The 576,716-nt window shown below is 38.1% G+C and overlaps 1 protein-coding gene and 2 long non-coding RNA genes across 12 annotated transcripts; 1 reads left to right on the top strand and 2 right to left on the bottom strand.

Annotated features, from left to right (window-relative positions):
• Nucleotides 1-274,579: 274,579 nt before the first annotated feature.
• LOC137855980 (uncharacterized) lies at nt 274,580-501,343 on the bottom strand. 2 transcript variants are annotated; one of them, XR_011096111.1, is made up of 7 exons: nt 501,170-501,343; nt 467,878-467,979; nt 442,649-442,715; nt 299,636-299,719; nt 280,829-280,948; nt 275,805-275,877; nt 274,580-274,933 (listed from the first exon to the last, which is right to left on the bottom strand). It is a non-coding gene; the product is annotated as an uncharacterized lncRNA (long non-coding RNA). The 2 variants fall into 2 exon arrangements; XR_011096110.1 differs by lacking the exons at nt 274,580-274,933; nt 275,805-275,877; nt 280,829-280,948; nt 299,636-299,719 and adding exons at nt 335,230-336,929; nt 352,183-352,253.
• LOC137855981 (uncharacterized) lies at nt 498,969-501,632 on the top strand. Its single transcript, XR_011096112.1, has 3 exons — nt 498,969-499,897; nt 500,677-500,774; nt 501,343-501,632. It is a non-coding gene; the product is annotated as an uncharacterized lncRNA (long non-coding RNA).
• An 8,190-nt stretch (nt 501,633-509,822) lies between these two features.
• PCDH10 (protocadherin 10) lies at nt 509,823-549,816 on the bottom strand. 9 transcript variants are annotated; one of them, XM_068680735.1, is made up of 7 exons: nt 546,175-549,816; nt 544,855-544,913; nt 544,175-544,281; nt 535,410-535,739; nt 523,163-523,255; nt 521,135-521,209; nt 509,823-518,821 (listed from the first exon to the last, which is right to left on the bottom strand). In XM_068680735.1, the coding sequence occupies exons 1-6, from the start codon at nt 548,776-548,778 to the stop codon at nt 521,175-521,177; spliced, it is 3,228 nt and encodes a 1,075-aa protein (XP_068536836.1). In that variant the 5' UTR covers nt 548,779-549,816; the 3' UTR covers nt 509,823-518,821; nt 521,135-521,174. The 9 variants fall into 9 exon arrangements, with proteins under 9 accessions (XP_068536836.1, XP_068536839.1, XP_068536838.1 ...); XM_068680738.1 differs by having other exon boundaries at nt 535,410-535,715; XM_068680736.1 differs by lacking the exon at nt 509,823-518,821 and adding an exon at nt 518,848-519,280.
• Nucleotides 549,817-576,716: the final 26,900 nt, after the last annotated feature.

Below are 576,716 nucleotides of genomic sequence, written 5' to 3'. Positions count from 1 at the left end.
GTAAGAACTTGTATACATGTACATAAAACACAAAGTGAGGTCTACAAACCAACTCTATAGTAAGATGATAAAAAAAAAAAAACAAACCTGACATACACGGAATCTTTTTTCCTGCCAAACCTTTTAAATAAGAATTCCAAAATTATTTACATGGCAAAGGCTTTTTAGATCCATATGTTTTTGCAAGTATTCTGATGTCGTTTTACATGTAAGTACGGTGAGTCCCAGCCAAGTAAGTAATGGAGACCAGTAATGGTATTACTGTGCTAAGGAATGTCTTAAAGCCTGTCCAGCATCCAGCTACTGCAGAAGAATCACAAAGCATGGTTAATCATCTGTGCTTCCATATGAGATTTATCTGTAGCAACTAACCAATAAAAATATTGGAAATAAGGGATAACTTAAGTGGAGGTGATAGGGGGACTATCTTAATCTACCTTGCTAGACAATACCTCTGTAAGAGTGTTAAAACATCTGCAGAACTTTCTAATCTGGTTCAAAACTGGACAGATTTACCGTCATCATTAACAGTGGTGATCACTTCTGCATGACATTTGTCAGCAACAAAATACAATAGCTTCTTGAGCCAGAAGTGAAAATGCTGTCGTACCTATAGGTGTAACTTCTTTGTGGGACACGCAGAAATGTCCTATTGATAGATACTACTTCAAGATCCTTAACCCCCTAAAGAAAATAGGCACCGAGCATCAAAATCATACCAAGACAGCAGTTTGGGGTGTGTTTATGAAACTTCCCAGGTGAAAATGTTGGTTTCCATGAGCTTGGAAAAGAAAAAAGGTGCAAGTGAGAGACAATTTCTGCTCCCATTCAGTCTGAGCATCTGGACACTCACATTCAGGAAGGCCATGGCAGGACTAAGTGCAGATATGCCTCAACCTTCTGTGCTTTAAATATCAGATAGAGACAATTCCTTAACTTTCTCAGATTTTGAAGGAGATTTCCAGGTCACCAAGATTCACTTGAGGGCAGTGAAAGTTGAAAGCCTGTGAACAGCTTATCTGAATCTCCAAAATTCCTGAAGATTTCCTACTACAGAATTGCAGATTCAGTTTTAGTATCTGTCCAACTTTTAATGTGAGTCATAAACCTCAAGTCAAACCAAGTTTATAAAACTATCAGATAAAGTTGAGATTCTCAGTCTTCTAAATGACTCCATTAGCATCAATGAGTAGGATGCGCTTTGTGGAGATACAGTTATACACAATTTAAAATTCATCTGAATATTCCAAAGTTAAATGAAAAAGCTGTTCCCTGGAGATTAACTGCAGAACCATATTCCTATTACTTGCTTCAACTGTATCTTTACTAATTTTTTTAGAACATTTTTGCCACTCATGCTATTTATAGTGAACGCTTATTAGCATCTCAGTTCAAACTAATATAAGGATGCAAGAACCCTGGTCTCAGTAATACTGTCCACTTCATCTGCTGAGATGGCATTATATTTGTGTTATTAAAATAATAAGACTCCATCTACACAATTAACGCAAACAGCAGAGGTTCGTTTACAGAGGTTATGGAAAAAAATTGTAATCTGTCAATACAGAGACAAACCCAATGCTCTCAAAACCTTCTCATAACAGGATTTATGATTATTTTAAACATTACAATGGTCTTTTCAATTACTTCTGTGCAATGGAAATACTCTATATTACAGAAAATACATTATATATGAGCTATTTGGATGCAAAAATTAATGAAAAAAACAGGTTACATTCTGAAAAAGATCTATGTGTTAAGATCAACTTTTAGACTGTGAATAAATGGCCTGAGAATTTTGCAGATACAAAATAAAAGAAAAAAAAAGAGAAAAAAAAAAAGAAAAAATTATTATTGCACTAGCTTTCAGGTTAGTTTTTCTTTAAAGAAGAGTTTAGAAAACTCGATAAAATGTCTGTTACAACTTTCAATTATTTATTTTTTGCTGTAGGAAGTCCGTATTTATTCACTTTGAACCAAATTAATTAGGAAAAAGGTGAACTATTTCCACTTACACAGTTTTAGCTAGAAAGCTTTCAAATTCAGACCAAAGATACATCTTCTGAAAGTTTCTGAGTCATTCAGTGTAAAACAGATTACTGTTGGCCTTAGTAATTAAGAAATCCTTACAGCTATATTTGTATTATGGTACCTGGTCTGGCTGTTGCAACCTGGATGAACCCCAGTTTCCCTCAGATAAAACTCAAGCACATATCCCTCTCTCTCACCTTATGGAAGTGTTCCTCAAAAACTGAACTTCAAGCAGTTAGCAGGCCAGATAGACAGTGTGTTTTGGAAGGTCATCTGTCCTGAAACATAGCCGTAATCAGAAAGAATTCAGAATACATAATTAAAAATTTATGGTATTAAGCAAATACTTTTATTTCAGCTACCTTATTTTCTTCTGGATAATTGCTTTCACATTTGCTCATAATTTGATATCGCTGAATGTACTTTTGATAAAAACATAACTAGTTCTCTATTGCAACCATTGAAAGGAGCAAGCTGCCTGGAAATGACTGAACTATAAGTGATTCTAAACCATTCTCTCTGGTAATACGCATTCCCTCAAAGCAATACCCAGACTATCTGACAGAAGGAATGGACTGAGTACTGCTTCACATTCATTCTTGTTTAGAAAACACCTTTTTTACGTATCCAGATCTCCCACGTGCAGTTGGCTAGAATTAATATTTGGCACTGTTTTGTGGTTTCTTGGGCAGGGTGTTCTGTTTTCAACTCTTCCCTGAAAGACAAACCCCAAACAGGATGTTCAAATTTTCAGCCATCTGAACATCTACTTTAAAGAGTTTCTGACATCCTGTGTTTGTCTTCACTTTCTCCCCTGTTGCTACTTTATCACTCAGGCTAGGCTGTACATGAAGCGCCTGAGGGATCATAGCGAAGCTACAAAACAAACAAATGTCCTCCCCATCCAGTTGCATCCTGCCTGCTACAGTACAGCACGGCTAGGTGAAGGTTTTAGAAGCACTGAAGGAGTAACTTCATCTTATCTTCACACTGTTTTTCCTTTTTGGGACTGGGGAAGAGCAGCCCACATACACACAGGTTTACTGGCCCTGTGATACCAAGTTCCACAAGTATGAATCATGCAAAAATTTGTAAGTTTTCAAGATCGTTCAAAGGCAGGAATTTGAAAAGTAAATCAGCCTTCCACACACAAATAAAATACTGCGGATCTCTAGCACCTCCCATTTAACAGTCCTAAAGCTCATTACAGATGTTCATAAGCCAAGCTTCATAATACATAGGAATATTAATAGTATTTCTCTTGTCTTAAAAATGGTAAAAATGAACAGTGTAACCAGGACTCTGATTTTCATAACGTGCCTGTTCATGCATTCATATAGTTTGTGGGTATAATTACAACAACTGTATGTTTCTGTTGGTCTATTATATGCATAACCAGCTATTTGCATCTGCAAATATCTCATTTACATGTATGGTCACTGTTATGTCTGTGTGCATAAATTAGGTATGCAATTGCACACATCATAATGTTCATATATTTATGAGCAAAAAACCCTCTGTAAGCTAAGCCATACATTCTGCCATGTCAAATTTGTGGCAGAACTGGGAATGCAACACAAACTGTCAGACTCCCAAGCCTCTAGGTTCAATCACAAAGCCTCACATACTAGAAGAGGAATGAGAAGCGTAAGCAACACAAAGGAACCAGGCCACTCTCTTCAGCTCAGTGAGGATGATGGTGATCCACCACATACTTTTTTTTTTTTACTTCATGAAATTGTGAAGAGATGAGCACTGCTGTTCCAGACACCAGATCACTCCAGCTACTAACATCTTGTGAGGTAATCCTGTGAGTCTAGTGGGGGAGCAGATATTCAGCACCAATCTTTGCAAAGATTGACAAATGTGCTCCTTTTCTAATTCAGTTATGTAATTTGTAATCAATTAAGTCAGAGGATTTTGGAAGTTACTAGACACCTTCCAAATACTTACCCCAGTGACTAAGATTTTTACTATAATCCCCTAAGAAACATAAAATAAGCCAGAAATTATTGTCATTGAAGAAAACAAGTGGTTTAATTTCTTGAGGTATCTGAAGTAACAATTAATGCAGAGCCATAACAGAAATTGCACAGCTATAGGTTAAAAGACAGCAGCAAAGTGAGGAAAAAAATAAATATATAGGAGCATTCCTGCAGAAACTAGACTGTGTCTATTGAGCAGGACTACCAACCTGTGAAGTCATATTAAAACTAAATCAACACATCCAAACACACACACACAAAAGAATAAAAATAAAAATAAAATGACAGAGAATGAAGAAGCAGAACAAAACAACAATTCTGTTTTCTCTGGGGGCATAAGAAAGCGCACATGAGAGCAGAAAGGCAACAGAATTCACAAACCTTTGGAAAAGACATGGATCAGGAGCTATAAAGGTTTTCCTCCTGTGCAACTTGGCAAGTCACAGCAGAATTCAAACAGTGTTTTGGCATCTAGAGCGGACTTGATGGCAGGAGCTGAAGCCCACATTTGCAGCATAAAATCTTTCCCCTTAATAAATATACTTCACCGTACAGATCCCAAACTTAGCAGGTAACTCTTTCTTCATATAAAATTCATTACTATTGTTCTATTTCCTGAGAATGTGACAAATTACTTCAATTTAAAGCAGCTAATCATGTACATCACAGTTTCAGTATTTTCTCATGTAATTAGATTAAGCTTTCTTGAAACTAAGTCCCTTAAAGGTCCCCAGGTTGTAGGTATTGGCTTCTGAAAAAAATGCAGATGTCACACATCCATTTCCCCAAAGACGACCTCTAATCTCTCTTGAGTGCAAGACTGCTGGCACAAAAGCACACCAGCACGAAGGGACGTAACTACAGGTAATGCTCAGTTTGGGTAGAAAGGGAATCTTAAATTCTGCCTCTTCCTTCCCACAGTTGCTATATTTTTATGTTGAACTGTCACTGGAAAGAGAAAGGAAATAATGTACAATGCAAGGACCAGAACACAGAACTCATTCCACCTCTCTGGAGGCAGGCTACAAAACACACCTGTGGCTAGTGCTGGTGTCACTGGTGGTTACGATTACCCACTAGAAAGGGATCAGTTTTAATACCTGGAACAGATAGCAGGTATGTCACTACCTGTACATCTCCAGAGTGTGTGCATTTCATGTCCTCTCAGCCCCCACAGCAATCTCTCCTGCTTCTTACCGCTGCTGTCATTTACTAGGAACTGGTGAGATCCTGCAGCCTTATTCTTCTTGAAATAAATTCCAGCTGCCAAAATACTATTCCAGGTTGAATTTTGATTGCATTGTTGCCAACAACAACCTGCTTATTCCTCTCTCTCATATATTATCTCTCTATGAAACATCCTTTCTGACAGCAGTTAGGGACACCGAAGTTGGCTTTTGTCCACAGACATTCCCTAAATTACCTATATCAAACAAATCAGATACCCTTTTGTATGAGTGTATGAGCAAGTAGGTGACCCCATTTACAAATCTTCATTAAATGGTTTCATCATTTTTTATATTATTTTAAAGTCATTAACATATTGGGTCAAATTATGATCTCAATTACAGAGGAGTAAATCTGAGGTAATTACATAGGCTCAGAATATGATCAAAATCTGGTGCAAAATAATTAGAACATTTCAGTTGCTCTTGGTGAAACTTCATTAGCGGAATAATATAAATTAATAAAGACCACCAAAATGGAAGTTGTCAGAAAATTCACTGAAAATGAAGTCTCAGGTTGCACTGTTAACAGGAAACGTATCAAGTCAAGTAGACAAACGAAGCCCCAAGGTCCTGGTAATCAGTGTTAGAGCTACTTATGATCTTCACCCTTGTGGTGGGAACACAACTAATCCACTTGATAAACTGAGCATCAATGACCTTCGTTAAAAATTCATTGAAACTTCACTGAGTAAATGATAACTATTAACCTTAAATTACGTAGACATATAATTATCTAGACTGGATTATCTGCATACCTATTATAGGGGCACAACCTGTCTCCCTGACACCCTTTCCATCCGCCCCCCCCCCTCCACTCACATTAGCAAATGTTTACCCTAAATGCAATTACAGACAAAAATACATTAAGCAAACTTTTTACTGTTGAAAAAATCAATAACCTGTGAGATAGGAAACACCAGGATTAGAAGTGCCCAGGAACACACACCTCTCTCTGCTAAAGCATGTGGGTGGTTTCAGACTCAGGCTTCACTTGCACCCTCTCATGGGTATTCACTCATTCAACACAGAGGATGGATGGGTGGTGCACATGTAAGAAGCTCTTCCATTGTTTTGCTTTCTATTCAGCATAGCTTGTGACACCCTGCCCTATTATAGATATAAGGATAATAAAATTAAGCCCTGATTTCTATAGTATCTGACTGCTTCATCAATACTAACGTGTGTGTTTCCTCCAACATTTTTTTAAATGCTATGGAAGAACTGCACTTACTGTCCTATAAGAAGTTTGCACGCCTGGAAAAAATGCATTTTTTTTCCCTCAAAAGATGGTCAAACCTTGACATTCTCAACACAGGGAAATGGTTGGAGAATGCTAACTTTTAAATGTGTCTGTATAACACCACTGCTTCAGACCGCCCTGAGGAAGAGGTTGATGGATGCTGTTCTCACACCAACACTCAGAGGCTTCAACAGCAGGACCCAGCTTCTGAGACTGCCTGCAGAGACAGCCACTAGCTCCAGAGGCTTTCTCACTTAGCCCGGGGAAATCTGAAGGGGTTTGCTGGTTTGTTTATTTTTAAATAAGCTGAAGCAAAGGCCGGGGGACCCACAGGTGGCTCATCTGGGCAGCAGCCTACCTGGCAGGGTGCTGGATGTTCTGGAAATCTCTGCAGCTCTGTCGTATCTCAGAGGAAGGCAGGGAGATGAGAAAGCACAGGGACATGGATGTTTAACTGGGTTGGCAGAAGACCAGGCAGGCTTCACTTCCAATGTCCACTTTTACTTCAACATGTTCCCATCACATGTCTGCCACTATTGACCAAGTTATGGCTTTGTTAAGCCAACTGGCATCTGCATCACAACTCAGAAAACAGCCTTAATCACTATAATCACTTTTAAAATGAAGAACTGCTGGGCAAAGAGATTGAAGTAAAAACACTCTTTCATTATGGTGCCCCAGATGAGTGAACTAGAATCCTCTCTTTCAGTATGCATTACTATTTTATATCCATAGGTCGTAAGCACAGCTCTCACAGATATCAGCTGTGCTTGCAACAGCTCAGCAGTCCTTCCACACAGCTATCAGGTGTTCAAGGCAGGGAAAACCTTTGTGTATGTGTCTGGCTTAGCATTTCCCAGGGAATCTGTGACAGATGAAAGGATGGCATCTAATTTCCCCAGCTGTTCTTGAGAGCACTGTAGCAACAAAATAATTCAACTTTGTGGCAAAAGAGAAGCCACAAATATAGCTTATTGTTAACAGAAGAGACTGCCATTCCATATTAAAGTTAAAAAAAGAAAAAATCCTTTTCAAGTCAACCCTTTTTTCCCCTTCCTCCCTAGCTTGCTCCTCAGCCAAAATAAAAATAAGTTTTACTCAACTGACAATAAATACACCCATGATTTTTAAAAGTGATCTTTTTCAGCCAGCCCTTAAAGCTGTTTAAAACAGATTCAAACAAAATGCACTTCAAAAACATCTGGGATGTTTAAAATTACTTTTTTGGTTGTTGTTTTGGTCATCATCAAATTTTCTAGGAATGACCTAATGTACTTCAATCTCTTTTCTATCCTTATTCAATCATTTCCAATAATCCATAAACACTCCTTTGTCTTCACAGAGTCCTGCCTCACTGTGCATCTTTCTATTTCACAACCAGCAAAGGGTTGTAAGGACTGATGTTTCCTCCATTTCACAGACGTATGAAACCTACGTATATCCACCCTAAAAAGCTGCTGAAATGAGGATCCTGTATGCACAACAGTTAAAATTATGGTTGCAGAGGCAGTTTGAGCTGTGCTGTTTCCTAACCGTTGCTGGTTTAACTTAAATGAGCTGTGTGACTTTTGAGCATGCTGCTTTTCAGCCAAGATGATTTAAATGCTGCTAACTTATTTATGACTTAAAACAAAATCTAATATGAAAATGAGCACCAGTAGTGATCAGTAATTGCTGATGATCCCAACTACGATAAAGCCAACTTCACACAACATTTTTCTACTGTATTAGTGATTAAGTACAAGAAGCCTGCCCCAGCTCAAAGTAGAACAATGCACAATGAGAATTTCAATGCTTTTTTTTTTCGTCAGCCATAGTAAGAAAGAAGCAAGACATTTCAGGAATGTAAAAACATTGGATATGATGTTTTACTTCTGTAGAAGAAATTTTAGATCTTTGATTAGCAGTGTCAATTCATCTATGAGTTTTTGCATCATACAGACATTGAAGATTCTGACAAGGTTTTTGTGTGTGTGCTTTTTTAAAAGGAAAATGGATAAAAAAGAGTTATGAAGAATGTCCATAGTATTGCATCAATCAATGCCATAGTTACCTGCTTAGAGGCCCAAAAAGTGGTGGTGGTGGGGGAAATAAAACCTTACCCTCATTTTGGCTACACGCTGCACTTTTTTGCATTTTTATGTAAATCACTATCCCAAAACAACTTGGCATCTTTCCTGAACAAACCCATCACAAACCTATAAGAGATGAATTTTCAGTTGTGAAATGAAAGTACTAAAGGCTGTAAAGAACTTCCTGCTTTATGCAAGTACCTACCCTTCAAAGCCAATACACATCAGGAAAGTAATACAGCTCTGAGGGGGGAGAGTAACAACACAGCCCTAAGTAAGGATACTGTTGAACTCGATTTTGCCAGAAATAGTGGGTGGCAATGTAATTTTGGTGGTGTTCCCGATCTTCTCATAATCCTTTGGTAGCACATTTTTCTCACCTGTCACAGTAGAAACCTGACCCTAATGTAAGGATTTTTAGATTAAAAAATCATGTCTTTTGAGTATATGGCAGAATTGTTTTGTAACAAATTGCTCCTCTCTCCCTCTGTATCAGAAGAAAAGCAGAGGAAGGGAATACTAATAACAAACTGAGTCAAAAAAAAAAAAAGTTTGCTACAAAAGTCAGGCTTGATCTATCACGAATACAATTTATCTTTTCTTCCTTCAGAGAATGTGTTTTACTGATCTACATGAGACCAGTGGAAATACCTGACTCCTTATTTTTAATCCTGAAATGTTAAAGCAATGCTTGGAATTGTCAAGACCAAATTCTCTTGGAAAATGGCATGAGTAAAAAGTAAGGAAAGGCAGACTACAGAGTAAAGCTTTATATAGAAGACTTTCATAGTATTCCAAAAGTATTCCAAAGGTATTCCAAAGTGCTTTCAGAAAAACAATGCTACCTTAATCATATAAATCCAAAGAAGCTTTAAGATGGAAACATGAAATCAACAACCACTCAAAATTAGTTCAAAGTGCAGAAAGGTTTTTGTATGTTGCTAAAACCTACACATAGTGCAGTATAAAAATTATGATTTTGAATTGATTATATTAGATAGAGTGTCTATATATACGATTTAGAATTGAACCATCAGCTTAAAATTAGGCCCTTTGGGGATTATTTGGTTATACCTTCTTATTCCTACATTCAGCATGGCACCCCACTGTTTTAAGAAGCCTCCTTCCCTCCAAGCCTCCAATCCAAAAGCTTTTCCTCAAAGTCATCGACATCAGATCATTTCAAATGATATTGTGGGGAAAAGGTATAGATTCAGAAATGGCATTGGAAATGTCAAACTTTCAGCCCCAGTCTTGGCAATCAAGTTCCATTGCCTGAGGCCTTCAACTTGAATAATTTGATCAATGTTTATCAACACAATACATCAGCTGCATAGGAACAAATTCCTGGGCTTCCTGTCAGTGCTTTTGCTTTAATGTTATTTGCAACCTGGAAATTATATATTACAAAAAAGAATTTACACTAATTGCCTTTTTTTTTTTTGTATTAAGATGAATAAGAAAAAATGAGAGCTATAATAATTCACACATATCTATTGTTTGCAATTAGCATGTATAAAAGATTATGATAATACTAGACATGCTAATTCATGCACATTCAGTGAAATGCCCTATAGTCCCAAAAATGTTACTTTTTTTTTTTTTAAATGGTTTTACTTACATAAGTGAAAACTATATCATGTAATTTTAAAAAATCAAATGCATCGAAAAATGCCAATCATTCTCAAAGTCTGTTCTGATATTATCAAAAATACTGAGTACAATTTTAAGCAGAAAGACCTACTTTTTTATGACTGGATGAAATAAGCTCTATTTACTGAGAGTATGAAATTACCAAGAATTAATACTTTACATAAAGTATGAGGATTATACTCCACCTTTCAGCGGCAAACCAAGAAGGGAACCATGACTCTTGTTCTACTGACTCTCCACTTACTTTTGGAGAAAGCAGAAAGGATAGGACACTCTAGAAGCAAGTAGTTCACTTGGAAAAAAAGTGAGATAGGTGAAAATCAAGCTCTACAAAGGAATTAGGTGACTTTCATGTCTAAAACATCAAATCTGGGCACCTAGTTCTGACAATTTGTAGAAACCCTGCAAATTCATTGTATGCTTGTTTCTATTGGTAAGTTAATAAAGATGATGGAATTCAATATGCAGCAGTGATTTCAACAACTAAAGTGGTAATACAGTAACAATAGTCAGGAACATGTTCAAAGAATAACTCTGCAGAGAGAAAGAGATATTTCTAATTTTTGTATAACTTAAGAGGGAAAATCTGTTGCAAACCATACTCATTTCATGCCTCTCTAACCCAAGACGATACCATTCCTACTGCCAAGGCTGAGATGAAGCCAGCCTTTGTTCATCCTACAGCCATACAGCAGTGCAAGAGGGAAACACCACATTTGTAGGGCTAGGGAAAGAGACCGTAAACTATATCAGACTCCAGATTTAGATCACTTTCTTAAAAGATGAAGATGAAAACTTGAGTTTCCTCAGGAAAACACTGTCCATTAATAGTCACCTTAATTAATTTTTTAACTAGGAACAACTTTTACAAAAAATGGGCCAAAACACCTCCAAAGGGCATGAGATCTGTTCTTTTAACCTCAGAAAAGGCATGTTCCCATTCCCTCAATAAGCAAGACGCTTTGTTTTTCACCAAATCCAGCTTGTGAACTCTTATGCATCCATGTACATGTATGCATACATAAAATTACTATAATACAAAATAAACAGCAAAGAAAAAAGGGGGGGGTTAAATGGAATAGATATGATTGCATACCATTTTTTTTTTTTCAATTTAAAGGTAAACACACATACTAGTACTATATTGCCTGTTTTTTACTGCAGATTCATATAAATCTTTTTTTCTCTTTTTTCAGGAGAATTCATAAAAATTGCTATGACCTCTATGAACATTCAAAATGTTCAACAAACATATTACCTTTGTTTTCTTAACTAGTTCTGCCTTTCATTGGATTTTTGATTTCTTTATATATATATATAAATGCAATTTTGTATATGTGACTTTTTCCCTTCCATCATCTATATAATATAGCCATGTTTATCTTTTCCCACTGAAGGGGTTAAACTTGTTGCTCTTACCCAAGACCACAGCGTGCAGTGTTTACAAGAGCTACTTTCTACTGTGAAACTAAGGCTGAGAAAATTACTTTTATTCAATGCTCCTGCTTTAAAAAGGATAATGATTTCATCTGGTTTGAGCTGTCTGTACCTACTTAGTTTATTGCAGGGAAGAAATTGCCTGTTCACTCATGATAAGATAATTTGTCGCCTTGGAAATTAAATTATCCATCCCAGTTTACCTTGAGGAGGAATACTATATAATACCTATTTGTTCCATTGCACCCTTTAAATCAGAAATACGCTTTACTCCACAAATATGTTCCGTGTAATCAGAGACATTAAGACAAGTTAAAATAGCCCCTGACTGAAACATAATTAGGCACCAAAGTTGTCAATTGTGTAAGACTTGAATCCAGCGGAACTAAAAGGATATTAAATAAATAATTTCTTTTAAAGAATTAAACTAAGCCTGAAATACATTTTAAAGTTAGCTTTTTTATTTCATTTTTTATACTCTCAGGAAAATTTGGCAGAGAAACCCACATCAAGTACACATCTTCACTCTAGGAAACCAGAAGAGAGTTTACATGTATCTTTACAAGACAGAACAATAGGAAGGACAAAACTTTATTTTCTACCTAATATTTTTAAATATTTGGTGTAGAATTAATAGAGGTATGTTTGCTACTGTGTTTTTCCCTGTTTCCAGCAGGTTGTACTTAAATATACATGTATAAATACGACCTGTTTTTTTCAGAGATGGGTTTGTAACATTATCATTTCTTAACTAGTTGTAAAGGCCAAACTGAGTGAAGAGGGGTTTAAAATTTAAAACAGGCTTTCATAAAATCACAGTAATTAGCAACAGCCATGCTTCTAGGCCAAGAAGAACACATCAAAAATGATGGGTAGGGCATGGCAGGGCACAGCTCTTAAGGCACTGTTTGACAATAGGCATTGAAAAACAGTCCGAATCCTTTATAAAACTCATTTATGGAACTGCATAATCCAAGTGACTCATTATCTTCTTATATACAGATAAAAAAAAAAAAAAAAAAAAAAAAGCTAAGAAAATTAGATTTTTCCATAGCATACTTTTCCATGTCTTTGAGGGGTGATGAAGAAGAGAAGCTGGTCTTGTGATGATGACAATGGATTAAGAAACAAGGCACAATAGGCTCCTGCACAGACTTTGAGTGTGACCTTGAATGAATTGTATAATCCCTCTGCTACTGTTTCTCCATTTGTCAAACAAGCACTATAATTCTTACCTCCTTTGAAGAACTGTTCAGGGGATTAATTAGATGTTTATTGGATACTTTAGATGTGAAATATATTAAAACACCTGCTTTATTTGAAGCTTAAATATATTTCTTTTTAACTGAGTTCCAGAAGTAGGAGTTTTTCAATGCAAGACAGTTTTGCCACCACCCCAAACCTAAATAAAATAAAATAATAAAATAAAATAAAATACATTAGTTTGACAAAAGAGAATTTTTTAATTGAAACAGAGGGTCTGATGAAGCTTTAATGGAGGAGATTGCTCAGGTTCCTGAGATTTCTGCACATTTTCTAGTGCAACTAGGAAATATTTTCCATTGACAGACATGCTTACTAAGCCCACTTGCAAACTAAGAAAAAGTATACAACAGCCTTTACTATGACACTACCACTGAAATCCTGGCAATCTTTCTCTGAGTCTTACACACACTTTAATAACTGCTATATAGAATACATTATACAACTTTTTTCCCCCTTTTTTTTTCTTCATTTTCCTAGTATATACTACATCATGAAAAAGTTGGAAAGACTTCAGAAAATTCAGCAATGAAAAAAATAGGTAGACTGAAGGCTGGAAAGGGGATTTTATGCATGGAAAAAGCATGGAAAAAGGAGACCTTCCTCCATAAAATCCATACATAATACATAAAATCCCCTTTCCAGCCTTCAGTCCACCTATCCCTTTTTAGGTCCACTTATTAGTAAATTAATTATATAATTTATTAAGTAGCATTTACTGGAAGTCAATTCTGCATGTGAATAAAACATGTTTAGGTATTAGTAATTAAAATGGCAAAGCATCTCCATTAAGCATAAAAAGTGCACTTTATGCAAACACGATCTAAGCAGCAAAATTACAAGAAATCTGAGCGATTCCATCTTCTAGTGAACTGAATCTATTCACCTCTGGATAGCAAAGTGTGTGCACTCAGTAAGCAAGGAAAATACATTATGTGACCTAAAAGTAGGAAAAAAATGTGTAGAGTAAAATCATCTTTTGACACAGAGACCATTAGCCCAATTTGTTTTGTACATACCATCTATTACATACTAGTAAGCGAAAGTAGCTGCTCAAGGAGTTACTCCCAGTTTTCACTGGTTTTCTAGGAAAGGTGAAAAAAAAAGATTTCAGGTCTTTTAACATACATTAGTACATTTGTTTTTCAGAGGTATTCTCTTAAATAACTTCATCTCTATATTAATGAACCCTTTGTTCAGCTGGGTTTTTCCTTTTTAAACTGGGACATACTGCTCTCCATTACCTTCTATAGCCCTGAAAAGTAGTGGCACATCCATTCCAAAACCACAACCCATGGACTCAGAATTCTCAATTTAAAAAAATAAAATAAAATAAATCCTTTACATATATATATATATATTTCCTAAGATGCACAGACATAATAATTGTTGAATAGTTGAATTTCAGCCTCAAATAGTGGCTTTCACAGTCTGTACTGATCAAATGCAATAGTTTGAAGTTCATTATTTTTTGTTCTGAAGCCACCCTGCTGTTTTCACCAAATGAAAAGCAGGTCAGAACCAAGCTATTTAATTAGCTGGGAAGGCAGGTGATGTTTAAGCACATTGCTAATCATTTTCTAACTGTTAATAATTTTCCTTCATGGATAGATTGACAACAGAATTTCCTAACAACATACAGGAAATGATAAATCATAACAAAGAGGTTTGAGGTGTAGGACTACAATTAGGTTTAGTAAAGGGAAAAGCTACAGATGAATAGACTATAAAATATTGAAAATAATGATACTTACACTTTGTTATGCTTGAACAGCACTCAAAAATGTATCTGAATGATCTGAACAGTAACAAAGTGAAACAATAGACACGAGTAAAAAAATAAAAAATAAAAATTAGCAAGTCCCCTAATGAGATATCAAATTATGGAAGCACACAAAAAAGCTCATTGGCATGCACAATTTCAATTTTCCTAGGTAGAGCACAGCTTCAACAGGGGCATTACCTTTCTGATGCCATCAAAACTAACTGTGTGTGTACTGGGTGCTGCTGGATTTTGCATGATTGCTAGTAGAATAAAACTTGTATTGTTCACATTGTTTTTAATGTTCAATAATAAAAATATAAATAGCTTATTCTTCTGTAATATTTCTCTTGCAAGGTCCCTTTTTCAATATATTACATAAGCCGTTATATTCAGAATATGTGTCATTTTTAATTTACATTTACTGCTCTTAGGGTGAAGTATGTCTAACCTCAAGAACTCTTAGTCTCTTATCCAGAGCAAAGTGGGAAAACAATTTAAGAGCTTTTTTTGAATGTCTAAGAGGAAATACAGAATATGGGGCTTTAATAATCAGAATTAGGTTTTGTTAGATGCACTAACTTTGTATATGTCAACACTTTGGCTCCCAGAGAAACATTCCTGATCTGAAATACATCCACCATTACCAAATGCACTTAAAAACTTCAGAGCATTAACCACCAGTGACTGTCAGGTTTCAGTTAACATGCAGACAAAACCAGTCTGTATAGTGAAGAAGTATGTTCCATAAGTAGAGATGTATATTTAGATGTAAAATTATCATATAATAATAAGTGAAGCGTTAGCTGGTAGTGATAAAAGCAAAGTCTTTTACCCACAGTTAACGAAAATCAGCTAGACTGCTAAATAAAGAAACTTTCACCATTTGTTAGGTTAAGATTCTTCCTAATAGGTGGTTCAGTAACTAATGCTATTAAAGACAGTAAGCAAAACCTTAATTTAAAGCACTAATTATTCTGAAATCAGGGAAGGTTGCACTGCAGGAACAGGGACACAGTGCCTAAGTCTTGCATTTAAGAATGGGGAAAGCCATATCTGCTTGTCTGTGAAAGCAGATCAAAGCCAGATTTTGTTTAGTTGGCCAGATGTTTGTTTCTGTGGTTATCAGAAGACCCCTGAAATAGAGCAGGGAATTTGAGGAAAGAGATTTTGATTTTAAAAGCAGTACTCTGGGAGAGAGACTTCATGAAGTTTCAGGGGTAGATAAGTCATTGCTTCTAATCTTGTAAGTGAATAAAGTAATTGGAAGAATGCTCAGGGAATGCTTTGGTTATATACAGTAGTTTTGATATTCAGATTATTTATTTAATCTATTGAACTACAGTGTTATTTTGACTCCCTCATGGAATCCATTTTTGAGAGAAGAGACATTGTTCTACAGTTCCTGAATAAGATTATAATCTGTGATAGGAGAAATGAAACGGCTGTAGAAAAAATACACAAAATTGTAGGATAGTTTTCATAAAAAAGCTAAAGTATAAATGCTCCTGTATTTTTATAAACCTATTCCATGTAACTTTTACCCCTTTCAAATCTCTACTTTCCTTTCAACCAAGTCATGATAATAACTGAGTCCATGGATTAAATTAAAGGAGCTTTTCATGTAAGAGAATAAAACCGATTTTGTTAAAGTAAAGAGTATTTGTTGGATTTTTTATTATTATTATTATTTTTTAATAATGAATTTGAATGGCACACACAATTCCACCTGTGCTGGAAGTCTGAGACCTCTGAAGCTGTAAAGACATCTGTGGTGGAAAACCAGAAACATCACACAGTTTTCTTCCTTTCAGGACACTGCAGCAAGCATCAAAACATCACAACACTAGCGGATAGTAAGAAACAATGCACCTATTAACTGGGAATGCACAAAAGATGGAAGAGAAACAACAAAACATATTCTAGTATATTGCCTAATTAGTAGTTTTGCTAATCGGACTTACAGTTCCTTCATCTATTTAATACCCATCCCAAATATTTCTGAGGCATGCTTTCTCGTCACGTTCATACCTGTTTCTGCTTGGAATAGGGTATAAACATGGTTATGTGCTAGGCTGTATGCAGTCCTGCTTCCAGCCTCTGAAGTACGACTTGGTTATTACCATTAACCTGTCAACCTCAATGTATTTTAGCACTGGCCAGCCAGCTATAACATACTTACAGCTTCCCAACTCATTCAAATACACAATTTATGCATTGAGTCTGGGCCTACCCAATAATAACAATATTTCTGGGCATTCCAGACAAGTAGTTCAGGCAACAGAACACATACTTTCAGTCAAAACCTTCTGAAACTAAACATTAAAACTCTTCTTAGAAAATATTAGAGGTCCTTTTGACCACCTGTCTGGGAACAGCTGGCTTCTGATGCTTCAGGGGAAAATGCAAGAACTCGCACAGTGTGCAGCTAAAAGGTATGCTGGCCACAGGAAAATAATATTCCTAGCTGCTATCACTGCCTCTTACCCTGAAGCATGAGGATTTATATCATTTCTAGATCCCTTATTATTTTTAAAACCCTACTAACTCTGAATGTTTTTATAATCTATACAAACATCCATTTCCTTTTCTAATCTGACTGAGCTCTTGACTTCAATAATATATTGTGGCAATGACTTTTGTTAGCTTATTGTTGGCTGAAAAAATAATTCCTCGTGTCAATTTTAGATTTGCTGTCTTTCAATTTCTCTGACTACTGCTTTCCTCTAATATTATGGCAGAAGCTAAGTAGAAAGCCTGCACTGGCTTCTCTACAAAGTCATTGTTACATACCGTCTTTTTTTACTCTGTTATTTTTCATGTCCCATCTTATTCATGTCTATTCTACAGTAAACTGTTCCTGTCTTTTCAATCTTACTTCATATGGTTGTTTTTCCACTTCTCTAAGCATTTTTATTGCTAATCTCTGAACCCCTTCCATTGTTCCTATAGTCTTTTTTGAAATAAAATAATCAGAGCTGAAAGCAATGTTGCAGAGGCAGCCTAATTTACAAATAGCATTATAATACCATCAATATCAATTTATTAAAAATTCTAGCCCTGGATTTCTTTTCTTTGTTAGCCATTTCTCCTGACTGACTAGAAAGGGTTTAGAGTTCTTCGGGTTTACAATCGAGAAGTCACATCTACAACACATTTTACCCCATGTGTAGCATAGTAAAATTCTTGGAATTACTTCCTAATACCTGCTGAACTTACTGAATATAGTAGGCATTTTTTTTTCTTTCTCGTGTTTTGATACTCTATAGCCTGAGAGCAATTTTATGCACTGAAGGTGGAACAACAGTGTTTTCCATTTGCACTTGGAAGTATGTAATGCCCTAGGCACTTTTCAAGCAACATCCTTTTATTTCAGATAAGAACCATTGACACAGAGCTATCTTCAGGACACAAGCTGACTGACCTCTTGGAGTAAAATCAGGTCCCCAGAGAGCACCCAGTCCCTCTTTTGACAGGAGACTGTAAATTTACTGGTATTGACCATTTTCACTTGATAGTGCACAACTGCTGCCATCTTTTTGTACAGGACCAGTTCAGACTAAATGCAGCAAATGTGATGGAAATTGTGCCTGGAGCACAATCTCTCACCAGGGAGGTGCAGGTTGTCATTAGATCTTATAATAGATCTACCCCTCTTTTCTGAGTTCATGAGATCTGTTTATTCTTCGTAAAGCAACCATGCTACATTGATTTACAGGTTACAGAAAGCAGTTTTACATTGAGGTGCTCTGCCTCAAAACCAGGAGAAGACTGCTGTGCATTGCACAGGGACAGATTGGCACTGATCTGTGGGATCAAGTAGAACATCTTCCTGCTCCTCACAACTAAGTATGGTCAAGTCCTGATATACTTTGATGGCAGACAGCTCTACAGGCTTTGATTTGTTTCATCATAGAAAGGAATTTAGAAGACAGAACAGGCACTAGCAGTTTCTTTTTTACCATCAATATTCCAAAGTTGTCCTCTTGTGACCTCTAATTACAGTATATTATATATAATATATAATTCGTGCCCATTAATTATAAGCCTGCCACCACTTATTCCTCTTTAAACTTCTCACTGTTGTGTTATGCCCATAAATGTAATATTTTATATTGGACTGCAGAGGCTCAGGCATATGGATGGGGGATGCAGCTAAGGGAGATTGTTTCATGGAAGCAGATTACTCATACTCCGAATTTGCACCTCTGATGTATGAAGGCAAAACCACCCCTTGTGTAGGCTGACTTCTTAGAACTAAACCAGGAGTAAAAAAAAACGTCTGTGACTGAGTATGAATGATTTTGATGAGTAACAGATTTCTCACAAGAGAAAAATAAATAAATAAATAAATAAATAAGTTACTGCCAAATTGAAGCCATTGTATTCTTAGGTGGGAGATTTCTCTTTTATAAAAGAAGGTGAGAGAAAGCAGGGAAACAGCTATATTTCTCCAATATTCTTTGGAAACTTTTTTTACCTGCAGACATAAAATCGTACATCTTTGAAGTCCCTCTTGTTTCTCTCACGTTTGAAGGATCAAAGGTTCACACACAGCCTTACTACTCTCCTCTAGAGAGGAGTGCGGTGGCAGAACTGCGTTTTATTCTGCCGTTCCCCTGCATCACCCAAGTGACACAGTACACGTCCAGAGACTGCTGCTCTCCTTTGATCCATTCAAGGAGCAGCACAGCCCAGATACGGGAGTGGGATTTAGTTCCCTGCATTTTGTTGTTGCTGTTGTTGCTGCTTTTCCCTAGGACAGCCTACTTGCAGCTCCTAAGGTGACTGCTGTTCTCTCTAAAATTATTCTGAACACAACATAACTTGAAAACAAAGAACAAAACTGCAGCCTATCAGTTTATTGAATGGAAATCAGAAATCTAAATTATAATCCACATGTCAGATTTGCATTAGGAAGTTAACACTGCTCAGGTACACTGCATTCTGCCAACAGCCAGAGCAATATTAGAACTACTGTGGCATTTCAGCATTTCAAGCAGTTTTAAAATAACCTAAATAACCTATTCTCTGCTACTGTTTCATCTATGGACACCAGTTAAACTCTTCATCAGAAACAATATTTTCTTCCTGACTGAAATGATATAGATGTGTTGGCATACACATATCTTTTGATTTTGATAAGATTGTCAATGACAATTCTTTGATGTTAGGACTCAATAAAATTTGGCTGTGTTTCATGTCTAACTGCTTCGTATTTTTTTCTTTTTCTTTCCAGAAACAGAATGCCTATAACATAGTAATTATTATTCTTCCTGATTCAGAGAGGTTTTATATAAAAGCACTCAGAAAGCACAGAATTCTTCATGTCTTTTTTCCAACAGAAAACCACTGTGAGCATGTCAATTTCTACGTACTCCGAAGCCCAGTGGCTTGTCTGTCAGAGCTATGATCCAGCTGCCGTGGACCAGGACAAGCCCCCCCCCCCACCACAGCATACACACTTCTTCCACAAGAAACTCTGGCACACTTGTAACATGAAGAGAACAGCACTGGGCACCTCCCTCCTGATCTGGGACGCTAATGGACACAGGACTCCTGAATTTATGTTACACTCTTTGAACAGCTTGCCAGAGGTTGTGCTTCTGCCACCCTCTCCTATTCACAGGACAGCTCCTTCATATTTACACTTACTCTCTTCACTCTCTCCCACAACACAACCGCCTGACTTAATCCTTCGGAGTTAGCCACTCACTCATTAAAGTCAGAAGATTCAGCCAGGTGCCAGGCTGGCAGAGTCATTTTTCAACAAAGTGCTCCAGGCAGAAACTTTGCCCCTCTCCTCTCTGGCTATTTCTCTTTACTTGGGGATTTTCTTTTCCTTGTCTGTTCCTTTTTCTCATTCTTGAAGAGGTGGTTTATTCTCACCCAATTCTTGCTGCTGCAAAGCACTTAACAAGAGAGAAACTGCTACTGAGGTGTTGCTAAATCTGTAAAAGGTTCACTGTGATGCTTAATAGCAGTAGAAATTAAGTGATCTCTGATGACCAAGCAAAAGCTCTATGTCAACAGAAATCATAGGAAGCATTATAAAAAGAGGCAATTTTGGTATTTTTCCATAGCTTTGCACTGTATGTATTTTACATCTTTTTTTAACAAATGTAGAACTCTGGTGATACTGATATATATATATATATATATATTTTTTTTTTTTCTTTTCTTTAAAGAAGGTGAAAATACCTATTCCAAGTAACAAACAGCTATGTATCAATTTCACAATCATTTTACTGCACATTATATAGGGCTAATCTTTTCTTTTTCCACTATGCTTTTTCTTCACGTTTATATACAGCATCTGGCTATATTTTGTAGTATTAGAAAATATGAGACCTATTCATCACTGCCTTGCACCATCTGCATTTATTGCGTTCAAGCAATGTGAATGCAAATCACAGATCTTCCATTGCAGTGTTAAACACCAAGGCTCATAAATCAGATTTTGTGTAATTGCAGTCATTTCTAAATACTAGACTATTTTTATAACTATATAAAGAAATCACTGTAGGTACAGTAAATATTTGCATGTCTGTAAGCATAGAAACATTAAAATCAGTGGCAGAGTTCCTACCTTTCAGGACTTATCACTGGATACAGCATACTATGTGTCTCCTTCCCATAAAAAGCACAATGCATAAGGAAAATTAGACAAACATACATCTTTGAAATGGACTATGCAAAAATCCCAACTCTGAAATGATACGTTCAAACTGAATTAAAGACCTTGCCTCGTTCTTGCTTCCTTGGTTTCCAGTATTTTTCTTACCAGAGCAAGTGCGAGAGTGCACAAGTGAGGATGCAATCTGAAATATATTTTTATACAGGTTCAGTGGAATCAGATTGGCAGTTCTTCAGATAAACTTCTAAATATTTGGTTTATTGCAGAAGATGCATCTCTTGTGGGAAGAGAGAAGAGCGAAATAATTTATTTGAGTGATAGGTGAGAGACAGTAACAGTTACCACAGTGATTAGTACTCGCTTCCCGTCTAGGGCAGAAAAACAATCCACTGCTATGGATTGCCAGCCTCAGGCTATTCATGGTCCACACTGCACCTTCTGATATAAGAATATTTCTCTAGCATAATGCAACCCCATTATCAAATGCAAGAAAGATGACCAGGTTTCCCATATGCCAAGCTGTTGTCCGATGGGGTGGAATTTTCAAGTTCCTCTCCTGAAGATAGAAACTATGTCCCAGGGCACACAGCAAGTGCAAGGGTGAAGAAAACACTGACTTGGTACTTAGTAAACTCCTGTGTTATTTCTGACACTGCACAGAGGCCATGTGCTAGGTTTCCCAGCCTTTAAAATTAATGTAATATAACTGCCTCTCTTGGAGATCAGCTCCAAGATCAGTTTTGAGAAAAGATCTAGGTAGTGTTATAGCTACCTACAAAGTGGGGATCGTAGCCACAGCTTCACTATAAATGACATGCGCATATCAATCAGACTGTGAGCAGTCAGATGCCTAAATGTAAACATCTATTGCCATTTTCAATGCCCTGACATATATGATATGGTCTCCAGCTTCAGCTCCAAAGACAAAAGGTCCTATACTGTGATTATCAGACCATCCAAGTCTTAGACACCACGGGGAACTTAAACCAGCACTGCAAGTCTACGTTAAGCCTCTCCATGCAGACAAAATAACACTTCATTTGAGTTCATTTTTACAAGAAGTCCCTGATAATACTATATATTTTTTCTAATCAGATCCTTCTTAGTTGGTGATATTTTTTCAAATTAAGATGCAATGCAATAAGACGTAGGAAAACTATTCACCTTTCTGTTCATGTATGTAACTTTCTTTACACCAAAACTCTCTGCAGACAGCATACATACAACAGGTCCCCCCAAAAAAGAAAACGTGTCAGAAGTAGGAATCAGCTAGTGAAGAGACATCAGACTCCCCGTAATACAATCACATGGTAAGTTTAGTTTATATGATCCATGAAGGTAGCTTCATAAGGAGTTAACATCTCAGGAAACACAATCTAGTTGGAAAGTAATCCCTGAGGGACATGTTACTATCAGATTATTTGTCACTGCAGATATAAACGCTTTATCGTCAGTTTGTGTTCTTTCAGTGTAGTTTAACACACTTCTAATCTGAGAAAGCAAAATAGTCTTTATAAAGGAAAAATCTGAAGATGGTTTTGTTCTACCTAGCCCAAGACTGTAAATTAAATTATGCCACAAGTGACTACATTGACTAAAATTATAAACACAGTTTCAAAGAAGGAGAAAAAAAAAAAAAAGTTGAGAGAAGGTCATCCTACCTCTCTATAGGAGACTACAAGCTAGAGAGGTTTTTTTTTTTGTTTGTTTCTTTTGTTTTTTGTTTTTGTTTCCTCCAGCAAATTAACTTTGTAATATTGGATGCACTAAGAGAGTGACTAAGGCTTACTCACAAGAAATTGTACACCTACCTTTTGTTAAGATTTTGTTTAAGATTACAGTGATGGTAGGAAAAAGAGTTAGAAAGAGTACTTGAATATTAGTAGGGGAAAAAAATGTAAAAAGTCTTTCTTTGGTCCAGAGGAGTTTGTAAAGATATGGAGTTGAACCCTATGCTACCAAAGTCATATCAGTAGTTTGTGATGTACTGCATTTTATAATGTGAGAAGAAATAGAGCTATAGTCCAGGCACTGGAGGAAGAAGCACATATACCATATTGTACCTAGGCAAAACATGCAAAAAAGTATCCATGAAACATTAAGTTATGCTCAAGGTAAAAAATAAATTTCCCAACCTATTAACTTATTACGAACGTAGAGGTACCATAAACAAAAGCAGACACTCACGCATTTGAACAACTTCAGACATACCTCTATCTATATTACTTGTTTAGGGGTCATAGTATATTTCATAGTATGATCCACATACAGAAGCTTAATGTGTCTTGTTTTGTGTATTTATTCTGAGTTATTTCTGTAAATAGACAGAAATGGCCTGGCAAACAAGCAACCAGCTATATATCCTAAAAGAGAAGTCAAAGACGTTGTGGCTTTGTGACACCTCAAGCCAATAGCCTTGCATTTGCATTAAGGTGACAACCCTGCAGTAACCATCCCTTTCACTTTCAGCATGCCAGGAGGGCAAGGTGTTAGTAAGTGGTGTTTGAAAGGGTAATGAGGGACTCGATCAGATTTCAGTCGCATCTTTGCATCTTTCGGTTTACAAAGGAAGGAAAAAAGAAAAAAGACATTAAATTTAGTCAACATTTTCTTTAAGTATACAGGGATGGAAAAGCCAAGCATTTCTAATGTACAAGTAAAGGTGCTATCTTTACTTTTACAAGAGTATTTATTCTCAGATAATGCTGTTCTCCTTGAAAGTTATTAGGGAATAATCATTGTACTTTCAACTCAGACTGAGGTAGGATTTGCTTTTCACTAAAAAAGTGCTTAGCTTCTTTCTTTCTTTCCCTCATCTAGAAACTTAGCCAAGGAGATTACACTCAAAATTTGATTCTGTTTGTAATGAAGTAGTTATTCAGAAGTAGTGAGACATTCCATTTAAATACAGCACTGACTTGATAGCTTGTATAAGTACCATCAGAAAAGAAAAGGAAGAAACACTATGTGATATTATTTTCTCCCGAACTCTATTATAGGTTGCTTTTTTGAGTGTATTTTCCCTGTCTGTATTAAAGTGCATTTAAATATTCAGGAAAATATAAATGTATTTCTTCAGTCTTGCTTTTTCAGGGATATTTATCAGCAGCAGCATTTCTGCATGTGTACCCAGGAGTTGTAGAAATTACATATTTGGTTTTGAGTCACAGCAGTAAGACAGTGGTAAAACTCCATCTGGCAAACGAGCAAAAGTTCCTTTTTTGTGTTTCTGTTATTGCTAAGTGTTATTCAAGATCCTCATTATACTTGTCATCCTAGTGCAAGGTTAATTAGAGTTAATAAATGCTGTACAGATCCAAAAGGAAGAAAGGGCAAATGGAGAGAAACATGCTAATTATTATCCATCCAAAATAAAGAAACTTGACACGCAGGGCATGTTGTGCAGATGGACCAATCTTGAGCTGAAGATACAAAAAAATGCGTTAGAAAAATTATACTTCCTTTAGATGGTTATTTTAAAAGGCATATTGTGTGACATAATGGCCAATTTTAAGGAAAATAGCATACATAATCCTCAGCACAGGACACAAGAGCCTTTAATCCATTATTGACCTGCTTGGCAACTTTTAGCTAGCAAATTCATTTTTATGTTCCTTGCTTTCCTTATCTGTTGAACAGAAATAATTATTTTTATCTACAATGTAAGACCTTTTGAAGTATCTGGAATTTCTAAGAAAACAAGATGCTATTTCTACTCCTATCTGTTAAAGCACCATGAGAAAACTAAAAAGTAAAAGCTAAGAGAACACAGCAATATCTTGTGATAGCAGCAATGAGAAATGATTTTTTTATTATTATTTTTTTTACAGTGTTTGGTATCCTATTAACAAGGAGTATCAGTTATATTAGGCACTGAACATGTCATTTCACTATATAGCTCTCCAAGAAGCCCTTGAGCATCCAGTAAGTATTCAACTATTTAATTTGTAGGAAGGAAAAAAAAAAAAAAAAAAAAAGGAAAAAAGAAAAAGAAAGAACAGATTAAAAGAGTTTTCTTCAAAACCATAAAACAAGTGCATTACAAAGCCAGAGCAATGAGACAGGCTTCCTTACTTATGTGTACCTTAAGGTAGCGGGCTACAATTAACTTTTAGATGTTCCCTTTCCTATTTTTAACTTTTCTTGCCTCTGAAACTCAAGAAACTTTTAATTCCTTGCTGTGTTTGCTCACCCAGTTAACAACTTCTGATTTCTACCTCCTGTATATAGGATCAAAATTTAAATAAATAGATTTAAATAAAGCCAAATATAAAACAAATTCTCAGTTTTTTGTACATATATACATATGTATACATGTATACATGCATGTATACTGATCAAAAACGGTGGTTTAATACAAGCTTAATATTTCAGAAGATAAAATTGCTTTTTGAAAATGTTCTTCTTTTGAAAATGATCTTTCCCTTTCCACTAACATTTTATGCATGACTTTTTTTGAAAAGAAAATTAAATTGAGAAGTTGCTTTCAATTAAATACTCTTTAATCCTCCCATATTCCAGGAAAAGTAAAGCAAAGAGCCCTTATACTATTTCTTAAACATCAGTGAAGTTTATCCTAGACCAGCAGAAAATTACAAGTTCTTTCTTGCTCTGCTAACATGCTATCCTATTACTCTTCTGATATTTTTGTTTCAAGACAAAATGTTGGCTAAAAAATTCATATAAACACCCCTGAAAAATCAATGAAAAACATTCAGATACCTGAGATCCTTACCACTGTGTGTTTCTAGTAATGAATAAATACATACATTTGCAGAAAACTCTTAGAACCTCAAATTAAACCTACTCTTGTAGGTTGCCACTAACACAGCTTTGTTACCCTCTCTGTCTAGCACCATGATCAGTGACCATTTGTATTAATTCTTTATACTTCTGTTGCTTTCCAGATGAGCTCCAAACTCAGTGGATTGTAGAAATCCAATTCAGATCAAGTAAATTGCTTCAGAGTTGGAGAAAAAAAAAAAAAAAAGAAAAAAAAAGAGAGAGAGAGAGAGAGAAAGAGAAAGAGGAAAAAGAAAAGTGACTTAAGAGTACTATATAGTCTATATTAAATGTCTATTATACTATAGACCTTTTAATAGAAGGAAGAATGTTCTTGGATAGTGTTTGTACATTAGTTTGCTTGGTGATTTTTGGTAAAAATAGGCAAGAAGTACTGCATGCATTTTCCAAGGAAAATCAAAACAAATCAAAAGCAAAATAGGTTATGGCAAATACAGTGCTCCTATTTCTGGACTGTGACCTAAACTTACTTGTATCTTGCTTACTTGTAACTATGTTCCCTCTTAGAAGAAAAGTAATTCAGTGTATTTCACAAGTACATACTTCGTACAGCATGCTGGACCAGGAATTTGCAACTCATCTATTTGTAATCTTTCAGCTGGCACAAAGCATTATCTCTGGAGCTTACCTGTTTTGTAAGCATTTTTCCATATTTCCCTTCAACAAAACCAGCCACAGCTCAGCTTCAATAAACAGTATACATCAAGATGTCCAATAGGTGTGGTGTAATTAGATATGGGACAAGTCTACATGCTCTGTTCTTTGGAAGTTCCTAGTTTAGATTTATACAAGTCAATAACACTCATCTGTCAAACATCCTCTCTATTTTTTGTTTTTCTATTTTAGATAAATCGTACTTGTTGAGATCTGTCTTGCCTCGTAACAGCCAGTGAATGACAAATATACATTTACACTTGAAGTAATGGCTTCACATCATCAACAAGACATGTAATTCTGACAGTTTGTGCCTCCATGACCCTCTTTAGGGAACATATTTCAACTTGCATAAGTAACTTTAAGTGGAGTTTATTTTATTTATTAATGCTTGTGAGCTCGTGGTTTAGGACAAACAATAGAAAGAAACAGAAGAAAGACTGTCACTGTGAGATGTCATTTACATTTTATTTTTGATATTCTTAGTACCCTAAATCACAGTACTCTAAATTAGAGATCTATGATTTCATGCCATGTCTTAAAAAAAAAACAAAAACAAAAACAAAAAAAACCCACCACCACCACCACCAACAAAACTTTAAATCCAAATGTCCAGAAATTACATCATTCAAGAGCAGAATACTCAACTTCAGAGGTTTGCAACAGAATCTCCAGTCTTAATCAGCTGCTAAACCTCTACAGGTTGCAGATTAGGGAGTGAGAAGCCTCAGATAACAAGTCACCCAACATTTTACCTTTGCATAAAATATTACTTGGTAATAATTTCTGCCTATTAGTCACAGCAAAGAAGCATATTTTAGTATAAACCCTCTCCTTGGAGGTGCCATCAACTTCTCCTCTCTCTCTCATCAAAAATTAGGAACTTTTCTTCTGAAAAACACTATTTCCAGTCAGTCTTTACCTTGCCTTACTCTTCCCACACATACGATTATCTCACACTCACAGATGAGATCTCATTAACCTGCCTCATCCCCACGATGTCAGACTCTCATATCCACTTTTTATTTTTTTCTCACATAAATATTAATGCTGACTTCTGTGTTAGACTCGCATAGAACAGAAATTCCCCATAAGCATCTTCAAAAATACTTAACTCCTTTTCTGGGATGTGTGCCATTAACTTTGCTGCTACTTTTGCTGACCAACAGTATATTATTACTTCTTCCTTTCTTTCCTCTAATTATTACCTTTAGTCTTACATCAGGACCATCAACTCTCAGACATGGAAATTGTCTCTTTGCTCCGTGTTTTGTCCAGCAGGTAGCTAACTATTAGATGGTAGGATAATGCATAAAAAATATTTCTTTAGGTTTGCTGACTGAGACACCAATGTGTAAAATGTCAGATTGGAGAGATACTTGCACAGAGTTAAAATGTGTCTGAATCATGCCTGGAATCACAATACCACTATTTCTCGTCTTTTATTCTCTAACTGAAAGAAATGCAAGTTAACCTCAAATTGTATTTAGGCTTTCATAGAGCAAGAATCTCTCTTCCTTTACAACAAAACAACATGCTTTAAAGTCCTGGGTGTTTTTTTTTTTTTTTTTTTTTCCTCTCTCCATATTTTGAGATGAACTTTAATCTAAGCATTTGCCATTTGCCACATCATGCAGAGAAGTTATCAGATGCATGGAGTTTAATTAAATATCAGGCAGCAGCCAAAAGCTTGCTCAGAATTTTGGTAACAAGCTATGAAGCAATTTACTTCAGGTAATTGGGAGGCATTTGGCTCCAGACTTCTGTCTAAAAGCCACATGGCTGATGTGAAATGAGCTAATTGGTGACTCGAGTCCAATGGCGAGAGTCCCCATCATGCCAGCCCCTCGGTCTGCTGCCCCGCTGAGGCGCAGCTGTGAGCGAGAGCCCAGCACCACAGGCCCTCCTTCCAGCTGGGCTGAGGAGAGGCAAGTGAACTGCCGCAGGCCCCAGTGGCAGCAGCTCCAACCAAGGTCTTCAAGTCCATATCTCCTGTGGAAGCTGGCTAACAGAGTTAGGCTGCCTAATTTCAGAGGAGAGAGAAGTGACGTTCTAACCTTATTTCAAGGGGGAGAAGTGGATAGAATAGGAAGAATAATCCATACACTACTGGCAAATAATAGCATAGACCACGGCACTGAGGGGTCAGTTTTGCTGTACCACAAGAAGTTGCGACAGCCAAAGTCACAGTAAAGATGAAATACGTTCAAATAATCCCCTTTAAACTCATCTTATTTGGGTCTCTGTCATGGAACTTTAATACCAGATGGCCTTTAATAATACATTTAAACATTCAGACAGTAGATTATAGGATTTCAGTCTCTTCTTACTGGATTGCTTTGACACCTCTACTACAGCAACATGCAAACCTCGTTAACTGCCTGAAGTGAGCCATATTAGAGACTGCAGTGTCTGAAGCCCTTATACAGGTACTGGACTTGGCCAGGGCCAGCGCAAATGGAAATTCATGCCTCCTGCACCCAGCCCGCTGCAAAAAAAGGACGTAAACATGGAAGGGTGGGTCTTGCTAGCTTCTGTGATGCCAGACTACTGCTTTCTCTACAAGCCCCTGAATGTCAGGCTTCCCTTAAAACAGATTTAATTCTAAAGAAAATTAAACATCAGCTTTAATACTGAGTCTTCAGCAAATGCACACACTAGTATGCCACTCGGTCCCTTTCTACTCTACTGCAGAGAGCAATGAAAGAAGAGCAGCGACATGGCTGCACACACATTTAGCAAGTCCTTCAGACAAAGCCTTCCACATTTGAAAGTTAATTTTTGCATTTCACCAGAGGATCTGTGTCAGCTGAAGCAAATGCACAAAGAAGCTGTTAGCAATCCCTAAATGAAAAATACAAGTAAATATCTATTCCACACTTAGAGCTTTGGCCCATTTTCAGATTTGCGAACTTTAACAGAAATAGCATAGGTTAGGAGAACTAAGAGTTAGGAGAACTAAGATAGCTGTAGATTGCTATTTAAGTAATCACCAATAGGATATTATATACTGTGAAAAACTCCTGAATGTTTTGCTATTTTTAAACACACCAGTTGCTTCATTAAAAAAATTGTAACGCAGACAAATCAAAATATTCTTATGAACAATAAAGGCTGATGTGGTGGGACGATACAGTCAGACTTCACAAATTACTTTCAACAATGTGTAATCATGTCAGCTCCCAAATACTGTCCATCATCCTGAAAGGTACAGCTTATCAGGAACTTCCATTCTCAAGAGTTCAAACTATCATAAGATGAACACAGCTACCCTATTATAAACAAGTTCAAATCATAAATGAAAATGTAGTTCTCTCAAATTTCTCATACATCCAGCTTTGTTAAGTGACAAAAAGACAAATCAAATATATTATTTTTAGCAGGGGGTGGGGGAGATCCCTGAGATTCTCTTTGCTATAATTATAAGTATTTTGAATTTTCCTTAACCTCTGCTACTGATCAGGATTTGGACGTGTACACTGTTACTACCTCTGGAAGGCAGACCTTTTTTTTTTTTTTTTAGAGATGCTACACCCAGCCGCTACAGAAAAAGCATATGCAATTCACACACACACACACACAAACAAACAAAAAGAAAAAACAGAAACAAAAACAAAAACACTTTGTTTGGAATAATTAACTAACGGGAACAAAATAATATAATCCCATGTCACAATTTTGCATTTTCATGAAACAATCATGACTTTAGAGTACAAAATTGAATTCAGCTGAAAACTGACTTGAATAGATGTAAGCAAGTAAATAAGGATCTTCTAAGTACTGTTGAACTTCTAAAATCACACCCCTGACTTAGCTAATTCAAGATAAATGTTAAAACAGATCTTTAGTGTAATATTCCAAGGGAACCTGAAATTGCCTTCTTCTAATCATTATATGAAAATGTGTTTTCGGCACCAGAATAATCGATTTCTTTTCCAATGGTCTTTTTTCTTGTTATTTGTATACTCTGTTTCCAACTCAATGATATTTCATATGCTATCTAGTTCATTTCGTAGGTATGTGATCAATTTTGATATGAAATATATTAATGCACAAGCAAAATCATATGCATATTCACACACAGATGGAGCAAAGCTCAGACCAGAGCTGACAGAGAAATCATTTCATGAAACAATGAGTCTCCAGCACACGCAATAGAGGCATCAATGTTTAGGATAAGAAACGAAGAATTCATTATCTAAGCAAGTAGACAGACTCTGGAAGGACAAATTGTAATTACTTAAAATGGAATTAAGACAGGACTCCAAGGGTAGTATATCTACTTTTAGGAAAAAAAAAAAAATACAATGGGATTTTTAATGATCATAAATATTCAAAATCTCAGGTTTTTCTCATCACTGAAAGATGATGAATCACAAAGAGGAAGAAATGCCATCCATGTAGCTTAGGGGTGTTATAATGGGAGAAGTGTTAGGGAGAGAGACAGAAGTAAGCCGAAGAAAGCCTTGTCTCAGTTAAAAGGAATAAATTAAACCCTAGAAGTGACATAATTCAAGGCCCTTCTAACTTGCATCAGATTCACGAGAGGATGCTCTCTCTGAAATTACATTGACCTGAGCCTAATCAGTAAAAAAGACTAACGCAAATCTAACTAATGACAACAGCTTGCTTACAATTAAAAGTATGCTCTCACTCATCTTTTTTACTCACCTACAAGCTCAAAGTTAAAACAAAACAAACAAATAATATCTTGACATATCCAAATATTCCTAAAAAATGAAACCCTAAAGGCAATAGGACTAAATTAAACAGAACTTCAAGCAAATGATGACAAAAATGTTCTCGGGTTCAGTTAAACTAAATTTCAGCTAAAGATTAAACTGTCTCAGGCACAGCGGCCATTAAAAAAAAAAAAAAAAGAAAAAAAAATTAAAGAAAATGAAGGCATTAGGAACATGACAGGAGAGAATAATTTTCTTCTTTCTTTTTCACTAGCTGGGAAGCAAAGATGTTGGAGGGCCTTTGACTATCCATCAGCTTTCTACAAGAATTGGAGTGAGATGACAACTAACACACTCCTGGGTAGCCCTGTCATATTCAATAGCTGTTTCATAAAGAAAGGGAGAAAGACACTTATTTTTCCTACTTCTTTTGCTTGGAAATCATTAAGACAGTTACTTAAATTCACTGATCATATGAGCAACTCACCTTATAAATCCTTTGCAAATACTTTGGGATATTATTCAGAATAATGTGCCAGAGCCAGATCCTCCATCGTCCTTCAGAGTAACTCTGTCAGAATTTTTCTAACAAAATTTAGGAAAACGGTAAATATTTCTGTACTCTTGAGAGGTGAGGAAAAACTGTGCTCAAGTGCTCTTCAGTATCTGTGCTTGCAAGAGGGTTCTTTAACTTTCTACTTCTCTCCACAGTTATTCTTCATAGTTGTGATACAGAATAGTTGAAACATCTTTTTTAGTTCTTCGATAAACTTTAAAGATCACCTTTTCTGTTGTAAAATACCTGACTTGCTTTGGAATTGGAATCACTCAAAAACAAATAAAAAATCAACTAGACCACCCACCCCTTAACAAACTCATGCAACCTCGTTTGTGCTAGGAATCTCAGCAGAACATCTTGTGACTCTGGTGTTTTCTTAAGAATACAAAAGGGTTGCTGTCTGAAAAATAGCACATGTACATGCAGGTATCTCTCTCACTTCTTATTCACCCAACAAAGTTTGAGACTAAGAACATAAGCCACTTCCTGGGTTCCTATGCCTATTAGTTCAACAAAAGCTACTCCACACTCAGCAACCGCAAGCCAGCTGGCAAACAGTCCAGAGTTAAGGATTGGAGTGGATGCAGAGACCATGGTAAACCCCACAAAACTGACGCAGCTGGGTCAAATGAAGATCAGCCTCAGACTTCTACTTTCCTGATGCTGGCATTGAGTATTTTTCCAGGCTGCCACCAAACCGGTTTAAGCTATTATTCCATTGCTACCCTTCAGCCAGGCTGACTGTTAGCAGCCTGCCTGCAGAAGGGAGATTCCATTGACTCCCAGATTGGTTGCATCTGAAACCTTAAATAACGTAAATAAACTAAATTTTAGTAAATAAACCGATAAGCTTATTATTTATCACTACCAGTTCTAAAAACTATTTCATAAACTGCAGATATCGTACAATATCTAATCTCTAATACCTAAGTGAGAAGAAAACCTGTAGAAGTGACTTGTTTTTGTTGAAAGAAGTTAACCTAGAGTTGACAAATGCCACAGAAATAGATGGCTACTGATTTTTTTTCAGAGAGCATAGCAACATTCATCTGGTAGTCAAACAAAAGATAAGATACAATATTTTCTTGCAGAAGAGATCCTTTAAAAATCTCTTTATTTTAGAAGTAATGCAGAAATCAATCCACTTATTTTCTATCGAGATAATCATTCCAGAAAGTGTTAGTTGAGAACTGAGAATGTTAAATCCATCTAGAAAAAAAGGGGGGGGGATTTATTATTTTTTTTCCTTTTTTTTTTTTCCTCCTCGTACACACTTCTCCCCTGTAAGATATGCAGAAGGCAGCCTGCTTGCATTTTGAACAATATTTGCATAATTGAAAGGTATTTAAGTTCAATACAGTACAGTAAGACCTAGGATTATGCAGATTTTTTTTAAAATACTTTAGAAATATGTAGTATTTAAGCTTCTGCCACTACTAATTACGAAATATATTAATTAAGCTGATAACTGAACAAAGTGGTTGACATCAGAAGAAACCAAATAGAATATGAACAGCAAGGAAATTAACACTTTCAATGGAATTTTAAATCAGAAAAACATAAAAGAGGAAGAAAAACCTCTTCATGTTCCTGTGTAAACAAAGGGGCTGGATGTTGAAGTCACTGAAGTAAACTGGGAAAGAACTATAATAAAGTGAACTATTATGAACTATAGCAAGTTTTCTGGAATACTGATTTTAACTGAAATAAGCAAGTTAAGTTTTTCCACCATCTCCTCTTCCTTCAAATATTGCTGTATTATGCATACAAGTACCTTGTTGCCCCCCTTCCGCAGAACATGCTCCAAAATTGCATATGCACTGGGCAGATGTGCACACATCAGCACAGCCTTACTTCTACTGTAGTTCAGCTTACAGCAGACTTACAGCAACTTTTAAAACAGAAACATCCTCTGTCTCTTATCTTCCACACATCTTGTCTTTTAAGCACAACTTCATCTTTCTTTCAAAGCGTGTACTCACATTTTTGGAGAGCCTGAGCCAAACTGTGCGTGTACTACCTGCACTCAAACAGCAAAGCTTAAAAATCTTTCCAAGACTTATATACATTTCACTCTTTGAGACTGAACCATCAACCATCTACCTCCTGCTGTGTACCTAGTTGCAAAACAGTCTTACATGATTTTTAAAATCATGTTAGTGATCTCTTTTCCACTATTGCATGACTGTCTTTCATCTGAATTATGTTATAGGTTAAAGAGAAACAGTCATTCTGAACCAATACAGAAGTAAACCAAAGATCAAATTCAGGTCACAAGGAAATCTTTCATGGGATAAGCACTAGTAACTAGATTTCTAGCCCTAAGTAAATCATTGTTTCTGTAAAGGGATTTTATGTATTTATGTATATGTATTTTTTGAAATACATAATCCGTGATTAGGTTCTAACCTATTTCAATCTCTAAAGACAGTCTTTAACCCTGACCATATAAAACTTCTTGCAGAACTGTTGTTTCCAAGCCACTGCTTTTCAGAAAAGCCATGGTCCTTGTTTCAGCATTGCCTGACCCTGCTGCCCTATAAACCAATATTGAATTACTAATGATAGAATAGGTATTTTTAAAATTACTAACACTACATGAAACAAACTCTTCCCTCCTCTAACATTTTTGAATTTTTCATACCACTACTCATTTGAGACATACTGGCTAAAGAGATTCAACCCACATCCTCATGTAAGACATTAGCAAGCCTGGAAATGCTGCCACTGAATCTGTTTCATCAGGCTTCCTTTTGGTGCCAATCTCCATTATGCAAAGCATCTCTTTAAACATTCAGCATTTGTTGCCCTGGTTTCTACAGTACTGCAATACTCACCCATAGTCAAAATAATGTAAAAGAAATAGCAGAAGACATACAAAATAGCAAAACCATAGTATTCTTAAAATGTCCCCTTGACTACTGACTATATCACTGACCTCTTGTTAACCACCATGTTAAAAATTATCACAGCATCTTTTCTCTGCCTAAGCTCTCAGAGATTTTTGTACAAAGCAGTGAACAATGCCTAGCTGGACAGCTTGGTAGGCTTTTCATTGGTCTTTCTGTATTTTGTGAGCCACTGGCAGTAATGCATACTGTTTCTAGTTTTCAGTCTACCAACCCCCCAGTATGCACTACTGGGAAAGAAGCTTTCTTCTGTGCCCATCTCAAAGTGAAAAATAAAAGTAAAAATTGTTACTCAGAGCATCACACAATTACAGTAGGTCATATATTTAAAAGGAGGGAAAACAAACAAACAAACAAAAAAAACACAACACAGATTAATTATCACATAAGAAGTTAAAATATGGAACATTTTTCTATAAAGTTGTGGATTCACATTATATAAATGCTGCACATTTACAAGAACTGAAGGACTGAGTGACAAAATGTATGGAACCGAAATGTATTGAGGGCTGTGAATTAATTGAGGATAGCATCACCTCTCAATCAAGTCCCTAAGCCACCAGTTTCGAAGGATGCCTCAAGGGTACTAACCCTTTTTACTAGTGTATCCTGCTGGCCACTGTCAGGAAGAAATACCAAGTTTGTCTGACCCCATGCAATTCAGCTGTAAAGCAGTTATTGACATCAAGAAAATATTTATTAACATGGTTAGTCTGCATCCTCCAGTAACCTGAAGGCTGGGTGAACAACTGCAGGACTTCTAAGCCCTTGAATATAGTTCTCCCTAAGATGAATTTATTTCAAGCTGGTTAGGATAGCCCTGCAGTTTCGTATTACATTAAAAATGTATCTTGGTGTCAAAACAAGACTTGCTTCTGCAGAAAAGCCACTGCTAGAAAATCATTTTAATTCACTGATGGTAGATATTTTGTTTGGATTACCATAAACATATTTTGAATACTTATCTCCTTGCATTTTAAATTTATCTATACATTTCTATACTGGATACTCTGGCTCTATATCTGTATCTGTATCTGATACATACACATACTTCATAGCATTTCTGTAAAACACAGATTACAATGATTTATTTTTTTTTTCCCCAAAGCAAAACTGGTTAACAGCACTTCTGAAATAATAACAAGCTTTTTAATGTGTTGGCAATTGGAAGTACCAAACAGAAGCTCAAACCTCACTTGTTTAGCACCCCCTAGAGTGGGTTACTCTTCCCCGGTCCCTACGGTATTTTCAGCACATGGCTCCCAGAAGAGATGGAGATGAGGATGGGGATGGCAGATGAAATAATGATGAAAGGAACTAACCCAAAAAAATAATCTTTGTTTGCCAATGCAGCTCTTTAAACACAAGCATAATCTGAATGCTTATGTTACCACAATACCACCACTTGCAGATTGCAAAACAGATGTTCAGTATTTTCTTAATTCAAACAACAGTCTTCAAACCAGGTTCTCTTCTGTTTTACTGATACAGAGCATTGCTTACTGAAGTATTTTTTTAACACTTTCTTCTGTTCTCCCAATTTCTACTTGAACTTGTCCATTAATTTGTAATCCATAATCATTGGCATGATATATTACAGTAAGGATACTTGTGACCTTAAAGTTATAGTCATTATTTTGGATAACGATTTGCAGTTACAGTTGAAAGATAGTTTAATCTTGGAGCACTTCCTAATTCTTCCTATTAAAAAAAAAAAAAAAAAAAAGCTAGAACAAGATAAAAATACACACATGAACTGAAAACTGCTTTATTTATAGAAGATGAAAGTTTTAATGGCGATCAGTTTGACTATAATCAATGTATAAAACAATAGTATAGATGGACTAATGAAACTCAATTATCCAATTATCTACTGGGAGAGAAAAAATAGTGTATTCTAATCTAGCATTTAATTTTAATATCTCAGTAGATTCTTATGAAATCACCTTAACATCCAGATATTCTACATCTGCCTGATTAGCAAATTTATAATAGGAGACACGCATAGAAATAGATCTGAAAAGATAAATCAAATTGCATATCTGATTGCAAAATTTCTTTCTGAAAGGCTGTCACAAGGATAACTTTTTTATATTGTCATTGTCTGAATTAAATTAACAGTTTTGATTTATTTAAATGTGTAGTGCTATTAAGAAAATTGTTTTTTAAGTATCCCAATTCCTCCGATTGAAACAATTATCATTTTTATTGTGATGTGAAGAAAGTAACTCTGTAATTAGATCTGACACCAGAAATCTTAATACAGTGTGGTGTCTTAATTTACTTGAAATTTGGATAGATAAATAGGGGTTGATATCAGGTCCTTACTTCTTATTTATAGAACCTTCAGTGCAAACACTGATGTCACTCATTTTTTGTAAAGGCTTATTTAACTTAATTCAGTTTTCTGGGAATTTGCTCTTACACAAAATGAGTCAACTGAAGATCCTAGAGCCTTGCAGACTATATTGTCTTAGAGGTTCTGTACCATTTCCTTCAGGAATTCAGGTTTCCTCATTGTACGCATGGATGATGTCAAAGAGTACCCTGTACTGTCCTTGCAAGAACAGCATGCCCAAGTTTATGCATCTAGAAGCTACATTTTGGAAATGGAGTAAGAAGAGTAAGCAGAGGTGAAAGAAGGAAATTTTTCCATCTCAGAAATATCAGGAAGTCTCCTCATGTTTGCAAGAGAGCAAACAAATAATGACATTAACCACATATTAAAAAATAAAATTACTTCGCCCTGTTTGGTACTTCTCAACAAACAGAAAACAGCCTACAGCAAGCCTAACAATGAAAATAAGTTTCCTGTAGAACTACCTCTTTATCCTAAAGATAAAAATATTTTGAAAACAAAGTGCATTTAAGGATCTCCACAGTTAACTTCTTGTGCTTGAGAGAATTTTTCAAGAATGAGAAGAAATACTGGAGGAAATGCTGCAGAAGGTATTGGTGAGATCCAAATAATACTGGGGGGATGGGATGTATTTTTGTTTGTTTGTTATTTATTATTCAGAATGTATTTTTTCCCTTATTTGTCCCTACATTTTTTCTTCCATTTGTGATATAAGATTTATGATCTAAGATATATTAATGTAGAGATACAAATATTCACAGCACAAGCAACCACAGTCTACCTAACTAGTATGGTAAAACTTAATAAAGTTTTTAAAAGACAATTCACAATTGGTACTGCAAACTAATTACATCATTTCACCCAGAAGAGACTGGATTTTTGAGCTTGTTTATTTTATTCTCAAAAAAAAAAAAAAAAAAAGAAAGAAAAAAAAAAAAGAAGAAGAAAAAGAAAAACACGAATCAAGGTAGCTTTAGGAATTATTTGCCCTGTGCTTATGCTGACATTTATAGAACAGCCTCGCACTGCACCTCTGTAGGAAAAGCTGCAATGAAGTGCTCATGGGTACCTGCCTGTGCCCTTCCATGAATGTGTGTGTGGCAGCAAGTGCTCAAAATGTTTTGCACTTTTGGAATATTCTGTATAGGGGGTAATTAGACTAAGAGAAAAAATACTGTTGGGCAGGTAGTTTTAGTGGTGGAACAAGGAGCAATGAAGATATCAACTTGAGTGTTTGGAAGATAGGAGCCAGGTGAGTGTAAAAGCAGAGCTGCTACCCATGTCACACCAATCAATGGCTCTCAGGTCATTTTCTGCAACTGCAAAGCAGCTTTCGGGAATACGGGTAAGCAAGTTTGCTGGTGCACATCAGCAAATCAATGCTGATTTCAAAGTTACACTAGTTAAGGGATTTCCACTCCATTTCTCTCCAAGATGTCATTTTTCGCTATATATAAACTAGCACATACAGTCACCCATGCACATTCCCAAATCAGCCAGAGGGTATTGTTAATGTAGCATAAGTGAAAGGCTACCAAAAGGCTACTAGAGATGACAGACTACATCTAACATATGAACTAATCTTCATTGCTTCCAATTACTCCAACATGGGAAGCAAGGAAGCTGAAGTCACTTCCAGACTCAGGAGTGCCGCCAGCGAGGCGCCTTCTCTGCACAAGCCAAAGAGTTTCCCCTCAGAAATATTTCGCTAATTGTAGCTATACAAAATCACAGAGATAAGCAGATCTGCAGAGTTATTTCATCTGAACTATTATTAAGTTCTCACTGAATTCAAATGCCAACTAATTATCCACTGTCAAATATTTGTCTAATGGACCTTACAGAGAGAGCAGGATCCGGAAAAAAAATAATTGCTTTGATGTCTGAAATCCAAAAATTATCTATTCAGATGGCTGAGACTGAAACATTCCAAATACAATATTTAAAAAATCAAAAACTCTGACACTGCATCTGCAGACTTGGTAGCTCAGAGCCCGAGCAGTTCAGGACCAGGGAAGGAATACTGCAGAAGAGGAAGAGAAAGCAGGATACCTGAGGACAGTGAATCGGATCCCAGCATAACACATCTGCTGAAGATCTTCAGAGAAGAAATGGAAGAAGCAACCACACTTTCCTGCTTCTCTACTCCTCAGAGGCCAGCAGCCAGCAGCCTTTACAGAGCCCAGCAGGTGTTAGCCCCTCAAGCATTCCTTAGGAGGAGAGAGCTGGGAGATGAGGACTTCCAGGTGGAAGTCTCTGATGTTAATATGCTCTGAATACCTGGGGATATTCCCTTCTCAGAGAAAATATCTACACTCCTCCCAGTTGCCACTTAACATTAAGCCGAAACTTTCATCAAGGCGGGGTCACATACAATTAAGATAGAAATTCAAGAGAAGCCCAGGAGGTGCATCTCTGCAGTGGCTGGGCAATCAGTAGGGTCCAGCAGGATCTCATGCTGGTCCTGTGCTCTTCAGCCCATTCAGAAATCACATGGAAAGTCAGCAACTAGCAGTCATAGAGCCAGGTGATAACAGTTAGCCATGATACTAAAACAATCCAAAATCACTTAGAAGAACTACAGAAGGGCACTATGATGCTGAATTACTGAGGAACAAATACTAGGTAACTATAAGTACTTTCAGAAAATATTTATACAAATTCACAGACGATTGTGTTAATTATTCTCAAACAAGAAGTTGTCCCTACACTCAGACTGTGTGGGAAGAAAAACCCTATGTGCTTACCGGTCAAATACTTTTCCCCAGGTATTAACTACTGGTATCTGTCAGAAACAATGTACTGGTTTTGGTAGCTCTAATCCAACTCTGTATGGCCACTTTTATGTTCAGCCGCAGTTGTAACAATCCACCAGAAACCTTCCACCTTGAGGAGAGCTGGAAGCCGAGACACTTCTGCTCTCTATCAAGAGACTTTCCCTCCATAAAGTAATATCTGGATCAGTATGAGAAAATATTTCTTTGCTGATTACAAACACGCTTTCTGATCCAAAGCTTCTCAAACAAGCAGCTCTACCACGCAGCCTTAGAAACCTTTTCCTCCCTCCTGTCTCAGCAGCAAACTATCTTTAGTAGCTTTGACATTGATACATAGAAGTCTGACCTTACTTGACAAAGATATTAGGTTTGATTCAGTGAAGGCTTAATTAAAAGAGCACGTTGAATAAGTAAGATCATAGTTGCCTGGGTGATTTTTTTTCTTTACATTGCAAGATTGCACTAAAAAGAATGCGAATTAATTTGTGAATATGGTTATTTATGCAATTTACATACAGAATTAGCGGATGTATTAAATATGGCACCAAATGTATTGAATATTTGTCCTTTCGATGAAAATTACTCTGTTGATTACAATAAAATTCTAAAACACACACATTCAGTGAGATAACACAAACAACCAGTGATTACCTTTAAGGTGACTGCAACTTTTAAATAGAGACTTAAGCAGTGCTCATTTACACAAACTACATGCATAGAAATCACTTTGTTTGCATAAATAAACAAAGCAAAATTCACACAGTTACCTTTCAAGTGAAATGCCCGTGTAAAAGCAGATTTTGAGGATGTAATTTATTCCCACCACCACCATGGTAAAGGTGTTAGCATAGCTCTTAGAGTTCCTATGTTTTGAAAGATCTTCCCTAGGTTTTTAGAGGTTGTAGATGTTTAAAACTATTTTTTGTAACAGTGCTGGAAAGGTGTCATTTCTATTTATTTTTTTTTTAGGTCTCATTTTTATTACCAACGACTAGATCAATTCCAGCAACTTTGGTTGGCTTTGTTTCTCTGCATGGCATCTCTCTTACCTTTCTGCAGATGCTGTGACAGACCTCTGCTTGGTACAGGCTGCCACCATCCCATTGATACACTGATTCCAGCAGGGATCTAAGGATTTTTATCAGTGGAATATCTGCCCCAACCTGTCTCTGCTGCTATATGACCATCACATAAGCCACATTCTGAAAAAATAAAATAAAATAAAATATTATTCCTCTAAACCATTATCTAGTGATAATATGAAACCCCATCAAGTCGTGAATTGTCCTAAATAATAATCTTGTCACATTTCAATGTCTGTATTTTAGATGTTCATTCTTCACTTTTGTGCTGTTTTGTTGGTGGTGGTGGTTTTTAAATTAAATCTTATTTTGCAGCTCCTCACAAGATAGTATCAACTGCACTTAATATTAGCAGGCTGTTTCAACCCTTGTTCTGGACCATTAATCTACCTGGATCTAAGAAGTGTCCTTATTACATGTGTAATGTACTTTTACATTACAGATATTGCATGCCCAAGGAGTAACGAAGGATAGCTGAGAGCCGAGTAAAGGAGAGAGAGGAACAGCAGCCTTATAAATCCTTCATTCTTATTTGTAAATGCATTTATAAAAAATAAATTAAAAGTGCTTTATGGATGAAAGACTAAGCCTTAAACAGCCTTTACCTTTCTCTTTACTGTAGCCTCCCTTTCTTTTCCTATCTTCCTGAACTCTGAATAGGGAAGTGAGAACAAATTAAGCAGTCTCACTTAATTAAGCAGAGAATGTTTCAAGTTAATTCTTTTGGTAACAGTATGGTCTTTATGCAAACAAAGTGAAACATAGCTTTAATATTCCCAATTTTGTCTACTTTCAACTGAAAAGAAAAATGGTGAAGTAGTTATGGTGACCAATAAGGTCCAGAAAGGAGAATTTTCAAATAGCATCAGCTTGTTGCATCTGATTTTAACAGCATCTTTGCATAGCTGGGCCTCTTTCATATTTTATATTCTACAGTGAGAGCTACAATAAACCAAAGACGTGCTCCAGTTCAGTATTTGTGCATCTTCCCCCACCACCTTTTTGTAGGGGTACTATTTTGGTAGTCAGAAAAAATAAAGCTGGAATACCCCCTGCAAAACCTTGGGATCAAGCTGCCAGGCTGAAAGGGTACAGAAATCAGATGAAACAAAGCAGAGCAAGCTTTGACTGTGTTTTAGAAGATGAAGCATATAGGTAAAGGCATTGGGCTAGAACATTTGCTTATGTTGGCATTGTGTGCAATGAATTTTATTTACATATCTATGAATCAGAAATAGCTTCAAAATAAGAAAGCCCAACAGATCCTCTCAATTTAAATAATGCATTTTACCATCTATTAAACCAATTAGTCTCATTCTTCCACTACAAAAGCTGTACTGAAAGACTTCATATTCTAAATATGAAATTTTCAAGTAGAAGAGCATATTAATACTCCAGAAAGACTTCAGGGCACATTTTACAAGGCCATTAAAGTATGGCTTGTGCAGATGAAGGCGCTTGGCAGTTAAGTAAAGAGTATGCATTAATAACTCCATAAACCATACCCTGGCCTACGTAGTTACTTTTGGATACAAAGGTAAAAAAGTTATCGTGGGAAGAGATTATGCAAAGTTCTGTATCAATCCTTTACAGACGTGTTAATTCAAATAGCACATGAGAAATTATAACAAAATGCTAGGAACAGAGGAGTTTGTATGTTTAACTGATTAAATTCTTTTAGGTGAATGAAAAGAACCTGATGTTATGTTTTTGTCTTGTTTCCAATAAATATATCATTACTTATTTTTTAGAATTACTTCAAATCAAATTACACGTGTCACTTTCATTTGCAGAAATGCAACACAGAGTGCCTATTTACATTAACAATTCCTGTCAGTGTGACAGACTAGCAATCTGGGCAGGAGCAGCAAGAAGAGTTGTTGCGCTGCACTTGAAACAAACAATCAAACAAAACTACACAAGATGACTTAAGGCATTTCGTTTCTCTCCCTCTGTTTTCGTCCATTCCCCTTCCTTCCCTCCCCCCCCCCCCCGTTTTTTTTTTTTGTTTGGTTGGCAGGTTTTGTTCTTTTTCAGCAAGACTATTCAGTTTGAGGGACTGCTATTAGCTGGCAAAGTGAAGTTTCTTTTCAGTATCCTGAACTAAATATGTTCTTGACAGTTTCTAAGCCTCAGGAAACGAACTGTCCTTTGGACATTTGCTCAGGGCATCACTTTCATTCAGCCTAAATCCCACACTCAAGCAAGGCAGCCATAAGAGAAGCTAAGTATTGACATCCTGGTCTAGATTATTACCAAGATAGCTCCCCTACATCGCAACATAGCAATCTGTAGAAATGATCATTGGACAGCGAAGGAAAAAAAAAAATAACTGCTAGTCATCTCCTTCCTATGTAGCAATATAATATGTGGATTCCATTTTTCTGCCTTTTCTTACTACCATTTCACAAGTTTCCACCCAGTATATTCTTCACTTGTACCCTGATGGATGTGTGAAAATGATACAAAAAATAGATCTATATTTCTGGTATCTTTATAAACTATGTGCTAACACGCTTTGAACCAGATGGCACTCTTTCAGGTATTTCTCTTTTTTCCTCAGCATTATATGCTTTAATAATTGAACATAAGATCATAAAACTGTGCTTCACTGTGGTCCAGTCTTGTCACTGTAATACAATTGGATAGTGTGTAATCATCTCTAGCTGCAGATGGAAAAGTGTATTTTTTTTTTGTTGTCAAGGTTATTTGAGTGTCTGGTAGCACCAAAGAGTCCAAATGAATAGAAAGGCTAAGGAATGATTTAATCTGAGAGCAGATGCCTACCTGTAATGCAACTCGCCCATAACAATTTCTCAAGACAGCATTTTGAGTGGGATGTAATATTTGATGATCAGTACTCTCATATGCCAAGGGCCAAGACCTGGAGATTTAATGTGGATGCACTTATTAGTTGAGAAGATGCCACTTACCTGCAACAATGAAAGCTTTCACAACACCTTAGTGCTAATTTAAAGAGGTGGTCCTACAAACTTAGTGTTAGCTGAAAATTTTCTTCTTAAACTACCTTAGAAAAGTCAAGCAACTGGAAAAAATTTTTGCAGTCTCAGACACTTATTAGATTGGCTTGAAAAAATCTGATCATTTCCTCATATTGTTTCTAATGTGAACTGAGTTTCAGTGAAATCTTATCAAAGAAATTAAAAGATCTCCAAAAAGAGCCTCCCCCTCCCCTTTCTGCCTTTTACTTTATCACTACATAAAATACCAGGGTCAAAAGTGCAAGTGTTGGACGTCTAGCGATGCAGTTCCTACATGTACTGCTTTTGGAAGAGGTCAGCTTTACTGAAAGGGTAACATTTCTTCCCCATTATAGGTCTGACTAGCTATCGATTGGAGAAGAGACACCAGTGCATCCTGTGCTGGCAGTTCATGAGGAGCAGACTGAGGGCGGGTGTCTCCAGGTCCAGCAGGATGAGGAGGGCTGAAGGACCCCAGCTGTATTCCCTTGCTATTTTGTCCCCTAATACCATACCCCTGTCAATTGCACTTCTTCCTAAAGTTAGCTCCACTCAAAATACTGCAATTTGTTCCCGATAAAGGTGGTAAATGCACAGCTGACTGATATAACTGAAATAACTACTGTGGGGATGAATGTTAAAGAGAAGGGGAGGCAGGGATTCCCAAACACAGGAAATAAATATGCTTTCAGCCAGCTGCTGCTGCACTCAAGTAACTCATCATTACAGTTTTGCTCTGAAACACTGCTACACCGTTTTTAAGGGACATGTTATGTGCTGTGCTTGTTTAACTTGTATGCAAGACAGAATATTGCCTTTAAGGCCACTAGTGTGTGTGCAGAAGTCTTTCAATTGTAAAATAATAGATAAAGGAGTAAAATATAATCCAAGTCTGCCAAGAGAAGTTGTAGAATTACAAATATTCTTAATGATTTCAGTGATGAAGGGACTGAGAAAGATTCAAAGGCATGAGATACAGGAAAGAAAGTAAGGCTACCAAACAGCAACACTTAGAGATCATCCTAGAAATAACCATGTTCCTCAGTACAGCAGTGGCTGGAAAGCTTCACAGTGTCAAAAGCAAAGCAGGCACGTTAAGTTCATCGGAAACCCATTGACAGGTGTTGCACATACACAGAAGACAGAAGGCAGCAACAGCAGATATCTGGGCAGTGGGTCTGAACCCCAAGTACTGTCTCAGAAGAGGATGGAAATGGAGGGAGGGATTTTTACATCCTTGTCAGTTCACAATGTGCTATTTTGTGCAGGAGGTCTTCTTGCAGACTTTCCCAGCTGACAATAGCCAATGTGTCAGCCAGCCACCTATGGAAAAGGAGGGTAGACACTTGGTGAGGAAAGGACTACCCGTCTACTGAGACATGTAGAATAAAAAGAACATAAACTTATAGTTCAGGTTTGTGTCGTTTCTCCTTCTATTACATTTGTGAAAATACTCTAGAAGTTATTTTACCTGTCTACTTCAAGAACAAGGAGCTTAAGTACTAAACTAATTTTTACTTCATCACCATATTTTGAGCAAAATCTATTAAAAAATAAAAGAGCTCTGAATTATTAATAAGCATGCAAAACATCAGGCAATATGATAGTCCAAGCAAGATGGTGTGTAACAAACACGTTAAACCAATGAAATGTTTCCCCATAGACAATTCTAGTTGTTTTCTTTGTTTTGTTTTGTTTTATTTTGTTAAGTTTGCTCTCCATTAGAGTTCAGAATTAAAAAAAAAAAAAGTAGGAAAATGCAAAAGACGTGCAAAATGCACAATGCTGATGCAATAAATAATATAATATCCTCAATTACTACAGATTACTCATTCCATGAATATATGAAATACAAAATAAGAACAACAAATAAAACCATGAAAAAAATCTCCTTTCGGAACAACACGTCTTCTTAAAAATAACATTGAAGACGCCAGCAGGCAGGAAGAGATGCATGATGCTACAGAGACCCTCAAAGGGTGTTAAGAGCAGCCTGCCACAGCTCTGGACCCACCATTTCAGCACAGCACCTGCCTCACACAAGAACAATGTACAGGACACCAAGAGGGGCCCCATGCAGCTCACTTGACGAGAGGGCAGCTTGCCCAGGGCTGTGCCCAGCCCCACCTCATAGGTCTCCAAGAATGGGGATCCCCTGGGCAGCCTCTTCCTGCGTGCAGGTCACGAAAAGGCACAAGGGATGGGGGGAAGAAGAAAGGGAGAGAAGAAAAGAAAAATTAGTTTCCTCCCTTCCTCTTTAAGGGAGAAAATTGGAATGAAAGAATCCAAATAATTTCTAAAGGATGGGAAGTAGTTTCCTTTATGCAGTTGCAGCATGCTGCCTTCTGTTTGCTCAGGCTTCAGACAAGCTTAGCCTCTGACAAAAGATGAACCACCTCTCTACAGACTGATGTAGTTTTTGTTACTTCCATATACTTTTTTTCTCTAAAGTTTGCAATATTTTACATTTACCTACTTGTGTTACAGTCCATTTCATGGCTGACAAACAACCTGGCACTTTGTTTCCTTGGTGATTTTTGAAATGAAGACACAGGAGCCACCTTGCACTGCTCAGCACTTTGTACTAAGGCTAACAGGATGATCCTTCACACAGCTCATGAGCCAGTCTGGAAGCTCTTAACATGCAGGAGAAATATGTATTAAAGAAAACATCTTCCAGAGGCCCAAAATAGCGAAGTGGGCACCCTAGCATCGAAGAGTCCAGGAGAAATCTTGCACCATAATGTCCTACTAAGTTCCCTTTCATAAGAAATCAGCAAGATAAGGTGAAGACAAGGTGGGAACTGCAGGAGATGAAGATCAGAAGGCAACAACGAGAGTGACTGTAGCTAGGATACTAAACACAAGAAAAAAGAGTCAATGAGGGGGATGAAATGAAAGGGAGGAGAAAGCAAAGAAAGTACTTGGTATTGTGGTCCAGCCCCCAGTCACTCAGCATCTCCACACACCTGTACACATGGCGAAGACAACAAATGTGCAGTAGTGAGGTCCTGACAGGTACCAAACGTTACAGCATTCCTGCTCAGGAAATAGAACTACACAAAGTCACCATACCTCCTCTTTCTTGCCCTACAATGGCTACAGCTAGAAGCTGAAATGATATTCAACCTCTTGGTTTCTGTCTACAGGGTATGGACATAGGGTCCCATTACCCAAAGTGCCAGAATAACTGTGATTTAGAATTAACCTGCATTATGATTCTCTCCACAATAAAACCAAGGTTTGTCCTTTGGCAGAGATACAGTTTTCCTGGGGGTTGAGGACCAAAACCACAGCATAGTCACCTTCGGCAAATGAGAACACCATTCTCCACAGAGACTCTATTTTGGCTTTGTTTTCTGCAAATACAAGCCAGGATAGACAAGCAAATTCTGAAGTCTGAAACAAGATACTCTGCAGCATGCACTTTCTCTCTGGAAAAAGAATAAGGGAACAAACAGTGACAGATGTTAGACACCCTTGGAAAGTCCTCAGATACTGTGGTGATGAACAACTGTAACAACCTCTTCAGGACAGAACGAATGGTTTATTGTCTGAAGCATGAGGTACCATTCGCCTTTGATAATGCTCATATGCTGCAGTATCACACTGATGAAGTTATAATAGGGATAATGTTTTAAAAAAAGCAGCTAAAAAAGCTTTGAGAGAAAAGATTATTCATCATACCATGGAGGGCTTTATTCTGCATAGTTTATAAAATGCATAATTGTGTTAACATACCTAATTGTCAAGCTACTCTTTTGGCAAGCTAATGTACGAGTGGGTGCCAAACAGCAGGGAATACAAAATGGAGTGGAAAAAACATTGAGAGTTGGTGGTGTTCAGCCTCCCGTTAAAATATATATTATACATACGAGGATGCATTGCAACTAAAGCACTGAGAAGTATTCATAAAACTACTTTTAATATTATCTCTTATTTTTCTGGGGAAAAGAACAGGATATGCAGGGTTCTTTCAGTAATGCTGCTTCCTATTGAGCAAGATTTAGGAAACATGAACCTGAAAATGTTAGAGATGAGAAACGATTGTCAAGATCTTCATGTAAGATTAGTGCTTTATTATTGCTGTCCAGCATTGCATACATGTGCTTGTTATTTTGCCTTTTTTCCTGCAGATACAGAGGTGAGTGACAGAGGTACATTCCCTGCCTCTTTCAGAAGTATGGCCAAGCACCCTGGATTGCCACATCTTAAGGCAGATGCTTATTCTGAAAGAGCTTGTCTGTGCTTCTTACGTCCTAGTGGAAATCACGTCAGGTTTTAAGTCTCAATACTTTTTAGGGTTTCTTTATGCTCCACCTGGTAAACCTGCCAAAACCCTCTCTAGATCTTCCTATTTTCTCCCCTTTGGCTGTTTCCCATCACCCTCTGCTACATTAGCACGGCTGAATACAACAAAGCTTCCCTTTCATCATAAGTCCAACCACCTCAGCGTGAATCACATCTAAGTCTAAATGTCCCTGGGTGCTATTTGCAGGTATCTTTTGGAAGAGTAACTGGCGTGCACAACAGTTGCTGCATGTGTGTCTAAATATGCGTATGCTTATATACAAGCATAACATATTGGACACAAAGCTTGAAGAAATCTTGGACCACTGTTTCACTGCAGCATCATACTGCCAAACATTATCTGGTGCAGCATTATCTCAAGTATTGCAAGGCTTTGTCACGTGTATTCAAAATAGTGATTAAAAATTATGTCCAAACAGTAAAAAAAAAATAAAAAAAATAAATAAAAAAAATCAGCAGTCACACCTGCCAGGGCTACAAAAATCTCTTGTAGCACAAAGAGATGGAGAGAGGAGAGCAAGCACGTGCACCTACAGTCCCCATCTCTCCCACAGAAGGTAACAGCGCCCACCAAAAGACATTTTCCATCGTGCCTTCAGCAAAAGCACACGTTAAATGTGGATTGAAAGCTATCAGACAGCAACAAGGTTTCTCCGTGTGCTGCATCTGCACAGTGTGTACGTGTCTATACACATGCATGCGTGTGCATGGATACATGGAGTGAGAGCACAAAAGAAGAGTCGTCTTTTCCTCTGTCCCCTGCAGGCATGTTTCTGGTGCCCCAGTACAGCATCCACCACAGCAGTGGGGCTGAAAAACCCTGACCTGAGCCAAATAATCCAACACCCCACATTTTCCAGTTCTGTGCCAAAGATGCCTCGACCTGGGAAATCGTTCCCATCCAACTCATCATTCTGCCTCATTTCTACAAAAATGCCAATTCACTCATTTCCAGAATGCACAAAACATGACTTGCAAAACACCCTTTCTTTTAATATTGTATAGCCACTGACACAGCCATTTATTCATTCTTCGGGGGGGCGGGGAAAAAAAACAACAAAACTTTTCTCTTATCTCTTTCACCGTCCATAAGCCTAATCATTTTCCCTCTTCTCCTGCCCACATCTCTGCTAAAACATACTGACTAGCAAGCAGGAATACATAAGTTTCATATCTCTAGCCTTTCTGGTTTTATGTTTTCAGAGAGATTTATTCTAGTACTAGAGAGGAACTATATTAGCATTTTGATTGCATTCTTTGCAGTATTTTACAAACACATAAGCAAGTACCATATAACTTATTTCTACCAAAAATACAACTTTGTGTACAGAATTGCTTCCATTAGCTAGTTTACGGCATGTATTTATTAGAGAAAGGATAAAGAATAAAAAGTTGGTAAGAATTGGGGTTCAACGATGCAGTTTAGCACTGTTTGAACTGACTCTGCTAGTGCTGGGTTGGCTTCCCTATCTTTTCCTAGCACTTTCAACTGGAGTAATTTTCATAAATTAGTTACTTACACATGTACAAAAATAGTTCTTGTTCTGTAAAAGCACCTTGCATATGATTTCATATGTAACTGGTAGTTGGTGTTACTTCAGCTTCAACTTGTGAGATTGTAGTGTCAGCAGTGCTATAAAATCAACTACGGCTCCCCGTTCCTTTGGGTTCTTTTAGAGGGTTGGAGTGAAGGGGGTTGTTAATGCAGTCTTCCTGGTGCTTTCGTATGCCAGGCTTGCTTGAGCATAATCTATACACGGCTTGAAATGGATACATGTTCATCGCTTAAGTAATATGCTTGGAAACTATTATTTTGAAAATAAAATTAGAGTAACATTACCAGCAGCTTTATTTTTGAATGAGCTGACAAATTCCTGAAAACAGAAAAATAACCTTCCTCTAATCCAGCTAACAGCAAAATGAACACACTTCGTTGCAAAATATTTGACTTCTATTTATAACTCATTGAGAGAAGCATGGCCAATGGGAGCGCAGAAGTAATATGTCCAGAAGGATCTCTTATTTTTAATGAGCTTATCAGGCCTGGTATGAGAAATAAACAATCCCACCAAATGTTCCACTGGCAGCACATTTGAATACATTTTATCATTCAGCGACTGTGGAGCAGACCTAGTGATTGTCAGCTTCGATTAATTTAGCTCAATCTCCTATGACTGAGCTCTCACCGCTTCTCAGTGACAAACTCGGCCTCCTAGAAAGTAATCCCGAGTCCTGAATAAGCACCTCCGAGCTCTCTGTCTAGTGGAAGGGCTGAGTTAAGCACAGCTTCAATTGCCAGCGCAAAAGGAAATCCCCAGAAAAGCTTCTGAGCTGGTGGTCAGGCCCTGCAGGCAGAGGAGAGCGTCACGCACCCACTCCAACGCCTGGATGAGCACTCTCGCCGCTGGAGGATTGTGGAAAAGGCAAGCCACCGCTCCAGACAGCTCCTTTTTAGTGGAAAACAGAAACTGCTGCTGCAGATGGGCTGGGCTTCATCTTGTCTGTATGTGATGGGCACACTTGGAGGGCACCTTCTGGAGGGAGCTACCCTCTGAGGCGTGGATGGAGGAGCAATGACTGGAGAATTGCAGCGCAGGCACAGTGGGGTATTTAAACCCAGGAGGGCTGCTCCAGGAGCTCACGAGCCTGCACATGTAGATGGGATTTCAGGTTTATGCAATCCTGATTTACACACCTCTTTTTTTTTTTTTTTTTTTTTTTTTTACTTATGTCCCTTTCTTCAAATTTTATTTTTTTCCTAGAAATTTTTACAAACTTATTCTACTGATAAGCTGAAAGTGAACACGTGCTTTATAACACAACAGCAAAAAGAGGTGTTTTTGTCAACAGAAATAATTTCCATTGAGCAAGTTCAGCAGCTAATTACAATCTCAGCCTTTAAAGATCTACTTCACTAGAGGAAAAAGGATATTGCAGACTTGTAAAAGAATACTTTTTTCTTCAAATCCTTAACATCTCAGATAAAAGTTAATATTTTTATTATAGTTAATAATGAAGCATATGAAAGTTAATATACGTTGTTAGTAAATCTATACTGCAAATAGTACATTCACATCTTCAGCAATAAAAACAAACAAACAAACAACAGCAACAACAAAGTATTCATCAGTCCCTTATTACACAAAACAGAGAGATGCTCTTTCCATAGACCCATTTAGTTCAAACACTGTACTTTTTCATAGCAGCCAAAACAATTGGCACCATACAAAATCATATGCTAGCAATGCTTCGATGTTTTAAAGCTAGCTCAGTGTTACCCCTCTGTAAGGCAAGCATGCAAAGCTGCTAAGCTACAAGAGGGAAAAATGTCCTGTGTGAGCGGGTCATGCTGCAGGGCTGCAGCAAGCAGACCACCGGCCCCCTCCGGCACCACTCCCTCCTCAGCGGGACTTAGGAGCATTTTATAATTTAATAAAAGCATTTCCAAATAGTTAACATTTATTTGGGTTTAGATTTCACAGAATCATAGAATATTCCAAGTTGGAAGGGACCCGTAAGGATCATTGAGTCCAACTCCTGGCACCACACAGGTGTACCCCAAAATTCAGACCATATGACTAAGAGAACAGTCCAAACACTTCTTAAATGCCAACAGGCTCAGTGCCGTGACTACGTCCCTGGGGAACCTGTTTCAGTGTGCGACAGCCCTCTCAGTGAAGAACCCTTTCCTAATATCCAGCCTGAATCTCCCCTGCCTCAGCTTGACACCATTCCTTTGGGTCCTATCACCGGTCACTAAAAAGACTTGGTGAGCACCTGCCCCTCCACTTCCCCTCATGAGGAAGCTCTAGGATGTGATGAGGTCTTCCGTCAGCCTCTTCCTCTCCAGGTTGAACAGGCCAAGTGATCTCAGTGACCTCAGTTGGTCCTCGTATGTCCTCCTCTCTAGGCCCTTCACCACCTTTGTAGGCCTCCTCTGGAAACTCCCCAACAGTTTCACGCCCTTTTTGTACTGTGGTGCCCAGAACTGCACAGTACTCAAGGCAAGGCTGCACCAGAGCAGAGAAGAACGGGTCATTCACTTATTGAGATTTGGTCACACAGATTTGGTCTGGTTAGAAGTGATTTCAAGGGAAGCAGTTGACATAAATAGGCCACTCAGTTGCAGGAAAATCTGACAGAAAACAAACAATGCCCTCAACTCTTTCCACATCCCATTGGGTATTTGAAATACCTCAGCAAGCACCCATCCACTGCCCTGCAGTTACTTGCGGCTAACAGGGCATGCTCCCATCAAAACAAACAGGACAGGTCTATTCCCATGAACAGCAACAGCCAGGAAATCTCTGTAGCAGGCACAGCAGAGTGGATCTCACACCTGAATCCCAGGAGTGCTGAGAAGTTGTCATATTGGTATTTTTAAGGGAGGTTTTGTTCTTGTGTTTGTTTTTTTTAAACCAAGTCTTGCTTTTGTTAGAGCTACATTTTCAAAATGCCAGGTTTTCTGCCCCTCGGGAGGAAACAGTTGTTCAGCATTTCACAGCACCTTCCCTTCACAGAGTAAGAGCTCCTTTCAGTGCTGAATCATATCGCAGTGACACTTGCGAAAGAGAAAACCCTTTGACTCAACATTGTTCCTCTTGAACCGCTTTCTTTCACAGTGAGCTGAACACCACACTTTTACATGGAGTTTCCAGCAGCGCACACACCAACTTCAGGTAGGAAACTGCACAATTTTGCTGCTCTTGGCTTACAAATGGAACAACAGCCAGGTGGGCACCTCAACCACGGCCGCCTGCTGCTGCACACCGGGCTACCGCCTCATGGTATGAAGTTGCAGGGATGCTACAACTGCAGTCTGACAACTGTGGAGTGGTGCTGGGGCCACCAATTCAGACTGCATTTCCCTTCATTTCCTCTTTTTGTCAGAAAATTCTACATTAATCTCACGGTACTCAGAACTTTTACTGATGAAGGCTATACCTTCAATCAATTTGCCTTAAATTGGGTTTTCCGACTTTCTGATCTGGCTATTGAGAACTTCTAAGACAATCATATTTCAGAAGTTTGACACTGGGGCATACGACAGGTAGTAAAAGTGCTCCTGGGGCACTGAGAAAAACTGCTTTTCCTTCCAAAAAAAAAAATATATATATATATATGAATTTGAGATTCTGGAAGCTTGTATCAGGATGAAATCAAATCCTCTCATTCCCATTCTTGTGTCTTTTTATTTTTATTTTTTTATTTTTGCCTGTCTCTCTTTAATATATTCAGCATCTGTTAAACATTTATCATGATCAAGAAAAAAAAAAGAGAAATTACACAACAGTTCCCTGTTCTATACTGCAGAAATCATAAATACTATTTGTAGCTCGGCACTTATTCTCAAGAGAAAGTAAAACAATAACAAAATTAAGGTAGAGGATGAGAACAATCTCAGGCCCAACTCAGAAAGCTTTTCAAGAAAGCACTTTTGCTTGACTTGCATGGCAAACATTACTATGCACATACAATATACTTTTACAAGTTAGAAGAATCAAAAGATTCTATTTGAAAACACCCTGAAGCAAGCCAAATAATTGTTCTCTCTGAGAACACATAAGCCATATGTAAAATCAAGTCTCCTGCATGCAACTGAAAAAAATGACTGATGTATTATCCCTAGAATGAACTGATATACAGATAAAATATTCTTCCTCTGGAGATCAGCAGAAGGCAAGTACAATAAAAATCCACAATTTAAGTAACAATATTTGCTTAATGTTAAAGTGCATAAGAAATTCACATAAGAGGAACCAGAGCTACTAGCTTTGTCTTGTAAAGCACCCAACCTATGAAGCCATAATCATAATTCCTCTTGCATTCTTCCCATCTGGCCACATTAATCTTTCATTCTCTTCCACTCGGCAGTAGAGTTTCAACAGGAAAATATCCTCCTTTCTTTACCCAAGGACTGATGGTTATTGCAAGTCCCAAGGAGATGCATATTTAAGCCCTCTCCAGTTGAATCTTCACTAAGCCCTAACTCTAGTGCTATCCTGAACAGGCCAGGTCTATACCACCACTCCACTATATGATTTTGTACAACTTCGCTCTATTTCTGTGTTGGGCACACTTTGAACAGAGTCATTGGCTTGTGTCCCCCAGGGGAGGTGTAGGTGTCGTTCTGCTAATTTCTACATTCCCACCTGTCAGCAGAATATAAATAAGCACACATGAAACTGCGGAGTTATGCTTTGCCATTACAAATTCAGACATCTAAGATCATCCTAGTTATTTTCTGAAGGTGGGTTTGGGGGATGTTTCTGGCTGATCAGTTGGGGTCTTTTTGGTTGGGGCAGATTTTTACTGTTTTTCATTACTTGGATTTTTCCCTCTTCACATCTGGAAATCCACCTGTATTTGTTTGGTTTCTCAGCCTATTCCAGCCCATTTGGGAGCATTTCCTGAAACCAAAGTCTCGGTTCCTCTCCTCAGGACTTTCCTTCTCACCTCATCTGGGACAGGAGGCACAACCACGGGGCCAAGCAGAGGTCCTCTTCACACACCACACACACAGGCCAGCACAATCTCTTGGGACCTGCTCTCTAACAGAGACACAGAGAGCCCACCCTGCATTTTCTAAAGCAAACAATATTCCCATGCATAAGGCAGGCTACCTGCTCGTGTTATCTAAACGTGAAAGCCAGCTGTGTCCATGCTGGCAGCAAGCACAATACAAAGTCAGTCTTCTGTGTTAGGGAAATGTTAAGGGGCTTAGGTACATCCCAAAGAATACCATTATGATAAGCAAACCGATGTTTGATTCTCTAAACAGGATTGATAACCACTGATAGGTTACCAGATGTGTACCAACAGAAGTACTCACCAATTGTTCCAAAATAATAATAATAAAATAGTAATAATAATAATAAAAGAAATATTTGATTTCTTAACTTTAGTGAAAGGTTTAGAAAACAGCAAAGCAATAACTTAGGAAAAATTACCTGTGAAATGGGCTTTCTCCCATCCTTACCTCCAAGACTAGCAGAGCTGGGTACGCTACCACTACAGTGCAGATGGGAAACTGAACACATACACACACACACACACACACACTCAACAATTACTTTGCCAATGACTGTACCACAAATTCTGAACCTTTGATTAAAACCTCTGAGTTTTCGTCCACCTCCCAGATCCATATCTTCATAGGAGAGAAGAGAAAATATCCCTCCAGCCCATCCCTGTTTTCTCTTAGACGCATCCATAGCACTGTAGAGAGAAAGATTCCCATGGCATCTACATGGGTCTGCTTAAATTTCATAGCTTTTGTATACCATAAACATGAATATTGAAGAAAGTGTGCACTAATTATATCCACAGCACATTAAAAGAGTTAGTAAAACTCATGCCTACATTTGGCATGGGATATTTCAAACAAATGAGGATGACCCAGCTTGCCCAACGTCTAAGGACAACTTGCTGACCCCTTGTTGGGAGAAGTCCAAACCAACTCTTGTGCTGAGCGCTTTCCACTTGAACTAAAGCCTGGAGGACTAAAAGGCCCCTCATAATAACACCAAGTCCAATGCATACAAAGGCAGGTGATCATTTAACTAGTAGAGATAATTACAGGAAAGAATTGCAGCTTAGCATGCCTCTGCATAACCTTTCCAATATCAACTTTGTTGTATAATTCTCGCTGGCCAACATTGCTGTTCTGCAGGTGGCTTTTCCTACAGCATTAGGAAAGATCTAGACCCAAACATCATCATAGCAATGCCACAGAACTTGGACAGCAACAGCCACTTATTGAAATACTGTATTTGATAAATTCTCCATATCCCAAATGAAACTAATTAAATTCAGACTGACCTTATCATAATAAAATCTGTACAAGGTATACCATGCTTAATACACTACATAAAAGCAAAAAATAGTAACAGCAGCAATGCCCATTGACAAAATCCCTCAACAAATGCATTTGAAAATGCTCAGAGCTAAATTACCGAGTGAATAGAATTGAAAACCTGCAGAAACTGAAAGTCTCGTGAAACGTTAGTTTATCTCCTTACATGCTAGCATAGAGCACATCCCTTCTTCAGAACATCAACCTGCACAAATATAATACGATTTCATTTGACAATACTAAATTCCACAAGTTCTTCATGTTTGCAGGGCTAACAGTTGATTATCAGCAAGTTTAATGTGCAACCTCTTAATGAGAGAGCTGTAAAGAGACAATAAATTGAAAAGATGGGATCAAAGAAGAAAGATCGTAAATTCATGTTTAATCTTCAGTATGTATTTTTCCTTACCTGACAACTTTTGGAGTTTAAAAAAAATCCATACCTAAGACCTAAACTGGTACCTAGAACTCACCTCTGACTTGTTAGTATGTTTTGTTTAGGCTGTTATAATGAGTTCACATTTAGGTAACTGATTAAGAAGTAAACGAGAAGAAGCAATTCTGGGTACTTTTAATCACATTACCATCCAAGTCTTCAGGCAGGCTCCTGCAGCAGAGCCTCTGCAGCTGAACTCTTTTAATCACCTTCCTGTCTGGTGAGGTGGGTTGCCATGGCGAGGTGATGCAAAAAAGCACATCCCCATCCTCTCTGAAGGAGCCATTAGCCCACTTTAAAGGATAGAATGGTTCAGGTACAAAATGCTAGTGCTTTGCAATCACATCGAACCTTTCATCACAAAGCACGGTGTAGCTAAATGAGCACGTAACTTCAGGTTTGCTAGAGAGGGAAATTGTTTCTGGGAATGCTCAACACTACAAAGCAAAACAAAGATCATGTCCAGCATTAAGGAATATATTTCCTGATACATTCACTGGTTTCTAAGCATTTAACTTGCTCCAGAAACTTGGCCATGCACTGAACACCTCAAAATCCTCCCAACTGCAAGTGTGCAAGTAAGCCATGTTTCAATTTGTTGAGTTATGAGGTTTGCAAACACCCACAATGAAAGATGAGTTATTTGTACACCTGTATGCGAGTGGTGTTTCTTAATAGAAAATAAAAATATACCCCAAGTTTTATTTTTAACCCTATTCAGAGTAATGAAATCCAGAATAGACAGGAACAAAAGTTGCTTATGATTCTTATTTTTATGTTCCACAAAAGTTTCAATAGAACATGTGGGAGAAAAACAACAAGGAAGAAAAACAAAACAACAAAAACACTCAGCAACCATATTATGTACTTTTTTTTTTTTCCAAATACTTCTGATAAATAAGCTGTAACATATGCTAGGTACCTAAAAAGCTGAAAATCAAAATGTTCTCACTTATCTTTTAAAAATGCTGGTCACTGCAGGCCTTTATTTGCATTTGTGCAAGGAAACGAAGTGCCAATATATAAAGCAATACCATATGTCAAAATAAAGCTTTAGAGAAGATGAGGATCCATCATTAAGTGTAGTTGTGCAGGGATTTTTCTCACATCTTCTCAGATAATTATGAATGTATCTGTGACTGGCCAAGAAAGAGAAGAAGAAAGATCTCAGGCAAAGTCTTGAAGCCAGTGCTACTTTTTAATTGACTGTGTTGGTGCCAGATTTTCAAACAGTGCACCCAAAAAGAAGCCAAGCACAGAGAGGTGCTTACCTGCTCGGAATGAAATGCAAGCTGAATATTCAATTTTTTCCAAGCTGCAGGCTAGGAGAGGCACTAATATTTGCAAAAATGTGTAGATATCCCAAACATAAAATCACATGATTAGTTTTCAATCTCATCTTGGTATGAGATGATGAAAGACAGCACACGTTTAACTGCTAAATATTTTGGATATAACTTCAAAATATCATGCAGTTTAAACAAATTTTTATAAGTTCATTCCTTGCACTTCATTTCCCTAAATTAGATGGCGCAGGATGATTTTGCAAGGTCGGCATCAGCAAAGCCCAGTGAAAGACTTCACAGGAAGGGAATAGGATTTTAATTTACTACTAAGCTGCCACCATGTACTGACCCGACACTTACACCATGTACCCCTGGGCACTGGGACGTGTGTCCCTGGTGCACTGGCTGGCACCCAGTACCCAGATGCTTGCACCTGGGCAGCCTGACCAGCCCAGGGCCATTCACTGGTAAGCACAAGGAGGGTGCTGGCATCAAGTCCTGCTGGCCAGCCTGGAATTTCCCAGATGCTGACCACCCCACAAGCTGTCAGGATTTCCTTGCCAGCCACCCCTGTGGGTGTCCAGAGGAGCTACGCATGGCGCTGGGGACATTGCCTCCAGCTGCTCAGCCCACAGCATCCACATGCCCTGGCCTCATTTCTCCCCTCTGAGCACTCCTATTGACGTCCTCTGCAAAAGAGGCTTTGGAAGTAACATCCTGCGAACAAAAGAGTGGGCGATGACGCCCATTCCTCCCATCCCTGTTATCCAACTAATGCTTGCTATCATCTGGAAACAGCCAACTTTACAGATAAATTGCCTTGATGTAATTGGTACAGCTGTTCCCATTTTACTTGCAAGCTCAAATGTGCACTTTAAAAAGTGTATTTAAATATCACACTCTGGTTCTTCCTTTCTTTCTGGAAGCACACAAATCCCCCATTAGTCCTCTCATTTGTGTAATTTCAACTACTGTTACTTTTTTTTTTTCCACATGCTTTTACATGTACATATATCCACACACCTAAAGGACTGGCAGTGCTGTTGTTTAACAGCCATCTGATCTTAGCATGGTATGGTAAGACTTTCTTTACTTCCAGGGACAGTTTTAAATAGATGGAAGAACAATTGTGCTTCAGAAAACCAAGATCAGTTGTTTTACTGACTTAAGAACGGTGGCTGGGTACCTGTGCTGCAGGACAGGGCAGCACCCTAAAGCCTGGCATGGGGCTTGGCTATTACTCAGCTCCCTGGACATGTACCAGCTCTCCATTTTGGGAAAGGCAACTATATACAAATAATGGGAGGGAACCACAAGATGTGGAAGAAAGATCCTTGCTCAAAAAGATCAATGTACGATAGCACAAACTGCTCTGTGGTGTATATCTACTCTGAAGTCTTGATGCCACAGACTCTCTGAGACAGCATTCATCGCACCACACACCTGCTGTACCAAGCGCACAACCAATCCAGCAAAACAGAACAAGCAAGTTGCACAGTTCAATCCAGTTAGGTCCCACTATCATCTGCTTGTCTTTGTTTCTCTATTAAGTATCACTACTACAACAAACTGTAAGCATTACAAGGATATATCTTTAAATTCTTTTCATCTGCTCATCATCTTTACACAGATGCTAAGTAATTGCATCACCCATTCAGCTTCTCATCACATATTTGCAGCATCAATAGCAGACTAGAGAGAGAAAAAAAAATGACCAGTAGCATCTGCATCTCTACAAAATGAACGTGTACACTGGTATATAGAGCACGTTTCAACTTTATAACTTTGTCTATTCCCAGATATTGTCAGCTTTATTTAGTTCTAACCATCGGTATTTACAAAGGGATCAGAAGAATAATCCCTTCCAAGGAAACAAGGATTCCACAGTCAAGTACCTGAGGCTCCTTTTTTTTTTTTTTTTTTAACCCCACCTGTGCTCAAATTATACAGCCAAAATTTATTAATGGTTAGAAGACTAGCTTTGTTTGAAGGATGCTTTTTCTTTTCTGTTAAAAACAGCAGCTAGGGTAGCGGGGAGGATCAGCCCAGAGGATTGCTTCTAAGGGTACAGCAGACTCATGCTGTTGGGATTGTCAGTTTACAGAAGAACACCTTCTTAATAGATATGCATGAGTTGTAAGAAGGAGGCTCCTTTGGTTTCTAAATGACTTAATTGAAATGTAATTAACTGTTCAGTAAATTGTGCTAAGTACGAGATTGTGACTTTGCATCATTGTAGGAGAGGTAAGAAAGACCTCCATCCAAATTTCTAGACGGCATCTCCATAACACTAATGAAACATAGGGTGGAAAGACATGCAGCATTTGAAGGCAACAACAAATGAATATTTATCCAAACAATCTTACAGCTCTCCAGGTAAAAGGCTGCACGAACTTCCAGAGTAGATTGGTCCTGCTTAAAGACTTACTTATGCTGCTGTATTTGTCTCTTACTATATTTCCAGTGCTTTTTCTGACAAGGGTGGTTTCTCTCCACAGTCTTTCAGCAATTAACTTGAAAACCTCTCTACACCACAGTCCTCTTGGGATATCCTAAAATGATTCACCTATAAATTCCTTTCCCTCTCTCTCTTTTCTGAGGGTGGTGGTAATAGGGATTTTTTATTTCTCTCTGATTTTCTACTAGTTTGTGGTCCTCCATGATTCAAGAATTACAGACCCTTACTGTTTCTTGTTCACCCCCCATTTCCTTCCACCTTCCCATTCTCAAACATTTTTTTCCTCGTAAGACAAAAACAGATATGCACTTCTCCATTATTCATTCCCTACTTCCAAAACAACGGGCACCAGTATCTTTTAAGTGGATAGCATGTATGAGCTGCTCTACTGATTACCTGAAATATATTGAGATAATTAAAACAACTATATTGTTGTTTTACAAATATTGTCTGAGAAAACAGTATTTTAGCTCTACTTTTTTTTTTTTTTTTCATACTATTGTGAAGCTGTTGTTGGAAGCATCCATTTGCCTCTAATGCCTCTTACAAATAAGATCTTAAGATCTCACTCATATTTCGTTTTGTTGGGAATGTTATCGATCCATTATTGCTTGACTCTGAAGATGGGTCAGGATCACTAGATTCCACTGTATACCAGTGCCTTCTGAATAAAAAAAAACAAAAACAAAACACACCAACATCAACATAAATGTGTAGGATGCCTCAGTACAGTAACTTTTTTTTAGTGTGTTTTCTGTAAATAAGTCACTTCAATAATTTTGCTTATTGGTACATGGGTTTAATTATATAGTTTTTTTACCATAAGAAAATGTGTGTATATATGCATTTTCAAAACGCATTGTTTCTGCAGAATTAACAAAATACTGCAGGACATGCCATGTGCTTGCAATCACTGGATGTACAACTAAGGAAATTTAAACATTGTGCGCTACGTGGTACCCAATAAATTTCCCTCCCCTCCCCAAGCCTCACACAGCTTCATGACTGAGCTCAAGTTACAGAGCTGCTTGAAAGGTGCAAGTAATTTATACAATTCCAATCACCCTGACAGTATCAGGAAACAATTCTAGAAAGTCTGCAATTACTTCACAAAATATCAACTGTTTTGTCTCATGGTAAGACGTTGTTTTGGACTAAGCATTAAAAAAAAAGGAGACGCTGAAGGAGTCTTATAAAACATACAATAAACTTGGATGGAACCAGACAAGGTTTGACCTTAGCCAGCTATATAACACTTACCCATTACTGAAGAACTTAAACTAAGCAATTGTCAGGAATACATTTGACTGAACTTCGTGTGCGTTACTTAGGTGTAGCTGTGATGAGGCAAATAAATCCCTCATATTTGCACTAATGCAAATATGAAGCAAGTAAATAAAGCCCAGCATCATACAAGCAACAACAACAACAAAAAAAGATCTTATAGTTCATAACAGGAAATACTGGTAGAAACAGAACCAAGGACAAAGTCATGGATGTAATGCTAGTTTTAATGTGTGTGTTCTTTTTCATTATTTCTTAAATCTGACAACATACTTTATTAAATATTTTAAGCATTATACAGTAATTCTTGATAAACAATCCTTGACTTTTGCCAACTCATAGTACAGAGTTCTTTGCACACACATGTCCAGCTATACATAACTGTAAATTAATTACTGATAATTGTCAGTTTAGTTTTTGACTAAAGCTAGCTGATATTTTTGAGTGTTAATTGTTTTTGTATACTTTCATGAGCAGTCACTGTATGAAACTTAGTCTTACTACCTAACTCGTAAGCCATTTTGTGACTATCCGGTAACCATTTTACTTCTCAAACCAACAAGTAACAGGGAACCAGGAGTCAGGTGTTATACTAGGAAATAGGTGTTCTAGGTTAGGGACTTGCTTTGAAACGCAGGTAAATTCAGCCCACTTTTGGTATCCAACCAACCCTCCTCTTCCTGATTACACAGTACCAACTGTTGCTAACTTGAGCAGGACACAACTTACTGGGTAATCAACAGAAATTGTGTATTTAATTGCAGCAAAGATCTGGTTTGAAATAGTTTCAGGGGATGGTGGCAGCTAGAGTGTTCGTTAGAGTGTTCTGGGAGGATCCCTTCTTGTTCTGTGCACTGATTTGACCACATCAGGCTACTTAAAGGGACCACAAGGTCCCAGGTGATGGCAGCCAGTTTCCTGACTGAGATGTGATGAAGCAAGATGACTAAAGTTTGGGTTAGGTGTCAGGTTGACCCCCCACATACACTCCAATGCCCTTTTCTTCAAAAGGAAGAGGCTTGCAGGATAGCTACACTGATTTTAATCGACTGATTATCTAGCCTGCGCTACTGTAAAAGAACATAATTTCCAAACCATTATTAATACAGAATATGGTCTGCTGTTGGTGAAGGATTTCACTTCAGGACTTCAGAAGTTTAATAAAGAATATTTTGGTGAGTTCTGATGTGATTTTATATTTCATAATTGTGGGATATGTCACATATGAAAAGAGGTGGAATACTAGCTGAAATATAAGATCAGCAGATATTTCATCTCTCCCTATGAATAAAATTTAAATTATGTTGGAAAACTATTCTGGGTACCATTCTTCTCCTGACTGCCTGCTTAAGATGACAGATAAATCCACACCAGCAGATTATGTCTAATATGAACTAGAATAGTTTAGCTATTGTTCTATATTCCTTGCAATTTTTTAAGCCTTAAGGATTTTGTACAGACCATGGTTCCATAGGAAAGAAGAGTTAAAAAAGCCAGTTACATCACACTATTAGAAGAGGACAGATGAAGTCCTAGCACACGTGTACATTGGCATGTTTCATTTGTGGTTGATTGTACCATGTATATGTGTATAACCACTGTTACCACAAATCTATTCAAATGCAGTTCATACACAAGTACACTCTAAAAGTGTTTGCCTCAGTGTTTCAAAAACATTTATTAAATTAAATCACAGATGTCCTTTTCTACAAGAATCATGTTTATTAGAATATAATTAGCAAATGATAATTGTCTACCAGGAGGAATAACACAGCCTATTGTACCTTGTCCTCTTTTACTATACCACAGCAAAAAGGTGCTCAGGTCTCTCAAGCACATAGATAATGCTCGCCTGTTCTCATTAGGTCTGGGAAAACCATCTTCTGGGGTCACAAAGGTTAGCAAGGAAGAGATGCCAGGAATAGCACGGGCAACATACAAAGACAAAAGACGACAACTGACAAGCACAAGGGTGGAAGTTTTTTATGGACAGAGGCAACTTAGGCAGTTGTTTACATCTTGATGTTTCTCTGGACTGCTCCACTGCGAGCAAAGGAGAGAAAAACACTCGCTGGTCTTCTGGTTGGAGGGGTGAGCAATATGTCAACGTGACTGTCATTGGAGGAAGAGGACACCGTGTCTGCATACAAAACAGCATGAGAGGGGAAAGGTAATGTTTTGTCCATACCCGTATCAGTCAGGTGCTAGAAGGACTCAAAGAAAGGAGTATGGGACAAAACTATAGATTTTGAAGCAACAGTTATATTACTAGAAATTGGTGCGACTTGAATAATTAGAAACAGCCTTTTGGGAAAATAATGAATTGAAAGAACATGTGCAAGAAAGAATTGAATCTCTACACTATTGTTAAGTTTCTTTCTCTATCCTTAAAACGACCACCACATGGGAGGTATCAGAAGTAGAAAGAAAAAAATATCCCCTTAGAAGATGTATTTCTTTGTGGTAGACACACTCCCCCCACGTTACTGTGTTATTTTATGCCACTATTATGTCAGTTTTTTTCATGTCTTCTCTCTCTCCTCAATCATTTCAAACATGTCATTTAAAAGTAAGCAAATCTTTTTATAGGAACAAAGTCAGTCTCGCTTATGTCCTGGTTACATTGCTCATTTGCATAGCACAAAGTTTCAGACATGATTTATTAGTAAAACACATGCTTTGATGACTCGTCTCATTTCTAAATTTGCAAGCCAGGGCTGGCAGAGGTTTTCTGCGTTGATGTTTCCCAGATCTTACTGCCTCATGTGCACAGAGTGGTGGGCGCTGATCCATGGGGCCAGCTTGGCTGCCCACATGGCTCTCCTGCAAGGCACAGAGGCCAGTCTGAGCCAGAAGCCCGACCCCGTACACTGGGGGCTCCTTCTCGCTCAGTAATTCCAGCTTCATTCATGCCTTCCTATCTCCAACCCAGGACTGAAGAAGCAGAAGTAAAGAGCTTCCTGCCCCCAACCTTGCATCTCATATGCTGGGACAAACATAATGCTGAACTTGCCTCCGCTGCTCTGTACAAACAGCTCTCTGAACCGTATCAGCATTTTGCATGCATTGTAAATTTAGGAAAGCAAAGTAAGTTAATATAAAATGTGCCACAGTTTGTGCCAGTGTTGTTGATGTCACCCTGAAAGAATTCCCACCCTTAACACGCACTTCTTGAAGTATTTACAGTTTATCTGCGAGACTCAAGATTTTCATTAGTCAGAAAGTGTTGTTTCTTTACAAACACATGGAAATCCAAACTTTCCCAGTTATTTTGGAACTGCAATAGATTTGAAAACTAGGCAGGACTTACGGTAAGTTAAATTTAAGATTACTTTGCAAGGAAAGGTAGCAGCAGCTGCATAATGTAGCTTACAACAATAAATTATGTTTGCTTTACAGTTGGTATTTCAATTATCTTTCCACATTGGCAAAGAACTGCAAAGTTTCCTTACCAGACCAGTATTACAGTGGTTACTGATCAAGCAGTCCATCATAAGCTCTATAAGCAGACAACAGAAGCCTTTCTGAAAGCTGAGGAACTGCAGATCAGACAAACAATCTGCATTCCAGAAAACAAGCAATGGGATATGAGCAAGAAAACCCCTCCAAACCCCTCATGAGCATGTAGTCATCAACTATAGGACTATCCAGGGGCCTGGAATGAGTGGAAGGTGCCTCAAACAGCTTTAAAGTTTTCCTAGCAGTTATACACCACCATGCACTGGTGGTTAGCAATGGGTCTTCATAGCTCCACTCACCCTTTCCTTTCTCTTTCCCCACTCACATGCTCCAAACAAGTTCTCTAGTAGGTTTAGATTGTCCTTTCACATTCTTTAGAAATTTAGATTCTGATTTCAAATTCTTTAGAAAAGAAATTAACCACTGTATCAATAGTGAAATTAAATTCACAATATGATCCAAAACTTTTTTTTTTTTAAGTAATGAGGTTCAACAAGTCATTGACAATAAGCCTTGTCATTAAGCTACTGATAATCCTACAGTTACATTTCCTACAACTTGCAATTCATTTTTTGATGTTTCTCCTGGCCGCATCAGAATATAAAAAAGAATATGACTTAAGTTTTCCTGCTGAGTCTGAAAACAGAAAGATGCCCAGAAAACAAGGTTAAAGAATTACATCAAATAATTGATTTGGAGGAAAGACTTAGAATTCCAAAACTAATAGTTACCATTAGCATTTATAGTCTTCTAATAATCAATAGGAAGGGATTCAGAGCTGGAACCACTGAGAACTACAGTATTTTTAATCATTAAGGAATAATTACCACAAAAGTTAGAAAACTTTGCTCATTTACAAATCTGAGAGCAGCAGAAAGAGATGAATGGCGGGTTTGCCTCTGCTTCTTATTAAAGTCTTTTTTGTGCCAATGTGTCAAAGGCAGAGAAACTAAAAATCCAGTAGATATGGGTCTCCAGGGAGCACAACAAGTCAGGGATTTTCTGATGAAAGTTTTTTTTTTTTTTTTTTTCATAAAAATTGGATTGCCTGAAGGAGTGTGTGAACCAGTTTAGATGAGAAGGCCATTTCTGGCTAAATGAGGGAAAGGGGAAGAAAAAGCCCATTCCCTCTTACTTCCAAATAAGTAAAATCTGTAAAAATTAGAGCACTTAACTGGAACACAGGATACCTCACTCAACTTCATCCCAAAAATCTATCCTAGCCACCAAGCTGCAAAGCAAGCTTGATCGTTTATTGGAGGTGGAGTGGAAATGAAAACAAAGAGCAGAGAAAAAAGTTAGATTCATCTAAGAAAACCAACAGCCTGCTAGTCATTGTGCTCACCTTAGAAGTGAAAAATGAAGCTTTCAGTGCAGCTAATCAAGCCAGAGTCAATCCTTTGAAGTCCAAATGTGTACCCTGCTAGCTTAGGTATGGCTATTCTGACGAAAAAAACTGTCTCTTGCTTTTCATGAAAGAAGTTTGAGGTGTCCTCCGTGCTTAACATCATCTTGAAAAATGACAGCAGATAGGTACACCTAAAGACCCACTTGTTCAATCCCTGATATGAGTACCCAGCACAAGGCCAACCATACTATTGACAAGTCCTATGATATGTATTCACAGTTCATATTAGAGCAGTGACATGACTGTGGACTTCAAAGCTCATTTTGTGCAAGGCAAAAATCACTGCCACAATCATCTTCCTCTATATGAGGGCAGAGAGAACAAGAGGGCCCTGCAGGCTGGGACTGAGGTGCTAGGGTAAGCAGCCACAAGTATCTGCTGCTCAGAGGATGACTCCATGCACCCCATCATTTCCCCTGATGAATTCAAGATCCATGCTGTGGGGAAAAAGTATATAAAAAAAATCTCTACCCCAGCTGCTTCTTTGCTTTCCTCTTCTAAAGAGAAACCAACACAGAGAGGTTTCAAAACACCAGTCTCAATTTTACTCCTCCCACCTGTGGGGGGAGGGAATAGACCAAACTGCCAATGGCTAAGCTATAGCCACCTCTACATTGGCAAAAAACAAAAGTAACATCAGCATAGTGAGCAGTAATGCTCTGAATTTAAACAACCTCGGCAGAAGTCAGAATATTGCCCTATTTCCTTAACTAGTCTAATTAGAGTATAGAATTCAATTTGGAAAGTACATTTTTAATAAACATATGCTGAGGCACATTACATTCTTCTTGAAAACGTTTCAGATGTACAATTACACTTTACAGATCTGTGAAACAAGAACAGATATGCCTTGCCTTTGAAATGTTACGTAAAGCTTCTTTCTTCTCTAGATTAGCACAAACAACAAGATTAAAAGCATTTCCAAAATGAAGCAGGATGTGTACAAAGCTGTCATTTCTACAGCCAGCACCACGTTAAACCTCACACAGTGAAATAATTAGCTGGATTTTGTGTGTGGATGTGGATTTTTTTTTTTTTTTTTTTTTTTTAAAGCACCGACGTGGATCAATTTATTTGAAAGAAAACATAAGATGTTGGTATTACAATGGCCTCTTTGAATCACACTAAATAAAAAGAGCTAGGCCTCAAATAGCTTGCAGTTGTTAAGAGACTTCAACGTCTGAAAAGAGAATGACTGATGATGATGATTCAGAACTCATTGCAACTGGTGACATATATGCCCTATACTCCCTGAAAGAAAAGCCAAGAGTGGATCTTTTTCCTTGCTGTACTCTGTACATGAGATTTATTGTTGTGCATACAGTTTCAAAATCTTCAGAACAAACATCCAACTGAGCAGCTTTTAATTTAACAGACAAATTAAGTATTTTGTATAAATTTTCTTCTCTTTTTACTCTACCCCCAACAGCTCAAGCAAGCAGAGAAGTAAAACATGAGAAGTTCCCTTTATTAGAGTGCTAGCTGACATCAACTAAATTGTCATGCTTAATGACAAAATCCATAGGGAACCAAAAATCACTACATGGTAGAAATCCCTGTACAAAGGAGCTTTAGCTGAAGACCAAAGAAGTTCGTATTACTCAGCATATTAAACTACTAGCACTAAAATCCTTGAAATGTATTAGTATAGTGGTACATTTTACAAATTTCTTCACAAGAGCTTCAGTACAACTGAGTTTCTCCAACACTGAAAAGACTACGTAGCCAGGGGATATTTCTGTACTGCTTATCATCTTTTATCAATATACACTTGCTTTCAAGATTTGGAGTGCTTCAATATAAAGAGTCCTTAATTGTAAGTAGATGGTTGTTTCATCACAATGAAGCTGGAGCTGAAAAGCACATATAAGTTTATTTACTTCAAGTCATCTCAGTTTTAACAGGAATATTTTAAAATTCTTAAAATTGTTGTGTTTGGGGATCTGTCGTTTGAACAAAGCACTTAGATGCATTCCTTTCAAAAGTTTTTCCTTCATTTTGCTTGGAAGCATATACAATACATTCACAACAGGTATATCAAGAGCATAAGGGAGGATGCAGCAGTGTTCCCATTGAAATCACAGAATCACAGAATTTCTAGGTTGGAAGAGACCTCAGGATCATCGAGTCCAACCTCTGACCTAACGCTAACAGTCCCCACTAAACCATATCCCTAAGCTTTACATCTAAATGTCTTTTAAAGACTTCCAGGGATGGTGACTCCACCACTTCCCTGGGCAGCCTGTTCCAGTGTCTAACAACCCTTTCGGTAAAGAAAATGCACAAGGCAGAATTTCACCTCTGGTCACTATTAGTCTTTTTCATTCATAACCCTTTAAAAAAATCCCCTCTTTTGCTGTCTTAATCTGAAACCATATGATTCATTAATATTTCCAACTCTAGGTAAAATCCTTGTCAAACATTGAAGGGAATCATGAAGCTATTCTTTGTAAGATGTCCTTTACATGTGCTTTAAATTTGTCTGTTGTTTATAAACATAAATGTTCTTCATTATCCACTGTACAATTGTGTGAAGCTCTAGAGATTATCATTCTCATAAAATGTACCAGGATTATACTGGAAAAGAGCATTCTGATAGAGAAGTTTGGTTTTGCAGTGGTAAAACAGATGCACAAGTAGCAGGACTAAGGGAAGACTTTGATCTCACCTACCTTTCATGTATAATTGACAGTTGTAATTTGGACTCAGGGATGACAGAAAGGCAGCTGAGAAATTCTTTGAGATGCCTGTGTACAGAGAAGCAACATATGCTTAATACAAGCTGAAAGGAAAATACAAAGCCTGAAGAATCAACATTGCAGAGCTTAAGTGCTACACAGCACAGCAGTCATACATGAAAGGGTGGCCCATATAGACCTCATCAACACAACCACCCTCTGGTCAGACTGTGAGTTAGTAAATTAGTCCTTGCTATTAAAAGTTAACATGAGCAATTGACTGAGTAGCACCCAGATGCAGAGGAATGGTGATGGGTTTATTCACAGAAGGAAGAGAGAGCAAAGAGAGGGGGCACCAGAAGATCTTATCTTGAGTAATACCAACTGAATACCCAACATTTGTTCCTCAGGGTTTTTCCCCAAAAAGTGGATGTGGGGAAAATATATTGGAATCTTGAAGATTTTAATCTATGCCTCCCAGGTGTCAGCTCCCACTGCCCCCCCCCCCCCAACCCCCAAAACCCACCACTGGCAGCATGCAAGGTAAGCATGCTTCCAGGCTTTTGATCTATGAGGAAAAAAACTGCAGTGGTAATGATGTGGGAGACAAAGCTTTGGGTACAAGTAAGATATTTACCAAAAAGAGTATTTTCTCATTCGTTGCCAAGAATAAAAACTGGTAATGGTGTTGATGTTGGACATTTCAGGAAGGAGCAAATACCTCCATCTGAAACAACAGCACTTTGAAGCTTCTTTGAAAGGGCTAAAACCCAACTCTCACATACTTTTTAATAAGCAGTAGTACAAGTAGAAAATGGACTTAAATTCCTTTAGGTGAAGGCAAGTTAACACTACAGTTAAATTTTAGAGTGAGCACAGACACAAAATGCCCACAATGGGATCATTCTGGAACATCAAATATATTACGAGCTTCACAACACAGATGGGTGCAATTTACTGCTCTTCTCCATTCACAGTTTTGTCTCACAATACAGATCTTTAATGCAGAAGTTACTCCCAATATGACTTATTTCTGTTAATCCATAATGTTGATCTATCCTGTTCCTCAAATACTGTATCAGATAAATATGTATTGCTACAAGTAGTCAAAAAACAAAAAACAAACAAACAAACAAAAACACAACACAAAGTTTTCACCTCCCATAATGTACTGGCAAAAAGCCCTCAGGAACAAGAACATGTCTGAATCCTTAGGTTACCTGCAAACAGTTTACTTCAAGGCACAGAGAAACGGGGACAAGCTCCCCTCCAAACCAGGGTCCTTGTGCCAGATCCCACACGAGCAGCCAGCATGAGGCCTGACCCTGGGGTCCTGGATGCCCCAAATTCTGTCAAACTTCTGCAACACAAAGTTCTTCTCCATGTTTCAGAGGTTTTGATGAATTCAAATTTGTATGTAGAGTTCATTTCATAAGAATATTTCCACATTAACTGCTACTATTTTTTCCTTGTGTTGGATATAGCCCCAGGAAAACACCAAAACCCTGTGGTTTGTAGACAGACATTAAGACTGTTCAGTGAAAGCACAATTCCAGTGAAAGTGATGCACTAATTGCCTTTTCACAATATTATCAAGAAGCAAAACAGCAAACTCCTGCTTCTGTCACAAAATGCTGTTTTACCTTCCCAGGCAAGATTTTGCCTCTTTTCCACAGGCTATACTTCTGGGGAAATCACCTGTGGCCAGACTAGGATTTTATTTCAGTGTGGCATTCTCTGCCATTTGTCCCACAGACAGAACTGAGCACTGGGGAAAGTAGCAGGACAGCACACGTCTGCGGCACTTGTCTTTGCACTTAAAAAAAAAAAAAAAAGATAACACTAAAGAGCTCAAGTACCTCTAAAATAACTTAATAAAAGGTACATATTAAAAAAAAAAATAAATTTAAAACAACAACTTGAAAAAAAGGCTAGTAAAACATGTTTGAAAGATAAACAAAAAAAGATGCATTGTCAGACTACTATCAGCTGAAGACTGCCATCCATAGTGCTAAAATAGGCATGTAGGAACGGCATTTTGAATGTTATCACTCTCTTACTGTCCACTGATCAGTCTAGGCAGCATTTGGTAAAGTGTTGTAAGCAGATGCACAAAACTTTGCCTTATCCTCCGGAAAGTCAGGTGTTCGGATATGCACAGCAAAAAGGATTTATTCCACTTCCAAAGCAGTTTTAATTTGCAAAATCCACAACATATACAATAAATCTGTAAGACAGATGGCCATAAATCCCCAATGAAACCCTGCCAATGTAAATATTGTAAAAAGGATAAATAGCACTTAACTACAGCATTGGCTAGCAAGTTGCATTTTTCCTTATCTTCCTTCTGCTTTTCACCAGTCTCCCAGGCCCTCTCCAGCACACAGCATGCACAACACCACAAGACGTGCTGCTGGTGGCTCTGCACAGCCCTTATTCTTCTATGCCTTCAGGTTTTTCTTTTTTTTTTTTTTCTTTTTTCTGTTGTGTGTTGTTTGTTTGTTTATTTTTTATTTTTTAAAGTATTGTTAGTTTTGACATTTGCAGAAGGCTTAGAACACCCCTTCTAAGTCCCTAGAAGGGTCTTCTGTATCTATAACAATACAGAAACAGACAGCTGCCCGAGATGAAAAACTAACAGGGGCAAGAAAAAAAATATATCACAAGCATGAGTGAACAAAACCACCGCTCATGTAAGAAGACCTGTGGTAGACAAATTAGGCAGTATTATAAGCTTAGGGGAAAAAGCTGCCTCTAAGAACAGATTTATTTAGTCATTATTTTGTTGAAGTCATTTGGTTTTTATATAGGCAAACCTGAAGGAGAACAACTAGCTTAAAGCATTACTGGAATGAGCCTCTTCAAACTAAAATCTTCCAGCTCATTTCCAGGCTGTTCCCATGCTCTGCTACCAAGGAAAAACAGTTGCTCGTTACCTTTCACTTGAGCTAGGCTGGCATGTTTTCCTCCTGGCCCAGAATCACAGTGCTTTAACATATACCATTTTAATACCGTGCTATTTCTTAACTGGCTGGCTAGCCAAATAGGGGATACAACTGATTGCTTTTTCTGCCTCTTTTCACAATTGCGGGAGGTGTAAACCAACGCAAGTAGTCAGTAACTGGATGCTTTTTGTTGCCTCCCTTCTACTCCCCCAATGTAATGCAGAAAAAAAAAATCCATTATCTTTGATCATCTTGTTTTCCTTTTATCTCTTATCTTGCAAGGACAGGATGAGTCTTTACCTATGAACTGGCAATTTTTACCTGTAAAACTCAAGAAACCGAGACACCACCCTGCCCAAACATACAGAGGATTTCCAAATTCTCAGCCAAGCAATGAGACCACAACTTCAACCCAGCAAATGGGCCTTCAGCATAACACCTGACAGCACATCCAGGTTGTAGCATTTAGCTGTATTAAACATTTTTCCTCATGCTACATACAACCATCATTTATTCCATTTGAAAATCTGTAATTTTAATCCGTATCTATCACAGAATATTTCCCCTTTTAATATTTCTACTCATGTTGCAAAAAAAATCCCAGTTGCTTTTTGAAAATAAAAATTTTCAATTCTGTAGTGACAGAAGGACAATTTTTCTGCATTTGACATTTATTTTATATCTGGAATAGCTGTAGTTGGGTTAAAACTCATGACAACTTGTAAATGCATTAAGCAGCTTGCTTGTCTGTAGTGGATGTAACACATGGTACTTCTCCATACACCATTAAGTACTGCATTCAGTCATTTGACAGAAATGTGAATACTGCATTTTAAGTTTTAGTGTCTAAAGGATGACTACAAAGATGCTGCAGGGTCTAGAGGGGAAGATGCGTGAGGAGTGGCTGAGGTCCCTTGGTTTGCTCAGCCCAGAGCAGAGCAGGCTGAGGGGAGGCCTCATGGCGGCCTGCAGCTCCCTCACAAGGGGAGCGGAAGGGCAGGTGCTGAGCTCGGCTCTCTGGGGACAGCGACAGGACCCAAGGGAACAGAATGGAGCTGGGACAGGGGAGGGTCAGGCTGCGTGTTAGAAAGAGGTTCTTCACCAAGAGGGTGGTTAGGCACTGGAGCAGGCTCCAAAGGGCAGTGGTCAGGGCACTGCGTCTGATGGAGTTCAAGAAGCATTGGGACAATGCTCTCTGACACAGGGTCTGATTTTTGGGTGGTCCTGTGTGGAGCCAGGAGTTGGACTCAATGATCCTTGTGGGTCCTTTCCAACTCAGAGGAGAATATCATACTAAGTTTTGGTTGCTGTGGGATACAGCAGTGCTGGCACTTCTACACCTGTGTGAGTGAAATTCATTACACAGAACTGTGTTTGGAGGCCAAGGAGCTGCTATAAGGTCTTGATTTGCAGCCAACAGAGCACCCACCAACTCCCCAAGATACTGCAGCTTCACAGCAGAGAGCAACACCTCAGTCCTGCCTCTGAAGAAGAACACAAGTTAATGCCACCCCCAAGAGTGCTCAAGCAACAGAGCTGTGCTTGGAGCAGCCATGCAGAAAAGTTACATGGATTCAAGCAGACAGGGACGACCCGCATGCTTTCTAGCTTTCCTTCCGGAGCTTCCAGCAGGCTCTGCCTTGCAACATGGCCAAAAATAAATAACAAGTGGGAGGATGGTGATCTTGCTGAATCCTGCTGCTCACAGGGCCTTTGACATCTCAACTTTAAGCTCTGCTTCCCTACTCTATAGAATAACTTAGATCAAAGACACAAAGAACACCAAAAACATTAAAATCAATTAACTCCAACTTCAAAGCCACCTGATTTGTTGGTAAATTATTTGGTCAATGACTGATTCGATGCGTTTTGTTGAAAAGTGGGCCAGAATGGAAGAACACAGACATTAAACCACAATTAGTAGAATTAAGTGGAGGGAAGAAAAAAAAAAACAAAAAAAAAAAACAAACAAAACAAACACATAATACAGTGTTGAGATTAAAGGGTAAAGAAACATGATTTCCCTGTTGAGGAGAAAATATAATTTAAATGGAAGCAAGCAGAAAAGCAAGAGTAAAAAAGAAACAGCAAAATTCAGAAAATTAGCCTCACAAAGAGGTGGGATTTACTTTTCATTGCCATAATGATACCAAGTTCTGTTTCAGATACATTAAACATACAAGGCTGTTAGTCATCAAGAGTTAAAGGAGTGAAATTATTGCTTATTAACCTCAATGCTCCTGATAGGTTTCAAGGTCCAGAAGCAGCTATTCAGCTTCTTCAGAGACAGTGGTACAATGCTGCAGAAAGCTTCATTCCAGGAGTAGTTTCAGGCCAACAAGTTTTGCACTTTTTTTTTTTTTTTTATATTTTTTTTTTATTATTTTTAAAAGCCAACAGAATAAAACAGAGAGTAACTTTATCTGCCATTTTAAGTAGTAAAATGTCTCCCAGCAGAGCAATGCTTTCATCATCTGGAACTCACGTCCTTAATGAACACACAGTCAATATTGCCACAGTTCTCCAGTGCACACCTTTATGGTTTGTTAGATGTGGTAGCTATTAGTATCGCTGTCCTCTAGCTATATTTCTCTGTGATCTCCCAAGTTAAGCAAGTGTAGGTTGGGTACGAGTTTTAAAGCAAGTGTTCCTAATTGCCTCCAGTTGCTTCTGGGCTTAGCCTTAGTGATTCAGACTTTTTAAAGAGATGTCATCAGTAGAAGATAAGTTCGCTGCTTTCACCTCGGGATAACGAAGATGTAAGATAAATCAAGGAAAGGTAAAAAGAGTACATTGTGAAGGAAAGACAGCCACCTCACAAAAACCCTTCAATCTTACCTCAAGGTAAATTAGATCAGGTCAGCTTTATACCTTGCTCCCCCACTGGGAGGGATTTTTGTTTCCTGATTTTTCTAGACATAAAACTAAAGCTTCTTATCTTCTTTGTACACTTACTTTGCCTTAGGATAGATAACATATGATAGTTGTCTTAAAATTACAGGAAAAAAAAGTTATAGGACAGATTTTTTTGTTGTTTTTAGAGGAATAAAGACTGTTAGCTAATAGTGAAGCAACACCCTACTGGAGAACACTGTATTGTTGAAGACATACTTTGAATAAGGACACCCTCAGTCTTGAGGAGATGATATCACAGCGATTCTCCCAAACAGCCACAGCCGTAAATCTAAAACAGAGAACAGTTCCCTACAAAAATATTGCTAGGATAAAAACCAACCAAACAAAAAGAAGCCCACCAGCATTAGATGTAATTCCCTCTATCCCATCTGAACCTTCATAATGTTAGCTCGCATAACTAGTCTCCAGTCAATCAATTTTACAGCCTAGATTTGACCACAAGTAATTACTTCCTTCTTGTCAGAGTAACAAGATCCCACTTTCAGCAACGATTCCCTCCATGACAAACAAACCCTTAGGGCCTGTTCAGGTATCACTATCTGCTGCAGCTCTTTCTAGCTTCCCTTCCCTTTTACTTTCCTCCCCTCACAAAGCCTTAAGGATGGGACACTTCTCACAGGCTCAGGCACTCCCATACAGTTTTCCCATGGGTATAGCTACAGAAGGTGAAGGATGCACACTTAGGGGTTTAAGAGGAAACACCCTTCCTTCATCCTCTCCTTTAAAAGCACGTTATTCCACATTAGAATTAGAATTAGAGTTCCACACTGAATTTGATAGCAAAAAAAGTGCTTAACACCTACATTGTATTTCTTCCCATTTTGCCCTGCTTTGCATATCAGAATTCGTAACACCTGTTAAAAAGCACACACACACAATATTGCCAGCAGCACCACATTAATTAGAAGCAGAAATAGTCACTTCCTGATTGAGATGCGTCTTAGAAAGTGATTGAGCTGTGAACTGTCTTTTTTACGTGTTAAATGGACGTCCTACCTCTAATCACTTGCAATTAAGTCAATCAATCAGGAAGAAGGTATTTTTGGAGACTAGCATCATGGATACAATCTATATAATCACTCACTTTCAGTGAAAACGTGCAGAGATCACATATATACAGATGAAGACAGGTAATACGCGAATAAAACAATGCTTTTGTATAATATTGAACTAATTTCAAGAAGCAGCCAAGAAGTAGTCAAAAAGAGCAATAAAAATCAATGTAGCAAAAAGGCTTTTGGAGTTAGGTCAACCCATGAAACAAAACAGGCCATGAATCAAATCATGAAAAGAACATTGCTGGAAATTCCCAAGGCATGTGCCTTACCTCCTCTGATCAGAGGCATCTGCAGAATAGAGAATGAGCTACGCTGAGAATCACTGCTCACATTCTGGCACAAGGCTGGTGACAAGATGAAAGGAGGAACTCACCTTTCTGCGTATTTCTGGTCACGTGGGTTTTGTTGTTGCTGTTGTTTGGTTTCAGATGGAGTACATTAATTGTCCATTCTACCATCCACTTGTGATAGTGTCAGAAACAGAAACACGCTATGTCCAATTTTGCATGAAATTCAAGCCTCATCAACAGCTTCACTGTTTTTTTTTTTTTTACACTCTGTGAAACTCTTAGAATGCATCACATTTCAGCAATCAAAATAAATTCGTAAGAACTTACACTTTGCTGCCTGTACAAGTAAACTTGTCTTTGTGACCACAACATACTCAAGGAACAGGAATTCACACTGCAGAGATGCTAACATAAAGGGTGATTCCATGATTTCTTAGGACTCACAGGAAGCTTTCATGTATGCCAAAATTGGCATGCCTCTGAAAGGCAGCCTGTTCTAACATAACCACTGAGTTGATTTTTCCTTTAATTTAATACAGGTTTATAAGCTAAAGTATAGTTAAATGTCCCGTGACTTGTATTTGATCACATCCGTAGCTGAAAGAGAATTAATGTACTTACTCTCTAAAACAACTGTGATAATACCATCTTGGTATTTAAATAACACAGTGGCACTGCAGAGTAAAAACGTCAAGAAAGACAGGAACAATTTGCAGGTATTTCATGTGACGGTTGTTTGAGGCTTTCTACAGATTCACACAAAGACTCACACTTTGCTCATATTTTTAGGCCTCCAATAGTGAAACAAACAACAATATGCTTGCACAACTTCCCCACTGCATATTTTTGAAAAAAATAACATTGTCTGCTGTAACCATCTAACCTTTTCTTTATCAATGATAAATCTATATGGCTTAAGTAAGACCATAAGTAAGAGCAAAGTCATGTTCAGTGCACACTAGTAATGCTACACACACAGCATGCAACACAATGTAGAAGTCATAATTGGAAGGGACAGCGGAGGTAAAGAGTTTTCTTCCTTAAGCAGATTTTTATTTAAGTTCTCCAGAAACAGAAATAAATATTTAAGAAACAACACTTATCTAACCAAACCAAAAACTTTATGAAGTGTTTAAGGAAAAAAAAAAAAAAAAAGGCTGTTGAAAGTCTAGTCAGGGAAGTGTATTTTATGGATGAAAAGTAAAAGATTGATAAAGAAAAAGTAATAAAGAGAAGTCATTCAGTATTCTCCATATACAAGCAAGAAGAGAAGGTTTCGTAGGGTGAAGTGAGTATTGCTTTTGGGTACTGGACGGTTCCTTCAGTGCAGCAGCGTTGACTTATACGTTTCCCCAAAGAGTGGCAAAGCAGAGCCTTCATCTTACACTTCTGCAGGGACCCTGAGGAATGAGCCCCAAGGGCAGCAGCTTGTGCTGCACAGCCATGCTCATCACAGCCAGAAGGGTAGTATGGGGCAAGGGCAGAGTCGCAGTGAGCCCTCGTCATCACAGGCTGGGGAGAGGAGGACACAGCCTACATAGCAAGGCTGTCCCGTTTCAACTTGGGCCATCTTCCCTAAGCTTGCTACCGAGCACAAGGCAGGGCAACTGAGGGAGGAAAGAGAGGAGAGACCTGCTGATGCAAGTATTTAGGTCACCTGTGGTTTGGTGTATTTGTGCACTGGGTCTGGCAGAGGGTCAGGAAGGGGAGTGAGAGAGTGGTTGGGGTGTTTATCTGCCTAGCACGATAAACCCACCACAATTTGCTGATATGGGAAACCAAGAAAATATTGTTTACTGAGAAATTTTGTATTTTCCACATTCAAAGCCCAATGCCTTCATAAAACAAAACTATAAACTGCAAGTAAATGAAATGCAGAATTTTCTGATCTATGCAACACTACACTTGGCTGCATGTGAGAATACTGGATATGATGGTGTATGAAATAAGGATGCATACAAAGTGAAACTCGTAAAGTTGTGAGTGTAGTAAGCTTTAACACTTATTTTAGCAGGACTAAGTGAAAAGATAACACATAAGATGATTTCCATCAAAGAAGAATTAAGTCTATGAAGAACATTAAACAGATGGGCCTCAGAGCATGAGAGAAGAAAGATGAATTCGATTGCATCCTGTCCAGTATGTTTAGTGAATTGAAAAAGTTGCAGAGGTAGTTTTAGACTATTCTCTCATTTAAAAATAAATAAATAAATAGAATTTGTCTTTTACCCATTTCACACAGAACTGAGAGGAAAACAAAAGGACTACATTTATTTTTGAGCTGTACATAGTAGAAGCCTCACTCTGCTTGAGATCCAAATTATAGACAGTAGTGCCATTTAGCAACCTGTACCACAAGCAAGTTTACTTGCTAGCTCAACCATAAAGGCAGAAGTTGCATTGACAGTGTCTTTAAGTAGATCTAAAGAGATCTACTTTCAATAGTTACACATTGTGTAACAGAACCTCAGCTCAGCTTTCACTGGTCTTGTGATACTTGATGCGCCTTTTATGGCTGTATTTTATGTTGCACAATGCTACATAATGGTACTTAATGTAGTCGTAAACCATAGGATATTAAACTTATACTTTCTAGATTATTAAAAAGGTTTAAACAAAATTTCAAACAAAGTTTCACGTTGTCTATTTTTATTGGGTTCCTACGGAACATTAGGAAGAAAATACTCAGTGTGACCATGTTTCACAAGGTGCAGATTTTATTTCCCCTATGGTCCAACTGCCAGAGCCAAAACAGAGCATCCCCAGCATCACCACTTGCCCTGCCTTTCCACCAAACCCACAGCAGAGCTGCATCTTCCACTCCTCGGCCATCCCACTTCACAGTCCAGAGCCCTAACCTTTACGAAAGGCTTCTGAAGTATATCCAAAACATCCTCATCGAAAAAAGTAAATATTGGCTGGATAAACAGATAGTGTGGACTGAGAATTAACTGAACAGTTAGACTCAAAGGTAAGTCAAGCCAGAGACTGGTCACAGTTGGTGAGCCCCAAGGGCTAATACTGATCATCTTCATTCATAACCTGGATGATGTGACAGAGTAAACGCTCATCAGGACTGCCAATGAATGGTTGATACACCCAATTTTTGTGCTACCTCTGCAGAACAATGAAATAGGCTGACAGGAAGCTCATGGCATTCAAAGAGAAGAGTGAAGTCCTGAACCTGGGGAGGAATGACTACAACAGCACAGGCTAGGGGTCAGATGACAGAAGAGGCCCTTACTGTTCCCAGTGGACACTAAGCTGACCAAAAGCCATCAATGTGCCTTTGTGGCAAGGAGGCCAACATCCTTCTGGACTGCATTAGAAAGACCGTTGCCAGCAGATTTAGGGAGGTGATCCTTCCCCTCAGCACTAGTCAAGAACACTGGGAGCATTGTGTCCAGTGCTGGACTCCCAAGCATAAGCAAGAAACGGGGTATACTGACTTGAGACCAACAAGATGGGCCACTAAGGCAGTTAAAGTCTTGAAGCATCTGCCATTTTGGATAATTTGGTCTGAAGAACAGTCTCAGTGGATCTTAATGATGTGCATAAATGCTTAGTGGGAGTGAGCAAAGAAGACAAAGCCAGACTCTTCTCAGCAGCATCCAGTGAAAGGGCAAAAGGCACAAATTGAATAGAGTTCCATTTAAACATCACTTTTTTTTTAATTTTTTTATTTTTTTAGCTGTTGGGGTGTTCAAATGCTGGAGCAGGTTGCCCAAAGAAATTGTGCAGTCTTTATCTGCAGAGAGATCTGAATAGTAACTTGACATGGCTATGAAGAACCTGCTCTAGTGATCCTGCCCTGAGCAGTGGGTTGGACTAGGTGGCCTCCAGAAGTATCTTCCAACCTCAGCCACTCTGAGGAAGGCACAGTTCAGTGTCTTTCATGTGATCTAGAATACTGGAACATATAATAATGCTTGTATCACACACACACAATGATTATGGCAGAGCAGAGGCACTTTGTATACAGTCACTCAACACCAACTTCACAACATACTTGAAACTATTTGTCACAATAACTATCTGGAGTCAAATATGGGCTTGAATGCTTAGCTGTCCATTTACCATGGATATTTTATCTTACTCGGTTCAAGGAGATGCACAGTGTGGGTGTTTCTTTCTCCAGCTCGTGAACCCATGGGGGCACACGTACTGCTACAAAACCGAGAGTGAGGATCAAGGAAGAGATCCTGCTATTCAGCAGATGGTGAGGGGAAAGAGCAGATGGGAGATGAGCTAGAGCATGCAGGACTATTTTGGCAGGCAGGGTGAGAAAGCAAGGCTTAGTCACAATGCTCAGGGGAAATCCAGAGAGCACCTAACAAAGGAATGTGCAAAGTTTTGACTGGTGGAGTTAACCAATGAAACAGCAGCGAGGATGATACACTGATTGGAAGCACCTTATGATGGAACAGTGATACAGATCCATACACTAAGGCATCCATCCAGGTTTCCTAGAATCCAAAGCCTCTTTGTATCATGCCCTCCTCTTTTTACAGAAACTGTAATACTGCCTGGGTGGAGGGAAGATGTTTCTAAGTTCTCTTGTAGGAAAAGCACAGCCACTGTCAGCATACCTTGTAGAAATATACAGAGATCAAGTAGCTGTTATCATTTTTATCCTCATTATGGATCTACACTAGGAACATGACACATCTGTGCAGTCCCAAAGCAATAGGAACGTACCAGTGATGTTGCATAGTTTTATACTTTCCTAGTAACATCCCAGGGTCTAAGTTAGTCCATCTTCTCTTGCCAGATCCAGCTGGGATTGCTGAGGGCAGACCTAGAGAATAGCTCGTGCTCCCTCTTGCAGAGCCTTGGCTGCCCAGTAATGCTATGACCTTTCAGGTATCTTTGATGATACATAAAAAGGGCTTGAAAGTTTATCCTTATTCTCATGTTAGGTAGTTCACTAGAACGTTAGTAATAGTATAAGAAAAAATGCACAATTCTGGAATTATAGGGAGATATTTGCAACAAATTTGTCTATTGCTTTCATTTTGACTACCAGATGTTTATGAAAATACAACTTCTTAATATATTAATTCCTGAGTTATTTACTATTAATACTCCAAAAGCAGAGGGTGCTTTATGTTTTGTATTAATGGCTTTAGTTTTATATTCTTGCTTAAGAATGGCTTGTAGTATTTATTTAAACTACATTTCCTTCGTATTCACTGCTTGCATTCAAAATAAAGACGTTTTTTTGCTTAAGCCTCTCAAAAGCCACCAAACAGTAGGTAGTCATAAGATGTTAGTACTGTTTCCAGTTTCTCTCAGCCAAGATCATAACCCAGTTATCTGTAGTCATCACTCACTATTGAAGCCAACTTGGCTGTTCTTCAGGGTTTCTACTTAAAAAGAACTCTAAAATAAATGAAATGGGATGTTACAAAGAAGAGAAGAAAAAGCCACCACAACCCTGCAGTTTTTAGAGAGATAAAAACAACTTATTTACTTTTCACCGTTGAAGTGCAGCTGTAACTTTATCTTAGCAGCAGTTAAAGTTACCTTGTTCTCAGAGAGAGAAAGAGATGACTTATTTTGTTACTCCCTATGTACAACCTGAAATTCATTGGGTCTCCTGAAAGACCAAAATAGAAGTTATTTTATAGAAGGAAGAATTGCAAGAAGGGAGAAACCATAAATTCCTTTCAACAGGTTACTTCTGCAGGGGGTATTCAACATTTTCAAACTCCTTCAGTTCTGATTTCTTTGCTATTTTTGCCATAATTATATATTAATGTATATTATGGCTATTGCCATTATTATGGTCATAATTGCCATAAAAGTCATAATACAAGGAATAATGAAAACCTATCATATGAACAAGACCTGCCTAATAAATTAGGACAGGCATTTGTTATTCAAACTTATTTCACAGCAATTGCCAGGCACCAAGCTGAGACAAGGGGTGCATCTGACTTTTGGACACAGTTTAGCATCAAAACTCTTACCACAAGAAGAAAAAGTTTTTCCACAAGTGTCCCAGAAAATCCATAACTTACTCTTGAAAAATTTTACTTGTGCTCAATGTTATGCTGACCTTGGAAAAAAATAAATTAAATTAATGCACTTCCATGAATTATGTGTATGCTCCCCTTTCCTTTCAGTTTGGGTTTACACTGCTATATACTGACAGTTATAAAAGACAAAAATTAAAGTCCCTTTCTAGCAGATTATTTTAAGATAGTATAAATTGTATTTTACAGTGCAGGAGTGGGATATGTTCTGAGTCTTTTTAAGTACTACATTATTTTCATCACAGAACTATTGTATTTTTCATAAAGAACTTTAAACTCTGACAGTGACCTCCACAAGTTGGCATTTCAGCTCCAGAAGATGTTAGACAGGCTGTGCCTGAGCTACTCCAGCAACACCTGCATTACAGAGATAGCTCAAAGTGTGCCATGTCCTGGGGACCTGCCCAGTCACGATCAAACATGATTAACAGTCCTTCCTTAGAGATTTTCTTTAAGAGAGAAAAAAAAAAAAAAAAGTATTATTTACATGTTGCACTCAAGACATTATAAAAAGGAGATACTGGAATAATTTTTCTCTATTCTTTCTGTGGGGAGAAAGCTACAGGTGTTATGTTGCTTTTAAACAACTGTTTCCTTGATTGGACAGAACACAGTTTGCCAGACCTCTGGAGCTGCACCAGATTCAACCGTGAGTTCATGTGGTTCAGTATGACATTATGTTGATAATGTTATTGTAGCCCTCCTTTGCATTTTACTAGCTCTTTCAAGTCATTTGGGTGAATGCACTGGTAATCACCACATCAAAGAAAAGAAGTGAGTCTAGGGAACAAGCTTGAAGAAAACCCTTTGGTGAATTTAGTCTGAAGTTCAGAATAAGGCAAACTATTATGAATTATATTATTACTTGAATTATTAGGATATTTATTTGTATACATAAATTTAGAACACCTGGACATAGCATTACTCCTATTAAAAAAAAATCAAATCCGCTTCTAGGAGTCAAACCCCCAGCTCTTGCAGAAAAAGAACACACTACTTCAGTGCACATGTTGCAAAAACCACAAGGTAAAGCTGGTTTTCAGGGATTTTATTTATTTATTTAATTTTTTAAAAGGGATTTGAGGCAGGGTGGGGGGAAGCTGAGACATTTTAATGGAAGGAGACTGACATAAGCAATGCTAAGGTTATGCTATGTGGCATGACAAAGACTTTTGTTTAGACCTTGTAGTCTCAGAGACCAGAGTGAGGAACTGGAAGTATTGAAGCTAGGATTCAAGTAAGATCTCCTTCTCTCCCTTTTCTGTCTCCTGGCCTTACTTACTAGGGTTATGTTACACAAGGCTCTCACTTCAGTCCTGGTCCAACACTACACCTATGAAACCCTGTAGTGCCAAAACTTCCTAATTGACATCTTTCACCTATTTCTTCACTGATCATTACTCTAAAACTCATTGAACCTGACAAGAACTTCACATAAAGGAAAAATGCACTGTAAAAAACTCTAAAAATACCTTCCCCCCCCCCCCCCCCCCAAGTATGCTTCCTCATGGAAGTCTTATAGTTACAAGAACCATATCTCTAAGGCACCTAGGAAGACATGAGTTCCACATTTGTATGTAATCTCACAGATGGGCAAAGACCCTTTACTGATTCATCACAGAATCCCTTGCCAATACAACACCTCCCTACAAAACACAACGGACAAAGTAATGCAAGAGCTCCATGGAGTTTTCAAGCAAGTGAAAGCATACCTATTCTGGCTTTGTTTTTAGCAAGACGTTTTCCCATTTAGCAGGAAAGGCTAAAAAAGGTAGGGGAAATCCTATCTGGCATAGCAGCTTGAACTGAAACAGACACTGTTGGGTTGCAAAACAGCAACTGAAAAACTTGTGTTGAAAAGCATTAGGCAGTTCAACACTGAATGCTACCACCTCCAATTATATCTTGGTTGTTTATTTCAAGGGCTGATGGCAATAGCTACTGTTTAGTAGGATTACTGAACTAAAAGAAATCTTGGGGAGAAATCCATAAGTACGTTGTCTACTTAAAGAAAAGACAAAGCACACATCACACACATAAGAAGAGAAAAGACGTTAGCTCCAGAAGTGGGGATAGAGTACGCGAGGTTCATACCTCCCATTTTTATATATCTAATAGAGATTCCTCTGACATAAGGAAGGAGGATTTTGCTGCAGCAGCTTCCCAGAGTTTGAGAGTTTTCCCCACCATACAGCAAACAAGGTTCATATCTCCCTGCAGGGAAAACTGAGCAGCACCACATCTCAGCAGTTACATTATCAACAGTTCACTTGGAGACTCTCCCAGGCAAGAAAAGAAAAACAATCATACCAAAAGGCAACATCTTTCCTGGAACCATCCATAACACCGCTTCCATAAATTAGCTAAGTTCAGCCTGTTGTTACATCAGCTACCAGGGTCTGTATGTCCACATTCTGGTAGAAGAAATCCACAGAAGTTCCCTGGTTCTAATTCCTGTAAATAAATAAAAAAGCATATGAAGTGCTACCATGTAATTAATGCAGCACAAGAAATATGTGACCTGAAAGCCGAACATAAAAAAAACATATTTTAAGTTTAGCCATATAACAGTGGTAAATTATTTTGGTCATAGAGTTCATTTAAAATTAGAAATTAAGATTTTAGTAGCAAAGAAATAAAACATTCTTCACTGAGAAGATTATTTTCTACTGTTGCTAGCAGTTTGAGTTAAAATTGAGCTACTCACTTGAGCATTCTCACTCAAAAGTCATCTCCGTGCTGAATAAACTCGTGTGACCTGAATATGTTGCATCTGCCAGTAGGCAATAAGTGCTAAAAGGCAATAGACTGGAATTACTGAAGGAGCTGCAGAAAACAGTTATAAATGAGAAAATATCTTGAGTGACATTTGAGACAAGTGTATCACGTAAAACATGTAGAAAATACCTATCAACGAAGAGCAGGAAAAATGAAAATGAATGTTATGTCCATTTATATTCAAGATACAGCCCTTGGGACTAGCTTGGAACATCCCAAAAAAGTGATTTTCTTCTTTCCCCTCTCAAGCAAAATGTAGAACTTCTCACTTTCTTAAAATCAGAGCTCAACATGAAATTGCAGATGCTGGTTTTCACCATTAGAACATTTTTAACAGGGGAGGAAGAGGTTTCTTTAAGCATACATATACACACATACATCTTATAAATTACTTCTTTTCACTACTTTGGTAGTAAAAGCAGTTATTGCTTTCTACCTTCTCACCATTTTAAAGACACTTCTTACCAAGTGTCATCATGCCAAAAACAGCCCATTAGGGCAAAACAGAACGAGCAATGCTCCGGAAAAGTTAAAAGCTCATCTCCTCACAGCTTCGAAAATCTTTGAAACTGAGGCTAAAAATTGCGAGCCTTTGTGCCACCAAACTTGGCTATCTATACTTCCTCAGTCTTTGTTTCTACTTTTATACTTATCCAAGACTGAATATGGTTTTGAAATCTATTTACCAACAGCAGGTGAGGATCCACATATAAGAGACTGCCCACACCCTTCTGCACACACGACTTGGAGCTGGTACTGATCAGTGCCTAGCTTTCAGGGCAGGCAATTATAAGAGACGCTCATTTGGGATGGAGGCTGGCAGCTTGTTGTTAGGTATTGCATCCATTCTCGGTTGAGCATATGGCCATTAGGACACTATTAGCTCTCAACAAGAAAGGTTGAAATATGCCCAGATTAAAGGAGATTCAAGCCTTCAAAGAAGTTGAAACCTACTGCTTGGGGCTATTGCTCCCCAAAAGACTCACAGTATCTACAGCAGGTTGATACTTGCAACTCTGCACCCAGAAATATAGATGGGGAGGGTACATCTTTACTGAATGCTCTGAATCAGAGCCCTGCTGTGAAGCTTCTGAGCCAGGAGGTAGTTGCACATTGAAGGCTGCTAGCCTATTAGCAACTAAATCTGTCAGCGACCCCATTTTATCACAGCCATATATACCATTAGGAATTACCATCTACTCATTATTATGATTTAAAAACTTGAGCATGTCCCATAAAAATATTTGATCATCTTCACAGGTTCTTCGATAATTCTGTACAATCAGAGAACTGGCCTCCAGGCACCAGAAATTTCCCCCATATAACGGGTCCCTTAAGCAAAGGCCATCTGTGTGCCCACCAAAATCAGGATTTGACCAAAAAGCTGGGGCTATGTGGGTCTTCCTTAGGTAGGTGTGGAAATGACTTACCCACATTAGTCTCACTGAACCAGAAGAGCTCCTTTGTATGAAGGGGAGCACCATCATCTGGGGCATGGGCAGCACATCCCATCATTTGTCATGTCACCAGAAGTTTGGACTTGTTTTCTTTTCCACCTCCTCAACACGATACTTATTAACAGGATCAGTTGCAGCATGCCTTAGACACAGCTATTTTATGATTCCATATAAACAGTACAAATGATTTCTATGCAAATGAAAAGATATAGGAAAGATACAAAGATATTTAGTAGGTATTGAAGTTATCCTTTCCTACTTCTTGGTTCTGTTCTTTAAATCACTACCAGGTACATTGTAATTCCATAGTAGGCTGCAGTGGAAAACAGATAAGAGGGTGGGTACAGAAAAGTTTAATCCAAGTTCTTGAGAGGATGGAGGTAGTAGCCTGGGGATGAGAGGAAAGATAAAACTACCTGGCACAAGCATGCAAAGCACCAGTAGATGCAGCAGGGGCTGAGATCCCAGGTGACAAAATGAAGTGGGCTATGCTAACGCTCATCAGTTATTTGATCTCTGCTTATGGAAGGTGACAACAAGAAGCACTCCATTTAGAAAGCATTTCCTTGCTTAGTTAAGCAAGGCATAAGCAGCAGGGCATGAGTTGCCATTTCAACAGGATGGTCTGGTCCACAAGCTTTTCTAGTAAGAGACATGCAGCCAGCTTGTCCTAAACCAGTGACTCCACAGTAAGAGTGGCTTTTCCTTGTCAGGTGGCTTGCCTGTCAGCTGGACCACAACAGCTGAGGCCAAAGATGGGCAGAACATGTTACAAAGAAGTCCTGTGATTTATCCTGAGTATGTGGGGAGGATAGGGAAAGAGTAATTCACTGAAATGTGAATAGTTTTAATCTTTAGTGGGAAAGATAATAACAATCACCTCCACAGAAGAGCAACACACGATTTAAAACTGAGTACGCTACAACAGATCTCAGTCAGTTTTTAATTAGCGTTCCTTTTACATGACTTATTTACTGTGAGATAAATGCTTGAGAAATGGATGATAGTTCATCTTCCCTAAATGAAGGTTTGGTATTTGGGTTGTCCAGCCACCAGTTACTTCATGCCTCTACCCTTTTTCATTCTCAATGTAATGAGATATCCAGTTAGTTTCAACTCCTCCTAGATTGCTCCCCCCACACCCCCAGGTTGTGGATGGGTTTCAAGAATACAATATTATTCTGTATCTTTGATTTTATTTATTTTTTTTCCAAAAGCCCCCTAGGCTCTAGAAGTATTACGTATTTAATGGCATTTTCATCAGCAGTATAATTCCCCTTCCTGTTCCATATTCAAGCATGATTAATGTTTGCAAGTACTACAGTAGCACCAACTGCAAATAGAAACACATCTCAGAAAATCAAATCAGCAACAAAAATCATGTAGAAAGCACTCAAATTGTCACAATACATAACCAGAAAGACGCATGCCTAGAAAATTCCATTTCTTATGGAGGTCCATCTATAAATAAAAGCTTTTCAAGCACTTATGACAGGCGCTCAAGACAAGAAATAAACTACCCAATCTTCTTATAGAGGGAGTGATTCTGTCCTGTCTCATTAATATAACTCTTAATAAGTAATATAGTTTCAAACACTGAGCCATGTTTGTTGAAGTGCATCCTTTTGGGGGAGGCAGGGTATAGTACTTTTAGTTAAAAAAAAAAAAAAAAAAAAAAAGACACAGGAGGATGTTTCAGATGGCAAGGCTAATATAGACAGAAATGGATTTCAAGGTTTTTTTAAATATATATATATTTTTTTTTAAAAGAAAAGGTTGTCTTAGGGCTTCATCCTCTGTAATCATGCACCCGTGTACAAACATGCTAGACAGCCTGACTGCCTGCAGGGACAGAGTACCTGCAACATTCTAACCTGTGCCTTGCAATGGTGTGCCCCCACTGACCACCATGGCACTGCTGACAATCGTGCTCCTCAGGGGCTCCGTCCCTACATGTTCAGACACCAGCTTGGGTCAAGTTGCCTTGCAGCACCCCCTGGCAGCAAGGATAGCACAGTATATGTTAAAGACCATGGAGCACACCTATCCGTGCAAGAGGCCTACCTGAACAAGCCCATTCCATGGGGAAAGGTGGGCGAGACACCGCTCCCATCTCCAGGAGGTAGATGATAATGGGGTCAGTTACCAAAGCTGCATGTCTTTATCGTTTCACAGAGCCAGACATACATCTCATCCTTAAATGGAGATTCGAGTCAGAATTTATTTTTAGACAAAGAAATCATTATGACTACTGACACCTAAATGAAAGAGTAGAAGTAACCTGCACTCCTCAGCATGCAGCTAGCTCTGGTACGTTTAAGGATGCTGTAATTTAAGTCAAAGCAATATCCTGGAATTTCTCTCTTCTTTTCTGGGTTCAGTAGTTATTGACCATTTATTTTTAACCCCTTACTCATGTTCCAATTTCTAACTAGGGATTTTCAGTGAGATAGAGACATTCTCACATTTACTTTCTGTGAAAGCTATTTTACTAAAAATGTAAAGCTGTCCTTCTGGTTGTTTTTAGGCTTATTAGATTTATTCTTAAATGACAGAGCTCAAAATAACAGCCACGGATGCTTTGCCAGGGATGACAGGATCCCATAAGAAACTGAGTGCAATAGTGAGTGATTTTTTTCCCTGTGTTTCTGTATGTGAAACATGCTCGTCTGTCTGTAGCCATGATGTCCATTCACAGTTGTCCTCTTTCAAAGCTTGAATCGAGTTTGATGCCTGAAAAGAATTATTTCTAAGAGGAAAATCGAGCTGCTCTTCAAAAATCTGACGTTTACTTCTAATTTTTAAATCTCAACCCTTAATGAGTGATAATGAGTGTTGGAGAAGGCACAAGGAGAATTTTTGATGCAAGATCAGAGGCAACTCAGAAACTCAAGGACACTTGATAAGTCAGAATTTACCTAATAAACGAGCTGTATTTTTGATGTATTTTGATTATGCTATACTTTGCTTTAGTTTGGACTTTCATGACAGTTAAAAGCAAAGTTATCTTTATCACAGAAACATTTAAAATGGAATTGGTTTGAAAAACAACTACATATTACACTGTAAATCATTCTAAAGTTTCACAAGAACAAAAGGTCAGATGCACAGCTTATGTAAATTAGTGTTCTCTCTTTGATGTCAATGGAGTTGTACTGGTTTCAAGCGATGATCTAGACTGCCTTGCCCTAAACTTCACATTTGAAACACTTTCTTTTAAGGATTTGCTTCTCTCTAATCCAGATGTCACATTAATTTAGTGGGAAAAACCACCAATACCAAACAAGAGCAAAGAAAGCAGAACCATGTCAAACAGAAGTCTAAAAAGAAAAAAAAATTGTCCTTTAAGCCTCTCTTCATCCTCCCTCGTTTGCTCTTTCCTCCATTACCTCATTTCTAGCAACCACAGCTTTCTAGAAGCTCTCCAAAACATAGAAGCAAGACTCAATTTTCAACTTTCCGTTGTTCCTGAATCAGTGTGTTTTTTCCCCCTCCGGTCACAACTGGAGCCCAGTCACTGTGAGCTGTACTAAAGCTGTAACCATAAACGTGGCATTAGATGGGATATAGATGTTAGATACTTCATTAGATATGGAGTACCATAGACATACAGACCGGGAGGGAAGCTGAATGAACCGAAGAGCAGCTCTAGACAGGTTACGCTTTGTTTGACACCTGATCTAATACAGGTAGTGTTCACTGGGGGATGAAGTTGTTCAAAGGCTTGCTGAGAAGCTTAATATAGAAATATAGAGACAGACACATATACACACATATACACACAGTTTGACACAGCATACTTCACACGTACTGGAACACATAAGCCTATTTAAAGACAGGCACATACAACAGCAGCCAAGTTCCAGTGGTATTGTCTCTTTATGTTCTCTTTCAAGAAAATATTTTGTGTAAAAGGTATTCTTGCTAGCAGGAATGCCAACAAAACTGTTACATGTTTACACATTCGTGCTGTACTTCAGCCTGATAAAGGAACAGCCCGCCAATTAGCTTGTGCAGCATGGCTTCAGTCTCGGGGACTGTCAAGGACAATAGCTAAATGAAAAGTCAGAACTGCACATCGTTAAATTATAGAAAATAGAGCCAAGGGGAATAGCAGATGCTCAAAATTGGGCAAAAAATCAAATCTAATCCACTGTTTTCTTATCAAGTATTTTGAACAAATAGCATTTCATGATCTTCTAAAGCAGTGCTCCCCTACCTGCTTCATTAAAAAACAGAGTCAGCCAACATCCTGAAGCCTCACCAGCCTGTATCTCTATACCTACCCCTAGAACTCCCTGTCCTATCTGCAGCAGAAAGTGGAAAGTTCTTTGGAAGTGCAAGAGAAAATTTCTGAAGACTTGCTGTCACCTGTGTTTTACTTTTTCTAGACTCAGCAACCCATAGATTTTTGATAATAGTACACATGAGGAAAGAGAGAGAAAAGAAGGGAGGAGGCAGTAAGCAGTTTAAATAGAATTTAGCCAAAGCATGCTGCCCAAACCTGGACATACTGTTCTGGAAAGGGGCTTGCTGGTGCTGAACAGACAAGAAGGGTTACTAGAGAGATGGATAGCACTCTGTTCACTGGTTCCAGTCTGAGGTTTACCTTTTATGAGGGCATTTATCAAGGCTCATGCTCAGCCTGTGGCCTGAGTTACTACCTCACTAGCTATCGTCTTATTTGCATTCATACAGCAGAAACTCAGCCAGAACTACCTTACACTTAAACTTGCTGTCAATTGACATAATATTCAAGACACTTTTTGCACTTCAGCTATTCCTATCTGCACCTGCCATTCTTCCTACAACAGTATTATCTAGTCATTTAGTAGGCCTAGTGATTTTTCTATTACACAGGTTATTACCAGAAAATATCAAACAGAATCAAATGTAGGAGAGACCCACAAAGATCGCACCCTATGCATCTTAGGGTTTGACAGATAAATACCCTCAGACTTTCCTCTAATTACTTTTGCACTCACCTAGAAGTAGTTTCCCTAATTTGCTTATGAGAATATCACACAAGTACTCTAAACTTCACAGCTTCTCTTTGGTCTGCAGGGCTCATTACACAGGCATAGAAGGAAATTAGATTGACTTGGAATAATTTAATCTCAGCAACTCCACATTACCTTCTTAGTGCTTAAACTCTTCTAATATTTTTCCAGAAATTGAAGGTGACTTCACTGCAACTTCAACATCTCTGCTCAAGCACAGAGAGGTACTCATTTTAAAGATGACAGAAAGCATGCAAGCATGAAAAACTCTTCAGTTCTATCCAATCTACTCAGCTTGCCTTTTTTTTTTTTTTGGTAGCTAATCATGATGGGGTTATATGACCACCAAACCCACATTTGTCTAATTTAGAAGACACCAATGCACAGCACTACCATTGTAGGACTGTGATGGAGCCCTGACATGATCCTGCAGACCCCCAAAGCTTACCAACCACCACGCCCAAGATTACCACACAACAGGATCACAATGCATCTCTGCTAGGACCTTGATAGAGAAACAACATATTGAACTGCCTGAAAATACCAGTAGCTCCACAAAGCAAGGAGCATTGCTACTCCCTTAGTCCAAACAGGGTTAGGCCTAGAAGTCAAGGTATTTTCTCAGGTATGATGTACTGGAAGTTCAGTGAACATCTTCTGGATGAAAACTCACAGCTCCATCACAAGTTAGCATGTGTTAGCTTTCCTCTTCCCCCAGGTGTTCAAATTTGAGTTTGCTCAGGTAATTTGATTATTTAAAAGTGGTTTTCATTTAGTGGTCTATATATTTGTGCCATAAGCATAACACACATAATTCCAGCTTTATATAACACTGTGCAACATTCTTCCCCCTCAAAGATTTTGCAAAGAAAAAAAAAGTAATACAGCTTTAAGATCTTAAAAATAACACAACCTACGAACTGGCTCCCAGTGAATATTTAATTCAAAGTGTAAATTAAAGTTTGAATAGCAGAAATAGGCTAGAAAGGGGAGGAGAAGGAAAGGGAGAAGGAAAAGAAACAAGTATTTTTTAATTATTATTATTTTCTTCATGTTCGGATAAGCAATTTGGCAATGACACTGAATTCATTCATCATACACGTGCCAACACCACTACTGCTCAGGGCAGCTGTTCTTTAGGTCAATCTTTTGAGAATCTCTTAAAAAAAAAAAAAAGTTTGGATGAAGTGACCAAAATAATTTTGATATTTGAATTTTAACAGGCACTTTGGTTCTAGGAGATGCCAGAGTTGTAGGAGTCCTGCTTTTTTCTCCCCATTATTACCAGTGGCTGGTGGGAGCAAAGCATGCCATGTATTTGATCAACTGTCCCGTAGTAAGATAACACTGATATTGAGGACTGCTACTGGTGATATAGCTATATTGTCTTCTGAAAACCAGATAGCAAGGATTGTTTCAGATCCTATATCGTTATTATATCACTGTTCACATGTAAGTGACAGCATGTCTGTATATTAAAAGCTATCATTATCACCCATGAATGTAATAACCTTTAATAGCTTCAGAGATCTGGGCTTTGAGACTACTAAGCAGCTTATGAATTTAGAGGAAAGTAAAGGTCAGAAATTTCTTATTGCAAGCATGAAATAAAATCCATTTGTTTAAAATAACTGACAATTATTAAATACAAGGGATTTGTGCACATGGAACTCCTGTTGACAGGTTCCCTTATAGAAAAATGAAACTACATTCTGCTCTCAGAGACTCAAACTTCAATTCAATCCAGGCTCAACTTGTTTTTTCCTTGTATGGCACAAAGTACAAAAAAGGTAATGAGGACATTTTCAAATGTGGGGAATTTAAAAGACTGAGCAAATGTTGAATTTATATGACTGTTTACTAAATAGTGACAAATGAGTACTTCCTCTTCAGTAAATTCCTCAATTACTATGTAGATGTTTTCGACACATGGACAGCTAAAATTCCAGTTATTTAATTCAAGACAGGAAAAAAAAAAAAAGCACTGTTTTTCTCCACACTTGTTTTGTACCTCCTAGCTAATAACTAAATATATTCACTTTTTTCATTATGTTCTTTGAAGATTAAAGACATGTCTGGCTTTGTACTGGATTTGCCTGGACAGCTGACAGCCCATTAAACTCAAGTAGTACAAGCAGTACATTTTAAGGTCCTGAATTCCAAAGCACACCAAGATGACTTACTATATATGTGCAAGAGTACTCCTGAGACACTTTGAAATCATACATTTCAACTTCTAAGCAGAATGGATGATCATCTGCTTTTATAGGAAACTGGTTAAGCAGCAATTAAAATACCCTTCTGGTCAGGATCCTTACAGAAGAGGTGTGTCTATCATTAACAATCACTTCTATTGTCAAAATCTGCATTAAAAGTCACTTTCATGTGTTGTGTTCTTTTCTTTTAATCCAAGAGCACACAAAAAATCCCTAGCATGTACCAGATCATGGTAATGAACCAATATCTGTTTTCAACTGGTTATGAAACAGATGCACACTGCATCCTGGTTTTCTCTCCTACTTTTATATCCTTACTGTGGAGGGAGCAAAGAGTTATACTGCTCTTTCACAGCAATTTAAAAATTTTCTAAAGTTGTGGTACTCCTTTCATGACAACTTCCTGTAGCCCACAATTGTGGTCGTATTCCTATGTACCCCGTAACTTACCTTTGCCTGCATTGTGGCATTGTCTAATATTACCGCCATCACCGCCCCCAATTCCAGTAAAAGAACAAAAAGAGGACTGAAAGCTTCAAATAAGTCATTTATAAGTACATTTCAGGCAAAACTTTTTAAGCTTTGAGGTGGATGTAGGAACTTTCCTTAAGTTTATGGCACAGATGCAACATAAAGAGCTATAATAACATGTAATATTCTTTTGGTGGCAGACCTAGGTGGTCTACTTTATATAAAGAAGAGATTTATAGATTTTGAACCACAAAAGTAAAAAGATCAAAGCAAGTAAGAAAGCATGTTACAAGACACACTCATGCCGTCGCGTCAAATCATCTTAATTTGCTACTGGGTAAATTCTAAAGAAGAATTTTAGAAATAAAGTGCCTAAGAACAAGTCCACAAACTCTTCCAAGCCAGCTACTTGCCCCCATTCCATTAAAAAAAATAATAAAAAAAATAAAATAAAATAAAAAAGTGTGTATATGTCTTAAGATAATATTGAGTCTCAGTACCTCTATTACACAGTTTTATAAAGATTATTTGCCATTAGGTTTCCGGCCTCCTGTTTCTGACAAGATGTGGCACAGGAACATTGAGTCTGGGGTGTTCTATGAAGAATCCAAGTTCTAATCCCTTTTGTAATGGGGCGAGGACACAGTTCAGTCAAACAAACATCCTGTCATATTCCCAGCCTGTTCTTACCAAGACTTCAGCCTAAGCTACAGGTCAGCTCCTGATTTGTCTTAGCTTTCAAAAGCAAAGAACCAAGCACACTCATACCTGCATGATCAGAGGTTGTAAGGCTGACAATACACTGTTATCCTGTTCTTACAGGATATAACAAGAGGAATTCAGAGGTCTGCATTGCAAGATCTCAGAACTGAGACAAAGGTAAGTTGAATCAAGTCTATTTCTTCTGCATTACCTTAATAACAAAATTATTAGACATTGAATGAGTCCCCATATTATATGCTGCTCTGTGAAGGGCTATTCTTTTATTAAATGAAAATAAGTCTAGTCTCATGTAGCGTAGTGTAAGGATAGATGTGCATCAGTATACTCTTAAGAGAGTATACACATAAAAGGTTTAAGAAAAAAAAAGCATCCACAGCTCATACAGTATTAGGGGATGCAATCAAACAAGAAAACCACACACCTGGTACAGACAGCAAAACAAATATAAGAGCATTGTAAAGTTACGCATTCAAGTTTTCTTTTGAATAAATAAATAATTTTTGTTGCTGTTATATTTCTATTCTAGATCACAAAGCATCCTAGCAATTCCCCTGCGAGTTCTTCCTTATTTTCCAGTATTTCCACCTCATATCAGCATAACAATCGCTTGTGGTTTCACTAAAAATTCCACATCTTTACTCCTGATTCATTTTTCTGATTTTCCATTATCAAAATACAGACACTGTCTTAGCCAAAGCATCTCATCAGGTATGCTGAAGTTTCATTACTTTTCTGCAACTTTCATCATATACCTTGAAAACACCTTTACTTCAGATCAGACAACTCTCTCTCATAAGCATAGAACCCTTTCTTTGTTTCTACACAGCAAATATAACATTCAACATCATTTAAACATATTCTCAAATGATCTCATCTAAGAAATCCTACCTAAGTCATTTAGATTATCACTGCACTACATCACCTCAGCTCCCTTTGCAACTGCTCACAGAAACTATTTTACTCAGCACAAATACTGAACAGCATCACATCAGGAAGAGGCCACCACTAAAGAGGCACCTACAGTTGCACAAGAAATCACTTTATTTTCACTTCTTGTGTGAAGAGCCACACTGGATTATGTCCACAAGACTTCAAGAGCAAGCCTCGACTCAGCCACACCAAGGATCTCTACCTGCACTGAGGAGCCACAATAACAAAGTCTCTTGCATAATTCAAATAAAATATTATTTCAAAGATAAGTTAAAACACGCATCTACCACTCATACCTGAAGTCTTCTGCTGCTCAGTCACATTCCCACATGTAGTGCCAAACACCACTTTCTCACGCATAGCAGAAGCCCCTCACATCAGCAGCCTGGTAACAGAGCACAAGCATAAGGAAAATGCTACCATCTTGGGATCTCAGGGAGGCCTCATCAGAACAAAACATCTCAGAGATCTCATCTAAGACCAACTACACTTACTTTCTCACCTTCTCTAGACCTTACTTTAAACAGAGCCTACTAAAAATAAATAAATAAAATACATACGCAAAATCTCATTCTCTATTTTTTCTTTAGACATGCTCTTTCCAATTCCCTTTTCTCTAACAGCAAAATCCTCCCAAATTCTCAGGTGTGCCACATCATCGTTCAGTGAACCAGCTGTGTTCCCTTCTAAGCAGGTGTAGGTAGCTAAATTACAGCTGAAAAGTGTTTTATGATAATAAAATTGACTATGCAGAGGATTGGTGGGTTTGTTTTTCTAATCAAAATGTGTTTTTGAATAAAGTCATGCACCAGGTTACATTAGTCAATGCTGTTATTTTCAATAACGTATGGTTCCACTGAAAATAAAACAAAACAAAACAAAACAAAAAAAAAAAAGAAAAACCAAACCACCATAGACCTTGTTTTGTATGACTAATTTTCCATAAAATCCAAGTGAAGGACATGAGTTCCACTACCTACATTTGGGCCTTCACAGCTCATATCCCCATAGCAGCAATTCTGTAAGCACCAATGCCAAGTTACTACACCTCTCCAAATCATCCCAGCAATCCTTTCCAGAACCTTCCACAGTATTAGAGATTTGCATCATTCTTTCCACACACCTCACCTCACATCCCTGGCTGACAGCAAGCCCAGCCTGTACCCCCGCCATTTGGCCACCTGCAGAAGGGGCCATCCAGGTGGGTTCTGTGTCAGGCAGCACCCCTGCTTCCCTCCACCATCCCTCAACTTAATAATTCCTCGTCAATCATCGGAAGGAACCTACTCTCATTAATTTGTCTGTTCACCAGTAATCTCCTTCATTTATGTTCCCTCTTCTGCTTTGTACAACTTGTTATTACCATGTTCTAGGATTTGTTTCATTAAACAAGATTTATTTCTTGAATGCAAGTGTATGTGGCTTGGGGCTATCTGATAAAATATTCTTTCACATTCAATATAAATATAGCATTCTTACACATTCATTACATACTCTTACACATGAGAATACACAATTTATTTCCCATCTTTTTTTTTTTTTTGTTGTTGCTGTTGCTGTTCAGCTCTGTAAAATGATCACTTTTAAGACACCTAATGTACTTGGTATTACAGTTTGATTAGATAGATGTGTAGATTCATATGCAATAAGAACACAGAAATGTGCTTTATTTACTTGAAGGGTCAAGGAAGGTCAATAAAATTGTGAGGTGGGGGAGGGCATGCTTGACATACTTCCATAAATGTTTTGGTAGAAAAGGACTGCTCTTGCACTGTACCCTTACAGGGAAGAAGCTGGGAAGGAGGCAATGAAGGACCTCTCCAGCAGTGTGACCACACCACTGAGCAGGACCTGGGCAGCATCTGCTCTGGGACAAGCTCCTTTGCTTAGCTTTATTCAGAAAAGAAGAAAACAGTAATGAGACTGGAATGATTTGAAGCAGCATTTTTAAAACAGAGTCATGCAGCTGTATGATGTGCCTGTTAAAAAGTACATGATTACATTGCCATTCTTTTACAAATAAACACAAAAGGCAAGGGAACAAGCGAGCAAGTGAACAGAAGAAAACAAAACCAGGAATAAAATAATGTCTGTTCATGTAATTTAATCTGAACTCTCATTGCCTGCTCTTCTTTGGAAGAAACTTTCATCAACATTAGAAAATTCATGATAGCTAGACTGCTGATGAAAGAATAAAACACATATCATCTTGTAGAAAAACAAATGCAATTATGTAGGCTATAGGCTATACCACAAGACACAAGCAGTCTCTTTTGTCCAAAACACCTTTTACATTTTTTATTTTTTTACCTCCAGTATTTTGAAATTAAGTATTTAAGTTTCAACAGTTACGTGGGTATTGTATATGCAATATTGGGCAGTACCTTTTTCAAATATTAGGTTCCTTTATACGATACTATGCATGTTTTTAAACACTTCCCATCGCAGGCCCAGTGATAAGCAGATGATGTTTTATTGCTTCAGCAAACAAGTGGAGAGAAACGACTGACTGAGGGATTCCTGAATCTCATCTACTGCTCTACTATTCTAACACTAAACTGGGGTCATACAGCTCTCTAGTTTGTAACGTCCAGTTCTGTCCTTTAAGGTTGTTTCCTATCAGACTGAGTCCTCATGCTCAAATTTGCTCCATTGATGCAAAAACTGCATTTAGTAAACAGGATTTCCTTTCCTTTATTTCTGTTCTTGGTGCTATCTTCATTCAACATGTAACATCATTTTGACACAATGAAGTAGATAATACCATAAAAGCTAATGCAATAAAAGCTACCTAGCATACACAGACACAAGGAAAATGGAAAATGTCTGTCATTGCAAAAATACTGTTCAATTTGTGTTGGTTACATTTCAAACTCTTCCCCAAACTTCAGTAATCCCTCTGAGATCCTGGCTGCAGAGGTGGCTGATTGAGTCCGAGTATCATACAAGCACCTGATTTTCTGGCTTGCCACATTATTTGTTCAGAGTAATTTGTTCAAGAGGCATTTTAACATAAAATCTATTACTTTGGCTGAAGAGAAAAGTTTATTTTTTTACCAGGCAAAATCTCTGTTCCAGTGAAATACCCTAGCAAGACTTGCGCAGACAAAATGCCCCAGCACAACATGGCAGGTCTTCTGACATGCTCACCTTGCTTTTAAAGTGTATGGAACCCAAGAAACATTCTTTGGAGGAATGGTTTGTTCTTTAAAAAGCTGTATAATCTTTAATGAAGATAAACAGAAAAGTGTAAAACACTTTCCTATGCCTCAATACTTCAGAGTCCTTATAATTATTATTTTTTTAACTTTATTTTTTCATTTGGACTGCAATGAAAAGGTGGTATCTGGATAAACTGTGTTATGCAGGGGTTTTGTTGTTGTTGTTGTTGTTGTTGTTTTTGAGAAGCCTTTTTGTTTTGTTTTGTTTTGCTTTGAAAAACCAAAGCAGAGATGATATAGAGATTTATAGTGACTTCTACATTGTGAGCCCTGTCCCACTGTATAATTACTTGTAATAGTATCAGAAGTAAACAGCTATTTTGTTACAAAAAACTACTTTGGAAATCTACTGTGATAACAAAATGCAAAACCTCATTCCCTGTGGTAGTGTCCAATCATTCACTGAACTGGAGAGAGTCTGAATGCAGAAGAGAAACAAAGAGAGCATCACTTCAGATAGAAAACAAACAAATGAACAAACAAACAAACCAAACAAACAAACAAAACAAACAAACAAAAAACACCAAACAATTTTGGCAGTTTTGCATTCTGGGAGGATAGATTAGGTTTATAGTTAGAGGGATTTACAAAATTTGAATTAAAAAAAAAAAAAAAAGAGAGAGAGAAATCATATAAGTTGGCTACAAGCTTCATTCTTCAATGAACAAAGTAACAACATGTAACTCACCCGAAGAAGTGGGATGAAATTGTTTTACTAGCACAAGTAAAGGGGATAGAAGAGGAGAGCAGAAGTGAAATTGTGGTGTAGTTCCAGGGACAAACAATTTGAAAGCAACAGTTTGGGAAGAAAAATAATCACAGCTTTGTGTGTTTGAAAACACTGTAATTAAATCAAATAATGTCTCTGATGTTGTATTTTTTTACTTTAGAAAGAAATTTCCCATAAACAGCCAGAAGAGTGGTAACGAATTTATCACATAATGCATTTTGTTATGTGGCGAGGAATAGAGGAAAATGAACAGTGATTGAGCACCATCGTAATGTAGTATATTTGTCACTCTGCATGAATTAAAAAGCTACAGGGACACAGTATAGTATTTGCTGTCTGATTCACAGTGTCGGTTGTATTAGAACTCTTAATGATGACATCTGGTGAACTTTTGCATTTGGAAGAACTTATTAGGGTATTTTCAACTAGAAGCATCCTTAAAGTAAATTTCCAGAAGGTTCAGTATGTTCAGCATAACCTTGGACCACTAAGACTGAATACTTCAATCAGCAGCACCTAACAGCAACAATCTTAATATTATTTATGTATACAGCTAGATTTTTATTTTTATAGCTAAAGTCAGTGCCTGCAATGTCACTGGTGATAATGTATTACCATTTTTATCTATGGAAATGGAAAGAAAATCACATAGACTTAATAGGAAATATTATGGTAATCCCCATATATCAGTTAAGATAACTGTATTTCAGCAGGGCATAAATTGCCACCGGCTTCTTCTGTATTCAGTCAACTCTGAGACTTAAAAGCAAATGCATATGTGTGTCTCCCTCTTCTTGGTGTTCATCAACATAGTGTAATTGTTGATTCAACCAGTGAAGGGGAAGGAGACATATGTGGGTCATGGGGAGTTCAGAATGACTGAAAGACACCACTGCGAAGTATCGTGAGCAATATTGTCCAAATTGTGTGATAATGGTGGCTGGTAGGTGCTACTCCATTGGTCATGCAGAAAAATGGAAGGGAAAAAGCTAACTAAGCTTTTTAATGTCACACGGACAAGAGATTGGGGGGGGGGGGGGGGGGGAGAAAGGGAAAAGGAGAGTATGTCTTTGTGATTCACTTTATTAGAAGTAAAAAACCCATCTACACCCCAAGACATAACTTCCTATCAATAATAAAATATATGCTTCATACACCACCTCAGCAATATATATACATACATACATATGAAATATATTATGGCATTTTTATTCATAGCTTCAACTATGATGACAACAGGGTTGGAAATCTTATTTTAATGAGCATGAATGGCAGAAAATGAAGTGCAGCTGAGCTGTAACTCAAAGTTCCTGCAGATCACATTCCTGTATAAAAGAGGAGGAGTTGACATTGCTGCATTACAGCTTTGGAGCCCTTCAGCCCCAGCGGAAGGTCAAGGCCACACTGTGTTACGCAGTGTGCAAATTTCTGAACAAAATTACTGGCTGCCCCAACACGTCTATCCACTCAATGAAAGTCAAAAACCACCACATCAGCCTGCAATGGGGAGGAAAAAGACTAAGGCAACCACAAGCAACATATAGCCCCAGATGACTAGAAGCTGCTTTGTAGCCAGTGTAGGAGAGGTGGGGTGGGAGAGCAGCATGGCTGAGGTGCAGGCCTTACCAGACTGCCACAATTCCGCCTCCTTGTAACTTTATGCCTCCTGTGCATTTTCCCCATCTTTGTGACAAATGCCCTTTTCTTGTCCCCACCATGCAAAGCAAAGGGACTGGTCATCACTGCACTCAGATCAGACGCAGAGCACCCATAGGATGGGGCAGGAGATGGGTTTTGCCATGTAAAACCACCGCTGAGCTTTTGTCCTTTGCCTAAGCTTCAGTACGGCACCAGAGCAGCCTGCTTTAACTTTCATCAACTAGCAATGACTGTGAGTTTTCATACAGGGTGTCTTCACTGTTTTCCCTTTCAAATATTTGCTTTTCTTTTCTAGAACCTGTAAAAAAATTTATTCATAAAGGAAAAAAAATGTAGTATTAAAAAATAAAAAATAAAATACTGTTGTTGTTGTTGTTTTCCTAAGAAGCAAGCTGATACACACAAGAGCTAGAAAGACTTGAGGATATTTTATTTATCAGCTGTTGCTTGCTTCATTTAAAAATACAGCCTAAGCAGTGTAAGACACAAAGAAAGAATCCGAGGACTCAGAGTTGTTCCACATTAATCTCCCCTTTGTTAATGTTTCAGGATCAGCTTTAGGTCATATGCGGCCCCTGTTGTTGAAAGTCAGCTTAGATTGCTGACAGCAGATAAAAGTGATATGATAAGGGAGGAGGAGGGGATAAGCCTACTGTGAAAGCCACCACAAGATATATAATTTTCTTTTGCTAAATAACGTTGACATTATCTCTATATCCTTGAAGTACAAATGACTTTTTAAATCTGTACAAATGCATATATGCAACTGTCAGACTACACATGACATATATATAAGATTAAATCTCCCAAAATACTAAATAACACTTACTAAAAGACAAAAAAAATTGATTACCTGTTTGATATTTATTTACAACCAACTCCGGTAAAGTACAGGAGGTTTTTTCCTTTTTTTTTTTTTTTTTTTTTTCAGCGATTTCACTCCTGAATATTTTTGTTTTCTTCTCACTTCCTGCCTTTTGTTCTTTCACGTCGTCTTTTTGGTGGGCTTGAAAAGAGCCTCTTGTTTAGTGTGGCTTGTATTTCAAGTACTGTCAAGCATGAGTGAGTAATACTTGGCTGATTTCACAGGTTTCGGTTTTATAGCCACAATGTTTAAGTCATTTGTTGACTCCATATGTTTGTGCCCAAACAGCAATCTGAGATGTCTGATACACAACACACGTTTGTTGGACTGCATGGAAAAGAGGTGACAGTAGTAGTAGCAAACAATTACGTAAAGAAGAAATCATAGCTTATTCCAAAATTTCTGTTGTAAGAATCACTTCAGACATCATCAACAAATTATAAGTGGCATTGTTTCTTCTTCCCGGCAATCGTTTTAATACCTAAGACAGTGCCACAGGCAAAAGGAGAATTGGTCTGTCTGGCTTCTTTCCAAAGCCAACTTTCATAGAGCTGACTTGAAGGCCCCTCTTTATACTGAATTCAGTGCATCACTTAAGTGGTGATACTGAGACTCTGGTAAGAACATGTAACACAACAACATTTATAAAAATTAAAACAATAAATAAATTACTTGCTAGCCTTAATGCGCAAAATCCATGTGGAGCCACTGATGATGCATGTTTTAAGGCAGCTTCATGTATGTTCATGTGTGGAACATATCCCTTCCCAAGAAGCATATTGCTATTGAACGCAGCTTTTTCTAGAAACGCCATTAAGTTAATGAGTCACATCTCCAGCTCAGATAGCTCCCAATAGAGAGTGTTGTGAGCAGGCAGCAGTATTTCCAAGTCTTTTGAGAAGGTTGCAGTGACTGACCACGTGTGGGAGCCGCCACCACCAATGCTGTGCTGCTAGCAGTCTCCACACTGCTCTCCACCATCAACCGGTGGGCAGCAAAGCACTTCCATCTGGTAGGAGCAGAGCTGGTGGCACAGGCCGTATCTCTCTGTGCCTAGTTTCCAGCTGAGAAAAGCAGAACAGATGGCTGGGAAGGGAGATGGGGCGAAGAGCAAACATCCACGGGGTAATGAGCAGTCTCCTCAGAGTAAATGTAGACATCTATCCAGTAAGTAGATCAGGACTCACACTTTCTCCTGGTCTTCTAGATATGACTGTAATGATTAACACATTTTAAAATTAGATGAAACACCATCCAGAGTAAAACAGAAGCATTTTGGGGTAAACAATACCGCAGTTACAGCTCTGGCTGATGACAGACAGCCCTTGGGGTTTCACTGGGCCATGCTGGGGTCTTCACCAGCATTCATTTTTGCACAGTCTCTCCTCTTTTAACATCCCCAAGTACTGGATAGGTGACAGAGAGAAAAGTAAAGGCAACAAACAAACAAACAAACAAACAAAAAAACAGATTTGACCTGGCATGATTGTTTCTTGAGAGATTTCTCTTTGTAAAAACCATTTGCAGTGGCAATGCATTTGGGAGCAGATTGTTACAACTCTGGTATAAAAGCGCAAGCACATACAATCCTTTCTAGATATAATAACACAATTACATTGTACGTCCAGTCTCTGGCCTTTTATCTAATGTTGGAATAAAAATGACTTTCCGAGCTTATTAGATAAAACACTAAGCTGCAGAGAGATTTTTAAGGTTTCATATTTTCCTTTTTTTTCCTTAGGGTGTGCTGGAAAAAAAAAAAAAAAAAAAAAGCATACAAACCTGAGATTTTAATCTCCAAGTGGTTATCCTGATAACTAATAAATCTAACCTTTCCAAGCAGACGTATGAAGTTAAGGGGACTAATTGATCATGTTGGCACAAAGGTGTTGTTCATTCTGCAAAGGCCAAGTTAATCCACATTGATGTGATTCAAATTAACCTTAATCAGCTGCTAGGCTGACTGTGATTTCATTACTGGATATGCTACAATTAGACATCTCCTGTCTTTAAATGCCCCTCAGCTTTATTGCAGTGATTTTTATTTTTTTTTTTAATAATAAACACCCATTTACACATCAGATGCTATTAGTATAATTGGCTTTAAGATTGACTTTTTTTGTGTAGTCACTTTTTGGTTCTGTTTATTCTGAAAAGGTCAAGTAATACAGATTGATGTGATCTAAATTAACCTCAAACAGTTACTTCTCCTCTCAGAATGATATGCTGTCATGGTGGGGAAGGATCAGACAGTTCCCTTCTTTTTTTTTTTTTTTTTTTTCCCTTCCTTCCAGATGCATAAATCATACGTATTTCATTCCTGGAGGCAGGTGCAAAACACTTACAACCCTATAAATTATCTTCAAAATAGAATTCAAAACCAGTTGACTGTTCAACAGAAAACTTTATTTTTTTTTTTCATTTGAAGCAACGTGGGTGCGCAACATGCTGCACAAAATATATGCATTTTAAAAATGGGGTTTACTTTGCAAATAAAACCTGATCCAAAGCCCACTTTTCTTCTCTTGGATTTCATACCTCACACAGACAGCATGAACACAATTTTCAGCTGCGAATTCATTGGCACTGTGCTTGATTGTGGCACTGAACAAGTGAAGCAGGTTCCCTCATTTTATTTGGTTTCTCGAGGAAAGCAAGTGCAATTTCCCTGCCTCTCTTCTCCTTCAATTATCTCAAGCTAAGAGTAATGCCTGTTAATGCTGCCTTGATGAAATGGAGAGGTACAATGAGTAAAACACTCAAGGAGGGCCATTAGAAGCATGAGATGAAAAATGTTCCCTTTTCTCCTTCTGAGGGAGGGGTGAGGTGAGGAAGGTGAGGGCGGCAAGGACAGCTCACAACATGCGCTCCCTGAAGTCACCATCCCCAAGGGCCAGAGGAGGCAATGTCAAGACAGCTCTGAAACCCCTTCTGTGGGACCTGCTCCCCCCAGGAGACCTCAAAGGGGCTCAGGGCAGGGAAGGGAGGAGGGCAACAAGTCAGGCAAGGTGTCCTCCCGTACTCCCGTCCTCCCCATCCTCCCGTCCCACATACCACCATGTCTCTCCATGACTCTGCACTCAGGGGGACACATGACTCTGCACTAAGCAGGACACAGATACGTGGAAATACAACTCGATGTAGAGAATAACCACGACTGTCACATCATTTATTGATCAGAATAAATGTTTAATTTTGCATTTAGTTGAAGACAGCAATGTAATCAATAATTAATTTGCCAGTTGCGGTTATTTTACACAGCCAGTCACCTTTCTACATGCAGAATAACCAGAACAAGCACATCAGCCTATTGATTCAGCCCTGAACCTGTACTTGAAGCATGCAGTGCAGTGCGCTAAACTCCGGCAGCGCTGGCGTGACCTTAGAGCTATGCTCCTCTCTGACAACATCTGCTCACATGTCAGCCCCCCCACCCATTTTATTCTGTTGAAATCCTCCAGTTTGAAACTCAGCTCTGAACAGGACAGGACGCGAGGAGACTGCTCTGTGCCAAGAACAGATAAAAGGAATTTTTTTAAATCCTGTAGAATTGTCTCAAAAGTACCAGAATGACTTCAAGGAGAAACAAGTCCACTGACAGAAGAGGGAATGATTCTTTATTGTAAATATATCTTCATAAGAAGTACAAATGCTTATTGGATCTCCACTGCTGTGTAAAATCCAGACTTTCTCTGAATAATGCAACACCCTGAATAAAGAAGCTGCAATTACTCTGGGAGATTTCCCTAAATCTTCCAGCTTTGGGGATAGGAAAAGGAGAGTAGAAGCAGCTCTGTCTTTCTAATGTTTACACAACACTAGGGTTGTTCCCTTAATAAGCCTTGAAGGAAAAGAAATATGAAAAAACTCCTAATAATTCTTTGGAAGGTTTCACTGCAGAACACTATTTAGGATGCATTTGATCCTTAAATTTTTTATACACAGGAGGAACTTGCTTTTCTGCCTCCTGTTTGCCACTGTATTTCTTCAAGTGTGCAAAATCTGTAAGGTTTTACTGATTTTTCCCTTGTTGCTTGGTATGAAATAGAAAGGGGTTGAGATGGGCTCTTGGTGAACTCATCCACTGTACATCTAGGGACAAACCTATTTTGCTTGAAGTATCAGTTTCTTCAAAGCTCAACATATAAGCAATATAAGTGGACATAATGAAGCTATCTACCCACAGAGAAGTTGATTGTGTTAGTGACCAATTGCATAATCTTTACTTAAAATTGACATAGTACTTGTAACATAAACACTGACACTAATTATGAAAACAATCACAGTCAAAGCCAATTATACTGTGGGTTTGTAAGTACAATCACAACTGCTATTTATGGTGACAGAAATAATATGAGTCTACATGAAAGACTACGTACAGATGGTGAAGAAGATTATGCTTGGCAGAACTCAGAAAGAGGGGCACATTTAAATTATTTTTTTTAAGCAAACCACGGGAACTAATATTGTATCACTAAAAATTAGCTGAAAGATTCAGATAAGAGACTGACCATGCTCTTTTACTTAACACCAAACTACATTTGACACAATTCTAAGAAAAAAAAAAATATACCCTTACTTATATATGTGTACGTGGCTGTAAGCATCTTCATGTAACTATAATAAAAGTGCCACATCTCAGTTTGGATAAAAATAGTATTAAAAAAATGGTAGTCTTTTAGCATATATACCTTTGGGCCTTCCAGAAAGATGAAGTATTAGCACTCATACAGAGTAAATTGTTTCAAACTGGTTTGAATTAAATTTAGAATGCATGTGGCAAAAAATGAACCTTAGTTTTTGGTGTAGGTGAATGACCAGAAATATGCAGATTCATCACAAATGGGTGTCTGGCTTCATATTTATTACAGTGTTAACAAGTCTGATTTTTGCACTGAGGAGTTTTATCATGCCTACTTACATTTTTGTCCCCTGTTATGAACTGAGATTAATTTAACAACACCAATTTATAAGCAACAAGATGTTCAGAGTCAGTTATCATGTTAATGTTCACTGCTTCTGTCATTCCAGAGTGTCATTTGCAGACATTTATTTTTACAAGAGCCTAAAATGATCCCGAAGTAGTTTGTTATTACAACGTGATAAATTATATGGTGGTTCTTACTACTCTAGTTCCTTAAGTAAGTTTCAGTAAAACTTAAATGAGCATGCTAATGATTGTTGTCAGTGGTTTGCTGCTGTTATTTTTTGTTTGTTTTATGACTGTGTACGTATATTTATCAAAATCAGCCCTAAACAGCCTACAGTATTTTCCTTGTTGTCCTCTGACAGATTTTTCACCCTACTATCTTTCTCAGCAGCACTTCAAAAAAAGCCAAGTACAAGTAAGGTTTTTAGTTTTATTTTAAAATATCCAATTTAGCATGTTAGGTGAAAGAAAACCTCGAAGGCAGCCAAGCTACCTTTGGAACACAACAGCTATGCTGGAGATGAAACCTAGTGCTTTTCTTTGAAGACAAGCTACCTGCTAAGTGCTCTTGACCATGGGTGTTCAAAACTCAGTGGAAAGCATGGTTTATCTCCCTTCCTGATCGTTTTGTACTCAACAAGCTCCTGGGATGCTTTTGAGTATCATTTCATATTTAAACCTAAATTAGAAACACAGATCAGCCTTTGTAGAGATGTGAACTAGATTTTCAAAACAACAAATTGTCAAAAATTCATCTTCTGTTCAAGCACCAAAATCTCTGACACATGTCACAGGAACCTCTTCCAGTATCTTCTATCAGACCTAGCCCACTTATTCTGAGGTGCCCAGCAGAAAAGGAAGGTGAATTACTATTACTTTTGGCTAAAAGAAATCTATTTCTGCTCTGCACTTTCTTCCTTGGCTTACTGCCATCCCTTTTTAGACATTCAGGGCAGAAGGGGTTGTAGATTTTTGTATTTTGGCAAGCATTTAAGTAAGATAAGTTTAACGAATGCTTCTTGCGTCTCCCTGTAACTAGAGGAGGACCAGAACTTCATACTTTCAATTTGCTATTAAATGACTACAAGTGTCAGCAATCAGATGGAAGGCTGACTAGTTATGAAACTAAGAAATCACATACTTCTTCTTTAATAGGCAAATAAATGCATATTACACATGGTAAAACACTGTATCCTATGAATTCCTCTGCAATGGTTATCTTTCCATATTCGTGGAGTAATGCAGTAAGAACGCTCTTGGGACTACAGAAAAAAAAGTAAGGCATTCAGTAAATATTGTTTTTAAAAAAATGTTTCACAAACAAATATTTTCTGTTAAGTGGTTGAGAAGCCAGAACTACCTCCAAAGCTTCAAGTCTGGAAAAAACTGGATCCACAGATATGGTAAAGTGAGTGGCTTTGCACAAATGGCTTATTCACTATAATACAAATGTTGACAATAGCTGTAAGAGTGGATGTGAGTCACTGACTTGAAAAAGCAAATATTTCTGAAAAAGTAGCAGACAAATGTCATGAAGAAAATGGCAAAAGATTTATTTTCCCAAATGTTAATACCTAACAACCTTCAAGAAACTAGGGCCATTATGGAGATTAAGAAAGTTACCAACATTTGACTATTTATAAAAAAAAACTCAGAGAATGACTAGGAACTTTGAGTGACGTGTCACTCTAGTCTTTCTTCACAGGTGAAAATCATTATGGATAATGTATATATAAAGTATAAATATTGACCATCAACTTGGTTTCACAGAATGTAGATAGCGTCATTCTGTTCTGTTTGATGGGACTATGGATCTAAGTAGCAAAATGGTATAGTATACTGTAATTTTTCCAAGGCATCTGATTTAGTGTTTACAAAGTGGTTTACAGAAAAGGTTAGCCTCATATCTAATTAATTATAACCAGAGATTTAACTGGAACTTCTTAGAAAAAATTAAAAGAATCAATTACCAACATAGCTATGAATATTTTAGACAGTCTCTAGTGACATCACTAGTGTAGGAACTTCTTGGTCTTCTTTTCTGTCATGATCTTTAGGATACAAAATCCTTTTTATTTAAAACCCAACAAAGGATAAGAGTCTTGAAAAAGAATACCTTAAAAGGGCTAATGGTTCCATATGATTCTAACTTTTAAGAAATTTAGAATCAGTGAGTTTATCACAGCAAGGTCTCTGAAACCAAAATTTGGAAAGAAAGTATTTTTTTGCAAAAAAACACATGAAGGCAGAATACAGACATATGCTACTAGTTTCTTGGTATTAGAAAGGTCATTGTACTATAGACAGCTGAAGACTCCAGAAACTTTTGACACTCAATAATTTGATTCTGAAAAAAGTACTTTAAGAACTTGGCAAATACTGTATTTTCAGAGTAACAGGCTGCAAATCTGAGAAACTAACCATAGTCTCAAAAAGGGATCACCTGAAACGTGAAGGATTTTTGGTTTTCTAGAGAAAAAAAAAAAATCAAAATTTCACAGCCCAGTATCCTAACTTCATGAAAGGCCTGACTGAATTTATCTTCTGTCAAACATCAGTCATTAGTAATGGCATGAAGGCTTATTATACATTTTGTTCACCTCTGAGACAAGCTAAATTCAACAATGTCACTTCTAACCTTAGGGAAGGAAATGAAATCACTTAGAGCCTTACATCCTGTAAGTCATACCAGATATAAACTTTCAGAAGGGTCTTGATGACATTTGTCTTCCCAAACTCACATCCTTAGGCACCCTGTTCAAATGTAAATCTAATCATACTGCAAAAGAAAGTTTCAAGATTTACTCATGATTTTCAAAGCAGTCTTGGAAAACACAACATAAATTCTATATATTTTATATATACTTATATGTGCATACATGTATACAGAAAACGAAAGATATGAAAGAGTTCTAACAGGACTATAGCTAACCTATTCCTCTCTAGGCACTCTTGACTTTCTGTAATCAAACTATCATCATATAGTTAGATTCTGCTTTTGAAACAGAATAACCAAATGAAGAAAATGCAGAGTATTTTATTATATATTTGATTATTTTTATGTGCATATTCGCAGTTGTGAAAAATTTCCAGAAGAGATTCCTATGTGTCTAGAAATGGCTGTCCTTAATATACATATTCCAACCTTTCAGTGAAAATTGCCTGAAGATACAGCTCAAACTGCAAGTCTGACCACTATTAACTTGTCCATTAACTTAATATGAAGTCCTCATAGACCAGTGTCGCTAGGTTCTGGTAAGATCTGTATCAAGTACATGTTAGTTCTCTGGTTATGTCCTCAACAAATCTTCCTTTCTGATAGAAGACTCCCTTCCCATTTCCCCTTCCCCTTCCTTTTCCCTTTCCCTTTCCCCTTCCCTCTTCCCCTTCCCATCCCCTTCCTCCTTCCCCAGCATTTCGGATGTACATGCTTAAATTACATCCAAGCCTATCTAAATTTATTTAGGTAGCCAAAGCTTTTATGAACTCCGGGCCTTAATCCTTACCCATTTCAGAACATATCTGTTCTCTGGATATCCTATCTGTTATGTGCCAAAGAGACTGAAATTAAATACACATTCAAGCCAAGACATACACATTCCTCTTTGCTTATAGCTAAATCAATACATTAAATAATTCATTAAAATTTTAACCAATATTACAATCCAATTAAATAAGCACTGTATATGTTTTATTAGTTGGTACTAGGTTTGACTAGCATTGTCTTATTTAACTACACTTTGTAGAGATGACTCATTTGTTTCCATATAATTATTTATGTCTCCATTTATTTATAAATGGTAGATATAAAAAGAAAAGTCCAGTAGGATGGGGATTAGGGAAAGAGGAATGAGAGGAACTGGGCAAAAACAGTATCTTTTTTTCTTTAAAATTTCTATGTATACTTTTTTTTTTTTCTCTCTTAAAATTACAGTACTAAAAAAAATAAAACTAAGTTATTTTTTATTGTTTTGTTTTACACATCTTTCTTTTTCTTTTTCTTTTTTTTTTTTTAAGTACAGTACTTAAAAAATAAGATTAAGCTATTTTTCAGTGTCACATTGAAAATTTTATGTGTTTCCATTTCATTCAGTCGAAGAATACATTGAATACTTGACACAAATAAAAGCCATATAATCTGGCCTTATATGATTTAGCAATGAATGTGATTGTGAGTAGAGATAAATGAAGTTACAGTGATGCTGCAGAAAAGTCCTGTAAGGCAGTGTATAATTAAGGATTAAGACGGTGTTTCTTCTTACTCCCATTTACTTTAGGTGATCGTCCAAAAAGCTAAGAGGTTCCCCACATATTAACACCATTATGGATTCTTCTTCTCCCATATTCTAGAGACGGTTACATACTTTTTCAAAATAATATGCATAGGTGTCTCACAAATGAGAAACACTCATCTGAGGGGAAAAAAAATCATACCCTGACAGATGCAATTTCTTTCTGGCCTCTCCTTACCATAAAAGTCACGGGTCACATATCAGCATCAAATAATGTATCTCTGTAACTGCTCAGCGATTTCATACAGGGGATTGCCAGGGGCTGAAAACCATACTGCAGCACTATCCCTCTGTGTTTGTCCTGTTTTCACCCTTTTCTGCATTCAGTTCCTGGATGCTGTTAGAGCCAGACATCGGGTTAGATGGCTCCCTGGGCCCACCTGGGACGGTATGTTTGTTTTCCTGCTCTTAGTGCTTTGGAGCAGCATAGCAGCTCCAACAAATACAAATTCCAGACAACCCTGTGCAAAAAAAATTTTTTTGCTCAAAATAAGAGCATCAGCCCAAAAGACAAGTGAGTCCTGACTATAGTATCTCTTCACCAGGCAAATTCCTGAACAAGAATGAAAATTAATCAAAGTTCTGATGGCACCTAATAATACTGCAGTCATTGAGAATGATTTTTATTGTCCCTAATGAGCATTTTATAGACACTCATATTTGAGCAGTGTCTGAATCTTTCAAAATAAGAACCACTGTTTTCCCTGGAGAAGAAGCATGATGCTGAATGCAATCTGTCAGTGTGTCGGGGCTTCTCAGACTCCTACGCTGTGGTAACAGATGATCAAATCCTCTTCTATGTTTCATGATTTGACGGTGTAAGTCAGTTTAGCCATTAAATAAGTCAACATTCCTCTTATCTATCAGTTGCTTTGATTTTATAGATAAAGGTATAACTTCTATTGCAAGTAATTAAAAAGGAATAATTTATTTCACAATGTAGTTTCTATCACAGTCTGCTTCAAGCCTAAAATGAGGGCAACCACCAGCTGTAATTTTTCCTTTTCTAGCCTATTCTCTCAAAAGAGGAATGTGATTTCACTTTGATTTTTCATTTTCAAAACAAGAATTATGAAGTATATCATATATTTAAATATAGCTAGTCTTGAAAAACTAATAATCTAGCAACCTGTCCTTTTCCTTCTATTATCATACAAATACTAAACTGCAGATAGCCTTCTCTCTAGTCTGCTTTAATGCTGAAGGATCAGAAGACACTCCCTTGGAGTACCTTCAAAATACAAAATGTTCATTTTGTTAAAAAGGATGTTTCCACTGCCAAAGATTAAAAAGAGAACTGAATGCACTTCACCCTTGCAACACCAATAGCTATCTCCCAGTCTTCATCTTTTTCTCACTTTGTATCTATTGCCTTTTTCATAAACCACTTATTGCCCAACTATTGTTCTTGTCTTTGAGCACCATTTTGAATTACACAAATATAAAATTGTATTTATCTATAGTATTTCTGTGAATTTCTTTTGCTAGTCAATTGTCAAACAAGAGTTTATGATACAACTTCCTCTTCACCAACATGCCCTCACTCAATGTATCCAGGCACTTGTAAATAGGAATCATACAGATATGTATTTTAAGATACTCAGATGAGAGCATGTGTCCTGTAGTAATTCTTGCTGCCTTTAAAGAAGTTAAGGGAAAAAGTTCAGTACCTATATGAGGAAACATATATATGATTACATCCAGACAAGGCAGTACATTTCATTTGTATCTGCATTTACTGAATCTTCTGTTTATGATTCTGTGCAGGCACTGCAGACAGAAGTGCAGCTCCTGCTGCTCTTTGCCGTGGAATTCAGCCCCTAAGCTTTGTGATACTTGCTGCCTGCTCTGATCACCCTTTACCCATCCCATAGCGAACCACCATTTTACCCTATTGAACAACGTTCTGACAAATATGTCCATGCCTAATTTTCTTATTACTTGAATAATTATTTGAATCAAGGAAGTGGTTAGGAAAGACAGTTGATCCCTGAGGTGTGCAGTCAGCTGTGAGGCCACAGCACAGATATGGGAGCACCCGCTGGGCTGGGCCAGCTCGGAGAGGGACCAGCAGCTTCCAGCCAAGCACAGCACTGTGTACGGACAGCTACCATGCAATGGAATGCCTACTGAGAGAAAGAGCTCGACTGATGAACGAGAAGCTTCCTCTTCCTTCCATTTTTAATCTCCGACATGCAAACTCAATTTCTTAAGGTGAGTGACAGTGGGTTTATCCACACACCTGGTACGAGCAAGACTTGTGACTCCGCAGTTGTTAGCTAAAAGAAGAAAACACACAGAAGGAACACGCCAGGTATGTGACAGCATGCTTTTGAGTGAAAGTACCCTTCTGCATTTTTATAAGCCTCCCTCAAGCAAAAAGCATAACCAGCCTCTTTGAATGTGTGAACGTGCACAATCAGACTACAACTTCCTTGCTTCCCGCAGCGCGCATCCCTCCTTATAAACCATCAGCAGGAAGGATGCTCCATGGCTTAGGAACTCTGCACATTTGAATCACACTGCGGAGGGCTGCCTTTTTAAATGCTGCTTTTTTTTTTTTTTTTAATTTTATGAAGGAATCGTTTCAGGGGAAAAAAAAAAAAGTTTTTAGATCTTGAAAGTAGCTGATTAATATGTGCTTTTCTTCCCCACAGAAAGTTCAGAGTAAAACATGACTGAGAATAGTTTCTTTTAAGGCAAACAAGTCTGTTGACATTCTCGTGGGCCTCCGGCTTCCTGTTACATCCTGAATATTTCCCCATTCCCTGCAGAATGGATTTGGTTCCAAAAGAGAAACACCTGTGTCACACACCTAAAAATTATATACAATTTTTCACCTCGCTGGGCCTGCACTTTACAACGCTCACTAATTGGTACTTAAGAGAATGCTATTGTGCTTTCTGACTGCCTTCTACGCACAGTCAGTTGGAGTTTAAAATAAATCCCGTTAAGTTTTAGGAGTGGATGATTACTTTCTCATTTTTTGTTCTAAATACACTGGTTGTCGCTCAATTTATTCTGTCCTTTATCCTTTCTGCTTTCGACGTCTTTCCACTTATTTTCCTCCCACCTCCTAGTGGGAATTTCCACTTGCTGGCCTGCGTACAGCAGAAACAATAAACCCGAGGAAAGATCTCCAGCAAAAGATCTGCGCTGAAGTGTGCCACTGTGGGTGCTGGAGCCATGCCCAGGCAAAGGCCGGGGCCTGCTGCTTTCCCTCCCTGCTGTAAGGCCGCGATTACTCATGGTCCCCCCCCCGGTAACTCCCTGCAGGGATCCTCACAGCCTGCAGCCCCTGAAACAAGGGGAGGGAAAGAAGAGAGGGGCCGGAGAGCGGCAGCTTGTCCTTCCCTGTTCCCAAGGGTAATTCCATGGCAAAACGTTGATGCCAAAGGTCCCCTGTCGTGCAGCTGTTGCCTGTTTCAGTTAAAATTACCATGGTCCGATGTCAGAGAAGACAGGGGGTGTAGGGAGGGGTTAAAGATTATACAGCGATTCTGCTCAGGTGCTGACGCTCAGAAATGTGCTTGGAGACAAACATGATTTATTGGCCTGTGTTAAAATGATGCACTCCCATTTGATGCTATCACCATGCACAAATCTTCTGTCGTCCTTTGGTATGAGAGGTGATGGTTGGCCTCTAACAACACTACTTCCAATCTGTGTGTGCTGCAAAAATGCTGCTTTCTCCAGGCCTGCCTAAATTACTATTTAGGCATATACACAATTCATGACCTTTCAAATGTGTGTTTTAACCTCAAGACTTACTCTGATTGTAGCTAAATCTGTTTCACCCAAGATTATATTCGATATATATATATGGAATGACCTCTTGGAGAGGATAAAATTGAAGTTCAAATGCTTGCACAAGGAGCTTGATAGGGCTCCTTGAAAGATGTGGTGGCTTCAGTTCTCTGGAACAAAGTGAGAGGTGACCAAAAGGCAAAAGAGAGGTACAGCACAGTACAAACTGCATGCTGGACATGACACTGATCCTTGGTGGAAGGGGGAAGATTCAGAACAAAGCAGAATGAAACTGAATAATGCACCCAAATTCATATCCACAGAGGGTCTAAGGTAAAGGTGCACTGGCAACTTCAGCAATGGTATTTCCTAAGCTGGGTTTTATTTTGCAGCCTCTGTTTTTTCTCACTAGGTGCTGACTGCCAATCATTTGGATTTTGCATTCGTCTATGCAAATAAGCTTGAAATCTTTGATGTTTGATGTCTGAATTCACTGATTCCTTGTAGCCCACTTTTAACCTGCAAAGACCCACCAATATGCAAGCAACTGATAATAAAGAAATCGGATTAAATGCACTTTAAATGCACTACGACTAGAGGTGATGTGAACCAACAATGCCTCTGCTAAGGGCAGCAGCAGTTCACAGGTACCAAACCGCAAACTGGACATCACAGACCTTGTATGCGATGTGTCTGGGAGGCTCTGTGGAAAAGTGCTTGTGCTGTTCTGCACTGCTTCTTCCCAAGCACCTCATTTCTTGTGTTATTCATCCAAAGCAGCCTGTGAAATGAATGCAGCTGTGACTGCTCATTGTCCTGGGAAGGCAAGAAGAATACAGCTTCCTCTCCTTGCTGTCTCAGCTGCCATTTGCATACACCAGCTTGAGCGCCTGGCCTATCAGCAGTGAAACAAAACAAAAGAAAGCACTCTGAGAATATGAGGAATCAAAATTCACTGAACATCTGAGATGAATTTCAATTGCAGGGTTAAGTTTGCAGATGTTCTAGTTTGAGGTGGGTTATTTCAGCTTCAGCAAAACAGGCTTGTGCCTGTTTTCATATTACAAAGGCCACTGTTTGAAGGGCAGAGGGAAAGACGAGCCGTTAGAAGCTATTTACATAGCGAAAAAGGGAACAGACACAACGTAAGAAGGAGCTTGCACCATACTGAGCCCTCAAAATGTATTCTTTGAAATTGCGGCTCTGTGTGGTTATATCATCTTGGCAGCTGAAGTAATACTCTCTGCAACTATCCATATTAGGAAAACTGTAAAAATTAGTAATGGTTCTGTTTATAGCTTCATTTTTCTATGCTTAGCGTTCTCCAGCCACAGCTCTAGTTGCTGCCACATTTCAAAGATCACTCCAGAAATGTTGATTTTGGGATTCCAAAAAGTTTTATCAGCACTCTGACACTGCAAGCCATCATGTTTAAACCCAAACATGATTATCAGTTCTCTGGACAGCCTTTTATGGGTATTAATACTGTGTTCCAAAAAAAAAGACCTCAGTAGCAGGTTTTTTACTATGTAATGATTTCCTAGACTGGTGAGTGGATATGAAGGGAATGAACTGCTGTTAGTAACAGTAAAACATCTTCTAGGGGAAATAGCTTCATTTGAATACTGTATCTAAAATTTTAAGATATTTGTAAGCCTTTCTCCTTGAAATTCACAGTGTCTTTCATGCCCTCTGGTTCTGTTAATAGAAGACAAAGTAGAATTACACTCTTCGCACAGTGGATATACCCACTGTCATATGTCTATGGTGAAGTGATTGATACAAATATACATTTACATGCTTATGTTGTTCAATTACTAGCTTAGATGAATTGGGCAACAGTGATGTAAGAAGCAGGAGGTGGAAGAAATGAGGATAAGCAGCGTTACCAATGTTTTTCACTCACTGAAAATGGAGTGTATCAAACAGCAGCTGTAACATATGATTACCCAAAGCAAGCTAGGAATAAGGTGCTTCTGTAATGCATGCACTGAAGACAAAATGGTGATAAGAATCACAGAATCACAGAATTTCTAGGTTGGAAGAGACCTCAAGATCATCGAGTCCAACCTCTGACCTAACGCTAACAGTCCCCACTAAACCATATCCCTAAGCTCTACATCTAAACGTCTTTTAAAGACTTCCAGGGATGGAGATTGGTGATACGCTGATCTTCCTTTTGAAGAGCAGATTTGAGACAAATTCATTGCTAAAGCCATGAGTTTAGAGTTGAAATAAATAATAATGATATATCTTTATGCATGTTTCACTGACAGACGTATCACCTACACATCCCCTCCAGGTAAACATGGACAACTAGCTATCACAAATTAAGAGAGAACATACTCTCCAAACCCTCATCCCTCTTGCATGGTGTCCTTGCTCTTCTACCAGTTATGTGGTATGGTGAGAAATCACCACTCATCCTTGGATTTGTAGAAATGCTAATGCCCATTATGGCAGTAAGAAGCTGAGGCAATTCCCAGAACAATGAGCCAGCAGCTGGAAGAGGTTTTCATAGATGCAGCCTGGTGACAGGACATCTTTTGGATGTCCACCCTTAAATCCATCTCTTTTGGATGAAAAATCCATCTTAATTCTTTTTATAGACTCTCTTTCTCTGCATGTGTGCATACAGCAATCACAGAGCAAAACTCAGGAATACACGAGCCTTGGAAGGGGATTTGAGCCTGGATTTCAAACACTGTGATTTAAAATTCCTTGCTTCTTCAAGGAGCCAGATAAGCCACCACGAGCATGCCGGATGAAGAATAGTGGATGAATTCACCTTCAAACCAACCCACTAGTCAATTTAGAATGGATTCACTGTTGATGTTTCCTCAAAGGGAATTTACTTTGATAGTGTTCATGTGATTGTGCACTGTTTAGAGTCCGTTCAGAGCCAAAATGCCTGGCAGAAATCTGCTTCATTATCTCAAGTCACAAGCTTTGCAAACTGTGGTGGCTTCAGCTGGTTCAGGACAGAGATACTTAAAGATACAATTCTCCACAGTTTCATGGCCATCTAAACATGATGACAAGAAATAATTAACATTAACATGACGGTTAATTTTAAAGCCTCACTGCCAGTTTCTTATCTACAGTAGGAGCAAAAGATGCATTATTCTCTAAGGTTGCATGTGCAGTTTGCATGGCTGCCTATTTGCCCTCAGAGATCACTGTTGTAAAAGGATTGTAGGTCTGTTTTTTTCGCCCGGATTGCTCCACATTCTATAAAAACTCAACAAAAGCAAGTGCTGATGTTCTGCGTCATAGCTGCCTTTTTAGTAATCTGGAAAAAGTGTTTTCTGTGTCTCCAGAGTAAATGTCTCGGTGTCTCAAAAACTGTTCACTTCATCTTTTGCTTCTTTCCAAAGCAAATAAAAGTCTGGAAGATAAAATGATTTGCAAATGTAATTGTAATAAATAAACTAAAATAAATAAATAGGAAATATTTTCCATTTATGCTTTAAAGGAAACAACTTAGGCTCCGTGACCTAGTAAATGAATATAAAAAAATAAAGCCTGCAGCAGTCTATTAAAAAAAAAAAAAAAAAAGCATTTGGTAGCATCTGAAAAAATAACAGTTTACTCAGCTTAGTCTCAACCCACAAAAAATACTATTGGCACTTTATTGCTTCTAGAGTATTTTAAGACCCCAATTTACAATGAAGCCTGTAAGATCCCATTTCCTTTATACTTTTGTTAAGGAAAAGGATGGGGCTGAAAGCACAATTTCAGGAGCATACAGTTATGCAGTACTCTTGTCAAATATCAGAGGGAAAAGTAGTTTATGAGAGGTGAAAAACCACTAGACTGACAGTAAGGTTTCATATGAGCAAGCGATAAGAGTATGAACGTCCCCCTGATGGTGACAGTTTGGGCTCTTCTGGATAACATGCCAATGGGAGAGAAAATCTAAATTAAAGAACTGTCGACACATGCAAAAAAGACAAAAGCAGAATTTAGAAGAGAAGTTTTAGAGTAGTGCTCACAAAGGTGACACTGAAAAGTTTCAGCATATAAATGCTTTTCTTTCACTGTTTGAATTGTTGGCTGTTCCCATAGCATGATTATTTGTATAATTGCTTCGTGTACCTAGTACTAATTTACCTTCATAGCATATTGACCTTGCATCATGTTAAACTTTGCACAGCTATTAACAGATTATGCCACCACTTTGTAAACCAGCTTTCTGTTAGATTTTTCTCTCCAAGCAGGTTTCTGTTTTTCAATATTTGCCCCTCAAGGCATTTCCCTCTGTCCAAATACACTAAGGGCTTGTCAGTCTGGCTTTGTTTTTACTGCCTAAAAACTGGTGTAGGAGGATAGTAAATCCAAGCCAACAGCAACATTCATGACCAATTTTCATTCAAAGCAGAACGTACTTTCCAATTGTTGAACATCAGTTTGAAGGCTTCAGAAATGTTAAAATCTGAACACTCTGGAGACTAATGTCAGTGCTATAACTTCTGTCCTAAACAAAAGCAAACCTGTACTTTTAAAATCTTCTGAAAAGGTTTGAATTCTGTTCACTTTTTCTTTAACTTCTATTTCCAAGCACTGCTCTTCCCGTGCAGGAAAAAATATTTCAGAAGTAAATGTATTATTTTGTTACTGTATTGGTAGCATCTTGCATTTATTTTAGGTGCAGTATGAAAAAATAAAATAAAATAACAGGAACAGTTCTGGCTTAAACAGCCTTTATTCTGGTCACACCTCCTTATAGGTCTTTCCAGCTCCCACACTGCCATGCTAACACAGCCATCTGTAGGTCCTAGAAACAGTGAAGAAAGCCCTTTTTTGAGACTGATTTTAACCTGGATCATTTCCGCACTCCATTTTTAAAATTAGATCCATAAACAGAAATTGTGGGACCGAAGAGGAAATGTGGGATTTGAAAAACATGGCAGGTGATGAAAGACTCTTTCCTATGCCTGTCTTCCCACAAGAAGAAATGTTCATACAAACACAGATTTTGCATATTTTTTTTTTCCAACTAATCTAATACTTTAAAAAATGGCATTATATAAATTTGTTTGATTGACATGAAATTTTCCTTTGGGTGCTTCAGAGAATAGAAACCAGAAAAGCAGTAAAATTATCTCAGTGCAAGTTGATTTATGGTCAGTATATACTTTTTGTTGAGTTCACATGGGTGAACATTACCTTTTGCTTTTTTCTACCATACTAACTCAGAAGGAAGTAAAAGTCAAAGATTATAAAGTTGTGGTATTATTGTTTTAAGATACATTTTTTCCCAGTAACCCCAAAGAATGATGACACATTGAGATGTTTGTGAAAGAATTATTTCATGTCACAATAGGAGAATGTTAGAAACAGGATACAATTTGTATAATTTAACAGTTGCCAAATAAGATGATTAAAAATATATTCAGCTGAAGACAGTTCTAGTTCAAGTTTCTAAATGTACTTATCCTTGCTTTTAACTTCCCACATATGACATCTCTTCGGGCCAAGAAGAGGGGATTTCAGTGACGATCGAAGCTAGTCCTAAATAGTGTGAAATATGAGATAGAGATATCTTGTAATAGTGGGTAATGCTAACTGTAAAAATATGAGCTGTAAAATTTAATCTTAAATTACTTTATACTACTAATGTTTAAGCCAATTCATTACAGCTGCACCGTTCTGGCACAGAGCACCTTGTTACACTGAGCCATTAACTCCTCACTATCTTTGTCATATATCCTAAGGAGATATGCATCAGCCATCCTCATGAAGGAGATGTGGCTAAAAAGTGCAGAGCTCTATTTGTTCTCATAAAGGTGAACACTGTTACTAAGTCCTGCTTAATCAAACTGGAAAAGAAACTCTGACTTGTATCTCCATGGGGATTGTTCACTTTCTATTTGCAATACAAGGAATACACATTTGATTTACTTAAGTAAAAGGATGCTAATGGTACAATTATTTTAATACATGGTGCTAGAAATTAAGTGGATGAATTTGTAGTGGATGAATGCATGTTTCAAAAAATGCAGCCATTCCTCTGTCAATGGTGGTCTTGTGTGCAAGGCACAGCATATGCAACAGAGACCTAGTTCCCTCTCTTGCTGATGATTTAGCCTTTGTAACAGATGACCTGCTCCAGAGGACAAGTGGATCCCACACACCCACCTGTCCTGCACTGTAATGCTCCTATTTACCAATAAAGGGAAAAACAGAGGATGGACTTTCACCCAATTTGTGCAAAAATGACACAGAAAAAAGACACTCAGTGAGGGTTCATGGCAAAGTCACACTTCATTTGTTTACAGGGTAGAAAATGTTGGATCACTATTTTAAAGGCAAGAATAACCAAAGACATAAAAATCCCCAGAAAATGAGACAAAGGAGAACCTCAAAATCAGTCCATATGAAATCATTCAGGAAGTCTTGTAATGCATTGTCAGGTATGAGAACAGCAACTTCTTAAAACAAATGGATTGTCATGAGGCAAACTATTTAATTTCAGTAAAATATTTAATATAACAAGAACATGTTCTATAATTGGAAAAGATGGGGATTAGTACAGGAAATATCAAATGCCAAAGGACCTCAATAGAGAACAGATGATGACAGGTCATCCTGAACCAACAGCTGTACTGGAATGAGATCAATAGCTGAGTTGTCCAAATTTTCTTTTAGGATTAATCTTATATAATAATTTTACAGCTAAACTTGGCACAAAAATGTTGGATATTAATTGCATTTCTTCATAATAAAATGTTGAACTGAATCAATAATAGCAGGAGAGATGGATATATCATGGAGGAAAAAATGGATGGCATTGGGTGTGGGTATGAAATGAAATTATGTATTACCAAATGCAAGGTTTTACATGCTAGTAACAATAATTATTTTCTATTCTTATCTCTAATAAAACAGAAAAATATGAGTGTAGTAGCACATCTCAGACAGGGAAATTTCAGATACTCTGAATAACACTGACTTTTAGATACTGCGTAATACAGTCATGCAAAAGACTCTCATGCAAGCATCTCATGCAAGCATCTATCACACAAGGCATTTCCAGGAGAAATTGGCCAAGATAATTCAGCTATTTAAGTCACTGATAAGACCTCAAATTTTGATTTTGCTCATTATTTCTGATACACCACCTTTACAATTAAAAGAATTTATGTTGTATGAGATGAAGGAAAGGACTACTGTAGTGATCAAAGGAATACAGAGCACATCTTAAAACAAGAGTCTCCTTAGCCTTGGCTTTTCACTCTAGCAAGAGGGAGGTAAATTGGCTCATAAGTATCTCAGGAGAGAAGGACTAGAAGGGAGGAGTATTTATGCATACTAAAGGAAAATAACAGTGTCCAAACAGTTTAGTACAAACTGACTGATCAATTCTAATATGGAAATTGGATGACAAGCTTTAGTTGTTAGGAATGTGAGAAATGATGGTTAAGTGGCTGCACCTCCCAATAACTACAGAGATTTTTATTTTATGAGAGAACATGGCAAAAATCCTACAAACTTCAATGCCACAAAGGAGTTGATCAAATCCCCACACCATTCACAGTAATATAAATGCTGTAAAGAAGTAACAGAAGCAGTGATGCTGTCTGCTTTCCATGTCAATAAATCCCAATCAATATGTGGTGACCAGTCTCTCAGAATGAGGAACTTTAACTCTGGTTCTTTTTTCTAATACCTTTGATCGTTTATTTTAATAATAAATTATTTCAGCTGGAGCACTTTCTGACATTGCTGTTTATGATTACCTCCTACTTCAATCAAACAAAAAACCACCACCTGTGATGAATACATTTCAGATCTCTTAAAAGTTTTTTTTTCTTCCCCCATTTCATCCCTCCTTACATTACATATGAGAAGTAAAAATACTTTGAAGAGTTGGCTCCCTGTTATCGTTTAATTCACACCAAATATAGTCATACACAGCCAGAAAGGCTGCATCTTGTACTGCTCTCAGTAAACAATGATGACAGAAGAATAAATGGAGCCCGTCCACTTACTCTGGTTTCAGTTCATGATTTCAGAGTGAGATAGATCAGAATGTCAGAAACACAGGCGAGCACGCTGCTGCTTGTTTTTGGACTTCAACTTACAAGCTCTGAAGAACTGGTTTTGATTCACAGATCAGCTCCCTGGTGAAAAACTTGCTATAATTCAGATGAACATAAAAATAACTGGCTTTAATTTATAGCAAAAATGAAATGTGCTATTACTTGTTATTTAGGAGAGGAAGGAGATAAACACAAATATGGAAGGAATACACAAGAGCAAATGTATTTCAGCATTCAGTAAAGAGACCTTACTTCTTAGTCTTTAGATCCTTGCCTAGTCTGAGATTGTCCATGGATTTCTAATGGCTCCGCCTGTTGTCTAATAATAACCAGCCCACTGAAATGTTAAAAAGCCAGGCTGAATCATTCAATAGCCTTTGTAACTCATGCCGATGAGCTACAGTATCCTTGATCCTGTGCCTATTATTCTGCCCTTTCATTATAGTATTACTAGTCATTGAAGCTTTTTTTTTAATGAACTGAAGAATTTAGTCTGCAGGAGCACTGTACTATGGTTCATAATTGAGATGCTTCCCAACACTTTATATTTTGATCATGCTTAGCTACACAAGGGCAATAGTCAAGTTAGCTTAATAATAGCCAGAAGAAATGCCTCTAATCCAATTGGTCACAGGGCACATATCACCAAAACCAATTTCTTTATAATTAAAAGGTGCTCGCGGGCACAGTGAAAGCTTGGAAGTTGCCCAGGGATTTTGGGGGAAGTGTGGGGATTTTTTTCCCATAGACAGCAACCACACTGAAGCAATTTCTGAAACACACTGATAAGCTTTGCCTTTGAATTTACATTAAAGAGCTCAATAGTCACTACCTGTGAGAACAGCTCATGCTTCTAAACTGACTTGTGTCCTGTAGAGATTAAGGACACAAGGCCTCCAGGAGATTAGCATGTCACTTGGTTTAAGTGACATCCAATCCATTTTATTGACATGGCCTCTATCCTGCAAAACAAGCACTTTTTAAGTGAAACATAATGAAAATTTTGTGTGGCTTTATGGGCCAGTGTATAATGGCTTTTCATAGGCAATTGCTAGTCGCTATTGGCAGGTCTGTAAATGAAACCAGCAGCACTTGTTAGAGATGCCTTCTCAGTACATGTCACTGCATACTAACGCAGCAGAGCATGCCCACAGGAACCTTACATTGTTTTCTAATTTCACTGAAACATTGCCACAGACCAAGGACCATAAATCTCATTCATTGCATCAGGCAGATTATTGCATTGTATCATTCCAATTTTTATTTCATCATGGTATTGAATCAATAGGCCACATAGATTCTCAATTTAATTTCTTCATAGTTTGTTTTCAGCAACATGAACATGGGTCTTCACTCCAGAATGAAAATCGGTGTAGGTGAAGACCCACCTTTTTTAGGGCCATTCTAATTATGGGGTGGAGTCTGGATGCTCCACTTGCTGATGAGGATCTGTGTAGTGGGAATGAGAATAATTATTGAATGGAAACTGTGCATCGGCTCTGGAGAGCTGACGTTTCAGAAGCCTGCCTGCCAGCTACCTCGTCTCCATTATTCAGGGGAAATGAGCTTTTTACTAACACTTTGGAAAACAAATTTTCAATTCTTTTCTTTTCCTTTTGATCTGTAGCATAAAGGGAACACGAGGTTGATACAATGCATGAAACCATGCTACACTGGTGAGAAAAAAGCACTGAAGCACACACAAACACATGGAGACGCGTTATCATTAGAAAGTTTTCTAGAAAAACCTGAAACTACAGCAAAATAAAATGTAGTGACATATTTTAATCCAAAATTAAAGGAATGTTTTATGCTAAATCATTTTAGGAGAAGTATAAAATTATTAACTCTTCATTTCAGCTAACCTAACTCATGACCAAGTACTAAAACCAAGTATTAAATCCATCCTACATGGATTCCTCCCAGTTGCAGAGATAACCTGAGAGGTGCAGAATGCCTTACAGAACCCAACCCGGCCGCTGCTTCTCTGTGGGGAGCGGGAAGGCAAGTCAAAAGCAGGCCTTCAGGAGGGGCATCTGTTTAGCATCAGTGTCTGGACAAAGCAGGGTGTAATCCAACTCCTCTTAGGAGTGAAACAAAGTTAGCAAGATATAAAATTGTTTTAACTAAGATCCGTTTAGATCTTTAGATCTGAGAGCTCCTCTGATTTCCTGTATTACTTTGCAGTAACAGCGGCAGCATGCACATAGCTCGCTTCCGCCTTGATCAAAAATAACATCTTTTCTTGAGGTTTCGGCACAGTCTGGTTTTACTACCTGGAATCTCTGTAAGTAACAAAGAATAAATAATAATAGTTAAAAAAATAAAAATCCAGGGCTGGCCTTTCTCCTGATTTTCTGAAAGAATAGTTTTGACAGAGCATCAAACCTGAGCAGGCCTCTCCACAAGTATTGCATGAAATGATCCCTAAAGGAAAAGTAAGGCAACGTAGCTTCAAGCTGATGTCTCTAGCATTTGCTCCGGTTCTCCTTTATCTTCCTTGAAAACTTCTTGTTCATAGAACAATTTCTTGTTCTATGATTGTATAAGGTATTGCAAATAATTCAAGAATTAATATTAGAAGATAAAGTATGCAGCAGAAAGCAGAGTGTGTAATTGACCTGCAGGCACCATTCTTCCAAGGCAGTATAACTTCTAAATTTCTAATGATGTCAGGAGATTCTGAATACAAATGACCAAAATATTTACCTTGAATGTCAAGTTCTTCGAGTCCCTCTATGGTTTTGGTTTGGTTTGTTGATGTTGTTGTTCTTTTGACAAATTGCCTATTTTCAGGGCATTGAAATAACTGCAAATCTTGGAAATTCAGTAAATGCTTGCATAACATATTTTGAAAAATACTTCTGAGTTTTTCTAAACAAAAAAAAAAAAAAAAAAAGGAATTTCAACTACATGCTGCATAGTTGGAAAAAGGAGGAGGCAGAACAGGAGCATAGAGACACTAGTCATGATAAGTCAATGCAAAATTGACCACGGAATACAGATTACCTTTTTACATATTAGTATTTTTCTCTTGTTTCTGAGGAAGAATTATCCAACTCCTTTTCATTTTTAAAACAGTCCAAGAAATGCACTAGTTCAAACATTGATAAGTTTCTTTGTGATCTGTATTAAGATAATGCCTTATTTAATCAGGAATTTTAATATCCAGATCACAGACTTTATTCTGCTTTTGAGTGCCAGTGTGACAGGCTTCCAGAAGACTGATTAATAACAACCCCAGATTTCTTAAAGGTTGTGAAAACTATGATTGGCATTGCATGTGAGGGCTAGCCTACCACACTTCCTAGCTGCTTGGTATTCTAGTGCTGCAGATCATGGCAAAATATCTTTCTATGGTTGGGCCAACTTGCTGTCATTACATTTGTTGTGCCTGCATTCATGTTTGCTTCATTGCTTCTGCTCTTATTTGAAAGAGTAGAACATATCTCTTCAGTGACACTAAACAATGAAAATCTTGCTTTATAGAGAGGTCAGAGATACAAATTTAAGTAAATATGAACTGATAGGAAAAGATGTTCTTTTTCTTATCTTGCTCCTTTTCTATTTAATTTCCTTACCATGCTGTGGTATTTATTATTCTTTGTCATAGTTATTAAATAAAAGAATACTTTTCTTTCCTGGTCAGCCAGTATGAACATTTTTATCTGTACAGCCATTGTTACAGCATTTGCCCCATATAAAAATATCTATTACCTGAGCAGAGACTTAGAATGAACCTTGTGTTTAAATAGCACATCAGAGCATCCCTCTCATGCACTGCTCAAAAGATAGCATCACAGAATCATTTACAGGCTATGGATTTAAAAAAAAAAAAATAAATCAGTTAAATGTCAAGACATGATATGTTTAAGGCAGTAATACTTTCAAGCACAGTGCTGACAGAATCCCATGTATTTTTTGAACCTTGAATGCTCAAAGGAAAACCTCCCTGATGATGTTTGACATTCTCCCAAGGAAGGAAGGAGAAAGGAAGGAAAGCAAGGAAAAGAAGCAAGGAAGGAGGAAAGAGGAAAGAAGAAAAGTGGGAATAAAGAAAAGGGTTAGGGGAGAGGGGGGAGAGGAAGAATTAGGAAAGTGGACCAGGAGTCTCTCTGGGACAATATTGGAAAGATTCAAGATGAAGCACTGCAAAACAATGAAGTAAATCCCCATTGGCAGTTTGACTCTTCCAGATCCAGATTTTTGGATCAAAACTCATTCACTTTGCTTAAAAGGATGACTTAATCCTGCATTACATCACCGAGTTCTGTTGCATCAGTCTCATGACTGCCGGGATTCTCTGATGAGCAGTTAAATGTGAGCAAAAGGTATTTAGCATTCCCCTTCGAGTTTTGTTTTCTTTCACTGCATTGCTTTTATTCTATTGCAGTTATGAACACAAACATGCCTGCAAACGCACACACACTTCTATATATTTGTCCAGTGGGGAAGTAAATATAACTGCACTTGCTGTCTGAATGGTCGAAAACCATGATCTCCTGTATCATGTTGACAATACTTTTTAAAAATACAGAAAATGTACTACCTTCAGATAAAAATAAATAAATAAATATTTTTAAACAAACAAACAAACATGGAAACCAGCTTTAAGTTACAGAAGATTAAATATTAAAATGCATCTTAATTCAAATATTGATATTTAATAGTTGTAAAGTATCTTCAAAACTCTAAACAATACAACATATTTTGTATTTGCAGGAGAGCACTATAGAGTTTAAAATTAATTAAAATAATTCCACATCTACCCTTGCCATTCTAACACGATTGATAGCTCTTTTAAGCTACCTTTTTTTCTCATCATATTTCCTAGAGTGCACAGTCTGTGTGGGTCAAGAAAAAATACAAATGCAATATACTTTGTAAATCACAGAAATAAATAAGCATGAAGTGAAATGAAATGAAATGAAATGAAATGAAACAAGAGTCATTCATAACTAAGAAAGAACAAAAGTTTTATACTGGTGACATGACACAAATATTCCAAGTTCAAATTTAAAACATGCCTTGCAAGTTCAATCCCAAACTGACTTATTGTCTACTAACATTGTGGAAATATACTCAATAAAGTACCAAACATCTTATTTTCAAGACGGTGAATATGTTTCTTCATAAAACACATGTTCATTCTGTTGTGAAATTGCAAGGAATGATGGGGGATATTTATTCAAAGCTCTCAAGGACAATCTATTTTTGCGTGGTATGTACACGAACTTTTGTAGTATCTTGCATGTACTTTTGAGATTAATTTCAAGGGATTCCTGATGGCCTGGAACAATTGTAACAATTTTGCCTTGCAAGTGCTTATACTTACTGAAATTAAAATACACACACGTGTACCAAATACAAGTAAATAAATAACAAAATAAATAACAAAACCTAGCTTTTTATTCACTCCCAAATAAAGAGGTTTTGTAGAAGGAATATTACCTTAATCTCTCTGTTTATCACAGTTATTCCAAATGCATATACTGCCTCTATAAATAAGAAGCTTAAAAGAAATGAATATTAGAAAGCAATAATAAACTTTGAAAGCTAATGCTGGTGAAATTTACATGACAATTCAAAATCAGTCTCCACAGCTATTATGTCATCTTGTAACACTCAAAAGCAGGATTTGGGTAAAATGTTACTTCGTGTTAAGATTGAAGCAATAATGGCCAGGGAAGGCTCATAAAATCTCAGCTTTGCAAAGCATTAATAGAGGGGCAGAGACCTGACTGCACTACATTGCATGCTTTTCCACTGTAATTATTAGAAGCTTTGTTCATCTACTCCAGTGCTCCATCTCTCCCCACAAAGCCTCCTCCTTTGAAGGACCAAATATGCACTTTGCGTTACATTGGAATTATAAAGCAGCAGCCATTATTTATGAAACTATTACCAAGATATATTTGGCAACTATCTATTTATTTAATCAATACCATAAATGTAAATGTTGCTCTGAAATAACCTCCTTAGAAGTGAAGGAGAGCTCTTTTACAAGACTGCATTACAAGACCACAGCAGCAAAAAAAAATCATGGCTATCTAGTGACACCTACATTCTAAATTACTCTTCTTCTAAATCATTGCCAGGTGAACCACAGAAGAGCTTATGAATTAATTGCAAAGCATTTTGATACTTCTCCTCCCCAACCTATTCTAATATTGCAAATCATTTTTGCATGTGACAACAACTGTTCTATTAAGGGCTCAATCTCTGCATAACCAAAGCCTCCCTGACTTCGTGCAAGGAATATAGAACATGGTGATCATGTTGAGGAGGGCAGTATAATCCATTTGAGAATTGACATTTCTTAAGAACCAGCCTCACCTTTTTCGAAATACAGGTCTGTGGAAGCCATTGCATTAGGCCACTATTTCACACAGAGGCAGTTTTTCCAGGTGTCTGATCTGGGACAGCTGGAAGGAAAGTAATGAGGTGGAGGGAAGGATGGAGAAGAAGCATGCAAAATCAAAATTTAATAATGAATAAATAGGATTCATTTTTTATTTTCAAAATCAGATTTTATGTCTATAATCCATAAGCAAACCTAACACCTTAACAAGGTCAACAACAGCAATTCATTTGACGAGTAAAAAGGGGATGACAAATATATATCACTGTAGTTATCCAGCATACCTTGAAAATTACTCTGCTTGGTCTGAAACATCTTTTGACATCATTGTACTCATACATCCTTACAAGTTAAGAAAGGTTCTTATCTTCATCAAATGCATACTTGGGAATTGCCTAGTTCCTTCTTTAAAAATCCATTACAGTAAGAAAGGAAATGAAGGATTAGCCAGTGAATCAGGCTAGCACAGGCAGTTACTCAAAGCTACTGAGATTTTTTCTTCTTTATTAATTTGTTGTTCTTCAATGGAGTGAACAAAATGAGTTACATGGAACAGGAACAGGAACAATGATTTGAGGTCTCTTTTTCACCAATTAAGCATTAATGACTTAGTGATATCTTATTCAAATGGCAAGGTTACATATCAGATTCCTTATCAGAAATGAAATCTACACATTGAGCCGCACAATTCCTTAAAAACTGTGCAAGAAGGAAACAAATGAGACAGGATAGGGGAAAAAAAAGTCTCGGTACTTGCAATAGTACTAAAAACATTGTAAACAGCTTTGGGTGTTGTAATGGCATGCATAATAACCCCAAAGTTACTAACTGGTCCATACAAACCATTTTTAAATGTCAGTCTTTGTTAAGGCTCAATCTAATTTGAATCTCCTTTCCAAGCCATTTGTTCCTCAAAGGCCAGAATTCCAGAAGCAAGAATATTCTTGTGAGATTTGCAGTGTGTCAAAATAAAGAAATAGTGGGTATCTTATATGGAGCTTAATACAGCCATGCTGCTACTCTCACCAACCCAGAAGAATCTCAAAATGGGGTAAAGTCAAGATAGCCTAGCAGAGCAGAAGCAGACAGCAAGGGAGTATGGTAGCTGTGATGCCACAAGACAGATGATTTGAAGGAGGACTCACACTTCAGCTATACTTAGCTGAGGAATTCAGTAAGATGAAATTGATCTCAGCAACGCATCTATGCTAACACGATACCCAGACAAAACTGCTGAGAAGGACCTTGACTGAGACAGCATTTCAGGCAACTTTTTCCTTTTACTCCTTTCAGAAAAGTGGTCTACAGAATTTACTGATTTCTAGTAAGTTCTTCAAAACTTTCCCATGCAATTTGTCAAGAAATAAAAAATGAGAATTCAGCTTCATTGGGATTTCCAGATAGTATTAAACACAATTTAAAATAGTATTAGGACCCATTTGAACTTAATTCAGTATCAAAGTGATATGTGAGAACTTGTCAGTAATGGAGTGATAAAATTGATGTATTGGAAATGAAAGGAAAAACAGAGAGAGAAAGGAGATGAAACAGGAGAAGGAAGTGCTGATTTAGATATTCTAAAGCAACTAAAACCATCTGTACTGAAAAGTTTCTGATAACTTAAACTGGAGTACATTAAATCAGCTATCTCACTTTTACTTCTTGGTGTCAGTCAACCCAGACTATGTTCTGAACTGTAAGAAAACAATGCAGGATGGAGAATCCCATCACTTTGATAGACATGAACCCTAGGAAGAATTAAAACCTAGGAATTTCATACAGTTCTATACTGATTCTATGGGATGCTTAAAAATAATATATATATATATAATTTTTCAATACTTGCATATTGCATTCTGTAAAAATATCAAAAAGAGTACTAAAGTTACCAGTTTCTAGTAAATTCTTCAAAACATTCTCTTTAGGTTTATTAGAAAATTCTAGAGCAAATTTATTAATAAAAATTCTAGTTGCTTTTCACCATATAGTTTTATAAGGGAAGTCTGTTTTTGACTGGAAGTTTGCCCAAATCAAACTCATAAAATATTAGACTCTAAAATAAAGCTGATCAGAATCCAATGCCTCTTACATTACCAAATACTTTGAAGAGAGTATGAATTCAGAGCCTCATGTTGCTAGAGAACATGTGACCTAATTATTTCTATTGTGAGATATTGTATTTACAAATTGTCTGAATCCTTTTTCAGGCAGCTGCAAAACAAGAAGATGCACGAAAGGACTGAAACCTGAGAAGTTAAAAACCAGGATTTAATGATGGCTCACAAATGCAGCTGCACATTAGGATGGCAAGTGAGGTCGGGAAACTATGGTTACTTTTCACAGACAGTTCTGTACCCCAGTGCAGGTACCACTAGGAGTTGCAGGGTAATTACACTATGCCGGGAAGTTGTGAGGGAAATTATCCTGACATTTGCAATGGGGAAAATAGTGGAACTACTAAAACTTTAGATCAGATCCTACTTGTTTTCACCTCTCTAAGATTATGTTGTGTCATAATTTAAAGGCAAGCGGGAAATAAAATATTTAATTTTTAATGCAATGTAATTTAATTTAATATTCAGAGCATTCATCAATGCCACGTTTCTTTGGTAAATGGGGGAATGCTAGGTCAGCTGATATGCTCTGGCCAGTTCTCCATCTTCCACCATGCTCCTATTTGTTTTTAGGGAGAGAGACAGAGGACTTACTCCATCCCAAAAAACCACACATTCACTCCATTAATTACAGCCTACGTGAAGCAGCATGAGCTTTGCAAGTTCTGAAACAACAAACATGTAGCAGAATACCCCCAGCATATGAAAGCATGATAATTTTTGCTGTATTCCTCTTAAAAATTACAAAAAAAATTACAATTGATCAAAATTTTTTCTCATGTCCAAGTCTCCAGTCCAAGATCTCAAGAGAGTAACAGTTTTCACTTACACTTCTGACATTTGCTTCTACTAAATCTTCCTTGGCATGAAGGTCAGTCTTACTTAACATGAAGGTACAAGGAGGAAAGAAAAAAGACTGTGTTGGATTATATCACCTGGAAATTCATTTGTTCAAGAGGAACCCTCAGCTGAATCTCCAGGGCAATTTTCTACCTGATTCATAGACATTTCAAAATGACCAGAAAAGAGGATTTTATGTGTGAATTGTCACAAAAGAAAGAACTAAGGTAACAAGTGCACAAAGGAGAATACATGACATGTACTGAGTTTTATTTTTTCATTATAGATTCTGGGAAAGTGTAAATGAAGTTCAGTGCTGAATAAAGGAAATTCAGTCTCTAATTTCACTATAAAATTGAATGCTAACATAATTACAGGCTCATTATACAAATGGGCATTTTATAAGCTTTCCTTTCATTTCTGATTTTGGTAAACAAAGGTCTTAGCCAACTCCATCTAAAAAAGAGAAAATAAATGCATCAAAAGAACTTGGTTGAGATCCTTAATGACTTTTTTTTTTTCCCTGCAGCATGCATGGTGAAATTTCATACTAGAGGTGCAATTGCTAAATGAGGTATTCATAAGTTTAAAACTGTGCATTAGAAATAAATGAGAACAGCTATTAATCTGGGAAAAATCTTTCAAATGGAGATCTGAGAAGCCAAACTTGTGCCATTCCACATGCAGAAAATGACAGGCATTAGGCAGTACATCACTCCATAGGGCAACAGGGGAATAAAACGAAAACCCTGAATCACAGTGTATCAGGGAGCACAGGAGAGTAACTTCGCCATCTCTGACAGTGGTAGTTATTTTTAGTGACTTGAAAGGCTGTGGGGATCTTTTTGCCTCCTTCGCATGATTAAGTCACAATTCAGGTGACTGAAGAGTTTACTCTGTCTTTCTAATACCTCCCAAAGTCTTTGTTTCTTATCATATTGGATCTGCGTGACTAGTGAGTGGAGAGGGGCAGTTCCTAGGAATAATCTTGGATGCAATAGACATGTTACTTGTTCTAATCCATTCATCACACACATCCCATCACTCTCTCGGTCATCACTTTCCAAACATTTAAATACAATTTTTTTTGACCAGAGCAAAAGTAAGCCCCTCATAATAAGAAAATGCCTGAAGTATGTTACTCTGAATAATGTCTGTTTCTGCAAGGCTATGTGCATAGTTATGCACACACTGCTAATAAATGATGGATAGAAGTAAAAAATTTTAAAGTCTGACAACTTAACATGTGGATTATTTCTAAAAGTTTTAAAATACTTTAGGAAACATAATTCAGGCACTTAAATTTCTAGTATTTATCTTTGCAAAATTCCTTAAATTATTTGAATGCCTACCTTATGAAATATGTGCATCATTAAGAACACATTGGCAAAATCTGGAAACACCCAGACATGTTTAAAGTCCTGTCTTTGTTTCTCTCTCTCACAGTATCTCTGTGAGTCAATACTCTGCAGACTTTAAAAGACCTAAAGCTTTACATTAGTTTTATGGGAATGTTGCAACATCAATTTTTTTTAGCAAAGTCTAGCCTCTCACATTCAGAATCTGGTTGAAAGATTCTCAGATTACAGAAGAGTATCAAAATGTTCTTGAGTCCTGTAAAGTATTTTTATTTCTTGATGGCAGTTATGTCAGTGTATGCATGTATGTGGACTTGATTATTTATTAAGTGTGGCATGCAGTAAAAAGTGTGAATGTAAAGAATTTCTTACGTGTTCAGTTTTGCTGCTGGCCATGCCTTATCTCTGAGTGCACAGAATGCTGTTAGCTAAATTGAAACCCCATTGAGTGAAACAATTGGATTCATCCAAGAAGAGAAGAAAAATGATCCTTTTAGTAGCATTCCTCAGCGCAAGAGAAAAGTGCTTACCTTGTGATGGTTATTGGCAGTTTGTACAAATGACACTGCACACGGTTTTAGGTTAACCTGTTTAGTTTTACATGACCTGAGATATTAAAAATATCCTTATTCTGAAGGGCTGCCAGGCAGTAACTCTGCATCGCATCAATTCTGAAGGCAGTATCATTGAAATGGTATACACTGTTATTGAATTTTTAGCATAGAGTGAATATTGGTTATGATTTGAAATAATGTTGAAAAATCAGCATTTGCAACAGGATTCTCTAATCTCTGAAAAGCATATCTGACAAGCAGTAGCGCATCACAGTTTTGATTTCTATTTTTTTTCCTAGTACATGTGCCGGCTGCCTAACAATATAGTGAGATTTTGACATGCTGCCAGTCCTTGCTCCTTAAAGAAGAGGGAACTGTTTTTAACAATTATTGGAAAACTAGCAAATAAGCAAACAAACAAACAAAAAGTCAATCTTTCCTGATCAAAGTAATACACTTATACAAAGGAAACTCAGATACTTCAGCCAAAGACAGCACAGCTGCAGGTTTTACATTGTTATTTTTTAATTTGTTCAGGAATCACCTACTTACATTTCAGTGCACTCATGCCAAGGACCTTGTGACAACACTTCAATATTTACGAGTGCAGTTCAGAACACTTTACCTCAATCCCCTGTATTTCTGAAGCTTCCAAAGCTTCCTGGGTCATTTTAAGCTTTTGATGGGTAAGGTGGCTATATTACTCCTTGCCTTTTTTTTTTTTTTTTTTTTTTTTTTTTTATGGTTTAATTCTGCTGGCTAGTGATCTTCAAACTGTTAGGAGTTATGCATATCCCATGCTGTTATATCAGTGAACATCTCATGACGTATTTTCCTGTGCTCATCCTGCAGAGTAAGTGCCATAAAAGACCCTCATAGCTCCCTCCTCTTCATTACTTTGTGCCTACACCAGCCAAACAGAATACAGTGCTACTAGTGGTCTCGGGCAATGTGACACTTTGCTACAACTGAGTTCTACATCTGCTTTGCAAATGCCTTACAAAGATATGAATTACTATAAAAAATAATCACCACAGTGATTTACATTCTTTTATATGAAGTGAAACATCATTACTACAGAAAAACTCCAAGGCTTAAGTTTTTTCCACAGGTGGTCATGCAGAGGAGTGATTCTTTACATCTTCCACATGTGCAGTCTCCTTTATATTTTGTAAAATCCCAAATCTTCTAGGCAAGGAGCTTAATCTGGAACTCTCAAAATTTATTGTGTTCAACTTTTCAATGGCTTTTCAACACAATAAGAATCAAGAAGAGCTCCTTCCAAATAAATTCTTTTGTACACAGTTTGAGTGTAAAAAAGAAAGGAAAATACAGCTCAGTTTAACCATACCCTTCTTGAATGCTATGTTTTGGAAAACTATTTACTTTGGAAATCTTCTTGTATGTTCCCATGCAAGGAAATAATACAGATATTCAGTAATGTGGCTAAATGAGCCTCTATTTTTTACTTTCTTAACAAAGCTGTCCACCTCCACATGACATGAGCAACTGGCAAAATCACAGCTGCTCTGGCAATTAGAAGATTTGCTACTACTACAAAGCACTGAATCTTTACTTCCATGTTTTTGGCTTCTGCCATATTGACTAGAAAGATCGGGCATCAAATATTATCTCAATGTGGGCATGGGTTTCTCTGGACTTCTCAGGCTAAGATAAGGAGACTTTCTCCTTATCTTATATTCATCCACCATGGCTCAGGCTGAATGCAGTCATGAGGTGTTGACTTGTGTCACTAGATTGATCTTTGAACTCTGGAATGTTAAATACTTCATATAATAGATCTAAAGACAGCAAATATAGACCTCTGGGAAGGACTTGCAGAAGTGACCAAACTTCTGTTTATTTAATTAACTCTTATACTGAATTTAAGTGGGAGAGGTTTAATTTTTCAGCTGTTTACTTCTCATCTGCCAATTATAATGAGCAAAATTTATACTTTGTAGGTACCATTGTTTTAAGTGGGTTTTGTCTGATACATTCAATATAAATACAGTAATTAGCTAAATACAAACAACTAAGCTCCTCTGATTTCTTATAGGTTACTGCAATATCTTCCTATGAGGTGTTTAGGATTTTTTTTTTCATATCCATGCTCAGATTGCACTATTAAAACAAGTCTCTGTGAAGTGTTCTGCTTTTCCACCTGCTTTTATAATATGAGAACAGTATGTTCTTTCTGATTCAGACACTGTGCTACTTTTCTCTATATTTAAACTAAATTAATGCAACATGTTGGATGAAGACTTCCTCACTGAGATTACTGAAACTGAACCCACTCCAGGTAGCAACTCCCTGCTCACCGTGCATGTATTTACAGCTGAACAATTTTAAACTGAACTCCAGGTTGCTCTGTAAATACTCCAAGTGTTGAAATGCAATTTGGGGCACTGGTTTTAATTTTTAAAGTATCCTATAAATTTTGATATCTCTTTGCCTGACAAACTTCATATTTCTTTGCACAGAACTCAGGAGAGATCTAAGAGCTGAAACTCTGCTAATTTACATGAGAGGGAAGTGTTAGTAGGATAATTTTTTTCTCAAAAGACTTTTTTTTGAAATACTGCCTTAACTGAAATGTTGTCATTGACTTCAAATGAGGTCCGGATTTCACACTTAAGATCTAAAACATGCTTTCTTCTTAATTTCACTCAGCCTAGATTTTTTGGCCTTCTGAGAACACTCCATGCCATGTAATTCTTCCTAAGAAATTAAATGAAATGTGGATGGAAGGACATAGGGCTAGTCAGAAGATTTACAATCATCACTCAGGAAGCAATTACGTTAGCAATGAAATGTCTGTTTGATTACTAGTCTGTTTGATAGTGCTTTATAGCCTTTGTATGTGTTACGTACTCAAACAAATGAAAAAAATGAACTAGATATATGTGAAGAGAGATGTAGGAATTAGAATGCTTTATACATTATTTTGTAAAACTGAGGCAAATGAACCTTTCTGCATGGGTTCTGCAGAATCCCCATAGAACAAAAATGTGTTTTCACATGGAAAAATGGGATCAACCTTAGTGACAGCAAATTACACCAAATCCTTGGCAACATACAATCAGATTTTCATTGCACAACACACCCCTCTATCTTGGAGTCTAGGTTTTATGGTACTAATACAAAACTGATAAAGTCTGTGTTGCTAAAAATATGTTTTTCTTGAATTTGGTATGTATTTTCTATATCATTTAATTGACCGAGAGTAACTTTTATTTCTTCCTTCTGCTTATGAACAAAATGCACAACACACTCAAAAATGTACAAATGAAAATTTTCTGTGCTTTTTTTTTTTTTTTTTTTAAACTAAATCTGTCTTTGCAAGCCTACTTGAAAATCCTCTCTGTGAGAACTTAGGTACATTGTAAGACAAAATATGATTTGCATACGGCACTTACTAAATCATTCCTTACTCAAACCCTTCATCAACATTACATACAAGACTGTAAAATGTCAGGTCTGGAAGTGGCTGAATTCTGGTGGTAAATGAAATAATTAGTGCATAAAAATTATTAGAACTTTATCATCACATTAATCAAAAGTAGCAGCTAGTAACAACTCGTACAAGGATACATAGTGGAGTATGTAGAATAAACCTTTGAAGCTTCTATGAAAAGTAAAAAGTCCCCTCAAAAATTAAAATAAAATGTAATCAGCATGTAGAAGCTGATCTGCAAAACATACAGGTCACTGAGATCGATGGCCAAGTCTCCTATCAGCTTCAGCTGGAACTTCATCAATCCCAATGAGCAACTCAGATGAGCAGAGAAACCACACCTCATCTTTGAGCACATATAGTTTTCAACTTTGATTTATGCTACATCTAAGTGAATAACGGTGTAAGTGTTTATTAATAGCACAGCTCTTTCTTTTTGCTAAGTCATTAATAGTCCTATATATTGGTACATTGCAAGACGAAAGCTTCAATTTTGATAACAATCAATCCTTTTCTTCCTGAAATTCAGCTTGCCATCACTTTCTCATAACTGCATGGAATGTCTTTATTTTTCTTTGTAGTCAAATCAGTTAACATATTTTGAAGGATATATCACTTTCTATTTGATCAGTTTAATTTAAAGCTACAAGATTCCCTCAGAGAGCTCATCAAAGGATGTAGACATTTCAGTACATACTTTTTTTTTTTTTTCAGTGACAGCAGCTCTAAAAGGTAGTGAACATTACTTACTTAAAAAGAAATGTTTTCCCTTATGAAGTAATTGCTGGAAGAATCATTAGCCACAACAAAAGTTCTATGAGTCAATTAAATATATGTTTTATTTTATAATTTATATGTCTTTAACAGTGTAGGATCCCTTGGGTCAAGTTTATGAGACACAAAAAGGACAGAGAAAACTAAATAATATTCAATATATAATGAACTTGTAAGTTAACTGGAAAATTGCTTGCTCTTAATTACCAATTTTTACATAATTAAGCAGTATCTCTTCAGTCTCTCCTAACACAGTAAGAGATAGCACATTGTAAAAGTTTCTTAAGTGCCAATTACAGATCAGACTTAGTAGACAAAGTTTAGTGGAAATAGGCTGGGATAATTTAGAGCTTACTTCAGACAAGGTTACAGTTCTGCATTGACTTTATTTTTCTTAATTTATAGCCTCATGTCAGTATTTACCATTTGAATTGTAACACATCTGCCCTATATAAACTTAACAAGAAATTCTGCTATAGTATCCAGGTGTACCAACTTCATGATACTTTGTCTAAACACAGAGTGAATAGATTTTTATTATAAGAGAGGTTGAGAGTACTCATTTCTTAAACCAGTGATGCCAGAAATATTCAGATTATTGCATTTACCATTAATAAAATCCTCCAAGCCATCTTGAATTTAAGTATTATTTACATTTATGTAAATCTTATCACGATGGCTAAACTATCTGAATATGAATCAAAGGACAGATTAAAATGGAAAAGACTGAGTTGACTTTGGATATGATCAAGCTGAAAAGACTGTAATATTACTTAAGATGAGCTGGCTATTAAACTGAACTTAGATACACTTTTAAAAGTAATTTCCTAATTTCATTTTTTCTTTCCTATAATTTGTTTCATTTAATATTCATCGGCCTTATTGTTACTATCTTTCATCTACACTAACATTTGAGGTTCACTGACCATGAGTTTCCTTTCTATTATTTCATCTATTCATAGGAATAAATGATTTTGGTACTTATATTTCTGACATGTTGCCAATTCCTAAATGTTATGTTAAACCTTAATGAAATGTGATTGTAACAAAGTCACACATTGTGCTATTTTAGATACAAATCCTGAGCTCAAAGACCTTGATCTCTACATTGTTTGGTCCAGATGACATGTAGTTAATTTGGGATGTATCACCAATACATCAATCATATCAGATCTATGTTCTAAAATCTCACTGTCTCTCAGTGAAATTTTATTTATCTCTCAGGAAAATTTTATTTATGTACTGAGCTAACTTCCCTACAAATATTGGCTTGTTCCCTATTTTGAGTTGTCTTTTGCACATTTTCCCTTGCCAATGTCACAAACAAGTAATTTTCAATACTTTATTGATTTCCTTCTTAAAACATTTTCCCTTATACTAAGCTATTTGTTAAATTTAATCCAGTTGCATTTGCATATAATGATGTGTTGCATATTAAATAGCTAACTTTCTGTTTGGGTCTTGTAGCTCTGGGCTGTCAATCAAAGGATGTATAAGGACCAGTATAGTCTTAGAGAGGTCCTAAGTAGACTCTGGTCACTTACCACAGTATTGAACTATTATCAAGTGAATCAAGCAAATGATGTGACCTTCATCTGCCTGAGCACTTTGACCTCATTAATATGATACATTATAATACCTATTAAAAACATGTAGGGTAATATTGTATATGAGTTGTGAAAGGATTGCCAAAAAATTGTTCTGCACAGTTCTTCTTTGCAGTGGGTTACATGAAGCTATTCCAGATGAAGGTGTGGCAAGTATCCAGTATTTTTTTTTCTCTGCTTTAATCTCTTCCAAAAAAATCCTTTTTTGGAGGCAGAATTGTTCCCTCCTAGCTAGATATTTGGGCAGCAGTGGTATTTGAGATGAGAGTCCTGAAAGATGGAAGTGCATTTGAAATTTATCTACTGATGAAAGGTATACTAAAAACCCGTACTGAAATACAGTACAGAATAGTCACCTTTCCTTTGAAAAAAAATAAATCTTAATTCAAGAAAACTAGAATTTTCATGGGGATAGGTAATTTCCAGTTTCAGAGAAGAAAACTATACAAGAAAGACTTCAATAACTCTGAAACAAAGCTTTCTGGTTTTCAGGTCTGTTTGATTTAACTGCTTGAGTTTTGCTTTGATTAAAATTTTACATTTTTGAACTGGGGCTCTTTTCTGAGATAGGAATCTTTTGTTACAGACTGGGATAGAACAACTGTAGCAATACTTGAACACATTCTCCTGTTCAGGTAGGACTATCTCTATACCTGTGTTCGGATAAAAGTATTCTCCAAGCAGAGTATGCAATACCGGTTAGAATAGACAGACTATTTCATACTGTCAGGAGAATAAAGCAGTGTGACATACTTGCATGTAAATGACAGAAAGTTTCTGAATATATATACAGGCCAAATGACATTGAAGTGGGTTTGCAACAGCTAGTGAGTAAATAACGTTGTAGGTTTTTTTGTTGCATTCAGGAATGGAAGTATTCACAAATGTGACAGGCATGGGGCTCAAGGAAGCATGCCCATGGCAGGCAGGTTCATCAACCATTCCATCTTACAGGCTTCACAGATCATTGCAAATGCTCTTCCGTGGACATGGAAAGTAGGCACTAGGATCATTTTTAGGTGGGCTGACAATACTTCAGCCTGTTATGAACAACCCCTTGTATAATGCATCGCATCAGGTAAAGGTTTTCTGGAAGTGATTTATGTTAGCCCGGAAGTTTACCATGCACTTAAAGCAATGCTGGAAAATAATGACATGTTGTGTTGGGTCTGTCTGAGCTGGAGTCACCTTTTCCCTGCAGCAGCCCACACAGTGCTGTGCTCTGCACTCGTAGCTGGAACAGCACTGATATCACTCCAGTGTTGTGTCTACTGCTACATAGTGCTGGCACAGCATCAGGACTCCTTCCAAGCCCCCAAGAGCCAGCAGGCTGGGGGTGGGCAAGTGATGGGGAGGGGACATCACCAGGGCAGCTGACCTAAACCAACCAAAGGGATATTCCATAACACCTGATGTCACACTCAGCAATAAAAAGGGGGGCTCTGGTGGGGGAGGGGGCTGTTCCTCCTGAACAACCACTACGCGTTTTGAGGCCCTGCTTCCCAGGACGTGGCCAAACATTGCTCATTGATGGGAAGTAGAGAATATTTTTTTTCCCCCTCTTTCTGTGCTTCTGTGCGGACTTATTGTTTCTTTTGTTTCTTTTTCTCCCCATTCCCTTTCCCTTTAATTAAACCTTTCTCATCTCAAACGTCAAGTTCTCTGTGTTGTATTTTCTTTGAGGAAAAGAAAATTGTAGGAGGAAGGAAAGAGGAAGTAAAGTTGTATTTCCTTCCTCTTTGAGGAGGGGGGGGGTGAGAGAGTGGTTGTGGTGGAGCTCAGCTGCCCACCTGAGTAAAACCACCACACATGTTCGCATGCTTATTATCATGTGTAAATTTGCTACCTAGAATGAAGCATATTGGAAGTGCAAGAGAGTGTCTGCCACTTTTCCAGTGTCAGAATCTCTATACACACACACACACACAACTGCAAAGCAATGGGATGTGACTACTACATGCTTCTGGAAAGCTCAGCCCAACCCCAAGTAACTGTGCTGGCAGAACAGGCAGCAGCAGAACTTCAGGAGAGCTCTGAGCCTGAGACAGATGCATAGATCATTAAAGAAAAGACCTCCAAGATCTTCTGGTCCAACCATTTCCCTACCACCACTATCACCCACTAAACCATGTCCCTAAGCACCAAGTCCAACCTTTCTTTGGTGACCACCTCAAGGATGGTGACTCCAACACCTTCCTGGGCAACCCATTCCAATTCCTGACAGCTCTTTCTGAGAATAAATGTTTCCGAATTTCTAACCTAAACCTCACCTGGTGCAACTTGAGGCCATTCCCTCCAGTCCTATCACTAGTTATTTGCAAGAAGAGGCCGACCCCCAGCTCCCCACACCTTCCTTTCAGGTAGTTGTAGAAAGCAATGAGGTGACATTTCTTGACTCATCACCAATACTCATTTCCATCTTCTTCCTACCTTGCACTAAAGAAAGTAGTGGACACATAGTATAAACTTTGAGAAAATAGTAACTCGTGGGACATACTTATACATTATACATTGTTAGTAAGGCTTATACGTTGTTTATTAGGCCAGTTCCTAAGCATTACCTAACACAGTTGTACTGTGTACAAATGATATGAAGATGATTGATGTGGGCTTTATAGTAAATATGATTGCTTCTAGGAGGCCACAGTTACTCAGATAGAGAGGGTGTAAACACTAAGAATATGGATTTTAATTAGTAGCATCACTTGCAATGGTCTCACACTTAAGCCTATCATACTAATTCCTCCTTTCACTTCTTGCGGCAGTTGATTATTAGATTTATTCTAACCTTTTCAGATGGCACTTGAGAGGGAATTTTTTTTTTTTTTCTAAAATGATTGTGGGAGTGTGTGTTTACTATTTAGGATCAGTTTAGCAACTATTTCTGTACTGAAACATTCACAACATATTGAGTGAGGGAAAAAGAAGAGAAAGGCAGTCATTGGTGAAGCTCAGAACACTGCAGCTGGCAAATTTGGGAATTTCTAAAATGGTATTTATGCTTCTAAGCAGAAACACAGACATAGAAGTCAAAAAATGATCACGTGATTTGCTAAATTACCTAGACAATGTTAAAGGTCCCTTTTGGTTTTCTAGGGTCATGTGTGTCATGCAGAAGCTAACTAACTTATATGGCAGTATTTTTCTTTATCTCAGTTGTACCAGTAAATTTTATTCTAGGGTGTAATTTATTTCATTTATTTTCTTAAAATCATTTCCAAAATTAAGCTATGCATCTCACATTGAGATAAACATTTTCAATTGTTATCACCATTTATAACTCTGTTTTATTTTCATATGTGTGCATCCATTCCTTTCTTTGTGTACAAACATACTTGCTGTTTTTGTACTCCCCCTTTTGACTTTTACAGAGAACTGTTGACACTCTAGCTTATGAATTAGTGCAACAGATGTTAGTGCCATCACACAGATAGCACTTGTGTTACAAGGCTTTTTGTTTATTTTAAGATATTACTGCAGCTAGAATTTCTGATCTTGTCACCCTTTGTGTCACTGTAAGAAAGAACAGGAAGGTATAGCAATACTTGTGGCCATACTCTTCAAATACATTTAGGTCTGAGAAATTGCTCCAGAGAAGTGTAAATTTCTTTCAGAGACAGAGAGCAAATTATATTCAGCCATGAACTGAAGCGCTTTCCCTTTCAGATTCCTTTTATCACGATTATGGCCACACTTCTGGATAAGATGGCCACATACTGCTGTATAACATCATCACAAAGCCCGGTATGAAGTTTTGTTTACCGTTCAAGTAACAAGGCCAGATTAAGCAGATAGATCAGTATCTGCCTAGCACTCAAAACAGAGACAGCATAAGATGAAATAAACCAACAGCTGTGTTAATATACAGCTCCAATTACTGGTGGAGATAGCATCTACACTGTATAGATCACTTTTCTTTCTAATTAAATCAGAACTTGAAAGAGCAAGAAATGCTTTATTAAAGCTATAATTTCTATAAATCAAGTACTCTGCAACCACTCTTGTTTCCACGGTGATATGCCTGTCATATGGACACTAATTTGATGCAGCTGTTATCACTGGGGTACAAGGACCACATACTGCAAACTACCTGATTGAGAATACAAAGTGTTTCAGGTCCCAAAGCTATTGCTGGAAGTTTCCCCACACCAGGAAAACCCAGAATTCATGGGAATGCTCCCAGCTTCTGCTTCTCAGAACATCTTTAGGATAGTTTGTTGAGTTTTCTCAGTGTTTTTCCCTTACTTTCCCCAACTCAGTCAATACCCAAGGTTCTGATAGGCAACAGTACCTGATCTTTGCAGAATCAAAATAGTCTTTAATTAGTACCTTTGTTATGTTTTGCCTGCAAATGGAGTTACCTCCTGGGCTCTCAGCCTCACGTGTGGGATTATTACTTCCTGCTGCATCCTTTTTATCAGCATCCTGAACTGGTATCCTTGCACTATAGCTGTTTTACCCATGTAGCTCACTTGTCAGTACCTAAGCATGGCTTCAGCAAACAGCCTTCTGCAGTTAAGCCTTAGCTCACAGAATATGCAAAGACTAGAAAATGTATGCCTACCTCACAGCATTACTACCCATGGCTTTGGCATTAAAAAAGGGTGTGTGTTTACCTCCTACTCACAAGGTGAAGATCTTCATATTTGAAGTAAGGGCATCATACATATCACCAAACACAAACTCAAGTGTCTTTCCTTCATCTATACAGATCCACCAAATGGGAACAAAGAATTAACACTGAATGTTTCACCAATATTTTCAGAATCATGTCAGTTCTGTTATCTTGCAGGTATCGTATATCACCATCACTTCAGTGACTATTTCAAATAAATCATATCAAATATTACCATAAAACAAAATAAGTAACATTACGCAGATTTATTCCACTGCCTTAGCATTTTAGTCTTTGCATGAGTTATATAAGCCTCCCATTTTAAAATACTAGTACGATTTCTTCCCACGTTATACCGTGTAGTATAATATTAGAGATTTCACTGATATCTACAGTACAATTTAAATGTGGCTTTCTGTGAGCATACAGGGCTTTCAGTATCTTTAAGTAGTGAAATGTATTTATTATATCAATATACATATATAGTTTCGGATATATCAACCATTTAAAATTGTTCAGCATTTCCACAAAAATTCAAGCGCTATCTTATTCAACGGTATGTCTTTATGACTACTAGTTTTAATTGTTTCTTTAAACGAGAGTTATTATGTGCTCTTGCACTTTTGTTTGTTTTTATAGAGCACAAGATACAGTGACCTCTGCAACATGAGACAAGACAATCCAAGTGAGTACTTTATGATACTGTCTTCTGAAAAGCAGGTGTGCTATATTGCTACACAAACACATTGTAATGGAAACCATTGCTCACCCTCATAAACAGAAACACAAGCCAGTAAATAAATTCAATTATTGTTGGGCCTACAGGCCCAGTCTTTAATTTACTACACAAGTGACCTGCCAGTGAGCTGGAGAAACACTTCCATCAAATCAATTCATGTTAATCAGAAACAATGGGCTCCTTTGGAGAAGCTTCGTTTTAAATCTTCTTAAGTTTTATCAATGAACCCTTACTGGAATCACACTGACCCAAGAAAAACAGTCCTTAGGAGACACGCTGTATGAAGTGAGGCACTTTTAAAACATGCTGCAAGTGCTCAAGTTAACTCTCAGAAGAATGCCATAATATTACAATGCTCTACACTAAGAGGCAGAATAGAAAGGACAACCACCCTTTTCTCTTTCAGCTGGAAACCTGCTACAGAGCATACAACTGCTACGGATTAGGCAAAAATGTGACCCACTGTATTACCAAAGTACCTTAAGTTTCCATTCTGTGAATGGAAAGCCTCAAGGCTAAATGCTGTCTGCAGGAGCGCAACAGAGAGCAAGGCCATTTATATCTCGCTGGTTCTTTGACCCAACCTTGGCTTTGTCTATGGTCTGCTGCAATTTATCAAAATCCCCAAGGAGTGCTGTACCAGACAAGGTAAGTGTAGCCCATGTCCTCCAGCCGCTCCTCTCCTCCGACGCCTCATGCCCTGCTCTCCCAGCTGAGCTGTTGGGAACAGGACTTTATCGCTTCCCTCTGATGGGGAAGAAGTGCTAAAGAGAATGTGTGTACAGAAACAAAGAACAGAAATTTCCTCCAACTTCATCCTCTCAGAAATATTCGGTGATGGTAACAGAAGTTATTCCTGAAGAAATTCTGAGGAAAGGTAGCAAAAGGTCATGGATTTGTTAGGAAAAGAAATAATCAATACATACGCAGTTGTGTTGAAAGACTGAATGTTATGTCGTTTTCTCTATATATCACAAAATTGCTTAAGAACAAAAAGAGTAAACAAAATACTACTTCAATAAGCTTTTTACAAAGTAACATGCAAATAAGGCTTTTAAATAAATTTAATTTAATATTTGATTACATTATTTATTCATCATTACGACCCACCCTTGTGGGGAAACATTACCTCCTTGTTAATCAAAACTGACTTCCTCTTTGAATGCAAACCACATTAGCACTCTAAAGGGACATTTTTTCTTTGCAATAGTTTTCCCTTTAACTTAATATTTTAAGGAATGAGTGAAGAGTGAGAATATTGGCACTGTTGATTTAGAGAAGCTGGATTATTGATGGAGTGGTAGCCATACGTGCCTCCGTACAGATCTCCAGGTACAACGACTGAATAACATAGAGCCTTCCAAACATGTAGAACCTTTTTTTTTTTTTCAGTCAAGCGTTTTTCTTAACTGTAAGTAACACCTCTTTCTCTAAACTAGCTGCTAAGTCAGCCTGAAAATGAGAAAGGCCCAAAGAGAAGAGAGATGGAGAACGAGGCCAGCTGTTTATGGGGCAGCCAGTGCAGCAGGCTGTTGCTCTTTTTGGGGAAAGGCAGAAACTGTGGCCTTAGAAAGCACTGTCAGGAGGACTGGGAAAGGCTGAGCTTCCTTCTTCATCCCCTGGCCAGAGCCAGGAAGGCCGGCAGGCACTCACTGGCTGCAGCCAGCACCAGGCAGGCCCCTGGCACACAGCAGCTTTGAAGACTGCAGCATGTCGATTTCAACAGCACTGCAGCATGTCGATTTCAACAGCACCAAAGAATACATTTCTTCTTCTACACTTAGAGTGCATACATGACAGACTTCTGCTGTAGTAGAGTAATAAAGACCACTAAAAAGATTGCATTGCAAGCTTAACAAAAAGTGAACACAGCGACTTGCGCTCCTTGTTGATAAACACACACAGGCATGTTCAGGTCCCAGGTGGATTGGAGTGACTGTTACCACAGTTTTCCTTTTGTAGGCTGGGAAGCTGAAAAACATCCACTCTTTCACTGAGACAGCTAAAGGATTTTAGTTGCCTAAGGGTCTGAACAACCAATTCCCTAAGCTGTAGTAAAATCCCACCCAGTACTGCTTTTGTTTTGCTTCTTTAATATTTATTAGTTGTTTTAATTATTAGTAATGACTCGGGAACCTGTGTAGGAGGTTGCTGTGGGTGATGAGATAAAGATCTATTAGGTAAGGCCTTGTTCTTACATGGTTACTTCATTAGCAACAATACAGACAAATAGTAAGAGGGGATGCCAATTAACACCAAACTGTGGTATTATTTTACAGTAAATTAATATTGTTTTATCACTCCTTAATGCATGAGAGAAGAAAAAAAGAATTCTGAATTACCAAGTAAAACATTTAAGTAGAGCACTGCAATCTCCACATAATTACCATACACAAAATATTGCAGATCAGAGTATGTAGTCAAGCACATTTCCCTGCCCTTGACTTACATGCTATTGGACAACTTTCAAATTCTTCATACAGCAGTAGGCAGTTAACAAAGCAATTATTTCTTATTTATTTACTCATTATTGAAATTGCGCCCATAGTAAGCTTTTAAAACCTCTCAGAAAACAGTATTTTTTCTTTATGAACTGTAGAAAACTACTAATTATTACTAATCTGGGTTCAAAGTAAACAGATCTCACAACATAAAAACAAGACTTTAAATGCATGAATGAAAGTACATTTGAAATACTTAATATCTGAAACACAGTATCTGAATGTTTGCATAGACACCACCATACACAGCATGTTTGGAATTACCAGATCCTCAAATGCAATGCAGTACATAACCCACATCTGTTCCCTCCATCTTTCTACACACAAAAACAATATAAACATTTTCTGACTTCAGGTTTTGGAGCCCTTTGTACCTAATGGCAATGTTACATTCACAGTAACACGGCTGCCACGTAACTCACAGCCAGTGCTGTGCCAAGGCATAGGCACCCCTGTATCCAAAGCCAACTGTGGTGATTTGGAGCCCCTTCTCATAAACTTTCTGTTGTAACAACAAGTGTTTAGTTACCTTCATCTGCTTCAGTACACATGGTCAAATTGAAAGCGTAAATCGATGAATTTCCTCTGTTAGCGATGTAGTGACTCTAAAAGTGATGTAATCACTTTCAGGAAACAAACCCTGTATTTTATCATACATCTTCTACAATTCCAGATTTCTTATACCTTCCCTCATACTTAACATCTATTATTGGAACAGCTGTCAAAGAAGACATTTGTTCCATACAACTAACATAAACCAGAGGATTTAGCTGGGCATAACTGGAAGGAAATACTTAGGTAATTTTTTTTTTTTAAATTTATGGACATTATTTGTGCTTTTTGTATTAAATAAATTTCTGAAGTGGACTTAAAATAGATTTGAGACTAGCCCCATACTCTCCCCATACTTTATGCCTCTGTCCTTATAACTCTAGGTAAAGCAGGCATTTTAATGAATGTCTTCAGACAACAAATTCATTTTGTTTTTGGGAGCACAACCCAAAATTAAGATGCTCCCTGTGTACATACAGATAGTTATCCATGTCTTGAACAGACAAAAACTTTCCATTACGTTGCCTGGAATAAACTCAAGAGGAAACTTTAGATAATGGTAAACATTGAAATGTTTCACTATCTGCTTTCAATTCTTTCCTATAGTTCCTAACACGTAAAGCTGAACCCTCTCACCTAGCTAACTGTACTGTTCTCAAAACATGCATGTACTTTTCAAACATTTTACTTTTTACTCTTGGAAAGAACTACTCAAAAATGTAAGAGTTTTCATTGCAAGTTCACTATTTAAACTACTCACACATGCTGATATGCTCCAGAACATCTGATCTTGAGAAAAAAGTTCTAGCCATCAGTTTTAACAATATAGTAGGGATCATAGCCAGTAGTTTTCTTAAAAATAAATTTCTAAACTTAAGAATAATGGTACACAAGCTCCTCAGCAGGGTATTCATCCAAAAATGTGTTTGCACATAAAACTTAAGCAAATTATATTGTCAAATCTTCAACATGGAATAACTTCCCTATATTTTTACCAACAAAATCTACTAGCAAGCTGCTGCCTCCACTTGATAACTTACATCATGTAGTCAGAGGCATAAGTTGTCTGTGATCATGCAATTTGAATTGCACCTTGATCCAGAACAATGCAAGTAATTTCTGCATATTTTTCTCATTTCCTATTTCCTATTACTTGCTGCTCATTTCTATTAGACTTCAGTGTTCTTGCATTAGGAGTGAGCAGCTGAAACCCTTGAGATTTAAGAATAGATTGGATTTTTATGATAGGTGATTTCTACATATCTGTTTTGTCATTTGCTTTTATTTGCAATTCAGAAATATTATGTCAGAAATGTTTAAGAAAATAATTACCTGGACTGTACAAACACACATCTCAATAGCAGATAATATTTCAGGTCAGCTCCAGTAGATCACATTTACAGGCTCAAGAGGTGCTAGCAAAATAAAAGGAAAGGAAAGTACTGTTAAATTCCAAAAAGCCTGAACATACACAACTCTCCCCATATATTCTTTTTCTAGTAATAAAATAAGAAAGCTATGTTTTTCTTTCTTCTGCCTAGAAAAAAACTATTGTGCTTTTCCATGACATCACTGATTGGCTTGGTTAATTTAAAAAAACAACAGCTTCCTATGCCAGTACAGGTTTCCTGTGCCAGAAGACTCCTATCTCCACTCATTCACTTTGTATATATCATTAGAGCACACTACATTTTTTTTACTGGGGAACATCAAGGTCTTGTACATCCTTTTAAGGGAGGATAGATGTGGATGATCTAAACTTTCATAACTGATGCATACATTTAAGTTCTGATAATATGGATGCATACTGGCTCCCTATGTACACCAGTAATCCCAGAAAAGTGCTGGAGGGCACACATGCAACTGGGCTGCTAGTAGTATATCTGATTCTGAAAATGGGTTAAGGACATTTTCTCCAAAACGAAAAATAAAAAGACAACAACAAATATAATTTGTTTGAGGATGGTTTCATTATTTAACAAGGGAGTAGAGAGCACTCGGGAGAAATGGTCAGACCACTATTAGTGCTACAGGCATATTAACGCCTTGCTGATTGCATACTGCCCTAAGGCTTTAAGGGTGGTTGATTCAAACTAGCAAAAGGAAGAGGCTCTTAGGCTAAAATTTATAGGAGGTACCCCTGTTTTGCAAAGCTCTGACTCTTTGTTACACATAGAGAAGTATGCCACGCAGTTTGTATATGACGATGTACGATGTTATGCTCCTCAGTCTGACAGCTGTTAGCTTGTCTTTACACCTCCTGGCTATCAGGTCAGCTGTCCTTCTTACTGCTATTCATACTTAACATTTCTAAAATTCAGAATAAAAGCCCCATGAACTTTCAATACTTGTTTCATTCAAGAAACTACAAATCTAATAAACATTTGCTCCAATCTAATCAGTAAAGGATAATGGTATATATTGGTCTTTCATCTCCTTTCTTTATTTCCTTCACTAAATCATTAACAGAAAATGAGTCCAGCATCAGATCACCAAACCAAGAATATTTACTGGAGAGAAAAATAGTGAAAAGAGGGAGGCAAAGACTGCTAGAGTAAAACAGAATAACTCACATTTTGTGTATGTACCTCTATATAAATACACGTACTGCACACACACATGCACAGCTATATGGAAAAAATAGCAAACACCCACTCTTGAGGAATCACAGATGTGCACCAAACCAACTTTGCAATGACATATTGTGGTTTTATAGCAGCATAACTACCTATTTTAAACAGTGACGTGATCACATGAATGTTTAGTTACAGTTGATACCAAAAGACAGTAAAAGAAATGTAAATGAATGCCATACTTCTGGACCAGGGCTGCTAGTACACTAAGTCTCAGAAATTATTTCCCCTGTTGTTTACAGGGCCTGGTGTGGAGTAAACACCTGCACAGGTTTGGGTGAGCCTGGAATGAGCTTTAGGGTGAAAGCTGGGGATGTTAGATTTTTGAGACATGAAGTACTGTCTGTTGCAGGCAGTGGGGAATGCTCTTGGCAATGACTGTAGGTGGAAGGAAAAAAATAAAAACAATGACAAAAAAAAGTCATTGTTTTGTTTTGTTTCAAATCTGGATGACAGGAAGATAACCATAACTAACTCATGTCAAATCTAAACATGTCCTTGCTCCTAAAGAGAAAACAACTGCTAACAGTGCAGTGGTTAAGTCAGGTAAGGTTAAAAGCTCTAAATGAATTTCAGTAATAGTGGTTGATCACCTGGATGATCAAAAGGTATATAACAAAGGGGAAGTAAGAGAAGCGTTTAAAAAGTAGTCCCATAATGAACTTTCTGATAAATAACCTGAAATCTGAAGGGTATCTTTTTTTTTCTTTTCTTCTTTTTTTTTTTTTTTTTTTTTTTTTTAAACAGTGTGTTTTCCTTTTATCTTCCTCAATATCATTAGTAAAGGTTCTGTGGCAATGAAGTTCAACATATCCATTACTAGGGACACCATATAATGCAACATTACAGTAGTTTTTTTATGTGTTGCCAATGCAGAATATTCTGCATTCTCTCTGACTATGTGTGTGTGTGAAACATCAGCCTGACATTTTTTGTGAATTAATAAAACTTAAAATTGAGAATAAATATTTTTGTCCTGACAAGGTGAATCTCAACAACCAGAAGTTTATAAAGATAATTAAAGAATTTACCATAGGAAAGAAAAAGCCAAAACATTCAAGAGAGTAAAATAAAGGTTCAGGACATGTTATTTGGTGACAAAGCTGAAGCAAAGTCATTACATTCATCAAATTTTCATTTTCTTCAATAAAAAGTTGAACTTGAAATGAACTTCCAAATAGAATGCCTTGTTCCATGGGCTATTCCCCTGGGAGCTCAATGGCTGAACTAAGGACTCCAAACTCCATAAAGAAACTTGAGTTAACTGAAGCCATCATGAATTTGTCCTTACTTTCAGGAAAGGTACAGTTTTGCACAGGGTGGGTAGACAGAGAGATTGATTTACCTACTTCTTTTAAAAGAACTGCTTTTCGGAGATGTCTATCTCTACTGAGAATAGAATGAGCCAAATTATAGGTGGTTAGAGTTGGCAATGAGAGCCTTAGCCTCTATTTCTCTTGAAGAACTCTCTTAAGATGAACTGCACTTCTTGTGTCCTTGCATTTCTGGAGACATTTCTTTTTAAGAAGGAAATTTCAGGCTGTGCAGTTTACCCATATTTCTTGCCTTCTTTTCAGTACATGCTTGTCAAAATTACAGCAGCACTGCTGTTGGAGAGGATACTTGCTGTTTGCCCTCAGAGTCCTGGAACCTGACCTGAATTCTTGACAGCAGATCCCACTAGATCACAGTTAAATGAACTGCAGTATGCAAAGCTTGCTTTAAAAAATGAGCTCCCAGTTCAGCAGTTTTCATGTTCTGGTTATGAAAAAGTAACACGAAGCCAGGACAGCAAGATAGGAAGGTATCCTCATGGCCCTTCGTCAGGGATTTCATCTAAACCCTGGGGATTTGCTTTCAGACCTCAGTCACACGAATCTGGTGGCACAGAACTATAAGCCTATTTAATAGCCTGTCTGCTCTTCAGAGGGAAGCTTACTTGCAGCTTTGTGCTCAACAATACTGATGAGCCACCAATTCTTCTGTAGGTCTTTTGGTGCTCAATACAAAAAGCCTTTTGTTGTCTTGCAGGATGGTGGAGAACTAAAGAACCTCTTTCCTACTTTTATCAAACCCACCCACCACAACCTTTTTGTGCTTAGGGGGCGCAAGCAAAAGATATTTTTCTGCTATCAATACAGGTTGAAAAGGTGATCTGTCGAGGATCATTACCATTTAAAAATGCTTAGAAACGTTCCTCCATAATTGTGGCGTATAAATAAGCCCTTGGGCTTTTTCACTGATATTCTTCATTCTCCACTTTCAAATGCATTTCATTTTTAGTCTTATAAAATACTGAAATGGTAGTTCTTATATTCCTAATTCTCCCAGAGGACATCTTGAAAAGTATTATGTCATGCTTACTATGTTTTTCTGAGTGATCTGAAAAAGAAGAGAGTGACAGCCTCTATACACAGATTCGTGTATATTAAATATGGAACCACTAAATCTTAGAGGAAGAGACAGACTAAGAATCAGTCTCAATGGTCCACACCATTCTTTATACCTTAGTCTGGTGGTTGTCAGAAAGTAGATAAGAGCAGGCTGAAATTTCTGACTCTTAGCAAAAAGTATCAGTACCAAATTGAATATGTGTATAACTTTGTAGGTACACACACCCACAGAGGTTGACTTACACCAGTTTTGACACAGGTGGGTAGCTCTCTACGTTTCTTGTTCTAATACATCTTCTGGAAGCCAATCATTGAGGGATTTAGCTGAAGAAGAATAAGATTTATGAACAAAGCAGATAAGACTCTTGGATTTCAGACTCTCATGTTGTCAGCTATGAAGCTATTGGATGGTCTTAGCTTTGACAATCTTTCCTTTCACAGAAATGACTGCAAGATGAACCCTGACCTGTCATGTGCCCAGAGAACGCTCTTACCACAGGGTCAGTCTCTGTCACTGCCATTGAACTAACAGGTCCAGGACCTCTATTTTGATAGGATAATATATATATATATATCCTTTATATATATATATATATATCCTTTATATATATACTTTCTGGGGAATATATATATATATATATTCCCCAGAAAGTATTGCCACATTTTTTATTTTTTTTTTAACCAATACAGGCTTTTTTTTGCTTTATTCCTCAGATATGATCACTACCAGACATTTATTTTTAAAGTTATTCAAGCAGTATCAATGCCAGAAAATTGGAAAGTGTTTTTGGAAACATCACTGGGGCAATCTCAAATTTTTAGGTGCATTAATTTATAATTTTATGATTTAATAAGAGCAAGTGTAGAGTCCTGCACCTGGGAAGGAACAACCCGAAGTATCAGTACAGGCTGGGGACGACCTGCTGGAGAGGAGCTCTGACGAAAAGGACCTGGGGTCCTGGTGGACGACAGGTTGACCATGAGCCAGCACTGTGCCCTTGTGGCCAAGAGGGCTAATGGGATCCTGGCGTGCATTAAAAGGAGCGTGGCCAAGAGGTCAAGGGAGGTGATCTCCCCCTCTACTCTGCCCTGGTCAGGCCTCACCTGGAGTACTGCGTCCAGTTCTAGGCTCCCCGGTACAAGAAAGCCAGGGAGAAAGAACTTCTTCACAGTGAGGGTGACGGAGCATTGGAACAGGCTGCCTAGGGAGGTTGTGGAGTCTCCTTCTCCGGAGATATTCAAGGCCTGTCTGGATGCCTACCTGGGCAGCCTGCTCTAAGGAACCTGCCTTGGCAGGGGGATTGGACCCGATGATCTTTCGAAGTCCCTTCTAACCCCTACAGTTCTGTGATTCTGTGATTAATACTTTTAAAGAGCTGGTCTTGCACAACCCAGAAAAAACACCAGGGATAAGATCCTGGATTCTTCAAAATTTAGACCAGAGGAGCAGCTTTAAATCAAGTTTCTTTACTGCTGGGAGTATGCTTAGAGACAAACTTGCCAGCAGTACTGGCAACAGCTGGAACACTTCTAGTTAAAATTACATACTATGCAGCATGGCATAGCTCTGATTGAAGATGCTTTATAAGCCCAATGTATGTGTTTGTCATATGGTAATTATACAGTGTGAACATCTCTTTGCATGATGACATCACTGTGCTACCCGTGCTCCAGTACTAAATATACTTTATATGCATTCATATGTATCTAGATGAATTCATGCATGCTCACACGTTAATGTTAAATTCTATGTCTGACACTAATTGCATTAGAAGTAAATTTAAGTGGTGGTAAAAACATTTTAAAAACTCTGCTTTAAAATGTATGCTTTTGTTTATGGTATTGTTTGAATTGTTTGTTTGTTTCTTTGTTCTCATAGATGTGTGGGAGATTCATATTCACTTATTACCCACGTACATCATTACTGTCATCTGTTCCCTGTAGTTCTCATCAAGGGACTTATCTTAGCCCCCACAAACCTATTCTTCTTCTTCCACACCAATTAGAAATTATAACATACATCTTAATCAAGGGTATTAAAGTACATTTCTAACAGAAAACAATGAAAAGGGTTGGTGTTTTCTTTTTTTTTTTTTGATTTATCACAATTGTTAGCTTTCTTATCTGACCAATAAGAACCAATCTTATCTGACCAATAAAACACTGTAGTTTAATCCTGTCCATCTTTTATGTGTGCAGAACAAATAATGAAAGTAGTGCATTCAGAGAGGAAAAAAAAAAAAACTTTATCAACTTTCACACTCTACACTCATCAAGCCTACATAGCATTTTTGTCAATATATTGCCATTGCAAGACAAGCCTGAATAATTTTGGCAAACTCTAATCAATATACACAGCATGCCAGTTAAATATTTTCTATGTATTACTCTCCAGGTGCACCAAAATCAAGAGACCACAAGTAAAATAGCAGTCCCTTCTGGCCAGTCCTAAGCTGTAAAATAAATATGGCAGGGATGGAAAGAGAAGGCAAAGCAACTTAACTCAGAGCAGGCTTAGGTTTCCAAGAGCAAAGCCTTGCAGGGACACCAGAGCTCACCCCTGGAGCAGAACAGAATGACTAACTATAGACTCTACAGGCGTGTCCACAACATTTCTTGTGTGCAGATTTAGAAACAGCCACAATTATATTATCAGCCTGGATAGTCTCAGGCTCTACTCAGGGTCAGTTCCACAGCTTTCACATCTTCTTAAAGAAAAGCAGTTTGCTGTCTCCTAACCATTCTCATTTTTCTCTGCTACAGTTCTGGATTTGTATTCTCACAGAATATTCCAGCTCTTAACATAGAAACTCAGTCAAGATCCATGCCAGGATTTGGAAGCTTGAAATGGGATATAACCAAAGATGCGCCTGAGGAGCAGCGTGCAATTCTCAGAAAATGCTGGCTAGTCCTAAAAGAGCCCACGGATTTGCCAGTTATGCTTTACTGCTTTGCATGGCTGCCTCTCTCCACTCAGTTTTCCATGTCAAGGTAGCTGAGCCATGAATGCCAAATGGAAAGGGATGGCTTAGAGCTTTGCAGGGGACTACCTAGTCCCAGAGCAGGGTGGCACTGAACTCAGGTCTCTACCAGTAGCATTTCATCTGGGGGTGGTCAGCACCTACCCAAAGCCCCGGAGGAGGTGAGCAGCATCTGGTCTCTGTAGCATCTGCTAGAGGATGCCCAAGAGCCTGCCAGCATTGGCCACAGCTGTCTCAAACAAGAGCAAGAAAAACTGTCCAGCACTTAGGACTGATGTTGAAATACAGGGAGACTGTTTGCTCAGATTAGGAGCAAACTAGATTAGGATACTGCGTTGCTCAGACCCCTCCTTTCTCCAGCTTGCACTGGCAAGTCTGGAGCCTACAACAGAGCACTGACTTCTGCTCTTTTTTTGGGGCAGCTCTGCACTCTAAAGCTTTTGTTAGACCAAGAAAGTCCATAGATATTTAAGATCCTTTTTTGAAATCCTACACATCATTACCTCAGACAACTCAATTCTGGATCACTCACCTCACTACCCAGTCTTATGTTGTTTACAATCTGAGCTTTACAGAATGGTCACATCCCTATTCAAAAGCAAATCTGGTTTCCAATTCAGTAGTTTTATTCTATGCTTCTGAAAGTAAACACAGGCTACAAGGGAAACTCATGGTAAGCAAAGCCTTATTTTTCCCCATCTATTTTCAGCCCTTCAGCTTCTTTCCTGTTTGTGGACAGAAGCTGTGAGGCAGAACCAGGGTGCAAACGCTGGGGCCTTACACTTCAGAGAGGCTGCTGGAGCACCTGGCAGCTTCATTTGAGCCCACACCTCATTCCTGCTTCCCTCTAGCCCTGGCAGAAGAAGTTTACAAAACACAGCTCATACAACTCTCTGGGAAGCAGGGCCTGCAGGAACAAAGCAGCTCTTCCTTCTCCTTCTCGCTACTGCTTCCGAGGGGCAAGGAGGGGCTGCATCCTTCTGCTCAGCAGCCTCCGACTGACCGACATTTCTGGCACACAACTGATGGCTGATCTGTTACGTGGCTTCAAACCAGGAAAGATCAGGCAGGTTCAAGCTCCCCCCTCGACTGCATCCTCGTTTCTAATTTTCACATTTTATGCTTCGTGCAAGTGTTAATTATGGAGATGAAAGCCAAACTTTCCTTTATTCCTCCATTCTTAGCACATACACACACAAAAAAGTAAACGTACATATAAAATTTGCCAGAAGGAACGAAGGCTGATTCCAGCTAGGGGAAAGTAAAACAGAGCATTAATTTGATGTGATACCAACAATATTAATAATAGTAATCATAATAATGTTGATGATGATGTAATGAAGGATTCTGTTATGTAAATCTTCTCTTTGTCTAAAAAAAAGCTTATGCAAAATCAGACTTTGAATCTATTACATGTTCTATTATGACTGGTAAAGTCACCGTGGAGGGTTAATTTATACCCCCAATTTCTAGAGTCATTAAAAGAGCTGCAACTTTCATACAAACAGGACACTTTGTTTTTAACTTAGTGGCAAAGTCTCAAAGATAAATAAAATGATTTCATATTTCTGTGGGCCTCCATCAAACGGAAAACTTTTTAATTACATATAAAGTGATTTATGTAATCATCAGATAAATATTTGGAAGTGTCATGTTTCTTGTAAAAAACAAACAAACAAACAAACAACAACAACAAAAAAACAACAACAACAAAAAAAAAGGTTTATTTATATAGCCAGCAACGCATACACAAAAGAATTAGTACCCACAAAGCATTTCAAATTATTGTTGGTTGCTAGAAAATCAAATTCTTGTGATATGGAAACCAGAGCTGTGCATTCCCTAATGAATACAATGTTTGCAGGAAATAAAGTACTGGTCATCCAGAAGTTATTTACAAATCCAATGCAAGTAATTTTACATGACTAATGATTCTGAAGAACAGATTAACCAAGAATTACGTGACACCGCCATATAACAAATCCACGGTCCAGTGATCACTGCAATTACCCAGAACTTGTGTGATGCAGACTTTATTCCTGCCTTTATCTGAGAGAATTCAACCCCCTTATGTCATATTTCCTTTGATAATTCCCATAAAAACTACCAGAAGAGATATTTTGGAGTAAGCCTGTTTGATTATTTTTTTAAAGCTCCCACTCTCTGCTGTTGAAACTGTTCCACATGTTATAAATAATTACATAGCCACTGGAGAACTATGACCTAAACATCAGGCTGGAAGGCTTTTCTCCGATTCAGGGACTTTTTTCCGCTTTTTTTAAAACAAAATGAAACCACTCCATCATATGCAGTCAGAGAGACAGAAAAAGCTCGTTTGCATGGCAGAATGATAGTGAAATGAAAGCATCAGCCTCAACTTCCTTTTAGCATAATCTTGTTAACTTAAGACTGGCAATGAAGACACAGCAGCCTCAGCTTTCATATGCACTTACAACTGTCAGGCAAATTCTCCAAAGACACGAAATATGCACCCTGATGCATACTGAGGTACTATTAAACCATGCCACATCCTGCCTGGTTTTATTCAAGATGTTAACTAAAGTTTCATGTTAGCATGTCAGATATATATCACATATATCTTCATTGTGGCATATCCAAAAATGGGGACTTTTATCTGAGAAGTTTAATAGCTGGGTTGTAAACTCCTCTCTAATATTTTTTCATAGGTGATTAAAATTGGTTTCTTTGGAAACAAAACATAAAATGTCTTTTTCAAGTGGCAAGATTTCAGTTCATGTTTTGGGGTTCAGTGGGCAGTGATCCTAGCTTTTACACAGCAAAAACTACTGGCAAAATATTCCTCCTGAAGACAAAAATGAAGCTTAACTGGTCATATCCTGAGCACTAGAATGCCATGAATGATTTTCTTTATGAAATGTCTCAAATTCAAATACATACAGACATCATTATTCTGGTGACCACCTGGCCTTTTTATGGTAAACGAAGGCAAGTTGTCTTGCACAGTCGAAGGCAACCTGGGTGGAAGTGGGGGTTATTTGTTATGCTAGGAGAGCAAAGAAAGAGTTTTAGCAAAAATGGTGCTGCATAAAACACACATAAACAAACAAGAAAAAAGGCAGAGAAAGACCTTGTTTTTCCTTGTTTGTCAACTTGATTCATGGCAGCAGCAGGCTGCCCTGCCACAGTTAGGTATGGAAAAGTTAGCCAAACAGAATAAGCAGTATTCCAGAAAATGCTGTAGTGGCTGCTATACAGTTTGTAAACACCTTAAATTTCTCCAAGTCTATTGCCTCCGTGGACTGCTCAAAGCACAAGTGCCAAATGAGGATCTTTAGGGACTGGATAGCTTTATACGAAGCTTTATAATTTGTTGTGCCTGAACTGCACTGACTCTCCAAATATGCAATAGACTGGACTAATGCTTTCGGGAATACTGGATGAACCTGGCATTTTTCCACTTGATAAAAACAACAACCTTTCTTAGAGAAGTACCAGAAATAAGAAAAATGTCTTCCCTCTATTTCACTGCTTTTGCATGTCCTTAAACCAGAACAGTTTGATACTCTGGTCATTGCTGACTATTTTAAAAATATTGCGCTGCACTTCAGTAATGCACTGTTATCAGTGAAGATTTCTGGATATCATTGGAGGGTAAATATGGGAATTTGAGATTTCTTTGTGCTTGTGGCTATTATATGCTGTTACCTATGTCTTGCTTTACCAAAAGGAATATATCTACAGAAGAATCAGTGCTGACTTCCAGGGTGAAAGCAAAGGAATTACTGGAGCTGTGCATTCAAAAATTCTCCCTTTCCTTCCAAAAGCTGATCAGCATATGAAGACAATGCTTTTGCACATGCTTTATAATGTACCTTGTGCCCACACAAGATGAGTCATGTAAGATTAACGTAATTTTGAAGCATAGTTATGCTATATTAAGCTAAAATCATCTTTTAATAAATTTAAACATGAAAAAGATTAAGCGTTTTTATCCAAAAAAAAAAAAAATCCAGCTTTTTTTTGATCCCACTTTTAACTTGTAACCTTTACAACCTGGTCAAAATCAATGAAATCATCTGAGATTTTATGAATCTCATAATATTTGAGGCCAAAGAGAGCAAGGGGGGGAAGAGAGAGAGAAAAAGTAGATTCCCACTTTATTTCTGAAAATAAATGAATACTTTAAAATTGTTTAATTTTTAGGAAGAAAGAAGGCCTCTCAAAATTATGTTTAATACTGTAATTCCTTAACAATCTGTGCCTTAACCTTAGGCGTGAGCAAATTTCTCATTAAGAGAGTGGAGTTTATTACTAAGTCCCTTCTCACAGCGATACCTGATGCAGTGATACTTAGGGGGCAGCAGCAATACTGCTTGCCATACACACAGTTTTGCCCCACATAAAAGAATGCCATGGGCTGATCCAGTTCCATTCTGACCCTGGCAGGTAAGGGCTGCCATTGAATTGGGCCATCGCAATTACAGAAAAGCAATGCATAACAACTCAGAATCATCTTTTTCTTTCAGTGCAGACTGTATTGGCAGCTTCTTAATAAAGCAGCAACTTAATGTGAAAAATACATATATATATATATATGTATATAATATGAGTGCCCAGAAATAGGACATTCCTAAGGTTCATCAAAAATCTGGACTGTCCAAGGTCATACAGCTTCATCCAAGGTTTCCAAAATAAGTCCCTCTGAGACATTTCTCATTGTATCCTGAGTTTACTGTGCTAGCAGAACTCTAGGAGTCAGGTGCTCCATGACTAACATTTTATGAACGTAATCAGTGAGATTTTATACCTTGTGTTAATTCTTAATGCCTGCATGTACTGAATTTGTATTGTAGCCTTCCAAGTTGGAAATGAGACCTGCAGTGCCAAGTACAGCCTATTTCCTTCAGGATATCCATAAGGGATACTGTACTGTAATTGATTTTAACTTTACAAGCCACGTTATTTCAAGTGGAAAAGCTGCTATCAGAACTAATAAGCGCAAAATAATGTCTAAATAATGGGGGGAAAAAAGACAAAAAATGACAAAACAAAAACAAACGAAAAAACACTGCCTTGATGAACATTTGAAGTGGCATAACTATATTTATTTTTACCTGGGAGAACTGCTGCTACTTCATGTAGGAAATTTCTAACTGACTTTGCATAATAAGGAAGTACCACGTGAACACTGAAGCTGTGCAAGGCTTTACGGAGTGCTAAACACTATGACATAAACTTCTGACATTTACAGAAGCCTCTGGAATACCTCAGCATGCTATCTGAGAGGAAAAAAAAAAATGCACAAGAAACCAACATGGCCAGAAGAGATACATGATTTTCAGATTGCTTAAATTTTGCTGTATTCCTGGTCTATTCCTGGTGCATGGCTTTAACTCAGATTCATGACCAAGGCACGACAGACTGTGCTATTAAAAATGAAGCTTGTCTACTTATACAAGTTGAATGTTTGCCCTGAAAGGCTAGCTGTTCCTTAGCATCCAACTTTCAAAATGGGAAGTCTGATTTTTAGCAAATGTCTGAATTACTACTATTACGATGACGGAACAATTTGTGAAAACTATACCAGGTGCCACAACTTTGACAAATTTCACTAACGCAAGCCATTAGTACACTGTGCTCTAGGTTTATCACTGGTCTCTGATAACTTGTAAGAAATCATTAGAAATAAATGGAGAAGAATGTCATGAGAAGGAGTTAGGAGCTGCTGAATTATGGAAATAGGACCATCTACTTTGAAGACATGTCCAAGGAAAGCACAGACTGATAGCTTGAGAAACACCACTAATTACAATATAAAACAGCAAATTATCAGTAAACTTCCTTTACCTAAGTTTCCAAATTCATATCAGGATCAGACAAAGTAACACTTAGGCAATAAAAGTAACTTAACTGACAATGTAAGGCCTCTTTAGTCAGTCCAGACATATGTCACTAGACATTTAAAGCTACACTGAGGGAGATTCTGACCTGTACATTGACTTCTAGAAGATACCACCTACAGTCAGAAAGTAATATGGGAGCTGTTTCTTGGTTTTTAAGTGTGAAAAAAGTACTAGATTTCCTCTGCAAGGTATATTTTAAAGTTCAACAACCTACAGAAATAGATGACAATAGACTTGTGGAAAAAGCTAAGGTTTTAATTTTGCAATTATTTATCTCAGCTCCTGACCTTTCAACTTTAGAGTTCACTCTAGCTATCTGAAGCGTATTTTCTCTGTAGACATCCCAAACCAGCAGTCACCTGCCACGTCTCCTCTCCTGCACCGTGCTCTGAAGATTCTGAGAATAAATCTGTGATACTCTTCTTTCTGGACTGAGAAAGAGACATCCTGGAGGTGACTCCTCTCTCCCTAACTAAAAGCATAAAGTGGGCTGCTCAGCTGGCTACTGGTTGGATATTTGTTGCAAGTTGGGCAGGACATAGGCAAGGTACATTGGAATTAGATGGATTAAAAAGAAAGAAAAAGAGAAGAAAAACTGTAAAAATCACAAGGAAGTTTGGGAGACAAAGTGCTGGTTTTATATTCTTGACTATACAGAGAATGAAATACATCATAACAGACTATAATAAATGATAATTTCAGCTTGGAAGAACATGGATTTACTTATTCCTAACCTACACTAGGGAAACATAAAATACCCCACCCTACTGACAACTGGAATATGAATTACTATCTGTATAGATGATTTAGCCAAGGTGAGAGAAATAGGCTGTCAAAAGAAAAAGAGGAAGAATGAGGTTTCTGAGAGGAAAAAAACTCTCAAACCAAGTCCCATCCCTTGAAAATGAGGACTTCCATAAAGCTATTGTTTACACATGAAAAAATGAGGATATCAGGATAACCCATCATGTAGCGCCTTTCAGTAAGAAAAACAATAGTGCTTTGAGGGAGGTGTCACAGAAACTAGATGGAAATTCAAGGCCAGAGTTTGCAGAGAGAGGCAAAGCACGGTGGGAGCAGCAAGCACAGCTGGAGCACTGCCCAGCAGCTTGCAGGCATGACAGAAGCTCTTCAGGACTGCTGTGCTTGTGTTCAGAGAGGAAGAATTAGATTTTCATTTTTCACCAAAATTTCAAGAAAAAAAAACAAGAACACAAACCTATTGCCTTTGAGTCCAGTCCCCTACTGTAACACCAACCCTTTGTGAATTTTTTTTTGTCCATTTTCCCTCAGATACAGAGCTCCCATTTCCACAGAAATATCATGGCTCTGTTATGTAAACTGAGAGGCATGGTACTGGGAGCTTTTGCAAACACTGTGTAGCCATTGGACACAGCAGAGCGTAATTCCTTGAAGACAGCCTTGAACACCTTGTTCAGGTTGGCTTGGGGCACAAATGAGAAAGCCAATGGAGAAATAGCAGTCTAAGTTTATAATCCATCTCCTCCATCTGCAACAGGGGAGCAAACGGTAGCCACAGCATTTCTGTGCTATAATCCTGCTATCTGAAAGAAAATTATCTGGTTTTATGTGTCTTATTAATGTTTAACGTCATTACTTGATATCCTGATTGATGAAAGCAGTAAGCCCTAAAGGTGTAAGTAGTTATAAAACACACTTTATTAAAAGGAAAAAAAATACTAAGTTTAGCATTTACTAGATATTTTTCCTGTATGAGAAATAATCCCATAACCATCCTACTGAAATAAGGAGAGTTTGTATTATACCTTCTCAAGAGAAACCATTTTATCTTAGCTAATGATATTGAACTAGAAGGCTGATCTGAGTTTTTAACATTGATTTTTATTTTGCAGCTGCCACACACCCAGGGAATTCATTGCCATCAGGTCATGCTCAGTGACTGGACTTTAAGAAGGCTGGAGAACTTTGTAATTATAAATAACATATCCTTGCAAAACAGAAATGTTTAAAATGATCTGATCTCATGCTAAACCTTATTTTCAGATTTCCCTTTGGATTGTTTTTTCCTTAGGCAGACCATGGTTGAAGAGGTATGTATGTGTTGTTATGACACCTGTTTGCACAACAGGTTAAGCTGAAATTTTAACACTTGCAATGTCATTGCCTGGAAATGGAAACACAAGTCACGCTTCATATTACTGCTTCTGTTTCTACAGAGTATTCTAAAACAATAACAGCACCATAAGGGACATGGACATAACGCAGATAAGAAGGTACCTGTACTTACAAAAAATTACGTGTTACAACACAATAGAAAAAATCATGTAACTGACCTCTGGGTTAGTTATTCTACTGAAGTAGAGACCCTTCACACTGGAGCAATGCATCCCTTCTTAAAAAGTCTTAAAAATAAAAAATCCTAAAAAAGGTGTCAACTACCTTAAGACCAGCAGATTCTGTATTCTTTGCTTTTGTCACACTTCTTTATAAGTCACATTATATAAAATTCTCTGGAGTCAGAATCTGCAGAGATGACAGCATGAGATGCTTTTCTAGACTGTGGAATAGCTGAAATATAGCTATCAGAAAACAGCCATTAAGTAGATCAGGCACAAACAGCTCAAACAAATGATCTGTGCAGTCTGACACCACTGAGCAATGCAATAAGCTTAGACAATGTTCTTCCCTGTCCCCTCCACGTCCTTCATGTTATACCTTCTCCATGATATACCTTTTCTGTTGTGCTTCAGGAAATGCTGAGCAATATTTTAGCCTTCGCGCATAATTTCAGTTAGCATGATATGATTTTAAACATTGTCACTTTGAATCCAGACATTTGGGAATTGATGCTTGTATGTGCCACGGAAAGGTCTACCTGCCCAGTGAAAATACATGCTTGTGTCCAGCAGTGTACACAGGCACATTCCTAAATGAAGTACAGCTATGCTGACAGTGAATATAAATACAGAATGTATGAAGGTCTTTATTGTCTTCACTTTCTATTTTTATACAATTGTTTATCAGATATGTTAAGTATTTGGAGCTGATTTGCATTTCTATTTTCATTTGCTATGCAAAGGCTTTTTTTCCTCTCCAAAATCATCCACATTTAATACTCCTTCCTTCCCTCTCACAATACGAGTTGTTTGCTTTCCTCAGGCACTTGTCAGATTCTGGAAAGACAGGCAAGCTACTAAGTCATTGTTAGCAAGCTGAAGTTGTGCACTGCTTTGTTGTGTCAAATTATTTGGCTTTTTCTTCTAATCAGACAGCATTCCATGTGCTACAAAGACCACATCATCTTGGAATGGGACTAGGGAAAACAGCCATTTCCAGGTTTTTCAAGTCACATTTTTTGGTTCTTCTACTGCCATTGGTCTCTCACGGAAATGAAACACAATAAAGGACTAAGGATGCCACATACATAACTGCAACAAACTAAAACTATGAATCTAACCTACTTGCCTCACACCTCTTGCAAACACTGTGTGCAGTTAGCACTAGGTAAGCCACTAGTTACATAGTACAATATTTGCAGCAATTCATTTTAAACAAAGAAGCCAAAGGGAAGGATTTTCTCTGTCTAAACTCCTTTGTAATTGTATGCATTTTTAAAATCCTCTTTGCTGTTCCCTTTTGTCTGTTTGCACTTCTCTTTGCAGTTGTTTGCTAGGAAAGTGAGAAGAGGTTCAGATAATCAAGTAAAATACAAAACAAACAAAGGTTTTAAGGTTCTAGAGCTTTCGTAAAACAACTGGTTCTTCTTCTATTTATTTTAATACCTGGATTTATGCACTTTCTTGTTTCAGCCAGACAGGTAGCAGACACGCTCTGATTCAAAGTGCTCTTATTGTACTGTCTCTAAAATCAGCTGTAAATGAACTGTAGCCAGGGGGAATTCTCACGGGAGCCTGTGCATTCTGCTGCTGGGAGAAGAACAGAAGAGAAAGGAAAATGTTAAAAAGTGGAAAAAACAGAAACGCTAAGCCAAACCACCTTGTAGGTAGCTTCTAGGAGTGTGTTTTCCTTTTCGGCAAGTATAATGAGGCAGTGTTAGGAAGGAAGCCAGATATACTGAAGAGCTGGCATTACGCAGATCCAAAAGCCAGCAGGAGGTCACTTAGCAGTACTAATATGCCGAAATCGCAGACCTGCTCTTCAGACATAATATATACCAAACTGCTACAATTACTAAGCCTTCTGTTTTTAAAATTCTGCTTGAATTTAAAGTTCCTAAGGTTGACCTTTAGACTGATGTCCCTTACATGGTCTCACTCCTTCAGTCACTTGGGATATTAGTGTTTAACTGACTTACACCTGCTAACATGGAAGGAAATACCATGAATACATTAAACTGTCCACAGGCTGGATGCTAAACAGTAATGTTAAACCATAATGAACTTTCAGACGATTCTCATCTCCTCCCCATGAACCTTTCATCCTGATCAGCCAGCATTGCCAGCCAGCAGGCCCTGCCCTCAGACTTCCTCAAGGATCTTGGTCCTCAGCTTCCAGGGCACAGTGCTAGGCCCGACTTCTTCCTCTGCCCTTGGAAAGCAGTGAATGAAATGTATACTGCACGGATCTGGGATATTTCCTCTTACTTTTCCATCAGTTCTGAACACTTAAGAAAGTACAGGCTATAAGGGGTAATTTCCTTTCCTTGGTTCCTAAATTCCCTTCATTTTAGCTGAGGCACACATCTGACCAAGTCATTCAACATGCTAATTAGTAACAGAAAGGCTCTGCTCTGGCAAGTCTCAAGATTTCAGGACCTAAAATAGTAGATGTAGCACCCTTGTTCCCATAAACCTGTGGTAATTTATAGTGTCTGGAAGGTCTCTTATGTCTGTAGCGTCCCTCATTGTAAGCTAACAGCTTTCTACATGAACCAGCAACCGGACTGTCAGCACTGTTTGTCTCCGACGCCTAATCCCCCCTTTTTTTTTTTTTTCCTACCATGATCACCTTATAGAACCAGTAGAGAGAAAAACTAAACAAAAGAAATCAAATTAAATAGGTTTCTTCAAAATTTGTCCCCGAGACAATCAGTCGTTGTGTGTGACCAGGTAGAGGCTGCTACCAGTCCTTGGGCTGGAGAAAGAGTTGTGGGATTCTGAAATACGCAGACACAGGACATGTCTTACTCTCAGTTTGACACTTTTATAGCTACAGAATAGAATGAGAAAGAGACCTTTGACAATATCATCAAAATGTACCAGAATTTCATTTCAGCAGGACTTGTAGAAAGAATATGAATTTAAGTCTTGCCAAAAATTGCATTTCTTTCTGTGACAGCTGCCCATCATCCAGACTTTTTTACTTCTAAGATTAGCCGAAGGACATGAAGAAGGATGGAGAGAGCTGCTCTTCTCCAACCACACCATGTCACATGAGACATGGAGGCTAGCAGATACAATTTGGGGAAGCACATTCATTCCCCAAACAGTGAATGCTGCTCCTGATTTCAGGGCCATAATTAGTCTGTGATTTCCTGAAAATGGGAACAGGTAAGTTTTGAGTTCTGCTAGAATAATGTCCTTACTACCAGAACCCAAAGTATTACTCAAGGTGGTGCTTCTTATTTGGTTAGAAACATTCCCCAAATGAGTTTGCAGTTAATTCAGGTCATAGTAGAGAAATGTCTTTCTCACATTAATACATTAATCAGACAAAAAGGAACACTAGATCATGAGTATCTTTGGCATCACACAGAGATACTGTCAGAGGTTACTCCAGAAATGGAGTTCTTTTACTGAAGATGAACCTCAGCTTGTGTCATTGTTCATAGACAGTTTATTTTTACATCAATTTTCTCCCTTCCAACAACTGTGTGAAATACATAAAGACATCCCAAAAAAATGCATGCCCTCTACACAAGTGAAAGTATCAGTCACATCCTTTGGAGAACTAAAAGCTAATTACGAGATCCCTTCTTCAACAAAAGTTACTTTGGGAAAGAAAAAAATACCTCTAACAACAATGAACAAAAAAGTAAGAGGTGTTGGCTGACAGAAGCAATGAGGTTATTAGCAAGAGAATCAGAAACGCTCATGGTAAAAAAAGAAAGAAGATAAATTAAACATTCATATTTTATCTCAATTTCTGAAATATATGTTCTTAAGCCTACTTTGAAGTACGTGATTAAATTCTCCAAAACCTTTTTATCTTTCCTTGATTGCTAAAGTTTGCTATCAGTGCAGAGCGTGTAGCTGATATTGTGTATCATCAAACTTGTTTCTTTATCTTCAAAAGTAACATCTAAACTTGTTATGAATAAACATAAACAGTGTGCCTGTTCCTCGTTTATTAAATATAAGCTGTAATAGAGAGAGAGAGCGCACTCTGTAGCATAGCAGCAATGGAAAATGTATTAGCTCGGGAAGAAACGTAGCCCACAGGACTTGAGGGAATAGAGGAATGTGTGACCTGAGATGAGGAATGAACATGGTTTGAAAAGGGAGTATACATACAGCACTCCAGTGAAGACTGATGATAACAAAATGACATTTTTGCCTGCATTATCTGGTGGCCTTTCAGGATGTAACCAATGCTGAATGGTGACGGTCCTTCTACCCATTGACTTCTGGCCTTGTGACTTTACAAGAAGTTTTGACTCTAATGATGAGGGTAAGTACAAAAAGCAAGAGCAATGTAGCTGCAAAAATAAGCAAACAAGAAAGTCTCATAAGACCCATAGAAAATATTCCAATAAAATGGAAGAACGTAAATGTATCAATAAAGTATAATGAACAATCCGACTTTACTGGCATAGCTGCGTAATTTACAGAGTTGCCATAAGATAATAGTTTTGAAGAGTCTGCCAAAAGACTGGTAATTTGCATATAATTGTCAATAATGCTTTCCCATTTACTAGATGGAGTTTTTGTTTTTCACAGGATAGAGTTATTGGAATTCAATTTGCAGTCTCTCTTTTTATGACTTTTCTATACAGTACTGTATTATTTAGAAATAAATGGGAAATTTTAGATGCAGTTTTCTGCCTCCTGCCCTAAGGCAAAAAATACAAATCACTTTTTCACTACAAATTAATAAATAAAAATAAACAAAATGACACAAAAATTGAAAAAAAAAAACAAAAATAAAAAACTTATTTTGGTTTTATTTTATCTCTTTGTAAACATTTATCAAATTATTTGCATACTGTTTTGATGAACATCCTGATTTATTTTAAAGCAAAGTCAGGATTCAACTTTTGATTCACCCATTTTATCATAGTTTTGACCTATCTCAGAGTGGTTACTTTAACAATAGCAGATTTAGAACTGAATAGCACGGTGTTAAAAGCATACCTAAATTTAACATCATATTTGATATGGGATAGTGATTCATGGTATCATGAAGCCTATTCTTTCTTTGCAGTTGTGTGACTAGGGATGAAATCCTCACCCTACTGAAGTCTTGGCAGTCCTCCCAGTGACGATAAAACAGCCAGGATTTCAATATAGAAAGTTTGTTTATATTTACTAGAAGGAGACTATACAGTTAACTTATGATAATCTTTATATTTATAAAATATGTATGAAGTAAGATTGCCGATTGCCACTTGAAGGTGGCAAAAAATATTTTAAACTAATTAATCACTGTTTCCTCAGTTGTCACTAGGAAACCACAAAGTAAGAATGTTTTTGTACTTTTTCATGTATTGTGGCAAAATAATAAAAGTAATAGTCAAAATAAATACTTATCAATTCTATAAATATGCGCACAGTTACTACTCCATGCTTTTTTTCTTTTGCAAAAGTATTTCTTGATTTTGTCCACTGGCATTTACTTGTGTGCAATTAAGTATGTAAAGTTGACAACTTCACCTATAAATGATTTAACAGAGATCTCTGCAACACTTTGTGTACATATACCTTCCTGACAGTTTGAGACTAAATGAAAAATGCATGCAAATAAAGCTCCCATCTTTGTGGGTAAATTTAGGTTTCCAAAGCATTCAAAGCTTGGACAAACCATGCAATCCCCTAGGGCAGTTCAGTTCAGTTTGTTCAGTTCCAAGTATCAGGTATGATCTTTAAAGCTTTAAAATACACTTTCCAAAGGAAGAGAAGGTGGGTATTAGCCAGTGCTTACATGACTAAGGTTTATGTTAGTGTGTATATTATAATTCTTTTTCTTCAAGGCATAATTTAACATCCATGGACAGCAGTGCTACTGAGCATATACTTCTGACTCCATAGATGAAATTGTGCAAACACTGTAGCTGTGTACAAATACAGGCTTGGGTGGTGTAGTCAGGTACCAGTAACCTTCGAGTGCTCCTCCCAATACAAGATGACCACATTGCGCCTTAGCAGTGGACACCAAAGTGTAGTGGCAATTCATAGCCTCTCAAATAAATCATACAGCACAGTATAGGATGATCCGCTAACGACTTGTGGACATGAGCTGCAAAAGAGGTCAAGCCTCACTCCATCTTTCTTAAGATGAGCTAAGCACCCACCAGCTCTGAATAGAAAGATTTAATACCAGTATGAACACCTGAATAGATAAAACTACAGGGAGGAAATTTTTGAAAATGTAATTCTTAGCTCTTTCATCAAGATTCTACCTTATTTACCATTCTTCTGCCTCAAAATAAAGAATGAAACTAGGCCCTGCTGAAAAATTATGATTGTATAATATTTCTTTCATAAATAATCTCTATACACAGCAGTGCTTTAATATGTCAACTGTAAGTTGGATTGTGTCCTTTATCATGTACTGCATGCGTGCTGCATTAAAAAAAAAAAAAAAAAGCAACAACAAAAAAAACAATTCATGAGCAGAGCTCTATGTGACATGTATGATATACGAACCCTCCTCTGGAGTGAAATATATGCCATACATCATGGTACTGAGATACAATTTTTTTATTGCATAAATAATCTATTTAAATTTTATTTATCTTCCACGACATACTTGGTGCCCATAGGGCATCAAGTATTAAAAGCATTAATAACACATAGATTTTATTTCCCAGGAATAGTTCATTATCTATAGTATCAATCAATTCTGTAAAAATATTTGTGAACCCTGGACAAATTCAGTAATCACTCAGGCAGTAAAAATGGGACTTCTTTCCAGGGAACTCAAAATATTCCATTTAGACTGCTAAGCAAAATACTTCCACTCTTCATTTCAAAATATTTCAATATATTGAAATATACTTTCATCATATTCAGTTATTATTAAAAAGAAAGGGCAAGAGAAGACAGCGGATACTAAAGGACTAAATGGCTTAAAAATAAGGAATCATGGCGGTATGCTTCTCCCTCTCCTCCCTTTTTTCTTTAACATGGTCACTGAATAAAAGACTCATGGCTCAAAAAGCTACTGCCCTTGATTGCTCCTCTGGGATAGGAAACCCATCTCTGCTGTTTTCCATTCCTATCAGCCCTCTTCCCTGCAGATGGGCTCCATGTTTTCCTGTCTTTACAGGGCCTTGTAAATAATCCATATTCCCATCCTTCGGCCTGCTCCTCCCTTGCAGGCCAAATGCTTTTTCCTCATGTTGGTGCGTTGCTGAGGGGACTCTGCAATGCTCCCCTTCCTTCTCCCCTTCTTCCTGCAAGTACTACCTTTTATTTTAATGTGCTCTTTTCTGAATACACGTAGCACAGGAGAAGTCCATGACAGAAGATGAGAACCAGCACTCACAGGAAAATACAAATTTAGGCAATTTTTTTTCAAGACTGAGATCAAACAACAGCAAAAAATAGAGCTGAAAATCCTAAAGCTAGCTAAGCACAAGAGACGAAATAAAATTTGCACTTCTGGTAAACCGTAACAGCTTTACAACTTCTGCCTCACTCCCACAACGTCCCAGGAACAGACTCGATGATGTGTTTGCATATCAGCTATTTTGAACTCCATAAAGATGCCCCAGAGAGCAGTGAAGCAGCAATGCTTTTGTGGGAGTAGTGAGTGACACTGACTTTCAGAACACAGAAATCACAGTACAAAATGGACAGTATGGTGATTCCAGGGAGCCTCCACTTGGGTACCTCTTACCCAGTTTCTAAATAGCCAAAATTCCACCTCACTCCACCCCCAGCCTCCCCCAGAAGCAGGTTTTGAAGAGTTGTAGTTTCTTAAAAAAAGCAGTTTCTGTTTCATGTCTTAGCTACGTGTTTTTATTATTAATGAATGTCTATTGTGTTCAACACCTGAGAAAGAGCTAGTGTTATTGTCAGAGTTTTGTTGCAACATACTAGCTTTTCAGTTGCACTTCGTTAATTAAATTATTTTTCCTGTTAAGTACTTGATAAAGTTCCACAGGGTGGTGCAGCTTTGGCCTTTTACACAACCCATCAGAAAATGCATCCATCTAGCACCCACATGCTCTCCTTTGCTGTACCCCCATAACCTCAAAACCAGAATTTCCTGTCCTACCTGCAGCCAGCAATGCACCTATCATCTACCACAGCCACCATCCCACCATCCAAGGTATTGCCTGCACTGCTCAAGTGCACTGGGGCTCCATTTTCCTTCCCAAGACCACAGGAAAATCCTCCTGCTTGCTGATGCCACACGCTCCAATTCCAACACTGCAAGTACCAAGGACGCAACCAAGGATGTTTGACAAAGATTAAACAGAACATAGATGACAAAGCAATTAAAAGTATTTTTAAATTTCATATTATTGCCCTATTATTGAACGGGTTGCCCAGGGAGGTGGTGGAGTCACCGTCCCTGCGGTTGTTTAAGGAAAGGTTGGACCTGGCACTTAGGGACATGGTTTAATGGGTGACATTGGTGGTAGGGTGACGGTTGGACCAGATGACCTTGAAGGTCTTTTCCAACCTTAATGATTCTATGATTCTATGAATGTAAGCACCAAAACTTACAGGCTGGGAAGGACTCCTGGCTCCCTCATTTTGGATATAATTGTTGCAGCTTTTCCAGGTGGGCTCAACAGCATTTAACCCTCCAAAAATCAAGGGAACAGCAGATGGACTGTAGAGACAATGTTGTCACTTCCAAACAAGGCAGTACTTACCAGTTGCTGCAGTTGAGCACTTTTAGTTTATACAGGAAGAGCAAAGTGACCTCGCTCCAGCACAGCAGTGTCCCAGGATGCCCACCCTGTCATGGAACTGGCACCCACACAGCCTGGTGTCGTCGGCAAGCTTGCTGAGGGTGCACTCAATCCCACTGTGTGTCACCAACAAAGATGTTAAACAGTGACGGTCCCAACACTGTCCCACTCATCACTTGTCTCCACCTGGACATCGAGCCACTGACTGCAGTTCTTTGTGTGTGACCATCCAGTCACTAAAATAATTAATTTTAGATTCCTTTCTTTACAGAATTCTCTAAAACTGCTGAGTGAGAAATCACCCTCCAATTCCAAGGATAATATTTTTGTCATAAAATACAAGGATTGTTCTGGTTTTCTTCCAAACCTTCAGCAGAGAAGAATACTCTAAAAATGTCATATTAAAAAAAGAAAAAAAAAAAAAAAGCCAGTATTGCAGTATTGCTGCTGTGGTTGTTCCAGTGCCAATACTTGTCAAGTTTACAACAGATAATGCCTGTTTAAAATATGGAATGAAAGCAGCAGCTCATGGCACTTGTTAACAGCAAGTCTATCACACTCCTTGTCTTTTATGCCTTCTAATATGTCCAGTATCAAATGTTACTGTGATTTCTTGGTTATTTATCTACAACTTCACTGATTTTATAATTCACAGTTTGATTAGAATTTCAGACATTTTAAAGGACCCAGAACGTCATGAATTTTATCTGGGTACTTCAGAGGTTTTAGCTCATTCCCACAGTGACAGGTTAATGAAACCAGCTCAAAAGTCTTTCTCATTACTGTAAGCTTACTAGATGCAGTTTTGTAGCCAGTCTTTTTTTTTTTTTTTTTTTCATAAAAGACTATTTTAATTTTTGTTTGTTTAAAAGATTAACACTATAAATTCTTACATATTACAGTGAGGTATCCAAAGGTTGAGATCCAAAGGTTCACACATTACTATGGAAGATCTCTCTGTAATGACACAAGGTAGAGAAGGAAATATGCGGTTTCCCATGACCTCACCTTTGCAAATAAAGACTGGAGAGACAAAGTTATTAATGATTACTAATAATGAAACTGCTGACAAGAGAGTTGGCAGCGACAAAGAAGAAGTCACAAATCTAGGAGAAGGTTTTGTTTTAATTTGGCTTTGGTGTATTTTCAGTACTGTATGATAAAACAAGAATAAATTTTACCTAATCTTATCTTTGTTGAGTTGCATGATAAAATAAAAATATAATACTGGAACAAGTTAACTGCAAGTTGATTTGGTTAGATAACATAGGGCTAGGGAATTTTCTACATTTCAAAAGGACAAACTTGGGTAACTAGTTAGAAAAGATAATGAGACAAAAGAGTTCAAGTCCTCAACTACAGCAGAAGACAGAAGTTTTCCAAGACAAAGATTAAAAAATTAAAAAGGAATTTGCAGTATGAGTTACAGGACAAAATATGAATGGAAAGACATCAACTGCAAAAGGATATAAAACTATTTCAAAAAGCAGAAGAAAAACAAGCATATATTTTGGAACTCTCAAAGCGTACAGATCAACTGAGAATTATCAGAATTGAAGCTGAGCTATAACTCTAGAGGGAGATTTAAGAAACAGCAAAAGTTTCCTAAGCCATAAAAGATGGAGAATGAAAAAAGAAATCAGATTTTCAGTGAAGTTCAGCCAAAGTCAATTTAGTTATAGTCCCCAAATTAAATACGCTGGTTTTGTGTTAAGGACATTAGTACTTAACAGCAGAGTAAACTAAGAAACAAAATAACATATGAATAATATTCCCAATAATATTAGGATTAAGAAACGTAAATAGAAGTTTTAACATCTAAAGGAAAGAAAAAAGAAAGCACATAAAGGTCTTGGGCTGGGAAATTCTAACAATTGCCACTGAAGATGTGAATTACAGAAAAACATCACACAGTTAAAAGAATATAATGAAGCTATCAAAGTGAGGTGGTGTTTATGAATGCAGAATAACTGGCATCACATCTGCATTCAAGAAACTAGAAAATTAAATGAGAACACAAAAACATGTATGAATGTATTTGTCATTATCAGCTTCAGAAGAACTTTTAAAAGAATTATTTGAATGAGAATCAAGATGACTGAAAAAAGCTGAGCATTGTGACCACAGTGGACTTTGTCAGAAAAACAAAACAAAACAAAACAACAACAAAAAAAAACACTACTGGGTTGGAAATACGTGGATAGTGAAGTTCTCTGAATATCTCCTTCATCTGTTTTTAATGTCTGTTCTCCTCTTGCTAATATTTTTGTATGTTAAAGTTTACATGCTTCTGTTAGGAACACTAAGCTTGTCACACTAAAAATTATCATCAGTAGAGGACATAAATACAACATAAAGTAATTAATATATGATAATGCAAGGACAATCATATACAATGAACTTAATTTATAATTTATAAATTATCTTCACCTGTGGCTGAAACTAATGCCCTTTAATGTGGACGCTATCTGTTCCCCAGACTTGGACATGTAGTCTAAACTCAGACTGTGCACCGGACTTGCGGTTGCACAGAAATGCCCTGAAGCTAAGTCCAAACTTAACCACGTTCTTGCTCTCCCTGCTGGATCTGCATCTCTCCTCCTAATGCTGCTTCTCCAGCTCAACCCAAGCATCGCACTCGTGCTGCTTTCACCAAACTTCTAGCACAAGATTAGCCAATTTACTGCATGCCTACACAACACTTATAAAAAATATCAGAGGGTGTAACTCCTTATAGACAGGACCCTATTAATGCCGTTGTAGGAACTGTGTATATTTATGGTTATCATGCTGGGAACCTTGTGTAAATAAAATAAAAAAAAAAAAAATTAAAAGTGGTATTTTATAAAGGTGCAAGAATAGTTTCAGTTGTGAATTAAAATACCTATTCACATTACTGCCAAGAGGGTAAAGCAATAATTACAGCAATGTCAGCAATCTGTGACTATGTCTTATTAAGTAATTTAAACACTTTTAACATAAAGCATGTACTGAATAAAAAGAACACATACCGAGCCAAAATTAAATAAAATAGCATATAACAAAAGGGTAGAGATTCTGCAAAAATTAACTGAAGATCAAGTTTAAATCAAAACTAGAAGTACATTAGTAGTGGAGAAATTATACTATTAAAAGTCAGCAAAATCCAATGTAGAAGATACCACAGAGGAAAACTGCTCAAAAACATTTTTTTTCTGTATTTATAGCTCCTACGGTTTAGAAAAGAAAAGAAAAAGAGTAGACACAATTTGTAAACAAAATTGATATTCTGGGCAAGTCTACAAAAAGAAGCCAAATGTGATTGCACACAGAGAGAAACAGACAGAGGCTTTTGTATTTGTTGTAATCTAAAATTTAGGTCAGTGTCCTAAAAAGTGGTAGTCCTATAATAAAACTGGTGTTCTGCCTGACTTTCAGACATCTTGGACCAATTATTTTTCTTTTTTTTTTTTATTTATTTGTAAAATAAGCACCAATATAAAAAAAAAAAAAAGGAAAGACTCACCTCAAGTTCCACATATAAAGGAAGGAGAAAAAAATGAAAAAAACACCAAGTTTTGATCTGCAAAGTGTTGATTATATCATGAACTACAATGAACATTTTTAAACTCTTTTACTATACAAATAGAGAAAGAGCAGCGGTATTTGAGACATGAAGCACTCATGAGCAAAAAAGCCTCAACAACAGGATTAAAAAGAATCCTTTTTGACTTCTTTGTTTGCAATAAAAGATTAGTATGCAACCAGTTATGGAGATGATGTAGGCAGAGAAATACAAAGGCAAAATCTGAGAACACCAACAGGAATTATAGATCTGTGTGTCATCTGTATATAAGTGATAACATAAGCCACGGGAATGAAGCGATGCATGAAAAGGCTGGTAAAAAGCAGCAGTCCTGAAACAACAACAAGCACTGAGACAACAAATGTTACATCCAACTGTCCTCTCCTATCAGAGCAGATCACCTGAAATGACTGTTCAAAAAGATTTGATGCAATGGAAGAGAGTGAGTTCACTGCCCTGGACATGAAATACTGATGTGATGATGGCCAAGGCACTGCAAGAGCATTTTCTGTGCCTGATTCAATATGCAGAACACTAGTGACAGATCAAATAAAGCCAGAACATATGAAACTTGCGTGCTTTATCTACGTGAAGGTCATTATAAACTTTTAATAAAGTAAATTCACTTGAGTGCTCTGCTTTGATCCTGGATTGAAACAGGTTGAAGTGCAGTTTAAAAATGCAAGAAGGCATGGCTTAGTGAATTCCAATCTTTTCAAGAAAACAGTCATCATCAAATAGGATAACAAATAATACCAGAATTAGATTTAATACTAGTGCTTTATTGTGCCATAGGGTAGTGCGAAGGTTGAATAAGTTATTTTTACCAAAACAGCCCAGACTGTCATCAAATGAAAACAAGGGAAAATAGTGAAATATTCCCAAAGGTGTAAATGATGCTGTACCACATCTGCCAGGAGATATGACACCACAAATTCTGGTAATTTTATTAAAAAGAAAAATCATGAAATTCTAGCATACATGCATGTTTCAGAATGAAAGAACAGTGAGAACAGGTCCTTAAGCAGTATTAGAGATACTGAAGAGCTAATCATGTATTACTATAATTTAATTCAATTTAAAATATAGTACTGCATTCAAAAAGGTTTCTACATGTGCGTCAAATTGTACAGACCACAAAGTTGGATTTCCACACCCCCATTATCCCATGAATCTGTATGTCAGATCATTTTCAGAAGTCAACATCCCATCTGCAAGCTAAATTTGCTTCCCTGCATTCTGTATTTATTTGTCAGTCCTACAGCAAAGGCTGGCTGAGCAGAGATCAGAGGATACAGCTCCTATAGGACAAAACAGCCCTAGGGACTATCGAGGCATACTGGTCATCTCCCCTGGCTGTGCTCTCATGTCAGTGGCAGTGAGCAGAGCATATCTGCAACTTTTATGAAAAAGACTGACCTCAGTATAGCCTAAGAGATGAATCACGTGGAGGGGAGTAAAAAAAAAAAAAAAAAAAAAAAAAGGAATTATTGAAGAACCAAAACAAAGGCTATTGCTTGAAGTAACTCTCTTCATTTTGAAAGGAAAAGAGAAAGCATATAAATTTGGTCTATAGAATACACAGATGGTATTATTTTAAACAACAGCATTTTCAAACTTTTCCATTTGCTGTCAACATCTCTCTAAGTGCTATTGAACCATGGAACCATCAAGCAAATGAAAGCAGCATGTTAGACTGAAGTGGAAAGTAAAGACATAATCTGAAGGTCATGGTGACAAAGGAGGCATACGGTGACCCTTGTTATGAAATAACTCCAAACACTGATAGTCAACAAAGCTATCATTTTAATAAAAGCAAGGTACTGCCACTGCAGTCTGTGACAAAATGAATTATGACTCACAAGAGGCAAATGTTAATGAGAAATTGCCTATCAGAAAGTCTCTTACGTGACACACCTTTGAAAAGTGTTTTATATACAAACACTTTTTTCAAAGTGTTTTTTATACAGACATGTAAGTCACTACACAATAGGATGCTCTAAAAGTATTTCTAGAAAGTCTTCCTTTTACCTGTTATGGGTATTTGCTGCCGCAAGTGAGTATTTTAGATTTCAGGTTAGGTCTTAGAACAAAGGACATGAGGCTACATGACCAGTAGATGTTTGTGAATGTTTTTATTCCATTCTGTATCTCTGGTCCACACCTCTTCTGCGTCATTCTTACTACACAGGTCCAGAGAGAGAACCAGCATTTATCTCCTGTCTTTTTCTCCAGGATGGAGGATGGAAGGGGAAGAAAAACCCACTAACCTCTTAATTCTATGCATAAAGGCAGATGATGATGACAATAAATAACACACCATTATTTTTCCTTTCTCATCTTTTTTCTCTCAACCCACTCATCAGGCCATGAAGACTCGGAAATTCATCCATCTTCCAGGTTCTCCTACAGAGTGCTGACAAACTAAGATAATATGAATGAAAAAAGAAAAGCATTTGATAAGAGTTTGCTGTCCTCTAGGTGGCTGAACAAAAATTATTTGTGAATGTACAGGTGGGATAGTACAAATAAGGCAGCATCCTTGGGATCTCATTCCTCCATTTCTGTTTGTGACACCATTTATTCCTCAACCCCCGCAGGTAAAGTGAATTGTAGTTTTCAGATCTGGGGCTTATTGAGATTTAACTAGAAAGTTGAATGCATTTGTATAAATCCTTGGTAGTAAGCAGCTGTTCTTTCTAAAATAAGCCAAAATGCTGTATGATCTACATCTATGTTTACACGGTAGACAGCATCTTCACTTTACACCAATTTGAGCTCACAGGTTTACAGGTATGTGGCAGAAGAGATTACAGATTTAGAAGACCTTTGTTCATTGCTCAAAGTCAGAAAACATTTTCTTGAAAAAAACAAACAAACAAAAAACTGTTCAGTGTAAGTAACTGACTGACAAATCTGCAACTACCTTTTTCTAAATATTTCTGTTTATTGATTAAATAATCAAAAGTGTTGGATCCTTCTATTACTAATAACCACATACAGTATTTCATAATGTTATACCTGACAAAATTCTCCAAACTGTAATTTAGAAGTTGGCTCATTCTATTTCTGTGGAATCCATTAACCAGAATTGTTGCACACAGTAAGCACAAGGCCCTTTTATAACTGCAATCCTGTCTTCATTACCATTTCTCCAGCTACAGACATATAATATGGAGAAGAAAGAGACAGAATTCCAATAGCAAAACTAGTAAAAACAGCTGCCCAGTGCAGATACCAAATCACGTTATAGACAAGCCACACTGTGCTAAAGCAGAGCCTCTGTCAAGGTTTTTGCACAGATGGTGTTACAGATTTTTAAATTATTATTAGATAATTTTGCTGCTCTCAAACCAGATATAGTGGATTTGACAACATCCTTTGAGCACTGCTACATTATAAATGCATTTCATTCCCAAAATGACCACTATTTTAGCTTTAATATGGACAGTATAGACTGTTTAAGAGAGACAAGAACTGTTAGTATGTGAAAACAGCGGAAATAAAAAGAAAAGTAGCATACAACTCTTGAAAATAAATGTTTTCTAACAGTGTGTGCCTGTATATTTATGAAGTAAAACACACAACTTGTAAATAATAATTTATATACTCTCAAGCCGCAATTTCTGAATTACCAAGATACTCAGAAAGGAAAACCTTTGTATTTTTCTTTGCATTGTACAGGGAGTAGCTTCATTTGAAAACTTCATCCTATAATTTCTTGCTGTTAGTGTAGTGAACCATTAAAATAAAGAATTTACTGAGCCAAACAGAAATTAAAAACAACAGAAAACCTCCTTAAGATAGTAAAAAACATATCTGAAGTGATACTTTTTTATACATTTAACTCCCACTTCTCCTATTACATATGATTAGCCACAGCTGTCTCCTTAGTTTGTTTTGGTACCTTAGTTCTTGTATCTGACAGAGCCCTTTACCAGGTTGCTGCCCTGTATCAGCTGTGCACTGGCTGGAAGCAGGGGTTAAGCAATGTGCTCCCAGGTTCATCAAAAGGATTGTGTCGCTCTGAAATTATGTATTTCACGTTCTGGAAAACACTTGTTCAATGAAAATTATCCCACGTTGGGAGATTTACTACCATGTTAACTTGCCTGTGGCAGCTACCTCCATCATAGTGACTGCTAGCCACCAAAGGAGAAGTGGGAGTAAATGACTTAGAAAGTGATAATAGAGGTCATGCTATTCAGTGGGATGCCACTTCTTGTTCTGCTTATCATGATCTAGTTCCTATCTATCTGTTCCTCCCACCTCTTCTCTATGGCAGCTTTGGTGGTCCGCTGCATACTGAGCAGCAGATGTTCTTCTCTTGATATTACATGCAAATTTTTCAAGCAGCTGCACAGTGTTGATATTATCATATGAGAAACATCATGACTTTGACTTTCCTAGCTGTTGCTAATTTGCTTTACTGCCTTCCTTTTGAGCCTACGAATTTCCAACTATATGTAAAAAAAAATAATGTATTTTTATTTTTATTATTGTTGCTGTAATTTCAATTTGTCTGCCTGACAGTGGGGCACATAATCATTTCTTGCCTTTCTTCTTCATCATTCTTTATTCTCTTTACACCTTGTCACATTTCTTTTTAATTCCTTAACAGAAACTTTGTCTCCTCTAGGTCTGAACCCACCTGTGAGTGACGCTCCACTAAAACCTTGGGAGACAGAATATTTTCACTGATGATGCTGAAATACAAAGGACAACAGCAACCAGCTCCGCTGATTTTTTTTCTGTTTGTATTCCTTTTTCATATAACAACTTGAGTTGTGAGAAATTGTTTGATTTATATTTGGCATGTTTTTAAAATGTTTGCTTTGATCTACATGAACTTTTCATGAACTCATAAACACAGGTTTGTGGCAGAAATACCTTGGTACAAATCCCCATTCTATTGGGAAATACATCAAGAAACAATGCATTTTGACTTTTGCTTGGAAAACTGAGGCAGAACCTGTTCCTTTAAGTCCATTTTGAATCACCTTACATACTCACCAATTATGATGTAGTCTTAAGCTGAAAGATGTACCTATAGATTCTGACCTAACAAAGTAAAAATGTTCCTTGTTATAGCTATCAATATTCTGTGGTACACATTTTATAAAAGAAAATAACCTGGTGGAAATAGAGAACCACAATGCATATGGTCTAGCAATTTCCCTTTGTGTTTTGCCACCACATGGCTTCTCCTTTAGGTGAAAGGAACAAAGCCTTATCTAATTACTTCAACTACTGTGACTCCCTGCTGTTACCCGAGATGCATTATATAGAGATGGGACATTTCACAGTGATTGCGTTTTATCTCTGCCCAAATCTCCTCTGCATGCTAGCAAAACCAAGACCTTTGTGCTAAGCAAACTGTGCTCTGTGTCCCAAATAACAAGTTCGGTATTGTAAAAACAATGCATACTAAGCACAGGAAAAATTCTCCAGGAGAAAGGCTTATAACTGGCACTGTCCTTGTATTGAAATCACCTCCCCTCCATGCATATAAATATGTTAAGCTGAACAAATGGTTGGAGGAAAGGCAAACAATTTTGTTCCAATTTACTTAATGTATTCACCAGACAAACAAATACTTTGTATTAACAGTTAAAGTTGAGCATTTCTTCTTCGCTGACAGAAGTCAAAAGCCAGTGTTTAGAAGCTGGGAACTACCTTCCCTTTCTTAGAGACATGTCTGTGCTTATTCGCATTACTGGATCTGAATTTGCAGATCCTACTAGGCTTGATAACACTCTTCAGTTACCTCATTGCTGCTCTGATGACCAGTGTGCCGTGTGTACATTACTAATCTCTCTCTCAATTTTGTAAAGACAATACAATTCATGGAAAGGTAGTGATGTGGACTGTAAATCAGTCTCATCACATGGAGTTTGGGTGCAGCAAAGGAAATGATGCAGATATGGATCCCTCCATCACAAACCTGACTTTTGGATGACAAACTTGTACCATTCCGGTTCTGCACCATCTGTTTGATGGATCATCTGAGCTGCAAAGGACTTTCTTACTCTGATAGTGTATGCATATTTTAGACAAGGGTGGTTGTAGGAAGAAGGCCATATATCTCTCAGAAATCCAAGAATGATTAATGAACCAAAGAAGGGAGAATACTACCTTTATTTTTTTCCCTCCCAGAAGAAAATAAATTAATTACATGCAATCTTTTTCGCTGGTGAAATCTTTCTACATATATTACATTAACACATGTTTATTCTGAAGTGGTTTTTAAATGTTATTAAACAAGTAACTTTTCAACTAATACCATCTAATTATCAGGTACCATTTATATTTGAGAGATTTTAGTAGCAAAGACTACACAAATCAAGTACTTTCTTTTCTGATCTTTCCCAGTATTTAGCTGATTTCTTTGTTTTAATATTTTGGAGAGGAAAACAGACTACTGTGAACGTTTGATGAAGCAGGATTAAATTAACAATTTAATCCTGGATTAAGCTAGTAAGTATTATTAACAGGATAAGTAATACTGCATTGATGATACTTCAGAGACACAATATGAATAGAGAAGAAGCTTCTTGTTTCTCTGGAGTGAATTTGACATCAAATACTATTTCAATCTCTGTATTAAATAAATTGCTTTTGTATTCCTCCATTCACCTTTGCAATGAAGGCTAGTCTAGCAAACCAAATTAAACAATAGCTTTGGAATATCTTCATTCAGGGCCAACACCCCTGTTTTTAAACAGATTCCAGATGGAACGCTTTCATCCAAGGACAGAAGGTGATGTTCTAGTCTAAATGAAAACATTTTGGAGAAAACTACGTCCATCTCTAATATACACACTTTCCAATTTCTTTTCCTTGGCAGTGTTTGTTTTTGTTTGTTTGTTTGTTTAGCAGGCCATTACAGCTAAGTGTTGCACAAGGAGGATTTATATAATCTGATTGTTTTTAAATAGGGGAATAATTGCCACTTTTCCACAAACAGATTCTGTAAAATAAATAACATTAAATAAAGGTTTAATTTAAGATTGCACTGGTGTATCAAATTTGGAAATGAGATGTCCTTTCCAAGCCAATACTAGCTGGTTGCACAGAGAGGTTGTATCTGTGTCCTCAGAGCTTTCAAGCCCTCACTGTTAAACCCCCGAGGTACCTGGTCTGGTTTCAAAGCTGATCCTGCTCTGAGCAAGGACTGGAAACTGCCTGAGGTCTCTACCAACCTGAATTATCCCACCGTCTTCGGAATCCATCCAACACTATTGCAGTAGCCTTCAACATAATTGAGAATATCCATAAACAAACCCACCGGCACCTATGACATCTGCTTTGTGCTGCAAAACTGGCAATGCTGAACAGATCCTATTGCACTACACAAAAATACACGGAGCTCTTGGATTCATTCAACTCTGTGTGATATAGCTAGCCACATTCATGCTGCATTGACTTCCAATATTGGAAAGCAATGCTCTCTGGTCTCTCCAACAAGGCCACTGCTCAGAACCAGCATGCTCTGAGCAGTACATACAAATAAAAAACAAATCTCAATTTACTTAACCTGCTATGAAGAAAAATTTCTACTGTACATCTATGACTGGTTTATGTTTTTCCCTTCAGTAAGACAAAAACTCACAGTAGAGAACAATTCTATGCGCCATTTTCTATTTTTAATACAGACTTAATATTGCGTTTATGAATATAGTTACCTGAGCATCTCCCTCTGCAACATATAATAATGTGAACTTCATCTGTCATACTTTTTTTTTTTTCCTTTATGTTATTTCAGAACAAAGAAACACAGGGAAGTGTCTTCCTGCATTAGAATATTTCTTTGAATATGTACATTATGACTTACTACTTAGTTATGTCATATTGAAAAAATAAGCCTTCTGTCAGCAACAAAATGAAAAGGTTGAATGGGCTCAAGTTCCTGAGAAAAATGCACTGCACATACTCAGACAGTTATCCAGACTTACACAGATGAAGTACACCATCAAAGAAAAATGATGGTTTGGGCATGAAGAGAAGTTGGGGGCCATTCTTAAAATTTTAGTAAACCACCTTTTTATAAATGAGAATTCCAAAAGATAATTTGAGCATAAAGATTAAAACCTCACCTTACCTTATGAGAAGGTAGCAGGGAAAGCAAAAGCCAAATGAGATATTACTGTAATATCCCTACTGATGAGAACTACCTTTCAGAGCTCTGTACTGTTTGGATGCTTCATCCAAGCTGGAGGCATGAAGGCATTTCTGCAGTCTTAGACAAGGTCAGAGTACATTAAGGTATTACCAGACTAATACAAGCAAGAAATCTAAAAATACTCTTAAGAACAGACTACACTGATCAATTGTAGGTACATGTATCTTCAGCCAATGACAACCTGCAGCTGAAGAGAGTCTTCCTCTTTCTGTTCTGGTTTGCAGAATCAGCCCAGAGAAAACAGCTACATTACATCACTTCATCATCATCATCGACATCACTTGTCTGAGCAGCGACCCTACCTCAGAGGAGTGAAGAGAAGGAAGAATAGAAATGAAGAGAAGCCTGTGGACTCCACAAGTGTCAATTGCACTTTGCCCATCCTCTTTTACTAGGAGAGAGGAATAATTTACTGCTTGTAAATCCACAACTAAAGTTGCATCCCCAGAGTGATGCTGAAATAGCCAAACAGTGTCAGGGACAAATCAAGTGTAGGCTGGAGTTGAAAACAGGCTTGTGACCTGGACATAATATGTACAATTAGTGTGCTGTATACGAACAGACTTGCTTCAAAACCTGTGAGAACCTACCATATTAGCACTAGGCAGGCAATACAGCAGCAGTATTTCTTCCTTTTTGTTTCTTTGCTCCATCCTAAAGTACTCAAAGACAGCAAGAGGCCAAGGGATTATAACTGCAAATTCTTTTCATACTTCAACTGTGATACTCAGCACTCTTTTGTCCTGCAATGTATTTGTAGTTTAAAAAGCAGAAGGCATTTGAGCTCTTGGGTCGCTTATTCATTTTTACTGGAGTACGGGGAGAAACACAGCTTACACATCCTATTTTCATCTTGGTGCATACAAATGTCACACAGAGAGCTGAAAATCCAACCTGAAATATGAGGAGAAAAATGTTCCAGCATTCTGTAATATTTGCATTTTGTTTTTTACTAACGACTTCATTTGTCACCGCTTTAGATAAGCGTTAGGACAGTCACATCACTGTGATTCATCTACAGAAGCCTGTTTTATCACTCTGTTGCATTAAAAAAAACTTTTGTAACGCTTTATACTTTACTGGTTTTAAGAGATCAGCATTAATCATTCTATGTCTTGCTGGGCAACACTTCTCCAAGAAAAGCTAGCAATTGAATCGATCTTCCAACTTTATTGAAGTATTGGTGAAGTGTTACTGGTCATGCCTGTCTTACTGTCGGCATTCAGTTGTGTGCCTTACTGCACTGCACACACACAGCAACTATCAGCACAAACCAGGTAGTAAGGAAAATGGCAATCACACATGGAGAACACGCAATGCTTTATTCAGGACCTCTGTTGAGATTTGCTCTTAAATTATCATCGTATCTTCAGTTACTTTCCAAAATTATTTTCTGCCTATTAGGGAAACACAGAAAGTACTTCTCTCCAGGAAGCATAGTTTATAAATGTGCTTAGGTTTTGGATTACAAGGATTTTCTAAATTATGCAACAAATAGAGAAGAAATTGTACACAACCCCTGTGGTCCTTATTTCCTACAGAAGGCTGTGTATGCAGTATGTGTATATAAGAAAAGTAACTTCTGTTATATTTTTGCTGATAGTTTAAATTAGAAATTATTAATACACTAGAAAAGAAACTTCTTAAATGGAGAAATTCAGATCTCCTGAGAAAGAAATCAGAGGGTTTAAAAACAATCCCTGCTGGCTCTTTCCCTAAGGTTGTTCTTAGTGAAGCAACTTTTAATGGGTAGCAGCTTTAACTGTGGGGATTGCAACAATCAACGCACAACTGCCTCTACAAAAATCTCTAGGAAAAATGTCCCTGTGGCACTTCTGAAGTCTACCCATGTGGACACAGCTGTTTCACTACTTCTACAACCTTCTTCATCTTCATTCCAGATGCAGCCGCTAAAGCAACATAGAAAGAAACAACAAAGTTGCCTCCCGCACACCTTAGAAAGCCAAAACAAGGACTGGATGTTGAGCTTCTCTCTCAAGAACGTTACCTAACTGAAACTGTTCTGACCTTCCCACTCTGTATTTGACATACCTTTTTCTACTTTAGGCATTTTCGTGCTGTTTAATTACTGTTATCATGACAATGTACTGGAGCTTTAGACATAGCTTATACTTATGTTCTCCAAAAGCAGCAAATATAAAAGTGACTTGAACTGTAAAGGTTTTGCAATTTCAGTAAAATTAAAGACAACAGATGAATGCAAAGAAAGTGCAAGAAATTAACACAACACTATTAGGACAACAGGCTCCAAATGTTGGACTTCAGCTCCTGCCTTCTGTTTTAAGGACTTGCAGGAGGATAATGGGGAGTTTTGTAGATGTTTGCAAGGAACTCAATTACAGTAAACTACATATGGGGTATCATCTAAAACATGCATTGTGCAGGAGTCACAAGATGTTGAAGGAGCAAAGAAAAATATCTGAGAGATTTAATCTGTTGTGAACTGTCCTTAGAAAATCAGAGGGGGAATCAAAAGAATCTTTCAAAGGAACACTTAAAGAAGAGATTCCAGAGAAAGAAAGAAGAAAAAAATATCAGAAAAAGACAGATTCATACTTGTTAAGTGATTGTGGTATTTCAAGAACAATGCTGTTGAATACTGAAATAAACTGGCAGGCCAAGGCTGACAGTACGGAGCAAGGTTTAGAGCTTCTGCTAAGCACAAAAGCTTCCCAGAAGCATGGGGGGATACAGCAGGAGTGGACAAAGCCCATCACGGACTGACAAAACAACTTTTACTTTTACTTGCCTCTGGCAGTTGTAAAATAAAGGCAAGTGAGGTGCATATAGCTCTATTACAAAACTTGGTGACTTCAGAAGTTGCTAATTTAATAATCGCCAGAGCCAGGCACTGCATTCCAGTCATATTCAGAAGCCTAGGACGGACTTAACCTTCTGCACTCTTCTAAAATCAATTACGGCACCACATCCTGTGAGAGTAACTTCCATTACCACTACATTCTTACTTTCCTACTTTGTAATCAGTACGGTATCTTGTTTCACCAAAAGTAAATAAAAATAAAAATAAAATAGAATTCTTTATAAACATTCAGTATAACGATGTTTAACCATGAACCAGCTCGAGCCTTCCTCCACAGCTAGTCAACTTATCTGACCTGGAGAATGAATATTTCTTGCTTCCAAAAGGGTGGAACAAGCTTGGCAAGTAATTGAAAAAGGAAGATGGAAAAATCTGTAAGAACACCAGAGAAATTTGGTGAAGATTTACAGAGACTGCAGATTTCATCTGAACCTGGATATGCAATACAACTAAAATCTGGAGATAGCAAGTACTCTGTCACCAGGGAAAAAGAAGAAAAACATACAGCCACATTGTACACACGAATGTCTCTGAAGGAATCATTTCACAAGTCATTTGGCCTTTTTCCTGCACACGTACAAGTGAACCCCCCTATATGTTCTTTTGGATGCTTTGCCTGTAAAGGCTGAGAGGATAAATCCTATAGATTTTACATTGTGCTTATTAATATTTATATTCAGTGATAAGTTAAAAAATAACCACATTTGGTAACCAAACTACTGAAGTTAGCACAGGGTGACATAAAAATGGCTCTCCCTCTGCAAGTTGATTGATTAGAAGTGTGACTGTAATTGCATGAAACTGCGAGAAATTGTTCATGTGATCCAAAAGCAGCAAGCGGGTTCCCAGTACGTTTAATGGAGAGCGCGTGGGGAAAATTATTTTATAGCACACTCTTTGCATGTTGTTATCACAAGCGGAAAAGGCAGTTTTGTTTAAGAAAAAAGGTTAACTGAGGAAGACAGAACAAACTAGTCAAGTCAAACCAAATCTGGATACTTTGGCAAAGCTTAAAGTGCTTGGATCCTTGTTTGGGCTTCATTTCATATGAGCCAGCCACAACACTCAAATCCAAATTCCTATCAGAATTTTAACAACCATGGAGGATATTCAGATGGAGCTTTCTGGCTTGAGACTACGGTTAGTTTTCAAATGGTATGAAATTTGCTGTGAATTGGGACTTTTCCATGCCTGTGAGACAATAAATGCTGCTTCTTGGGATGCTGTGGGATTTTTTTAAAGCTTCTCTTTCCCAGAAAGCTCAGTATCTATACCACAAGCAAATGCTGAGCTCTTATCATTGAGGCTGCAATTTAGTTTATGGCAATACAGACCTGGATAACCCCAAGGCACATACCACCCCCTCCTGCCGGGGCTGCCTCCACACCTTGCATCCTATGTAGGGCAGCTCAGTCTGGGGATGCCAGGGGATGTCCAGCACACAGCCACTCTTCGTTATGACAGAACTAGGAGGCAAGAGTGTTTTTGATGCAGCCATTGCTAGTTGACATATACATCACTTAACTAATTTACTGCCTTTTTTTTTTTTTTTAATGAAAGGTGGTTAAGATTAGAAAACTGCACCAATGCCTCTCTGCTGCTCATCTCTTTTTGCAATTAAATCCTTACTCTATAGGACTTTTGGCTTCTCTATGAGATCAGAGAAGGGTGCCTCCCCTTCCCAAGCCCTCAGCAGTGGCATTAGACCTTTGCAGATCAGGGAGGCAGGAACAAAGATCTCGTCAGAGAAGGGCATGCACTACTGTCACATAAAGCTGCCTGCAAATTTTTAAAACTTTTGGCAGAAAATATTTGTCAAAACATGCTGTGAGAATGTAGGAACTACTGGTCTGCTGGCAATTGGTCCCCTGGGATTGCTTTTACTGGAACTTGAAATATTATTCATTTATGCTTCTGTAGAACTCTACCTTATTAATACATTTGTGTGTGTGTACTACTGTCTGTATGGTACAGAAGAAAATATCTATTAACTCTAGCCATTTCCACAAGCACACTGGATGAAAGTGAGCACATACAAATTCTTCCTTGCTTACTCCTTGAGTGCTGCAATTACTATCCTCTTTTTAGGTAGTGAATCCAGGGGGGCAAAACAGCTGTGGTTATAACACTTCAGGCTACACATCCCCACCTGGTCTCACACATGCACACCATATCCTTTAGCAACAAGTCATTTCAGAGGTACCTATGTGAGGCAATGAGCAGTACCAAGCTGAAAAACTTTTTTTTTTTTTCTCCAATAACCATCTGAGCCTGGAACTGCTGACTCTACTCTAAATGCAAAAACTAATTCCTCAGTTTAATTGACTGGCTCTTCAAATTATGCAGTTTATGCTATTATGCACCCACTGCAGTCTGCTTTTGTTAGTTCCCCTTCCCCATAGGAAATGTCAGCTGTGGCTGGGGTGCCTTCCACAGAAGCTGTGAGGTGTCCATGGACAAGAAATTCTCAGGCGTAACAATTTACTCCAAACTCGTCTTTAACTGATGACTGGTTTTAAAGAAACTGCTTACCTTCCGAAACCTCAGAGGCAAGGGGGACCAAACAGAGACAAGCCCTAGCAAGGGAGACAACAAAGAGAATATTTCTACAATGATTCAGTGTTGAGAAGGAATACACTAACAATGCCTACCATATGCTTAAGTTTAAAGATGATTTGACTCCAACAATTTGTGCCTTAGCCAAAGAAATTGAAAAATGTGAGCTCATCTTTGAATAAGGACAACCCGGAAGAGTGTCTCAGCTAAGCTTATTTTAAACAAAAAAGGTAAGAGTGCTGATCGCCTTTTACGTGGGTTTTCTGTGCTCTGGGTCCTTTCAAGAGTCATGGCTCATTTCAAAGAAAGAAAGCTTTCAGAGCATGTGCAGCTGAAATTTTACATTAATCTGAATCAATTAGATTTTAAAAGAAATGAAAGAAATGAAAGAAAAAGAATTTCTCTATATAGAGATTTAGCATTATCAAATTGATGACAGACTGATGCCTAAGTTTTCAGCTACATTATCAAAACGTAGTGCCTGGCTCCTAGATTTCAGAAGCTGTAAGAGATCTCTCTGAAGGACAACAAAGAAATGGGAAAGAAGAGGATTTGCTTCAACTGAAATGAATGCAAATAGCATCTCCATTCTTTTCATTCACAGCAATCTGCCACCTTTTCGCTTCTGTTTCACACAAAACATAGGAGATAATAGGGAAATAGTAATGGTATAAGTGGACAGAGTCTGACCATTAAAATGTTTACCATTCCAGCATGATGCCTGCGGATGCAATAAAATTGAAACTGGAAAGGTGTTAGAATTGCTGCCGGTTTCTATTCATTTGAATGGCAGCAACCCAGAACTCTGTTTTATGGTTTCATGTAGAGGGTCAATCCATTATCTTTTTTTCTTCCTAGGATCAAATAGCATTTTTGTGAGGATTAGGTCTCTGTGGCATGCTGAAGTGGAACCAATGTGCAGAGGTTTGAATCTTGAACCTATTTCAAAATTAAACTGCTGTACTAACAGTGAGTCGACTTAGAAATTGAACTTTAAAATATGAAATGGATTTTTAAAAGTTCAAAACATGGAGATTCTCCTTAAAAATGATTATGTATAAACCCATCTACCATCCAGAAAAATCACAAACATGAATATTGTGAGCACCGGAACAAACTGAAATAGCTAAACATTAAGCATGTTTGTTCCCCCACTTCCCGTATGATGAAAAATATATACTGTACAGAAATTTAAGGATGCTGTGGACTTTCTGAGGTGGGAGAGAAAGGAAAGAGGTATACAAGTCAAAAAAATGTTACACAAAGTATGGATACATTCTGCTTATCAATTGCAAGGACTTGAAGCGAGCCTTAAAAGACAAGTATTATATATATCTACTAAAAACATGAAAAAAGCACTGCAAAACTATACATACCTTTTAGGGTAAGAAAGCATTTTGTTTATTTGAAGAGAAGAATTTCTTCATTAAGCTTATAGCAATTAAGGATATATTCAAGTAAACAACAGCATGTAGCAAAGAACTGTTTAGTCACTCACTTCCGATTTAGAAAAGAACACAAATGATTGTTTACTCCTCTGTAATTCAAAGTCTTCACAAGAAGGAAAGAGAGCAGCCCTGAAAACAAATACTTAAACTCTGTAGTTAACAATCGATGAAGAAGTCAAAATAAAACAACAGTACACTAAGAAATATTATTTAAGTTTCTGTTTCTAACTTACCTATTCTAATTCCTGTTCTGGCTGCTTTTCCCTGCAGGAGAATCTGGATGTGAAAGGACATTTCCACGTGGAAATCTAAAAGAACTGCAGAAGTCAACTCAACACTGGAACCTTAACATAATCAAGTATCATCTGATAACTAGTTGATTGACTATTGAGTATTAGTTGATTGTTCAGAACAGACTGAGGGGATCTTCTTCACCTTCTGACACAAACAAGACTTTTTAAGTCAGCATCCAACACAATCTACAATTCGAGAGATGTCTTCTACAGCATAGGTATGCTATAGCTTAGAAGATGCTTTGTAAGAACATGTCTATTGATACTGAAGGGTTTTGTTTGTTTGTTTGTTTTTTGCTTGTTTTGGTGTGGTTTTGCTCTTTTTTTTTTTTTTTTTTTCAGTTAGAGGGAATGCAAAAATGACATACAATCTATTTGGAACAGGTTGTTCTGAGCACTGTTAGTTTGTGAAAAACATGTCTGTGGAATGGTCTTTATGGTATGTCAACAGAGAATGTGATGAAGAGAACAATACAAAGTCCGTACAGATAATTACGAATTTCTGTAAGAGAATTGTGAGACGAAGAAGAGGAAAACAGTATTTTTGAAAAAAATGACTTTAATATTTATAAATTTGTTTTTCTTTAAACTTCAATTCCCAAATTTATGTATCTTAATTCTCAAATTAGGGCTACAATTTCTCTATTTCATCAGTACCTTTAAATCACAAAAAAACATCTTAATATTTCTGGCACAGAAACTTTCAAGACAACTACAGTTAGTAAAATCACTCTCATGAGTCCAAAATGATGGAGCATTTTCTCTTCAGGAACTCACCAACAAAGAGAACAGAAAATTGCTAGAAATGAATTAAGAAGCCAAGATTCTCAGTGAGGCCTGGATAACACAATAAATAACTATGGTAATTTTCTCAAGTGTTCTTGCATCTTTAAAAAATGCAACTCATGTACTGGTAGTTATGGCATCAGTTTTATCCTCATCTCATGCTGCTGGTGTGGATGAGATTGAAAGCATTCAATGTTTAGATCATTACATGGCCCAAAAAGCTAACTTCGGTGCACAGAAGACTTGCTTAAAGATATTAGAAGAGATTACCTGATTTCAGAGCTGGAAAAAATTCATTTAAACCACATTGGATCAATTCTGACAAAGCTCTTCCAACATTATTTTGAATCACATATATCCAATATAGAAAGCAAGCTCAGAACGATATAAATATAACAATATAACATTATAGAATCATAGAATCATAGAATATCCTGAGTTGGAAGGGACCCTTAAGGATCATCAAGTCCAACTCTTGACACCGCACAGGTCTACCCAAGTTCAGACCATGTGACTAAGTGCACAGTCCAGTAAGACATGTCCTGCAGTTAGGTAAAACAGTGAACAAGAAAATATAGTGTGCACCTATACATTAGATGGGAGGCTTTGTCTTGGACATTTGCTGTGTTCTTCCAGTGCTTTCTTCTAACCACCCAAAACCAGAAGCCAGGTATCACTAATATACACATTGAGAAGCTGGCTTTTTGCTGTCATGATGAACATAATCTTATTTTTTCCAACCAAGAAAAAAGATAGTTTTTGTACTTACTAATGTACAGACTATAGAAAAATCAACAGATCTTCATATTGTTTTCAAATTTGTTCATGAGATGTGACACACTGTTATTAATGCATTAATTTATTAAAGCCAAGTTACAGTAGCACTTGGACAAAGCCTAATATCCTCAGAAGAAATAAAATCAGAAAACGAAAGAAACTTTTATACTGAAAAGGCAGGCTAACACAGAATGACCATAAATAGTAGATATTTTCCTGCCTACATTTAAAGATATATTGAGTGCCATATTCACCGTCCATTTGTGCAAAAGAGTATTCTTCAGGAATAAATGAGACATCCCAGTATATGAAGGCTGAGCACCTTGTTGTGCTGCTAAGACAGACATCTCTATTCATCTACTGAAGTTTGTTTTCTAAGAAAAATAAAAAAAAACACTGAAGTATGTAACTCAGCAGGGCAAGTTCACTGTTCTTCTATGTTCAATAAAGATAAACTTTGAACATCTGGGACAATTTCTTTGACCAATGTTTTGATCATCAGCATCTAACAGAGGAATTATGGTGTGTTTGTTTGTTTTTTGGTTTTGTTTGTTTTTAAGTAGGCACCAACTCAGCAGGCTATCAAGCTGTGACTTTTAGGAACCATATCATTAAACAGATCAGAACACATCATGAAAAAATATAACCAACCTGTCATCATTATCAACAAAAACTTATTTTCTGAAGAATTTTAAAGAGATTTGGTTGGTATTGCCAGGCAGATTAATCCAATGGAGTATCTCATCTCACTAGCAGATCATCACAAATTCTTAAAAACAATCAGTAAAACACTAGAGAGATTACTTTTATGTTTTTGGTCTTCTTAACTCAAATTTTGGAAGTATGTAACTAAGAGGAAGATAGCAAGTATCCACATTATAATCCCTAGATAATCACAGTTGACCGCTGGTAGTATATTCTTACTTTTGGTGAATAAAAAGAACGCATGGTGAAACAATTCAAATAATAAGGGATCTTTGCTAAATGTGAAGCTTATCAAAATGTTTCTGTTCCTAGAAGGGAAACATGTTTTAGTGGTATTTAGTATTTTACATTAACTTTCTAGTCTTCATATCTTCATTTTTCACTTCCCATCTTTTTTTTGTTGTTATTTTTTTTTTTTTTTTTTTACTCTGTGCATTATGAAATGTATCACAAGCTAAAGAGACACAGAGGAATTGCAGTGTAAATGGTGCTCTGAATAACTCTTGAAGTAACTGTTAATTTATTGATGATGCCCTGCTCCTGCAGGCTTTAGGACACAATTACAATAGACTGTGCACTCTACAGGTGAGCCAAACTCTTACCAAAATTCACTTGAGTTCAGTCTCCTAAACAGAGCTGACCTACTGCTGATAAAAGACACGAGGACAATGAAGTGTGACCTTTATTTGTTCAGTGTTCCTAAAAGAAAGAAAAATATGACCATTTTCTATACTTGGAATAGATGAATGACACTATAAAGAAAAAGAAAACCTAGATAAGAAGAAAACATTGTTAGTAAAGAATAAATTTAATAATACCCAGATCATAGCTTTTAAAACAGAGATTGTAAAGTGATTATTAACCTTATGATAACTGAGGTGCTGAAAATTATAGCTGGTAAGAGCAACAAAGACAAGAATACAACTTGATCAAAAGCTGAGCTTAACACACTGGTTTAAGAGAATGCAAAATGTGTTTGCATAGGATAACAGAAGACTGGACTCAGAAGCCATACTTAAGTGCTTAAAAGCAGATTTGAAAAAAAAAAACACGAAGGAACTCTGATCAATCTTTATTGGAGTTGTAGGTATCCAATGAATAGGAAAGCTTGCACTGCATCTTAGTAAATAAATAGATGGATAAATACAGCTATATGGCTAAATCCCTTTCTGCTTTAAGTACTACATCCCCAAAGTTCAGCTGACCAACATTTATGAAAAGAACAGGTTATCTCAGCAATCTGTATATTTTAAGAACAAGACCAATGCACAAAAGCAAATGAATGCAGCAAGAAATAACTGTAAATCAGAGACTGTTGTACCAGAGGGCACATATTGAGTACAGTATTTAGAGTCACATTACAAACATCCTTATAAACTGGAAGATAATTAGGAAAAGGATATAAACAATCCTAAACATTTCACTACAATATAAACCTGCTAATATTGAAAATTAAAACTGCAGTCACAAACTGTTCAGGGAATAAAAGAAAAAGCTTTCAGTAACCAGCTGGCTAATACTTTCCACAAAATACAACATCCTTCACAATATCAGGGTTTCCTCCTCCGTGTTGCAATATCTTGCTGTTAAGACATAAAAAACAACTGAAGGCTGTCCTGGGAAAGCAATGAAAATCAGAATTATCTTCATGCATGATGTCTTAGACATCCCACAGGTAAGTACCATTCTCGTCTATTCTGAAGAGTATGTCTCAAGTAGACCTCACACCTTCCCTAATTACACATACCCTCCTCTGGCAAAGTGCAAAGGAAAGGCACAGAGAGTAGAAGACTGCTGCTTCTCTGTGGAGCAACTGAAAACACCATCAAGCTGGACAAGCTTTTGGCAAACATGAAGGAAAGTGCTTCAATCTGGGCATCCTTCTCTATTTGCCAAGCAGTCATGAAACATCATCCAACACTCAACTGCAGTTAAGTTACCAATAAATAATATCTGGTTCCTTTCAACCATTTTCCTCCCCTCTGACAACTTAGGTTTTCTCACTCCTCACTTAGATGTCATATCAGACAAAAAATGTTACGGCCTCGTCTTTTACATCTCTCCCACCAAAAGGATTTCCTTCTGATGGGTAAAAGTTATGTATACAAAGGGCAGTTACGCCACAACACAACCTGGTTCTGGATCATGGAACAACAAAGTGGATTTCTGTAATCACATCTTAAGCAGATAAACCTTATCATAAAGAGAATATAATCTTGGCTCACATTGAAGAGAAGAAATGTGAAAGAAAATCATATAAGCTAGAGCTGAGATAACAGCGTTACCTTCCAGCTGTAATTCTGTGGAGCACAATACCCATTGGTAAACAACTATCATCAGTCAGGGTACCAGGATTACTGCTCTGAAGTATTCTAACAGAAAATAAATCAAATGAAAAATGGACAGCCATGCTGATCCACTGCCTTCCTGATTTGAGTCAGACTAAACACTGTCTTACCCAATCCAGTGGAAGGTACAGAAGGAAACCCTCCCAGTTTGGACAAGCAGATAAACTGGAATTTATAAACAAATGTGAAACATCAGTTTTCAATCAACTGTAATTGGTACAGTTGGGCAAGGACAGGTCTGTAGACCACTTTACAACTTGGAACTATATATTCTTAGTGGTCTTTATAATTTTATTTTATTTTAGGTGAGACCGAAATGGCTCTCCAGACATCAGGCTGCACTGTAATTTTTACTTCATAAGAAATTTACAGTTTCATATCTTTCCTAATGGGATTACCTGAATCATTTACATTTCAGGAAATAACTCAAGTATCAATCACTCTGACTCACAAGTAAGAGCACACAGAAAGGATCAAGATGAATCTAAAAGTTGTTTTATTATTAGGAGTTCATTTTTAAAGATCTTGACATATATTTGCTTGAAATTAGAGACAGTTTGAGAGACTGGTTTGCTGTGCAAAGTATCATTTTTATTACATGAGACCTAGAAATAATTCTTCTGTTAGAATCCTGTTTCTGCACATCGCCTTAGCGATTAATTCTATTAAGTCTTCCACAGGGGTGCACACACATCTGTGATTTTAATTGTACTAGCTTTTAGATTTCAAATGACTGTTTTCTCCATGAAAGCTGACAAACTGATATCACTGTAGACAAAAATTGTCTTTTGTCCACATCTCATGATTAGCATCACAGCTTGTCAGAGACTACTTCTAGAAGGATGAGAGTAGGCAGCTTTCACAAGCCACTCCATTCTTGCTTTTAATTCTTGCTTTTCCTGCTAGGCCTTCAGTATTTTACATTATTATCCTTTTTAAATATTAATAATTCTCTGACCAGGATGGAACCTCCCAAGAATGCCAAAATTCATATATAGCCACAAAATGCCATTTATAAATTCTGCTCAAGAAAAATGAAGCTAGCACGTATATCAAAACTTGATTGGGAAGAAAACAGTCAGATCTGCCAACTTCTGGGTATTTGGATAAACGACGAAAAAGCCAGAATTTGTTCACTGCACTTTTTTTCCAAGCTCATAAGTTTCTAGTTATCTCTGTGCTATATGTCTATAAGAGAACAAGAATCATCTTGTTATTTTTCATGTGAAATTGTTTACAAGTGATCTACTAAGAGAGAATTTTCAGATTTCCACCCTAACATAAGCGTAGTTATAAAACTAAACCTGTTGTCAACTGTTGCCATTATTGCCAACTTCTACTTACACGGAAAAAAAAAAAAATACCAATCTGCAGAACACTGCTATAGGGCAAGATCATACAATCACATTCAGTACATTTATTTGAAGTCCAAATATATCACTTGACTAAATGTGTCTAGATAAATGGATTATGACAGCACTTTCAACCCAGATTTTGCAAGTAATTGAAGAGGAGAAAGTAGATAAATTAGGCAGATAGGAGCATGTACCCACAGTTATAGGTAGAATTCTTCAGCAGTTACTTTCAGAGGAGATAAATATGACAGAGATTGGAGAGAAAAAAAAATACATAGTTCTTTGAGCGTGCCATGTTTGAATAAAGTTGGGTAAAAGGATTTATTCTATTTACTGTAATTTCTTGTTTTCCATCTTACCTAATCAGGACTTCCCTTTTTAGACCTCAAAATTTGGCTAGAAATCCTAAAACTTTATTACAGCTGTATTTCTGTGCAGCTTCCTAATATCTCTTGACGAAGACTCACAATCATGTATCAGAAAGAGAAGGAAATATATTTTTGATATTTTCTTAATTTTAATCAGTCTTCATTTAGTACATTACCTCATACTTCTTTTTTTTTTCCCCCCACACAAATTACTAACCAGTAAAATTTGGTTAAAAGTAATGTTGGCTATGTTTCTGCTAAAAGACCAGAAATTGGAATTATAGAGTAGCAACAAATGAGAAAAAAATAATTGATTTTGGAACAAAAAGCACCACAAATAAAGTGACTGGCACATATTGAGCTGAGGAGTGAACTTCAGATTTCGTTTCATGACAAAATAGTTTTAATGTAAAACTAAAGTGTTCCAAGAGCATAATTTATTGTTTGTAGAAGTTCTTCCAAAATAATCACTCACATTTTATATAGAATTAATCATTAATGTGTGCGTATGCATTGTACTTGCCTACTCCAAAACACCTTGCCTGTCTGTACAGTGATATACAGTCGCCACGTTCATCCCCATTAATCCCTCAAACAGAGTATCATCCTGTTGAGAGAACTGTAAAAGGTTTGGTGGAGGATTTCTTTGAACTTCGGGGTGATTGCAACTTAGACCTGAGAGTTCTATTTAAAAGAAGCCTAAGCAGGTAAAGGAGATACATGGGTAGGGAATGCAAAGAAGAAGAAGAAAAAAAAAAAAAGTTGAGAGAAAAACCAGAGTAAAAGAAAAGCAAAAAGAGAAAAGGAGAAAATGGAATACCACTGAAAGCACAGGACAATGGAAAGGGAGAAGATGTTTCTGACAGAATAAATGTAATAATCTAGAACTCTGCTTATCAGAGTAAAGAGTCAACAGTTACACACAGCAGAAGAGACTTGACACAATATTCTAGAAATAAACTCTGCTCCCTCCCTCTCACCACCACAAAAAGGACTTAGCTCAGAACGCCTCAATGTTAGAATAAAAAAACGTGCTACAGTTCAGTGATATTCAAAGAAAATTTTGATGTATGAAATGCACTAAGTAAATTATCTAATGGGAGATTCATATTAGCATTTACCTTTACAAGCAAATAATTTATATCCAGTATAACAGCAGTTTTACTAAACCTACCCCTATCACTTCTACTTTAAGACTGGATTACATAGGGCAACTGTGAACTGGATTTTTTTTTTTTTTTTTTTTATAAAAAAATCACTTCTGTTGCTATAATGATAAAATTCTCTGTGCACCAAATAACTTACTGAAATCTATCATTCAGTAATCTCACAGACCTTCACATTTATTGAGATTTTATTAAGTCAAAGAACAAGAGAAAGTAGGAAAGCATAATAATAAAATAAAACACTTGGGATATTTGTATTTCACACCCTGGAACTGAGGAGTAAGAGGAAAATTAATTACAAAGTTTACTCCCTTTAAAAGCATCGGTTTACAGTATTAATTTTATAGATGTACTATGTATCATAAGATGTAGGTGTACATTGACAAGTGATATTTTGTGAAGCTAACTGGGTAGGCATATTAATTTTTTTCAAATACTTCTGAATTGGACAGATATAAATGTGAAAGAACATAATTTATGTAACTGCTGGTACCATTTATCATCTCATAAACTAATTCATTAAAATGGCTCAAATGTTTTGCTCCCCTCCTCTGTTTCTCCTTTTTATATATTTAGCATTTTCTTGAAAAGGAGGGCTTTATAAGCAAAAAAGTAAGCAAAAAACTATCACTAAAACATCTGCAAATACCAATTGTTGTGTTGATTAGCACTTTTATTTTTCCTCCTTTGTCTTAGGATTTTTGCTTTGTCTTCCTTTTCTGCCAAGTGAGGTATTCCTGAGCTGCAACCATCACTGCTTTGTCTTTTCTTCTGATAAATATGCACAGAGTTCTGAGTCCTGTGAACTTTTTTATTATTAAGTTTGTCAATTGTCAGCATTTGTATTTCATTCCAATGATGAATGGAGGCATTAGATTTCAGCATTAAAATGTAGTTAGGATTGTAATGAGCATCATTAGGAAGCATAATGGGAATGAGCACAGGATCTCATTTTAGGTTTTTGGTTTTTGTGTGTATGGTGTTTTTTGTTTTTTTTTTTTTTTTAGTTTATTTGCTTTTTTGCTTTTATTTATCTTCCTTTCCTTCTAATAGGCAGGTGAAAGCTGTACTGTGCTTATTTATGTCTTCAAAACAGACAGCTATATCTTCTTATCCAAGATTCTTGACTCTTTTAAATCATGTCTTGTTTTTTGAAGTCTGAGCTAGAAAGTCCTTGTAAAAGCATCATCACAATCCATTCTAACACACACACTCTGATTCTCCATTCTGCTTTGTAGCTCAACTGCATGTTCTTACTGAATATAAATTTTTAAATGAATATAAGCCATCCTTGCACATAAATCTGAATAGATTCCATTACTTTTTACAGAAATGAATAGCTTAGTACTCTTAGGTTGGCCCTATCAGAAAGAATTGCAAAATGAAAGATAATCCATATTCCAGTTCAGTGACTGGCACATACTTTTTATATTCAAAAAAGTTTGCAAAAATATTTGCCATACCCCAGCTCAGGCTGCTGCAAAACACAATAGCAGCCCTAAATGCTGACCTCTTGGGGAATCCTGCTGTATTTGTGAATGTGAGATTTTGTTCTTTGTAGGCTAAATATAGACTAAAATTTGCGGTCTGCAGTTTGATTTTAACCTGCATTAACTTATTGCCCAGGTGTTTTCATTTCAACTAAGACATACTTTTAGAATGACAAATAGTTTCTGCAGTAAGGCTGCACTCAGAAAGAGCTTAGCATTTCAACTTTCGTGCAGATCATAGACCAAGTCAGTTAAACACATCCTTTTGTGCTTTATCATTTAAAAGGAAGAAATAACACTGAAGATAAGTAAAGCAAACCAAACAGATCATTGCTAATCGGTAGGTAAAACAAGGCACCTTGCAGTTTCCAACACATAGGGTGTGGTACACAGATCACTGTTCGTGTAATCCCGGCTGTATAGGAAATTGAAGCCTTGTAAAAAGCAAGGCTGGAATGCAAAGAATACTGGAAGGCACTTCAGAGTGAATTCAGACACAATCCATGTTAGGGGTGGGGTTTGTTTGTTTGTTGTATTTAGGACGTAAATGGGAAAAAAGAAATAAGAAATAATATAAAAAAGAAAAATATAAAAAAGAAAAAAGAAATAATATATATCTTTCATTTAGTGCCTACCTAAGCACTAAATGAAAGATATATATTGCTGGAAATACATTGATCTGTGTGACAAATTCTCTACATGCACTTTGTCTGTATGACAGCATCTCTGTAAAGGGTATTAACCTGATTTTAGAAGACTGAAACTGGACAAAGTATCAAGAACGGCAAATAGACTGAAACTTGTAATTATGCCATAGGGTTTGCGTCCACATAAAAATATTTCTTCAGCTGGGTCCTGACATGGTCAGAAAATAGCCAGACAAACACAGGGAAAAATAGTTAAAACTGCTAAGTCTGTTCCCAGAAACCATGTTAGATAAACTTAGATAAACCAAATTGTGTTTTGTTGGCTTTTTCGCCTATCCCATCGGTACTTGTTTATCTACTGGTACGCTTCCTTCTGCCCTAACTTATAACAATGTTTTGCTTTACTAAGGCTCACATGCTAGCAAAACATTCACCCACACAAACCTGTAATTGGGACATGGGAAAAATAAAAGGAACAAACTGTGAAAGGAACAAAGGGCAGGAACCTAGCGCATCACTACATAGAGGTACATGCACTCCCCACTACCCAGCCGCAGTGTCTGCCTGGCCCTGCCACTGCCGAGCCTCCTACCCAGCACATAGCCCATCTACAGTGTGGGATGACAGCTTTCTGGGTTAAACTTCAGTGTACAAAGGCAGGGGTTTGTCCCAAAAGCTGTCTTATTGTTCCACCAAAGTCCTTCAGAAATACAAACTCAGTTTCATGCTTGTTGGTGATTTTCAGTACGCAAACTGAACTGAAATGTGAACATCCCTTTTCACATTTTTCACCAATAAAATGGCTATAATTAGGTTACAGCAAGCAAAATCAGGTCTGTTAGGATCTTAGTTCTCTTTATTTTGCAGAGTTGGTGAAAACGTTTGCACTCAGCAACTACAAAATGTAAAACATCATGAGGTACATGATCTTTGTATGAGTAAATAGCAATTGAGAGATATAATAAAGTGTTTCTAAAATTGGAAATCTGAGGATAGAGGAGTGATGAATTTGTCTTCTTTAGTAAATGATCCATCATGGTAACGTTGTTGAAGCAACTTTCCTTACTTACATGAATTACACTCCATTTATTTCCATTTGTGGTTTCATAACAAAGACAAATTACCAAAAATATTGGATTCTTCCATACGTACAGCCTAGATTTTACCCTTTCACATGCAGTGCATGCCTCATCTAGAGTATGGGAAAGGAATGGGCATTTCCAATATAGAAGGGCTGCTCATTTTACACTCTGGCTCTACGTTAAGTACCAGAAAAGAAGGATCTTGTTTACTTTTGTTTCTATTGACCCAGTTTTAAAAAAAAGTAAAGCATTTTTGCTTCAAAGGCAAAGCAATCCTTTCTGAAGGCCATTTGAAAGAAGCAGACCAATGTTTAGTGCAGGTGCATTATAATATAGAAACAGACTTTTTCGCTCAAAAATATTACTTTATAAATGGAAAAAATGATTTCTTAAACAGTTGTGGGTGTCTAAACTCCCTCACTCCTGCACCATTCATTTCCACCATCAAATGCTACCATACCAACTAGATGTAGGATTTTTTTGGAGAAGCACAGGGCAAGTACAGGCAATTTTACTTCTCAACTTTCACATGTCCTTATCGCTCATTCATCTATCTGGCTGTCCTGAGAATCCATTTTTAATACTGAAATCAACAGAATCATTCAAAAGGAATAATAAAAATGTTTTCTATTTCAGATTTAATATAGTTTTAAGAGAGCTTTAGGTGGTATAATTACAATGAGTTTGCATGGAATGGGATCTAACTAGCAGGATTAGAAGAATGCTCCCTCCTCGCCCCCCCCCCCCCCCCCAAAAAAAAAAAAAAAAAAGTATTCCTACGCTGTAAAACTAGCACATTTGGAAACAGCAGTAGAAGAGTTTTAAACATCATGAAGTCTCTCTCCATGCTTAAAATTGAGCCTCCTAATCTTTAGACTACAATTGGTATTTGCCTGTCAGTGACTGACTTTGGTCTTTATTTTATCAGAGTTTAACAGCTATGCATAATTCTATTTTCCAGCAGACTGCCCAACGTTAGCTGAGTGCAGCCATCACCAGCGCGCCTCCCCGTCCTCAGCAGACCAGCAGGCAGCAGTTCCCATTGCAACACGTGGTTGCCTGCTGCTCTTACTGGAGTTGGCTAGATTTCTCCAAACATGCACACTTTATTGTCATCACCTTCAGCTGATGTTAGCCAGAGAAGAGTAAGTTCCACTTCTGTCATTTTCATGTGCATACGTCTCACGCTCAGTTATGGGTATGCTGCCAGATATTGTACCCCATGTTTTTTTAGGATGTGGTAAAGTACACGAGTGCTATATTTGTACGTGTAACACTCCAAATTAAATATGCTTTGAGGAGGATTTTTGTTTGAGGAGGAATTTTGGATAAGACAGCATTTGGGAAGAAAAAAAAAAAAAGATCACACTGTGGGACTTACCCTTTAGTTCTCAGCATGAAAGAAATTCCTCCTGAGCAGCCCTACTGACCTAAAGGAAGGAGAACACTCGCAGGAACTACAATTGCTGGATAGAGTTATCGCATGCATTGCTGTCACATTTGTTTCTTCTGCATAAGGCAAATTTATTTTCTTTTCCTTCTTCCTATAGAGCAGCTTAACCCCAAAGTGAAGTCAAAATCATTTACTTACGTGATGCCACAGCGAAAATCTGTGCTGCTATGGAAATGAATTTGATACCACAAATTTAGCACTGCAACTTCACTGTAGGGATCACGAATGAAAAGGAGACTTGGCTGACAACAAGCAAGCTTTTAATCTCTCCCATAATTATCAAGTGTGGCAAGACAAATTATGAAGAACAAACGAAGGGTGAATATTTTAATTATTTTAAGTCTGCCATGTTTCAGAGTCTCTTCTGCTTCCTTAAATCCATTATTACCATTTATTTAGTAAGCATATATAGGCACAATCTATATACTGCACAAGAAAGCCCAGGTTCTTATTCATTCTTACAGGTGATGATTATGAATTACAAAGGTCGCAAAGCTTCACCAATTTCCGTCGGCCTTCTAGAGAAATTTTCTCAATAGTGAAAGTAGAGGAAGGACAGAAATCTCACATAAATTACAAACCTGGGAGAGAATCATCTATTCATCTATCATAGGAAAGAGATCATCCTTTAGCTATGGATCAAAATTACTACCCACTACTATTTATATTATTTGTGTAATCTTTTTTTTTTTGCCACTCTAAATAAATAAATACATAAAACAACAAAAAAAACAAAATCACCACACCTTTGTTTAAGGACATGAAATGATATTTTTGCTTCAGACAATTATTGAAGCATACATAAATATCAAATTAGGCTATTCATTACGAGAAAAATACAAACTCATCTTAATTCACACCTTTATGAAATCTAACAGCTACAGAGAATGCCCTATAAATACAGGCAAAATTATACGAAATTTTCAATAGCAGCACAGGGAAAAGGACAGTCTATACAAGTGGGGAAAAAAAAAAAAGGCAATGGCCAAGTACATAACACAGAATTATGCTGACTGTAATAATAAAATCAACAGCATAAGATGAAGTTGGCAGTGACTTGTCTGTGGTTAGTGACAGCTGCACAATGGTTGGTCTGGGGAAAAGTCAACTAATTTTTCTGGGCATGCTGAAACTGGATAACTATGCCATGCATGATCTGGCACTCATATGTTCACTTCAGTGATGGCAACAGAGAGCTGTGCAGACCATTTAACCTGCTGGGAACAGTATGTTTTCTTTTCGGTCTCCTTCTTTATTTCTTTTGTCTCATTTTAGACATTAAGCTCCCTGTAGCCTGAATAGCCTTTCCTAATTATTTGTTCATTTATGCATTCTAGCAGATATTAATTCTGGTTACATCTTTTAGGTGTTCCCAACATGCATACAATAACTAAATTATCCTTAATAGCTAAGAAAAACACAAAATGCAAGATTCAACAATCATCTTCAGCACACAGACCCAAAAATATGTAAACAACAAAAAAAAATCTAATTCCCAAGGGAGGCTGAAAAATGAATGATTTCTGTCAGTTGAAAAAAAAAACAAAAACAAAAAAAAACAAAAAAAACACTTTTGGTGCCACTCTAAGGACTCCAATCATATGATTCTCCTTCCCTGGCTTAATAACATAGGACAAATTCTGCTTTGGTGATGACTACAACCTGTCCGGTTTTAGCTACAAGTTACAAGAAAAGGAGAAGACTAATGGTCCTGATGGAGAGGAAATTGTTTCTTACAGACACTTAATGGCCTTCATCTAAGAGCAAGCAAATTCGGGTTCTTCAGTAACACTTTCATCAATTATATCTGCAACTTTTCTATTTCCAATTTTCTGACCTGGTTAAAGTCTCAGAAGTCAACTTTGGACGAGAAAGCAGACAATTATTTTCTACGTTCTATACTTTTAGTGTTTAATAACAGCAGATTCAATGTGTTTACTAACCACAATATTAACCAACCATACAAAGGTCTAAACCAAATTCTACAACTGAAGCAAGTATGCAAGATAGCTTTTAATGATTCTATCTCAATCATTAACAAAAAAAAAATAATCTTTAAATATACACCATTACCAGTATTCAGTGAAAACTTAGGCTCTGATTTGTTCAAGCACTCCAGTGACAGTGCCTGCACCCCTTGCAGGAGGAACGGTCACCAGACTGTAGATGCTCATCACGCAGCTGTCATTCTCTACCCAATGGGTGCAAAAAGAATTTTCAGAACACATATCATAGCACATTTTAAGGTCTAGCCTGGATTTATCTTCATTCCTTCCTTCATTCTTTTGTAACTGCTCCCTTCTTTACCTATCTTCACTTATAATAACCTGTGCATGTTCACATTGAGTAAACAAATATAATAGCAATAAGAAAATTGATTTTTAAGATGAGATCTGAAATAACTATATTAATTCAAACTACAATAGTTACATTCATAAGTCTAACATTGCATCATCCCCAAACTCAAAAGCTTAAAAATCCAGTCATTTACACTGGACATTAAGTGAGAGATATGCAATGACAAATTAGAAAAAAAAATAACAACCACCTGCACAGTAATACAAAATCTGGCTTAGAGAGGTGAGGAAGACAAAAGGAATCTCCTTCCCATATGTTGTTCGGAAGAAAAAAGTAGGATTTTGAAGTTTTCAGTTAATTATAAAATGTTCACTACCTGCTTTTCAGGAGCACAGTAAACGCAATTAGTTCTGAGCATGATATGTGAGATAAAAAAGCAGAACTGACAATAGTATAAAACACAGTCTTTGCTTGCCTTCTTTCAGTGACAACACTGAGCACCCCAACGTCAGCTCTGCACAGAGAAATCATGTCAGCTGCGTTCTCTGATGACCACTATTTCCCCAACCAAGAGACATTCCAATTTCTTCCTGTACTAAACTTTAGCCTCCCAAAGCTACAGCTGCCAAATTACAGGCTCCCTTCCACATTATGTATCTGTTCCCTTAGGAAAGATGGTATTTTCTTATTTCACTTTTGACCTTTTCCTGTTACTGGTAAGAGAGGATGATAATTGACCCTATTGTAGAAGAAGAGAGGTTGGTAGGAAATAGAAGCATTATGGAATACATAAAAATTACTTCTCTATAATCCACCCCCCCTTTTTTTTTTTAAAGGAGAAAGAACTCTTCTCATCCAAGCCACTAAACACAAAGCAAATAAAATCTTTTTCCTTTAACTAAAAACTGCAGCTTTTATTTACACTGTTACTCTATGTTAGGGATACCAATACAATAACCAAGTTAGTGTGTCTATAAATTATCTACTGCTTTGAAGTACTTTCCTCCACATATGAATCAGTCAGAGCTCAGTGTTCGTACCTCCAGCAGGGTGTCCTTGTTAACACCAAGTTTATTTGTATGGAAGGTCAGATGTCAATTATTGTGTCATTGAAACAAAAGGTTCTTGAATTTCTGTCTGATGTGGGCTTACTCTTGGAACCTCTAACTCCACCTGGCAAGGGGCAAGCAGATAAAAAGGAAAATGTTTAACTGCTTATGTTGTAGAGGTCACACAATTTATTTTGAACTCCTTTAACACCAATGTTGTCTTTGTTTTGTTTTTCAACTGTTATGTATCCCATTCTGAACTACCATTTCACCAATTCTTCCATTTCTACAACATGGATTTCTGTGCTGTTATCAAACTCGCCTTGTGTATGGGCCGGGCAATGGTAATTGATTTGAATTAAGCTATTCCTTATTTACCCCAGTGAAAGAAAACATGCTCTGTAGTATGCGTTTCTCATACGTTCCAGCTCACTGCACAGCAGAAAATAAGTATTTCTTGACTGTTAACTGTAATTTAAGACTGGAAATTGTGACTTTTCAAGTCGTAAGTGTGAAAAAGCTTTCACTTTAAGGGTACTCATGTGCATAAGCTTTGGCATAAAATATTTTGTTTTGTAAGTAGAAGTTAAAATTACCCCAGTTTGAAGCAAAAGCCATTACAGATTGAATTAATGTTTAATTCCAGCATTTGACTGAAGTAGCTGGCAGAAAGAATACTAGTAGGAGTAGAGCACATATTTTAATACTGTACTGAAGGCACTGCAGTCCTTTAGATTAGATCTGAAAGAGCAAATTGGAACGTGATGTTCTGCTTCCCACTGAATCTCCATCCAGGTAATTGTTCAGCTCACAGGCTGGGTTTGGCTGTGCAGGACCAGCTGTACCAACCCATCCCAAACCCTAATCTAGAAGGGTCAGTGGGTTGCTCCTGCTGGAGACAAACTGCAGCCACACTGGTGCCCTGCTGGGAGTGCTAGGACACAAACCTGACCTGCTTCATACATTCACCTTCGAGCCACACTGGGGCATAACCTCTGACTTCCACGTACAACAGGACACTTAGGTCTGACAAGATACGCTGTAAAAGTCTTTAAAAGTTTCCATACTGGAGGGTTCTTTGTTGGATGAATCCAAACAAACAATTCTCATGTAAATTATGACTATTTATTTCCCACCCATGTAAACCATAGAAAATGAGAATAAGACTCTTAGGGACTTATTTTACTAATCGAATAGCCCAGTTTCTAATTGAGAGGGCTCAAACTTTTTAAGCCCTTTCAGCTTTATTTTCTCTTTTCATCGTGGTTTGCATAGTTATAAACAAAAAGCAAATGCTAGTTTATTGCACTCAGCTGAATCTAAACCTGCAAGCTAGGTTCTGGACATAAAAGGCTGCTGAAATGGAATTTAAATTAAAAAATTCCTCTATTTCATAGTCAGTTTTGAAAATTGGGAGAGCCATTAAATTTGTTTTCTTTCCCACCTTAGCACATTACATTATAACCATATATTAAAAGGCAATATTTCCTTTGTACCAGAGAGGCTGTAAAACAGCGTTATACAGTGACAATCAATCTGAACTTTAGAAACAGGATTCTGCTGTTTCAGCTCTTTTCTGGCTATGTCATTAACTGAAAATAAATCCCCAAGGCTTACTTACACTTTAAAGATTTTTTTTTATTGCTTAAAACAAACATTTTGAAAAAGTGGATGCAAAGGTAATCAACAAACTTGAATTTATTTTGCTTACACTGAACTCAACCAAAACATTCTTCCTAGAGCATTCAGTGAATAGCAACATCTTACACATTGTGAATCTCAGCCCTCCACAGGACACAGTCCTACTATGTTGATGAGCACTGCACTGTTTTTTCACCTGACCACATACAGACTGGTGTTCCATGAGCTGAAGATCACCTGGAGCATGGAAATCAGCAAGTTTGACTTCTCTGTACCCATATACATCCACTCTGTTAAGTCAGAACACAGTTAAAGTTAGGGTACTTGGTTTAGGAAAGCATTTGGATGTTAATAATAAGGGTATTAAATTAATTCCCCTTCCTCTTACATATCAGACTCAGTAACAACAAAAGTTGTTAAATTCAATTTATTCTTTAGAAACCAAGAGAACACAACACCAAATTTAAGAATATAATTTAGGATGTATTCATGTGGGATTCTGAGGTAAATCCAAGTTCAACACAAACACAGCATGGTACTGAGTCCACACTAGAAAACACTGATGAGAGAGAACATATTAGAGTAGTCTAATTGATTTGATCTGCTTGGAGGTCAGGAGACCTTGGATCAGTTTCTGATCCACTCAGCAGAGACAGAGGCTGCAAAACACCGTAATAACAGCTTCTGCACTAAGTCCATAATTTCTGTTTGAGCTGTATGCAGAACATCTACTAAAAACATGCAGTCTTCACACAAAGATTACAAATGATACAATTTATGTGAGTGTTACTTCATTTTCAACTTTCTTAAGTCTTTCTTTATTCCTTTCCATTTAGTGCAAGGCACCTTAAAACAATTTATCTGCTGTAGACTTGGATCCTAGTTTATCTTCTGGTAACGCACTGTCATGCCCAAAGATCAGCATTTTTCAATGAACTCAATGGTCCAAATTACGTCTTATAGAAAAAGCAACTAATAGCCTTTTTCCCCCTTTTGAATACATAACTGCCTGTGATTATTAATAAAACATCTGCTCTCACCCTAGAAGTTTTTTTCCTTTTCTTTGGTTAGATTGTACATGTGTAGCAGTTGCATAGACGTAGGGGTTGCATACTAGAAGTACTACTAGAAATTATTGTTCAGTACTTGTTATTATATTGCCTACAAGCGGCATTTGTCATTTATCTTGCTCAATGTTTGTATGTAAATTGAAGAGGTGCAATACATGCTGAAACTCTAGACCTTCTTGCTGTGTGCCCACATGCAGCATCATGTCTTGCACTTTAAAATGTGTAGGTGGGAAAATGATTAAATACAAGAAAATATAGAGAATAAAGAAGTAAACATGCTCAATTCCTATCCATCAAGAGTTGGGAGTTGGTGAGGGTGAACACTTCACGTAACAGAGCTTCTCCCTTACTTATCTTCATTCATCTTAATATCCCCCTTTCAAGAGGTTTCATCTCATTATCCAAAGAAAAAAATAATGAAAAAGCCCTTCATCCCCTTGTCTTTCCATTTGAAGGAGGGAATAGAACAATTTTCCTATTATTTCATTATCATTTTCTCCCTCAAGTATATGAGTAGGAGGAAGCATTAAGTAAAAGACTGTAAGAAGACAGAAGTGTGCAGTTCACCTGCACGAAGGCTCAGGCCTGAAAAAACAGAAAGCCCACTGTAACTCCTCTTAGTCTCAACACCACAGCTCTCAGGAAAAGATGCCCAGACTTGGAAAAGGTTCTGAAACAGCTTTCTCCAGTCTCCCCAGCCCTACTGAATTTGGCCGTAATGAACACAGCCCAAGGGGGGGACATACACACAGGCAAATACCGCTCACTCTCCCATACTCCTACTTGCCCTTAGTCTATGTCAGGGGACCAACTCCGGCCTCTCCACTACGTTCTGCCACTGACTTTGCTGATCAATAGCATTGAAAGCCACAATCACAAAGTCAGGAAACAGGAGAATTCATCCATCACAGAAGACTGTTGGAGCCCAGCAGACACAAGAAGCTTCAAATTTTGCTGGGGAAGATACGACTCTGAAGTCACATCAGAGTTTCTTCTCATTTTATCACATCAAGTCAGAACGGGTTTTTGTCAAGTTAAGGCAGAAGTGTAATCAGGCCAGTATGTGTCAAGTTATGTAAAGAAAAAATGCGTACTAATCAAATACAATGGGAAGCTGGCCTCCGAGGTTTCTTTTTTATTGGAAGCATGCCCCCTTGGAGTTGTCTGTGGATGTGAACTCCCTATGAATAAATCTGAAATTATAGTAACTGACATTTCTAATGACTGGTGATCTAGCTACTAAGCATCTAAATTTTTTATTATATATCTAGGGCTTCATTTTTGAACAGAACTGATTCGTGTGCTTACATTTTGCATGTCAATTCAGGCCCAAATCCAAAGCCTGAAGTCAGCACAGTACTAACAGAAACATGCCACTTGTTTCCAGCGCAATTTTGAACAGCCTATGACTGTGCCTGCCTTTGGGTACTTCCAAGCAGGCAGAAACAGCCATCCAAGACAATTATCTGCATACACACAACCTGTGTGTACCCATACACACATAAGCAACTGCAGCAAGTATGAACCCAAATTTACATTAGAACGAGGACCCATAAGTTAAAACAAAGAAAGCAGCAGATTTTATTGGAATTCAAAACAAAATAATTTAACTAGAAAATTGGAAAATATGACTATATTTATCTTTGCATCAGCCAAATCACAATAAGAAAGAAGGCACAATTTGTTCATTTTCTTATATAAGGGAAGGGCCATGTCCATTTCCGTGATGCATGTGGTTGAGATGTTCAAAGCTGTTAAGGTCACTCCGGCACTCCCACAGTAAGCACAGGTCACAATTTCAGGCTTTGATACTGATCAGCATTCAAGATCTGTTAGAAATGCCTTTTGTAAAAGAGCAAAAGAAATGAAAGGAAGGCATTGCACAGATCTGGTTTGAAGCTGGACTTGTTTTTAACAATGCACCTTACTCCTTTCCCATTGTTCCTATTGTCCTCTCCAGCTACTTCCCTCTTTTCAACAGCATTTGACTTCGCATTACCTATCCTCTATGGCTAGTTGGTTAGAGTGAGCTAAAGCATCCTTTAGGGCAAAACAAGTCACACAGAGGGATGAAAAAGAGCAGAAAGAGCAGATAGGATAACAAAGATTTCCCCCCCACACACGCTGTACTGATCCTTGCTACTGAGAATGTACAGCAAGCTGGCAAAACTACTGCTGTGTTTCATTGTTGATGTGTATTGCATTACAGGCTGTAGCTGCCAGTATTAAGAACTTGATTTCTGCAGGTACTTAAGAAAAGCAAAGACTGTAGAGGATGTTTCCAAAGGAACTCAGCTCCACATGAAACCTGGACATTACCTGAAGACATCTGAGGTAGGGCTGATTATTATTGCTGGATTTTCCAAATCCCAAGAAAGAACGTGAAGACATTGAATGAAAATGAGAACTGACCCCAGCAACCTACTGGGACAAGATGTTCCCTGGGAGACACAGAAGAACCCAATTCATCTGAGATCCACTCCCAAATTTCCAGTGTTCTTACTTGTATCTGCAGCTGAATTTCATTTATTATTCTAAACCTAATGGAACCAAGCCCTTTGTAATATCTCCAAAAGGGAGGAGGACTACCTTGCAGGATCTAGTTCTCATACAGAAGAAATATACCACAAAACTACCACACAAACTGGGCAACTGTGAATTATTTTTTCTTCCTCCCAAGAATTTAGAATAGTAGGGAACATGAGACGCATTTTCCTTTAAAAAAATACAAATAAATAAAGCAAACACCTTGATATTTTAATTTGCCTACTACTTCCTCACCGATGTGTAACTCAGATTATTCTGTGGTTTTATTTGTTTTTAGCATTTCTTTTAACACAAAGTAGTTCTTTTAAAGTAAAGCAATTACTGTAACCTGAAGCTCATTCTACAAAGATCATTTTGTAATTATCAGGATACTTTAATAGCCAATATTCTTTTCTTCTACATACTATTTGCACATTAGGAAAGACATGAAATATTTATGCATCTTAGTCCAAATTCTCATTTTAGCAGTATTAATCCAAATTATTGTCTTTTGCTTTCAGTAGAACAATATGCAATAGTTAAGGGTTAGGATGGTGGAAAATGCCGATATTCTTGTAGTTTTATTCTTACTTGCTCTCTCTCAGGATTTTATTTTCATTGTTTGCCACATTACTAACTATAAGCAGTTCAAGTCAGTCCTCTAGTGTCAGGTCACCTAAAAAGTGTTTTCTTACTGTTTTCCACAATGACTTTTAAATTGTCCCAAAACACTATTAAATTAATAAAGGAATCATTAGTGTGTGTGTTTTTTTTTTTTTTTTTTCCCTACAACTGCTTCCTACTTGTGAACACTGTCTGCAAAGTAAACACTGCTGCTTAAATATGCAAGTTATTTTAAATTGTGTGTCATGATAGCATGCATTGCACAGGAAAGGTCAAATTTACAATTGTATACATGTGGTCTCTAAATATATTTCACAGTTATTTACATCAAAAATCTGTCACCAAAGCACAGTTTTTTGTTTGTTTTCCAAGTCTCTATCTTTAGCAGTAAATGGCCTGTTTCTCCAAAGTATGGGATGAACTCTAAACGCACTTTGTCTTTTTAGGAGTAGAAAGATGGAAGATAGCCAGAACTGCTGCAAGTCTGTATCTAGACCAGTAAAAAAAACATATATACAACCAAACTTAAAAGCAACTTACATTTAATCTTACTTGTTGCTCGCTTCTTAGCTGGGCTTATTGACAGGTATAAGTGACACTTACTTGTGCTTACACGTGGTTGATATTGAATTTCAGTTTAACTGAAAAAGTAACATGTTCAAAATGCAAAGTTGACTCACAGGCAGGCACTCGGACTGGACCACACTCTAGGCTCAATGTAAAGGGTCAGCACCAGATTCCAAGCTCAGCACACTGCTCTGCTGCTCACTGAGCCATCGTGGAAGGAAGGGGACTGCTATGAACTCGAGCTACGTTTCCTGGAAAGCACCTGGTCTCCAAATAAGGCTGGGAAAGCCCACCACGCCTTTCCTTGCTTTCCAGAATCACATTAAGGAGATCTCAGTGCAGCTCAGAGGACACCACCAGAAAACTAAAGACCATTCATACAGCAGAAATAATTCCCCTCCAATACCCAAGTTTCCCAACTTTTCTGATTCTTCTAGAGTCCTTGAGAATAATTTTTGCAGACGTATAATATCACAACCTTCTCTAAATAGCCTTGAGGCAGGACACAAGAGCAACAGCAAGCAAGGAAATACTATCTCTACGTAGGCTTTCTATCCCAAGCCAAAGGCTTAGAAGTAGACTTTGTATAGCATCGCACTGAACCTTTGTGGAGCTTCTGAGGAGCGACCAAGGTTGCCAGCTACTCGAGAGCACTTCACAATCTCCACATGCCTAATTAGGTATTTTTCAGAAGAAGCAGAAGATGACCTTCTGTGAACCTAGATAGGATTTATATGGCAAGGAAAGCACTAGGTCAGCATTCTAAAATGACATAAGCTATAAACACTGTAATACCAACAAAAAGCACAATTGCAATTATTTCTAATTTCAGAGTGCAAATGTCTACTAGAGAATGTTGTGCTGAAATCTACCATTAACCTTTCCATTCATAGCTTGACTTGGTTACAAAAGAGGATTAAAAAAAATCTGAAACTTCAGACATAATGCAGTCCTATACCATCTATTATTTTTACTGCATTTCTTTTTATCATAGGAACATCATCTTGTGTTTTGCTAATTTCCTGATTGTCGCCATCTATAAAAATTAGCATTTAGAGCTCTTTGAGACTGATTCTACTTAGTTTTGGAATCAGTGTAAAGGGAGCTGGGGAATATCTAATATAAATTGATGATTCTTTTATTATGCATCTCATTAACAAGATGCCACAGGTAAATAAAATAATGGTATGATATATGGACAGCTGATTAAAATCAAAAGGTGAAGGACTATGAAAAAACACATTAAGGGAAAATGATTAACTTCTTTTTGGTATTACCTAATTCATTAGCAAATACAACAAATGAAATATGCCCTTAACACACTTGCCAAGTAAGCACCTACATTCTTTACATACACAGAGAAATGGCAAAAGTATGCACACATAATATAATTGGGCTAATTACGCATCTTTTCAGGACAAGCTTCTACAAATTGAATCTACTCTAGAAGTTTCACAGTTCATTTTTGAATCTGTAAAGTAACAACTGAGCAGAAGTTGTCATGTAAACTTCTGATGGTGTAGTTCTTAGTTTCATCTGTCACTATAATATTTTGAAATTATTAGAAAATGGGCACTAGTAGCAGTATAAATCAATAAGCTGAAGGAGCTTACTGAAGTAATAAACACAATATGGCTAAACCTGAAACAAGCATACTAAGATGTATGATTACAAATCAAGTAAGAGGTTAACACCACCAGTAAACAGAACAAAACCACTGATAAAGTACTAACATCAAGACTAAACCAAAGAAGTGTCATAAAACATTTGGGAAGTAATGATTTGTTAACTGTTCTCTAAGATCAAAATACTGACTTTTATTTATTTCTACTGGTTTAAGAAAAGCAATGGTTTCTTAAAACATGAAACACATATGGAAGATTACAAAATTTAAGAATTTAAGAACTGAACAAGCAACGAGATACAGGAGAAAGCAGAAAAGATTGCTTATATTGTTTATTCACTGTGGGTGAAGTGAAAGTAACTTTGTTCTAAAACTTACAGCAAAATCCCCCATTCCAAAATCCCAGACAAGTCACTCAGACACTCCAGAGCTGTATCTGTTCTGGAATTCTAAAAAATTGTTTAGTGTAACCATGGATCTTCCCAGAGGCCTAATATCTGCAGAATTTGTATGGCTTATTCTCACCTTATCTTGAGTGACTGTAGCTTTTGCCTTCAGACACGATTCATAACCACTGCAGCTCCCTGGTATGCAGAAGCAGCTATCCTTCCACCTCTTTTTCTTTTTTTTTCCTCTACATTTTCTTTAGTTTCTTAGCCCTTTCCCTAAATTATTGGAGACAAGAGCGAAGCAGTTATCTTCAACTTGGATTCAGAAAAATTTACTTTTCTCTTCAAATACCATTCTCTAAAGTTAGTGCATTTAGAGTAACAAAAAAAAGGGCTTGTAACAAATGAGTATTAGGACACAAGAGGACTCCCCTAATCTGCCTAGAGTCTGGGAATTTCCAAGATGAAGGAGTAAAGACACTGAGTAAATGGTCTACAACTTCCTCAAAATTCCTGTTTTTCAGTGCATGAAAGCTGCTTCCACAAATAGCATCACAGTAAGGAAACAGAAGTATTTTCCGAGAGCACAGTAGAATATTTTAAAATGCAGGAGCATCCATTAAGTGTAAGTTTTATTTCCTGTAATTAAACAGTCTGTACACTTCAGGAAACACACACATGAAAACAACATTCTGAATGCATTCCAGAGATGTTTAGACACTAACTTTAACCATAAATTATTAGCAGTATTTTCCTTTCCATGACCAAATGACTTCTGATTTTTTTCTGCATAGCAGAATTGTTGCAACATGGGAGGTAAAAGGCATACCCAAATGTCTACGCAGAGAGATACACAAAAGTCTGAAATCACTCTCAGTGGAAGGCATAACAGAAAGGTATTTCTGGAGATAACTACCTAGCTGTCAGAAGACTGGATGGAGCTATCACCATTACTGTCCACCTCTACTTTTTCTAGGTGCACTTGGAAAGAAAAAAAAAAACAAAAACCACAATAACACTTTCACTCCACTCTGTGAGCATCTCAAACCTATCTTTTTTGTAAGCATTTTCAAAGTGTGCCAATCAAGTAAGGACCTTAGAGGTAACAGGGAAAAAGGACTTCCACTGCAGATGTCAGGGGAGTGGAGTGCGCTGAGTGCGGGAGCTACAAGCACACAGGGAGCAAGAAGTTAAGCTGCAAGGCAAGAGAGGAGCTTTAGCTGCATTCACTGTGAGGGTCACAGTTTTTTCCCACTTCCACCTAAGCCCTGCTTTGAATACCTAAGTCTGTGTTGGCTCTTGTTCAAAATAGTTAAAGCTACTTTAAAATAAAGGTGGCTTGCTTAGGAAAGCCCTTAAGAAACTTTAAGACACTTAAGTTTTTACTCCAAGAATTCATTTCTTAAAGATGATGAGTTTCTCACAACTGCATGAAATCATGAGGACAGCTTCATTAAAGAGTTCCCCTACGACAAAAGCATTACCACGATAGCTCTTGAGCAGTTTAGTTCAAAACTTGTTGGCCCTGCCCATGTCCTAGTGGTTAGCTACCCATACTCCAAAACCTACCATCACTGTCAAACTCAAAATCAGTACTTCTAGAGGAGATTTGCATAATATCAAGAGGCTCCACAGGAAACATGTAGTTCACCCACATTATGCAATAGATAAGAGTTGTTCAGTGTCTAGTGCATTTCCCAAGGCAATTTTGAGTCATGATTCTTTGTTTACCTTAGAAATCAGAATGTCCTACTTCCCAATATTACCTCAAACATTAAGATGTATTTTGAATTGCTAGCTTATTTCAGAATGATATCTAACAAGAAACAGCATCAGCTGGTATTTTTTACAAACAGATTTTTAGCTGTTCTGTATAACTCAGTATCGCTGCATGAACATTTCAGGAATAACATGCAAGACATCCTGCCTTACTTCAGCGACTAAAACCCATAATCAACTGCAGACTCATGAAACCTTGAAACCATGAAGCTTAGAGAGATTACACTTTTAAATCATATTTGTGTAAATGAAAAGGTAGCGTTATTGCACTAAAAAAGTATTTCTAAATTCTATTTTTGTTCAAATAAAACTGATACATTCATATAATTTCCAAATATCCATCCATCAAGGCGTAATTCTCCTCTACTAAACATAAAAACACTTTACCTCACAAACCTATGCTGTTATCTTACAAACTGGCAAAAATATGGGTTTAATTGATTCTTTTACTCCTATAAAACTGTTGAGCCAACACAGGTAAAACAAATTCTGCTCCGCCTTCTGTATCATAATAAATACCAACAGCTCCATACAAGACCTGATTTCAGCAGGCATTCTGAAGACGTAAACCCAAATGGTTGCACTGCTGCCATGTAAAACTGATCGCACTAACACAATCTTTGCCTGCACTGATGATGCATAAAATGAAAATAAGCCACCCTGATTCGAATTACAGCATTCTTAGCAATTCTGAAGAAAAACAACACCTCTCACTTCATTTAATCGTAATCTGAGTATATATACATATCCTGAAAACTACTGAAGTAAGAAACATGAAATCTACAAAAATATTGCAGACTCACAGGAGCAAACATACCTTTTAAAGAAATAATTTCTGTGTTGAGTTAGAGATGAATTCCCCAAGTAAACCTTAAAAGTGGATCCATCTGAACAAAGAGGTAGAAAATAGCCTTTAAAATATATTTTTATCCTTCTTACTTCCTGACAGACCAGATCTACTCCAAGAGTACATAATTGCTTGCTGTAATAAGAAATTAAAGAAAACCATGAAAATAATGTGAAAGAGCATATCCTCTATTCACATTTTTATTTCACTTTTGTTCCTGAAAAACATGTAGTCCATCCCTTCCAAATAAATTGTCTACATTTTAAATTCAAAGATCCCAATGCAGCAAGATGCTGCCAACTTTTGCCAACTAGTGGGAGGTGAAAGGCTCTCAGTTCCTCATAGGATGCTCTGTTTGTTAAAGAAAATTATTGTTTTGATACCCAACTCTGCTTTGAATGATCAAAAGCAAATTACAGATGGTTGGGATTTCAGTGTAGCAGGCATTCTGCAAGCGCTCTTGTAGTACAAAGTTCTGGGGAAGCACAGTGGCAACATGGCCCTAAAAGCAATTATAAAACAAGACTGAAGAATGCCCAATCTCCAGCTTTATTTAGAATACCCAAATTCTTGTTTAGAATACCCAGGCAAGACATGGAAAACATGGATTTGGTTTCTCCTGCTTCTTTGTACCTTTTTGTCTTCTGTACAGAGAGGCATTTTAAAGTTTAAGGGTTGTAGTAGATACACATCCAATTTCGCCTTAGGTAGTAGAGCATTCTCATTAGAAAAATACTTTCAAATCTTCACTCTTACATTGTTGAGCATTTCACCTTTAGCATGCCTGGTCTATTATTTTTTCCATTTTTCTTTGCCATTTATGAATCCACTTTTTATTTAGAGCAATACTTATTTTCTCTCAACATTATCTCCTTTTCTTACCCTCACATACTGATTAATTTCAAGATCCCACTTTCATTGGTTCAGTTATAAAAGTTCTTCTGTAATCATTTTTCACCCTGATCTACAGAAATATTGACATTTTATTTAAGCAACTGATTTTTATTTAACTAGCTGATTCCAGTAATTAATTCTTCTGATTTATTAAAGTTCTGTATTTAAAAAATCCCCATGCAACTCATTGGGCTTTGCTTTTCTGTTTAATCTGAATCAGCAGCAATCACTCAATTCAAGTCCTATACATACTTTGTTTACTATCTCTTCAACATTTTTTTTTTTTTTTAAGAGATGTGAGCAATCCAGACTTAATTCCCTATCCCAATGCATACTTAGTGATTTGTTATAAAGTGGGCCCAGAGGAATAACATACAAGGATGACACACAGATCCATTTATTGTTGGGTAGTCATTCCTAGAAAAATGAGAACAGAAGTGTAATTTGAATCCAGTACTGTTTTGTTTGGTGCAGGAACAGACACCTACAAAAAAAAACCTGGATTTACGCAAGGTAAAGTTGTGTATCTTCAAAATAGTAACAAACTTCACTGGTTTTTGTTGTTTTTTGTTTGTTTGTTTTTTGAATCCCTAAACTTTTTGAATAGACCTCTTCTTTTGTATTAGTAATTCTGTTATCTCCAGGAGAATGAAAAAGCTATAAAATATTTAGTTTAAGAATTTAATTTCAAACAGATGAACAGGAGTGCACTTTAAATTATAAATAGGAAAATTGAATGATAAGAAACATGCTTTCATTACTTCATAAGTATAGTAATAATGCTTGCTACCTTGGGCCAGAAGATTATTGGCAAAGTTTTAATCATCAAAACAGAAAGATTTTGTGTGTCTGGGAGATAGCCATTTCTCTACTACAATACATTTCTTGATATTTTGAGCTTTGGCTAATAAACATTTAATAATGATTATATTAAAAGTTATCGTCCTTGGGGCTTGCTTTTGATGTGTACCATATAAAACAGGTGTCTTGTATTATTTTACTGGCACTGGGACTTTCCGGTTTGCACTGAGCTTAAAGTTATTAGTTTAGAATCCAGTTGCTATCATTGTTATTGCTTTGTAAAGTTCTAATTAGAATTTGGAGAGTCTAAAGAAGTAATATGCTTTATGAATGGCGTTATGTCTTTTAGATGCATTATTGCTATTCACTTTCTTTCACTTGTTTTATTAAGCAGAGAAAGAATAAGCAAATATTCATTGCTTATTATTCAGCAAAGAATAATCTTTGCTGAAGATTATTCAGCAAAGGTTTGAATAATCTTGTATATTTGATCTTTGTGTGTTGGAAAGAATTTATTAACAGTAAGAAATGATGACAATCAGTATTCACTTTTAAGGTGTTGGAATGGAGATGGTGCTAATTACAGTGTTTTAGTAGAATCTGTATAAAAATACCCACTGGACATTTAGACTGTATGACTCCAGTAGCCTAAATGAGAAGGAATTTCTCAGGTCATCTATCCCATACTTATTCACAAGCATGACATCAAAACCCATACTTTGCACCAAGCTTCATCAATAGAGTGACTGAACTTGAAGCTGCAAAACATGAGCAATAGTAGCTAATTCAACAGTTTCTTTTTCTTACCCAACACATATTTCTGCTCTGGACACACGCAATTTATACTTTATCATTTCAATAGAATAAAAGGTAGATGACCTAAATCCCACCTTCTAGACAAATCGCTCTTATATCATCTTTCCCAAATGTTGTTCCATAGATTCTCACATAGATCCATAAATAAACTGTTTAAAGATACTTAGTGACTGTGTGGAGAAATTGAAGGACTGACTTCTGACTTCCTTTTGTACCTTCAGATAAGATCACAAGAAGGACCAATAGGCTTTTCATTATGCTACCACATGGTCAGCTACAGAATTAGCAGGGTGAGGGGCGAGAGGGTAAGTAGTTAAAACACTCATATCCAACAACTGGCTGGCAAAAGAAAAGCAAATATTTAGAGATGTGTAAATAATTGATTTTTCAATTTAGCTACTGACTTGAAAAATCAAAGAAAAAAATTCAGACCTGTTGACCCAGAACAGCAGCTTTCCCCCCTCCCAACCTTTTCAAACATCCTGAATGTGATAGGCTGTTGAGTCTGTCTTTTGTTCTTTTTTGAATACTTCAGATTGATCTAGATAGTAGAAGGGTTTCAGTTGACAAATCAGAGAAAGGTCTATCTCAGAAGGCCTCTGGCTATTTTTGAGAGGCATAAGATGCTTGGGTTCAAGTCCATCTTTTGAATTAGAAAAAGATTACAGCTCGGTTCCCTAGCCACTGGCTTAGAAAACCAGAAATGCTTCAGTTCAGAATGATCAAATAGAATTATTCTGACATTTCAAACCTTACTCTCTTCGTTCCCAAAACTAATTCTCAAATTGAATCTGGATTTATGCAGTTTTAGTTCAAAATAAATAAGTACCTATCTTCTGCCTGGATAAATCACTTTTTTGCTCTCCTGGGAAGGGGTTTGTTTTGTGACTTTTTCCCCTGAGCTCTATATATAATCAAAAACAGATTATCTTCAGCACTGCGGGCTATTTTCTTCTCTTTAATGGTCAGCAGTGGAGTGGAAAGTCAGCCAACTGGAGAAAATCTCTTGCCTGTGTTAGGCAATCCCTATGAATGCTCATCGCTGATGTCATTAGTAGGACACAAAATGCCATGTCATTTCACCTCCATGAAAGGCTGATCTTTGGCTGCTATAGGTAACTTAGCCCAAGATCTAACAGCAACAACCCTTTTAATCTTGAAAACAGGAAAGCTAGACATCAGATTAAAAACCAATGTAGCAGCTATTAAATTTTCTGATTCCAGTGTTTAGCCACATTTGTTTGCAGCATTCTCCAGTTTATCTGAGTGCATCCAGTGGCTCAACTAGAGCTACAGGGGGTTATATTTGTTAAAAGCTGAAAATTTAACTCCGGTGCTCTGTCCACCGTGAAATATTTGTGACTTCTTTTGGATTTAAGATTAACAAAGATGATTAGGGGACTAAAGTATCATTTGTATGAGGTATCTGAAAGAGCCAAGTGTTCAGCCTAGAGAAGAGAAGGCTTGGCAGAATGAGACTTGCAGAACCCTGCAAGCAAGTGCTCTTGCCACCTAGATTATGGTGGACAGAGAAGGCAAATAGTGTGTCTGTTACATATATGACAGGTTACCAAGCCAGCACGATGCAAAACCAGGGTAAACAACTCTATAAAGCCCCATGGTTCACACAACTATAATCAAAGCAAGGTCTGGAACTCAGGTTTCCTTTTAATCTGAAATACTTCATACCTCTGCTAGCAGCTGCTAGAGAAAAAAAGCCTGATTACTTAACTGTTTTTTAGGCTACAGAATTCTTCTCTGAAAGTAAAATTTATAAGTGATACTTTAATATGATTTCTAACTTTTGTACATTATCCACTGGACTGTAGTTCATAGCATTATTACAGGGTCTCAAAAGTTGCTCATCTTCCACACTGTTTAAAAACTAAGTAAGCTTTTAGGTATTTAAGTCCCAGCTGACACCTAAATACATCTTTAAAACAACCTTAAAAATCTGTCTCACAACAAGTAAATATGTTGATCTGTGGATTTTTTTTTCCTCCTTTTGAAAATGGCTCCCCATATTTGATATATTTTGATTCTTTTACCACTTTAAGGTTTAGCTTTTTAGCAAAACACATTAGTGCTTAATGACTAGGTAGAAGTGAAGAAATGCTTTGATTGAAAATGAATAATGAAATACTTAGGATGCCTTCACAGTTCCAATGCTTTTTAACACCCTTTGAGGATATGTATTAATGCTATTATGTTTCGTATGTGTTTTTCCTTAGTTAATATGAATTGGATAAGGTCTAACCATAGTTTTATGTATTTATGTTCATTTAAAATATGAAACAAGGAAGATATGGTTAAGTAGGGAAAAAGTAAAAAAATCTCTTCTATTCCTCACTAAGTGAGAATTACTGTTAGTGTCTTCGGTCACATTTTATCTTTCTGACAAATTCCAGCAAATTTGATAGAGTCCTTGGCAAACAACCAGTAGCGCAGTAGTTGAATGCAAGGTCTGGTCTGATTGCCTCGATTAAGGAAGCTAGCATCACCACACTGTTATATTGAAAAAGCTTGCTAAATAAACACAAGGAAAATAAAGTGTTTGTAACATATAGGAACGTGTTATAAATTTGTTTATATACTGTTCTTAACAATTACTTATTTCTAGCCATGTGTTTGAACATGCACAAAACAGGTAAAGAAGCTAATATAATTAACTAAACAGATTAGCATGTTCATACAACTGTTTGGTGTTTTGTGTGTGTGTAGAACCAACCTCAAGCTAAATTTTGGGATTCTCCTAGATTACACTGAAAAACAGCTTTTGGTTATCAGTGGTTGTCCTAAAATGGGGAGGTCAACTGACTATGGGAGCTGACAGGCAGTAAGATAATCATTAGGATTAGCATAGTATTGGCTGCCTTGCTATCAGGTTGCTCTGTTAAGCCTCTGCCTTAACCATGCAACAGCAGCTATTTTGTTGCACAGAAAGAAACCATACCAGAATTCCTAAAGGGGAGTGGAAGAATACCCTGAAATTATGGCCTCTTTGGTGTCTCACCATGAGTTTAAAGGTTAAACTATAAAAGGTTAGTATCTAAGTAAGTCCCTCCCTGCAATATGGCTTAATGAAAATTTGATACTGTGCTCCTATGGTATAAAACTTAGTTTTCATGCTTAAAAGGTTTCAGTCTGATTATTTCTGATAAACTGTTGAAGCGCTTCCACAGTGTGAAAGTCATAGTATACAGTCATTCTCATACTTATTACAAGGGGGAGGATTGCAATAGATACAAAATCATCATAAATAAGAATACCGCACTATTCACCTTGGGGATCTTAGTTTTCAAACTCATCTATAGAAATACTGTAAACAACAGCTGAAAAGGAACAAGAAATTACATCAGTAAAGGGACTTCTATGTATTCCTACTGAAATACTGTATGGCTCAGAGTTAGACTCATTCTTGGATGATTTGAAAGAATCAACAGCAACAAATACTTCACAAATACAGCTACCCAGATGTGAAAATAGGAATGTCACTGTTTGTTATTCCAAAGTGACTAAACTGTGTTGCCTCAACTTTATTTTGTAAGTCTTAATAAGGTCTGTGAAAAAAGAGGGTATGGTTTGGTCATATAGGGCAAGATACTCAAAGTCAGTTACAATTGAAGCAGTAAATTGTATTCCCATCTTTGGAACTACCCCCCTACGGGTGTTCTCTGCCTGCATGCAGCTTTTTCTCATATTTATAACACCACTGTACAGAATTAGGTGGTGGAAAGAAATTTATCAAAGAAATGCCTACTGAAATAGAGGGGTGATTCTGTCAGGGGCAGGTGCAGTCTGAGACAAGATGACAGCCACCCTCTTACTGCTTCCCAATGAGGATTATCCACCCAGCAACCACTGTAGCACAACAGGTTCCTTGCTTCCACTCAAAGCCTTCCATTAGAAGGGTTTTATAAAACAAACAACCAAACAAACAAAAGCATTCTTCCTTGAGCAAGAAGGGATACTCTCCAGCTAGGAGGATGGCAGAGGGCAACTGCTAACTGCAGCAAGCACTGCCTTTAACGGTTCTTCTGGAAGCATACTTGGTTTACAGTATCACATCCAGGGCCATGTTTGTCTGTGACTAAACAGGAGGAAATTTATATTCATTCTTATTAAAGATCTTTTTTTATTAGAGTAGGAAAAATATTGCCACTTGAAAAGAGAACAGATTCAGACCTCAGGCTGATGTAGGAACATTTTACTTTAGTCTTTATTGATTATATTATTTTTCACATTTGAGCTGTGCTGTATCAATTTTATTACCCCTTGCTTTTTTTTTTTTCCATTTACAAATGTTAATAACAGCCAACGATTGTGTTTTTTTTGTTGTTGTTTTGTTTTAAAGCGGAGCTTTCTACAGCTGTTGTTATGCATATACTTTCTGTAGTGAACTGAAGCAAGTGAATTGGAAAGCTAAAGTATCACTCCCTCCTGCACTCTTCTGGACTAGTTCTCCCTAATACTTCAATTAAAAGAGAGTATTAGCTAAAGTTCAGACTTTTTGAATACTGCAGTACAGTTCCCCAGTGCTAAAGAAAAGGTCTTGTATATCTAAGAAAAAGAAGTAAGAGGGATAAGAAACATGTAGCTGACACTTCTGTAAGAGTGCCAATTCAATTAACTAAAATCCAAGTCACTACCTGGAAAAAATAAAACAAGGTATGAGAAGTTTACAAGATTATAACAGGTAACTCAAAGAAAGGATTTATTTACTGTGTCCTGCAATCAAACACCATACCATCACACAGAACTGGTAATCAGTCAATCACAAGGCGGCAACTTCTTGCAAAAGACAGATGAGCTGTAGACTCCTCCCTGTGGCACACCGCAGATGTCAGAAGTTTCCTAGGCTCAAAATGTCTTCAGACAGATTCATGGAAGGAGAAGGGAGGAAAAGGAAGACAAAACCACCCAGAATCATTAAAGAAAAAGGCACCAGCTCATCCATTCTAGTTTGAAAACACCGAGTCAGAGTCCACTGAGAGCTAGGAAGAAGCCACCTAGGCACTGGGCAAGACTTAACTTGGTGTTTCTTCTTCTTCCTTTGGCCAATGTTTATTACCTTTGGTAAGAAGAGACTTCAGATCATGTCCTGTGATAAAGTCAAGATAAACTCAAGTAAGATGTGTAATAAAACAGATTATCAAATCTAAATTTGAATTAATTTTAAGCAGCTGCCTATTTTTTCATTTCATCCTTAAGATTTGAACATGTTTATTAAACTTATTTTATTGCTAGTCTTACAATCTTCTCAGCAGCTGAGAGAAATAACAGAGGTAGCACAGCTTGGTTGTTCAGAGATCAATCTTGAATCATAAAAAGCATTCTAGTGCCACCCAAGCCATAATCATTGTAAGGATAAGCTTCTCTCAGGCAGTAAGGAAGCAAGAGATATGGTCAACTGTCCCAGAAACCAGGGAAGCAGTGTACAAGTTCCAGAACATCAGCAAAATCCTGAACAACGTCTGTTTACTGAAATTTTACTGAAGTAGTCAGGATCAGACCCTTTCAACTCAAGGGGCAAGGGAAGACCTGCAATAAGATAGAGTTAAAATTTTCATGTCCTTCAAAACTCTTGCTACCAGGTAAATAAATCCTCCAAAGATCCCAGTAGTGTTTATTAGGGAAGCATCTCCTAAAATGGACACCAAATCCTCCCCTTGGATGGCTGTTATGCATATTCAGGCATTTAAGAAACAAAGAGTTCACCTTAAATGCATTAGGGGGTTAATTAGGTTTTCAGTAAGCACTTCTCTAATTCCTCCTCCATGCATAACATTTACACTGGATCATTGGGGGATATCTGGCAGCTGTAAACATGAATCATGACAGCTACAAGTAATATTGGCAGTATAGTGATTAAGGTTAAGGTCATTTACAGATAGATAATGTCTACTCTTCACTGTTCAGTCACATGAGATGCATGTGGCTTAAAGACGACATTATTGTTGCCTAATGAGGAAGTTCCAAGTATGTTTTTACCCACAATTTCTAATATTTCAGGGGGCGTCTCACTTTGTCCAAAAGTTATTGATTGAATTTGACCCTTCTAGAGCTTTTGTAATACAAGAAGTAGAAGAGTACTAGTGCACAATCACTTCAGTTTGAGAATTACATCTCTAAAAAGCTTCCCATGTTGAAAGTTCCAATTGATCAGATAGCATCTGAGACTTAGGCATGGGGTGTACGTTAAATTCATCATCCCATACTTACACAAGTTGTTTTTTTTTTTTTTTCTTAAAACAGCACTTGCCAACAAGACAGACTTTTTTTCACCCCACTGTCACACAGCAAACTTCCTAGATCATTACCCTTAACCTGTCTCATTATTTTCTGGGGAAAATAGTAAGGAAACAACACTTCTATCATTAACGTAGCTTCCATTATTATGAACAATTAAAACAGGATTAAATATGATACTCATACACATCCTACATCTGTTTTAATTCTCAAATGAGATCAAAAATATACAGAGCATTTCCTCCTAAGAGTTTGTAGCTACTCTATTTGTACCCCAGGACTAACGTATTATCTCTTCATTTTAGAGGCACATTAGTAGGATTCTGTTACCCTTTATTTTGTCATGATAATGTAAACATTCATGGATACAAGTAAATTCATGCATATTGTAAACTTAGTCACATACAAATATTTGTAGGATCATGCTTTAGCATATAAATTAGCACCTAATATTGTTTGCCCTTAGCCATAGCATATGCCATATGCATAGTTTTATTTTGCTAATTTACTGTGTCAGATTCCTGAATAAAGCAGGCAGGAAAAAAAAAAAAGCTATTCTTCCATGCTCATGGTAAGATACCCTCCTCTTTACAGAGCATTACTTATATTAAAAATAAGAGGCATTGTTATACAAGTTATTAAAATGCAACTGATACTTACTTTAAACTCAAAATAATACCTAAATTCAGTGCAGCTCTTACATATCTGATAAAAGAATGCAATCACAGTGCGACCAGGGGGAAAACAGAAGAGCCTATTGAGCTGATAAAAGGATAAAGCTGATAGAGAATGAGATGTGTTAAATTACATATTTCTGTGTACCAGACAACAAGGTTTTGTTAAACAGAGAAGTCCTTTCATTTAAATAATTGAATGCTAGAAGTATGGAAGATACTACAGTAGTGCAATGGGTTATCACAATCAATTTCCTACACTATGCAGAGTATACTTTAATAAAAGGTGGTCATGCTTTAAGAAAAAGCCTGCAGGTACTTCTGGAACAGTTTTCATTGTCGGTGTCATCTGTACACCTTGAATTCCATATTTAAGTGTCATAATGGCAGTCTTTTCGCCAAATTGTGTCTTGTTTCTATTGACATTATGACTAACTATCTTGGTATCAGTAAGAAATGAAATAAAATTAGAACAGGAACACATTGCTCTTAAAAGGAATGACTTCCTGCATTTCACCAATTTATTTCCTAATATCTAAGGTAAATGGTTAAACCGTCTCTTCCTCTCTTTCTACACTCTAGTTACTCCTGAATTCTTTGCTTTAAATTGTCATATTTTCAATCCAAAGTAATAAGAATATCTACTTTAAAAAATTATTGCACTCAAAAAAATATATTTTCCTTGAGGAAATTCAGAAATCGAATCTGAATCTGCTATACCACAGTTGTTGGGCTCTGGATATCACACTTAAAATAAGTTCATTTTCCTGTTTTGTTTTTATTTAAAACTGTTGCAGGCACTTTTTCATTCTGTTGTCATTCATCAGACACATCCTGAGAACACCTATTGGATCAATCCCCAGTCAACCCACAACCTACACAGTACAGACCTGTCTATACTGTATGTGCAAGGAGTACTAAGTGCAACACAAACCAAGAAATTTATTTTATCATCTTCACATGACAAGAAATGGGCAGCAGGTTAAAACTTTAAGAATAATTTCAAAGAAGTACTGGCTGCCTAATTTTCAAATTGAGATGATTTGGCCTGGAGTCTAATTCTGGCACTGAAGTCCCATTTTTAGCGTTAAACCTTTATGACTTAAAGAAACTCACCACCCTGCACTTCTCACATTATGAACAGATAAAAAGATCTGCACTGTGAAGACCTCTGAACTATTTTATGCTAATGTACCAGGCATCTGCAGTTCAGGTTGGAAGGGACCTCTCAAATATTCTGCATCAAGGCCTCAGACCACCTTTCCCTCGCCTCTTCTACTGAGACTGCTTGCACCACTGCTTCTCTTTGTACTCCCAAAAACAGACCTTTTGTTTGAACAGCACACTGTCTCTTCACTATCTGGATTTCATGAGGTCAGCTTTCAATGAGATCAACTACAAAGATGACCAGGTTTGGCCAAAACAAAACCGAGAGCTCTACCATCACATGTCCCCAAAAGCTAATAGATTCTACTTAATCAGAAAGCACAGACACCATGTTCTGCAGCCCCCAGCACTGCAGCGTCTAATGCCATGCAAGCCTACATATTAAAGAAGAGCTGAAAATCAGAAAACCAGCCCAAGTGTTTGTTGACAACAGTGTTATCTTAGAAGCTCAAGCTAAGCTAAAAAATTTTGCTGTTGGGATCTTGGTTTTGAGCAATCTTGACCACAGCAACTGATTCCATGCATGCACACCAACAAGGTGCTTTTGACTGAAGTGTTGCTATTTTCCATTCCTACCTGCTAAGGACAGATGTGGAACCACCACTGTGACATACACAAAACACTGTCTTTCCATTCATATAACGGGGAAGATCAGAGCTATTTAACTGGTGGCTCAAATAGCCAAGTTTTCTAGAAATGCTGGAGCTGATTGCAGTGGGGTGCTGTCCTTTCAGGCCCACATCTAGTGTATCCATCACTGCCTTCCTTTCAGTTCATTATTTCCTCCCAGACCTTTAAGGTTTCCATCATTCTCTGGTAGCAACCAGAGTGAAACCTGGAGCAGGAAACATCATGCAAGTACACACCAGGTGCTATATGAAAAGAATTTATCTTCACAACACAGAAAACATGTTCAGAAGGGGACATGTAAAAAATAATTACAGAAGTTGAAGGCAGAGAATCTGCATATTTTATTTCAAGAAGAATATTTAGGGTGGGATGGGTTGTGGCTGTGACTATTAAGTTCCCTCAAAAAGAGGGATAGGCAGGACTAAACTGTACTTATTAGCCAAGGCAACCATTACGAAAAGGCTTCAAGACCAAGGAGATTAACTGATCACGTGATAAAAAGAAAGCTGTGTTTTAAGTACCCTGCAAATATGGGAATGTTGTCTACACCAGTGCAATTAAAACCAAGTGGAGTGATCTCATTTAGAAAAGCCAATATGCTGTATGATTAAATTGAAACCTCCACCACAAAAAGGAAGAAACTAAGGACCTCATGCTGAAGAAGGCGGAGAATCTTATTTCCACTTACTCATTTTTAAAGTTCGATAAACAGGACATTTGTCATGACTTTCAGATGTGACAGTTATGTTTCCATGTTTTTAATTATAATATAGTTCTCTATCAAATTTATCACAGTTTTCCTTCTCTACTGCATGATTTGTCAGCCCATAGAAAGCAAAGGAACAATCCTGTAAGAGTCTTAATCCTTCAACTGAAAAGCCTATGCAGTATCATCAGAGCATTTGTGTATTTGAACTACATTTGTGGGACTGAGACTTAATCTTATGGAATCAGGCCTCCAGTTATGACGAACAACATGAAATGCTTCTTCTACACTTCAGGCAGCCACAGTTCGGGCCAGCCTGGGTTTCTGAAAGCTCTAGGTAAGGTCCAGGTCACTCTCAGACACCACAGCACCTCTGAATTAGATGCTAATATAGTAAATGTCATTCCTTGTCTCAGAAGGCTTTACAAAGTGAGTGATTAAAGCAAGGAAAAAAATATTTCACAAATATGGAAAGACTAACCCACAGGTCATGTGTACAGGAAGGTTAGTAGAGACATATGTACACTCAAATCTCCTGGTTTTCTAGTCCAGTGATATAATTAGCTTTTATTATCACACAGTGGAAACATGGTTATGTCTCTACTTCTCCACTTAATAGCTCAGCATTTCCTGCTTTTCTTTTGAACACTGAATAACTTAACACCTTGATGACAAGTTGCCAAAGTAATCATTGTCCTTAGAATTGCTGTAATTATTTCAAAAGCTAGACCAGGTTTTAAATCTTAGTATGTAAACACAAAATACATTAAAGCCATGTTTAATAAACACTGGCATTTTCCATATATAAAATGCATTTCACAAGCCTTCAAGCAATTGGAATGCAATTTGCAATCTTTTTACATTTATTGTATATGGACCAGATGGTAATAATGGAAATTTACATGGTTGTCCGATTTCTGGTGTGCAACATGTCATTTTTAAATCATTTCTCCCAAACTTCCATGTCACAGCTCTAAAGTATTTCATTGGTCTTCATCCAAAGGAAATCAACAGATTATTATATTTGAAGTTGCCTGTTTCTTGTTGCAATTGTCTCTGCCCCTCACGTTCATTCATACTCATGAATGTATGAGACTCATTCGGACCAAAAGCATTTCTAAAACATTATACATTAAAGGATACACTGTCACACTCCATCAGGATTTAGGGCTGGTATTTCAAGAGTGTATTTTGACTTCTAAAGGATCTGAAGTTATGCATTAAACAGATAGAGCAGATCTTAAAAGTCCAATCTGATACATTAATAACTTTATCCAATTCCAGAAAACGCGTACACCAAGGTTTTGTGGGAGGTCCTTTGAAAGCCTGGAATACAACGCATATATTTCATTTTACCACCATGGAAAGTTCTCACATGCTTTTTTTCAATTTCTCTGGACCTCTTTCCTTCAGAGGTAATCATCGTGTATTTATTGGAAGTGGGAACATGATTTTACTCACGTAAGCTATTGTTAGTTTGAACTTTTTTCTTTAAGACACTTATGTTGAGCAAGCAAAGCCTCATCGTCTTAGTTTCCTGTCATCTGTACATTTCTTCTTGTCAAGTGATAAAACCCCTGTACTTGTAATTATAAGTGTACTCTATAATGAAAGAGTAACACATCACAAATTACACACCAGCACTTACAATGAATAGTGCAGCAGGTTATAAATTAAGAACACTGGTACACCAGCAAGGGGTTGATTAGTCCTGGTTTGTTGCACATCTTTAGTGGCTTTCAGTGCACCTCTTTAAGGTAGGATTAACAAGGGACAGGAGAGACAACACATTTACTTTGTAGTCCCTTCAAAATTAAAGAACAACTCCATAAATCCCTATTTGTCTTAGACTTGTTCTACATATTGTAGTTTATTAAGTAAATGGCAACACCCTAATAGCCTTCAGCTTGTGCTAGGGCCTTGTTAACTTACATTTTGGAACTGGTAAAGAGTTTTTGGTAAAAAGAGTTTTGATGATCCATTACAGAACTTTACTTTGGTAAGTAAAGTGGTAAGTGGTATTATAGTTAAATTCAACAAGTATTTCTTAATGTCACTTGCTTACTGTCCTTTCCCCCCATCCCCCGGGTTAAAAACCCTACTTTCCAGATTCCTGTATTTGGATATCTTGATATAATTATTTCCTGGAGAGTTAAAGAAAGTCTTCCACCATTGTGAAAACATTCAGAAAAAATCATGGTGGAAAAAGAGCATTGGAAAGCTTTTAACAAAATCCAGCAAATCTCAGCCAAGTTTTAAATACATACATGTAGCTGTGATAAAACTCAACGACCCAACTGAACAGTCACTAATGGCTTGCATTACTGAGCATCATCATTCTACTACAACCCACAAAAATGCTTCCTCTGGTTAAATCAGGTTCTGACACAGAGCTTTCACCAGCAAGACTGGGAAACTAAGAAGCAAGTTTTCCTGAACCAGGAAGATCCCTGGTGTTCCTTTCATCACTCACACCACCTTCTTTTATCCTGATAATACGTTAAGTGAATAATTCACCAGCCAAAACAAGGGTGTAGGATAAATATACTATTTCATCATTTTTTTTTTTTTAAATGATCTAGCTTTTTCACTATGTACCTTTATTAAAAAGCAATAACGGAAGCTATGTTGGCACAACAACAGCCTGATGTCACTAAACACGTGGAAATCATACAACTTGGGTTTACATATAGCTATATCTGAAAAGCAGGATCACACCGAAATGACAACTATGCAAGGCCCAAGTTTAAACAAGATGTCATATCATTTACAGAAGAGAAGAATTTACCATGGCACAACATCAATCCCTGCCCATAGCAGGGGGTTGGCACTGGATGATCTTTAAGGTCCCTCCCAACCCAAGCCACTATATGATTCTCTAACACTCTTAAGTACTTGATACAATTCCTTTCCAATCTAGAAATTAATGAGGAACCTCAAGAAGAGGAAACAAGTTGCTACTATATACCATGAGAACCCCTTCAGCTAAAAGGAGTTCAACTTCTCTTTAGCTTAGTTACTTATTTAGCCTGTCAAAGCAGTAAGTATTCAACTGGCCAAACGTTGCTTGAAATTTGTATTTCCTGTTGTACTCCCAAAAGCACGTTATATCTATTCCATGAATATGGCCTTCAAAAAAGATGGTAGTCCTACTATTGGTTATCCCACAACAGGATAAGTTCCTACCTGGAAATAAAAATGGATGCTTGAATGTGTTTATTACTACCTGAAATTAGAAACGCTTCTGGGTAAAAACCCTGGTTGCTGTCCAGTTTGTCATCACAAAAAGGCTTGCTGTTTCTGTAACCTTGGTTTACATACTCAGTTCACACAGGCTTTCTTTGTAAGAGCTCGAGAAAACTGAGAGCAATCTGTGTACACTTATAACCTGCTTGAACCTGACACAACCTGATTATGACCAAGTGTGTTGGGTCTGTCTGAGCTGGAGTCACCTTTTCCCTGCAGCAGCCCACACAGTGCTGTACTCTGCACTCGTAGCTGGAACAGCACTGATATCACTCCAGTGTTGTGTCTATTGCTGCGTAGTGCTGGCACAGCATCAGGACTCCTTCCAAGCCCCCAAGAGCCAGCAGGCTTGGGGCGGGCAAGTGATGGGGAAGGGACATTGTGGGGGCAGCTGACCTAAACCAACCAAAGGGATATTCCATAACACCTGATGTCACACTCAGCAATAAAAGGGGGGGCTCTCGTGGGGGAGGGGGCTGTTCCTCCCGAACAACCACTACGCGTTTTGAGGCCCTGCTTCCCAGGACATGGCCAAACATCGCTCGTTGATGGGAAGTAGAGAATAATTTTTTTCCTCTCTCTCGGTGCTTCCGCGCAGACTGATTGTTTCTTTTGTTTTTGTTTTTCCTCCCCATTCCCTTTCTCTTTAATTAAACCTTTCTCATCTCAAACCTCGAGTTCTGTGTTGTATTTTCTCCCCCTTCCTTCTGAGGAGAGAGGGAGTGAGAGCGGTTGTGGTGGAGCTTGGCTGCCCACCTGAGTAAAACCACCTTTTTATAGGATTTTTATAGGTAACCTTTCCCTTGTAGACTGAATCAGAATAGAGAACTTCAAAATCCTGAGTGTCCATGGTGAGCACTAAAACTGTAAAGTTTTAGGCAAATGTCTAAAAAAAAAGCTATACTTCCTAAGCTATTCTAGCATTTCTACATCAGTACAAGTTGTCAGCAATTTATGTCTAAGTTACAGAAAACTGTTGTTTAAAACTTTTCAGAGAAAAACAAAATTTCACATGTAAAATTATACCAGTAAAATTGTACCTGTCTGAATTCTTCTCCCTGCCAACACCTTTAAACTAGGAAAAAACAAAACTACTTTTTTAAACTCAACTCCTCTATTTCAATTCCTTTATTTCTGTTGATACCATTTCATACAGCACCATCAGAAGCAAAAGCAACTCCACCCCTACACACAAACTACAAAAATCAGTGAGCCAAAGTCTGAAACAAGCAAAAATTATTCATCTGTGCAACAGTGATGATATCACCAGGGCAGCTGGGAGCTCTTACTACATACTACATGAACAGCTGTTCTGCAGAATGAAGGGAACCCAAAGAACCCCAATTCCTTAACGGTAAACTGATGAGCAAGCTCTACTCTGTACTGTCCTCATCCAGCCTTCATTCCAAACTTCAAACATCCATGGCTCTTCTACCCTGTGCAAAATCTTGAGGTCTGTATGATACAACTCTGAAACATCTTAACACAAATGATAGGTAAAGATCATTTGCACACATTGGGTACAGCGTGCACACTCTCTTATTCCTCCTCTAATGAAATGCGTGTGTATATATGCATACATATGCATGAACACGGACTACAAGTGTTTTCTGGATTGAGATCACCGTCAGCATATAGATCGTCCAGAAAGTGCTGCTGGATCAGACAACTGACCTCTCGTCCATGAGAAATGAAGGGAAGGAGAACAAAGACACATTAAGTAAATATGGAGTCTGACTGGTATACCAGACCAGGCATAGCAAGCACCACAGGTAAAACGAGAACAAGACTTTCTTCACACTGATTAAAAAAATAAGAACGGAATGCTGTACTGATCAGAGGAAAAATACATGAGAGGAATTCCATTCTTCACATCAGTAGCAAGTGATCTGCAATATTACCCTGTTTAACTACAACAGTTTTACCTCATTTAATTATCTCCATGCTACATTTCAAAAATAGAAAAACATGAGAACGTTCCAAAAAAGAAATAAAACAATTAAAGAAATAAAACAGTTCAAGCATATGGAGGAACAATGCCCCCAAGACCCATGAAGAAAGATTAAGAGAATGAGGCATGTTATTGGTAAAGACAGACAGGGTAGACAGCTTTCTACAGATATATAAAGGGGTGATAGAAAGAGGGAAAGGATCAATTATTCTCATTAGCTAAAGAAAACAGAAGATGTAGTGGGCTTAGTTGCAGAAAGAATATTTTAAGTTAAACATTTGGAAAAAACAATAGGTCTAAGAACTGATAAGCAGTGTAACAAACAGTCATTGAAAAGCTATGTTTTAGGCTTGACACCAATCTATTGGTTCTAGTTTGCAAATTACATCTTCTGGAATGAAGTACAGATTAGCCATGATGTTCCACTAAATGTGCCTTTCAAACAACATGAAAGGAGTTCATTGTTCGCCATATCACTGGTTGCTTTAAGAATAAAAATAGAAATTAAAGTGAAGTTAATATTAATATTGGGGGTGAAAAATGGCAATAGAAGCAAGATAGAATGAATGTGGATATTTCACATTTTCTGCAGCTCAGCTCAAAAGAAAAAGCTCTTCTCCATCTGTAATGTTTTATCAGATGTACAGAGAGGTCCAGCATCTATGAGGTAACTAAATACAGTTTATCAGCCATAGTGTTAAAATGATAAACTATGCCTCAGCTCCGGAATTATTAAAAAGTTTTATTATTAGGATCAGAAACACTGCCAAGATCAGAAGTACCTAATCGAAACCAGGCTCCTTATCTGTACTTAACACAGCAAATCATCAATGGGAAGGTTTCCTTGCCAGTAATGTTTACAGCTGCTTGGCTTCCTTGTCAGTGGAGCACTGGTTAAGCTGTTCTATAGCTGGCTTCCCCCCCCCCCCCCCCCAAATACCCAAACTAAGCTAGGAAGTCTGAAGCATATGCCAGTATCTACTTGCAGCACCAAGTGGTCACTACAGAATTTACTTTCATTTCAGTGGCTTCGTGAACACGTATTAAATATCATTACATCTGAATGCATTTGAAGCCATTCATCAACTGCCACAAGCATCCGTAAGCAGTCATTTGTATGTCTCAAGCATTTGCCTATAGTTATAAAAGCAGGAAGAATCATCGTGAACTTCTGTAGCCTGTATTGTTCAGCCAGGCAACAAAGATTGTAAAACAAAGGCAATGCTAAAACCATATAAACACACATTGCATGACATAGCATAAACAGTCTGCGGCCCTCCCACTAATTTTGTTCAGAAAACACAAGTGCTTTTGATAATGCTCCTACCTGCTAGAGATGTCTTTGAAGAGCCTAGAACAAAGTGCTCAGCTGTTAGTAAAACCTGAAACCTTAATGCAGACCTTAATCTGTTCCCTGCTGTTTACAATAATACATCAGTTATACTCCTTCCCTGAGAAATAGGATAATACAGTGGTATGCATTATGGAGACAGCCAGGAGGCAAGTTAAAATAGGGACCCAAGGTTTGCTAAACGACCCTTAGTGAGCTTCCCAAGCTCTTTTCCTCACTCTGGGATAGGGAAGGCAGGTGAAGATAGATGCTACAAGAGGCTGCGAGAACAGCACCTTGAAAATCAGTAACAGAATTCAGTGCATGCAAGCATAAGGCAGCTAAAAATGACTCACTAAATAAATTGTTTCACTTTCAATGTGTGATCTTAAGACATTTTCTGTCCTTTCCCCAGCCTTCCATCTTGTTTTCGAGGAAACAGACTAAACAGGATAGTAAACAAATGAACAAGGAGGATGCAAGGTGGAGCAGCTGCAGCAGTGCAGGGAGGAGTTGGTGACCCACAGCACCTTTGCAATTCCTAAGCAGTTTTAAGCAACACTTACACTTAGTCTGAGTACCTGTCTTACTGGCATTATGATGAACCAGCATCTCCTGGCAGAGAACAGAGCCTCAGCATACACAAAAAGGTCGTTGAATGTATACATAAAGAACATGATTTTAATTAGGACATTATGTATGAATGCATGAAGTCACAAAGATTGATACTGCAGTTATGTATAAAGACAGGAACACAAGTTTAATTAGTTACTCATGAAGACTCCTTTTCCATTCAAGAGGCCTAACAAAATAATATATTTGAAATTATTTATTTGCAAGCAATGTCACTCCTTACTAGTTTTTTTTTTCCGACATTTGCAAATTGATATGTATGGATGTAAACATATTTAAATACTTCAATGCAGCAGACTTGTAATCAGTTACAATGACAAAACAGTCAAAGGAATGTTACTTGGAGATGGAATGACAGAATTCAGAGGTACCCTTCTTTCCTCCCATTGCTGCTCTAACCAGTTACTACTTTGGTCATCCATCCTGTTCACCAACTTTTCCTCCTATGGCTTATTACTGCTGTTCTGTCACCCTGCCACCTTACGTAAAGCTCTCTCAGCACCTGGTTTGGTTAGCCCCACAGCCCTTCTCAAAAAAGTGTTGTTTTGTGGCAAGCTTATTAAAAAATAAACCTGGCTGACACTCTTTCATCATCAAGGTCATTCTCACCACCTCAGCCAATGAGTGTTTAGTATTTCAGGATTCTCAGTAGTTTTAAATTCAGATACCTTGATTGTCTACCTCACCTCCATCAATCTCTACATTGTTAAAACTTCCTTCCTCAGCCAAGGAACTGCCATTTCAAAAGTTTTCATCAAGAAAGTTTCGAGAGGACTGACTATATTTGCCTTCTGTGAGCCACCACTGCTGCTTCCCTTGATAAATGTTGTTTATAGATATGAAAGTATCTTTGAGTTGACTAATTAAGTTAGCAGTGAAACAAACTTACTGTAATTGCTCATCAATAATAGGACTTGAAATATCAATCGTGAGAACGAAAAGATGAAGCAAAGGAATACAGTAAATTGAAAACAAAGGTATTTATATCCTTATAATAAATCATACAAGTTTAGATGACTTCATTTGCAATTATTGTGATAATGAAAGTATAATAAATGATAAAGTGATAGTTGGTGGGCAACACAGTAAATATCTTCTTCGCATTTTTATTTACCTCATTCAAGAAACAAAACAAATGTACTCTGAATATGAAGTAGAACTAAGTTTAACACATACTCAAGAGCAGCGTGTTTTCTAAATGTTTGTATTATAGACATACATACAGCATCTAGATGGGGATAGTTTTCCTCACACACACTGGTGATACTAGAAGTATTCACATTCAGGAACAGAAAATTTACAATCAGAATGTGAACAGCAGCATGGAGATCTACATCTTCTATATTCCATTTAAATGGAGACAACCACTAGTAAACACGTCTGGTCATCAGATTTTCTGTGAAGATGTTGCATGTGCAGAGTTTGATACTCCTAGAATGGACAACTCAAACCACCAGAAGTCCATGTTTCCTTACAACTCCATACCTGGCTTTCTGAGGGTTGTCACCACATTGCTGAGTAAAATCTCACCTTCACCTCCTGATCATAGGTTCCTAGCTCCATATCAAGCCATTTCACCCCACCACACAACAGGCCCCAGAACCTGAGCTTGCGTGCCAACAGACTTCATAATCTGAATTTTTATCAACTTAATGAGCAGTGACATCTTCGTAAATGTCAAGTTAGACTTCTTTATAGTCAATGTAAGAAGTATGCAATTAATATGCATATAATAGTTGGCACTAGATACCAAATACAGAAAGTGCAGGCAATAGTCTGTTGCTTTTTTCCTTCCCTTTTTTTTTTTGTGTGTGTGGTTCTAATAGGAGTTAGAGGTAACTTCAGTAATTTATAAGTTTCACAAGCCACAGTGTAATCTTAGGCAATTGCTCATGATACAAATACATGGTTTCTCTCATCCTTTTGTAGTTACAACACTCGAATTGTATCAACACCCTGCATTGTGACAGACTTCATTGTTTCAACATGTTTAGTAGGGCAATCTAAACAAACAATTCCACATTATCCTCAATTATATTTACAGGAGTATGACACAGATAGGGAAGACAACATGGCCCATATTCTTCCTTAATGCTGTCAGATGATAGCAAAAGATCAGTAAGTGTTTCCTGAAAGTGTTCGGAACCAAACTCCCAGATTTGTTTCTTTTACATGGTCACTTCTCATTTCCCAATGGGAAGGTAACGCCACAATGAGTGATCAACATCCTTATCAATACCCATCAAGATTCACCTACAATAGAAGAAAAATTGTAGTGGACTAAAGGAGTGTAAATGGTACCCCAATGCTAGTACTTTGGCCATAGCCTGAAGACCTGCTGTTTGAGATCTTTTTTTCCTCCTTCAAGTGTTCAGAGCTAAGAACACTGATTTCTTGGTTGATAACCTACAGCTTGAGTAGCAGCACTGCTGAGGAATAACATCACACCATCAATAAACTGGGATGCTAAATTAATTACTGCATGTGAAAACAAATTATATTGAAGCTGGCAAAAAAAAAAAAGTAAATTAAAAATTGGCTCAAGAATAGACAAAGGGTAATCTAGGGCACAGGCCAAGCATTCCCCAAAAGACAGTGTGACAAAAAAGAAAGTTTTCAATAGAAGAATAAACAACCCTCTCAGAGAGGGAAAGGTGCTGCTGGGACAAAAAAATAGTAGTGTATATCCTCATGTAATTAGAGCATATCATAGCACACATGGAATAAGTTAAAGCTGCACAGACAGCCTGTGTCTTAACACCTCATAAACATAGTGTTGACTTTGCAACCTTAGGAATGTTTTTAACAATGTGTGTTATTTATGTTATCTGTGGAAGAAGTATATATGATCTCATGCTCAAATATAACCATGATGCTTGCAGGCATTTACAAGTGCTGAAGCTTTGTGCAGTATTTTATGTAGCAATTTCAGAGCATTAAGGAATTTGTATATACATTCACATGTATTTCTGTGTATGCATGCACAAACATATGTTGGTAGATGTGTCTAAACTGACATTTAATAAGAAAACTAGTTGTATCACAAGTTGCAAAGTTGGAGATAAAAGTAATAATCTTCAGAGTTTGATTTATTCTGAATTATATCACTAAAAGTATTCTATCTGCAATATCTAGTTCTCATATACATAAATTTCAGTTCATTCTTATAGAAACCCGTTCATTTTCTTAAAAATGTTTGCTAATCACAATGAAACAAGATTTGACTTTATATCAATCACCTAATTGGCATTTACCTATTCAATTCCCAAACTATTTTTCAAGTGCCAATAACAATGAGCAGGACTAGTGACTTCAGAGTAGCAGGCAAGGTAGTTGAAGGTCAGTGATTTACATTATAGCATGGCTCCACCGCTTAACCAATTATTAAAAATATTTTTATGATTTTATATTACATATAGTTGTATATATTTATATATGTATTATGCATACACACACTATATTGCTCAAGGAAGTCATCCACCAGAATCTTCAGCAAGTCCTGAACATTTTAAAAGAAAGTCTTTCAGAGACTTTTTTCCACAGGTAGACTCCAATGAAAAACAGTATAATTTTAAATACATAAATGGCGCTTTTTAACACTGCACCACAAATGACTAAGGACGGAGTTTAATTTCAAGAGGTCAGAAGCTACGGCAACCCATATTGATCTGAACAGAGCTGTATTCTGGGATACCTCTTCCACATCTGATAGCTTGCTTGTAGCTATCAGATATACATCTGTGGATGCCAAGAGATTTGTCCATGAGGTCTTTACCAAGCTCATTTTACCTTGACATATCCTTTGTCCCCACTTTCTCAAGAACAGTTTTGCTTTGACAGACTGAGAATTATTAAAAGTCACGGTCATACTGCAATAAGTAAGAGACCTGTACCAAGAGGCAATATACATGGGCTGTCCTAAATAGTAAGATTCTAGCCATTAACCCAACCCTGAACATTTGATACATTACATACCCTATACTTCAGAAAAAAAACACAATAAAAGCTTTCAAGGTAAGCATGCATTACATCTTCAAATGAAAGCTAAGTTATTAAACCTTGAAAGTAATACTTTAGACTAAGTCTGATGTGTAGAGTGCTATGAAATGCACTCACTTTTTTTAATTGACCAAATATCACCTAGCTGTACAATGTTAAAATACCTTAAAGCACCTTCCATATTATCTAAACCACTACCAAATGCACATTTTATACACTGTCAAGTAGCATCTACCACTTAGTAACTTTGCTAACCATTACAGAGAAGCAAAAGAGCAGACCATACTGAATTAGTGCACAAAAGCCTGTTAACAGATGATGCTACAGTATGATTTGGGTACCATGAAGAGTATTGCTGCAGGTAAAAAACTACAGTATATGTTGAATTAGAAGATGCTGCTGTTTAATAATGGCTTCTGAGTGGGAAGATAAGCAAATCAGACCATTTTTTTCTTGTTGGCTGCTGAGGAGGCTAACTTAGCAATTGGGATGCTTGCTGCAGTAAAGGAAGCTGGCATTGTCCCTGCTCTTTGAAGGACTCAGGTATACCATGCTGTACTGGCCACATCACTCATTTTAAAATTGATTAGACAGTATTATGGGCAATTATTAGATGGAAATCTTTTGCATGTTAAAGTGGAAATAAAAAAACAACCTGAACTCTCATTTTGCAGATACTATTAATCAAAGCCATAAATATTTCATAATGGTTTGTTGTGAAAGACCATAGTAAGATCTGGTTTAAATTACAATAGTTGAGAAGTTACATGGACAGATCAAGTCCTCAAGGTTTTCTATTTTCCTATTTATGGAATTGAAAGTAATCTGCTACTACAGTATCATTTTTGATTTATAGTAAAACAACTGTAGAAATACATTTGAGGATACCACTGATATGAATTTATATTTAAATAACTTCTAGACTATAAAACATAATTCCTCCCGTAATAAAATACTTAAGAAAATCCATTTGTCTAGCTCATCAAATGTGATGTCCTTGCTCTGTATCTTATAGAACAGATATTCATAAGGAGTTATTTCCCATAGGTGAGGTGCAATTTAATGTACCTAAACATCAAAGCTCCTTGTCACTTTGTTATACATTTTTATTACTAATTATCCTAAGCTGCAATAACACTCTACTCCAAAAGAAAATATTTCCTAACATTATTAATCTTTTATATCATATACTTAAGACCTTTTTTCTAACACAGGGAGAAAGTGTTTTGCTTAACAGTCTTGCTTAAGATTCTTGCAGATGACTCATTAGGAACATGATTAACTGACCCTAAATACTAATGGCAAGACTTACACCAACTTGACAGCAGCTTGGATAATATTTAAGGTGAGACCCATACCTAACTTCAGACTCTAGAATACAGATATACACATCTTAGCTTCTCACCCTATTTTCTTGCTATGGTCAAAAAAAGAAAGGAAAAAAGACTGTAATGGTTCATGTAATCACAGAATAGACATCTCAAATATGGAAGATGACTTATGCCACAGTATGGGCCTGATTTTTTTCCCCCCACTGGCCCTACAGGGAGTTTCAAGTAACCGGCTTCATCCTGAAGCCTCAGCAAGTGTAAAAATTCTCTTCTGTGATCTCAAGTACAACAAATTATTTGATTAAAAAACATATACAAGTAATTTAGAGCTCAGTTCTTTCACTTAGTTGAAAGACTGAAAGTGTCTCCTTTAAGTTCAGTACAAATGCTCTTTGTCTAAACTCCGCTGTAAGTGATGAAGAATATAAATGAGAAGTTCACATTTGAAATTAAAAAACACACCACTGACAAGAGTAACTTAACCTGTGGGCAGAATCTTATTTTCAAATAAAAATACACATTGAAGCACTGTTTTCTGAAAACCTAAAAAATTCTATTTTCCAGAAAAGCTCATGCCTTAATATCTGTTCAGTCAAGTATGGTAACTGTGTTATTGTATAATCTCTGCAGCAAAAAAAAAGATTTCATATTCTAATATATAAGTGTCATATTGTTTATACAGAAATATTACAGATTAAATCAGAGAACTAGTCTCCCCCCAAAAAATAGTTAAAACAAATACCTGCACAAAAATAAACTTGAATTTATTTGAAATACATGTACAGTATTCTAATACATTGCATAGTCACATCATTTAAGGCTGTACTTTGTTTATAATGATGCTGTTAACTCCATCGATTACTTCATTGGTTTCACTAAATAGAAATTAGTGTTTGCAGTTTTTGAATTTGGATAACATGATCTTTCACTTATGAATGACTGACATAAGCATCTTTACTTTTTTTTTTTTTTAAAGTAGATTAGTGGGTATTTTGTTTGTTTTTGTTTCTTTCCCTCCCCCCCCCCCCCCCCCTTTTTATTTATATATTTATTTTCTGAAGAATTGCTTCATGTTCACAAGCTAGTATGAAGTGGCAGCTTCTGCTCAATTCAGCGATGGTGTTACACCACAAACAAATCCATCAGACTATCTGACAGCATTCATAACAAGCATAGTCTGTGCTGAGGGGCCCTAGAGTGAATCTGAGGATTGTGTCAGGCCTGGATTAACCTACACTGACAACTGCATGTAGAAAGCTAGTAAACTGTCTGTCTACACCTGGCTCAACCACAGCCAGATTCTTATTTGTGGTGCAAATATTTAGTGCACATGCACTACAATTAATTTTTGTACTTAAAAGCTTATTAACATTAATACTGCTTGTTATAGAATGCAATTTCAAAGAGAATAATACTTTGCCATTTAAATGGTTCAGGAAACATAGTATTCTTATCCACATTACAAAGAAACAATTAGATGCTTTACCCACCCCAGATTTTCTACTTATAGGTCATTCTTCATTTATGCCAACTTTAATAAATTATTGTACAGAAATACTATTACTCTGAATAACAATAAATTGAAGTATTATGCTTCAGGGAAGAGTTTTCTGTTCTTGATAAATATGCAGCATTATCAACTACAAAGTCATTACATGTTTTATTGTTTTTGAAAGCTACGGATCGAATGCAGTCGCAACATGACAGAAGAATCTGCTGGAAACCTTTCAAAAAGCAAAGGTAGTGTCAGATGCCTTTATCCATCATATAACTGATGAGGTTGGTATTGTAGCCACTGACCCAGTTGCTAAATTAGTCCTTAGAGTAAAATGCATTTATAATCAGTTAAATCCAAGTTCTAGAAGGGAAATTAATTATCATTTGATAAAAAAGGATTGATATTTCATCTCTAATTTCTTGAGCCTACTCTTTTAACGACACTTCTTTTTACATGTATGTTCATGTAAATATTTGCATCCCAGTATGGGATGCAAACACACACACCATAGCAATCCACAAAATGCATTACCTAAAGAACTAGACTGAACTGCTTCCAATTCTCTGATATGAGAAAAGAATCATGACAGTTGAAGGCTTGATCCTTCCAAAGAATCAAACACCCAAAAGCCTCTCCTTTCTTGACATGTCTTTTTTGCCCCTTTCAAAAGGGCCTGAACCCAAGATGCCAGTTGTTTCATAACTACTCAAAGCTAACTCAGAAGCCTGAGTCTCTCTTTGGAGCTGTGTGGGCCGTGCTGTCCAGGGCACAGCTGCAACTCAGACCCAAGCAAGCCCAGAGCCAGGACATGGCTGGCACACTCTGCAGCTCCCACCAGCCTGTTTGCCCAGATCTCCTTTCCTTGTGCCTAGGTTTCCGCATGGATCTGGAAAGCTCCTGGGACACATCTTGACAGAGAGATGAGGAGTGCTGCCAAGTCAGACAGTTTAATTGGAGCACTCAAGTCCTGACCCAGAAGCATACGGCACGCAGCTGTGCTCTGGTTCTGCACAAAGTACAGAGGATGAGGCTAGAGCAGGGGGATTATCTTCCCCTCATCCCAACTACAAGATTGCAAAAAAGGAGGCCAGAGTTCTGGGTTCTGATTTCAGGAGCGTTTCTGATTTTTAATCCAGTAGCTATTTAATAAGACACATAAGTTCTAAAAGCCTGCTCCTCAAAGCAAAGCCTTCAGTTTCTAACCAAGATCCCCCTTTGCTAGGCTAGAAACTCTTTTGCCTGGTGCTTCTCTCAATCCCACAAATACCGCACTGCTGGCTGGACACTGGCAGTTTCTATAAAATGACCTCTCATTGCTCAGCGGTCAGACACATCCCCTCACCTATAAGCACCTTGCCTTGAGAAACAAGAACAAGTGCAAGCCCCATAACAGAGATGCAAAACTTTTGCAGATGGACCTAGTCTAAATCTAGGCCCAGCAAAACCTAAAGAATTTCTCATTACGATGTTGACATATTCTTGTCAGGGATCACCGCTATTTCCATGCCTGAATCTGCATCTCTTCTACACGAGCCTAGCCAGCTTATATTTAAAAACCTCCTCATACAGGAAGAGTGCAGAATGAGGCCATCAAACTGACAATGAATGTACAGATGCAGCAGATGTATCTGACAGACTGTTTTTAGAAGGAAAGTCAGCACCATGCTGCAATCACAGTTCAAGTGTTACTAGATGAATTCACTACAGGGTATACAACAGTTAACTCATTGCTTCTGTGTTTCCTTTGTAAAGTAAGTCCACACCTAATTTGTGCTGTGAGGCTTAAGAGCAGTTTATCTCCCACCCACATACTTTTTTTTGATAGCATTTTGTCACGCCCTTCACAGAAGTTGTTCGCATTTGATTTATGTAGGTCCAAACTGCTGGCTTTGTTCATATCACCTGCTTGGGGGAGCATATGAAGTGCTGCATTTAAAAATGAAACAAGCATACATTTTCAGTAGCCGATAAGAACAAAAGCAGACTGGAATTGTTTTCTTCTGCAACATTCTGTAGATACCAAGTGGAATACCCTACTGCACTGAAGAGACTAAAATATTAAATAATCACTGGCTTCTGGCCAGGCCTTGCAGTTATTTCAAGTCAGAAGGAGGAAGTCACCTGATTATGCTGAAAAGATAACTAGCTCCATTTATTCCACTTTTAGGGAGTCAAATATCACCCTGATGTTTTCTTCAGAGTATCAGGAAGAAAGTAATTACAATGCAATTTGATATGCTAAATAATATAGTATGATTAATAATAATTACATAAATACACATTACAGGCCATAATATAATATTACACTGTAATCTATTGAGCAGATGGAAAACAATTCGGTAGAAAAGAATCAAAATAGTTTCTATCTTTCCAGACTGGGAATAAATTGTTCTTTCAGTGTACTGTGATCTCAACCCCATTATGTATCCTCTTGCCTTTTTCACACCTTCTCTAGAAAAATATTATGACTGAATTTAAGTAGAAATATAGCTTCAGTTATGACTTGATTCTCCAACTGTGAAACTAATTATGTACTTGTCTTGCATAATAATAGAATTTTAGTTTTGCTCTGAGTTTGTTTCAAATACGAACATTCAAGTTTTCTTTACCTATCAAGGCAGTGCAAACAAAGAAACGACATTTACATCTTGCAAAGAAGCTCCTGCATTTGTGCTGAATCTAACACAGGAAACATGGAATTCTCTGTAGAATCCTACAGCCCCAAAAGATAACTCAACTTATAAATGGTCTGAAATAGACTAGCACAATATTGTTGAAAAACAAGATTAATGTTTTTCTCCTTGAAAAGGTGTGTAAAACTTTAGAAGCAAGCCTGTTCCACTGTAATACACAGCTGTACAAGTTTAGGGGTTAGTCTTTCAAGATGCTAATCTTTGTGACATCTCACATGTCTTTAGACCAATGACTTAGTAAGCTGTCAACATATTAGGCAGTTTTCTGTATATTGATCCTAAAACAGAGTAACCCACCTTAGTTGTATCATTCTCTGAAGCAGAAGAACAATCTCACTAGGTAAGACCCTTTAGCCTGATTTTAGTGCATTCTTTCAGTTATTGGCTACTCCTTCAGCTCATAAGACTTATTCTTCCCAGAAAAATCATGTCCTGATCACACGCTGCTCAACATTCAGCACATTACCAGCTCTACAATTCTGTTTCTATGTCACAAGTGCTGTGTTCAATGATCTTCAGTGGTGTTTGACCCAGTCAGTCCCTTGAAGGCTTTGTTTAAATACCCTGTGTGATGAAAGATCCTCACGTAGCACTATTGATACTATCTCTATTAGCCACTTGATGATTCTGTGTCTGAATGTATTAGAAAGAACCAGTGGCAGAAAAAAAGTGTACTGTAAGGGAATGCATTATCTTCAATACTCAGCTTCTGCACAATTGACCAATGTTTAGGCAACTGAATCCTTTTGTTCATGTACTATATTCAAAGTGTAAGAAAAATCTCATCATTAGAAGGCAGTTATTCAGCTTTGGAACCAGAAAACCACAAGAAACTCTGGCTGTTTGGAGTAGGATACAACTCACCACTGGGTTCCACTTTACCCAACTGGATGTACCCCAAAGAAAAGTGTGATGCTAGATTCCTGAAAAGCACGTTGGAGAAGTTTGCACAAGTCTTAGGAAGTAGCTGTTCCAAAAATACCATGAGCCACACACCCCACACAAGAGATGTGCACATGGCAAGTCAAGTGCTGTGGTGAGTGGAAGTTGTCAATGCATTACTAGAAGCCTTACTCTGAGAACCATCTTGATCTGCTTGCCAAGCCCGTCCTTTCTGGATAGGAGGAGAGCACTCATGCAGCAGACTGCAGGAACATGTGCTGAAGCCATTTGAAAGTTCAAATTAACAATTTTCTAGCCACAGCAGGTCTAAAAAAAGAAAAAACACATACAAAAACCTACATCATTGGAAATGCTGTACTTCATGTTTTATTGCAGACCACAAATTAACATCACCACTTCTGAATGCTTACCTACAGGTAAAGCCTCTCCCTGCAAGAGTAGGCCAATTATTCCAAAAGGGGGGTTGCTCAGACTATATATAAAAAACTGCACAGAAACAACATTTTTACCATGTTTGATATTATGCTTTAAGGCTCTTCTAAGTACTTTGGAAGTGCTACAAATGAGTTTCTACCGTGTATCTACTTATGGAAAAAATACATAGCTGTGGTAGAAGAACATGGAAAGTAATAGCAATTTATCCCTAATGACAAAAATGGGGTATAACCTGTCTAAAAATTGATTCACTGTAATGAACTTCAACAAAAAAGCCTCACAGCAGAAATGTGATGTGAATTCAAAGTGAATTCACAATAAAGTCCTAAACAGAACATTGTATACACAGTCACATTTCCTTCAAACCCTGCATGATTCACACAAGGCATTTTAGGGCACTGAATAATCAGTATAAAGGTAGACATTTTAAATTGAGGTAAAAGAAAGAACCATAACACAAAGCTCTCTCTCCCCCCTTCCACTAAGGCCACCACCCCGTGCTGAAAGCAGCTCCCAAAAGTAAAATAAAACATGTTTAGACTCAAAGCCTCCAGTATATCAGAACTTCTTAAACCCATTTGGTAAGGTTCAAAGCACAGGTCAGCTGACAGTCCTCCCTGCTAAATTCAGAATAAAGAGACCCATTAAATAAGACAAAAGACAGCTCCAAGACTTAGTTCCAACACACATCATTTTGAGTACACATTGTTCCCTAAGCCTAATTGCCTGAAAAAACAGCAATGATGTGTTGAGATAGCCACTGAACACTCACACAGGCAGCCTCAGGATCCTGACCACCTCCAAGCACTGCTGAAGGGAGACAAGAACCAGCATGGTCAGTAATCAATCCTTCAGGTTGGCAGGATTTCCTACTGCAGTAGCAGGGAGTGTTAAAAAGACTTTCTGCACTAATAACCTACCTCTGGGCACACAAGACAAATTTTTTAACAGCTGGATGATAGCATGATAAGTCAAGCTGTATAATTTATTAAAGGTAAGTAATGCAAATGGAAAGCTCTGAGGGAATATGAGCTCACCACAGTTACCTTGGGGAGTTTGGCAATAGAAATTTATTTCTGCAAGCTTTTCAGAGAGAATTAAGTTTTCCCTTTTATAATCTGATGGGGTGGTTAAGACAGGTTTTGCATAGGCCCTTGGTTGCTTAAAGCCACCCTGTTTAAGAGCTGGTTACAAGCAAAATAAATGTATAACTCAGGGATCCAAGAAGATAAGATACTAATTCAACCTGCACTTGCAAAACTCCCTAAGCCAGGTCCATAACATTACCAGTACCATAGGACCTACTCACCTGGAAAAGGTAATACTAATAAGAGATGGACAAAAAAAGGAGAATCAAAACAAAATGTGGCATAAACAAACATGATGCGCTAAAAGTGTCATTGCCACGCCACTCTAACCAGTATCAGCATTTGAAACCAATGAATGCTGCATAGCATTACGTATGATCAGATTCACACTGTTTTTTGTACACTTATATATGGAATCAAGCTTTGTGGACCACTCGCAAGTCATTTCTTCTCTCACTGCTATAGGCCTCCACCTACTACAAAGATGGCCTCATCCAGATATAGCTTCAGCGGTAACTTCCGTGCAATACAAGCCTGCAACATGCAGTGAGGGTAACACTATAAAATAAGAAATCTTCAGTTGATTTTAATTCTTGAGCATTATTTCTTAAAGTTAGCATTCACTACCTGAAGTGCTACAAACTAGCCAAGTTACTTTCACTTAATACAAAAAGAAAAATCAAGAAGGTTAAAATCCTAGTCACATAACCTAAGCTAAATTTTTGTCTCTTTTTTTTTTTTTGTCTCTTTTGAGCTATGAAACATTTTTTGTACTATTATTCAAAGCAGTATGCAGTACATTGCATTGAGATTTTTAACAGAAGGAAGGTAGGGTACCCTCTGCCTGTGTTCATTTTTATTATTATTTTTTAATTCTCATTGTCCTTTGCATCATTAAATCTCCAAATGAAGGAAATAGAGAGTCTTTTTTGAAGGTCTTTCAATGACAGCAGTAAAAACTGAGGGTGCTCAGAGCCACAATGACCCTGGCCTTACGTTCCCATATCCCATAGACAATATGAACTTCAGAACAGCTGTAGGTAGCTGCCCCCTGCACATGGATGGACATTTACTTCGCAACCCACTGCAATTGCAGCAGTTACCTTTCCTTAAGTTTAGAACTGAATTCTGGGTCACCTACAAATGTATTATCTCTACAGCAACTGGTAAGACACTTTTTAACTCAATTTTGAGAATTGGGAAATGTCATGGTATAACCCAGTTACAAGACTAGAAGGTAAAAAAGTAAAGACCAAGTTGATTACATTTCAGTGTTCATTTTAACATATGAGGTCAACACATCATTTGTATGAAATAGATAGGTCTCAAAGGTAACAGTAGATGATTTCATTCAGTATTTCTATGCCAATGTAGAAAAATCTTTCCATTACTTCAAGCATCTGAAACCATAGCACTGTCCCTATATAGACTTCCCCCATATAATCAGGTAACTCTGAACTAACTGAAATAGTACTGGAATAGTTTAAACTACAGAAAATATTCTGCAATTTACATTTACCGTACCTACAAGCCAAAGCCTGCCTATCCTACGCTGCATAATTTAAATGCTTCGTATTAAAGCAATACAGTTATGATGCATATTTTTCTTACAAAGATTATTTAAAATACTATTAAACTATCTACCGTGACTATAAAATAATTGCACTCAAAACTAGAAGCTTAGATTTTTTTTTAATACACATGGATGGAAGATTTAAAAATTGTATGTGCTTTTCTGTGTTTGTTTCTTTAATAACAAATGCTAATGTAATTGAGCAATTTAAGGAGGGTCTCAACAACCAAATGCAATACAGAGAAGAGACTTAAATCAACAGGAAAAAAGCAACTGTGTGCTAAATGGAAAGTCCCTTATCTATTCTTACTGTTCTGTATGCTTGAAGTATTTAATTATGTGTTTATTTATCCAATAGGTGGTATTGGAGCCACAGATTTTAGAGTAGTCACTGCTTTCCTCAGTCTCTAGTTGCAATTAAAGAAAACCATCAAGGAGCTCTATGCCACGTCACTGAGTAAATTCAGACACTTGAACAGTACCTTAAAAATCAGTATGTTGTGTAAATCTCGCTGCTCTAAAACCAAGTATGGGGGATAACTCACAGGACTGAACAGAAAATCGCATCTTTCATCACTAAGTTGTCAGTCTGAGACTGAGATATCAGTGACTAAGTTGCTACTCTGCTGAAAATTATATTACTTGGTGCCATTTGTCCAGTTCCTATTGTGCAAATGCTCCTGTAGCAGAACTGCCCACAGCAAATGGCATTTGATTTTATTTTTTTTTTTAAAAAAAAGCCTAGCACAAAGGTTGAAAAGCCACAAACATTTCTGCCCTCTCACTGTAAAGACTGCTCTTCTCTTGTCAGGATTAGATTGTAATTCTGAATATGGAAAATTACAGTAACTCCCCATGGACTACCTGCTCTCTGAATGTCATAGAGCTGTAATGAACTTCCAGGGTTCTCAAACTGCTCTATATGAGAGCCAAACTCATTATATTCAAAGTATTTTACTCAAATGGTATTTTTATGTCAAAAGATTTTTTTAAAATCAATAATCATCACAAAGCAAGATTTCATACTTTTAGTAGTGAAATTAAGATAGTGCTCCTTTACTGTGCCTTGCTTCATTTCAAAGAGTCACTTTTACCTGCATTTTTAAACATCAATAACTAAAACAGTGTTTATTTGTTAGCTACCGGTTTTGTTCATGCTGTACCTTATTTTTCTCTATTTAATAATGAAGCTGTCGCAAACAAAGACTACCATGTGCCCCAAGTTTTGAAGCAATACATTTGTTTCCCCAATTAGGAACAGGCAATTACTTAGCCTGCTATATTAGAGATTATTATTTTTTTTTTTTTTAAAACCTCAGGCTTACTTGCTGAAAAATGAATTAACTTGCTAGTGTTTATCCTCAGCCTTTCTTCAAATATACCATCATGTTGATTTCTACACCTACTAGCAGGAAATTATTTTATGCAACTTCAATTATACATTACAGGTGGGCACAGAGGATTAAACTGATTGTTTGGTGGGCAGTACTCCCAGTGTGTTAAATTAAAAGATAATATGAAATATGAGGCCTTTTCTAGCTCATTCAAAAAAGCAAACTTGAAAAATGTACACTGCATTTTTATTGGTTGAGGGCAAACCACTTTTTTTTTAATACAGGTTTTTGATGCATGGCCTAACACAGGCCTCAGCAAAAAGATAGCAAATCTTAGAATTTATTATTGTCAATAGTCTGCATGACCTTTACTTTAACTGCATCTTGGCTGTCAGTAATAATCCAAGGCTGCACTTTCAATGATAGAATGAGAGATTTTGCATATTGAGTCTCCAGGTCTCCTTGAAAACGTTCGGAAATCACAGTCATTTATTCCTATTGGCAGGGCAAGGTCCATTATGAAAGCTCATTCGTCTTTTCTTGAAGATGAAGAGTGGAGAAACTCCATTTTTTGCTCTGAATCAAGTACTAACTACAGCAGTTTTCTCAAATAAATCAACAAGGAGGCTTCTAGGTCCAGGGTCTGAAATCTTTTCTCATTCAGGGCACCCGTTCTCTAACAGTTCCCTTCACCTTTGTATGGTACAATTTTTGTAGTAGATAAAACAGCACTTCAACACAGACCTGTAGATTTTACATTCTAACCTTTCTTCATTTGGGGTTTGTTTTACCTGACAGGTTAGAGAGTTTGCAAGTTCAGAAAATCTAGCAAGGACAGGATTGCAAGGGCAATAGCAGTAAATAATAGGCTTGCAGAACTGGCCTGCTCTCCCTTGAGAGAGGTTTTTAAAGCCAAAATTACTTAAGCTGTGTAAGACATATTATGTGTAGTTGTGTAATAAAATATACTAAAAATCTGTCTCCACTAGGTACAGATCAGCCCCAGGTAGTTCTTTGTACCAGGCTGACTGGAAGAGAATGAGAGCCAACCTGCAAGTCAGAGAGATGCACTGGCATGACATTTACACCCAAGCCATGTTCCCACTGTGCACGCAGTCCTATGCAACGAGCAAGAAAATACTATGCATTTTTTAAAGGAGATACTGTTGGACAAAAAAAAAAAAAAAAGGAACACAATTGTCCTACAAGTCTGCAATAAAATCTGTATTTGAATCTCACTTCTTCATTCTCCTCACGTTTTATATTCCTGACATCACATAGTATGCTATTCCTGAACCACAGATGAGCTTTCTTCAGATCCAAGGAGAGAAAAGTTAGGCCAGAGAAAGGAAGAAATAATTCACCCTCAGAGACAAATGGTAGCATCCTAAGAAGAACAACTAGGTCTTAAGTTCTTGCAAAGGCGGATCACTATTTTCCTGCAGAGTGACTTACTGAAGCTCACAGAGATCTGCAGAAACTCAACAATCTGTAACACATGGCAAATTGGGAGATTCAGGCCTAAGCTTGAATTCATTGTTCCACTAGGAAAACACACCCCTATTTCTCCTCCTTTTAATCTGATTTATGACAATTCATCACAAGAGAAATTCCAGAGAAAACAGCATGCACAGGAAGCTCGAGTTGTCTAGGTCTATCACTACCATTTCTAGTGAGGCTGGGCAACCTTTTTTCCAAAAAAAAAAAAAAAAATTTAGTCACTGAAAACTGTAGTTTCTGGTCAAGTGATACTATGCACAAATTCATTTCGCTCATCGCTCCAATGAATGTGTATTCAACTATATGAAATGGAATGCTGTCAACAGGAGACAGACAGCAAGTCCTGTAAGACACAGTAAATATTCTTCTTAGCTCTCTGGTTAAAATGCAAGACCCCCATGACGTATCTATTTAGCTTACCATTCTGAGCCTGGATACAGAATCTGCAGGTTCATATTCAGCTACTTTCATGCATCAATAACATTCTGAATATTCCATAAGCAGGAAGACAAAGACAGTAACAGACCTCACATCCTACTATCTTTAAATTGGGCTGTGACTAGGACAGCTGGACTCCTTAAAACCACCTTTTTCTTCACAGCCAAAATTTTTTGGGCACCTAGTTCACCTCATAGGGCCAGGACTTGCTACTACAGCAAGTAAGAGCTAAAATCTTTCATGCCATACCTATTGTGCTCTCTAGTGGCCTCAAAACTTCTTTGGGAAGAGAGTAAGAAAGATTGTATGTTATTCTTCCCAGACAGTGTTAACTGCTGGCAGAATTCCTTCTGTAATTCCACACTTTCCTCCTCCTTTGAATTTCAAAAAAATTTTTGCCAAATCAGTTTCATCATGTGTTCTTACATAAGTCTCGGCATCAGACATGCAGCTACAGCATTCAGCATATGGACTGTGGGCTAAGAAACCAGCCAACTTCCATAGCATACCTTCAATTTCCTTAAAGGCATCACCACATATCCTTCAACTAGCCTTCTGTACTCTAATTTATAACTCTTATGTCTTCTCTCTACATACAAAATGTACATACTAAACACATACACAAGAGTTGGAGAAACTGGAAGAGGGATTAATAGAAGTGACAGGTTTAAACTCCCTAACAACATCCATCTTTGACATGAAGTCTCCAGTTCCTATGATTATTGACAGAAGCTCAGAAATAAAATCAAAAAATAAAAGAGGTCCTGGGTCATGCCAAAGTCTAACTCCCTTTAACCTTTCATTAGGGAAATCAGACCAACTCTGTGATGCTGGGAACTCCAAGAGCATCACTTCAGCATAACACCTGCATGTAAAATTGACCAAAATTGTGACAGACGTTCTCTCTTAAGAATCACACTAATGCAGAATCAGCCAACAAAGAACAGGTAGTTTACAGAGCAAAAATTCTTTTTCTTCCAAGCCTTTTTCCCCACAACCTGAATGATGGAATGTATTCATTCTAAAACAGAACATCTTCCTACTCTCCGTATAGAACAATTTTGCTAACAACAATGCAAGGTTACACGAGTAGATATGGTTAGAATGTAAAATTATTTTGTCAGTGACTGATAACATTCAGACATTCACTGAAATGCACCCCACACACACCCCACCCCCCTCAAGCCCAAGTAGTGGTAGGTTGTTTCTTTCTCCACTCCCCTCCCACTCCCAGTAAGGGGAAAGAGCACTGTGATACAGTATTTGCTGGGAATAAATACATTTTTTTTCTTGCCATTTCCACAGAGCATTTCAGCATTCTACCAGAAATCCCCAAAACAAACATATGCATGTTGATAGACTTACTCCAGCTTCATCCATTTTGTGTTTAAATATACTGCATGTCCCTAGTGTTTCCAGTCACAAGCTACATTCACTTTAAAAGCATAATCAAGAATTTTAGCCAGAGAAGTAACCAGAGAAGTGCAATAATGAATCAGTAACCCATTTCACAATCATAACAATGAAAGGGGTGTCCCAACTACAATTGCTAGTCATTGGTTGCAAACTATATGTTTAACTCCCTTAGTATTGGCTACTTCTTAATAGTTTCATTGCTAAATTACATTAGAGGACAGCAAAAATGCATTAAGATTTTACCTTACACTCCCTTGTGAGCAATTGTTTTACTTGCTAAAGAATGTTGAGAGATGAGTGGGAGGAAAGATGGTCTATGCATCAAATTTTCAGAAAACTTGAACAGAGTAATTGTATTGCTGGAATTTGCATCTATTGTAGTAGAGTACAGCTACCTATTGGTAGCAGTTTAAGATGTCAGAGGTGAACTTAATTAAACAGATTAAAATGAAATTATCTCTGAGATAACAAGTCTCGAAGTGTAACCAGTCAATGAACTGAAAAAAAAAAAAATAAAGAAATTAATGTTTACCTGATGGTTTTGTTGTTTGTTTGCTTTAATCTCAACAACTAGCAAGATTTTCTAGTGAGATTATATTATTTCAGTATGATTTCATCCTGGGTTTACTTAAGGATCTTAACATGTTTTCTGTAAATGGTTTAAGAATGTCAGGACAGTTGAAAGGAAAGTGTGAGCTCTAGAGTTCTGGGGCCCTAGCCTGCCCAGCAAGACCTTTCTCATCACCTCCTGCAGATAGGAGATTGGGTCTTAAGATGTAGTTAAAAATTAAATTTAAAAGCTAAATCCGGTTTCGGGAGATGGAACATGCTAATTGTTAATGATTGTGAAAAAGGAAAAGTTTTCCCTTGCAAGCTGTGGCAGGAATATCCACCAAAATTCTCATCTAGCAGAATTTCATGTTCAAGACATCAAAAAGCAGAGACCAAGAGAGGAACAGAACACTGAAGACAAAGACTTTAAGTATTCAGGAGTAGAAAAAAATAATATATACCTTTTTTTTCCCCCCTCCAAATAGTAAGGATTACTAGTTGTAGCTCTGTGAATAACTATTTCTTAATTAAGAATTTAAGGCCAAAAACAAAACCCCAGCACACACATCTGAGTTAACTTGAGAGCAACATGCTTTCACACATTGTTTATAATGAAAGCATGGAACAAGTTCAGGAGGAATGCATGTCTGTGGCTGCAAACTCTACCTACACAAAGTATTAAAAAGCCTCAAAAACCCCAGCACACCACCACAACTAGCCTGTGAGGCTTGATACAAGGGGGCAGCCCCAAAAGACAGCCCCACAACCAGCCCTCCCCATTTTGCCTCCCAGGAGAGCCCCACACACCAAGTACTTACCAGGGACACAGGCTCAGCAAGGCAGCAGCGCAAGCCAGGCAATGAGCTCATCCCCACAGCAACACTCAGGCCCCATCGGCCAGGCAGGATAGCACAACAACACAGAAAGAAGCTTCTAGGCACAGAATTGCAAAAACAGGGGTGATCCAAGGTCCACCAAGATATAGACACCTTAGAGACAAAGGCATAAGGCCTAACCCTGGGCTGAGATAAAATGGTGGCTGGGAGAGGGCCCAGGTGAGGCCAAGCAGTGTTGTTAGAGGCTGTTAAGGGCTGTCAGCACCCCCAGCACCTTATTTAAATTTAAATTTAAGAATCAGTTATTGTAGTAGAGACTCACAGCTGAAACTGATTTGAATGAGCCCAAATGGAGGTGCTCAGCATTTTTTTCGTCAGTGGTTTCTCTGTTGTGGTTGCTATCCATTAGTGCTATCAGATAGACTGCACAGGCAACTTCATGTTTTTTTGTTTGTTTATTTATTTTTTTTTTTTTTGGGGGGGGGGAGCCTGTAATATTGGCAAAAGCTGTTATGTGAAACAAATTGAATCATTTTCTGTCTGTGTTAACCTAATCATCACTCTAATCAATGTTAGAACAACAGATCATTGGCTACAGGAGTGCAGCTGAAGTATTGCCTGATTTTGGGTCTTGCAAGTTTGGCACAAAAAATTCAGAAGGAAAGGTACATGTGCAATAGATTCAACTAAAAAGTAGATGTGTAAGTATTTCTGCAACATAACTTAAAAGCATGACTTTTTTAAATAAAAAAGGAGAAAAGACTTCACAAAGTGTGCATTTATTTCTGCGATTTCAGCCACTTCTGAATTTTTCTTATCTTAATTCCTTAAAAGAAAGAAGTCAGACAACTAAAATTTACAGACTGTACTAATCCTTAGAGTACAGACCCACTCTTCTGAAAGCCATAAATACAGAGTTAAAGAACCACAGGAAATTAGTTCTCTGAGTTATGTTAATTGCTCCCAACACTCCACTATCTATCTACACAAAAAAGGAATACAATTTGAAGAAGACATCATAACATATCATGGTTAAAAAAAAACTGTATGCCATAAGGAAAAAAAAAAAAAAAAGTTTTGTCGTATGAATTAAAAGAGGTTTGAACCATTGGGGGGAGGGGATTACATCTGAAACATGGGCAAAAAGAAGCATAATTGATCCAAGTAGTCTTATTTGTCACTTTAAGTCTTCCTCTAGCAGCAACAGTAGTACAAGAGGGAAGCCTATGAAAAGCTCCTACAGAAACAGGGAGAAAGTAAACAACACACTGTAATTACAGTTTTACATTCTAAAGATTTAGGAAAATGTCATAAAAAGGCAGCCTCAAACAATATGAAGATAGAAAAGCAGCTCACAATGACCTTAGAAGAAAGGCATATAACTGTATTAAAACATTTTAAGTCTCATAGAGTGACCAATAATATATGCAAGAGCACTGTGAAAATTTAAACCATAAGAAATCTCTTTTATGTTAAAGGCTCAGTTTTGTCAAAGTAACTGCTTATCTCATGTAAAAGAAAAAATGTCATTAATGTACTGTTCCACTTGACAACACATAATGTTAAAGTTTGAATACTGGCCTTGTACAAGCTGTATCTCAAGTACTTTCTGATTTATGATGTACAGTTTGTGTTGATGCACTGCTAGCCGATTTGAAGTTTTCACTGCTCAGAAAAAGGTAAGCATCAGTTAACTCAGTCAATGCGAACTCTGCCCTTCCTTGCCTCCATTTGAAATTTTACACTGTAGATGTATCTTCCCTTCAGTGTATGTGTACTCATGAATGTGTCTGAATGTGGAAATCATCACAATGGAAAACGATGGAATAGGATTTGGTTCCTAGGTACAATGGGACAATGTGTAACCAGTTAGATATGTGTATTGATTTACAAATAACTCTTTTTAAGAGGTAATCATAATACAATATTTCCAAAGAAAGAAGCAGATGAATTTCCTGAACTTCCTATACACATTTTTAAAAGAACTATGTAAATCTAGTACTTGAAAATACATAAAGAATTGACTTTATATCACTGATATATTACCTATTTTATTATAACAATCTTCTTCTGAGAAAGAAAGAAAGAAAGAAAGAAAGAAAGAAAGAAAGAAAGAAAGAAAGAAAGAAAGAAAGAAAGAAAGAAAGAAAGAAAGAAAAAGAAAGAAAGAAAAGAACGAACGAACAAGCTTTTTTTTTTTTTTTGATATCAAAAAGAATGAGTATGGAGATTTGGTCCATATACATTCAAGGTTAATTTGAAAACTACCCACTGTGAATTCTCTTAGACAAATAGAAACCATAGTTTCCATATAGAAACTTTTCGAACTTTTAGCTTTTTAAAAATTTCTTTCAGCTCATCAAGACTACAGGACCTGCACAGGTCAGCCAACTTGAATATAACCAGGTGGCTATGGTAATGTCAGAAATTTATCTCAATTACATTGCATAAAATAAATGATAGTTAGGAATGGAAAAGTGTACAGTCCTGCAGAGTAGAGCTAAATCCAAATCTCTACACTAGTTTCAGGTTGGTATAGCTATGATGAATAGAAGACAGTCTGGTGTGTCAGGATTTTCTATATAATTGATAATATTAAGATATATTTCCTCATGGCTGGCTACATTGGAACATTCACCTTTAAAAGACAAATAACATGTCTTTCATTTGCATATTCCTTAATCCTAAAATTACAATTACTTAATGGAATTTCAGTAGTACTTTGTATTTGCTATTTGCTATAAAAAAGCATTTATGATATAGGAAAATACACAAAGGCCTCACAAGTTTTTTATTTGTTTGTTTTTCCCTACCAGAAAATAAAACTTTTTTTTTTTTATATATATATTTTTTTCTTCTTACCATTTTGAAACTTACTGCCCTGACTAATTGGCAACATAACCAGAATCACATGCCACCATGCTCCAGTGGGGTTGGTCAATGGCAGTACTCATTTCTGATATTAGCCTAAAATTTGGTGGCATTTTCTGCCAGAATAACTACAGTCATTCCAGCTGAGCTTCACAAAACTTGTAGAGATTACTTCCTGGAATAATACCTAAAAGAAGCATGACCTAAATCAAAGGATCTGCCTGTATACACTGTAGGCTGAAATACATTCAGTCTGGTGTACAACCTTTTGTGCTCTGTTGCCTGCATTGTCAGTGATATGTTCTTAGTTGTCATTCTTAGTTTGGTACTTGTTTCTTTTTTTTCTCTGATGATTTTCTCAGTGCAGGGGTTTTTGTTTTTGTTTTTTTGTTTGTGAAATCAGTCTTTTGTTGCTAACTTGTTCTTGTGTAAGTTTGGTTAAATATTTAATAATTTAAATATAGCATGTTAATAATTATTTTTCAGTTCTGAATTGGAACAAGTGCATCTGAATGCATTATTCAAGAACAGCATCTGATCTTATTTAATATCATGTAACGCTTTGCTTGTTCTTTCTTTTTTTCATGTAGACACAATTTAGCATGCTTGCCAAATGTGTAAAGTACCTTTTCTCCCAAACAAGCTGTTCAGAAATGTTATTAGCCTAAATATCATGTCCTGATTTTTTTTAAGCATGTCTCTTCTGAGTCAATCATCATTTTTCTGTGCATCAGTTATACTAAGCAATTTCAGAAATGGCTGTGCAATAAGACATACCACAGTATGATAAAGAAAAAGTTAATCTACTAAGAAAGTTAGTGACCTTTTTTTTCCCCGATTTCTAAGCTGCTCACTGAGACTGTGTTTGAATCCCTCAAATATCTCTAGGGTCAGAGAACCAAATGTTTTCAGGTAGTTGGATGCCTAGGGATTTATGGTTGTGTGATTTTCTAAGAATACTTAGGCATTTACAGCAACTCCAGTGACAATCAGCAAGTATCACACAATTAGGTCCTCTTGAAAATTCCACAAGGTGCCTCTTCACTGCTGTGATCATTACATTTCTTAATTTGTCTTTTACAAGTTTTTGACCTGGCAATAAGCTCATACTAGCACACCAGCACAGATCTGAGCATCCCTGAGAAGTGTTATGGTAGATGGGTTTGCCTGAGTGGGCATGTCCTCCATTCTGATCATAGCCAACATCTCTACTAGTGATAATATAAGCTTTCTGTGTACAGAATATACACAATGAATTGCCTTTTATTCTCTATCTCCAGCTTCTCAGTGCTGGCTTTGCCCCTTTATTTTAAAATTCACTCTTTTCTGTCTCACTGAGAGTCTTTTTTTTTTCATTCAGTGAATACTTACTGCTTCTCCCTTTAGTCATCTCTGGAGTTGTTTATTTTCCCCAGCAATAATTTTTGATGCATACCTCGCTTTGGGATGCATATGCATGTTTGTATAAGATGCCAATCTCCTTAGGGTGTACTGTCTTATTTTGGCTCCATAAAAATGTTTTTTTTTTTTTTTTTTCTTTTTTCTTCAGAATACCTCATGGATATATAAATATGGCTAGCAATACAATGCTGAAATCCAATATTAAGAATACTATGCTCTGGTAGCATTCGGGTAACATTTATAAGCAGTTCTAAGTATCATCAAAGGATCACTCTTGTGAAGAGAAACTACTATGTCAAAAGCTTCTGTAACTACACAGAATATCCTTCCTTCCCTGACCTTTTGTCTCAGGCTGAGTCTCTCTGGCAAATTTAAAGCCTACTGTAAATGCAGATCATTTGTTTTCTCTTTGTAGGGACGTGAGCTGTATGTTTGACTGTGAGGCTAAACGCTGGCCTGCACAAATTGTTCAAATAAAAAAAGCTAGGCCTCAATATCATGAGCCTGGAACATCTGTGGCCATGTCCGAAGCTAATTTTTGTAATTACTCTAAATAGCAGGCAGGATGTGCAGCCAGTAACCTTCCTCACCATATCATAATGTTTTATAGACAATTTTATTTGCTGTGTGTTATTCTTTCCTCTCCGTTGATACTAATTTGGATTGGCTGCAGGATGTGACATATGAACAAGTGTGCAAAGTAGAGTACACAGTATGTAAATCTGCTTATAAAACCCTGCGATAGAAAAAGACATAGAAGTTAACCTTTTGTTCGGGAAATAACCTGTTGGTGGGAAGTGCACAAATACCTCATGACACCAACTCTTAAAATGAAGTCACTTCATTTCTCTTTTTTTTCCCCCAAATAAATGATGAAGTAATCCTCTGTGTGTGTGTGTGTGAGATCTGATAGGTCAGATTATGCTTTTAAATAATTCTGAAATCATAACTTGCCTGAGTTCATGAACAATCTGATGAAAAATGTTAAGTCTTAAAGTTGGTTTAATAGGGTACCTAGGTCACATGGCATAGGCAACAGAGCTAGAGGGATTTAGTTCTGAGTGTCAGATTATGCTGTGTGGATTAGTCACTGGAGTCTGAAATGTTGATTTGATGATTGTTTTCCACCATTATATCATTATTTGCTATTTTTTCCAGTATTTCTTTCAGTAAACTAATTTGCTACAGTGTTTGAAGAAAACAGACACAAAAGAAGTGCAAACACAGTAAAGCTAAATTGTTTAAATTTAGAACTGGCTGGGAATTTTTCAATTTTCTTTCATTAGAAAAATGATGGTTTGTAGAAAACAAAAAAAAGTATTCATTCAGTTCAAGCAATTGCCTACTAAGGAAATAATCAGAAAGGGTTTGTAAGCTAGTAAACTGCCAAACATTTTAAAGAAAAAAGGTTGCTTGAAGGCCAAGTCCTCTTTTAGTATTTTTAATTAAAACACAGAAATGCTATCATTAAAAAAGAAGGGGGAGGGTTTAAAAAAGACTTCTAAGATCACACAAGCTTGGATTGATCTGATTAGGAAATTGAAATTTTAGATTAAAATTGGGATATTAACTAAAATCAAGCAAAGTGTCACAAGATAGAAGAATGTGTGTCTTGCATTGATCAATTCTATAAGGTACTGACAGTGACTATAAGTAGGAGCAGTCAGACTCTGGCTCTACACCGACCTTCAAATTAGACTGTCTTTCCATTTACTACCCAGGCAATGTTATGCTCAGGTGCTGACAATTCTGTATTCTGAGCTCCCACTTTTGTCTAGTTTTGCTGCTCCCTTTCCATCGATAAGCCTACTTGTTTTAGAATAACAGATTCAGAAGCTAGGTTTTGGTCCCTGTTGGGCTATAACCCAGGAACAAGTATTCCAGAGAGCATGCATCTGAGCTGATGCATCTGCACTACAGCTGGGCTCTGCATTTCCATGCCTCCTTCCAACACATGGGGAGAGCTGGGACAGCAGAACAGAAATCCAGCATGGCTATTTTCCAGTGGCTTAATGCCCAGGACCTGACAACACTAAGCTCCTTGGCAGCAGCTTCCAATTTCACTGGAGGCAGGCCTGGCCTTAAAATCAGGGAGCTGATCACACATCTCTACCATCTCACTGGCTCCAAGACTTACTCGGCACAAGAGAGAATGTGATGCCCTCCCTTTCCATGAAACTGATCAATCATGATTAACTCTGCTAATTAAACTTGGGCTACAGAGCTGTAACATGGGTGTAAATGATCAGAACCAGACTCATCGGCCATTTTGGTTCTAATTTTCATTTGCTCAAATGTATTTCACATTGCTTATTTAACACACCAGTCTCCTTTTACTGTCAAAGCATGAAAAGTGTCCTAGTATATGAGAGCTGTGAATCTGACTTAAATTAAAAAGTAAATAAATAAAAAACCTTCCATGTCCAAGAAATAAATCTTTTAAGTCTTCACTCTTTGGGACTTATCACTTGTATAGTGTTAAGAGTAATTCATGTAGACAATAGTTTTTACATGCTCAAGTCCTGCTTCAGCCTCTCATTCTGATCAGCGAAGGGAGCAAAGCTTTTATATGATAAATAAGCTAACCTTTTGCACAAAATATGCAACAAGTATGCATGTGAAAAAATCCTTTTATATTTTAGGTGTTTCTAGTTTTATTTCAGTATATTATGCTTCTATGGTAAATATACATATATATTCTAATTTATTTAGGATAATGTATTCAGTCAAGAAATATTCATGTGATGAATTTCCCCAAATATATTATGCAAAGAGCATTATTCAGAATTAAACAGGAAGAGTCACTGATTTTGTTTGCTAAGATTACAAGTAAAGTACCATAAGGCAAAATTAGCAGTTGGCAAATGCTGTTAAGGGCATCCGTTGACTACAATTAGACTATAGAATGCAATCAGATAGATACTATTCTAGGCACCTCAAACATATACATGATTAAGTTACTTACAATTCATTTCTTCCGATAAAAAGTTTAGCTTATGTGGTCTGTGTAGGAAATATGAACTGTATGAATTAGAAAAATTTTGAAAATCGGTAATAAACTGGTTGATAATATGTAATATTAATCGGCATTCTGTTTTATCAGCAACTAACTTATCTTTCTACACACGCACAGAAGATGGTAATTTCCTTACCAGTACTTTCAGTACAGATCTTTCAATTCGATTGCCTTTATTTTCTTCAGGAAATCATGATTCCTTTTCTGGTAAGAGAATAATCTAGTAACAGTAAAGCTTCGTAATGATGAATTCATATGAAACAAGAAAGACAAAATAGTCAAATAACACTGTTTTAGAATATGACTATCTGGTCATCAAGGGATAAATTAAATACCAGATGATATAGATGACAGCCAATAATCATAGCTATAGGAAAGTGTATGCTTCAGAAGGAACTACATTTCTTTGATGAATATAACTGTCAATAACCAAGGATACTAGGACTGTTCAGAGTAACTGAGGACATGATGGAACACATTGATGTCTTCCACTACTTGGCAATTAGAATAGAATAGAATAGAATAGAATAGAATAGAATAGAATAGAATAGAATAGAATAGAATAGAATAGAATAGAATAGAATAGAATAGAATAGAATATTCACTTGGAAGAGACCTGCAAAGATCATCTAGTCCAACTTGAAGGCTAACCAAAATAACTGAAGCATATTACTGAGGCCATTGTCTAAATGTCTCTTGAACACTGACAGGAGTGGGGCATCAACCACCTCTCTAGGAAGCCTGTTCCAGTGTTTGGCCAACATCAAAGTAAAGAAATGTTTCCCAGTGTCCAGTCTGAACCCTCCCTGGTGCAGCTCTGTGCCATTCCTGTGTCCTGTCAGTGATGAGCAGGGAGCAGAGGCTGGCGCCTCCTTCTGTGCTTCTGCCCCTCAGGAGGTGCAGAGGGCATGGAGGTCGCCTCTTGGCCCCCTCTGCTCCAAACTTTTGAATAAGTCAGTTGACCGTAGCAGTCCCATGGTTTTAGACTTTAGTTTCCTTAGTTTATCCTCTAGTGTCAAATTAATATTTGTTGAAATCCAGCATATTTTCATATAGAGAATTTACTTTATCACTTCTGTTCCACCTTTGATGAATGTTGCCGGTGTTGCAATTTTTACAATATATATATGTATGTATATATTTAGTGGATTATAACACACACAGAACTTGCATGCATATTAAATACAGAAAATACAAAATTAGAGATGTGAGATTTCTTTCTACATGGTTAGTATTCACTCACAGAAATGTTGGGAGAATAAAATGTAAGAAAATGAAAATGGTAATGGAGAGAACAAAAATGTCAAGGCCATTCTGCCATTCTGCACTTTCCAAAATGTGCATTCCTGTGAATTTCACAGGGCTGTTTTTTTAATGATGTAGATTACTTTTTTCATGAATCATTCAAAAACTGGCTTTTGAAGAAGAGGACATGCATATTTTAATGCATACAATGAACTGTATATTATATTAGAAGAGTAAACTCATTTTTACTCTCTGCCAATGTTAAGAAGGGGAAATCCAGGTGACTAATTATATTAACAAGGAAAATGGAAAACAAAACAGTGACAACATAAAATGCAGTCAGGAATTTATTTCAGTAAGATCTCACTTCTGCAGATTTCATTATCTGTTATTCTCTATTAATGTAAATGCTTCAATCAGAGAAAATGAGACTACTTCTGCAAATAAGAGCTGGATACATTACATATGTCCAATTTTCAACAGACTGGATGTTTGACAGAAGTGTGTTTTTATCAATAATTATTTTGTTTCATGAAATGTAACAATGGGCTGTGGCATATTATGGCTTTAGATTTTCTTTGTAAGAACAGTGTAGATAATATTCTGATATAGTTGATTTTTAACTTCTCTGAAATGAAATAGCTTTGATTGCCTCAAACACTTCATTTCTGTTCAAACTCCCTTTGAAAACTTTCTTATTCTGCTGCTAGAAACAAAATTGTAGTATATTACAAAAACAAAACCCTCCCTCTTCCTTTTAACATGATACTTTCAGAAACTTTTGTTTGTAGAAGGGCAGAATTTAATGTAAAAAGCTATTTTCCAACATTAAATGGGATGGTTGTAGTCCATTTTTTAATTACATAGATTTTCTAACATAAAAAAATGAACTTGCTTGCAAATACCTTCAGAAACAAAAGCCCTGTATGTTTAGTGTGTAAAAGCCCTGTATGTACATCTAAAAGATACTATCAAAGTATAGTATCTGAAAGTCATCACAGGATCACTTCAGATTTTTTTGTTTTCTTATATTTTGGAAATGTGACATTTTGAAAGCAGTGGCAGTGAATGAACTGTCACACATTTCACCATGAAATGAGTGCAGTGATTGCACTCAGAAAGTATTTTTTCCTTCCTTTTTTTTTTTTTTTTTTTAAAGTGAAGCTAGTCTTTTTTATTTAAAGACCCCTGTAAAAATCAAAGTTAGGAAGTTAAGTGCAGTGCTTACCTCTTTTTCTAGTCGTGACTGGGAACTGGCCATCCATATTTCAAACAGGTAGGAGAGATGTTAAAGATGGAAACACAGGAAAGTGACGATTTCTTTTTAAATAGTTCTATTCTTTTATGTTATACATTATACATCAGAGTGATATTTGAAAGCAGATTTATTACACTCCCCAGCAGAATGCTTTGTACATTTATAATGCAAAGCTTTTATCTAAAATTCAGAGCATTATTTTAGAAAGAATGTGTATCATATCTGTGAGACAAGTTCTACTCCCACTGAGAAGTGTCCAAAGGACTTGCAAATACGTGGTGAAATTGGTGGTCAAGAGAAAGCTGAAAATAAAAAGAAATCTGTGTACTTTGCTTAGTGCAGTTGTGTTTTTGGGCCTTACTCTTAGATCCACACCTAACTTTTTCATCTGCCGTACATAATTTGATGAGGTAAAACTAATTTATATTTTACGTAAATATTAAACCTATTAGAATTTGTGGAAATATCCTAGACACAGTAAAACTGTCTTAAAGGAAGAAATCTTTAAGCTCTTTTTGTCTGAAATTATTTCTCAACCATGCCCTTAGCACACTATCAATTGCTATTGTAGGAAAGAGGTCTATCTATGACAGGAGATTGAGCTGCTTTTTAATATTGTATTGACAACTAATGGATTGAATTTTTGGAAATTAAAGCATTTGGAGAATCAATTTTCACTGACATTTAAAATAGCAGGAACTTTGACTCTGCGTGGCTTTAGAAAATTTAATCTAATCTGCCCACCCTCTTACCTGTATTTTCAAACACAGCTAATCACTCCATGGTTTCTGTTTTAGGTGTTCATCCAACAATTTTGAATCATGTTTCAAAAACAGATTTTTTGCATCTGACCCCTTCTTTCTGTGCCCATTATCATTGCTAAAAACATCACTCCAAAGTTCACTGGCTTAGGACTACGAAAACCTTTTAAGGGTTTTGTTTTCTAGCATTTCAGTGTTGGGAATTCATCAGTGAACACAGAAAGGTGTAATGAGTTCTCAGAGTTCTTTGGCAGCTCATCTATTTGCAAAGGAACAATGTGATAATGATGGAGTGACACTGCTATGTAAAATCCACATGATAATGAGGTTAAAAATACATGTTTTAATTATGTGTTTAAATATATATAGTATGTATATTTAATATCTTAATATATATATGTATTTTATTGTGCTTATTATATAATTATACTTAGTCATGTTTAATATGATAATATTGGGAAAAAAATCTTGCATGTTAGTGGATAAGTCTAAAATTTGCTTTGAATATTTCTTGAGACAAAGTAAAAATGGTATTCAAACTATTTTTTCCATTAAACACATTTAAATAATAGTCAACTTTCTCTTTGTATACTGTATTACCACTTGAAGCTTTTTTAGAAAGGCATCCCTGCCCTGTCCACAAACAAAGCCAGTATGTTGGTGTCAAAGTCAAATGCAGTGATCCTAATCTGCATGTTAGGTTTTATTAGTGGAACAAAAAAATAATAAATATTTCATTGTAGCAATGATTTTAATGGGACTATTTGCGAAATCGCAACACACACTACTAGTTATATAAATACCATACTTTGGATTCCCCGGCTGACCATCTTCTATACCTCTGTCTGTGATAAGCTCTCCTCTGTCTAAGTAGCACAGGATAGAAATATATTCCTTTTTTTCCTGTCTCTCTGAGGCCAGCTGTCTCCTGTCAGACCATACTGAGTAAACAGACGGGGGAATGTCCTCTTTGGAAATACTTCTAAGAGACTATCACAGCTCCTGTTTTAGATTAGGTTTTGAATCTCTCATTAGCTGTGGAATGGTATCAGCAGTTGGAGAGTTTATCGTATGTGCCATATGGCATAAAAACTTAGTCAAATTTGAAAAGCTGAGGAGTTTTTTCTTAAATGTTACCAGTGTCCACAAGGTGGACTGAGGCGTTGAAAGAGCTGGTAAGAACCCAAGTCTATCAACGTGATGTCTGTAACAAGAGCAGATACCTGTAGGTGCCCCATTTCTTCTGCAGAGACAGACATAACAATCTTAAACAACTGAAACTTTACACCAGACAATTTTGTATCAAAAATACAATGAAGTGCTTTACCATTGGGTGCAATTAACCATTACAAAAAAGTAACTAGAGCTGTAATAATTCCTTATTACAAGGTTTTACTATGAGACATCAGCGCCTTTCTGAAGGAAATGTTCTAACCCAAACATCCTTTACCTCGATGGCTCTGTTGCCTCTCTACTGCAAAAGGGATGACCAGGATGCACACAGCAAGTTCAGAGCAAAAGGCAGATGTAAGCTTCCTTACCACCTCCAGTGATAATCATGTTTTGGTTTCCTTCCTATTTAGACACGTTTTTCATTATTCAAGTGGAAAAAGTATTTTCATTTTATTTTATGTAGATAGATTATTTACATGTTTCAATATTATGGCCATTAATTCCATACTTACTAGTATATCTCCTACACTTAATGTTGTACTTTGGACATAAAGTAGTGTCCATGTACTAATGAAATACTGGAACTGTTCTTCTTTGGTTACTTCAAAAAGAAAATTAAGTGGACAGGTGTAACGCATTCAATGACACGTCAGACCCAAAGCCAATTTCCCATTGGTACTGCACAGGATGCTCCTTAAGGGAGTGAAATGAATTTCTACTTTTTGTCATTATACCCGCTCATGTAATATGTGTCACTTCATCCTTATAGGAGTGCATTTATGTATTTCATAAAGTTTCATACTTGAATGGAAAGTTTCAGAACTATCAGGGGTATGGTTCACAGATGGTTCAAACTCCATAGATAATTCAATGTCTGTTTAGCTCTAAAGTAGATGGAAGACCTGGTAATTAATGTCCTGAGAGATTTGAAAAGGCTTGTGCACACATTTGTAGATACACTAGTATTTGCTGTCAGTGTTCAAACATTTTCAGTAAACTGAACTGTGATTTGAAGCATATGGTTCTCATTCCCTAATTGGTAATCAGTCCCACTGAGGGCAAGATCCACACACTGGCAAGCAGTAAGGGCTAGCGAGTTAAAGTATTGATTAAGGATTATAGCTGAGATGTTATATGCTGAAGTGAGCATGGGTCTGCAAATCTGTTGCTCAGTCCTTACTTCGAAAATGTCAAGAGAGAGATTTATAAATTTAAAAAGCAAAATATTTTTTTCTGTTGTTGTTTTTTGTTTGTTTGGTTGGTTTTTGTTTGTTTGTTTGTTTGTTTTTCATAAAAGGAATGTGAGTTTCAGTCTAATGGGCTGATTTTTCATTATTTATGTAAACAACACGACCACTTACAATTTAAAACTTCTAAAAAGTGAAAATGGCACAGATAAAATCAGTCAAAACCACTTGGTTTGATTTTAGTAGTTACTGATTTGTGCTGTGTATCTATAGAGGAGTTCATCACTGCCAGTGCAGAATAAAGGGGTTTTATTTCAGCCCCTTCCTGATTCCCCCACATCAGACACCGTCTTTGTCAGTTTTCACAGTTATTAGTGATATAAATATGGAAATTCAGAACAATAATTTCCATAACTCACATTTTCCAAAAAAATAATGGCAAAGATATCACAAAGCATGGCAAGCCTTACGCAGCAACTGTTGTAAACAGAAACACAACTAATGGCAGTCAGACAGAAATCAGGGGATATGGAGCAGGTCCTTTTATAACCATGGTTTGAAATCTCCCAATCTGACAGAAGGCATTTTTTACAGACAAATGATCAGTGCCTTCCAGGGTGTTCTGCACAATCCAGTTGTGGTGGCAAAATTGTCTGCAGAGCAATCGTGAATAGAACTAATAGAGGAACACTTTGCTGAACAGAAAAGGGAAAATCTTCCTGCAAAAAATGCACTCTTTCACCCCTTGACACACACACATCATGGTCTTCTCCCATGAAGGTTAGGTCTGCGACTGGCAAATTCTGTAACATCACAACGTGAAAGCCCTTTTGTGGTGCTGTAAGCTTGCTGTACGACATGGGACCACATTCATGGAGAACAGTTTGGGTCCATGTTGGGTCCCCAAACTTCCCACTTATCTTTAAAGAAAATTAATAACTTAATCTCCATGTTACTAATACGTTACCAGAAGTTACTAGTCACTACCACACAGGTCCAATCACAGGTTTTCCTTTTACACTATACCAAGTCAGTAACAATAGTTCAGCTTTTAATATCATATGAAATGTCTCCTCTATCATTTCAGTTATTTTTCCTGTCCTAAAAGTAGATGGCAATCATTTGTGCTGTGATTACAAGCTATTTCTTTATCTATGACTTTTCTCATCATAATATATGAAAGTGGCAAATACAATCTATAAGTAATAAGTGTGGTATGAAATTTCACAAGGTCCTTATCATTCTGTGTCATTATTCTTGTCTTTGTTTCTCTCTCTCCCTTTATTATAGGAATATTTTTTATTTAGACTGTGGGTTTTTTTCTTTGCTTTTTCTTATTCTCTTTCATGTCTGAAAATATTCTGCTGTCTAAAATAAAAAATAGTTTGTGGTCTCTTCAAAATGTTGATTTATATTCAAACTTACTGATTTCTTTAATGTTTATCTCCCTCTTTGTTTTTTAGTTATTGTAATGCTGGAAACTTAAGCTGCATATACATACTTTTAGAACTGATTTAACTGAGCGGAGCATACCCTGATCTGTACCCTGAAATGCTGTAAATTTTGGGCTAATGACATTTCAAACCATGTCTCTATTTCTGACCTTAGGGGACAACACTTGTCTGTGCTTCCCAAAATACAGAGATCCATTTGTATTTCCAGGTGTATCTGTTCAACTGGCAGGCGATTGCACATTTTTAGAAGTGATGTTTCATTTTGCTTTACTTTTTCTTGAAAATAAATCTCCTTAAAATTCTCCATGAGGGAAAAATCTGAGGAAACCTGGCTGGTTGGCAGCCATGGAAGCTGTGGGCATTATGGGAATTAAGGGCAATCTGATTTCCTTTGTCTGTAGATACTAGAAGCTTCAGGCTCAAAACAAGAGAAGAAAGGAAGAGAAAAAGACAGAAAGAAAGAAATAAGCAGGCATGGAGAAAAGGTGAGAGGGAGAAAGAAAGGCAACTTCAAAGTATAGGAAGTTTCTGGTGAAGGCTCCTTCTTGGCCTACAAGAATTACTGTGAAGATGGCAAATAAAATTAGGAAATCAGTAACTTGTATCGCAGTCCTTCAAGCAAGCAGCCACAAGCCTGCAGCAGGTACACCAGTGGAAAATAAGCAAGCTTCAGATAGAAGCCTGTGTAACATAATTCCCCTTGCATACCAACAAGTATCCCTTAGGTTTGAGTTACTACTCCCTGAGATTCTTTTCATACATTTCAGAAATAGCAATAGTTTTCTAATAATTCGTCAAAAAAATGAACGGATAACATGTGCTAGCATAAAGGTAACAGTATTAAAACACTAGAGCAATCTAGAACTTGAATGGCTCAATAAGACTATCTTGTTCACAAGTCAGGCATTTCTAAAACACAGTAAATTTGGTGGGGTCAAAGATCCTAGCAATCTGCATGGAACCAGTATGAGGAATGCAGGAGCAAATCATACAAAAATGGATAAACACATAGTTAAACTAAGGACTCTGAGAAACACACGTAGTTGTGTGTTTCCTTATGAGAAGTAGGACCACATGAAGGCTTGAGATTTCACTTCATAGTACTTTTTCAGGCATTTCTTTGAACCACTAAGAAATACATGAAGAAATGCAAGAACAGGTGAATCAAAGTAATAATGGCTACTGATTCAGAACAGTAAACAGAACCAGGAAAAAAAGACAAAAAACATTTGGCATGCCTGTTTAGTGTTTATGCAGTGGAAAGTAACATGAAGGTAAAGAGAGAAATGCTTGGCTTCTGAATAGTGGATTGATGTGTCGTAGGCACATCTACAAACGGGTGGCACAAAATGTGTTTTTCCTTGTGCTAAGATACCAGGATATCTCTGTGTTAAAGAGGAGAGGGAAAATTGCCGATGATCTTTGATTAACTTTCAAACAGAATAAAAAATGTTTCAGGGAGAAGAGTAGTCTGCACAGAAAGTTCATCACTACGCCTGTTGCAATGACCATGAGCCGGCTGAGCTGCCTAATAGTGATGACTATTAAGGAAAATACAGCTTAGTACAGATCTGAAACTACTTGCCTTTTATTTGAGAACAGCAGTATTCATCACATGTGACTGAAGATATCCTGTGTTATATATCCAGCACAAAAGCATCCACTGTTTGTGATGGGTTTTGACATACTAAGCCAGATAAGCCATGCAATGATTTAACAAACTGTCCTGTATTTGAGGATTTGTGGGTACCAGCCCAGCTACACTGTACATCTAGTGAATACTGAAACAGTCAGTGGACTAAATCCTGCATGTGTAGATATGCATATACATAATTAAACATAGTGACATTTATATTTACCTATGTGTGATACTTATACTGCTGGACAAAATGTTTCCACAGGGAGCACATCCAAGTTTATACTATCAATGTGAAAACTATTTATCAGATGTCAGAAAAAAAAAATGCTATGTGACAATAGATTAGATAGAATCCAGGAGAACTAAAGATTATTTATTTATTTATTTATTTATTTATTTATTGCATGTCAACTTGGAAAACTACTGAACACTTCACCACTCCCCTTACTTTTAATCATTCTAGCAAATCATTACTTTAATCTGGAAAGAATTATGCTGAGAAAACTCACTGGAGAACAGCCATCCAGAAATGGAATACACATTTTTTTCAGTTCATGATGTGGGGGGCCAGGCCACAACGCACTTTAGTACAACTTCAAATATTAACCAGTAACCTAAGGCATGATCTCTCACCTGCCCCAAAACAAAAGAAATGGAGAAAGCCTGGGAGCCAAGTACAAGGAAAATGGATGCTCTCTGTACAGTGCTGAATCACATCCTCGGGTAGTAAGAAATAGCTGGCATGGGAACTGTGGTGCTTACGCCTGCAGAAGAATCAAATAGCTGCTTTCTGTGAGGAAATGTGCACCAAAAGAAACTTACAGAATGATATCAAGGAAACACAACAATTAGTACAACACTGAGTCAGCAAGGCAGACCACTACAGAAGAGGAATAAATGTTTTTTTGCCTCATTCATTTGAAAAGGTGTAAAATCTCTGGCATGTTCAGGTTTGTTTTCCCTTCCTAGTGGTAAGGGCTTTCTGCTGATGAGATGGATGGAAGAGAACAAAATAAGCCTCCTATTTTCCATGACCTCAAACTGCAAATCCTTGTTCTTCAGACATTCCTGATGTCTGGAGATCAGCCTCAACAAAGGCTCTTCTTCTGTCTGCCTTGATTTTGGGACAGTGTATCTGTTTGAGAATGGCCTTGGTGCAGCTCTTAATTTAAAAAATAAATAAATAAATAAAAATAAAAAACATATTCTCAGCAGTGTAGTGGCCCTGTCAACCTTTCAAGTTATACAGTGCAAAATGCCATAGCTTAGAAAATGCTAACGCTCTTTTCATATGCTGTCCCCTTTCCTGATCAACTAAATTTAAAAATAAGTTGGAAACAAAGCCAGAAATATGTCTTAAATAAGTTTCTTGATAATGAAAAACAAGAGGTCTTATCACTCTCTTTTGGCTTAACTTCCTAGGAAGGAAAAAGAAGGAACTAGTATACTAAAAATGGTGCTAAGAAAGGGTTGACATCAATTTGAGGATGCTGAATGCTTGGAGTAGTATTATCAAATAATTCTCAGGTATGATGACTGATAAAGAAATTCAGATCTGATATATTGCTGTTTTCTTCTCTTTTCCCTGTTCATATCACATGGCAAGATGTAACTTTCTAAGACATAAAACCTTACCTTTTTCTGAGTATCGACAAATTTCTCTGTTTCTTCCATAGTTTAGGCTGTATGCATTCCCACACAGGAAATACTGTAAAAACATTAATAATCACATTGCTGACAATACACAAAAATATAATTGTTATTCCCCTTGATCACATGAGTAAACATGAAGACAAATTGTATAAATGAAATACACAGCTGTTTGGCTGAAGATTTCATTGCTGATAGTTTTGTTGGTACTGTAAGCATATCTTTATCACACCAGACAAAACCTTAAGATCTCTAAGCTGAGCGAGCTAGTAAAATTGTATAAAACATACAAGAATGGATAGCACGAATAACCATCTTGACTGTAGTAGAGCAGTGGGATTTTGAAAATGAAACAAGGCAGTTTGCATTATTACAGGCAGTATTTGGCTGTTCATAGAAGCTTTAGCTCTAGACCTTAAAAGAAAACTACATTCCCTTTGTCTGAACAGTAGAGATACTGGTGTTTTAACCAAGTATTTTAAATGTCGGTCATCTTAATATGAAATACCCTTTCTCCTCAGCTACTCTCCTGGTTTTAGAATCTGTCTTTCCTCCTCCTCCTGCTTCCAAGGGGTGCCTTCCAGTTACATAGAATAAAAACAGATTTTTTGGATCTTGTCTGTTTCCCCCCATAAGATTTACCCTATGTCTCTCAAGCTCTGTGACTGTTTGGGGAATAGCAGGTAAACATATCAGAATTCAGTGCAGGAAGAATGTTCAGTAAAAAAAAAATTCTTCTATTTTTGGTGTGTTGCTAAATCATGACAAAAATTCTAAAGGCAGATAGTAACATATGTGATTATGTTCTGGACAGTACCACTAGAGGTTAAAGGTAACGAATTAGTAGGGGTTAAAGGTAATGGATAGTCCATGTAACAAAATGCAGTAATTATTACAGTACTCTCACATCCATTTTTTTGTGTTTTTTTTTTTTTTCATTTTTTTTTCTTTTTCCTTTTAACTTTATGTAAATAAAATGGCAAACAGGCACAGATTTCAGAAATGTGAATTTTCCTGAGATTCATTCCACAGAAAATTTAAATACAAGAGATTAAATAGAAAGTCTTGTCAAGTGAGACCCTGTGAAACTGAGTTCCAATCACTGAGCAATGTCTGATGGAATTGCTAATTAGATCACATATTTCTCTTTAGCTGTAGAACAAGGAATCACCCCAATGATTCCACTTGTCATCTGCGGAACAAGTTTCCAATCTCTTTTGTAACTGGGTAGTATGGTATGAGGGACAAATTCCTACTGATGCTGAACAGAAACATTTATGTATTTATAAGCTAATATATGTCTAGGGAAAAAAAGCCTCCAACTTTTATTTTTCCAGTATTTATCGTCCATTCAAAAACAGATGGTAGGAGGTAAGCCAGGTTATCTCAGACTTCTTGTGATGGGTTCAGTGGCAGAGACCCAAATAGCCTCGTATGCAGCAGAGTACCTATCCCACTGGCAGCCAGTTTTTTCCACTCAACTCCTTTTTGCTCCTTGGAGCCGATCCAGCCCAGTTCAGCTCTTTTGTAGGAACTGAGGAACCAGTATTGATTTCCCATTTAAACCAATCTTGCGTAAGCCCACCACTGCCTCCCTTGCTATGAATAGGGGGAGCACTGGAGGAAACCAGCTGCAGCGTTTTCAACGCAGAATTGCTTCTTTGCACCAGACGTGAGCTGAGCTGCAAATTAGAAAAATAAAAAGCAAAAATGGCAGTGTAGATAGGCTTTCTTTTCAAGTCTGATAAACATTCAGCATTGCCTTCCTAGAGAGGATTCTCGGAAAACAGGGAATTTGCTTGTTAGAGTGAGAGAAGGAGATTCTTATTATAGGCTTCAGCGTAGTTGTCAGCCAAGATAACAAATCCTTGTACCAAAGTGGCCTTAGAATGGTGAGACAATGAGGGTTTTCTTAAAAAAAATAAAAATAAAATCAAAATTGTGCAGTGCATTTTTTATGAAAGTATGAAAATCTGTTGTTAGTGACTTTACAGAGTGTTTATAGATTTAAACTGAAGACTGCAGTGATATATGAGGAGTCTCAGGCTTTGTGCCATGGAAGTTACGCTACTGGATTCTGAGTGTTCAGCAGGCATCCATTGCTATCAAAGAGAAAGATACCTTCTAAACAGGTATTTCTAGGGAGTAGCAGTGAAGATTTCCCATGTACTTCAAAAGAAAATTTAATGCTAATAACATTGACACAAACTTTCCAAAGTTGGTCGGTAGTGTTTCAGATACCTAGGATGTGATTGGAGAGAATGTGGACATAGTTAAGTAAAAAATTGGAAATACATGCTGAGGGATAACATGGCAATTAAATAAATCTTGAATTGCAGACTGAAAGACAAAGACAGACATTTTGACCCCTACACAATAACTAGTGAGGGGAAAAAACAGGAATATTAACCTGAAAACCAAACTTTGGAGACCTCACACAAAAGTTTAGCGTCTATCTGACCTAATTTCCTCACTCTCTGTTCTCAGATGTTCACAGGCTCTAAAACTGGAGTCTATATCTGGAGTATGGTAGGGACAAATTGTAGGAAGCTCTTGCGTGGCAACAGGATCCCTCATTCTAGCATATCTCTGCAAAACACTTATAGTAACTGTCCCCAGGCACTGGCAAGTTTAGGCACTACTTGTTCCTCATTTCAGCGAGAATCAAGCCACCCAAACCAGGTCACAACTGTGCTCATGTCCCACATAGACACCATCAGTGCATTTAGTCAAAATCCACTGCTACTGACTGTGATTAAGAAAGACTGGAAGAACAATTTGCTCCAGCCCAAAGGATAGAGCAATTTCAAACTCTACCACATGTATGCAGGAAACCAGAAACAATGGCAGCTTCCTGATTGCGGCCTCCCCACTGCTCATTCTCAGGCTTCATGCAGCCTAAGAAAGACCTAAGCAACTGCTACACAGTTTTTAACTAAAATGGAGAAAAGACTGGTACTTTTTTTTTTTTTTTACTTTTTTTTTTTTTTTTCCTGTTGCAAATACATGGAGCAATTGGACAAAATGGAGTCCATTAGGATATTATGAAGCTTATCTGTCAGCAGCTATATTTTTGGGTTATATGTTCTTTGTCAGAGAACTTTATGCAAGAAGATTTCCCAAGAGAATGAAACTGAGAGTTAGGTGGATTATTTTCATGTAGGGGAATCAATAACCTGAGTTTCCTTGGTGAGTGGTCAGAAGAGCCAAATATTTGTAATTCTCAATTCTCAGGTATCCCCACCAGGGAATAATTAGCAGTCTAAGCTGCTAGTTTGATTGATGAGGCTGCTGAGTGATTATTTCTCCAATTTTCCCTGACTTCAATTCTCATAGACTGGGGTCAGTGAAGAGAGGTTCATTTGGGGTTTTCAGACACTGCTGTTCTGATTCTTTCTCGAGCATACCTTCATTAATATCTTTTATTTGTACTTTTAAAGAGTGAAATTGGAGGCACTGCCAAGAAGGTAAGAGACTTTAGAGGGATTTTTGTGGCAGTTTTCCTGAATTTGTGGCATCTGGTAGAGATTAGACAAAATGACAGAACAGGTTCTACCAAGCAGAAAAGAAGAGCCTGAGGAGGAGGCAGCAGAAATATTAGGAGGGACTGAGAAAGTTGTGGAAGGAAAGATGAACATCAGAGCTTTATTTGAGTTGTAGTGCCCAGTGAGAGAGAGGAATAGGAACAAATGTCAACAGGAACAAACCAACCTTTTGCTTTTTAATGTAGTCATAAAAACTTACATGCGAATAAGGAATATTAAAAATGTGCCTCAGATACAAAATGTCATTCACGTCTACTGAAAAAAAAAAAAAAAAAAAGAGAAAAAAAAAAAGACTGTTGCCTAGGGCTATGCTAATTCTTTAATGTGATGGCATTCCTGTTAGGAGAGCTCTGTAAGCTTTCCAGGCTGCCAAGCATGCTTGGCGCCCATGTCTTCAAGCGCTATTCCTGCAAGGCTCCTGAGTACATTTTCATTTTAATGGGTTCTTAAGTCAAGCATCTCTAGCAAAGTTGCCCTCCTAAAAAAATGAGTGAGAGCTCATGCAAAGGACAATGACATACTTTAATATTTACTGCACTAAAAATAGTTTTTAAAAACAATACAAGGTATACAGAATGTTCTCCTTGTTCAAAAATGGCCAGTTCTAACAGCATTTGATGGATGCAGTGGGCTCTAGTAAGTACAGTTAATATATTCTCTCTATATATTCCTTCAGTACTAAAGAGCAAATTGCTTAATATGTAATCTTGAGTAAATGTTTCCCCAGCTACATTCACTTTCTCTTTTTGATATGCTTTATTCCTGCCTGAGTATTTTTCTCCTTTTAATATTCTCAGCAGGCTGGATTTATGAGCCTATGAAAGCAAAGAATGGGAAGCATCTTCTCCTGAAGCCAGCTGCACTGGTGAACTTATTGAATAGCTGACTGAGTACTGAATGATAATCATACAAAAAGAAGAGCAAGAAAAACAATAGGAGACAAAATCACCTTCATTTTCAAAAAATAAAAAAAAAACAACAAAAAATAAAAATAAAAGGACCAACAACGCACAAAATGAGATAGAGAGAGAAGAGAAGAGAAACGTAAAGGGTGAACCCATAGTTTGTTTCATTTTTCATTCTAACATCATTTCAACCACAAAGAATGACAGTATAAATGATCAAACAACTGTTTGCTAATGCATTATAGATAGTCATACACAATATGGCAGCTTTATACTTGTATATTTACCCACCATGAATACAAAATATACTAAGAGTGACAGGTAATGTAGCCAAAGCTTCTACTCTCTGTAAGCATCTGTGTACTATGAATTATAAATGAGAGTCTTGTGTCCAAAGGTAGCAAGTAATGTAGATAATGCCATCTGAGTAAATGAATAAATGTGAAACAGATGCTTTTTGCATTCAGGGCACACAGGTACAGCCAGGAAGCCACCAGTACAGATTATGGATGCTGGTGAAACAGCTGCTGTCTGCATCTAGTGCCAGGTGCGGTCCTACCTGGACTGTGTTGAGCCAGTAAGAAAGGTCCTTGTCTTATTAGTTTTTGACAGGTTTCCAGAAGGATGAGGTATCCTTTTGTGTAGGTTCCTTCGGTGCTTGGATTTCATTGTGGCTTTCCTGAAAAATCACATCAGCATCCTTATTAGTACATAGCCCTTTGTAAGAGTTAGAGAAACTGCCTGAAAGGAACATTTTTTAAGAGTCATAAAATACTTCTTTGCTCTTTATGCAATTCCCTTCTGCTTTGCTAATATTTTTTATCTGAACAAATATTTTGCCTCAAAATGAGATTACACAGCCTAAAAAATTACTGCTAGAAACATATTAATAACTTTGATATGACTTTTTATACATGTGAATTTGCTCATCTTGTAAGCAAAGAGACACAAGCTTGGACTCTGGTTAGGCAACTGGAGGTCTTCTGCTGTCAGCATGGACTGCCACCTTGATACATAAAAGGTAAGTTGGACTCCCCATGTAAAGCACTAAGACCAAGAGTACCAACAGATAGTTTTTACTCATGAGATACAGCTACTGCTACTATTTGAGGTTCAAATAAGCTCATAATACAATTTGGTTTTATATTACTCTTCCAACTCTTTTCTGTCTGTCTAATGCTAGATTTGCCCGGTGTACATTTCCACATTTGCTGAAGAAAAGCTTCTGTCCTTTTCACTTCTGTCCTTTTTCACTTTGCTGGGGTGTGCAAAAGTAAGACACATACAATCTAAGCAATAAGGCCAAACTCTTCATGGTCTCTTAAATGATGCTTTATTGCCATGATTACATTACAGCATTGTTTTAACCTAGTAAAGAGAGCAATCCCTTATAATTTCGCAGTTTTGACTTACAAAGCAAGGAAATGTCAAACTATACAACTATGAAAAGCCGTAATACTGCTTTCTAAACGTAATGGCATAATCAGAATTAGTGAAATTAAACCACAGAAATGCCACCAATCCACAGATGGTTTGTTCCTATTTTTCTCCATGTCTTTTCTTTTCTCGTAGTAAGCTTCGCTTGCGTTTCTGTGAGCAGAAAAGTTGAGGAGGAAAAAAAAAAAAAAAAAAAAAGAGAGAGAGAATGTGTAGGTTTTTAAGAACTTTGAGAAGTAATTTGCAAAGTGATAGTTTCTGCTAATGAAGGCTGCTACCTTTGCCCAGGTCTCTCAATATGATAAAATTGTTTCAGATTGTTAATTACTGAATAATCAGATTCCCTTGAAAATGTAACTTGAGCTTTTACTGAAATATAATATTCTGCAATTATATCAGAGCTGTAGGATGGTCAAATCAACAATTATACAAACAAAACTCTTGCAGTCTTTTCTTTGGGATGAGACTCTATTATCTCCAAAGAATTAGAAAAGCTTCTATGATGCATAGCCAATATGGAGACCATCCTCCTATTGGCCTCTATTATCCGAAAGTAAATGAGAAAACACTTCCATTATGCTTTGCAGTGATCCATGCCTTTCTTTTTTTTAAGTCAATAAACTATATCTTTCACTGCAGGACTTTGTGCATGTGTGCAAAAATGACCTTCCACAGCTCGGTGCCAAGACACGTGCTGAGAGGTGGTACAGGAAATGTGAAAAGAGATGCCAACAGGTTTTTACTGCCAGGCACATACTGCCCTAAGGAAATAAAGCGAGGCCTGCAAAGCCTTTTTCTACATGTAATATTTTACTGGTCTTTGCATTGCAAGTCAGGAATCCCTTCCCAAATCAGTTTCCCCCAGTCAGTTTAATTAGAGTTGGTGCTCAAAGCACAGACAAATATTATGCAAACAAAGTCCTTTGAGTAGCTCTTGACCCATGTGGAAGCACAGTCCCCTCTATCCCATCATGGGTCTACAAATAGCCTGTTCAAAAACCTCCTTGAAAAGAACATAAAACCACATTGATTCATAGAAGAGAGGGCATCAGGGGGGCACCCAACTCTCTCCCTCTCTCTCTCTTTCAAAAGAAGGAAAAAAACATGACTTTAGAAAAAGTACTTTGAAACTGGTGAAATAATCTTCTAAATAAACCACCAGTGGGGAATACCCACAGCCACTGAGGGCAGCATGCTGTTCAGCGTATCAACAAAAATACATTTGGCCTGAGGCAATGCTGAGGGCAAACATATCCCAGATGGACTGCAGAGGCCCAAATACCTTTAGAGATGAAAATTTAATTAGAGGAAATGTCACCACAGTGAACAAAAGGATTGCTTTAGTGTTTTTTCATCATTGTTTACTACAAGTGAAGTATATTTTTAAGTGTTAGGACAGGCTAAGTACAGGGATGTTCTTAAGCACTAGAATTGAGATGAAGAGAAGGGATGTTGAAGGTCAGAGACAATCATCCACACTTGAGGACTGATCAAAAGCAGTAAATGATCAAATATTGACAGAGAACAATTTTTAATTGCTTCAGTGATGTCAAAAGGTGACAAAAGGTGTGAAAAGGTGACAAAACATGTCACATAAAAGCCATTAAAGAAGAAAAACTGACCTCATACTATTGGTTTGTTTATTTTTATTGTGTTTTTCTTATTTGGTTTGGTTTGGTTATTCTTGTGAGATCCTAAGCATGATTAGAAAGCTTGGGACTCTCGGAAATATACAGCTATCCCGGAAAGTTGGGATGGCTCACTGCCACTTTACCTCTTTGATAATCCACTGTATAATATTAATTCTGATTCTTGCACAAGTCAGGGGTGAAATTGCTGGAAAAGCAATATAGGAATTGCTGCAGTGCAGTCACAAGGAACCAGCCCCCTTCTTAAATGAAAATATGTGAGTTCCAGCATGAGTTCCAAAAGCTGTCTGGGATAAATTCAGAGAAAATAAGACATAGCAAACATTACAGAAAGTCTGTCAGACTACAGTTATGTTCTGCATTTTGGGTTTTACATCTTTAAAATGCAGATTTTATATTTTCAGTATATGATTTTTTACATCTTTTTTTCCACTCAGCCCTCATTTTATATTTTCTATGGAAATGCTCTCCAGTTAGCAAAACAAGATAATCACCTGAATTGAAAGGATGCACAGCATGGTTTTCCCATCATCATATCAAAATAGTGCTAATACTGCACTATTTTTATTTGCTATTACATAACAGAAATTACATACTATTATATACTGCAAAAATAACAACTACAGAAATAGTAATTATATAAAATCTCTCTCACACAAAGACCATACCAATTTTACTCTATTAATTTTCTTAATAAGATCAAGGAGACCTCCACTGATAGACAACGGTAGAATAGATTCGTTAAAATGGGCAACAATGTAAAAAAGAATGAAGAAAGCATTATGCAAGCAAAATCACATACAAATACAAATATATCAGGATGCTCCATTAGGCTTAACAGAAAAATTTGTTTTGAGATAAAAAAGCTCATTTGCCTATTTCCACTGTACTTTGGTTAATATAACTTCTTTTGCCATCCTGCTGTTGTGATACATGTTCTTGTGCATCAGATACAAATGTGTAGACAGATTCTTTTTTGTGCAGAAGATACTTGGGAACTTCAAGTCTGATGAAGATACCAGGGAACCTTTGCACTGATTTCAGTAGAGCTTGGATCAAGCCTCTGGAGTACCTTATTGACTTCCTAAGTTAACAGAGTAACATGTCCTAAAATCAGGGGATTGGTTTAGGTCTCTCTTGGTCCTACTGTTTGTTATTACCTTTTACACACTTATATTCTGGCTCAAATAAACTCCCTAGATTTCAACTGACCTGAGGCAGTATGCTTTTGTTGGCAGTCAGAATTGGCTTTGTGTTCTCCTACATTGTCTTATTCCTCCTTCTTCTTTATCTTACCTGCCTTTTTTTTTTTTTTTTTTTTTTTTTTTTCCCCTTTTTAGCAGATTCAGTTCTATACAAAGTTTAAATCTAGGTACAGAAATTTGCTAGATTAATGCCAAAGGGCTTGCCCAAAGGCAGGCTCTAAATACGTTATTGTTTGAAACCTGTGACAGAAAGTCCAACCAGCCTCTGATTAGGCAACATGCCACACTAAGCAGATATTCATGAATCTTGGCAACCAAGTATGAGAAATCACTTTTCTTGCCATCCTTTCTCTGTTACAGATGGTTATCTGGAAAGCCATCCAAACAACAGAAATATACCATATGTAAAACAAAGCCTCCCTTTTTATTTTCAGGTTCACAGACTATCAGCTTAAGATTTTACAGTGTTTATTATTTTCATACTTCAAGATGAGCAAATATATCAATATCCAAATGCATCCAAATTATGGAACACTGAAGGAAGCAATATTGTGCTTTGTGGGAATGTGATCATATTATTGATGGCTGTGGACTTCCTGATGAGCCACTCAAGATATGCACACTAAAAGGACAAATTTGTTATGTATCCACTTATCAATACCCATAAAATGGAAGTACTGTGGTCAGTAATGCCAGGTGGAAAACAGATAAATAGGTGTTAAAAGAAATGCACTGCTGAGGTAGATTAATGTTAGATTAAATTACAAAGATTCTGAAGAGATATTAAAGGTAGAGTTATGGAGCATACACTTCTAATTTACTATTTCAGTCCTAGCAAAAAGCTGTTGATAAATCATGATAAATCCATCTTCATCTAAATAACAATTCTGAAGAGGAAACTAATTCTTGGTATGTAGCCTTCTTCCTCAGTTGGTTAACAACAGAGGAGATTGCCCACTAGCTATGCACTGATGACAAACAAAGTCAGTAGAGCATGCAAGACAAGGTGCAAGACAAATAAACCTCTGTGGTCAGAGGTAGGTGACTCTCTACAGGCATGGGAAACAAACATGGGTAGAAAATATGTGTGTATATTTCGACATTTAATGTCTCATTGCATTTCTTATTAGTGATTATTTTTGTGCACAACTCCTTTATGAAGTTATTTCCCAAGCAACTGGACTAGAACAGAGGAAAACAAAAGCCTAAAAGGAAACAAAAAATTTGTAAGTAGGTAGAACTTTTTTTCTTCTTTCTTTTCTTCTTTTTTTTTTTATTAGTAAGAAAAAGAATTCATAGATGCAAAACATTGCTATGCTATTTTTTTTTACATAACTGTGGAGCTGCTCTTGTGATCTTTTACAATATTTTGATGTCCTATGCACAGTACGAACCATCTTGTGATGCTTCTACTCACACTGAGCAGCACCCCACTCCAAAACATTTCAAGGACATTAAGACAACAAATGGTGGAAAGCCACCACCTCACAACAAGAAAACATTGCAACACACAACTAAATTAGTGAAATAGCTCACATTTTATAGATAGTAGAAAAAAAAAAGTGAAAGTCTGGTGACAATATTTTGAGATGATGAGGAGGAATTTTATATTCCTTTATATTCCATAAAGGCCATATACTATGTAAGTGCCAAAAACAGGATATATGAATGTATGAGAACTTTCAGCATCTAAGTCCAAAATTTCACTCTGAAATAAACCCACTCACCATCTGCATAATTCTAAAGGTAATGAAGCTCACTAGGTGCTTTCATCTAAATTTTCCACTCTTTCACCAAGACCAAAATCCCTTCTATCTATTTATTTTAAAAAAGGATGTGACTGACCTTCTCCCCCCCCCATACTATTCTTTTCAGTATAATCATCAAAGTACAAGAATGCTTTTTACCTGGTGTACGATACCAACAGAGTAGTTTTATTTATACTGTTTTCTGTGTCATCACAGGTAAATTTTGAATATATCAACTTTACCATTTTTATCTGCCAAACAATCAAATAAAAGAAAACAAAAACAAACAAAAAAACAAAACAACATGAAAGTCTGCAATCTATTACTTTGGCTTTTACACACTTACAGTTGGATAGTTAACAAGTAAAAGCTTTTCATCATTGTAAGATGCCAGAGAACAGAAATCTGTATGTCAAAAAAGTATAGCAAAATAAGTTTTTGTTGGATTTCTCTGAATGTCAAGGATGAATTATTTCTAGAATTAAAACACCTAAAATTCATCAAAAGGAACAAACCAAAAAAAAAAAAAAAAGATTTATCAGAAGAGAAGCTTTTTTCTTTATTGCCAAATCATCGAAAGGCGAGTAGTATTATCAAAACACGTAATAGCCTGAATGGATTTTTTTCTGCAAGAACTTTTTTCAAAAAGCATTTTGATGTAGTTTTATACATTGCTGAAAAAATATCACATAATTTAAAAGTTAGGAGATGAGTAACTTATTCCCATAAACATACCTGGAAATAGGTTTATTAGCTATGTAAGTGACATGCTGGAGTGTGCACTCTGTTTTAATTACAACACTGAGCCTAGAATGGATCTCTCTTCTTTACAGTTATTTTGTCTGTTGACTAGTAAAATGAGAAGGTGTTAGAAGAAGAATACCTTAAATAATTGTGAGAGTTAGAGACAAAAAGGCACGTAATTTTTGTCTTGAGATAATTAGGAGAAACTCAGCTCAAGTTGTTTCAGGTTATAGATAAAGGAAGACCTGCTTGCTTTTTTATCTACTAGGTTATAGAAGCAGAGCCTTGTATGTGGACAAGGATGAGGAAACCATTGTGTGCAACAGACAGTTCACCCATTTGATGTTCTATACAACATTCCATGTGCTGGTTATCCAAATGTTATTGTTTCCTCTAACATCTTGTTTGTTTGTTTTTAGATTGTTTTTTGGATTATATTTGTAATTGGAAAGTGAAGAATGAGCTTAAGAGAAAGAGCTACTGTTGGTCATTCTTCCTTAATATATTTATAGATCATATCTGTAGCATCCAGAACCCTCAGAAAACTCCAGGTTTTTGTCCTGTCTCCAGTACAGACAGTGAATACATCTGATCTGAAGAGAAAGCTTAGCAAACCATACAGGAATAATTTACTCTTAAATCCTTTAACATGAAATTCACCTCAGCAGGTAACCCCAACACTGGCACTGACATTGGCTGGAGGAATATTAACCCAGCTATGCCAAGTTAAACCTGAGAGTAAATAATTTCTCTCAGCTAAATCAGAGGACTGAGTTTTAGATGCAGCTCTTCTCTGTGTGTCTGCTTTAACCTGTATGCTAACTGAAATAATTGCATTTTGCTATCAGAGTAAGTGTTGGGAAGCTTAATTAATATTTATAAAGAAAGTTGACTTGCTCAAGCAGAAGATACTACCAAAGAGCAAAGTCTCATTTTATATCAAATAAACATACTTTGGCACAGATTGAATCACAATGTAGTCTATAATTTGAAAATGAGTCTAACAGAAACCACTGGATAATTTGTAGAAGAAAAAAAAATAATCTTTAAAAGTGTTTTGGCAGGAATCATACAGTAAGTCATATCAGCTTCTCTGAATACTTCATTTTATCAGCAGAAATCATGTGAATTCAACTTGCAACATAACAGTGGGCTAGGCAAACTGCGAGCTATTTATGACAGTCATAAAAGATTAACCAAAACTGAATAAGAAAGCTGTGTGTCTCTCCAGATTCCTATTATTTCCTTTGCCACAGAAAATGGTGTGTGTCATCACTGAAAGCTAGAAAACATATTCTTAATGAAACAGGGAGAAAAAAAGCAAAATCTAATGCAAACAAGCAAGTAGTGTTTGTGCAGAAATTCCAGGTACCTGGGGTATAAAATGAAGAAGCAGAACTAATGTTGAAATACACGAGGCTGGAGGTGACAGAGTTAACAGAAACGTATTGGAAGTCGAGTAACAACACAGTGAGGGCATTGAGCAATGGGCATCATTTAAAAAAAAACAGTGATGCTGCAGAATTTGTTGCAAGCTGATGCTGTGAAGACCAAGTCACAAAGAAGGGTAATGTATAAAACTGGACCTCTTGGCGTCATTATCTTTGCAGAGAGGTTTGTATACTCTCAAAATTAGTGAATACGTTACCAGAATTTTCAGTGTGGACATCTGAACTAGGGATAAGAGCACAAGAAACACTGGGAACAAAGTTCAAGAAATGAACACTACCATGAATAACATCAGAAGTTGAATGCACTGAGGGAGAGGAATGGGGAAATCTTCAGCCAACAATTCTGAAGGAACCGGTGCACAGAATTGCAGGCCCCCCAGTAGCGAGGATGTTAAGCAAATCTGCTTATTCATTGAAGAATTGCAGAAGTACTGCCTATGTTCAGAAAAAGACTTAGAGATCATGGTAAATACAACCTGTAAGTCTATCTGTGGATGTAAATCATTATAGTAGGTTTAAAAGGAAAAAAAAAAAAAAAAGCGGGGGTGGGAAAGTAGGTTTAAAGGAAATCAATCATTGCATACATAGATGAAAAGAGAAAAAAAAAAAAAAAAGGTTTTGTATAAATAAGCTGTAGTGTACTTACTTACCTGATGGCTTTCTATGGAAATAGGCAAGAAACCATTTTTTTCTGCATTAACAGTAAACAGAACATATGATTAGTGCCTGACAAAGCAATAGGTAGCAAATAATGTTTTAAAAAATGGAATGAGATTTAGCTGATGATAGCACAGTGAATGAGATACTATTGGAATGGAAGCATATTAATATATATTAGCAGACATATTAGTATGTATTACTAATTTAAAATCTATTAAGCCAAAGTAAATATAGTTACTTCTAATCAAAATTGTTTTACCCTATGTAAGGTAACAAATACATCTATGAGTTGCTTATGATTGGCCTAGCTGTCTGACGTTTACCTGTGATGATTCTGGTTCAGTTCTCATTTTGTACATCTAACATTATTCTGCTCATTTTCTTTTTTCATTAGCATAACTAAAATGAATTTGCACTACCGTGAGGTCTTCCTGATGTTTAACTATTTTGTTATATATATTCTCAAGTTATAGGTAATCCTGTAGTATTTCTTACATAATTTTATACACTGCAATGTAGTAATATCTCCTAGAGAAGGAAAAATTCTAGGTCTATGCTATTCAGCTAAGTCAAATAAGTTTTTGTGGACTGTACACAAAAATCAAGCATCCATTGCCAGTTTCAATAGAGCCAGAACAACTTCTTTAGCCTCTTATGAAATGTTACTATTACATTACTTGGAGTAGCTGCTTTTCTATGCTTTTCCCTGTTAATTTCAATGGAGAGGGTTCAGTTTTAGTGGAGATTGTTCTCTTTTACATTTCCAACAAATACCTTTTAGCATTTCTTTATCTTCATATGTGCTTCACAGCATTCTTTCATCTGTCTAGCTCTCACTTTCTGCATGTCAGGATCTCAGACTTTTTTTTCGCTGTCGGTGACATCAAACATCTTTCAGTCTCTGTTGCTGTGGTATAATTCCTCCTCTACCCATCTGATCTGGTGTTCTTATTCATGGCTAGGTAAGTTTGGGATTGTTAAATTCCCTCTAATTTAGCTTTGGGTCCTGTTTTCCTTCTATATTCAATCATCTTCAATATCCAGACTGAGCATTTTTCTGCTTTTTAGCTCTCTTCTTTCTCCCTAGTGCATTTGATGACACCTCTGAGTTTTCTTCTCAGTCTCCCAAGTAGATCTCACTTTTCTTTTGGTATTGACAGCATTTGAGTTGACGTTAGAAGTATATTATTTCAGTAGATTTATGTGGGGGTCTCTGCAACTTTATTTTTGAGACTTCAGGCCTCAATCATCTGGTAACCCAAATCAGAAGTAGCACTGAGGTTAGTGTCCAGCACATGGCTGATCTGACCTCTTTCCCAAAGAACCATGGGGTTCATGAGATCCATTTCGACCTCTCATGACAGAATAGCAGTGTATTAGCTACAGTCCATCCAATTCTACTTTCAGCTCACTTGCTTTTTCTCACTCTGAAAGCCTGTGACATTCTTTAATTCTGTGATTTTATTCCTCCCTACTTTGTGGGAAGTCCTGACAAATTAGAAGCCCTTTTGTGAGAATCAGAGTATTTAACTTAGCAATTGTTCCTTAATATCTCCATTTCCTCTTGTGAAATTAGGGTATAAATAACCTAAATAACCACCTCGTTGCTCTTTTCATCAGAAATTTAACACACCTCACAGGCAGTACCTTATTATGAGCTCATTTGTGGCAAAGGGTTGTTCTAGGAAGTTCCTGATTCTGTCACCATATCAGTGCAGCTAAAGCAGCTGGACAACACGTGCTCTGTCCTCATGATGAAAGGAACCCCACACAACATCCTCCGTTCTGCTGCACCCACCAGGCATGCTCTTAGCTACTCTGGCTAGTCTTTTAATGATGGCTTTCCCACCTTACGGAATGTTCAAGTGTCCCAGGTACCTTTTTTAAATCCAATGTTTAAACCCAGCAGCCACAACAGAGCCTTCAAAATCACTTTCACAGAAGGATTTTCTAGAAATACATCCTCTCCCCTCTCTGATGATGCACAGATTCTCAGCCAATTTATGTCAGAATTACAATCTCCATTCACTCAGTTGCCAGTAAAAGATGCAGCAAATGTCCATGGAAAATGGCATAACAATGCCAACAACCTTAACATAGCAAAGAGGTGAGATTCCACATCAACAACAGCAACAATACCTGGGAGGCAGACACACAGAACAAAAGGTGCATCTCTGGGGACACCCCAGGATACCTTCCATGAAAACCCCACACTCCCCTTCCAAAGGGTCAAAACTTAACTACCCCACAAAGAAGCATTTTCTCTTTAGAATATGGCTCTTTCCTAGAAGAATTCACAAATAAGACATCCTGTCCTATTAAGTTTCCTAACTGTTTGAAAGCTGGCACTCAAAATGAGTGATGGAAAAGAACCTCTATCTTACCAGCATATTTTCTCTGCCAGAAATAAATTTACATTGATACCTTCATTTGGTTTTAGAAAAGAAAACTCAGTATGGTCATATTATGTCTTAAGTCCTTCATTGCTAACAGAGCACGCAGAAATGAATTTGAGGCTTTTACTTCCTTTTACCTTACACTCAGGTATTTATAATCTTGATTCTCTATTTCCCTTTTCCCTCTTTCATCTTCACTTCACATGTACACAACTTTCTTTCAGAGCTCCCCAGTGCCTCCATCTCATCTCAGGTGTGCATCTTGCCACTTCCATCACATAAATTGCTTCCCAATTCCACTGCACAAGCTGCCCACCTAGTAAAAAAAAATTCATTGTTTTCTTTTTACTGCTCTTCCCAACTATGGGGAAAGTAAATGGAAATGCATATTTAAAAGTATTCATGAGAGGCAGACTATCAGGCTCTATATGTGTTTCTTGCAATTCATTTTATGTTTTCATTGTGTGCTTCCAACACAGGATTTAAGATTTAAGCTTTGACAAATGTAACTTCAACAGCCTACTTCTCCTAAAAAAAGATGACAGGAAAAAGTTGGATTTTTTTTTTTCTAACAGTATAGAAGCTATATTACTGAAACCATATGTGGTGTTTATAATTGGGAGTGTGTAAAGATTCCTTGGTTTTAACTGACATCAATTCACATACACCATAAAACATGACTTTTTTTTTTTCTGTGAACATTGATTTGAAGTAGTCTGCTTTGCAAGGAAGTCATAGGAAATCAAACATTTCTTGGTTGTGTGAATAACTGATTTTTCCATTTGGCTCAAAAAAAAAAAAAAAAAAAAAAAAATTGAACATCTGCTTTTTTCCTTATTTTTAGTATTTTCTCTCTGGAATATAAAATTTTAAAACATTCTTCAGTTGAACAGTCACGGCAGTCAGGGAGAAAAAAGAGATTTAATCATTAATCTGAAAATGATAATACTTAGGTAGCTGAATAAGTGGGTGGATGGCAGATCAGACTTTTATATTCTACTTCAGTGAACGACAAAGTATGCATTGAAGCTAAAGCAGGATTACTACAGGCATACTGAGATGACTAAAGAGCTCTGAACTGCTACATCTTACTGGGCTGATATCCTCCTTTAGGATGCAAAGATTCATTCAGCTACTGCACCTGTATTTTTTACACCATACATACTCTAGCCAAGCCCCCTAAATCCTGTGGCTTCAGGCACTGAAATCACTCCAGGAAAAAAAAAAATATATATGTATATATATATATAAGTAAGGGAGAGAGCAAGAAATTCTTAGACCTGGAATTTCTTTGCTCTTTGAGAAGTTTTGCAGATATAGATCTGAACATCTATATTTATACTGAACATCTGAACAACTTTTCTGGATTTGATCACTTTGTCTGGATTCAGTGTGTTCTTTCCATGACTTATATTTGGGAAGTTGGTTAACTAAGGTGTCATTCTGAGCAAGAGGCTCAAGGTATCTGAATGGAATATGAATACTGTGCAGTTCTTTGAATGTGAGCGTCTGTGAAATTTCATTTTACACTGAATCTTCTAGACTAGGAAACCCTTCTCATTCAGGTTACACAAGAAGAGTCCTCCACCAGCCCAGCACTTCAGTGAAGTGTTGGAAAAGTGAATCAGCTGGCAAACAGGAACCTACAGAACGCACTGGGAAGCAGGGCAACTTCCCAAAACATTAATGATGACAGCTCCAAATTGAAGGTACTGAAAAAATAACTGTTAAGCAAAGAAAGTTAATCTTTATTCAGAGCATTCTCACAAAGAAAAGGTTAAAAACAGGCAGTGCAAGCTCACTAGCAGTTGCCAGCTCAAATTTAAAACACTGTCACATCAACTTATTCTTTTGAGATAATGTCACTACACTCGCCCTATACACAAACGTTGCTTATTTCCCTTTGCCATTTATTCAGCTTTGCGGCAGTAATTAGCAAAGGACTGTGATTGACTCAGAGAAAACAGAAGACATTAAACAGGACCATGATGTGAAATGAAATTTCTATTATCATATTTACAGCTTCCTTTTTCATTTCACTATACAAAGCAGAACTAGGAAGACTTTTTTTTTTTCTTTTTACATTCTTAATAATCTTTTCCTCGTTGTTTTAATTTAGCATTTTACATTCAAAGTTTTTTTTGCCCTCTGTCCTTTTTCCGCTCAGTTGCCTCTGCTTACAGCAATTTCATTCTGACTAAATAGTAGAGACTGAGTCCCCAAAGCTAGCTAAAAAGCTCTTAAATGTCCCTTGGAGCTACTTTTGTGGCAGATTTCTGCATCCACTACTTATTCTGATACAACTATTCTTAGAACATTAGTGAAATGATCAAGCTTAGAAAAATAATTTCAGGAGAGGTTATCTTTATTTATTTTGGTTCTGTTTTAGCTCTATGAGCACAGCATATGCAATTGAACCAGCATATTTTACAAAGCAGTTCTGGAGGACATACAGGAAGGAATATGTCCCCAGATGGGGTACAGCAGTAACCTCCAAAACTAGCTTTATCCTCAGAGGTACGAACAGGGATGCAAACTTTCCACCGTAAGTTCAAACTACTTCAAGTATGAACTTAACTCCCTCTTTTGCTGCTTTTCTTGTTATCCCTAGGGCTTCCGTGAAAAGAAGCACTGAGAAAGAAAAAGAAAAAATAAAATAAAACAAAAACAACTATGCAATTTACAGGAAACAAAGGACTTGTGATTCATAGCCTGATATCCTGCCTCATACTTAATTGATACCATTTAGGCATAGCAGGACAGTAGTATTCTACATTTTATGGTCTAACAGAAATGTCAGCCATCTGTTTGCACCTGCTGAAGTTGCTATAGATAAGCATTACAAATCCTGTAAGCGTCTGGGCCTGGATTTCCATACCAAGAAAATTTTTTTTTTTTTCTTTTTCTGTTGATCACTGTCAACGTGAAGGCATCGATAACTGATGTTAGAGACACATTTGAGAGGCAGTACTCCCTTCCATGCAAACATGAACATTTTTATCTATACCTAACCTTCAGAAGGACTGAACAGACATTTTGTTCTTGCAGTTCTGCTATTAAGATATGGTGAATGAACTAAAGTGCAGTGCATGTATTACTCGGGACAGATGGGAAATTAGCATGTCATAAAATTCATAAAAAAGTGGTTGGTGATGCTGCCTGTCTCAAGAAAAGAATTACATAATGATTACCTGCTTTGAGAATACCAACAGGATAGGTTAGAGAGCAGTCATTTCTCTGATTTATCTAAGAGCATTTTTAGACATTTGATATCCTTCAGGTAAGATGTTTTGTATTGTTAACTTATTCCTGTAAATTACTGTTTTAAACCCTAGCTTTAGATTCTTAGATCTAACTGATTTTAGATTTTTCGATGCATAACTGAGTACTAGTGAAATCCAAGTTACGACTCATTTCAAACATTTGCTCTAATTTACAAACTGATTATTTTCTTCCAATATTTTCTTAAGATGGTTAAAAAGATGTACAAAATCCTCCTTTTCCTAATAGATCTCATTGTTTCCATTCAGCCTAAAAAGGCTGCAGGGTTCAGTAAATTCAGGGAGAATGCAGCCATTTTCTTTAGCAAATCAAAGACTGAGCATTAAAAATAGGTGGTTAGAAAGCAAAAAATGTGTTTTCTAGACTGAATAAAAAGCAGAAAAAAACAAGCAGTGAGGTACAATACTTATTCCTGAGTACAGGAAACTTAGACTACTAAACCCAAGTGAAACATTCTTTAGTATTCCTAATTAAAATTTAAAATATACATTAAAAATGAAAATTTACATGTATTACCAACCCATTTTGGAAACTGTATACAACAACATTTTGGTTTGCTTTCTGTTCTTAAATGTCTTAATATGTCTTAAATTTTTGGAGGCAGGTCTGAGATGAGGGATGCATAGCATGTTTCGATGCCATACCCAAGGTAAGGGCTAAAGAGAGAACATGACCTAGCTCATCCTTCCAGGAGACTGAGATCTTGGCACGTTCCTGCAGGACTATTTAGATCCAGCCACTTTATTGAAATGGACTAATTCCAGAAGAGCAATTCTTTTCCACCTGCTCACTCTTCGCACATGAGCTTTGAAGCTGAAGAGATAAATGTCTATAATTCGCTTTGTGGCACATTTCGTCAGGTTAGTTCAAATCAATCTTATCTGCAATTTAAACTAAAAAAAAAATCTTAACTTTGTACTAAAATAAATTATAAATGTTTATGGAGTTCTGTCTGGGTTTGCTGCCTACCAGCTGTGGGAAACTATCCAGTAAATGACCAATAGTAAAAGTTGTTGAACTGAGACATAGGAGTGCTTTAGGCTTTTCCTAGAAAATAGGCAAGCTTCCTGGGTGAATGTTCAGGTAGTAAACTCTGTTATAATAATCAACTTAAGTGCTCTGGAATTATAAATACATATACATATATAATGTGTATATATATAATGTATGTATATAAAAGTATATATAGTACATATACATATATACACAAGCCTAAAGTTTAATGGCACTGGTGCATGTGAGGACTTTCATTAAAGGAACCAATATATTATGAACTGATATCAATGCAAATCAAACAAACAAAACAAAAGCAAAAACAAAAACAAAAGCAAAAACAAACCAACACCAAACTTTTCTGTTTTCTTCCTCCCAGAACTTCTCATCTATTCTATGGTACCAAGGATGATCGTTATACCTTTCAACTTATTCATAGAGCTAAATAACATAACACAGAAAAGACAATATATTTGACACCTTCTTTGTGCAGGAAATTCAGTGTTAAAAGCTGCAATGAATTAAGTAATTCACTTGAGAATGATAGACCACAATATATTGAGGTGTCCAATTACAGAAAGATTTTACAGTAAAATAAAACTGGAGAAAAAGATAAGGTTAATAATGTAAAATCTAATTACTTGCATTCTTTAAGACATTTAATTTTACTTGGGGAATGAGAATTTTCTCCTACAGATGTTCACCTTTGAAGGAGGGAGCCATCTCACTAGTTCTCGGAAAAGCCCTTGCAATGGCTCCAGTGAAGCTTGCAATAGTCCGGTCCTGAATGCTAACTATGAGAGCAGCAACAAATATTTACCTGCTTTTTGTATGCCTAGATCTATCTGTCATTTTAACATAACACAACAAATGACTGAGTTCAAATAGTGAACAGTCATCAGAAAATAAGGAATAAGGAAAGCTTGTTGGCTCAGGTCAGCTGGCACAGTTGGGATTAAAGATGGAGGGGAAGGAGTTTTGGTATGCAAGGAGGCCAGACACAAAGTGTTTTTACCAGGTAAGAGTGCCCCCTGTCAGAATAGAGTGGGGAAATTTTCCTCTTCCTTCTCTGCTTCATTTACATTCAGAACCAGAGTGAAACCAGTGGTTTTGTGGTATCGGGAGAAGCTCTATGATGGGTTGTGCCATGTGCTCTTCAGGGTGCTCACCTTCCAACAGGCATGCACTTGTAGAGGTACCTGTGCATCTTGGTAAGGCTACCTGCTGATAATGCTCACTCATGGGGCAGATCGCAGCCTTGCAATACTGCCACTAGGCAGAGGGAATGAAGATTTGTGTTGAGATGAACACCGTGATTCACACTTCTCTGTTTCAGGATGCATTCATCTGGGGAGTGGGGGTGATTCTCAGCTGAGATCATCCTAGTGGAAAGAACACTTTCCTGAAAAATCCTTTCTCCTTAAAAATCTCTGAAGTTTTCCATTTCTCCCAGTATCTCTGATTCCTGTGTTTACTCAGGACACAGACAGCTGTTTTCAGGCACATAAGAGTGGCTGATGGTGCTGTTACTCACAGCTGGTCATCACCACCCCCAGGCTGGAAGTAGTAACCCACAAAACTCAGCTGGCAAAATGAGAAGTCGGAAGCATCTCATCTGCAGCGGTGCAGTCAAATTAGGTCGATAAAGTGTAAGCCAAAATGCCAATACCAAGCACTGCAGTGCACGAAGATGCACCCAGATGACAATTTGCTGGAAGTAAACACATCCACCATGGGAGCACTGGCTCTTAAGATATTTAAACTATTTCAGCTCTTTACGAAAGGAATACATGACTGTTCCCTCAGTCGCCTTGAAATCTGTTAGACACCATAAGAATGAGGGACCAGATTAATGATCCAAGTATGCTGTCATTTAAGCTAAGGAATCTCACCGTACAGTCACCTTAGACACACAGGTATATAAACATGCACAAATCAAAGCTTTCCTAAAGACTGACAGATTCTGTCAACTTTGCATACAGAGATGACATTCAATCCATTATTCCAGCCAGTTCCCAAAGGTCTCAATCATTCAAGATTTATATTTCATCTTGTTGATAGAATCCACTTTATTTCTGGCAAAGAAATACTGAACAAGGAAATTGGAGTTAAGCACTTCACATAAATATCAACCTAGCTCTTTGGATAAAAGATTTTCTGCCATATTTGCATTTAGCTGACAAAGTTCCAGAAAAGCTATTTCTACACCCATTTGCTGGTACAATCTATGTAACAGTATGGTTGTATCTATGCAACAATTACTCAAAGACCATCATCATCTCATATCACAGATATACGGATGCAATAGTTAAGTGGTTTTTAAGGAAAAACATTTCAGCATTCAGGGAGCTCATATGTATGATATAAGAGTATAGAATTTTCTTGAAGAAAATTCCTACTGATTCCTGCCAGCTCTAGAGAGGGAAACAAAAGATTTTCAGGACCCAGGGCATTCAGAAGCTCAAATATTGCTAATAAGTATTCTTTATACTCTGGAAGGGCGTAAGATAACTAAACTCAATTTAATTAGATGTTATTGATGTATTTATTACTGAGAAGCAACAAAGTTTTTCAAACTCATGGTCTGCCTGTAGTTTATAAAAAATATTCCTTTGCTTCCTTTAGAAACGCTTTAAAGGCAAGACAGAAGTTCCTGTGATTTCTTTTTCATAAAGTCATTTTTTTTTTCCATGTGAATGACAGCCTGAGCTTTTTTATTTCCAGACAAGACTGTGCAGCAAGGTCACTTCTTTCTGTGGTGAACACATAGACATGTCACCGGGCATGGCACTACTAGGTGACCCTTTATCACATCCGGATGTCAGAAGCTGCTCTGCTACCAGTCTCTCTCTGAACATAACTCATACTGGTGGTGATGAACATCATGGGGACTGTCCACCTTATTGATGGGATATCAGCAAGTGCCAGAATTAATTCTTTCATATACGTAAATATCAGAATGTTTGTGGTGACTATGATTCTCGTTAACAGGCTACTTCACATTATTCCATATTTAGTCCCTTGTAGGCCCCAAAAGTACTATTCTTTAGTAGTCTCAATATATTAAAAAAATAAACCTTAACCAAAACCAAACCAACCAAACAAACAAAAAAACAAACAAACAAACAAACAAAAAAGCACACAAAAAATGAATTCTGTTACATATACAATGTGTATACATTGTGTGTAAGGGTTCTTGTGTGAAACCTTTTCAAAGAGTTCTTATGTAGAGGTCATTATTTCTTCCTTAACATTATTTCCCAGAGCACTCAGAATGACAGAATCACCAATACTTGAAGAAAATGAATATATCCAATAGCTGCATGTCACTAAATTTATGCATTTGTATTAGATTTAAAACAAACAGGCAGTTTACTAACCAGATCAGTACAAAAGCTGTTTCTCTAATCGAGTTGGCACAAGTTCACAGAAAATATAATTTGAAAAGGTTCACATTTAAATGAATCTTGCTTTTCATGCTCAAATGTCATTCCAAACTCCTAGGATGAGGTATTAACCCCTCCTTCACTTTCATTTAGAGAAACCCAGCACTGAGCTTGAATTACCTTGATCATACTTAGTCTCCAAAATGTAAAATTAAGTAAAACAAAACAAAACAAACAAACAAACAAACAAAAAAAGTGGTATTGCAGCCACTTGGAAGTGCTCAGAAATACCAGCCTCAAACAGGTGGAAAAATGGAAGTTCACAATTATGTTCCCTTGTATCCCTAGACTTCATCATGGGGGGATATCCTAATCCCCCCAATCTCTCTGTTTTACCAGTGGCCAGGTTTCCTACCTAAATCTCCTGCCCTGCATGCTGCCAAGATGCTGCTCTTCCAAAGGGCTCTGTTCATTCTTCAGACCTGGTTGTGGGTAACACCTGCACACATCATTAGTGGAGCTTTTGAATTACTGAAAGGCTGTGTAGTATTTAATTAGTCTTTATCTTTACAAGCAATAAAAGGGGCACCTTTTGGTAAAAGAAGGAAGTCTCCAGTGTGAGGCTGGAAAGCAGCAAGTTTTTGATTTTCTATTCAAGCAGCTATCAAACAGATTGTAATTTTAGCTTCATTATTTGGCTAATTCACATTTTCTTAAAAGACACATGAGAGGAGGTTTATAAATATTGCAACAAAGACATTGGAGTCAACAGGAAGAAGGATTTCTTAGCTGACAGACTAGAACAATGCTTGTAAAAACACAGTTTGTATTCCCCACAAATGATGTGGTGTTCAGCAGCTTCCATTTAAATAGAAATATTCAGTAACTTCTGATACTTGTGTGATTTAACTAGATCATTGACATGCCACAACTTTGCTTTGAATCATCTTTGATACTACCATATCATTTGGGAGGTCCCCTTCCAAATTTTAACTAACTGTTAGACTTTATCAACCAACCTGACTGCAAAACAAAAAATACAATAATAATATGCATTTAACAGCTTTAAATTCCATTCAAATACAGTATCACGACTGGCTTCTCCCAAAGGCATGTTACTAATTATTTCTCAAAACTTAGATTTAGTATCTGAAAATCTAGCTCAGATAAACTAGAGCAATGTCTTTGACTTCATGAAAGGTACCCTTGATTTACATCAGTAAGCAAAAGATAGGAGCAACTTCTTAACTTTTGTCTAGCACATGCATAAAAGCAGAACCAGGAAAACTGCAGTGGTCAGTCCAAGAACATTTAGTATGCAGAAATATTTAGTATGGCTAGGATTGAACGGAGGGTATTTTTTGTTGTTAATATAAGAAATATTTGAGTGAAATATGAGTACATAAGATTATGCTTCAGAATCATTTTACCTTTTTTTCCTTAAGAATGAATGTTTTGTTTACAAAAACAATACCACAAAATTAGAAAAATAGAAGTCTGTTTCTAAAATGGCAGAATGAGATCTTGCTATTTCCAAAGAGTACAAATAAAAGTACAAATGAAAGGTTTCAGGATTTTACTTTTCTTAATGCTGTTCACATTGACAATTCTCCCTTAACTGAACATTTTCTACTGTTCTTGCCTTCTCATTCTTCTGGCAAACTTGTTCCAACCAGGAGGAAGTTGGTGTCAGTTTTAACTCTTTTAGCCAAACAAGCAGCACCGGTCATACCCAGAACATGCTTTGGCACCTGTGAAACCTGTCCCTGCATGTGTCTATGACTGGGGACAATTCACCCATCATTAGTCAGTGGTAAGATTGACTCCCTATCAGCAAATGTGGCAGCTGTTAGTGTGTAAGAACATTAATTTTATTAGTAATATTACTTTATTAGTATTACCTTATTAGTATTACCTTAATACTAATATAATCACATATTTGATTAATATTATTAATATAGATCTTCATCATCAAGACAATGCTGAGCAGGTAATTGCTGCACAGGTCTTAGCCATAGCTGGAAGCAGAAGTGGGAGAGGGGACTTTACCTGCAGCATCCTTATACCCATTTTCTGGCATTTCCCTAGAGACAGGAATCTGAAGCACACTCCAAAACATATACCAAAACAAAACAAAAACAAACAAACAAACAAAAAAAACCACCAACAACAAAAATCCATATATATATATATATATATATACACATCTCTGATATAATTGCTATCTCCTTTGTAGTACTCATCCATGCTAATTCGCAGATTCTGACTGCAGGATTCTCCAATGTTTTAATGATCTGACTGAATAAATGCAATTAACATCTACATTATGTGACAGGATAAGGTTGATCTTGTCTAATTCAGCTTCTCAATCTAAACACAGTTCTTCAAACTGAAAGTTTGTTTCTTTAGGCTATTTGGTGCAGAATAAATACTACTTTGTAAAGTACTGTGACATGAATAAATATTTTGTAACAATAAAAGAGTGTTTTGCTTGTCTGAAGAAATAAGAGAACACTTGCCTTTCTGACACACGAAGATGCCATATGGGAAACAAAAGAATTGCCAGAAAGCCTTTCTGGTGACATATTGAGGTCAATGGGAATCTGTTTCTGGCACTGCCAAGATAACATTTGCAAACACTTAACTTATGGGTGTTGTGGAAAAAAAATAAAAGACTGATTATATTAAATGATTCCCGTAGCTAGTCAATGTTGTGCAAGTACTGCTAGTAGTGCACAGTGTTGCTTATCAATTCTGTTTATTTTAGACTACTGAATGACAAATGTGTGACCACACTGCTCACTGAAGAACAGGGAAGCCATTTAAGTTTTCTCTCTAATACTGGCTTGCTTTTTACAAGTGATCTCCCATTTTCCTTTCTATAACTTTTCTGTCCGCTTTGCTGTTCCCCTCAAATTTCTGTGCAACCCTTAAAGTTAATATTCCCTAGGACAGTGTAAGCATAATATATTACTTCAATTTCTTTAGGGAAAGAAAAAATAAGGCAAGAAGAATAGGAAACTATAAAAATTATGTTACTTTGTCTGACATTGATACTTGTGCATATATATAAAAAACATTTCCAACCTCACCACAACTTCAAATATATCAAATTGGAATTATTCCCTGAATTCAATACTTCTAAGAACTCAAAAGGGGAAAGAAGACTTGATAGCACAAAGCAGTGTTTGAGTCTGTATATGAGGTAACAAGAAATGATGTCATCCTGGTACATACTGAATAAACTACATGTTAGGTAAAAACTGCAGCTAAGAGCATGACATTTCTAGAACTAAAAAGAGAAAAGTTATAAGCTATATAATTAAATTTCCTCTTTAAAAATCTCTAATTGCTGTAGTTGTAAATGGAATGACTTGTCTAAACAAAAGCAAGTAATTACTGCTTCATGCCTGCATGACCTAGAATAAATAAATAGTATTAATGACAGGTGAGAAGACACAAATAATAACGTACTGTTGACACTGATCTCTCTACCTTTGTTTCTGTTTTGTTTTGTTTTAAAATAAAAAATGAGTTTACATTCTAAATTATAGCGGCAAGCCTTTTCTTTGTATAGCATGGAGTGACTCATAAAATGCGACAACATGTGGTAAGAAATCAAACCATCAGGATGAAAAGGAATTCATTTTCATCATCTCATTGTATTCGGTGGAGCAGCCTCAACAATTTTTTGTTTGTTTATTGTTTTTTTTTTTTGTTTGTTTGTTTTCTTTTTCTTTTCTGGGTTCTACATGTTCATTTCTGAACATGAGTGCAGCATCTTTCTAGGTGATGAAAAAAGCAAGTGCAAAGGGAACACTTTATTTCTGTTGTAACACAAAAGATCCATGATGAAGGACTGCTTTTTCTAGCCTCTGGTCAATATACACAATAAACAACAGCTGATGGTCTTTTGAGAGATTATATTGGCTCCATCTTTCTAGGATTTGCTAAAAAATGTATCACGTAAATTCATAGCTGTGATTTTTTTTAATTGATAAATGTGGCTGATATAAAAATAATAAATAAATAAAAGATTTTTTCTTTCAAGGGCGGTAAGGAGACAGCAGGGAATATTTTAATATTAACAAAATGCAATATTTTTAATTTGATAAATGCCAAAAGAAACCTGGAAGCAAAACCAAGATAAAACTTCTATAAGTAGTATGTTAACCATGTTTGTTAGATTTTGAAAAACTATTATTTTTGTGAGAGCCATAGGGAGAGAGGGACAGGTAGCTCCTTGTTCTTGTTTCTTTGGTCATGGTTTTGTTGTAGCATTCCCAGTGTCCTTGCTATCCTTGGTTAAAGCTTTTTGTGAAGAACTTGCTAGTGTTAGGTCAGAGGTTGGACTAGGCGATCTTGGAGGTCTCTTCCAACCTAGATGATTCTGTGATTCTGTAAATAAGAGCATTATTTCTATTTCCATATTACACAGAACAGATGAAGTAGTACGGAAAAGTTTAATGAAAATGAAAATAGTGTCTGATAAAGCAATTTGCAACTGAAAAATGTGTGAGAATACTGGCTTCGGACACGCTGAACAAGTGTTAAGAAAAAGAACCTGGAGAAATCTGCCATTTTAGCAGAAATCTGCCTTTTTGTTTAAATATGGCTTGGTGCAGAAGATGAGAGAAAAGTTCTCAAGAGGAGAAAAGGTACAATGGAATTTTACAACTAATTATTAAAAAGGAGACACTGCTAGAAATATGATTCTTGCTACCTTCACCTTAGGATCATTACTGCCAAGGTAGACTAATAATGTAATTACTTATAGAAGAAATTCTTATTTTGCTGAATTAACAGAACTGGTAGATGTACAATTTAATATGCAAATTGAAAAAGGGGGTTGTTGAATTCTGGCAAGAATTTCCCTTTTATTTGTGTATGCTCATTATTTTAAAAGGAATATAGATACATTTCTTTAACTTACCTAACTATTCTTTCTTTCTATCAAGTAGTGGCTCTTACCATAATTACTACAAATTAAGATTTCCAAAATTACTGAAGGGAGTTAAGTGTTCGATTCACTGTGAAAGCCAGAAGGACAAGAGCTATCACACTGAATTTGAAACTCACACACAGATAACCACGAAATAAATGCTACGTGGATTTTAATAAACTTTTTTTTTTTTTTCAGAGACTTTAAAGCATCTATTAAATGATTCAGCTCTTATAAAAAAATCTTTAGATTTTACAGGTGAAAAAATGAAGCCTTTAGATGCTGCTTTCAGTAACCTAGAATCACATCCTGCTGTACAGTTCACATTACAGCAATAGTTCATGGGCTTTGAACAAACAAACAAACAAACAAACAAAAATCAAACAACAGAGATATTTGAGAGTTGTTTAGTGTACGATGGTTAGTTATTTGTAAGTGATATTTTATGTTGGTGTTAAAGAAATTGCCACCTGAGATGTTCTGATTGCTTTGGTATTTCTTATACCTGGATCTCTCTGCTGAAGACTTTCTGTATTCCACCTTTACTTTAAATAGTTCTAAAATACTTTTATATTTTTAAAATAGCCACAGTTTTGCAGAATGGTATATGGCACTTGAACCATACTGTGTTTTAATTAGAACTGACTTGACATTCAGTATAAGATGTTTTTTCCTTTTAAAACTTTTTAACATTTTAAAATGTCATTTTGCAGTGTATTACAGAAACAAAAACAAAGCAAAATTTGGAATAGTTTCACAGACATGTAATTCTTGTGAAAGATGACTTTGGAGAAAGGAGGAGCAAAAGTTACTTCTAGTTAAGAAGAAATGAATAAATTGTTACCTGAACTATGGCGGTCAGGTTTAAGTCCTTGTTTTGCCTATTTAATAGTTTTTCATTCAAGCATTTCATTTCATTTCATTAGTTTAAAGTTAGAGAAGATGCTCAAAGTTGATCTTCCTATGTTCCAGCTTGAATTATTAAGCTCCCAAACATAAGCACTTGTTTCTCTTTCCCAACAGAAGAAAATCTCTGGGTTTTCTTATGAGCAGACCCAACCCAAATTCCACAATCCTAAACACTTTTTTTTTTTTAATCTCTTGATATCACATAATACAGAAACCTGTCTATGTATCAGGTGTATTGGTATTCTTACCAACTTCCTTCTAACAGGAAAGGCTCCTGGAAAAGGTCGTAGCATGTCCTGCTCTCCCCTATGGAGCTGAGATGTCCACCCAGGGCTACTGAGAAAGTAATGTTTCTGGAAAACTTTACTGAAAGTAGGGGGGACTTGCTTTCTCTCTTTATGACACAGTTTTTTCTTATAAAACATAGCTGAAGGAAGAGGTCCTCTTGCTTTCCTCGATTAAACTGATTTGAAGCTGGTGATCACACACCCTGAGGGTATTTTTCATCACTGCTTTTCTGAAGAGTGTGCCTGCATGAATGTGTGGAAACACGTACAGCAGTCGATGTTCTGGTTCTTCCTTATGTCCTTACATGAAAATAGTTACTACCACTCCATGTGTAGGGAAGCTCAGTTTTGGATATGACATCTTTACAAAGTAAACACCCTGTAGCAGTTAATGTAGATCTGCTCAGTCTTCCACAGACAAATTTGTAATTAGATAAGCTTAAAAGTCCATTTATTCATGCTCGAGGAATCTTCTGATTAATAAGGGGGGCATCTATGGACATCAGGTACCTCCAGAGTTAGGCAATAGTTGAGCTCAATTTTAGGATTACAGTATGGATTTAGGTGTCTACATTTCATCTTCAAGCATCAAGTCACTTCTTTTCAAAATCTACTATGTGGTCTAACCAGCCCTCGCTATGCCAACAGAAACAATTTCATGGAATATGCCCTCAGCAGTGAAACCTTCACAGTCATGAAATTTATGATTTTTCCTTCTTGGCTTAGGTAAAGGCTGGAAACATTTCAATCTAAAGGGATAAATACTTGAACTTATTCTGCCAGAAAAAAAGCACGCATCACTGTAATTTTTGCTTCCAAAACTGTTGAGAAGTACTTGACTTACACAAAGTATGGCGCTGTAGGTTCACTCTCCCTGATTCGAGGTACATGCTACAGTACTGCAATTTTGCAGACTCATCACCATCCAGTTAATAGAAAGATGATGAAGCAATGGAAATTACAGAATGAAACCTTTAATAATCCTAGATATCCACAGACTCCTAGCAGTGCTTAGTAACATAATGCATTTGGTGATATCACAAAAACCAATGAAGAGCAAATTTTAGATTTGCTGCCTGTTCTGAAAACCAGTTCCAAGGCTTCCAGCTTTTCTGTAACCAGCATACTTTGAGGTTTTTCCATTTTCTTCTTCTTAACCACTCGGTATATATCTTAATGCTTCATTTCACTATGATCTGACCCTGTTAAAAATTTTAAAACAGCTCTGAGATATTTTCAGGGGAAAAGAGAATAGATGTAGAACTCCTCTTGAAATTCTCTCCTATTGTCTTAAATTGTCACAAGATCAGGTCTTTGTGAAAAAGAACAGTATGGGGCCAAGTATTCAGAGGTGCCAAAGGCCTAGATCATACAAAACCAGATCTTATCAATTAAGAACCCAAATCTGAGTTTCTGAAAGCAACTCATCTTGCTGTAACTTTCAGCAGGTTAATAGGCAGGGCTACAAGGGCACGTACAGAGCCCGTAGCTCTCTGTGACCATCCTTCATGCTGAATGGCCATAAAATAGCTCAGAATCGGAAGTTACAGGACTACATTAGTGGTCGTAGGACTGCATTAATGTACTGCTTCTCTTGAAGTTAATTAGCTCTGCTAAGCACCTTGAGTACTGTCCAAGCATAAGTTACTGCAAACACTTACTCTGTATGGGAATATTACTGTATACAATAAAGACAGGAATCTCTCCATGTGCCCTCCAGTCATCTTTTATACACACACCTGCATTTTTGAGTTTAGAGTCTTTTTGATGTAGATCATATCCGTTACATTAAGTATAACTGGGGAGTGCCAGCTATTTCACGTATAAGTAGGAATCTAAGAAGTAATGTTCTTGTCAGTAGAAACAGCAGCTCAATTCATCTTACTATGCCCAATCACAACCTTGTATAATAATGTTGTGCTCCCCCAGAGAGGAACAGAATGTTTCCTTTTGTCTTCATTTAGTGTTTGCCATTTACCCTTTATAAATAATATACTGCAGTTAGGAATCCTCATGCTGCTAAAATTAAAACATTGTTTTCCTTTTGGCATCCAGGGATCTGCAAGACAACATGAAGAACTGGTGCATGTGACCCTTTTCAACAAGAGCAAGTTGAAAGGCTGCATTTTAGTTTTGGCTCCTAATTTGCTTTTTAACAAATGACACATTTGTCTTTGACTGCACACACGATATTCTTTGCTCCAATGATGTCCCTGCAATACCTGTGGGGAACCTACAGCAAGGGAAGAGGGGACTTTACGACAATATATCTTAGTCTGAGTATGCAAAGCTGTGGAGGAAGCTGCTGCAACCTCGATAGCCTCCAAGGAAATATTATTCATTATGTATTTACAGTTATTGGATTAAAACTTTGTAATGTGCCCTGTTCAATTAATAATAATACAGAGCAGAATGAGCTATGAAATGCATTGTGCCTTTTAAAAGATCTAATATAAGAAAAGACAAGCAGTTTGTCCTAATGAATGCATCTAATTGGTGCACTTTATTATAAAACACTGGAACAGCATTTTTCACTCGGCAGTTCTATTTGTAACAGGCTGTCTCCAGTACGTCAGGGTGTAATAAATGTGCTGCAGACTAGAACTGCTGATTAGCATTTCTGGAGCCCCGGGAAGTTGGTGGAAGCTGTTTGCCATTACAGAGAGACCTTTCAGATCCACAGAGAGGGATTGGCAGTGCTGTGTTGTGGCAGGACACGGGTACGTGGCCAAGCTTCTGGAGCTCTGTGCTATCAGCCCTCCGTCCCCACACACAGCCGTGATAACCACGCCGTCACGGCAACAAAGGGCCGCTCCTCCTTTGCTGCGCCCCTGGTGACTTTCAGCATGTTGGTATACAAAAGAGGCCGCAACAAAGTGGAGTTTTCACAATAATAACCTGAGATAGACGTATGGTTTATGTATGACTGTAACTTGCTGTCCACACCAGCCTTTGTTCATCTTTGATGAATGTAAAGAGGAAGAAAGAGAGAACGCACATGCATGATTTCTTTTGAGTTATGAGACGAAACAAAAAACCCTAGAGGCACTTTTGAAAACATACCTTAAAGCCTTAGAGGAAAACAGTCAACAGTCAATATTCTTTTGGCAGGACCCATATAGAGAACGACATGACGGCGTTAAAGCAAAGCAGTTTAGATAATATCAAATCTATGCAGAAATCAAATCTATACTGAAGAAATAAAAGACTATGAAAGGAGTGATCTTTGACCCACCATCCATTTGTTTGCACTCTCAATAACTAAAAAGTAGCTTTATAGTTTCTCATTTCCAAAAAAAAAAAAAAAAAAAGCTGTACAAGCAAATACAGCCAATTTTGTTTCCTTGCTTTTGAAATAGAGTATATACAAGAAAGCTTCCCTAGCAAAATAAAATGTATACTTTCAGGTGCAGAGGGGAGAGACTTCAGTCCTGACACAAGGAAGCCTTCAGTCTCAGCAGTAGCCTGCTTTTTCTTTCAGACTCACCACTACAGGCATGACCAGCACTCCTCTCTGGTGCATTAGCCCAAGCACATCTCCTGATGCTGTGGTGTCACCCAGCCTAGCTGTGTTCATCTGCCCTAATAATTTTCCTATAGGATGTATCCACCTGATTGCTTTTACTAATTTATCTGAAAGAACAGAGGCTTCCACAAGGGTTGTTTGGGCACTGCTCTAAGATGTATTGCATACCAAACTCTGCTGATTCTCTCTCATGGAAGGAGAGAATGAGCACAGCCACTCAGGGAGAGTACGAATGTATATTTACCATCATTAATGCCCCTGCCCCTGAGAAAGGTAATTTTATGATCAGGAAGCAGCAAAAGCAAAGTCATGGGATACAGGTAAACATGCTTTGTTTACGTATATGCATAGGTATCTTTGTGTTACAAGTCTGCGATACAGATGTTCAAATGAAGTAACAGAAGAAAATATTCATCCAGCAAGCACAGTCGAGCAAACAAGAAACTGATTGTCCTCAATCACACCAAATTAAGTTTTCACAGCAAGTGATGCTTTGAGGCCAAACCAGGCAAAGGGTGAGGGGAAGTTCAGGACCACGTACATGTCCCAGGACTGGACTCTGCTGCCCAGACCCCTGGCACAGGCTGAAGCACACATGTACAACACACAAAACAGCCTGGGGAAAGCTGCAAAGTCTACCTCAGTATCACGCAGGCCTGGCTGTCCATCCAGTGCACTGTGCTTGCTTTGGGCCACTCTGCACATTACATTACAGTATAATTAAAATTATAAAATATATTAACAGACCTTTATAAGCCAGTGCTTCTATATATTATTTTCTGTGTCCTTCACCTACTTGTCTGTTTCCTCATGTTCAGCTGTGCCTACTAACACAGATCCTGGTCTGTATGGCATCACATCCCCAGAAGTCTGTGGCCTCTTATTCTTCCACTGAAAGGCCCATTTAGGGGCAGCAACTAGGCCAGGAGGGTGGATGGGAATGAGTTTGGAAGACTTTCTGTTCATGGCATTGTCTCTTCATGAGGCCCTGGAGCATACATTAACCTCCCAAGCATTATTTAATGCTGTTTCCCCCACGCTCAGTCCCCTCCCCCTCAGTAAATTTGCTTGCAAGATAACAGCCCTTACGGATGGTTTGGCATTACAGGTCCCTCGGGAATCAGGATTTCAGGAGGGGACTATGTATTCTGAGAAATAAACCCTTTATTAAAATTCTGAAATTCTTTGGAGACTTCAAAGACCCGACTTTACAACAGGAGTATATGGCCTCTTGACATTCAATAGACAGCATGGAAAACAAGCAAACCAAACCAAACATAAACAAAACCAAAAGCCTTCTCTTTTGTGCCTTTGATGACAGGAAATAAAAGAAAGTGCGAGATTCCTTTTTAAAAACAGTGGTCCTAATTAGGATTTCTTACACATTGGAAAAAATCTGCTTAATAGGTCATAAATAAATTATAATTACTCTACATACACAGTTGAAATCTAAACCTGAATTAGTTCAGCTTGATGGAAAGCATTTGTGTATCTTGTAATGCAGCCTGTGCCATCTGAAGGCCTATTTTACCCTGCATTTTCAATTGATTGAGCCTGAACTGAAATGTTCCCTTTTGGGTCAGAGGCTGGTGTTGGCCTTTTAACTTGCTGTGCAAGAGCTCCCAGGCCTGAACTTCCTCAAGCATAAATGTCAATACAGTAGTCAAAGAGCTTGGCTTATTTCAGTCAAGACATCTTTTTGTATATACATAGCATAGCATTAATATATATATATAAAAATAAATAAATAAAAATAAAAAATCCCCAAGCCCTGTCTATTATTTAGAATATATGCCAAAATAAACAATAAACTGAAACATACTGGGGAGACTCCCCTCTATGCTATCGCTGGAATACGTACAGCATTGCAATTTCAGAGAATAAGTGCATAATGCATAGACATTTCTGATGGTAGCTTATAAAAAGGCCATGCATAGTGTATGATTATTATAATCTATTTTTATATCATTGGAAGGTTCCTGATAATTTGTTATTCCTGAAAAATAGCATCGAATGCAAAAAGATATCTGACATACATACTGATAACTAAAAAAAAAATAAAATGGAAAGGTACACACTGAAAATAACTGTGTGGTTTTTGTATAGGAAGTACTATCTACTTTTCAAATATTTTATTATCTCTTTTGGTCTGAGCTAAAATTCAGGTTGTTCCTGCATACAGCAGGGTTTTCAGAGGCTGTGTCAATCTTGTCTAGCTAAGCAGAGGAAGAAATGAGCAACAGGGGTAAGTGTCTGCTCACGCTCCAATGTCTCTTTCAGTCATCAAACCTAGTGACTAACTCTTAAATTACTGCTCATTATACTAACACCATGGATTTATAATGCACCAACAACTGTACATCAAATTGCTAAAACAACCACTTGGGCTGATTTCCACTTCCTTATAAAGATACAGCAACCACCTGTACGCTTTGGCAAGTGACTTCTCCATGTAGCAAGCCTTTTGTTGACACAAATTGAGTGAGTGCATTGTAAAAAGCTGAAAGGTCATCCCTGTTGGATAACAGGGGTTTATTAATTGTAGCACCATGGGTCTTGGTGTTCATTTTTAAAATTTCCTTGTCCTAATTAGGATTTTTTCCATGATCCAAGCATGTTCACTTTCTGTGTAAGTGAATGAAAATAAAGTTATTTTATTAAAGAGTTTAAGAGTTTAATGACAGTAGTGAAAATATGGTCTGACAGAAGTAGTGAAAACAGTAGTATGAAATATATTTCATGGCTTTTGTACATTGCTCTGAGACAACTGAAAGCTCTATGTCTATATTACCATACTACTTTGACTGTTATACTACATGTAGTTTGTTCACATGATTTTAAAATTTGTGGTTGGCTTCCTTCTGCTCAGAATATTGTTCACAGTTAATTCCTGTGTGATGTACATCATAGTTTTGCCAACAGAATTCATATAATTAATTTCCTATTAAATTATTGTGCAAAATAAAAATCAAATTCTAAATTTACCTATTAATTTTTACACAATTTGGAGAGACAGAGGACATTTACTTGAAATTACATGAATATCCATTTAGGGAGATACTTTGATGTCTTTGAATCTAGGACAAAAATGTTGTTTTCTGAAAATTCATGGGGTAATAGGTAATAAATACTTATGCTTTTCCTAAAATAGTCAATAGAGTCTCCATCAGTTGAGGTAGGTAATTGGACATGTTACCACATTTCTCCTTTCTGATTGTGTGATTCTTTCTGAAAAAAAAAAAAAAAAAAAAAAAAAAAAAAAAGAGCAAATGCTGAGTAGAGTGTTCTAATGGGAAATAATGGGTTATTTTAGTCATGTGTAGTTTGGCTTTGAAAACAAATGTATCCCTCGGAAAATATCAATGTCCAAATAGCCGAATAGAGAGGATGTTAGCGAGCAAGCGAGCAAGACAGAAAACAGCCAATAAATGTTCATGTTGCCAGCTGTTAATACAGACAAATGGAACCCAAAGGTAAACACGCATCCTTAAATGCTGGCTCGGTGGTATTTGATCAGTCGCATCTGAGGCACATTTGCCCATAAAGAAGTCTGGACGTGTATTACTAAGCAGATGAATGTACATAATCACCACAGCAGAGTCAACTTCAGTGCTAGGCTTTGAAGTATACTTCGCATACCTTTGTGAGGAGAAATGAGACAGTGTGATGCATTGCCTTCTCCAGCCCTTAGAACTCCATGTATACGCAACACCAATACAGGGATGGGAGGTAAACAGTTGTATAAACAGGTCTCTTCTGAGTATACACGTCTACTCTCAGACCATACAAGCCCACCAGCTCCTGAATGGTCCTGTCCATGCCAGAGTAGAAAGCTGATGCCCAAGGGAGTTTGGAAGCCCTTCAACCTTGAGGAGTTAGACAATTCAGAAAAAGAAATCTCTCTGTTACATGCCTGTATCCATATTAATGCATGTGTACATGTGAAGTTTGCATGTGACACCAAGCCATAAAGTGCCTAAATCCAAGCATAGAGCCCTGAGGTGTCTAACAGACTCATCGTTGATTCTTAGGAGTTTGGAAACTGAAATCACCCAACTGTGTCTTGCTCTATTATTTATTTCTCATATACAATCGCTTTATCTCCCAGGATATGAATGTGATATCACTCAGCTGTTTATTCCTCATAAACTATTTTACTACACTTATGTATGTCAAATCAACATAGAAACCTGTAATAGCCTTATTAAAATAGGTCATTACAGTTGTCTTATTGCTCACTATTGATAACAGGACTGAAAGATAATAAAACATGATGTTTCAAAAGTGAGCAATAAAAAAGTCACAAAAGAACAGAATAAAAATTTTATTATGCAGTGTCAGGAATGTAAATAGTTTCAAAAATGATACTGTCAAACCTTTTGGGACCCATATCATAGTGCAATCTCTTCTCAAAAAGAGAAAATAGAAATAACTCCACAATGCAGACTGATAGTTTATAAAATCAGTGTGGACTACACTGTGCTCAATGATCTATGCTGATTTACATCAGGGTAAGTTTGGGACACTAACTCTAAATACATGCTGTAGAACAAAAAACTGATGTACTGCAGGAATACATAAAATTTGTTAATTTAGGAACCAATATCCTCCACAGTGAAATAATCAGTCCATCAGTCCACCCATCTACACTCTGAAAAACTTTTTTTTTTTTTTTTTTTGGATTTCAAGTTTCTGGAAACATTTCTTATCTATAAAAGTAACATACCTCTTCTTTATTGCCTGATTGTGTTCCAAGCTTTATTTACGTGAAAGTCTTCCCAGCACAAATATTTATGCATGAGATGATGATATTCTGTTTCAAGAATATCTTCACAGGGGTTTTGGAAATGCACTTCTTGGGAATATTTTGGACAGCAGAATGCAGTTACTTAACTGTTGCATGTCCATGATCCTGTAGGTACCTTCGTATGTCTTCAAGCAAAAGTGAATCTTGAACTGAATGAAGATATGAAGATGCCAGTGGAAAGGATCTTCTATATAATAATAATAATAATAATAATAATAATAATAATAATAATAATAATAATAATAATAATAATAATAATAATAATAATACTTTTAGTGCCAAAATTCCACTGGGGTTGTGTTTTAGCCACATGATATTAAAGTCCCTTTATAAAATCTGGCCCTTATGTAGGGATGCTACTGTATTTCTAACATCTTACATCTACTTTACATTGAATGGTATGCAACAAATACACGGGATGAAAGTAAACACTGAATTATTCTTGGAGATTAATGGGTATCTTCCTTCAATAGTAAAACAGCAATTGAACTATTTTTTTAACTATCTGTTGAGCTATTCTGTTTTGAAAATTTCTGCTTAAAAATAATTTTTAGGGGAAAAGCAGTTTATTGAACACAATTTCTTGTAGCAAATAAAAGCAGTTTTGAAATTTGAAATGGTGCCAAGATTTACAGAGAAAAATTTATGGAGAAATATTTCCTCAAAAGAATGTTACTGTAACTACTACTTTACTTTCTGTTTGTCCTGCCATCTTGCCTTCCTGCCCCTCCGTAAGAATTACTACAGCTAAAATGGTTGCTCAGCTTTTCCAGCTGTAATAATTCTCACAAAGGCTAAGTATTTTGAAAGCTCCTATTTCATAACATCCATATGTAAGACACTGTATTTTTTCTTCTTTTTCTCCCTCACTTAATAATTTCATGTATTGAACATGAATATAGGATGAATATTTTAACTTCAAAGAGCTAACTATGAAAGTATACCTCCTAGAAAGTCATCAATGTTCCAATCTGATGCCGAACAAGTCACTTTAAAACAAATTTTGTTTCCCCACTCTTTGTTTTGCGATGTCTGGTTTAAAGACGACACACCTAACGCCTGTTAACTATTGCTGGAAACACTGACGTAGGGGGTGGTATAAGCTCAACATATGTATCAGGAAATAATCACAACCCTAGTTGAAAAGTGGAGAGTGAATGATGAGACTTTGGCACAACACACTAAGTCTTCTGATCAATTAAAACAAAGGGAAAATATATTTCCTTACAGTGCAGGAATTTAGGGCACATTTTATCACTCAGAGGAGTCAACACTTCGCGGGATTAGGCAAATACCACTCCTGCAGCTGTTATTCATCAATTTTTGACAATGCAAGATAAAGCTAAATCTGAGTCTCACAGTCTTAATTTTTTTCTAACTGCCAGGCCTTTCATTTTTCATCTTGACAGTGTTTCTTTAGAGAAATGATACTGTATAAACACACCTTCTGAAGGAATTAAGAGATGCAAATGCAAGAAGCAAACCAGAAACCTACATTCATGTCTGGGAGGAGTGCATCCCATGAACGCACAGGGACTTGCCAGGTTTCCCTGCTCTCTGAAGCAAAGGGGCCAGCAGAAGGAGCAGTGGAGGTGAGCATGTCACTGCCAATTAAAGGAAGAGGGAGCTGGATCCATATCAAAAGCTTTTTATAATCTGTCAAAACCATTTTCTTACGTTGTCATGCGTTGTGACCATAATTCAGCCACATCTGATGTTCTACCAGAACTTAGCACAGTTTGTCTGATAACTTCAGTGCGTTTTACACATTACAAGTGCAATTAATAGGACACACATCAAGTGAATAGATGACTTGTGATCTTTCAGTTTACACTGCCACAAAGACATGCACTTGGAACTCACTAGTAAACCATTTCCAACTTTCATACAGCTGTTGTAATGGAGTTTGACAATACGCAAATAAAAAGGAGAAAGATGAAAGGTAATTACAGACCATATAGTAATGTTCAAATAATTTGTATTAATAGGAATTAAAAACAAGGGGGCAAACGGGACAGAGTGTTACATGGAGTGACCACATTTTTCTTTACTAATTTAAACATTGCTATGGGATGATTTCTGTGTTGGTCTGTGCTGATATTGCATGACTTCCATTAACATCTAGGAGATCACTGAATTTATCCACAGTAGACTAGAAAAAGGCACCATCTCATTTCTGAACACAAATGAAAATTACACAGATTCTCAGCGCACGCTTGAGTATCTGGACCGCACAGTTAAAACTCTCCCAAATCTTTGCATGTTCCCCAGTGTGCTAAATACTGCAAGGGAAGGAGCAAATTGCCATTTTGAGAAGATGGTCATCTCTCACATCAAAGCTTTATTCTTCCTCAACTGCACAAATCGCTGTACTGCAGAACCCTTCTCTGCAGCGGACAGTGCATGTGGGCCTGATGTGCAATTCCCCTGCATTTCAGTGCATCCCTCAAACAAGTGTTTGTCCCTGTGCCTTACCTTACCAGGAAGCACTAAGAAACACAAAGGTGCATTTGTTTTGCTTTGTTTTCATGATCTGCAACCTGAGGTATGTTCAAAATGTTTATGCTGTGTCCCAGTCTCTGATGGGAATAAGTAATTTTCAAAATGTAGCTAATTTTTGTTTAGTAAGACACTCTTTTCTTCATTGTTTTGAAATATGAATTATTAAAATCACACAAAAGGAATGTGCTCATGTCGTGGTTCCGCTCGAGTGGGCAGCCGAGCTCCACCACAGCCGCTCTCTCACTCCCCCTCCTCAAAGAGGAATGGGGAGAAAATATGTGAAAGGGGCTCAAGGATTGAGATAAGGACGAGAAAATCACGCAATAATTAGTGTAACGGGCAAACCAGACTCAGCATAAGAAGACAGATAGTAAGATTTATTGCTCATTACTAACAAGCTAGAGAAGTGAGAAACGAAAGAAACCAAAAGCACCTCCCCCCCCATCCACCCTCTTCCACCTCCTCCCCCCGAGCGGCGCAGGGGAACGGGGGAATGGGGGTTATGGTCAGTCTACAGCACTTCTTCTCTGCCGCTCCTTCTCGGTCACTCTCGTCCGTGTGCTGTGGGGTCCCACCCACGGGATGCAGTCCTTGACGAACTGATCCGGCGTGAGCTTCCCATAGGCAGCAGCTCTTCCAGAACTGCTCCAGATATGGGTCCGTACCACGGGGTCCATCCCTCAGGAGCAAACTGCTCCAACCTGGCTCCCCTACGGGCAGCAGCTCCTGCCAGATCACCTGCTCCTACGTGGTCTCCTCTCCACGGGCTACAGGTCCGGCCCGGAATCTGCTCCGGCAGGGGTCTTCCACAGGCGACAGCCTCCATCGGTGCAGGGCCATCTGCTCCACCGTGGTCTCCTCCACGGGCTGCAGCGTGAAACCCTGCTCCACCGTGGTACTCCATGGGCTGCAGGGGGACATCCTGCTTCACCATGGTCCTCACCACAGGCCGCAGGGGACTTCTGCTCCGGCGCCTGGAGCACCTCTCCCCCTCCTTCTACACTGACCTTGGCACCTGCAAGGCTGTTTCTCACTCCCTTGACTCTCCCGGCTGCTGTGTGGCGCAGCGTTTTTTTCCCTGTCTTAAATATGCTCTCACAGAGGCGCAAAACAACATCGCTTATTGGCTCAGATCTGGAAAACAACGGGGCCCTTCCCAAACATGGGGCGGCTTCTAGATCTTTCTCACAGAAACCACCCCTATGGCCCCCTGCTACCAAAACCTTGCCACGTAAACCCACTACAGCTCATTACCACTGTTCACTCCAGACAAGCCTCCATTTCACCAAATACAAACTGAAGAAAATCCTGGGAAACCATGAAAACCCGAAGGTCAGTTTTCATAATGATTTGAGGGTTCACCATCTGCTTTTCAGACTTAGAAATTCAGTGACTTTTACTTTCATTCGCATTACAGTCGCTATAAAAAACAGCCCATCTCTGAGATTCAAAAAAGAACTTTTTTTCTTTCTTCCTATAACTATTTCCTGCCTATTTGCTCTGAAATAATGTGGTTCATTATCTGTAATTTTGGTAAAATTTGTAATTTTGGTTAAAAAATAGTGTTACTACACAGGCAAAAATTTTAAAGATAATCTCATTTATCCTAAATAAATAATTTGAAAACATATTGACTACAAGGAACAATTATAAAGGACAGGAGAGTCTTGTTTAGAAAACCAGCACCAAACCATCTACTGAAATTATGGAAATTATGTAGTGTATCCTTTTTTCTTTCTTTCTTTTTTTTTTTTTCCATTCTTTTCTTTTTTGTTGTTGAGTTCACTTAAGACTCAATTATTCCAGGCAGTGACAAAGCTGCCCCTTGACTCCTGTGTTACAAAATCAAGTCTTATTGAATTTCCTGTTTATGTTTCTAACCTAGTTGGTATTCCTCTCATGCTGCCTGTGTGCACTTCCAGTACTGCCTGTATGCTTTCAAGAAGAAGGTCATTGTTCTTTTAGGATCATCAAATGATCATGAGTGAATCATGAATCAAGATGGAAAACATGAGGGGAATGTTCTCCTGGAAGATAAGAAAACATATAACTTCTGCAGTGCTAGTCAAATGACTCATCCCAACAAGGAGACTCGTTTTTCTAATGTCGAGATGGCAGGCTGCAGATTTCCATATGTCAGTTCTGCTTCTCGCTGAACTTTGATTAACTCAGGACAGCATGGAGTGCTTGTGTTTTATGGCTAAGACCAGGCCACATACTTCTTGTCATTGTCTTCAATAAAAAAGATCTCTTTACAGACAGATTTTCTGTCTTTAATGAGCAGGTTGTAAGAATCAATCCTGCCTGAATTTCATTGATTGTACCATGTTATTTATCTGTGTTTGTTTATTAATAGTGTTCTTTGGAAGTTAAAGCTCACATGCTTTAGGACAATGACTTAGGACAATGGTAGTTATTAATGATATATATTTTTTTTAACCTTAGGGAGAAGTCAAAGCAGTAGCAATTATTATTGTTGTATAGGATCTATACTTGCCATCTGTGCCACAATGAGTTTCATACAAGGTTATCTCATTGTGCTGTTTGATATAGTTTGTTCTTTCTTAACCTTGCTTTTTTCTTTCTTTTTTTTTTTTTTTTTTTCCTATGAAATATTTAAATAAAAGGTGTTCAAATAATTAATCTTGTATTAGGCTGTCAGAATTTTAGAAATGTGTAATCTCTGTTATCCTAAAGTATCACCCACCCAACCCCCAGACAAAAAAATTACCCTATCTTGATGAAATCTTCTATTTCGATTGCATGTTAACCCTTCTTCTAAAATTGTGTCATCATTTCAATATTCTAAGTGAAATCTAACTTCAGCTTAAAAATAATAACGTTGCATATTTTACAGGTGAAAAAAAAATGGTTTAACATTTTCATCTCCCTTTTGTATAATACAGAACGGACTCATAGAAAGAATCCAGAGCAGAACAAACAAAATATTGGAACCTGGAAAAACAGTCAGAAACAAAACCGCAACCTAATAGTAATAATAATAACAACAACAACCTGTATTTACTCCATCTACAGAATAATAGTTTACAGGTATTTAAAAGAAGGTTTCAGGAAGGATGGTGATGCAATGTTGTGCTCATCTATTATGCAGGAGAGATCTGCTGTCCTGAAACATCAAACACAATGATCCTGAACTGCAGAGCGGTATCTCAGCTAGATGCTACAGAAACATCCCTTTAGAAAGGAGTCTTTAGACACTGGAATAGACTCCAGGGGACATTATTTCAAGGACATTTTGGAACCTCTCTGAATCTGAAGATTTTAAAAACAAAAGCATCTTCCAGTAGTCTGCCTCTCTAGGTTGGATGACCCCATGGCATCTCCTGTGGCTCTGTTTTTTCCCATTCTCTAAGAACTGTAACCACATAGGATGGTGACTTCCACTAAGAGCCATAACTACCTTCCACAAAGACATATAAAACAGAAAAAGCTGCCACTGACCAAAACAGATTACTATAAAATAAAAATAAAAAATAATAGAATCATATAACTATAGAATCATTATGGTTGGAGAAGACCTCCAAGATCATCTAGTTCCCCTACCACCAGTATTACCCCCTAAACCATGTCCTTGAAGCTCTTTAGAAATGTTTTATGTGTCCTTTTAAAGCATCAAGAAATGTTTCAAGATTTTTTTTTTTAAACACAGTTATACATTAGGCATGTTCCCCTCACTGTAGTAATTAGTCATAACCTCCTGAAGGTGAGAAGAAGACGGATAGTTTCTCTGGAAGTTTTCATGTCGTGCTTCTCTAGTATCTCATTTTTTTTGATCTACCTTGCATTTTGCTATTCAATATCCTGGTTCTTTAATCTCCTGGTCCATAGTTAGTTCCAGAACTTGAAATCTGCTCAGACATTTGAATGAACTTTTTTGTATTCAAACAAAAAAAAATCTCCAATAAAGGTAAACAAAATCTTGTTTTTCATTCATCAAGCAAGCACATTTCCTCTAGTTTAAGGTAGGTTTAAAAACATTTTACCAATTCTAGATCTCTGTGGAAATTCCAAAAGCAGTCATTGGTGCTTTAATTCTGCCCAGTACAAGTCTCCAACCTGGCTCTTACAACAGTATTTTGAGACTTGTATGTAACATACATTCTTAGTCTTTCATGGAATAGAACTATTTTGTATGACATTTATAACAGCCTTAGGATGCAAATAGTAAGTGCAATAGAAAGTATTGACTGTTGCTGTTGGGACTTGGATTTTGTGGGTTTGTAAACAGTTAATATTTTGAGTTTGGTTGCTTACAATTTGGATGTGCTTATGAAGTGGCTGGAGTGAGCAACAAAGCCTTTCCTACAGGCCATAGGCATATCACAGCATATACATATATATGTATATGTATACATATATATGTACATGTACATGTTGGATGTATACATATATATATATATGTATATATGTATACATATATATACATATATATGTATACATATATACATATATATATATGTATATATACATATATATATATACATATATATATATGTACATATATATGTACATGTACATTAGGTTGGATGTTAGGAAGAACTTCTATACTGAAAGGGTTAGACATTGGAACAGGCTGTCCAGGGAAGTGGTGGAGTCACCATCCCTGGAAGTCTTTAAAAGACGTTTAGATGTAGAGCTTAGGGATATGGTTTAGTGGGGACTGATAGTGTTAGGTCAGAGGTTGGACTCGATGACCTTGAGGTCTCTTCCAACCTAGAAATTCTGTGATTCTGTGATATACATGTACATAGGCAATATATACATATAGCTACTCCTACAATGGTATAGGCTTACAGACACCGTGGCACACGTGTCTCCAGTTCACACTCCTGAATGTGTGAGAGGGGGAACTTGAGTACAGCAAGCAGCTCTGGGGCAGTGCAAAATCACACCAAGAGCCCAGCCCTAGCACCTGCAAAATCAGCAGAGTGGAAAAAATATCTCTCTGCTGATTTAAATGCCCATTTCTATTATTTTTGCCAGAAACATTTATTTTGTTTAAATATTCACCATGATTTCTAGTGTTCTTCCTTCACTTCCAAATGCACACACCCATAGCATCTGGCCAGATGCCAGAAGCTCTAAGCTGTTGCCATGTTAATGGTGCCACTGATGGCATCCCACAGAAGATGGCATCCCACTACTTCTGCTCCAATCTTTCTAAAGGACTGGTCACGATGTGCTGAGAGGAAGAGAAGCACCACTACAAGATAAATGATTTTCCTAGCTTTATGTCTGGACCAAAATAAAATTAACATTTAATGTTAATTATCACTATTTCCATCTCCTTTCACAGAAACTTCCTGCTGTTTTATCTTCTGCCATTCCATCCCCTCTCCTACTGACACTCTACACAAAGCATTTTACTATTAATTCTACTTCTCTCTCAATTCCTAAATGCAAGTAATTTTAATTTAACTGAAGTTTTGTATTATTTGATTTTCTCAGTTCAGCAGTTTGCTGCAGTGATATTGTTGTGCTGAAAGCTGCCAATGGCACAACTGTTTGATGTATAAGCTTTCAAAGCCTCCTCAAGGAAACTGTGCAGGTTTATAGTCTCTTAGTTTTAACAATTAAAGCTCTAAGGGCCCTTTGCATGACAAACTTGCTGTACTGGTGGAAGGCATCAACCATCATCTAAGATAAGAATTATACCTATAGCTATACCAATTAAATTGGTTGTTTTTTATTTTTTTTTATTATTTTATTTTTGTATTCATAAGGTTTTATAGGGCTATCTTCAAATATGATATATAGATATTGATGCACAGAATGATCTGCTTTGGTTTCAACATGTTCAGAAAGCTGTACTCTACTGAGCATTTCTATTTAGATGAAAAGTTAACACTATCTTATAAAAGAACTGATGTCCTTCTTCACAAAATTACTGATCTGTAAAGATTTATTGTCTTCTATTTACTTCTTACGAGACTTTGTCTTCTGGGGTCCACAAAATTCACATTGGTTTATTTTGGTGGAAGCGGGACCATGTTTGTTTACTTATCCTCATGGCTTGCATTTCTTTTACCCATCTGCTAAATGGTTTGTAAGTGATATACGCCTACCAAACACTGCTTGCGGCGAGCTACATTTTCCTGTTTTACCCTTCCTGATTCTGTGGTTTATTAAAAGCCTTGCACTGCCCAGGGATAGTAACATCAGTGGTTCAGATTAATTCTTTTTGGTCTTTAGCCAAACAACCAGCTAATTTTGTCACTTGGCTAATTTAGTGATGTGCCAGCAAAATTCATAATTACAGCTAAAAGTATTTGTACTACTATTGCTTGCTAAGCTAAGGTGACTTCATGAATACTCTCCTGCCCTTCAGTCCAGAGGAACATTTTTAATAAAAAACGTAGAAATAGAATCTATCATCTACTCATTTAAAACTTGTATTGCTTTTGTTTTTCTTAGCAAGAGACTAGGCCGTATCCTACTCTGAGTTACATGGGGAGATATTCATGGAAAGGATTTCTTTCCACAGTTAGTAAATACAAGTTGCAAGCAGGCTGCTTTAAACAGAATTCAAAATCCATGCAACTGAGCATGTGAGTTAAAGCTCTGTTAGATGAGGGCAGAAAAAGCTCATATATATGGTGACCTTACTGATATACACTGGTATTCACAGAGGAAACGAGAAGAGCAATCAGTACAGAAAACATGATTTAAGGGGTACTTTATTAGGCTTCTACATATTTTTAAATGGGTTAAGAGTTTCCAATAAAATCTTCCAACAAAACAAATAAAGGCCACTTCCATACCGGGCTTAATTGGGAGGATGGGATTTAAGTGGCCTCAGTCCTTACTTAACCCCATTAAACAGCTGAAGTGTTTACCTGATGGTCAGGCTCACCACCACCTTCATCATCACCAAACATGGCTGCATCCAGGACAGAGATTTTTCCCTAAATATTACTGTGGGCTTTTCAAGCAACAACATTTGACTGGTACAGAGCAGTCAGACTATGACCCTGACTGTTCGTTAAAATACTCCATGAATTTCCTAAGACTTGAGAGAATTGCTCAGTGCTTCGTTTTGGCAACTGCCAACCTCAAGAAGTCAAAATCAAGCTTCCAAAAACATTAAACCACTTAAAACAGTGAAAACATATCAGTTTGGGTGTTGGGTTCTTTTTCATTGTGACCTGCGTGGTGATAATTCCTCTTTGCCCTTCTTTAGCATATGCAGGCTTGAAAGAAAGGCAAAAAAAAGGAAAGAAATGGTCTGGGGAGGGCAAGCTGGCAGGGAAGGCCCCGCAGCAGAGGCCAGGAGAGTGTGGTTCCTGCGGTTGCAGCCAGGAGCAGCAGGTTCAGCATCCCAGTACCTCCTGCTACCACTGGAAGAACCCAACAGAGCTAAGGCCTGCACATGTTCGCAGGCTGCTTCCCCAGCTGCTTTGGGATTAAAACTTCTCTCCAAATTACAAAAGTGCACAATGGGGAGAGCAGTGGGACCCGGCTGGCCTGCTGGGGGGGCTGCAAAGCTGCGCTCCTTCCTCAGCACCTGGATCGCCAAAGCAGGGGCCTGGCGGCCTGCCCGGGGCCTGGTGGCCATGCCGGGGCAGCAAGGGGCTGGAAGCACACAGAGAGAGACGCTGTGATGAGGGCATCGGAGGACTGCAGAGGAGGGCAGAAAAGCACTTATGGCGTGAAGAGGAAGAGCTCCAACTCGTTTGCATTGCTGACTCTGACTTGATTTGGAAGCTTAGCTGTCATTATGAGAACTGGATCAGAAGCAATTTGGGAAGATGATGGTATTTACTCGCCAAGCCAATCCCTATCACTTATGCTGAGTGCCAGCTTCCTCAGCTTTCTCAAACAGCCTTCTCTAATTTTCTGTAGGCTGGAAGCAAATACGGATTCAACGGGAGCTGTGGGCTCTCAACACTTTTGAGGACTAAGTATTTTATGTGCACTGAACTTAAAAACTAACATATAAATCAAGTTGGTTTGCTTCGGTATTCTCCCTCCCCTAGAAAACAAATAGTTGTAATATGAAATTGTGCTTCCCACAATGATAGCCTATTTTAGTTATTCAGGCTGATGCTCTGGGTAGTTCAGACAGGCAGAATTTGACACTGAGGTTTTCTGGCACATCGCTCCTGGCAGAGCGGTGATGGAAGTGACACAGCGGTCTTTCAAAGGCCCCCCGAGGGTACACAGACTGCACACAGGCTGCTCGGGAGCACAGGTACAGGGAGGTTTTCGGTGACACCAGAAGCACGCATCTTCCCTCAGCCAAGTCTTGTGAGCTTCCCCTTTCTGGTCCTGCCAATGAAAGGTGCTGGATCTGCCTTCGTATGCTCATCACTGGAGATTTTGATTTTTACAATGATAATCATGGTGCAAGTGTAAAATAAAAATAAATACAGCAAAGCTGAGATGGGTATGATTTGTATTATATGATACTGCTGTCATTTAACTTTGCACATGGCACAAAGAATGCCAAGAACCAAAGCAACAAGAATCAAACCTGCAAATTGCATGTATGTTCTCACTGTTACCAGTTTCTCCTTGTCCTGAAGCTTTATATTACACATATTAACATTAACCTACAGCAGCATGTGACTGTATCTATACTATACCGTCATAACTCTGGATGTAATCAGTGGAATTTACTGGATCAGGACAAGATGGAGAGCTTGTCAGATTTACATTGGCAAAAAAAAAAAAAAAAAAAAAAAAAAAAGAGCATTACAAACGTGTAAAGGTAGAGGGATATAACCAATAACATCAGGATATTAGTACATTTATTAAGGAATGTGTTCGGCCCTAAAAGATATTTCCATCTTTAATCTTAAATAAATGTTTTAATGTTCAGCCCTACTGCCTACAATAGCCCTGAGTCACGTATTTAAATTAAGCATATGCCTTGATCGGTGCAGTCCTACACTACATCAGGTGTTTGAACTGATCACTGTTATTTCAATTAAATTAATGTACTTACTTTTAGGTATGTCATGAATACACTAAGCAATACATATTTGAAATCATAACTTTCTAGGAAAGAATCTGGGAGACAACTTTTGAATGAAGTCTCATTTTTCTAACTATTAATTCAAATGTATACTGTTAGTTTTGTCTTTTACTCACGTTCTTGAAAAGTATGCCTGGGGTATTAGATAAGGTTAAACATACATCTGGAAATGGCACTTCTCAAGTTGGAAAGGTAAATAACAAAAAGGAAGTGGAAAAATAAAATCCATGGCCAATATAGTATTCCCTATAATAAAACTGACAACAAATCTAAATTACAGATAAGGTGTAACAAAAAACATAAGGGAAAATGAATTGCAAACTAAACCCTTCTGAAAGGAAGAACAATGCTTTTACCTCTCTTTAAACCTTTTTCATACTGACATTAACATACCATCTCCCATATAACAAAAACAGATACTGGTGGTTTTCTCCACGTAAAAGTTTCACTGGATTTACATATTTCATGTAATTTATGCAAACAGTATTTCTGCAATAGTCAGTACATTTTACATCCTGGAAAAGGAAACTCTAAAAGCAGATATTTCAAACCATAGTATAATCAATGAATATCCAGGCACGATATTTTAGGGAGTCTAATTAAGGACTTCTAATCATACTTTATTGCCACCAGCCACGACCTGCCAGCTAAAGTTAACAGAACTCCAATTTAAGATGGTTTACTACAAACAGGGGAGTATGCAGGAATTAATTACCGCAAGGAGCCCAGCCACACAAGTGTTCTAAAATGGATCAGTAAATTGCCAACCTAGTAGAAATCTGCATTTCCACTGTCCCATTGGACAAAGTAGTCTTCAGGATGTTCCTCTTCATTTTATGCTTTTTTTTTTTTTAATTTTGTCACCTTTTCTTCTGCTATATTATTTTATATTCCATGCCATTTGTTGCCTTATTTATTTCCTTCCCAGGTTAATGTCCTGATCCTATGGAAAACTGGGGTAAACCAAGAGAACTTTATATCAACCAAAAGACAAACCCTTACGGTGCCAGTCTGGGTTTTGGGCTGACAGTCTGTATGGTATTTCAGGGATTTTTTAAAACTTTGCCTTAATATCTTACTTCTTTCCCTCTCCTCTCTTCCTTTTCCTGTTCTTTTTCGACCTTATCATTCTGTCTCTCAACTTCTTTACTATTTTCTACTTCCTTTTTCTTTCCTCCCTCTGCTCTGATGCCTTTGATCTCTCCTAATCCATCTTGCAGCTCTACAGTCCAATTCTACCCCTCACTGTTCAAACCCTACTCCATCAGTAACCTTTTCCTCATCTTGCTTTCACAGTCTCTTTGACTCCATCTACACACTTGATATTTCCTTGCCCTCACTCTGCCTACCTTCATCCTTCAGCCAACATGCACCACTCAGTACACAGCTTAGCAGACAGCTTCTTCAATGGCTAATAATGCCAAAGGGAATGTACTTCCCAGTCACAATTGAAATCCCAATGATTTTAATATTTTCCAGTGCAAAGTTCACCATAGAGACTCTTAGAAACAATGGAAGAATTTGTCAGTTTGTTTGGTTTGGTTTTCCTTAGCTAAATAATCACATTTAATAGTTCTGATAAATCATAGAAAGATAAAACACATAAGTAATTTATGGCTACTAAAGACTTCACTCAAAAAAAAAAAAAAAAAAAAAAAAGCAGAGATATGTACAGTATAGTTGTGACCTCACTTTACTTACTTTATAGTCTTTTTCTAATCTAACAACCAACCAATATGAAACCATATTCCACTGGAAAGCTAGTGAGTAAAAAATAAAAAATAAAAAATAAAAAAAAAAAAATCAAGGAGAAGACATAAATATAAAAACAATAAAATAGACAATATTTTACCTGTCATTTTTTTGCAAAAGGATTCTTTACGCAGAAACAGGGGGAAAGGAAAAGTGAATTACTGGGGAACTTCAAAGGAGAACAAAAAGAAAAAACCTGAGGAAGGACAGAAGAAAGGTGCTGTTCCTTAAGAGAGGAAAGGCAGAACAGCTTGCCATAACCTGAAAGCTCACTTATTTAATTACCCCTGAAAGAGGCCAAGTCTTATGGCTAAACTGGCACATCCAGCCACAGACTGGGGCTATAACATCACTTGTAGCTGCTGACACATCCAGAGACACCGGAGCAATGTGACCCAGACAGCAGCAGGATGCTCATGCTTTTACCTCCTGACCGAGGTTCAGGACTACAGTTTTGCACAGATGCCTGAGTACCAGCAGCTAGCAGGGCAGGAAAGCACTGAAACGCTGACTAAAAGACCTGATGCAGGGAGACAGAGCACATTGTTGCTCTTGGCCACAGAAACTAACCTCTCAGCTCCAGTTTGGAGCAAACTGCCAAAAGCCAGCTGGCATTTGGATAGGACGTAAGCTGCACTGCAGGGAACAGCACTAGGGCGGCATCACCTTCCTATATTTCTGTCCTGTGTGGCTGTCCTATATACCATGCTAGCTGGTACAGTACTCGTGGAAGCATTGCCCTTTCCAACAAAATATGAAACCAGGATCATATAAAAGGTTTGTAGCAACCTTTTACTATTCATCCTCACAAGCCACTTTTTGTACGGATGCAAGCTGCAACTGTGTTGTCTTGGCAATGCCCAATCCTGTTAATGCTGCCTACCCAGTTCAATTTCCCCTGCTCTTCAACCGGCTGTGGTGTTCTTCATTTTCTGTCTTAAATTGTTAGTTAGCAGTGTTATGTACTGTTAAACTGTTGTCACATCCATCCCAAAGGTGGTGGTATTTCACTGACTGATAAAGCGTGATCCTTTAATTTAAAACTTAAGGGACAGATACTGATAGCACTTTATCCCATAAGGGAATCTACCCACTCAGAGGAAGACACTGTTCATTATAAATAAGGTTATCAGAATCTAGCCCACGTGGCACTGAGGTAGAACATGTCACTATATAAAAATGTTACTTTTATTATCAGTTTTGCTATGCAGGTATTGACAGGTAGCTGTGATAATATAAAAAGCCCAGCACTTGACAAGAGAAAAGAATTACAGAGTAGGTGAATACTACTATTATAGGGGTGGAGGGAATGTGGTTGTAAAGAATTCAGGTAGTATCTTTATGTTGTTGGAAGAAATAAAGTCTTCAAAATGACAGAAAATAATTGCCTAATAAAGAGTTATAGTACTGCCCTAAGCTGCAGAATGAAACAATTATTTTTATGTAGCTCTTCGTCTTTAGAATCTTAAATTCTTTTTGTTGTTCTCTTGTCTTCCCCTTGATCTGTTTGAAGACTTTTTCCTGTACATTTAACAAGTATTTCTTGTTTATTTTCTCTCCCTCCTCCCCGCGCCAAGCTTATCTGTGCTGCTTCTCTGTAACTCACCTTTACAGTGCTGTTACCCTACCAACTGTAACGTCGCCTCCTGGACCAGATCATTGCCACCATCTGTTACCCAGCACAGTTGACATATTAACCTACAAATGCCCCCCTCTTGCTCCATTATCCTCACAGGTCAGTGTGGTTCACTGGTACCCTGTGATAGATGATGCAATAGCAGAGGAGATCTGAGCATCAGTGGCAGGAGGCTGACTCTGAACCTGATCAGTTTAGGCAGAAGGGATTTTGTGTGATCCTAAAATGCAGCTGTAGTATAAAACAAGAGATACTTCTTCATGTCTGTCACGGTGAGTGCAATATCCCGAATGAGCTGAGACACAGTGGGCAGTTGCTCATTTAATTAACCTGTCATGACTTGATCAGGTTCCAGGGTCTAATGTCATTTGAGAGAGTTTTCACGTTGCTTCACAGATGAGATCACCCTTCCTGGAGAGAGTCTGTGAGGCTGTGTTTCATGCGTGAGCCCAAACCCATCTCACCTCCATACCGCTTGGGTACTCACACATATCCAGAGTGCAGCACTGGAGAAAGCTTGAGCTTTTCCTATCCATTCCTGCCAGCTGGGTAAGCCTGTACTCCTGAACATGCCAAAAATCTCCAGCCATGCCCCAACAGGCAGAGGTGCTGCAAGCACACGGTAAGAAACGCAGAGGCTGGGCGGGTGGTGAAGCACTACAGGCACCACCACCTACTCTACATCCCACATGAGGTGCTAGAGGATAATCACAGGTTCAGATTCCTCACCCTTTTCTGTAAGGAATTTTAAAATACCATGCTTTTTATAATTATATGATTCACATGCATATACTTCTCCCTCTAATATTAAGTGGGAAGTTTCGTATTTTGTCATGTTAACAGCCTACGAGTTGAACCCCTTTCTTGGTGTTCTGTAATAAAGCACAATGCCCAGTTCAGCCCCTTCCCAATCACAACTTAAAAACTTCAGCACTTCTGAGTGGGTGCAGCAACATGGAGTTCTTCCTATGCCCCAAAACGTATGAAAGTCTTAGTTAATGTCACCAACGTACACAGTGCTCATATTGTGTCCTTTAAAATTGACTCCGCTGCAAATAACATAGATTTTCAGTAACACTGTAACTTGCATGATCTCAATGAGAGAGCTTTTTCTTCTCTATTTTCCTGATTAGAAAAAGGAAAATAATGCAGCTGAACAAAGAATACAAAATGGATAATTTAGCCTACAAATTTTACCCTAATTTACTCGATCCTAATTTTCTGCTTTTAGAATCCTGGCAAGAAGATAATGATTTCCTGAGTGTATTCATTATCATCTCTCTCAATTATTTTGTAGAGTATTTAAAATTCAGTATTCAAGCTGTACAGTTTAGTTGCAACTGGTCAGTTGCATCACATGGCATCTTGTATGTTCTTGGACTGGTAGATGACCAAGCAAAGCAAAAAGTATGTGGAAATGCCAAAAAACTAGTTCTGCACATGGTCATGTCAACTTGGTAAGTTCTTTGTACAGGTATTATTGAAAATAATATTTCTATTACAATGATAATGACAAAAGGAAAAGAGACTAGAAATGGGAACCAAACTGCATGAGTTTTTGAAGAAATATTTACTGAAAGTGATTTTCAATATTCCCTCCAATTAAATAACAAACTATCCATCATATTCAAAAGAGAGGTTTGGCTCTGGCTAGTGATATTCTGTGACCAAGGCATTCACCGTACCAAATACCAAATTTTCTCAGTGATTGATCAATGAACTAAGTATGGATTTCAAAGGTTAGGGGTGGAAATAGATTATGACTTTTGTTGCCACTCAAAAATGCATTACACAGATTACAACAGACGTTGGAAACTTTCCAGTCAGCTTGTTTTGTGTCCTGCTACACTTTGATAGAGATTAATACTTTAACCCTTGCAAAGAGAAAATAAAATGCCAAGTTACACAAACACAGGATCACATTAAGAAACAAGAAGGTCATATATTCAGGAAAGCTACATAGAAAATCTTTAGTCTAAAATTTGAATAATTCAATTCTGAGCTTATTGATTTTAATGGGCTTTGGACTTTGCCATTATTTCTGTTGAGATGACAATATCTGTAGAACATCCACATTTACAATTATGACACTGAGTTATTGTTTGACAAGTGTTTCTAATTTTAAAGGGAAAAAAAATGTGCCATTAATTAAAGATTATTCCTCAACATTAATTTTATGAAGTGTGCTGTAGAACTCTTTAAATTAAGGAAATCCATGCCAACAGAGTGCCAACAAAGAAATTGTCGTGGGTTAACAGCCCTGCCCAAAGATGAATAGGAGACATCTCAACTTCCTGTTTAGTTTTGACTCGGAGCTGATCAACCTTCTCTTAATACTGCCATCTCAGCAATGTGCTCATCTAAAAATAAATTTCAGCTTCACTGCAAGTTAGATTTTCTGGCTCGAACGTAATTTTTTTGTGTGTCAGGGTGGCAGTACAAAGGACCAGTGTAAAACAATTCAGCTCTTTGTTAGCCACTTTACATTGGTATTAATAGGCAGAGATTTTTTTTTTTTTGATTTGCTTTTTACCTGGATGATTGGAATTTCAACCATCTGATTCATTTGGGGAAAGCCATCGGGAAAAAAAAAAAAAAAGAAAAAAGAAAAAAAGAAAAAAAAAGCCTAATTCCCTAACTCCTGTAAACTTCATAATAGTGCTTTACTGCACCAGAAAACCAACTGAAATGCGTAACGCGAGTTAAAATATAAGCAAAATATATAAACAAAATAATAGAACAAAGAACTTCATGAAACTTTTGCTCTTAGAATGCGCAAGAATGCGAAACATTTGAAGGCAACTTTAGAATTGCTGCTAATTTTACACAGCTAAGATATGGAACAACAACTCTGTTGTTCTCAAGAATTATGTTGTCCTGCCTCCCAACATGGAGCTTAACCAAGCAATGGAGAAGTAGCTAGCTTGGTTTGTTACTGTCCCACCTAAGGGATATTGTCTGGAGGGAACAGTCACCCGGTAGCAGGAATGCAGGGTTCTGTCCTGATCAAATGAATGTCCAAGGAACCATTTGAGGACAGGATCAGATCTGAATAAATATCAAATGATAAATCAGGCCTATCAGAGGCCTATAAGGCCCCAAAGCCAGCCTTTTCCATTAATGCAGCCAAAGAACATTCCCTGACACCTGGATCACAGTGAAAATAACCTGTTAATTTAAGTAATTGGAAGTTATTTGCATTAATTTATGTAATGTAATTATGTAAGAGGATATAATCCTTATCTTCCTTTCGTTTCTGGCTACCTGTTTCTATAAAGTTTACATACTGTTTCTGTCTGTATTTGGAGAAACAGTGTCTGCATTCAGATAAGCAGTTTTTATTTTATTTATTTATTTTTGTTTCATATTGTTATAAGGATGATTTCAAAGGAACTGTTACACTGAAAGAATCCCATTCCTTTGGGTCTTGAGATCCTTCAGCTCAAGTGGTAGAAGCAATTGCTTTGCACACCATCCTAATATATTTCTCCAGAGTATACAGAAAGAAACTTTTTTTTTTTTTTTTTTCTGATCTGCATAGTCTATCTGTAAGTAGTAAGTGCAGAAGACAATGTAAAAGAAGAATATTTTGGTAACCACAGTAAAATCCCTGGCCACAGAGAGAGAACCCAAACTCTAGGGATGCTAAGGAGCTTTTAACCTGCTTAATAAAAATAAATCAATAAATAGATAATACTAATAGTAAGGAAAAAAATCTTAACAAGAAACAGAGAAAATACACCCTCTGGAGGAAGACCGATACCATCTGGGAAAGATGTTAAGCGTGCCAACACATTTCTTAGCTGTACAGAAAAGTAACATAAATGCAGAGAGTGATGAGTACAGAACAAGTCTGTGTGTTCAAACTGATTTACTCCAAAATACAAAGAGTTTTGCTAATGTTCCTTGTGCAGATGAAGAAAGACGTGCACATCTACGTACACATACTCATAAAAGCCAACTCTCAGTGGTGCACCTGAGAACAAAGTTGATGTGTAGGCTTCAAATCAAGAGCAGGTTTTTATAGTCTCACATATCTTTTCATGGTTTTAATCGCTGCTGACTTCAATAATCCACAACATACTCTGAAAATTACTCATTTTCTCTTTCTCAAGCCTTAGAAATGAAGATTTACATATCCACTGTTTATGTCTATGGCAATTTACATAGAAATTACACAGTCACAAGACAAAGAAATGAAAAACAGTACAAAGCACATGGGACAACATCTCTCAGCCTGGAGAGACATTTTCTCTGGTAATTTTCTACAAGAACAAGTAAACCAGAAATTCTGATTTATCGATCTTTGAGATCAGATTTAGGTATTTTTGATTGGCTGTTTGATTTTTGTTCTGCCTGTTTTTGCATTGTCCTTTTGAATTTATGGAAGGTCAAAGTGTTAATGCATTAATTTGAACAGTATTAAGGAGCCCCTGTCACATCTTTCTGAGTATCCTTCAAATCTGCCATCCTGTTTAATATCTGTGGCCATCATCTCTGAAAAACAATGTCATGCTGGAACCTTAAACAGCCAGACGACAGCAGACAGCAGTGGTGCTGCTTTTTCTTCAGTGGAGTTTCCCTAGGAAAGGATAAGAGAGAGAAAACCCTGAAGGGAAGAGAGATAAGTTTACTTTCTTGAAAAAATGTCCTTTACTAAAGACTCAAGCTTCAACGGATCTGACTGAATTAAACTTGAGAAGTGTGAACAACAGTTTTTTCTGGCTTGCAGCAATTTCTAACTGAAAGGTAGGTAACAAGTGTAATAGGCTTATATCTGATATTCCGGCTTTTTGCACACCAAGGACCTTCTTCCTCACAGGACATGTAATTTTGAGCTTCGTTTTCCTATAATTTTAGTCTTTTCATGCCCAAATCACTATGTCCCTTCAGAATGGTTGCACTGTGTTACTGGATTGCATACTTTAGGTACAATACTAAATGAAAGCAACATCATTCTTGCTTCATGGTTGGTAAAACAAAATGCTGTCCATATTTCCAAAATTCTCAGTTCTCTTTAGTGTATGATTTGCAAAACATTCCACAAAAGGAAGAAAAAACAACTGCAAACCTACCTCTTGACTCAAGACTTTTCTTTCAGCAAAATTTAATTAAATTCAAGTACATTTTAGTGTTCATATTTCATGTTTCTATATATACACATATTTATACACACCCTGTGTACACATAGATTTATAAATCATCAGTATTTAGACTTTACTGTGCTTTCCAGACCATTGATTTAGATTGAAAAATACCACTTGATATTTCTTAGGGTGAAATCTATCCTTGCACGATGGCCTACAAACTACTTGAGGCCCACTTATTTCAGGGTTTAAGTAGTACTTCAGTGATGCATAGCCTTGTACAAATAAAATTTTACCTGTCAGGAGCATCCCACTTCTCTTTTGATAGTTCTAACCGTGCAGTAGGACAATAAAAGTGTTTTGTAAAATAATACTACAAAATTTGATGTTTCCCTCCTTCTCAGTTATATGTATTCATATTTCAAGTGGACTTCTTTCTATTTGAAAACAAGAAAAAAGGTGATTTAAAAGTAAAATATAGTCTTTTTTTCTTTAAATTACCATTACAGATAATATAAATCCCATGCTGAGAAGCATGGTACAATCTGATGTATAAAGCAGAAGAGAATCAACTTCCCTCTTCCTTAATCATGCTATTGTGCATCCTTGACAGTAGTAAGAACACCTCGTTTTTCAGGAAACAAGTACAGGAACATCTTGAAAGATGGTTGGCGCACGCAAATTTATTATCACTATAGCTGTGCATGGTGCTTTGAGCACAGGCTAGGTTTCTTTTCCTCAGAAAAACAAACCAGATCTTATCTATTCTACAGTGTAGTCAGTGCAAGTCCTTCCATCAGCTTCAAAGCAAAGAGCCTGCAAAGAGCAGGCTAAAAGAAGATGAAATAAGATTAGAGAAATGTGTGTGAAATGGCAGTAATTGAATAACAGGGACATTAAGAAGAAAGGATTAAACAGGTTATAAATCTCATGTATAGGGAATTGCTTCGTGCACGATCATGAGTTAGTTAAAACCAATTGCTGTGTCGTGCAGCAGCTTCTGTTCCACAGCACCGGCTGGGAAGGACTCTAACGACAAAGGAAGCAAGTCTTTTTCCAAATTTCTCAGCTCTGAATGATTTCTGAACACTATGCTCTAGACTGATGTAAGAAGAAAGTGTGTGAAGTAAATTTTCAGTAATATGTCAGAATTTATCCCCATAAACGCAAGGCAAACAGTTTCAAATCCAGATGAGTAGTTTCATTCCAAATATAGATTTCTGTTTAATGATCTGTTAAGCTCTATACTTTGTCATCCCTGTGAATATTTAGATACTAATAAAATGTCTTGCACTGGTTCCAAGGTTCTTGAACATACCAATAATTATGGGGACAAGGTCTTGATGAAAATAGCTTTCAGAAGTTGACAGTGAGAAATGTTTCTGAGAAACGTGTTTCAGGCCACCTCAAAACTGCAGATTTACTGCAGGAAATAATTTCATGATAGTTTAGATGAGCACTATCCTAAGAAATAGCATCTGCTATGTAAGTGACCTGGTAAAGATAGTGAAATCTAAATACTGTGTATGTACATATACACACATCCAGATTAGCTAAGCAGTATTTATTCACACTCACATATAAATTTTACATAAACTGAAATAAACACTCCTTGTCGATTACAGATTTACAGACACTGCACTTCCTGATTTTTAAGATGAATTCTCGCAAATCACGTACTATAAGACATATAGAGAAACCAGTAGCACAAAATACCTATAGCAGAATTTCAGTCCATTTCATAAAAAAACAGAATGTGAAGATAAATTTTAAGTTCATTTATTCTTATGACTACAGTGTTGCTGCTGGAATCTGGCTATTACTAAAGGTATCAGAAAATCAGGCTGTCAGAAAGTTTGATCCTGACAACACACACAAAGTCATAGCATAGTAATAATTTCTAAGCTGAGTAGAAGTAAACAGATTTTTGCAGCCTATGTCTTTCACAGTCATTTATTCTTTTTACTTGACAATGATTTCTTGATTTGGACAAGCAGAAGACCAAAATCACATTCAAGGAATGGAGAAAGAAAGAAAGCTATTTACATGATGTCCAGGAGCACTGTCAACCTAGCTCATCTAAGATACAACAGCCAAAACTCTTTTTCAGTGAAAAAGAGAGTTTCAACGTGATTCCTGTACCTTTTGTCCCGCTGCAAAATTCAACCAAGAAAGCCAAGGAGCAAGTATCTAGACTGTGGCTCAGGTTTTGGTCACTGTTGTAGATGATGACAGCTCGAGTGTAGACAAAAAAACAAAAACAAAACACAACTAGAATAATTAATGATACCACCCGAAAACAGACTCATGAATTTACCATCTGGAAGCTTTATTACTTTGTGTGTCTAAATTATTCCCCTATGCTTAGCACAAATCTTCAGAGTAGCAATTTAATTACACAGAGGGTAAAAATTAAATTCCACGGATGATTGGAAGGCCTCCTCTCCAGTAGTGTATTGATGAATCTTAGCAGGACGATGGTATTTGGCAAGACTACTTCCTTTGCCAGAAAGATGAAAGCAGATGACTGCACCTAATCAGCACCTACTCTGCTGCTTTACCTGTAAAAGAAGAATCCCCTAACATGTTCTGCCTCTGGTTTTGCATACTATTAACAATCAATCTGTGACAGAAGTAACCCAACAGAGCTAAAAATGACTTAATGAGTCATCAAAGGCTACAAATGACAACTGTGCAGCCAGGTCATGCAGCAGACATGCGCTACTACATACGTGCACTGACTGTAAGCTGCTGCTGGCTATAAGCCTGTGTTTCAGTGCTTTACAGGGAGAGGAGTTTCTGCAGTCAATTCTTTCAATTTTTTAAAACTGATACCCCTCAGCACACGAGGTAAGTTGTTAGAGATAACACACAAACATCTCATATTACAGAAAACAAAGATTACACTCGGTTTCCCAGTGCTCCTAACGCACTGGTCAGCTCTGTGAGAACTGACGGTTCAAAACCACAGAGCAAATGAATACTTTTACCACAGTGCTTGTAGAAGTGCAGCTGTTGGCGAGTGAGGCTGGAGGGAGCAAGGAAGAAGCGTCTGACAAAAAACTGCTTCTTCACAGTTTTCACACCTGCCTTTACGCCCTCTGGAAGGGTTAAGAGTGGCAGGCCTCTCCCTCCGGAGTGCAAAACACGAGCCAGATGAGGCCGCTGCCAGCTTCAGCGCTACTCCAAACTTGCTCGGTGTTTCAGAGTGCTGCCGTTCCCTTTTGTTGTTGTTTTTAAACATCTTTGTGTCTTTGCACTTCCTGGGAGAAGACAGGAGGAGAAGCAGAAATAACACAATTATGTGAGAAAGGTCAGCCTGCTGACAGCTCCAACCTCATTTTCAGACCAACAAAGGCAGGGAGGGATAAGCACGGGGTAAGCACCTGAGTGTGCCGATGCCTCAGACCTTTTCAGATTTGCTTATTGGAATCTGCAAAACTGAAGAAACCAAAGGCTAAAAACTGTTATAAAAAGACATGTGAACATGCACGCACGTGTTATTCCTGCAGAGGGACTGTGATCTCTGTCTGGTTTTCACATATGGGTCTCATTTCAGGGGTGACTTAAGTCAACAAACAAAAAACCACAACCTCAAAATCTTCGTCCCAAATGGCATTCTTCAACACGTGGCTTCCTTCAGGCATGCATTTATCTCAGGATGGGGTTATACGTGGCGCTTGAACCCTGTCCTGTCTTTCTATTTACTAGAGCACATTTGTTTACCAGAGAACAATAGGGAAACTTCAGGTCTCCCTTTAGTCATACTTTTAGCTTGATTCTCTAAGTAATACTAGCTCAAGGAGTTCTTTAAGAAATACCTACAATATAAAAGTGTTGAGGAAAGAAGAAACCTCCACTGAAATGCTGGTGTCCGGGAGAGCAAGGGAGGGCAGTGTGCAGGGACACAGATAATTGTTAGCCTTCCTGCGCTTTCCGGAACAGATTTTACTAACCTAAAAATGTCCAATTTAATTCGTGCCGTGGAAAGCAGAACAAAACAAAAAGGACCCTGCTTCACAGAGGTGGCTTTGCATATTTGCATCCTGCAATGGCTCCCTCACAACTGCCCCTTAGAGCTGATTCTGTTTGTTTCTGTTTGCTGGTTGTTTTTAGAAAGAGCAATAGAAGACATCATCGCAGCAGCGACACTAACCAGTGCCATTAACTGTGCTTTTGTACACTGTCAGTGTAGCTCTGACACTCAGTCTTACTAACTACCTAGTAGAATTTAAGCTGGATCATTTAAATAATGATAAAGCTGTCAAGACTCTGATGTGATTTTCTTCTCAAGCAATTCACCTTCTATTACAGGTTTTATTATACTTTATAGTGGGCATCTGTAAATCTGTGGATCAGCTTAGCTCCCTAATTTACACCCATTGCACGTACTACATGGTTTTAACTGACTTACTTTAGAAGGATTCACAGTAGTTGCTAGGAAACCTTTCTGTGTTCTTTTCACTTCTTATATAGCATTAGCTTTTCAATTGATAAGGCTGTACCTTTAGGTACAGAGGGATTTAAGCAGAATCAAACAATGACAGCGGGACTGCAGCATAGATAAGCAAAAAAAAAAAAAGGGGGGGGGTTGCAAATCCTTGTTCTTTGTACAGGTAATACAGAGGATTAGAGCGAAAGAAAGGACATAGCACATTTTCCATGAATATTTCTAAAAGATATTCTGCATCATATTAAGAAAAGCAGCAAAAACAAGACTTCTTACTACAGCTTAAAGTTTATAAATTTGTAAATGACTGTAGCAGAGAAGCCGTTTCATTGTGCTACCTTTGTTACATGGCATGTCTTCCCGGGGATAATTTCTGATGGTAATATTGTAAAGCATTTTTCTGTATGAAGTAAGGATAACTAGTAACTTACACACAGCTTTGAGGAAGTAAATATTTTGCCAAAAGTATCTCTCGCAAACACATTCCCACCAAGATCACACAGTTAAGAGTCATACTTTCTCCTGTTGAAACAGCCTGATTGATGTCCTCAGGTTTGCAGAGGCACAGCATATGTGTAACACAGAGCCACAGAGAGAGCGGGGAGATAAAACAAACAAACCAACAACTTTACCCATATCTACTGTAAACTACATTGTCTTACTGCTTCTCATCTCTACTGGGAGAAAAGTCTCATCTTTCCTCAGAAAACAGCCTTTTCCCATCCAATTCAAGTATACAAATGCGGACCTGATGCATAGCAGCAATTAGGTTACTTTCAGAAGATTTTCTGTTATGCCATTTTCTCCTCTCCAAAGAATCCTGCATCTTTGCAAAAGTCTCACTTCTTTTGAAAGAAGAGCAGGCAGACTGAACAGCCCACCAAAGCTGTGCCATCTACGAACCTTCTCCTTTGCCCTGCACCCACTTGCTTCACTATCCTCAAAACCTTGTGGTGGCTGCTTAGCCAGGACTGTCGTATACTCTTGGCACTGCAACCTGTTAGCTGGAACAGCACAGCTGTCTTTAATAGGTGTCATAGTGACACTATGGGTCACAGACTCACAGAGTGGCTGAGGTGGGAAGGAACCTCCAGGGGCCACCTGGTCCAAGCAGGGCCACCCAGCACAGGCTGTCTAGGACCACATCCAGGCAGCTTTTGGAGACCTCCAAGGGGGGAGACCCCACAGCCTGTCTGGGAAGGCTGTGCCAGTGCTCTCTCACCCACACATAGTAGGAGGTTATTTTTTTCCTTCACAATGGAAAGAGTAAAGATAATTAAAAGTGTCTTTTCTATGTCTTTTTAGCCTGGGACAGCTATAAAACTATAAATGTAGGTGGTCCTGTGTTTATTTTTTCCCCAGAGTTTCTGAAAACCCAACATTTTTTTCCCCTCTGTAGTGTCCTGTAGAGATTAGAGTGTCTTATAACATGACAGGCTCACTTCTGAAAAGAATCAAGCTCATTTCTTCCAATAGCCTTATCCAAATCTCTTGGGTTAGAAAATCTGGGTTTGCATTAGCACTGTCTTGGGTAGAGTGAGATTTCTTAAACACCTACTTTCCACCAGTCAATATGAAAAAAGGAGAGAAAAGTATTCCCCAGAATCATGCTTTCAAACCAGCCAAGTCAGAGAACATACAGTATGTGAATGCAGTAAAATAAGATGGCTCTAACACCTTAATTCCTAACATATCCTGGCAATATAAACTTTTTGATTTAAAAAGACAAGAACATGAATAATTATGCATGGCTACACAGCTCCAGTGACTAGCTGTCTGTAGAGATGGAGTAAGTTGAAAGTTCGTGAAGTTTAAAGGCAAACAGACCACAAAGAAATAGCATGACTGGCCACACTCTGTAGATCATTAATTTCAACCAGTAAACCCTGTGCCAAATCCACATCACCCCTTCTTTTAAACATGTGTTCATCTAAAGCAAACATCATCTCATGCATTTGGTAACACCCTGAGATAAAAGAGAATCCACCACCTCCAGTCATAAAGAATACCCCTTCCATTACAAACATTTGTCAAATTCTACTTTTGACAAATTCTAAGTTGTCTGGTTTAATCTTCTAGCCTCTTATTTATTATCCTTTTTCCAACTACTGTTGAAGAGTCTTTAATACTCAATATTGTCTTAGCATCAAGGCATTCATTTATATACAGCAATTAAGTCATCCCTTAGTCTTGATAGGTTAAACAGATTGACTTGTTTAAGCCTTTCATAGATAGGTATTTGATCCAGTTCCTTTTTTTTACAACCATTTTCTACAACCCCTCCAGTCTTTTAACCACCTTAGGGGCAGTCACCCTATGTATGAAATGGTAAAATCAGTCCCCCAGTAATGCATGCAAGGTAAAATCACCTCCTCATTCACAAGAAAAACTCCCCGTTTGTGCATGACACTCTGGTACAAGCTCCTTTAGCAACAAGATCAGATAGAGACCTTCATATTGCTATTGTGAAGGGAGGGCTGAGTTTTTAAAAGAACTTGCATAAGTAGAGAGCTATGTAAGACATCTTTCATTATTGTACAACCATGTACAGAAAAGTTTCATCAGCATTACGCTGGCCACTAACTTTCTTTGAGGCTTATCCTTGTCTCTGATCACATCTGTTGAAACAGAAGCAACTGAAAAGACACCAAAGTAATGAAGAGCCCCCAAGCCAACCAACCAACCAACAACACAATCTCCAGACCTGAAAGGAAGCAAAAGAGCAGATGCCCATGCAGAACATATTTCATTAACTCTCTTCAGGGTCACTCTGAAAGTGGCAAAATAAATATTTTAGCATGTAGGCTGAACTTCTCTGATATCATCACAACTGACTTTGCATTTTATATTTTCTGCTGTTCTCTGTATTTCCTAGAATCTGAATTAAGTTACATATAACAGTTTTATGTTGCTAACAATAAAAGGAAAAGAGAGGAGGAGAAGAAGGAGGAACAGGGACTTAAAACATATTTCAGAGGGATCAAAATAACTCTTCATTTGAAAAGAAATTCTTTACTTAACACCAACAGATGGAAATTTAGAAAAAGTAAATTCCCAAGAATAATTTCTAAAACCCACTTCTATAGTTAAAACAACAACAACAAGCCCAACAACACTACTCTTATTTTAAATCATTTGGATCACACTGATCTGACGAGCACACTAATGAAATATACAGATGAATCTGCACATGAAATACTGCAGAGAGACAGTAAAAAAAAAAAAAGACTAACGCAAAGGAAAATTGAAGTGTCAAACTATAACAAAATGAGTTTTTCATTGGGAAAAAAACAAACTAATATAGCTACAGGAAAATTAAGGTCTTTCTCTTTCTAAAATACCACCCAATAGTTAGCCAAAATCACATTAGCTAAGAGTTTACAGAGAAGACTGCTTTCACTCAGAACTGTGCCTGCAAAGGCACTGTGAGAAACTACACAGTACTGGGCTAGATCAGCTCTCCTCTAATTTATTCCCATCTTCCTTAGAAGGAGGTATACAAGGCTGCAAAGTACAGTTTTCTTCCAAGAGGAAATGCCTGAAGAAAGTTGCTGCACATCTCTAACTAGCAACGACAGATGAAGTACTGAGCTTTTGTATGGAACTAGTTTATGCTATGTAGGTAAATACAAGAAAAACTCAGTTTCCTTCTCATAGCTGACTATATATTCCTTCTCTACCACACCTAACACAGGTGTGGTAGAGAAGGAATATATATACACCAAACGATGAAACCAATACAAAAATTGTATGCTTATGTATTATGGATGCTCTCACCTCAGAAGGGAACCAAAAAGCTCTCATTCAACCAGTCACACTATTTCCATCAACATAAGCACATATTAGCACATTAACTCTGCATGCGATACATGGAAACGCCCAGAGGTGAGCAATCCTTTCATCATATCAACTATTCACTAGCTGGGTTCACTAACTCAGCAGTAGGATTGGTGTGCTTCCAAACTCCTGTTCAGTCTTCTAGAAGCACATATTTTTATTTTTTTTTTATATATTTTTTTCTGTGATTAATTCTGATTTTTAAATTACAGATAACTGGAGAAGACCATAACTTTATGGTTTGCAACTCCCAATTTTTCCAGCCTGTCAGGTATTAAGAAATATTCTCATCCTTCACAGAAATGCTATTTGCACACACACAGACACAAAAGGAAGAAAACCTTCCCTCACAACCAGAGGTTAAAAGCACATAAAAGTAGGCTGTTGGTATACATAGATTATCCTTACACTGAAAAGACAGAAGAACTTGTATGCCTCGGCTCACTCCACTGCCGTCTCACTGATGCTGCTTCACTTCACTGCCCATTTATCGGCTCCTAAATGTCTCCACTTCCAGTCGCCTCCCAAGCATGATACGACTCCTTGCATTTAATCACAGCTCCAGATCAAGTCCAGTCAGAGTCCTTCTTAAGTCTTGAGAGAAGTGGAGGGAATCAGACGCCCGCTGAAAAAAGAGATATGATTCCCATACCCCAACTCCTCTTTCTGATCAAACTGCCCTTCAGCTTGTGAGCTCTTTTCCTTATCACTCCCTTCAACACGGCAATACTCTCATTGTCAAACGATACTAATGACTTCATGAGTTTTTCTCTAACTTCCACCTACTGTTCCCTCATCCATCATATTTTCATGACGTCTGTTTAACTGTACCTTAGTCAAAGGTTTTCCTATCTCGAATAGAGTAGCAAGTCTAAATACAGTCGCTAGGCCATTTGGGATTTTGTAACTATAAGAGGACTCCAAAACTAAATCTAAATCCTCTTCCTTGTCTTCTGTCCTCCTCCTTTTCCCCTCTCCTGCTTTCAAAGATCAGTGTGCCCCTCCATGCCCCAATGCTGAAAGCACAACAAACCCGAAGGCATCAACCAACATTGCTCACCAGCCAGCCACATCAACAAACCTGAATGCCATTTATAACAGAGGCAAAGATGGAATTGTAAAGGTAACTCTTTTGACAACTCAGCAAGTCAGCCTACCTGGGCGAGTGGTTGTGTACTCAGAAAGTTAGCCTCCAAAATACACATGTGGGATTTTTGAAGGGAAGAAAATCTTACAGAATCTGTTGATGCATTTTCCCAAATAGCATCATTGATGTGAATCCTAAGATTTAGAGCAGACTGCAGTGACATATATGGTAAGCATTTGAAAACTGATGATTAAACAAGTTTGTTTTCCTATGTCAAATGTAGACTTGAGAAGGAAACAGCTTACATGAGTAGTAACGTTTGTTTTGGATCAATACGCGGTAGATTGCCCAGTGCTGATTATTTTGAACAAATGCACAGCTCTACACCATGTAATAAAAATCTGGATGCCCTTTGTTACTCATGAAACTCATAAAGGTTAAACCTTTAGCCTGAAGGAAAAAAAGATCCTTTTCATCCAATGAAAATTAATAGGACTGAGCATCCCTCCCCTTGCAGGCAGCTGTAATTTTTCAGCTAAGAGGCACAGAGGTTTAAGAAGAATTGATGATGGAAAGTTTTTGTCACCAACATAAACACATTTTCAAAGCGGCTAGCAGTAGGCTCACACTGAGATTTGTACGTCTGAGGCGATGCCAGTGGTACTTAGCACAGCTGCTCATGGCTGTGCGCCTAATTGAATGTTGTTTGTCTCAAGATTTTCCAGTGGACCATTTCAAGTGGCAGCGCACAGCTGATGTGCCATATAACCCGCATTAACACCTCACCTGCAAAATACATAATTACATTCAAATCTGCTGATTAGATGCAAAATACAAACACATGCCAGTGGTTGCATTTCAGAAGTAACCATGCCCATCCAGAGTGAAGAAAATGAGTGGATTGCTATCAGAACTAGTCCTGCAACCTGCCTCTCCAAAAAAGATTATTGTTAGCACGTGTAGGAATCAAAACTTTTGCATGATCATTTTTTGATGATGCAATGGCTCTTTAAGGCAAAGCAAATCTAATTCTGTTTGTTTCCTATACATGTGTTCTGCATCTTAACTCTTATGCAAAGGTTTGTAAACATATTTTTGTGATGCTAAAAAAAGGAAATCTGATAAATTACTTCTGATATACAGAATGAGCCGTCAAATTGTGCAATTTATAAAAGTGCAGGCTTTTAATTTAATATCTCTTAATATAACTGCTATTCTCATTTCAATCTTTTTTACTGGAGCAGTTGCTTGTTCCAGATGTATTTATTTTTTTTAATAATTAGCATTTCCTTCACAGTGAAGTTTATGTTTGTATTAAACTAATTTACATACATTTGAAAATGCTGAATCTGAGCCATCTCTTTTTTTCCACTGGGAATGCAGTCAAGCACAGTTGCTGCCTATTTGGAAAATCTGTTCTTCTTACTGTTGCGTCTTTAGGTGGTAACATGCAATGGCTGATCTGAGAGGTCACCACAGTCACTGCTGACTTAGTAGACAAAGCTTTGTTCTAGCAGAACAGGTAGCAGCTAATGAACTCCAGAGAGAGCCTAAGCCTTGGATTTAGGAATAATTTCTGCAGTTACTTAAAACAGCATGTAGATGTTACGTAATCAATTAAATTAACATCCATAATGATAAATATATGTTTCTTAATCTAAGAAAATACAAGCAGATAATCTAGTAGTATGCAGTCCTGTTGAATTCCTCAGATTGTAAAACCTCAAATAATTTGAGGTTTTCTTGGTTACCTTCACTAAAAGAATGGATTCCAACACTCAAAAATATTATAATTGTTTCAGATATGCTACCCAAAAAAAAAAAACACAAAACAACCTTGCAAACCTACGTTATGTTTAAATGATTCCTAGTGGATAAAACCAATCTCTTGAAAGAGATTTATGACAAAGGCAAAGCTTAGGGAAGCAGAATTTTAATGAACGTGAGAACTTAAGTCTGTCCCTTTGTGTCTTCAGCCTCAGTGCACTTTGTGAAGAAGGGTCCCTGGGAGCTCTGAATAGCTAATGAAAGGCTATCTGTGTTCTGTAAAATTGTAAGAATGAGGCTTGTATAGACAATCACAAAGCTGACGCTTCCCAATTTTACAGGCTAAACAGTGTACCTATAATCCAGCTTTTCATGTAGATGCCTAAGCGTGAGATTCTTGCTGGAGAAAAAGATAGGAACAGATTTTGCTACCTATACGTATACCACAAACAATCAGCTGAAATGGGTGAACCTTTCTCCTTCAGTTACTGTAAAAGCAGCTGCTGTTACTGGAATGAACCACCTAGCAATACCTGGGGAACACACTGCTGCTGGGAAGACCTTTGAGTGGCTGGGGAAGAAGCCTCTAGCACCTTGTCTCCCCATCAGTTTATCCCTGAGCTACTGGCTTTGGAGCTGGCCATATATTCTGCAGATGGGATGCTGCTAATGGCCAGCAAAGCAGTTTTGAGACTGAGGAGATTTGGAAATAAAAGCAAGCTCATTCTCCAGCTTTTTTTCTTCCATACTTCTTACCTGCAATGCTATAGTAACTTCTTGGCATCCCCAGTATGCATTTACTGTCCATCAGCACTTTGAGGTATGTTCTTTACTCCAAAGACATGAACTTGTTCACTCCTTTTTTAATTTTTTACAACATTAGTGGGTCTTTTAGATGTTTTCCACATTTAAATCTCTTCCTTTGTCAAACTGGTTAGTGTTGTTTTAATCATTTTTGTATCTCAGACCTTCCTGATAGGTGCTTCTCAGAGAAGAATAAAAGAAGGGCTCCTTCCCTGAAGAGCTTGAAATCATTCTCATTGAAATAGCTCAAGAAAGCAGTTACTTATTCTAAAAACAGCCTTTAAAAACTATACTGCAGGAACTTGTAAATGAAACACATACATTGCACCCAATGTGATTTTTGTACCAAAACTTTCTTTGTTAAACCGATCAACCGATCAAGTTTTTTAAGACTTTCTCTTCTTGAAAGTCTCTTACCTTAATCAAATAATTGACATGTTTTATGGAGTACTATTTGTATATTTTCACTTAAGTATTTTACTAAGCATCACCTGGAAAAAAAAAAAAAGAAAAAAAAAAATTGAATTAGAGCACTTTGATAAACTAAAAAGAGAAACAACCACTCCAAGGAACTGAGTTTCCAAATAATAGCCTTTTTTATGGATGCCAGATTTCACCAAAATTAAAGTTCAGTGAGGCAATATGATAGACATTGATAATGCACAGTGATAAAGATTTAGAGAACAAATAGTGGTGTGTGTGTACTGTAGACATATGAAATTAGAAGCAATTTTTACATTTCTTATTTTAAGAGAGAATCTGTCCAAGAATTATGATTCAGACCTTTGAGATTACACTGTGCTTCATCTCCTTATGAGTGAATTTAAAGTCTTCAGTTTATTCTGCCACCCAAATTCTGTTAACAAAGTAAATAAACTGCATATTTTTTAAAAATATCATCTATTATTCTCAACTCTCATATGTCTTTTTAATTTTAAAATTAAATATTCTAGATATTAAGTTGCAAAGCACTGTCTTTAAAAACTCATTTCAATGTATTAATAAGATAAGCTACTGATTATACCAGTCCAGGTGTTCAGAGCTGCTTAGATATCTCTACGGAGCACTGATCTGTACCATGTCATCGTATTTTATCTTTTGTCTGGCTCATTTTGTCAGCAGAACATTTCAATAAGATATGAAAAAAGAAGCTTCTATGTTTCACTTTATTTCATTCATTGCTGTTCTTATCCAAACCAAAATTACAGTCTTTATTTGAAGGTGTTACGTGGGAGGTGCTGAAGAGCCCAATGAACCTTCTTTATTCCCTTTCTTCCCACTTGTGGTAACAGGTCATACTGGGGTTTAGCTACAAGAAGAGTTTGACTGGCCTCGCTTTAACAGAATAATTACAGTGCCAAAGCTATGCTGATATAACTCCCCCATGTGGATACTCTATTCCAAGGATAAAAAATGTTTTATTCTAGAATAATTACTCTGCTTTTTAATTCTATCTGAACAAAGTTACTTTCCCTCCAAAGGGAGAGGTCACATGGGAAGCATATCAAGATATCTACAGAATTTAGTTTCTTCTTGATGTCCAACCCTCATAGGGGATCCTGAGACACTGAAACAGCACGGACTCCGACTCACCAACATTCCTCCATGCTTTAGTCCCAGGAAGAGCACAATCAGCCAACTGGTTAAGCCAAGCAGCCCTCTCCACAGAGAAGAAGGGGACTGAAAACGTGATACCATGAGATATCTCAACAGCAGCAAGTGAAGTAGATAATAAATAGTTTCATAGCAGCCTGAACTGAAAGGATGATTTTTTCTCTGTGTTAAATGTGTAGGCTTTTGGTTCACTCTTTAACACACACAAATACTTAAGTTCTTTTTCAAAATGTACCTTGGAGGCTGCTCGCAGACATACATAGATCTGTCCATACCCATTTCCCAGTGTAGACTGTTTTCTAGATTTGCCAGTAATTTCTATTTTTTTGCTTCATGTATCAAAAGATTTCACACATTAAAAACACAAAAGGTTAGGTTATTTAGTATGAGTGAAAAGAAATAAGTATGGTGTTCTATTATTTACTCCAGCCTTTCTTTTTCACGTTTGAAAGAGTGAAGCTCCTCAGTAGTGTTAGGTAAAAAGTAAATAAATAAATAAATAAAAATAATACCCTAGCTTATCTAGAAATGGAATAAAAGGTTTTGTATTGCTGAAAAGATAAATAGTGTGGATTATCTATAGAGCTGCCTGATCTGAAGTAGCATCAAGAATACATTTCACTTCATCAGCATGGCAAGAAATGTTCATTGTTAGTAGCAGCATCTCCACTACAGCCTGAATGCAAACAGTTAAGTCCACAGCATCTGAACTTTCAAAATCATCAAGACAGAACTATTTTTAGCTATAAAGCTATTTTCTAGCATTTCTTTTTTTTCCTAAGAGTGCCAATTTAAAAAAAAAATAAGTGCCTTGGTTACTGCTCTGCAGCTTTACACTTCAGTTAGTAAGGTGTCACAGGTTTTAAAGACCATCTGAACTTCCCCTTGAAAGATATGAAAATACTGGATGACTTCTAAACAACAGACTTTAGGGCAGACACTTAGCTTGTGTAAATTGGTATCACTCCATTGAAGTTAATGGAATGATGCCAAGACACCAACTTTCATCTGGTGTGGTCAATTTTTTACTTCTAAACTATTCTTACATGGAGTTAGAGAACAAAAGAGTTTTAGAAGAGAACTTTCTGGGCACGGAATGACCTCCTCAAGCCTGACTGATACCATAAAATGGAACTGTAGCTGACGAACCAAACACTACACCACATTTCCTCAAAGAACAATAATCTGAAATAACAATCTATACAAGCTTACTGTTGCCAGCACTTTTTAAACATTTCCCCCTGTGCCCCAAGAGTTGAAATTCCAGGAAGTTCAACCAGCTTCCAATTTTGACTGAATTGACACCTACTCATCCAAAACATGTTAGCTACAGGAAGGAATTCCTCACTCCCTTTTGAAGCAGCAAAAAATGAAACACAGAAACCATGGCCAAACAATTTCAAGGCTTTGCAGGAACACAGAATTAAGCTGCAGCATGTCCTTGCTGTTCCATCCTGTCTTCTACTAGTTCCAGTACACAACCAGACCCAGGCTACAACTGCATTTATCATTTGCCATGACTCTGCTGAAAAACAGTCAAATACAGCCATGCATTTTCTCTCATTCAATGCAAAACTAATTGAGAAATGGAAACTCAAATTACAGTATCATTAATTGTTTCTGCCTCTCTTTGTCTTCTTATATACCTATACATGGATACACATAATGGTGTACCTATATGTATTCCTCTAAGAATGTGACATACATCAGGCAAAACGAGTAAGTTTCTTTCAATGCTAGGAGTTCTGTCAAAAGTGTTTTCTATCTTGCAATCATAAACATGTATATGCTTATACAGTATATGAAATAGATGATATACCAGTACTAAAACTATTCTACACAGTTTAAGAATATTTAATTTTGGTGTTATGTACCTGAAAACTTGTCACCACTGGAACTGCTAAGAAAATTTTCAAAAATGTTTTCAAATCCACTTAACTTTTATTGTTAGTTTATCACATGCTTGAAAAAGAAGGAAGGAAGGAACGTATGTAGTGTAATGTTAATGAACATATTCACTTTGTCCAGAAGATCCAAAATCTAGATTGAAATCTTGGTACCTTAGGAACCCATGAAAGAACTGGAAAAATACAGATCTACAAACATTGCAATACTGGTGCCGCAGCTGTCTCCATGCACTCAGCTGAGGTTTTTACACAAAATGGCAGCTGCTGAGCCACAAGACCATGGCTGGAATCAAGGAGAGAAGGAATTACCACTGTTGTCTCCTAAATACCTAGGGAGTGCCACAGCGAACAGGACTGTGGCAGTTTTAACGTGCATCTCTCTGCCATGAATATGCTCTTTCTTACTAACTACAGACATTTCAAGACAAGAAATAGACTGAATTCCCTGTTAAAACATCCAGGAAGCAGTTTTCCTGCTTGCCAGACAGCCCTCATTGACAAGTGCTTCATGTTTAAGATGATCCCTGAGCAGCTAGATTCAAAATGCCAGAGTAAACACCAGGAAAAAGACCAAGTATGAAAAAGCAGGTACAACAGTTTTAATTGTATTTTGTGTTCCTTTATAATGTGGCAGCATTACATACTGTCTGTGCATTCATTACTAACTCACAAATGGTATTGCTGTAAACCCATGCTTAAATACAAGCAACCGTGCCCCAGCACACACACACTCTTTCTTTCACTGTCCATTCTCAGCACCGCAGACACCAGGAACACCTGATGGAGCTGCAGCCCAGTCCTCACAGCAACCAGCATGCACCAAGCTGGGTTCACAGGAGCAGCCTATCTTGAAAATGGTCCTCTGATTTACAAGTGACTCACTGCTGTGAACATTGCTGTTAGTCTTTGTCAGTGCATCGTCATCTCTAAACTAGCAATAGAGACCCTCCCTAGAAATGAATGATGGGGAAGAACAAAGTGCTGATACACATAGAGAAACAGAAAAACAAAATGAGGACATAAAAGGATAAAGGGGTCTTAGCTGCAGCTAACTTTTAGTTATTGATAAGAAATATCTCAAGTTGCTTCACTGAAGTTATATCAAGGGAGTGACACATTCATAATTACACTGTGTACATATATTATTTATATGCATAGCTTATGTAATATTTTTACTAGAAATTTCCCTGCTGCTTCTTTAATTTTGTGCCAGCTCTTTACGGAGCCCTGTACTAACTATTGTCAAGGGAACTGTTTGTATTCGGTTCCCTGTGGAATGGGGTGAGGATTACATTAAGACTTTAAGAAGAGGAGAGATAACAAAGAAAAAAGGCAGTAAGGAAGAGACATGGGAAAAAACAGAACATCCATAATCTTGTAGTTCTCAACCTTTTAAATCAGTCAAATAAGGATGAACGGTAATTTAATATATTCTGAAACCAACAAGAAGTGAATTTTGGAAGGCAGCATCTTACAGAACTGAACTGCCACTTTTTGGGAAAGATTTTATAGTCCATGGTGAGTTTCTAAAAAAAAAAAAATTAATAAAGAATAACAAACAGAAGTTCAATTAAAAAAATACATTTTTAAGTTCGGGGCTACATTGTAGCAGCACATGTTTCTGTGACCCAGTCATGGGGCTGGTGTAAAACCTCACTACACAGAGGCAGTCCCACTGCCAACAGGCCTGTGCCGACTGCTGCTTTATCAAGTGGAGAAATACTAGCCCGAGTGAACAGCAGCTGCTATATATAGTGGCAGAGTACTGTAACAGTAGTAGAAATAAGCAGGGGGAAGCAGATACATTTATGGTTTCAGGCCATAACCGCGCACAGCACCACATCGTCCCAGGCTACTAATGGCAGCATGACACAAGCGTACAACTCTTGACTGTGAGCACCAGAAATCAGGTTTATGGCAGCAATTAATGTTTAACCCCCTACTATGAAACACATTGCTAGGCTTTTGAAGACATGAAAACCTTAAAAAAAAATAAATAAAAGAACAAGTAATCATTGCCTAAGTCAAGCCTGTGAACCGTGCAAGCCTCTTTGTGGTCAGAGAAGCTGATCAGGTGATCCCATAAAGGATGCCATTTCCTCCACAACAGCCAGGGGTGCATGCTCATGAATCAGGGAGAGCACTTAACCTGTATGGACCTCTTGAATGACTTACTGTACCAGCATAACAGATTTAGGAACTAGTCACAGTGCCCCTGACTCTGCCCTCTGCTGCTAGTTTTCAGTGAAACTCAAGAAATCTGAAGGTTATGGGAGACAAAGCCTGCTCAGTGTAGGGATACCAACCAGTGCCAGGAGGGAGTCAGGTTCCCTGGGTAGTCTTGAACAAACACTGGGAATCCAGGCTGGATGGAATTAGACCTGCAGTGCTTGAGGTGAAAGAAGATTAAACTCTGAACAACAATTCCAGTCAGGGAAATAGAAGAGAGAAGATGGAGTTAGACAGAGAAAAGTGACATGATGGAGTGACAACTTGCTGTGGTAAGAGGGAAGAGAGGTGTCAGGGCTGACACAGAAGTTGTAAGCCTAAATGACAGGGAAGATGATGAAACCCACTGATGGACATGTAAGAGGAGATGTCACAGAAGAGAGAGGTGCACCTGTGAAGAAGAGGTAGATCTAAACCAGCACATTGAAGGCAGCAATAACAGCAGGAAGGCAGAGAGCAGTAAGACTGGGCTAAAACCCTAAGAAAAGAAGGACTTATGTGTTGGGACCCAGGAAGCATGGGAGAGGAACAGAAAGAGACTCAGAAATAAAAGCAGATTTGTTTCCTTTCTTTGTACAGAGCAGTGAAGTGCTGAAAAGCAAAAGTTGTATTCTGCTGTCCTGAATTATTATATCCATTGTAGCTAACTGCATTTGATAAACAATGGAGTTTTGTCATGTAAGAATTGTTGGCAAAATTACTCCCAAGATAGCCAGGTATCATGTAACTTGCACTGAAATCCCATATAGAAAGATGTGTTTGACATATGATTAGGTATTAGCACCAAGAAACCAACTAGACAGCAGTCTCAGGGAACTGACCTTGGACGGTTCTTGCTGCTGCTCCGAGGTATGGGTCAGGACTCCAGGTTTGACCTTAGGAGGTCTGAAACCTAGCATGGTGAACATAAGGGGAAAAAAAGACAGATGCTGAATCCATACTATCTTCTGGAAATGTGACTTGAAATATAGATGGTAATAATCGAATTCTAGCAGCATGGGATTCAGTGCCCATATCTCGCGTTGCAAATACAAGCCTTGAGGATAGAGAATTGCTCAGCTGTGGACTTAATGCTAGACAAACAATAGAAAAGGAGGAGGAATCCCAGGAAACATGAATCACAGCAGGGCTGAGACCACACTGGGGGAGGAAACAGTTCATGAAAATTGTTGTTCCAATATATGTACCTTTCAGCTGTAAATAAATTCCTTCCTAACTTGTATTCATTGCTTGCCTGCCATCTGTTTAGTTTTACTTCTTGCTTTGCTCCTTCACAAGAGCACTAAAAGGAAGAGGAAGAGTCCCCTGAACATAAACTGCAATATGCAAGTTTGAGGCCTTAATTTCAAAGCCTAGATACACAGTAGAGAGATATGGGTTATCTGAAAAAGTGTTGAAGGAGTAAGATAAGTGGATGCTGTACACTGGAATAAAGGGAGGCACATCAAAACCTATCTTAAAATTCATTAGTTTTTTTCCTCCTACTATCACCGAATGACTACTCTGGAATCTTGGACTGCCAGAAACCTTCTCTGAATCCCAACCCCAGAGTTTCTCAAAGCTTTTAAGATCTCAATTTCCTTTATGAAGTCTAACACAGATAAAACATTAACAGATCTCGCTTCTTCTGTACAGTTGGACCCTCCACAATGCGGCTGTCTTTGCCTGTTTGCTTATTCTTCCTCTTCAGCTATTACCCTAACATTATATTTTATGTTATTATTTATCTGTGATGGCTGAGGATCCCCTTGATAGCTTTTCTGCTTATATAGAAATAATTTCTAGATATCCAACCAATCAGTATTTTCAGTTTGCTTTGCCAACTGCTTTCCTTTATATATATATATATATATATATATATATATATATATATATGTAAAGTAGATAAATTATATTAATCGATTAATTTCTTAACATTCCATTTAAATCAACTCTGAATCAGGACATCAAATTTGTCTGATGGTTCTTTTTTTGCATTACACTTTTAAGCACTGATCTTCTGCAACATGCTCATTACTTTCACAAACATTACTGGTTACACAATGACCCAGTAAGGAAACCTATGCAAAAATACATCTGGGTCCCACCACTGCTTGTAGTATTTTTATTCTAATAAACATCTGGAAATTACATAATAATATAATTCCTGGGTACATTTATTCTTGTAATAACATTACAGAGACTTTACATATCCAAGTCCAATACTTGACATATGGTGGCTGGAAAGGCAAAATGAGATTTTTTTTTTAAGGATGACAAGGGGAAAAAGGACAAGAGGAAGAAAAGAGAAGGCAAGAGTGAAGCAAGGAAGATGTCAGAACAGCTGCTGAGAGAATCAGGCAGAAGAATCAGGGAGAAAGCAAGCAAACAAATTGGTGATAAAATACATGCTGGGGAGGATTTCTACCCAGTCTCCATTTCAGAGCTGGAAGGGAAGAGGTTTCTCCTGAAATTGACTGTAATCCAAAGGCTTTCAGTGTAGAAATACAAGGAAAAAGAAGATACCTCAGATGGTAAAATATGTTGTCTAAGTATGGTACAATGTTTCAGCCCATTTACAAACCCATGCTAAGTAAAGCATCATTTTAAGGCAATGCCAAAGGTCAGACTTACTGAACACTGCAGTGCCTGCCCAAGGTGTGAGTCCTATAAGCTGGAAGAAAGCAGCTCTCCCTGTGTGGCTGCTACTAGATACTCCATCTGCCCTCAAGGAGACTTTCCCTGAGGGTTTACGCACTTCTTGCTACATGGACACCTAGAATTTTAAAGCAGCATGCAAATACAAGGACACCTGCATCTTACCAGCCATATGAATACACAGGTCCACACCAGGATGAGCTTTGGCTTTAGCCCATTACCTGGCTTAGTCACTAGAGTAGAAACATAACCTTAGAGTGGAAGGTAAGAAACAATGAGAGATTTTATGCAGATAAAAGTAGAGGCTGTAGAAATATGACAAAAGACAGCTCAACAGACAGGGTGATAAGACAAAATAAGCTTATTATTAAAGAAGAGAAATTTGCAGCTAGTAGACCATGAGGAAAAAAGGGGTCAGGTAAGTTCCACATCAAAAGAAGACAATGACCACGAATGCAATTGAAGGAACTGATCCAGAGCTACAAATAAAAACGGTAATGTCAATGAAAAGGAACAAGATGAGGCAAGGTGCAGAACTAAATAAAAGCTAAGTAGCAAAAAGTGAAGGAAAAGGACAAAGAAAGGAGAGCTCAAAGAGTCAAACCCATTGAAGAAAGAAAGAAAAAGACAGCTGAAACTACAATAGGACCCTGAAATGTAAGAGGCATCATTACTTACCAGTAGCTGAGAAAGGATAGGAAAAGCAATGAAAATGATGTCTGACCTACTATGAAAAATCGGGACAGTATTAATTTTAAATGAAAAGAATTATCTGGCTGTAGATAGCCAGTGTACTAATAGGACTGGTACCATTTATCTTATACATCCATCACGCACCAACTATTATGAGTAGTATCTAAACACAAGTACTATTGTATCTGCCTAGAACAGTACTCCAGGCAACTTAATTTAATTTTGGGTGAATACTCTGAGATAATCTCAAAATCTGTAGAAGAAAAACAAAACTGAGTTTGCAATACTCTGGTTTATATATCTGTGCCTAGAGACACTATTTAATCAGATTTGTTTCAAATATTAATTTCTATACAAATCTGTTTCATTAAAATACAGTTAACCAAAATATACTTGAGATAGATATGGATGGTATCTCCTTCTCTATCCTAAGGTAAAGTAATTCTAGTTTTAGGAAAGAAGAAAAAACCTTCTAATCTAAATACTGGAATCTGAAAATGAAATTGACTACAATTGACTATTGCCATTTTCCAATGAGAAAATCGGTGGTAGTTATAATAAAAATAGCAGCATAGCACTTTTCTTTAGTTTTTCAATTTAAATCATGTAACTTGTCAGTTCTAACACAGTCTGAGTAACAGATATTTACTTTAAAAGTACACTAAAATGCTAGTATAAATAGACACAATGGCCGTGAAGCCATGTAAAAACATGCTTACGCTGATACTGCTGCGCTGCCACCAAACCGTAAGACGGGTGAAGGTGTGAAGCTGAGTATCACTGAACACAATGAAATGACATAAATGTTTGGAGTTCCAGAAAACATTGTGTGAAGCAACTTTATGTGGATACACTGGGAATGTAACATATCAAATAGTCTTCATGGCTTTTCATTTCTTACTCCTAAAACACAGAACATCAATTATGTGCTATAGACCAAGCTTCAGGGCCAAGCAAGATTTATATATATATTTTACCCTTTGTCTTTGCACAGAACTCTTCATGTCAGTTATTCTGTATGTGAATCTCTCACACTTTTATGGCCTGCAAAACATGCATAACTTAAGTATATTGCTATGACTCCTAACAGCGTCACACAAGAGCTACACAAGTATTGAAAAATAATTATATTTTGAAATATAAGTATTTATTATAATTGTATAATAAATACTTCTAAAAATAGGAGGCGATATATGTGTTTCAGAGAAACCATGACAGACTTACAGGTAGAATTCATACACAACACTGTATGCCCTTTGCTCCAGGTCTGTCCACAGACCTGCATTTTATCTGCCTTTTCTGTGGGGCAGCAGGATGAGAATTGCTCGTGTGGCTGTAATAGCCCTAAGGAGTTACAGGCAGAGCCTGGACCAGAATGAGGTCAGGTTATTCCACATCCCTCCATTCTAGTAAGGCAGCAGCAGGAAAAACATATGGCACAACAGACATTAAGTCATACTGCTCGATCTAAACTTAGTCTTCTACTTCTGCCACATGTGGAAAGTTCCATGTGTAATAAATGTCAAGAGCCCTTGTATCGCCCCAATTTTATTTTTTTATTTTTTTTTTTTAAATTCTTCCACTTGCTCAGGCAGCTAAAACATGAAGGACACAGACTAAAGCCTTTGCACTCTGACACACAAGCACTCAAAGACTCACATTTTTCTTCAGGCTGCAAAGAAACAAATTTCCTTGTTACAGCATCCCCAAGAACAGCAGTATAATCAGATGTGAAATGCCCCTAGCTTTTTATTGACACCATTGATCACGTAGCCATAATAAGCGAAGACGGCCACAGTTGGGCTCCTTTCCTCACTGCACGTTATGAACTAACCCCGAAGTCATCCTGCAGATCATGCTCACTGCCCACCGAGCCAGGCTGCGGAGCAGTGGGTACTGCCACACTGCCCCCAGCATGGTGCTCCCTGGCACAGCTGGCCAGCACGGCCAGTAACCCTGGCATGAGCCACGGACCTCTGCCTGCAGCTATACACTGTAGGGAGGTGAGGGGCAGTCAGTGGGTGATGCAGCAGAAGGGGTGTTCTGCACACAGAGACCCTTTGGCCACACACGGAGACAGAGAGCTGAAGTAAATTATGCAAACGCTGCATGGGTCGGAGAGAGAGGGCGTGAGGACCTTCTCCAGCATCCAAGCACTGAGCTCCGAGGGAGCGTTTAAGCCTGGACTACAAACTGCTTATAGGGAGCTGGGATCACAAGCCCATTTATCATTATACTGGCAAGTGCTCCCTCTGCATTTGAAAGAAATGGGGGAGTCTCACCAGAAAATGTGCTGTGCCTTCTGCAGTATCCTCTGGGACAGCATGGCCCTTTTGCTCTTGCTCAGAAAAATGCCTTAAAACCCTTTTTCATTATGTACGCCTCACCGGGAGTGTTACATAGTCATTCACCAGGAAAGAAACGAAAAAAAGGATGATTAAAAGGACATTTGTATGTAACTTTAAAAAATATTCATACATATGCCTACTTCCTCAGAGTATTTTTATTAGAAATATCAATAAAATCATCTCCTACTGCTGCAACTCCACCCTAAGGTGAAATTGTCATTGACTTCAATGGGATATTTGCCTGAGTAAGGCCACAAGAATTAGACTCAATACAATTAAAGCCATAAAATATTCCCTCATCAAAATAAAACTGTAAAGAAGCTGCTACCGCTACCATAACACTGCATTATTACAAGTGTGTGCTACTGGACTGTTATTATGTCTGGCTGGATGGTTGCAGGGGAAACAGCACTCTGCATTGCCTTCTACCAAAGCAGTTCTCTGCAGGTAATTTTAATGGGGCTGTTAATAACCTGGCAGCAGTCCCAGCCAGATGTAGCACATTTAAACATTGTCCTTATAGCTTTGTCAGAACTGTTGACATTGCATGTCAGCAATGGAAAATTGCCACTGCACCAAACAACCATCTTCATTATATGGAATCACATTGTTAATCTACAGCCAAATGCAACTTGAGGCGGAAAGAGAGTTTAGATTGCACCCATCTGTATACTATCACTCCAGGTGGCAGGTCGTTCTTCAGGATTAGAGATTGAATCAGTCTTTCCATCATCAATAAGCCCTCCTCCACAACGAGTGCCCGTCAATCCAATATTTTACTTTCAGCACCATGAGGACCGCACAGCATGGTAATGAAATTTCTCTGTAAGTAGACCACGGGGATCTATACCAGAGAGATACATCTCTTTAAAAAGCTCAGGGAAATCAGACAGCATACCGCACAATCTGGACAGTAACTTGGTTTCAAGCATAACCCTAACTGTTTTATCTGTTTAGGGACGAGATCCACCAGATAAAACATCATTTTAATGCTGGGTTATTTCATTTTTTGGAGTAATTAGTATTGGGTGATTATTTCCCATTTGGAAAGGTTTGACAGCCTTAGAAAAGAAATCTATTTCTGAAACAAAACAAGCTTGCTGACATAAAGCTTTTGCATTTAACATTTCTCAGCACATACTGCAGACTTGACCTTGGCGAAACAAACCATTGTCAACTGTCCATGACAAAAACTTACTAAGGCTGGATATTACTTACTATTACCTTTTCAAGATGCAACTTAAGTTTCTCCCAGCAGCAACAGGAATTTCTTCAAAGCACTCTTGCCACCTGAAGTAGGTATTTTGTTACATTGAGAAGTCTGGAGGACTCCTTACGTTACGTGTCTTGCTCTTATGCACTTATAATATGGCTCTAACAACTGTACCTAGTCGCCATCAGCAGGGCTTTCCCAAATCATACCCATTTTATTTTTCAATACTTCAAGCATTTTGACTTTCTGAGGATATTTTTTTGTTTGTTTGTTTGTTTTGTTTTTTAATAAAAATCTATACTATAAAAATCTATACAGACATACTAGCTGCAAGTCACGTACTTGAATTACTACAAATGGAACCACTTTTGTAACAAAACCACTGCAAGTGCAAAATACTCATACTGTAACAGGCATCTAGCTTTATAAAAGTATATGTATTGCATTCATTCCCACTTGGTTATATTATGGTTATTAAATTCAGCTCCCCCTTCCTCTCCCCTTTTATTCATGTTTTAACTGTAAATGGATAGTTACAGCACATTTTTTTCAAAGCATACCGAAATAAGAATACGTGCATTGTTCAGTTTTCCACAATCTATTGTTAATTTTGCTAGGTTATACATTTCTTAAACACCTAACAAGCTCAAGCTAGCAATTATGATCATTTAACAGAAATGACTATGTGACATTGTCACAGAAACTGCTGAAAATAGGAAAGCAAATGAAATAAAAGACTTTTCAACTACAGAGCAATAGAAACAAAAGACAGTCTCTAAAAAAAGAATTTCTGGAGCAGCAGGACTGGTAGAAATGCATCCTAGAACATGCTTTCTACCTCAGTACAACATTTGGGTTTAGGTTACTGCATCTGCAGAAACAGTAAATGTATTTGTTTGCAAATGTAGTTTCTTATGAGACAGACCGTTTGATTATTAGCAATCTATTAACACTGTATTGCCCAAGTGTGCCAAAGAAACAATCTGACTGCTGATTCTGATGAATTTCCTTTCTCTTATGTTGACAGTAGGTCTCAGTGATGATGCTATTACCTTTCTGACTCCATGGGATGTAGTCCAACACCTACAGAGTGGAGGAAGTTAGAAATCCCCACAGAGGCCATATTATAGTTCAGAGAATGGAATATTGGTAAACACCCTACCAATGGCACCGGGTAAGTCCATCCTGCACTGAGAGGAGTTTACTGATCCATTTCTTCATTCTATGATCATTTTATCAGAAATATCAGAATCAGTAACTTCTCAGTATGGGCTTGAACTTTATCTGAAGCACAAAGTCCAAAACACAGAACTTTTCTCCCATATTATTCATTTTATCATTTATAAAATAATAATGCCCTGTTCTTTGGTATATTTTCTTATTTCTTCTTGAAGGTAAACTAAACAGATGCCATGAAAGGAAACATCACATGAAAGGAATCATATCCAACTCAGAGAAAGAATCATTTTTGTGGCTAGTACTCAGAAACTCTTCAATAAATTGCCGGCCCCAAGGCAGACCTTTCTGATGACCTTGGCCTTGCTTGGTAACACTTACAGGAAAATAAAGCTACGCCTACACTACAAAAAACATTCACTGGCTTCACACCACCTGGAACGGCAAGCTTATATCTACATTTCCTTGGGGTTCAGCTCCATCAGTAAAGGATTAATAATGTCCAAAGGGTATTGTGGTCTACACTATGCTATGCTTGGCCTTAATCCCTCTGGCCTCATTTGCTGCTTCAATAGCCACCCAAAAAAAAGAAGGGCTTTGTTTTTCCTGTTCAAAATACACAAAATAATGACCCTAACACAACCTGCCAGAAATGTACTTTTCAACATGATGCCAAGAGATTGTATTACGTGCCTTGGGTACAGCACGTGACACACAAAGGTATTTCAGGGTGCAAGGTTTGCAGAGATAGTGTGGGAGGACCATGTAAACAAAGATCCCAAGGTCTTTCCTACACATGAAAACAAGCTGTCCCTGGAGTGAGCTACCCACAGAAGCACATCCAAGTTTTATTTTAAAAGGAGCTGGCTGGTGTACTCCAACAGAAAGCCTGCAAGTAAACTACTGTGTATGGCTGTGGATGATTGGGGAAGCATCCCAAGGGCTGTCAACAGAGCTCATTTAACTATCAGCATAGAAAAAACTCCAATGATTTCAACATCTTGGCTTCACATTGCTAGTGGTCAACATACTAAGTCTTTGAGAAGAGTCAGGATGGCAGATGGAAACATAACACTTTTCTCCCTCAAGAGCATTTTTGACTCCTCATGTGACCTTCTTACCTGCTTATGGACATGACTGTAGAAACAAGCAGGAAAATGTAAGATACCACTTTTCACCACCTGCCTGTTTCCACTCCCCTGCCCCAAGCAACTCTTGTGAGGGCACTGCTACTGCTTTGCTGCCACAGCCAGGAGCATGCAGAAGTGGATGACTCACAGAGCAAGGAGAAGGACAGAGCACATCGCATGGTCACGACCGTCCCCACTGAACATCTCCATTTGACTTGGCTCTCCCTCCAAAGTATCTCCTTGTGATACTTTCACAAGGATAACCAAAAATCAGTGCACCTACATCCCTCCTCTTTCCCTTTTTGGTGGTGTCTACATATGCAGTGTTATGCCAACCCCCATCAGCACATCTTTGGATGCGCACCAATTTCAGTACCATTCTTCACGCAAATGGATGTTCCATTGTAGAGGAAGAAACAGCAGAAGGAATTAGATTTACAGAATATGAAATTGAAATAAGCAGGCCATGTGTCATATCCCAAGGGTTGTTGGCTCAGTGCTACAAGCATCTTCCAAGTGGATTAAACACCCAGCATTAAATCTGGCCGCCCCCTCTGCCACCCTCCAGCTCAGTGTGAATTTTGTTACTGAGTTCCCAGAGGGGGGGTGCTATTTACTGCCACATGCTCTGAATCACCGTCATATTCCCTGTATTTTTGGGTTGCCTGGGAACCTGTTGAACTCCTGGCTTCAATTTAGAGAAAGTTTAAAGCTCCTCTAATTCATATTCTGGCTGCATGTGTCCCTTATGAGCCATCCACCTGTCCAGAAGAGGCAGATAATTGACCATTCTGGGTCTGTCTGTAACCCCAGAACACCTCCAAAGGGGGGAGTATTTCCAAAGGCTGTTTTACCCTTTTATGAACTCTTTATATTGCCAAAGTGATGTAATTTGGATGAGTCCAATGGAAATTCAACTCATCCATATGCACATTAAAACTGCTGAATATAGAAATGCACCACACCGTGGTCTGTGATGGCTTCACCACTCACTCACTGACCTGATGAATGACTCTCTTCATTACAGAACATTACAGCAACATTTTCTAGCTATATAACTAAAAGCACATTTTAAAATGTATGATGCCCAGTTACAGTACTTTAGTGAACATACCTGTTAAAGAGAAAGATAGAGAAAAGGTGGACAATTTGTACGGAAAGGAGCAAAATCTGAGAAATAATTTTAAAAGGATGATTACAGCCATGATATGCATAGAGGTGGAAAGAGGCATAGAGAAATAAATTGCTTTACATGGACAGTTCTAATATATTTCATATAACAGAGAAAAAGCTGAGTCAATGAACAATTTTGTATCACCATTATTGTGAAACGATTACAGTCCCCTTTATCCCAGCTGTACAACATGCTGACTGAACAGGAAAACATGCAGTACACGCAGTGTAGTGATTTCTACCACTGTATAAGTAAATGTCAGACTTGTACCGTGTATTCAGTGATTTTCTTAATGAAAACGTCAGCATAACACTGGCATTTTCCTCCTTTCATTTAATTCTAGCTCTCCCTTTTCATTCACTAGCTGACCTTTGCCTACTCTTGGTAGCTCGCCCAAGGTGCTGTCACACCTTCCTTGCTGCTCTCTAATGATGGTCTTCTGCTGCCAGATTCAAACAGGATATTTGGAAAAGAACTGCAGGACCCTTTTTCCAAGACAGTACAGTGATGAAAAGTTGAAAGCTTTGCTACTTTCTGCAACTTCTCACTTCTCCTCTGAAAAGAATAATAAACAATTGTATACAATAATTAATCTATTCAAATACTATCATCCTACAGCATTCTAGGACTCAAGAGAAGCAGCCACTGAAGAAACAGCTATGGCACCAGTGCCATAGAAACACTGAAAACTAATAACTGTTGAATGAGTCAGGCAGTTAATGGAGTACATTTTCTCAGTACAAAAGGAAAGGGATGACATACAATTAGAATGAGGGGAGTTCTACAAGAGACAATGACAAACAGAAGAAGTAGCTTGCATTTAATAAAATAGGAACAATTACATAAAATCTTGCAGAAAAAAAAGACTTAATAATACTGTTGACCCAGCAGTTACACTGGTAGATCAACACTTCATCTGGATAGATATTATTTCAAATATAAATACAAACAAATCACAATCCAAGCTGATGAAATTGAAATATATATATATACACATATACATATATACATATGTGTGTATATATATATATTTTTTTTAAATACAAATCCTGAACATGCACCATTTTCACCGCTGGTTTGAGGAAATCTGACTCCACCATGCTGTGTTTAACAGCCCCTTGCAAACGCGGGCCCAGCAGTGACCCCACAGCAGTGTCAGTACAAAAGGGCACAGTGTAGAAGTTCTGCAGTGATTTGAAGTAGCATAAGCTTGGAGAATACCTAGAAGCAGATGGTTCAAAAGGAGAGTAAGTCCAAAGCTTCCTTCCTGAGCAATGCCATTTTAAGGCTTTGCTAGATCTTTCCAAGGTCTCTATACTCTCAAAGCCTAACTTTCCACCACAGAAGCTCCCGTTTTTACCTTCTGAGCCTCTGCGACTGAACAGAACAGATACAATTACCTTTTCTACATCCTCCTCCCCTGGCTTTATATTCTCCTGCTCTGCCTGTGGGTTAAGAAAGGAATGGGCTAACTGTGAAACCATACATTTCTGGCTAGCGAATTTTGTAAGGCTCAACAAAAGCCAGGGCTATCCAAGTCCAGCCAGCTTTGCTGATGCTGTGCTGTGTCCACACATTGATCTGTCCCTAATAGCAAGCACTGACTGCACACAGAAAGGCGAGCAAGTCCTTTCAGCTGAGCTCCTGTCTCAGGCACAAAGCAGTTAAACTATCACTACTAGCAACAGTTAGCTCTCAGAGAAAGGTGACCTATTTGGGGAAAGGAGTGATCAGTTATTTAAATCCTTTCCTGCACAGTAAAACAAAACACATTTCAACAGAACAACTAGGTTATGGATTTGACAGGTTTTCTGGTACACCACAAGTCTCTCACTGTTCATCGGTTCTCTACCTGTAATACCTATAATCAGTTTTTCTCATGAAAACGTGGATCAAAAGAAGTTGAAATGAGGCATGCAGCAAGGTGTTGAACATAATAAGTAGGCTAAAGTAATTAAAGCTTTAGCTAAATATTTTTCACTTCTATCAGTTCACTGTATGTGGAGAAAAGTAACTTACAAAAGAAGGAAAATATTTCATGTGCCACAGGAGAAAGCTCATAACCTGAAAAATGACAAAGCAAAAGGATCAGACTCCTGCAAACACTGCTCCCTGTGATGCACTCCCCTCCATCACTGGAGTTCACGCTCAGGCACCCTCACTCAGGATCAGCGTCTCTGAAGTTCAGAGCAGCAACAACTTCTTTCACCAACTTTAGACATTCGTGATTGAGATTTTTGGCCATGCGCTCTATATAAAAGCATAATTGAATGACAAAGTTCCACGGTAATAAATGACTCCTTGCAATGGTGAATGCTAGAGAGCAGATTGCTTATTTCTAGGAGTGAAATGTATAGTACTCATTCAAGGATAATCTGATAATAGATCACAAGGGTTTTCAATGCCGCAAAAGACTAAGCAGAACCTTGGGATTTCAGTGAGAAGAGGAACATAACTAACCTACTATAATCTACTGATGAAGAATTAGAGATTCACTGCAAGCTGATATACTCAGCCATACAACCTTCCCTTGTCTCACCACATCCTAATAAACTGCAACATCTTCCACAGTGTGCCATAAAAACTCTGCTCCAGCCAAAGCCAACAGGTTGTACTTTGTAGGAAAGAAATCTGCTCAAGTGCTCTCAGGCTAAGAAAACAGATCCCTTCTTCAAACTAAAAATTAATTCACAAACAGAAATTTGCTGTGTCCTACACAGGTGAACATTCCTCATCAAACTCTGCAATAATGAGTGGATAACCTGAGAAGATTGTAACACACCCTGGCAAAGTATCAGTTGTATCCTGTTATTTTGTTCGGTAGCAGTTATTTGTTTGGAGGGGCAGGGGGCAGATTTGCCAGGAGAGGCAGGGCTGCTGGGGCAGCAAAGTCCCCGGAGCAGAAACTTCTTATATGAGCTATTTCAGACCAAAACAGAGAATCCCGAGTTGGAAGGGAACTCTTGTTCCGCTGGCAAAACTGAGTTAATAGTTGATGGATTTGGGTCAATGATACTGGTTATACTAAATAAATTGATCTCTCTCCCTGGAGTGGTTTGCAGTGTATGAGAAACATACTCCACAACTTGCTTTCTTACACACATTGGCTAAATGATACATGAGGAAAGGTAAAAAGGCGCAAGTCTTTGAATCATGGAAAAAAAAAATTTTGAGGCAGCTTTCTGGATGTTCCAAAATATTAAATGTATTAAGAGTTGATGGAGATACACAATTTTAAGTAAGAACAAGCAAAGAGAATAAAGTCCTACTAAATATAGAGAAAAACTGAAGTGCAATACACACAAAGTTCTCAAACGAAAAAGAAAGCAGAAATATTTGAGCATATATTACTTTTTTTCCCCTCTCTCCACAGAGAGAATGATGGTAACATCATTCCATAACGAGCAATGGAAAAGCAGAAAGTTCAAATTGATTTAAAACCATAACTATCAACATGCAGGCGTGGACAGCTTTTTCTTTCTGCTCCAAAGAACACATGTGGTCATTAGGTAAAACCTGAATCACAGTTCATTCAAGACAAGCAAATTTGCATTATATTTTCATCAAATCTTTTATCATTTGCATAGCCACTTGCCGAGGTGATTGGCTCCGGGGCAGATGCATTCTGCAGCGGAGCAGGGGATCGGACAGGCAGGGCTAATTTTTCCGGCACCGACCCCACTCAAGGGAGCCGCCAGGACCCGACAGCCCTCGCAAGGGAGGTGAACGAGGCGAGAAGGAGGCACAGGAGAAGCCAGCAGCGTCCCCGCCCTGGCCATCAAAAGCTGACCCTAGGGAGCGCAAGTGACCAGGAGCGTGCTACCAGGACGGGCAAACAGGGTGTGGTGTGTCAGGAGGGAGTGGCGCGGCAGTTAGCATGGCAGTGCAAGCAGGCAGGGCGAGCAGGAAGGGCAGAGCACTCTCCCCCGCCCATACGAACACCTCCTCTAATGGCGGTCTAACGCTAGCTCAGCTGCAATGGTGTACACCAGGCACAGTGCACTCTCCAGGAAGTCTGTACACACCCAGACCAACTGCCCGCTCAAAACTGCAGCAGTTCAGGTCTCCGGGTGCAGGGAGTGCCTGAGCCTGTTGCTACCACCTGCAGGGGGCAAAGAGATTGTGTGCGTGAGGTGCAAGCAGGTGGACGACCTGGTCCGCCTCGTGGCAGAACTCAAGGAGGAGGTCAAGAGGTTGAGGGATATAAGGGAGTGTGAGCATGAGATAGACTTGTGGAGCGACTCCCTGCATGGTCTGAAGGGCAGGCACCAGGGTGAGACACCCCAAATGGGGGTGGACCCCATGCCCTGTTGCTGTCGGGCAGAGGCAGGGGACTTAGAATTTGAGGAGGAATGGAAACAGGTCCCTGCTTGACATTGCAGGGGGTGCCTTCCCCCACCAGCCCCACCTTCCCAGGTGCCCTTATGGAACAGGTTTGAAGCCCTGGAGCTTGAGAGACTGGTAACTGAGGAAGAGGTGGAAAGTCTACCCAGGAGGATGCCTAAGGCGAGGAAGTCAACTCCACACCTCAGGATTGCCTCCACCAGGAAAGAAAGAAGGGTGATTGTTGTGGGCGACTCCCTTCTCAGGGGAACAGAGGAACCCATTTGTCGGCCTGACCCTACCCGTAGGGAAGTCTGCTGCCTCCCTGGGGCCAGGGTCAGGGACATTGCCAGAAAGCTTCCCAACCTGGTTCACCCCTCTATTATCCTCTTTTAATAGTCCAGGCTGGCAGTGATGACATTGAAGAGAGAAGCCTGAAGACCATCAAACGGGACTTTAGGGGACTGGGACGGTTAGTGGATGGAGCAGGAGTACAGGTGGTGTTTTCGTCCATCCCTGTGGTGGCAGGGAGGGGTACAGAGAGGACATGGAAAGCCCACCTGCTAAACACGTGGCTCAGAGGCTGGTGCCAACACGGAAATTTTGTTTTTTTTGACCATGGGGTGCTTTACTCGGCACCCGGCCTGATGGCCACAGACAGGTCCCTATCTCTAAGGGGAAAACGGATCCTGGGCCAGGAGCTGGTGGGGCTCATTGAGAGGGCTTTAAACTAGGTGAGAGGGGAACGGGGCTGAAACAAGGCTTGTTAGAGCTGTGCCAGGGGTAACAATGGCAAGGCTGGGAGAGAAGGCAGTGGCCCAACTGAAGTGTATCTACACTAATGCATGCAGCATGGGTAACAAACAGGAGGAGCTGGAAGCCATCGTGTGGCAGGCAGGCTACAACTTGGTTGCCATCACGGAAATGTGGTGGGACCACTGTCATGACTGGAGTGCTGCAATGTCTGGCTGTAGGTTCTTCAGAAGGGACAGGCAGCATGGAAGGGGTGGTGGTGTGGCTCTCTATATCAGAGAGAGTTTTGATGTTGCGGAACTTGAGGCTGGGAATGATAAGGTTGAGTCCCTATGGGTTAGGATCAGCGGGAAGGCCAAGGAGGGAAGCATCCTGGTGGGGGTCTGTTATAGACCGCTGAACCAGGATGAGGAGACTGATGAGGAGTTCTACAGGCAGCTGACAAAAGTTGAGAAATCATCAGTGCTTGTTCTTGTGGGGGACTTCAACTTCCCAGATATATCCTGGAAGCACAACACAGCCCAGAGAAAGCAGTCTAGGAGGTTTCTGGAGAGCGTGGAAGATAGCTTCCTGACGCAGCTGGTTAGTGAGCCTACCAGGGGAGGTGCCCCGCTAGACCTTCTGTTCACAAACAGAGAAGGACTGGTGGGAGATGTGTTGGTTGGAAACTGTCTTGGGCAGAGGACCATGAAATGGCAGAGTTCTCCATTCTTGGAGAAGCTGGGAAGGGGACCAGTAAAACCGCTGTATTGGACTTCCGGAGGGCTGACTTTGAACTGTTCAGGACACTGGTTGACACAAAGTAGAGTCCCTTGGGAGGTGGTTCTGAAGGGCAGAGGAGTCCAGGAAGGCTGGGTGCTCTTCAAGAGGGAAATCTTAATGGCGCAGGAGTGGTCTGTCTCCACATGCCCAAAGACGAGCCGGCGGGGAAGAAGACCAGCCTGGCTGAACAGAGAATTGTGGCTTGAGCTTCAGAGAAAAAAGAGGGTTTACAATCTTTGGAAAAGAGGGCGGGCCACTTGGGAGGACTATAAGGATGTTGTGAGGCAGTGCAGGGACAAAATTAGAAAGGCCAAAGCTCATCTGGAGCTCAGTCTGGTGACTGCCATAAAAGACAATAAAAAATGTTTTTACAAATACATCAGTGCAAAACGGAGGACTAAGGAGAATCTCCAGCCTTTACTGGGGATTGAGTGCACCCTCAGTAAGCTCGCAGATGACACTAAGTTAGGTGTGTGTGTCAATCTGCTTGAGGGTAGGAAGGCTCTGCAGGAGGATCTGGATAGGCTGGACCAATGGGCTGAGGTCAACTTTGTGAAGTTCAGCAAGGCCAAGTGTCAGGTCCTGCACCTGGGGTGCAATAACCCCAAGCAGAGCTACAGGCTGGGGGATGAGTGGTTGGAAAGCTGCCAGGCAGAGAAGGACCTGGGAGTGATGGTGGATAGTCGGCTGAATATGAGCCAGCAGTGTGCTGAGGTGGCCAAGAAGGCCAACGGCATCCTGGCTTGCATAAGAAGCAGTGTGGCCAGCAGGTCTAGGGAAGTGATTGTCCCCCTGTACTCGGCTCTGGTGAGGCCACACTTTGAGTACTGTGTTTAGTTTTGGGCCTCTCGCTACAAGAAGGACATGGAGGTGCTCGAAAGAGTCCAGAGAAGGGCAACGAAGCTGGTGAGGGGTCTGGAGAACATGTCCTATGAGCAGCGGCTGAAGGAGCTGGGATTGTTCAGCCTTGAGAAAAGGAGGCTCAGGGGCGACCATATCGTTCTTTATAACTACATTAAAGGAGGCTGTAGTGAGGTGGGGGTTGGTCTGTTCTCCCACGTGCCCGGTGACAGGACAAGGGAGAATGGGCTAAAGTTGCACCAGGGGTGTTTTAGGTTGGATATTAGGAAGAACTTCTTTACCAAAAGGGTTGTGAGGCATTGGAATGGGCTGCCGAGGGAAGTGGTGGAGTCACCATCCCTGGAGGTCTTTAAAAGACATTTAGATGTTGAACTTAGTGATATGGTTTAGTGGAGGACTTGTTAGTGTTAAGTCAGAGGTTGGACTCAATGACCTTGAGGTCTCTTCCAAACTAGATAATTCTGTGATTCTGTGACATCTACCAGAAAGAGTCTATAACCTCAGACTGATAGATGAGCCTTTTAAAACTACGTACCTGCCGTTGTCACCCACCCAAAGCATAACTGACAGAGTTTTCCAAGATCTTTCCAAGAGTATTATCAAATTTTTGTAGTGGGGGCAGAAGGTTTTTGGTGTGATGTTACCCAGGAAGTTTCTGTAATAGCCACTCTCTCCCCTGCCCTACAAAGTAGAAAACCACTGGGATTATGGTTTTAATTCAAATTTGCTTCTTCCCATCTGTTATCCTGCTTCAGAGTTTAGCAAGATTAACTGTATGAATTTTGCTATGGGATCTTAAATGGAAAAAGTATTTGTACCTATTATTATTTTCATCCAAGTAATTTCATCCAACAGAGGTAGTTCAGTTTTACATTCTTCCCCTCCTTTTCCCTGATCCAATATAACTTCATGTGATTTTACAAGCTAAAAGAGAAGGAAGAATCCAAAGAGTTTTAATGATAGAGGAATTGTTCAAATGGCTGTTTCTACTGCAACATATTAATGAAGTTTGCCTATGATATTTTTTTTCACTACACTAATTGTTAATCTAACAGCTTGCTTGTTAATTTAAATAGCTCATTCTGCTTTGTAACACTCAGAGTCCTGAATCCTCTTTTACTATGTTCTAGAATTACTTACCAGCAATGCTGTAAAGTTTCAAACATAAAGTTCATTACCATTTAAAGTAGATAACCTTAGGTAGTTAGAAGAAGTGATTTATGACATAAGTCAAGCAATTTTAGCAAAGATTAAGGAAAAAGAATTTTTGAAGTACTATAATTTTCATGAAAATTCCCTATATTTGTAGGAGATATAGTATGTGGCTGAGATCTACTCTTCATACAATCTTCTTCACTTGCTCGAGAGGTTGTGCCTTATTCATTTATGATAATAGGCCACTTTATATAAAGAGTCTTATTATTCTGAGTGAGTAATTTTGAAGGAGAGCATTTCCAATGACCTAGCAAACCGCGAGTTCAGAATTTGAGAATTAGAGGGAAATTTTAGTTGAAAATATTTCTTAACTAAAAGAAAAGTCTTAAGCACTACTTTGAGAACTTCTTTGATTACCAAGTTCTCAGCTCGGCAGTGCATCCGGCTTGCCGACTAACTATAAGCCCAAATAGTCTGACTGACATCTCATGTGCTTAATGCTAAAACAGCACTGACGTGCTTTAAACCAGGACCTAAATATTTCATACAGATATGATCAGAAGCATGTATTCATCTTGGACAGGGAATCAGTTACATTTACATACCTCCTTGTCTTTGAGAATGTGGTCTGAAGTTCAGCGCCTTAAAATATCACATTGATTTCAAAGGGCACCGGATCTGGCATTAATTAATAACTCCAGCTGCAATAATATGCTATTTGAAAATATTTAATTAATCTCCTAAAACTCCTTGGGATACTAAAGCAATTTTCAGTCCAACGTGACTGAGTTCAATGGCAAAACTTTGTAAAAGTGATGGAACGAGTCCTTACAGAGCTGAAATTAGAAGACTTGATGGCACAACCCTTACTGCAAGAAAATTAAGCACCAAACTGTATCCACTTTGTCTCTGCAGAGACGTTGCTTTCGTTCCAGTGTTATGACTTATCTTGAACACAGTCAATGAATTTGCTGCCTAGGAAGCAAATAACAGCAATAAGCAACACTGGCACACTACTGCAAGTTTTCAAAGCTAATTGAATCAGCATATAAATATGTTTTCCCTGTGTAATAAATCTCATTATAATCAACCTCTCTACAGCAGGCGCTTCCCTATGATATGCAAATTCCAATTATTTATTTAGGATATATTTAGCATTTCCATGTGTCTCCAATTTCTATTTAGAAAACCTTAGAGTTGTATTAAATGCCCGCTCTCCTTTGGAAGCTGTTATTAGTAACAATGTGTGCCAGTATAACAACCAAGCTTCTCAATATTTGGCCCACAGATATAATTTTGAATGTGAAGAAAGGTTTTCACTCAAACTCTTTTTAGGAGTATCTTGACTAAGTCAATTGTGTTGACTTCTTTACTACATGAAACATGAAAGAGATCAAGGTATCTTAGCTAGATTAAGGCATTTACAGACATTTTACCAATTCTTCCCTCAAACATGACAGCATAAACTTCACAACATAACCACCCTGTATTTTCACAAGGAAGTTCAGTTCAGTCTCAATAAACTCACGCTGGATTTCCAAGTATAAAAAAATAGCCTACAGCAACATCTATTGAGGAAGAAATACAGACTGCTGACAAAAATACACTGACATGATCTACTGATGCTATGAATCTCTGTCTCAGACAGAATTGTTAAACATTTTTGAGAACAGCTAGCTGAAGTTTGGCATTTTTTAAATCCTAGCACACACAAAAAATGACGTTATTCAATAAAAAATAATAAATAATAAAAAAAAAAGTTCATTGCTTGAGAAAGTACTAAAATAATGACCTGAGCTGGGAAAATCCAAGCAGGCAGTGTCTCTTGACATTTGTAAGCCCTCTGGCCTAAACATACCCCGTCATTTTGCTCTTCTGGGAGCAAGCAGAAGTAGAAACATAAGAAAACAGGTATTGTCTAGTGGAACCCTTTCACTGTGTACTGAGTTTTTTATTTGTTTCCAGCAAGACATGAAAAACATGGCAAAAATGTCACACATAAACCACACACTGAGATTAAAAGTTAAATAGAGGTGGAGATGTTCTTATTCCATCAGTAACAAAAGCTTCCCTTACATCACAGTCACTGCGAACGCAGAACAAGATGAGACTGGGAACAATAAGATGACAGCAGAATTTGTCCCGTGGATAATTACTATTTCATTCTGTATAAAGCAGCTTCTCAGCCATGATTCTCATCATGTAATCTGCCAGAGGCACTGGGAACTAAAGCCCTTCTGTGATGATGGCCATCTCTCAAAATGGCAAAATCCCACTTACATAGCCATGTGAATTTCTATTTGTCTTCCTTTTTATTGGTTTTGCAGAACATTTTGTAGAATAATACATTACTCCAACACAGAATAGACTGTCACTAATAATGATTTCCAAAGAAGCATTAACGTTTAATAAATACTTAATGCTTGTTTGTTTGGGGGGATTCACGTGGAAAAGTTAAAGTCATATGAAAGAAAGAACTAAAATAATAAGGGCCAATGAACTGATCGGTAAAATATACAGTATAACGTAATGTCAGGAGGGAAATGAGTATTCATAATTAAAAGGATATCAAACCATACTTTCCATTGAAATGAGGCCAGGAATTAAGAACTTATACAGAAAGCTCATATATAGTGTCTGCTGGATAAAGCATCTCTAGATATCAGAGGAAGTTTTGATTATATGATGAATCCTGAACTGTGATAGAAAGATATATCATAAAAAGATACTTGCAGGTCCCTACATAAACCCAGGCTAAGAACTTCTAGATTCCAGTATCTGACTGTAAATTAACTGAAGTTGCATCCATCCTCGGTGAATTCCCATTCCTGCTATTTCTCCTTTTTTTTTTTTCTTTTTTTTTAATGGATCCCTGAATATTTGATTACTTCAGTCAAAACAGAAAAAAATTCAAAAGGAAAGAAAGAGGCAATGTTATCACAGAAAACCCATATGACACATACAGCAGATAAATAGAGGATATAGATTTAAATCTCTGTTTTATACGACAAGCTGAGGTCAAATAAGCAATTGCAGAAAAGGAGAGAGCCTGTTAAGAAGATAAAACAGCTTCTGAAGTTGCATAAGTATATTCATATCTTCAGCATTTGCTATTAACTGGATCTAATTGCCCTCTGCTCTCTGGATCCCACTCTCATGGACCTAACTCTTCCTGTGTACAGTATAAGGAAACAAAGAGCTGGAGATTTTAGACATAATGACTGGGTTTGAGCAGTCACTACCATAATGTCATGCTGTTCAAATGCCTTTTGGATATATGCCTGCACGCCTCCCTTGGAAATATGTATGATATAAAACTAGTACCACAATTCAGCTGTAAGCATGAAGATACCGACACTCTTTGGATCTAGCCCTAACAAACTACTTCCAGAAAAATAAAAATGTTCAAATCTAACTGCTATGAGTACTAACGTAGGAGTGCTAATGGCTAGGTAGTGTTAGTAGGTTACATGTTTCTTAATGGATAGATGCCAAGAGGAGCTTCTGATTGTTACTGAGATATCCCGGTAATATTGACTGGGCTCTTAACTATTGTGAAATGTCTCACGAACTATTTCTGAACACTATCCCTATGTTCAATTTGACAAAGACAAAAATACACTCAGGATTCTAGTTTAGGCTTATAATACCTATTTCTTTGCAGATCAAAGTGCTGTCTGTGATTTTTGCTTTTGTAGAGCAAGGGAAGTGATCGGTTATTCTTGCTGTGCAGCTCTGGGGTCTGCCTGCTTTCTTTCAAAACTAATAAATAAAATAGAATAAAAGTGCTCTGGAAAGCATGACTCCTGAGAGAGACATAATCTGACTTTAAAAGAGAAAAAAAGGCTGCATTAGGATGATAAATGACAGAATATAATTAATTAATCAATTAATTGTTTTTACAATAAAGTATTGGAAGTAGATGCCTTAAATATGCCATGACCCATGGTTGTATCAGATAAATTACACTCCATCAAAACCCACAGTCAGCAGATATTTATTATGCAAAGTTCCAAATTGGATCTTCTACTTCTGAATTAATTTGGATCCTAAGTATTTTGCATTTGCATTGCCAGCCAAAAGGGTTCTTGTAAAAATCATGTTTAAAAAAGGGATATACAATATTTACAGTAGGAACATGCTTGACTTTCTATGATATTAAAAAAGCTTAGTGAAAGGGAACAATGCTCATCATCTAAATGTCTAGTCTGGAAAAAATTACTCTTGGGGTAATTTTAGGATGCTGCTCTCCCTGGATTCAATTTATGTTCTGCATCTACAATAAAGGGCAAATGTCTCTGCAGTTCCCTGCTGAAATCAGCGTTGGGCTTGTACTGACTTCTCAGTCTCACAGCTTGGAAGAAGGCCATTACAAAGAAGCACGGAGAAGGGAAATGAGCCACCACAGAGAAAGTCAAGAGTGAAGATATACTTCAAATCAATTTTGGCATGAAGTTGAGTTCTTGTTATGTCTGCTAGGAATGGATTTTAACAGATAGGAGAGAATAACCTTAGGGCTACTCTTCTCCTAATCATGCATATATATATATTTGCTGAAAATACCTAAATATTGTAGATTTTAAGAAGTATTTTATTATTTTAAATTATTTTAAGGGTGCTAAATGTATAATGAAATCTCAGGAAACTGTTTCTGTGGTTCTGTCATGCCAGAAGACATTATTTGCCCTATGTTGAATACATTCATAAGTGAGTCTTTGTTATTCTGTCATGCTGCCATGTTCTTATGTAAGCTCTTTCCCCAAAATGTTGGAGAAAGACAAAAAGAGTGCCAGTCTGATGACATATTAGAAAGAAATCTGAAATGCTATTTTACAGCTTATCAGATAAAGGGAAGAATTCAAGCATTCAGTATTATTTAAAAGACTAAATCGTTTTAAATCCCACTAAAATATGTATTTATAAATACCAACCCAATGCGCAGAACAGAAATTGAGGAATAAGATTTCCAAATAGCTGAAAAATCAGAGGGTGCTCATAAACACTCTAAGGCTTTTCTACTACTAACTGAAATATAGGTCATAAGTCTCAGAAAAATCCAGTTTCAGATACTTACCATAAATCCATCACTACAGTTGCACACATCAGCATCTTTGAGTTCAGCTTGCAGCAGCATACATTTAGAGTTAGGTATAGTTGGGAAAAAGAGAAAGCAATGTTTGTTGCTACAAATTCTTGAATTATCTCTAAACTGTCCTGGTCCAGAGTGTAGCTTAGAGCAACTCCCTGCTCAGTTATGTATTTGGAGTCTGTTATTGTTTGGATAAGCATGATAGATAAGATCTTAACTACTGTCTTTCAAATATACACAAGTTTGCTTACACTCAGTACAGTGCTGTACTGATTCTTATCTCTGTGATATTCTTCTGGGCTAATTCACTAACAAAATGGTCAAAACAAACATACACAAAGAGAATGAGCTTACAGTCATTCAGAGAGTATCCCCTCCTCCAATAAAATAAAATAAAATAAAATAAAATAAAATAAAATAAAATAAAATAAAATAAAAAGGGTATTTTTATAACTGAAAATTGTGCGGGGTTGTTTGTGGTTTAGGTACATTGCCAAAAGAGTTATAAGTGAATCGCCACTTCTTCACATTGCAACAGCTCTCAAATTCACTTCGTCTATTTGAAGAGATAACATTTATGCTATCAAAATAAATAATATAAGACCACTGAAACATCTCAAAGATTTTGCTGTTCAGAATGACATCAGCTCCTGCCAGGGAAGCACACTCAGCACTAGCCACACTTGAGCTTTCAGCCATCTATTTTTGACATAAATAAAAATGCCTTTCCTCCAACTACATGGCTTCTCTTCCTCTCTTACGTCAGTCTACAAGCCATAGAGGGTAAAAGATGTATCAGCCTGTTCAGACAGAGAGCCAGCAACTTACTGTGTGTATATATATATACATGTATATATCTGTATATATATTTTTTGAGTATTTAATACCTCCTGACTGTGGTAGATTTAGTGCTCTTGAAAGTTAATGCTAGAATATTTGGTCTACCACTGTGCCAGGGAAAGTGACTGCTGAGACAGGACATACAGCTGGAATTTTTGCTTGCCCTACTTTTAAATACATCATTAAAGAGATAGGGTATTTTTTTCCCCAAAAAACTTCACACATCAGGCAGTGCCACTGTGACTCACGCATTGCTGCTTACTAGACGTGGCTCCATAACCACAGCTGCTCACACTCCTTTGTACATGCTTACAGCTTGCAGACTGAACATCTGAAAATGAAGAGGTAAAAAAAAAAAAAAAAAAAAAAAAAAAAAACGATTATAGATGATCTGACTGGATTCAGCCTGAAGAGTCTGAGGCAGCTGCTTAAAGCTTATGTAGGAGCTATCTAACTAAACCAAAAGGATTAATGCATGACTGTTCCTAGATAACCTATCACTGAAAGCATTAACTAGGAGTTTGTAACGCAAGTAAAAGCATTCACCACTTCTACTTCTGCAGCTTTTAAAATAGCAGCCAGGCACCATTGCAGTGCATACTGACATCAGATCAGTCCTTTCTAAAGATCTATACAAAACTGCATTGTTTCCTGCAAATCGGCAGTTTTGGGGCAAATTCTATGAATCCCGATGACCTTGTCTTTCATCAAATAAAATGTGAAGCACTGGTGAACTGAATGGAGACTTTAACCAAGCTGAATAATAGCTTAAGCATGCCATGCTGGGATATGCAAACGAACAGGCTATTCTGTAAAAGTACAAGCAGCCATAGAGTAGATTAGATTGTCTGCACCAGCATCTCTGAAATTCAATCCTTTCTTATATCATTTCAAAGGCAGATGGACAATGTTTTGCCAAGTCTGCAGTTTGGTGGTGATGGAATTGCCTTGTGAATGTGATGGGAGTTAGATGACTATTTAGAATTTCATATATTTGTGAGAGAACAGAGGAAGAATTATCTGAGGTCTTCTAAACTGCAAGAAAAGAGAGGAAATTGGCTACAAGCTGAAGCATCGGCAAAAGGACAAGCTGAATCTGTTTATAAGAATGCTGGCAGAAGATTAAGTGCCTTACAATTTCAAATCAAAGGCCTGCTAGTGGAGAAAAGCTGGAGAGCAAAAAGAGAAATCTGCAAATACATTTATACTTTGCTTCTGATATGAGACTGGAAACCGAAACAGAGGAATTAAGGAAATTTTATAGGTGTTTCTGAGCTCTAAAGTTGAGAAAAGCTAGGAAACACTCAGCATAAAAATAATAAATATAGTAAATACGCATAGTTGAAAGACTCATCACACATAAATTTTACAACTATTGTGTTTTGTACAATAGCAAGTCTATCCCAATGCCTAATAGACAGACTCTGTTTTCAGGTGTTTGTTCGAATACACACAGTATAAGCTGTACACACTGCTTGCAGCTCACTTCACTGCAGTACGTTTCAGTTGTTTCTTGTGTTGTACTTAAAAGGGAGGGTTATAACTCATTTCCCTATGCTTGTTTTTCCTTGATGTAGAGTGCATACATGTAAAATATCACAATACTGGTAGAAAACATATTTAAAATGTACTCCTACCTACGCAGCAATATGAAAGCATTGTTAACTCACGCTATGATATGTCTCCTTTCTACAGCAGGGACTGAAAGGTAGGACATTTCCAGCCACCTCCCTGTTCAGAACATCAGGATCCCCACAGTCACTGAACATTAATACAGGAACCCAACAATGGCAGCTCTGTTCTGGGAGGGATGGAGAGAAAAAGCTGAAGTATGTCTGTAAAAGGACTCAGACCTCTAAACCAGGCACAGCTTTAGACACCTGACTGCAACTGTGTGATCCAAGTAACTTCTGCTCATTCTCTCCCTGAAGACGAAGGTTTTGCAAACACTGAATGCCTGGTTTTGATGTGAAACTTCTTTTTACACTTACTTGTCTAAGTTTTGCCCCATTTAATCCAGAACAGAATACAGAAAATGGGCAGGATGGTATTTAGGACTCCAGGTTCTCATTCCAGTGTGTGCTCAGGGCACGTCCATACACATGTTCATGGCATGTTTAATCCACTGATAATTCTCTTTAAAAAGCAGTCTCAGGTGGTTTACTGGATTCTTATATAACAGTCTCTCAATGAAATGCGCAGGTTCAGATTAACTTGAGCCTCATCATAAGGAAGTCAACCCATAAGTTCTCTCCACTATGCCTTAGCCAGAAAGTGGGGCAGGATCAGAGCAGTAGAGATGAGCATGGGAAAGCCATGATTCAGTCTGTCCTGCAGTACTTGGGCCTGGAGACTTTCATCATCCTCAGGAGGCAGAAAGACCTCTGTCTAGTGATTCAAGAAAGATCTATGACATTTTTAGTACTCCTTTCAGTCCTCTCCATTTGCTTTCATCACAAACTTTTGTCTTTTCCTCCCTGCTATTTACTTTCATTTTTTCAGTCACAAATCTGGAACAATAATTCCAGCTTTTGCTAGCATTTGTTCTTATTCCCTCTTTTAATCTTTGTCTTACTTTCCCATCACAGTAAAAACATGTTTGCCTCCCCTCCACTTTGCCTTTTAACTACCATTTCTCTTGTCTCTTTTCTCTTTGTACATTCAGAAACAGTACTCCATATCCTGCCTTGAACTGCCAATGCCAATAATTACAACTAAGTTGGCTTTCCAACTCTGTGCACTATGATCATTTTTATGGAGGGTTTCCTCCTATTCTTCTCCCTATTCCTCCCCTCCCAAACCCTCCAGATTTTATTGCAGTTCCTGGTGGGAAATCCGAAATACAGAGAACTGAAAAGGGTACAAGCAAGAGAATTCATGGGTTGAGACAAATGCAGTTTAATAAGAAAGAAAGAAAAAAGAATACACAAGACAAGTGATGCACAACACCATAGCTCACCAGCCAGCCGATGCCCAGCCAGCCCCAAGCAGCAGCAGCCCCCTGAGCAGCTCCCCCAGCTGTCATTGCAGAACACGGTGCCATGTGGTACGGGATGTCCACTGGCAAGCCTGGGCCAGTTGTCCTGGCTATGTCCCCTCCCAGCTCCTGGGGCACCCCCAGCATCGTTGCTGGCCAGGCAGCACAAGGAGCTGGAAAGGCTTGGCTCTGGGTGAGCACTGCCCTGCAACAGCTAACGCATTCCTGTGCTACCACCACTAGTCTCATCAACAACCCAAAGCACAGCATCATACCAGCAGCTACCAGGAAGATAATTAACTCTACTCCAGCCACAATGAGGACACATTCTCTCCCACCTTTATTTTATCTAAGGATACTCATACCTGCAAACTTAGATTTAGTACAATCTTAAAGCAACTCACAGCCCCAACTCAGCATCTCAGACCTATCACCTTCTCTTCTCAGCCTCTTTGACATCTTCTTATGAGTTATTAGCTATCATTTTTCAAGTGAAAGAAAAAATTAAAAGAGGCATCTTGATATCACCTTGCAACATTCTTCCGCTGTTAATCTCTCTGGATATCACTCTATCACTCCAGCCACAATCCCAAGGTAGTTTTTTAATTCCGCCTTTCATTAACGCCTCTCAATCTGGGAATAAGTCTTGCAAATTCTTCTATTTACCATCTCCTAGCAATGCTGCTCCTCTTTCTCACAGCAGTTTCTTTTCTAGCTGTGATGAGCCACTATTCCACTAGCACACATATTTATAAACACAAGATATATTCAGTCTCCCCCCATTACTCAAAATGCTGCTGCAAAGACAGCTCTTTCACTATGATGTTCTGTTCATGTTATCCCTCTCTTTTCTTTCTTCCACTATCAGGTCACTTCTTGTAGGAAATGCTAAATGTTTGTCATTTTTCACAGCTCAATACAGCATCCCATCCTAATAAATTCCAGTAATTCAACAGCAGGAACTTCAAAAGACTCATCAGCTCAGCCTGCACATTTCAGCTGTTACTTTCACACTTTTCCTCTGTCTTTCATTGTACTTCTCACACGACAGAGGACAGTGAAAGCATCTTCCTACTGTGAAAGTAGGAAGACAGTGAAACCCTTTCCTGCTCATAGAAGGGCTCCTAGCTAGAAGTTACTTTGCTCTTCCCCTTTGCTCTTCTCATTGTCCTGGGCTTGCAAATGTGAGTTGCTCTGAAAGCAGAGGATATGCTCAGGTTTAAACCGATGAAAAGGAAGAACTTTCTATAACACTAAATGAGTCCTTACAACTAAACAGCAATGAGAGAGATGAGCTAATGTTCCTATTTCCATTCTACAGATGTGGTCATGAAAATTACTTTATTTTAATGGTTTTATTCTAAACTGATATTCATATCAATACTGCTCCTGATACTGCAAGCAATTACAGAATCTGTTCAATTCTCATCAGTGTAGCTTTGATTCTTTTCAGTTGGATTTACCATACCAATTTTACCTCCTGTTGCTGTCTATTTTGAACTAAGAGCTTAAAGTATTTTTATTAGTCTTCATGAAGCAGTATTTGTGGTGTCATTTTGGTACATGGTAAAACAGTAGAAATATCACACACAGGAAGCAAGTCTGTTTATACTGAATTACCTGATTTCTGTCTTTTGCAATTCTGCATATTTAGCATCATCTTGTTTAGGATTAGAGACCATCAGAAATGACTGATAAAGACTTATAAGTATACTTCATCCTATTTTATACTAATGTCTTTACTGAATTATGTATTTTAAGTTACACTCACATGAAGTGCAGGGAAAAGCACACTGAACTGGTCTTATATAGCAATTAAAAGCCTTCTTCAAATGCTAATCATTTATAATTAGTCTACTTCAATTAGTAATGAAACCAGAAATTGCTCTCTCCAAGAAAACAGAATATATTCCATGCAATGATTAAAAGGGAACAGGGATCTTCAAATTGTGAGGCAAGTGATTGATGTGAAGCAAAACTCTCTCACAATGTTGTTCTTTTAACTCTTTGATGAACTGATCAACAAAGACAAGTTTCACAAAAGTCTCAGAAGCATTATTATCAATTCACATAAAAAAGCACATCTGTGTTCACAGTTTAAATACATCTTTCCTTTAGAGTCATTTCATGCCATCTTCTACGCAGTTGTTACCTTCCCTCTGGGAATCAGATTTTAATTGGCTACCTCCTAATGTGCAATAAAATCAAGAAGCAACTGGCTGGTTGGCAGCTGTTAACTTTGTTAGGCAATGGCCCCAAAAAAGCTTCGAATGGGAATAAAGGTGTCCTTTTAAATTAGTTAATTTAGCCTTAAAGGCTAAAGAGTGCTACTCTGTGTCACTGCAGACAGTGATATTTCTGAGAAAACACCAAAGCCGAATTTTGATATAAGACCCATCTCAATTCCATCCTGGATATTCACCTACTCAGCATCAACATGCTCAATGGCCATGAACTGTGTTTACTGGAAGAGTGGGTTTGCTCAGTGATAACGTACACATTCTCCAGGCACTGGGGTACTTCATGCTCGAGCACATGCATATAAACAGTATTGAATCAGCTATAATGAAACGGGGCAGGGACAAGGGAAAGAAAATTAGATAATTAATTCAGAAAGTAAGTTTCTGCTTTCTATTGATATCCCAACTGGTGGATTACAGAAAATCAATTTCCTGTTCTTTATGTTCCATTATTAGATGTTCTGTTTTCAGATGTTTGGAGGGGTTTTGCATAACTGGCTCATTGTTTTTGATGGCATTTTTATTTTTTTTAGGAGCGTGGGGGGTATTAAGTGAAAATATACCAGACATTATATCTGTCCCATTAAGAAAAACAGAGAAAAGCTACATCATTCACATGGGCATGTAGGCGACTGCTGTAGGAGTGGTAAGCAATATATTATTGAAAAGATTGCAAATGGAAAAATGTGGACTTGACAAAATGAGATAAAATTTTGTCAACGGCAAATCTGTCTCAACAAGAGCAGGTAGAGTGCTTCTCTAATAAAATTAATGGAATTAAGCAGAGATTTCCAGGAGCTCATTTTAGCTTTACACTCATTTCAGAAATGAAAACTCCTACGTAATTCTTCCTGTAAGGGCCCTCAGCATGGTCTCTGAGGTCCTCCTCCATGGATACTTCTTTTGGGGAGGCAGAGGCATAGAATAGCTTGGAAACAGATATAAACTAAATTATCCCAGTATCATACTATTATTTGAAAAGATGTAGACCCGCATAATTGTAATTACTCCCCTGTATTTGTAAATAAGGAAAAGGACTGTCTTCTTATGTTATATAAATAAATATGGTTATTGCACTGATTAATTTCCTGATTAAGTCTATAAATAGCTTTGTGAAATAATTAGGAATAGCTTCATAAATTATTAACCAAGTATCAAGAATTCAGACAGTAAACCCCAGTTGATCTAAGAAAATGGCTGCTTCCCCTGTTAGCCTGTTTCTTCATTTGCCATCAACCACATTAATAACATTATGGTGAGCTTACAGCAGTTCCGTGAACGTTCCATCAGATCTGAAGAATCATCATTATCCCATAAAACATCAATGCAAGTATCTGTTTGATTTCACACACTTAACCCTTTGTCTGAGTTCAGCAGACAACCTGCTGATGCTGGAAAAGTTATTTATTGTGTATAACAAAGAGAAAATTTCAGAGAATTTGCCGTTTGATTGCAAATGATCTCTTGGCCCTATTAAGATGATAGGAGCACTATGATCAGAACTATCTTCTTTTATTTTTCTTTCTTTCAGATACACTGCAGAGTAAAATGCCAATAAAATGTTGTACACAACACCCAAAAACTAGCAAAGTGAAAAATTCAAATTATAGCATCTGTTTGTACTTTGTAATGTAGCATAATTTACAGAATCACTGTTTATTAAGGGATTATTCAGGAGATTGATTAGAGATAGCTTATGGGTCAAGTGCCTTGGTTTTCTCACACAGAGTTACTTTTAACTTCATCCCTAGAATTATATCTGACTTTTCTGAAAGATAAAGTTGATGAATTAATGGTAAATATGATGGGTATGTGTCACTGTGTTCCCCCCTCCTTTTTTTCTTTTTTGAAACACAACAATGAAATAAGGAACTGAAGATATAATGTATTTAAAGAAATAAATCTATATTGTTCTTAGGACTTGCCTTCTCTCTGGCCTTCTGATGTGTATATTGTTTTGTTTGATAGAAAATGTAGCATTATCATCAGACTATTGATGGATCTTCAGAATTATCAATATTACTAATTCTGCAGAAATGAAAAATAATTTCCCAGGAGTCACTCAATTTACCATTTATAACAGACAAAGGACTCTGAATAGAAAAAAGAAAAATTGCTTTACAAAACAGAGGTTTATCATAAAAATTAAATACTGCCTTTAATTAAGGGCTTTTCATCCAGGAAAAGCTCTCACAGCACCAGCTTCAGAACCCACACCTTGTTTCATGAAAAAATATAAAGAAAATTAACTGTGCATGCACAAAATACCCATTAGACACTGGGTTTGTATGTTCTGTGAACATCAGTCAGGAAAGAGACATAATTCAGAGAATTAGTAAAAAAAAAAAATATGTGGGTGAAACAGCGAACAGGTTGCCTGGGAACTCAAGTTGAAACTCAGAATAGATTTACAGCTGATCAAGGTTATATTCAGCTAGCAATGGATACAAAGAGCTGCTGTAGCAAGAGATGGTGGTATGTGCACTTCAGATACACATAACTTAATCAGCTGTTTAAGCAGTTCCCTGTTGTCAGGAACATCCTTATGGAATCCTTTATGGGTTCTTCCTGCTGCAAAACATCACAGAATACAGTAACACAGCTGAAAAATGTCCTTGTATCTGAACCGCAAAGAAGTACACAATTAAGGACATTGTAAGAATGTAATACAAATTGCCAGCAGCTGGATTTTTGTAGAGGGCAGAAAACAGGACTGCAAAGAGAAATATTATTTATTTGGGAATGAAAACCCAGAATTATAGCTAAATAGAGTGAAAAGAAAGTGAAAACACAGAGAAGAAATTTTCTCTGATGAGTTCGTCTGGGTTATGGGATGTGACTTTGATGGAAGTCACAAGTCTTGGTATTAAGACAAAACACTATAAAATATAGGAAATACTGATGGACTGGCAAGAACAGGAGTTGGAAGAGCTGTTAGGATTCCTCCTCTTCTTTCAGACTTCTCTACCCTTAGCATTGACAGCATGAAATATTTCTAATATTTTTGTCTTCACTTCTACAGGAGGAAAGAGTAAGTTAATTCCATATTTTAAGTGAAGGGACTCATAATTTCTACAGTAAGATTTTGCAGTGAGCAAACAAGCAAGGTGAGAACTACCACAATTTAGTTAAACATCTACATAAGAGCTATCTATACAGTGCCCCTTTACACATAGTAGAGGCAAGCACTTGTAGAGCACCCATCATTTTATCTTGCTAACAGCTTATGTACGAGTTAGCTCCTAACAGAATAGCTCACAGGCAGAGACGATAAACACTAATACAAGTTGTACAAGACAGCATACGAGTTATAAGGTTGTTAGGATTCAACTGGAAATTAGGATGCAATGAAGTTAAACAGACATCAATCGCTTAGTACCTGGAAGAATGACAGGGTGCTTTCGTGTTGGTGGTTTTGGGGCTGGGGTTTGTTTTTTGTAGTAAGGCAAAGGGATGTAGCAGAGAGAGACGAACAGACAGCTGACTGGAGAACCTGGAAGGATCCTTCTGCCTTTGCACAAGCCAACGCCATCAGCAGCAGCAACAGGGATCTCTGAAGAAGTTCAGAGACAAGTGAGCATCTTTCAAAAGACACGGGAGCTGTCTTAAAGAACTGCGCTTCTCAGATGAAGGTACTTTGTACCTCCTATTCTCTTCTTAATAGTCTGTGATTTGGAGCATATTTCTGCTGGGATATTTCCAGTTACTTCAAGAATCAAACTTCCTAATTTGTCTCCTACTTGTTCTTCAGCTATACCCAGCTGTGTAACAGACGAACAAGCAGGCTCCATCATAAAGGAACTGTCTGTTCTCTGCATAAACTGGGATTGATGATTCCTAATAAACCTGTGTTTTGAATCGTACACATTCAGATTCAAAAACGTATACGCAGCTAAGACTGCTGACTGTGAGCCCATCATACAGCAGTCTGCTTGTGTTCTGCTAGCGAGACATTTTATGTAGTTATCTCTTCTTGTCACAAGAAAAACTGAATATGTAAAGTAAGCAAGTATAAGATACTGAAGCTTCACTAATTTATTTTTCTATTTTTTTTGCAGCGCTCAAAACTCTTGATTACACAGCAATGAATTTAGGTATCTTACAGAATACAAGAGGACAAATACAGCCTGTCTTTGAGGCAGGCAGGGTCTGATTTGCCCCTTGATCTGAGTTGCATCAGCCTTGAGGCTGCTGCTATCTATTCTGAAAGCTGCATATCCTTAGGATACATTTTGTAGCCCCAGATTCAAAGAATCAAGCTCTTTTTCCCAGAATATTTATTCTTACCTTTTCATCATATAAGGTGTTTTTCACCTGATGTTTTTCTGGTTATGTGTATTATCAGACATCAGCTAAGGTATATGGTTCTTTAAATGAAAATAAGTGTCTTTTCTTTACAGAAACCTGCACTATAAAAATGAGTTCTATATTTATGGAAAACAACAGCTAACCCCTTCCAACTACATTTTTCAAGTCAATATCATTAAGCTTAAGGTGCAAAGGGAAGTCCCAGTTTACTGGTGTGAACCACCACAAGAACTAAGCTCATTGGCATTGCTCCAGATTGTCTTGGATCCCAAACATCTTGCGCTCCTCCAACATAAGGAACGAGGCCAAGAAAAATGAGGTGGACACCCGTGGATGTAGATGCCCTGTGACTCCCAGCAGAGTGACCGGGGCCACTTGCAGCCAGACACCATGCAGGGCAGACTTTGCCCAGCTCTGCTTCCAGTCTGCACCTGGGATCTGGCTGGAGCCCGGCCAGCATTAGGACTGAGGCCATAACAAGCTCTTTTTGCTCTCAGTCCCTCTTGTTGCTGTTGTTTTGCCAAATAAAGCTTGCACACCAACTCTTCCATTGATGTCCCTGATCCCACCCGTATCAGTAGCTCTGCAGGCTGGTCAGAGGACACCCACTCACGGCAGACACCTTGCAGATGGGCAGAGCGCAGGGAGGCAAGGCGAGGCAGCCCCGCTGCACCTCCAGCTTGCCCGGCAGGCTATGCAGTGCTCCTGCCTTCCTTCCCTGAGCAACCAAGTGGGGAAGCAGCCGGGGAAGCAGCATGCATGAGTCTCCAACTCACCTTCAGGCTGAGTATAGTGGGGTGCAGAGGGGCCCTGAAACGCGAGGATTGCTGAGATGTAGCCACAGAGATCCCACGCAGCAAAGCTACATGGACAGGAGATATGTTTCACCCTTGAAAATTTAGAGTTTCCATGGCTAGAAGGAACAAAGTAATAGCAAGCCCAACAGAAAGAACAGAGCTCATGTTTAAGGTACAGTTTTCCCTTTCCTAATGGGGAGATATTTATAATTTATCAATCCTGCGACGATAACGAGGATAACCTGACAAAGCAAAGCAATCTGACTTCCCTGCTTAGTCTTGTTTGCTCAGGTAAGCGAGCAGGTTTTCATTGCTCAGTGACTACCTAACGGTACAAGCAGGCTGCTTGGCAGAAGACGTTTGATCTGTGGGAGTTTCTCCGCACCAAGGCGGGCCTGGGGAGATGGAGCTGCACAGCCAAGAGCTAACTGGGCTCCCAGGACCACATGTAGGTTGGAAAGCAGCTACAAAGAAGAAACCAACAAATCTTTAGGTCAGAAATAGCCTAAACAGACACCGTCACAAAATGCAATGCTTTAAGACCAAAGAGGTATTTTTTGGAGGGTGGGAATTTCATTCTATGCCTGTATGCAATTAGACAGGATAATCTGGCATTCCACACCAATATATGAGAATTACTGAAAAAAATCACTCAATGTCTTGATGTGCATGCTATTTTCCCTGCATTTAAAAGAGAAAATAAGCCTCTGGTCTTATCTGGACAATACTTCTAAGATTTCCTTCCCACTGTGCCCAAACAACCAGTGTTCCTGTAATAATTAGTGCCTTGATATTAACTAAATCTCTAAGGTATCTTTTCATGGAGTTTTCATAGCATGGGCTGATTTATTTAATTGATGAATAGCTTTGTATGTGCTTATTTTTAATCCTACCCATTTATCTTATGAATAATTGCTATGTTTGTAATTATTCCAAAGAAATAATACCAATATTTTTAATGATGATAATGAATGACAAGGCTTTAGTGAGCTTTTTTAATGTTTGTAAAACAATACTCTGATTAGTCAGAATGAAATATTTGCTCAGTTAATACATGAGTGTGATTTTTTACTTGATCTCAAGTCAATACAACGCATCCAACAAGCTGAGTTACTCTTTGAAATCCATGACCAGATTTTTTAATCACAGTCCCATACTTCAAAATCTGCAGAACACTCTTGAAGATCAGTACATTACTGGTTAAAGAATGGGGAATAGGAGCAAAAAAGAACCCCTATAACATTGTACCTGCTCTCTCATCTTCTGTATCCAACTGTTGTGTCATGGTGAGAATTTAAATAGCATTTGTGCCCAGGGAGGGGTTTGTTCCACCTAGCCGAATGGTGCCATTGTCCATCGTGAAGGTTCCTCATGGTAACGCACTACAAAGAATGCTTATTATTTAATGAATACCTATCATCTCCAGGATGGTTCGCTCAGGTTTTCATTGTAGTCACATTTTTTAAGGTTATATTAAAAGTTTCAGGAACAACTAACCCCTTGTTCACTAAAGAGAACAGAAGTTTTTACCACTTAAGCAAAGAGCGTGCATAAATACAATCCAGAGCTGCAGCCTGACAAGTTCTTAAAAATAGCAGGGAATCCATCTTTGGGTGCCTGGCCTTCAGTCTTGGCCTGTGACCCAAAACTCATTTTTAGGCCCTTAAATAGGCAGAGGAGTTTATAAAACTGCTCATTATCTAGTCACAACACCCAAGTCACTGCCTGCCAGAGAAATCCATCAGCCCCATGTCACTGATTTCTCTTTTGCCAAGTTCCCAGACTACGGAGTCTACATTTGGTAATAGCAGGCCTTCAGGTGTTTCTATTTTAACATCTGTTCAGAAGACTTCTAAAGACTTTCAGAAAGTATTCAATCTTAAATATGAATAGAGCCCCCCACCAGTTGCCTCCCATTCTCCCCATTTTTTTTTCCTTTTGTTTCTTACAGAAAAACTTAAAATGAGATTTGCATTTTCAAATTCTGTCAGGAAGAAGCCTTATCAGTTTAAGAGAGGCTGAAACACTTGATTTTAACCAGTTCGTTTTGAATTGGCCCAATTAATATTTACAATACTTCAGCTTATGAAATTAAGCATTTTCTACATTCAACAATTCTCATAAATTACCAAGAAAAAAAAATCATAGCACTTATGTTTATGAATTTCAACATTTTTTTTTCCCAAGTTTGGAAAAATTCTGCTTCACTACCCCCATCCTCCTTCCCAGATCAGTGAAAGCACTTTTCTGGTCATTAAGGAGATGATCGTTAACCCTGCATCTGATATCTTTTTCATTAATCTCACAAGGGAGGCTTTTTTGAGCAAGCCATACACTTTGTGTCAGTTTTGCTTAAAAAAAGCAAACAACGACGAAGCACATTTATTGTTGAATTTTATCTCTCCGTTGCATACATGTCATGTGCAAACTCAGAGCAAGAAGTGAGGTGGTCTGAATATCATTGTGTACTAACAACTGATAAAACCAGTATGAAAGTTCTTTCAGACTGTGGAAAAGCATTAAGCAAATAGCTCATTGTGAGAAAGCACTGTGATTTTTGCCTCAAGTTTTCAAAGACCTTGCATGCTTTGGAGCTTTGCTTCCTTGCTTTCTGTTGTCTTGCTTTTACTGTATACGTACACAAAAGCAGAGAACACAAGGTGTGTTTGGCTTAAACAAAACAGCAACTTTAAGCAAGTTATTTCAGTTTAAACACTCCAAGTTTTCAGATTATCATGTCTATCAAGCTAAACCCCACCTAAATTTTGCTTACTCTAAGCTTTGTACCTAAATGCACCATCTCATAAAAGCTCTTAGGTGGAAATACCAGTACTTTATTTCCTAGGTTCTATGAACTTCCTGCCTCTCCCATTAAAAAAGAAAAGACTGAAAAGCCATAACTATTCATCAAATTCACTGTGCTGATAATCCCCTAAATTCCAATTTCAGTGAGGTTTTTATTGGTTAAAAACTTACTTAAGCTCTACTCATGAATTATTTATTCAAGAATTGAGGACAGACGGTATCTTATGATCTATAATTACAAATCAAGTCTCATATAAGAGTATCTTCCTATATCATTCTGCTATTCTCTCAGCAATATAAGTAGAGCTTCGTTCATGTTTTGTACCTCTAATATTAGTTCTTTATTTCCCTAGGGATTGCATATTGCTAACCAAAAATCGATCAGAATATTTTAACGACAAACTCAAGTTGACACAGCTGTGAAGGCCTCCCTGTAGATACAAAGCCATGGCTTCATGGCTTCATTAGGGTAAATAACACCCTTATTATTGTTGTGATAAAGGCTATATTCTCTCCCTTCTCAAGGCTAGAGTTTCACCTCCTCTTAGACTTGGGTGTTCATACAAGTTGTAGCACGGCAGGTCTACGAAACTTAATACTGCACCTAGCACATCAAGAGATCCACTAAAAGGTCAGCTGATGAAGGCATCTCCAAGCCTGTTGGGTTTCAGTCTGTACTGCCCAGAGTTACAGCCTGCCTATTCAAAATGCACAAAATGAGATTACGCCCCTACATTCAAGTCCTTATATACAAACCAGTGACAGAACACAGAAAAGATTCATACATTTGAAGTTCACATTTCAGCTGAAAAGTTGTCTCTGGGGAACATTTTGAGAAAAACAGCTGCAAGAATGAGGAGGAGGCACGGAGAGAGAACAAGACAGCAGCAAGAGCAACGGGAAAGCATCGGGATTAAGCACTGGCCACAGGCTCAGCAACACTGTACCATGAAAATACAGTGCATCTGCCCTCAAAGCTTTTACGCATTTAGGAGTTCTCTCTTTAGGGATTAGAAGGCGTCAGATCCAAATAATCTCCAGCTTCAGTGGTGAGCACCCGCCTGCTCCAGACCTTTTCGCTCTCATTATTGCTAAGCTCAAATTTTGCGTTCATACAGAAGAGAATTCCTGTGGGGCTGTGTGGTCTCCAGCATGTTTGGCATAATGTCTCTTGCAAATTTATTATTATTATTTTTAACAAATAAATAAATTAAATCCAATAGCAGATCCTAAAATCAGGCCAGTGCTCCAAGAACATCCCCAAACTCTCCTTCATCTTACATTTTCTTCATTGCCATATCATGTTATTCACCCACTTCTATGTCTAAACAGTGCCGCAACTTGAGGTCAGACAAGAAACTAATTACCCTCTTCATGAGTGATTTTGGTTCTTTTATAGGTAAACCCCGAAGCCAGAAAAAAATACATCCTCGATGTCATGTACAAATAACCTATTAAACAATAATGTATTCTTTATAGGAGTCTAACATGTTTCTCTTTGCATGCAGAGTGATTTCTCAAAGGAGCTTATAACACTACATTTCTGTAGAAATCTATATGCCTGGCTCTTGTACTAGTACTATGTTTACTCCTTGTTTGAATAAACACAGCAGTCCCTGCTCAAAATTAATTACTGTAGCTAGACAAAAAAAAAAAAAAAAAAAAAAAAAACTGAATGCATATTTCCATTATCTTTACATGTCATTTACTTTAGAATCCTCCACAGCCTTTGGATATGTGGAGAGAAAATGAATGCAAGTCTGCTGTTATTTTTAGATACATACATACATATTATCGTGATGATTGAGGGCATTTATGGCTGTTTCAAACTAGAAAGCTCATCCTAACCCTCCAAATCTGTGAAAAGAGACTAAAAGGTGTCTGACAATGTTAAAGGCAAATATATGATTTCATGGGGGGGAAAGCTTTGAATATTAATGAACACTCACTGCAAATATATTAAAAACCTTATGAAATAACTTAAATCACAACGTTAACAAATTTGTTTGAGTTCTCAGTAATGATAAGAAAGTAGTAATTCCGTCAAAGGCTTCAGTACGCTTTTAAAAGAGAAGAAACAGACACACTCTCTAACCCCAACGTAAAACTACTGTGATGCCACTCAGGATCACCGTATTCTTAGATAACAAAATACCAACCAAGCATGAGATTTGCATCTTCACTTCAGATTTCTCGCACACGAACTTCTCTCCGCCTTATCAATGCAGTGAGCACAATGCTGAGTGGCAGCACTCACTGGAGTTCTGCTGGAAAACTTAATTGTTCCTGCCCATTTTGAGCAGCAAGTCACGCCTGCAGACTTGTGATAAATTCAACCGCAGAACAGGAAAAAAATGGGGATATATGCAAATAAAATATTAACCTACATCTGTAAGAGTTAATGTGCCAAATTATATTACCCATATTACGCACGTAACTTAATTTCATTTATACTTTAAATCAAATGGCCTGATCAAAAGGAGAAATACACTACCTGTGCTTCAAGCAATATGGGTCAGTTTAAACGTGCTTAATGTTACCGTGTCCTTAGCAAATTTATTTCTGTCATTTAGATCAAAGGCATGTATTTGCAGCATTTTCCATGCCTCCTCTACAGATACAGATACATTACTTTCATAAGAACCTGGTACTAATGCTATTGTAATTGTTCAGAAAAATACTAAAATCACAGAATTTAATTTTGTGAAAGATTCTCTTTAATAAAATATTGCTGTTTTTTTTTTTCCTTACAACTGTGTCATTACTTATTCTTTTCATGCAGTACATTTCTGAAGTTTCAAAGTGTCTGACAACAACAAAAAAATCAATTAAAAGCCCAAAGACAACACTGCAATAACATGAAAAGAAATATAATAAAATTAAACACAAAGTTCTAAATTATTCAAATTAATTTTTTTATAGGTGTCCATAAAAAAAATAAAAAATAATAAAAAGCCTTCAAAGGAAAAAGAAAGGCAACAAAGGGTTTGAAGACTGATATTTGTTTTAATATCTGTAATTAGCTTAATAATTTGGCAATACTTTTGCCTTGCAGGATAATGGCAGCTGTCTATAGAAATTAAATATGAACTTGCTTAAAACCCCTAATATTCTTTTAACTGTCTGTGCACCACTTTACAGGTCCTTCCCTCTGAAACCGCATTAGCACAGAAATATTTTATGCTTTTATGATGCCTCTGATCTACAAATCTCAAATCAAGGTGAACAATCACAATAGTCTGCAAAATTAATATTATTTTTACTTTATAACTGGGGAAACTGAGGCACCTCGGTTCCTGTCTTCAGACTTTTGTATTTTTGTGAATAAGAATTAGCAGCCAAAGCCGCAGAGGAGCCAAACACCCATAATGGCAGTGATGTATGTATGAGTTATGAAGTCTCGCTATGTCAGCAGCATCAGTCAAGCTGCCCTCACTTCAGCTCCAAAGCCTGCACCTGCCATTCCTCGCCTGGGGTGCCCGTGTTTATAAATGTTAGGCTGCAAGATTTATTCCCTGATTACGTATTATGGCACAGTATCCAGAAACCTGTGCTATGGAGAATTCTACCATCTCATCTGATGGCCTTCACTGTGACACAAGCTGGGAATCTCACAGATGGTGCATTTGCCATCATTACTTCTAGTGACAGCATTTCAATTTTACAGACCGAGGACCTAAGAACAAAAGAATTAAAGACTAAACGTAGGACTTATCTATATTCACCTGGCTCAAGATGATGCACTACCCCAGAGATAACGCAGGAATTAGCATAATGAAGCAAACAAATGCTTCAGAGTCATAACTTCCCCTCCAATGCCTCTGCAACGGTTCCTTTGCTCTGCTGAGTGCTAATACCATCTCAGGGCTGCTGACAAGTGAGTGATAAAGTAAAAGAATAAAACTCTGTCATGGCATTGCCCATTCCCTTCACGCTCTCTACACACATGATCCTGGGCACAGAGAAACCGGCTGCCTTCCTGGGCTTGGCCAACATGGTTAAACCCTGCCTTGCCTCCAGCTGCAGCCAGTACCCACAGGAGACACCACGTAAGGATGACTGAGCCTTCGCATCAAATACCACCACTTCTGGCAGTCACAGCTGGGAGGATTTCCCCACCTGCCTCTCCTCCATGAAGAACCCATTCACCCAGCACTGAGTCCCACAGTTTCATTATGAATTTTATGAAAAGAATGCTTGGTTTAGACCTGCTGCTTGAAAACAGAGATGTGGGCTCTCTTCTTTCCCAAGTAAACTGTTGTTTATCCTCACCTGAACACCCACCTCCTTAATGACATGGTTTTACTGATCTCCTGCTGTGATCCCTGCATCTTTCTGGTACCCTCCGTGTCCTCTGTCTCACAGAACAGGCACATCCCCATCTATTTGTAATATACCCCTACAGTAAGACTCTCTGTAAACCTCTGCCTCACCTTTAAACCTGCCATTAATTGCCACAACTGATAATTACCGTGATTAAGAAACACTGAGACTTGAGCAAAAACATCCTCTCTTCTTTCCTAACAGCTCAGCTTCCCCACAGACCTGCCAGAGATTCCAGCCCCAAGCTCCCCAGCGAGCCCAGCACGCCGAGGTGCCGGGGAAGAGAACCACTCGGAAGATCCCGTTCTGCTTTATTGCACCAGGATTGTGGGCCTTGCCACCCCATTGGCTGTGCAGCACTCAGGGTTGGGCCATCCGACCACGGATGCCCATGAGCAGCTCAGATACAGCCTCTGCTTCGGCTGCTGGGAGGTTTTTATTAACATGAACAGGGCCCTGCTGGCCCCAGGGCCGGTGAGTACGCACTGGCACTGCTCAGTGTGCTACCACAGGTATAGGCCGCATCTACACCATTACCCAAAACTGAGCACAGGGCAGGATTTCCTTCCATGTCGACCCTACCTATTAGGAGTGGTTATAGACAATAAAAGCACAGCCCCACACAAATGAAACCCCAGATTTGGGGTGTCCTGAGGGAACCTCTTGCATCCTTCTGTGCTCATCCTGCTCAAACACTCGTCAACATTTAACACACAGAGCCACAACACAAAAATGCACCACAAAATGAGAGCAGCTTTCCTCCACCTCAGCCCACTGTCAGAATCACATCTTTCCTCTGTTTTGGGCTTAAGGCACTCCACAAATTTTACATCGCTGTTGTTTTGTTTATTTTGTTTTGTTAAATTAAACAACCTATTTAATTATACTTTAGAAGTTCTACTGGTAGAATGCTCATCCACGTGATAAATCCTACCTAATTTCTTATTATAGATTATCATACTATAATTTCTTAATTTGCATCCTTTGTTCCAGGAAACAGGTCATCATATATTAGCTATTTCTTCTACTTCTGAACACTAAAATGCAAAAACCCAGCTTTTTTCTATGTGTTGTCTTCCCAGATAACCCTTCATTAAAGCCATGCTTTAGCATGGCATATGTCCTCACACTTCCTTGCTTATTTGTTAATAGTATCTGGCTGATTATCAGATTTTCAGCTGGTTCCCCAAGTCACACAATGCCTCGTGCGGCTGAATTGAACCGAGAGCTCATTGAATAATGAACTCTCATCTGACACTGTGGGTCTTCTGATCAAGCATCATTATAACTCTGCCAGGTTCCATTTAGGAAAGCTAGTCACCTTATTGAAACATGGGCTTTCATGAGTTTTTTGTGTATTAGTCAGGGTGAACTTTACCCCTATTAACACATTTACGTTTTCCTTTGTGTTTTGTCCACGCTCGTTGGTTCTTCGCAGGGTTTGATGGCTGCATTGCTCCAGCTACTGCGAAAAGCAGCCATCCTGTTAACCTCTGCAGAAAGAACACTTATTCAATTTAACTTCAGGCAAGATGCATCTCACTAACTTTGGAGAGCTACATTGCCATCTGAGTTTGCATTGGTCGGTGGAGAGAAAAAGGTACTTCTTGGTCCCTGCAGTCTAATGAAATCACAAGAATGATGCCAAGATCCAATCACTCAAACTGTAGTCACCTGTATTTAGCTGGTATTATTTCAGTTACATGCTTTTTAAGACCACCTTCCTCATAAGTTAATGAGAAGATCTAATTCTTTGTCCTGAGTAACAACGGAGAGATAGCAGTGGGGAGCACAATGTACTGCAGTTTCCCCAGTGCCTACCAGCTCAAGACCGCCAACCTGCAAGCACAAACCAGGCTCAATCACTATTCTTCTAGAGTAGACAACAGGAGCATGCTTGCTTGCAGAGGTTTGGTGTGTCATTCTGTCTGTTTCAATTATTTTTCCAGAACATACCGTATACCAATGAAATCTTCCCTGGACTTAATTTATAGTGTGGTCTAAAGCATAAAATTGTCCTCTCCGATGAGTTATGATCAAATACATTGTCAGCCTAAGACAGAGTGAATTGAAGCGGCAGCGTGCTTACTCGAGCCACGAAGATGGAAGTGGTAATAAGAGATAGCGATGTTTATTATGTGCTCTGGTTCACTATGCTCAAGTTCAAACAAACATTTAGCTCTTCTGTGACTCGATTTACCTTTCTGTAGAAATGAGTATTCACATTTTCAAAAAAAAAAAAAAAAAAAAAACAAAACTTTGGGGAGCTTCACAGCTTGGTATTAAACTTTGCTTTCAAAAGCACAAGAGCTGCTGTTCAGTTTGCATCTGGAACTGAAATCAGAGCTCAGCCCTCAAGGTCCATGTAAATAACTTGAGACCCTCAGCTAAAAAGAAATAGGAAAATGTGCATTAATATTTAAAGTTGCTGTGTGAGGCATTTTCTGGGACATATTTTCTAATTATTGACATTATCCAAACACGCCACATTTCCTCTTTAACAAGGTTTTACTGTGGGATTATCTTGATGGATGTGGATAACAGCACTGCTGTGAAGAGTGGTCTTTTAGGCATGCATTCCAGTTCCTGTAAACAACCATAAAGCTCAGGGATTTATACAACAGGTATTAACTGACTTTGCCTGTTATTAACCATTGAGGTCAGTATTTTGCTTTATATTTTGTGCAGGAAGGCTTTATGTTTAATTATTCAAAATGTACATATATTTTATGACTCTGCATTCTTTCTCTTGTTCAATTTACTGTTGGACAAGCTTACTTAAGTCTTTGTTCACCTTTTCGTATTTGAGGAATTCAAAAAATCTTCAGGCTCCAAGAAGGTGAATAGATGATATCCCTACATTAAGGATGAATGTAAAATGCAGTTCCAAATTATTTTTTGTGACTAAAAGCATTCCAGTGAAGTCACCAACTTTATTAAAATAATTTGAAAAATTATATATGCCACATCTTGGACATAACCCTCACCAGGCTCAAAAGCAGCCATTCACAGCTGCACATATGTTTAATGCTGTGAACAACACCCTGTGACAGAAGGAAAGGTAAGTGTCACTCTCAAATAAATGAACACAGACAATCCCAAGATTTAAAACATCTTCTACCTTGAGTCCCAGTTTATAACATTCCTCTCACCCTTCTTTCCCCAAAGACCTCTATTAAGTTTTTTTGTTTTTTGTTTTTTGTTTTTTTTTTTTTTGTCATATGACTCAGAAACCTTTCATATACTTGCCTGGAAGCAAATATTTCCCAGCACCTTCCCCTACTGTCTAGGCATTTGAAATTTAATGGTACACAGATATTTTTTTCATGATGACAGAAATATCAGAGGGTTAAAATGAAAAATTTAGAGCTATAACATTAGGCTGAAATAATGGTATTCACTCCGCTTCAAAGCCTGGAGCTTCCAAAAAAACTTGGTGTTTGCATGATAAAAGGAATGAATGCTCAAATGAGAAATTTTACATGTAAATAGGTTTCTTACAAATCACATATGTATATAGCTTATAAAGCATCACAGAATCTTTATGGTTGTAAAATGTTTAGCTGTTGACCTCACTTCATTCTTCCTAAGGAGAAACAGATGGCTGTAATTGAAATTATATGTGATTTTAAAGTTGTGCCTAATTTATAGACTTTGATACAGCGCTTCATTATTATACAAAAAAGCTTGATATTTTTTCCTCCTTCTTTTTTTTTTTTATTTAAAAATATATATGTATTTAAAGTCTGGCCACTGCTACAGGCAAGTGTTTTATTTCAGCACCAGTCTTTGCTCTGGAACACGTCCATGCCATGCTTGGCCCCAACACAGCCCAAGGACACTGTCTGCCACCGAGCCAACAACTAACCTAGGCTGCACATCCCTCTCTCACCTGGGAGCTTCATGACCCAGCTCATCTCTGCCCCAATCCATTCCCTGGGCGAGCCACCCAGCCCCTTGGGAAAGTACAACGAGACCCAGTGCCACCATCACCCAGTTCTCAGCTCAGCCCAGAGCCACTCACAGCTGGGTCGAACCCAGCCACTGTGACTGTCCTGTTACCTTACTCGAATATACCGGGGCAGGAGGGTGCCCCTGATATGCTAACTAGAACTGCACAAGTATTATTTCAGAAACGTGTTTCCTTCACACAAAAGCAGGGAAACATTTGCTGCTGATGCAGATCCATTATTATGTGCTCCTGCTTTAAGCTACGTAAATCATTCAAGCTTGTTTGGTGATTAATTAAGAACGCAGCTTGCTTTCACAATGTAAAGAGCAGTTAAATAATACCCAGTCAGCACAACTTTTATTAGATTCCTCTACAGGTGATAAATTTCTTTGCTATACCTGGAGAAGAAAACTTTCCCATGTGATTAAATCTCGCCTGTCTGTCCCATTCATATTGACCTATGTTCTACAGGCTAAGTAAGCTCAACAGAAAAATCATCTTTGGCCATATTACACTATCTTTTCTGGAAGATCCTTCCCTGTACTGTACTAACACTCTGGCAAGTCTCAGGATATGCTTTAAGATGAGGTTAAACCCTCAAAAATCTTACCTAATCTACTGAGCATTTGCAAATAGCAACATTCACAAAGACAAAAAAAGACCTACCAAGTATGGGAGAAGATATATTTAGCAGAACAAAACACAGTTCTTGAAAATTAGAGACAAAATTGGAAATAGCAACATACATTTGATCACTTAAGTTCATTTTTAGATGACCCTGTTCATAAGGTTATCATGAGATCATGCGTCTGGGGTGAACAGTATGGTTTAATAATATCTACAGAAAGTTAACCAGCTTTCCTCTACGTTCCTGCTCAGAAAGCAACTGAAATTTAACCCATGTGTTCTTAGTCACAATACTGGGGTACAGGCAGCTGCCAGAAATGTTGTTCTCATGTGAACTGCTAGGCTTCTCCTCCTCATGAGCTTTCTGTAAGGGAGGAAGAAGATTTGGGACCTTTGGGACCAGTTGGGCAACCTGACTCAAAAGGAGGAAGTCCTTAAATTCTTCAAATGTTTTAAAGCTATTTTTAACTCAGTGAAACTGCATGGAAACCTTCCCCTGCTCCACTCAAAACCAAACACAGCACTGCAAGCTCACACAGCAAAAGGAACACTCACAGTTATACTTCCCTCTATACCCAATACCTTGCAAGGGTAAATATTGCTTATGCAGCCTTGGAAAAACACAGCCAGAGAATTACGCAGAGTTGCTGTTATTAGATTTCTATAGCAAGAGTGAGAGAGCTGCTTGTGACTTCACATCAGAGGCCACCCACATGAAAAGGCTGAGAAAATTATCCTAGAACATGACCACAAAATTTAAATGAAGTGTTACACAAGGGAAAACTGTCCAAACACTTATATAGCATTGAGTTTAAGCACTTCTCCACACTCATTCTCTTAAACATATCCTGCATTGAATACTGCACTCAAACTGAAAATAACAGCAAGGCGATAAAATTTTCCATTGCCCTTTCTGAGAGAGCCAAATGGAGGAGTTTTGCTTTGAATTCTTCTTCAGCTAATAAAGTGACAGCATTTCCTTTTGAGAATCCCCTTTGAACTTTTCAGGCAATCCTAATACACAGCATGGTAAATACCCACCTCCTACCTGTCCCAGTACTTACCAAAACCATGAGTTTGTCCACTGATATCATCACGCTACAACAGACTACTCAATAGGTAACACTTGGCATTGACTTACCTCAGCAAAGGAACGGATAAAATACTAATGCTTTTGTATGATCAATTCATAGGTGTGCCCACTTACTGTGTTTAAAAGTGAAAATGGCTTTTGGGTCCGAGAGTGCAGTAGAGAATTCTGCACAAATTAAAAACTTCAGCACCAGAAACTTACGATAATGCAGAATAATGTCATTTTCCTGACCAAAAACACTTTCAGATACACTAAGCTCCTAGACTGGAAGGCATACTTAATTTGTTGTGTAAACTGAAGGAAAAAGATCAAGGCAAGTCTCCACAAAGCCTTTTACACTTTTGATCAAACAGCAGTCCTCTTTGCACACGTGGCCTGATTAACGGACACCATTAGGCCTTCTCTTAAAACGCTGCAGGTTTATAGTGCCATGCTGCATGCCGCAAACAGCGGCAGACATCTGAGATTGAGAGATAGAGTAAATGATAATGTGTGGCGAGACTCTCATGACAGCACAAACAAGTGCGCTGCATTCAGAACAGGGGTGGCTGTGTCATACGATGTGATATTTTCCTCAGCTCAGATCATTTCCTCTGGGTTGCCTCAATGCTTGAGCAGATTTCTATCTGAATTAGGGAAAGAAATGCCACTTGTTCTGGCTATGACCCTCCTCTTTTTTGCCAGATTTTGATGTCACTTCTGCAAGGATCCTAACTGCAGCAGACTCCCTGCCGTAGGACACAGAGAAGAGAGGTGAAATATGACAGGAAAGATGCCTACATCCTCACCCACGGGAAGTGATGCTCTCGCTTCAGCCTGGTAAAAACTCTTCTGCCTGACTGCAGATTTATGGCTTTGCATAACAGATCTTGGAATAAAGGGAAAAACCTATCTGCTAGGTTTGTTTTAATTGTTTCAAAGGAAGCTACTTTGAAAATACAGCTTGGGAGCAGTCACACTGAATTCCTAACTTCAGTAAAATAATAAATAAATAAATAAATAAATAAAAGCCCTAATCATGCCAGTAATTTACTGATTTTAAAGTGTCTACTTCTTATTTTTCCAAATCATTTTTACTGTTTTTAGTTTCACAATACTTCACTTGAAAAGAAGCTTTCTCCCTTTGCAGCCCAGCAATTACAGCGGGCTGTAAGAGGCTCAGATTCAAATCTAATCTCTCCCTGAATTAAAACAAGCATTTAGGAAAATACCATCCACACAAAGTAATAAAGTATTGTGTGCTGGGGCCCCCTCCGTCTCTCATTTTTTTCTATTAGGCACTTAAACATTCATTAATGCAGGAACCTGGGCATCCCCAGAGAGCGTTCTAAGCAGCAGGCTACGGAGTTACTTTTTGTGTTGCTGACCAAAATAGATGTTTAAGCATTTTATACATGGTGGAGCTGTTCCAACAGAAAAGCATGACATTCTGTAATAGCACAGAGCTCCACAGTTAGGACATTTTCTTCCAAGTTAGGAGGGGAAAAAAAAGCACATCTTAAAACCGGTAGAGATTTGTACTGGTCCTGATCCAACACGCAAAAGAAAGCTGCAGCACCTGTTCTGCGATAGCAGCTCTACCCTCCTGCAAATCTAGCTTTTGCTTTTATCTAAAATGTCTGCAAATGCAGTTTTGGTTGAACAAAGCACGTTGCTTTGATTAGCTGGAAAAAAAAGGGGGGAAGGAAGGAAAAAGATCTGTTTCGTGTCAACTGGAACCATTTTTATTTATGTTTTAGTCGGTCACTGAACTGACAAATCAATTTATCGTGCAGCCCAAGTGCAGATATCCTGCCCTGAAGTCAAAGCAAGCTGCTCACATGTGGGCAAAATTTGGCCTTTGCTTTTTTTGATGGGGAGTTCGGCTCCTGTCATAGGCAGGGAGGATTCTGTGGCAGCGAATGCCAATGGGCAAATGAAAAAGAGAGAAGCTTTATAGAGATTAAGAGATTACAGTTTCTCTGCAAGATATAATTAAAAGAGAAGGAAGCTTAATTTCTCTAATTCCTAAAATGGAATAAATCAGAGCAAAATATCTTGTATTTTTATTTTCATAAGAGTAAGTATACGTGTTTCACAAAGCGTTGTATTAGTACCCATTTATTCCAGCAGTAACAAAGCAGATGTATCCATTAACAAACACCTGCTGAGATAAGCACTTTGCACTGTACTAATTCATACCACTATCTATTATATATTGCTTTTTATAATTTCATCTAACTTCTTAATTCATAATCATGCAACAATTAAGAGGTAATGTAACCAAGAGGTGGAAATGTGGTAATTTTCTGCAACCTAAAGCAAAACATAAATCCCTGTAGCAGATTTACTTCTTTGCCATGTCACTGCAACCAGTCTGAACCTATACAGAATTACTGCTAGGTACTTCCTGGTGGTAAGTAAGAAGAATTTTCTGCTTGCTATTTAAATCCCCTATCAGAAACTGACCAAAATTGGAATTCCTGTTTCTGGGGAGCATGTGGACTGCTTCTGGATTAAGCTTTGCATCCTTTTATTCAGCATGTTCAGAGAGAAAAGTAGCACCAGTAATGCAGAGAGGCCCCTATCCAATGGGATTCCTTGGGGCTGGACGGCATTATCATGTAGCCACAGTGCTTGATGGACCAAAGATCTCTGGAAGGTTTTTGTAAAACCACTGGCACACACTCTTGGAAAACACTGCTTGGTGTCGCCCCTGAAGCAACACAGTGCATACATGATCAAATCTACAAGCTTCCCACCTCTCTCCAGCTGAGGAATCCTTGGCAGGGCCATGAGGGCAGCCTCTGCCTCCATCTCTCCTGTATCCCTTGGTTTAGTGACCCAGTGGCTGCATATATGTGTCACATTGGACTCGAAGAGTTCTTGCACTGCAGGGTTTCAACAATTAAAAGGCAAGAAAGTACAAGTACATGTATATTCATATAGCCTGACCTCTACTCTGTAAAATTACCCTAAATTCTGCAAAATTCTGCATCAAACCAAGATATTGCAGTTCAACTTCTATGTCTTTTAGGGGGATATGCAGACTTCATTTCAGGGTTCCAGTGACAAATAACCAACCACCATCTTTTAAGATGTATTCTTTCAAATATGAATTAAGTTCATTTAAATACATAAAACTTATTTTTTTACCTGATTTTTTCTCCCAAATGTAAAATTTACCCAGGCCACTCATGGTGTAGTTCATTTGAATACAACCTACTCTTCCATTTGTATGGAAAGATAAATCAGACAGGAAAAAAATAAAAAAAAAGTAGACTAAATTAAAACATGACCAATTCCTCTCTTTGGAACCAGCTGAACACTCTGTCCTCCACTGATCCTCACCTATTTTTAAACGTGAATTTTGTGAGGAGTCAATCTGACACTAGAAGTTATTTTTGTATCCCTAGAGTGGAAGAATTGTAAATATTCAAGAAGAAAATTATCAGGAATCATTAGTAAGATGATCTAACCGCAGAGTTTGAAATCTGCATCTAGGTTTGATTTCTCAGAAACTGAAGAGGTACAGATATGACTTTCTATTTTAGATCCACTGATTATATACAGAGAGAGGTTTAAGAGCTAATATTCTTGGCTCATTTCTGCTCAAACATCCACTGCATAAAAGGATCAAACCAGGAACCATCAGACCATCCTTCACCTCCCTGCTCTTGACCCTGCACTTACTTGCAAGGAACAGGACCTGTAGGATGTTTCTCTCCCACCACCCCAAAGCAGTTTGTCCTGTGTTTAGTTAACAACACCATCTGAGAGACTCTACAGAGCAAAGCAACTGGTGCTGATGTGGTGACCATACGGCTGTCAAAGTTTTTCACTTGGTCCATTTTTCCATTTGGCAGCCACCCCTTTTGTTCTTCCTGCACCATTTTTCCAGCTCTCCCTCTTCTCTACTCACCATGCCTTCTCCCTTTACAGTCCCTCTCTTCTCCTTATTATGACTAAAGAATGCTCCTTGAGAAGTTTCATGAAAACATTTAAAAAACTGAACACTCCCTAATCCCTGAAAGACATCTTCCCCCGTAAAGAGGAAAAAAAAGAAAAAAGAAAAAAAAAAAACAAACACCTATAGATAACAAAGTCCCAGGGTACAATTATAATATCTGCACTCACTGTATTGGTCTTTCCTTTTTGTTCTGTCCCTGCCTTCATAATCCGTTCGCACTGCTTAGATACTATTGCTTTGTCATCTTACTGTATGAGGGTAGTTCTTGTTCCCCATTTATCTTTAAAACACAACTACAGTGATTAAATAAATAAGCAACTATATTAAATAAAACATATATTTTGAATTCTGTCTCTATCCCTGTGTTAACCCCCATGCTATGCATTTCCTTATCCTATCAAAATTCGTGAAAAAATTCATGTGTAAGACCGAATGAATGCTTCGACTACGGATATAAATCAATTTATGTAATTCCATTGCAGGGTTTAATTTTATGGTAAATTTGAACTCTATAATAAAGAATGTTAAACTCGATATTTCTTTTTTCACCTCATGCTCCCATCAGTAATAAAAATCTGTTTCATAACAAGTAATTATGAACAGAGCATATGCATAGAAGACATTCCATCTATAGCAAAAAATACTGATGTTTGCAAAACCACAACATCACATTTGGAGAAAAAAATCACCACAGTGAAACCAAGACCCCTGCACGATGTTCCCATGCTTACGTTCGAACACCTTCATTAAGTAACTGCAATCTTCTATGTTGCTGTAACAGTGAAATCCAAATACCTGAACTATCACACTTGAGAATGTTGTTGTGCACGTGTAAAAATGCAAGAACGGTCAAAAGGAAAGAAGCTGAAACTCAAAGCTCTACCAGAACTTCAGTTCACACAAAGTCTGACCAGTATATGCTGTTCCCAGAGAATCCCATCAAAATCCCATGTGATCAGGCACCAGAGCTGGACGGCTGGAGTGCCACTGGCTGATGCTTAGTGTGGCTGATGCTGGAGCTCCAGCAACCAAGGAAAACCAGCAGGGAGCTCACCTGATGGGCAGTTCACAGTGAAACCTACAGGTAGCTGCACCGAAGCAAAAGCAGCAGGGGATAAGCACAAAACAAAGATGCTATAATCTGCAAACAACCAGAAAAATGTGGCAACAAACAAGAGCAGTTTTAGAAACAAGCTTAAAGCCGAAGCAGACAACACATTATGGAACAGCACAAAGCACAGGCGGCTCCTCACACCCCACAAGGCAGGCGGGAGCTACTGACGGGTTTCAAGCAGTTGGTTACAAACAAACCAAAATGTAGTACCAATTCAGCAAACAAATTTTCTTTGGGAAGGAGCCCTATTTCTTTCCTTTAGTCATGTATTTTACACTTGTCCTACTACTGTCGGATAGAGATTGAAAATTGTCAAACTCCTCTCTCCAACAGAGGAAATGACAGAACCAAGCTGGTGAGTGCAGCTGCCCCGTTTGGCAAAACGGCATTGGAGTTAACTAACAAGAAACAGAGAATTCAAGCCCATGAAGAGGCATATCAATGAGGGGCATTCCCCATTCTCCGTATGGACACTCTGAAACTGCAGAGAGCAATGGTCAGCTGGGGCAGCCACAGCACTTCGGCCACCTTAGCCAGAAAGGGAGCTTTGAATTCTTGATCCAAAAGTTGACATGAGAGCTGAGGCTGTCCTTAACACAGAGACTGCAACCCTCACGTGAAGGCAAAACATTAAACCTCATGCTCATACATATTTTCTCTCTGGCCCACTGAATCACAAACTATTTTCTATCTAAAACAACAGAGATGTATGAGGTTAAGGAAACTCCTTGTATGTGAGAAGAGATTCTGAATTAGTTCATGTCCAAAGTAATGTGGGTGAATGCTTTAAGTGTAAAGCAAGTGCATACACTGGGAGACTTTCATACCAGCAGCCCTTTAGCTTACTTCCTCAAATCTAAGAAACGGTTTTGTTGCTGTTGTTGTTGTTTGTTTGTTTGCTTGTTTAATCAAACTCTATTGAGTGTTCTTGAAACCAGCAAGCTAGGCCAAAGACTAAGGAAAGGAGGCAGTGTTCTGCTCCTCACCCACATCCTCCATAAGACGTGGCAGAGGAGAGGTGGCTATTTCACCCTGCACATACATGACAGCCAGGCTCACCCCTTCCTGCAGGCCTCCAGGAACAGAAAGAAAGTCAGAGGAAAGTGGAGACACTGCTACTACTGGCCTTTAACTTGGGCCTCGGCATTGCTCCCCCCTCATCTGAACAGACAGGTCTTTACAACAGCAGAGCTCATACACGTCTCTGGGATGTTTAAGATGTTCTTTCTATATGGCAAAATTGCCAGTTACCTTGTTGTCTTTGATATCAAAGTACACATTTTTACCTGAAATCTGGGAGGTTCTACCATCATCAGTGAACGAGGAAGAGCCATTATGGAGGTCTCTGTAATCAATAAGCTGCCTGCATGCAACACTTCATCGCACAATTGTAAGCTTAGGGAGCACCTTAATCAGAATTTAGCTCTCTGCTTTGAATCTTCTCTGGCACAAGAAGAATCAGTTTAAGCGTCTGGACTCTTCTCCAGGAACAGCAGTAGACTGAGGATGAAGAGTGAACATAACTCCAGGCCATCAGAGCCCTGTGGGAATTCAGAGAGCACTGCTGCGCAGGCTGGGCCATGGCTTCTCACAGAAGAAGAATTACTGAAAAAAATACTCTGCTTTTTTGCATTTAAACATGTTATGATTTTTATGCCAGATTCCTTCTGTGTTAACCACAGCAGTGCACTATGTATACTATCGACGCTGAATTTCTTAATATGTTTTGAATACAGAGATTCCACTTACTACTTCAAAAAATTAACTGTTAATAGTGGCTATTCTCTAACAAACTGCCAAGTGATGCAATTAAAGAGAATTTCTCTGCAGCATCATCTCTCCTTTAAAAAAAAAAAGTGTGGGGTGAGAGAGAAAGAGAGATGCCAGAAGTTCAGAAGCAAAACACTGTTATTATTCTGAAGCGGGAATGACATCCTTGCATTAACACAGTATGAAATCATAGTAGCAATTTTCATGCCATATTATTTCGTTTTTGTCAGGTCACTGATTTTCAATTTCATCAATACTACATAAAACTAAGGAAGATAATAGAATAAAAAGCATCCATTTGGACTCCACTACTAAAGCAAGAGCTTGCTGCTGCTTCTGTGAATTTAAACCAGCTGATCCACCCACAGAAAATATGGGTTACTCTTGTCCTGGGATAACAAGTAAATCAAACTCAGAGGTTACAGAAAAGGCAATATACCAAAGAAAAGCTGATATAATTCTGAGTAAGTGTGCCTTACTACAGTTTATAAATTGATCTTTACATTCTTCTAATATGTTACAAAGTAACCCAGAGAGCATCTGAAGCCAAAAGCCAGAGTGCAATTTGTTTACACAGTCATCTGAACCCATGCGTTTAACTTTTCCCAAAAACTATTCATCTAAAGTGAAATTATATCTGGGGTGATTTAAGTGGTAATGTACTGATTCCAATCTTTCAGCTGCCTTTCTGTGTTTTCACTATATCATTACAACTGACCTAAGGGCTCCCAGTCCACAAGATACAACACCATACAGAAGATATACATAAGCCATTGTCAAAGTACTCCTGCAAAGACACCACTGGGGAGGGCTATAGCTCAAGAGGAAAAGCTCCTAAGACAGCACATAGGTAGTAAAGAAGCCACTGGAGATGCACCTCTCTGGTCAGAGGCACTTAGGCTGGAGAGGGAAGAAGGAAGAACAAAGAAAAAGCAGCCATAGCTTACAAAAGATTCAAGCAAGCTTGAAGATGGGCAGCTTGGCTGTGAAGTATGTCACCATTTGCTCCTATAACTCATGGCTGCTCCAGCACACTCCTTGTCTGAAGCTCTACACGTGCCCTCAACTCAGTCAAGAGAACTGTTCTCATATAAAGTAACCAGACCTTCAGGTTTGCTCTCAGGCATACACCTGTGCAGAGATGCCCTTAAAAGGACTAACACCCAATTTGTTTCTTCAGAGCTGACAAAGCCCCTTCAGATTTACAGCAGCAGAGGGTAGTGGTGGCAGCGGGAGGGATGCAGCCTATCCTCCTGCCTTTATTCTCTCTTTGCATCCACAGCAGATGTCCCTCATTGACTCTCAAATGTAGGGTTTGGGTGCCCTTCCCAGATCTCTCACCCAGCTACTATTTTCGGCTGATTTATTTTTAGTCCATGGGGAACACCACCTGGTGCTCTGAGCCCCCAGTTCATGCTTGTTTAGGCACAGAAGAGACCTATATAGGCTGGCTGGAAAGGATCTAAAGCTCAGTCTGGCCAACCCCCTCCCCTGGATGTGAGGGGAACAAGGCCATGCTACACAGCCCACCCACCCAGAGTTTAGGTAAGCTCCCATGACGACAACACATCTATTTTGCTCTGTAAGAGTCTACACATGGGCAAGTGCTGTGATGTGCTTCATTGTCCCACCAGTACAGGCAGTCATGTAGTTGCCTGTGAAAATACTGTGGATTAAAATGGACACTCCATGATTTTTTATAAAGCTTGATTCTTCCCATCTTTATTTGAAAATAATTAGTCCTTCTCCAACTCTGGATGATTAAAACGTAACTAACACCACACTTATTTTACATGATCAATGTTGGTATAATGAATAGCACATGAATTAATAATGTCTAGCCACTTTTTTCTAATTGTTTCCTAATGTTCTGTTATTATATATTCATTTGATATTCACTGTAATGCTAGTATCACAATTTTTTTCATTTGTTCCGTAAAAATCATGTATTTTGCCTTTACTTTCTGCAAAACAATTACAAGAGTGAAGAACAGTCACCTGATTTCTCTATCATTCTCATGTTTCCTGAAGATGCAGTCACTCACAGACGGTGTTTGTTTAAAAACAAACAAGCAAGCAAACAGCACCTTGCACAGGGTAAATGCTCACTTGGGAAACCAGGTCTCTTGCTCAGGATGGTCAGTCACTGCCCAGAAGGCTAAAGGAGTCTTCATTGCAGCATCTTCAGCAGATTGGGTTGGATTCCCCCCAGAAAACCCTTCTCTCCATCTCTTGTAATCCATCTGGCTGCTGGGTTTGTGTGACTACTCCAGGATAGGCATTATCCATCACTGCTGGTTGTCTCAACACACAAAACATATCTTATCTACCTTAACTATGCAAAACCACTGTTCTACATAGCCATTTCTGCATCCACAGGAACAGTTTCTACTGACTACTTCCAAGGGTCTCATCTATATCTAATGTCTCACCCTGCAGGAGGAACCCCCAGGAGAACTACCTGGAGCAGCCCCGTTCCCACCCAGCACACAGGCAGAGCCTGTTCAAAGGTCCTGGCATAGGAGGAGGTGTAGGAGGAGGTGTAGGACAGTCCAAAATTCCCAACCACAGTCCTCCTACACCACACCAAGTATTTCACTGGGGGGTCTGGGAGTTCAATCTATCACCTTGCCTTGAGTTGACCCGTCTCCCCATCTCTACTGGGCACAGAAGGGAAGCTCCAGTGGCACCCAGGGAAATGGTGACTCTGCTGCCCCAAGCAGGCATGCAACACCGCACTGACACCCAGCCACACCACAGTCACCACCACAGTTCGAAGTTGAATTTCATCCCGACATCCCACTTGTAACTTCAGCACCATAAGCTCTTCCAACAAACCTCTCAAATCTTGAAATCTGGTATTCACTCTTGAGGCCTTTTTTTTTTCCTGGATGTACTGAAACGAACAGCTAAACACCCGACATCTGCATTAGGAATTTACTGTCATCGCTAGTCTCTGGTTAACATCCCTGAAGCCTCTCTTTCCTGTTGGCAAGCAATGAGCAGTATAACATCACCAAGAGAGACTAAATGAGCACATACTTCTGGTGCAAACGTACAGATATCCTATCCTGCACCATCATCGCCCATCCCCAGAGAACCCTGAAAGCCCTGGGTTTACTGTCTTTTCCCTTACTTGAGTCAAAATCAAAAATCACACCAATTCCAATGCATCTGTTCACAACTGCTTATGTCCGTGAGAACTGACTTTTTCTCACTCCCATGGCGTCCCAATTTCCTAGGTTGCATCAGCCACCTTCTTATGAAGTGCCTCTACTCAACTGTTCTTTGGTTGGGAGGAGCCATCAAAAGGAAATCATATTATATTGGTCACAGATTCACAAACTTGCCATTAAGACAAAACATTCTAATTAAACGTATTACTATCCACACACTTAGGAGAAAAAACGAAACACACTGTGTAGGAACACATTCTTTTAAAGCATGGCACCTGAATGTGGTGGCAGTAAGCAGTGCTGCATTCACAGGAGTGTGTATGAGTACTGGTTTCAGTTGTTATTAGGCTTTGTTTGGCTTGATCATAATTCCAAGCACAAAATCAACTAAGACAGACTGTTCAAGACAATACCACAGACTATTTTCTTATTATACACAAGAAAAAAAAATGCATTTTGTGGCTATTAACGCTCAGTGAAAAAGCTCACAAAATATAAAACATGATGCAGGATGACTCTAGACTTGGTTTTGTGCCCTCATCTATGTCTCCAAAACATCTTATCATGCAAAATAAGAAAAGTACTTCACATCAATATTTTATTGAAATTCTTTCAGAGAAGACTTATACATTATATTTTCAAGATGAGATGCAGACTATTTTAGTAGCAGGAGAGAGCAATATATTGGATAATAGCTGACATTTGACTCCCAGAGATTTTGTTTTATGAATCAAAATTCATTTAGTGATAGTAAAGTAGAGGAGTGTGGCTAAGAAATCGATAGAAATGTTCTGTATTCTAGTTATGGAACATAGAGATAACCCTAAGTCAACATTAATGATGCTGGGCTGTGTAAACATTGACAAAGCCAAAGAAATGATTTTAAATAATAGACTTCAACAAGCAGATATCAACAAGCTGTATTAATGGAGATTGCTGCCATACTTTATGATGGCTTTAATTTATTCAGAACGTGGAAATGATCAGTGGCATCCAATTGATAGCTGTAGCATGATGTAATTTGAACAAATTTTTCAAACGACTTTATAACGGTCATCTCCTCCTTTCCTCTAAAAGCTGTGAAGTAACAAAATCTCTTTTTAAAAACAACATTTATTTCTTGGCTCACCCCAGCTCATGCCAGTTGCCAAAGATGGCTTTGTTTTTTATTTTCCTTACTACCAATGAACACACTAAGATGACACTACTGAATTTAAGCATCCAATGCATTAATAAATCAGGTAAACATCCAAAAAAGAAGTAGAGCAGGATTCTTATATTTCCTGACTATCCTTAACGTGGCTTCTATTGGAGGAGACTGTTTATTTTCAAAGAATGAAACATCAAAACAGAAAAGAGGGATGAAGATGTGAGCTGTTTATTCTATATACGTCTGATTTAACCCATCTTCTCAGCTCAGAAAGAACTGCCAGTCATGACTGACCCAATGAAAGAGGTAAAACAAAAGGAGGGGAAAAAAGCCTTTCACAAATACAGCTCCAACAGAAACAGAGAAGCAATATCAAAAGTAATGCGGATAAAGAGCAGGATACATTCCAAGTGAATATATCAAATATTAATTCTAGGAACAACTATTCTTCAATTTAGGGATTTAAACATTTTTGTTTCTGAACCCCAGAAGCCTAAGCCAACTCTCTGATTAGACTTCAAACACAAACAACAACAAGAAATAATCTATTGCTGTTCTGTTTTTACTTCAGGGAGTTTATTTTTATTAACTCTTTGCCTCTTTGGGTATCACAACTAATTTTTCCCTCATTTAAGTAGCTGCTTGAAATCAGAGGCATTGTTGAGATCTGTGAGCTAATGCTTCAGAGCATCCCCATAATTTTCAGTTTATTCAAAAACAACTCCATTTTAGTGCTCTAAACGGTCGAGTGTACAGCAAAGAAAGCTGTCAGATATACCTACAAATATGCAGTGCAGGACTCTGCAATATACATCTTATTTCCTTAAATCTAGCAGAAATCAAAGGTTAATGGTGAATCGTTTGTAAAATGTGGCAAAAAAAACCATTACTACAGTGCGTGACAACAACTATGTGAAATTAATTAGAAGTTTCAGCCAATGTCACAAAGGCAAGAATAAATACACATTTTGGGTCATCATTTATTTACTGAATCTTCCAACACTTGTGAGCAAGCATTACTAACGAGGCCCTAGCTCCTACACTTCTGAGGGAGGAGTTGGAGGGGTGTGGGGGGGGGGGAGAGCAGATATCTACCTCTCATGGTTATAAAGACAGGCTCAAACATGCAACTTTAATGTGCCTCCAAACACAAATGAGAAAGCATATAAAGGAAAGACATTCTGGATTCCTTTTTATTTCATCTTTTAAGTAAAACTCCTGATTCCTGTATGTTTAACGTAAGCAATACCGTATATTCAAAGTGTCAGTAAAGGAAATCTTTGCCAGCAGGATCAACACAAGGAGAATAAAGAATAAAAACACCCAGACAAAACAAAGTGTCTTCTCTCCCCTTAGTTTGATTTCTTACTAAGAAATCAAAATATGCTTATTACTCTCTATTGGGAAATGCATATGAGTTCCACCTTTATTTTATTAATATTTACTTAGCTGAATACCTAGCACTGCTAATCCATATTTTATGAATATCCGTACACACACACACACGGAAATTGTTTCCCCTTGTAACACAAAAGAACTTTTTCTCTTGGTGAGCATCTGTTTTTTTTCAACAGGGAGAATGAGTGAAAGTGGAAAAGTTTTTAAGACTGCTTGCAAGCCATGTTTTTTTTTCTTCATCGCATACCATTTCAGCAGAAAAGGAAAGAAACTTTTCTCCTTCATTATGCCCTTACCTATGTTATCTTTATTGAATAGTAATACATTCCATAAAGATAACCTAATTATTTTTAGGAGAATAAGCAGCAGAAAGCCTCAGCAACCATGAATAGAAATGCTTCCATATTCACAACCATCATCGTCAGGTATTTTTATATCTGCTACTTTCCTTTGCAAGGGTGTGGGGAGAAGCATCAGGAGTATTTTCTGTTCACTTCGGAGAGAATAACTCAATATATGTGTTTCAGAAACCATTTCTCAGGATCTTTCAATTCTATTTATTTCAAATACCACTGCCTCAAGAGTAATAAATATACAACTGCCTGGGGACAAAACAAAGTGTTTAATCTTGATGCAAGAGGTTGCACAGTTGTTAAACAAGAGAACCTTAGAATTTGTTTCTTTTAGACACAAGGAGAGAAGAATTTGATTCAGCATACTTTCTGATACCCAGATGAATCAAGAAACTTAGGCTGATTTTAGCAGTAAAGACAGATTAAATGAATGTTTTGCGCATAAGGATTTTTGTATGCTGACCTTATAAACAGTTATTCAGCAAAAGGCAGATCATACAGGAAAAATCAGTCTATTTTGCAATAGGGCCATGTATAGACACTAATGTTCACATTTTTTCACTCTAGTTTGGGAAAATATGAACATTAATAGTTCCTTTACAAAAGCCTGATTACTAAACCGTTGCAGTGTACCACCACCATAAGCAAATCTGGACGTTCTTGCTTTGTTCAGCTCAAAGAAACATGCTGCTTTTCAAATTGTTACTAGTTCTGCCTTATTTGTATTCATGTATTCAGGATTACCCTAAAGTAAGTAACTCTTTCTGGAGTATTATACTGATTTAACCAAAACATACCTTTGATCTTCATCGGAAGTGAGATCATTCATCTTCAAATGGAGAAGACGGTTTCACAAGACAAGACAAACGCCTATGCTTTGGCTTGAGAGATGTCTTTAGAAGTGTTAACGTTTTGTCTAGTCAACTCAGAAGACAACTTTGGTCTCAATAAAATAGCTATGCATTAACCACAGACAGAAAAAGCATTAAAGATTATTAAAATGGCAACATTATAGTTTGGCTGGGTAGAAGAATCTCAAATGATTTCTGTAATTGTATTCTGGGCATCTGAACAACCTGTAGAACTTTTTTTTTTTCTCTACGGGAAGAAGATTTCAACCCTACTTTTCCTGATTCACTGCTTTAACTGTCGATAGCCCATTATTTGATATAGCAAGACAGCAGTGTCCAAGCCTGCTAGAAACGACAGCCTGTAAGATCCTGCACAATGACACCAGACAGTCAGGCATCCTTGCTCTGTGTCCAGCCCACAAACTGGAAACCCAGGTTCTGTCCAGCAGACAAAGGCGGTAGCAACTAACCACCTCATTTGGAAAAAAACTGTACTGATGAAATCCAAAAAATTTATTTCAAAGTGACAAAATAATCACAAGATACTTTGTTTTTAAACAGAAATAAATATTTTCCTAGTGAGGATGTCTAATTGCAGCACTTAAGCAACCAAAGCTAAAAAGAACATTCATGTTGATGCTCCTAACCTACGGCTTATATTCAAGCCAATCTTAGGTTTTCATTTCAGCCATTATAAAAAATGGTACAGAACCTCAGATGAGACAACAGGGAGGCTATACAAATTGCTTTAAAGACAGATTAATGAATTCCATCATGATGATAATGTAGGTTAACAGAAATGATAAAATAAAATAACATTGAAACCTGAGAGCTTCGACTTCATCATGTAAAGACAAAATAGTTTACAAGCCTTTCTACTTAGAAAAGACAGTATGACACAAGGCACCTAAATACTAGAATTGAGTATTCCTTACCTCCCTTACAGACAAAGGTTTGGTCTTCACGTTATAGTGCACTGCTAAATGAGTATGAAAAACAAAGCTTCTCATTCATATTAAATATACTTCCAGGACCAAAATAGGAATATAACAGTAGGAAGATTATGGTTTTGTTCTACATCCACCTAACCTGTAACTATTTGTTAGAAAATTTCTGCATAAAAATACTGGTATTAGTGCAGTTTTGGAAAACTATTAATACAAAACAGAAAGTTTTCCTTTTGTAAAAATGCATGTGTGTCTATCTAGATATAGTAGAGAAAAAAGTCATTAAAACGGTCCTTTATGTTGGTAAAAAAAAATCCAAATATTTTAAAGAAACTCCTCTGGAAGTCAAAGGTAGATGATATATAACTACTTGTCCTTTAGAACAAGGACAAGTTGTAGATTGTGAAACTAGCATGATCCAATGGAAAAAAAAAATCATGCAGCACAAGATATTTTTGTTACAGGGTAGCAGCACTACTAATAGTGCACTACTACTGTATCCAGCCAGCCCAGAAGAAAATCAACAGGTGATCTTTAGCAGTAACACAGGCATGTATAGACTGTCAAAGAGCAAATAAAACTGCATTACATTGAGAAACTGTGATAGAAACTGGTCTTATTTGGAAGTGATGAGAGTGTAAATCCAGACTTACACTCAGTTTTTCAAGCTATGACATTCTCAGCATCATATACCCACTAATCACTCAAATCCTAGAATAAATTCTGATATTGTGCTAGGTCCATATCAGCAGTGAAATACATAACTATATTGCACTTTCTACATTTTCAATGTAAGAAGTAACACGAGAGAACATCTGGACGGAGACTTAATGTACATGGACTTGAATTCCCTGTGACTGTGCAGCAGCAGGACTGGCACTGCTCCAAACTACAGCCTTCACACAGCTGTGTAGGCTCTTCTGCACCACTACAAGAAGGAACTACCAGGCACCCTCCTCTGCGTAAAATTCACCCACCACTGTGAGAACGCATTCACCCTGCTGCGTTTGCTTGATGACATCAGCCTCAGTGCTGAACTGACAAACCTCCCACCTGGCTTGCCTGTTGCCTTATGCAAAATCCAGCACAAGTCGTGCAGCCAAGCAGAGAAACGAGTCCAGGAAGGGACCCTTTCAGTCCAGCCATAGGGGGTACCCTCACACGCAGTGCCCACCAGGCCTCTCCAAGTGCCTGCTGCTCCCACAACAGGCCTTGAGGAACACTTCTTCAGCACAAAGCAGAGAACCGCAACCTTTAAAGGTGTTCACTTCTACCCCTCTTCACTAAATCCTACCTGGGCAAGAGTTTCCATCCACCTCAATCAGACCTGCATGCACCTGCAGGCACTGTTCACTTACATGCCCACAGTTCAGGGCCTGCTGTTCCCATTTTCTAGGCCGTGCATCTTGCTCCTGCCCTATATGATGTCCAGTTTGCTCTTCCCTGCTTCTCTCTCCCTACACAGGGATTTCCTCTCCAGTGACTGCCATGTGGCACTGGTTGAGTCAGCTTTCCTAGACATAAAGCTTTTCTTTATGTTTTGTGTGACCAAAAAGAAGCTGCAGGCACTGGGATGGAAAATAAACACAGAAGTCTTTCTCCTACTTCAGATCCAAGGTAGCTACTGATCTGGAGATATTCAGACATTTTCCTATAGAAGGGCTCTATAAATATCTCACTGGTGATTTCTAACTTCCTTTGAAGTGTCAGGCACTTGACATTACCAAAGATTCCTCTGCATTAGGGAGACAGATGTGATATAACATATTAATCCCAAGAGGTAGCTTGCCATATCCCCTCCTGGCACCCGCCTAAAATTCAGCAGAGAAGAGCAAATTTAAAGCAAACTGCTTTGAAGAAGTTTGTTGTCACTTTATCCATTTAGAAAAACAGTGTCAAAGGCAAATACCATATCAACAGAATCTGCAGAACAGCCTACAACAGCACTAAAATGCTATTTCTTCCTCATCGTGCGGCAATTCAAAGGCCTTTAAGCAAGAATAGGTCAGGATCATGAGACATTAGATCCTAGTATCTTTATTTAGGACGGAATGCTCCATATACTCAGGATCAAGACCCTGCTGTGTAACATACCTCCAAAACCAAGGGGTGACCCAGGCCAGAAGAGCTTTCATTACAGGTAAAGGATCTGTGGTCCTCTAGCTGTGGAGAGAACTGGAGTATTCGATTGTACAAGGTCCCCAGAAAGGAGCTGGGAAGGGGCAAGTCAAATGACTGTCTACCAGAGAAGAAAGCCTTCCTCACTGTGGTTGTAGTATACTTCCACAGAATATCTGCTACAGCATAGCTAGGTGAGACAGGAGGGTAGGAAGGACAAGAAGTTCCTTCCACACCAAACCCATCCCTGCCCGCTAACACAGACAAGGAACACAGCATGCCAAGTGGAGATCACCAGGAACACAGTGAGAGGGATTCACCGGCTTTTGACCGCTATTATTTGTGGAAGTAACATATAGTTTTGTTACTATATTTTTTGTCACTATACTGAAAGAGCATCTATTTATAAAATACAAATAATGTAAGGCCTTTCTCTCTTTTTTTCCTTGAGATATGAAGCAGCACTTAAGCCCATATCTCCAAAGGTGTTTCTGTCTTGTATATGTCACTTAACTCCCACTGAACTTGGTACTTAACTGCCTTGGAGAAGCTGACATTTAGGTTTTATCTAGACAGTTTTTGAAAATACCTTCAACTCCCAGGGAAGTAAAGGAGCAAACATTAGCAGCATCTCTTAAAAATGGAGATTATTTGAGGAAGTCATGAATAATCACAAGCAGTCGAGCCTTGAGCAAGGTTTGCAGAATGATGCCCTTTTAAGGTACCAAGAAGACTTTAAGTAGTACAGAGATATGATCAAACCAACCTATAAAATGAAAACAACAACAGGTGAGCTCACCTTATTTAAAATTTAGCTTTACTATATATTTTGATTTTGGCTATCCACACAAAGCAGCTGTAGTCTATTTTTTATATTTTAATTTTCTAATGATACTTAAAAACACACATAATTTTATTATCTTGATCTACAGAAACAAAGTAGAATTTAAAATGTCATAGTCAATTTCCAAAGGTCTTCACAGCTGTTTTTAAATACCTTTATATTCATATTTCATTTTATGAATCATTTTTGACACTTCATCAACTCAGTTTTGTACTTATAAAAAAAAAGGGTAAGTGCCAAGTTTGTGTCACACAGTATCAGATGTATCTAACTCTGTTAACTTGCATGCAATTGAGTTCAGTTCCTATGACCTTCTGTCCTTCAGTTTTAACCGGGATAGTACAGCTGGTTCCCAACAAGCCACCTTTACAAGACATTTAAAATGCTTATGAAACAGATATCACTCTCCCCTTCTCCTCCTCATCCTTGTTTGGAAATTATTTATAACAAACATTCCTCAATGCGTGCATGTGATGGGAAGACAGGAGGAAACAGATTCAAGTAGCCGCAGGAAATGTATGCATCAGTTAATCAGACATTATCACCTCTCAAATTAAAATAACCCTTAAATTGTTCCAAGGAGTTTGTTTTTATTTCTGATTTTCAATAATGATAGTAAATTCTAATGTTCTTCTGCCAAGAAAAATAATCCCCAAACCTGTCACTTTACAAGTGATCAGTACCGCAGAGAGTAGTATGCCTTTACGTACTCTGCTGCCAATTTCTGGCTTTCTCCATGGACCCTGTTTTTGGAATACAACAGGCAGGATTGGTATGAGTTGTATGCATCAAAACCTAATGTTGTCTACTTTGTTATGCTGAAACAACATGAGGAATTTGACCTCTTCATCTTTTTTTTTTTTTCTAATAGGCATTCAAAAATGAGCAAGAAAAATGTTACACAGTCCCTCAGTTCATCACAGGGAAGAAAAGAAAAAAAAAAAAAAAACAACACTAGTTTCCTAAGGTTGAAAGTTATTTCATGTTAGATTTATCAAACATTAGAGGAGACAAGAAGTCCTTGTGAACGGATCAGTAAACTCATTCCAAAAATTCAAATCACTTCTACAAATGTCAAGTTTTAGAAAACAAGAGCCTGTGCAGAATACACCTACACAATTTTACCTAAAAAAATATGCTTCAGAACACAATCCTCTCATACTGTTTTTATTAAAACCACGGTACTAGCAACCACTGCCAATAAACACTGCTGGTTTGAAGGCTGCAGCTGTATGAAGCAGAACCTTTAACAGAGAAGAGGAATTTTTATTAATAAAAAGTGCTACAAAATCTTATGATGTTTTAGAAGGAAAGCTGCATATCTTCTTAGAGACAACACCCCTAATCCTACTGAGGAACATTAATCTGTGCAGCTGAACTATCCACACAAGGCTGGTAAAATATTTGACTAAATTCTCACAGTTCTTTATTTCCAGGCAAAACTCTTCGGTAAACTGTTCTTAATGTTATCCAGGTGTCTAGGAGCAGATGAAAACCCTTCTGAAGAGTCCTTTTAATATAAGTTTAAAAGTAAACAATCATTTTGAAATACAAAATAAAGAGGGTTTTCCTTCCCCCCTAAAGCAGAGCTCTGTGCTACTCAGAAGCTGCACTGAATTAAGGAATTCAGGGTTGGGGTGGGCATTGCAGTTGTATTCAGAAACAATTTAGACTCTCAATACATTGATGGGAATAGTCTTTTAAGAGAGGTATATAATTTAATTGTGAACTACAGAAATTAATTTTGTTTTTTATGTGAACCTGAAATGCTCCCATGCCCAGCAACTCAAGTTATACTCACGGGGTTCAAGGCACAGAAAAAATACAGCTCTCAAAGTCTAGGATTACACAGAACAAAATAAAATACGTAAACTATTTTTCAAGCACTAATAACAAAAATTTCTGGCTTCAAGCCCAGTCACAGATGCACAGAGTGCATAAACCTCATGCACCCGAAGCATGGGGACCAAATTCCCCTAATGACTCCTGGTAACTCATGGCCTGTACCCTTCAGGAGCAAGGCTGGCTCCTCCTATTCCCCCCTATATCTTCAGAGGGATGCAGCTCCTTGTGCACCTCCTAACCTGTTGTGTCGTCACCCCATAAGGTCAGCTATGCTTCAGATGTGTTTGAAAATACCTGCCTCTATTTCTTTCCAACTTCTTAATTATGACAGGCCTCTTAATTGGGTTTTCTAGAGTCTTACTCGTTTGCTTTAATTTTTGGATTTAGTATAATACAAACAGAAATGTACCTAAGCATATTGCACTGTATGCTTTATTTAAAGATAATCTTTTTGCATCTTTAACCAGCCAGCCAGAACAAATATGGCTTCCAATTCTAAGCAGGGAAGCCTTTTTCTTGTTCACTGGCTTACTTATGACTATACAATTTAATTAACATTTTTGTAGTACCTTTTTTGCCAGATAATGACTTCTTTCTTCAACTTTGCCTTTCAAGCACGCTATATAATAAATCACGAGGGAAAAATCTTTATTTTTAATATTTCCATTTATGTATTTAATGAACATTATTGAATTTTTGCCAAGTACTTATTGGAAACTTAGAATAAATATCTGAACTACTATTTCATTTCTGTCTGTGAGGATGAAGTGTTCTGCTGACACTAGAATTTTAATAATAATTAGCTCCTTATTAGAAATCTGCTCTTCATTTTCAGTAACATTGTAAAAGGCTGACTTTTCAACTAAACTAGAAATCAAAATGTTTCTTTTATTGAAGATTTTCCATCCTCTGAATACAAGTTTTGAGGAAATCTTCAAAAACAAACACAGACTGCAGAATACCAGGCCGCGCCCAGCTCCAGTGCGCAGCCAGCACATAATTTGGAGTTTTCAGCACCAAACACCAGCCCGCCCTCTGGAGCTGGCTTAGCTCTGCCTGCAGTTCTCTCTCTGCAGTTCTCAAACACGCTGTGCTGGTCAATTTGTTGCATCTTTACGTTCAGCTTCTTACATTTTTCCAAAAACTTTTCTACCAGGAGACCTCATTTCTCAGCTGACTCTTTGCAGGTGCACCAGTGGTCCCATCACCAACCTCTGTCAAGGATTCAACTGTCTTTGAAACCTCTGTTCTTATTTGTTAACCTACTTCTCTCTAATATTCATTTCCTAAAGACAGTAAAAAGTGAAATGCCAGGACAAAACAGAAATCTTATAAAAATTTGGCATCAAGTATTGTGTCATACACCCATGGAACAATTAGTGTCAGTAAGTTCACATGGGTGCATTGAGTGACAACACGGGATCTCCTTTGTTGCAGATCTAGATCTAAGGAATGGGATCTATTGTTTAATTATGAAACACAACAAGCTTTCTATAGAAAAATTACTTGTCCAAGAAACTGTGTTTTCCTCAGTATTTCAACAATAGTGTGAAATAGAACTCAATATTAAGATGTAATGTTTCTTGCATGTGGATGCTTTGACAGGATCAGGTCCTTTAAAATAGAACTTTTAGTGCACAGTCCTTTATGTCTCTGTGTAAACTACCATAGTTATCTGAAGTTTTCACACTTATAATATATCTCAAGCATCAATTATAAATCAAAGCATTCAACGTTCAGTCAGTTTCAAATTATGAATGCTCTTGATCATACTTCATCTTACAGCTTTTTTGACAAACTATAAGACAAAAGATTTTTTTAAGCCTAATCTTTACTAAATAATTGGGTATGTAATTGTTATGTTTTTGCATTTATGAAAAGGAACCATATATTTTCATTCTTAATTCTTTTTAGGCTAAGGGATCGACAAAATCAAACAAAAATCTTTTTGAGACCAGACTGTGTATCTCTCCTGTTAGCAAAGATCCTTCTCACAATATCCACAGATTCATTAGAGACAAAAGTTAAATGAAATATGTCAACACAGAGACATTATTAAAAATTACAATTTGGGATACATGGCATATATGAAATTTAATGTACCAGAAGTACCGTAATGGGAAATTAAATGGGAAATTACAGTCTGTCCAGTACCGATGCCATTCTGATTTGATACACACAGTCCTAGCTAGTGTTTTAAGAAGCCATATCATTTCCTTTTCTAGCCACCAAAAAAATCCTGATTCAAGAGGTGAATATTGACTATGACTAAGCTGTAGGCCAATATTTATATGAGTGAAAAATAAATCTTGATATGGAGTAAAATAAATGTCAGTATTTGGTGCAAGTCTGTGCATATACACATACCCTTTGGCTTTAAATCAAGGTAGATGCTTCCCTGCCTGGGAACTGCTCTGTACCTCCCTGCAGCACATTTCATCAATGCAGATCCAGGATGAAGACACAGTATGAAATACTATCCTCTCTTCTGAAACCAGAAGGAATAGAAATTGTGGCACATTCCTGTAACAAAGCACTCCTGTGATTCATTAGCAGCAACTGCATAACAAGCAAGATGACTTGTTCAAGAAATGTGTTCTTCATACATAGTTCATGCGGAGGCCGTTCTTTTATCGACCAACCATAATTAACTCTGGATTTCTTCATCTCTAAGATAAATAATAACTAATCCCCAAGAAACCTCCTCTTCTGGACTGCTTTCATACAATTAGTTCATTTTTCTTGCTACAAAGAGTGATGCTTTTACCAAGACGTTCCTTGTCTCTCCTAATCTGGGAGAGCTAGCTACAACAGTTACTGTATTTTTATGCCATTCTCAGCTGTGGAAATCTTGGACAAGATTCACTGTTTACTGAAATCAGTGGACAGCCTGCCATCGATCTCAACAGATAAAGTATCTGCCCTTTTATGGGCAAGTTTTTGTTCCTAAAGGAAATCCAAAAATGCCTAGAAAAGAATGACTGGAGGTTACCAAGAGGTAGTGTAGTCAATTTTTTCACTTGTGACTTTATTCCTTTCCTCATATCCTGGGATCTTTCTAGATTTGTTGGAAATTCTTGAATCTGAAGACAGAACCTTCTACTATTTTTGTAAGAGACAGGCATGAAAACACAACCAATTTTTTGTACAGAGCTCTCCTGCAGGGTGAATGTAGAGGACAGCATGGCAGGGAGAGATGATGAAGGACACTTGGCAGAAAAGGTGTCTTTTCAGGAGATGCACTTTCTTTACCCTGTTTTGTTTCTTCCTTCTTCCTGCACGGTGTAAGAACTATAAAACAGATTTCAACACAATAATGAATATTGTAATAAACCTTAAAAAAAACTTTTACTTTTCCAAACACTAATATTTACCCACTATAATTGATATTCTGGTTTATCTTTGTTTTCACTGGAAAATTCCATAATCATGGCTTTGTAATTACACATTATCTTCTGATACCACACCTTAATTGTTGCACTTCCTAAAAGTAAGTATTTGATTTCACAACCTTTTTCAATGTAATGATAAAAGCATATACAACTGTGGGATTACATATAGTTTGCTGGCAAAGTGAAAGCCACAGAATATAGAAAAAAAGAAAAACAAGTAACTTGCACATAAGATTTCATTATAGCTCAGGCACGTAACCTCAAGTATTCTCTAGTTTACCTTCTATATCCTAGTTATAAAATACTTATCACATGTAAACAAAGAGTTAAGTACCGTTAATGAAGGAACTGGCACTAACTAAACCTTTTAAAGTGTAGGGTTGGAGTATAGAAATATACCTTCTCTTGCAGGGTTGGAGTATAGAAATATACCTTCTCTTGCATTTATGCAAGAAAGAATAGCACTCTTTATACCTAATGGAAATACATATAAAATTTAGTGACCTTTTAAGCCTCCGATGATGTTAGCATGTGATATTGCCCCACATTTAACCTGAGAAGCTGTGTTTAATTATTATGCTTCCTAATTCCACATGTGCAACTGATGCTGAAAGTACGTGATATTTCTAATTCATCATCTGATCAGTGAAATAGAAGTGGTACTAAACATGATGAAATTTTGAATACCACTATAATGAAAAGGTTTAATTGCACCAGATGACCATTTGCACTGTTTCAAACTGTAAAACACTGTATTTCATATGCAGGAGAGAGACATTTCATCATCACAAGATTTGATAACCATAATATTAGTAACAAAATTATAAGTGATGACAAGCAGGTCACCCAAAACAGAAATTTTCATTTGCTACAGTTTTGAATACACTCTAAGTTCTTCTGTTCTTTTTGCATCTGAAGAACCATGGTGTCATTGCAGCTCCCCAAAAGTGACTCCACAGTAATCTGGGGGATTAAGATCCATCATCATGACAACTCAGAGGAAATCAGCACAGGCTGGAACTAGAATAAACTCATCTCTTCACCCCCAAATATACTTTACATGCATGCAAACTGTAAGTTCACTTCACTTAGCCGGTGATATGATCCCCCTAATGTTTTCCTGTGGTGTTTTAAATTATATTATGAACAGGGAAATCATTAGGGAACAGACCAAAACTGGCTGAAAGGTAGAAAAGGGTGGGTTTTCTTGTTTTGTTTTCATCCACATTAATGGCTATGTGCACTGAGTAATCTTTGTGCACACAATGCAAATGCTCAGGACCGTACCTCGTGTTCCAGCAGAGAGGACCAGGGTACCCAGCAGACAAGGACCACATTACCTATTGAGTTATAAATGCACTAACACAGCCAAGTGAAAGAGCCCTCTCCCATGACTGCAGTCATCCAGAAAGAAAAACTGAACTATAACAAAATACACTTATCAAATAATATTGGACAAGTTCAGTGTGTATGTACAAAACCAGTTCTCTTTGAAGATTTGGTTTATTTGTAAATAGGTACATGGCTGTAGTCAGCCATAAAGTTTCAATTTCACTAAATACATCTTGATAGAAGTTGTGAATCAAAGCCAGCCTTATACTCTGAATTTAGATGTAATTAAAACTTAAAAGATTTAGGCATAAACGTGTAGCAAGTGATGAAACCCTACATATGCAACACTGAAACTAGACCTTCACATATTTGAAGTTGATCTACATAATTAGCCCACAAATACTTTAATTCAGCAAGGCTAAAAACTGTGGGAACAGGCTGAGGGGGGAAGGTTTGACTGTTGTTTTCTGAAGAACAAAGTTAACTGTTTCACAAAGCTAAAATCTAAATCTGGTAATTCATCATCATCTTACAACAACAAAATTAAACTGAATTTCTCTAACACTGAACCCATGCAACAGAAAGAAAAATCCAGATTCAAAGCTTACAACAACACAAAGCACGAAAAACCTTCAAAATGCTTTTGCCTTATAGAGCTGAAGAAGCATATTAATTTTGATAACTTTCCTTGTGATTTAGCAAACACAGAACTATGTTTGCATGCTGAACAAGTTAATTTGGATTTTACCTTAACCTCAACGTTTCAGGGAAAAGAAAAATCATCCTTCACCATTGTCTTACTCTCTTTGCCTTCAGAGATGACCAAAGTTACTGAATAAGTCAGATTAGTAGGAGATATTATACTCTTTTCACTACTTGTGAAAAGAGAAGGCTCAAATTAAAATGCCAAGATTTGAAAATTAGAAATGAATGAAAAGCATAATCCTCAATAGGAACTCTCTCTAGTTGTTAGAAAAAGTAGATATAAAACCAAGCAGGCTAGTAGACAGCAGATTTATATTTTATTGCCAGTAAAGCTGTACGTTAAAACAGCCGGTGGGGTGGAATCATTTCCCACGGATCATGAATCAGTTGCTTTTCAACAGCGTGCAATGTTCAACTCAATACTACAACCAAGATTAATGCCACGGTACCTTCTAATTTAAGTCAATTTGTGTTGTATTTTGGAATTGCACTGATTTCCAGCTCACTTGTTTTGGGAGTTAACCAGATCATCAGGAAAAAACAAATAAAAGAAATATTGGAGTGACGTTACATAACGAATGGGAACTCATTACACATCACTGAAGGTCTGATCTTTCTAATTCCCATGAGCAACACTTAATGAAATGCCCATTCCTGCTCACGTGCAGAACAAGAATTCACGAGCAAAGATTATTCATATAAGTATTTACAAGATGAGATCTTCTCTTTAATCTTCTAATTACGTTATCACATACACTCAGAAGTCACAATGTTAATAGCCACATTTTATGGCATTATATTTACATTCTCTCAGTATTTTAAAAAATTACAAAGGCATATAACAATAATTCTTTTCTTCACTTACCCTGCTAAGACTTTAAATGTCATTTCTGAAAACTTTCACTGCAGCATTAACTTGAGTTTCTATGAATACAAGCTGATCCTAGTAGGATTGCCAGTGTTAGTTAAGGATTAAGTAATGACTGAAAGGTTTTTTGTTGTTATTGCTGAAGTCAAATGAATAAATGTTTGCAGGATGAGACCCTAAATCAAACAGTAATCCTGGCTGCCTAATATAGTTAAAATTAGATTTTTAAGTAAGGTCAAGGAGATTGTTATTCACGCTGCTTGTTTATTCTTAAATATTTCATTTATCTTTGCTAATATACAATAGCAAATATTTGTTGATTTAAAACACTACCCTGTAATATACAATAATCATTTGGTATTTGACAACAATGCACTGTATGTTAAGTTTTGCAGACAGCATGGAATAAAGAGTATGAAAACTGCAACTTGCACATATAATTTAAGAGATCATCTTTACTTTATTCAGTAAGGAAGAGAAGAAGCATCACATAAGGCAATGGCTTGAGCGTTTTGTCCCTTGGAAAATAAACACACCTGTAGAAAACAATTTTTATTCAAAGGTAATAAGCAAAACCAGGTATCAGGTAACAGTGTTGGACAATGAGATGACAGGGACACTGCACCTTGCCCCCAAGGAGATGTGCACCCTTCACAGAACCACCACATATCCCAGCGCTGAGGTCAGATCAAAACAGATCTTAAAGCCCTCTTTTTCTTTAGTACTCCTCATCATTAAAGCAGCAAAATGCCTAACTTTCTTGCCTATCTTATGTAGATGAGATTTTTGTAATTCTGTTCGTAATTTTATTTTAGTTTTTTATCTACTAAAAGCCTTACAAACTCTACAGCCTTTCCAGCCCAACTGCAATAGCAGCAGGCTAAGTTTCAGCCCACTGCAGTGAATAAGCCTGGGAAAAAGAAAGAGACAAGAGAGCTGTTTCTGCATCTAAGCCCTGAGCAGCCTTGTTTACCAGTGTCACTGATGACAAACTTGGTAATTTCATTTCTTCATAAATATTTGAATGCTACATTTTGCTAGGTGGATATCTGCTCATTTGATCTAATGGCTGTCCTTTCGAAAATGTCATAGAAAGCCATTAGCATAGCTTCACCAGTGTTAAATGGGTAGACATAAATGGTGATTGCTGAGAACAATATCCTTTGCCCACAGCATAGTGATGCAAGGGTTGGATAATTTTATTACCTTTAATAGCATTTGCAGCTATGCAAGCTAAGCCAATGATATGGGTAATCAAATCTCAGGCTTGTAAGTTGACCACCTGTGGCTATCAGGAACGGAATCCCCACTACCGCAGGCCCAGGCACAGAGGCGAGGGAGAAGGATAAGAAAATTGCTGTGGATGGCACACAAATTTAGTTTTCATCACAACTGATCTGAACCATTGCTCATTCTTACAGGATCTTACGTGCTAAGTGTGGGAAACCTCTGAAATCTCCCTGTTGCCCTTGCACCTTCCAGATAGCCAGTCTACTGCTTTGGCAGTGCTCTCATCTGTCTGTAATAGGGAGGTGTGCTGGCCTGCCAAGAAGGGTGAATGTGGCCCCATGAATAACAGGCATGCTATGCTCAGCGTTGCTCTGGGACTGAAAAAGACTGGAAGTGTAAAGTTTTCCATTGGAAGTGGTGGTCCTCGTGCCATCAGTAACTGCCCTGGAAGAAGCAGCACACAGAATGCAGGAAGGACTTCAAGGCATGTTCTGTCCACTTAAGACCATCTCACTTCCTGAATTGCTGAATAATTGTGCAGGTTAATCAGAATTTAACTGGGAATAAAAAAAGTAGCGACCTCAAAACTAGTAAAGCAAAACTGAGGTTGTCAGTATTTTCCAACTTACATAGCAGTTTGTTATTTCTCAGCCTGCTGTTTCTGTGGTCTCATCTCTGCAGACCTCGGCTCCTCCCTCAACACAGCACAGTGCTGCACTTCTTGAGTACAAGTTCGGGGGGACTTTATGCCTCTACATTGAAACTGCATAAATACACTGCAGATAATACAGCTCATACATGAAAAGATGGAACATGAAATACTTAGTCCTGATCTACCACATATTTAAGGTAAGATCTATTCCATGTCATGGCTACTAAACCTTGAACTTGAGACATGGAGATATGCTAAACCAGGTAAACAACAAAATATTTTTTGAACAGGTAAATGACAAGGCAGAAATATATCTTATCGAAAATTAGAAAACATGAAGGTAATTTTATTTTTGGTGATGTACTCCCTTCCAAGAACACTGCATTGCAGAAAGCATTTAGCTTGTCATGTTCTTCTATTATTTTATTTTACACTTCATTCATTTCTATTACATACCCTTGCACTTTATTATTAGGGTGTTCTGTTGTTGCAAACAGGCACGCTGAATTCTGATTCAGTTATTCCAGTGGAAATTTTTTTTTTGTGTCAGCCTTTAAAGTGAAACAAATGAATGACTGTGATACTCAACAGCTTTAATAATACATGTTGACTCTTGGGTATTCATGGCCTTTAGATGCCTAAAAATAATAATGCTTTTATATTAAAAAATGAATATTGATTAATGAGCTGTATTTTTTTTTTTTAAGTAGACAAACCAGTAGCTATACTTGTCATAAAATTTGTTATGAATCACCTGATGTATATGCCAAGCAAAGAGATACCAAGCAAATTGAATTCTTCCACTGCAAAATGCCTTCCTGTCATAAGCATATGTCCTCTGTTGTCCTTACCATGGAGGACACATTCAGATGTACTGACAGACCAACTGTCCTCCCTGATGTACTTAAATTTATGCATATGTAATTTCCAGAAAAGGTTCAGCAATATAGTCGCCACCTGTGAAAACAGCAAGCTTCTACTTTAGCTAATGAGGAGTTCTACAGGCAGCTGACAGAAGTTGCGAAATCGTCAGCGCTTGTACTCGTGGGGGACTTCAACTTCCCTGACATATCCTGGAAGCACAACACAGCCCAGAGGAAGCAGTCTAGGAGGTTTCTGGAGAAAGTGGAAGATAGCTTCCTGACGCAGCTGATTAGTGAACCTACCAGGGGTGGTGCCCTGCTAGACCTTCTCTTCACAAACAGAGAAGGACTGGTGGAGGATGTGATTGTCGGGAACAGTCTTGGGCAGAGTGACCACGAAATGGTGGAGTTCACTATTCTTGGCGGGGCCAGGAAGGGAACCAGTAAAACCACTGTATTGGACTTTCGGAGGGCTGACTTTGGGCTGCTCAGGACACTAGTTGGTGGAGTCCCATGGGAGGCGGTTCTGAAGGGCAGAGGGGTCCAGGAAGGCTGGGCGCTCTTTAAGAGGCAAATCCTAATGGTGCAGGAGCGGTCTATTCCCATGCGCCCAAAGATGAGCCAGCGGGGAAGAAGACCAGCCTGGCTCAACAGAGAATTGTGGCTTGAGCTTAGGAGAAAAAAGAGGGTTTATAATCTTTGGAAAATTGGGCAGGCCACTAAGGAGGACTATAAGGATGTAGCGAGGCTGTGCAGGGACAAGATTAGGAAGGCCAAAGCTCGTCTGGAGCTCAATCTGGCTACTGCCGTTAAAGATAATAAAAAACGCTTTTATAAATACATCAACACAAAAAGGAGGACTAGGGAGAATCTCCATCCTTTACTGGATGCAGGGGGAAACTTAGTTACAAGAGATGAGGAAAAGGCGGAGGTGCTCAATGCCTTCTTTGCCTCAGTCTTTAGCGGCAAAACCGGTTGCTCTCTGGATACCCAGTACCCTGAACTGGTGGAAGGGGACGGGGAGCAGGATGTGGCCCTCACCATCCACGAAGAACTGGTTGGTGACCTGCTACGGCACTTGGATGTCCACAAATCGATGGGGCCGGATGGGATCCACCCAAGGGTACTGAGAGAACTGGCAGAGGAGCTGGCCAAGCCCCTATCCATCATTTATCAGCAGTCCTGGCTATCGGGGGAGGTCCCAGCTGACTGGCGGCTAGCAAATGTGACGCCCATCTACAAGAAGGGCCGGAGGGCAGACCCGGGGAACTACAGGCCGGTCAGTTTGACCTCAGTACCAGGGAAGCTCATGGAGCAGATCCTCTTGGGAGTCATCATGCGGCACTTGAAGGGCAAGCAGGCAATCAGGCCCAGCCAGCATGGGTTTATGGAAGGCAGGTCCTGCTTGACAAACCTGATCTCCTTCTACGACAAAGTGACGCGCTGGGTGGACAAGGGAAAGGCTGTGGATGTGGTCTACCTTGACTTCAGCAAGGCTTTTGACACCGTCTCCCACAGCATTCTCCTCAAGAAACTGGCTGCTTTTGGCTTGGACTGGTGCACGCTTCGTTGGGTTAGAAACTGGCTGGATAGCCGGGCCCAAAGAGTTGTGGTGAATGGAGCCAAGTCCAGTTGGAGGCCAGTCACTAGTGGCGTCCCCCAGGGCTCGGTGCTGGGGCCGGTCCTCTTTAACATCTTCATCAATGATCTGGATGACGGCATTGAGTGCACCCTCAGTAAGTTTGCAGATGACACCAAGCTAGGTGCATGTGTCGATCTGCTCGAGGGTAGGAAGGCTCTGCAGGAGGATCTGGATAGGCTGCACGGATGGGCTGAGGTCAACTGTATGAAGTTCAACAAGGCCAAGTGCCGGGTCCTGCACCTGGGGCGCAATAACCCCAAGCAGAACTACAGGCTGGGAGAGGAATGGTTGGAGAGCTGCCAGGCAGAGAAGGACCTGGGAGTGATGGTGGACAGTCGGCTGAATATGAGCCAGCAGTGTGCTCTGGTGGCCAAGAAGGCCAACGGCATCCTGGCTTGTATCAGAAACAGCGTGACCAGCAGGGCTAGGGAGGTGATCGTCCCCCTGTACTCGGCTCTGGTGAGGCCGCACCTCGAGTACTGTGTTCAGTTTTGGGCCCCTCGCTACAAGAAGGACATCGAGGTGCTTGAGCGGGTCCAAAGAAGGGCGACGAAGCTGGTGAGGGGCCTGGAGAGCAAGTCCTACGAGGAGCGGCTGAAGGAGCTGGGCTTGTTCAGCCTAGAGAAGAGGAGGCTCAGGGGTGACCTTATTGCTCTGTATAAGTACATTAAAGGAGGCTGTAGCGAGGTGGGGGTTGGCCTGTTCTCCCATGTGCCTGGTGACAGGACGAGGGGGAATGGGCTAAAGTTACGCCAGGGGAGTTTTAGGTTAGATGTTAGGAAGAATTTCTTTACTGAAAGGGTTGTGAGGCATTGGAACGGGCTGCCCAGGGAGGTGGTGGAGTCACCATCCCTGGAAGTCTTCAAAAGACGTTTAGATGTAGAGCTTAGGGATATGGTTTAGTGGGGACTGTTAGTTTTAGGTCAGAGGTTGGACTCGATGATCTTGAGGTCTCTTCCAACCTAGAAAATTCTGTGATTCTGTGATCTACATAAGAGTTCCTTTATCTGCCACTGTTGTTATTGGAAAACATTAGTCATCCTCAAGAGCTGAAGATATGCTTATTAATTATTTGCAGAGATTACAGTTTTTCAAGCAAAATACACACTCAACTATCATCACTGTATTGAAACAACCTAAAGCATTGCCAAGCCAGCAAGACCCTCAGTATCCTCAAATTTGTACAACCAACTTCAGACCAAATGGAAGAAATACTTACAAACTGATTTTCTCATGTGATCAAAGAAACAACAAAAGGAAGCTTACATTGATATGCTCAATACCCAGAACAAGACAAATGTGAACAATAACAGAGCAGGATATCCAACACAATGATATTACCTAATACTAGAGTTACGTTAAAGTACATTTCTGTAGATAAACTATACACACAAGACTAGTTGAATAAAAAGAAATGTAATTCCATACTACCATTTTCATATTCATCAAACCAAAAGATTTCTTGAGACTCTGAAAAGATTCACCAGGCAGAGGGGGGCTAAGCACGCAGATGCAAAGCCAGGTAACACACTGCTGGTACTAGCCACTCACCTGAAGAGCACCCCTAAACATTTTGATGAGTTTATTTTCCCCCCATGGAGTTGCTGCTCTTTAAATGAAAGGATCTAGAGAATTGTGCTTTATTTATTTTTAAAGCATTACTCTTTTATTGCTCCATCACATTTCATTAACTATAACTTAAGTTTATTGCAGTTACTCCCAGAGAACTCAAAACCAATCAAGATGACATAATCTGGTTATATTTTGCTTCCGTAATCTCTCCCTCCAAAACTTAACTTGTTTCGCCATACTCAAAAAATTCACTAAGAGTGGATGTAATAAATCTGCATGTAATAGGCACAGAGAGTTTTACTTAGAGGCTTCTAGAAAAAAAGCATAATTTCTTTTCATACTGAAATGTATTCTCTAGGAAGAAAGCTTATCTTCTCACTATGTTTCACATGAAATTTTTCCTCTGTCATACACATGATTTTCTACATTTTCTCTTATAGCTCCTCGTGGAACACTTCTGATTCAGAAATACTCTAAGTAGCCTATTGCTAGCACAATGACTTCTTTCAATAACATGTAAAATATGGGCACTTCCATCAGTCTCAGGTATTTTCCCCTAATCTTTTAGATGAAAGAAAATTATGTTATTTTGGAGAAAAAACACACAGATTTTTATCCAAGAAGCAACAACCCAGTGCTGCAGTAACACAATTTATTTCTGTATTTCTCAGTCTTTGTCGGAAGGAGTAACTTGTTCTTTTCACTCACCAGATCTATCACAAAAGACTGGCTTACAGTGGAAGTCAGCCTAATGCATGGCATAGGACACACTATTCCTTAAATCGAAAGGTAGCAACAAGCTGTTCCTTCCCAGTGATCGGTTTGTGAATAAATACATTTACCGGTGTGCCTGGTAGCACTGAGGTCAACAATTCATGGATCCAAGATGACACTTTTCCTTTAACACATCTCCTATCTTGCAGAAAAAGCATTTGCTATTTAACATTTATTTTCAGGAAGCCAAAACAGTTGTTAAAATAATAAGGGAAATAGAATTCATAATTATGCAAATGATCCTGATTTATTTACATATATTGACAACCAATACAAACTATGATCTTATTAGCAGGCAGTAATTGGAATCAGTTACCAAAAACCTAAAAAAAAAAAAAAGCCTAAAAGCCATGCTGTTCTTCAGACTCCATTCTGTCTGCTTGTAAACATTCAATTATATCTATTTGCAAAAATAAAGTCTATCCCATTTAGCTCAAGGAGAATACAGCTTTATAACCCTATTTCAGATTGTGCCATCCCAGCATTTTCCACAAGTGTACAAATTTGATTATAAATTTTCTGTACAATACAAATGTATATAAGAAAAATGAAAAAACTCTTCCATTGTCAGAATGATCAGGATTTAAAAAAATAATAATACTTGGTAACTGAACCTATGTGGGAAAATTTAGACAGCAGATTTACTAAGTTGCCTCTTGCAGATGAAGAAATCTTAAACAGCTGTGGAAACACTGGACATTTTCCAGCAGGGGAAAAAAAGCTGAATATTCAGAGATCTCTGAAAAACAAATTATAATGATACTTTGCATGCCAAGTCAATTTTGAAATAACATTTTGTTTATTAACACATCTTTAAACTACCAGGTTTAGGAAGTCTTGTAGGACAAAACACTCACTATTACCCCATCCAAATCAAGAAGAAAAAAAAAACAGTTCTTATGTAGGATTAATATATTACAGTATGTGGGAACATACTGTATAAATTAGAAATAATTTTCTACAGATATACAACTCACAAGCGCTCAACACTTTTCCTAAATTCAGGTTAATTTAATCATGGATTTCTTTTATAACCTCTGAAACACAGGAATTCCTCCTCCTTATATGATGTTAACACTCAAAAAACAACCTTTAGAAGCTCTACAAAGACATTACATTTCAAATTGCCAACAAACTCTCTCTGGAAGGAAATTCTTTTCAAGTCATTTTTCATTTGTCCCAGATGGAATTAAATGCACCACAGAATATAAAGCTGCTGCAATTTTATGTTATAAGAATGCTGAAGAATGAGGAGGTAAGGTCTGAATGACTGTGAATTGTACACCCCAGGAAAAGGAACCACTACAGAAACCGCAGAGATATTGCAGCTCAGTGTTACACCAAAAGTTTTTAATGTATATCTAGTTCACCAGTTATTGCATAGCAATGCAAAAACAGTGACTTATTTTGTTTGTAATTAAAAGTAGACAAAATGAAGAAAATGTACCTGTCCTACAGACAGTTATTCAGGACTATCAGCAGACAGACTCAAACATTTCACTGATCTGGTCAAGTGTCAGTGCTTCCAATTTCTAATTTCCCTGGGTATACACAGATAGTTTTATTATTGCCAACTTCAGTCATGAGATGGATGAGCGCATTTAAGACCCAGAAACAGTAGGAAAAGCCTAATGCAGGGTGCCTTCACAGCTAACTCCCTTAGTAATGCCCTTTGCAAAGAGACTTTCTCATGTAGCTATTAAACATATTATCTCAGCTTTCCAGTCTGATGTTTTGTAAACTTCAAAACTACTTGAGTAAGAAAACAGTCAACTCTGTCGTTCACTGAAAACCATTCCCTGAAAAACAGTCCTAATATAGGCTAGTGAAGGAGATGTGATTTGCTCTCCATTAATTTTTTGCTTAGAAACATCAACGTACATTGGCAACCAATATCTTCATGCATTTTTTTTTTTTCCTTCAAGAGAAGAAATCACCGGGGGATCTCTAATTAGCTTTCTCCCCAGGTTTCAATATAGACATTAGCACAGGACAAGTACTCTCCAAAAATGTCCATTTTCCTTTTGTGGAAGAGGACGCACTCATTACCTGCCTCTCTCCTACCACGAGGAAACAAGAAGCGCAATCTCTGAAGCTCTTGATGGAATCAAAGGCAGAGAAGAAAAATAAAACAAAACAAAACCTGTCCAGCTGAAGGTTTAAAAGAAAGGGGAACGTCACCAGGCAGCACATCCTGCTGAGACTCTAATGCATGCAGCCTCTAAATATGCCTCGTAGGACTGGAATAAGGAAACTGTGTAAGAGGAGCAGATGGGAAAAAGTCTAAAAATATGTACATAGTGTGGAACAGAGAGGTTGCATGTTCTAGTAGGAAGAAAAGAGAAGGTTGAAACAAACTGTTGTATAAATAGACTTTAAAGAAAGCAAGCATGACCTCACTAAAATGCTTCCTAATGACGTGGTTTCAAGATAGACACAATCTAGTCTCTTTGTGATAAAATGCATTAATCAGCAGAATGACAAGAGCTTCTAAAAATAAGACAAAAAACTGAATAATCCCAAGTCACATTGTCATTAATAATTGAAAATTTAGCCAGTAAAAAGTTATTACTGAAAATTTATTAGTGTAATTGAAAAATGGAAGCGTACCAAAAACAAAATCTCATTTTAGCATAGGAAAAAAAAAAAAAAAGGTATTTTAAAAGAAGCATTTCCCTTCCTGCTTTCAGCAAGCGCTCTCAGTAAATCCTAGATGAACAACCTGCTTCTTAGACCTGCTTCAATCTTTTGAGCAAAAGGACTTCTACAGATTGGATGCAACAGGTCAGAACATCCTGGGATAGAAGCTGACTGCACTTAAAAATCAGAGGATTAAATTGAAGAAGTAAACCAAGATACTTGTGTGAAACCATAAAATGTCCATTCATCAAGCACTGAAGCACTAGACAAGTAACATTCTATTTGCATGTAAAGCATTTAAGATAGTAACAACTAATTAGTGCAATTAAACTTCTTGTTAACTATTTTACTTTTGATCAGTAGATAATAAGGAGTAGCAAGTCTCGATTTGGTAGCATATTACCTACTACATACACAGTGTGAAACATGCCATTTGCTTGTCTGAAAGGGCAGATGCTCACTTCTGCCCTGATAAAAAGAAGATACTATCCTTTATTTTTCTCCTGGTACAATCTCCATATACAGAACACACACAAATTTTGTTCAGCTCCTATGTTACAGACATAACCACCTCACTATCTTCAAGATACTTGGTGTAAAATTTAAAAAGAAAATTACTTATAGACCAAATACTTTTCTCAGGGACTCTTCTGTCTGTTTGTGTACACATTAGAATTTTATTCCAACAGGCAGCTTCATAGGCAGGAAACAACAGCTTATAACAATAAAATGCACAGCCAAATTTTAGCTGGTAATTATCCTCAGCTAAACACATTTTTTAAAAGTGCTTATGACTTTTGCTCAAATCAACTGCCTAAACAGTGATATTTCTGAAATCTGCATAATTTTTGAGTTTGTTTACAAATATGTTAAATGCGTCATCATTGCTAAGCACATGTGGGATAACAAGAAAAAAATAGAATAAATTTATATATTTAGCATATAAAGTATATTTAGTCGTTTTTGTGTAACAAGCATTTTCTGTGGAAGAAATGAGAACTCTGGAGATAGGTATGGCTCATAAATTACTGAACGTACTGACATTTCTCAGCATATTTCAGTTAATTTGAAGACTCCTCGCAGCATAAACAGGTTGACTTGTTTTAAAATGCAGAATATAACATATCCATTGTGCTTCCAGCCATACCTTTTAACAACCTTTTTTTTTTTTAAATGTCTTCTTGGCATGTAATGTAATCGTATTCTATTAAATACTAGCTTAAGACAGTATTCCATTATTTATTTATAGGCCTATGACCACACAAACAAGAATAGCTAGAGGGGGAGGAAGAAAGATGCGTACTATCTCTATTTAATCCTACCTCTTTACCTGTTCTAGTCATCCAGCCTGAATCTCATTGCATGCAACAAAAAAGCAATGCCTGCTGCATGATTCATTTTATAGGTTTTAGGCCTAAACTAAGCCAAGACATGTATGTGTAAATATATAATACTGCTATTTTTTTCCCCAATGTCATCATTAAAAAAAGAAGTAAACAACATTCTCCCAACTGAAGTCCTGCCTACCTTCCATGAGAGCACTGTACCAGCTTACCACACTCATCAGGACATGGACTGAAGAAGGACACGACATTACTTTGATCAGGGACACGTAGGGGGTATTCCCGCACACCCCTGAGAGCTACTGCATGACCCACAAGACAGACCACCACCAAACGGCCAGCCTTGAATGCACCATTCTTTGGGCAGAGTCTTTCCATACTGCTTATAATTACTGACCTGTAGATAAGCACAGCTCTTTCCCGAGGAAGGAGCTACTGAAAGACAAAGTGAAGCGATTTTATGCCAGTTTTGTACTTCATCATCTGCTGGGCACCACTGCACAGCTCCGCAGCAGCTTCACTGCTGCTATAGGTGGAAGCAAGTAAAAAATTTTCAAAAAAGACAAGCTAAACAGGAGTTTGCATAAGTTTGCTTCAATGTGGTCTATTGAAGTTGTTTCCCTTCAACTGAATAAAAACGAAAATTAAAACAAACAAACAAACAAAAACACTAAACTGTAATTCATGAGTATGGTTAAAAGGTATCTAAATCAATTTTTCTGATGAGAGGTGATATTTGACATTATGCAATTAATATGAGACTGACTATCCTGAGGATGCTCTTGAAATTATTTTCACATAAACATTTCTGATATGAATAAAATATGCATGTCTGAAAGTTCTGCTGAATGAGCTTTTAAAAATACACCCACAGCTAAAAAAATAAAAAATGAAAGGCGGAGTTTTATTTGCACTTTATAGAACATATTTGAACTATGTGTTCTGAAAACATCATTACATAAAAAATAATGTTACTTAGGAGGAATATGTATTTAAATTACTTTCTTTTCATCAGTAAATAATATGATTAATTACTCAAAAAATTTGTCCTATGTTTTCTATCCATTAGAAAATAACTCTCCAATTATTCAAGTTCTAAAGTATAAAGAAATGTAGGAAACCTATTATGACTATCAGAAGACTGGAAAATGGGAAAGAAAAAAAAATACTACAAAGTAGCATTCCAATTGAAGCCAGAGAATATACAGAGTCTGTATATTAAAGGTTACGTGCCTTTAGTACAATTAGGCAGAACAAAAGAAAACTGATGTATTACACTGTATATGTTTGTTCAGTTTTTCCATCGTGATGATATTTCCTTTGATTCTACTTTTTCCTTTTGAAGTATTGCCTTAACATTTAGCTTGCAAACTAATGTGCATATTAGCATAAACCTGTGCTTAACATTTATTCTATAGGCCTCTAGACAAAAGCCTGAGTTAGTGTATAAGGTCAGAAAAATAGGCTTTGTAAATGTTACAACAGTAAACCTCAAGGTTCAGCGGAATATTAAATTGTGTAAAATTTTTTAATTTACCTGAATCAAGGCTACTATATATAAACTCTAACGAAAACTAGGAAAAAAAAAAACAAAAAAAAAAACAACAATAAGCAATATTTAAATATATGTGAAGTGCATACAGAGAAGGAATAGTTTATAAAAAAAAAAAGTAATAAAATGGTTAAATTTAAAATTTTAGAACCCCAAAATGCATGTAAATACAGGCTACATCAGTAGTCTTGATATCTCTGATGTAACTAATTTTCTAGTGGTTTAGCTGAGAATGCCATTTAGAAGTTACCTGTGATTAGTCCAAGCAGTTTACCACTCTAATAATATGGTCACCAGATGAATTCATAACACTGTTATAGACACGCAGGAAAAGCTGCATGGAGGACTATAGAAAAAACATTTTTCATGAATACATCTGGATAGAATGACAGCAGACAGATTGCAACAGGTCTCTGGCAACTGGAGAGGACTGGATGTTTAAGAAAGTTTCTTATTTTGAAGTTTGTTGGCAAGTCATTCTACAGCAGACACGAGGCGCTGAGGTGATTAAAAAAAAAAGATAATAATAAATTTATTGTACCATGATTCAAGACAAAATACCTGAAGTCTCTGAAAGCCCCTGTTTATGGGGGCAGGTTCACAGCTGAGAATCTCCAGCTGCATCTGGGAAATAGCTCAAAGGCATAGAGAATTAAATTCCCAGTACAAACCTGGCTCAAGTACGCACACTGAAAAACCCATCAGAATTGGAGAAAAAGACCTATATAGACAATCCTTATGCATACCTTACACCTGCCTACGCTCTGCATACTACCGGTCTGTTTGAATGTTATTTGATTGCTTCAGCGCTAAGCAATTACGCAGTATTTGGGGAGAGCATCACGGGGGTTAAACATTATAACCAGTCAAGAAAGCCACCTACAGACCAGAGAAGTAACAAATGTAAATGAAAATAAATTCAGCACTTGGAGGCAAATTGGTTATTGTTCACATATTATGAGTTATCCTTGAGGACAAAAAAAGGTAATAGCCTTGGGAGATTTCTTTCAGTATCTTCTGAGACAAGGTTAAAGCTAGAGAATTAGGGAAAGATTTATATTTAGCATACAGGGATAAAGCAACAGATGACATTAGGCACTGAACTGCCATTTAAATGACAGAACAGTCATAATTTTGTAGGCTTTTTTTCAGCTGATGCCTAGACCCAATACTCTGCATTATCTTCCACAAAGTACTGATGCACTCACATGCTGATAACAGAGTTGCTCGATCATAACCAGCATGGTTCACGCTTGCTGGAAAACAACTTCATCTGGATCTGAGATGCTTCGTAATGCTAGGTCCAAGGATTTAAACTCAGATGAGGACCCTACCTTTACCTGCCAATGTCAACTTCTGTTCCATGTTGTCCCAGAAGTTCCTCTGCATATGCAGTTGCCAGGGGAATTTAGGCAAATTTTAAAAGAGACTTAAAATATACAAATGGAGAAACCCTCATATGTCAGAGCACTGCTACAGTTTCTGTTATCCAACATCCAACAATGGCTATTAATAGGAGTCTAATTCACAGGTGTTTAAGGAACAAGCATAACTATCAGGACACGCAGTAACACTGGGAGAAAGATCCCTCCAGGCAACATCACACAAGCACCAGGCAGTCACTGCTTTGGGGAAGATGGTTAATAGTCACCAACAGATGCTGGATTCTCCAGAACTTTTTCCGATTCCTTGGCCTCCCTTCCCCTGCAAGCAGTAAGCTTAAATCACTAACCTTTTCTTTCAAAGGAGAAAGAGGAATATTATTTTCTATGTTAGAACTGCTGCTTGAATAATGTCATTGGGTGCCTCTTAGAACTGGCATTGTCAGAAATAGTGAGCAATCACTCCCTATTCACCTTTTCTATACTCCCATGATTTATAAAATCTCCATCACATTTCACTTCTCCTGTAGATTTTTTCTTCCTAATTTGAAGAGTCAGTTTGTTTCATTGTTCTTTTAAGACTCTCCTCTTCCACACCTCCGGTCTTTCCTACTCTGGGCCTATTCTGGGCCTTTAACGTAATGCCACACTTTCTTTCCTAAGTGCTGAGAATTTCTTTCCTAAGTGCTGAGAACTAAATTAGAGCCCAACATTGCATATATGTTGATGCAGCTGTTTTATCTTGTCCTTAAGTGCATTACTTTGCATTTATGAATACTGTAGTTCTGCACGCCTTTCAGTCACATCATATGAGCATTCTTCAGAAAGTCAAATATAAAGCTGACTGAACAGCTGTGTACTTAACTGTCACGTTATTATTTAGCCCTTTTTCCCCAGATTATATATAAAGGTTTTCCAGCATATGTTCTTTGAGATTTTCAACAGGAACCGTACCCTACTGCACAGCATCAGAACAAAGAACCATATAGCAGTTAGTGCCTTTTATTTCTTTGATATCGTAGATGATTTAGTGGAAAGTTATCCTTCACCACCATATCCTTCAGCCACTTAATTTCTTAACTTCACAAGGACTCTCAGGTAATTCTATATTCACCATAGGCTTGTTACAGTACATTCCCTTATTTTAGTTTAGAAGTCCTACTATTGATACTGCAGTTCAGTATTGAGTGCTGCTCAGGCTTCTTCCCAGAGATGCTTCAGAGCTGAGCTAAGCTCCTCCTGAGCAAGCACAGCAGCACAGAGATACATGTAGCTTTGCCCATTCGCTACAGCCACTTGTTCTCAGAGCTTCTTCAGTCACCTCATTTCTCTGCTCCTCAGTCAGTTAGCCAGCCCCACAATTTACCAGTATGCTTGACCATCTTACCATTAAGTAGAGGCTTATGACCTACCTCACACAGAGTGAAATCCAAATCCACCAGGACCTCTCTTAATGATGTGACAGAGCTTAAAAGGAAATGGCCTCACCAAACTTGTTCTTTCTTTCAAAATCAAGAGCAGAATTATTCATCGTCTGGTTTCTCAAGGCAAGTAAACCACCCTAGTACAGTTGACTGTAATTGACTTCCTACAGCTTCTAGTGATATGGATAATGATTTCACAGAAGTATGTTCAACATCACTAGCGTGGTAGATCAAGCCCTTAGTTGTCATTTTGATATATTCTATTCCCACAAATGAAGGACTTAAGTTTCTAATCAGGGGACAAAGGACTCTATTTGAAAATTTTCATATGAATAATATGAAGTGACAGGAACTACTGTTAAGAAAAACTGAGTGGTTTTATTTTACCTAAACTAGGAATATAGGTTGCATGTGTTTTATTTGTGGTTCAGGTTCACTCTCCTTGCTCTGTGGAATGGTAATAACCACATTTAAAGAAGTACCTAAGGACCTGCAAACTCTCAGTCCTATCAGTTGTAGCTGACATCTAATACTGAAGTGGATTTCTGAAGTTCATACAGCAACAGGTATTCCCTCTGAATTCACAGGAAACATTCTATAATTCAAGAGAAGCTGATGGGACCACTACTGGAGCAAGGCACTCGTCAGCTGTCACTACCTACCTTTTGCAAAATACTTTGCCAAAGCAGTTAAGATGCTACCACGTAACAGCTGTTGCTGTGATATCACAAAATAAATTTTACAGATGTTATTTTTAGCTGAAGCTATTTTTTAATTAACTACCCATCTCTTCTTATATTGATTGCAGGGCATCTGTTCACTTGTAAGATTATGACTCACTATGACTTCAGTTCTCTACTTCCCTTCATATCCTATTCATTCACTTACCTATCCTACCATTACGGCAAAGTTTTTTTCTGATATGTTCTATGCTCTTCCTCCTTCTGCTGGAGACCGTCCATCTTAATGGCGTTGCTTTAAGGTTATGAAGTATAAATTGATAATTCTTTCAAATCAGTATAAACTTATGTCAGTATAAATAACCAAATAGCATAGGCCACTGTAATAGCATAGGCACTATAATAATTTGCATGAGTGCTACAATGTGTTGGGCAATTAAAAACTAAAATAAATTAGCAAGTTTCTGAAAACCAAAAATCTAAACTGTATTCAGCTGATATAAGCAAGCCATTCTGATGACCTCACTGGACATACTAAAATTTCTGTCTCGTAAGACCATTTCGGCGGGGGGGGGGGGGGGGTGGGGGAGGGCAAAATTCCAGACATCTTCTCTAAAGAAACAAAAATGTTTAAAAGAAACGCTGTTCTTCTGTCCAAGGCAGGTGCAGGTAAGTGCTGCCATCTGTCTTATGATGTAACATCACTACAATTGCCTTATATTTCTGTTTGTAATTCAGTTCACCTCTCAGAAAACTGAGCTGCCTGGAGATGAAATGCAAGTATTTAGCAGCTGTTCTTTATAATACTGAATCTACCATTTTTTACCATTTGAACCCTACAGATGCAAATGCAGTAGATTAGGACAGAAAAGTCCATTCTATTTTGTTCAACGATTCAACTGCCAACATCTATTAAGGAAAAATTTAATCAAGATATGTATATATTCCATTTGCTTCTATTGTCATGATATTTTTAAACTTAACACTGATACAGTACTTAACATATATTAACTATGTGAGTTACCTGTGAGTTAAAGCAAAAGTCTGTTTTGCTTTTAAAAATAAAATTCAATTTTTATTTTTTTTTAAGTTGTCTCTCAGCTATTGGACAAAATCAACTATTTCAAAATTCCTTGTGGTAAAGCCATTTCTTAATTAATAACCACTAGTAATTATAGAAGTTAATGTCAAAATACCACTTGAGAAATCACATGTGGTGTCAAAGAATCCATTTTGCTTAGTTTTTCTCTTTATCATCTTGCATAGAAGATGAGAATAAGGACAGCAACTAATTTCTGAGCATCAGCTGTATTGCTGTATTATCAAACCATAACTGCAAAATATACATTTATATTCTGTGGGGAAATAATTCAGATTATTTTAGAACCTCCACCAGGGAGTGTAATATCAGGGCTTGGTTTGGATTGTGTTTTTTTTGGTTGGTTGGTTTTATTATCATTTTTTTTTTCAAAGTGAATGTTCAGTCAAATTTATTTAATAAAAAGGAACGAGCCAAAACAAACAAACAAAAATGCACAAAACAATTGATATTGAGGGATCTCTGTTTTAGTAGTAAAAAAAAAAGTAAAATCAAAATCCCAAGAACACAGGGAGTCCATGAGTAATGCTCAGTATCCCAAGTCACAAATTTTTTTTTTTTTTTTTTTTTTTTTTTTACTTCTGTATTTCTCTGCTTTGCATAATCAACATTTCCGTCTTCTACCTGTATTTCTATTGTCACTTATTTCATCCTCTGATTTTTAACTGGAAATTTGTGTTCTCTCATCACTGACTCTCCTTCAAAGCAAGGTCTGCAGTTTGGTTCCACATAAGATTTTCATGAAAAAACTATCAAAACTGTTTATGCAGTCTGCCATGTTTTCAGGGATGAAAAAGAATACCAACAGCTTTGTACTTATTGTAAACTTGTGACCCTCCTCTCAGACTGCCAAAATGCAAATACATAGCTGCATTCAGTTTTGATGAAATTCTCATAGCACAGTAATGCATCTTGAGCTTTGTGGTTCAGAAAGAAAAGCACCAGAAATTGAGTGCAGATATAACTAAACTGTGAAAATAGTATTGTTCTTGCAACACGGGCTATCTGACAGCACTGAAGGAAAACATATATTTTTAACTGTTTTGCATTAACCATATTTTTTTAAATTCATTTTCCATTTTCATTACGTATGCAAATAGAAAGCATTCAGGACTTTAAACAAACAAAAAAAATCACTCGACTTTTTTGGTAAGCTGAGGTACAGTAAGACTTCATTTATGTTCACAACATTGCTACATCATATTACCTGGCCCTGATGTTTCACATTATCAGCTTTATTGCTTATGAATTTCTTTATGATCTTTTAAGATAATTAAAGATATTGCCTAATTCTCTAGATCACGTACCCATAAGATGAAGATAAAAATGTAAAACAAGTTACTTACCTCCTTTTCCAAAAGCTTAGCCCTTTTACTCAGTTTTCAGCAAAGGAACATTTCCTACAGTATCACACTAGAGAATAATAAAAAAAAAGAAAATAGTTTCACTCATTAAGAAACAAAAAATATGGATTGCAATAGATCAAGATTTTGTCCCCTGTGAAGTATGAAAGCATGCATTATTTTAAGTTATGCAATTTAAAATATTTAAAGTATGTTCCACTTAATCATTTACATCTTACAGCACTATTTTATTAAATAATGAAATATTTATAGCCTCTAAGGCTCTAATTAAAATGTTTTCTCAAAATTATTTTGCTTATTTCATATGAAGACTTAACATATGAAAACAGACAACCCAGTAAATATTTAAAAGGAAATGATCTATGAATATTCACTCGCGAACAGCAGAGCGACAAAGAACAGGCACACAAAAGCAACTCCAGACTTAATTCTCTCCACACCAGCAAAGCATAACCAGATCCAACTCATGTGGCTAAAACAACTTCTATTTTCTGCCTCTTGTAAATGCTTTGATTAGGAATATAGGTCTGGAAGAAGTTCTCCAGGAAAGCCATTTTAGACTGCCATGATAGCACTACTACATTTTGGTCTCCGTGGCCACATGAGCACTGTAATGGCACTACCACAGGGTTGCTACCACTGAGCCACCCCACCAGCAACCTACACCTTTCCACAGAAATCTTTCCTCTCTTCATATTTTTCCTTTTAAGTTGAAAACTTAACTACCTCTATTGATAAAAACTGCCTTTAGGCCTTCTGCTGCCACAGGGAAGGTCCTTCACGTGTTGTTCCTGGCAAAGAGCAGGGTGCACCACCGCCAGCAGGCTTCCATTCACCTGGCTGCTCTCCTGACTTGCTCTGCCACTATACGCCTCATCTGCACAGTTCTGCCTGTCCGTCATGGACAAGCACTTGCAAACGAAGGCCCTCTGGCAGTTTGGGTACAGGACACCAAACCAGCAAGGCCTTCACAGGCTACAGTGCAATGTGGGCATCCATCAGCCTTATGCCGAGGCAGAAATCCTGCTTGGCCAGCACCTCCGAGCATCTGTGTAACTGAGGGGTCTTTGCTTTGTTTTGTTTAAAGGTCTATGAGTTACAAGATGCCTAAATAACTAGATACTATTCATCAGTTGCAACAGCAATTCGCTGACCTCTGCTGTCCAGGTGATTTCAGCAGAGTTAGCTTGGGTTAGTATACGCCACAGGGCCAAAATATTTACCAAATCTAAATTCTTCAAAAATTATTACATTGCTAATCCAGGTGATGCAATAAAAATTATTACTCTTGAATTTTTAATTATAATTATTACTGCTGTTTAAACAAGGTGAAAAAAATCTGATTTCAAGCAAGTTGACATTTTAAAGCTTTATTTAAAATGCTGAAACCATCTTATTTGTCATTTATAGAAAAAAAACGCCCTTTTCATTTCCCTCTGAAATGGAAGTGGCATATGGTTGGCGTCGTTCTTGTTAACGTTCTCTACATCTTCAGCGGTAGGTTGTTTTTCATTTGTTTTTAAAATCAAGGTATAGATGGGCTCACACACAGCTGCAATTCCCTAACATCAGGGGCCTTTTCATTCCCTTGCCCCTCTTAATAATTATCTTTTTTTTTTTTCACTGTGCTATTTCTCTTCCAACAAGAGCAGATGAAAAGTATCAAACAGAAAGAGAGGAGAGATGCAGCACAAGACAGACACTCTCTAGCTCTTTTTCCCCTCATTTTCAGTTTTACGTGCTCTTACTTCTAACATAGATTTCTGTTAATAAGTGCATTCAATCCCCCAGTTACAAAGAAACACCTAAATTCCAGTATTAAATTTTAGATTCCATACAATGCATGCAGTCTTTAAATGTGTACTCAAATTAGTACAACCTTAGTTTTAACTCTTCTAGCATTATTTACTAACTGTGTAAATAAGTACAAGCCCTTGACACTGCAGAAGACAGGGAGAAAGATGTGCACTGCTTTGCTGTTTGAGGTATTCAACAAGAAGCTTGAAATACACAATACTAAAGGATAAGTATTTTAACCCCTGCTTTTCTTTAAGCTTAGGGCTTAAAAGAAATTTGATAGAAGAAATTATCACAATGACAGAAGATTTGAACTGTCTCAAATAACAGGCCATAAGTCAACAATATATTGTAAGCTTTGAAATAATAGACTGAAGTGATAACTGATTAGTATTCACATGTCCAGATAATTGCCATATTGGCAAACACCATTAGAGATACAGAAGGAAAGGAGCCTGAAGTTAAGCAAACAATGCAAATGAGTTAAGATACAAATCACTAAGGGCCATTTTCATTCCACACAAAATTATAAAAATCAGAATTCAGCACTTTGAAATGGGCACGCTCAAAAAAAAAAAAAAAAAAAAAAAAAAAAAAAAAACTTGAATTTGTTATATTTTGATAAAAAACAGAAGTCCTGTACTCATGCAATTATAAGAGTTGTGGTATTAGCCTTACAGCAAATATATTCCTGTAAAACATGTTATATGCTTATTTGGTAGCAAAACTGCATCAGTTTTCTCTTTTCTATTCCCTGCTAAATACCAAATCAGTGACAGTCATAAAAAGCAATACTAATAAAACTGATCTACTCTCACAGCAGTGTGGCCTCACAGAAAATATTTATGGAGACAACTTGTCTAAAGCTTAATCTTTAGATTCTAAGCTAAATTATGTTTCCAAAACTGTAAAAAAAGGAGTTGGCAGCCCTTAAAAAGAAAATCTTATCAATAAATCAAGCTTGATACACTTGAACACAATTAACCTTAATCCTCCAATATGCTTCTATGGAGTTGATCTAAACCTCAAGATCTTCAATTTTGTACATGTACATTCCTTCAAATACTGAGGGATTTTTTGCAAACTAAAATGGCTGTTTTTCTACTACCATCATTTGCACATATTATAAAGGAAGGGAAAATACTACAGATGACAATATACTCCTCCATCCTCCTTTGAAATGGTTGAGAAGGTTTGTGGCTGTTACAGAGCATGCTCTAGAAGCTCACTCCAGCAGTAAGACTGTGACTGCTCGGTGTTAAACGTTAAACCCGTCATTGCTCAAGGAGGGGAAAATGTCAGCTCACTAAATAAATCCTGGCTGGCAGTCAATTAGTTATTACTTTTACCACCTGCCCACACACCTGTTGTTAAGTTAATGCTTTTGCATCCGCTCTCCCTACAGACCAGTAGAACATTATTTCATAAAGTGACACAAAACTCTGATACAGTCCTTGTTACAAAATATGCTTCGAATAGCTATTAATCAAAGGATGCCGTGAGCTCAACAGAGCCTTCAATAAATACGATGAGACTGAACATCTACAGCTATTGTTTCAGCCATAGATCTTGTAAATGCTTTTTACTGTAGCAACAAACTGCTAATAAATTCAACTTGCATTACTAGAAACATATAAAGGACGGGATACACTTCGTGATGTTTTCTCAATGTCCTCCCCAAGCCCATGCACTCAGACATTTTGTTTCCAGAACTATTTTATAGTTAGGAGTGACATGCTGTTCCCCCTACCCTCTCCCATGACTGACGAGGGAGAGCAGCAAACAAATGCCACTGCCAGCACTGTGCCCCTCTCACACAGCAGAGCAGGGAGGCTTTCTGCTTCCAGCTCACAGCAGCTTTAGCAGCAATTAGCAACATTAATTGCACATGTTTCATTGGGGAAATAGAGTCTTAAAAAAAAAAAAAAAAAACACACACCAAAGCCAACAACAGTAGAAGTGCTGTCCATGCTACTGTGCAAAAGTGGCAGTTTTCCACTATTCTAGAGCATATATTCAATAAATGGGAGTGATAATCCAGGCATAATGCAGGTTACTCAGTGAACGGTCTGAAGTTTTCAAAGTACTTCAAACACTTACTGAATAAAGAAGCACAAAGATGGGAACTTCTCATCTATGTTCATTTTGTTTCAATTAAGAAGCAATTCCTCCAGTGAGATTTATGGAAGCATTCACATTCCATACAGCTTTAATCCCTATAAACTACAGCAAAGGTCACTGGCTTGTTTTTACTTTCACCGTGTATTACTGCATTTTCTTCTCAGTAAGGACATAATAGATCTAAAGAGATAAAGCAGGAGAAACATATGTTGTTTGACATCAACCAAAAAGCTGGACTAAACAAAAGATCACAACCCCTACGTATCAAGTCTAGAAATCTCTCTCGGCATTATGCTGGTTGGGATTCAGACTGAGCCAGGCTGAATGTACGTGGCTGCTGAGCAAGCTGTGCTCCAAGGCACACAGCAGTTAAACACCAACAACAGCCTAAACCAGCTGGGAGGGGGAAAAGTGTTCAGACAGAGCCAGCCAGCCAGGTGTTTGCTCTCCATGTAGCTCATTGCACTTTCAATATTCTTGGTCAACTTGTTCTTTGTTTGCCCCTTCATTTCTTTGAGGTTTAAAACCCACTAGCACCTGCAACCCTTCAGAAATGTAAAGCAGATTAAGCACAAAGGATTAGCATGAGATATTGAAAATCTTCACATCCTCACCTATGTACTAACAAAACCAGAAGACACAAATAGAGGAGAACAGCTCCACTGAAAAACCAGTTGTGGACCCCTAGCCCAGAGAGAGGGGTTAATGACAACACCATAACCATTTCTCAGCCCATTAATCTTATAATGCAGTTCAGCGTAACTTTTAAAGTTGCAGCCTTCCCTGACTTACAGGTTTACCCCAGAGACATGTAATCTCCGTTTCCTGGGATCTTCACATCCAATCTGCTGTACTGGTGTTTCCCCAGCCAGTCACCCGTTCTCTGAAAGCAGAGCCACCTGGAACTACAGGGAAATAACGCTGCAGTAGGCTACCATTACTGTGGACAGGGACAGGCAGATTTCAGTATGGAAAAGGGGAAGAGGAAGAGGAGAAAAGGAAGAGGACGCCCTCATAAAAAATAATTTCAAAAAGACAGTATATTTCACCAAAATTTTACAAATTTACTTTTATAGCAATAATTGTCACTGTGAAGGGTACCAGAGTTCAGAGGACAATTGGTTCATTTTGCAAAGTCAAAGGAGTGACTGGTATGTGTCATACGGCACAAACCAGTAGTATGGGTATGTAAGAAAGAGAATTAGTCCATAAAACGCTTATGTTAGTGACCTTCCCCAAAAAATCATCTATATGGAAACTGTGTCAATTGTGCTTTTACTCAATTAAGTTCAAAAAGGGCAGGAAGTACCTTCAACTGCAAGAAAAAGGAGGAGGCTGTAGCGAGGTGGGGGTTGGCCTGTTCTCCCATGTGCCTGGTGACAGGACGAGGGGGAATGGGCTTAAGTTACGCCAGGGGAGTTTTAGGTTAGATGTTAGGAAGAATTTCTTTACTGAAAGGGTTGTTAGGCACTGGAACGGGCTGCCCAGGGAGGTGGTGGAGTCACCATCCCTGGAAGTCTTCAAAAGACGTTTAGATGTAGAGCTTAGGGATATGGTTTAGTGGGGACTGTTAGTGTTAGGTCAGAGGTTGGACTCGATGATCTTGAGGTCTCTTCCAACCTAGAAATTCTGTGTGATTCTGTGAAAAACGCCAGAATCTGTATATGACATGGTTTTCCAGACAACTTTTTAGTAGCTTTTATTTGGTTAAAGAAATGAAGGTAGAAAGTTCTGGAGCAACTGAAAACATCTGCATTGCAGCACCAATGCACAAAAGATTTGATTGCCTTCTGCTTGGAGACTGAGCCAGCGACTGTAAGAAGATACCCAGCTGTAAAAGATGCTACCAGTGATGTTTTGCTAGTTGGCATTTACTAACAGAGCCCAAAACAGGTACATAGGTTTGGTTCAGGGCAGTTTAAGGGAAAGCTGCTTATTCTTTTACAAACTAATCCCTCTTCCCTTGTGTTCAGCCACATAATAGTCTGAAGTTCACAAGTACCAAATAGCAGCTAGCATTGTAAAGATGGAATCAATAGTATAATCCTATTAAATTCTGCAAAGCAGGCTACTTTTCAGATATATACTGGAATCCCCTTAAGGTTTTTTTTTTTTTTTTTTCAGATATATAAAAGGTAGGGTTATGTGAAACTGTAGCCACAAACCTAAAAACATTGCCTACGTAATGCTCATAGGTAGCAGTGCCGTCTGCTTTCCTCTGGCTAACATGCAACTGTGACACTTTACTACACAGTATTCCAGAGTAAAACCAAAGTTTCCTTTGCTTTTGTAACCAAAAGCAATGAAATATTTGATGAGCTGACTCACACAAAAAGACTTTAATGAGAATTTACACTTCCATTTGTATGGGAGCTACTGACACCTATTGCAAAAATTCCTCCATTCACACAATCAGACTGTTCTTACCGATATTGAAAGCTGGTGTTATCGTTTGCATGACCGTCTTTCCAGATACTAGCTCTTGTACAAACAGTTTACTCCATTCCAAGCTTCATCTGCTTATATTTGAAGATTGCTGGATCTCTAAATACATTTTGAACAATTACCATGTTTGAAGCTATAGGAAGATTTAATCTGTTTAGCTCACATAGCAGGAGGATAAGAAATACCTGCGGCACTAGCTACCTGAATGTTACATCAACAAAAATGAATGCTGTTATCTATCCCAGTCCACATGCTGGCCGCTGCAGCTAAGCGGTATGAGCTATGTAGATACTTGCTGATGTGGACAGACCTATATTCCCAGTTCTATCACAGCACCCCTCCAGAAAGTTACGCTGCAGTCTGCACATGCTCTAAGACAGCCTGGCATTTTTCTCACATCTTTCAGAGAAAAGAAGCTGCACGCAAAAAATTAATAAATTCTTTCTCTGCTCCTAGAAAACATCTTTAATTGTCCTCCTTCCTTCCTTTCCCTGTTCTACCAATGTTCCCCAGTTGTGCAGCCACCCTGAACCCTGAGATATTAGCAAACATATTAAGAAAAAAGAGTCAGGGCCTTTAGATTAACTCAATTACATTTAGAGGTATATAAAAATCTGCAACTAAAATCCACACCTCAGAAAATCATTGCAACTCTATGATCTGAATGATTCACTGACATTGTTTAAAATATGATGGATTTCTCATTTCTCCAAACTATAAGTGTATGTACTTGATGTTTTCTAGATTAATTTAATGCATTTTGTGGATTAACTTCTATTGTTAGTGTCGTACCAGTTTCTACCTCCACAAACCAGCAGCAGCACCCCTCACACATAAAGCACTGGCCAGATGCCTACTTCTCTGAAATGGGGCAGTCGGAAAGGAGATGAAGGCTGGGCTGGGACCCTGCCCAGCCCCCTCGCACAAGAGGGCAATGAGGGAGCTGGGGAGAGAAGCCACAGCTCCAGCGTTCCCACCCTGCCTTTGCCCCATCCACCTCTCACATTTTAAATTAATCTCTCAATAGATCGCAACGTGTTATAAAGGTTTGGATTGACAGGGGAAAAAAGGCGTAAGTGTGGCAGCCTCATTAGCATTCTGCTCTCAAAGGCTCCACACAGCTTTGTCTTTTGAAGAGTAAAAGCTGCTTAACAAGTCAGCAATAGCTCCGTTCCCCCTAGAACAGCTATGGTAACAGTCTTCATTTCACAAACACGTTTCTTGAACTACTTTCCCAAGTCCCTGCTAATACGAACCTGTAGAGTGAAATAAATGCAAGACAGCTCTTTTGTTTCCCAGCTTCTTTAAAAAAAAAAAAAGAAAAAAAAAACTTCACATGACAAGTATATCACTCCTGTTTCCTGTCTTTTCCCTTCTGTTACAAATAATTCACCAGAATACACGTTTCTGAAGATAGAGATAGGTAGTTTGTGGGACTAGAAATCCACAAAATCAGCTGTCACAACCACGGCCAAAGTTAGTCTCACATTTCTGAGGATTTCTGACAATGAGGAGTCAGTTGGCAGCGTGCTTTAAGATGTGCCTGTCCAAGCATTTGAGGAAACATTTGAGGTTTAAGGCTGCTGTGGGGTGATTATGTCATTATGCTAAACAGAGGATCACAACAAAACTAGTTTACCTACTACTAAAGGTAGTAGTAGATCCTCTTATTTTGAGATAAGCCTGTATAAACGTTGATTTTCAAAACACTTCTCTCACGATCTGGACGCAGGCCTCTCCCAGAAGATGAGCTGTCCCACTCAGGAGCACTGAGGTGCCACAGCTGCCTCAGAGAGTCAAGAAGGTACGTTCCTATTGCAGGCCAGACACCTTGTGGCTACTTCATCTAGACTGAAAAATTCATGTTGAAATAGCATGGCTAGGTAAATAAATCACTGAAACACTGCCATATAGATATCTGATTTTTAAAACTTTATGGAGTGTTGTTTTTTCATTGGGCATGAAGCCTGACAAAAAAGCTGCAGTTTGACACGAGAGGGGTGTGGGACAGCCTATGCCAGGCATTTGTTCAGAAATCAGTCTAATGGTTTATCTAATCCTTTATGGGTGTTTGATCTCTACTGCTCAACTTTCTGCCACCAAGGCTGAATGTTCCATAATAAAATGTGGCAAAGGTACCAAACACTTGCCTTTAAAACCTCTCCACCATACTGTGCTCTTCTGAAATATGAAGCTTGGATGTAAAGGGAAAAAAGCATGCATTTATTAATATGTAAAAAGCAAATGCTTTCTTGATTAATAAATCAAAGCTGCAACATTAATCTCAAGAGTAAACAAATGAAAACCACAAAGCTTTTCAGTTTTTAATTTCAGTTTTTAATTTGAGGTTGCTACTGATAAAATCTTTGTTAGCTATAACGGGAAGTCCGTTGTCCCAGTCCCTATGCACACACAAGTTTCTACAGAGCGGCCTCACAGTCAGAAGGAAAAGAAAGACTTAGAAGTTGGTACACATTTACTTCATACACAGCCCTAAACCCAGGAGGCAAATCTAGCCTTCTTTGATGTAGAAGAGTTGCTAATGCTGCTATTGTTTTTCTTCTCCCTGCTCCAACCATCCCTTTGCCTTTATAAGAGATTTGAATTGCATAAACAGAAACCATAGCCTACTCCCAAAAGCATACCGCTGATATATCCAAGACAGCCTGTGTATGTAGAAGCACTCCTTTTATTTATAAAGGATAGGCAATCCTAAGCATTTTCTCATTGTGAGAATTTGTTAAAGTCAAATAAATATAAATATTTAGGGTACCATAAGCAGTGCAGCGTTCATTCAGGAGATGTTCAGGAACCGAACACTTCAAGAAGGCTCTTAACTTCTAAAACACATCAGCCGGATGAGCTCACGGCAGAAAATCTTTCCACACCCACAAAAGAAAGAGAAGCATGTAAAAACAGGCCTTGGAACACCCTGATACAGGACATCATGATAACACTGATTTTCCTGGACAGCATACAGTTCTTTTAAAAGGAACAAACCATTAATAAATCATATTTGTCATGATTTTGAAATCTAATCAGTTAAAATTTAGTAAATGTAGAGGCCTGTACACCCCAGGAGTGAGAATACACAAATGCTTAAAAATCTTCATTGAAAGGACAACATAGTTCTGGTTAAAAAACTAAGTTCTTTCTTCCTTTCTCTCTACTTTAAGCAGAAAAAAAAAAATCTAACCAAAAACAACAACGTGTTTTCTAACAGGCACTGACAAATTGACAAGGAAGAGAAAACAGTCAACACGTTTCTAAGATCACTTTGTGTTATTTTTACACATACAAGAGAAACATCAGTGATCCAGAAGCATTATACAGAATGTGACTTCTGATTTAGCTGGCATTACTGAGGCAAAGAAGATGAAATACACCTTGCATGTTCAGTGATTCAATACAGATACAAATAGAGAAAACAGAAAAAATATGCATAGAAGATGAGGTAAGAAGCAGGTGTGGGAATCCAAAGAGAAAGCGCTCAAACAGGACACACAGTGCTTTTGAAGACCCACCAGGGTGAATAAAAAGAGGAGAAGGTCTCAGTCAGTGCTTCTAAAGAGCCTGACAGGGCACGAGCTGTGCAGGGCTCTGGCCAAACTTTCTGAGCTGCTGAGCAGTGCAGGAGAGCAACCGCAGGACTGCAGTGGTATCAGCCAGCAAATCTAGACAGGCAGAAAGGAGAGCAGAACACACCCACACTTGACATCATTGGGATGAATTAACTAGGTAGAAGCATGTCTGTGTAGGTATGAATATGACAAGTACTTTCAGTAGAATATTTCTGATATTAAAAAAGGAAAAACTAAAAGAAAAGGAAAAAGTGTTCTTACAGAGCCATTTTTGCAAGTGCTGAAGTGTTTATCTTCAGAATAATATCCCAGAAGTCTCCCGAAGTTATTTTATATATACATACATGTATATAGCATGAGTTCTAGAAATACATATAAAAGTGTATATATACACACATACATATAACTACACCTCATCTGATACATTTTCCTATTTGATGATTCATTAACATGAATCCAATCACAAGCATATTTCTATCTCAATTATATCTATTTATATTTCATCTCTACATACTTAAAAACAGATCTTTAACAGTTACAGTGTCTAGCACATTTTTTCCCAACTCACACAGAAGAAAAATGCTCATATCATCCACAAATGATGTGCCTTTTGTCATCAAAAGAAATCAGCTAATTGCCAAATACAGAAGCATTTATTCAGATTTTAGCAAGTCTAAATAAGCGAGGATGAGAGAGGAGTTCTAGTTTTGTAAGGGTCAGTTTCACATTCTTCTGAACACAGATCTGTGCACAGAAAGTGATTTACTTGAGTAAAGGACTTCAAAATAAAGCCTTTGAGTGGCACAGTGAAATAGCTATGAAATAAATTATGCTGTCAAAATTTTGTTTCGAGAAAACCCGAAAGCCTCAGTTGTTTATGCAATTCAAATAAGGAAGATTTAGTTAATTACCACATGCAACTCGAACTTCTGACATTTTCAATACGCTGCTCCCATACGCTACAAAACCCAATCTTAGTCACGCATCCCTAACCGATTTCATACTGCCCCCCCAATCTGTCTTGCTAATGTTAAAAACTGTCTTGGGAGAACTCTTTGCACAGTTTAGCAGTCTCAATTTCATATTTGTCATGCAATGAGTCGAAGATGACTTATGCTGTAGTCTACATCATTCTTCAGCTTTTTTTTTTTTGCGTAACTTAATTGTTTTCTGTGCATAATTAATAACTATTTGTAGCAAGTTCACAGACTGTTATCCCAAACAAGCAGAGGTTGTGCATGCTCCCCCACCTACTCAGCCAAAAAGGACAAACACATTCAAGCAAACTTCAAGTTAGCCCAAAGATCAATGTGGGAACATTTGGCAGGTTGCTTCCTTGAACAATCAAAAACCCTACTCCAAGTAGTTTGCATTGCAGGGGGAATATGTTTGATTAGATGCCTGATGCTCATTATTAAAAAAATAAAATAAAAAAAAAAAAAAAAAGAGGCCAGAAATGCAAAAGGCAGCCTAGCTATCAAAAACAGGCAGACAGTATTTTCTTTACATATAACTTTCTTTTATTGTTATTTATCTTAAAAGCTTTTATATCTCAGACTCCTGCAGCAGGACCGGACTCTACGTTCCACGGAAACCTGCTCTGCAGACAGCTGTCCTCCCTGCTGAGGGTGGGAAGAAGTGATCTCCAGAGGAACACCAGGACAACTGTCCCTTCATTCTCCTTCGCCACAGTGGTCTGCTTCTACTGATAGGAAAATCCTTTTCAACACCAGTAACACACCAAGAGTTGTGTTTTTCAACAGATACTGTAGCAAAGAAGCTAAAGCTGTATAGACTGAGGACAAAAATTATTTTTGAACCACACCGAAACATGTCATTTTTCCCCCTGTTTGCTCTCCATTTCTGCAGCAGTTTTACATCATCTGCTTTTTTTTTTCTTCACAGCTTGGCTTTCCCCATTTCAACTGCCCTTCTTTATAAAATATTCAAACTCAGAAAAAGTGTTAAATAAAGTATTTTTAAGAGCGTGGCTAGCGTGAAGATATGCTCAGAAATTCATGGGAAATGATGAAATTGTACTGGTAATTTCCTTAGTTTAACTACACTAACACAGAGGAAAGATTTCAATCCTTTCCTAGCTCTAGCACGTTACATACTCCTAGACCCGATTTTTTTCTCTGTTAGTAAACCAAAGATGACAGCCTCTCTCATGGCATACAGGGTCAAGTACAACAGCTCTCCCATACCACTGCCTGCTCTCCACTGCCACAAGACAGCAGCCTCAGCCTGCTCCAGAAGCGACGCGTTATCGCAGCATCTTTGCCTTCAATAATGAAGCTAGTTAATAAGCAGGTCCTTCATAGGGCAGTGCAGTGTGGGTGAACATAGCTCGCTATTCTCCCATTTCAAATTACACATGTGACAGACTACATTTAGTTTCATTTCACAGTTTTCCCCTCTTTCATTCTTGTTTCAACTCAGAATTATAATCAAGTCCATTTATGTGCACATCTCCAAAACACTGTAATGAGAAGGGGTAGCTAGTAAATTATCAAAAGGTTTCAGAAACTGTTCCTGGCTCTTTTCTGTCTCTCATACCCACAGCTGGGTTCAAAGGCCAAAGTCTCTCTCCAGTACACGTGCTTACGACTGTTCCACAAACTTCCCCTATGCATGTTTATGGGAAGAGGCTCCACATCCAGCTGTCTACTGACAGACCAAAAGAACCATCCACATCCTCATTAGGGTTTTCTGTACTTTAAGACTTTGACAATAACCCTGTAAGTACTGACTGCTCCCTAGCCTCTCATTAGGGAGCTCGGTAGCAGGAAGATGCACATTTTTGATGCTGACTAGTCATTTGGGGAGGTCTTATTTTTAAATTAGAGACACTTTAAAACAAATCAACCCATAGAAGAATTCTTTCCCTGAGAGTGATTTGAAGCAGCTCTCCAAACACTGAGGCATAAATTTACTGGTCAACTCCAACAATTTAAGACAATAAATTTTGCTGTTTTGTTGCTCAGTTAAATTATTCCATCGGGTACAACTTATCAACATTAAAATTTTTTAAAGGAAAATCAATATTATAATATATTGCTGGGCCATAGAGACATATTCCAGGGTAACCGCTTCAAAGAAGACTGAAGAAGACATAGCTCTTCCTGGAACATATTTTACATTTGATCTGAAGAGATGCACAGTCCATGTCTTTAGATTGAACCACTGTGCTGCGCACTGAGCTGCATATTCCATCCTAATCGTTAATTATTCTGCTTTTACTTTTTTTTTTTCTTTAGCTCCTGTCATCCTGCTAGGTCCCCCTAATTACACATTCCTGAGATTTAGCAAATACGTAGAGAACTCTGAAACCCTTAGCGAATGGCTTCCATGGAATTAATGGATTAGGCACACCAATTTGTCTTATTAGTTTACTCCTACACTGACAGAATAAAACTGTTCTGTGTTCCTACCAGAAGTCACTAATATGCTGCCCCAATAAGTATGCCAGCTCCAACATATTAACTGAGTCTGATGGTTAGCTGCTGATTTTAACTGGCATTCCAGGCAGCTGCAACGTAGCTACTGTGTGCCAAATTCAATGCAGCACAGCTATTTGAAATTATCTTGTAGGTGTAGCTCTCCTGTATGAAACATGCAATATATTTATCTTTACAAAAAGACTCTGTTCAGCAAATGATGAGCATTGACACCTAGCAGAGAAATGGTGCAACATTAAGTATTATAGTGGGTATTGGGAGGAGGAGGGAAAGAGGAACCGACCACCTGTACTGAGAACAAGGATGTTATTAGGTATGGACTAATTCCCAAATCTAAACTATGCAGAAGGAATATAAGTAGCAGCCAATTTAAAAAAAAAAAAAAAAAAAAAAAAAAGGTAATTATTTTCAGACTTCATCAGTAAAAGCAGAAGTGACTCCTGCTAAAAGCAGGCCAGATATCCAAACATGCTCAGTAGTAGCACTATTAATTTGTGAATGAAGATATTGCTTACAACAGCAGCCCAAAGAGATGGCCACGAAGATTCAGCATTCGCACAAACTGCTTGTGTGTGGCTTCCAGTGTTTATACTGGCACATTTTAGATATACAATTGTATGGCTTCATCTAATTATCATGATTCTCCTGACACTGTAGTTTTAAAGGTCAAGTAGGGTATTTCTAAGCAGTTCAGTGTTTGAAGCAAACTAAGAAGAAATTAAAATGTAGAGAAGGAGTAGGGGTTCATGATCTTCTTTTGAACTCAGCCATGTGGAATTCAGTGATTAGAACTGAATTAATATACTGAAGAATAAATTAAGCTCAAGTTTATTTGCAAGTAGTTCAGATGATGTACATCTCCACCTTAAAATAATTTTGAACAGCTAACATATTTACAGACATCTTTATATTAAAGGAAACATGCAGGAAAAACAGAACGCAAACCAAATGTATTGCTATTTCATTAAACCCCTGCATGTCTCCACATTAGCCTTAATTACATGTACCTCCCAATTCCTCCTTATCCTTATTCTTTTCAAACGTATTTTTGAGATAGAAAAGTGCATTGTTTAAGAACTAGAGGATCAAGGGCACTGCTCACAAACTTACTAGCAATTGTATCAATAGGAAAAGTTATAAGACAAAATGGTATTTTTTCCAAGTGTTTCTAGTATAGCACCTGTATTCTAAAAAATATGGTTTGTATAGATAATTGCTTGTTTTTATGTTCTTGCCAGGAAGTACTGGAAATTTATCTTTGACATGACAGAACAGCTTTGTTGATATTAGCCATTTTTCTATGTAGTCTCGTTAGGAGACATTCTTAACCTACTGAAAATATAGCCTTATCAACACTCACTGATTAAATTACAAGCAAGGTAAGATTACATTGCATGACTTTCTTCTGCAGCCTTTTAAAGTTATTAAGACTGCAACAATCATGGCTGTTCAGCGTCAAACGTATTCCAGTTATTTTTGAATTAGGTCTTACACACAGCTACTTTCCTGTTAATGTTGCTGTTTTGCAGGGAAAGTCATGTTATCCCTTAGAGACACACTCCTCCTTCCAAACCTGGCACCCTCAGATTACTAATCAAAACTACATCTGGGTAGCAGTGATCAGCCAAGAGCTAGTTATCAACGCTTTTTTGTTTTGTCTAAATATTTGTGTCGTTTGTGTATCTTAACGTGAACATGCATACAGACATTCACAGGTGGACCCCAAGATTCAAGCACTTCCCACTTGAGCATCCAACAGGCTTGTTCTGGGCAGTGCTGGGTGGAAAGCCCTCCCCCCAGAATTATTCTTCATTTCTGGAAGTTGCCTCTGCTCTGGTGAAGCAGTATTTGTATCTCCAAAAGAGTGTGTTAGTCCTTTGTTTATCAGAAGTTTCAAGGAACTCTCACTCTCATAAAATGAGGAAACCTCAGAGGAAGGAGTTTAAGTTCAACCCAAGGATAACTTCAAGCAAGTTCCTGAAGATGCCAGTGAGGTTCTACGGGCAGGAGCTCTTGCTGGGAAACACACCCTAAAGCTCCAGGCTGTCAGGAGAAGTCAGGGATTAAACAACAAGCATGTACATCCCGCATGCAGGAGATAAACGGGTAATAAGGTGTGCTTCCTCAAAGGCAGTGTATAACAATGAGAATTAGTAAAACAAAACTTCATTATTTTAATACATTATTACTACAAAGGAAACATCTTTCAAAAAAAAAAAAAAAAAAAAAAAAACAGACAATGTCACAGAGCTCTTTGGATTTACAGGGTAGCAAACCTTGCAGTATTGGGCTTTTAGCTTTGTTTTTGCTTATTTCCACAGGAGTTTATATCAACTTCCTTTAAGGAAAAGAATATTGTGCTCACCTAGCTCTCCTTAGAGTGGTTTCTACCTTCATATCGCTAGCTGCAACACACCCAGTCAAACTTTCGACAAGCAAATGAAAATTGGCTTAAAGTAAAATAGCTAATGTAGAGCTAGTCCTCAGATCAATCTGATGCTGCCCAAGTATCAGGATGTATCAAAAGGCAGCTATGAACTTCAAACATCACCCACTGCAATCAGGCCACTGCCATCCCATTGAATCCTCCCCCAAATAAGGCTCAAGAAACCACTTAAAAAAAATCAATGTAGAAAAAATTGAGGGTTATTTCTAGCCTCCACTGAAATGGATAAAATCTCTTACACAAAAGCATTCCTTGATCTGCCCATAAGCACTGCCATAATTATTTATGTTTAAGAACACTGTATGGAATTGATTAGGAGTTCAATAATAGAAAGTCAATCTTGTCCTTAGGAACAAGGACCACTTAAAAATAGTAGGGAAATTTGGAAGTTTAATACCTGCATTTTGTCATGACAACATTTTAGTAAACAAGCTGGAATTTGAAGAAATGAAAGCCTTTGGTACCATTTAAAAAGGCACCAATTTTCAAGTAGCAAGATGATTAATTAATAGAACAGACTGAAATCTACTAAAGAGTTATCTATCTTCAGATCCCGTTGCCAAGGCGTATACTACAATTTAGTCAAACGTTACTCAGATCAACCTACGCATTCAACAACTGTAGAGAAATTCAAAATAGTACAGATGATTCACTACAGACTTAATCACTACATTTATATATTAAGGGTTTAAGGAAATATCTTACCAGCTATTATTTAAGTGGCTCCCTGCATATGCTGAAAACAAATATGCTTGGTTGGTTGCCCCAGCAGAACAGGTCACCAGCCTGCCAGCTGAGGGACAATACCTGCATCACAGGTGGGGACAGAACAGCAGGAACACATCCACCTGCCCAGCGGTCAGCTCACAGACTGTCACCGCTGTCCAGTGCTTTTACAGCGTGGCATAGCAGGCTTCATAATTATGCAGCTTACCTTACTAGAAGCGTACCCTTGTATTCTAACAGAAAGTACTTTAACTAAAAGGAAAGGTAAAATAAGTTCTGTCCTAGGACTGCAGAAAGTTTTAGCTCTTTCATTTCAATGATGTTCTTCCAAGGTCCAACCACTGTTGCAAACTAACCATATATGTCAACATCAGACAACCAGAAAAAGAATAGCAGATATTTTCAATTCTATTCAATTTTTTTCTATCTACATGTATATTTATATTTTTGTCCTTCCCTTCCTCCACTCCCCTCCCCCAATCAGCATGCACCAACTTTAATGGGACTAAATTATATACCAGCTGATGAGAAGGCTGTTGACTAGACCATCTTCCTCCTCTTCTGCACTAATAAGAATTTTGTTACCATTTCATCAGCAGTAACTCCTTAGTTAAATGGTTTTAAAAGGTAAGTTACCTGTTAATTCTTTTTTGCAGAGAGATTAAACAGGCTCGGTTAACACTAATATAATAGGCTCATAGGATTAAAAATTCATATAACATGCTAAAAGATACAATAGGATAGAGTTACCTCAGTAGAACTCAAGAAAAAGTTAATGATTGCTAATGCAATCTCGATTCCCAGTATGCAAATAAAAGTAACTTTTGTTTTGATCTACTTTTTATCTATTGTATATAATCATTTCCCAGACTTCCAAGGAAATCACGATTGTTAATGCATGAATGTGTAACTCTTGGCTACACCAATTACATGCATCTTTTATCAGCATTTGTGGCGTTGCAATGATAGTAAAAACATGAATTTGCTCCAGACTACAGCCTAAAAATAACCTAAATAACCTAACCAAGTTGTATCCTCCTACCCCCCCCCCCAAAATAAATAAATAAATAAATTTCCTTTCTAACAGGTAGATCTCTACAACGTTTCAGATAATTCAGCTATTGTGTGACATTTATTATGCAGTTCACCTCTATGAAGCCAACTTCTCAGACTTCACCTTTTCCTAATTACATTTCCCTGAGTCAAGACACCTTTTAGGGGCTGATAAGACTTTCGGTCAAGCATGTAAACTATCTTAAGCTCATCCTGAATACATTATTTACTTGCTTAAAGGAAAGTCTAGTAATATAGTCAAGATTTATATTCCCAGTTTAAAATTAATGGTATTTACTACTTTTTTCAGTAGATTAGTAACACTATTTCGAGGTTTCTTTTAAAGCTTATTTTATTATCCTCCAATACATAACTTAAGAGACTTTTTTGTAGATAACTTTGTTAGGAGCAAGCAGCATTTGCACCGATTGTCATGAGTTGATGCTTTAAACAGCTGTAGACAGCCATGGCCTTTTGCATAAACCCCTGCTGGTTTGCAGATTTGAATGATGTCCTTCATCAATATTTCTCTGCTCTACTTTGTGACAGTAAGAAACTTACTGAGTAGTAAAAAGCATATTTACTTCCTTAATGTGAACAACCAGTGACAACCACAAAATCATTTTGACATTTGGAGAGTTGTTAACATGCTCACATTCTCTTTAGCATCTTGAACATGCTAATTACAAATTTCATTACAGGGGGGAAAAAGCAGTAAGCTCAAAGTTTGAATTCCGTTGCATTTTCTTCTCACTGCATGATCACATTAGAATGATAAATTTTGGATAAAGTAAGGTACTGGCTTATGGCACTTGAGAGCACTACTACATTTAGGAAATAACAGGCTTGCTAAAAATTACACAAAACTACTTTTAGTAGAAGAACAAAGTCACTGACATTCAGGTAGCAAATGGCATGATGGTTCTCAGAGCCAGAGGTAATGAGCACCTTTCATCAGCTACACACAAAGTGGTGATGTCTCAGTGAAACACGAGTGGTAAGACCTGGTACTGGACACATGCACACCCCAGCCTCTATGCACAAAGCCCTGGGCAGAAGCACAGATCCAACTCCTGAACTCCCAGAGTGCTGCACCACTACTGCAGATAAAGCCTCTGCCAGAAAAAGTCTTGCACTTCCCCATATTCTGCCAGGAACTCCCTAAACAAGGCATATTCTTCCTCTGTGCACTTGCTCAAAAGAGGCTGTAACTGAACACCATGTCATTAAGTCATCAGTTCTTAACAACGCTCATAGGTGGTGCTTTCTTTGAACATGCAGAAGACCACCCTAAAACAGATGAAAATGGTAACTTTACCACATGCTACAAAAATTTCCCTCAGTAGGACAGCTATTTATATGAAAGCTTCCTTACCAAGAGTACTTCTTCCTACGTATGCATGTGACCATATATATGTGGAGGGGTGCGTGTATATATATTTTATATGTATATATATATGGAAAGCTGACTTCTTTCTGCCATACATTCAGTATACATAAAAATATCTTCCTTAGATTAAAACACTACAGAAAAAGCTATAGCATGATGCAGCTTTTTAAACCAAGAGACGGACATGCACAGAACTATGCTGTTACCATGGGGTCACCACTGCTCCAGCGAGGCAAGGTCCAGAGGGCACGAACTGAAGGAACTGATGTAGCTCAAGAAGCAGCCTTCCAAGCAGATTGGCCCTTCTTAGGGCCTGAAGCTAGAAAAGCCCTCTGAAATTCCCTTTTGGTCACCTCCAGGAATGGCAAGTTGAAGTTACTGATTCTGCTTCAGACCTGAAAAGGCCTGCATGAGTCTGGGAAGGTACAACTGCTCGGCTTTGCTCACTGAGAACAGTCATTAAATAAAAGCATGCACATGAGTGCCCCTACCCCTCACTTGGGCAGGTGGTAAAGCAAACACAACCAAACATAAAACAAGACTCAGTCCTCTTTTTGAAACTGGGTGCTTTTTTGAAGCACCGTTTTGATATCAGTCTCCTACTAACATCGCTAATAAGTCTCCTACTAACATCGCTCCCCTTCAGATGCAAGCCATTACTTCTCCTAACAAATAACCACGGAGAAAACAACATTTTAATGCTGCATCGTTAAATGAAGGCCCAACACCAGCTCCAGTGCTGCCTGTGTGCCATCACAGCTGGACTTGAGCCTGTGCAGGAAAGGGAAATCCTGTGCTCCCTCTCTTTTTCAAATCCAGCTTTACTATATATCCAATATATAGAGCTGGCTGTTATTTCTTCTAATCTGCTAATTGCCACAGACTGAGACGATCTATTTATATCTTCAGAAATATTCTGAAAAAGTGCAAAATACTCATCATAGGATTTAGAGGCCAGAAGTAATCAATCATTTGGCAGATACTGTATTTTTCTGCAGTCAGCAATTTACATTGCTGTTTCCCATTTAAAAAAGAAATCACAGTTCATGTGGAGAAAAATGATGAACTGAATAAGGAAATCTTTGTTTCTAAATCTGACAGAAGTGAACTGTAACCAGTCTGCAGACTTTTAATAGTTTTGTCTGCATGTGGTAGGCATGCACATTTTCTTGATACCTGTTTATAAGAAGACTCGTCTTTGGAGGGGCTATTGCTTTCATTCTGAAGCAATGCCTCTCAGCCTTGCAAAGCGGTAAACCATGATCAGACTGTAATCCAACAGAGACACGGAGCTGGCTGTGAGCAACCGATCCTGAAGCACCTCCACTGAGGGCAAAAGCCCCAAGGTCAACCAAGCTGCTCTGTCACACCAGTAGAGTGGCCTCCCATCTCCTTTGCCCACACTGTTACAAGCCATCCTCTGCTAAGCATATATGACAAGGACTTTATTCCTCCTGCTTCAAGTTGCCTTGATAAGTAATAAGTTGCAGTCAGGTGCTGGCGCCCGAGCATGACGTCAGGGTGAGCGCCCTTCCCTCCCCCCGCGAAGAGGGAGGGGAGGATTTGTTACACAGAGGGAATCACTCCTCGGTGTGTACACTGCTCGAGCCTTCCTGCACTTATGGAAGTTATGAAACAAGCAAAATGTGAGTTACTAAAATTGCCATCATGAGCATTTCATTGTTTTTTCTTAGTTCCTCCCACAGAAGGACCTGCTAGTTGTCTTACTCTTCATGTCACTTTTAATTGTTATCTGTTAAACTTCTCCACTCACAGGAGTGGCAAACACTTGACTTTAATGAGGAAGTCATTAAAGTCAAACCTGATGTTCGTAAAGTTTGTAAACTAAATAGCACTAGCATCTACTTAACTGGCAGCAGCTTCATATCCACTATCCCGACAGAAAGAGGTCTGGTATCCCATTTTATATACTATTATTTTCTTTTTTTAATAACAATAAGGTTACAGTGAACACTTGTAGAGCTTGTCATTGAGAGAAGAACTGCGGGAGAATGGGACCTCTAAGGAGGTCAGCAGTTCAAAACTCACCTAGAGCACACCACACAGGTAACTGGTGGGCTGTTGCCACTGCCCATGTAGACTGGTTCCTACTCCAGAGGAGATAGGACATGTAAGAGACAGAACATGCACAACTGAAAAAGACATAACATAAAGACAACTATTTTGAAGATGCAAAAGGCACAGAATACTGATGCATTTCTATTACTGAAGCTTTAATTAAAGCCATACCTCTCACACCATAGGGTGTAAGAATTACCTATTGACTTTTCATCCTCAGAAACAGTCTTAGCAGCTTAATTGCTAACATGAAAAAAATGGACATTAGAGTTTCAAGCCATTTTGTCCAAACGAGATAATATAAATGCTAACACAAAATATGCCTCTCTACCAACAACTCTTCAAAGCTCAAAGGTGATTAATGCAGCTACATTTCACGTTGGTGTTGTCAAGATCCTTCTGCACATATCCTGGCAAAGATGAGATTTTAAAAGTATGTATTATTTATTCTGAAAGCAAAGGGCCTTTGCACATGACAAGATCAGGTCTTTGCCTAGGAGCTGGTTTTGATAGCAGAAATCAGAGTCCTTCTCACTTTTTGTTCCACACTCATTAGCACTGTCAGAAATAGCGGTAGGTGAGAAGCCATATTATTCTCCCCCTCCTCCCTTGGGAGGACAGTGATTCTTATGATTGACTGACATGATCCATTTTCCAGATCTATTAAATTTCCTCTTGCTTTATAAAAAGCATTTTTTTAATGTTTTATCATCTCCACTGCACTGTAATGTTATTCATCTCTCTTCCAGAACTCAGTCCTTTCTTGTCTATTTCACCTATATGAGAGGAAAAAAAATCCTTATTAATCCACAGAAGATTTGTTTATTTATAATTAATTTGGATATGCATTCCTACATGTACTGCATCTGGCCAGGATGGAGCTGACTTCCTTCATAGCAAGCCCCATGGTGCCGTATTTTGGGTTTGTGGCTACAAGTATTGGTACCATGGCATTATTGTGGCTGTTACTGAACAGTGTTCACACAGCACCAAGGCTTCCTCTTTTTCCCACTCCACCCCCTCTCACACCGAGTCAGCTGGGGGTTAGAAAAGCTGGGAGAGAACACAGGTGGGGAAGGTGACCTGAACTGGCCAAAGGCACATCCCAAACCACTTAATGTCACACTGAAATACAAACTAGGACAGAAGACAACGGGGTGCTCCTCCAGGGGTAAGGGAAGGAGGCAGTGAGCAGGCAGCTGCTTGGGTGCTCAGCTGCTGATGAGGTCAACCCACAAGGCCATCCTTTCATCCTAAATTTCTGCTCGAAAATTGTTCCTATCCTATATACAACACAAAACTGAGGAATTGGGGTTCTCTAACCACCGGCACCATGCATCTGTTCATTAATCCATTCATAAACCCAAATCTAAGAAATACCAGTGTATGACACTAGAGAAGGTGAGGCAGAACATCATTAATTCACATAATCTGGATGAAGGAGACAGAGATTCCACTCATTGTTATATTTTCAGTCTAGAGCCATGACATTTTTAGGCATGATATCCACAGAAGTTAAGGTAATAATTTTCCTCTGGTAGGCAGAAGGGATTATTGGTCACTTCATGACAAGAAGACAAAAGTTAATGGTTCCTCCCCCGTTCCACATCAGGAATTATCCATAGAAGCATCCAGCCTACCATATGACCCATCTCTCCTCACCTTTGGTGACAGCAGTGGTGCTCATAACAGAGACCTGCAACACAATGAGTTCAAGGCTGGCACAGCAGAATGTGTTGAAACGTGCTTTGTTTTGTTTTGTTTTGTTTTTGTCTGCTTTTTATCGTAACCCAAATTGATTCTTAATCACCATCACCAGAATTAATAACTTGAAGTTTTTCTGTGTGTTCCTCTTGTACCTCTGTCCTTTAGCGTGCTGCTGCCTGGGAAAACTTGCTTCAGACCCACAGGCACCAAAGCAGCAGATGAGGAATTTTTAAAAGGAAAGAAAAAAAAAAAGGAGACTAAAGAATAAGAATTACTTCAGATTATAAAGCTATAACTCAGTACCTGAAGATACGGTACCTTTCGCAGTGTTCAGCCATTTGCATTAGCAGTAGTAAAAACTGACAAAGTCCACCAAGAGCACAGAATTGCTTCTAGTGAGAAAAACACTGAAGATTATTGAGAATGACACAGGTTTTTGGTTCTGAGGCATGGCTTCTACCTCCACATTTGATTGCCTAGTATTTACCCTGCTGTGATTATTACACAAGGCAAGCTTTATGGAGATGCATTTTACTACAGTAAAAGGATTTTTAGAAGATAAGGTATGAAAAAAGCACTTGATTCTGAAAAGTAGTTTGACAATTCTTGGCTATGTGATCATCAGATGGCAGAGTAAGTCATCCTTGTCAGGCTCTTCATAACAAAAACAAGGTCATTTTGAAGGAAAAATGCCATTCTAATGTTATCTGCACAATCACATACACAATCAGAAACTATATTTTAAACTGTATCAAGATCAATGGCAAAACTCCTAACAGAGTACAGAAAAGAAAGTTCACAACCATCTGCTGATACGTGGTTTGATAGATTCTTGGGGACTGTTAAGGAGAAATCTCCCTAGATACTACAGCGCATATCCATTATACAGCACATATCCATTAAGCTCTAAACCAGGTTCCAACTCAATTTGGGGGAAATTCCTTAAGTTCACACAATATATGCATTCAATCTAGCAAACTAATTCTTCCCCCCAGTCGAAATGTTTTTATTTTTCCCTTTATGATCTCAAGCAATCTGCAATCATTTGTCTGAGAAAATTATTCAGCTCAACTTAAAAAAAAAGTCTCTCTCCTTCTCATTTGGGCTTTCTCACATCTGACTGCTGCCAGATGTTACAGGTAGAGGCAGACAGAACATGCCATCTGCACTGCTGCATGTCTCAGGCATAACCGAACAGGCTCTTGGCTTCATCTGAACATTAATGGCTGGTGGCAGCACAGCAGGTGCAGTGGAGGACCAGTGGGAAATGCAGCAAGAAGCCCAAAATGGGCACAGCACTTACGTGCCAGATGAAAACTAGAGTTATAAAACAAAACAAAGTACCCCCATGCACTACACCCTGAAAAATTTAAGAAAAAATTTGAGAATACTGTTTCAACAGTGACTTTCATTCCTAAACAACACTATACAATTATAAAAGGAAACAATCTTAAAGCACTGTCCTAAGCAACCATATTTCAAAGTAGGAAATCAGAAACAATTGTTACGATATTTATAAATGGAAGTGCATTTTAATAGCTTCCTTGATATGCTGCAAAAAGGTCGGACAGTATACATTTCAACTGCATCCACTATATAATTGTCAGGTAAAAAGAGACAAATACATACCTATATACATACCGAAGTACAGACTTACTCCGTGCTTGGTTTTAAAATCAGAGTTATCAGATATAAAGGGCAATACCACATCATTTGATACTCCTACACAAACAGTTTACACACGAGTGCACTGGACCCTATCCCTGAATTCTTTCAACACAGTGAAAAAAACAAAAGCTGGGCTATCTAATCACAAGCAACATAGCAAACATTTCTTCTAAGTTTGTAAGTTCAGCAAGAGCAAAGAACTTTATTATTGTGGTACTGAAGTTAATTTCTGTTATTTCTATTCTTCAGTTCCTCTATAACTAATACCATTTGTTACTTTCCTTTGCAAGAATTTCTGCCACCCTGGGATTTGCACTGAATTATTTCACAAGATTAGAGAAACAGATAGAAACTTCACTTATTCTCACTCAAGTTTGCTCCAAGATTTTTTTCAGTATAAGATGTCCAATACACTTGGTAAATCACATCTGAACTTTGACATATCGCTGAAGCTTTTTCGTGATACCCTGTCAGTATACCTGTAACTAATGTGAATTAAGTGTCTCTAGAGACTAACTAAAGCTAATCCCACAGAATGGTTCTGTTAAATGCCCAAGTTTGTTCACTATCTCTGTGCTGATATGGAAGAAACCCAACTAATTTGATTGGTACGGTAACTTTACCAGCAACTGAACCAATATCTGCTCATATCACATAGTCAAAACAGTTGGTGAGGCTTATTTAGTTTGTTTATAGATAACTGTAATTAGTTTCCTTTAAATGCTGAAGTCACATACCTCCTTTTCTGATCTACAACATGAGGATGTATTTTTCATAGCTGTAAGAAAGTTAGTTGACAGCAGAGCCACATTTCTGAAAGTCTTTGTATGCCCACAAACCTAAAAAAAAAAAAAAAAAAAATAGGGGGGAGGGGGGACGCGGGCAGAACACCACAAAAACAAAGGCAAATCTGACAACCAAAGCGATGTGCAATCATTTCTGCTCATTAAAAATTTAACGACTACCACTGCTTCTTAGTCCCTAAATACAGTTCAGGTCTCTCTGCACAATAGAAAAATTCTACTTCAGGTCACAAACTTCTCACTGCTTCACAGGGCTAGGGAAGAGATCCCATTGCTGTGCAGGCTGCCTGTGGGTACTTGGGAACTTTTTTCAAGAGCAGCTAGACTTGTACACCCATTTCAGCTCTTATCACAACCATCTTCAGACCAATCGCTGAGACAGGTCAGCAGTGTAAAACTACCTAGTTTGCTTGGTTTGCCGAAGGGAACAGGACGATGATGCCATACTGCATCTATTCTGCCTTGCCTGACTACGTTGTCAACAAGCACAGTGTCACCAGGCAGGAGGACATGCTTGTTTCTGCAGGGCAGATTGACTAAACTAGGGTGCAGGATCCTAGGATTTCACTGCAATAGCTAAAGGGTTTTGTAGTAGTTGTTTGCTTCCCCCATTCAGGATTTAGTTTAAGCCTTGACCAACACCTTAAATTACATTCTATACTCCACTGCATCTGCCAAGTGCAAATAAGGGCTGGCATTAGGCAGAAAGGTAGGGTTATTTCCCAGTTACAGGACATCCTAAATGCTCTACAACCTGCAGACAGCAAACCTCTGACTTCTTGTCTGTTTGTAAATTGAACAAAATCAAAACAAAATAAAAAAGCCACTCATGCTTCCAACTGCTTTAAATATTTAATTTACTAGACTAAGGCTTTAGTTGCCTAGGCGCCTGTTCTTTCTTAACATCTAATTGGGTAGCACACAAATTGAGAGGACAAATTGTTAATTCTTTAATTCACCCAATTAGCTCTACTCGTGCCAGTAACCCCATTAGAGCCAATGGAAGCATCCCTCCCAGGAAAGGTTTGCAAGCTAGTTCATGTTTTTTCTTATTTACTTTTCTTTTAGGCAGAGAAGGGTGAAACAACAGAGTAAGTTCATTAACTTCAAAATAGCTCCATAGGGTGTCAGTGGTACGAAGCTGATCCATTGTTTAACGTTACATTTTCTGACGCGTTCCTTTATTATCCTTTGAATAATTAAAGCCCTTGAATGCCTTTACCATTAAACAACTAACTTTTATCTCATTTGTTGCTCCAAGAGTTGAAAGGCCAAACACAATATGAGCTAGCTATATGTAGTTTCGAAGAAACTGTTCATTTCATTCTGTTAAATGACACCCACAAATCCTGTCAACACAGACCCTTACAGCCAACATTACTGAACGGCAGCTTCTGCAGAACATGCATACAGTATTAATAGTCACAGTTGAGTTCAGTAGCAAAAAACCACTGCTATTAATCATAATCTGATACTAAATTAAGGGATATTAAGCTCTTAAAAATTTAAGATTTTTAAGTTAACCACATTCACTCCATTTCTTCCCACATGCCCAAGTTATAGGATCCTTTTAATTTACCAGAAATAGAAGTAATAATTTTCTTCGGATCAAATCAATAGTAAGGCAGGTATCAGTTACCTTACAAAGAGAAAGGTTGGGCACAAATACAAAACAGGAATTGGTTCTTACCAGTGAACAGGGTCAAACAGAAACTATATAACTCCTTCCTTCTTCCCTAGAAAGCCTTACAGTCCATATATCATCATTAAAAAACGGGTACCAAAAATATCATCCCATGACTATTTTATATGATTAAAGAAAGTATCACATAAGCATTATTCATTCAAAAACTGTCTCATTTTCAAAAGCCTAGGGCTAAAGGGAGATACAGATGGGAGGAAGTTAGCAGCACAATCTATAGAGAAGAACTTGTCATGTAAAGCACGATTTCAAAGGAAATAGAGAATAGAGGAAAAACATCCTGCATTTCCTCCACTGCTAAATGTAAGCTGGAACACAGCTATTTAAATGTATTTACTACTATTTATATGGACATGTATGCCAGTTACAGCTGTAAATTAGTTTCCAAATCAAGCTGCTTTGTAGGACCATACTTCCCCTTGAAAAAAAGTGAAAAGCAGTTTCCAGTATTGCATTTTCTGTCCTCTAATGATTTATTTAAACAGTACAAGTTACTGGATATTTTTCTGTGTGTTAGTTATAAATATTCTTCAACAATTTGTTTTATGGATTTATGAACTGTTGCAACATCTTTGAATATTTTTCAGAGCAGCAAGGATGTAGCTTTTGAGAACAGAGCTCCATGACATCTTGACCATAACAGTGGCACATTAATCATGCCATCCTTCCAAGTTCAATGCATCCAAACAGAGCCTACAAAGAACCTAAAAACAGTAGGAACCAACATTGAAAAGTAGTATTTCAGAGTAAAATACTCCATACATAAGATGCATTTCACTATTACAACTCTGACAGAACAATCCCCTATTGCTGGCAGAGGAGAGACTATCACAAAATGCTGAAGATCCGTGCCAATTGTTTTTTGCAGAATTCTGAAGAAAAATAAGGATTGTTTTGTTGTCCTCTTCAACACCATCCATTCCAAACACACCAAAAATACTTAAACTCTGGTTTGCATGGGCCTCCATGCACTGGCCTCTTGTTCACAAGGCTGGAGAGGAAACAAGCCTCCCATGGTCTTAAAACTCTTCACTCTCCCACATGAGCCTGAAACTGCAAAGAGATCACCCTAACCAGAGAAGGGTTTCCCCTTCCATGTACTACCATAGATGGTTTCCTAAAATGCTGAGGCCCCGACATTTCATGCTGTGATCTTCTTGGTGAGACCCAGCCCCAGAGCTCCGGGTCCAAGCCCAATCCCAACTTGGAGATCCACCCACCTGCATCATGACCTCAAATTGCTGGCGGCTCTCTGAAAGCACTTTCAGATAACATTTCACTGATGCTATTAAATTATTCAGATGGATTATAGTAAATGCTGTGAAATAACAGTAAAGCAAACTTGTGATATCCATATGTACAGAAGAAAAAAAGGAAAAGCTGAAGTTATTCACTCAGGAGGAAAACCAGCCTCTGTTGTGGCTTTTTGACCACTCCACCACGTATCGCAGCAGGGCTGCTGGCATTAAATGCCAAGAGCAGACTGATAATATCTGAAGCCTGTAATAGCTTTCACTGCGCTCAAAACAGTTAAATGCTAGCACTCTTGAGTAACCCTGTACTAAATAGCTTCCTTGCACAGTTTTCTTCTTCTCTTGACCCTGAAAGTTAATTGTGGTGTCACTTTTCTAATACCAGTGCATTCTTACTCCATGGTGTATTAAAAAACCTCACACAAGCAAAACTGTTCCGGGAATGTATCTTTTAAGTATGACAAGGGTACTGGATGTTGTGAAAGTAAGTTTAAAATGTAACTGTACAACTGAAAAAAAAAACTGAAAACCAGGTATCATGGCACAGACAAGGCTCCCCCCCACCCGCTTCTAATGCTGTCATCAGCTGTGCAGAAGGGGCTGCAGCCTGCATGTTATCAACAAGCATCAGAAGAGCTGCTTGGCATGATCTGCCCATATTCATACACCAGAAAACACCAACCCTAACACTCAAAACACTGCTGCCTTCTGCTGTGGCTCCAACACTTACCAGTCATCTGAGTTTTAAGATTACATTTTATTGCTCAGCTCCCCTTGATAGACCAGGGCAGCTACAGACTACAGAGTGCCTTAAGGGCAGAGCTTTCCCTCAAAAGCATTAGATCCTTTATATCCTGTACTGTTTTTGGCAATGCACAATGTGGCAACTTGAAGCACATTACTAACTGAAATATTGCATGACGGAGCTGCACGAGGTGGAGTTCCCTTGCAGGGGCACTCAAATAGATGTGCTGAAGAAGGAAGCAGGCAGTAGGAGATGAAATGTATGCTCCAGTTTCCAAGAAAAACATGTTAATGTGTGTGTGTTGGGGAGGGGGAATAGTTAAATAAATAAAATAAGAGAAAAATGTATCTATTATAAAAACATTGCTTAAGTTCTGCTAGGGGAAGATCAGCAAGACCTGTGGTGATGTGCTGGGTAAATGCCGGTCATGCAAGCTGAAACTGCCCAAGAGCAGCTTTCAGTGACATATCCAATTTCAGCGTTTACAATGCATGAACTATTAAACTCAACCAATATGACTCTTCACGGCAGCCGTTTTCAGAGCTATGTGCTGACTAACACTTTAATAGAGAAAACTATTTTGTTTGATTTTCAGAACATACTTTTCAAGGAAAGTGCTAGCTTGTCGTACAGGCTGATTGAGATCCTGATGGTAAGAAGAAAATATCCCCAAACAAAGTCAGCCTACATCAAGATTGCTAGTGACCAGCTATCTGCAGACCAACGTGGCTTCTTTTTTGTGGTGGCTTCTTTGAGAAATAGGGACAGCAGTGCCCCTATAATTAGAACTAGCAAATGCAGTTTGACTTCCTTTTTTTAAATACAGAAGCCAAGTTGTCTCAACAATGAATAGTGACATTATTGAGGGGCCAAGATTAAGAATAAATATTTGTCTGTCTAAATAAATATTTGCTTAAATATTTATTTTAGGCTTTGTGCATGTCTTTAACAAAATACTTGTATTGTTATTTTGATTTACACCTTGTAGTGTTCCATATTTGTCATAGGTTAAAGGCAAGCTAAAAGCACTGCTCAAATAAAAGAGACCTTGACTACAGCTGCTGTCAGAGAGAGGGTCCTGGTCCCTTGGGCCCATGGTGTCAGCCCGAACTGGACAGGAGGCTAACAGGAGGAGAAAAGGAGAAATCACCATCCATCCCCTGTACCCTTTGCATTCAGTACATACTTTTTCAGTTAAGTGGTGTGGTTCTGTTGTTCCAGCCACCAAAATCCAATCCCCTGTAACAACTGTTCTTCCAGAAGGTATTTTAAGGATAAAATGGTGCTAAAAGTGATTTAACTTCTCACCAGCAACCTAGACAACAAGTATAGTGGAAAGAAAGGGAAAACAAGGGCAGAGAAGAGCAGAGTTCATTCTCCTGGTTTATTTTTTTTTGTTTGTTTGTTTTTTGTTTTTTTTTTTTTGGTTTCTTTCTACATCGTTTGATGCATTGGCAAGAACTGCAAGAAGGTATTACAGACACTGAATTCTAAGTTACACATTGATACAAACTGATTGCCATGTCTGGGGAACCAGGTTACAGTCCCACTAGCATTTTACTGCACCTGTGTTAACCACGCAAGGTTAAGAATTCGATCCCTGGGGAATTTAATGGCAGAAGCACAACAGATTTCAACAAGGTCCATATTTCTCTTAAAAGATAGGTATTGCATGAGCATAACCATGAGCATGTAGAAGAACAAGACCTAAATGTGCCCCCACCCTTTTTTTTTTTTTCTTTAAAGCTACATCGGTTCTTTATTAGTTGTTGGTTATTTATTGGTTATTTTATCATTATTGGTTAAGACTTCAATTGTGATTTCCTCAGATGATCAAATTGGTTTAAGCTTGGTATCTGTGACCAAGTCTGACCACCCTTTTTTGGGTGGCATTGTTCTCAGCTGTATCAGCACCTTGTGTAGATCACTGGGCCATGACAAGCACTAGCGATGCTATTAGGAATGCAGATCGGGAAAGCACACCATTTGAGAGCAAGACATCACAGGACAGATTTACTTCCAGACCTTAACAAGGTTCCTAATATTCTCATTATCCAAAATCCTATTTCCGTGTTGGATATACACAAGTCTGAGACAAAAATGCATAAAGGCCAGCATTGTTGATCTGGTCAGCTATGGTGCAGAGTACATCCAAAACCCCCATAAAAGTCAGAATTATTCAAGTCCCATACAGACAGCACATTACTGAAACTGGCCCTTTATTTGGCCCTATATACACATAAACATTTAACACCCATTTCTTAATGGATGGTTCAGTGATTCTTGTAAAGATTAATTGGGTTTTAATTCTGAGAAGGAGTGGAAATAAGCACCACAAGTAAGGATGAGGAAGAGCCACCAGGATCAGCACAACAAGCCCTTCCCCAGAGCACTGCCCTCCAGGCTAAAGGCAGGCCATTCATGTCTTGCTGATTTTTGCTTCAGAAAATTCAGCAATTCTCCTACAGGGCTCTTTACTGAGAGACCAAATATTTTCCCAAGCATCTAGCACTGTATTATTTTGTATTTGTCAATACTAAAAAAAAAAAAATCTTCTATTATCTACAGACCTAAATAAAACATTACTGAGCAGGGAATGCCTTGGGTCCTTTCAAGATAAATTTGGTAGGTTTCCCCTTTGCACCCTCCCCCCCCCCCCCAGCAGGGATGGGTAATTATCAGCAGCACATTTGTTCTTACTTTACAGCATGTGCTCTGATGAATGAGGAGTCGTGTAAATATATTACATTACCCAAACACCTGCTATGACATTAAGCCTGACAGAAGTCCAACAGTTAGACTCCATCATTATTTAATCTAGCAGACTGATTTCTCTTCCTGCTTCTACCTATCTTACTATGGTAACCTTTAAGTTAAATACTTTAGAAATGATTTTTCCCCTATTTACAGTGCATTAAAATCCAGATTTTTTTATAATCACATATTTACTCTCAATGTCCTTCAGCTTAATCAAATAAATACTCAAGCGAATTCCTGTATTATTTAGGATGAGGACACCACAGTTACATTTCAAATCTCCCCAGATTCAGACAGCAAGATAAATTTGGATGAAATCGACTAAATAGAAAGTGATACTGTTAAATCTCCCCCAGGTAGGCCAAAATGACAGCCAGAAAGAAGCAGCAATAATTTATAAAGATTACCAGGGCCTTTTCTACCAGATTCTTCTATTACCCTCAGCCTTTTCAGTCACAACTTTTTTTTTTCTTGGGTGCAGTTTGGTTGTCACTATATGACCATTTTGCAAGTGTTTGGAAACATTTCAAGATCTTCCCTCTTTCCAACTTCCAGAAAGCACTACCAGTCAACAAACCTCATCAAGCCTGCTGACACCAAGTAAAGTTACATCCAAGTTTGTATGCAGCAGTTTTACATCTCTAAGAGACTTGTATGACTAATACTAAGAACTAGTACTTTCTAGCACTTCTGGCATTTGTCTACGCCGATATTAAGGTACTCATGCAGATGGTCCTCCCAGAGAAGCAGCGCACTGGAGCATCTCCGAGATACTTGGACATCAAGGCACCAATCAGGCAACATGTGAAGTTAGCTAATGCCAGCGCTAAAATAACGCTGCTTCATCGAGCGGCACAGATGGAGACTCACGCTATCGCTGTGCTAGGTGGGTGTGCAGTCACCCTACAGAAAGAACAGACAAATCACTCGGATCCCGCCGTGCCACTCACTCAGCATGGTGGCACCCGGCACTCCCCACTTTCTTCGCGGGTACACGGTAATCACATCTTGTTCGGTCGTGCTGCTAACGAGGATGCCTGCGTTTAGCTCGTAACTATTTGGAGTATGAAGCTGAAATCAGCACCCACAAACAGAGAGCACAGAATTCACCCAGTATTTTTATCATCCAATCCATATATTCAGCTACTTGAATGTATTACAAACAAAAGAGCTTGGAGTGTTAGCATATTTGGCTTTTGTTACAAACAGCTTTTTTTTTTTTTTTTTTTTTTAAATATCAAACCTATCTGGTTACACTAACATTTTTTTCCTCTAAAATGTTACTTCATGGGCTTGGAAGAAAAAAGAAGCTAACGTCTGTGCTTCTTAGTGTATTTACCACTGAACTTCCACCAAAAGTCACCCTTTACCCACTTCTGAAAGGCTTTTCTAATTTCCCCTATGGGCTGCACGTTGGCAAGTCCTCCAATTTGTACAATGAAGCCATGGGATATCTACCCTGTCCAACTGAGAAATACTGTTTTTGATCATACTGTTTATGAAATACTAGAAAGCAAATTCAAGCACAACTGCATTTATTATGTTCTGCATAAACTCAGAAGACCTTAAGGTTCACAGTAATTGCAGAAGGAAGAGTTGTGTTCCCCCCTGCTTTTAATAGAAATAATGCATTAAGGCTTTAGGAATGTACATTCCTAGGGAATCAAACCACAGTTTCTTAATTTACTTCAAATACACATCATCATTTAGGATAACTACAGGATATGCCTACCAATTGAAAAAAAATCTTTACTGTTTATGAAAAGTAAACTCTGAATTTTATTCATAACAAACTATGAGAACTACCATGAAATTGTTAAAAGGTTTGCCAAATTGACTTGTTTGTGAGAGCGAGAATAAGCATGAAGAAAAGACCATTTTCCCCCTTTATGAAAACTGAAAGTCAACCACAAGAGTCTCAGGAGGTGCTCTAAAGAATTATGATTTTGAAAACTTAACTCAGCACAATGTTCTGCTAAAAAAAGCAGCCAGAGTATTTTGAGAAGTGTTAATAGACATATCCCTCCCTTGAAATCCTAACCCACACCTTTAAACATCCATAGTAAAAGAGAATTTTACTTCTCTTTTGGGCTTCTCTATTATAAGTATTTAACATCTTGGCAGAATTTATTTTTGCATATATTCACTTATCTTTAATGAGAGGTACACATACACTTTCTGTAGTCTTTCCCCTCAAACAGTCTCAGCCAGCCTGGATCCCATCCCTGTTGTTGCTGATTCAGCAACACAACTATTCCTGCCAAAGGCTAAAACAATTAGATATGAACTTGATGAAACTTTCCATTTACTAAATGATGTTGAAGTGATTTTATATCTGTGCATTTGCAACAGCAGGTGCCCTGTGCATTAGCCCTAGTGTTCTCCTCTGCCATGCTGACTTGTAACCACAAATACAAGGAACAGATTATAACCTTGATAGTCTGATTATCTCTGTTGTCACGCTTCTCCATGGTGCTGTATAATTGTTCCACTGACAAGTAACATTGATGCCTTAATGCCCGCAACAGAATGCATTTCTGCTGAACTGCCTAAACATTAGCTGTTCCACAGAGAGTAAAGAGAGGTCCCAAGGGTCAAAACGTAAGGAAGACAAGTTATCAAATACTTACCAGCAGCAGGCAATAGGCAATGAAGGAACATCATGCATGCAGATGCGTTTCTTTTCAATACCATGTTTTTATTTCATTGATAAAGGTAGAATTTCATTCCAACTTTGAATACAGCTAAGAAAACAACTCAAGTTTCTCTTTATACAACTTTCAGTGATGAGGAGAGAAATACAGCAGGCTTGGAGAAATCACAACAGAACAGAAAAGAAAATCATCTCATGACAGCAGAAGGCAGAACTGAGGATCCTGCGCTTAGATGTGGAGTGTCTTATCAAGGTCAGTTAGTTTCTCTCAAACATATGGCAGGGATTTTGGTCTCTGGAAAACCCAGGGGATGGAAAATTATTTAAAGAATTCAGCATTCTCATGCACTGAGTATGGACGTTAGGTCTGCATCCATATTCAGAATTCCCAACTACTAATTGTTTCCTCTCAGAAGTATACGTACTACTTCATGCCCTCAAATCCATTTGCAAAGCAAGGTCTCTGAGCAGGCAAAGATATGGAGCAGGTGCAAGGGTGAGTACGTACCATGGACCTTTTTGTTTCATCTTTGGAGATGACTTACCTACCATTTCTGCTGTGGCAGCAGCAGATTTGATTTTTTAGAAAAATAGTGATTTGTCTTCGGTGTATAAAATGCAGACTTGAAAAGGAAGACATGAATACTGCCAAAGAACATTTCAACATCGAGTAGCATCCAAGAAAACAAAAAGCTTTGGGAACTGGGTGAATTTAGCATTGTTCCTTCTCTTGTCTGCAGAGGTTGTAAGACGTAAACTGCAAGAAACAGAAACTGAGAAAGAAACAGATGATTTATAATTAAATATGAAGACAAATGAGGAGGTGCATGAAGACATTTGGAATTAAATTCTAATCACTTTATCATCCATTTAAGCATTTAAGAAGTTGTGTATCTATAAAAGAAAATGAAAAGCTATGGAAGGCATACCTGATGGACATCCTTGTAGGACAATCCAGGTTATTATCCCAATGCTTCTTCAGAGAAAGAACAGTTACCTGCGGTTCAATTAGTAGACTAAGAGATATTCAGCAAAGACCAAAAGCAACAGAATGGTGTTCAGTCTGCCGGAATAAGAAAATAGAAGTGTGATTGCCAGATTGAGTAGGCTGGCAAGTATCTGGTGTTGATGTATGCTGACATCACACAGACCTCCACAGATGACAGAAGAATTCCGAGATCCTTACTTTGACTTTATTTTTATTGCAAAGAGAAGAGTCTTCACAAAGAAACTCTTCCCGTGAGAAAAATAAATCAGGAAAAAAAAAAGAAAGTAAGTAATTGAGCACTGAGTATAAAAGGTAAAAGATTGGAACAGTCATTAAGTTCTGATTAAGTTTAACTTCAAGAAGAAAGTTCTCCCTAAAAACACTTCATATTATGGCCAGATGTTGAATGACATGAGAAGTATTGTATTCGCCGGATTTTGAAATAAATGTATTTGATATAATCCACACCGTTGGTGAGGTAAGTCATATGACATCTTAACAGTGTTGAGTTCCTTGATTGTAGTTTGTTTGAGAAGGACCAAGGAGGCAAAAAAATGAAGAAGTGGGAAAGCTACTTTGTGGCGTTGAACATTAAAGAAAGTATAGCTTGAGATTTTGATCACCCAGAAACAGACATACATCACATATATATATACACAGAGACCAAGATACTTTAAATCTAGTAGGATATTTTCATGTGTGATCACCAAGTCCTAGGTAGCAAAGATGCTAAAAAGATTCTGAAGGAAGTTCTATGTAAGAGAAGCTTTGTTGCTGCAAGAAAGTACACAGCGGTAATATACCAGGAGACTGAAGCTCTTTGTGAGCCTTTTACAAAAGAGTAGGTTAAGGAGACACTTGCACTACTCTTCTACACCAGGAGAGCTGTCAACCATGAAATAGGGGTGCCCAGACCCACACCGTAATTCTGACCTAAGCTTCTACACAGCCTCTTCCCACAGCCTGCCATGTCACTGCTGCCCTATGGCACAACCAGCACCTCAGCCCCAGTGCTTCACCACGCAGCTTGGTGTCATAAATCCGTGATTGCTCACGGATCTGGACCCACACTCAGAGCAGCTGACACACAAGAATACACTCAATTTGGGGCAGACAGCTGGGACAGTGCACTCCTGGGCAGCACAGCTAGGCCTTGTGAGAGCCGTCCACCACAGCTCTTGGGTTGTGGGCCTACACAGAGAGGGAGGGCTTCGCTGAGAGAGCTCCATATCTGAGGACAGACACCCTAGTGTTTCAGCCATATGCTAGCTTAAACATTTCATACTCCTTTTGCGGAGGCTGAGCCATCCTGCAGAAAGAAACCATACAGCAAAATACTCACCTAACAGCAGAAGCAAACATAACCAAGAAGGAGCAGGATTCTGCAAGTCAGCAAAGGCTCAGGCCTCTTCTCCCAGGGCTAGTTTTGTACTTTCCCAAATTGTCCTTCACTGTGAGCATGCACATGAAATTAGAGTTGGAATTCTTGTTCTGATTTTCTGGTAAAAGAAATGACGACTTTTTTAAACAGCAAAACAAACCAAAATGTGGATTTGCATATCAAAGATGATCTGACATTAAGGAAAAAAATATGGTAATTAATCTCTCTCTCAATGAATGAGAAAAGTAGGATTTTTAGGATAAGGTCAGCAGTATGCTATTTATATGTCCAAGCTTATAAAGCAAGAGAACGACACAAGCACCCAACACTGGTGAGTAATAAGGACAACTGAAAAAAAAAAAAAAAAAAGTATTTTCAGAAGTCCTCCGAGATCTCTTGCAGGTGTCTGATGCTCCAAAGAACAACAACAATCAGGATGCTTGAAAGAGGAAGATGTTTCCAAACCTCAGGAAAAAAAAAAAAAAAAAGTGCTTTTTTAGCAGTCTTTTAAGCTCAGGCATCTGGTTGTATTGACGTCAAAGAAGGAAGAGAAAAATTTAAATAAAAAAAGTCCCACACTTCCTATCTTTTCCTACAAAATGAGCTCTGCCCAAAGGCTGTCAGTGACAAACTGAGATACCACTTCAAGGAGAATCTTCCAAGTACCTGAATCATCACTGCAGTATAAGTTCATCTGAACTTGATTACTTTACAGTCTCCTGGAGGAGCAAAAGGAGCACATCAGATCCAGCACTCTGGACCTTTCTGACTGATGAAGGAAGGTCTCACCCAGATATAATGTTAAACTGCTCTTCAAGCATTCAAGACAGCCTTATAGGAAACACACGAACAGGAACTTGTAGCAGTGAATTATTAGGAAAAAAACATACTTTAATAAGTCCAAACTTACACTGACCTACAACTTCATGTAGAACCACCTTGATCAAGTACCCACAGAGAAGAATTGCACTTTGACACAGTTGTATTGGCTGGAGTTATAAAAAGATCCTGAGGACTGATTGCTTTTTGTTCTCTAAGCAACAGGAACAAAAAAATAAAATATGCTACTTGTAAAGTACTACAATTTTTCCAAAAAAAAAAAAAAAACAAAAAAAAACATATTCCTATACTTCTGGAGCTTACATTCCTCTCTAATGCCGCTGCTGCTTCCACACTTCAATATTTTCCTTACAGCCATTAATTAGCACACCAAAGTGTAGCAAAATTGACAGGTAAATTATCCTTTAAGAGCATTAAAACCCATTTTCCAGATAAACAATTATATTAAAATATGTTAAAGCAATGATTTTTGCTGTACTAGGTCATGAAAAATATTTCTAAAAATCTACACTGGCAATTTTGCATTCCACCTTAAGTTGTTCGTAATTTCTTTCACATAATATACCTTTTAGAGTAATAGCCTCTTTGCCTCCCTCCCCATACGCTGCCCTTTACACTCCAGCAGTACCAAAAGCATCAGCTACTGCCTGTACCTGACAGGAATAGCTGTCCTTTATCAGGTTCTCTCCTGTGATTATTCACTCCTCCCTCCCCCTCATCTGGCACCCAAGGCAAGCCTGCTTTGGGATGCCAAGATCCTTCTTTACAGAGTTGGGCTTTAAACCCATGCAAACACTCATTCGGATCTGTGGTAAGTGTACACATACAGCACATATCTATTACATTTTGCTTTGAATGCCAAGATGAAAATAATAAAAGCATATATTGGGAAGTTGTTAGACTTCCCAAATTAACAGTCATCATATTCCTACAAAGTGGTAATGAAAGTAGAACAGATTTTCTTTAAAACTATAAAGCATGATAATTTTGCCTACATAGAGCTCTTTTCCACTCCTAAACTTTCAGGTACACAATACAGCATGCATGAAAGCTAGTTTGATTATTCCTACATTGCATTATACCTTAAGAAGGGTAAATGTGACCAAGCTCTGCCAGGATCTAAATCAAGCATGCCAGTTAGAGGTACTGACTAAAGTTATCGTTAAATTGAGGGAGCAATTTCAAATGCCTTAGCTTTCAGCTTCCCAATTTAAAACTACATTTTCAAAAAAAAAAGAAATAGAAAAATAAGCCAGCTCCCACATATCAACAACCCTTAAGTTCCCTCAAAACAGGGCAGACAAAAGTCCTCAGATGTCTGAAAACCAAAGGAACATCACTAACACACAGCTTCAGAGGCACTCTTACCGGTTATAGCTGGAGCTGCTATGTCAAAGACACATAAAATTGCAGTAAATCGACAGCTGCCCATTGAAACACACTCATGCACCATTCTGGACAATTGGATGTGTCACAAACACACTCTTGCCAAACATCTCTCTAGGGAACCCCATTAAATGCACATCTGTCCAGGATCTTCCCTTTCCAGGCGTATTTTACAGAAGTGTGCTGTCTAACCTGCCTATTATGAGAGGATACAAGCAAGCCAGAAGAAGCACTGTATAGTGAGATGTCTTTTTTGTTTTGTTTTCTTTACACGAAGGGGAAAGCAGAGTTTAAATGAAAAAGAGTTGCTAAAATAACATAGATAAATATAGGACCATTAAACAGAAAAAAAAATTGATACTGAGAGTAAGTGACCACTACATGCACACATACCTAGCTGGCCCAGATGATGTTACCACAGAAAACAAATTTAAGCCTCTCAAAGCCCTCTCTTGAAATTGTTCCACAGAACAATGTTTAGAAACAGAAAAAAAAAAAAAAAAAAAAAAAGAAATAATAATAACAACAGGAAGACAAAACTACTGGAGCTATGACTACAGACCACTGCTGCTGCATCTTGCAACATATTTAAAAAAAAGTCTCAGTTCTTCTCCTTACAGATCCTATTTGCATAGGAGGAACATTTCCCTATAGCTTAGCTTACTGCCTGGCAATCTAGAGGGTTGAGCAGCATTGCAACTTACATGCTGGGCTAAAATTCTTTCACCAGGTTTTTACATGAGCATTACATGAGATATTTAGGTGCTTCACCGAGAGGGTCTGACCAGACTCCAGCTACTTAGAGGCAGGCTTTGCAATCAATCTGCCTTGTAACAACACCTATGTCCCCTCTCTAGATTTAACTTGACATTTACACCTACCTTCTTTGTGAAAGAATGCAGCACACACACAAATTAATCATTTCTACTGTTCTCAAATTGCTTTCTGCGATCCAATACACACAGCTTATTTGCTGTTCTGTTGTGTTGTGAATACCTTAGAGTAACTAAGGAAAACCTCTCTTATGGCTAGTTCATAACCTGGACAACTGACGAAAAACTGGTCCCTTCTCCCCTCTTTTGAATCTCTTCCAGACTACTACAGCCACAAATGACATCCAGCTCCACAACACTGCTCTGTACATTGGAATCCACGCTGCAAATACAGAGCAATCAGTGCAAGCATTTATGTTGGTATAGTAGTAACTGAAGAATAAAGGGTAAACAATTTGCCATGCAGAACTACACACAAGTATTTCCAGTATAACCAAACAGCTAACACTGAGTTGTATGCAGGTTTAGGTTTAGTTGACATTATGCTTTTGTCTTTCAGGGACTACAGTTGTCTCGGACAAGATTATGGCTCTGAAACATTATTAAGCAGGACACTGACAGAAACCATGTAGCTTTCAGTAAGTATTCTACCCATTCAAACCTTCCATCAGAGGATGTAATTTCAGTCTACTTCAGACAGTAATCGAAATTTGAAAATACTCATTTTATAAATAGCCCAATGGCCTGCTCCTTTCTATCTACAGTTTTAGAGAATATCAAAAATATCCAGAGTATTGGTAATGCACATGCAGTTATCTGACTTGAAAGCACTTCAGCTATGCTGTTGGAGAACTACAAAGGGACTTTGAATTCTGCCTGTAAAGAAGAGTTCTTTGATACCACCCTAACAAACTTTCTGGAAGACAGGAGGACCCATACAGATTATGTTTCTTTTTCTTCCAGCATTCTTTATTCATAGTATATTAGTGCCATAATAACATAGTACCATAACTTAGAAACAAACATGGATCATCTGCACAGTGCAAAGATTAAATCATTTGCATTTGTTTCTTATATCACTTTTGTATTCAGAGATCGACAAAATAAAGCTAGTTTCGGGAAAAAAAAAAAAAAAATTGTTAGCAATACAGTCACAGTTTGTCTTTTCCACCTGCACACATAGGAATATAGGGGAAAATAAGAAAAACCCTCATGTCCCAAAAATCCAAGCAGTTTAGGAAGAGAGTTTAGTTTTAGTTTAGAAAGAAAGAAGAGTTAAGATATATTTAAGCCTTTTCCTCTGCCTCACCTGAAAAGTAAACAAATAGCAAAAAGTAAACAAATAGCCACTGATGAGGGAATAACATGTTGTAAGACTCTAGGGACCAACACAAAAACACACAGCTTCACAACTAGCAATCCAATCCCAAGTGCACTTCCACATCCCACAGACTGAGCTTTTCAGGAAGAATGTAGTACTGCATGTGAGCATCTGCTGTACCAAAAATAAGAGTTAAAATATTAAAGCTGAAGGCTCTTCATCTCTATCTGACCTGATAGCTGCCTGCCTTCTCAATAGCCACACCAAGTACTCCCACAGTGACAAAAGAAGTCCCAGAAAATGGATTTCTGTGGAAGCAAAGAAAAAGAAACAGCAGTATTTTCAAACTCAGTTTTATCAAGCATTCATATTTATTAGCTGTCACCTTATTTCTAGCAAGGCTAGAAGTGTTTTGTATTTTCTATGAGCACAGTTCCTTATGTGTGCCCAGCATCAGGCTGAACTCAGCTTCAGGCCACTCACACTCATGAATTTGTAGGGCAGGGTCTTTTTAAACAACTCTGTCTGAGCAACTCCCCAACCTTCAGTCATGAAGTTAGTCCTCTCGTGTCAAATATGTATGCAAAAACACTGAAAACTGGAAGTTTATTTCTTTTCTCTATAATCAATAAAAGCTTGTTTTTCCTTAGTCTCCTCTTTTTATTGAGGCCATTGTATACAGAAGTGCTTGGTGCACCATTTAGTAGAAGCTGAAGAGCTGTATGCAAAGTCTAAATAAGTCCAAACAATTGCCATAAATAATTGATAAATTAAGTCATCTCCCCCCCCCAGTCATGTTACTGGGAACTGTGAGAAGGAAAAATGAAAGAAGAGAGGAAAAACAAACCCATCAGCATCAGATAAAACCTACTAAATGTGCTTTTCCCTGTGATTTGTTTACTGTGAGTTTTGTTTTGGATTCTGGAAAAAAAAAAAAAATTAAATCTTTGAAAGTAACTCAAGATTTCAGTAAGTTCTAAGATAGTTTTTAAACACGGTAATTTTAACACCTTCATGATGCTTGTAGTCAGCTTACTGTGCAGATGTTAATTTTAAGTCAAAAAACACCTTACATGCGGCAAAACAATCACTTCAGACCCCTGAGTGTCCTAGTCCTTACCACGCAGTAGTGCTTTGTGCCCAGTTCTGGGCCTCTTTCATTCCCACAGTCCTTCTTGCAACAGCTCAAACAGCCACTTATGAGGCAGCTGATTATTGCCGAAGTAGTTGGTTTATTCAGGCGAATAAAGCATGAGGGTACTTCATGCAGAAGCATTCAGCAGCCATCCCGTAACATACTGCGGTCCTTACTGACGAGCTCTGGTAAATTCAACTCCAAAAGTTTAGCATTGACAAACCTCAGCTCCCACACCCTCCCTGTTGTTCATCTACCACAGAAAAGAACAACTGAAAAGCTTCACTTCAGACTCCGTCTGCCTTGCATGAGCCAGACTAATTGATAGTTTAAAATAATCCTCCAGACGTTGTAATGAAGCAGATACATTACAACTTCTCTTCATTATGCTCTGGAGAACAGATCAACAAAAGGAATCAAGTGGGAAGGCTAATGTTAGCCTCTCCAGCAAGACTCTCCAGGGCTCACCAGTTAGCAGCCATAGTCAGAAGCATTTCTTGCAGCCAAAATGAGAAAGAATTGTTCTGATTAACACGGAATTCTAGTTGTCAACTTTTATTTTGTTTTAATAATAACAAAAACAAACATACACGAGAGGAGAGTTCCGCATGCAAAAGAGGCAAGCCCCATCTCCAAAGACCTGAGCATAGCTGGCTCCCAAAAGCCAATTATGAAGGAGACACAGAAACAGCTGTGGTAGGATGCTTCTCAATCTGCTATAAAACATTTCCCTTCTCTTGATGTCATTCTCAGTTTAAGTAAAGAATGCTTTCACTACCCTTCTCATAGCATGGTGAACCAAATTAGGATTTGTGTGACTAAATAAAGTGCATAGAGTTGTACTGGTATCAACATGCTATCCAGCTCAGAGGAACCTGAAAATCAGTCAGTTCCCCACTTGATCCAAGTACTTTATGCAGCCAAACTCCAGTTCAGCTGCGTACTGCTTCTTATTCTAAAGGATTTAAGACACCTGGGCTTGAATTAGCCACAGGGAAATCTGCCTAATAAACAGGGCATCCTCCTAGGTTGTACTTACATCAGAGCATCTTTGCCCCATGTTTAAGTCCTACTTAAGTCTGTGCAATGTGTAGACTTTGCCACTAGACATACATACAGCCTAGCCACGCTAGTGGACGGGCCCCATGAATTCAGCAGCAGCATAATGCTACAGTGATATATTGCCTCTGCTCTGATCCCACTCATATAGCATTTTACATCACCCTTAGCAGAGATTAAATGGCTTGAGTCTTCCTCTTGCTCTTCACCGAGTTCTCCTCTGTTCTTCAGCTGAGTAAAAGAACAAGTAAATTGGGAAAAAATCAGAGAACTCACTCATGCTGCTCCACCATTCTGCAAGCAGTTTTTGTAGGTGACAATTTTATATCCACAAAGGGGAGTGAGAGGGGAAGAAATGACTACTCAATTCAAGTTCTTCTCATGCAACTTGACCTACTACCAGAGTTTATCATCAGTTTCAATGAACTGGAAACAAACCCTTTGAAATCCTACCACAAATTGTTTCTGCCTGCTCGTGAAACAATAGGCAGAAACCAGTTAAGTCAGATAGAAAAATACCATAAAGGCTTTTCCTGTTGTCTTATAGGAAGGTCTTGGAGACGCAGAAGAAGTTAACAGCATCTTAACAGAAGTCATTCTCAGTTTCTTCACTGATTGCATGTAGTTTCCAAAAACCTAGGAGTTAACCTTTCAGAAATCTTGCCACTGATTGTGGGAGACTAAGAAGCAGAACTTATGAGGGACCGCATTTGACCTCAACTTTACTCCTTGCAATGCAGACTTTCATTTCATCTCTGCAGATGGTCTTGATTAATTCTTTTAGAATTTACCACCAAATTACCATTTCTAAATCTCTTTTGCTATGGTGAAGAGGTACACACCAGCTAAGACGTGGTATCACACTGCTAAATGCATTGGCTGCCTTTCCCATTTGACACCCCCACTTGAAATGCAAAGCAAGCTTCAAATGGCAGAATCACATCTCTATAGAGATCTCCTTGCACATCTATAGATCCAGCAAGGGAGGCTGACAAAGTTATTTATGCCCTTGCTCTTCCATGGAGCTTTTTCCAGTCATCACAGCTGTGCACATCAGGACTTGGCAGGTTTTTACCTGAAGACACCGTACGTAGGCATGAAACAGCCATCAGATTTTGAAGTACAAAGTCTCTCTTATCAAGACCCTACGCGAGGGAGAATTTTAAATTAAGCTTCGCTTATGCAAATTGCTTACATCTTTCATAGATAGAATCAGACAATAAGCAAACACAGTAAGATACAGTAGCATTGAGTGAAGTACTTCACTTCAAGGGGGGGAAGTTGATTCAGGAGCCAGATAACACCTCAGTGAAGCAACTGCTGTCACAGTGGAGCTGGCAATCTCTTCTGTAGCAGTTCTCTCTTGGTGTGCACAAAAATGTTCCTGTTAAGCTTATCCTTAGAACCATAAATTAAAACATCTCGGAAATCTTATTTTCCAAGCAGCATAATAAACAATTATATTTCTTTGTTAGAAGTCACTTTAATGTAAATTCTAGCCACTCTTGACAATTCAATGACAACTCAAGAGTTAAATTTATTAATAGATCTGATGGCCTTTATTCAAAAATAGTTGTTTTCATGAAACTTGGTTTGAGTAAAATTATTACTTGCTCCTACAAAGTCCAAGATAATTAATGTAATTTCCGCCAGATGTAATAGGAACAGTTTCAATTACCCTACTTTTCAATTATTCTCCATAATATCCTTTATTTTAGAAAGACTAGAGTGTCTTTATTAATAAAGTGTTAAACTGATAATGATGACTGGGGAAGTCAGGGGAAAGAGGGGAGGAACTGTCTACACAGGAAAAATTGTATCATATATTATTTACCCTAGTTCACTCAAACTCCAAAGAAAAGGAAAAGACAGAATAAGTGACTTAATGTGAAGGTCTGAATTGGACACATGGATGAGTTATAAGGATTAAGGTCAAAGGATAGATAAAGGACATAAATCTGCTCAACGTTCATTAAGATGCAGATGTTTTATTTAAAGACACTCCTAATTCAGACCAACTTCAAAAAATCATCTGCAAGACCAGTACTGCCAAATTTCTACTAAAGCAAGCTCCCTCTGAATCGTTGCACAAGACTTAAGGTTGTGGCACCAGAAATGTAATTACAGAAAGCTCCTTTTGATGAGATGCTCAGATCCCATTTTGAGGGGCTATAAATGTAGAGGTGGGGTGGAAAACTCAGCACATTATGTCAATCCTTTATAGTTCAAATTACTATTTACTGAAATAACTTCCTTACCTGACATACTGTCTGATTTAACACGTATTCACATCCACGCATCTACAGTGTGCCTGCATGAGCAATGTTCTGCGTGCAAGGAGCTCTCTGAACAAAGGTAACAGAAAGAACTCAGACGCATTCTGGCAGTGTCCTGCTTATTTCAGTGAAGGCCTTTCCAACCATTAGGTGCTAGAAGGCGGTAAGGCTTTTTAATCTTAAAAAATAAATAAAAATAAGAGGTGTCTATGCTTCCAGTTCTGCTATTGAAAATGCTCTCCAGGGCTCTACATGCTGTGAAGTACACATTTCTTTATACTGTAAGAACTTTCATGTTGTGAATGTTTTTGCATTCACAAAAATACAGGGGTTTAATATGCAAAAATCACTGCATTGTTATTTTTTCTTCCTTTTATTTCATCAAATCTTCCTTTTCAATATTTTAGAATGCACCCTGTTTAGCCTGCTTGCCATTCTAGAAAAAATAACCATCACCTTAAAAACACTAAGTATCTTTTTGTGCTAGACTTGATATTTACAAAGATGTCAAGACAATTTTATAGACTGGACATGGCTGTTTGAGTGATATTAATTTATACTATGCTATCGAATAAATACTGATAATACAGTAGACACGTAAAGCATTAACACCATTAAAGGGAAAGAACTGGGCTATAATTGCACGTTATGTTTAAATAAGTAACACAGTTATGAAGATAATATATTATCTGTGGTACCTTGAAAACATGCTATAGATTTGAATGTCTCTTCATGTTTCCATTATAAATCCTGTTCTGTAGCAATTAAAGACTTATCAAAGTTGATTTCCATCAGTGTGAAGCCTAGCATTAGAATTCTCCATTTAGATGCATGTCCTCTTTTCTAATTTTGAAAAACATTTGATGTAAATCATTCCAGACCTTTTCATTATTAGATGAGCTCTCCACCTTATTGCTTTTCTAACCAAGCACAAAAGCCTAATATGGAGCTGATATAATCAGTTGATTCATGCCATATTAAGTTTTTTTTTTTTTTTTAATGTAAGAGGTATCTTTAAGACCTCTATTTCCAAAACCTCTTTAAAATGGCCTCCCAAGGACTATACTCCAAACTAATGGCACTGTGTATGTAGGATCAAAAGGGACACATCAGACACACAAAGTATAAATGAAGCCATAAGCATGTCCAGTACAGCACTTCTTACTCAGACAAAACTGCCTTTACTTGACTTGCAGTCTAGGCAGATGCAAGGCAGTCTACAATCACTACATTAACAGCAGCTGTGTAACTGCCAACTTCTCTTCCAGTAAGCCACAGGGTGGGTTTTTTGTTGTTGTTTTTTGTTTTGTTTTGTTTTGTTAGTAAGGTCCGTAACAAGACTTGGTTACAGCTTTGAGATGAATCCTCATCTCACTTTGGGTGCACAGGTATCCCTACACTGAGAACCTGTCAATGACATGGGAAACCACTGTCCAGAGATATCCCTTCATACCCCAGAAGAACAGATCCAAAAGGTAGTAAAGCCCTCCCAAAAGCTCCTCCAAAATCTATCCTTCCTTGTCAAGAGCTGAGGCAGATCTTACAACAGTATCCTTGAGAGCACCAGATATAGCTACAGCAACATTTCGGGATTAGCATCTTCAAAAATGCAATTTTACACTTCATTTTGCACAGTGGAGTGGACATTGAGTTCCCTTCAGATGAAGCTAAAGTCAGAGCACCCCTTGTACTCCACTCACAAACAGCATCCATGGAATTGGATTAAATTTAATCCAAATTTTTTAAAAATAACGTTGATATGCTTTGAATATGTACATGAAGCAGTCAGATGCTCCCAGCTCTCAGTACACATCCACTTCTGCTGGTTCACACTACTTTGTAAGGTCAGCACAGCCAGGAACCACTCAAACAAGATCCTTAAAGCAGGATGCAGTGGAAGAATTCGTGCTGTGATGGAGCTGAATTCCACTTCTCCAGATTCCACCATGGCCATCTCATAAGTCTGAGATTTATGAGGTGTGAGATATAACTAAGAACTTGCATTAGTCATGGTAATGAAACAATGTCTTTTACCACTGGCAACAAAGAAATTCCTCACTGCCAATATAATAACCAAATCTGTAAGTTAAATAAACAAATAAAACCCAATACAGCAACAGTGATGGTATACACCACCAGCAGCAGCAGCCGCCCATGGCTTCCAGATCTTCACAAAGAAAATTAATGACTCCTGTTCTCATGGGGACAGCCTTTGTAGTAAAAAAGGCTCTTGTAAAAACATTTTACAAGTAAGAAGAAAAATGCAGGCATAAGGTGGGGAGACAGCACTCCAGGAAAGCAAGCTGTTTGTCCTTTTACCTTCTGAACTGTGGAGGGCTGGAGGAGAAAGTCCTGCCCCATGTATGAGCCTTCCCTTGTTTTCTGGAAGCAGCGGTTCTCAGTTAAATCCAGCCAAAGCTTTACTAAATTGCTCTGTATTTTCAAGATACACACAGGAAGAGATTATGCCAACCTGCAACAGCCAGCAACCAGACATCTGGTATTGCAACACAGTCCCTCACAGCCATTCAGTCCCAGCTTTAAATGCCAATTTAAGGGCTGGATTGGAATTCCTGATCCAGTTATTCTGAGAACATTTTAGAATAAGCTGATGAAATAAATATACAACAAAAACGACCGGGACAGTCACTCAAAGGCTCAAACAAATGGTCCCATGGGAATCTGCCTGCAAAGATGCTCAATAACTGTGGCCTATAACTTACCATTTCTATCAGTAAGTATGCAGAAGGGGTAGTGTATGCTTGCCACTTAAAAACCTTCATGAGATCAGTAAGTTTCAATCCATCACTTGTGTGCAAAGCAAAAAGTAAAACCCATGAACAAATGGAAATTAGAAGACAAATGAACACAAACCAGGAGAACAAGAGTGATTTGTTTAGGATAAGTAGTCATTTCTCACAAGTCTGTCTGAAGCCCTTTGAAGGGGGCAGGGAACACACAGATAATTCTGTCAATAAAAGTATACTCATGGTTCCTAACAGCTTTTGTCACAAATCCTCATTAAAGGCTCTTAAAGAAAATGAACTGTAACTAGATGAGAGAAAATCCTACCCTTCATTTTCTATCCTTTGATCACTTATTAATTCATGAAAAAAGTAAACTATCCTTTCTAAGCAGCTACTAAGACAGTTCTTGAACCATATACCTGGGTTCTTCACTGTTCAACACACTTAAATAATCAAGATGGAGCAGAGGGGAAGAAGACACGTGAAGAGGAATAAGAGTACGATGTGGAGTATACAGATGCAAGAGCTGAGGACTACTGTGACAGGCTGTAAGTATATTAAGCAGATATGTGAAAACAAAGATGAATGGAAAGATGCATATGGAGAAAATAAAGTTGTTCGTTCTCTCCAACCAGCACTTAAGGTAGGAGAGTAACCACTCAGAAAAGATACTAGATTTAAGTCATTATTCAGAAACAGATAAAGAGAAGGTTTTGAAATTATTAGGAAAGGAACAGCAAACCAGAAAGCATTGTGATCTCTCTCCAAAAGAGCACATGCCCATTTATGAATTCACACTGCATGCAGTGTTTAATCCCATTTCAAAAAGGAGGTATAAGAACTGGAAAAGATACAGAATATTGCGAGAACAATCAAAGGTATGGGAAAATCTTCTTTATAAAGGGATTAAGTAGATTAGTTTGCCATTTGAAGAGAAAGCTAAGGGAGAGGAATAGTGGTAATCTACAAAATTATGCATAACATAAAGAAGCTCTGCATAAGGAGAGTACACTCTTCTATGGCAGGGGAAGTGAACTAGGTAGCTCTCAGTAGAGTCATCAGGGAAGAAGTTTAAAATGAAATTAAAAGTAATTCTGCTAATTATGCAAGCTTTCATTAAAATTTTGGAACTGTAAATCTGGGATGATGCCAATTTTCAGGGAGTCAGTCCCATGTGTAACCCTTACAACACGACTGCCCACATACAGCTTCCAGATGGCTAAATGCTGGCGACACAGAGCAGCATGAAGCCCAGGTGATGCATACTTTGTACTCCTTACAACTCCCCGGTGAATGTTGCAAGCCCTCAGGCAGCAGGGTAGAAAGATCCTTACTTGGACCTGGTACAGGGACCAGTTAGATCCAATGGAAAGACAATCATGTCTTTCTCAGTCAGCCTTGTTAATGACTGACTGAAGCAAAAAGCAAGGAGCCCTCAAACCTTTCTTCATCTCCATTATGCATGCACTATGCACTGTATCTCTAGTTATGCAAGGAGTCGGTGTGTACGCAAGTACGCAGTCTGTACAAGTATCATTTTTATTTATTTTACATACCTGTCAAGTAATGTGTTTTTTTGTTTGTTTGTTTGTTTGTTTGGCTTTGTTTTTCTTCCCTCCCTCCAGGGGAACACCTTCATTTGGCTAATTCTTGTGAACACAGAGTCCCAGTCTACATCATGTTCCAAGGTGGATGGTAGAGGATTTATTTTTCTACTCAACTTGAGTCTTTCCAAAAGCTTTAACTAAAATTAATTTCAGCATAAGACTTATTTGATCACTGCAAATGTTAAGTTAAACTCCCAGAAAAACAAAAAAAAAGAAAAGTGGTCATCGGCAAATATTTCATTACTTGTACTTACAGAACAGGCATTTATTTTCCATGAAGTCCATGTGTTCAGAAATACTGACAGTCCTCCAAGCCCAGTTTCCCTTCCTGCTATCCTCATGAGAGGCAGCAGAAAATAAAGGTAGCTGGAAAAGAAAAGCCTTACAGATGGGCAGAATACGCTCTATTTTGTAACATGGTAACTTAAGTGCTGAAATTAGTCCAACAGCTGCCTAAAGAAGCCTTCCAATTTTACCCAAATGTTTAACTACAGGATACAAAAAAAAAAGTAAAGAAAGAAAGAAAAAGAACACAGCAAATTACCTGTCAGGCAATTAGCAATTGCTGGACAGGTTTCCTAGCAAAGGACTAGCAAGGGCCTTCCTTAGTGCAGTTATAAAACAAAATGTGCCAAGTCCACAAAGGGGTAGCTGATCAGGAACAGGCATTTGAGCTCCTATTAATCTGTAGATATCTGCAATACAATTACCGTGGCAGCTTTTTTTGTTCTTTGTGTTTGTTTGCTTGGTTTTTATTATGTAGTTCTTGAGTACAATAGTTTGTCTTCCTTCCCACTGACAGCTATTTTTAAAAACAAAGGCTACTTGGTGCAAGTTTGCATAATGTATTGATTTGAGAGGTACTGCATCAATTTGTTAAAAATACTGTCAAATATTTTCATATACTAACAAGAAGATATTGAAAAGATTAAAGTTGGCCCCCTGATCTGTTTCATACAAAAGGATTCCCCCTCCAAAATTATTTTGACAAGGAATAAAAAACAGTTTTGTTCCCCACTACTCTTGTTACACTGAACAACTTTTACCTCTCCTTAGGAAAGCAGAACTGAGAGAAAGATACCTTTCTGCCCAGGAAGAAGATTACACATGAAGACCAAGCTCTAGCTTGACCTTTATCTTTATAAGTGATAACTCTCAAAAGTGACCAAAAGGTTAACTAAATTCTAAAAAGGTCATCTGTCTTTAATCTGACTATATAGATCCTTTTCTGATGTTCAATAATACACAGCTACTGTTCATTAAATATCATCCGTCCATTCTGTACTTCCACCTTCAGTTTTCAGTAGCAGGTGCATTTTTGTTCTGTCACACTAAATAAATTGCAACTTCTTTCAATCCAGCGCATCTTCTGGGATAGGAAGCATTTAGAACTAAATACATTCCTAATTGTTCTGCTTCTATATTACTTCTCCTGTGACATTAGACATTTACACTAGTTCTGAGCACATTAGTGCTTTCCTCTTTGTCCCTTTATGAGGCTTCCATACTGTTAAGCTATAGTAATTGTCTATTTCTCTCTTCAGAAGTAATGCAGTTCAAATCATATTCAGCTAAAACAAATTTCAAAACTATGTAATTCAAAATTACATCAGAAATGAAACGCTGAACTCCAAATGCAATATACACAGCGATAGCATGAGGGATCAGGTTCTTCAGATGCCTCGAGAGTTAAGAGCAAACTGCGAATGAATACAAGGATTGCTCCCTTCCCCCAACACAATAGCGCTTATGTGCAAATACATTCTGAAATTGTGTAATTGAGACAGTGTACACTTGACTCTTAGATCTCTTATTTCTTGACTTTTGTGAGCCCTGCTAGTTCATTTCCCCACTGCAGAGAATGAAGCTTATCACTTCTTTTTTCTCCTCCCTTCAAGGACAACATTCTGAAGGTTTAGTTCCTTCCACTAAGCATTAATCAAGATGCAGCTGATTAAGTAGACAAGTGTTATCTTCTCATTTTTCATCAAATACGTAACAAAATGCACAGAAAAAAGAGATTTTATCAAGCACTCATCTCGTTAGTTATCATGTTTTCTGTAGATATCCGTTGGAACCAGTCCGGAACATTCACTGTGAGGAACTTCACTTTCCCACTTGTTTTATAAAATTTGTCTTCCAAAACTAAGAGTTTTGAAAGATTAACTAGCACAGAAAGCAAGCTCTAAAAATAATAACAATAATAATAATAATAATATTGTCCGAAGTGCCACCATCAAGCTGAACAGAAGCTATGTATCAGGTCAATCAAAGAACATGCTGGATGAGCTTCTTCACTTGACTTGTTCTGGGATTACGACAAAGGACACGAGGGATCCACAGCCAGGCACTATCTGTCTGCTTAACCTATAGGGCTGCAGGGGAAAATGGGATGTACTTTCCCATCTAGACTAACAATTTTTCTTCCAGCTCTCACCCATCCATAAGATAATTGTTGTTTAATTATCATATTTATTGCAGAGCTCAGAAGCAATTCACAGAATCAGAGAATCATTTTGGTTGGAAAAGACCTCTAAGATCACCTACTCAGTCATTCCAATTCTTCACTGTCATGCCCAAATTTGCATATGAAAAGTCATTTCACATCCATCTCTTCACGGAAAGAAGAAAACAGCAACCGTCATCCAACCACGCACCAGTCTGAGTGCTAGGGGAGCGAGATAGGAGAAGGCAGGCACTCAGAGGAGTGACATCCCTCAAACCACCACAGGCAGACATATGCGAGACTCAAGAAGGCAGGGTATGATTTAATCCCCAGCAGTCACAAAGCACAAAACAAGGCTGCTTGTCCTGGATGCTGACAAAACAGATCCACGTAACTCTATCCTTCCCAGACACAAAGCATATAATGGCTCCATGATTTTTCCGAGTCAGAGTTCTACATGAAGAGGAGTAGTCCTAATCCAAATGGCTGTAGTCTCTCATGTTCTCATTGCTGTAGAGATTTTAGGGATCTTCTAATTTATTATGCAGCATTTCATTCCTGTTTCTTCAAGGAACAGTTACAAGTGAAACCTCATAAAGTATGTTTCTCTCACTTGCATGCAAATGCACGTAAGTTCCTTCACAGGGTCTTAGTCCAGGATCTGCATCACTGAATACCACAGCTCACCTACCAAGATGCCTAAATCAACAGAACACTTCCCAATCTGCTGAAGGGTGAAACAAAGCAAGTTGTGGATATTTGACAACCCTGTATGTTTCTCAGCAAAGCTGCAGAGGCTATTTTCTTAACCTATGCAGTGATACATGCAAATAGGAGGAAAAAAAAGTGGAGGTCTGATTTGCGGATCAATGGATGCCTTCTGACTCTTGCCTCTCACTACAGACAGTGCCCATGTCAAACCTAATCACTCCTTACAAGTCAAACAAAAACGAAGCATGTTTTGTAGTGTTCTGCCAAAAGCAAAAGCGGATGAGAGAGATGAAAGGGACTTAATGGGAGGGGGGTCAAGACCTCAGATTTAGATATAAGCTTATTGTTGTTAAAGAACAGTGAGAAAGGATCAGAATGGATGGGGGCACAATTTGTGCGTTTGCATATCTATTTTTTCTGTCTATGTAAGTCAGTCTAATAATAGTAGAATTATGAAGGTATTACTTCAGTCCTCAAAATCCAACCTCTTCTGATTTATACTATAGCATCTGCAAGAAACGGAAAGGTCAAGGGATGAACAGCACAGCATGTGCTATAGGCCAGCATCCTAAACTTTAGGAATGTTTGAGACATTGGGACAAGGTCTGAAAGTTGATCAGTGACTTGTTATGAAATTAATTAGAATCACAGAATCATTTTGTCTGCAAAACACCTGCAAGATCACTAAGTTCAACTATCAACCTGACCTACTGAGTCCCATCATTAAACCACATCCCCTAGTGCCATGTCCACACATTTCAAATACATCCAAGGATGGGGACTCTACTACTTCCCAGGGCAGCCTGTGTCAATGCTTGTCTACCCTTTTCATGAATAAGTTCTCCAGATATCCAATCTAAACCTCCCTGGAGCAATTTTGGACTGTTTCTTTACAGAAGCTTGTCACACAAGAACAGAGACCAACACCCTCCCTGCTGGAACCTCCTTGCAGGTAGTTGGGAGAGAGCAACAAGGTCTCCCCTGAGCCTCCTCTTCTCCAGACCAACCACCCCCAGCTCCCTCAGCTGTTCCTCATAAGTCTTGTTTTTTAGTCCCTTCACCAACTCTATTGCTCTTCTGTGCACATGCTCAAGCAACTCAATATCCTTCCTGAGGATATTGTGAGGAGCCCAAAACTGAATACAGTATTTGAGATGTGGTCTCCCCAGTGCCACATACAAGGGTCCCTAGTCCAGTGCCACATACAATCACGTCCCTAGTCCTGCTGGCCCTCTCTGTTTCTGATGCAGGCAGATTACCGGCATTCCCCAGGACTCAAACCACTGGTGTTCATACCCACAGACATTACGCTGCAAGAGGTCCTTACCAGCTCTCTTAGTTTAGTTTCTTGTAAAAGGACAATTAATTGTGAGTTTTAAGTCTTAGCATCTACCTTCTTTTCTTCATGGCCATTTCTTAAGCATGGGTTTTCAAAGAAATAAGTTACTGTATAGTGAGATGCAACCTACACAACCACCTGTATATCATCCACCAAATGAATCTAAAATAAAGCAGTCTCAACAATCTGAAGGGAGATAAGAGTTGTAATCACTAAATCACTTCTTGAATCTTCCAAAGGCATGTTTGTTTGTAATATAAATATTACATTTGCAAATATACAAAATACATACCTTAGGCAAAAGGGGTATTGGAAGAATTACTTTCTCCTCAGTATGATTAAAGGAGCATTCACAGAAAAAGACTTCCAGACAGTGTTTTTATTGTATGCAACAATAACCAGGCACTATAAAAACAGCAGTATGGAATACAATTTATTTCAAATTGAGTGAGGTTACTTTGATCAGACAAGTTCAGACACCTTACCCTCTATGAATTAAATAGACTGATTTGGAAGAGACAACTCTACACATTCTTAGCTAAAGAAAAAAAGATTTCTATGCATCAGAAGACAACACAAAAACCCTGTACCAAGAACTAAATGGTCAAGCATTTGCAACTTTGAAGTTCAAAAGTTGATATTTCTTATTCAAAGAAACTGTCTTCTGCCTCTTCTCCACTCAAAGTTATTCTCTATTACTACTTTAAATGAAGGAGTTCAGGTTGAAACAAAGTTCAGAACCATACTGAGACTTCAGCTCAACAAGACTTGGAAGGGTGACTGACTAATCTTTTTATGCCTCTTCTTCAAAGAGAACAGGCTTATAGTCTCAGACAGTGTTTTATTAGAATTCTCTACGACATCATTTTGCAAAATGCACATAAATAGAAAAATCTTAAAACCTGTGGGTGATCAGATTAAAAAAAATAAAATAAAATCTGGTAATGGAGGACAGACGTCACCCTCCTACTTCTCACGTCTCTGAAATACAGGAAGGGGTCCCTCCCAGTCCTGGCTGCCAGTCCAACAGCTTTCAGCATTTCCCCAGGTTGAGCAAACATCAGACAACCCTCTCTTGGGTCTCTGTGAGATCTTTCATCACTCCTGAAGTCTGGCTTGGCCAGCTTTTCCCTGCTGAAAGCAGGTTTTCCCCTTGGTGCACATCGCACTGGTTCACCACTTCATTGTGATCTCTAGAACCTTCCCCAGCCTGCGCAAGCTAGGAAAGCAACTTCTGCCTCTTTTCCTTTCCAGTGGAAGTTAAACATAACAAGGAGTACCGCAGCAGCCAGGATATTGGAACTGTTCCTCTTTCCTGTCCAGCCACAACTTAACATAACATAGACTGTTCGGCTCACCTGATCAGCTAAACACACCACGCCACCCTGAACATGTTACCTCTGAGTCCTTACTTAACCTGCACTTTGAATATTTAGCCTCTCACAGTCTAAAACACTGTCTGAACTCCTGATGCCAGTTTGTGATATAATTGCCCAAAACAGAACTTTGTTTTCCAGGTTTCCTATGTAATGAATAAAAGTTAAACTATGAACCCCAAAATATGATTCACATACACATTGACACATACATATTCTGCAGTGATATATTCAAGTAAACATGAACAGAGAACACTACTTACTGAGGAAGGACTTAACATTGGAGGCATCTGCACCTCTCTCATCCCAGCTAGCTCAAGGACTTCCCACACTGCGCTGCATTAAGGAGTGGGTATGCATTATCTCCGCTTTTTTTGAGTTTATCCATTTGAAGTACACATCAGACACTGGATAAATTGAGGTTACAGGACCAGTAAGCTGATGAACATGTCATTATTCCTAAACACTGATAAACGTATCATCTTCATGCAATAGGGTATACAAAGTTATTGCATGCCTGCCTGTTGAGAGCAAGGACTCACTTTCAGAATGAGAATATATGTCCTGCTGCTTTCTCATTTTCTTGAGGATTTTCATGTAATTTTCTGAAGATGTGGACTAAGGACAACTTTTGTTTTTTAAATAATTTCCTTCACTAAAAGCAAAAGACAATCCCACTGCCTACACCAAGTAATTTTTAAGATAGAAGATCTTATCAGCTAAATCAGACTTCTCATTAAGTTCCCTCTCGCTTCCCACTGCCTGAAATTTGGCCGTTATAGAAAAGAAAATGAATTGTTCAAACTGACGTTCTCATCACTTTTTTTCTACTGCTGAAAAAGCTTTCAGTTGAGAAACGAACTACCACATAAAAAAGACAGTGGAACATATGCATGAACTTCAATATACAAATTTGTGTCTGATTTCCCGTAAGTTAATAGGTCTTGATCTCCAGATCCTGTCAAAAGCTTTAAATATCCAAGTTTTCAGCTACTGCTGCTATTTAAGAACTTCATTAAAACTTTCTCAGCCTTCATAGAACTTGAACTCTGGAAGCAGTTGCAAGATAACAATCATAGGAAAGGGTATAACTAAGTTCATTAAGTATTTCCACAGCTGAGCCAAATTCAGTTCTCACTGCCAGGGTATTTGAATTAGGATACTTAACCTCATGAAGCTGATAACCTAGTGAAGAATTTGAATACAGAGAAAGGATGAAGGAAAAAGAGGATGTTTGAAATAGAACAATGAACCCTACAGTACTAAAACCACTCGAAGCAAGTGACATTATCACTTACTGACTTTTACCATACTGCCAGAGTTGGTTTCTTTAGTCAGTAAACTATAAAGATGCTCTAAACCAGTGGTCTCCAAAGTGGGTTGTGCACACCCCTGGGAGCAGGCAAGACAATCCACCAGGATGCAGCAGAAAGATATTTTTGAACCATTACTAAATGAAGTAAGTAGTGTTTATTGCACTATTATCTCATCTTCTTCCTATTTTGTTTTTTATAATGTACATAACACATTAGTATGTAGATTATAAATAGGTATACAAATATTGGAAGTTTGTGCTCAAAACGTTTTTAATGATAGCAGTGTGCAATCAAAAAAGTTTGGTGAGCTACTCTACATAGCATATCTATCACAGAGCAGCATTCTGAATATTTGTAACATTTCTAAACCTCTCAAACATCCATAACTACTACAATTCTCTTCAAGCTATACAAAACTAACAGAAAATCCAGTTACTGTTAAACACATCCAGCTATTATGTAACCAAGTGCTAATATACATATAGTTTTCTCTTTTTTTTTTTTTTTTTCCCCTTTACAACATCTGAACACAAATAGTCCATTTTCACATATTGAAGGAAAATTAAGGTTTTCAGCTGGCCTATCCATTAGTTTTCAAACTGGCTAGCTAGATCAAGATAGAGGTTTTTTTATGGAGGTGGAATGGAAAAAAGAGGGGGGGGGAGGAGGCAGGAGGAATATTACTGAATTGGCATACAGCTGCCCCCGCCACTTGGCTGGTGCAGAGCATGGTTCTGAAATGGCTTCATTCTGTGCTTCGTCAAAGTAAATCTACCATTGTTTCACTCTTAAAAAGAAAAAAAAAAAAAAGCTTTCATCAGTATACATAAACAATTTCAAGATTCAGAAAGTATTACCTCCAAAGTAGGTATTTTTTTTTTACTCAGCTCTACTTCATTATTTATTATGCCTCTATTTTCAGAGTAATATCAATAAGAAGAGCACAGAGGTTGGTTTCTGCCAATCAACCAAAAAGAAAAAAAAAAGCACTGAGGTCCAATTCCCGATATAGGCTTGAAGGTAAATGCATCTACAGTAACATTCAGAAACATAGCCCTACAGCACTCCAAGCCCATCCCCTGCCCCTTATTATAGTACCTCATCATCTGTTTTGTTTGTTTTGTTTTTTGGTTTGTTTTGTTTTCGTTTTTATTTTTTTTTTTTACTCACCCCTAAGGAGAGGGTTTTCCTTGAGGCCTTTAGAGTATATTAGCTAATCTGCTCTTACAGCCCCCTGAGAGGCTCCCTCCAACACCTTATTTTCAGCACCTTATTTTGAGCCCAGCTGAAGCAGTTTGCCCTGACCAACATGCATTAGGCTAGACTAACTATTTTTACTGTCTAACCTATTTTTATTTCAAAGCCACCTTGTGTAAAAGCCAAAGGCTTCAGTGGCAAAGACAGGTCCCACTCACCTGCAGCAGACACATGCAGTGGCAGCGCTGTCCCAGACTGAAACCTGCAGCCCGTTAGACTTCTCCAGAGTCTCACAAAACCCTACACATCAAACAGAGACGCCGTAATCCTTCCTGGCCCTTTCCTACCCCCAGATTTAACACCCCCTCAACGTACTTTCACCCTTTTGCAGAACAGCCCTGAGGGCTCACCTCTGCCCTTGCGGCCCAGCCCACGCTGCAGCGCGCCCCCCCCCATCCTACCGCCGGGTCGCGCCGCCCCTCTGTGCCTTGCAACAGCACCGGCTGATGGCCAACATCTGCCCGAGAGGAGTTTTTGCTCCGTTAGAGCAGCCCTGGCTCGACAGCAGCCATTTCCCCCCTTCTACAGCTTTCCCGCAGCCCCCCTGCTGCTCCCGGCCACGCTGCTTCCCTGCCCGGGAGCAGGGTGAGGACCCGGGGGGCCTGGTGGAAACAGGGAGAGCCTGGGAGGTTCATGCTGAGCCCCACACTTTGTATTTCTGTACGCCTCAATGAATTAATTTTAAAAAGCCTACAAGTGTTGTTTTCGAGGATCTGAATGCAAATCCCTCCTACGTGCCCATGAATGGAAGGAAAAAAAAAAAAAAAAAAAAAAAAAACAATTCTGTAGACAATGCATTTTAAACAAAAATGGAATATATATGCACATAATTTAGCTGGTTGCATTAAAATATACACATGAGAAAACACTTTACATATAAAAGAACCTGGTGTATTTCCATTCACAGGAAAAAAAATTGCATGACTTTTCAATAATGGATCGGTAACTACTTTTCCAATGTAATTTTTATTTATTTTTTTATTTTAATGCTGGTAAAATAACGGCACCTGGAATAGTTGTGTGTACATTTCCCATTCCTCTTGCCCTGCTGCCTCATCCTTAGGCATGCCAGGAAGACAACTGTGTTGCGTGGACAACAGTTTACAGGCCCACACTATCATTTGCAGGATCACTCAATCTTAGATAAATTAATAAAAATGTCAACACGTGGCTGTGGGCTTTATGGAAGGTGAAGTGATGATGAAGATGAGTGAAGGCAGGACAGGGGTGTGGAGGAGCTGGTGCAGCCATGGTGGTGGGCTGGCAGCCCCCATGTGGGCCCGCCATGTAGGGCAGCTGGGAGCTGCTCCTGCAGAGCAGGCCAGGCCACTGGGCCCCTCAATTTCCTGCAAACCCCATCTCACCCAGCAAGGAGGCAGGGACTGCTTTGTTGGCAGAAGATGTGAGGGGCCCATGTCTGAGCCCCAGCTGGTCCTTGACCCCTTACCACCAGGCTTGTCCAGCCACAGTGGGGACCACCTGGCCTCAGGCCCTGGGCCTCATGGGGCTCTCCCTTTTTATACTTTAATTATATCACAAATATCGTGTTTCTGTGTTTCTCTTCTGGAGCCATGAGGCAGTACTGGCCAGCAGTGGGGAGGATAACAGCTTCCACGGCAGCCTGTTCCTCCCACCATGTGTAGCACTGATTCACCTTTTGGTATTAAAAAGAAAAATATAAGCTGATAAGCTATCCCCAGGCAGCGCTTTCGTGCTACCCAAGACAGCCTCCGTGGCTGCAGAGATCCTTCAATAAGCTGTCAAGAGCTGGCGTCCCTGTGTAAAGAGCTGTTCGTCCCTATATCTCATTTTAGATTGATGTACGTGCCACTTTCATATCCTTCAGCTCAGCGTAACATTTGCCCTTTCATGTTCTCAGTTTAAGCCACTGGGAATTCAAAGCTATTTCAAAGCATAATTATAGCAATCTGCATATAAAAGGCTATATGTCCTACAGAGGATTCCGCAGAAAAAAAGCAAACTCCTCGAAAGAAGAAAATTAGAAGTAAATCCCACAACTTAGATTCAGTAGTTAATACATTTTTCATCTGATGTGAACAGTCTGTGGATTTGTAAAGCCAATGGAAAATTGTCTAAGCCACTGTACTGAATCAGTCTTCACCTATGAAATAATGTAGCTGTTACAAGGGGCCCACAGCTTCAAAGATTGCTCTCTCCTCGAGTGTTATCCTGCACCTTATTGACCTAAAGGCATGCTGCAAGGCTTGCTTGTTTAAGTGAGCTTTGAAGGGCTGGAGAGTTTCCCCACCTTCCTCCCTGTGGGCTGCTGCTAGCTCTTGAGGAAGGAGCAGTCTGTAGAAACATCACTTGCTAAACACATCATGGAAGAGATATAGGAGGTCTTTTAAATAGGTAAATCTATCAAGAGTTCTTCCCCCCCCAAAAAAAAAAAATAATCTTCACTATAAATTGATAATGAACCACATAAAATTGTTTTGCTTTAACTGCATCATACTGCTCTATTATATACTAAGATTTGAGATACGGGAATTGTAGCCACAAATGTTATATATGCTGGTTCATAGAGAGCAGTTGGTTCATAATATTCCTTGCACTGAACATAGAGTATTAACCTCATCAAATTTCTTAAAAGGCCTACAAATCATTAGAGTGTTTTTAATTTACCTTAGTAGCTTTACATACTTGGCTTAAAATCTCTACGACAAATATATTTTTTCTTTAATTTAAAGTTGAGCTTCATATAGTTACAGGACTTGAGGAAAATTACAATAAATTAAAATTGGAATATTTGCAACTTAATCATGTACTTGTAACACTGCTTTTCTGGCATTATGTTTCAGAGGTGGTTTCCCTACCATACAGATTCATACTCTCTTTCTAGTTTTCCTGGGATTGTGTTTTCTGTGGTTATGTTTCAGAGGTGGTTTCTCTGCCATATACCTTTTCCTTCTCTCTCTTTCTAATTTTCCAGTCGTCTTCCCCTCCAGCTTGTCATCATACTCTCTCTTTCGTGCCACTCACTTTTTTGGTTCTCCAAACTCAGTCTCCTTCCTCAGTTTCTTCTTCATAAATTTAGACTGTATGTAGAGGTTGTTTCCAAAGTAGCATAAAGGCCCTGGGAAAGTCACTCCAGATGAGCTTGCTTTATTCTCCCACAGCAACTTCTGCAAAAGCAGCCACCCCTTTCACCTTTCTTCTCATGCTATGTAGGTAATGTAGGTAACATACTGCAGACAAAGACACTCTTTGTTTTTCTAAGACCTTAAAACACTGGTATTTATTGGTTGTCTGAGAAAACCTTCCCAGAATGTTAAAACCAATATCATTATCATTAATTATATCAATAATCAGAGAATTTGCATCCAGGATGTTTAGAAATGTGGAGATATATGATTTTTTTATAAAGCGATATTGTGAAGGGTCTGGACCTCAAGATTTCATTTTAATAATAGTGTGTTACAATGGTCAGGACTCTCAAAGATACTGGAACAGCTCAGGGAAATCAACATTAAAACAGGAAACATACAAGTACCGTTTCTGTATGTGTAGGCTTTATTAATAAAATGCACGTCTGTTACTGTTTTTCAACTTTGTTTATTCTCTTGTTTGAGAAAGATTGATTTATAAATTGCAAGAAAGCTCTTTCAATATGGATTTAGCTCTGATTAAATTTTCTAGGCCAAACTATGGTAAAATTAATAACAATGATTGTTTACTTTTAAATAAACTTCAGAACATCCCCTTGATTATAAGCAAGTCTAGTGTGAGCATGTATTGGTAAACATGTATTACAAAAAATAAAATGCTGGCAAAAAGATTAGGAGTAGAAAGAGGATTTCTCAGAAGTTCATGAGAGTCAGCACTCAGTCCTGATTAAAAGTGTTTTCTTGCTTGTTATTTGGAAATGCAATAATTTGCTTTTATTTAAAAATCCTGTATATTTTAGAAAATGAATAACTTCAGGCTTTTAGCAGAGAAGCATTGAAGCATATGGTAATCCCAGTCCCAAACACTAAAATGTGCCTGTCTGTGCCAACTCTTAATTACCAGCTCATTAACACTCAGGTGTCAATTGCTGGTGGCAAAGGCAATACTCAGTTGGCCTGGTTTCTGTCATGCACAATGTAATTAAATTGACCTCCGCAAAAGGAGCCCAGTAGTTGCCTGATACCACTTGGACACCGATTGCCGCACTAATCACAATCGTGTAATTTAGTGAATCACACAGTGTAATGAGGGAAAGACTCTGGAGAGTACCAAATTGTACTTGCATATGTAATAATGACTTTAAGGACAATTAGGGAAATAATCGTTGCTCTGTTTTCTTCCAAGCTAATAATGAACTGCAGCAACTATTTGAGTTTGTGTTGTTGATTTAAAACTTTAGCTGCTGTCTAGTATTTTAAAATAATGGTTAGCAGCAATTAAAATGTATAAAAATAAATAAATATTTCAGTACTAGTAAGAAAGCTCCAGCTTCACTATTAATAGCCTCACAACAGGTTATAGTTTCAAGTACTACTGGCTGCCTAATTAGTATCTGACACCTGTTTTGGATTGTGTGTCCCAAGAGAAAAGGGCGATTAAATGTACTTCACTGCTCTCCAAAATGGGCCAGTGTGCAGCCACCCCACTTCACTGTGTCGTGCGCGCCTAGTGGCGATGTGAAGGAAACCCACCAGGCTCATGGATGGAGAGAGACCATGGACATGCTGCTTCCCAGGCATGGGCTCCAGCACCTGAACATACCATTCAGTCATAATTACTTTTTTTGACCAAAGTTTTAAAAATGCAGCTTTCTTTGATCAGTGTACAGCCTCTGAAGAAGACTCTCTGCCTTGGGACTTAAGACAGAGCTCCTACGCTTCAACTTACTTTATGGACTTTTTGGCACTTAAATGAAGCATCAGAATTTGGAGCATAGTTATCTGTAGCTCCCTCTTAGCCAGGTAAGCAGCTCCAGCAGTTGTTTCAGGGTTGCTTCAATTTCAGCTACCCCTGATAGTCTTCTCTCTTTCCCTGAGCTACTTACCACCTTACTGCTATATCCTAATTTGCTCACCTGACATCAGCATCTAATCTTGGATGGGATGGATTTGGGCTATAACATGAAAACCGCAGTTCAAACTTGCGAGCTTCCAAAAGGCCTGCTACACCTTAAAATCAGGGTTTCATCTTCATTACTTCTGAAGGCTCTGAGTCCCCAGGCAGATCTCTGAATCTTACACAAGTAGTGAAATTCTGGCCTGATATTTCTTTTGAGAAAAGCTGTAATATTCAACTTTTCTTCAACATCCCTGCTCATACTCTGCCAGCAGGCTATCTTTCTGACACACGTTGGATGGGTACTAACAAATTTCAGTACTGTGTAGATTAGGTTCCTGCTTCTCAGTGTTGGGTATTTTCCTTTGTGATCCTCTGTTTGAAACTCTTAAGATCTGCTCTTCACTCTCATAATTAAATTGTAAGATGAGTATGGTAAGGCCACCTTATATTAGTGTGTTTGTGCATTCCCTAATACAAGCATATGGTGGTGATGTGAAGGAAACCCATCAGGTTTCCTTGGTGCAAGACTAAGTACGGTCCCAGGTAAGGGCTCCAGCACCCAAATGGTATGTCAGACACAATTACTCATTTTGAGTAACCACAGGTGGCTATGAATGGGTCTCCTCTGGGCTCTTGTTTTACAGATACTGATAGATAAATGAAAATCTGATATCCCAAACCAAGTATGAGTGAGAAATCCATATATTGATACACTGTATTGATATATTTTTGTTCATCAACAGATGACATACTTGCAATACAAAGCAGAATTCTTATGAAATGTATAATCTTTTAACATATACATTTTAACATATAATGCAATTAACAAGTATTTTGTGTGGGGATATTGGATTATGTCAATCTATAACACAATGGTAAAGCTAAAGACTGAATTTAAAACTCTGCTATAGGTATTTTGCATATAATAAAACCCCATATCTTAGATTTTTTCTTTTATGCTGATGATAGCAGTGGGATATCTGAGCCCTGAGCATATGTATGATCAATTCAATTGTCATGGTGAGTGGTTAAAAAAAAACAGTGCCAAAGACTGCAAGTCATCTGATGAATAGTTACTGAGCTGGGAGAAGAACAAAGATTTAAAAAAAAAAAAAAAAAAGTAAAAACTTTAGCTCCTTGAGAATGATGTAAACAGATTTGCTGACAAGTTTATGCAAAGCATGCAGAAGGAGAAAAATAATTTCTAGAGATGTTACAAAATCTAAAGAAAAGATGAAAGCATTTTGTTGATGATGTGTTTATTAAAGATTGTGAATTCCGGAGAAGTGATCCGTCTAACAAAGAGAAAGCAATGCTGTGCAGAGATTATGAACAAAAGGGAAGGATCTCTCTTGAAGAGTGACAGGCCATCAAGGAAAGACACTTTCTAGTCAAGTGCTAACAGCTGTAGCAGGTGAGACTCAATCGGTTGAAAGGTATCCAATCTGCAAACAAGAGGAATTCAATGCTATTTCATGCATAAGTTCCTACCTGAAAAACAGTGCTCAGCATGGATTGCATAAATATGCAGCTAAGGGAGGAAGAAAAATTCACTGTACCTGCTCAGAAATTCTTAAAATCAGGCTTCGGAGATGCAATATTAAAAAGTAAATCTGAAAGTATTTTCAGATTAAAAATACATTCAACAATTAATTTATTTTTGGTTGCAAGTTATGAAGGAACCTCTCCTCAGCATAGGTAAGGACCAGCTGATGGTCTGCTCTCTGGGGCTCTGCCTCTCCTACTCATCCAAAGAAAGGGAACCACAAAGTGCCTTCATGGTGAAGCCCAAGTGAAGTGAGCTCACTCTGCTAAGGTGCAGGTGGCACAGTGCCACGGATATGACGGCTAGCTGTAACCTTCTCAGACTGCAAACTTTTGCTAATTGTAGTAACTATTGTACAGCATAAGAACATATAAACAATCCTAATAAAAACACCTGACATTTAAAGGCATTTTCCATTTGCTTTTTGAGAGGCAATGCACAATACAAATTTGTACAGAAGTACTGAGATATGTAAATGATGCTTATAAAGCACTTGCCCCGCGCTCCTTTCACAACATTGTGAGTTACTCATTCATCACCTGTATTGTCTACAACACTCCATCTGTATTTCATATTGCTTTCCTCCCCTAAGGAATCAAGCCCTCATTTGTGTGTGTGCGCTTCCCCTCCAACACCGACTTTCCCACTCTTTTTGATCATGACAGCTGCTAGTGATTTAACATACAAATGGCAGCCAGAAAGCAGCAGGCCACAGAGTGTCATTTGTTATGCCATTTTGTCTTTGACTCCAGACACTCTAAGGGGAATAAAGAGAAGGATGGTGCTGACATAATTCAAGGTGACGAGCAGATTCTTCTAACTTGAAGGGGCTTCTTGTGATCTTCCATATTATTTAAGGGTTCAATGCTTTCTGAGGTTTTGATCCTTTAGGTAAGCTATTTTTTCCCATTTGAGCTTCTGTATGTGAGTGAAAGTGCAGAAGGAATAGAACAGGTTGTTAAAATACAGAATTGATCCAGAGAGGGAAACTCCCCAGCAGCAAGGCAGAACAGTCACTGTTGTCCCATTCCTATCAAAGTCTCTAGGGGAACACCAGTCGTGGGAGCAGGATGGGAGCAGGGAGAGATCTTAACTTCTAGCAATACTGCCTAGAGGCAATATAGTCTGGGGGGCTGCTGAAAAATTGACAGACTTCTGCTATAACCAGTTTACATCAGGAGCACAAAGGGATTAATTCAGATATACTCTTAATATTATGCCATTTCTTTTCAACTAGTTTGAGTTCTGTACTGTAACTTCTAGAGGGACAACCCAACATCTCACTTTTAAATTCAGTTTGCATTCATTGATTTTTTTATGTATATTCACTGAACTATAAAACTGTATCTCTAACTAGATTTTTGGTATTTTGATTAATGGGTTGGTCTACCTTTTTTTACAATGGACCCAGCAGGGCAAGATGTCCACCTGTAGTAGACTAGCATCACAGAAATACACACTGGACTGAGAACCTACTTTTATTCTCCAATTATTTAGAATAAACTGGAGTTGAAGGAGGATTTCACCTGCATACCGAAAAAAAAAAAAAAAAAAGTCAGAAAAATTCTTCAAATAAATTTATTTTCATTTGTTTCCTACAGCTAAGAAATTATGTTACCTGTTCAAGCTACTGACAAGCCAAATTAAATGTCTTGGGAGGAAGAGAAAACTGGGGAAAGGGAGAGACAGAACTGTTATAGGTACAAGTTTTTTCTTTGCAAGAGCAGATCAAGACCAAGAAGGAAGAAAAAGGACCTTGAGGAACATTACTGACAACAAATGCACAGGAAATGTTTGATTTATTTGAAATAGCCATAATTCTGCAGTCTAAATACTCTAGTAGTTTACAATAACACAGCAGCAAGGAAATAAAACTATCAAAATAAAAGCCCATCTCAAAATGAAATGTTCCTTTTCCCACCCTCTTTGGAGTATCTTTTCTACAACAGAGGCATGTTGTGCCTGGCAGCAGCACGGTCTGTAAGAACAGGTTGGACAGGCATGTATTGGTAATGGGATTGCAGGAGAATTGGGAGCAATGGCCTCTCAATGTCTGCGCACAGAGGGGCTGAGGGCTGGGACATTGGCCTCTGGTGCAGGTCAGCATCAGGCCTGAAGTGAGGGGAACTGGGATCAGACACAGCCCTGAGGCGTCTGAGGCCATCCGAGTAGTTCCAGAGAGTTGAAGGGGTGAATAAATCCTCTTTTTATAACAGCAGTTCCATAAACCTCATTTATTTTATTATTTTATTTTATTTTATTTTATTTTATTTTATTTTATTTTATTTATTTTATTTTATTTTATTTTATTTTATTTTATTTTATTTTATTTTATTTTATTTTATTTTAATATATATATATCCAGCTTATAATGTCCAGATACTTACGCCAGGGAAACACTGAAGAAGAAGTGTTTGTTTCCCAGCTTAACTGATACAGTAATTCTGTTGACCTCTATAGGATGACTTAGGAAAGATTTACCTTCTGGGAATGTATCCAACTGTCCAGAATCTCTGAACTTTTCAACATCCGCCAGGCAAATACCAGCTAAGTTCTTCCCAGTAATGTCTTCTTTTAGTATCAGATTTTTAGACTGCCCTTACCACCATTATGCCTTGTGTATTTTCCAATAAAACATTCATCTACATGACTAACACGTCAGATGTGGTTTGCTCTCTTGCCCTCTCCTTTAGGCAAGAGGGCAAGCTCTCTAATGGTTCTGTAATGTGCCTAGCACCACTCTGCATGCCAGCTACAAATACCTATTGAGCAGAATAAAAAATTGTATAAAATATTAAGTACTCATTGGAGAGCAACCAAATGAGTCTATGTTTAATGAGTGATAATCTGTAGAAGGTGCCACATATGCCTAGTTCTTGCACCAAGAAAAGGTGCATTTGTAAAATGGAAAAGCAAAATGGGAGATAATACTTTAGAAACTCTTCTAAACTGGATTATCTGAGACAGAGAACTGAATACAGATTTCTCACATCCTGAAAAAATACTCCAGAAGTCATGTCACCTGCTCTGGTAATTTCAGGTACGTAGTCCTTAACACCATGGGTTTTCTGAAGGATCCTATTTTTAGGTATTCTGAGAAGACATAAATTGAACAGAAAACTGCCAGAGAAAGAAGTGCTGATGGAGGCCCTTTTTATACCATACTGATAGTAGTATTCACCCACGACGTTGGCCCCTGAGGACAAATGCTTCTTTTATACGATGGGATCTAGACCCAATTTTCTTTTCCCATCCCTCCCTAATCATCAAATCCAGAAGGATTTAGGTTCTGAGTGGAAAGATGAAGAGCTCTTCATTGCTGTCTTTGAAGCTGTCCCATTTTGCAAAGAATAATTACATATTCTTTTGACAGAGAGACCAAGGGCACCAAATTGCATATTGCTCTCTAGACTGCTAGTTAGCTCATTAACCTGCATGTGGGGAGATCTCAGTATTGTAGCACCCATGTGGGCTTACATTATTTTATATTATAATCACTGTTGGTGGTGGGTTTTCTTATTATTTTGATTTAGGAACTAGGTTCTATTCCCGCCTCTGCAATAAACTGCATTATGAAATTTCTCAGTTATGCTTCAGTAAAATAAGGATAGTGATACAGGCATCTGTTGTAACACTGGAGTATATTTTGCTTACTAATAAAGGATATAAAGCACACAGAACAGCAGTCAATAGAAATCTAACTTGGAAATTAATGGTGGTTTTTTTTTTTTTTTTTTTTTTTTCAATTTCCAGCTATGCATACATTTTCCACTGCTAAAGGTTATTTTTTTTTGGATGAGAAAAGTAAGACAGATTATTTTGTATTATTATTATTTCCTAAAGTTTTGGATCTGTGCACGTTAGCAGTGTGTTCAGTGAGTTTGTAGATTTCACTCTGCAAATGAAGAATTAAAAACCTGATGAGTCTGTGTGCAAATGGTGCTTTCCAGCTTACTGCAGATAGAATGGAAACAGGAAAGAAATTTCCTCAGCCCAGTAAAACACCGTGCAGATTTCAAATACTTTCTGTTATGACTTTTCATACCCTTATTGCTGAACAGCGGAGGTCTGGAAATGAGTTAGGTAAAAAAGAAAATGGTAGACTTCCTGCTTTTCCGTAGTGTAAGTGCTACTTCTTGGATCAGATTTGCTAAATAAAATGAAATAAACCTGAGACTGAAACACAAGACCTGACAACAGCAATTTAATAACCAAATTTAAAAATGGCAAGCTTAATATAAGTTTCCATATGCTGTCTCTGACCTCTATCCCCCTCATTGGGCCTGATCCTGACCCCTGCCCTCAGGCCCAACTCATCCCTGTCCCCCAGGAGGTGCCTGGTGCTGGGGGCTGGCCCCCACTGGCCCCTGGCAATAGTGTAAGAAAGACTATGATATATCACCTGCAGCTATTTTTCAACTCAGCTGTGACTGTTTTAATTTAGATGTGTACATGGAGTATCAAGGAGCTGTTCTTTGTCGGTTATTTATTTATTTATTTATTTTTTTCCAGAAGCTCAGTGAGGTTTAATTATATCAATACAAGGTATACTGCATTTTCTCCCTGGACTGTATTAATTAACTATCTTCTAGTTCCAGCGCTCACTCTCTGGCTTCTTTCTTTGTTGCCAGTCAGAATATAAATCAAACCAAGCCTCTAACAAAAACTGAATGGCTGTGAGCTCCAAGGGCATCATTTAGCCTCATCTTCAGGGGTTTGAGCAGGATAATGTTTGCTTGCATTCATCATTTTTTTTTTGCAGATAGCATAAGCCACAACAAATATATTGCTCTCATGGTGAAATCTTTCTTTTTCATGATATTTATGTTCCTGAACAAAGCACTATTTAAGTACCAATTAATGTCATCTGTGAGACTAGGAAAAGCTGAGCACTCTCTGTCTTCTTCGTGGTGGAACAGTCCCACACCACTGCTCTCCTGTCAGCATCCCATAAAGTTCTTGCTCTAAATTAATCTGATACATATGTAAAATAGTTGTAGTGATGGAGGTGGAATTAATATTTAGTTTTGACATCAGGGTTCATTTAGCTCTTTTTTTTTTTTTTCTTTTTTTATTCTCGTCGAACAGGAATACTCATACCTGCCCACACACGGAGACCCTCTAGTATGTCTATACTCCAAGTAAAAGTGAGACCAGAAACGTTGATAGGATACATCTTTCCATCTAGGCCTGAAAGGAGATGATGTGATTAGGAAATTTGTTACCTTCCAAAGCAAAACTTTTGGAAACATTACTTGTTGGGGCTGGTATTTTCTTTGCTTGCTTTGTTCACATTTTCAACCACCAGGTTTGGCAGTGTGAGAATACTCTGGTTCAATTAATTTTTTATTCTTTGCCCATTTGCATTTTAAAAACATGAATATATCTTTTCAGGACTGCATTTCTGTTTCGGTCTTCTTAGGAAATCTGAACAGAGATGTCATTTAACATATTTCATTATTTTGCTTTAAGATAAAATCACTAGAAAGATGTCTGTTTTAAACTGACATATAGCAACATCCAAATTTCAGAACTCGATTGCACAGGTTCTTAAAAGCAGAGCTAGTGAAGTTTCCCATTTTTTTTTTTTGGTGTCAAATAATTTTATTGCAAGCTGTTCTTGCTTAAAAATGCATGTGCATAAAGAAAGAAATGAGAACTTCCTTTTGCTCTCCTTCAAATCACTGCGGCTTGGACCATTGCCTTTAATGGAATTAGGCTCTGATGCATATAAAATACAGTGCAGTTTTGCAACCTGAATGTTTGAATCCAAGACTTCTAAAACTTAAGGTTGTTATGGTTACATTCACTTTATCATGTTCTCATAAGGCATTGTTATACAATACATTACTCCTCGCTCTTAGTGCAACTCAAAGATGAGTTATCCAAAATATGCTTTTAAGCTAATCATGAGGCGAACTTTAATCTTTGAAATGCACATATTTGGAAGCATACTGTTTCATTAATTGCTTGGCTTAACTGAATTTTCCCTACTGTATAACATAATATAAAATATAAATAAATATTCTAATACATATTCACCTTTTTGTCTTTGTCTCTCTTCAGTATGATTGGTAAACATCATTTGAACCCTGTTTGCCATTTTTGGTGTCTTCAGAATGACTACAGTGGTTAACATCCAGAGGACATTTTAATCAGTGCTGACACAGAGAACAAGAAAGTTTTAGCACAGTATGTTTCATCTTGACTCAGCAAGATTTCCAGCACTCACATTTACACATTTTTGACAGGATGCTTCCTAAATGAAGCATTTGCCTTCTGGAGAACTACACCCACATAGATTTCATTTTTCCTGATGTCTCAGCCAACATACAATATCATGAACTTTATTAACAAATTCAACTTCAAAAACAATTTCAATTCAAGAAAGCTGTCCAAGTTAGTTCTTGCTCATTTCTTACATATGAGGATATCTACAAAAACACAGATGCTCAGCAATGAATTTTAATGGATGTGTGTATTTGTTTGTATATATGTATCCATTTCATATCAAGACAGATTAGCAGATTAGAGACAAAAAAAGTGAAGGAGTTCTTTAAGACAAATTTGAGCTCTGATTGTAGGGATCAGTGCAACGGACTTAATTGTTTCAGAATTTCCCATAGCATAACATAATAATAAAGTCTTACTGGCTGCCTTTTACTTTATTTCAAATAGAACGAACAACTTCCTGTTCTTCGTAGAGATCTGATGCTAATGCTTTGCAATCAAAGTGCTATGACTAAATGCATATCAAAGATGCTCATTTTGGCCCCTACGCCTTTGTATAGATTTTAATCAAAAAGTCCCAATGCCATAGAACTCAAGACTTGAACAAGGAACAATGGCAGGATATGATCAGCTTTCTCCATACAAGACATATAAATATTTAACAGCCTTGCAAAATTGCAATGACAATTTATCAGCCTAGGAAGACTATCTATTTATCCACCTTTTACCCTGAGGAATGATAGTACTTTAAAGAAAAAAAAGAAAAAGAAAAAAAAAAAAGTCTACTATGAGCAGGTAAAATTTTTTAAAATCAAATGCTGAATTGATTGTGGGTGTAATGTATGAAGAAGGGGCTGAATTCAAATACCAGATACAAAACTCCATTCTACACTAAGGGACAAGTCTAATTTTCTAATATCATAAACGTGTTTCTACCCTTCTCTTTGCTTTTACTGATAAGAGTGTACTTCTGTAAGAAAAAAATCCAGTGGCAATTTACCAGATTTTGAACTATCATTATATACACACACACATACCCCCCCAACACACACATATATAGTGACTATAATGCAGGAAGCATAATCTTTACAAATTATATATATCTGTGCACTGTCATTCCACTTAGTTTTGCAACAATACTGTTGAAAAATCACTACACCTTGTTCAAATAAGCTGAGAATATATTATTGGAAATACTTATTTTTATTTTTCTCTTAGTAGGCAGCTTAGTAAAAACCTACACTAAATACCCCAAATTTTATTTCAAAAAGTGAAATATTTTAGTATTTCTCAGTTTTGGAATAATCAGTCTGGAAGAAACTAAACTCTGGTTTGGAAGAAATTGAACAGGCAAGCTGCTTAGATATCCATTGCTACATATCTAAATCAGGAATACAAAACAAAACAAAACAAAACGTATCTGATTTCATTTTGTTTTCCTTTATAAAACACTGTCCTGTGCTGAAACTTTAATTTACAACACAGGAAGTTCTTCACACAGCTTGTTCTATTACGTTCATAAATTTTATGCAAATTTAAACATTAAATATTGCTTCTGATACCTAATTGAAGGATAGAATGTCCTTATTCCTACAGCTGTGTACAGATAACATCCTCCGAAGCTCAATATGCCCTACTAGGAAAATTATGGAATGACAGGACTGAGAAGCTAGTTCATGCCTTTTCTTTGAGGCAAGTTTAAGTACACTTACATCATCCCTGACAGGTATTTTTTGAAATATTCATGAAATCCTTTAATGAAGGTGGTTTCAGAACCTTCCCTATTTCAGCTTATGGATATAGATTCCTCTGTAATATTCAATCTAAATATTTTCCCCCAAGTTCAGTTTGCTTTTTGTCCGATATGGGAATCAGAATCCTTAGACATTTGTATCACATATGCTTCAAGGAAGAGGCAAATACAAAAGGCTAATGTTTAAAGGCATTTACATACCTATCATTGCAGACAGGCACCTAGTAGCATGACAGATGAAATACATGGAGATGCTGAACAATTCAGTTTCAGTGGGAAGTGGCTAGATGCATCAGGTATCTTTCCCACTAACACATATAATTAGGGAAGAGATTGAACCTTTCCTGACATACACACTTTTCAGAACTTCTCTTGGGACATGACAGCTAAGTACCATTTTCTAATGTGGCCTAAACCTCATGTCATCAAATGTTACCATACTGAAATTCACAGTGATCTAGGGAAATCAGCAAAAGTCTAAATATTTTGGGAGCCCAGGATGTAGTACTTAAAAACTTTCTGTTCCTCTGCAGTTCTGTATCCTATCATTATTCCCTCTGAGACTCTCCCAATGAACTCAGAAGGATGTTCATGTATACATGGACCAAAGTCTCTATTATCGAAAGGAAAGGACATATGAAGATGTGTATATTACATACGTAGTTCACTGAAGGAGTTCAGTTATGGAAATGAATGACATGGTTTGATATGGTTAAGTCTTTCAGAAAAAAAAAAACTATGCAAATGTGAAGGCAGTTTTATCAAACAAAAATACTTCACTGATTATGAAAAAAGAAAACAAATATTTTTTTCCTTCCCAAAGACTGAAAATAAACACTACAGTATGCCAGTATGCGTCTACAACTGAAGAGATACTTGGAAATAAGGAAAAAACAGTTCCATGGAGGACAAAGACTTGCTTTTAAAGCAGAAACAACAATTTAACAGGCTTTACGTGAAGGATATGTCAAAAAATTCATTGCTGTTCTTCATAAAACTAACAAGGCATGTAGGTGACTAAAAGCCCCACTACCTACAGCTAGAGAAACATTCCACTATTATTGTTTGCTCAAATCAATAGCCATTCTTGGCACTAGTTTGTGTGTTTTCTATGGCATATACATTTTTAAAAGGATCCCCCAAATAGTTTATAGTTACACAAATGTGCTAGAAATATGCATTAGAAGTGTTTAAGAATGATATTTTGCTAAGAGTAGTGAAATTAACTCCAGAGCTCAGTCCAGCTGTTTGAACAGAGAGCTCCCACAAACTGGTCAGGAGTCTTGTTTGGCTCCTTAGCCGGATGGTTTCCATACGAATGATTTATCTAGCTTCTAGAAACTGGCATTATAAACAAACAAACAAAAATAACGACAAAAGGAAGAAAACCAGACTCAATAACCACATAGTAGTGGCTAAAATCTGCTTCTCGCATATTTATCCTGTGGTAGCACTGGTGGGGATATCAGAATTCATACATAACAGCATGATCCAAATTCAACTGCAATCAATGAGAGCTTTTTTTGTTGTCTTAATACTGGATTGTCCCTAGGCATTTGTTCAAATTTGGCTAGACATTGTTTGACAATACAGTGTTCTATCATTTGTTTTCAATATTTGACAGATACTAAGATACAGCAGGGAAAAAAAATACAAAAAAAGGAAAAAAAAAAGAAAAAACATTTTACTAGATTTTTACATTTAGTAAATGGTACTTAAGCTCCATGGACATGAACATAACTTGTAACTTTACCTTTGAAAGTTTACCATTTTCAATCTTTCATAGAAAATAAATGCTCTAAGATACCATTTCAAACCATATAATTGTTACAGAACATAAAGAGTATATGCAAGGGCTTAATCCTTTTCCCAACAGAGATGGTAGCCAACCCCCCTTTTTGGGAGAAGGGTCAGCTGAGAATGTGCCATGTTCCTAATTTCAAACCTCCCTTGTGATAAAAGAGTCAATAGTTTGGCATGTACTTTGCCTTTGTAATTTGAATTCTATCAATAACTATTCCTAGCCACAAGAGAAATATTTTATGCAATATATTTGTATAGTTTCACAAAACTATGTCAGAGAGATGTGCGCATTTGTGTGTGTGTATGTATGTATGTATATTTATGAGTTTGGGATGATTTTCTTAAAATACTTAACTTCACTTACATTATATTTTACACTGCAAAATGTACAGACACCCAGTGTTCTTTTTAACAACATATACAGGTGAGTTTATAGAGCCTTATAAAAGATTTTGTGATTCCAAATTAAAAACCATAGAAATATAATCAAAATAATGGAGAGTGATTTATACCTCTGATAGTACATAGCGCTCATTCTGGTAATATTGACAGCTGCATCTTTGGCATTGAAAAATCATTACAACTTTTAGACAAAATGTTGTTGCTTACAGCTTTTTTTTTTTTTTTAAACAAGAAAAACAGGATTGACCAAAATACGAATATTGGGGAAGTACTACTAAAGGTTTATTTTATTTTTGTTTTCAGCAAGGATAGCTTAGGAACCCTGAATTACCTTCTCACTTTAGTGTATGGTGTAGCCTGTATGAATCCATTTAAAAATCAACTAAGTTGTACCACATTTTTCGGAAAATTATATATAATATAATATATATATATTTTATATTTATTTAGAAGCTTTGAAATAGTACAGTAAACACTTTGCAACACGGTGTATAAACTACAGAATGTCTTTGATAATTTTGTGGGTCCTCAGATTAACAACATTTTTGAGACCCACGGGTGAAAAGAACATGATCACAATCTCTCTTGTAAAGTTGGAATAGTTTGGGGAACACTTGATCACACAAAAATAATATAAAACAGTCAAGTTTAAAACAGTGATATTGCATTTATAATGCACATTTCTTTTATCTGTACGATTGGCTTCTTGTGGTGAATATAAACATCTAAAGGGCTCAGTGACATTTTGGAGAGAGAAAGATATATAGTGCTGTAAACAGGCACACACTGATCAGAGAGGCAAGATCAGTTGCCTCTGAAGTTTCTACAGTTCTACACATTTCAACTCATTTCTCAGGCCTGCTGAGAGCAATTAGGTCCTATTGTTGGCCATGATGTCTCCAACAGCACACAAATCCTTCAGTTAGACAGAACTGGATGGCCAAGATAATGAAGTTGAAAGTTGATGCTTTTTGTTGGTCGACTTTTGTGCAAATCATGCTGCTTCAGGTAAGTCCTGTAGAAGTGACTAGCATATCCTTTTCCGTGCTGCAGAAAAGAAAGAAAGACACTTCTGAGAGAAAAAGGAAAAAAATCAGTCTCCAACAGTTCTTAGGTTTAGTATTTCTTAGGGTGTAGAGAAACAATCAAAACTTGTCACAAACTGCCGCTTAATGTTCCCATTGTAGCAAACAGTTTAACGTTGATTCACTTTTCAGAGAAAAGTCTTTTTGAGGCTTGATAGTCTGAAAACCAAACTTCACATGCTGTTTTATTATTCTGTCTAACATGTCAGGGCAAGCATTCCAGTGTGCCTATGCAGCACCAGTACCAGAACATGGCAAATAGTCAGACTTGCAGGTTCATTACTACTGGAATTTCCAAGCCTATTTTTTCCTAGTTCATCTTGTTATTTGCAGCAAGATCTAGAATCCCCCAGATTCAGAAGCCGGTTTTCATTCCCTTTCAAAGTGAACCATTATCCTCATCACCAAATGACCCTTTAGTCTGGTTTGACAGAGAGATGAAAAAATGGTGCATTAGTGCTACAATTCAAATTTCAGCATTTACTGTCAGCCTGTAAATTAACTCATGTTACACAGATGAAGAAGGTCAATGCATTAGCAAACCCACCAGCTAATCCACCAGCTGTGCTAGCTATATTACCTCAAGACATTGGCTATTTTAACTGTAATTGGGAGCAAAGGTAACAAATGATTTGTACTAGCATTCAGAAAGACCCTGGGTTAAATTCTGATCTCAGTTACACATGAAGTCGAGACGAGGAACTGGCTCACTTGCTGAAGTATTGTTATTACTGCTATCACCATCATCTGCATCATCATTATTACTGTTTAGGAAAGCTGCAATAATAAAATCAGCTTTTACCTTAGCTCCAAATCAACCAAATTTTCTACCCAAAATTCAGTATATTTCTGGCCATGAAGTGTTACAACTAAAATAATAGGAATCTTAACTTCATAATGAATCCTTGAATTAAGTTATCCATGTATGCATGTTGCATGCGAACTACACAAATACATCCAGTCTCCATTCCATTTAACGAAAATATACATTAGCCATATTATTCACTATATACATACATTCACCGGTAAATATATGCAATTTATCTACTGTATCACAATGAAGCTGGATTACTTACAGGAAAATGTTAACATGGGTGTTATGTGTTTTTTTGATCTAGCCTGCCTATCCCATAGGATGCATGCAGAAAAATGTGACAAACATTTATTTGTAAGCTATTTGTTCAATACAGAGACACCTGCCAGATGTGTTATTAACAGTAAAATTAAAACATCTAATATATTCTGGTCTCGATGTTTCAATTCTGTAGCAAATTAGTAGATGAATGTGAAAGGATTTTTAACAGCTCCTGCAAGATTTTAACACTGGTTAAGATTAATGAGACAGAACCTTCATGACCTTTTGCTGCTGTATATGATCAGACCAATCGAGTTTATAGACAATTTTATAAGTATCTTTTTAAAATATAACAAGAAACAATAATTCCAGTAATAGTAATAGCAGTAACAAGATCTATGTTTGATCTTCAACACCTTCTCCAAAATCTCATTAGTAATGTCACTTCTTTTGTAAATAGGTAAGCAGAGTATCTAGATTGCTGTCTGCCACTGAGGACCTCATACTGCAGTACAGGCACAGTAGCACTCTCACAGGATCTATGTACACGGACATGCGGCACTGCTCTCCTCCTCCTGCCTGCCACAGTGCATTGGGGTTACTGACCTAGCACCTGAGGTACACAGCAAAATCTGTTTGTCTAGGACTCTCTTTTGCATAACACAGAGAGTGAGCTACTTGATGGGTTTAATATTTTGCCATGTAAATCAGTACTTTTTTAATACTTTATTTTTTTATTAATGTTCTTATATTACAAAATAATCAAGCCATTTTATAAAAATAACTAAATTTTACTCGTCAGGGTGCAGAACACACTGCTCTCCCCACCTACAAAAACACTTGACCCAAAACCTAACATATTTGCCAATAAACAAAATGCATTGGATTTCGAGAGTGAATTTTGTCCTCTGTGTTTTGTTTTTTTTTTTTTCCTGTTTTTGCTCAGAAATTTATGTGCAAGAAAATATCTCCATGCCTATACCAGTTTCCGTCCTTTTACAGATGGGGAATATAAGTCAGAGAGGTTAAACGGAAAGGAGGATGGACTTCGCTTAAAACAAAGGGCAATAAAAGTTCTGGTCTATTTCTGGTTCTCTGTGTGTGCATGCATGTGTGCTCATAAGTAAACTTGAAGAAGAAACGCTAAGCCTCTCTGCATCACAATTTCTCCATCTGTAAAATGGGAATAATATTGCTTACCTATCTCCTAGAGGTGCAGGAAGGTTTAAATCACTATTCTTTATAATCCACTTTGAGATCCAGAGATGGCAAACGCTATAGAAATGGAAGTATCAGAGTCAGTGTAAGAGCTGGAACAAGAACACCATAATTTCTGGTGCCTAATTCTCCTCTGAGATCCCAGCTCTCTCTTTCATCCCTGTTTTCTTTCTTGTTGCAAACTCTCAAACCAAGTGCATAGGGAAGTTTCAAGTCTGTATGACTATGGATGTTAGAAAAAGGGTTTTAATGATGAGCTGTTTCCTAATTCCGTTAATGTAATTATACTTTTTTTTTTTTTAATATATTCTAACAGTGTTTGAGACGAACAAGATGATTAAATAACCACAAGCATTCCAATTAAAATTCTTAGGGTACGCGATTTATGCTGTACTGACTATTGATTCTTCTCCAAAGACCTTAACAAAGGTTTTGAGAGTTACAGTAAGAATGCTTAATGCATAAAATTTGTATGGAATTTCAATAAAAACAGGAAATAGAACACAGCAAAAATACATTAAGATTCAATTGTCCCTCCATACGCATTAGTAAGTCTCAGCGGTGAGCTAGTTCTGTGCAGGCTGATGAGAGAAGACATGTAAAGAGATCAGTGGTAGATGAACAGAAAAAGAAATGAAAAACACTAACGTAAGAAACAGAAAATAGAAAATAAAATATGCAATGATTATTCCTAGCTTATGGATCAGAAACAAACAGAAAATACTGTAAAGCCCTTATAAATATATCTTCCTTTCACTCTGTTGTGAATCATCCTATTGCATCCAAACTTGATGTCAGACTACTTACAGCCATGAATACAGTTATATACATTTCCTCTTCTGGCAATCCCTAGAAGGGATTGTTTGTACTTGGAAGACCTTCAAACTCTCTGATTAAAAGAGTTTTCCTGCTTAGCATTGCTAGCTAATCTAACTAGGACAGAGAAAGGGCCCACTGCTTCCCTCCACTGCTGGCAACCGAAGCAGCAAAAGAAGACACATGCTGTACCTTTTATAACTATTGTCACTTTCTCTGTACTATATTTAGAAGCTCCATAATGTCCCACAGTATTATATCTGCAGTAACAGAACGACTGCAGTGTTCCCCCAAGTGCCAACAGTCTAAAGATCCCAATGAATCCCTAGCTAATAAAATCTCCAAAGGGTATGGAATGCCATATATGCTGCTGCTGTTACGGAAACATCACTGATCCCCCTCCACACAGGAGAAAGAAGACACTTCAACCTAGAAGAGTCCTCTTTAAAACAAACAAAGCTATGTAACTGGAGAGTAGGGGGAAAAAACAGTATGTAAACTGTCATCTTGCTATTGCAGATCCAAATTCTCTAAGCTAGCACAATAACCAAGTGCTATTTAACTTCCCGTGGGCGTTCTGATAGGCTTCTATGCAAGCGCTCAATGCATTTTTTCTCTTTTGGGTCCTCTGCATAAGATGTGTGCCTCACAATGTCATGTTTATGCAGATCAGGGGGCCCCCATGCAACTGATACAGATTACAGAAGGCTGTAATCTCCTTGTATACCACTAAGAAATAGCCCAGCTACTCAGGCTGTACAGTGAGTACCTTGTGCTTGAAGAATAATTTTTAAAGCAATTAATTACCTCAGATACATTATGGCAATGTCAGTTTTAAATTTGCATTAACTTTAACTTTCTTCATATTTTTATGGTTTGCTTTACTGTCTATATGCTAATTATACTGGATGAAATATTGCCCTTCACTAAGTCCCACTGGCACTGACAGAGCCAGGAGTGGCAAATACTAGTGACAAGCAACAGGCTGCAAATTCAACATTCCTGTTCTGACTCAGCCCAACTGAATAGAAAACACAATTTAGGTAGTGGTAGAAGGTATCCTATACAAAACAACCTGGCTGTTTCAGTGGAGCTCTAATTTAGCTCCACTGGTTGCTCTAATCAGCAACCACATTTTTGGAAAGAAGTCAACAAGTGAACGGGAATGCAGAGTAACTACTATAGCTCCCTCACCCTTTGTAGTGGTGTATCCAGGTAAAGGGTGAGACACACGGCTGGGGCTGGGGGATGTAGGATGGGGAAGATTACTCTGCTGCGACCCATGTTCTGTGGATAAAAAAGTATTCCAGTCATTGCAGGTCTCAATTAAGTATCTTTTGCAATCCACGAAGTCTTTTTTTTTTTTTTTTTTTAAATCAACTATTATTCAAAGTAGTATTTTTAAGCATTGCTAATAAAATTTATGAAAACTCAATTAATGGCATTATAAGAGATTGACTTAACCAGTCCAATTGTACTTTGGTACACAAATATGAAAATAATAATTTTATCAGATATATTTTCCTCATGAATTAGTCTTTTTTTTTCTCTATCAAATCCTTAGTTAAGAGATTATGTGCTTCATACCTATGCACTCTGTAGAGCACACTTGCACAAAGTAACTGGTGTTCTAGATGCCCATGTTACATTTTACCCATTTTAAGTGTTTTTATTAACTCTGCATTTTATCAAATAGTTGGAAAAAAATGGAAAATGGAACATACTTACTTTTGTACCTTAAAAGAAAAAAAGGCCAACTCTGCCCTAATGTCAGTGAGTCAGTTGGTTCTAGTGGCCATTGTTTATGTGCTTATGTATACATGCATATGTAAAATACGTGATAAGTTTGAAGACTCTTAAAGACCTACAAGGGAGTTAGCCAAGAATGAGGCCACTCTCTGTCTGGCCATTACTGACAGCTGATAGATAAGCGAGGCAAGAAGAAGCTCTCAGATTGCAAACATATAAACAGAATTTGTCTCTAATAAAGACTCATGACTGAAATACTCTTTATGGGATATGCAAAACACAAAATATAAATAGTTTCTAAAATAAACTAGCACCATTTGGACTGACATGCACAATTACCCAGATTTCACCTCAAATCAAAATAAATTGTGAGTATTAGGTCTTCAGGCTGTGAATAAATGAAGTAGGCCAAAATGCAAGAGTTTAGCAATTCTTGCAGTGAATCTTTGCTGGAAAGGTACTTGCCTTTATTTAAGTAAGCACACTCCACAGCCCCTTGGAATCTATCCTTCGAGAATTTGTCTTTACTTCTGGAACAAAGATGATTATGCCAAAGAGCTATTTTTCACATTTAGTAAGCAATGTGACCACACACATTGTCCTTCCTTTTGTCTTGCATTAAATGCATTATACATTTCCCTGCCCATATTCATTTAAATCAATTCAACAGATGCTGATTCCCAGCCAAGTCAAATTTGACAATGGTGGATACTGCATTGACCATAATCTAGTGAATATGACAAATAATATTATCTTTTCCATGAAAAGGGGGAAAGGGTCTTGTCCTTTGCACTTAAATACAAGTGTTACTTTTCAAATTTGAACATAGTTTTGAATTCTCTATCAACAACTTAAACAAATTACCATTCCTTTTTTTTTTTTTTGGAAAAAGTTTATTGCCCAAATTTCTGACTGATGAACCTTGCCACTTCCATTAGCTTCATTTCAAGATCTGAAAATACACGCTTAGTAAAATTATTTCCCTATTCTTAAGATGTTTCTGATCTTTGGTGCCCACGTACTTCTGGAAGTATGCTGACACCACCAGGAGTTCTTTGAACATGTCTTTGTGAATATTTCGGTATGACAAACAGGCTTCTTGATACAATTTTTGACACTTCATGACAGTCATTGAAATGTTTCTTTGGTGCTATTGAGTGCCCTGAGATTTACATTCTACCTGGACTCAGCTGAGTCTCTGGAAAATAAAAAGGAAAAAAAAAAAAAAAAAAAAAGAACTACCCTTCTAAAGAATTGGTATTCAAGTCCCAATTCACTTAAAGGAATGTTTAGCACTATCCTCAGAAATAGGCTTAAGTTTAAGCACTGGCCTTAATCAACATATATATTACTTTAAGTATGTGATTAGGGATTTTCTTTTGAATCAAGTAATGTTTTTTGTCATCAGTGTTCTGTGGCAATAAGATATTTTTATTTTATTTTCTGTGCTAAATGCTGACAAATTTTTTTCACTGCTAGGAACAGCCCAGTGACATAGTACACGTCAGATTTGATTTATCTCTGGTTCCCGTTATTTACTGCCAAAACAATGCTTTTTAGTTACTACAATGCAGTATAGAAAGTGCTAAGGTATATTCTATAATGTACCATAGAGACAACAAAATCAGTTTTTGCACAAGACAGAGTAAGAACAAGAAAGCCTCTCCATCTTTCTACATTATTACAACTGTATTATCTACCTGAAAACACTAAAGATGATACATGACATCACCTTGCAGTCAGAGAATCGTGGAACATTTCATTTTTAAGAATTCTTATAATTATGTGTTGTATTAGGATGGATTAAATAACTCCTAAATTATTTATGATGTATGTCATACAAATTCCCTATGAAGATTCTCCATCAACTCATTCTAATTGCATATGTGTTCTCATAGCAAATTAACTTTCTTCCCAATTCCCTTTAACCTAATAATTTTGGTACTATCCTTAGTAATACCTGTATTTGATTCCTTTTTTAAAAAAAAAAAAAAATAAGATTTGCTTATGTATTTGTATGCAACTATCACTTCTCCTCAAATCTTTTCTCCTTCCTCCATCTTTTTTCAGAACTCAACATTTTATTGTACTCTCCTGAAATCCACACTGAAATGTCTTTAAGCTGACAAGCCTGAAAATGAGCATGTCAGTTTGAGAGTTAAGCAATGCAGAATACACTGAATGTTGACTACAACGAGACTTAGAATTTTCAGTGCACTGGGAAGAAGAAGAGAGATATAACACAGTCCTTCTAAATTGTTCTTAAGTGCCTAAGTTCTCTATAGATTCAAGTGAAAAGCATACATATATAAGTTGCAATTTGGTGGCCTTCAGAGGTGCCTAGATTAATCACATTGAATTGTGCCTGAAATAATTAAGTTTACTTGTTCTGACACTAGGTAATATGCATTACAGTATTAAATCAGCACCATGCACTGTATTCCTATCTAATTTATCTTTGTCATTATGTTTTTTCTACCACCTCTCTTGCCTGGTAGTATTAGGATTTGGCAGGTATATGCCCTCTCTTTTTGTGAACGTTTTATTTCCCATTGAACTAAGCACAGTACTTTACACTGTCTTTCATGAGTAGCACTCAGATTTCAGAGAGTTCTTCCCAGTTTGCCAAGATAATATATTTAAGTACATCATATAAACTTCTTGCAATCCTTTCAAAACTTCTCTTATTCAAAAAGACATATTGGCACAGTTTCTAGCCTTTAATGCAATGTGCCCTTGACTATTCTTTGTTACAATACCACTAGAACAGAATGATTTATGTCCACATTACTAAAACTTCTCAGTCATATATGGGGGCTATATACTCTGATCACATTCAATCTGCTTTCAGGAATGGTCCCTGGCCCTCATTCTCACACACACCATGCCCAGGACTTGTTAGGAAAGAAAGCTAGTAGACACAAGTCAAAGGCACTGCAGAGAGTGCAAGGGTATCAACCATAACATCCCAGTTGGGAAGGATCCTGTTTTAATTCATTAGAAGCAATAAGCCATACTGGACATCAAATATATTGCAAATACAGAACCACAACACTTTATCTCAAGTTGAGCAGAAAAAAGTTATTTCTGCATTTGTTTGTGTGCAAGAATTTTTTCAGATCTCACTCCCTATCAGCACCACCGCTATATGCAACTACATTCAATTGTGACTTAAATGCCAAATTGAAAATAGATGGATGTCAAATTAAAGCACAAATAGGCGACTAAGAAAGTGACAAAGTGACAGAATGTTACTCTGACATAAGATGAATCCACAATATCAGCATCTATAAAATTCCTTATGAATTAAAAAAAAAAAGAAAAAAAGTTGTATTTAAGCAGTTTCATAATAAATCCTTTTCCAGTTCTAAATGTAACCATGATGCTGAAGGTGAAAAAAATAAAGTCAGGGGACTCAACTTACTTACTAAAACAGGAGTCCATGATCCCTATAGTTTCCTTAGTGAATCTAGTCTGCAACCATTTTTTCTAACCAAATCACTCCTGTGAAAACATCATGTAATATAATACCATTTACACATGTAAAAGATTCATGTGTATGCAAGAAATGATTGATTTACTCTTGCAACTCATATATGCACATAATTTTCAGGCAGAACTTAAGAATCAAGTTCACCATGTCCACAATATTTTCTTCAACCAAGAAGGACTATTATCCTATCAAAGAAAGAGATTAAATTATTTTAGCACAGTTTGATTTTTTAGTGAAAACACATTGCTTATTATTCATGATATTTAGTTTTTCCAGCAATTTACTAGCTATAGAAGTTAAAAATTATATTCTGATCGTCCATCTCCTACTTCCTGTCTTACAAGAAGGTACCAAATATGTAATTTTTCACTCTTCTACTTTGCCATACCACGTTTCTAAAACAAATTAAATACATTGACAGGTACTTCCCAGCAGCAGTCATCTTACTGCTCGCCTGAAACTGTGGATTCTCAGTGCCTAGCGTACAAATAGAGCTGTTTACAGGCTTGCCAGAAAAATGGCAACACTGATCCCTATAGTGTGCTTGTTCAAACACGATAGATGCTGTCCCTTCTTTTCCTATTTGTTTCATTCTTTAAATGGTTTTCCCTATTTTTTGTCCTTTGGTCAAGAAAAAATTAGGAAGGGATGCCCTCTAAAATTAAGGCAGTGGAAATGAAAGCAGAAAATTTATTTTGTGCAGGAAAAGAGCGTGAAATAAGAATAATTTCCTCTGCTGCGCTGCCCAAGGAGTTTGTAAGAGAGGAAAGCAGAGAGGAAAAGACTTCTCTGCACACAGAAAAGATCAGAAGTACATTCAATACTCCAACTCCTGACCATCACATTAAGGTCTGTGCATGTAAGAACAACATTTATTCATACTGAAAAGAACTTGCCTATCAAAAATAAATAACTTCAATGCCTCTGAAAAAAATTAACTGCAAACATCTCATTGCTTTCTACAGAAACTCACATCCATAACTGGCTAGATTACTTTTGAGATATGATTTAAATTTGAAAGATGAGAATCTCAAAAATAACTCCTGAAGTTTCAAACAATTTTTCTGCTGGTTTCTCCCATATTCAACGAGTAGGAATCCAGAAAACAGAATTATTTAAAACAAACAAACAAAACAAAAGGCAAACCAAAACACCCACACAAAACAAACTTTCCAGAGATGGCATAACTCACAGCAGACAAAAGCACTCTCAAAATTGATATAAATGAATAAATATTGGACAAGTCTGAGACATACAAGGCTTCTATGTGATCCAATCAGAACCAGCAAATATAGACTTCTACAGCTATTAAAATAAAAAAGTTGGATATATGCATATTTTAGGACAAAACAAATGTACAACTTTCTTTCAGGTAAGTTATTTAAATTCCTTTAACTACTACTACTACAGATGCAAAGAGCTCTACAGTCCTCCTAGATAAAAGATGCTATGTAAACCAAATAAGTACTTCTTTTTTTCAATCAGTGTTTTGAATTACACAGGGAGCTCTAAGACCACAGTTAAATAAAAGGATTTAAGGAAATAGTACTTAAATGTAACAGCTAATACCTGTGCTTTAAAATTAAAAGAATGCTTATTTCTTATTCTTAAATTCATCCTTTTTTTTTTTTGTTTTGTTTTTTTTAAAAAAAGTAATTTATAGGTTTTATTGGGCTACAGCCAAGTTATCTTTGCATATTTATATATTCATTTCTAATTTTGCTTTCTGAATTACCTATTTCTGTTCTATTATTGTTGTAATACCCTGTAAGAGTTCTTCCTTTTGAGTGATAGCTGCAAGAGGAATACATACAGCTGAAGAACGCAAACCAGTCATGAACATAAGATAAAAATGCCTTTCAGAAGTTATGCAATAATCATTGAACAGTGAATCATCTTAAGTGGTTTATTCAAGACCACACAGTGCCTACAATAATGACTAAAAACACATCAGTCCTGCACTCCTTTGATTATATTTTAATTAATATTACCTTTTAAAAGTTTTTTTTTTTTTTTTGTAAACTTTATTTACCTGATAGAGATGCATCTGAACTGGCAAACTTTAGGTGCAAGCGAATAAATCTCTTAGCATTGCAGATAGAGTTATCTGCATAAAAAGTATACAATTAGATTTCTTAGCATTACATGTTGGCTTTTCAACTCAGCCTCCATTTTTGTGAGCAGCTCGGCATGGAGAAAATCTTTCTCATTTGTGCAGAAATGAGAGTTGTACCCTGTCATGCAGATAGATTCCTCAATATAAGATAAGAGTTCCACTGTCTGTAATGGGATATGCAGGAAATTCAGCTTAGCAGGTCAGATTTAAAGTTGAAAGATAAAATTTTAACATTAGTTTTGAAAATGAAACTACTGTTCACAAAGGAACAACTCTTCCACTGTGTACATATCATTTGCTTATTCATACCAATAAGATTTAATTATTTTTTAAAATAATTTGTTTGCTTTTACTAATGTGCATATTTACTTCAAATACGTGGAAACTGAAAAAAGTATTCAAGAAGGGACTAGCAGGCTCACAAGATTATCTGATTTGTATTAGAAATTAAATAGACTAATTTTTAAAAACAAAAATGTAGAAAGGATTGATATTTTTAAAAACTTGTGTTCCATTCAAAATAACTGTTATTTACATTTATGCAAATGCAATGCTATAATGTCTATCACAGCTGTGATTTCCAGCAATAAGATGCAAATAAACAAGAAGAAAATTCTTCTTCCATTATATTAAATGTACAAAATGGTAATTTGCTTAATTTTTTGGGAAACTTTTCCAAAACAGCAAGACTTCTTGCTTAATACATCTTTCATATATTTATGTTAAATAATAGCAGAAAATTATGTTATGTGTCCTGCCACACAGAAATAGTCTTTGTGATCCTAAAGATGTCAAATGCCCCCCCAAAATCTTTACATATGTTTTTTTTATTCCTTTGAAAAACGATCAGGGGATTGTGAGACACTTCTTGCCCTGGTATAAAGACAAGAAAATTTTTCTCCTCTAGTCCTCTATGTCATTTGCTCTAGTTTAATTCAGAGAGATGGATAATGACTGTAAGATAAACCATTCTTTGTGGTATCTCTGTGGTAGATTATTTGAAATAAATTAATGGTCCCATTCCTAAATTCAACTGGGCAAAGACTTTTGAAAGCTTTTTAATTTTATTTGTAAAGCAAGCTGACTTGAATATGACCAGTCGAGCAGATGCCAAAGATTTTGTAGAACCAGAATCTCAGATTACGTCTACACTTTCTACACTTCTGCTGCCAAGCCCAATCTCCCTGATCACGCACAGACCTTCATCGCACCTCTACTGCAGAGTGAAGCAATGGCTATCCAGGCTAAGAAACAGAGACACAGGATGAACACAAGCTTGTGTTTAAATTTTTTGGATGACACAAACAAGACTAATGCAAGTTATTTGTCTCTGTAAACCTAGACCTACGTACATCTATCAAAGGTAGCATAGAGTATCCCTGCAACACAATACAAAATGGTTAGCTGAAGAAGGTGATTTTGTTTCTTCTATTTCACCTTACATAGGCTGCTGGCTTTTTGGGGAAAGGATCAGTTTTTAATTCTCTCTCTCTCCCCGTCATACCTAACATGATAGTATCCTGATTCATACATAAAATACACTGATGGTGTTGGCATCATTGATGCTGTAGTTATTACCATGACAATTTTCTCGTTTCAGCAGTGAATGCAAAGATGCTTCCATGTACGTAGGAAATATTGCAGAGTTGATTAGGGGGCTACTTTGGAACACAACTGTTATTCCACAGTATCTCCTGGCATGGATGCTATTATCCTGCGCAGTAAATTGTGCCTTTATGTAGCTTATTTTAACTTGCTTACAAAGTCAATTAATCTATGCCACAGTAATTTCTAGAGCAAAATAAACATTTATACATATACAGTTAAAGTATTATGGCAGTATCTGAATATTTTCATATATTAAAAAATCCTAACCTCTTAGTAGGAAGAAAATTACATTAAAAAATGTCAGTGCATAGCTTTTAGGAAAGCTCTAAAATATTATTAAAAAAATACATGTCTAGAACAATCCACAATAACAGGGGGGAAAAAAAAAGAACACAGGAAAATAATTTAAAAGCTACTTATCGACCAACACACCAGTGAGATGAATAAAATGGTGCTAATCATACTATTCCCACCTGAGGGTCTTTCCCAAAGTAATAAATGACCTAAGTATTCAATGACCTAAGCCTCAAAAAAAAAACAAACAAGCAGACCTCTTGCTTGCCTCTTTTCCACTATGATGCCCTTTATTTGTCCCCCATAACCATGAGTTTGACAGATTACTCTAGCATTTCTGCCAAATGAATATCAACTTATCAAATGTGTATTATCTTCCCATTTCATGACATGTTTGCTCCTCAGTTGCTGTGCTGCTCTTTTTTAACTGAAAATGGAGATGCCTAGCTTAACTTCTCTGCATTCATTCATTCTCCTGTTTAATTCATGTCCCTATCATAGCTTGTCTAAATTAATTAGTGCTAAGCTTTTGATATGGCTTTGCACGGAAATATTTTCAGTATTTTCACCATTATGCTATGTATTTCTACGGAATGAATACACTGGCTAAAGCAACATAGTGGTACGGTTTGTGTAATGGTTTTATAATAGTTTATCTTAGTGTATTTTCAGTTCAATTCCTTTTTACAAGTTGACAATTCATTCCTACTTGCTAGCTCTGTACGTCGGGGGACATTTTTCAGGGGCTCGTTCCATGGTCTTTTTTCTCAAGAAGAGGTCAAATTTCTCATTGCCATCCTTGTTTGTGTTTTCTAAAGCTGAGCATTGAAGGTGCCCATCAGAACACAGTGCAAGAATCTTCAGGCAAATGCAACCTTGAGCAAACAGGCTTGTAATGGGGCGGGCAGTGAGAGATCTATGTCGAGCTATCAGTTCACATCTGTACCCGCTGCACTCATGGCACAGCTCAAACTAATAAGTCCTCTCAGCTATTCCTCTGTACCGACGTTGTTGTGCAGCTTCCATTTACAGAACAAGCTAATTCAGAAGCTCGTGCTTCACTGAATTATGTGGACATACATAGTCTATTAGAGACCTGATTGACCTAAATCATTTTATGTCATCTGCAAATACTGTCCTTTTTATGTTCATTTCCTTTTCTAGAAAATTAATGCTTTAAAGTCCATGGATCTCCATACAGATGCTAGGAGAACTCTGTCTCTGCTAAAGTGTCCCATTTATCCTTATGAATTTTTTCTGTCTCTCAGACACACAGAATTTGGTAATGCTTTCCCTGCAACAACACTTGCTTACTTTAGTAGCTTCTACTACACAGAAGCTAGGCTAAAGGCTTTTTTTTTTTTTTTTGACAGTTCAGATATGCTATATTGATTAATTCTCACCCACTCTGTCAAAATTCTAATAGACTGACGATCTTTCTGTGCTGTTTTCCTGGACAGATGCCAGCTACCTTGTTCTTAAAACCCCACAGTCACAATTTTTTGTCTTTTTTTTTGCGTTTCTTACCAGTCTCAAATTTACAACTTTTTTCTAGTACTTTCTAAAAATATGTCACTAGCTTTTGTTAAACACTGATTATTAAAGAAACATATAAACCCTTGGCTTCTTCCTATTATTTTTTTCATCGACATCCTCTTTCAGGATGCAATCTTGCACATTTAGTTGAAAAGGTTACCTGGGATGGGCAGCTTCCTAAAAATGCCTTTCTTTCTTTCTCCCTGTTTCTCTCCCTCCTCCTGTGAAGACAAATTCAAAGAAACAGTCTAGTCTCTCTGCAACATTCCTGTCCTAACCAACTGTGGCTTGAGAGACCCACCAATTCTCTCCTAAACTTCTTATATTTGACATCCTAAAGCTTGTCTGTATATAATTTCCTGACTTTCACTACTTGCTCTAAGAAGTTCCTCACCTTTCTTATTATCCATCCTAAAATTTACTGGCTAGAACATCTGGTCTTTACAGATCATTTTAATTAATACCTTTTCCAGTTTGAATAGCTTTTGAGCCATTCAATATACTTTTCCCTCTTTGCTGTCATTTTCTTTTACGTACAGCTGTTTTCATACATGCTGAAACTTTTTATACAGCATTTTTGCTGAACACGAGGGTTTTGTTTCATACATTTTAATCGCTTATTTGAAAAAATTGTTCTACTGACAAACTGTTTTGATACAATCTTTTTTGTTAAGAAGTTGAATTTAAATGTTATTAAAGTTGTAGTGAGTCAGTGGCTCAACTAAAGTTCCTTCCTGTTCCTTCCCCTTACACATTCCTCTTGCCTTATTCATTGAACACATTGTTAATAATGAATTATTTACTCACTGCTACAACTGTTAGGCTCATTTTATTTGTTTTTCTCCTGTTATTCTTTATATAATTTCAATCTAAAATTTTACTAAAGAAACTATTCATTAACGGAAAATAAAGAAATATTACTCTGTTTTCTGGCAGTTTCTGCTTCAAGGTCCAAAGAAAAAAAGGCAAAATTAAATCTGGATTCTCAAATGTGGATTATCTAATACCACTCATTTATATTGTTTATATTAAACATTTTACCTCCTATTCTTCATGTACTTATACCAGGAAAGCATAAAATGTCCATATGTAAACACATTCAACAAAACTACTTATGTTAGCTGAGCAAAATTTCAAATCCCTATAGAATGAATAAGAAAATCATTATTACATGATGTCACCAGATATAATCACTATTGTAATGTACATACTGCATCAGAACTCTGTTGTTGTTGGACCATAACTGCTGTAAAACCTTATTTTTTTTTTTTTTTAACTGATGTGTTAGATATGAAATCAGTATTGCTAAGTTACAGCTTAGACCAGTTAGGTAAAGATAGAGATATGAGTTGTTACATCGTAGCTATGCGAAACTTCATATGGGTCTTCAGAGTATGACCAGATGATCGACACTTGGTATTTCAGCTGACTGCCTTAGGACATTTTTTTTAGTTGCTGTTATTTTTTTTGTTTTGTTTTAGGAATGGCTTCCACATCTCACAATTGTTATCCTAATTTAAAAGCTTTCAGTAAAGCAAATCTGAAGACTGAAATGGTAAGAAGACCTCTCTGAAAGACTGAAATTCCCAGACAGAGCTAATTAAGATGAAAGAACTGTGTTGCCTGTGCTGAGAATGATCTGTAGTGAAGATCTTCATACACCAAAACTGCCAGTGCAGTACCTTTCAGAACTGATAAATACTTTATAAAAATAAATAAATGAATACCATTCATTGATTTTTTCCCCCCGATCTGCTGTCCTTAAAGACTTCTGACGCTTTGAAAAGAGTTAGAAGTGCAATGTCAATGTCTTTGGCTTATTTGGATGAGATAAGCATCAAGATAAATTCTTGAAGTCAAGAAGATTACAGTCTCTAATAAAATACAGAAGGCTGCTAAATAGAAAGACCTATTAGATCAACATAGTACTCAAGAGTTCTACATCTGTCTGACTCTACAAAATTACAAGTCTTTTTGAGATCTATGGCACTCATGTCACCAAACCACAGTCAAAAGTTGACTGAAGAGGTAAGATTTTGGAACAAGACAGGAGGCACTGAGGAAAACTGACAGAAGTTGACATTACATAGGCTGAAAGATGATCAGATGGAAGGCAAAAAGTTTTATCTTCTTCCTTCCAAACCCCTAATGTTAACTATCTAAATAGTTAGTTTAAAATAATGATCATCAAGGTACTGATCAATATAAAAGATAAGAGGAAAAAATAATGAGAAGCTCCTAGTACAGTTGAAAGGAAAAACAAACAAACAAACAAACAAACAAAAGTATTTGTCTTAATTTTCTTTCTTAAAAAAATGTTACCCTGTCTATGTTTAAAGCACCTAACCATGAAAAAATTGGAAATAATACAGTAGAAAACAAATTTGAGTAACTCCCCCACTAATGCTATCATCTGATGCTTTTGTTGTTGACCGTCATGTCATAATAACAAGAATAGAGGTCTTGTCTTTTTTAAAAAAGCATTGAATGATGCCTTCCTCAGTGGTGCCTGACTCCAAGGGAAGCCATTTTTCCCCACTGCTCTAAAATTGTGTTCGTATTATTCCTATTATGAATAGCAGAAAGAGCCAATTTTTATTCCCGCAAAGGGAACACTTTCATACAGCCTTGTGAATAGTACTTACTCAAATATGGTGGTTTGTAAGGCGCTCGTGTATTAGACAGCAGTCCATCCAACTCCTTCCTCTCCAGAGTGTTGTGAAGGGCCTTCTCTTTGCCGAAGGTGGAGAAGGACCTTTCTGCCCCCGGCTGGGCTTCTGGTGTTTCAAACACTTCAGTGTCTGGAACGGAGTCCATGCCAGGTACGTGCAGATTGCTGCGGTAATCTGCAGCTTGGCGTCCATCAGATGGGACAAAGGAAGGCATCCAGCACCGATCTGAGTGGCCCAGTGCTTTACATTCCTCTGTGCAATTGGAGAAGAGATCCATGCCTGCAAGCATGAAAGAAAAAGAAACTACAGATATAAGCCTCAGCATCATGAACAGCTGCTGACAGATAAGAAAGACTATGCTGAGAAAAAAGATTAATCTCCTAAGAACTTCTTCTACTACCTTCATGTCAACCAAAAAATCGGATTGTCCAGTCTTCAGAAGTCAATGATACTACTGAGTAAGTGTAAATAAATGCTAGAACGTCACACATATGCGCGCACACACACAGACAGAAGGTATGACAAAGAAGGGTACTGATGGTTCTAGCTCATAAAACAGCTTGCCGATCTTACTTTTTAGAAACTATTTCAGTAAGGATTGGTTGGCAACGTCTGCATTTCCAGACAATGTTTCCAGTCAAAAATACACATTTAAGAAGTGAAGGAATTGTTTTTGCATAAACTTATCTCTAACCAAAGAAATGAAATGACACGATTGAGGAATCACAGATTTCATTTATGAAAGTGAAATATTTGTAAGTCTTACAAAGGAACTAGCCGTGCATGTGTGCACGCAGACAGAACCTATTGGTATGAAAAGCAGATCTTATAGAGTAGGAATCCAGCTTTTAAGTGATCAAGATGGCTCACTAAATCAATCATTACATCATTCTTTTGGAGAGAGTGTTCAGCAGTCCTTACTATCTAGTCATCCAAGTAATGGGATGGAATCCTATAGTAAATAACTCTAATTAGCAGTACAAAGGTAGCTGTAGTCCAATGTGACATGGCTGTGGATACTATCGACAAAATTGTTAATGTTTCCCCTATATCAGCAAACACCTGTCCCTGCCAACACAAAACTGTTTGCTTACAAATCCTTTAATGCTATTAAGATTTCAATGACAAGCTATGCTTCCATTGATTATCTTAAGAACAGCAGTCCAAAAGAATATTTCCTGACAGTGATTCACGGAGTTGTTGGATTACACTTGTTTTGAGAGGAATGGTGTATGAAATCACAGGCATAGAGGAAAATAAATACTAAGGTCTCCAAGTTGTTATTCAACACCATAAAAAAAAGCAGTACGGCAAAGAAATATCCTTTTCTTGTACTTATAAAGATTCCTTCGTGTCTTAGAATAGATATATGTCAAAACTGAACTAGATGTTACAAACATTGCATTTACAGGCATTCCGTTAGAATTTGAAGAAAAAAAAAAGACAACTTGCAAGAGAAATAGTAAAAAATATTGAAAAGCTGTAATAAGATTCATGCATTGTAGCTCATTCACCCGCCAACGTTGTGAAAGACTTGGTTAGCTCAATCTCCAGTGCGAGCTTTAGTATTAAGAATGCTACCACTGTTTTGAACTATAATTTGATTTATATTAGTAATATTTCTGTGTGATTTCACACTACACAAAACAATCTCTTCAGCAAGACTCTTTCTGAGCTATCAACAAGTGCTTGAGATCTAAAGGCAGTCGTTTAAGCAGACAAAAATAAAAGGGGAAAAAAATAAGAAAAAAAGCTTTTTACCTCAGATTAATCTCCCTTTATGACTTTTAAATTTTAAATTAAGTCATATACAATGCTAGGTCCAGCTTCGATTAGAACCTTGCATTGATAATTGGCATGCACAAGTCTGAAAATAAATTACTGATCAGTGAACTGTTGAAGAATGCAAACGTGAACTGTAGATACGATTAAGGAATCAGATGAAAATCATCATGCAAGGTGTACAAATTGTATGGTTCTAAATTCTGTAATCGTAGCAGCTAACGACTGAAAAGAAAGGTTTCCTGGAAAGAAATGAACACATTGCCATGTCTATAAAACAATGTGCATATGTGCACATGTGTATCTTATATACAGAAGCATTTGAATAAAAATCTCTCTTATGCAAGAAAAGACATACTCTAGAATTCAAACTTCTTTGCTGTTTAGCACATTTGTTCTCGCTCTTTTTTTTTTTTCCTCCAGATTTCCTAGCAAAGATACATGTAAACAAGAAATAACCCTGCTTCTAAAAGGGAACTGATTACAGTTGCATTTTGTTAACAGTGTACCAATGACCATACTCTTTCAACAGTTTATCAAAGAGAGCAGAAGAAAGACAGAAAAAATTATGGATAAATACTAAACTGCGTTCTTTTGTCAGTGGGGAGAAAGATATTATAGTAACATTGTATTTAAGACATATTCAAAGATAGATTCTTTTATCTACTTGTGGATTTTTATTTCCTCTGGAAAATTAACCTCCATTTTACTATTTTGTTTTCACATCAGCTGCTAAACCGCAAAATGTCTCTATCCAAAAATTAATTTTTAGTTCCTTTTCAAATACTGCTTCCCTAAGACAGTGCGCCGAATAGTATTATGTAACAGCATATAAGGGAAATGTGACAGCCTCCTTAAATCAGGATTTTGAATAAACAAAGTAACGAATGTAGGAGATACCAACTGAAAGCTTGCATGACAAATCCACCCCCCCAAGAAGCTGAGAACTTCTAAAAGAAAAATATAACAAAAAAAAAAAAAATCCAAATTTCAACATCCACTGCTAACAAGTAGCTAGAAAGTTTGATTACCATGCAAACAGCTGTTCAGAAAGGACTGAGTTGGGTATTACTCCTACTTGAATCAGTCACAGAGTTCCCTAAAAGGTTAATGGGCGCAGAACTAAGCCTTTGGCTTTAATATTTCAACAGAAAATAAATTCAGATTATCAGTCTAGTTTGGGAATCCCTGGGCACCTATGTATATTTACATTGACTATGATACGAGCTATTCTTCCTCCACTTTTTTCCTGTGGGTTATACTATAGATTTCTCTGTTTTTAGTTGAAAAGCATTAAAAATGGGGTGGGTGGCAGGGCAGGAAAGGCTGTTCACTAGATTCCAGGAAGGAAGAGTATATCATGCTACATGACGTAAGAAATTCAACACAGAACTCCTTTATTCACCAAGAATCATATTCTTGATTTATAACAAAAATAAATGTTCAGCAATATGACACTTCTATCTCATCTCCCTCATAAATCTGCTTATGTATATAGTCTGAAGTAAACTATCCATCATAATTGCAAATCCACATTAATGAAAAACCCTTTATATTTTCCACTTAGTTATCATATTAGACCTTGCATGTAGATAAACAGATTTTAAAGGTGGCTCTGAATTATGAATTTCAGATGTTCTTTGCAGATACAAATAGATAGTACAGGGCACCAAAGAACCAAAAAATGATAAGCATTGAGTTATTCCAAATACAGTATACATATAAAAGCTCATAGCAAAGGTCAAGTCTTATCTGGATAGGCCAGTGGGCAATATGAGCTTTTGCACAACCTAACTTTGCAGATTTTGAAGGAAAAAGAGCCCCTGCCCTTTCCTCAAAGGAAACAAAAAACTAAGAAAGGAGTCAAATAAGTTGCATATCTGCATCTGAATTTCCTGACCTCAGGTGCTTTGAATACTACTTGGTAGCATTCCCTTTCTAAAGCATAGTCCAAGTTTGCTTCCTTTTTGTATTTCAAAAGGAGAAAATCAAATTTTTTTTTTTTGCGTGCATGAATTCTACTTGATTTGAAAGACAATTTAAGATCAAAGCGAAAATTAAGCCTAAAACCATTTTAAATAATTTATCATTTCTTAATGTAATTAAGAGAGAAGAGCCATATACCAAGCCTTTAGAGTAATGATTGAACATGTTCATATATACATTGTTGTGTAAACAATGTAATAAAAAGAAAAACAAAAAAGCAAAATATTTTAATGTTTTTGTAGTATTTTTATCAAGAGGTTTTTTTTTTTTTTTTTTTCCCAATGTGTACCTTTCTTTCGTCTTTCCTCATGAATTTGACTTTTCCTTAGAATTAAATGGCATTTGTTGCTTTTTCTGTAGTAACTTTCTAAGGATTGGATGGCAAATAGATGTGATGTAGGGAACCAGAACTCCTTTTTGGAGCTCCCTTACCATCTCGGCTACTCATTTGGTTAGATTACCCTTGAGCAAGTTAGTCATTTCCCTGTGATTCATGTTTTCCGTCTGTAAATAAGGATAATGATTTTAACCTCCTTTGTGGAAGACTTTATCTACTGAAGAAATGGACTTCACGAAACAGAATTATATCATTCTTTCTTGCTAAGTAATTGGTGTGCTGCCTTGGATAAAACTGACTTCATCTGCGTGAGAACATGAAAAAAAAAAAAAAAAAAGACTTAAACATCTTCAATATTCAGCTCTTCCAAATCTCAGCTTGAAAGCCCTATCTGGTCTATTGAGATGTGAACATTATTAAGCATGCAGCTGAAGGAAATAAGGGGAAAAAAAAAAAAAAAACAAAAAAAAAAACTCAGTTCAAGTCAAAGCACTATTATAAGCCATTTTAATGTTCACTCTTACTTTATCCAAGATAGACTGTTAGCCCAAGTGATCTTCAAAACAGGATTTAGCTGTCACTCTGCTTAGGCTCAGAAGGAACACTGTTTTTTTCCCCTCTGTCCCTTTATCACCAAAATTCTCCTTGCGACTTCTCAAATCCTTGTCCCTATGAACAGTGAAATATCATAACTATTCTACATCCCAGCAATAACGCCTCTTGGGGTTTACTAAATCTGAATTGGTGTGAGGTAATGTTTCACCCTGTGCCTGCATGTTAGACCACTATCAATTCCCTTCATAAATTTCAATAGCGGAAATCTGATCTTAGCTCTCAGGCAGTCACCAATACATACTGTCCAGTGCAGTACCGAAACAAGTAGATTGTAAAAAAGTTGATGCATTTTATAATATGTGATTTACAGTATGTGTATTTTGCTTCACGTCTCAGATACTCCTTCCTGCAGTACATCTGAGAAATCATGCCAATTCAGTGAAGACAGCGAAACAAAGGTAATATTGTAAAGAACTCTGCATGTTCAGCGTGAGAAAACTGAGTAGCTAGTGACCAACCATACAAAATAAGTTGATGGCGTGAGTCCAAATCTTACAGGACAGGTGTCTAATCACACAGTTTAAACATACACACACACACAGAGTACTAATTGGCACCCAAGTCAGCAGTTTCACAAGGGAGGCCAAGAATTTAATCAACCATGGGAAATAAACTAACTTCATGCTTAGAAATGACTCCTACAGAACATGACTGAAATACAGTGTGTTAATAATAGGTAGTAGTGTTGCATTTGTTCTACAACAAAATAACAGCTTTTGTCTCAACAATTTTCAGCCAGAGAAGAAGAACATGAGTAATTATAACACCCATTTTGGATTTGTGAAACCCCTCCCTCCATCTACCAAAAACTTCCTGTGTGACCTTAGGAAGGCCATTTTCCGAAAGACTCAGATCCTTACCACCCTCAGTGAAATAATCACTCAATCAGTAAATATTAGGCTCTTGAACACTTTTGAGTATCTTGCCATTCTCTGCTAAATGCAGATGACAGTCCTTTCCTGGTTCATTGATAGTGAGATAGATAAGAATGCAGATAACAATAATGCATTCAGGTGCTACCTTAATGGGAACAATATGAATCCCTCACATACTTTCCAGAAACCATGATTAAATCACTACCAAGAAAATATATACATTGTTAAAAGATGAACCAGAATCTTATTTGAAAACACAGTGGGACATTTTATGACACACAGAACAGCTTAGTTCAGAATTTTTGCAAAATAATTGTGGAGGAGAACTCTATGACACTCTGCTAGATTTTCATCCTGCATGATTACCTTCCCAACTAATAACTCACCACAACTTTGACAGCCAGCTAGCCTAGCAATGGACTCCTACAGAATAGCTATGTGTGTGCCAAAGGATTCTTCACCGGTGACAGTAACAAAAGTCATGCACAGAAAAGGAAAAAAAGATGTTTTGCAAGCAAAACATGTTGCTGACTAAAACTGGTAGGGAGGAAGTATTATTTTTCAATGAGAATGTTTGACTAAACATTTTCAGACACAAATACAATGCTTTTGAAAACAAATATGAGTCTGCATGGTATCAGGTAATATCTTAGGAAAAAAAAAAAAAGCATTATCAACAACTGTGTTTTCCTTTAATAATTTAGATAGAATTGATTCTAAAGCACTAGAGTAACTGAGAAACTGAGAAGGCATTCCCTCAGACATTTCCTCTAGTAATTCAAAATCAAACAAGATTTATGCTCATTTTTTTCATAAAATTAATCACAAAAAGCTAATAGCAAGAGTGATGTCTTTATATCAAAATATCTTGTCATCACTTTGGTCAAAGGGAGCTTTCTTTGTACTGTGATAGCACGATTGAGCCCAAAACTTTGAGAAAATCTGTATTATACATTAGTAGGAAATGATAGCAATTTCTTTAGAGAATTGTATTTAAATATTTATTGGGAACCAGCATTTTAAAAACTGCTCATGCAAATTACCCTGAAAGCACAGCACCAATATATTAAATTGGAAGTTCTGCGTGTTTGAGGTTTCAGCTCAAAATTGTTACTTGTGAGCTGACCAAACCTAACTGTCAGCACTCATTACCTCATCTGCAATCATAATTTACATTACAGAAGTTCATAAATCACATCAGACCACTGAGTGATTTGAAAATATTTTGAAACTGTAGTTTTGCCTCTAATTCAGTAAAATAGAAATAAGAAAAATAAGGAATTTACCCAGTTAAGAACTAACATCAAGTTTGACAACAGTCCCAGTGTTCTTATCTGAAATAGACTACTTGTAAAACTGGGAGAAAGAATAGAGAGCAGAGGCACAACAATAACAGCACTGGATGCATCTAAAAGAAAATAGCTTTCAGTTTATGTGCAACTATATGATTATATTCCCACCGTCAGTCAAACCCAGCCCCTTCTGCAGATGTTTATTCTTTTCTCTCCTGTTTGGTTATTATGGTTCATTATGCTGAGGGACTAAACTGATTGAAATGTTCATTGAGATGACTGCTGCAGTAAAATGCGTAAAAGAAAAAAAAAGGAATGCGGGGAGGGCAGGAGGAGAGGGAGCTTTTTATAACTCAGTAGCACTGATTGCTGCATCAGAAACAGTGCAAAAGAATGGGTGGGGGGAGGCTAAATACATGGCTTTTTAAGACAACAATAAATCATACGCCATATATAGGCCAAAAATGAAAGAGGCTCTGTGTTCAGATGTAAACTTCTGGCAAGACCTGGTTTGTTGTCAGGTTCCCAGACACAAAATAGACACTCTGTTCACTTAGCATGAAGCCCTGCAAGAAGCAGGGAGCTCCGGAGACTCTTGGCTCTTCTCGAGTCTCATTAGGTCTGCATATTAATGACTTGCAGCAATATAAAGGGGCCCTGTAGCAGCCTCCTCTTCCCCTGGTTCCTGGGTTTCCCATCATTAAGGGGACAGTGACTATAGCAGCAGGAACATAGAGGATATTAACAGCACACAAGAGATGCTGCACTGCTATGACAGCACAGTCCCTTGCCCTGAAATCTTTTAAAATGGAGTTTGGGAAAAATAAAATAAAATATAAAAATAAAACAAAAATATAAAAATAAAAATAGAAGAGTGGAGAAACTCATGCAGTCTTTTGTATGACATACTTGTAGCAAATCCTAATACATGACAAGGCATAGACAAAACAAGGGGAGAGAAATCACTTCACTGATTCAAAGCATACCAGACCTTTGGAAACTGCAGTAGGGAGGAAAGCAAAAGCATTTCTGGATAAAATGCAGTGTGGGAGTGAGAATGAATTCTAATGCACAGACTCTAAACAATGTCCCTTTCAAAGGAAAACTGACAGTACGAGAGCAAAGACAGCAAGCCATAAGCCTAGGAATAACACTGCAATGTATATGTTTTCTAGGTGATTCGTATCATGGCTATATCGTAGGCTTTCAAAGCATTTATTTGCTTTGCTAGGGCTGAAAGAGATATGCTTAAAAATACCTTAGCCTTATTAACATGGAGGTCACTTACACTATATGGTCTGTTAATTTGAATTGAAAAACAGTCCTCTAAAAATGCTAAGGTATTACCCATTCAGAACACCCAATGCGTCTCCACTGATCCCCAGCAAAAATCCTCACAGTCTGGCTGTCATTCAGTCACTGGGCTCATTCTTTGCCTTGCCTTGGGAACTCCCCCTGCACTTCACACTGCTGTGAAGTGTCTACTAAACAAAGTTGCCTAGTGCTTTGAAATCCTGCAACTCTATTGTTGGGAAAAAAATGCACTAGAAAACATACTGATAACTTTGCTTTAATGTGGAGGAAGTTTTGCTACAGCCACTAATGCAGAGTAACATGCCAACCTCCCCCTGCCCCCAGACCAAAACAATAAAATAAGTTTTGCCCCTTGAATGCATGGCATTCAAAATTGTCTCCTTGTGTAGGTTACCATAGTGGCAAGCTGGCTTAAACCCAGCCTTCCATGCAATATGCTTACATTATTTTATGAAGGTCTTATATTCCTACAGGTAACTGCTCTTTCTAGTCTCCCTACTTAAAGATCGACTATTTCCACTGTCTTATCAGACTTACCAGAGGATTGACCTCGATTAGTGGCATCATGATCACTGTCTCCTTGCTCACTGTCTCCATGACCACTGTCCTTAGAGCTTACTATGTCTGCTTCCTGGAATGCAGAACTAGACACAGAAACATCCTTACATTAGAATAAACATGAAAGAGGAAGTCATAAAACATTCTTCTGCCATCACATGGCCAAACATGGTGCTGCATTCACCCACTCCTGCCTTGCTGCACTGCTTCTGCAGAGGCACTCTGTCCACCACAAACAAAACTTGTGTTTTCAGACATTGCTAGTCTAGCTGAAAGGGACAGCAGGCATTAGCACTCTGCATGTTTTTCATGTAATCAGTATAATTAATTTGGTATCATTTACATAAGCTGGATAGCTAAATTATCACTCAGAGAGGCCAGTGTTATCTGGTACACCCTGCAGAAGGATTCATAAGTATTTAAAGCACGTTTTAGGCTAATACACGAAATGAGATTTTGTTCTCTTTTCAGATGATTTTGAAAAGAGTTCAGAAAAGCCGTAATTCAGACTCATTTAGTTGATAGCATTTTTTTAATGTGTCTACATACATCCGTTTCCCCACTGCTTTGCTACTATTTTACATCTGCAGTAAACACATCTCTGCATCCCATTCACACTTGCTAAAGCATGCATTATGAAAACACAATTAAGCTCATACCTGTTTACCCGTCGGGGTCTGTCAACTAGATAACTGAGCTCAGCACGCTGATGTTTTGTCTAGGAAAAAGAAAATATTAGGAAATATTTGATCTCTTGATACTTCTGTAGCCAGCATCAGAAAATATAGAAGAGCAGCTCACCATATTCACTATAAATGGTAATGTTTAACTGCAAGTAGGCCTACACAATCTGCTTCTAGGACGTAAGGAGAGAAACCCACCAGCCCTCGCCTCTTCTTCACACATATGGGAAAGCACGAGGTATTTTTTTCCCTGAGTTCTTTGAGACAAGATTCACACATGTCTTCTCACAGTGCATGCTGTCAAGCATCACAAGGACTCCCACAAAATCAGCGCAACTATTTCTAGACTTGTGTACTGCTTGCTCTGAGCAAAACTTATTGGAATCTAGTTTTTGGTCTGTTTTTAATTCCAGCATATAAAAATAGGCAGAGACAGTTTAGTTGTTGCACACTAGGGGAGAAAATAAATCAAGATACCCTCAGGTCCTCAAAAAGGCAAGAGGAGACAGAGTTTTACACACATTTCAACGAAAAGTCCACTTTAAAAGCCAACACTAGACATTTTATTTCAATATGTAGTCAGCCTTAGAAAACATCATTCAAACTACCTCTGCCAGACTGGACAGCATTGAGGTTACAGTATTCACATTAAGAGAGAGAGTGTTTTCATTAGGACACAAGCAGAGGGGTACCAAGGGTGTGTATGAGCTAGCTGAGTAAATGATTACCAGGGGAGTTATGATACGGCATATGCTTTGATGGAGATTCTCTACACGCTAGGCAACACAGCACAGAGAACAAGCTTAACAAGAGGGAACTTTAAATCTGCATGTAACTTGACAGAAACTCCTTCTCAGCTGCCTTTCTTTGTGAGTTCAGCTTTAGGTTATAAAGAGCTGTTCAGGCAGAGGGAAGAAAAGTCAAGGAGTAAACTCTAGCTCACAAATCCCTTAAAGTTCCTGCTAACTGCAGAGATTGTAATTCTCCCCAGAGGAGGGGGTTTCCTTTGGCAGAAGAGGTTTGGGAAAGGGTTTGGAAAGACTAAAAGTGCAGTCCCCATATTTCTCCCTGTGGTTATTCCCGGTGTTATCAGAGAAGCACAGCCCCCTGCAAAGCACCACCGAGCCCCCGGCCAGGAGAGGACCCCTGGACGTGAGGGCAGAGGGCGGGCAGATGAGGTGCAACCCCCCCCCCGAAAAAAAAAAAAAAAAGCGAGGACAGAGGAAGGGCCCGGGGGGGGAAGGAATTGCGTCGGTGGAAGGGAGCGGTACGGGGACGGGCCCTCTCCCCCCTTACCTCGCTGGAGAGGATGCTGCCGTTGGAGATGATGTCGGGCTGCTGGTCGGCATAGCCGGTGACGATGGCCCCGCAGGGGTTGTGCTCGGCGTCGGTGCTGCGGGAGGGGCTGCAGGGCTTGAGGAACATCAGGTCGGTCTTGGCGGACTCGGGGGTGAGGCAGACCTGGTAGCAGTAGTTCTGGTTGTGGTGGTGGGAGCCGAAGCTGCCCGCCTCCTCGGCCGGCACCTGCGCCGGGTTGCTGGGCACGTTGGAGCTCTGCACCAGCATGATGTCCGACTTGCTGAGCTTCTTCTTGCGGGCCCGCGCCTGGCGGCTGCAGCAGGGGCAGCAGCAGCAGCAGCCCAGGCAGCAGTCGCTGGCCAGGCAGGTGTAGATGTTGAGCTTCTTCTCCTTCTGGCAGCGCACGGCCAGCACGATCATGGCCAGCAGGAAGACGAAGGACACGGAGCCCAGCGCGATGATGAGGATGAGGGTGAGGTCGAGCGACGCGTCCCCCCCGGAGCGGCTGGGACGGTGCTCGCCGCCTGCCCCGCCGCCCCCCGCGCCCGCCCCGGCTCCCTGCCCGCCGCCGCCGCCGCCTCCGCCGGGCCGCTCGGCCGCGCCGTCCACCAGCACCACCTGGATGGCGGCGGTGGAGGAGAGCGGCGGCTGCCCGTGGTCGCGCACCTCGACGAGCAGCTCGTAGGGGCGCTGCGGGTCGCGCTTGGCCGGCACCCTGCGCGCCGTGCGGAGCTCGCCGCTGCGCCAGTCCATGCGGAAGAGGCTGGCCTCGTTGCCCCGCGCGATGCTGTAGGTGAGGCGAGCGTTGTCGCCGTCGTCGGCGTCCACGGCGGCCACCCGGCTCACCAGGTAGCCCGGCTCGGCGCCGCGGGGCAGCAGCTCCCTCGCCGGGGTGCCGTTACGGCCCGGCACGGGGCTGACGATGGCGGGCGCGTTGTCGTTCTGGTCCACCACCACGATGTTGACGGTGGCGTTGGCGGCCAGCGGGCGCGGCTCCTCGCCGGCGTCGCGGGCCTCCACCTGGAAGCTGAACTCCTTGAGCTGCTCATAGTCGAAGGAGCGCAGCGCGTAGAGGAAGCCGTTCTCGGCGTTGATGGAGACGTAGGTGAAGACGGACATGCCCTGGATCTGGCTCTCCAGGATGGAGTAGGCGAGCCGCGCGTTGGCGCCCTGGTCGCGGTCGGTGGCGCTGACGGCGTAGATGTAGGCGCCGGGCACGTTGTTCTCGCTGACGAAGACCTGGTAGACGGGCTGCGAGAAGCGCGGCGCGTTGTCGTTCACGTCGCTCACCCGCACCTGGATGGACTTGCTGGTGCTGAGCGGCGGCCGGCCGCCGTCCCGAGCCACCACCGTCAGCGTGTAGGCGTCGCCGCCCGGCTGCTCGCGGTCGAGCGGCCCCTCGGTGACGATGGTGTAGTAGTTCTTGAAGGAGCTCTTGAGGCGGAAGGGCGCGTCGCCCTGCAGCAGCTCGCACTGCACCTGCCCGTTCTCCTCCGAGTCGCGGTCCGACACGCTGAAGAGGGCCACCACGGTGCCCGGCGCCGCCGCCTCGCTCACCGCCTCCTTGACGGTGGAGAAGCTGATCTCGGGCGCGTTGTCGTTGGCGTCCAGCACCCGCACCAGCACCTTGCAGTGCGCCGGCACGGCGTTGGGCCCCAGGTCCTTGGCTTGCACGTACACCTGGTACACGCTGCTCTCCTCGTAGTCCAGCTCGCCGCTCACCTCCAGCCGCCCGGTGCGCGGCGCGATGCCGAAGAGCTCCCGGGCGCGGGCCGAGATGTGGCTGCTGAAGGAATAGATGACCTCGCCGTTCTGCCCCTCGTCGGGGTCGCTGGCGTTGAGCTGCAGCACCAGGGTGCCGGGAGGCGAGTTCTCGGGCAGCGACACGGTGTAGACGGGCTGCTCGAAGGCGGGGACGTTGTCGTTGGAGTCCAGCACCCGCACGGTGAGCAGGGCGGTGCCGGTGCGCTGCTGGGGCTGCCCGCCGTCCACCGCCGTCAGCACGTAGCGGTGCACGGCTTGCTGCTCGCGGTCCAGCGGCTGGTCCAGCACCAGCTCGGCGAAGCGGTTGCCGTCGCCCTGCGTCTGCACGTCGAGGGAGAAGTAGCTGTTGGGGGTGATCTCGTAGGTGCGCAGCGAGTTGGTGCCCACGTCGGGGTCGAAGGCGCTCTCCAGGGGGAAGCGGGTGCCCGGCGTGGCGCTCTCCGAGATCTCCACCGTGAGGTCGGGCTCCGGGAAGGAGGGCGGGTTGTCGTTGATGTCCAGCACCTCGATCTCCACCCGGAACAGCTCCAGGGGGTTCTCCAGGAAGACCTCCAGGTGCAGCAGGCAGGAGGGGCTCTGCTTGCAGATCTGCTCCCGGTCGATCTTCTCGTTCACGTAGAGCACCCCGGTCTCCAGGTTGAGCTCCAGGTAAGGGCTGCGGGAGTTGGGCGCCGTCTGGAAGCGGCGAGCCGAAAGTTTTGTAATGTCCAAGCCCAGGTCCTCGGCGATATTTCCCACGAACGTGCCATGCTCCTGCTCCTCCTGCACCGTGTAATGGAGCTGGCAAAGGGCCCCCTCCACCATCCAGAGCAAGGCGAGGAGGAATAGCACGACCATCTCCAAGCGGGGAAAGAGAGCCCCCCTCCCCGACACCACCTCTTCCTCCTCTTCCGAAAACCACCACCTCCTCCTCCTCCTCCGAAAGCACACAGCGCAGTGTGTGCGCCTTTGCCTGTGTGTCTGTGTGTGTGAGTGTGTCTGTGCGTGTCCGCGCCTCCGAGCGTGCGGGGAGAGAGAGAGAGAGAGAGAGAGAGAGAGGGATCGGGGGAGGGGGGAAAGAAAAGGGGGGCTTGGTTTGGGGGGGGATACGCTAGGTATTATTTCTTCTGATTCATGTTAAGATCTTTTTCTCCCCCATCTCCCTCCTATTTGTTACGAGTATTATTGTTTCACACGCTGACCAAATGAAGAAGGCAGGCGTCCCCACTTCATCTGTGATCTTCGGAATAAACAGCCAACTAATAATAGCTATTAGCTGGCTGTATCTATAGATAAACAGTAGCCCGCTTTTATTTATTCCGAGAGTCTTGGCACTGCACCGCGGCAGCAGCAGCGGCGGCGGAGGCAGCAGCAGCAGCAAATCCCAAGGAGGAAATTTTTATATTTCAAGATTGTCCTCGGTTTGTCTTCCTGGTGGGAGCTGGAGGGGTAGATGCTGCTGGAAGAGCCGGTGGACATGCCCTCTCGAGATGCAAGAAAAAGGCAGGAAGCCGCGAAATTAAAAAAATAAAATAAAATAAAAAATTAAAACCCGCAAAAAAAGATTTCAGATCAAAAAAGGCAGAGAACAGCTTCGCTACCCAAAACTTTCATTCCCTGATTTCTCGGGGATCTCCTCTTTTTATTTAGAGGTCTTAGATTTTTCTCTCTTCTATCAACAGTCTCTCGTTTTCTTCTTTTATTGCTATCATTACGCTCATCATCATCACCATCACCCTGCTATTTTACGGATGTGCCGGTCAGTTTTTTTCCTCCTCTCTCGCTGCTTTTGCGTCTAACCCCTCTCTGTCTGTCTCTCTGTCTCTGCTTGCTGCTGCTGCCGCCGCCGCTCTCCTCCCGTCCCGGCTCCGTCCCCGTCCCCGGCTCCTCTGATCTCTGCCGGCAGTTTCTGAGCCGGCAGCGCTCGGCTCCGCTGTTTTTGCGCAGCGCCCGGCTCCTGCCAACCAATCGGCTGCCAGCACCGCCCCCGGGGGCGGCGCCCATTGGCCGCGGCGCACGTCAAGTAGGCTGCAGCACGGCCGGGCGGGCAGTGCGTGCGGCACAGGCAGCGCAATGCAATGCGTGCAGTACATGCAGTACACCCAATGCAATGCATGCAGTGCAATGCATGCAGTGAGCGCAGTGCAATATAGGCATGCTTGCCCGCCTGCCAGCCCCCGAGAGCGGCTATTCCCCTGCCGCAGGAGCAGGGTCGGGAAACACCGCTCGTCACCACAGAGCCGTAAACAGCCATCTCCTTGGAGAGGGAGTTTCCACCAGCTACCAACTTTCCTATCCTACGCCCCGGCACGACGCCGTTTTTAGAAAAACCGTAAACAATGGGAAACTTGAGAAAAAATTTTCCTCCCTCGGGGGCTGCCTTAACTAATTAGTTTGTTTGGCGGCGGAGGAAAGTCCCGCTCTCCATCTGCGCAGTGTTTCCAGCTCCCAGCCCGTTCCGTTCTCCCCCCGCGTTACGCCTTCCAGTGTCCCCCGGCGGCACGGGATGCTCGGGGCGGGGAGGGGGGGGGGGTATATGAGCGGGGAGGGAAGCCGGTCCCATGTCCCCGCACCGGCTCCCGGGGGTGCTGCATTTGGGGGAGGCACGGGCAGGCTCCCGGAGCCTCTCATTGCCGAGCGAGGTGAACCCGGTGCCGGCTTCCCCGCCCGGCGCCCTCGCCGAGCCGGGGCGAAGCGGAATCCCGCAACTTCACAGACCGCAAATAAATAAATAAATAAAAATTAAAACCGAGTCAATATTCATTTTTTTTTTTCCCAAAAAAATCAATTTTATTGCTGCCGAAGATCGCATGCCAGCCGCCAGCGGTTATCCCCCGGGACAGGGCACGGCCCACGGGCGGCCCCGCCACACGCGCGGGGGCTGCGACGCCGCCGCTGCCGCCGCCGCCACCGGCCGCCCACCAGCACCAACGGCGGGCGCCGGGCGCCCCCCAGCGGCGGCAGCGCCGCACTGCGCCCACCCGCCCCGGCACGGCACGGGCGGCGCCGAGAGGCCCCGCGGGGAAGGAGGAGGCGGTGGCGGGGGGGGACGAGACCGGCCGCGACCCCCCTCACACCGCCCTCACCGGGGTCCCGTCTCCCCGCCGTGCCCGTCGGTGTCTGTCAGCCGCCGGCGGGGAGAGGCGTCCCCCGGCGCCGCCGTCCTGCCCGCCCCTGCCCACCTCTCGGCGTTACGGCACGTCTAAAGCGGGGCCGGCGGGGCCGTTTGCCGGTAAAACGGCTTTCGTCAGGGACAAATTAATAAAACCAAAAAGCCCTTCGCCCGTCGAGGAAACCGGGCACCGGGAAGCGGCGGGGCGGCGGACGAGCCGGAGGTGAGGGCAAAGCGGCGGGGCCGGGGGCCGGGGCCGTTCCCCGGGGAGCGGCGTCGGGGCGCCCCCCACGCGTGCCCGAGGGGCGCGCCCCCGCGGCACAGCCGGGCCGGCGGGGCAGGAACCCTGGCGGGGGCGCGCACGCGGGACCCCCTCCTGGCGCCGTGCCCGCGCAGCGCCCGCCGGCTCCGCGACCCCCCCCCGGCTCCCCGCCCGCCGCCTCCATTTTGTGGTGCGGGGTGCCCCGGCCAGCGCTGTGTTAAAGCCTCGGCGCGGAATTAAAAGCCCCGATGATCTGAGGCAGCCCTCTAATGCGAAATGACAAATTGCACTTAGGCGATACATGAACGAGAAAATGATTTATGGATTTTCGCGATGGTCTGAGCAAATGAAGGCGACATGAATTATACATCCTAATGTGCAGTATATCATTTTCTAATAACACTGGTTTAGTTCTAATGCTCGACGCTGCTCTCTTCGATAGGGGGTATTGATTAAATAAAAAGTCCGAGGGCTATCTTTAAACCGGACGCGTATCTTCGGCAGGCACCAGCTGAGGTTTATATATTTACCCGCTGCTAAAGCAGAGGGCTCTCGCCGGATCCGTGACACCGTGGCTTTTAGCATTTCCATCTGTCATCATTTAATTTGGCAGTGACTTCGCCAAATGAAGACCGATCTCTCGTATCGCTGCATTTTGCTCCATGCTGCGCTTTAGAAACGTAAATAGATGACATCAGGTCTGTAAATCCACCGTGCAGACGGGGATAGCACCTCGGTAAGTCAAAGCCTTTTCTCCCTGCCAGATGTCTCTCGTGCTGCCTTGGCACCCCAACCACCACGACTGCCCAAGGGGCATTTCCTGGCAAGGAGAACGTATGATAAACGATACTCGCGCTCAACCAGAACTTTCCTAGCGTCTCCACTCACTGGATTTCACAGATTTCCTTCAAGAGAAAAAAACTTTGCTTTTAACTCATGTGTACTGGGAGAGAGAACCAGTGTGAAAAACAGTGCATGTGCCTGAGGGGAGGAGGAGCTGTCAAATGGGGGGCTTAGCCCCAGATTCAGCTGCATTAGAGTGCCCCAAGCCCAGGGCTCCCCCCCTCACAACCAAGTACCTTTGCTTTTCATCACAGAGTAGCAGTGAAGTGATCGTGACATAAGCTGTGAGTATTCCCAATGATTTAAGTTTTTCCTAGGTTAAAGTATCTCATGACACTGAGAAGGACAAGCAAGGCCTGCCCTTGCGTGAACTGGTTTAGAACAGAGCTGGGGAAGATGAAGGCAGAGGATCAATGCATTCATTTGGGGGTTAAATCAGTGATTACTGGGGGGAGGTGAGGAAAAGCTACATTTCTCACTACCCAAATGAACTGTTGCGGTTGTTCTGAAACAAAAAGAGTTGTTTAAATCTGAAATGCCCAACTGCTGCATTTTGGATTGAACAATTGCTTTCCTAACCTGGAAAAACACGGTTTTTGGAGTAGAAAGCAATTCCCAGCTGTTTAGTTGAGTCACCAAAATGATCTTCTGGTCCCATTCTAGGTATCAGCCTTACTATTAGGCCAAGGAACTTTGTGACGGCTTTCCTGTCTGGATGTTAAGAACACTGAGAATTGGGATTTTTTCCCCTCCTGTCTTCTCTCCCCCCAAATCTTAAATTGCTATTACTTGTTTTAAAAAACATAAACCCCACCCATGTCTTCCTTTGAGACAATTAATAACAGCGCTTACTGCAGGAAAGATTACTGGAATCAATGATGTGATTAGGATTGTAAATAAGAACTAAAAGATGTCACCATTAGAAAAAGCCTGCTTTGCTAATAGGAAGATGTGTATGTTTTACTGATAGGGCTGTAGGATGAAAATCCTGCTTCAAACAGAGGTCGATACTGAACAATTTCAGAAATTAACTAAGAGGCCTGATTAAGGTTATTTGTGTCAGAGGGAAAGGTTCACTGCCACCACTCCCTCAATGGATTTCTTTCTTAATTGCCAATGAGGAGACAAAACAGGAAGGCTAGACCATTTGGCTAATCAATAAAAAAGCCTGCCTTCATGTTTGCCTGAGGAGCACTCCTTGGGTCAGATCAATACGGCAGCCACCAAAGTTCTCGCAGAGGTCACCAGCGATCAAGATGTTTTCTGATGGCTTTTAAACAACGCTGGAGCCAAGCATCTGCCGCGAGGCTGTGGATGTAAGCAGATTCAGAGCTACGGTGTTAATCATCATCCTCATGCTTATGGGAGGACTCCTGGTGATAAAAACAACCCGTATTTATGACCTTAGACAGCTGTTTTAATAAATGAAGACAAAGTATTACTTCATTACATGCTCTGCACTGTGCCAGTTATCAGATTTGATGGAGCCTCTCCAGAAGGTGCCAGGAGTTCTTCCAAGTAAGAATTACAGTGTATGCACCACAGTCCAGAATGAAGCTGGACTGGATGCATCCTTTAGGGATTTAAGGCCAGCTTCTGTCTTCTTTTCTTTGCCCTCCCCACCCCCCAGCAAAATTCATCTGTTTACTTGCAGAAGAGAGATGACAGCTCTGTATCTAACTTACCTAATAGAAGGTGTTTCTTGCAAAATACTTTAATAAGGCAAAATTACCAACCATTTAACTAGAATTTTCAGAAAGATAGTTTACGGCATAGATAGAAACCAGGTATTGCATCAGTTGAGAAGCAAAATATTATCCCATGTATCAAGCCAGGCAACATCAAGCCACTATTTTCTCTATAAATTTTTTTCTACGATATGGCTCAATCAGCTGCACCCATTTCTTTGAACTTTATAGAAACACAGTTGACCTGTATCTGAATTTAACAAATGCTGCTAAGCTTGAATGATTACTGGTGCAAAGGAGGACAAAACCAGAGTAAAAAACTTCAGTTGCTTGAGATGCTGTTAAGCTTCTTATTATACACTCAAAGCCATAGGTAGATGTAGTTACTCATGATAAAGAAAATTGTTCTGTTGATTTTCTTTTCAACAGCAAGTTCAAGCCTTGAACTAAAGCATAGCTTGTTTTGAGGTTCAGCTTGAAAGTGGTAGTTAAGAACATAAAACTTTTATTCTTATCCTCATAATACTGCATACACAGTGCTTGACAGAATAAATAGAAAAAAAATAGATTGCCCAGAAGAATTTACATTCTTGGGCCTCAGTTTTATATATATGTATATAAAATTGTCAGTGTAATTCTATCATGAGTAACCTTACCAGCTACACAGCAGATAACAACAGCATTGACTAGGAAGGGAAAGGAGTAAGAGGGGAAAAATGATGTTTATAATCATTCAGTCACTTGGGAAAAGATTGCATATCCATATTTCTGTAGCTATTCTAGGTGGAGCTACTTGCACTACCAATAGTTAAGTCTGCATTTTTCTGTTTGAATCTTTCCATGAGACACCACACTCAGGTGCTTGCTTTTCATCCTTAAGTTGCAGATGGCCAGTGTCAGCTTTTCCATACTGTTACACACCTCGGTTTGAACATTGAGGAAGTTCCAACTGGAAAGCTGTTTAGTCAGGTATGAGGCAATAATCGAGGAAGATACATTATTTTGTCCATGCAAAAAACATGACAGGATTCAATTCAGAAATTTTGCCACCTCCACGTTTTGGAAGAGCGAGTTTAGCAGATGGAGGTCTCAAGAGTGCTTTTTGCCATTCTCAGAATGACGCGCGAAAGCGATGAGTCCTTGAAAAGCCTCAGTTTACACACTCAGACTTAAAAGCTGGTCCTTGAAGAACCTGCATGTAGGAGAACTAGACATACCCTCTCACAACTCCTGCTTAGAGGTCAGCCTGCATGACAACAGCCCTGTGAGTTCATACGTTCCACACAATTGCTGTGGAGGATGAGCACCATTTTTCTCACTCAGAATGGTTTCTTCCAGGATTGTGCAGACTTATCTGCAGAGCTAGATATAGATTCAAAGCATGTGTACACTTACTACTCCCACTGGTGGCAGGGAAAAGGAGAAAGTAGAGGAAAAAAAAATGTATATGGAGGAAAACATGCAGAACAGCAGAAAAAGAAAGTCACAAGAGCAAAAGCACAGAGAAATAACTAAAACATAAGTGCAGCAAAATAAGCAGCAAGAGAAAAAAAAAAGAGTTTAGACTTACAAGCAAAAAGACTAATCACATACGTAAATACCCTGCCAGACTTTTCAGCATCATTCTAAACTACTGTAGCCTAACAAAAAGCTGTTACCGTACCCTTTTTTTTTTTTTTCTTCAGCAGGCTTTATATATGCATGGAAAATCTCACAACTGCTAACTGTTACTTAATTAGGTGAAGCGGGAGTAGTCTGTGCTATACATCTCAATGGCCCACCCGCTATTTGCTCTGCACGCTGGGGCCCGGTGGTGCTGTGATTCCAGCTTTTCAGTCAAGAAACCCAAGCAGAAGGTCGCCGCTGGCAGCAGCAGCCCCTGCTGAGCTGGGCACCTCTGGGGACTGTGTGTGGCCAGCAGCTGCAAGGCTGCCCTGCTCAGCAGCACCTTGCCGCAACGGACACAGAGGTGTGCACCTCACTCAGCAAAACGAGGAAAAGTTACTAACAAAGTATGAAAGTCGCATAATAAATACTCGATTTTAAAGTTACTCGTGCTGTTGCTTCTTGCATGCCTATGCATGACAGCTGTTAAAAGATCCCTCCCCGCTGCCCAGCAGCCCTGCAGTTTGTTCACTGGAGCGAGGGACCCGAACGGTACCAGAGGCGTGTGCTGGGACAAGATCTGTTGAAAGAAGGCTTTTGTTTGATCAGTGTACACAATGAGCAGCGCTGGTGGTGTTGAATCAGGGCTGGCTGGTACCTGCAGGACCTCAGCCTCTTCGGTTAGTAAACACTGCGTGAGGCAGGTGGTACCAGGAAGGAAAAGAATGATCTCCTAATTAAATATCTTGGGTGCCCTGTGCTGTTGTGCATTACAGTATGCAACATGTACCCCGGGTCCTTGGTTTTAGGAGGGACTGCAACAGCCTGATGAATGTCTTTAGATGTGAATGGAGGAAGGCTAGTGAAGCAGCAGGGTGCGATGGGGAGAGCTCAGGAGCTGGGGACAGCTTTACAGGGAGCGGAGGGCCGGCATGGTATGCACCAAAGCAGCCTGCAGGCACATGTGACTGTCTCCTAACATGCCCACAAGCAAGCTGCTGAATCACACCTGCTTCCTTTAATTCTGGTGTTCTCTCGATTTGCAGGCTTTACTATGCAAATCTTTTTGAAGTAGCACATGCATATACAATCGTATACATATGCTTATACGTAATTACACGGACCTTGATGTTGCGCTTGGAAAGAAACGACAGTGCTTCGAGATGGGTGTGCGTGGGGAGAGGGGAGTGCAGCTGCCATTGAGTTCAGCGGGAGCAACGGCCAACACAGAACGGATCCTGCCTCGAGTCAGAGGCAATGTCTTTTAATTCAACGCAGGGGAGGAGGCAAAACGTTGCCCTGCGGCGGGCAGGGCTACCCTGCCGTGGTGCTGCTCAGTGTGCCGGCTGCCTGGGCTCGGTGGCTGCTCCTCCCGGCTGCCAAACACCAGTGCAGAGCCCCGGTGCTGCGGGGAGCCAGAGCATCCCTTGCCAGCAGCAGCCTTTCTGTTCCTCTGCTGCGCACGGCAGCGCTGATGGAGAGCTGTGAGCTGTAGCAGCTGCTGCTTTGAAGGGATGGTCCGGCAAATCCTGCAGCTGTGGGAGGCAGCAGCTGGATCGCAAAAAATCAGCATCGTGCCCATGCAAAACGGAGCTGTGCCTATCACAGATACAAGTAGCAACGCTGCGCACTGTTGCATAGTAATCTGCACTGCCATACAGTCACGAGAGTATGTTCCCTGAATGCAAAGAGCTGACTTAAAGAAGGAGCCAATTTGGTGGAGAAAAATGTAACACAGGCAGCATGATAACTCTGCTTTAGCTAGGCATGAAAGTGAAGGGATTTGCAGAAAAATGAGGGAAAAGGAAGGCGAGACAGGAAGGGCTCAAGTTGTGGGAAGTGTAAAATGGAAGAACGAGGCATATACATGTAATTTAGGGTAGAGTGGGAAGCTGGTGGAAATCTTGTAGGAAGGCTTGGATTTCTTGGGCTTTGAAGAGCATTCAAGACTTCACTGGCTTTTGGTGATTATCAGATTTCCATGTACTTGGGGGACACTTGGTGAGAGGGAATAGTTGTTTCCTGTAAGTGGTGGGGTCAAGATCAGAGTGGGAATATTTTGTAACAATTTGTTGCTATTACTAGTTGTCATCTGCTATTGGCTTTAATTGGGAAAGCCTCATCTGGAATAATATGCCAGAAAGTTGTCTGCTGCTCTCCCTTGGGGCTGTAACGTTATGCAGTAGGGATCCAGAGAGCTTGTGTTCCACAGTTTCTGTCTCACCATAGTTTCTAAAAAGAATCTGAAGGTGATCAGAAACCTAGTTTATAATGTTCAATTTGTTCGCTGTAAAAAAAAAAAAAAAAAAAAAAAGAAGAAAAAAAGGATATACATGTATACTTTTGATCCTTTGCCATATTTTGCTCAGCACAGAAAGGAACAAAAGCACAATTAGGAAGGAAGAAATAGCCTTTATGGCATTACCAAAGTGCCAATAAATAGCTTCAGAAATGCTGTTCTTATTGCAGTCAAAGAGAGAAAAGCCAAATAATAGTTGTATGCATTGATTTTGCAATGTAACTATAGGCTTACAAGGCAGTGTTGAAGAATATCAGCTGAAAATCCTTGACCAGAATTCAGAAAATTTTAGCATCATTATAAGCCCTGTATCTACAGAACTGTGTATATAAAACTTCACGTATTAATGTCCCTTTTTAGGAATTTCAACAGGTAATAAATATTCTCAACCATCTTATGTTGTGGTCTCTGCGGGAAGAGAGAGGATAATATCTGACTGGTATTCTGATTTGAAAAACCACAAAAAAATGTGGCTAGGAAAAAAAAAGTATTTAACTATGTATGTATATATATATATATACAAATGTATATATAAATCCTGCCAAAATGACCTTTCTGGGTAATAATTTGTTTCTGAACATTTCTGGAAGTGATTGCTGTAATAAAACAGTTTCCAGAGCTTACATGTTTTAAGGGAATGGCAAACAGACTTTTGATGTGTTACCAAAGACTGCGGCATGTACTCTTGCTTTGCTAGTGGTGGTGACTTGGAAAAACTGTTCTACTGTTCCATGCCTCAGTCTTTATAATGGGCATATTATTTCTTTTCTGTGAAATAGTTCACTAGATCAATGAGTAAGAAAGTCCTATACAGGAATCAGACTTCATTACCATATGTGAGCCTAATATGAGAAGGGTTGTCCATAAGCCTGCCTTCTGAAAAGTGAGACAGAGGTAGAAATGTCTTCTTTGGGCATCCTTAAGGCAGAAGTCTGAGATCTTTTCTCAGGAACTTGTTGTGGTTAGGCAGTTTGAACAGTGCAATGTTAGAGCTTCCAGTGTGTGGTGGTTTTACTCGGCTGGGCAGCTGAGCTCCGCCATAATCACTCTCTTCCCCTCCTCAAGGGGAAAGAGGGAGAAAATACAATGACAAGGGCTCAAGGGATGAGATAAGGACAGGGAGATCGCTCAACAGTTATCGTCATGGGCAGAACAGACTCAGCATAGGGAGATTAACAAAATTTATTACCTGTTACTAACAAGCTAGAGAAGTGAGAAACAAAAAAAAATCACCCAAACTAAAAGTATCTTCCCCCATTCACTGTCTTGTATGTCCTCCCTGAGAGGTACAGGGGAACAGGGAATGGAGGCTGTTGTCAGTCCCTAATGCTTTGTCTCCTGTCTCCACCACTCCTCAGTCACTCTCTGCCCCTGCTCCACGTGGGGTCCCTCCCAGGGGATGCCATCCTTCCCGAACTGATCCTGCAGGGGCTGCCTACAGGCAGCAGCTCTTCAAGAACTGCTCCCACACGGCTCCGTACTACAGGGTCCATCCATCCCCCAGGAGCAAACTGCTCCAGGACGGGTCCCCCACGGGTGGCAGCTCCCCCCAGAGCCCCTGCTCCTGTGTGGGCTCCTCTCCACAGGCTGCAGCTCTGGCTCGGGGCCTGCTCCTCTGGCGGCTCTCCATGGGCTGCAGCCTCCTCCAGGCCACATCCACCTGCTCCACTGGGGGCTCCTCCATGGGCTGCAGCATGGAGATCTGCTCCATGTGGGACCCATGGGCTGCAGGGGATAGCCTGCTCCACCAGGGACCTCTCCACAGGCCGCAGGGGAACTTCTGCTGCATGCCTGGAGCATCTCCTGCCCTCCTGCTGCACGGACCTTGGGGTCTGCAGGGCTGGTTCTCACTCTTCACTCTCCCAGCTGCTGTTGCATAGCAGGTTGTTTTTTTTTCCCGTTTCTTAAAAATGCTCTCACAGAGATGCAAACAACATTGCTTATTAGCTTCTGGACTCTTCTCAGAGGTCACCTGCTACCAAAACCTTGCCACATAAACCAAATACACAGTGCTGCATCAAAAATGAGGTTGTGGCCAAAATACAGCCTGATATAGATGTGTTTGGCTTGTTCAAATGCCTTCAAAATTTTCAGATAGGTTAATTTTGTAGTGGCAAGGTTTATTGGTTGCCCACTGTACGCTGATCATTGATAACATCTGCCTTGACTTGGAAGAAGTCAGTTGACATTCCATATTGCTTGAATTGTCTAATATACTAGAACTGTGATTATATGATAAACTTGAACTTGATCCAGATTGCTGGATGATCAGTTATCATGTATATGATCTATCTACTCATGTAGATGCTAATCATATATTAATGATCTAAAAAGCCTAGCAGAAGTATTAAAATGCCTTAACAGTAGGATAGAGGTTTCCTTAGTACCATCTGGTCACCAAATGTGACATTAGGCAGTAAAAGCTTTCAGTTTTGTGAGAGCGGTAGAGAAAGATTTACAAAATGGTTTAACCTTTCTGCAATAAGAGCATTGTAACTTATGCATCTGTTCTATTCCCACTTAAATTGCTGGAGGTTTTTGCACTGATTTTTTTTAGAGGTAAGATGAGATCCTGCTTGTAGATATGGCTTCCTTTGTCCTACAGATCTGTGTGTGTTTGTCAGCCAGTGGATAACAGTTCTTTAATCATGGTTTTTCATCTTCCTTCCTTCCTTCTTTCCTTCCTTCCTTCCGTCCTTCCTTCCTTCCTGTACAGGAAAGATAGAAACTTATTTTCTCTGGCACTTACTGCAAACAGTAAAAATTTTGCCTGAAATTAGGAATGGTCTGTATGCAACCAGCATATGTTTTAGTTAAAATGTTTTGGAATCGTATTCCTTGTTTTTATCATTTGATGCTGTCATCATTTTTTGACTTTGCTCTGTAATGTGTGTACATGTACACACACACATACATAAAAGTGGAAATAAAACTGTCAGTTACAGAAATTTGATCTTGCATTTAATGAACGGGTGAAATTATGAGGAAAAGTCCATAGGCTGTTAGGACACAGACAGGAAATACAGGACCAGGACCCTAGAACCAGCAATACAGAGAACCTTTTCTAAACAGTATGGCATGCTGTCCCCATAATTTTTGACAAGCACATATTTTGACAAATAAAACAGGGATTATTAGTAATTAGTTTCACTGTGAATAATGATCTTGGATTAGGAAACCAAACTTCTGTGTCTCATTGTATTTTCCTTGCACTTCCTCAGACCAAATGAATTGGATTAGATTGTGGTGCAAAGTGCTGGAAGTTTCCATTTTAAAAAATTATGGAAAGCGAAGTAAATAGAAAGAAAGCACCCGTTGCGTTTTATTGCCTTTTTAATGGAGGTTATAACTAGAGTTGTTTTCTTGTAGCTTTAAACTGAGTAGCTATGAGCAGTTACTCTTAACGGAGTCAATATGGACTAGATCCAAAAGTTTTTCAAGCAAATAGTGAGATTTCCAGCGATTTCAGTGTTCTTTTGATCAGACCCTTAATCTTGTAGAAAATACTGGGCTTAATAGGACTATAGTGTATGTGGTACTGACTGCATATGGAGTTCACTTTGTGTCTAAAGGAGAAGAAGATGGAGATTTACTAACTGATTTTCTGTAAGTATTGTTTTACTTCATTGTCATTCTATTCCCTTTCCAGCTGTTTTTGTATATAAAAAGTAAATCCGCTTTAAAAGGTCTGCTTTTGTGTTAAGGTACTTAAAGTTCAATGTCTTTGTGTCAAAGAGCTTTTATGAAAGAAGATTTGTCCAGGCATATCCTGTAATAAACATCAGGAAACTGCAGGGCTTGGCTAATGGTGGCAGTATAGCAAGTATATAGTTTAATTAGCTGGCTTTACATCAGCATTAATTTTCTGCCCCACTCCTTTTTTTTTTTCTTTTTTTTTTTTTTAAATCTTTTCTATTTACTTATTTATTTTGTAATCTGAATATTTATGTCCTTTTGTGGTTAAATGGTCTTAAATAGTTTTCTGGTTCATAGGTAGTATAAAATGCATCATCCTTGGCTGATGCACTGAAGGCTGTGTGAAAGCAGATTACATCTCTGCGTGGTATTCATTGATTAAGTGTTTGAAGAGCAAAGTTGCTCATCTTTAAAGACAACTTCCTTCAGTACAAAATATATAGGAAAATGAGTATTTCTGGATTAGTTAAAAGCAAGGGCTGTCACAGAGGTAATAGGAATAACTTGTATGTTGGCCAGAAGTTTAATTAGGATTAAGCAAAACAGAAAACTAGAGCTTTAGCCTATCTGATATAAACCAAAAGTGAGAGCCCTTAAACAGTTTGAGGCAGGGAGGGAATTTAAGGTTGTTACAAAATGGAAAGGGAAAGACAGTGAATAGTTTCAGTGGTAATAATGGAGAGGAGGAGCAATTACAGAAGATATCATAAAAGAATAAGAAAATACATATTCACAAAAATGCCAGAGAGAAAATTATGAAAGAAGGCTTTAGCAACTAAGAAGTAGAATATGAAGTTGTAATCCCACCACTACGTTTAGTCCTGTGAATGACCAAGTGAAAACATAATACTTATTTTGGATGCAATGATGCTGAAGGTGATAATGAGCTATAACGACAGAATCACTATCAAAGTTTTCAGGTGAAAATAGCAGGTTTTAGAAAACAATTTTAAGTGTATGATTTAATTGGTAATTCTTGGATAATTATTATTGCTGACAGTCCAGGAACAGATTATTTGAATGGACATACCGATATATAGTTATGATCTCCCAGATTTAGTTGCACTTACGGAAGGTACAGCTTGACTCTTAGAGAAGAAATCAGGCCTGGTCAGTCAGGCTGGACATCAGTCTGGTGAGCCATCCCCTCAAGGGCACAAAGTGAGTTTCAGCCCCTTGAACAGTGAAAAATGCATTTCCACGTGACACTCGTGCTGGCTGGGACCAGGCAAAGAGAGGTTTACTGGCAGGGTTACACTGCGAGCAGCGCGACAGAGAATGGTGCCGATGGAGGACCCGGAGGGTGCTGGTTCACCTCAGGACCTGGTCGTCCCTCAGAAGAACTTCACCACAGAGTTCTCCTGCAGGCCTTCCAGCAAAAGGGAGGTTTTAATTACTTTGAAGGAGAAAAATAAAGATGTAAATGAGAAATACATGTGGCTGCAGATGCTTGCAGGTGTTCACTGTCAATGCTTTTGTTTGTTCAAAAAGTCCTCAGCCCCCCTTGCTTCTGAAGGAGGAGAAAAATTTGCTTGCAAGCTGTTTAAAAATAATTTTGTTCTCATTTATGTGGGAAGATAAATTGTGATACTTATGAAACTATTTCATTTTAATCAAGTATTTTAAAAGATGTTTAGTATTCAAGGATGGTCTGGTCCTAGAAAGTTTATCTTATTGTTCTGTGTGTCTTAGCTGTTGATCCAACCCTCAGAAAAATCAAATTACAAAGCTGCAAGCAAAGTCTTATTGTATTTCTCCACTGTGTTACGTCGATTTCTTCTGAAGAAACCTATTGTAAGAGGCTGTGCTTTCCAAGCACTTGGACTGTCTTGTATCTCAAACTGCTAATAAATGCCAGCTATAACTAATAGCAGCATTGGTATGTGGTTCACATTAAGAACAGCAGGACTACTTTTAAAACTGGAGTGGCTGCCAGTTACTAGGAGCAGAGTCTGTCACAGCAATAGTGGGTCTTCCCAAGGGGGTGTGTGAGGGTTTCAGCCATAAATAAACCTTCTCAGACCAGAACTGTGCAGACTTTTGCATTTTGAGGTTAATTGGAGCTTGTGTGGTGCCACTCCTTATACCATCAAGCTTTTACAGAAGAATGCAGGGAAGAGCCATGCAGAAACATAGGTATCTACATTTGGGTTGTTTGCCCTGTGCAATTTGTAGGTTCATGCTTTCAACTGTGGGGATGAAAGTGGGAGAAGACTACAGCAGACATTTTTCTCTCCCCCTTTTGTCTTTTTCAGCTACCTGTGTATCCTCTTTCCTTTTCTACTTTATTTCCATATACTTGACTCCCTCCTGACAATAGAGGTATTTTTTGACTTTCTTTCTGTCCTCCATAATGTGATTCTGCCACCATTTTATCATTTGTGGAGATGCCTTCAGACTTAGGTGGTTTGGGTTTGTCTCTCTTTGCTGGCTTGATAGATTGTACAGAGCCTACTTATCCACCCATACACTTAAATTAAGTGCCTGAGGTTAGCCAGTGGGGAACATGCCTTGAACTCTCTACCACATACTTTTGCTAGACCAGCCATAGTATTTGCCTCCAATTTGATAAGTGTGTTTTAATTACATGGATGCATGTTGCTAATGAAGGAATGCAGTAAAATTTAATTTGGCTATCGTAATATGTAGAATGGACTTAGTTTTTAAGCTGAAATGGCTGTACTTACAATATTTTTTTCAGAGAATTCCATATTGAAAATCAATTTATTCAAACAAGTTTTTGCAATAATGGAAAAGTGTATATATAATTCTAAAATAGTTGTTTGAAACTCTGGATGAAATGAAGTTTACTTGTGTTTTTCAGAATTCACAGTAAATTTCTGCAATTGCATGGAACTGGTGTTCAGTTTAATTCACCATGCACAATACATTTTTGTGTTACTAATTTTAAAATACAAAGCTTAATGTTAAGGTTAGAATTTGAATGAGATAAGTAGGCAAATACAGATTTTTTTATATACACTTAGCTTTTCACTCACTATGATGCTGATGCTTAGATACCCTATTTAATGATAGTTAATACAGTGATACTGATTTTGTCCCTGCTGTGTTCATTATTAACCCCAGAAGGTAATGGAATTCTTATTAGACTCAGTACTGGATATTAATACTGTGTCTGACTATGGTATGAAAAAAAATGAAGAAAGCCTGCAAACCTTTGTAAGTTAATTGCCTGACTTAGAAACCACTAATGTACATGAGTAACATTTACTCATGCAGATTGTCTTAGTGAATTCAAAATCCCTCAGATGGGCGGTTGCAGAATAAGGCTATAAATCATAACTATATGGAAAGTCTAAGAAATGTTAATGGGAAGGCACCCACAAGATACCATCAAAATTTAAAAAGGTTTTATGAACAGTATTTTAGAAGCATGTATAATTAAATGAAGGTACTGGTCAATGTTTAAAAATAAAAAACTGGAAGTTGAGCCTAATTTGCATATATATGTACATATTTTTAAAAACTCTAGAACAACCATCAGTTCACAGTAGTTATTTCTATTCTATGTGGTAACCAAAGCCACCATGTCCATGTTCCTTCACACCTATTACACCAAATTTCCTTCACACCTGTTACTTACGCATGCCTCTCTCCCCCAGGTTTTTCATTTATTTATGCTTCCGTTTGGGGCTGAAGTAAAATCAGTGCTGTGCAGACACCCAAGGCATGGAGGAGCCTGGCACCCTGCTTTTACATGGCAAGCAATGCTAGGACAAACACTGCTGGGACCTGGCTCATTGCTGAGGCCATGATGGCCCACCATGTTTTCAGCTGTTTCTCATGTATGTGAAGGGTTTAGGTACACTTAATGGTGATACTAACAAGCTCCTGGCCAAGCACAGTTTCTGTATCAGGGAAAGTGACTTTTTTTTTTTTTTTTTTCCCTTTCTAGTCAATTGTTTGGCTTGATCTATCTCTCTTGCATTTGTGGCAGGTGACCAAGCATCAGAAACTGTGGTAGAATTGGCACACAGGTACTTGTGGCAGCTGAAGGGGATGTGGGGCTTGGCTTCCAGGAGTGCCAGGGTAGGTGTGCTGCCATGGGGAGGTCAGCTTGGGGACTGGGAGATGTGCTGACAGCTCCAGCAGAGAGGCCTCTGCTGTTCTGTAAGGCCTCCCCAGGCACTGAACAGAAACCTTGCTGGATGCATCTCCAGGGCTCCCAAAGTATAATTTTGTAGGTTTACAGCAGGCTGGATGTATACTCACAATGGATGGCCTGTAGTCAGCAGGCTCTGGTGGCCTTAGCAGGGTCAAGGACAGAGGCAGGAAGGGGAGCTAGGGACAGGGTTAGGGAATGTAGGTTATGCTCTGTTTTTATGGCAGGCTTAGGTGATTTATTGGTTGTGCTTGTGGCTTTTTTAATTGCATGGGCAATACTTCTGGTCTAGTAGCTTAATAGAGTAGGTGTTGGGTTTTACTTGGAGTGAGTCCTGTGTTTTACTTTGGCATTTGAAGTGTATATCTCTGCTTATTTTGGAAGTTGACATCCAAACAGCTCTTCTAGTGTTTTTTCTTTTTTTTTTTCTTTTTTTTTTTTTTTTTTGCTTGAACCTCCACATCTGGAGGGATGTGGATATGGGCTCAGACAGAAGATGGTGCTCTGTTCTACGGGGTCTGCTTTGTGTTTCCATTAAATTTTGGAACCATTTAATATGATTATTTCTATATCTGCTTTCAGGATTCTCTCCCTGTCTAAAGCCCCTGTCATATAAGGCAGGGGGAAATGTTTTGTACTTGACTCTTCAGTGCATGGAAACGTCACCTTTGTTTCTTGCCTCATCATCTGGAGAAGTGATAGCTGTAGTTATGCATGCATATGTGTGGAGTTGATACCTCATATGAATGAATTCTTTCCCTCTGAGGTGGGGCATGTGATACTTGTGACCTAACGGGACAGGCCAAATGCGATAGCAGTGGGTTTGCCATGCACAGACGGAAAGGGAGAGAAGAGAAAGTTCTCTGAACAAATAAGATGGCAGAAAGTAGTCAGAAACGTGGATTGGCAGTCCTTAAAGGAAGACATATGCGATGATAACACCTGTTATGGCCTTCAGGATGTTAGTGATAAATAGTTGGTGAAAGCATACAGCATCTGTCAGAGGGCATTCTCATATGCTAGCTGTATACATACACAGAGAGGCTTCAAAGTAACATTGGGTATCTTTCTAGACAAACTCAGCAAGATGCAGGACTTTAAGCTAAAGCTTTATTGGCAGGCCACAATAATGCTGTTGAAGTAGAAACAAAAATGTGTAAAAAATCAACCACAGTAGCATTATATGGAAAGCATGCATTTAATTTAATCAAAATAATAAGTGTGTATTGTTTCATTTCTTTGCCAAGAACCAGTTTTTCTTTTATTCTGTTTTGAACATTCTGTTATCTGGATGCCATGCCTGTGCTCTAGGGGGAGGAACAAACAGTGTTTTAGTATCTCAAACACTTTTGACTACTTACATAACAGCCTGCAAAATGTGGGCCTAGGACTTCTTCTTCAATAGCACCTGTTTGCAAAATGCATATATGTGTGGGAAATTACAAAGGAATAAAGCAACCAATGCCAAAATAGAAAGAGTATAAAAGAGCATTTTTTGCTTGCTTAGCATTAGTGTGATTTATCACATAGGTTGGTCATAGACAAAATACACTAGATGAAGCATTATTACTGCTCTGTGGGTATCAGGAATGAGTCTGTGGTTGTAATAAGGTGTGAGGGTGCTAATACTGAAAAACAGCAGACCATATCAGTGTTACGCAGGGATAACTCTTGAGTATTAGTAATGTAAATATGTTAGCAGTCCTTAATTCCGTCTAGAATATATCATCAGAAATACTACTTTCAAAACTGTCATCTGAAGATTGTTTTTCTTTGAATTGTCTTTAAAAAAAATCCTTTTTACAATGGTTCTTTTTTTTGGCTTTTTATCCATATCACGTGAAACCTTCCTTGCCTATATGAAGGTAATCTACATACAGTGCAAGATGTAGAATAAACCCTTTTCTATCACGTGTAGAATACCATGTAGTCTAGGAGTTGTGTGTGTAGGTGTAGCTAAAGAAAAGCCCTGACACCTCTAAATTATAAGTGCGTTAATTGGAATATGATTAATGTTAGGTTGCCTTGAACCTAGATGGTACATGTTAAAATGGTATAACCAAAACCAGTTTGAGTGTTTTGTAGCACTGATAGCATAGTTAGACAATATATGTGTATGTGAGCAATGTAACCAGCAGTGGGGTGACCAAGATAGTATTTGGATGTTTCCTACATGTAAGTGTACCAAAGAGTTGAAAAATAAAGGCATTGTCTGACCAAATTCACAAGGGTGACTGGCAAAATGAAATTGGGCAGTGTTAGAAGCACGTAAAGCCTCCTGTTGGAAGGGCCTGAGTGTAATAAGCAAGTTGGATAGGAACATCAAAGAAGAAATAAAAAAGCAGAGAAGAGAAACAAGCCCTTGTTTTTCTCGCTCTTCTTGCGGTTGGTCAGACCTGGTCACCTTCCCTGCAACCAAGAACCACCATCAGCATGCGTACCACGGAGCTAACTCGCAGCTCATTTAGGATAGAGGTGTGAAAGGCAGACAGCTCTGAATTGGACTAAAAATCTTTAACAAGAAAAAGGACTAATTATTAGCATGCTGCTGCCAATTGAATGAATTTAGTAAAGCTTTTTAAGTTTAAAGCTGGCCTAATCTGTTAGTGTTGTTAAGCATTCCCAGTTTGATGTGCTCTAAGTGATGCATTGAGATAATATGTATTAAATTGTCAAGAAAAATCAGCCCTAGGTGGCAAAGTTGCAGCCAAAAGGAGCAGAAGGAAGCCTCCTTAGAGGAAAGGAAGTGCTTCTGCTCTTTTACTGAGCAGGAAACTTGAAAGATCATGACTAGGATAGTTTGTGTTGGCTTGAGGACAGTTGTAGATGGGAAAAAAGTAGCAAGAGAAAGGATTTGGTTTGGACTGTTGCATTAAGGACAAGTGCTTCAACGTTGTCTTTGGAAAAACTTGCACCTTCTGCTTTTCTCACAAAACTGAGGCAGAACTTTGAAACAGCCTTTATGAGTTTAGCCAGAAGTCAAGGAATGATTAATAGCCAACAAAGAAGGTGGACTGCCACGGGAGAGGTGCCATTTACATAGCTCATAGTTACGTTACAATATGCGGTTCACACTGGAAGTTAGTGGGGGTAATCTGCTGGAGCAGCTGGTTTGGCTTTGTTTAGATTTTTTGCTTGTGCTGATCAGCTCCCCTGCTAGGGAGCTGGGAGTCTGGGGCCTTGGCCTGCAAAGATGTTGGATTGGCCCTCAGAAAGGTGGCTGCTCACAGGTTGGTCTGCTTTCAAACGGTTAATGTAAGCATCCAAGGTATACATTAATTACCATTCTGTCAAACAACTGAATTATTGCCTGGGAACATTACATGTTTACACAGAGGGAAGCTTTGCGCAATGAAAATGCAGGCATCCTTCTTCCGTAAGGATATGATCACCTTTTTCTTGTTTTTTTTTTTTTTTTTAAACAAGTCTGTTACAAATAGAATATGGAGCAGTAACCTTTGCTCCCAAATGTAGGCAGTAATCTAATTTGAGCTGTGGAAACTGACTTCTTGAACATTTGGTGCAACTTCTAATCCTTCTGGAGAAATAATTGTGTGTTAATTAAGAGGCAGAATTCCACAAGGCTTATTAGCTGTCTAGCTGGATCTGAGAAGCAGAAGGTTGAACAGAGTTTAACTAAAATTTAGAACTGTTAATTAGTCTCCTTTCTTTCTGGTTTCCTTTCTATTTTCTTGTTTTTAGTTTGTGTAGCACACTTTGAATGACCCGTGAGAAACTACTGTGCTTCTGACATGATAGCTCCCAATTGTAAATGCTGTACTTTACTGGCTGTGAAAGAATAAAGCTTTAAAAGAGCTTGGCTTCCCTTAGCTACAAGCTAGCTTGTTATGGAAGTAGAAATGACAGAAAGTGGAAAAAGCAGGCTGGCTAATCTTGTTAAATTGGCTGAATAATGTTGCATTCAAGATTCCTGAACTCCATGCTGGAACACACAGATGCTTTAATAAACTTGAGATGACCTGTCTCACTTTAGCAGTTTTTACAGGGTTCAGAAAATGTTTGATAGGTGAATGGAGACTTAAGCATGAAACTCTTCCTCACAGACCTGCATTTAGATAGTTATCAATATGGGGATTTGTGAACATGTGAAGGTTTTACTTTGCTGATGTGTGCCTGGGCGAGATCAGGGAGGGAGAAGTAGACCCGTGAAACCCATATTAGTGTCTGAAAGCTTGTTAGACAGCATGCATAGAGATGTGAACTGTTCTCTGGATTTGTGTTTGGATATTATGATTAATATCTTTTTTTTTTTTTTTGAAGGGGAGGGCTGAGAGGGATGCTAGCAGGCGGTATGAAACTCCCTGGGATTCTGGTATGCTGGGAGGTGAGCTAAGCAAAACAGCTGCTATTCCAGCTCACTAGCCCCTGTACCCCCCAGTGAAATCACTTTGAGCCTGCTGAGCAGGAGCAGTTTAAAGGTCCGTTGTAAAAGATGCAAGAATTGTATTCATTAATTAGACTTGTCAGAGTCTGCTCTGTGTCTGCCACAATGCATACTATTTCATTCCAAGGGCGTAGTTAAGCCCTTAAGCTAATTTGATTTCCGGCTCTGTTCCTCTTGTATTCAATGCCTCACCTTTACATGTTTTGTTGTTGTAATCACCAAAATGTTTATATTTTCCTCTTCAGTTTATACCATGTCCCAACGAAGACATTTGCATTTATCCTGTACTTCAGTGCAGGATCAGTGCATTTGCCTAACGCAGACACTGCAAAACAATATGCATCTGAATGACTAATTGTGGTAATCTAACTGGTTTCAGAACAATATGATGTGTCTGTATTTTTGGTTCACAACTGGGGAAGGAGAGGGTTGAGTGGGAACGGGATGCGGAGTAAGTGCAGTGTAGCAAGCCCTTAAATTATAAACAGGAAAGAACTACTTGGTTATGGAAAAACATTGTAATTGTTCAGATTAGAGTAGCTCTGTAAAAGCATGGTAGTCATACTATGCTCTTATTGTTCCCAAGCATTTGGGGGTGATGTATCTGTTCTTTATTTTTAGTTATCTTTCTACTTTTTTAAAATATGGATTCTTTTGTTGTTGTTAAAGATAGCCTAAGTATGTGTCTTAAGGCTAAATTTGAGGAGCTCATGAAACAGTAGCGTGCTAGACCTTAATTGTGGGATTCTAGGTATGCATGAATGAAAATCCTAAAAGCCCTGTTAAAATGTGCGCTTTTTGTGCAATCCTCTTTGGCAGTGCTTGAATTGCTTCAGTACTAAATCTTGGGTTGGTTTCTTGTTGCTATGCTAGCTTTTCTGTCAAGTGTACTGCACAACGTTCTGATCTGTCAGACACTTGGCAAGAGTTGCTTGCTTAAATGATACTAAATACTTCTAATTTCGCCTTAAAGGATTGTTTTATGAAGGGTTGTTCTTAGCCATAAGGCTCTAAATTGTGCAGTTTCGGACAACTAAATCATCTTCCTCTGGTAGAAGAAGAAAATGCCTTATTAGCAGATTTAACATTCCAGTTGTCTTTAAATGACAGACTTGGAGAACATGACTCAAATCCCAAATGGAGCTGCCTAACCCCATTTACTTGGGGAACATCTCTGCATACATGCCCTGCTGCTTATTTTGTAGGATCTTCACTGACTTTCTGTGTTGTTTTACACTGAGACACGGACAGTGAACTTGCTGATGTTTATTACGTCCTGATCTTTAGAGTCTCTCTGCATTGTTGGAATGTCTCAGATATCACTTATTCCCATTGCTCAGTTACAGGCTCCTTTGTATGGGATATAACCGTAAGCAGAGATACTGCCTAACTACATCAGTTCAAGGCCGTACAGGTGTAGGGTTGATGTAGATAAAAGTAGTTTTAAAAGGTGTCCACAGGTAAAGCTTCACTGAATTTTAATGTTTTAAAGAAATATCTTTATGGTGTACCAGTTGAGTTATAAACTAGATCCTGTTAGGAAGCAGCTGGTACTACAACAGGTTATGTTAATATTGAAAGGGGGGGGGGGGGGGAAGTCCTCCTTAAGAAATACACTACATGATTGTATTGTAGAGCATCACTTAGCAGTTTATGCAGCCACTTACCTGAACATAATAGAAAACGTATGCCTGTCTACTAGGAGTGATATAAATGCATACCTAAGTTACATGGAGCTATATTGTAAAACCTGAGTTAATCTAGAGGAAGATGAAGTAGATAAGCGTTCTTTTTTTGTGGTCCCCTGTTTTGTAGGATGAGCTTGGCAACTTTCCTTGGTGATATCTGATGGATTTAGTGGAGAGCCATAGAGAGCTGAGACACTCTGTAGATGGAGATACCGCTTCTGTAATTCACGATGTATCCTAGCATGAGCTTCCTTCAGTGGTCTGGAGAGGGATTAGCTGAGAAGGATGCCATAAAGCCAAATTCCCTTCACTTCTGTTCACTTTGTTCACTTCTCTAACATACAGCACATAGGGGAACATGAAACTTGTCCATACCTGGTGCATCCACTTCTTTCTACCATTGTTAATTAAAAGCATGCCTTCAAAGAAAATATTAACACAGAAATCTAAGCTGTAAGCATCCTATTCAGATCTGAAGACGCTGTGACCTTGTTTTCCTAGTCCTGGTTTGTTATTAATTTGCTTGGAGATGTACCCTGTAATTCTCTTTGCTGAAGCAAGCTGAAATTCTAAATCTCTTCTGGGAAGTCAAAGGTGGCACTTCAGGATGTAAGGTGTAAGGACTGAATATGTCTGCTTTTCAGGCAGAAAAGTGGAATACCTGAAGTTCTGTTAGGCAGCTTTGCCATTTGGGTGGCAGCAATACCCAAATAAGAAATATGTATGCATCTGAAATGTATCAGCATCAGCTTTCTCAGTGTGGGACAAAATGACAGTGGGTCCTTTCTGCCATTTAGGGAATATCTTGTAAGTGAAATATCTGACAGGAGAGGGAAGTTAGCATATGGAAGGACACCTTGTATAGCTCTGTGGGATATAATCCAAATTGAGGATAGTCCTTCTGAAAAGAAAGCATGAGAATCATTACAGGCCTGCAGTATTCAGGGTAAATGAACCTACATGAAATAATCTTTTTTTTTTTAACTGTTGCAAACTGAAGTCAAATGAGCTATAAAACTGGAAGTTCTGTTAAGCTGTTTACTTTGTAATGGTTACATGGTTTAAAGGCTTTAGAAAAATCAAGAATTAGCAAAGTATAATTCAGTAGTGTTTCACACTGTAGTTGAAAATATTATATCTACATCCCAGTTCAGGTCTTCATCTGACAGATATAGTTAGCCTTTGTGTCTCAATGCCACTGTATATGTATGTGAATATATATTTTGAATATTATACACAATGTAAATTGAATATCAATTAATATCTGCAATAAAATTGGGGATTTGTGACTGATAGATTGTTCACCCTTCTTTCCTGACCTATGAGATGAGCAGAAGAAAGCGGATGATGATATGTTGTCAAGGTAAAATGACATTGTTTAGAAGAGGATAATATTTGGAGTTCCTGTTTCAATGAATAACATCATTGGAATGTTCACCCCATCAGGCAGCTCTGAAAAACAAGCTTTCAGAAGGTCACAATCTTGAGCTTGTAACCTTGCTGCCATTTGTCTGGTACGGTCTCTCTTCATCGTAAACCTGAATGCATTTATTAGTATTGCAACGAAGAGAGTCTGAAGAGAATATTAAATTAGTCACTGTTGAGCCAGGGAGAAAACCTTTAGTTTCTGAAAGTAGTGGAGCCAGTAGACCTGTTGAAATAAAAGGTCATGTTCAGAATATGAACAGTACTTTGGGAAGCAAAAGGGATACTCCTGTGAAAGAAAAGGAGATGTGAAGGAGAGGAAAAACGAATGTTGTTTTGGTTGCTTCCATGGAGTCAGAATAGAGTTTAGAAGTTCACCTTTTTTTTTTTTTTTAAAAAAAAAAAGGCATCTTTTATTTAAAATTACATTTAAATGATTATTTAGACAGATTTAGTCTTTAAATGCAGTGAAGTTGGAGGAAGGCAGATTGGATAAAACAAATATTAACCTTTATCCTTTAAGTGGATATGGAGTCCACTAAGGCTATTTTTGACTGAGGGGCTTCTTGAGTTGGGGAAGATAAGGCACCCTACTTGCACTCTATTTTAGGACTGGAACGTAAAATTGCAGTGGAGAAAATAGATACAGTTATTGTCCCAATTTACTTTAATGGGACTCTGAAGTTTGAGAAGTCCAGGCTTATGCTGTCAGTGGCAGGAATAGGCTCAAATAAAGGCTTTCTTTGGAAGCTATTAAGAAACCAAGGAGGAAATAAAGGTTGTGTTCTTCTGTTGGTCTACCTTAATCTGTTTATATCAATTTATATGTGATTTCTTAGTGTACAGGAAAAGAAGCTTTCCAGCTAAGAATTCTGGATAATAAATTAATACTTTTAGAGCAATAGGGAAAATGGGTGGCCTTCTTTATCCCCATATGGAGATATGATGTTGTATTGTCTGACAAAGAACAATGCATCTTAAGAGAACAACTCAGACATAGTTTCATTCTCCTAGAAAGCCTCTGAGATCTAATTTCATGTGATCTGCTTTTAAGCATCAAGCAAGGGAGAAACCTGCCAAGAAACTGAACCAAATCAGACCTTTCTCAGATGTGTGCTTAACTGGATGCCAATTTAAAGTTCAACAAAAAGCATGACCAAATGCTGTTTTTAGAAATGTTGTCTTAAGAAAAATGGATTGACAATTTGGGCCCACTTGACAAGTTTTCTGTTCTTAAACTGTGCTTTTTTTCAAAGGTGTTAAGGTAAAGTTAGTGAAATTTGAGAGTTAGGTACTTGGTTCTTCCTTTGAGAAATAAATTGCTAGGTGAAGATAGAGGGTATGTAGATAACTGCTGCTGCAGAGGTATCCAAATTGAAAAGAACAGACAAACGTCAACAGTTTGACCACTCGTTTGTTCTTTTGGTTCCATTGACAGCACTTCCAGAAATAATTAGTGAAGCAGAGATGCATACCAGCTGGAAATGTTCCACTTTTCCTCTACATTTCTTCTTATGCAGGTGAGAAACCTACTGTAGTTTGTACAAATTTTCTAGACTCAGTTCCATTTGATGTATTGATATTGCTGGAAAGTGGTGTACCAGTGACCTTGTGAAGCAGTTTTTTCACTCCGTTTGAATTGTTTTTTTCTTGGTAAATGTGATGACTTAAGGTGAGGAAAGGCAGTGCTCATGTAGCACGAATGATGCCGAGGAGGGTGGGCTTGGAAGGTGCCTCCTTGCTTCCATGGATACAGGTCACGCAAAATTAGGCACTCTCACCCACATTCTGTGGAAGATCATCAGCAAGCTTTAGTTTTTCTTTGAAATGTAAATTATTAGTGTCTCAGGTACTAGGATACTAAACCAAGAAGATGAGAGCTGGCATAAGGCTGGGTTCTCTCTAACCTGCCTTCTGAAGAGTGCTTTGTTTCATATTTTCCTATCAATATACTACCTCTTTCTGTTGCATCTTGATTTATTCCTTCTAAACTTGTCAGCAAAACCTGACAGCCCTGAAAAAGCTTTTATTTGTTAGTAGGTTTTTGTGGGCACATTAGACATAAAGGTCACTCAAACACAGATTTGCTGTTCTGCATCTGAGCTTTATGCTGTCTTGGTTCCAGATTTTTATGTAAATGAGTTAGGATAGTATATTTATTACCAGTGAAAAGACAGAGCAATCAATTTTCAAAAAAGGCAAGTGGTGCTGTGCTTGATCACACATTTTTCTTGCTTAAAAATAGCAAGTCAAATGCTGGAAGTTGCTGAATGCTTTCAATGTTCACTATTAAGGTAGAATTTCACATTATAATGATTTCCTAGGATTACATCTCTGATTTAACATAAAGATACATGTATCTTTCTGTGCTTCTTTCTACATGTATTCTTTCTGTCCTTCAAAGTCTTGTTATACAGTAAAACAATGAAGCTTTCTCTTCTATGGAAATATGTTTGTGGGGTAAAAAAAATCTAAAGTTAGATCACAGATTTTCCCTTTTCTTTTCCTTCTGGAACTGATTGTAGCTCCTTCTGAGAAATGGGATCTGTAGGTCCCAAATAGCCTTTAAACTCTGATTGTTTCTTATGTAAGAGAGCCAGCTGGTTGGTCTAAAGACGTTCTAGAACAAACAAAAATAAGGAAAAATCTCTTACATGTAGTGTCCTTGGATTTCTATATATCTTAGAACTCTTACTCATGCAAACTTTTATTTCTCTCACTTTCATGAGGTTCTGTTAACTTCAAGCCTATAAGTTACGTATTTTTTGTGTAAGTCTAAAAAAAAAAATATTTTGTGTATAGGCTGAGCCTGCAAGCTCCTGAAATGACTGCACAGGTGTCAACACAGACCTTCCTTGTTTCATCCACATAGGCAGTGACCCAGGCTGCAATCTGCCACTTGCTCTAGCAGAGCTTTTTGGAGTTCACTTTTTATGTATTCTTCGATGTTGTGACAGGGTGACTTGAAACTCCCTTGTGTGAGATTATGGGTTTATGCTTGTGCAATTAGCAAGGAATAGCTAGTGAAGGTAGAAAGTGTTCTGTGCTGGTACTCCGCATGCTCCCTTCAGCATGGAGACATTCTAAGAGTTAATTCTGAAGGTTCAGTATCTTAACTCTTATGATTAATAATCTTTGCATTAAAACTGCTTGAAGTCTGGGATTTTCCCAGCTATAATAAGGAAGCAATTTTTGGATATACTGAAAGTTCTGCTTATTCTTTAGTGATCTTTGGTTGAATACAAACGTGTTCACTCCTCTCTCTTTTTTTGTCGCTAATATTGCCCTGGTTTTGGCTGGATAGTTAATTTCCTTTATAGTGGCTGGTATGGTGCTGTCTTTTGGATCTAGAATAAGAATAGTGGTGATAGCACAGGGGTGTGTTAGTTGTTGTAGGGCAGTGGTCCCACAGAGCCAAGGACTTTCCACCTCCTGGTGAGCAATGGCATTGTGCATCGCTTGAAAGCTTGTTTTGTGTTTTCCCTCCCACTACCTTTCTTTCCTATTAGCTGTCTTTATCTCAACCCATTAATTGCTTTTTTTTGGTTGTTTGTTGTTGTTCTTCTGATTCTCTCCCCTGTAGTGCTGGGGCTGGGGGAGAGAGTGAATTGTTGTGGTTTCACCCAGTAGGCAGCTAGGCACCACACAAC

Source organism: Anas acuta, chromosome 4 (assembly GCF_963932015.1).
Source record: "Anas acuta chromosome 4, bAnaAcu1.1, whole genome shotgun sequence".
NCBI lineage: Eukaryota > Metazoa > Chordata > Aves > Anseriformes > Anatidae > Anas > Anas acuta.
The sequence above is the reverse complement of the archived record's forward strand: the minus strand, read 5'-3'. Positions and strand labels throughout refer to the sequence as shown.

Coding starts and splice junctions, on each gene's coding strand:
- PCDH10 (XM_068680735.1), bottom strand. CDS start 548,778: ATGGTCGTGCTATTCCTCCTCGCCTTGCTCTGGATGGTGGAGGGGGCC. Junction 544,282..544,854: donor AGACCCCGACGGGTAAACAG/GTATGAGCTTAA, acceptor TTCTGTGTCTAG/TTCTGCATTCCAGGAAGCAG. Junction 535,740..544,174: donor TAATCGAGGTCAATCCTCTG/GTAAGTCTGATA, acceptor TTATATCTGTAG/TTTCTTTTTCTTTCATGCTT.